This window comes from Bos javanicus, chromosome 7 (genome assembly GCF_032452875.1).
Source record: "Bos javanicus breed banteng chromosome 7, ARS-OSU_banteng_1.0, whole genome shotgun sequence".
Lineage (NCBI taxonomy): Eukaryota > Metazoa > Chordata > Mammalia > Artiodactyla > Bovidae > Bos > Bos javanicus.
In genome coordinates, this window is record NC_083874.1 from 95589049 (window position 1) to 96094195 (window position 505147).

The 505147-nt window shown below is 41.3% G+C and overlaps 6 protein-coding genes across 20 annotated transcripts; 4 read left to right on the forward strand and 2 right to left on the reverse strand.

The window, feature by feature from the left end:
* Positions 1-222: 222 nt before the first annotated feature.
* CAST (calpastatin) lies at positions 223-133012 on the forward strand. Of its 9 annotated transcripts, none has more exons than XM_061424445.1 (32): positions 223-486; positions 17653-17715; positions 40247-40318; positions 75616-75675; positions 82813-82878; positions 83606-83647; positions 85034-85090; positions 85487-85600; positions 87005-87091; positions 91087-91155; positions 92731-92829; positions 94339-94419; positions 95713-95751; positions 96246-96338; positions 96815-96904; positions 97947-98048; positions 101946-102029; positions 102987-103034; positions 104193-104288; positions 106096-106191; positions 111960-112061; positions 112535-112618; positions 115239-115289; positions 115463-115534; positions 116773-116871; positions 118441-118548; positions 121366-121458; positions 123033-123080; positions 123503-123595; positions 124952-125023; positions 129999-130064; positions 130956-133012. In XM_061424445.1, exons 1-31 carry the CDS (start codon positions 418-420, stop codon positions 130047-130049), a joined length of 2400 nt encoding a protein of 799 aa, XP_061280429.1. In that variant the 5' UTR covers positions 223-417; the 3' UTR covers positions 130050-130064; positions 130956-133012. The 9 variants fall into 9 exon arrangements, with proteins under 9 accessions (XP_061280429.1, XP_061280431.1, XP_061280434.1 ...); XM_061424450.1 differs by lacking the exon at positions 223-486 and adding an exon at positions 1258-1410; XM_061424446.1 differs by lacking the exon at positions 223-486 and adding an exon at positions 1265-1410 and having other exon boundaries at positions 118444-118548.
* On the reverse strand, positions 132517-267449 carry ERAP1 (endoplasmic reticulum aminopeptidase 1). 4 transcript variants are annotated; one of them, XM_061424439.1, is made up of 20 exons: positions 267209-267449; positions 242907-242947; positions 167659-168199; positions 165739-165877; positions 162444-162578; positions 159726-159846; positions 158893-159047; positions 158422-158535; positions 153572-153703; positions 150028-150159; positions 149797-149868; positions 148341-148495; positions 146032-146111; positions 145281-145464; positions 143416-143572; positions 142570-142754; positions 140744-140905; positions 140172-140312; positions 139543-139624; positions 132517-135072 (listed from the first exon to the last, which is right to left on the reverse strand). In XM_061424439.1, the coding sequence occupies exons 1-20, from the start codon at positions 267352-267354 to the stop codon at positions 134917-134919; spliced, it is 3030 nt and encodes a 1009-aa protein (XP_061280423.1). In that variant the 5' UTR covers positions 267355-267449; the 3' UTR covers positions 132517-134916. The 4 variants fall into 4 exon arrangements, with proteins under 4 accessions (XP_061280423.1, XP_061280425.1, XP_061280424.1 ...); XM_061424441.1 differs by lacking the exons at positions 242907-242947; positions 267209-267449 and adding exons at positions 172281-172388; positions 173207-173293; XM_061424440.1 differs by lacking the exons at positions 242907-242947; positions 267209-267449 and adding an exon at positions 173207-173300.
* A 6763-nt stretch (positions 267450-274212) lies between these two features.
* On the forward strand, positions 274213-326904 carry ERAP2 (endoplasmic reticulum aminopeptidase 2). Of its 2 annotated transcripts, none has more exons than XM_061424455.1 (19): positions 274213-274564; positions 276953-277647; positions 282407-282545; positions 286076-286210; positions 289070-289190; positions 294636-294790; positions 297700-297813; positions 300032-300163; positions 300386-300517; positions 303662-303730; positions 304712-304887; positions 307861-307940; positions 308998-309181; positions 317129-317285; positions 317769-317953; positions 321104-321265; positions 321771-321911; positions 324043-324124; positions 324818-326904. In XM_061424455.1, exons 2-19 carry the CDS (start codon positions 277091-277093, stop codon positions 324959-324961), a joined length of 2865 nt encoding a protein of 954 aa, XP_061280439.1. In that variant the 5' UTR covers positions 274213-274564; positions 276953-277090; the 3' UTR covers positions 324962-326904. The 2 variants fall into 2 exon arrangements, with proteins under 2 accessions (XP_061280439.1, XP_061280438.1); XM_061424454.1 differs by having other exon boundaries at positions 274213-274489.
* A 15314-nt stretch (positions 326905-342218) lies between these two features.
* Positions 342219-444807, forward strand: LNPEP (leucyl and cystinyl aminopeptidase). Of its 3 annotated transcripts, XM_061424456.1 has the most exons (18): positions 342219-342336; positions 383804-384644; positions 389429-389567; positions 391063-391194; positions 402497-402617; positions 403411-403565; positions 405181-405294; positions 406903-407037; positions 411994-412125; positions 414482-414642; positions 416194-416282; positions 422562-422745; positions 424325-424481; positions 430131-430315; positions 432198-432359; positions 434608-434748; positions 435618-435699; positions 436295-444807. In XM_061424456.1, exons 1-18 carry the CDS (start codon positions 342318-342320, stop codon positions 436424-436426), a joined length of 3081 nt encoding a protein of 1026 aa, XP_061280440.1. In that variant the 5' UTR covers positions 342219-342317; the 3' UTR covers positions 436427-444807. The 3 variants fall into 3 exon arrangements, 2 of the variants coding, with proteins under 2 accessions (XP_061280440.1, XP_061280441.1); XM_061424457.1 differs by lacking the exon at positions 405181-405294; XR_009737741.1 differs by lacking the exons at positions 434608-434748; positions 435618-435699; positions 436295-444807 and adding an exon at positions 431694-431904 and having other exon boundaries at positions 432198-432274.
* Positions 444808-454196: 9389 nt separating this feature from the next.
* Positions 454197-454808, reverse strand: LOC133251697 (FUN14 domain-containing protein 1-like). The gene has a single exon (XM_061424458.1). The coding sequence runs from the start codon at positions 454806-454808 to the stop codon at positions 454341-454343; it is 468 nt and encodes a 155-aa protein (XP_061280442.1). The 3' UTR covers positions 454197-454340.
* Positions 454809-476196: 21388 nt separating this feature from the next.
* LOC133251699 (2'-5'-oligoadenylate synthase 1-like) lies at positions 476197-501447 on the forward strand. Its single transcript, XM_061424460.1, has 9 exons — positions 476197-476276; positions 476772-476960; positions 477737-477923; positions 480398-480588; positions 483265-483425; positions 489166-489290; positions 496793-496982; positions 500227-500436; positions 501118-501447. The coding sequence occupies exons 2-9, from the start codon at positions 476802-476804 to the stop codon at positions 501272-501274; spliced, it is 1380 nt and encodes a 459-aa protein (XP_061280444.1). The 5' UTR covers positions 476197-476276; positions 476772-476801; the 3' UTR covers positions 501275-501447.
* Positions 501448-505147: the final 3700 nt, after the last annotated feature.

A 505147-nucleotide genomic window follows, 5' to 3' on the forward strand; every position in this document is an offset into this window, starting at 1 on the left:
AGACGGGGCCACGCCCCGGTTCCGCTCTCCTTGCACAACTGCAAGCCAAGTCTAGGCAAGTCGGGGGGAAAACCCCGCCATCTCCAGCCCCTCCTCTCTGCGACCCACTGGGGCACCAAGGCGACCTCGGGTGGGGTGGGGTGTCCCTGGGAGAAGATACGGGACCCAGGGTGTGAGTTGCAAACAGGGAGCCCCGGGTCGCTGCCGCCCGGGCGCTGCCAACTGCAGGCAGGAAGGGGAGGGCCCTGCCCGGCGAAGGGGAGCTCCCGCGGGTCGGGGCTGGGTCGGAAAAGCTGCCTCACAGGCGCGCCCGCCAGCCCCTCCGCGCCCTCGCTCCCTCCCAGCGCTCCCCGGCTCGGGCCTCCCTTCCAGGCTCCGCCGCGCCCGCCCGGAGGCAGCGCTCGCACCGGCCTCGCCATGTCCCAGCCGGGCCCGAAGCCCGCCGCCTCCCCGCGGCCCCGGCGCGCTGCCCGCCACACCCAGGAGGTGAGTGGCGCTCCTACCGCCGGGGTTGAGCGCGGGGAGGATCTCGGGGCCCCCCGAAGCCTCGGGTCCACCTTCAGAGGAGGGTTAGCCTTCTTGGCCTTCTGTCCCTGGGCGCCACCCCTCCCAGGCCCGGAGAAACATCTGGAGAGAGAGGGGTGTGGACTCAGAACCTGCCTCTGGGCAGGTGACCGGAGGGGCCCGCGGATGGCCCTGGGTCCCGGCCAAGTTCACTGGGCGCGGCGCAAGCCACATTGGAGTGGGCTTCCCTGGCGGCTCAGCTGGTGAAGAATCCGCCTACAATGCGGGAGACCTGGGCTCGTTGGGTTGGGAAGATCCCCTGGAGAAGGGAACTGGCTCCCAGTATCCTGGCCTGGAGAATTCCCTGCACTGGATAGTCCATGGGTGGCAGAGTCAGGACACGACTGAGCGACTTTTGCTCACTTGTCACTCATGCGTTGGGAAAAGTTGGTGGATGAGACAGGGGTGGGTGAGAAGCGGATAAGGGTAAAAGGAGAATGAAATTCATTTGGGACCCCCCGGGATTCCGGAGTCTGTAAGATCAGCAGAAAAGTCTGGTCTTCCGCCCAGTCAGGGCTGCAGGGCGTGGCTGCCTGGAGCAATAACACTTCTTCCCTAAGCAGCTTTGAGCCAAACCGGCAGGGCGGGGTGGGGAGGGGCGGGGCGAGGGCGGGGTCAGCCGGAGGGGCGGGGTCTGGGTAGGCCCCGCCCAGCTGTCTTGCCCACCCCCTGACAGCCTAGGTGCTTAGAGTTAGTCCCAGTCAGGTCTGCGGCAGGTGGAGTGCGAACCCGTGGCCCTTTGCTGCGCTGCACCCGTGTCCTCGCCGGGTCCCTCGGGTCTCTCGCTGCGTCTCTCGGAACACATCCATCGTCGCCATGGCATTTGCAAGCTGGTGGTACAAGACGGTAAATAGGAGTGATCGTCCCTGGGCAGGACTGGGAAGGGAATGTGCTCTGTCTTCCTGGGCTGTAGGCGAGGTCACTGTTCAGATTTTCGGGCGAGGGTTGGGGAGCAGGTTGTGACCTCCTCTCAGACCTTCAGGGGAGGCTCCGGGAGAGGCTGAGACCCACCCTGCTGTGGAATGTGGGAGCCAGCTCGGACGTACACGTGCTAGTTGGCGAGTTCAGGCTCACAAGTTGAATGGCATAGGGATTGTTGCTGGACGAATTCTGCCCTCGGACGCAGATTCCTGGATGAACGCGGACTCAGAAAGCGCTCAGCTCTAGAGTTTGTTTTTAACTCATAAGTAAAGCACAAAACTTTCAGAGGCGTGTTGTTGGGCGTGTATTTTCCAGCGCCAAGTAGACAGGTAACTAAGATAGTGGGGTGGGGCAAGGAAAAAAATCCCAAAACTCCAAGGAACATAAACAACTGAGATCAAGACCCTTGTTGAGAATGAGAGAGAGAGAGGGAGACTCTATACTTTATTGCTTGGATCGGGGGCAAAGATGTTCCATTTATTTAATGCACTGAATGCTTGTCCAACTATGTAAGTGTGATATCCAGTCAAGCTGGTACTTGTAATGTTTTGAACCAGGAAGCATGCTTTAATATTAGGATGCTTTCCAAAATAATAACAATACACATAAGTCTTGTTGACAGAAAGGATAGAAATATTTATATCCCATTGATTTATGATGAGAGTTGGAAAAAAGAAGTATACCCTTCTCTTTCATCATGTGGTACTGGGAACAACAAGAGTGTTGTAATCAGACACTCTTTAGAGGGAAACCTTGTACTGGAACCAGTAAAATGTCCCTTTTCATCCCGTGGCCATTCACTGAGCATCTACTATGTGTCAGACTCAGTGTTAGCCTCAAAGTGGAAAATGGACAGAATTCTTGTTCTCTTTTTTCAACCGGTTTCCACATCTATAAAACGTGGGTGATAATAGGTACCACATAAGGGTTGCTGAAGACTTAATTCCTGAATAAAAGTACCATACCCATACATCGCTGCTGCTGCTGCTGCTGCTGCTGCTAAGTCGCTTCAGTCGTGTCCGACTCTGTGCGACCCCATAGAGGGAAGCCCACCAGGCTCCCCCATCCCTGGGATTCTCCAGGCAAGAACACTGGAGAAAATTTCCATTTTCCTTGAGATGTTTCTTCATGAATGCTTCCTTGTACATTTTCTGGGTTTTTTTGAATGTAGCATCTTATTGATGTGCTAAGAGCAAAAGTTTACTTTGAGTCATTATCGTCTTAAGCTCTGAACTACTGTTATTGATATTTGCAGATAATTCATGTGGTGCATTTTGATAAGAACATGAATTATCTGCAAATATCAATAACAGTGGTTCAGAGCTAACATCACTTTTCTTCCAAATTCATGATTCTTCAAAGGAAATTATGCCTGGATTATTGGGATGAAAATAGTTTAAAGGTATGTTTTTAACCCTATTATGTTTAGGCACAGTCTGACATCTTTGCTGAAACCTCTCTTATAATTCAGTGTCAGAACTATTCTAAATTTTCTTTTTCTGCTAGTAGGAACCTCCTAGAATCAGTAACCTGCCAGTGATGAAGCGCTAACTTTTCCCCAACCAGAGCTGGTCAAATATAGTGTGAGCCACATATGTGATTTTAAATTTTCTAGTAATTACATTAGCTGACAGAGGAAATTAAAACGACATATTTTAATTAGCCCACTATATTCCAAATGGTACTATTTCAACATGGAATCAATGTGCAAATCATTGGGATATTGTAAATTTTCTTTTTCATTTTCTTCAAAATCCGGTGTGTATTTTACACTTAGAGCACATCTCAGTTAACACGACATATTTCAAGTGCTTAATAGGCATGAGTGGCTAATGACTACTGTATTGGACAGTATAGCTCTAGACATTGGTTTCTAACCACTTTCCTTTGGTGGCTGTGAGGGGATGACCACAGCCATTTTGAGAATTAAATGAAAGTCGTGGACCACTTTCCCACAACAAAATGTACACACATACAGAAGACCATCTATAATCCCTTAAAGACCCGTGGAGCCAATTTATATATGTGTATACACACATATATATGATTTATATTATATGCTATTAAATATAACATTTATGCAGTTTATTAATACAAAAATTTTATACAAAAACACGATATAATACATATCTGCATATATGTATATCATGCTTCAGTAAGTCCTATAATTAAAATGTCTTTACTGAGATCCTTTAATTACTGAAAAAGATTGTGAATGAGCTAACTTTAAAAATTTAGGCAGAATAAGGTAAAATAATTGAAGGGTGTATCTTTTGTTTTATTTTGTTTAAGGGATTGCCACCTATAAAGCCAATCAAAGAAACGCTTTAGTATATATTTTCCCAGTGAATACCATCAGTATTATGAATCTGATCTTTTGAAGAACTATGTGGTTTTAGTAAAAAAAAAAAAAAAATTTACAAAGCTAGATTTGAAGGACATCTGATGACCTTCATAATGATGAAGCATGACGGAGAGTAAATTTTGTTGGCTGACACCAGTAATCATATTCCTGAGTCATAAGTTGACTCTATTAGACCGTGTTAATTAAAGATGTTTCTTGGCCTAATTAGACCTATTGGTCCAACGGCAGAGTCATCTAGGAGCAGTCATTTGGGAGGCCCCGCCATTGTGACCAGCCTGGGAAGAGTGTCACAAACCTTCCCTGGCAGGACAGACCACTTGGCTGCAGCGACTTTTAAGAATAAGGAATGTAAATTATAGATTCTGCAAAAAGGGCACAGCACCACCACCTTCTGCCTCGCCCCCAACCCGCCCCTCAACCCATCCCCCGCCTCCGTCTCTGAATTGGTTTGCTTCCCATTGCAGATAAGACTTAAGAGTACACCTGATGATATTATTCTTTAATCCATTTTGATACTTCCCAGAAATTTAATTGTATAAATACTTTTTAAAGAATGACGTAGCTTGCTGCTGGTGGTATAAATGGTGGGTGGCCACTGGAGGTTCCCAGGTGAACTAGTGGGTAATTAGTTCTGAGTAGACTGTCTCAATGGAGTATAAAACCTCTAAGCAAACCATCTTTGTTTTGTTTTTTCCTTGAGGTTTTAAAAAAAATTTTATTGTGGTAACATACAGCAAATGTGCCATCTTTACCATTTATAGCTGTAAAGTTCAGTGGAAGTAAATATTCATAATTCTTGTGCGACTATCACTACCATCTAGCTTCAGAACAATTTTTACCTTGCAGAACTGGGACTCTATACTCATTAAACAATAAATTCTCATTCAATTTTCATATCTACATTTAAACGCGTGGTACTATATTCCAGTATCTGTGTTCCTTATCATTTTTATTGTATTATGAAAGCATTTAACCTGAAATGTATCCTTTTAACAAATTTTTAAGTATACAGTGCATTATTGTTCACTGTAGGTACAATATTGTACAGCAGATCTCTAGAGCTTATTCATTTTCCTTGACCAAAACTTTATGCCTGTTGATCAGTAACTCTGAATTCTCCTCTCCCCTCAGTCCCTGCCAGCCATCATTCTACTTTCTGTCTCTATGATTTTGACTATCCTAGGCACCTCACATCAGTGGAGTTTTATAGTATATGCCTTTTTGTGACTGGCTTATTTCACTGGACTTCCCCGGTGGCTCAGATGGTAAAGCGTCTGCCTACAATGTGGGAGACCTGAGTTCGATCCCTGGGTTGGGAAGATCCCCTGGAGAAGGAAATGGCAACCCACTCCAGTATTCTTGCCTGGAAAATCCCATGGACGAAGGACCCTCATAGGCTACAGTCCATGGGGTCACAAACAGTCGGACAGGACTGAGCGACTTCACTAATCCCCTCAAGATTCATCCATGTTAAAGCATATATCAAAATTTTCTTCCTTTTAAGGCTGAAATACACACACACACACACACACACACACACACAGAGTATTGTGCTCATCCATACAACTACTGTGGAAAACAGTAAGGTGGTTCCTCAAAAAACGGCCATCCACGGAAGCAACCCAAGTATACTTGACGACGTCTCTCAGGTCCTATAGGCTCTGTTTGTCGTTGCTGTATTAGTCACTCAGTCGTGTCTGACTCTTTGCAACCTCATGGACTATAGCCCGCCAGGCTCCTCTGTCCACTGGATTCTCCAGGCAAGAATCCTGGAGTGGGTTGCCATGTCCTCCTCCAGGGGATCTTCAACCCAGGGATCAAACCTAGATCTCCTGCATTGCAGGCAGATTCTTTACCATCTGAGCCACTTGGGACACCCTGCGGGCTCTATTTACTTTAATCATTTTCCTTTCTGTTCCTCAGACTGTATAATTTCAGTTGTCCTATTTTTGATTGCAATGATTCTTTCTTCAGCCTCCTCAAGTCTGCCTTTGAATCCCTCTAGTGATTTTTTTCATTTCAGTTATTATATGTCTCCACTCTAGAATTTTTTTTTGGTTTCTTTTTAGATGATCTATTTTTTATTGGTATTTCCATTTTGTTTATGCATTGGTTTCTTGACTGTCTCCACACTTGCTTTAGTTCTTTGAGCATCTTTAAGGCAGTTGTTTTAAAGTTTTTATCTAGTGTATCTACTATCAGCTCTTAGGGACAGTTTCTGTTTTTTATTTGTTTTTTGTTTTTCTCCTTGATTGGGCAATACATCTCTGTTTCTTTGCATGCTTTGTGATTTTTTTTTTTTTTTTGGTTGAAAACTGGACATTTGAATCATTGAAAGTTTTGGAAATCAAATTCTCTTCTTTCCCTAGGGTTTGCTGTTTTGTTTTTGGTAATGATGGGATCTTTTTGTGCCAAGGTTCAGCCAAAAGTGTACACTGAAGAGCTTCTCAGGTCTTTTCTGATTCTGCACCTTTCCCTGGGCGTGAGCAATCTGTGATCAGAATACAGATCTGCAGTATTTGGAGGGCAGAGTCCTTTTGCATGCTCCAGGGCACACTTGCATGAGCTGTGTTCGTACACTTGCTGTGAGTGGTGTGTGCTCAGTCACTCAGTCCTGTCTGACTCTGTGACCCCATGGACTACAGCCTGCTCAGCTCCTCTGACAACTGGATTTTCCAGGCAAGAATACTGGAGTGGGTTGTCATTTCCTCCTCCAGGAGATCTTTCCAACCCAGAGATCAAACCCACGTCTCCTGAGTCTTCTTTACCCCTGAGCTACCTGAGCTGTGAATTGGGGACGAGGAATGGGCAGCTGCTGCTGAGCAGAGCTAAAATGGATGCAAATTAACCAAAACTTACCATTTAAATGTTCCCCTGGAAGTTGCAAGTCTTTGATAGACTCCAGAACTTACAGTAGTTACATCAGACAGATTCTGCCAGGGAGAATTTGTTCCAGGTCAGGGGATGGATTCCTGGTACCTCTTACTTCATCTTCCCAGAATCTTCCCTTTAAACTGTTTTAAGGATTGAAATCCTGTTAATGTGATTCTAAACCTCTATTCTTCAAGTTGTCTCATTTTCTTTTCATAAAAAATGACCCAGAAAGCTTTGCAGCTACCATAAAGAAAAAATATCCAGTGTCTTTCACTTAAGAGAAGTGTGAAATTACTTGATCCAATGAGTACCATCTATGTAAGTTGCTTCCTCAGATGGGAGCGTCATTTAACTCCAGAAAATAAAGGGTCTATGGTTAGTTTTCCTAAAATTTATGGAATTCCTTCTGACTCTGGAGAACTTACAGAATATAAAAGTGCTTTGGTAAAGGCCAAAGATGTTCACAGTTGCTTATTGCCCACCTACTATGTGTCATGTGTTGAACAGGGTGCCCTGGACACAAAAATTGTGCTGATGGTCCATTCCTGGTCTTCTCTTGCCTTTCTCATAGATAAAAATCACAAGCACAGCCTAAAGACTAGTACAAAAGTAGCAGAGTAGCTATTGAAATTCTCATGGCGTCGTCTTTGACTCAGAGGAAATTAAAAAAGCCTTACTACAGTGGAACCCCTAAGCTAAACAAGGCAGAAAGGCAATCAATGTTCTGAAAACTGGGCAAAAAGAGGGTGTGCCCTTACACTGCCACCTGGGCATATCCACCAGAATGTTAAAATGTTAGAGAAAAGCAAACGGAGTTCAGGGAAACATGAGGATTTCAGAATTATACATATGCTGCTGCTGCTGCTGCTAAGTCGCTTCAGTTGTGTCCAACTCTGTGTGACCCCATAGACGGCAGCCCACCAGGCTCCCCCATCCCTGGGATTCTCCAGGCAAGAACACTGGAGTGGGTTGCCATTTCCTTCTCCAATACATGAAAGTGAGAAGTGAAAGTGAAGTGCTCAGTCGTGTCCAACTCTTCTCGACCCCATGGACTGCAGCCTACCAGGCTCCTCAGTCCATGGGATTTTCCAGGCAAGTACTGGAGTGGGGTGCCATTGCCTTCTCCGTATACATATGCAGTTAAACCTTAATTTTCGTCTTCTTTTATATGAGAACCCCAAAGAAGGTTATCCTGTATTTCTATAGTTTGATAACAAATGTTTTTAGAGAAGCAGAAAGATAACATGCATCACACCTTTCATTTCCTTTCTTTAAATAATTATTCTCCCTATAAAACCTAGCACACAGCAGCTGCTCACTGATTATTCTTTTAGTAAATGAATTCTTCCTCTCATACTAGCCTTCTCCATTATTTTGTGGTTTTCAGTATTAAAAGCAAGTAAAAATGGCTAGGATATTCCCTTTGTGTGACTCTGTTGTTGTTCAACTGCTAAGTTGTATCCAACTCTTTTGCAGCCCCATGGATTGCAGCCTGCCAGGCTCCTCTCTCCCTGGGATTTCCCAGGCAAGAATCCTGGAGTGGGTTGGCATTTCCTTCCCCAGGGGAATCATCCCTTCCCAGGGATCGAACCCATGACTCCTGCATTGGCAGGTGGATTCTTTACTACTGAGTCTCCAGGGAAACCCTTTGTGTAACTTTAGGGAGATACAAGCTCTCAAGAAGATTCAAAAAATTTTTAAACTTTTTTTTTTAGCACAGAGGCAGAGAGAATAATATAACACCCTCCTCTTGTATCCATCACCTTCTATAATTATCAGCGTAACACTGTGCCTATCCTGCCTTATCTATCTTACTAGAAGCCCCACCAACACACACACACCTCACACCCTTGAAGTATTTTATAGCATGGGAATTGCACAATAAGTGCTATCCCTGTGACCAGCTTGGTGTTTGTTGTGTGAAAAACTGAGTTCTCTGTTCCCTGTGTACTTTGTTTCCTCATCTGTACTATGGAAATGTGAGACTAATGTAACACAGTGTCGTGAGGTAGGCAAAGTACTAAACATAAACTTAGCAGATGACTCTGGCTCCTTTGTACTTACGGCCAGTTAAAATCTAAATTCCCTGCTATATTATTTATAGCCTTAGAAAATGAAAGCTTAAACCTTTGTTTCTTCTCATATTCATTTTATTGTCTCATAATTCAGCATGCCAGTGAAAAAGAAGGGAGTGAAATGACCTTTATTGTGTTCTTAAAATGAACGAGCCAATGGACCAGACTCCTCATTAACAGTGGACTGGGCTCCTCCTCGCTTGTTTTGTACGTAAGCCAGCCCCTGGGGTAGGCATCATGACCTGCATTTTACAAGGAGAAAACAGAAAGTTTAAATTATTGGCTCAAGGTCTCATAGCATTTCAGACCCACATTCTTCCTGTCTTATCCGAGTTTGGGGAATGGAATGGAATGCAGGGAGCTGGTTGCCAGGTAACAGAAAAGGCCGGAAAGCCAACTGGGGTGGATGAGGCAACACAGGGGTTAGAAATCTAGGAAGCTGCTACCATTCCTAGACTGGAGGGGAAGCAGGATCACCTTGCAGAAGCTGAAACCACTGCTGGCCTGTCCTGCAGGAGGCTCCCATGGAGGCAGCCATCACACATTCCTACTACACCAACTGACGGGGTCAGGGCAGGGAGTCCACCCTAGGGCAAGCAGGTCCACTTCAGTCTGCACCAGGGAGCCTGTTTTAAAGCAAAACCAGCTTTCCATCTTGAGCCTTATGTTTGTTTGCTGAACAGTCTTGTTTTAGAAAGCAGAATACATGGAAAAATAAATTTTTAAGGGACTTTGCAGGAAATCCAATTTGCATATTGTCTCTTAATTTTTCAAGCTATTCTGTTTTTCAGCTTTAAAAAAAGTCTTTTACCTAGTCTACTAACCTGAAAAGAGCAAAAGTACTTCTCAAGGAATGTTAGAGGTTTGTGGAAATGCAGTCATCAGTCAAGAATTGTTTGTCGGACCGCTGCCACAGTACTAGGGAAAAAAAATTTATCTGCCATCTGGTTGAGCAGGCAAAATACACATTTATGAAGTAATCAGTGAGCAGGAGCATATATAATAAAGTGCTGATTGGTTTGCTTTACTAAGAAAATAGAGACTTACATGCAACATGAAGATCTGATGTGCCATTAGCAGGACAAGGCTCAGAATTAGTTAGGAAATGCTGGGTTGAACACAGGGCACTGGGTTCCTGCCTTGAGCAGTTGGTTTACCCAGGAGGCCCTGAGCTGTCCTGGCCTGTCTGACTTGGGGAAGCTCCCATGGGTGCTGACTCAGTGGGGTGATTGGAGGAGTAGAAACCTCCACTTCCTGACATGGTGCCCACAGAGCTCCTCTCCAAGCAGTGGTTTCAGTCCTAGCCGGGTGTTAGTTTCAGCTGGGGAAGTTCAGGGATGTACATCTGTCCCCAGCATCACCCTGGATAAACTATATCTGAATCCCCAGACTCTAGTAAGCGTTTCCAAAAGTGCTTGGGCACTTGTGACCTGCACTGAAAGACGAGTTGTTGTTTGGTCGCTAAGTCTTGTCTGACTCTTTTTGACACCATGGACTGCCGCACACTAGGCTTCCCAGTCCTTCACCATCTCCCTGAGTGTGTTCAAGCTCATGTCCATTGAGTCAATGATGCCATCCAATCATCTCATCCTCTGTCGCCCACTTCTTCTCCTGCCCTAAGTCCTTCCCAGCATCAGGGTCTTTTCCAATGAGTTTGCCAAAGTACTGGAGCTTCAGCTTTAGTATCAACCCTTCCAATGAATATTCAGGGTTGGTTTCCTCTAGGATTTACTGGTTGGAATCTCCTTGCAGTCCAAGGGACTCTCAAGAGTCTTCAACACCACAGTTCAAAGGCATCTATTCTTTGGTGCACAGCCTTCTTTCTGGTCCAACTCTCACATCTGTACATGACTACTGGAAAAATCGTTGCTTTGACTATACAGACCTTTGTCAGAAAAGTAATGTCTTTGCTTTTTAGTATGCTGTCTAATTTGGTCATAGCTTTTCTTTCAAGGAGCAAGTGTCTTTTAATTTCATGGCTGCAGTCACCATCTGCAGTGATTTTGGAACCCCCCAAAATAAAATCTGTCACTGTTACCATCTTTCCCCGTCTATTTGCCATGAAGTGATGGAACCAGATGCCAAATTTTAGTTTTTTCGGATGTTGAATTTTAAGCCAACTTTCTCACTCTCCTCTTTCACCTTCATCAAAAGACTCTTTAGTTTCTCTTTGCTTTCTGCCATTAGTGGTGTCATCTGCATATCTGAGATTATTGGTATTTCTCCCGACAATCTTGATTTCAGCTTGTGATTCATCCAGCCTGGTATTTCACATGATGTACTCTGCATATAAGTTAAATAAGCAGGGTGACAATACATAGCCTTGACATTCTCCTTTCCCAATTTTGAACCAGTCCATTGTTCCATGTCCAGTTTTAACCATTGCTTCTTGACCTGCATACATGTTTCTCGGAGGTCAGGTAAGATGGTCTGGTATTCCCATCTCTTTGATATGCTGTCTAGGTTTGTCATAGCTTTTCTTCCATGGAGCAACCCACAGCTAAATGAAGGCTTTTTGATCCTTAGGGAGCACCCCTACCCCACCCTCCCCAGCAAGCCTTTGTCTCTGTGTGCAGCAGTGGTGCAGGGAGGGAGCTAAGCGGTGTGCACCAGGCTCCAGAGGGCCCTGGGATTACATATCATTACTTCTTGATTTTGCCATAGCTGTCACTGGACATGCAAACATTGATCTCCGTCAGCATTCCCCAAATTGCAGAAGGAAGATCTTCCAGCTGTTTTCACATAATCTTTATTATTTTCTTAAACAGCTTTATTTGGATATAATTCATAATTTACCCTTTAAAATACACAATTCAGTATTTTTAATATTTTAATATTTTATTATTGAAAGTGAAAGTGAAAGTTGCTCAGTCATGTCCGACTCTTTTCAACCCCATGGGCTATACAGTCCATGGAATTCTCCAGGCCAAAATACTGGAGTGCGTAGCCTTTCTCTTCTCCGGGGGATCTTCCCCACCCAGGGATTGAACCTAGGTCTCCTGCATTGCTGGCGGATTCTTTACCAGCTGAGCTACAAGGGAAGCCCCATTTTATTATTAACTCAGTATTATTATTTTATTAGTACTGAGTACAGAGTTGTCCAAGCATCACTTTAAGATCATTTTACAATGTTTTTGTCACCCTTAAATGAAACTCAGTACCTTTTTGGGGGGGTTTAAATCTAACAGAGGCATTTCAGAAGCACACTAGCTTTTGATGCTCTTTCACAGCTGAGCATAGGCTTGCAGAAGCTCAATTTTTGTCTGTCTTCCTTCTCTTCTTATATGTGTAGAAGTTCGAGCTTCAGCTCATCCTGTGACACATACCCTTGTCTCTGAGTGTGTCAGGGTGTATCTGGGTTGCTCTGGGGAGGCGACCCCAAATGCTGCAGAGCCAAAGCCTGGCGCTGGCATACGTCCTTAGCTGGGTGGGAGCACAGTGCCAAGCTTCATGGCTCCTTGCTCCTGTTGATTTCCTGAGGCGTTTGTGAGATTGCTAGGGCAGAAAATTGTATGTATATTAGTGCTGTCTTCTAGAATGAGGACAAAGGACAGCTATGCTTACCAAATATATAGCAATGCCAGGAGGTGGAAACAGGTTGGAAAATTCTTTTTGAAGCAAGACCAAAAAACCCTTTATCTGATATTTTCTCTGCCTCTAAACTCCTGTCACTCTTGTTCTTTCACGTGTTTTCATCTTAGCTCCTGGCTTCCGGGGCCGTATCCTCCGAGTGAAATGTCTCCTACTTTAGGACCGGCATCCTGCACTTCCTGTCTTTGCTCCCGTCCAGCTCCTAAAACTTCCTAAAACAGGATGACACTTTGGTAGTGTGTGTCTGATTAATTTCACACACACACAAAAAAGAACAGTTTTAGAATAGGAAGGCTTTATCTGGGTTTTGTTGATTTTTTTTTGAGTTGTTTTCCTTTTAGAGCATTGGATTGAGACTTTCTTGACGGGCATCAAAAGTTTTCAGCTAGCTTAACCAGCCCAGTCTCTGGCCTCCAGACTATAACCCACACATGTAGCTGACATGTAGTGTGACTGAGGAGGATCTTACGTTTCACATTCTATTTCTTTATCAATAAAATGAGCTGCCAGTTGTGTCTCTTTTTTACTGCTATGGCAGTCAAGGAGACCGCAGAGAGGAAATGCCCAGTGCTGGGCTCACAAAGGAGATGCTTAGAACATGTTAGTTTCTTTCCACTCTTACAGAAAAGTCCTTCCTGGATATTTCAGGTTTGTGGTTCAGTCTCTTTTCCATGTTTCTCTCAGCTCATCCTGACCCATCAACTACATGTAGTGATAGTAGACAAAGGTTTCTTTCTTCACTCTTTGAGATACTTGCTGCAGGTTCCTAAGCTGGATCAAATCTGAAATGTATAATTTCCAAACATTTATTTCATCAGCAGAATGGAAAGTACGTGGAAAGTACACAGTTATTCCATGAATGTAGAAATCAGGCACTTTGAATCTCTCTCAATGAAAAGATATAACTGATTTTGTATCATTAATAAGCTACTGAATGGGGTTCCCTGGTGACTCAGATCGTAGAGAATCCGCCTGCAGTGTGGGAGACCTGGGTTCGATCCCTGGGTTGGCAAGATCCCCTGAAGAAGGGCATGGCAACCCACTCCAGTATTCTTGCCTGGAGAATTCCATGGACAGAGGAGCCTGGCGGGTTACAGTCCATCGGATTGCAAAGAGCTGGACACGACTTAGCGACTAAGCACAGCACAGCACCAGCTACTGAATATGAATAAGCGCCATTTCTTCGTCAGGGCAATGATTCACTTATAAAGTTTCCATTTACTGGAAATTGAATGGCATTAGGTAATTCTTATTAATTCTGTTAGAGTTTTGTTAGAGTGAGGATGTATTGTAATTATAGAGGAAAAAGTCCTCAGTTTAAGGACATGCTTGATAAAATGTTTAGGGGTAAAGTCTCAGGATATCTTCAATTTACTTTCAAATGCTGGTACATATGCAAATATATGTAGATCATGTGTCTGTCCATAATATATGATGAGATGTCAGTATATGGCAACAATAGTTAATAGTTGTTGACTCTCAGTGATGGGACTATGGATATTTTTCTTTCAACTTTTCTGTATGTTAGAAAATTTTTATAATAAAAAGCCAGGTTAAAAAAACTAGAAAAAATATAATCCTGATAGTTACTAAAAAATGTCATTTCACTATGTGATTTTTATTTATATTATTATACTTACTCTATTGAGAGCAAATCTTTCTGTGAAGTTAAAAAATGACAATTCTTATAGTACATAATTTTTATAATTTGTCATTACAATTCAACATTTTTAAAAAGCATTTTCTTTTTTAAAACCTCATTTTGTAAAACATATATTTATAATAGACATTTTAAGCAAAAAAAAGCATTTGTTATATATTTTTATATATATATATATATATATATATATATCCCTCTCAAACTATTATTTGGAAACTATGTAATTGTGAGAGATTTTGAGCATTTCAGTGGAAGCAAGTAACTGATGATGTTGGTTAATCTGGAGGACTGCAATTTTGAAATACCAGGGAATCAACTTTATAAACGTTTTATAGTAAGATATCTATCTACCTTTATTTTAAAGAGAAAAGGCTGTCTGCATGTTTACTGTAGGGTAGATCGTAATGTATGTTTCCCACCTGAGCAAGAACCGAAATGGGACCTTGCGGAGAGCATGGAGCCTTGCCCAAGACAAGAGCGAGTTGTGTGTCTGTATTCTCATTTCTAAAATGGAACTTCACACGTGGTGCTAGCGCAAAGCATCCGCCTGCCAATGCAGAAGACTCAGGAGATGCGGGTTCAGTCCCTGGGTTGGGAAGATCCCCTGGAGGAGGAAATGGCAACCCACTCCAGTATTCTTGCCTGAAGAATCCCATGGAGAGAGGAGCCTGGTGGGCTACAGACCTCGGGGTCACAAAGAGTCGGACGCGACTGAGCGAGCAAGCACATTTCTAAAATGGAGTAATCATACTTCCTAAAAGTAAATGAGGCTGTATGTTCAGTGTGTATGCTCAAACAGTGGGTATTGTTGTGACTAGATATTACCTATATCTAATCTGAAAAATATATAGAATTGGTGATAAAAATGAATTTGATATCATGGTTCTAAATTTACCAGTTCTGAAAGGAGACAAATTGAATAAATTTGTGTCATGTAGACCCATCCCTCTCAAATTCTCTCTCCAAACACTGAATAATTCTTCTCTTTTGCTCACCTATTATTCTTAAAGCTTATCAATGGCCATCTAGCTCTGACATATATATGTGGGCTTTTAAATGGCTCTTGTTTTTTCAAGATTCATTAATTACTCAATAGCTATTGCTCTCAACCGTGGACAAACTCTTTTTTTTTTAAACACACACCACATCTTCTTTATTCATCATCTGTTGATGGATACAGGTTGCTTCCATGTCTTGACAATTGTAAATAATGTTGTAAATGTAAACATGAACATTTTTGTTGTTGCTAGGTTGTGTCCACCTCTTTTGTGACCCTATGGAATATAGTCCGCTATACTCCTCTGTCTGTGCTTCCCTTGTAGCTCAGTTGGTAAAGAATCTTCCTGCAATGCAGGAGATCTGGGTTCAAGTCCTGGGTCGGGAAGATCCCCTGGAGAAGGAAATGGCAACCTGCTCCAGTATTGCCTGGAGAATCCCATGGACAGAGGAGCCTGGTGAGCTATAGTCCATGGGGTCGCATGAGCAGGACACACCTTAGTGACTAAACCACCACCCCCTCCTCTGTCCATGAAGTTTCCCAGGCAGGAATACTGGAGTGGGTTGCCATTTCCTTCTCCAGGGGTGGGCAAACTCTTGACTAGGTCATCTGGGTGAAACAAGCCCTGTAGAGAGCTTCATTCACCAAGCTACTGCAATCTGCCTGCTTTTCTGTGGGCAGAAATTCATGAGAGGTTTCTGTTTGGGGGAAAGTTTTCCATTTGTGAAAGTGATTTATTTCTAGTTTTTATACAAAGAACTACTGCACATGTCTAATATTGCTTAGCCTTTTTATTTTACAAAAATATCTGTTGATATGATTTAAAGAAATATTATCTTGTTTTATTTATCATAGTATGTGTGATATAGTTGGTAAGTCATGTCCAACTCTTTTGATCCCACAGAGTATAGCCTGTCAGGCTCCTCTGTCCACTGGATTTCCCAAGCAAGGATACTGGAGTGGGTTGCAATTTCTTTCTCCAGGGAATCTTTCCAACCCAGGGATCAAACCCAGGTCTCCTACATTGCAGGCAGATTCTTTACCGACTGAGCCATCAGGGAAGCTCTTATCATAGTATAGAGACAATAGATTTGCTGTCAGAAAACCAGCTTTGCAAGCTTTTCTCATTTACTGGGTGTATCTTTTTGTGAAAAGCACATCACATGACTTTTATTCTTAATTTTTTTTAATCCATGAACTCACGTGAGCATCTTTTTTTGTATCAGATAAAAATATATATGAAAGTTCCTGTAAGTAATAAAAAATGATAAACATTATTATTACTATTATTAGTTATTGCCATTCTTTTTAATTTGAATAACTTGAGTGACATGCATATCCAGGTTTTGATTCCACTTTAGGGAACATGATGGGGTTTTATGTTTCAATGTAACTAAAGATGATTGGGCTAAGACCCAATAGTGAGCTTTTCATTTTCTTATATTTAGGTTCCTTTTCCCACTTTCTTGCATATCCCACTTGTATAAGAAATAATTCTTTGTCCCTAATTTTCAGGAACATAAAATATTTTCATTTCTCAAAAATATTCAAGAATGAGAACTTCCCTGATGGTCCAGTGGTTGGGAGTCTGCCTTTCAGTGCAGGGGGTGAGGGTTTGATCCCTGATGGGGGAAATAAGATCCCACATACTGTGGGGCGACTAAGCACCACCCCAGCAACTAGAGAGGCCACACACCTCACCTGAGACCCAATGCCACCAAAAATAAATAAAATAAATATTTTTAAAAGTACAATAATGTTCATGGCTTCTTTTATCTTATCAAACCAAATAGCGTGTAAACTACTTGACGCTTTTATATACCACATAAAAATACTTCCTTGCCAACGCAGGAGATGTCAGAGAAGCATGCGAATTGGCTCCCTGGGTTGGGAAGATCCCCTGGAGGAGGGCATGGCAATCCCCTCCAGTGTTCTTGCCTGGAGAATCCCATGGACAGAGGAGCCTTCCTGGCTGCAGTCCATAGGGTCGCAAAGAGTCAGACATGACTGAAGCAGCCCACCATGCATGCAAAAATACTCCCATTCATCACCAGTGTTCTTGTGAGAAAAATAATTCTGATTTAGGACATAATGAAATCCTAAAGCCATAAATAATGAACGTTGGAGGTATGGGGTTCCCAATGCACGCTTTATCTTTCTGTTTTGGTAAGTAGACAGAACTCCAGAGAATTTCCTCCCTTGAGTTTATGCTGAACTGAGGCTTAAGTAATGGCTTCAGCTCAACATGGTCCTCAGACATCTCATCTCCATGAGGAACCAAATGTCGCCTATGCTGGCAATTTGGGCTTTGAAATTCCAGGAGGCATTTTGTAGGAGACGAGATGCCGCCTTGGCACCACCATCAGATCTATGTCTGGTTAATTACAGACTTACTTTCTGCATCCCAAATAAATGTCTATAGCTTCCCTTTATTTTTGAAGGCCACCTATGTCAATGGAGAATTATTAACAGTTCTCAGGAGGAAGATTAAAGGTGTCCTTGTTTTTACAGTCTGTGTATTTAGCCCTTTGGGATTAAAGTCACTATTATATAATCTTGTATCACCTCCCTCTATTAAATGTTATCTCTTTTAATATTTTTACAGCATGTCAGTAGAAAAACAAGTGGATCGCCTTCCAAGTCAGGAGAAAAGAAAGGATCAGATGAGGTAATTTCTACAATACTGAATTTTCATTTTCTCCTGTTTTTAAATTGTGAATTCTATCATGAAATAAATAATGAGGTAGCAAATATCTCCTACTAAAATGTTGGCAAATTTAGTTTTAACTAAGAGCTGCTTCAATGCTGTAAGTGGAAATCATTAAAATAAATAAAGTGTTCCTCAGAGAGGAACTATTTCCTCCAGAAATAGTTTTCATTTAGGAGAACTCAGTTATTTAGGGTGTTGTCTCTATAGGAATTGGTGAATCTTAACTGTTTTTTGTTTTTTGTTTTTTTTTTTGAACAAAAACATACAGAAGGGAAACCAAATGCTACTGTTGAAAAGGAAATCTTTTTTTATGAGAGTCATTGTGAAAGGAGAACAGTGATAACCTAGACTAAACCAGTCATTCAGGTTCACAAACAAAAGGGAGAGAAAAAGAGTATTTTTATTTGGTTCCATCCTGTGGAAATACTAGTGGAAGCAAGCCTCACTTTCAGATGGGTTGTCTTTGAGTCCGTGAATTTCTCCTTTCACTGAATGATACCCCATTATGTTCACTATCAGCATCGTCTGGTCTCCATGAATGGGTCGTGTGAAAGTGCTAGCCTCTGAGAGGGTCCTAGGCTTGCTTCCTTTTGCTGCTTTTTACATTTTAAATCTCAATGGAATATTCATCTTCATTCAGTAGAAATAATTATCATCATTCATCCCAGTTTGTAAAAGAGCCAGGTCCTGAAAGGTACCTGGAAATTTAAAAAGCATAGAGTAACCATTTTGGTTTTTCTCTCTTATTAACATGCTTCCAGAAATCTAGCTTCTCTTTCTGCTTATTTTCTGCAGTTTTGAAATAGTCCATATATTTCTGTATATTCAGTATGAAGGGAGCCATTATGACTAGATCTTGCTATGAATTCTGCACGAAGGTTTAGTCCTCAGCTGTCTACTATTGTTTCCATTACCAACACCCAAGTCAATATAATTTAGATTATTTCTTACCATGCAAATCTGCAGTGAATATTTTTGTTTCCATGGAAGAAAATTTTCTTTACAAAGTAAAAATAAACTTTTATTAAGGTTTTATCCTGGCTCTTAGTTAAATTATTTAAACTTTTTTTCCATGAGAACAAGCCAACTTTTACTAGCATGAAGATCTATGTACCTAATATCACTCAGTTCCCCTATCAATCCTTCTCTTTAAATATCTTCCCAGATAAGTTATCTACCAAATAGGTTTCCTGTTGAATAAAGAGACAACTATAGTGTCTCTTTATTGTCCAGATCAGGAAATAATGTTTTTAGATGTTATTCTTTATGTTAATATTAATCAAGTTGAAAACATTTGCACAAGAAAGGAAATCTTCCAGTTCAATCAAGTGGATAGTGACCTAATTCTAAGAATCCTAGATCTTAGAGGATTATTCTCAACAATTACGTTTTTATGTGGAAGCTTAAATGTTATGTCTTGAATGTACAGATATCATTGGTTAAGGCAGCAGCTGCCCCCCCAGTGTTAGATCTCTTTTAATATCTGGACTATAAAATGCCTCATTTTCATTTTTATAAAGGGCTTGGGAAAATTGATAAGGAGTCCTGTTATCAGTACAATCAGAGGAGAATTCAAGACTTCTGTGTCTGTGTGATGACTGTGCTTGCAGTTCTTTGAAAGTGAAAGGCTAAGCTTCCATCTCAGGAGAAGAAAGAAAGAATTTTTCTTTTCTTTATCAGCAGTTGAAGCAAGTCTGACTTTGTTTCATAACACGTCTGGGAAATTCAGATTCACAGCTCTTGCGTTTGTGCCAGAACCTGGTCATCTGGGTCTGTTCTGCTCCACCCCAGCTGGCTGACAGAGAGGAGAGCCAGGCTTCGCCCTGCTCCCGTGACATAAATCACTGCAGAGGTTCAGATAGCCTGAGACTGAAGACTGCTTATTATCTTGCCAAATTCTGCCCGTATCTATTTGATAGGGTGGACGGATGTGTAAGTTGAATCATCTAGTGGTCTAGTTATATTTCTAATGTAGTCTGTCTCCAAGGAGTCTCTCATTCCGTATGTCATGGATGACATATTATGGCCCTGGAGACAATTCAAGGAAATCATCCGTTTGGCATTATTTTTACTCTGTGTTCGTGATTATAAAACCACGTGCAGTCTGGACTTGTCATCTGCCCTGCCTACCATCTACAACCAGTTACTATCGTCTTCAGATTACTAGGGAAAGATTTCCTAAAACTGATTCTTTCGCACAAATGCTTTCTTATCTGCTGTTCTGTTGAACAAGAAGTAAGATTAAGAAGCTTATTGGGGGGGGGTTTGGTTATCCATTTTCAAACTAGCATCTACCTCCAAAGAGTAAACAGCTTGTTGTCCCCAGGCATATGCAAACATACTAGTTAAGCTTCCAAGGACTAAGCCAGGCCTTTGAAATAAAGTCAGTTTGAAAATGTGCTTTCTCTGCTCAGGGATACTTCTCCAGTGCCTTTCATTTGGAGGTGCAAGAAAAAGGGTACAGAGAAGGGCTTAGGGAAGATTTAACCAGGATTGAAAATGATTAGGATCAGACAAGAACCATTATGATATTGTCATAGGCAAAACTACCTGGGGATGAATGCAGCTGTGTGAATTTCAGAGTTCTTTCTCTTCTGCTGCCATAAATGGTTTTTATTTATCTTGAATATTACTCCTATACACCCACTAAGTGATCCTAGGATGTCTGCACTTATTTTAATAGACTATTGCAACTAAAATATCATTTGTCATGTTGCATTTGCAGTATAAATGCTTGAGGACGGAGTTGAGTAAGTTTCTTTGAAAATGTATGTTTTGTTTTTTGTGACAATTGTTAAGAACTTAAGTTCTTCTCAGGTGTAGAGGAACTGTAAGACCAAAAGTTGAATGGACTAAAAAAACCAAAGATAAAATGACTACAGAGTAGGAAAGAGAAAAATGAAAACATTTAGCAGCACCTTTAAATACAGTGGAACAAAGTTGTCTTTCCAAACCTGCAATCAAATCTATTTAAAGTGTTTGACTGACACATCTGACCACCCTGGGGGAGTGTGAGCATCTTAGCAGCATATTTCCGTGACGTCCTGAGAAATAGAATTTAAGACATGGGATGCACACGATCTCACAGAGCCTGTTTTAAGGACTTCAGATTTAATGATGGATATATTTTTATAGGTAAAGAAAGGGAGATGTATAGAGTCTAAACTGCTCCTTGAAGGTATTTGATAAATTCTCTGTACCATAACAGCTTTCGTGGTATTCTTTCCCTCAGTGTGTTTACCTCTCCTGCTTCTAAAGTCCATGAATTACTCCAACATTTAAAATTTTCTTTCTAACATATTTTTTCTCTTGATGAGATTAGTCTTTTTTAGTTGCAAAAGTAATATGTACTTGTGAAAAGCAAAAGTATTTACCCTGTCTTACCACTTAAGTTATCACTGCTGCTACAAAATTTTGTGTGTACTCTCAAATCATTGTGATGATATTATATGTTCATAGTTATTATATATACTGATTTTTGTAGCTTTTAAATAATGATGCAGCTCTTACATATCATTATAGAAACGTATTTCAATATGTTTCTTCTAAAGAAAATTTAGAAGGTATCAACAATTTTAAAGAAATAAACACTGTCATCTAGAATTCCAGCCCTACAGAAATGGCCACTATTTCTATCTTTGAGTATTTTCCTTCATCTTTTTTCTATGTGTGTTCATGTTAGTCACTTAGTCTTGTCCTACTCTTTGCGATCCCATGGACCACAGTCCACCAGGCTCCTCTGTCTATGGAATTCTCCAGGCAGGAATACCGGGATGGGTAACCATTCCCTTCTCCAGAGGATCTTCCCGACCCAGGGATCTAACCTGGGTGTCTTGCATTGCAGGCAGATTTTTTACCATCTGAGGCACCAGGGAAGCCATATTTTATGTTTAAGCTGAGATAACAAAGGAACATTACTAGACTAAAAGGGCCTAGACTAAAGATGATAAACAATGTGCTTTGTGATAGATAAATATTTTCCAATTGAGAGAAGTCATCATTGTGTGTGGCTTTTAAATACATGGGGTTTTCCAGGTGGCGCTAGTGGTAAGAATCTACCTGCCAAAGCAGGAGATGTAAAAGATGCTGGTCCCACCGAGTTGGGAAGATCCCCTGGAGAAGGGAATGGCAACCCACTTCAGTGTTCTTGCCTGGAGAATTCCACAGACATGGAGCCCACCAGAGGAGCCTGGTGGGCTACAACCCATGAGGTCGCAAAGAGTCAGACATGACCGAGCGACTAACACTTCCACTTTTAAATACATAGAAAATCGTATTTAAGTACCTTGGCATTTCACATAATATTTAATCTGGTTATTATTTTGTGCTGTGTGTTTGAGAGAGGAAAACAAGTTTCTTGCTAACAAGTTTTCTGGGACAGTGTTCCGGCCAACAAGTGATAAAGCCGTCCTTAGCAAATTCTGGAAAAGTGCCACAGCAAATGTTATTTTAAGGGGTGTTAAGTCATTACAATCTCTTGTCCACTTTAATTGTGGGGACTTGATTGTGCTGGACAAGTTCATGTCCCAGTGCCAAGAAGGAGGCAACTCTGAAAATGTGCCCCAAGGGCAGTCCCCATCTGTCTTACCTGGAGATCCAGAACTCTGCTGGGTGTCCGATTTGAAAGGCTAAACTCACTAAAGGAAGTTCCAAAATCCTTTTCAATTGCAGTTTCCAATTTTTTTTTTTAATTCTAAATTTTTATTATTTTCCAATTAACTAAAATATTTTTAAGATAATTTATTTTTCAATGAAGGCATATGGATGGTGATTTTCTGCATCTGTGTGGATCTAAGCATGCTTTTCTGCTGGCCTCACACAAGGTGCTACTACAAAATTGTACGTTTTGGGGTAACAGTTCTGTTCCCTTAAAATATTCTACCTGTTTCTCCATAGTTTTCTGACTTTTTGTGCTATAGAAAAGATGTCTGAGGGAGCCTAATTGTTATTTATTTTTAGAGAACTTGTTTTTCCTGCTTTGGTGTATTTGTGATTTCTTTTTCTTTTATTCTTACAATTTTAAAAATTGCCAGGATGTGCCTACATGTGTGTTTTTCTATTAATTTTTTCCTAGAGTGTCTATTATGTAGTTATCGGTCTTATTTCAGTTTCTTTTTAAACATACATATAGTTCTGAGATCAGACATTCATTAGGCACCTGCCTCAGTTTTCTCTTTGACCTTCACCTTTGTATTCTGCTAGAGTTTCTGAACTTTACCCCCCATATTTTTATTTCTGTCACTTAAATTCTGCTCCTTGAAACTTCCAATACAGGTTTAAATTTTGCCTTTTCCCCTGTTGCATTGTACCCCTCTCTAATCCAGTCTTCCTGCCCTCTCTCTCTGTTTCACTCTGTTATTTTCCCATCTCCATCTTCTCTGTGTCTGTGGCTCTCTACCTGGCTTTCACGGGGGCAATGCCATCTCGTTTCCTATTAAGGATGCAGACAGTCTTCTGAAATTTTCTTCTTGTAGTGTATCATTTTATGAGATTTACTGTCTCAGTCTTCAGGAAAACGGCATCTTTCTTAACTGTTTTCCTTCTTCTCACTTATCTGATTAAATGTCTTTTTTTGGAACTCAGGCAAGGCCTAGGAGGCCAAAGTTTTTCTGCAAACCAGAGGCAGTGGAGGATGTGGTGAGTGGGTGGGAGGTGGCCTTTCCCGGGAAGCCTCCACAGGGTCCTGCTCAGTTACTGTCAGGGTGGAGATTTTATCTCAGTTTTGGCAATTCCCTGACTTCCTTTGTTGTTGAGTCAAATTCCAGCCTCTTCTGTGAGAAGATGATTAGAAAACTGCTGTCGAGATTATTTTGTAGTAGCCATTCCCGGAGTGGTCTCCTAATGACTCTCTTTCACGTCTTGAATCCAGTCTCCCCTTTTCTAGCCTCCTTCGGGTATAACCTGTGAAGTAGGCCTTCACTGCGGACTCTGTTCTGTTTATTAACTGTGTGTAGCTCCTCATGAGTTTCACCAGAAGGGCCTGAGGTGTAGGGCTTCGGGAGCATTCCATGTCGCCTCTTTTCTGGAATTTCTCTGACTGGTTTCCGGTGCGTGGGCCTCGTTCTGTGCGTGTGTCGTCATGACGTGCTTTAGGTACTGCTTGCGTCTCAGCGCCTGATACTTGTGTACGCACGTAATAGAGTTTGTATTTTCTTATGTGGAGCCTGCCATATGGGTCTTCGCCAGCCATCTATGGATTTAAGGTCAAAACCTACGGTTAGAATACCAGCCATTATGTAGCCATTCAAACAGCCTGTTTATCGGAAGACATGTTTTCAGGTTGAATTCTGAGAAAAACGCAGGGAGTTTCTCAAATTCAGGACAAAAATTCTTTGCCATCTTGAGACCACTGTGAGAGCATCTTCTTTCTCATGTGCCGTGGGAGCGCTGAAAAGCTACACTCCCCACCCAGTTAGCCCGCCCCCAGTCCACGGTGCCCAAAGAGGCAGCACGCTGTAGTTGCTGAGAGCAGGCCCTGGAGTCCCAGTGTGTGGACTTGTCCCCAGCTCTGCAACCTCCTAGCTGGGTGTTCTTAGGCAGATTCCTTTGCCTCCCTAAGGGTACCTTTCTCATGTGTCCATGGAGACAGCGATAGGTTCTACATGAGTTAATGTGAAGATCAATGAGACCAAGCAAATGAAGTGTCTAGAACAGTGCCTGGGACATGCGACGGTGTTAGCTGCTATCATGGTTATTATTATTACTACAGTTATTACTTTTACTAGCCAATGAGGAGAACTTGTTTGGCAATAAAGGTAAGCCCCTTATTGCTTTAGAGCCAGGACTCAAATTCTTTTGTTGACTATATATTGCCAAGCCTTTCCCATTAAAAAAGGAAGGAAGTTTGGTAGTTCATTAAGCTTAGTAGTCTTTCTTTGTTTCAAAACAACTCTGTTAACACCCAAAAATATATGCCAGTTGCTAGAAAATACAGTCCCTCTGTAACCAAGAACATGAAAATAATTTGCTGTTAAATTAAGAATCTGTGATATACAAAATGTTATCTAAGTAGTAGTGAGTGACTAATAAAAATAGTTATTATTGCACTTCAGAGTAATGAGCCTAACTGCGTAAGATCTTAGGTCCTACCAAAATTGTCTCTGAAGACTATACCTTATAGCATAGGGAATTAGAATAAAAGTTAAAAAAAAATCAAAGGAATTGAATAGAAGTTACATTTCTTGGCTTTAGAATAGATCTTAAGTCCTGGAAACCCGAGGGACAAATCAATTAAATATTAATCCTGAAATACACTGTTTTAACATTTATATTTTTTTCAGTCTTCTCTCTAGACTTTATTAGCTTCTAAAAGATAATGGAATGACTGATTCAGAAGGGAGGATGACCTAAAATTGTGCCCACAGCAAGAAACCTTTATCATTTAAGGACTGAATATGTATGATTCTTGTCATAAAGTCAGTAATATTTTATCATATACCAATGTACATAATAACTTGTTAAGACCTTCCAAAAACAGTTCACTTGTGAAGTCAAAATCTCTTAGCAAGTTGACATCATAAATTAGTCTTTTATATTTCAATCCGCATTATTACAGAACCCTTAGTAAATGTATAGAGCGCTGTTCATTTCAGTTCAGTTCAGTTGCTCAGTCGTGTCCAACTCTTTGTGACCCCATGGACTGCAGCACGCCAGGCCTCCCTGTCCATCACCAACTCCCAGAGTTTACCCAAACTCATGTCCATTGAGTCAGTGATGCCATCCAACCAGCTCATCCTCTGTCATCCCCTTCTCCTCCCACCTTCAATCTTTCCCAGCATCAGGGCCTTTTCAAATGAGTCAGCTCTTCACATCAGGTGGCCAAAGTATTGGAGTTTCAGCTTCAGCATCAGTCCTTCCAATGAACACTCAGGACTGATTTCCTTTAGGATGGACTGGTTGGATCTCCTTGCAGCCTAAGGGACCCTCAAGAGTCTTCTCCAACACCGCAATTCAAAAGCATCAATTTGTTAGTATCATAAAAATTTATTTTAAACTTTGTTCCTCATCTCCTAGGACATTACATGAGATTATGCAATATTTCTCAAGTTTAAGCATGCCTATGAATCACCTGGACATAGTATGAAAAATTCAGACTCCTGGGCCCAGATCAGGGTGAGATCAGGCTTTCGGTATTTTTCCCAGTCACTCAGGTGACTCTCCTGACGGTGGTCTTCTGAGCACTTTTCGAGTAACACAGATAATTCTTACAGATCTCATAATGCAGTTCCTGGAAAATATGAGCTTTTCTTCCTTTTTTTCCTTTCTCATTTCCTTTTCTTTTTGAAATGCCTGCCCACCCCACCCCATCCCTCAGCCGTCTCCTGTCTCCATGTCCTGGGGACAGCGTGGCTCTGAAGCACATTGAGGGCACTGTGGTTTCAAGGAGTCATTGGACCAGATGGGGAGGCTTTGGTTGCAAGGGAGAAATGCAGAAATGCAAACCCTATTTCTTCCTACTTCTCCTAGGACCTCGTTCCTTAACTCTTCCCTCATTCCTTTTGTTATTGTTGTTTTTGAGTCACTAAGTCGCATCCCATTCTTTTTTTTTTCTTTTTACTCCTTATTTAATGACTCCTCTTTAGACGACATTTCAGTTTAGTCTTCCTCATCATGAACTATTTTAAAATATTTCGTTTGAAGCTGCTCAAGCTTCCATTCCATCTTCCTTTTTAACCCTCACTGCCAAAATTCTTGGTTGAAATTATTGAAGAAGCGAGTAGGGAGAAAGAAGAGAGAAACTAAAAGCAAATGTTAATAAATGGCTGCCTGAAGTAGGTAGGAAGGAGACACCAGTGAACCAGTCAAAGAAGCAGCAACAAAAGGGGTGGGGGAGCCTGGATGTTGCCGGGTCATGGGTGGGAAGGCTGGAAGGAGCACCTAGGCTGGGGATAGACCCGGGACTGGGGGCTGAGGGAGCTTTCTTGTTTGGAGACTGGGATATCGTCGGTTCACTTGAGAGCTGTTTCTGTTACGAGCCAGAGGCTGCTGAGTCAGTGGAGATTCGGCACCGATGACTCTTTTCCTCCAGTGTACGTGCATTTATAGTGAGCATCAGATAAAACAAAAGAAAAGAAAAAGTTTAAATCAGTGTTTATTTACACAGAAAGAGATAAGTGTTGCCACGTGTCACATGGTACAGATTTCTTGGATTGCTTGCCAGGTGTTTATAGGTAAATGGATTCATTTATCAATTGACCAATATCAAATAAGAAAGACATTATTTGGGAAGAGCTCAGGAATGAATTCTACACATATGTTTATCTTAATCATTAGGACTGTGGGCTTCGTGGTTGGTTTTTCACGTTAAGGTGGGCACCCCTGTTCTCTTTTTCAAATCAAGTCTCTGATTCCTAAGCGATCTAATTTGAGCTCAAAGTACGTAATGTTTGGACTTCAGCACCTTCCAGAAATATATCACTCTGAAGTCTGCAAAGTACAGTTTCAAAGAAAACACTTTTTTTACAGGAAACAGAGAGCTAAAGTGATCTCATGTTCACATTCCAATTTTGGTTTCACTTAGTGCTTGGGATAAAAATTACTTCTCTGAATGCAATATTGTTACTTTTTTTTTTTCCTGCTTACCTTCTTAAAACACTGAGTTTACTCAGTCAAGTCTGAAACCATGCATCTCTTTCCCAGAAAAATGAAAGCTGACAAGAAAGTTGAATGACTAATTTTTAAAATATTGCATTTAAAAAATAATGAGGGTTCCTTGTACCAGCTATATGATGAGAGATTGCTGAACTATTTGTTAGATAGGATCTGGTGATACCTGCCTAAATTTAAAAATAGGATTCAGGGGACACCCAGTGGTTAAAAGGAGGAAATTCCTCCTGAGGTGCAGTGTTCAGTTAGAATAAGTATTTCTTGTCTCAGCAGTCAAAATGTTGATACATTGCTGATTTTGTCTTTCTGAATAAGCATATGTTAGCTGTATGTGTGTGCTTTAAGAAGAAAGGGACTTGGTTTTGACATTTATATGAATTTTCTTCAAGTATTTGAAAACTTACAAATTATAAGGTTAGAAATGTTAGAAATGTGATTAAACTTTTCTTTTAATGAAGACATAATAATATTAATAAATGAGAAATAAGCAACCCAGAGTCATAAATAAGAAAAACAATTAAAATTTTTTGACCCAGAAATTCCACTTCTAGAAATTTGTTTCAAATACATAATCAGAGGTGTACTTGATGCCTGTGTACAAAGTATTCACCATAGCTTTATTTACAGTGATAACAAACTAGAGAAACAAACATACAGCTTTAATGAACTGGTGACGTTAACAGCACAAAAATAGTGAGTAAGGTATCTTTAACACCATGCTTTCAAGAACATTTAACAATGGAGAAAATGTTTATGATAGGTAAAAAACGATGATAAAAGACCAGTAATTCAATGTATTTAACAAATTGTGTATATTTTGATTTGCATAAAAATAGAAAAATAACTGAATGTGGTTGTCTTGATTGGCAAGATTTCGAGTAATTTGTATTCTCTTCTTTATACTTTTCTCTTTATTCTAAACTTTTTTTTTTCATTAGAGGGAGAAGAATAATAAACAGCATAGATAATAAAAGGATAATGGAAGAAAATGTTTTAACAATGATCAAAGCTAAATCTGTGAATCTATCTGCTTAGACCTTAAAGGGAGAAATGTTTTATGTGCCTTTTTCCTTTGTAACCTTCAAGAGATGTTTCCAGAGTAAAGCTGCTGCTGCCACCCTTTGTGTGTGTGTGTGTGAGTGTGTGTGTGTGTGTGTGTGAGTGTGTGTGTACACACATGTGTTTGGCTAGAAGGGCACTTATTATATACGGACAGAGAATCAGGATTTAAGCACTAAGGCTGCATGGAGAGCGAGGATTGTTAATTATTTTTAGTTTATGTTCCTTTTGAAATCCAATGAAAACTGATTGTTTTCTCTGAAAATGACCCATGTATATGAATAAAAGAATTTTTTAAAAAGTGACATACAACTTACATAGGTTCAGAGATACACACCATCCCTACCTGGGACAGGGGGAGGAATCTTATTGAGTAGCTATGTTTAGGAGGTATCATCTAATATTTTCCCAGTTGGATTAGTGTTGATGTCTGAAATTCCACCAGTAGCAACTTCCTTAACCTCTGAAGTAAGGATTGCCTTCCTGTGCATCCTCTTTTAAATTGTAGATATTTGTAGGAGGGATAATATATTAATTATTAACATCTCGGTGAGAAGTAGTTTAATAAGAGAGAAAGCAAATTATGTAAACACTATCTTTATAGATTTGATAAAGGTAGTAAAGAACTAGTGATCATTTGATATTGAACATATGTAGGGGTTACACACACACACCTTACAACAACCCCCATTCTCCTAATGAGAAAATTGAGGCACAACTTGATTAAATAACCTGTCCAAGGTCACACAGTTATATAATAGTGGACCCCAGGATGGAACTCATTTTCCAGAGTCTATACTCTTAACTCGGAGAAGGCAATGGCACCCCACTCCAGTACTCTTGCCTGGAAAATCCCATGGATGGAGGAACCTGGTGGGCTGCAGTCCATGGGGTCGCTGAGGGTCGGACACAACTGAGCGACTTCACTTTCACTTTTCATTTCATGCATTGGAGAAGGAAATGGCAACCCACTCCAGTGTTCTTGCCTGGAGAATCCCAGGGATGGGGGGGCATGGTGGGCTGCCGTCTATGGGGTCGCACAGAGTCGGACACGACTGAAGCGACTTAGCAGCAGCAGCATACTCTTAACTAGTATCCAAAACTGTTTATAAAGTTATCTATTTAAAAAAGTCTACCTAATGCCAACTCCATAGACTTTCTTAAGGCTGTTGTCAGTTTTTGTAACTCACTTCTCTGACTCTTCATTGCTGTCTTTCTTCCTCATGCCCTCTTTTTACTCAAAAGATCTTTAAGCGAGGTTAAATCATTCCATTCCCTTGGCTCTAAAATGTAAGGGAGTATAAGGACAGCTGCGCCTCCTGGTGGACAGGAAGTGGGGCCCCAGGGAAACTGAGTCCCAGCACAAGTGGAGTGGGAGAAGAAAGCATCCTCCCAACCCCCTGTCAGTGCGGCCACCTCGGATAGAGAGACCTGAGCTAGACCACCCCCAGGCCTTCTGCCTGGAGACCATGCATGGCGCTGAGGAATTGGGAAACAACTCCATGCTGGCCACCATAACGTGCGTTACTAAGACTGCTGTGGACGGGATGATTCATTCAGTGAGTGAATTTCTGTGTAATAGGTTATGAGTTGATCTTAGGGCTTATCATTGTGACCTATTAAGCAGTGTTTCGCAGGGGACTAACATAGCCTATTTACTGAACTGCATTTGGGGTAACACCATTTATACGTGTTTCTGTAGTGAAAGCAACTTGTATTTGTCCGTAGACTACTTACAACCATGGTGTAAAAGAACATTTGTGAATAAAAGTCACAGCCTTATAATTGCTAGTATTGGGGAATCTGTCTCCTTGGAAAGAATCTTTTTCTAGATACTATTTTCCAATAAGTCATGTGTTTTCATGTGGAAACACAATATTTGCTTTTCATTTTATGGGATGACTTAACTAAAGGAACTGACTTGTCAACAAATATGGCAAAACATTTTAATGAGAGTCCTTATGCTGAAAAATACTACATTTCATCAAGCCTAAGACACCACTGATCTAAAAATGCACTGATTAGAAAATGCTAAGAAAGAAAGATGACTATCAACTAATCTCTGACCAAAGCTTTATATTGATTTTAAGATGCATCAGTATGCAATAGGAAAGCAAATGGTGACTTAAAATCAATAAAACAAAATTCAGTAGTAACTTGAAAACGTATGTAATTACGATGTCCATTGTTCAAATAATTCTGAAACTAATTTCACTTTTGCATTCAGTTCACGAAACTGTTTCATATCCCCCTTTGATATTTTTTTCATTAAAATCATGATTTTTCATTTTGATAGCCTTCCCATATTTATCAGATATGAATCTGATTAACTTCCGGTAGTTTCAAACACTTAAATTGACATTCAGAGGATGAATATTTGTTTTGCTTTTAAGGATAATCAGATAATGTGTTGCAGACCATTCAACATACAGGATTTTTAAAATAGCTTAAGCAATTATTTGAGTATTCCAGCTACCAAGGAGCTTCCCTGGTGGCTCAGTGATAAAAAAAAAAAAATCTGCCTGCCAATGTAGGAGGTGCATGTTTGATCCCTGGATCAGAAAGAGGCCCTGGAGAAGGAAATGGTAACTCACTGCAGTATTCTTGCTTGGGAAATCTCACAGACAGAGGAGCCTTGTGAGCTACATTCTATGGGGTTGTAAAGAGTCAGACACAACTTAGCAACTGAGCACACAGGCACACCAGCTACCAAGTTAAACCTTTGAGTGTTCATTTAATACAAAAGTTTTTGGGTAATTGTGTGCTCACAAATTCCATCAAATGTAGCATCCGATCTGTTACTTAAGAGATTGTTGTAAGCTGAAGAATCCCTAGTCTGCTTCCTCTTGAGGGCTGTTACTTTGGTGGAAAGGTAGACAAGCTCCCTTCTCACCTTTGGGGTGGAGAGGAGAATCACTGGAACTCTGTGACACCTTCACAGCGGTGGATGGCACCATGACTTAGCTGGGGCAGAGGAAAAGCTCTCACCCATGGGTTGACTCCATTATCTCTTGAATCTTTGGGGGATGGGAGTCTAAAACCCAGCTTGCTCCTTCATACCCAACTCATCACTCTTAATAGGTATTTGTTGAGCTTCTTGTGAGTTTATATTTTCATGCAGTTTGGAAATGTTTGACCATTATTTCTTCAAGTATTTTGTTTTGTCTCCTCATCTCTCTATTCTTTGGAGGCTGTGGCTGTGCATGTATTAGCGGCATGGGATTGCCCCACAACTCAGCGATGCTCTGTTGTCTGTCCTCTAGCCCTTCACTCTGTGTTTCATTTTGGGTTATTTCTATTGCCATGTCTCCAAGTTCACTAATCTTTTCTTCTGCAGTGTCTCATCAGTTTTTAATTGCAGTGTGTTTTTCATCTCATACTTTTTTTTTTTTTTTGGCCATGTGAAATCTTAGTTCTCTGACCAAGAATGGAACCCATGTCCCCTGCAATGGAAGTGCAGGGTCTTAACCACTGAATCGCTAGGGAAGTCCCTGGGTAGTTTTATTAAGATATTTGCTATTTTTCTCCTAAACATACTTTTAGAAAGCTTTTTATTTTGAAATAATTATAGATTGCCAGAAAGTTGCAAAGATAATACAGCTGGTGCGACATACCGTTCACCTCGTTTCCCCACTGGTTACGTGGTCTACAACTATAATATGATATCAAGACTAGGAAACTTATATATGCGACATACCGTTCACCTCGTTTCCCCACTGGTTACGTGGTCTACAACTATAATATGATATCAAGACTAGGAAACTTATATATATTCTATGCCATTTTATTACCTGTAGATTCACGTAGCCAGCCCTGCAATCAAGATACTATGCTTCTTGCACGTTATAGTTTTCCTGTGTATGGAAAAGCCCAAAGTTGCATTTTTCTGCTTCTAGGCATGCCTTGTAATTTTTTATTAGATAACAAACAGATGTGATTTTTATATTGTGCAAGTGCTTTTTGTTACTGTTGCTTTAAGTTTTCTGGAGCTTGGTTTTGGAACATAGTTAAGTTACTGGAGACACTTTGATCACTTTGACACTTTGGGGTTTGCTTTTAACCTTTGTTTGGCTGGACCAGAGCAGCTTTTAGAGGAGGAGCCTTTTTCTTCTTCATTCCCTACCCAGTGGTTCTGACTGCTGGCAACACATCCTGGTCCTGGCTCCCGGGAAACCCTTTGATATTGTCTCTGCTTCTTCCTTCTGGGTCTTCTTTCCCCACATTCAGGCTCTCTTCACATGCACATCTCTGGAGCTAACTTTTGCACCTCCCCTCTCTGGTGCCCTTCCCTTGACCTTTGAACTCCCAACTTCATCTCCTCAGCCCAGACAGACAGCCAGCCACCGCATAATCCAACAGCTGGAAACTCCGCGGGCAGTAGACGGTGGCAATCACAGGGCATCCCTCGTTTGTTTTCCCTCTCTGGGGGACCCCGTCCTTGCTGACTGGTGTCCAGCATCTGGAAACCGCTGTAGCATATAGTGGTCTAGGGTTTTCTTTAGTTATTTAAGGCAGAAACACTCCTTCCTTTTTAATCTCAATTTACTTACATAAGACTGTCATCAGTGTAAAAGGGAAACAAACCTGTGTTTGCCAGGAGGCTGTGGCCCAGCTTACAAACCGAAGTTCCTTCTTTTACTGTGAAGGGATTTGAGTTGTGACAGTTTTCTCATTTATACGCCTGGTCACTGACTTGCTTCTTTGTTCATTTAGCAATGTGCTTGAGTGTTCTGCAGGTATTTTACTAATATTGAAATGTACCACAAAGGCTGCTGAAATCGCCTATCCCATATCCTGTCCTGACACCCTGTAGTACCTCAGAAGGAGGCTTGCCACTCCCAGAAACACTGAGGTCATGTTTATTCCTGCGGATCTTGATGACGCTGGATCACCCTCCCACACACACACTCACACACCACACCGTGTGAGGCCTAGGGGAGCGAGGTCCAGAGGGGCCGGCATCTGTCACAGCTGACACACGAGCACCAGGACCTGCTGCTCTGGCTCTGGAAGGCCACACTCATCATGGAAGCCTTTCAGCATTGACCCCGGAAGTGATCCCAGGTTCCCCTCAGCTAGCAGTTATCGGGCTTCCCAGATGGCGCTAGTGGTAAAGAACCCGCCTACAATGCAGGAGACTTAAGAGACATGAGTTCAGTCCCTGGGTCGGGAAGATCCCCTGGAGGAGGGCATGACAACCCACTTCAGTATTCTTGGCCTGGAGAATCCCATGGCCAGAGGGGCCTGGTGGGCTAGTCCATGGGGTCACAAAGAGTCAGACACACCTGAAGTGACTTACCGTGCACAGCAGTTATTGAGTAATCACAGTATCTCTGAGTGTGGGCTTAGATGCACTGTATATATAATTTCATATCATCTCCAGAGTTCCTGTCACAGAGAACAGTCACAGGACATGTTCTCACCAGTCAGAATCGCTGGGTACAGTACTCACTGTATTGAAAAAAATTAGTTCTGCTCTGAAGGCTGTTCTTGTTCAACCTAACAAAGCTTAAAAGCAAATCTCAAACGGATCAAATTGTTTCCAGGTAATAGAATCATGACCAGTCCTTAAAAAAAAAAAATCACTTTCTTTTCAATGAAAAAACTATTCTTCTATTATATAAATGGGCTTCCCTGGTGGCTCAGGTGATAGAAAATCCGCCTATGATGTGGGAGACCTGAGTTCGATCCCTGGGTTTGGAAGATCCCTTGAAGGAGAGCATGGTAACCCACTCCAGTATTCTTGCCTGGAGAATCTCCATGGACAGAGGAGCCTGGAGGGCTGCAGTCTATGGGGTTGCAAAGAGTCGGACATAACTGAGTGACTAAGCACATGTATTATATAGATAACAAAGCTCAAAAAAAATTCTCAGCAGCCACTAAGACCCATTATGAGTTAAAATTAGATGCACAGGGGTTGCCCTGGCTTGATGAGTCTGTCCCAGTGCCACTGGTTCAAGGCCTTGGGCCTCTCTCTCCCCCAGAGCAGGAATTTCTAACCTGTGAGCCACAGACTTCAGGCCACACTTCATTTCATACAGTCCTCTCAGTCTCTCTCTGAGATACAAATAGGATTATTTTCATTGCTCAGGTGAGAAAGTGAGTGTTTAATAGTGCTCATAAACTTGACCGAGGTCTCATCGTTGGCATTTGGTTGCAGCCAGGATTTTCCTGCCACATGTATCAAAGAGCATTCTAGAGGATTCGGCACTTTTCTGTGTAGAGCCATCAGGTCTCAGGCTGGCATGAGGCCTCACTTAAGGGGCCTTTCCTGAGATTTTAGAAGATAGTGACACAGCAGCTTTGCCTGGCTCTCGGAATTTCATTGTTACTTTGAAAACTTGAATTCTTATTTTGAGACTTGAGTTCTGATTCATTCAATAAAAACTTTTGTTATGAACCACAACAGACATCCAAGAAAGGCATGCCGTTAATTCCTTTCATGTCCTCCTGCAACAGCGGATAGGATGGATGTAATCTGTGCGTTCTTTATCCATCTTGTCTGCTCAAGACGAGGTGCCGTTTTATGGATCTCCTGGCCGGCAGACTCTGAACTTCTTTCGAGATGGGAGAGGCAGCTTCTAGCAGAAGGTGTGGATTCATGGTCCGTGGAAACAGGGTCTATGTCTTCTCAGGAGTCTGCACCTGAGCAGGAAAAAATCACACAAATTCCCTATAAATGGACCGGACCTGATGACCTGGAGTCAGAGTCCAGTAGAGGCAGATCTGGCATGGATGGTGACACTTCTGTCAACTGTTTTTAAGACTGAGGCCCTATGACAGGCTGGCCTGCCAGGAAGGGTGACTCAGCCTTAGACAAGGGGCAGACCGTTCCTGACCATTTCCTTTCTATAAAACTTAAGTAAAACAGAGACGTGCTCGTAAATGTTAGAAGGAATGAGGTTGAATGGCAAGGGAGAATCTGTTCAGTGGCCTCGAAGAAAAATTAGTTGAACTCAAACTTTGAATTGTCCTGGTACCGGTGTTCTCATGTAACAGCTTAATCGTGTAGAGACCAGAGCGTGTCTGTGTGTGAAGACAAAGGCAGAATCCTACAGGAGTGAGCTTGTTGCGAGTTTTCCCTTACTGTGAGTAAATGAATTCCATTCTATCCAGGGGTAGACCCAGCCCTGTCAGAGCTGTGAATGTGCAGACCTAGCTGGGTGAGAAACGTGTCCAGGCCAGACTGCGATTTCTAAGGACTGATGCTCATGGTTGGGGGAGAGAGGGGGTGAGGATGAGGAAGACTGCACAAGTTAAGTTCACGCTGACGTGAAGCCAAGGGACTTTGAGAACTTTTCCCGTGGAGACAAGAACGACTCCCAAGGACTAGATGGTAGGTACCCAGAGAAGGCAGGAAGCCAGCCAAGGCCTGCAAGAAACTGGTGGTCCCAGCCCACCTGACTGTGGGTCTGTCATGAACCCATCGCTTCGGACTCAGCATCTTGATTCAGCATCCTGTATCACCTTGTTCCATGCTTGCTGGTGCGCACCTTGCTTCAGCGACAGCAACTTCCCTCTGTTCCTCCAGCTTGCTAAACCCAGCCCAGGACCCTTATCCATGCCGCCCTAGCCACCTCGAATGCCTCCCTTCCCCCGTGCCGCACTTTATGCTTGATTTATTTATACCAGATCTCAGTCAAATGTCACTTCTTTGTCTATCCTGTCTAAGGAACCCTTAGCCAGTTACTCTCTGTTACATGACCCTGTTTTATTATCTTTACAACACTCTTCACTCTCTGAAACCATCTTGATTTTTATTGACTTATTTAGAGTCCAAGTCCTCTTACTGGAATGTAAGCAGTACAGGAGTAAGACCTGTTTTGTTCAGTTGGTCATTATATCACCACTGCCTACAGTAGGACCAGGCTTCTAGCCAGGGTTCAGTAAATGTCCAGTGAGTAAAGGGATGGTGGTGATGGGTGGTTTAGTCGCTAAGTTGTATCCAACACTTGCGACCCCATGGACTGTAGCCCGCCAGGCTCCTCTGTCCGTGGGCTTCTCCAGGCAAGAATACTGGAGTGGGTTGCTGTTTCCTTCTCCAGAGGGGTCTTCCTGACCCAGGAATCGAACCTGGGTCTCCTGCATTGCAGACAGATTCTTTACCAAATGAGCTACAAGGGAAGCCCGGAGTAAAGGGATGCATGAAGTCAAATACAGCTGAAGAGAGAACCACGTCATGTATGTGTGGTTCACAGTGAAAACAATGTGTAACAATACAAATCTGAGAATAAGGGGTTTGTGCTGTGGTATATGTGTGCATATCTAAGCTTTTGTGCTGTGTTTCAAGTGCCTAACATTGTTAAGAGCTCTATAAATATTACATAATGGAAGATCATTTTTTACAAATTCTACTCCTGTTTCAGCTAAACTAAATTGGTCCTTTGTAAACTAGGTAATTCAGTTGTCTCAAAGAACAAAGCAAGGTCATACCCACAGGAAAGCTGAGATACCCATCCTCAGTTAAGTTAAAAGATACTGAATTTAATAATAATTTTAAAATTACCTTTTAAAGTAAATGTTAAGTTTATACACAGGTAAAATAAAAATCATTATGTATGTTAAATTTATAAAAAAAAAAAGGCATGTGTATCAAGTTATTTTTAACTTAATGGTTTTGTAACTCAGCCAAAAGTTTTTAATTTTTGTGGGCAAATCTTAGCTAACGGGTGGAGTAGAATTCATTTACAGATAAGTCTGGGTCTGGTATGTGCATTCTGATGTAAGAATTGAAGCTGCAGTTAGTGCAGGATTGCAACATGACCTTCCCTGATTACAGCTGGGACCACAAGTTAATAGCTGGAGCAGTGGACAGTGATTGGACTTTGCCAGGCTTCAGTCTCCTCACTGGAAATGAGGAGGTTGAAATGGAAAATGCAAGTATAATGAATAACCCCAATGCTATATGCTTGTCTTCATTTCTTATATCCAACCCCTTACACGGAATCCATGTTATGCACTATGATTATCAGAAGCTGCTTGGCTCCTCTGTCCATGGTATTCTCCAGGCAAAAATATTGGAATTTGGTAGCCATTCTCTTCTCCAGGGGATCGTCTCCACCCAGGGATCAAACCCAGGTCTCCTGCATTTCAGGCAGATTCTTAACCATCTGAGCCACCAGGGAAGCCCTCTTTAATTTCTATCACATTTATCTAGGATTTTTTTCTTCCTCTGGTTGATGGTAGTGCATGAATGCTTGGGAGAGACTACTTAGTTTACAGTTGATACTTTGGAGTCTGGGGCCCCTGCAGAGGCCTCTGAAGACCCTCAGACACCCATTAAAACGTGTCCACCCTGTTTATCCAGTGGGCACCCTGCAGGACTCTGAGAATGGCCAACCAGTGGACACATGACCATTGGACTTTGAGGACAGCAAGCTGAGTTTCATCTTTTCTACTTGCTAAGACAGTGTTTGCCCTGAAGGGAAACAAGGCTTCAGCTCAAACTTCAGCTCAGATTGTGGCAGACAGTTTCACAAAATTAAGCAGTATAAATTTTGCTGAATATCTTCTAAATGTTAAAGAATTCAACCAAATTCTTCTCAATTACATATTTTTCAAAAAGTGTCCAAAGTTGTGTGTGTAAGTGGAAATGTAACTCTTTACAGTGTTATATATCACCTAATCGGCATGATAACCCCTCCTATGTATTCAATGCTTCTAGTACATGCTTCATGTTTTATACATACTGGATCATAATCTCACCATGTTGCATTATAAACTTTATATGCTTGCTTCTCTGAAATACATAAGTAAAATTCATAAGTAAAAGATACAAGATATCAAGTCCTTGTGGAGAAAGCAACTGTATATTTTATCTTCCCCCCTTGTTTATTATCCATTTGTCACTTAAGTAGTTATATGCCACTGCCGCTGCTAAGTCGCTTCAGTCGTGTCCGACTCTGTGCGACCCCATAGACGGCAGCCCTCCAGGCTCCCCCGTCCCTGGGATTCTCCAGGCAAGAACACTGGAGTGAGTTGCCATTTCCTTCTCCAATGTGTGAAAGTGAAAAGTGAAAGTGAAGTCGCTCAGTCGTGTCTGACTCTTAGTGACCCCATGGACTTCAGCCCACCAGGCTCCTCTGTCCATGGAATTCTCCAGGCAAGAACACTGGAGTGGGGTGCCATTGCCTTCTCCAAGTAGTTATATAAGAAAATACAAAAAAAAAAAAAAAAAAAAGAACGCTTAACCCCACTATCAGAAAATAACCCCACATGAACTTCAGAGATCATACTATGCATGTTACTTTATAATGTGGCTTTTCTTTATGTAAAATATAAGTTAAATATTTTCATTTAATGCAGTGTTCTTCTAAACATGATCTTTAAACAACCACATGACATTTCATCCTGTAGCTGTTCATAGCATGACCTCTTATGTGGGAGGCAGTGTAGGTAGGTGAGAGAATAAGGTCTGAAATAGACATTTTGCTTTTTACGAGCTGTGACCACGGCCAAGTTATATACTCACCCCATTCCTCCATCTCCTTACCCATAAAATGGGGATAACAATAGTAACAGCCTTATATTGTGTAATTTTAAGATTAACTAACTTGTTATACATGATACATGTTACATATTTATCATGTTATATGATGTTATACACGTTACACATGATGATGCTTAGAGCACTTACAATAGTACTGTAATATATTGTATTATTAGAGCATTATTTTATTATTATCTATAATTTAGTTATTCTGATGGAACAATTACCTGATACACATTGAGTAAGAACTCAATGTGCAGTGAAAATGAAGTGAAAGTCTCTCAGTTGTGTCTGACTCTTTGAGACCCCATGGACTATACAGTCCATGGGATCTCCAGGCCAGAATACTGGAGTGGGTAGCCTTTCCCTTCTCCAGGGATCTTCCCAGCCCAGGAATCAAACGGGGTTCTCCTGCATTGCAGGCAGATTCTTTACCAACTGAGCTATCAGGGAAGCCCTTATGGAGTGGGTAGCCTTTCCCTTCTCCAGGGGATCTTCCGGCCCAGGAATCGAATCTAGGTCTCCCAAATTGCCTGCGGATTCTTTACTGGCTGAGCCACAAGGGAAGCCCAAGAATACTGAAGTGGGTAGCCTATCCCTTCTCCAGCGGATCTTCCTGACCCAGGCATCGAACCGGGGTCTCCTGCATTGTAGGCAGATTCTTTACCAACTGAGCTATCAGGGAAGCCCAAGAACTCAATAAACATTTATTATTATGCATCATTGTATTCTAACTTCAAAAAGCAAAAAACAGTATAGGTAATAAAGGACTCAGTAAACATTCATTATTACCTATATTGTTTTTTGCTTTTTGAAGTCAGAATACTGTGATGAATATCTGTTAAAAAAAAAAAGGCTTTTGCTCTTGTACTATTATTTCCCTAAGATAAGTTTCTTAGACATAGGATTGCATCTTTGATCCTTGCTGCTGAGTCACCCTCTGCAGACTGTGCTAACGCCTGCTCTGCAGCGCTCAGGGTAAGAGAGAAAGAACGCACCCTGTCCCAGTGAGTGATGCTGTTCTGGGAATGCATGGCAGTGGAAAATGGCACCTGGCCATGTGAGGAGTTCGGCAGTTTTCCAAAACCATTGACTATTGAACAATTGCAATTTACTCAATGCACTCTTTCTTTTTAATATTTATATAGTCTTCAGGCTAAGATATAACAAATTAAAAACTTGTTTCACTTTTTGTGTGCTTAGCATTGAGTATATTAGTCTGAATTTTGCTTGAAAAGATATTTGTATTGATAGAAAAATTTGCGGTTGACCACACTGTTAAGGTATCTTCCCCCATCGAAGCTAATATTTTCTTTTTTTTTTTTTTTTTTTCAGAAAAAAGCAACAAGCCTTGGGAGCAGTCAGCTCTCCAGAACTCAAGCTGGTGAAAAAGCCCCGGTCACCAAGGTCAGTCATTTCCTGGACATGAAAAGACACCTACTTTACAGATGTATCACTAGTTGGGGGTGGGACTTGTAGGGAAAACAGACATGTCAAATATGTCACTGAAAATCGAACAAAGTATCATTTCTGGGCAGGTGGGGGAGGTACAAAGCAACAGACATGACATTTCTTAATAAGGACTTGATGATTTAAGACCTAATAAAGACATTTGTGTTATTATTCTTACTGGCATCTAATAGTAAGCGTCCAAAAATATTAATCATTATTTTAAATGTTTATAAATAATATTTGATTTTTGCACATATTATGAGTAGAAATATAGTTTTTTCATTTCTTCAGAAAATAATTCAAATTATCTTTATGAGTATTAAGCATAGCAGGCTCTTGCTAAATGTGCTGTGTAATTATCTTATGTAATCTGTCACAACCTTATAATTATTATTCCTTTATACTTGAGGAAACCTGGGGTCAGAGAGGTTAAGTAACCTTGACAAGATCACAAAGCCAGTAAGATGGAGGTAGGGTTCAAACCCAGGCTTCCAGTTCACAAAAGATCCTGGACCTTTTAAAGTCTGACCAAGCCTTCTTCGGCAATATAACACTACCAAGTTTTGCAGCTTATAAAAACCACTGAAATTTCATCTTTCAAGATAAGCTGTAACTCCAATTTAAGCTAATAGTTTTCAGTATATAAAGTAAAAGCTATCTATGCTCCTTCCACTTCAGCTGGTGATCTTCCAGTATGTCCAGGATTATCCAAACCTTAACCTGTTTCAGGATTGCCTATATGACTACTGAAAATAAGCATTTTTTTTTCCATTGAAACTGGTAGCTCTCCTGTGGAGGGCTGTGGACTTCCTCATTCATGTATGTTACTTGCTTGGTGAAGAGTTCATATTTTAGAGCCTCCTGGAGCCTCAGCTGCTGTCCAAACCCCTTATAAGTATCCAAACTAAAACCCAGCTGAGACATGAGAAGAGGCTGGGCCAGGGTATCTCTGGTGCCATTGCCATTGTTAGTCCTCATACTCTCTTGTTTGGAGGTCTCCAACTAAAATATATTTTCTAGACATGTCCTATCTTTTGTAATATTATGACTTTTATTTAACTTGCACTTAAGTTATGCCTCTAAAAATTTGAAGCTTCATTAGTTCAGTCTCTCAGTCGTGTCCGCTCTTTGTGACCCCATGGACTGCAGCATGCCAGGCCTCCCTGTCCATCACCAACTCCCAGAGTTTACTCAAACTCACGTCCATCGAGTTGGTGATGCCATCCAAACATCTAATCCTCTGCTGTCCCCTTCTCCTCCGGCCTTCAATCTTTCCCAGCATCAGGGTCTTTTTCAGTGAAAAGACTGGTTCTTTGCATCAGGTGGCCAAAGCTTCATTAGCCAGACCTCAATCTCAAGAGATTTTTAGTGAATCATTTGTAAATGGTTTCTAGAGTTGTCATTACCTAAACTCTTGGAGTTTCAGTACATTGTCCAGATCTCCTGCCTGGGAAGGGCCTTTATTCATTTCATTCATTCAAACTCTTGGAGGGTCAGTCCATTGTGGAAAATCACACTTAGGTATTTTTGTTTTGTTTCCTTTATTTCCTGCCCACCCCCTCCTTGAACTTAGTGGTAAGAAGCAGTCCCTTTTACATTTTTTTTCTACCCAGGAGTATCATACACTCATTTCTAGGTAGAATTCTTGTGAAGAATTTGGCAATTCTCCTCAAACCTTGCCCCTGCCTCAGGAAGCTGTGGGAGGGAGTGTAGCTAGGAGGCAGAGACATTTAGCCACACAGTGACTGATTTAGTATTTACTGGCAGACTCGTAATTCTCTCCTTGGCTTCTCCCATCCCATTCTTCTATTGTTCTTTATCACTGTGGTTTCCTGACTGGAGTTCTTCACCAATTTCCTGAATATTGTTTTTTCCAGGATTTAATTCTTCATTCCTTCCTTTTTATATCTTTAACCCTTACAGAGTATTAGAAATATATATATATATATATATACACTTATATATGTGCATAATATATATACTTATATATGTGCATACATATACATTATATATATATATATATATATATACTTTCTTAGTTTTTTAACTTTGTCTTTTGATACTAGATTGAAAGTCCTCAGTATCATCATCACTTAAAAATGACCATTCCCATGCATCATTTAATAGCATTTGTGACCCCTTGAAGCCTTTTATTACACAATAAATTATCACAACACACAGGCAAATGATATTCTCCCGACACATAACATGACAATAATAGATATAATTGGTAGTGAGAATTAGTTCTGGTTTTCTTGATTCTGGACACATTCAACTCAAAGTAAGTGACAACTTAAAGTAAGTTTTACTTATTAAGTAAACTTAAAGTTTACTTATTACTTAAAGTAAGTTTTACTTATTAAGAAAAACTTCAGTTCAGTTCAGTTCAGTCGCTCAGTCGTGTCCAACTCTTTGTGACCCCATGAATCGCAGCACGCCAGGCCTCCCTGTCCATCACCAACTCCCGGAGTTCACTCAGACTCACGTCCATCGAGTCAGTGATGCCATCCAGCCATCTCATCCTCTGTCGTCCCCTTCTCCTCCTGCCCCCAATCCCTCCCAGCATCAGAGTCTTTTCCAATGAGTCAACTCTTCGCATGAGGTGACCAAAGTACTGGAGTTTCAGCTTTAGCATCATTCCTTCCAAAGAAATTTCAGTATGGCAATAGCACCCCACTCCAGTACTCTTGCCTGGAAAATCCCATGGACAGAGGAGCCACAAAGAGTCGGACATGAATGAGCCACTTCACTTTCACTTTTCACTTTCATGCATTGGAGAAGGAAATGGCAACCCACTCCAGTGTTCTTGCCTGGAGAATCTCAGCGACGGCGGAGCCTGGTAGACTGCTGTCTATGGGGTCGCACAGAGTCAGACACGACTGAAGCGGCCTAGCAGCAGCAGCGAGCTGTATATAGCTGTATATTAGAGACTGGTTACCATGTATTGCAGAAATGTTTTATGAGAATTCTTACAAAATCAGTAATTATGTGTACAAATAATATCACTTCTGCCATACAGTCCTGGGTTTGGAGGTCCAAAATACTTAAGTGGCATAGATATTTCTAATTCAAAATCATTATTTTAAGGTGTTTAGTGCTTAAAATCGGAGAAGGCCGTGGCACCCCACTCCAGTACTCTTGCTTGGAAAATCCCATGGATGGAGGAGCCTGGTAGGCTGCAGTCCATGGGGTCACTAAGAGTCAGACAGGACTGAGCTACCTCACTTTCACTTTTCACTTCCATGGATTGGAGAAGGAAATAGCAACCCACTCCAGTGTTCTTGCCTGGAGAATCCCAGGAACGGAGGAGCCTGATGGGCTAACCTCTATGGGGTCGCAGAGAGTCAGACACGACTGAAGCGACTTAGCAGCAGCAGCAGCAGTGCTTAAAATTGAATTTTTATAAATTAATAATGAGGTCTAATGAGGCTATAGAAATTAGACGCTTACTAAATAAATAGCTGGGGTCCATGATCAGTCATGCAGTTGTATTTTACTGAAAGAGTCTCAGGCAACTTCTACTGTAACCACCAACTAACTCTGGTGAGGAAAACCAGAGAACATCTCTGCGGAAAACTGTGGCTATAAGATGTGCTGGGTAAAGTTATCAGTTCCCATTGGAACCCACTCTGACGACTTCACACTAGAGGGATTCTTAAGGGCTAGCAGGTAGCTCCTGCTGCTGCTGCTGCTAAGTCACTTCAGTCGTGTCCGACTCTGTGTGACCCCATAGATGGCAGCCCACCAGGCTGCCCCGTCCCTGGGATTCTCCAGGCAAGAACATTGGAGTGGGTTGCCATTTAGAAATCCAAAAGGCTCCAGCAGAAAGAATCTATTTCACAGCAGGGAACAACGCCCTGCCTCTCTCTGGCAGCTCCTCCTCGTTGCCACTGCAGCTCAGCACCTATCACGTTTAAGCCTGGAAGCCGGGAACTTGGACACTGCCAACCTTGAAGGCTGGAAGGCCTTCTACTCAGACCTACCAGTGGGCGGCGCCTCCACTCGGCTCATTTCCAGGCTCACTCGTGTGAGGCACAGCTGATTGGCCAGTGCAGATCACGTGCCTTAACCCTGCTGCAGAGGAATCTGGGGCTGGGAAGGCTCTCACTGTGTTGACTGGGCTTCCCTGGTGGCTCAGCTGGTAAAGAATCTGCAGTATTCTGGCCTGGCGAATTCCATGGACTGTATAGTCCATCAGGTCATAAAGAGTCAGACACGACTGAATGACTTTCAGTAATGAGGATTTTCAAATATATTGCCAGCTGCCAGCTATTTACTATGGAAAGGAAAACAGGAGAACTGCCTAATTGAACTGGAGGAAAAATCACTGGTTACCACACCAGTATTCTTGGCAGGAAAAATCCCATGGACAGAGGAGCTGGTTGGCTGTGCCACTGTCCATGGGGTCACAAAAGAGTCAGACATGACTGAGTGACTAAGCAACAACAAACAACAGGTTATCTAGCAACATGGAGAAGGCAATGGCAGCCCACTCCAGTACTCTTGCCTGGAAAATCCCATGGACAGAGGAGCCTGGTGGGCTGCAGTCCATGGGGTCGCTAAGAGTCGGACAGGACTGTGTGACTTCACTTTCACTTTTCACTTTCACGCGTTGGAGAAGGAAATGGCAACCCACTCCAGTGTTCTTGCCTGGAGAATCCCAGGGACGGGGGAGCCTTGTGGGCTGCTGTCTGTGGGGTCGCATAGAGTCGGACATGACTGAACCGACTTAGCAGCAGCAGCAGCAGACCTTTTAAATTGAAGAGGGCACATAGCTTTGCTCCCAGTTGGAGGGGAGAAGATCTGTGCAGGAATAAGTACCCACCAGAGAATTCCTTCTGTGCTTTTGGTCCTGATTCTACCATAAATACCTGTTAACTTTGGCAGCACAGCCCGACTTTTCTCATGCATAATGTGGATGAGGGGCAGGGGGCGGGGAATAAACTCAGCATCCTGTGGGTTGCTCAGGACACTCACGTTCAGCTGACACCGAGCGCTCCGGCATCCCAGGGTTCAGCGTCAGCCTCACCCCCAGAACCTTTGGACCACATGTGGTGGGCGAGATGATTCTGTATGTTGTTAAGTAAGCAAGCATTTTTATTTCAATAGTTCTGCATGGGTTTCAGTGTTCTAGAAAAAGTAAAGTAGAACTTCCAAACTCATGATCTCTTGGATCAGTTCAGTTCAGTTCAATCACTCAGTCGTGTCTGACTCTTTGCGACCCCATGAATCACAGCACGCCAGGCCTCCCTGTCCATCACCAACCCCCAGAGTTCACTCAAACTCATGTCCATCGAGTCAGTGATGCCATCTAGCCATCTCATGCTCTGTCATCCCCTTCTCCTCCTGCCCCCAATCCCTCCCAGCATCAGGGCCTTTTCCAATGAGTCAACTCTTCACATGAGGTGGCCAAAGTACTGGAGTTTCAGCTTTAGCATCAGTCCTTCCAATGAACACCCAGGACTGGTCTCCTTTAGGATGGACAGGTTGGATCTCCTTGCAGTCCAAGGGACTCTCAAGAGTCTTCTCCAACACCACAGTTCAAAAGCAGCAGTTCTTCGGCGCTCAGCTTTCTTCACAGTCCAACTCTCACATCCATACATGACCACTGGAAAAACCATAGCCTTGACTAGATGGATCTTTGTTGGCAAAGTAATATCTCTGCTTTTCAATATGCTATCTAGGTTGGTCATAACTTTCCTTCTAAGGAGTAAGCGTCTTTTAATTTCACGGCTGCAATCACCATCTGCAGTGATTTTGGAGCCCAAAAAAATAAAGTCTGACACTGTTTCCACTGTTTCCCCATCTATTTCCCATGAAGTGATGGGACCAGATGCCATGATCTTCGTTTTCTGAATGTTGAGTTTTAAGCCAATTTTTTTCACTCTCCTCTTTCACTTTCATCAAGAGGCTTTTGAGTTCCTCTTCACTTTCTGCCATAAGGGTGGTGTCATCTGGATATCTGAGGTTATTGATATTTCTCCTGGCAGTCTTAATTCCAGCTTGTGATCTCTTGGATAGTTTTGCTTAAAACAAGGCTAAGTGAAGTTGCTCAGTCGTGTCTGACTCTGAGACCCCACGGACTGTAACCTACCAGCCTCCTCCATCCATTTCCAGGCAAGAATAGTGGAGTGGGTTGCCATTTCCTTCTCCAAGGGATCTTCCCAACTGAGGGATCAAACCTGGGTCTCCCACACTGCAGGTAGACTCTTTACCGTCTGAGCCACCAGGGAAGACAAGGCTAGATATGGTTAAAATGTAAATTGGTTTTTAAAATATTAAGTAAATATAGTTATGCCAGATTAAAAAAAATAGTGGCTTAGACAGTAAAGAGTCTGTCTGCAATGCAGGAGACCCAGGTTCAATCCCTGGGTTGGGAAAATCCCTTGGAGAAGGGAATGGCAGCCCACTCCAGTGTTCTTGCTTGGAGAACCCCATGGACAGAGGAACCTGGTGGGCTACAGTTCGTGGGGTTGCAATGAGTTGGACATGACTGAACAACGATAACACACATACACAAATAACCAAGGTTTGGGAAACAATATGCAGAGCAGTATCATTTTAATGTGCATATTCAGTCAGTGAGGTTTTTATTAAAATGCAGATTCTGACTCAGGAAGTCTGTGGTGAGACTGAGACTCTTTCTGCTTTTCTAACAAGCTCCCAGTTGCTGCTGGTGGTTTGGCAACTGTATTTTGAGCTGCAGAGATGCTGAATTGTGCTGAATGTGGGTAATTTAGATTACTTGTATCTTAGATTACCTAAACTGATCAGGGAATCAGATTATCTAACAGATATAATCGGGTTGAAATGCAGATTCTCAGGTTCCAAGCCACAAAAACCTGATTCCTCGTAAGGGGGTAAGGCCCAGGATTTTCTCTATTTGATAAATACCTTCCAGTTTTTCAGATGCAGGTGATGTGGGGGCCACGCTGGAAGAAAGAACTAGAAGAGGGACTGGAATAGACACAGCTTATCTGGGAGCAATACCGTCCCTCTCCATCTCCAACGAGAAGAGGCCCTTTCTACCTGTCCTGCAGGATAAGCATCTTTGGAAGTTTTATTTCATAACCATGTAATTAGTAATCTGTACCCTTGAAGAGCTCAGATATACTCACCCTCATTGACAGAGATATGCTGCCTACACCCCTGCAGCTGTGGGACTCAGGGCTCATCCCTCTTGAGAAGCGGGCCCAAGTAAGTCATGTTGGTTATTTGAAATGTCACTGATAAGCTGAGGTTAAGATAAGCTGAGGTTAAGAAACAAAAAAGCAGAGAAAATACTGACCATGAACCAAAAAGGAATTTAAGCTACATTTTCATCTAGAAGAATTATGAGGACGGGGTCTTCTCCTCAGGAAATTATAGAATATTAGAGTTGGAAGGGCTTTTCTTTCACCACCTTTATTTAACAGAAATAAATGAAAAATGATAATAAGGTGGCTGTGGGGAACACCTTGCAGGAGAAGTCAGTGGGACCCCGCCTGCTTTGATTGCGGGTGGATGTGGGTACCAGCCTGCCCAGATGAGCTCTCTTCTGAATGCCCGCTGGCCGTCACCTCTGCCTTGGCTGGACACGGACTGAGTCGCTGCTCAGCTGTTACTAGTGAGGCCTGAATTTCTGGTCCTTAACCACCTGCTGCCACTACCTCCTCCACTCATACCCCCAGCTCCCTGTCTAGAGCCTTTATTGTAACTGATATATGGCTTTAGGGAAAACTGGCTTCTCATATTTCTTTAAAATTTTTTTAAGTATTTTCCCTAACCCCAGGCACTTATTTTATATTTATTAGTTAGCATTCTATTGACTTCCCAGGTGGCTCAGACGGTAAAGTGTCTGCCTCCAATGTGGAAGACCCAGGTTCAATCCCTGGGTCGGGAAGATCCTCTGGAGAAGGAAATGGCAACCCACTCTAGTACTCTTGCCTGGAAAATCCCATGGATGGAGGAGCCTGGCAGGCTACAATCTATGGGGTCGCAAAAAGTCGGACACGACTGAGCAACTTCAAGTGTAAGTGTATTCTTCCAGAAGGAAAAGCATTTCCTTATCTCTCCTCAGTAACAAAAGGATATTTATTGGTGGGAATACGGCGGGGAGAGATTGCTACCTGTGTAAGATTAAAACAGAGTAGTGACATTTAGCAAAAGCATTCCAGGCTAGCCAAGGCTACATCTCCCAACTGATAGAGAAGGGGTAGCTGGCCAACAGAAGAAGGGGTAGGTGGCCAACGTTGTCTGCGTTTCAGTTCGCATGCTTTGAGAGAAGATTCTCAGGGCGGAGAGGAATTTATTAGTGGTCGATTAAGTTTCTTGATTGCCCATGAATTGGCTGAGTATATGTATAAACACATTTATTTATGGCAGTATGAATTCATGCATTCTTATTTTATTCAGTAGTTTAAAATCCATTCTTATTTTGAAATGTTTAGTCATAATGTATAATGTACAGTAATTCAGTAGAATTTTGGTTCTGGTAAACCACTCTTTAGAAAGCAAAATCTGTTATGGGATATAAAATGTTAATTTTCTCCGTAGTCTAAAAAGCGACATGTGGGGGCGTGTGTTCGCACAGAGACAGCCTTGGAGCGGTAGACCTCTGCCATCAGCGGGTGACCTGCCTCGCGTTGTTTTGTTAGCCAGCCCGGGGGATGCCAGCCCCGCAGTCAGAGCGGGCATCGCCCCCTCCACGAAGCGCGCGGGGCTCCGGGGGCGGTGCTGCCCGGGGCGGGCAGAGGCGGGCGGGGAGCGGCCTGCGTCGCGCGTCCCGGGACCGCCCCGCCGCGTCCCTCTCCTGGAGCTCGGCTGCGGCTGCAAACTGAAACCGCGGGGCCGAGCGCAATCGGGAATGCAAACGTTCCGCAAGCCGGGCTGAAGTCTCCGGGGCCCCGAAGCCGGACGCAGAGTGAGTACTGATTTCGGCCGCTTGTCCCCGAGGCTGCGGCGGCTTCCCGGGCCGGCGGGCTCCCAGGGCCTTGGACCTGCTCCCCGACCAGTCCCTTGACCTTTAAGATCCATCTCCTTCCAGTGGGTTCTAAGCTCCCTTGTGTTACTTGCCGACCCCTCCTCCCTGTCGGTGCCGCAGTGGCTGGCTACTGGACTGGGAATGAATCTGGTGATCGTACACGGTAGGGTTCCAAAACCAGGGATTTGTGTGACCTGGAAAAAACGCTGAAAGACAAAAAAGAAAGAGCAGCAACTCTGTGGATTCGGTTTGGCCCTGTGATCTTTAGGATTAGACCCCGTCTTCTCCCCGCGCCCTGCCCCCTCCGCCGTGGTGACCTCCGTTTTAGAGAATGACTTCACTTTGTGTAACCTCTCCGGGAGTTGGTGATGGACAGGGAGGCCTGGCGTGCTGCGATTCATGGGGTCGCAAAGAGTCGGACACGACTGAGCGACTGAAATGAACTGAACTGAACCTCTGAGTGTACCTGATAACATGCTGGGTGTGGCGTGGCCGATGTTGTGACTTGTTTTGGTTCTGTTTCCTTGAACACAACCTGAGGCTGTGGTCGGATGACATCACAAAGAGCGGTGCTTTGTACCTGTCTTTCAAGAATGCAAAATGTTTTCGTGGAGATTTGACAGTCTCTTCTGCGCTGTTGGTGTGGTCCCGTGCTTCAGTTATAAATGCGTACCGGGCCGGTTCTTTATTCCCATTTTACAGCTTGAGAAAAGGAGGCTGAGAGTTTAAGAAGCGTCCTCCAAGGGTGGGACCTTGGGACCTCTGACTAGTCCCCTGGGGAATCCACCTGTACGTACAACAGAGGAATGGGACTGCCTAATCGGCAGTTCTGGAAATTTCCTGTTATATGAGATGTTTTCTAGAGGGAAAACCTCTGCATTGCAGGGAGGGTCAGTAAGGAGTGGCACCTGCTGTTTAAAGCTGGCAAGTTTATTTTCTAATGAAGAGTGCCTCTTCCTGACATGTTGTTTGTGGAAATTGAATTTAACTTTTGTATGCTGATATTCAGTATCTAAAGGATATTTATTGCTGGGAATGCGGTGGGGAGGAGATTGCTGCCTGTGTAAGATTAAAACAGAAGAGTGACATTTAGCAAAATCATGTAGACTAGCCAAGATGTAGACATCTGCCGACTTGGAGAAGGGGTAGCTGGCCAGTAGCAGTGAGGGTAGAGCGGGAATCCTGGTACAGGCAGCAAGAACTCTTGATGACTTTTTTTTTTTTTAAGTGAACTTTGCAGACTGCCTGACATGTTTACGAAGCAGTGCCTTCAAGTATAAACATTGTCTGTTTCAGTTCTCATGCTTTGAGAGAAGATTCTCAGTGTGGAGAGGAGTTTATTAGTGGTCAGTTAGGTTTCTTGATTGTCCATGAACTGGTTGAGTATAATTCTTCTCTCACCAATGAAGATTTAAAAGAGAGCAAGTAAACTGATCATTTGAAAAAGATTTAGGAAAACATGGGAAGTTAATTTGAATTCAGTTCATAAAGTCCGCCAAATATTTGTGTTCCTATTCATTGTTTATAATAACAACTATCTGTAAGGCATCACTACTTCTTAGCTGGAAATATTTACTTTTCCCACAATATGAACCACTTAATCATTCAGTCCTATTTAAATAAAAAGCCCACAACCTATGTTCTCTTGTGTACGTAGATATCTTTGTCTCTTCTCTTTACCTCACAGTGCCCTCATTTTGGAGACCATTTGAATCTGGGATATGTGGTTTAGCATCATTGTGTCTGGCCTCATAAGAAGGAGCTATTTTATCCTGTAGTTTTTTATATATTGAATTAATAATCTGTATACTGGGAAAGTACAATGGGTCTTCACAAACAGTTGTGTGTTTTTTTTTTTTTCTCTGTGAATAGCTTTGAACTAAAAAATGTCAGTTACCCAGTGTTTCTCAACAGAGTACTAATGGCATTTGGGTTGACAGTTCTTAATTGGGCGGGGCTCTCTTGTTCCCACTAAATGCCAGAGCATGACAAAAATGCTATCATGCACACATTTTAAAATACCCCTTCACTGGGTGCTGCCCCCCACCCCCCACCATGGTTAAGATCAGTCGATACACTATTTTGATGGAAAGCCATAAATATAATTACTCAGTCCCATTGTTTACAATCTTTAAGGGTCCTTTACAGCATCTCTTAAGACAGGTTGACTTCTGAGCAAGTCCATACATATATTTGAACCTTGGAGATTTGGGTGGAGGCTATGTGTAATCCTGTTGCTGAAGTGACATTGTTAGCCTTGTGCCCTCCTGTTCACATTAGGCAATAATAATAAATTATTAGCAAGTGACTTTAATAGGTTTCAGAAAAAGAACAGATCAACACAATGTGTATTAGATCAGCGTATTGGCTAAGTGGTTAAGATTCCGCCTGCCAAGCAGAAGACGTGGGTTCTATCTCGGGGTTGGAAAGATCCCCTGGAGAAGGAAATGGCAACCCACTCCAGTGTTCTTGCCTGGAGAATCCCATGGATGGAGGAGCCTGGCGGGCTACAGTCCATGGAGTCACAAAAGAGTTGGACACGACTTAGTGACTAAACAGCAAAAAAAAAAAAAAAAAAAAATCAGCATTAATAGTTATAACTACACTTACTGACAATTACTGTGTTCTAGTCTAGTCAAGGCTATGGTTTTTCCTGTGGTCATGTATGGATGTGAGAGTTGGACTGTGAAGAAGGCTGAGTGCCGAAGAATTGATGCTTTTGAACTGTGGTGTTGGAGAAGATTCTTGAGAGTCCCTTGGACTGCAAGGAGATCCAACCAGTCCATTCTGAAGGAGATCAGTCCCTGGGATTTCTTTGGAAGGAATGATGCTAAAGCTGAAACTCCAGTACTTTGGCCACCTCATGTGAAGAGTTGACTCATTGGAAAAGGCCCTGATGCTGGGAGGGATTGGGGGCAGGAGGAGAAGGGGACGACAGAGGATGAGATGGCTGGATGGCATCACTGACTCGATGGACATGAGTCTGAGTGAACTCCGGGAGTTGGTGATGGACAGGGAGGCCTGGCGTGCTGTGATTCATGGGGTCGCAAAGAGTCGGACACGACTGAGTAACTGAACTGAACTGAACTGAGGCATATGTCGAGCACTTTACATGATCTGATGATGAGAAAGGGAGGAGGCAGATACCCTTATCATGCCCACTTTCCAGATTAAGAGGGTAAGAGCCTGATCTTTTAACCATTGCCCTGTGTTGTTTCTCAGGACGTGTTTAACAGCTGTCCATAAAATAGTTCCTAAAAAATGAGTTGCAGTGGGTGAAGTTAATGCACACTGAAGTCTCATTTGACTATATCGTCTCATTTGGCTATGGTTACTTTTCTTAGAATACCAGCTTTTTATTCTACTGTGAGCCCTTTCAATACAAGATCCACATCTTTGGATTGAATTGAAAAAGAAGATTTTTTTTTTCTTTCAATTTGAACAGAGCCCTAAGATACTGTTGCACTAGTGTAGAGATTTACCCTAGGTAGGCAGAAAAGTAAAACAATATTCGTTTTTGTTCTCTAAGCTTTATGAGCATTTACAGCTTAACATCTGTTTGTCCATTAGCTAAAGATTAGGTAATCAAAAAAGATCCATAATGAACTCTTTTTGTTTAACTTCTACAATGTCCAGTCATGGTGCAGAGGATACAGACGTGAAGTATGGCCCATATAACAAATATAAAAACACAATGTAAAAAGTGCTAAAAAGCATTGCTGTCAAGGTGCTGTGAAGCAGTGCAAGTTTGAGGGAAGGGGGATGAGGTTAAGATGGGCCTGTTTTTCTGGGAATAAACATTAGTAAAATGAGTCCCTTAAAGGAGATCTGTAACCAGTCAGTTCAAGGCCGGACTCTTCAGAGATCTGAATACATCCAACTTCCCAAGCATTGGCTTGCCTCGTTCATTATTTTCTCAATCCATCTTTCCAGACTTACCGCTGACTCCCAGTGGAGTTACTCTGATCCCCCGCCGCACACTTTTCCGTATGCTGTTATGTGGGGCTGAGAGTTTGGATTCATTTTAGGGCTGTCTCGTGAGATGTTCTTGACAACGGTCCCCTGCAGACAGGATTCCCATCAGATGGCAATGACAACCTGAGGTTTCCATTTGCCCTGCACAGTGCACAGATTAACTGGAGACTCCATAGCTGCCTGAGTCTGTGCTGTCTGTCTGCCAAACCAGCTTTGAGGGTGACAGGTCGTCCTGTTCATCTTCCTGTTGCTTCACAACCCAAGCTGAGACGCAGGGAGGCCAGACAAGCTCACCAACAGGATAACGTGCCCCTGCATTCCAGACACTTACCTCTAAGGGCACATTGTCTCCATTTTGTTTCTGATTGAATATTTCATGTTTCCCAGCTGCCACATGGTGGATACATATCCTTAGCAAAACAAGGAAGAAGCTCAGATGCTCATCTGCTCACCCTTTATCATTTTTATTGATTCCTTCACTAGCAGTAATTGGCACATCTTAGTTACAAAGGTGCCTCTTGGTCTCTTTTGTTGATAGTGTTTGTTTATTTTCCCTTAGATGCTTTTGCAACACTTACAAAACCCTAACAATCAGTTTTATTTGGGAGGATTTCTTATATATTGGAAAGAAGATTTGGGTCTGCTTTTACTGATTAGTCAAGTTAGCTTTGGTAAACTAACTTTACATATTGCCAAAACATAATTATCCTCAGTCCTCTAGGTCCCATGGTACATACTGATCATAATGGCTAAGATGTGTGTGAGTGGTGATAATTCCGTGGCTCGTCATCATCCGAGTTCTGGAACGTAAGGAGTTTCCCAGGGAGTCCTGCAAATGGACCAGTTATACTAAGCAATGGGGAAGTTGACTGTAACTGAAGCAGGGCTTCCTTAATTGCACAGGGCTGTGTTTTAGCAGCAGGGTCTCTTCAGAGGAGAGAAGTTCTTGTTTCTTAAATAGAGAAGGCAGTGTAGTGGGATAATCCCAGGCTAATCCATGGGCCTGGGACTCTCCTGACCTGTGTCCTGGGGTTGTACTTCCTCCTCCCTCCTTGGAATGCTCTAATGCAGTGTTTCATGATATGAAGTCTGGAAAGCATCTGTGTGAAATTCACCTGAGATCCTTAATTAAAAATGGAGAGTGTCCAGGTCGCACCTCAGACCTACCCAGTCAGCATCGCTGGAATCTATGGCCCAGTAAGCTTTCAAGGTAAATCCTAAAACGTGTAAAAGTGGAATGAGCGCTGCTTTAAGAAGGGAGTTGGCTCACCAGAGTCGGTCTGTGAGCAGCGGTGCAGTGCAATCTTGCTGAGAGTTGTGGCTCTTCTACTGACAGGAGCTGAGACTTCTGAGCCATCCTGAGTGGCCTCCCTGAACTGACCTGATTGATGTTCGTGGCCCTCTGTTGGAGCCTAAGAAAGGGCCTGAACCACTCCTCTTTCACTCAAAGCTGGTATAAGAATGCACCTGGGCGAGTAAACAGGCATACTCTTTGGACTCTGTCATGGATTGAGCTCCTTAGTATAAATACCTCGATGAGATCTTGATCCCTCCAGAGTTGTTCAGAATAGAGTTGCTGGGGCAGAAAGTTGCTCCTACAGAGAAACCAGAGACTCAGTCTCCTGCATATTGTTTCTTCATTAGCTGTACTAATGAAGGGTGGCCAGAGTAGCAGAGGGGAAATTATTTGTATGGTTTTCAGCCGTATAAGTCTTTTCTGTTTCCTTCTTATCGTGGGATAGGAAAATTCTGTTTATATCTAACAAAGCAAATAAACTTGTCTAATATAATGCCATTACCATGACTTGTCATTATCAGAGTCCTGGGATATATGCTTTTGGACATGCTTCTTTTCATAATATTTTGTTTACAAAGATGCATGAGGTTCAGAGGGCTTGTTCTATAGTGGGGAACTGAAACTTGTGGCCAGAATTTTTATCTTCCAGAATTCTCAACTTCTCTTTTATACTTGCCATCTCTTGATTTATCTCTTTAATTAATGTTTCAATGTTAAATTTTATATTTATGTGTCTAGAACAGAAAGGGGCTCTTGAATCAGAATTCAGATTAATTTTATTAAGCCTGCACAATGGTTTTAAAATTTTTGAAAGCCTTTAGATAATAATTGCACATTCTATTTTGTCGTGAAGCCTCCTACCCCCTCTTCATTCTGGCCTGATACACTCATTCACATCCCCCGAAGTATATTTTCATTTGAGTGTTAGAATCCTGATCTACAGAGATAGACAAATATTATGTTTCTGAAATGTTTTCAGAAAAAAAATTTACTTTTTTCTTAAATAAATCCTGTATACTAGATGTGTGGATATGTGTAGCATTAAGAGTTCCTCTAGTGGGCCAGAATATCTGCCTATAAGATGACAGTGCTATTGAGCTTGGCGAAGCCTATATTCTACATTTTTCTAGTGTAAGAAAGATGTACACTACAGGCATAATCCCAATTATCAATTGTCCTCAGAGTTTGTGGTCATGAGACTGGAGAAGACAGATATTCTTGGAGTATTGCAGGACTGTTTTTTTAGGGAGCATCTATGCTGTTTAGTAACTCAGACTCCCATGTCAGCACCACAAATCTTCATTTCAAAACCAGCTGGAAAGTACTTTTGAAAAGTAATTTTGTCAATCTGACCCATTATCTAATGAATTCTGGTACCTTTCTCTTGACCAAATGAAAGCAGGAAGAGACTTAAGTTTGTTACCGGAAGAAAAGTGCCCATGGATAACAATAGATGGTTTTAATAGAAAATACAGGCCATTCCACCAACCCCCTATAAAGCCATCTCCTTTAAAACTACCTAAAGCAGTCATTCTCAATGTCAAAGAGTTTCAGAATCCCCTGGGGTGCTTACAGCGTTTTAGGCTGTAACCCTTCCTCTGTCTTCCTCCTGCCTTAGGCTTTTGGACAAACTCCTTTGTAAGTTTCTAAGTGTCCATTCCTGCCCTGCCCCTCCCCACACAGTGCCCATCAGTGGTTCTGCTTCTGGGCCAAAGAGCGCGAAAAGTGAATTCTCTCAGTCGTGTCTGACGCTTTGCAACCCCATGGACTCCCTGGAGCCCACCAGGCTCCTCTGTCCATGAACTTCTCCAGACAAGAATCCTGGAGTGAGTAGCCATTCTGTTCTCCAGAGTATCTTCCGACCCAAGGATCTAACTCAGGTCTCCTGCGTTGCAGGCAGATTCTTTACCACCTGAGCCACCAGGGAAGCCCCAAAACCACTGAACTAGGTGTTAATCGTCTGTGACCACCAATTCTGAGACCCTCCCTGAAGCAGAGAAGTATAACCCTGGTGCCCAGAACGTCTCATTAAAAATGCCAGAGGTAAAAGGCAAAAACTGTCACTCCTTGATGAACCATGTGAAGAACATCTCTGAGTTAGCACGCCTGTCCCTCAACAAGCTGGTGAGCATGCTGGGGAGCACTTTGAGTACCAGGCAGCTCTGTGACTTCACTCACACCTCCTATGCAGAGGTCCTGTCCAAAGGGAAACTGGAAAACTGAGCAGTGCTGCCTGTTTTCTTAGCCTGTGGTCGTGCTTCTCAGCCGCTCTTTGCCTGCCCTCCACAGGGCTCTATTAATTATTAGCCCATGGTAAAGAATCTGCCTGCCAGTGCAGGAGACACGGATTCAGTCCCTAGGTCAGGAAGATCCCCTGGGGAAGGAAATGGCAACCCACTCCAGTATTCTTGCCTGGGAAATCCAAAGGACAGTGGAGCCTGGTGGGCTACAGTCCATGGGGTCACAAAGAGTCAGACATGCCTCAGCAACCAGACAAACAGCAAGGGTGTTAATGCTTGACCTGGCACAGTGCCCAATAGCTGGATATAACATTCATTGCCAGCAATCATTATGTATAATTTTAGTATAAAATAATTAAATATGTATGGATTCCTGCATATTTCACGTAGTTTCATGATTAAAATTAGTGATCATTTTTCCCTAGCAATATTATAAAATTATATCATCTTCTATGTGATGTCCTACTGTAACTTGAGTTTTAACTCAATTGGTTCATTAGCTAATTATTGTTAGAAATTTAGCCATAAAGTATCCACACATTATTAAGAAACAGTGTACCCCTTGTTGAATATTTAGAGATCGTAAGGGAAAGGCTCCCCTCTTTTGGCTGTTGAGTTTGAGTTTTTCCTTGGTTTCAAGAATTTTTTTAAATTATTACAGTAATGGGTGCTGAATTATTCTCAAATAGTGTTCTTGTGGTAGGATTCCTAGCCTGGCAAATTAGAACTGTCTCATTCTCTATAGTCCTCTGACAATCATATTCTTACACCTCTACTTGAGTTTCCAAAGACTGAATGTGATGAACATTGATCTGCATATTTGCAATTAAAATCTTGGCAAGATACCCCAGTTGATTTCCAGTTGAACCAGTGATAAACCATAACTTTTCTCTGTGTGTATAACTTCTCCACATTCTTCTACTGACCAATGAACTGAAGACTGGGTTACTATTTAAAGTGGAGAGACAACCAGTAGGAAACAAACGATTAACAAAGGACATTCTGATAATCTGTAGATAATTCTGGAATGCTGTGGGAGAGGGGTTAGGTCCAGCAGTATGTATGTAGTTTGGAGAAACTCTCCAGGATCTAGATAAATGGAAAATAAATGAAAAGAAGAAAACCCAACTGTTTATTAATTTGTTAAACAACTACTGTGCTAAGTGATTTATGGATTTTATTAAATCCTCTTAAGAGTTGCATATTTTGCAACTAGGTAAATGGGTATTAGGACAGGTTTTAAAATGAGAAGACTAAGGCTTAAATAATTTACCCTGGGTCACATGGATAGCAAGGTTCTATTTGATTCCAATGCCTTTTTCAGTAGACCAGTCTTCTAAAATCCTAGACTCAGTAGTTTATATTCAGGCAGTTTAAATAACTGAGAGAGGAATTTGTATCTAAATTCAGAAAACCACTAGAAACTGATATTATGGCCTCAATATTATGCTCAACATCTTAATGCTGTGGAAATTCTGATTGATTAAATTTCCTACTTCTGTGAAAGAGTATATTGTACACTGATTGGAATTAGCAAAGAAGAGTTTTGTTGACAGAGTTTCTTCAGATGTCTTAGTGGGCAGTAAAGAAGGAATAAATTGCACATCCGAATATAGGGAAATTTAAGGGAAAAAAACAGGTAAAATTCATAGTGAAAAACATCCTTCTGGTGTCGGAATGCAGAACTTTTGTTAAACTTAAGGATAAGCAGCACTGTTCATATTTTTACAAATGTTTTACATATTTAAAATGAAACCTATTTAAAAATCAATTCTCCTATTCTATCGAATTTTGTTTTTAATTTTAGGGGAAAGTGGGATGAAATGTGGAAGGTATTGATAATTCCCACTGTACACATGAGGAAACTGAGGCACAAAGCAGTTAGGGAATTTGCGCAAGGTCATACAGCTGGTAGCAGAGCTGGAATTCAAACTCAAGTGGTCAGGCTCCACAGCTGCTCTCCTGACTAAATAACTTACCTCTTTAATATTTTCAAAGATGAAGCTTGCTGTTAGTGTACATTCGTGAATTTGTTTTTCTTATGTGCTTTCTAGAACAATGCTTTATTTCACCCTGCATTTTCATTTTCATTATTTGGAAATCAGCTTGGAGAAGGGAACTTTGTACTAATTCCTGTCAGTTAAGTCTTCTTATTAAGAACATGCTTCATGGAGAAGCCAGCTACAAGAATGGCCATGTGACAGACTCATCTCTCAGGCACCGTGCAACTGGCTCCATCTCTGTGTTTCCTTACAGGTACCTTCTCAGTTTCGGTAAGAGGCACTTTGAGCCTATCATCCCTGTGGAGATTGAGATGGGCCGTTGGTTTTATTACACAGCAGTCCATAAAAAGTTCATAAAAGTCCATAAAAAGTTTGTTAGGTTTGTGCCTAAGGAATGAATTTGAAAGCACTATGAAAACCAAGCTGAAAGGCTTTCAGGCAACTGTTCACCAGAGCTCAGAATTTTTTATTCTTGTACAATAATCATATCACCAGTAGCCATATATGCTTCAGATGAGTTCATAATCTTTTAGGATAAATAAGTGATGCATTTCAACCCAAACAAAATTTTGTCATGTAAAATAATATTGCCCTTTCTCTGTAGGATAAACAATATGAGACTTCTCAAAGCAGTGGTCACCTCTGAAGTGCTTCACCATTCTGAGACTGAGGAGAACTTTTGAAAGTGAATGTCACTCAGTCATGTCTGACTCTTTGTGACCCCATGGCCTGAATCTCCAGGCCAGAATACTGGAATGGAGAGCCTTTCCCTTCTCCAGGGGATCTTCCCAACCCAGGGATCGAACCCAGGTCTCCTGAACTACAGGCGGATTCTTTATGAACTGAGCTAGGAGGGAAGCCCAGGCAATTGATGTTTGTAAAATGATACAAAGTACTTTTGTTTACTAACTTCTGATGTGCCAGGCCTTATGAACACACCCTCATTAATCCCTCACTACCATCTTATGAGGTAGACGTCACCTTTATACCATTTAACAAATAAAAAAAGTGCAATCTTGGAAAGCTTAGTACTTCCCTGTGGCTAAGATGGTGAAGAATCTGCCTGCAACACAGAAGACCTGGGTTCGATCCCTGGGCGGGGAAGATCCTCTGGAGAAGGGACTGGCAACCCACTCCCTGGAGTGGAGAATCCCATGGAGAGAGGACCCTGGCAGACTACAGTCACAAAGAGTCAGACACAAAACTTTAAGCAACTTGCCTGAAGTTACACAGATAGTGTGATTCCCCAGGTCTATGGGACTCCAGAAGCTAAACTCCTATGTTTCCCCTTTGAACATCTATCACTGGTTACATTATTTAATAAGCTTTACATATTTATAGCATATCATATTAGAGTTGCAGAACTCCAGAGTTCTCAAGCCTGACAGTTTACAGATGAGGAAACTGTGTTCTAGAGAGGTTAAGACTTAAGTTCAAAGAACTTATCATGGGCTGTCTTCCTCATTGTTCATTATGTCACTTCTAATGTGCTTAAATTGCGTGACTCACAAGCTTAAGAATGTCCTAGCCAAGCAAACCTTTTCTAGGGGAGGGACCACAAGAGGAAAGCAGGCTGTCTTTTCCAGGTCTAACTTCTCTGGCTTGTTTGGGGCAGCCAAAGTCAGACAGAGTTGGAATTATTCATGCATCAAGTAAAGTAACCAGGCTCCCAAAGGCATGAACACAACTTGAAAAAAAAGCTGCATTTCTCCTCTTTGATGACGAATCCAGGCCGCGTGGCTTGCTCTCTTCCTTGCCTACAAAATAATCAGCCCCGGTGGGGGAGGGAAGGGGAACACTGGAAAAGTGGGGCTCACAAAGCAATGAAAATGAAGCAATTGTCTTAGGGTACATAACTTCCACCTTTTGTGGCTTTTTTCCTAAGCGTTTGGGGTGCTCCTGTGTCACAGCTCATAATCAGGCACTCACAGGGTGTGGCCAAATGTTCTAAGGTCTCTCGGGCTTGGATTTCGATCACAAATCAGCTGTGGCTACTGTCCCAGTTGCCAGGCAATGTGTGGATGTTTATTTTGAGGTCTGCCCACAGGGTTGCATCAGAGGCCAAAGATGCATGTGCTCTCCACTTCCCAGAGCAAGTAGAGCTCAGGCTTTCTATTTTTATCTTAAGGCTGTGCAGTCCCTTTTAATGTATTTCATAAGTGTATAGCATCCTCAGCCTGGATAGAACCACTTTCTGTTTCCTCCAGGCAGTGTTCAGGTCGCCTCATTTGGCCATGTTCTACTTTATCCAGCCGGTCAGACTCTGGACTGATGATCTCTGGTACTTCCCTGCCTCTGAGTCTTGCTCAAGCTGTTTTGCTCATCTGGAATGACTACCCTGTCCCTGGCTCCATCTCTTTGTTTTGTAAAACAAATATTTCGTTTTACTTTTTGAAAGTAGGGGAGTCAACTTGTTATAGCATAAAACTTATGGATCTTATTGTCAGTGTCTGTGTTCAGATCCGAGCTTCTCAACTGTGAGGTCTTAGATAAGTTACCTAACTTCTCTGAGCCTCAGTATTCTCCTTTGTAAAATGCAGGTAATAATGATTGGGTCCTAGGATTTTATAAAGATACACTGAAATCAGATGCCTAAAGCACGTGCCATAGATCCTGGCTCACGGAAGGTTCTATAGTCCTTACCTACCTCCCGATCCCAACTGCCATGAATGCTAAGTAAATTGTTCCCATCTCCTCTGTGAAGTTTTCCCTAGCCATCTTCAAAGCTGCATCTCAGAAATACAGTCTCCCTCTTCTGATCTCTTATAACTTGGTGTTGTACTTAGGATCCTCTCACAGTTGACCTGGTCTCATATTGCACAAGTGCGGAGGTGGAAGTTGGTGCCCTAACTAGGTCTGCTGGCACCAAGCCATGTTCTCCCTGAAAGAGATGGCTCAGCTTCATTCATAAATGACCCATTTAATGGGAATCATATTTTTTGTTAGGATTAAACATCATACTTTTTAAGGTAACTGAACTGTGGTTCTCTTGAGAAGCATCATTATTATGGTAAATTATTAAAAGCATTGTGAGACAGGATGGTATGTCATGGTGTGACTGCAGGGCGAACAATAGACAGTTAAACATCTAAATATTCATTTCCTAAAGTGAATAGTCCATCCCCATAAACGTGTTCTCACTGGGTCCGTGAGCGGTGTCTGTGAAGAACAGCAGTGCTTTCTTTAGAAAGCCCCTCATGGGCCATCTATTGTTTGTTCCAGGTGTCTCACAGGAAGCAGCTAAGGGTTTTGTTGTGTGCCTCTGAGTACTTTTTTGAAGTTTTTCAACTGCCGGGTAATGCCAGTAAGGGTATAGAAGACTAGATGTTTGTTTTCCTAACTTGTTTTCTGACCTGTGCTTTAAACAAAATTTCTGGTGATTGAATAAAACTAATATAATGTTGATTTGAGCCATCACATAATACTCATGTTTATTCATGTACAAATTCATACATTAATTTATTTAACAAATACTTACTAAGTACCTATCATGTGCGACATTCCCTGGTGGCTCAGAGGGTAAAGCGTCTGCCTGCAGTGCAGGAGACCCGGGTTCGATCCCTGGGTTGGGAAGATCCCCTGGAGAAGGCAATGGCACCCCACTCCAGTACTGTTGCCTGGAAAATCCCATGGATGGAGGAGCCTGGTAGGCTACAGTCCATGGGGTCACACAGAGTCCGACACGACTGAGCGACTTCACTGTCACTGTGTACGACATTTGGGTATGTGCAGCTGCTGAGACAGGCATGGTCCCTGGCCTCACGGAGTTCAGGTTTGGGTCTCTGACAGAAACTGTAAAAAAAGAAGTTTTGAAAGAAAATCTATGATTTTTTCTTTAGTTTTTTTGAGATGAGTCATTAAAATAAGAATCTCATTATGGTTCAGAAACAAATTATACATTTCTCTCTTGTGCCTCTAGCAGACCTAGTTACTGATTTGTCAGAACTTCTTAGTTTATTTTTTTTTAACATTTGTTTTGTGCTTTGCTCACATTGCCCTAGTATTTGGTATCAGACTTTCTCACCGTAACCCTGTGGGGCACATGGTATTCCCATGTGGGAAACTAGACGCTCTTCCGATTTAATTGACTTGCTCATGGACTCATGGCCATAAGAGGCAATCAGATTGAACCTTTCTTCTGATTTATTAATTATTTTCTTGATTTTAGCTTTCTTTTTTTGAAAAAGCAAGGTATTAGAACCATACTTCATTCTTTGTTTAAATGAAACTGATAATTAGCAAATGGAAACAAAGATTGGAATCAACAGTGGATTTTGAGCCCCTCTCTGCTACTAAACACTATGATAGGCACCCTGGGGAGTGGAAGTGATCTGTCTCTTGGGCAGTTTACAGCTTTGTTGATAAGACATGACTGATACATAGAAGAGACTCAGTAACCCTCAACAGCATATAGGATTAAGTATTCAAGTAAGAAGTACAAACATATAAGGGAGTTGAGAAGATAGGATGAGCTGAAGCAGATACAGGTGTTGCATTTTGAGCTAAGTCTTCAAGGGTAGGAGGAATCCGAGCAGAGAAAGGCTTCCTTGCCATGGGGATGGCAAGATGCAAGGCTCAATGGTAGATGGGAGCGTGGTGGTGATGCTAACACTGACTAGCCTTTGTCCAGCATTTGCCACTTCCCATGCATTGTTATTCGGAGAAGGCAATGGCAACCCACTCCAGTACTCTTGCCTGGAAAATCTCAGGGACAGAGGAGCCTAGTGGGCTGCCGTCTATGGGGTCGCACAGACACGACTATGGACATGACTTGCCGTCTATGGACACAACTGAAGCGACTTAGCAGCAGCAGCAGCATGCATTGTTATAATGGGTTCGTGTACATTAGCTAAGTCTTAAAACAATGCTGGAAGGGAAGAATTGTTACTCTTCTCATTTTACAGATGAGGACACTGAGGCACAGAGAGGTTAAGGAACCTGCTTGAACTTGCACATGAATTCAGTGTTGGCTGAAATTCTACCGGTCTCGAGTCCAGAGTCCGCTCTCGCTCTCTTAGCCAGTGAGTGATGCTGTCTGATGAAGTTCTCCTAAAACAGGAAGGACAGCATCCTGGGGTGGGGGAGAGTGATGGGGAGATATGGTATGGGACATAGCAAGAGGTGCAATGGAATCAACAGATGAGGTCGAATACGAAGACTCTAAAGTCCAGGTGGAAGATATTGGACCTCATCTAGGATGGTGGGAAACCCCCAAGAGTGTAGTGTTTCATCAGAGTGGGAAGCTGGTGTGCATTTATTTCAGATAAATCAGGCAGTGATAGAAAGACTGGGAGCTGGAGGTTGGGGTGGGGTTGGGGGTGGGAGAGAACAAGGCATGAAAGCTATAGAAAGGACTCGATATAATCCAGGTGTGGGAGCTGCCTGATGAGACCAGGAGTGTGAGCAGAAAACCAAAGCGGAAGGATGGGATGGTGCTGAGCACTGGAGGCAGCCCTGTGCCGACTCCAGCTGAGTCAGAAGAGGCGAGTTTCCCCCATTATATCATTGGGCGACTCCAGAGGCAGGTAGTATTACTTTCCTTTTGCAGATTAGGGTGACGGCTTCTGGGAGAATAATTAAGTGCTGGAGCAGACATTTGAACCTGCCTCTCTCTCGATTTCCTCCCTTTAAGGTAAAAATAATGTTTGGTAATAAAGCAAGGCTGCTGTTAAAATGTCAAGAACTGTTCACAGAGGAAACGATAAAGTCATGGGGATTCCTACATCTCCAAGGATGCAGGAATATGAGAGAGGAGGCAGAGGGTTGGTGACTACATACTAAAGAATGCAGAGCAGAATGGAGCCAAGTGGAAGAGGCTTCCAGATGGAAACAGGTTGGAGGGCTGGGCATTGGCCCTGTAGCTCTCCAGGTCACAGTAACCCTGGGGGAAGAGGATGGTCAGTGATTCAGAGTGAAACTGCGGATGGACTGTCAGGTGGGGAAGGCTGGCGTGGACTTGGGCCAGCGATCTTCATCACCTCCCCAAACAAAGGCAGCTGGGGTGGGAAGGGTGACTGGACATGCTGCCAGCGAGGGGTGGGGAGAGGAAGCCAGGTCTAGGGTGAGGCGCGGCCTTTGACTCATCTGCTGGCATCCTCTGGGTGTACTCTCTGAACTGAGCTGGGGGCAGGGAGGGCGATCACGGGGAGGCGGAGAGAGTGGAGGGGAGAGACTGAGGATCCCCGTGAACCCTCTGACAGTGTCTGGAAAGAAGGTGATAGGAGCCCACCCAAGTGAAAAGACTGTGCCATGGGAGATGGAGAAGTAGAGGGCCAAGGGATTGACATTTTCATCAGCCGCACTTCATGGCAGAGGAGTGGGTGAGTCAGCCATCTAGGACACCGCCCCTTCTGAAGAAGCCCTTGCTCTCTCATCTGGGACCCATGAGGCCACTCACACCTAGCATTGCAGGATGGTGGGCTTGATCCCACGTCTTGCTTCTCTTCTCCTGCAGCCTCACGAGGCACCCTGCAGAATCTAGGGAAAGCCTTTGACAGAGACCTGCCTTGAGTAAGAGTAGGGTCAGTAGATGAATATACCCAGCGCTGATCTTTTAAATGGACCCTAAGGTGATGGAGGAGACACCTTGAGATGCAATTATGTCATTATCTGTCTATATAAGGAACTATGTACAAACAAAGCTAGTGGAGCTGATGGGATTCCAGCTGAGCTATTTAAAATCCAAAAAGATGATGCTGTTAAAGTGTTGCACTCGATATGTTAGCAAATTTGGAAAACCCAGCAGTGGCCACAGGATTGGGAAAGGTCAGTTTTCATTTCAATCTCAAGGAAAGGCAATGCCAAACAATGTTCAAACTACTGTAATTGGGCTCATTTCGCACGCTAGTAAGGTAATGCTCAAAATCATTCAAGTTAGGCTTCAGCAGAATGTGAACAGAGAAACTCCAAATGTACAAGCTGAGTTTAGAAAAGGCAGAGGAACCAGCATTTATTGGATCATGGAGAAGGAAGGGGGTTCCAGAAAATTATCTACTCTAGTTCAATGACTATGCTAAAGGCTTTGACTGTGTAGATCACAACAAACTGTGGGAAACTGTGGAAAACTGTGGAAGAGATGGGAGTACCAGACCTCCTTTCCTCTCTCCTGAGAAACCTGTAAGTGGGTCAAGAAGCAACAATTAGAACTGGACATGGAACAACTGACTGGTTCAAAATTGGAAAAACAATATGTCAAGGCTGTATGTAGATTGTCGCCCTTCTCATTTAACATATGCAGAGTACATTATGTGAAATGCCAGGCTGAATGAATCGCAAGCTGGAATCAAGATTGCCAGAAGTATCTTTTTTGTTTGTTTGTTTGTTTTAATTTTATTTTATTTAACTTTACAATATTGTATTGGTGTTGCCATATATCAAAATGAATCTGCCATGGGTATCAACCTCAGATATGCAGATGATACCACCCTTATGGTAGAAAGTAAAGAGGAACTAAAGAGCCTCTTGATAAAGATGAAAGAGGAGAGTGAAAAAGTTGGCTTGAACCCGAACATTCAAAAAACTAAGATCATGGCATCTGGTCCCATCACTTCATGGCAAATAGAAGGGGAAAAAGTGGAAACAGTGACAGATTCTTTTTTCTTGGGCTCCAAAATCATTGTGGATGGTGACTGCAGCCATGAAATTAGAAGATGCTCCTTGGGAGAAAAACTATGACGAATGATTTTGCCAACAAAAGTCCACATAGTCAAAGCTATGGTTTTTCAAGAAGTCATGTACGAATGTGCGACTTGGACCAGAGAGAAGGCTGAGCATCAAAGAATTGGTGCTGAGCTCTCGAATTGTGGTGCTGGAGAGGACTCTTGAGAGTCCCTTGGACTGCAGGGAGATCAAACCAGTCAATTCCAAAGGAAATCAATCCTAAATAGTCATTGGAAAGACTGGTGCTGAAGCTCCAATACTTTGGCCAGTTGGTGCAAACAGTCGATTCATTGGAAAAGACCCTGATGCTGGGAAAGATTGAGGGCAGGAGGGGAAGGGGATGATAGAGGATAAGATGGTTGGATGGCATCACTGACTCAGTGGACATGAGTTTGAGCAAGCTCCAGGAGATAATGAAAGACAGGGAAGCCTGACATGCTACAGTCCATGGGGTCACAAAGATTCAGACACAACTTAGCTACTCAACAACAGCAGCAGTAAGGTACTTTGAGAAAGCAAGTGGGGATTAAAGAAGATGTATGGATGCCCTCTTTGGATTGCAGTGGTTTGCAATGTCAGGGCTGATGCTAGTGAGATGTACTTGAAAGAAAGGCATTTAGGATTTGGATATTTGAGGAAGAGAAGCATCCCAACCAGTTGCACTTTTGTGGAAAAAAAAAAAATGTAAAGGGAGAGATGAGTGAGGTGTGCTCTGAGAAAGGGAGGGGCTGGCTGCCTGGAGGAGATGTTCTGTGCTGGGAGATGGTTGGGATTGGAGACTGGGGGTCTTTAAAGGCAAGAGAAAGGCTTTCTGTGTGATACAGTGGTTTACAGACGTCATGGCCCCTGCATCTACTTTAGAGGGAGGCTTGAGAGTGACACGTGGGAAGCCTCATGTGGCCAAAATGGGTGAGAGAGCTAAACGGCTGTAGGCGGGGAGACCTTTGCCAAATATACGTGAACAAGAAAATCAGTTTCTATTTCTGAAGGATCTGAAAAGCATACCATCTCCCCTTCATATCTCTCATCATTTCCAGCAGTAAACTTCCAAAATTCTTACTGTAGCAGGTGAACAAATCTAAAGAGGTTTTGTTGAATAATGCCAGAACATAAGAAGCCAACCTGGGTAAGTGCAGGAGTAAACATTAATTTTTTATGGCTGCACTTTTTTTTTTTATCAATAATTGCTCATTTTAATGGTATTTGATAACCCAGTAAGATTATTTCAGGTGCGCCTGCAGCTGACATAGAACTAAAACATTTGTCCAGTCCCATAGGATTTTCTCCATACCTGTGAGAGCATTTAAGCTGTAACTAAACCTGCTTGATGTCTGTTGCACAGACTGCTTATTGTCTGTTTATTATGAACTTTTTCAAAGCTGTGATGGAGACTTATTCATTGTGTATCCTCGGCCCCAGGCTCGTTGCTTTTTAAACAGTTGTTGAGTGGGTAGTTGGAAAATAATTACTTTTTCTCTGCTGTTACTCTGATTTATACGTTAATTTAAGATTATACATAATAAACTCTGTATGTATGTCAAGAGATTTGCCTGGGTCATTTAGGAGGGAGAGCACGGTTATGGCTGCACTTTAGTCTGATATACAGTCCTGCTCCCATAGAGAGATTTTGGTATTTGAGCACTAGCATGGCTTTAAATCTGGATGTCCCCTGATGTCAGGAGCCACTAGGTGGTAGATCCTGCAGCAGAGGCAGTGGTTTAGAAATCAGACAGCTCAGAGGGGCCCTCCCACCTCTGGGCGATGCCCGCTTATCCTTCAGTCTGCATGTCAATTGTTACATCCTCAGCCTCACCTGTCCTAACTGTCTCCTCAGCTAGATCTGGTTGCCTTAGTCTGTGTTCTCATTGGACCCTGTGATTTTCCTTTATAGCACTTACCACAAGTAGTTACTAAAGTGATTATTCTTTTTTTGATTTATTTTATTGAAGTATAGTTGATTTACAATGTGTTAATTTCTGCTGTACAGCAAGTTTATTCAGTTATACATATGTATACATAAGACAAACCTAGTTCAGTTCAGTCGCTCAGTCGTGTCCGACTCTTTGCGACCCCATGAATTGCAGCTCGTCAGGCCTTCCTGTCCATCACCAACTCCCAGAGTTCACCCAAATTCAGGTCCATCAAGTCAGTGATGCCATCCAGCCATCTCATCCTCTGTCATCCCCTTCTCCTCCTGTCCCCAATCCCTCCCAGCATCAAAGTCTTTTCCAATGAGTCAACTCTTCACATGAGGTGGCCAAAGTACTGGAGTTTCAGCTTTAGCATCATTCCTTCCAAAGAACACCCAGGACTGATCTCCTTTAGAATGGGCTGGTTGGATCTCCTTGCAGAGACATCACTTTGCCGACAAAGGTCCGTATAGTCAAAGCTTTGGTTTTTCCAGTAGTCGTGTATGGATGTGAGAGTTGGACCAGAAAGAAAGCTGAGTGCCGAAGAATCGATGCTTTTGAACTGTGATGTTGGAGAAGACCCTTGAGAGTCCCTTGGACTGCCAGGAAATCCAACCAGTCAATCCTAAAGGAAATCAATCCTGAATATTCATTGGAAGGACTGATGTTGAAACTGAAGTTCCAATCCTTTGGCCACCTGATTCAAAGAGCTGACTCATTGGAAAAGACCCTGATGCTGGGAAAGATGGAGGGCAGGAGGAGAAGGAGATGGCAGAGGATGAGATGGTTGGATGGCATCACTGACTCAATGTATATGGGTTTGAGCAAGCTCTGGGAGATAGTGAAGGACAGGGAAGCCTGGCTTGCTGTAGTTCTTGGGGTCACAAAGAATCAGACACGAAAGAGCAACTGAACAGCACCAACAATACATATTCTTTTTCATTATGGTTTATAACAAGATGTTGAATATAGTTACCTGTGCTATACAGAAAAGTGTTAGTCGCTCTGTTGTGTCCGACTCTTTGCAAACCCAAGTACTGTAGCCTGTAAGGCCACTCTGTGGAATTCTCCAGGCAAGAATATTGGAGTGAGTTGCCATTTCCTTCTCCAGGGGATCTTCCCAACCCAAGGATCTAACCTGGGTCTCCTGCATCGAAGGCAGATTCTTCACCGTCTGGGCCACCAGGGAAGGACCTTGTTGTTTATCCATTCTATATATAATAGTTTGCATCAGATGATCCCATCCCTCTCCTCCTGGGTGACCACAAGAGTGTTCTCTACGTGAGTCTGTTTCCGTTTCATAGAGGCATTCATTTGTGCCACATTTTAGATTCCACATGTAAGTGGTATCATACAGCGTTTGTCTTTCTGTTGCTGACTTACTTCACTTAGCATGGTAGTCTCTGGGTTCATCCATGTTGCTGTAAATGTCATTATTTTATTCTTTTTTATGGCCAAGTCATATTCCATTCTCTCTATATATGTATATATACATATACATGGAAACAACCTAAATGTCCATCGACAAAAGAATGTATGGAGAAGATGTGGGGTATATACATTGTTTCCATGTCTGCCGGTTGTAAATGGTGCTGCTGTGAACGCAGGGGCTCATGTTTCATTTTGAATTATAATTTAATCCAGATGCATACCCAGAAGTGGGATTGAAGTCTTTGTTCTATTAGTATCATCTCTGACCAGGCTGTAACTTTCACAAGGTCAGGGGCATGTCTGACAGTTTCCCATCATTTAACATTTATTTAACACAAACTATGTTCTGAATAAATGTTTATGGAGCCAGTGAACTGTGGAAAACTTTGACAGGTTACTTCATCTTTATGAGATACCATTTTCCTCATCTGTTTAAAACCTCCATATTAAAAGTTTTTTTCTAAGGTTCTTCAAAGAATTATGGATTAACGCTTCAAAATTTTTGAATTTTAAGTTATCCACACCTATGATCAGAAGTTCAAACCACATAGAATATTTAAAATGAAAGTGTATATAATCCTTCAGTAGAGGTAACAGTAAATGTTTCTTGTCTTACAAATAGAATAAAAATTAAACACACCACAGTTAGCCAGAGTTGAACCACTCCTTAACAGGGTGGGGTTATTTTCATTTCCAGCCCCCATGAATTGGTTTTCCTCTTTTAGTTTCAAAATATTTAATGCCCTAGGGGTGGGATAAAACTTTAAGGGAGGAATCTATGCTGAAAACAGGTGCAGCCAAGGCTGCAGTTCAGTTCCCATTACAGTCTGCTCCATGCTTATTTATAGGCATTCCACGGAGATTTTACTGTTCTTGGTGAGCCTTTGAAGGTCTTCTCCTTTCTTGGATTTAAGGATCCCTTCCAGCTATTGCTTAATAAAGCAGTAAGGCAGACTAGAAAACCCAAGGCTATGGAATTGCAAGAATGTTTTAATAAATTTGGATGTTTAGAATAAGTGACTTCACCCGAAGATCTGCAGCTTAAAAAGCACTTTTGTGTGGAGTGTTTGGTCTTGGGTGGTTTTAGATGGCGGAGGGAAATCATCGAAGGAGTGGGATATAGCTAAGTGGAGCTTGAGTTTGAATATAAATTTGCACAACCAATTGCACCTGTGGAAGGACAGTCATTAATATATAGATAGTGAAAGTGAAACTGTTAGTTCTTCAGTCGTGTCCGACTCTTTGCAACCCCATGGACTGTAGCCCACCAGGCCCCTCTGGCCATGGGATTCTCCAGGAAAGAATACTGGAGTGGGTTGCCATTTCCTTTTCCAGGGGCTCTTCCTGGCCCAAGGATCAAACCCTCGTCTCCTGAATTGGCAGGTGGATTCTTTACCACTGACCCACGGGGGAAGCCAAAAGGATATGTTAATTCCGACATATTAAAAACAATTCTCATGGAAAACTAAATATTCACATATTTATTTGCTAGTTTGATGGGGGAAAATCTACTTTGGTACATCCTCCAGTTCTTTATCCTGAAGGGAAGGTAAGAGAGACCGTGCGTGCCTGCCACAGTGGCCAGGTATATGTATATGTGTGTGTGTGTCTGTGTGTGCTTTGGAGTCGGAGTGCCCAATTGGTGCCTAAGGGTGCTCAGGAATAATTAAGTTTATATAACTGTGTTTGAAAAATCAGTATAATAAAGCTTTGGGCTTTGATCTGTCAATTGTGGCAATTTAACTATAAGCACCACTCTGTTCAACATTAAGTGAGGTCAGTAGGAGAAGTGATCGTGTTCATGGGCCATGGGTTACAGTGGGTTCATGCAGTCACCTTGAGAGTGGTGTGTCAGAGCTAGGGGAGCCGGGGACCAGTAGGCATGGGTGCATCCTGCCTGGGGACTCAGCCTTGGACGTGGCTCCAGGGCAGCCCTCAGGCCCGGGGCTCCAGTTGCTGTTGGTAGAGAACTGGTTGGTAGAAAGACAGCCAGTTATTTAAGAAGGCAGCTGCGCCAGATGGAACCCCTGAACTCTAAAACCCAGTGGACTCATATGTTAAGGAGGTTTAGATGAGCCTGAGTTAGAATTCTCAAAGATAGTAATTGTGTGTTTAATATTAGCCAGTGTAATACAAGTTAAGTACTAGAGTACATAGTTCTCAGTACCATGCACGTTGTCCTGCTTGGGTGATTAGATTGCAGGGACTGATACCACACCACTAGGGAAGGGGTTTCTTGAATATTTCGGTTACCGTTTATCGCCTTTTACCCTCCAGGGAGGAGTCTGTTTTGCCCTCCAGTTCTGATCTACTAAGTTGCTTCAGTTGTGTCCGACTCTGTGCGACCCCATAGACAGCAGCCCACCAGGCTCCCCCATCCCTGGGATTCTCCAGGCAAGAACACTGGAGTAGGTTGCCATTTCCTTCTCCAATGCATGGAAGTGAAAAGAGAAAGTGATGTCACTCAGTCATGTCCGACTCTTAGAGACCCCATGGACTGCAGCCTTCCAGGCTCCTTCGCCCATGGGATTTTCCAGGCAAGAGTACTGGAGTGGGATGCCATTGCCTTCTCCGAGTTCTGATCTACTTGAGTCTACTTCCCAGAGCTGTGCCTACTCTTCTGTCTGGTATAATACCTTAGAAATAATGCCCTGGCAATTTTATGAGCGCCTAGAATGTGCAGGCGTTTTACCCACATTATCTCAAATACATGCAGCCCTGCAAAATAGGTATTATAGGCTCCATTTTATATATTTGGAAAAGTTAAGACCCAAAGTCACAGAGCTAGTAATGGGGAAAGCTGACATTTGAACAAAATTCTGTAAGTTTCCAAGTCGATGTTCCTTCTGAAAATAATACAAACAAAAATTAGAATGATATTTTGTTGTTGTTGTTCAGTCACTCAGTTTATCTGACTCTTTGCGACCCCATGGACGGCAGCATGCCAGGCCTCCCTGTCCATCACCAACTCCTGGAACTTACTGAAACTCATGTCCATTGAGTCAATAATGCCATGCAACCATCTCATCCTCTGTCGTCCCCTTCTCCCGCATCTTTCCCAGCATCAGGGTCTTTTCCAATGAGTTGGCTCTTCGAGTCAGGTGGCCAAAGTATTGGAGCTTCATTTTCAGCATCAGTCCTTCCAATGAATATTCAGGACTGATTTCCTTTAGGATGGACTGGTTGGATCTCCTTGCAGTCCAAGGGACTCTCAAGAGTCTTCTCCAACACCACAGTTCAAAAGCATCAATTCTTTGGTGCTCAGCTTTCTTTATAGTCCAACTCTCACATCCATACATGACTACTGGAAAAACCATAGCTTTGACTAGATGGACCTTTGTTGGCAAAGTAGTGTCTCTGCTCTTTAATACGCTGTCTAGGTTTGTCAGCTTTTCTTTCAAGGAGCAAGTGTCTTTTAATTTCATGCCTGCAGTCACTGTCCATAGTGATTTTGGAGACCAAGACAATTGTCACTGTTTCCATTGTTTCCCCATCTGTATGCCATGAAGTGATGGAACTGGATGCCTTGATCTTAGTTTTTTGAATGTTGAGCTATAAGCCACTCTCCATTTTCACTTTCATCAAGAGGCTCTTTGGTTCCTCTTTGCTTTCTGCCATAAGGGTGGTGTCATCTGCATATCTGAGGTTATTGAGCACTTAATTACCAGGCAGCAATAGACTTAGAAGGTCTTTATTTCCTATGGAAGAAAAATCAAGCAGAAACTAAAGATCAGACAGTTTAAGTAGCTTGCCCAAGATTATTTACTATGTAGCACACCCAAAATTTGAACCCATTTGGAGTGATTACAAAGCTTTTACCCACTGGACAACAGCATGTACTGAACTTTCATGGGAGTGTTACTCTCAGTTCAGTTCAGTTCAGTTGCTCAGTCGTGTCCGACTCTTTGCGACCCCATGAATCCCAGCACGCCAGGCCTCCCTGTCCATCACCAACTCCCAGAGTTCACTCAAACTCATGTCCATCAAGTCGGTGATGCCATCCAGCCATCTCATCCTCTGTTGTCCCCTTCTCCTCTTGCCCCCAATCCCTCCCAGCATCAGAGTTTTTTCCAATGAGTCAACTCTTCGCATGAGGTGGCCAAAGTACTGGAGTTTCAGCTTTAGCATCATTCCTTCCAAAGAACACTCAGGGCTGATCTCCTTTAGAATGGACTGGTTGGATCTCCTTGCAGTCCAAGGGACTCTCAAGAGTCTTCTCCAACACCACAGTTCAAAAGCATCAATTCTTAGGTGCTCAGCTTTCTTCACAGTCCAACTCTCACATCCATACATGACCACAGGAAAAACCATAGCCTTGACTAGATGGACCTTTGTTGGCAAAGTAATGTCTCTGCTTTTCAATATGCTATCTAGGTTGGTCATAACTTTCCTTCCAAGGAGTAAGCGTCTTTTAATTTCATGGCTACAGTCATCATCTGCAGTGATTTTGGAACCCCAAAAAATAAAGTCTGACACTGTTTCCACTGTTTCCCCATCTATTTCCCATGAAGTGGTAGGACCAGATGCCATGATCTTCATTTTCTGAATGTTGAGTTTTAAGCCAACTTTTTCACTCTCCTCTTTCACTTTCATCATGAGGCTTTTTAGTTCCTCTTTACTTTCTGCCATAAGGGTGGTGTCATCTGCATATCTGAAGTTATTGATTATTTCTCCCGGCAATCTTGATTCCAGCTTGTGCTTCTTCCAGCCCAGTGTTTCTCATGATGTACTCTGCATAGAAGTTAAATAAACAGGGTGACAATATACAGCCTTGATGTACTCCTTTTCTATTTGGAGCTTATCTGTTGCTCCATGTCCAGTTCTAACTGTTGCTTCCTAACCTGCATATAGGTTTCTCAAGAAGCAGGTCAGGTGGTCTGGTATTCCCATCTCTTTCAGAATTTAACACAGTTTATTGTGATCCACACAGTCAAAGGCTTTGACATAGTCAATAAAGTAGAAATAGGTGTTTTTCTGGAACTCTTGCTTTTTCAGTGATCCAGCAGATGTTGGCAATTTGGTTCCTCTGCCTTTTCTAAAACCAGCTTGAACATCTGGAAGTTCACGATTCACGTATTGCTGAAACCTGGCTTGGAGAATTTTGAGCATTACTTTACTAGGGTGTAAGATGAGTGCAATTGTGCGGTAGTTTGAGCATTCTTTGGCATTGCCTTTCTTTGGGATTGGAATGAAAACTGACCTTTTCCAGTACTGTGGCCACTGCTGAGTTTTCCAGATCTGCTGGCATATTGAGTGCAGCACTTTCGCAGCATCATCTTTCAGGATTTGGAATAGCTAAACTGGAATTCCATCACCTCCACTAGCTTTGTTCATAGTGATGCTTTCTAAGGCCCACTTGACTTCACATTCCAGGATATCTGGCTCTAGGTGAGTGATCACACCATCGTGATTATCTTGGTCGTAAAGATCTCTAGGTGAGATAAAACCAAGGTAAAGAGTTAAAAGTAAGTATGGTTAAAAGGGACTTCCACCATGACTCATTCGGTAAAGAATCTGCCTGCAATGCAAGAGACCCAGCTTCCATCCCTGGGTCAGGAAGATCCCCTAGAGAAGGGAATGGCAACTTACTCCAGTATTCTTGCCTGGAGAATTCCATTGACAAAGAAACCCGGCAGGCTACAGTTCATGAGGTTGCAAAGAGTCGGCCACGATTGAGTGACTAACACTACTACACTGCTGTGGTTAAAAGGAGGTGGAGGACAAAGCAGGGTGTAGGTTAACTAGATTCAAACTTCCTGTTTCTTTTCTTTCTAGGTAACTACTTCCTCTGCGTCAGCCAGCAAGTCTTCCAGTATGAATCCCACAGAAGCCAAGGTATGGAGAGTCTTCAAGGGTCAACTTGGGTGAAAGCCCTTCATTTTGTAAAGCAAAATGAATAGAGACTTTGACAGATAGCTTGTGTGTCCTAGGAGACTTACACTATGGAAGTAAATATTTTCTTCTTAATTAATGAGGGTCTTTGAAAACTCAGCTTTCCTTTCAGTATTTGCCTCAAACACCATCTATATACTTATACAGGATTTTAGAATATCTAGAAAAGTGTAGTCCGTGAGAGTTCTTTTGGTTCTAGCCTTGAGTTTTTTAAATTGTAAGGAAGTATCTCTAAGTACATTTATCAGGATCTAGATAGAAATATAAATTCTTAATTTCTTACTAAAACGGTTTTATTATCCTAACCATTTAAAACGAAATCCAAGAATGAGAAAGTTTACAGTAAATGAACATAGAAAGAAGTGACACAGACTCTGGTTATTTCAGATGCTTTCTGAAGTTTTTTTCTGACATTTGAGTCATGTGGGTCACCATCTTATTGATAAACTGTGGTTGAGCTCTTGGGGTGTATTCTGATAATTTCTTGGAATTTCAGAATTATAAATAAAAGAATGGCCTGCAGTGGGATTGCTGCATAGAATAATAAGCCTATTTCTAAAGAGTTGGCTGAGCGACCTAAACACTCTCACTGATTTTCCGTGACTCGAACTGAGTTTCTTGGGAATGTTCTAGGATGGAAGATTAAAGAGGAAGCATTTTTCAAGATGCTCGCAACTAATTCTTATGAGCTAATATTCTTCAGTGCCTGTAGGAGCTACCGCAGCTCCATTATTATCAAATTGCCCTTGTTTAAAATTACCAACACACTTTTGCTTTGTGTTTTCCTTGTTACTTTACTGTCCCAAGTAGAATCCTATGCCATAATTTAATACTGGCACCATAATGTAGTACTGTTTAGTAATCCTGTGGTATCATCTTGAACTGTATTTAAAGGAGATTGAAAATATCTTGAAACACACTGTCAAACTCTAAGCCCTTATCCAATGTCATTTAGCACTCATTTTTATTTTTAAATGTAAAATTATGTTTTTATTTAGTAATTAATTTCTTAATTTTTTCAAAATACATGTTATCTGATTCGTGATTAACCACCTATTAGGTGTCACTACTTATTTATACCAAAGTGAAGTGAAGTCGCTCAGTCGTGTCTGACTCTTTGTGACCCCATAGACTGTAGCCTACCAGGCTCCTCTGTCCATGGGATTTTCCAGGCAATAGTACTGGAGTGGATTGCCATTTCCTTCTCCAGGCTGATCTTTAAAATGATCTTAAGTCTATAGAAAAAAACATTTAGCCCCTGCCCCCGAAAAATTCTCATTGAACTTAGAGTCTGTGAAAATTAAAGTAAGGAGATAAAAAGGAGAGCCAGAAATATGAGATTTCCTTTTTCTTATTATTTTGGTTCACATTTGACACGATGCCTCATTATAATTCATCCCTGCTGACACTCAGCTTAAGGGCCGATGCTTATTTCAAGTGTGTCCTGTTTTCCAGAGTAAATGTCAGCAAATGCTTCAGCCATTGCTGAGCGTGAATCATGAGAATTCTTGGCACTCCTATAGACGTGGACTGAGGGGAGAGAGAGAGGAAAGTAGGAGAGGGAAGAAAGGGAGGAACAAAACTAAGATGCGCCAGTCGATGACTCAGAACCACTCTTGGCCTTAATTCTCTGTCCTTGGTGGATTTCAGTCATACTGTTCTCATTAATCATCTTATCTTCGTGTGCTTCTTTAATTTTTTTTAATTTTAATTAATTTTATTTAATTTAATTTGTATTTTATATTGTAGTAGGCTTCCCAGGTGACTCAGTGGTAAAGAATCTGCCTCCCAATGCAGGAGCTGTAGGCTTGATCCTTAGGTCAGGAAGATGCCCTGGAGGAGGAGATGGCAACCCACTCCAGTATTCTTGCCTGGATAATCCCATAAAGAGGGATAATCCCACAGAGGAGCCTGGCGGGCTGCAGTCCGTGGGGTCACAAAGAGTCAGACACAACTGAGTGACCGAGCAGCCACACCCACAGTTGATTTACAGTGTTATGTTAGTTTGTGGTGTGCATACTTTTTCCATTTATTGCAGAATATTGAGTAGACTTCCCTGTACTATACAGAAGATCCTTGTTGGTTATCTATTTTAAATACTAGTGTGTATATGTCAATCCCAAACTCCCAGTTTATCCCCCCTTCTTTCCCCTTTAATAACCATAAGCTTCTTTTCTGTTTCTGTTTTGTAAATAAGTTCTTTTGTATCATTTCTTTAAGATTCCCCATGTAAGAGATACCATGCTATTTGTCTTTCTGTGTCTGAATTAGTTCACTTAGCCCAGTAATCTCCAGGGCTATCCATGCTGCCACAAATGGCATCATTTCATTCTTTTTAATGGCTGAGTAATATTCATATATATATATTTTTTTTAATCCATTCATCTGTTGATAGACTTATAGGTTGCTTCCATGTGTTGGCTATTGTAAACAGTGCTTCAATGAACATTGGAATACACGTATCCTTCTGAGCAATGGTTTTCTCTGGACCTGTCGCCAGGAGTGGGATGACTTGATCTTATGGTGGTTCTTTGCTTAGTTTTCTAAGGAACCTCCATACTGTTCTCCATCGTGGCTGTACCAATTTAACATTCCCACCAACAGTATGGGAGGGCTCCCTATCTCACACCCTCTCTGGCATTTAGTGTTTGTAGACTTTTTGATGATGGCCATTCTGACTGGAGTTAGGTGATATCTCATTTTAGTTTTCATTTGCATTTCTCTAATAATTAGTGATGTTGCACATCTTTTGATGTTCCTCTTGGCCCATTTGTGTGTCTTCTTTAGAGAAATGGCTATTTAGGTCTTCCCATTTTATAACTTTTTTTTTTTTTAATATTGAGTTGTGTGAGCTGTTTGTAAATTTTGGATATTAATCCCTTGTCAGTCACATCATTAGCAAACATTTTCTCCTATTCTGTAGGTTGTCTTTTCACTTTGTTTGTGGTTTTCTTTAATGTGAGAAAGCTTTTAATTAGGCCCCATTTGTTTATTTTCATTTTTACTCCCATTATTCTGGGAGATGGATCCAAAAATATATTGCTGTGATTTATGTTGAAATGTGTTCTGCCTATGTTTTCCTCTGAGAGTTTTATACAAGTATCTGGTCTTGTATTTGGGTCTTCAGCCCATTTTGAGTTAATTTTTTGTATGAAATTACAGAATTTTCTAGCTTAATTCTTTCACACGTAGCTGTCCAGTTGTCCTGGTACCACTTTTTGAGGAGACTATCTTTTCTCCATGGTATAGTCTTGCCTCCTTTGTTGAGATTAATTGACCATAGGTACATGAGTTTATTTCCAGAATTTCTATCCTATTCTGTTGATTTGTATTTCTCTTTTTATATATTTCTGTTTTTATAGTTATTTGGTGATTGTAGCTTTGTAGTATAGACTGAAGTCTGGGGGCCTGATTCCTCCAGCTCCATTTTTCTTTTTCTAGATTGCTTTGGCTATTTGGGTTCTTTTGTTTCTCCATACAGGTTTTAAAATTTTTTGTTCTAGGTCTGTGAAAAATGCCGTTATTTTGTAGAGATTGCATTGAGTCTGTAGATGGCCTTGGGTAGTAGAGTCATTTTGACAATATTGATTCTTCCAATGCAAGAATGTGGTGTATCTTCCCATTTGTTTATGTCATCCTCAGTTTCTTTCATGAGTGTCTTACAGTTTTTGAAGTACAGATCTTCTGCCTCGTGAAGTAGGTTTATTCCTAGGTATTTTATTCTTTTCGATGTGATGGTAAATGGGATTGTTTGCTTAATTTCTCCTGATCTTTTATTGTTGATGTCTTGAAATGCAACAGTTTTCTCTGTGCTGATTTTGTATCCTGCAACTTTACTAGATTCATTGCTGAGCTCTAGTAGTTTTCTGGAAGCATCTTTTGGATTTTCTACATACAGTATTGTGTCACTATGCCAAAGCCTTTGACTGTGTGGATCACAATAAACTATGGAAAATTCTGAAAGACATGGGAATACCAGACCACCTGACCTTCCTCTTGAGAAACCTATATGTAGGTCAGGAAGCAACAGTTAGAACTGGACATGGAACAACAGACTGGTTGTTCCATGTCCAAATAGAAAAAGGAGTACGTCAAGGCTGTATATTGTCACCCTGCTTATTTAACTTATATGCAGAGTACATCATGAGAAATGCTGGGCTGGAAGAAGCACAAGCTGGAATCAAGATTGCCGGGAGAAATATCAATAACCTCAGATATCCAGATGACACCACTCTTATGGCAGAAAGTGAAGAGCAACTAAAAAGCCTCTTGATGAAAGTGAAAGTGGAGAGTGAAAAAGTTGGCTTAAAGCTCAACATTCAGAAAATGAAGATCATGGCATCCAGTCCCATCACTTCATGGGAAATAGATGGGGAAACAATGGAAACAGTGTCAGACTTTATTTTGGGGGGCTCTAAAATCACTGCAGATGGTGATTGCAGCCATGAAGTTAAAAGACACTCACTCCTTGGAAGGAAAGTTATGATCAGCCTAGATAGCATATTCAAAAGCAGAGACATTACTTTGCCAACAAAGGTCCATCTAGTCAAGGCTATGGTTTTTCCTGTGGTTATGTATGGATGTGAGAGTTGGACTGTGAAGAAAGCTGAGCACTGAAGAATTGATGCTTTTGAACTGTGGTGTTGGAGAAGACTCTTGAGAGTCCCTTGGACTGCAAGGAGATCCAACCAGTCCATTCTAAAGGAGATCAGCCCTGAGTGTTCTTTGGAAGGAATGATGCTAAAGCTGAAACTCCAGTACTTTGGCCACCTCATGCGAAGAGTTGACTCATTGTAAAAGAGTCTGATGCTGGGAGGGATTGGGGGCAGGAGGAGAAGGGGACGACAGAGGATGAGATGGCTGGATGGCATCACCAACTCGATGGACATGAGTCTGAGTGAACTCCGGGAGTTGGTGATGGACAGGGAGGCCTGGTGTGCGGAGATTCATGGGATCGCAAAGAGTCGGAAACAACTGAGTGACCGAACTGAACTAAGTGTGGGAAGATGCAAGAACCTGGGCTCACCTGCAAACAAGGGCATTTGTAGGTCTTCTTTTCCAATTTGTATTCTTTTTATTTCTTTTTCTTCTCTGATTGCCATGTCCTAGACTTCCAAAACTATGTTTAATAAAAGTGGTAAAAGTAGACATCTTTGTAGTGTTCCTCATATTAGAGGAATTGCTTTCAGCTTTTCACTGTTGAGTGTGTTGTTAGCTGTAGGTTTGTCATATATGGCCTTTATTATTTTGGGGTATGTTCCCTCCATGCCCACTTTGCTGTTTTTCCCTTGATGCTTTCAATATTTTCTCCTTGTCTTTAATTTTTGCCAATTTGATTGTGATATTTGTTTAGTTTTTTGTAGCTGCTGGTGTTTGATTTTTGTTGATGGCTGTTCAGCGGTTACTTGTGATTTTAGTGTGTCCATGAGAGCTCATGTCCTCCCACTCCACCATCTGTCTCCACCTCCCTTCATATACTTCTGGTATTTGGCTTATAACATTTATACTAGCCTCCTCCTGGGGATTTTTGGAAATTGTATGAGCATATTTCTATAAATATTTTGAGCTTTTAGAGAAAAGGTGTTAATGCAAGGTGAAGCCTGTATCAAATCTTTGTCAGGTTCGGCACCTTTAAAATGAGAGTCAGTCTGGCTGTGGCAGTATGTCTGGGTCTCAGGTCTCTCTCTTGTCCCTCATACTTGTTAGGCACACTGCTGTGTGTAGGGTGAAAGGTCAGATCATTGTTCATAAGGGGAGATCCCTTAGAGATTATGTATAGTGGACACTGGAGCCCAGTGGCTTGGCTTTTATTCCTGGTTCCATGCTGGCTATGATATTGGCAAACTCCTCCTAACTTAATTTTAAACTTAACTGAACTTAATTTTTACTTTATGTTAGCGTACAGTTGATTGACAATGTTGTGTTAGTTTCAGGTGTACAGCAAAGTGATTCTTTGTGTCATGAAATGGGGATGATGGTGGTGATGATAATAATGATACTCACCATACCTTTCTTACAGGAATATTGTGAGGGCTCAGAGAGTTTAGAACAGTCCCTTGTACTGAGGGGCTATCAACAAGTGTTAGTTATTATTGTCATCATTACTATGTTCATCAGCCTCACTGCCACCAAAAATAAACTAAAGAGATGTGTTAGTGATTACTGATTAAAATGTATATTTCATTAGAACCTGCTTGATTCTGTGATTATACATTCTTTCTTGTGATTATACATTCTTAACTGTATTGTAGCGTTCCTCCATGCTAAATATTGCCATAACGCCAGATTACAAATTAGAAGCTATTGATAGACTCAAACCACTACAGTACCAGCTGGCTTATTTTCCTTGTTAATCATTTAATAGATTACATTTGCATAAACTAAAAAAAAGCAGTGTTGCAAGTATAGAAACTCATTAACAAGGATCCAGTTTGAAACGAACCAAAATTTTAAATTTTAAAAACATTTCTTTGTTCATGAACTTTGTTTCCTTCCCAAAGCAATGTGTGCTGGCATAAAAGTGTTGTTATGTGAAGAGCACATGTACCTTCATTACTGAAGCATAAGACCTGATAAATTAAGAGGAGTTTTAATCAGTGTCTTCAGATAATATAGTAAAATATAGAAGTTTGTGCTGATACCACCAAGCACATATAAAGGAAAGAAATAGCAGGAAGCATCAGGCTTCATTTTTAATCTCTTCTTTTGAGAAGTTCATAAACTGTTTCATCAAGTTTTATTCTTGTTTTCATTTCCTCCCTATATGGAGAAGGGATGTATGTACTTAAGGAATTGTCTTTTTGACACAGGTAACTTTGGATTGGGTGAAACTGTCAAATACTCCACTAAAGAACCTGAATCACAGCCAGCTCTTCAGAAGCATTCCTCAAACTTTAGATGTGATCACAGATTTTTATTGTGCAACAAAGAATCTATGCACTGTTTGATCAAACTGTCGTAATATTGTGCAGACAGCATTTCAGAAAACTTTTGATAAAACCTTTAGCTTTGTTAATTCGTGTTGCTTACTTGACTGTCAGATAAAATAAAGTCACACTTGGGGCTGTGCTCTTATATTAGGCTATTCCAGGCAGCAAACAGCTGGAAGGACCGCATTCTCCTAACAAGAAAAGACACAAAAAACAGGTGATGTGGTTCATTGTACCAGGGAACACGTATGTTTACTAATGGTCACTGCAGCTGCCTAGCACGAGCTAATAATTTCAGTTCACCATCTTCTGTAACGCTTTGGCCCATCACAGAATTCTAGTAGGCTTAGTTACCCATCACTCACATTCTGGCACTAAAAATAAACTTCACTGCTTCCTATGTTCTCAACACTGTCAGCATCCCATTCTTTTACCTCATCAGCTGAAACCTGTGCTGAATATTCCAGTCATAAAGAGGTCAAACATGTTAATGGCTTTGAGGGATGAGGGTTTTTATTTTCATTTATGTGTTAGCTACAATGTTCATGGTAATAAATCTCTACATATCTGTAATACACGCAGAAGTAAAATGCAGATTGCCATCTCAGTCGTAAGAGCTGACTGTTAATTGATGTGCTTCTATCTAAAGAGTTGCAATTCCGGGAATTCCCTGGCAGTCCAGTGGTTAGGACTCTCTGCTTCCCCTGGAGGGGACACAGATTTGACCCCTGGTTGGGGAACCAGGATCCCAGAAGCCATGTGGCATGGCCACATAAATAGCAGTTCCAATTCCAAGAAAAGCATAATAATCTTAACTCACAACACTTACATTGATAAATACATAAAACTTATCTTTTAGCTCCCTTAGTTGAAGAAAATATATGATAAACTTTATAAACTCTGTTTATTTTTCCTTCCCTTCTTTTTCTTTCTTTTGCATTTAGGCTGTAAAAACAGAACCTGAGAAGAAGCCACAATCATCTAAGGTAAATGATTTAAGTCGACTAATGAATTATTGGGATTCTTTGAAATAATAATGAATAGCTAATTTTCTACATTGATTACTGAATGGTAAAAAAAAAAAAAATGGTCAGCTAACTAATTTTGGATTCCCCTTTTGATCATGATTATATAGAGTGTATATAAAATAATTATAATGTTATCTATATATATTGTTAAGATGAATAATATTTTATAAATGAAAACAGTTTACTTCAGAAAGCATTTTGTTCAAATCTAGGTCTTCGTTATAGCTGAAGTAATTAAAAAGAAAAAAAAAAAAAACAGGAACAAAGGACAAGAGACAAAGGGTAATGAGTATCTGATTAATGATGAGACATGGAGGACAAAGATGTCTATTGAACCCAGCACCTAGATAACTAAAGATGACAGCCTCTCCTCAGAGGCCCTGGGTTTACCGTGGTGGTCTCACCTCCGTCGGTGGACTACTTGTCAGTTGCTCAGGATACAGCTCTCACTTGCCCTTGGGAACGGCTTCCCTTTCTTTCCTGATGCATGGCTGTCTAGACTGAAAGCCGATTCCCGTCTGTGTGGAGACGGACCCCGGAATGTCTGCAGATGGGGCAAGTGTCTCTCTTCTGAAAGGTGCTGTGCGTTACTTCTCTCAAGCACACTTGAGCAGTTGCTCAGATACGATTGCAAGGTTTCCTGTCGGAAAGCACAAACGTGGTTTGGGCTGGAGTACTTTAAGTGCAGGCAGGGGTCGGGGCGCCAGGGTCATCTGGGTAAAAGATGACGCTTATGTGATTCTGTGTAAGACCTCTTGGTGGCCCTTGTAGATGTATAATTCAGCAGCTGGTAGAAGTTGTCTTCTATTCCAAATTTAAATGTTTTTGGTTACCCAGCCTCAAGAGAATTGGGTTTCTGGTGATACCTGTCTTCTCTACTTGTAACGCAGAAAAGATCATGTAAATCATTTAACTGAAAAAAATATAGTGTTCATCTCCTATGAAAGGAGTTTTTTTTTTTAATTAATTTTAATTTCTAGAGTAGGATCCCCCTATAAACAAACTCAGTGTTCAGAGTGATCTTTTTGATGTTTCTGTGGATGGATTTGCAGTTACCAAATGATCTACATGAATTGTGAGAAACAGCCTATAATGTAGATACATACCTGTGTGAAAAATCATTCCAGATGAAATACTACATTTTCCATTATTTTTTTTAATAATTATTGTTTTCAGACTGTTGCTAGGATTATTATCAACCAGACACCAACAGCCATTTCTCTCCCTAGGCCTTTCTCAAGAGAGGCAGAATGGTCTAATTGGGATCTTTGTTTCTGAGCTTATTTGTAAAACAAAAACAATGGCCTAGAATGTAATTGCAATTTTATCTTTTGAAATTGACAGCCATCTGTGGTTCATGAGAAAAAAACCCAAGAAGTAAAGCCAAAGGAACACACAGAGGTAAGTAATCATTATTAGGACTTGATATCATAAGATGAAGCCTTTTTTTTTTTCCCTTATTTTTGTGAAGGATAAAATTTTGAACTCTCATCTTTCAACACTTAAGTCCTACCTAGAATGGCAGTTATTTGTTTTTCTGTTAAAATGGCACCTCTGTGTGGCATCAGCAGGTATTGCAATTTGCTTGTGTGATTCTTGGTGAATTTGGAGGGAAGGAATTGCATTGTTTCAAATTTTGTACCCAAAGTGAAATTTGTCACATGTAAATCATACTAATTTAAATTCTCACAATTGACTACATAAAACACAAGTGTTATGAATTGCTTTCTACTCCTCAGAGAAAAGTAGCAATATGTGTCATATTATTAACCCCATGGGGTGTATGCATGTTTTCAGCCAAAAAGCCTACCCAAGCACTCATCAGATACAGGAAGCAAGCATGCTCCTAAGGAAAAAGCCGTTTCCAAATCAAGCGAGCAGCCACCATCAGAGAAATCAACAAAACCAAAGGTAAATAAAGCAGACAGATGAAAGAAAGAAAGAAAGTGAAGTCTCTCAATCGTATCCAACTCTTTGAGACCCCATGGTTCCCCCAGGAACCTACCAGGTTCCTCTGTCCATGGAATTTTCCAGGCAGGAGTGCAAGATTGGATTGCCATTTCCTTCTCCAGGGGATCTTCCCGACCCAGGGAGTGAACCCAGGTCTCCTGCATTGCAGGCAGATGCTTTACCAGATGGATAGATGGGAAAACGCTAATGTCAGCTAGGGAATAAGACACAGATCCTCTGCCTACACTGATGTGTGTAGGTGACTCTTCGGAGCTATGCCAAATGTATCTAGTATAGTCAAGATTTGGTGCTGTCACTTCCCTGGTGTTGCAAATAGCCTTGAGGGGACCTGGGACTATGTAAGGCCTGAGGAGGGCATCAGACGGGTCTGGGGGATGTTCCGCCACGCCCTGTCACTGCCCAGCAGTACTCAGTTGTGACCAGGGAGCAGGCTCCGGTGTCTTACAGAGAGGAAGCTGGGAGTTGAGGCTGCCTCCTGCACCCCTCTTCTTGTGGCAGTTTAGTTGCCAAGTCGTGTCTGACGCTTGCTGTAGCCCACCAGGCTCCTCTGTCCATGGGATTCTCCAGGCCAGGCCACTGGAGTGGGTCACCATTTCCTTCTCTAGGGGATCTTCCCAACCCAGGGATTGAATCCGGGTCTCCTACATTTCAGGTAGATGATTTACCGACTGAGCTATGAGGGAAGCCCTCTCCTTATGGGCTGTGGGAATTCAGATGCCCTGCGTGATCTGCTCCTTACCTGGAGGTCTTAGAGTTTTATGGCTCTTACTGGAGACATCAACTTACAGAGCCAAAAAAATCAGAAATATATTGTGTATTTCCAGAACTAACAGGAGTCATATATAAGAAGAATAAAATCTATGAGAAGGACTTTTTCGTTATGAGCTCTTGGAAGACCGTGTATCTTGTATACAACATGCCTTGTATCAGGATTGCCGTGTGGCCCACTGACTGCAGCCACTTGTGTATGTTATTTGGCTTACTGGAATTAAAATGAATTTTAATTAGCTGCTAACAATTACAGTCAGAATAGTTCATATAAAATGCCAATTTCTAGCTTCTCTTGAAAAACTGGAATCACTGGCAGCAGTGGGCCCCCATGGCAACACCTGACTGGCGTCCTTACAGCCTGGTGTGAGCCTCCCCGGCCCACCTCACCCGCGTGGCCTCTGTAGGCTCTGGCGTCCAGCTCTGTGTGCCCCGCCTTGCATCATGTCCAGCAGAAGCTAGTGACCATTTCCCTACAAGATGCTCACTAGGGGAAACGGGCTCCCTGGTAACATTTGAAATGTTTGATCTTGAAAATGGTCATTCAAAGTTAACTTAGTTCTGTCGATCTTTTAGACCAAGTCACAGGACAAGATCTCCGGTGGTGGAAAGAGCGCTGTTCCTGCTGCTGCTGCTGCAGCATCTGCCGAACCAGCTGACAAGGTGAGCACACGTGAAAGATACGGCGTGTGCGTGGGCCCTGACGCTTGTCAGGTCTGTTTATGAGAAACATATGCTCAGCGAAGACCCCTTCTCCCCGGGTTGGCCTCTGTTTAACCATTCAGTGTTCCAGCGCCGTCATACCCAAATAACCTGTCATTCGGTAAAACTGAACACGTCGTGTGTGACATTTGATGAAGAGGAGCGTGCGTCTAAAGGATAGAGAAGAGAGCAAGGCACCAAAAATGAATTTAAAATTCCTGTATTCAGTACAGTTACCGGGCACCTGCCATGTGTAAGGCCTCGTGTCAATACCAAGAAAATTAAAATGCAGGTGGACTCAGACCCTGCCAGCAGGATTTATAGGTTTGAAATGAAGCAGATAAAACTGCCGTGAGCATTTGAATTAGCATTACTCTCAGCGTTTCATATGAACACTACCGTCCTGAAGCAAGTAAACCATGTGCGGTCACAGCACCTACATGAATTGATAGGGGAGGTTTTCGACGGGGTCTCACAAGCCCTCTCAGGAGTATATGTGCCCTGCTGGCAAATTATGGGCAGCTTTGCGAGATCCTTTGAAGGGACTAGCCCGAGAGTGTAAGACAAGAAATGGTCTGCTGGTTCTACTCAGAGCAATACAGAGTTAGCAGTTGGTTAGTAATCAGTTTGGAAGTCATCTTGTCCCAGAATTGCTAGTACTTATTTCTCTTAAAGCCACAGGTAACTAATTGCAGTAACAATAAGATGGAAATGAAAGCAAAAAAAAAAAAAAAAGTAACATGTTTATTTTCTTGCTTCTCAAAATGGGAACTGTTATCCCCCTGCAGGCTAGATGGTAAGGAAAGTCATAGGATAAAAGTATGGCCCAGTCTCCCTGAAACATCTGTTTTTCTTAGATTTTGAAAAGGATAAAGCACACTTATTTTTCTCCAAACTAATGCAGATACCAGGTGGCATGATGGCAAAATTTACATGAACTTTAAATGGAAATACTCAAATTTTAAACTGTTTTGTTTTTCCCAGCAGACCCCCCTGTATGTCCCTTGAGACTCCCCCTCCCTACCCCAGGGTACACCTCACTCTCTTGTGTTGATGAGAGATACTTAGATGCTACAGATGGAAAAGTGGATAGCTTAAAGGTGGAGGATTGGATCTCTTGGAATAGATTTAAAATGCACTCAAAATTTGAAAATGTATGCCACACTTTATTTAGCCAGGGTTATCTATAAAATCAAACAGTAAAGTCAGGCAAGGTTTATATGGGATTCTGCTGTGCATTGGCTTGTGCTGGGGCTTGGGGCAAATTATTTCACTTTTCTTTGCCTCTAATTTGTCTCCTAGAAAATGAGGTTGATAAGATCTGCTTTTTCTTTTTCAGTCTACACTGTGTGTAAAGCACTGTGGACTGTGGTCTGGCTCTGCAGGACATTGAGCTGCAGGCTGGCCTCTCTTTTTTTGGATGTGCTGTGCTCAGTCATGTCCAGCTGTTTGTGACCCCATGGACTATAGCCCACCAGGCTCCTCTGTCCTTGGGGATTCTCCAGGCAAGAATACTGGAGTGGGTTGCCATTTCCTCCTCCAGGGCTTCTTCTGGACCCAGGAATCAAGCCCAAGTCTCTTATAGCTCCTGCATTGGCAGGTGGGTTCTTTACCACTGAGCCACCTGGGTATCCCTGGCCCCTCTAATGTGCCTGGGGCTGCATTCAGGCAGATTGAAACAGGCCCCCACAGGGAGCTGTTTGTGGAGACAGGGATTCTGTCTGATTTGGAGAACCCGGGAGGACTTTGAGTGCATATAGTCTGAGTAAGTCATTAAAGGAAAGCTGGGATTGCAGGCTTGCAAACAAAACAAGAGAGAAAAATAGAAGTGTGATCTGAGTGCAAAGGGCATTCCAGTGTGCGTGAAGCACAGGAGACATGAGTGGGAGTGTAAGACCAGAAAGACAGGTCGAGGCGCTGCTGAGGAGCACACTGAGATGCATTAATCCCATGGTAATGATAATAGCTGGCCCACGTAAACACTGGGGATCAGAGGACAGATGGAGCGATGTGATGGGATTAAAACCAGGCTGCAGGAGGATTAAGTGACTTCAACGGCTACGATGAGACAGCATAGAGATTGGAAAGAGGGAGGCTGGTCAGGGGCTGTTCTGGGGAGCCGAAGTCAGCCTGAATTAGAGCTAGGATAGAATCAGTGAGTAGGGAGCAAGGCAGGAGGTGTTGCAGAGGTGCAAGCTAAGAGTCGGACACGACTGAGCGACTTCACTTTCACTTTCCACTTTCATGCATTGGAGAAGGAAATGGCAACCCACTCCAGTGTTCTTGTCTGGAGAATCCCATGGACGGAGAAGCCTGGTAGGCTGCAGTCCATGGGGTCACACAGAGTCGGACACGACTGAAGCCACTTAGTAGTAGTAGTAGTAAGATCTCAGATGACCCAGGGCCTCAGTGTCTGAATGGACTAGGTTGGCAACCGTAAGGTGAGACAAGAGAGCCGGGTATCACTGCTAGGTTTGTGCCAGTGCAGAGTCAGCACCCATGAGGCGAGCATCTTCTTAAGCGGGGAGCCCGGCCCTGGTTACCACTGACGGGTGGACAGAGGTCAGAAGGAGGGGAATTGGTGGAGGTGGAAAACGGATGCCTGCCTTTGGACAGGCTGAAGTTTCTGAGGTGTCCCGAGAGAGGTGATTCGAACATCGCTTTGGAGCCCAGGTGACGATGGAGAAGGAGAAGCGGGCTGGGGGGGAGAGAGTGACACTGAGTGAACACCTGCGAGAGGCTGTGGATGAATCGAGGAACTGAATTCAGTTGCCAGGACTTGGGTTCACCCTGGTGCCTCCACAGTATCTTTAATACAACAATCACAGCAACTGCTTATGTAGTACTTTGGAAGAGCTTAGCATGTGCCCAACCACCAGCTTTCTCACTGTGATCGATTAATTAGTTGAACCCTCACAACCCTCTGCAGTAGGTGCAGTGACTGCCCTGGTTCTCACACATGAGGATACAGAGGTTCAGAAGGAGACGTGACCTGCCGGCAGCCTCTTGGAGCAAGTGTGTGTTGGGGGCTGATGTGCAAACCCAGAGCATCTGAGCCTGTACGCTCCGCCTCCAAGCTCTGCTGCGTGGATTTCAGAGACCTTCAAATAAGACAGTTTTCTATTGTCTTCAACCCAATGACCTCACCATTTAGTTCCTGCCTGGCCCGGAAAGCATCTGGCCCCTGATCCTAGAGAATGATTGCCTGGGCCCAGCAGCACAGTAGAAACACACAGAGTGTGCGGGGCAAAGAGCAAAGCAGAAGATTTGCCAGACGGGGCAGAGAACAGAGGCCACAGGTGCCAGCGTGGAACCAGGGTGGTGCTGTGAGAGATAAGAGTCAGGAGACGGGTGCTGGGCAGAGGAATGGAGGGAAGATTATGATGTCTGGGTAAAGGCATGGAAATCGCAGGTTAGAAAGTTGTCAGCAGTTACTGACAGAGCAACTGACGCAGTGGTGGGAAGGGCATTCATTTCACGGAAATGAAAGAAACAGTGTGTGATGATTTGACAAAACAAGGGGTGTGGAGGTCTTGATGTGTGGGTACAAAGACTGAGAGAACAGCGCCTAGAAGCAGTGGCTGCCTTGTGATAAGAAAGAATTCATGAGCGTTGCAAAGACTAGTGGTGGGTCCTGGGAGAGGCAGCCAAGAGCAATGAAGAGATGGGTAGACCTGGATTCAAATCCTAGTGCTATCCTTTACTGAGTGACCTGAGAAGTGACTCAGCCTCTCTGAGCCTTGTTTGTTGCATCGTTAAATGAGATTAATATCATTGTTATTATTACTTCTGCTGTTCTGAAAAGTATATAACACGTATAGTGTCTGGCACAGAGCAGATGTCCAGTGTATGAGCGATATTATTTATGTTACAGCGTATTTATTTTCAAGTATGTAATATTATTAAACTTGATGAAAGTATATGAGGAGTTTTTATCTCTTTCTCAACCCCACCAGAATAAAGAAAATAAATTGTTAACATCGGCCATACCAGCTGAATCCAAACCAAGTAAACCGTCTGGAAAGGTATGAAGACAGCAGGGCATTTTTGCATAGGTATTTCTTCACAGTCTCTGTGTTTGTCATGATCCGATTTCTCGAGGGCAAACAATATGAGGTGAGGTTAGCTTAAAGGACCTTTTTAATGAATTGTTGTTTGAAGCTAATGAAACTGGGTTGGAAGTGTGACTTTCTTCATGTATGTCTGTAACATTTTATATTGTAACCCTCTGTTCTGAAAACTCCAATTATATATCGAGGAGTTTACATTCCAGTTTCCCTCCTGCAAATGTACTTTCTTTAAACAGAGGTTTAAAGGAATCTAAAGAATGCCAGGCACTTCTTTATTCTGAAATTTCCAATTGAATCACCCCAGAGCTAACAGACCCCAGATTCTATTACACAGTCTGGTGAGTTCCTGAAGATGTAATAGATATATGGTAGTTGCAAAAAAAAAAAAAAAGTAAGTGATCATTTTTAAGCTGAATTAAATAGCAAAGGGTCTTTCTTCAACTTGTTATTTTTCCCTTTAAAAGCAGCTTAGTCTTCACAATGAATCATTTTAAAAAAATAACAAGTTGTTTTATTTATTTGGCCATACTGTGAGACATGTGGAACTTCTCTCACCAGGAATGGAACCCTTGCCTTGCAATGCCCCCCTGCCATGGAAGCGCGGAGTCTTAACCACTGAACTATAGGGGAAGTCTCACAATGTATGATTCTTAACCTCAAAAATAGGGTGGAGTCACTGTTTCTTTTACCATTTTAAGCCCATATCAACAGAATAAACTGTCGCTTCTTATAAATTTAACATCCCTTTCAGGAAATTTCTATTTGTAAACATCCTCAGACAAGCAAGTGAACAGAAAACCACAAATGAATAAAAGAGCACAGGGCAATCCGTTCATGAGATGCATTTTTTTTGGAAGAGGTGGAAACAACTGATAAAAAATACCAAGCATCTTCCCTCTTTCATATAGCAACATGGTCATCATTCTTTGCATTTTGTTTTCTTCTTTCTTTTGACTATTGGTACAGTGGTCTGGCAGCCGTAATGAACCATATGCTTTGTTCCCCTAGTTAATAATGCTGCTTATTTTGCTGCTGCTGCTAAGTCGATTCAGACCCCATAGACGGCAGCCCACCAGGCTCCCCGTCCCTGGGATTCTCCAGGCAAGAACACCTGCCTGGAGTGGGTTGCCATTTCCTTCTCCAATGCATGAAAGTGAAAAGTGAAAGTGAAGTCGCTCAGTCGTGTCCGACTCCTAGCGACCCCATGGACTGCAGCCTACCAGGCTCCTCTGTCCATGGGATTTTCCAGGCAAGAGTACTGGAGTGGGGTGCCATTGCTTTCTCCGAATAATGCCTTTAGACTTACTGAAATTGTGATTCTTACTTGAATGTGGCTTTCTATCTTGCCAACCTAGAGTCTGTATTCTGGGACTTTAATAAGTTCTATTACAGGCCAGATTTTAACCATTTTGATAGCTGAAGAACTTTCGGTGTTTGGTATTTTTCTACATAGAATTTCTTTTGGTGGTTAAAATGTCAAAGTAAAGGATGTGCAGCAAGTAGCATTTACATATCTGCTCTGTTTTCCAGTCAGACATGGACACTGCTCTGGATGACTTAATAGACACTTTAGGAGAACCTGAAGAGATGAAAGAAGATAACACAACATATACTGGACCAGAAGTGTCGGTACGTGACCTTGATGTCTCTAAAGATTCGTACCTAGTGAGTAAGAGGGCTGGTAGGTCATCGCCCTGATGCACGCAAGGATGCACCGTGTTCTGTCACTTGAAGAGAAAGAGGATGTTGTTAGCATCCGTGGTAGCAAATGAACATGAGTGTTGTGGTTGGAAACTGTCCCAGGGAGCTATGCAAGCTGTGTTGATCAGCAAACACCGATTGCTTGTTTCTTCTGAGACTACAGCTGGGATGTACTCTGTTGAGTCACAAAGACTTACTTTCTGTCTTCGAGGTTTACATCCTCATGGTTTCCAGATATTTCCATCCTGTGACTTGAGCTTATTCTGACGTCTAGATATTTTCTGCCCTCAGTTCATTTCTATTCCTGATTCACAAAAAGCAATTGTATATTCTTTGGTATTAAGAAAGATGTTCCATAGATTGGAAGAAAATATTGCGACAGACACAACAAAGGACTTGTTTCTAGAGTTTATGAAGAATTTTTGAAAGTGAGAAAAAACAATCCAGTATAAAATTAGGAGAAAATTTGACCAGTAGACACATGAAAGTCTCCCTAGTAATTGGGAAAATGATACTAAAACGCAGAGGGATAGCACTTCACACTTACCTGATTGGCAGAAGTGTAGACGTCTGACACGTGACAGAGGCTGTGGATGTCACCTGAATATAAGCATTCCCTCTAACCAGCACTTCCACGTCTAGACAGATTCCCGGGAGGGGGCCTTGCACAGTGTGTAAGGAGTTATAAGAACAGGTGAAACATTTGGAAATAATTGCATTCAACAGGAAACAAGATGATGACAAGTGGAATGCTTTATAGTGGTTAAAATGGTTTGTTCATGTATCAATATGGTTTCATTACAAAAGCATAATTTTTGAATGAAGAATAGTACATTGCAGAATGATAGTAGAATTTGATCTGATACCATTTATGTAACACTTGAAAATAGGCAAAGTAATGGTGTATATTATTTATGGATACTTATATGTGGAATAATTGTTTTAAAATATACTCAGCTTTATACTGATGGATGTGATAAAGTTTGGGGTGGTGGCTATCTCTGGAAAACAAGGAAGAAAAATTGGATTGGAGAGTGCTAAAACAGAGATATCACTCTGACTTTTTTTCATTACATAAGAAATAGCTAGATCTATTGAGTTATATAGAAATTCACTGTTACCAACTACTCTTTTATAGGTATATAAATATTAGATAATGCAAATTATTTAAAAACAAAATGTATTTTATATAGGAATCAAATTTAATATATTGGTTTGAATATTTTATAGCATTATTTATGGGTTAAGCCAATTAAATATGGGCAAGTATCTGTAGAAACATAAAATTTCAGAGTTGCATAAACTGCTGGCTTCTTAATGATTTGTATTTAATCTCAATAGTTCCATAAGTTAATAATGCAATAGTACTTTGATTTAAGAGTTATGTATACAACATTCTCAGCTAAAATCCCTATACGTACTTTTTTTTTCCCCTAGGATCCAATGAGTTCTACCTACATAGAGGAACTGGGTAAAAGAGAATCCACACTTCCTCCAAAATATAAGGAACTTCTGAATGTAAGTTAAACAGTTATGTATTTACACCTTATTGTTTTCTCTTTGGAATTATAATTTTTATCACATTAATATATCCAATTATTTTAACTTAGATAAAATAAGGGGCTTGTGAAACTATCATTACTCTGAAGCTCACCGTATTAGTTTGATGGGGCTGCCGTGTCAGAGTGTTACAGATTGGATGGCGTAAACAACAGAAACTTACTATCTCACAGTTCTGGGGGCTCGAAGACTGGAATCAAGATGTGGGCAGAGTTGGTTCTGTTTCAGGCCCCTCTGCTTGGTCTCCACATGTGGATACCTCCGTGTGGAATAACTCTACATCTTCTTTCCATGTGTACATATCTGCATGTCGTCTTTTCTCTATGTGGATCGCTGGGTCACTTCCCCCTTTTATAGGAACACTGGTCATATTGAAATAAGACCGATCTTAATGTTGTCATTTCACCTTAATTACCTCTGTAATTAAATTCAATACCACTTCATGGCAAATAGATGGGGAAACAGTGGAAACAGTGGCTGACTTTATTTTTCTGGGCTCCAAAATCACTGCAGATGGTGATTGCAGCCATGAAATTAAAAGACGCTTACTCCTTGGAAGGAAAGTTATGACCAACTTAGATAGCATATTCAAAAGCAGAGACATTACTTTGCCAACAAAGGTCCATCTAGTTAAGGCTATGGTTTTTCCAGTGGTCATGTGTGGATGTGAGAGTTGGACTATAAAGAAAGCTGAGCGCCGAAGAATTGATGCTTTTGAACTGTGGTGTTGGAGAAGACTCTTGAGAGTCCCTTGGACTGCAAGGAGATCCAACCAGTCCATCCTAAAGAGATCAGTCCTGGGTGTTCATTGGAAGGACTGATGCTGAGGCTGAAACTCCACTACTTTGGCCACCTGATGCGAAGAGCTGACTCATTGGAAAAGACTCTGATGCTGGGACAGATTGAGGGCAGGAGGAGAAGGGGACATCAGAGGATGAGATGGTTGGATGGCATCACCAACTCGATGGACATGGGTTTGGGTGGACTCCGGGAGTTGGTGATGGACAGGGAGCCTTGGCGTGCTGAGGTTCATGGGGTCGCCAAGAGTCAGACACGACTGAGCGACTGAACTGAACTGAAAGGCCCCATCTTCAAATAGAGTCCCATTCTGAGGTTTTGGGGGATGGGACTTCAGCATGTGAGTTTTGGGAGGATACAGTTCAGCCAATCCCATTCACTGAGGTATGCATTTTGCTGACTGTAAGGATTAATCTTGCCTTCTCAGCATCATCAAACTAATATTTGTTTCAGAAAGAAGAAGGGATCGCAGGGCCTCCTCCAGACTCCTTGGTGAGTTTACATAAATGTCTTCCAAGATCAGATTTAACATTTTTCATATCTTTGGTTGGGGGAATAGTTATCAATTCTGTATTTTTGGATTATGACTATAGTGATCTCTGAATCAGATGAAGTTTCCATCTATTCAAAGGAAGAGGGTGGGGTTGGGGGTCATTTCAGTGCTTGTTTATTTCCTAATTAGTTTTTTTTTTGAGGGAGAGAAGAATGGGACAAGAAAGTTTTAGGACAGAATAAATATTATTAAAAATAGGATGAGAATATCCTACCAGCATAATAACAAGTACGTTGAGAGAAACAGAAAAATAACATGCACTGAGCATCCAATTTCCTCCCAAACATAGGCTTTCATCTGAGTTATTTCATTAAGTATCTCCTTTGGTAGTCAAAGACTCGCACGAGTGCATTCACCATTTGCTGGGTTTGTAATCTGTTCTGTCACTTAAATGGTTCCCATGTGTGACCCGTCATGCTGCCTGTTTCTTTAGAAACCCCTGGGGCCCAATGATGCCATCGATGCCTTGTCATCCGACTTCACCTGCAGTTCCCCTACAGCTGATGCAAAGAAAACTGAGAAAGAGGTATGGTTTTTAATGCCCTTAGGGAAGCTTGTTAGAAACTACCTCCCACTTTAAGACAACGACTTTTTTTTTAAACTTCATTTTTCACTTCACTGCGTCTTCATTGCTGTGTTCGGGTTTTCTCTAGTTGGGGCAAGCGAGGCCTGTTCTCTAGTTCGATGTGTAGGCTTCTGCAGGGGGCTTCTCTTGTTGCAGGGCCGGGGCTCTAGGTGCACAGGCTTCAGTTGTTGTGGCTCGAGGGCTCTAGAGCACAGGCTCAGTGGTCTTGGCGCACGGGCATGGTTACTCCAATGCATGTGGGATCTTCCCTGGCCAGGGAGCGAACCTGTGTCCCCTGCATTGCAAGGCGGCCTCTTAACCTCTGGCCACCAGGGAAGCCCCAAGATGCCAAGGCTTTTTACTTCTGGTTCTTACCGTTTGGTTCATATGTTTCCTTCATCTGCCAGTCAAACCTTCTTCTGTATTTTATTTTTCAGAAATCTACAGAAGAGGCTTTAAAAGCTCAGTCAGCTGGGGTGATCAGAAGTGCTGCTCCACCCCAAGAGAAAAAAAGGAAAGTGGAAAAGGTATCAATAATTACTTCTTTGAACTTCAGCACGGTGCCCTGGATAGCAGTTTGGTTTCCTGAGGCTGATCCAGCTGACTGGGGGGGAAGTCTCAATAGTGCATTATACCCGTAGACCTCCTTTACTCCCCTCAGGCCTCGGGCCTGCGTGGCATAGTGAAACCAGTCAGGCTTATGTTGGTCGGGCAGGCCTTCTCTGTTTCTACAGATGCTTATGGGTGATTTTGGCACACGTGCCTTGGTTGTGGGAAAAGACTGTCTCACTGTCACATTACACAGAAGGGCAGGACCCCAGAGACACCACTCTCTGGGGACATCAGATCTTTGACTTGATTTTCTAAAGGGCCTAGAGTCCTGTGACCCTCAAAGGGAGCGCTTCTGCAGTTACTCTGTCCACCTTGACCACAGTCAGCTATAACCTGCTTCTCAGGAATCCTGAAAGGCGGCCCTGCAGCTCTGGGCTGGATGAGAAGACCTGCCCTGTCTGCAGATCGCCCAGATACTGCAGGGAGGAGTTTTCTGTGGGTGCTGCTCTGCCTCTGGCTCGTGGAGTGGCCAGTTTATTTTTTATCTGGAGGAGCAGAGAGCACCACACCCCTGAGAGTGGGAATTCCTACAGCTGTGAGCCACTTCAGGGCCTCCTGCTTCCTGGGCTCCGCTGGGCTACAGGACAGGGTTATCAGAGTCATTTTTAAGGGACCTAAGTTTAGAAAAAGAAACACAGTACTTTGATACGAGTATTTTACAATTATTACTCTACGTGCACCTCTCGCCTCCTAAGAGGTGAAGTGCACACCCATACAGGAGCCCCGTTACTGTGCAAACGGGTCCTACCCCATGTTTCCTGTCACCGGTAAGTTCTTATTTCTTTCTCCTTTTTTTGCTGGGTTTCAAGTAGCTCTGCCTTCCTAGAGTCCTTCCTCAAGCCACAGCTCATTCCTAGAGATTTACTGACAAAATGTGAATGTCATGAAGTAGGTGGCTTATCGAGGTTGAGGAGAGCGTCTCGTTTTTCATGTACAGAATTCTTTGCTTCTCCGCAGGATGCTATGACTGAGCACGCCCTGGAGGCCCTGTCAGCCTCCCTGGGCACCCGGAAGCCGGAGCCGGAGCTCGACCCCAGCTCCATTAAGGAGGTCGATGAGGTACTGACCTGGGGGTTCACGTACAAAGCCTGTTAGTCTGCAGCTTACAAGGTTATGAAACTAATGCCCAACATATGTTTAGAACTTTTGTACCACTTTTGTTTTTATTAGAGATCTCAAATGAACTGTGCTTTGTTCTGCTGTACTTTCAGGGTCTGGCTAATTCAGGTATTTTATTGCCAGGGAGTTAACAACCAGGAAGGATATTTGAGTGTTTGTCTTATAAACCATCTAGAATTGTCATACTTCAAATGAACGACTAATCTCCTTTGCCAATTCTTAAGTGACACCTGGCTAAACAAGATAACATAGAGGTGGTGGCCTGATGAGAAACAGGTTGTCTGCTCGTATGGAAATTAGAAATCTGTCTTTGCAAAAGGGTTCTAGGTGCTTCTATTTATAAAGAAAGAGAGGAGATGGCTGCAGATGGGGGTGGGAGATCCTTTATATAACTCTGGGGAAAAGTGTTGAAACCTTGTTGCCAATTAGAATAAAATCAAGCAATAATTGCTTTATAACTAAAAGGAATGCACGTTTAGAGTATGGAGCTGGGGAGTTGCTCCTGTTTGGTAGAGGAGTTTTCATGTTAAGTTTCAGTTTTTAAGGGATTGCTGAGGAGTCCTCTTGGGGGAAAAGAGGAGGGGAAGCAGAGGGATGTCCTGGGGCCACCCTTGGCCAGGCAGTGGTGGGGAGACCCTCCGGAGCGCCCGCCTCCCAGCTCAGGTAGGACCTGGTGGCTGTCGCTGTCACAATGCTGCAGCCTCTGCTGTCACTTCCTGTTCCGGGTCTCCGGAGGAAGGTGGGTCTCCGTCACTTTCAGCAGCTCCCCCGTCTGGGACCACCCGGTCCCCAATGGGCCAGTTTCTATCGTCAACCTTTTTGGAGGACTCACTGGGTGCCGTATGGCACGAAAGGCTTTACGAAGGCGAAGGCAAGGGAGCGGGAGAAGCCGCCTTTGTCCTCCAGGACCAAGTAATGTACAGGGAGAAGGGGAACTTGGATTTGCAGCAGGGTGCGAGGGGGCACAGGATCTGGAGGAAAGGGTGGTCCTGGCAGGACCCTGGGGGTCCACCACTGAGGGCTCCGTGGCAGCCCGCTGAGGGCACTTCTGCCTTGGGGCTGTTTGATTAGGGTGATTTAAGAAGATGATAAATTGGGGAGGGAACGTATAGACATAAATCCCAGGATGAAAAGACTCTTAGGAGTGACTAAAATCAGATGAGTGGATATGAAACAAGTTATGTCAAAATAAGTTTTAAACAGTTTGGGTTTATGGATGTAGAGTAATTAAAGTGTTAGTCACTTTGTCGTGTCTGACTCTTTGCGACCCCATGGACTGTAGCCTGCCAGGCTCCTCTGTCCATGGACTTCTCCGGGCAAGGATACTGGAGTGGTTTGTCATTCCCTTTTCCATGGGATCTTCCCAACCCAGGGATCGAATTCAGGTCTTCCACATTGTAGGCAAGTTCTTAACCCTCTGAGGGACCAGTTCAGTTTAGTCACTCAGTCGTGTCTGACTCTTGGCGACCCCGTGGACTGCAGCACGCCAGGCCTCCCTGTCCATCACCAACTCCTGGAGTTTACTCAAACTCATGTCCATTGAGTCGATGATGCCATCCAACCATCTCATCCTCTGTCATCCCCTTCTCTTCTTGCCTTCGATCTTTCCCAGCATCAGGGTCTTTTCCAATGAGTCAGTTCTTCGCATCAGGTGGCCAAACTATTGGACTTTCAGCTTCTGCATCAGTCCTTCCAATGAATATTCAGGACTGATTTCCTTTAGGATGGACTGGTTGGATCTCCTTGCTGTCCAAGGGACTCTCAAGAGTCTTCTCCAACACCACAGTTCAAAAGCATCAGTTCTTTGGCACTCAGCTTTCTTTATAGTCCAACTCTCACATCCATACGTGACTCCTGGGAAAACCAAAGCTTTGACTAGATGGAACTTTGTTGGCAAAGTAATGTCTCTGCTTTTTAATACCAGGGAATGTGTTAAATTTCCTCTAGAAAGCTAGCAAACTCTTAAAATTTAAACAAAAAGAACAGTTCCTTTTCACTCTTTCCACTAGTTTTCCTTTTAAATTATATATAAAGTATGAAGATTTTCTAATCCTCTGGATCCTTACATTGAGTTTTAGTACCTGATCGTGAATTCACTACTTTGGTTAGTCTGCTGTGATAACCCCATAAAGATTGATATGGTATAGGAGTCCATGGCCACTCCAGCACATTCTACGCCAGGGGATGCTTCAGAGAGGAGGTCCATGCCTGCTTGTCGTTCTCATAAATAATGTACCATGGCATATTTATTCTGTAGTGATACCTCATTAGTAATCTCCCCGGATTCTAGGGCTTCGCTGGTAGCTCAGTTGGTAAAGAATCTGCTTGCAATGCAAGAAACCAGGGTTCTATCCCTGGGTCTGCAAGATCCCTTGGAGAAGAGAATGGCAATCCACTCCAGTACTCTTGCCTAGAAAATCCCATGGACAGAGGAGCCCAGTGGGCTACAGTCCATGGGAGTTGCAAAAGAGTCAGACATGAGTTAGCGACTAAACCACCACCGTTTTTTAGTGCTGTTAACTAGTCTGGAACTATGTCAATTCAGGGATGTTTGTTTTCATTGCCTATTGAATACAGACCACAGTGCAGACATTTAAGAAATATAAAGATCAAAGAGGAATAGAAAGGTATCTAGCTGTGCATATGACTCACTGTTCACAAGCCCAAGTGGGGGCACAGTCCTATATGGGTGACTCTTCCATGAGGACTGTTTTATAGCTGGAGACCTCACAGATCCCTGAACTGGGGAGAACTACGGTGTAATAGGATGTCCACTATATCCTGAAATAGAATATAACTGGAAACATTTTTTTTAAAAATCCTTTCATCCCTTAATGACGGCTATTATTCTATAGAAAAATAAAACTATAATACCAAAGCCTAGAAAAAGTACCTGGCTTATTAAAAGTGCTCATTAAATATTTTAAAATTAATCAACTAACTAAGCATTCGATGGAGAACCACGATCTTAGGCTGAGACGTAGGTGGGAGCAATAAGGTGAGCTAGAATCAGCTAAATACCACCTACCCCACAAACACGCACACATACATACACACACTTTTGTGCCCAGTAGCTCCTTGGCTTGTGATTTAAATCCATGTCTTGATACTGATACAGATTATTACATAGCATGAAACTTCACATTACCCACCAGTAACTTAAAATGTAGACATTCCGTCCTGAAAGCCACTGATCTGCTGCGGCAGTGCACTTCTACGTACGTGCATTCGGTTGCTCGTGGTTCAGTAATCCAGTGAATCTTGGTGTTGCTGAAGGGAGTTCTTGTAAAAGAGGTAAAACCAGTTATCCATGTATCAACCAGATTTGTGATGGGATGTCTCTCCCATTTCTCATCTGTTTAACACTGAACGAGTTTAACACTCTTGAGCATTGTTTTTTTTTTTTCTCCCCCTTAGGTAAGTACCTCATTGAGTATGACAGATGAAGGCTGTAAAATCATTGCAACTAACTTGTGCACTCTTCTTAACTTTCTTCCAAGAATATTTATTTAATTTTCTCTGTTGGTCTTTACAAATCAAGAGAGCTAGGTAAGGGTTCTTAAAGAAGTAGCCCCGTTTTACAGCTGAAGAAACTGAGGCAAGGAAAGTCTGGGTGGCTTCCCAGGGTCACGGAGACAGGGCAGGGACGCCTCCCCGGGACTCCTGGCTGGCTTGTTTTTCCTCCACCTCCAGTCTCCCTACACCACCTCCTCCCGGCCGCTCACTAGGCCCTTTAATCTGATTGGGTCTTCTCCTCAACACCCATGGAGTACATAAAGTGATGTCTTATTTTACCTGTATTACCCAATTTTTTTTTTTCCTCTCCACTTTCTTTAGGCAAAAGCCAAAGAAGAGAAAGTAAAGAAATGTGGTGAAGATGAGGAAACAGTCCCATCGGAGTACAGATTAAAACCGGCCACAGTACGTTGCTCACCTTGTTGCGTGCCGGCGGCTCGCTGCTCCTGCCCGTGTGTCCATGTGTCCCGTGGTGCCCTGTCTGTCCCCAGGAGGCTTCAGGGCATGTCTGGCCAAGTTCAGATAACAACTCTGGAAACCCTGAAACTTTTATTTTCTGTCCTGAACAGTTGAACCCTTTAAAAGAGGGTTTCCTAAGTAGCGACCATGTGTGGTCACTAAAATTCCCACAAATTCAAGTGTTTCAGCTATTAACCATACTTGACATAGATCCTTAACCTTAAAGTGGAAGGAATAATTTGGAGTTTATATTTTCTCTAACTGCCAATGGATAAAAGCACATAGATCTTGTAAGTGGTAGAGAAACGTATAATGATTAACCAGTGTCTTCAGTGAAAGTGGGTTTGGTTTGGTGTGAGGAGACTGGACTTATCCCTGTAATTATATTTGTCATTTATCTTTGAAAGAATGCACATAAATGTATGATGGGAAATAGTTGTAATGCTTATATATGGAAAGTATAAAGTATCTTAAGAAATATTCTAGAATGTGAATGTCCAAACAACTAAAACAGTTTTATAGGAATGAGATCTACCTCTTCACCCTGGTTGGAGAATCAAAACCTTTTTTTCAGCCTTTCTTTGATGAAGCTGCATCTTTCTTGCCAAAGAACCTTTTAAAAAATTCTACTTCCCTATCCAAAGATGGAAATTATTTTCTAGTAACTTAAAAAAAAAAAGTACTTGCATTGTACTTTATAGCATTGGGTCTTGATTTTTATAACTCAGCTCCTTATTCTGATACGTTAATTTAAAAAATTAATTTGAAATACAAACTCACTCAAACATATCAGAAAAAGACAGTCTCTTCTCTCATATCCTGGAATTTCAAAAACAAACTTAATGGAATAAGAAAGCAAAATTTTTTGTTTCATTTTAAATGAATTTTCAATTTCATTCACAGGATAAAGATGGAAAACCACTCTTGCCAGAGGCTGAAGAAAAACCCAAGGTGAGGAAATAAGTTTTTTTCTGATACTTAAAAAAAAAAATACAACTGTAAGATATAAACAGATAATTTTCATAGACCAGATCTCACTGTGGAGACTCATACGCCAGCCTAGTATTAAGGAGAAAGGAACCTTTGACAGCAGCATTTGGCCATTATATTTTAATGATTATTTTTAATGATTATTTACCTCATGAATTATTACCTATTACAAGTTTATAGGTGACATTCATTGTACATAGGAGCTGATATCAAGAGGGCCCTCAAATTAGGTCATTAGCATTTACTTTGATCCTATTCTTATCATCAAATGCTCTGATTCTACACTACCTTTACTTAATTTGGTATTAGCCAGCATAGTGACCTGTCATGATGATACTAAACAACTACATATATTAGTCACTTACTGTGTGCCTGACACCACACTAAATGGTGTTTGTGTGTTAGCATTTTGAGAACTCGCTGAATGAAGAAGTCACTATTATTATCCCCACTTGACAGGTGAGGAAATTAAGACATAAAAGGATCCTGTAAATAGCCCAAAGTCAAATAGCTAGCAAGTAGCAAGGCCAGGGCTCAAAACTCAGCCTGTCCATCTCTGGGGCCGAGCTTCTGAATTACATGCCATCTGTCTGTCTGAGATTAGGGCATGTGGAGATTTTGACCAATTACAGTAAATAAATAATACTACTTCACCAGAAGGAACTAGGGATAACAGAACTTTCCTGCCAAACCCACATTCTCATAGAAAGGGAACGTATGATCTGTGTTTCCTCTGACTTATTCATTACGGAAGTCAATAGGAAGTAGAAAAAGCAATCACATAAAAAAAACCATGCAGCTCTTCACTGGAAATGGGCAGTTTTATTTGAACAAAATTACTTTGAAATTGAAGTATCAGGAAAACTTTTAGCTGAATAAACCTTTAACATTTTTTATGGTACTTGGTGTTCAGTATTCATTATTTGTTGCATGACATTTATCTTATATTGATAAATGAAATGTATGCCCTGTATAAATTAGCTTTGGGTTTTAGATCCTAAAATGCAACCTAATATATGTTAACTAGAAAAACTTTTTCTCTAGGAAAGCATTTTTTCTTCTATCAAAATAAAAAAAAAATATTTCTTTTCATACTATATAATATTCCTTATATTACAGCCCCTGAGTGAATCAGAACTCATCGATGAACTCTCAGAAGATTTTGACCAGTCTAAGTGTAAAGAAAAACAATCTAAGCCAACTGAAAAAACAGAGGTATGTTTCTAAAACTTAAAATCTCCAGTTTTGGTCGTTTTTCAGTGTTTGTCTATGATCTTGAAAATGCCAGGACCAAAAGTATTTTAACAGGAAGCAGCTGATGAAAAGGCCTGTTTTGCCATATTTTTTCACATGCTGTGTTCATCTTGCCTGTTTATGGATGTGCTTTGTTTTCCCAAGCTGACGCTGATATTCTTGCAGTTTAAGTCCTGTAATCAAGTATTCCCTTCAGGAGAGCCTTCACACCAATGCTTTTCTTTCCCTTCTTGCTTCTGTAACTGACCTACTTAAAGCTGTCATCGCTCATCACCTCAAGACGGCCGTGGCCTCTGTCTTTGGTCTCCTTCCAGCCCACCCCATGTGTCCATTGGCATTATTCTTTCTCAGGCATGTTTGTAGCCACAACATCCCCCTGTTCCAATGCCAAGAGCTTCCCAAAAAAGTTCCTGCTTGTTTATTTGGGTCTGGAGAAGGAAATGGCAACCCACTCCAGTGCTCTTGCCTGGACAGTCCCATGGACAGAGGAGCCTGGCGGGCTACAGCCCACGGGGTCGCAAGAGTCGAACACGACTGAGCGACTAAACACCACCACCACCAGCTTCCTTCCCTACCAAGATGTGTCCCCCATCACTAAACTCTGATAGTAAGTACTTATGTATCTTCAAGCTTTTCTCATGTGCTTCCTTCTGCTTGGAATAATCTCTCCAAATTCTAGATCAGCTAAAATTGTAGTCAGCCCTAAAAGGCTCTGCTAAAATATGGCCTTTGTCTCCCGCATGTCCCTCCCCAAACCTTACCACACTTCCAACTCTTAAGAAGCAGAATACAACACGCCAGGGAAGTCTGTCATGCTTTCTTTTTATATCCCTGTTGGGACATTTGTTGCAAACAAGCTTTTAGCTGCTTTGGTCTTTACTTCTCACATGTGTACATATTTTTACATAGTAAATTTCTTGAAAGAAGAGATCATACACTATTAATGATCATCTGGTAAGCACCTTGCATATAGGATTTGCTTCCATAAATGTCTGGAATAAAAGCAACCTGTTTGAAATTTTACTCTTGTGACAAAATGATAGTGACTCTCAAACTTCAGTGTGCATCAAGATGACTGGGAAGGTTTATCAAAGTACAGATTACTGAGCCCCACCCCCAGAATTCTTGATTTAGTATGTTAAGGTGGGGCATACGAATTTGAATTTCTAACAAGTTCCCTAGCAGTGCTGAGGTTGGTGGTCGCAGGACCTCATTTTGAGAACCCCCAGGATAGTCTTACCACCTTGCGTTTGTACCTAGCTATTTACAACTGACAGGGTGCTGTTAGATATATGAACATGATATATTTAAATATTGCATAATTGCAATATATATATAGTACAGCTATATAATATTATGTTATATAACATTATGTATTATATGATGGCAAATCATCTAAATAATGACAGTTGATAACAATCTTTGCGCTTACTGTGTTCCCACGTACTATGCAAAGCACTTAGCGTGTTTTGTCTCATTAAAGGCCTTGAGATGTAGGTACTGTCATTGTTCTCATTTTGCAGATGTGGAAACTGTGTCTCAGAGAGGTTAAGTAACCCACCTAAGGTAAGAGGTAAAACCAAGTGACGTAGTGGTAGCTGCAGAGGTTTAACGTACCTTGAGTATTCACTGCTCAAGATCCTTAGGCATTCAAGAAAATCATGCTCACGGCGGGTAGGGTAGCAGACCGTATTGTTGGTTCATTGTTGTCCCATTTTAATAACTGGGTATTTCAGAAATCCTTCGTTGTGCCTGCTTCTTTCTGCAGGCATCCCCAGCTGCTGCCCCCGTGCCCGTGGCAGAGGACGTGCCTCGGACCTCCATGTGTTCTGTGCAGTCGGCTCCGCCCACAGCAGCTCCAGCGGTGAGTGACCCTCTGGGCCTTGGGAAATGTCTTGAGAAAGCAGTGTTCTTCCTCCCCTGCCCTTCCTGCTGTGTATTACCAATGTATTACCTTGTTCTAACAAGATAAAAATTAAATCTTAGATAGCAGTATTATCCTTCTCCAAGGAGGAGGATATTATCCTCCAGAGAGGATAATACAGCTCCAGAGAGGAGCTGGAAACTCAGGCTAGATTTAAAGGTTTCCACTATTTCAGGTGGTTTTGTTTTTAACCTCTTGACATGCTTTCTAGCTCCTCAGCTACTGTGGATAATCATGCTTCTTCACTTTCTTGTGTCTTTCAAGCTGATTTGGAGCCCCACCAACAGCCAGAAGCACTTTTTATTGACTGTCCTGATGGAAAAGTCTGCACCTTTATCATCAGTTCAGTCATTCAGTTGTGTCTGACTCTTTGCGACCCCATGGACTGCAGTATGCCAGGCCTCCCTGTCCATCACCAATTCCCGGAGTTTACTCAAACTCATGTCCATCACGTCAGTGATGCCATCCGACCATTTCATCCCCTTTTCCTCCTGCCTTCAATCTTTCCCAGCATCAGGGTCTTTTCCAATGAGTCAGTTCTTCGCATCAGGTAGCCAAAGTATTGGAGTTTCAGCTTCAACATCAGTCCTTCCAGTGAATATTCAAGACTGATTTCCTTTAGGATGGACTGGTTGGATCTCCTTGTAGTCCAAGATATTCTCAAGAGTCTTCTCCAACACCACACGTCAAAAGCATCAATCATTTAGCATTCAGCTTTCTTTGTAGTCCAACTCTCACATCCATACATGACCACTGGAAAAACCATAGCTTTGACTCTACAGACCTTTGTTGGCAAAGTAATCTCTCTGCTTCTCAATATGCTGTTTAGGTTGGTCATAGCTTTTCTTCAAGGAGCAAGTGTCTTTTAATTTCATGGCTGCAGTCACCATCTGCAGTGATTTTGGAGCCCCCCGAAAATAGTCTGTCACTGTTTTCATTGTTACCCCATCTATTTGCCATGAAGTGATGGGATCAGATGCCATGATCTTAGTTTTGTGACTATTTTAAGCCAACTTTTTCACTCTCCTCTTTCACTTTCAACAAGAGGCTCTTTAGTTCTTCCCTTTCTGCCATAAGGGGTGGTGTCATCTGTATATCGGAGAAGGCAATGGCACCCCACTCCAGTACTCTTGCCTGGAAAATCCCATGGATGGAGGAGCCTGGAAGGCTGCAGTCCATGGGGTTGCTGAAGGTCGGACACGACTGAGCGACTTTACTTTCACTTTTCAATTAAATGCATTGGAGAAGGAAATGGCAACCCACTCCAGTGTTCTTGCCTGGAGAATCCCAAGGATGGGGGAGCCTGGTGGGTTGCCATCTATGGGGTCGCACAGAGTCAGACACGACTGAAGCAACTTAGCAGCAGCAGCAACAGCAGCATCTGTATATCTGAGGTTATTGATGTTTCTCCCGGCAATCTTGATTCCAGCTTGTGCTTCCTCCAGCCCAGCGTTTCTCATGATGTACTCTGCATGTAAGTTAAATAAGCAGGGTGACAATATACAGCCTTGACGTCCTCCTTTTCCTATTTGGAACCAGTCTGTTGTTCCATGTCCAGTTCTAACTGTTGCTTCTTGACCTGCATACAGATTTCTCAGGAGGCAGGTAAGGTGGTGTGGTATTCCCATCTCTTGAAGAATTTTCCACAGTTTGTTGTGATCCACACAGTCAAAGGTTTTAGCGTAGTCAATAAAGCAGAATTAGATGTTTCTCTGGAACTCTCTTGCTTTTTCCATAGTCCAACAGATGTTGGCAATTTTATCTCTGGTTCCTCTGCCTTTTCTAAATCCAGCTTGAACATCTGGAATTTCTCAGTTCATATACTGTTGAAGCCTGGCTTGGAGAATTTTGAGCATTACTTTACTATCATGTGGGATGAGTGCAATTGTGTGGTAGTTTGAACATTCTCTGGCATTGCCTTTCTTTGGGATTGGAATGAAAACTGACCTTTTCCAGTCCTGTGGCCACTGCTGAGTTTTCCAACTTTGCTGGCTTATTGAGTGCAGCACTTTCACAGCATCATCTTTTAGGGTTTGAAATAGCTCAACTGGAATTCCATCACCTCTACTAGCTTTGTTCATAGTGATGCTATGGCCCACTTGACTTCACATTCCAGGATGTCTGGCTCTAGGTGGGTGATCACACCATCATGATTATCTGGGTCATGCAGATCTTTTTTGTACAGTTCTGTGTATACATAGAATTCTGTGAATACACAGAAGAACACAGAAGAACCTTTATCATCATGACTCCTTTTTTCTCCCAACTGAATGGCGACAGATGGACTCACTTCCTTTCCCTTTCTTCTTTTTGTGTCTCTGACTTTTTGACTTTTGTATGAAGTGTGATATTTAACTGGTTGAATCTGTGTTCTTCTGTTTTCATTAGCAAGTAGATTCTGACTCAGAGGATACCAGCTGATGGAACTATGTTTCCTTACTATAGACTTAGTGAATCTACAGGCTAAATAACTATCTTCTAGATTATTTGCAGTATCTTCTCATTAAATTTTCATGAGGACACTGTGAAATCTGTTCTGATCATGTCTCTCTTATTAATGAGGAAAATGAACTTTGAATGGACCTTGAGCAATTCACTTCACCCTTCAGAATCTCAGCTAGATTTAAAATAGGGTCCTGCACTCAGTCCCCCTCAAGCCTAGTGTGGATATGGGCCAGGTCTGACACTCACAGCTCAGTTGGATCATTCTCTTGTGGAAAAAGGAAAGTGGGTGAAGAAACTCCTCTCCTGGTGGAACTTGGAAAGGCTTGCATGTGGAGGACAGGATCCTGCTGAGAAGTGGGAACAGCACTGTTTCCTGGGGAGACCAGTGAGCCCAGGTCAGGCCAGCACAGAGGTGTGGAGCCCTTGGGATACTGGGGTCTGTGCATTTAGTTGTTTGAGAGAAGAGGGCCTTGGGGAAGGTGTGGGACGTGTGTCCTGGGTACCCTGAGTGGGTGCTTCCTGCCAGGGAATCCTGGATGCCATCGGCAAATCCCGTCACAGCCTTCCTCCTGCCTTGGACAGGACGTGACATCCTTTTTTGGCGTGGGAGATTCTCAGGGTACCCTCCAAAAACTATGAGGTTGTGGGAGTCAAGCCACAGGCCAGAGTGGTAAAGAACAGAAGTGGGAGAGAGAATCTTGGCGGAGACTGTGCAGGGAGTAGGCACAGAGTCAGTGACTGGAGTCAAAAAGACAGTAGCCAACATTCCAGTGCAGAACTCTCGTACCTAAACATGGCCACTACCTGTCGTCCTGAGTGTGACTGCCAGGGCTTAAGAGCAAGTTAGCTCCTTTCCAACTTTACCTTGACTGTAGAGACTCAAGGATTGGAGAGCAGGAAAAAAAAAAAGAGCCATTCTCTTACCCCCTCTCCTGGGCCTCTACTCCACCAACTCTGGTTACCACGGTTGCGGAGTTTCTCACCACTGAGGTCAGTTGGCATTTCTGGGGTTGTGACGCCCACGGGAGCCAGAAACAATAGGCGCAGAATGTGATAAAGGTCAGAGAACTCCAGAGAGGCTGGAGGATGAACGAGCAAAAGCAGACAGTAAGCCAGGAGGGCGGGGATGAGTGTCTGCTGTCTGCATTCTTGTGGTAGAAAAAGAAAGTTTCCGGAGATTTGAGTTCTAGTTCTGAACTTGACAATGGAGATAGAAGCTTTTGTCCGTAGTCCTGTTTCTAGATCCATTAGTTATTAAGACTGCTGCTTCTCCTAGCTCTTCTAATGCTGTTTCACTTATTTCTTGAATCAGAGGACACAGAATAAGGCAGCGTTGGTTTCCAAAGATTCTGCAGCAGAGACTAGAAAACAAAAGTGTGAGCAAGTGACTGGGATCAGGTAGCAATGAGATTGTTTGGCTAAGACTTGGGGACCCCAGCAACTCTTGGTTACAATCCCAAGCAGGTTGAAGACATCAGGGGTGTTTGTTGTCCCTGGGGGGGAAAAAAAATCTATGGAGTTTCCAACCACTCAGTTCAGTCCAATTGCTCAGTCGTGTCCAATTCTTTGTGACCCCATGGACTACAGCACTCCAGGCCTCCCTGTCCATCACCAACTCCCAGAGTTCACTCAAATTCATGTCCATTGAGTCAGTGGTGCCATCCAGCCATCTCATCCTCTGTCTTCCCCTTCTCCTTCTGCTTTCAATCCTTCCCAGCATCAGGGTCTTTTCCAGTGAGTCAGTTCTTCGCATCAGGTAGCCAAAGTATTGGAGTTTCAGCTTCAGCATCAATCCTTTTCCAATGAATAATCTAACCACTAGATGGTGATAAATCCCTTCCCACTTAACTGCCCTTTATTCCCTGGTGATCTTTTGTGGTGCAGCTTAGCAGCAGAACAAGTTTTCTTACTTAGGAGGGTAGCTAAGCTATAGAAAACAGAAAGACGCTTTTACTCCAATATGTACTCCATGTGAGGTAATATATCTTTTACGATAAGAATAATCTTTGAGACTGTTTAATTCAGGAGCCTTTACTTTGGATCAAGACCAACTGTGGGAAATTCATCAATTCTGCAACCCACACAGTAGAAACAATAGTTTAGTCAATGGTACTTATCCTTGATATGCATGATGTGTTCAGTTTTATATTCTTCATTAAAAATAAGCCTGACCAGCACCTGCTAAATTGATTTAAGTGCTGCTCACGTATGGATCGTGACCTATGGTTTGAAAAAAGCCAGCTCAAGGCAATGGCACCCCACTCCAGTACTCTTGCCTGGAGAATCCCATGGACAGAGGAGCCTGGTAGGCTGCAGTCCATGGGGTCGCTAAGAGTCGGACACAACTGAGCGACTTTACTTTCACTTTTCACTTTCATGCATTGGAGAAGGAAATGGCAACCCACTCCAGTGTTCTTGCCTGGAGAATCCCAGGGACAGGGGAGCCTGGTGGGCTGCCGTCTATGGGGTCGCACAGAGTTGGACACGACTGAAGCAACTTAGCAGCAGTAGCAGTCCTATCTTTTAGCCCAAACATAATTTATTCTTTATTTTCCCTTTATGCCATTTACATTCTGTGTTCATCCAGTTTTGTTTTGTTTTTTTTTAATAACACTGTGTCTGGTGTTATTACTGTATCTTAGGGAGCATGTTTCATTTTCATCAGCTGGACCACAGGCAGACTGATCTCACTGTATCACTCAGGTTAGTAGGTCACACAGACTGTCATCTGAACTGGCGTGAGTCCACTCTGACCAGTAGAAGCCACACAGAGAACGCAGGCTTCTGTGCCTACAGGCTCAGCCAGAGTCATCGCCTCCAGGGCAGGTCTGGCTGTTTCAATGGGAAAAACGTCCTCTCAAGGGCTTTTCTGGGCCTCTTTCCTGTGCCATCTCTAGGACAGTTGCCTGAAGATCATGTCTTTTTCTTCTTTCCTGGCTTTCGGCTTCTCCGTGGTCCTCCCCATTCAGTGAACTGCCTTATTCCTGAACCAGAGTGCTGGTTAGATCTTATAAGCTTCTCAGTGCCAGCTCACAAACTGCACACTCTTAATGTTTAATGTAAGAAGCTTGCCCTCATTTTTAACACGTCAGGTTTTTTAAACCTAGATTCTAATTCCGTAGATTTTCCAAATTATTAAAAGATGACCTGTGCTTCTTATCTAGGCCTGAAAGAAGGATGTGCTCATCTGAGTTGTTCGTTGTAGTCTCTTTTAAAAGGCATGGTTAACCATCTACTTAGTATACCCGCTGCTGTGCTTTCAGAAGGGCATGGTGCCAGATGATGCTGTCGAAGCCTTGGCTGGAAGCCTGGGCAAAAAGGAAGCAGATCCAGAAGACGGAAAGCCTGTGGAGGATAAAGTCAAGGTAATGGCAGCTCAGAAACTTCTAGAAAGGAGCTATCATTGGTCACCCCAACTCCCCAAATAAATCAGTTTAAAAAAAAAAATTCCTGCAGCACATGGCCGGCTGGACCCCTCTGTTACTATGCATGTCCTGCTTAATAAGTGAAGCAGAGCGAGTGCCAGTGTTTAGGTGTGGCAGTGGGTGGCCGGCGTGCAGAGATCGGGCTTCTGAGTCTCACGTTGTCCACCCGGTTTCCATTGCCAAGGACCAAGGCGGGAAGTGGTACTGCCTGCCGCTCCTCACAGCTGCCCCTTAACCCGGCAGGCTGAAAACAGTGGTCTCTGAGCCTGCTAACCCAGGAGGATACAGCGTCAAAGATACAGTTGCTGTGGGAACCTCACAGTGGAGTCACTGACCTCGGATTTAGTCACTCAGGCATCCACTTTATCAGAGAACGAGGTACTAACACTGAAAACGGTTTAATTTTTATTCAGGAGAAAGCCAAAGAAGAGGATCGTGAGAAACTTGGTGAAAAAGAAGAAACGATTCCTCCTGATTACAGATTAGAAGAAGCCAAGGTAAACAGGCCGGGATCTTTTTTCTAACTTATTTTCATTCATATTGAATTTCATATACATAAAGAAGGGACATGGAACAGACCTGGGATATAAAAGTCATGTTTCTTAGTATTTCAAACATCAAGTAGTATTACTTAACTCACATCCTGTTAGCACACCCACTGTAAAGCTAAAATATTTGTCAGTGGCCTGTCACTCCTTCCTTAGGGGAAAGAAGTCTAAGATTTTCTTGTCTGATATGTGGTTTGTTACAATACCAGAAATAAACAAAACTCAAGAAATCTTTATATGGATAGATAGGAAAACCAAAGGAAAGTAAAGTCGCTCAGTCGTGTCCGACTCTTTGTGACCCCATGGACTGTAGCCTACCAGGCTCCTCCGTCCATGGGATTTCCCAGGCAAGAATACTGAAGTGGGCTGCCATTTCCTTCTCCAGGGGATCTTCCCAACCCAGGGATTGAACCCAGGTCTTCCGCATTGCAGGCAGACGCTTGACCGTCTGAGAACCAATTACTTCCTAAAGAAGGATTTACAAAACTTAGATAAAGTTGAAAAACAGCCCATTTGACATTGTATTATAGTGAGCAATATGGCCTTCCTTGGTGGCTCAGATGGTAAAGAATCTGCCTGCAATGCAGGAGACCCAGGTTCAATTCCTGGGTCGGGAAGACCCCCTGGAGGAGGAATGGCATCCCACTCCAGTATTCCTGCCTGGAGAATTCCCATGGACAGAGGAGCCTGGCAGGCTACAGTCTATAGGGTTGCAAAGAGTCAGACATGACTGAGCAACTCAATATAGCCAGTGATAAATTGACCCATTTCCTTTATTTTGAGTATACAGATTGTACAGAAAAAGTGATATGGGAGAGACCACTACTTAAGAGAATATTCTACCAGACTTCATGAATAATGCAGGAAAATCAAATTGATACTCTTTGTATTCATCGATTTGCACTAGTCCATTTATGTGGCAAAGATAGGAACTATACTGAGCGCTCTCCCTGATCGAAAGTTTATTATGCTGGGTCCCTTTAGTCTGCTTCCTTTCTGCACTTCACAATTCAGTCGAAACCATGGCATTTCTATTTGTTTGGGCTTGTATGTTTATAAGGTTCTTAGACCACGTGGCCCGTAAGTAGCTGTCACATTCGATAAAGCTGGTCAAGTGCCTGTAACTCTCTTTAGAGTAGGAGGTTGGAGGTTGGTTACTTTCTCTCTCCCTTTGCTGGATTTTCATCGTAACTTCTAAGAACGTGGCCAGTTAGCTTTCCTGACCACTTTATTCTGTGGTTGTCTCATCCTCAACTATGGATCTCACCCATTATGAATTACCTATGGCTTCATAACATGTCCAGGTGCTGCTTGATTTCGGGGTTAAATCTTGTGTTGTTCTTCAACTGCTCCCATCAGGCCTCCTCAGGAGAGTCAGCTCCCCAAGGTAGACTGCAGGTGTCCCCTTCCAAACTTGGGATGATCTCAGTGTGAGTGTGGAACAAGTGTGCCCCCTGTCCCCACTCCTGTGTGCCCCTTGGGAGATTTGCTGCCTTGGCAGCTAAGGGGTGGCAGAGAGCGCACCCTGGGCTCTATTCCCCTCCTAACTGGACAGTGATTAGAAGGTCCATGAGGACGCAGAGGACGTGGAAATGGGGGAAAGCACTTTGAGAAAAGGGAAGCTGGTGATACTCTTGACCTCTGCATCTCCTCGAATGTTAAAGCAAACGAAAACCACCTTGATCAGTGTATCAGGGGAACTGTGCAGTTGACCCTGGAGTGACACGGGTTTGAATTGCCTGGGTGCACTTCTGTTGGGACTTTTTTCACTAGTAAACACTACAGCATCTCACCTTCTGTGGTTGACTGAATCCACAGATACAGAATTGAGGATACTGAGGGCCAGGTGTAAATTACACATGGATTTTTTCAGCTGCTTGGGATGTCCGTGCCCTAACCTCTGCAGTTATCCAAGGGTTAACTGTGTGTACAAACAGAGAATCTTGTGCTTACACATTTTTGCATGTGTAGATAAATGGGATTTTACCATTTATTTATAAATCACCTTTTACTAAAGAGCCCCAAATGCTTTATTGATTTTGTCCCATTACTCAGAAGTGGCACTTAGGGTCATTTGAAGGTTGGCATCATCTGAACTGTAAGTTTTGAGCGTCATACCCCTAGGGTGAATTTTCCCAGTGCTTGGTATAGGTGCTTGGCACAGAGTCGGTGCACAGTGGTTGGATGCACTGCCTCTAAAGTTACCCGGCTTTTCCCAGGCAACTCGTGCAAAGCGCCCTCCCCAGGCCAGCGAGGGTCTCATCCCCGTGTTCCCTCTGTGTCCTGTGCACGCTGTGCCACACACCACAGTAGCCGTTGTCCGTGGGCTTCTGGAGTTGGCAAGCCCCATTAGCAGCCCCCATGCCTAGGGGATGTCTGTCAGCTGTTCCTTGACATGAGCTCATGAGAGCCTATTTCCTGGTGAGAGAATCTGTTTCCTGGAATGAGGAATCGACTTCATAATGTACATCATCAGCTATAACCTATCAACCTTTGATGCTGTTTACAGAGTGCACACTTAGAATACATGTGAAATGACTCAATGCCATGTTTTTCTCCACCTGCACAGGATAAAGACGGAAAACCACTGCTTCCAAAAGAGGTCAAGGAACCGCTCCCAGTAAGCAAGCCAGTTTTTCTCTGAGTGTATCTTTCTCCTTTAGTCCTGATGGTTAATTTAGGAAGGGCAGAGCTTTCTGTGTAATGAGCTGATCAGCATATATGCAGTGACAGTACTTTGGAGAGGAGACTGACGAGGTAGCGTTTGCTGACACGTCTCCTGGTTCTTTGCAGCCCTTGAGTGAAGACGTCCTCCTCGATGCTCTGTCCAAGGACTTCACTGTCCCCTCAGACACATCATCGCCTGTAAGTCTCCTGAGAGTCCTGGTTTTAGTGCCTCACTTTTTAGGGTAGCAGAAATAAGTGGAAACCTGTGACTTAGAATCCGACATGAGAGATGAGGAAACAGTCATGAAATTAGCGGCCCTCAACCCATTGTGGCCATTAAAGATGTATTCCATCAGGAAATATGGTCCAGCACACTGGATGTTTTCAACAGTGTAACTAATAGAGCCAGTGGCCATGCACTCGGTCAAGTATATGCATGGAAAGAGAATTTAAAACTGAGCTGTCCAATATATTTGAAAAATAAATGCATAAAAATATGGAAAAAACTGAAAAGCATTTTATTTTTAGGGAAGATTAACCCAACTAAGTGCCAGGATTTATTATACAGTAATGTTAAAAAGTAAAGTTCTGATTCAGTAAGTGAAGCCAAAAGCCAATGGGAAAATAACCCATCAATGACAGATTTAGTATATCTTTAAAGTGAGAAACGTCATTATTTCAGAAAGATTCTAAAATAATATACTACTTAACATTAAGAAAAAAATGATACAACTGAAACCTCATCCTGTATGCCAAATATTAAAGCAATAGTAGCACTTATTCTGGAGAAGGCAATGGCAGCCCACTCCAGTGTTCTTGCCTGGAGAATCCCCGGGACAGGAGAGCCTGGTGGGCCGCCGTCTATGGGGTCGCACAGTCAGACACGACTGAAGCGACTTAGCAGCAGCAGCAGCAGCACTTATACAGAATTAAAAATAGGATAAGTATCTAATTTAGGCAAGCAAGGCTATTGGAGACAGGCATACCCATTCACTGCTTTTAGCAGCATGATTTTCTAGCAGCTTTTAAAGAGAAAGTTATTTGGTGCAATATAGCTAGCACCATACAGAGAGAGAGCCACTTCTAAAATTTACTCAGAGCAACTCATTACAAAGAGCAAAGCTAAAACACTTCCATCAGCCTAAATGTGCAACAAGAAATGTATAAGCCATAAGACTCTTAAATAATTAGCTTATTGAATATTTAGGATAATAAGCAGGAAGAGAAAATAGGAAAGTGTATAAAATAATGCTTGGAGTAGAAAGTAGAATAAAATGGCTCTTAAGCTGCTGTGTTGCTGTGCTTCCATTCGGATCAAGAGAACAACCATCATAAAGCTGTCCCGAGGGTTTTATTTAAGTAATGGCATTGTGGGCATAATTTGCTACAACATATTACGGGTCAAATCTTTTTTCGTGATTGTTTTCTTACAAAAGCAATTTGAAGATGCTAAACTTTCAGCTGTCGTCTCTGAAGTGGTTTCCCAAACCCCAGCTCCAACCACCCAGGCAGCCGGTCCACCCCCCAGCACTGCGGTAAGCAGCATGGCTTATAAGTACTTGGTTTTTGAGCAGCAACTAGAGGGTCAACAAAATTATTACCACAGTCACCTTCTGTTTCAGAAGAGGTAAGACTGGCAAGATAGGGAGATGACAGAGATTATCTAAAATGATTAAATAAAACAATTCCTGTGAAAGTATTTTACATACACTGAAGGAGCTTAATATATTGTTGCTTTATTAGAATTGAAGTGCAATAATGCATATTGTGTATATATTCAGATTTTTTAAATTGTTTCGCTTTCTTGACAATGTTTCCTTCCTTTATATTTTTTCTGATACATGCTGTAAGTACTACTCATTATTTAACCTCAAGTTTACTTTAAGAATTGTTCAGTGTTTGAGCTTCTCTCTGCCCACCAAATCACAGATTCCTGGTAGAAAAGCATTGTTTTCCTCCCAGTCATACCAGTAAAAACTTGTCATTTTCATGCTAGTAATGGAAAAACCTCAGTGTCAATATCGTTTTAATTATTTACACGTTCTGAGGCAAGACTGTGGGACCAAAGCTTTTCCTGACTTCCTTGATGAATTTTCTTTACGATACCAAATTATACATGATGCAGGAGACCACGGCACATCAAAAGATAAAGAGATTGCCCTAAACCAAACCCCCAGCTCCTTGGGCTGAGATAGAAGTGCTTCATGAGCTAGTTGGAGACGAAGTAGCTTGAGTGAAGTCAGCTAGGCTCCCTTGCCTTTTAATGTAGCATCAAAGCTTGCTTCCTGCTGCACTCTGAGATTCTGAGTGAATTTTCCTCCTGTTGGGTCAGTCGTGGGATCATCTGAAAATATCCAGAGGCACAATGACAAAGCCCAGATCTGGCTGTGGGCGGCGCCACCATTCGCTGCTATAATCCTGGGTGCTCATGAAGCAGTTAAAACCAGTAAAATGCCCTCTCTCCATGTGTCTGTGTGTATGTCTGCACACACACCCACAGTGACAAAAGTCCCTGTGCAACAGAAGGAAGACTCATTAATAACCAGGCTGCCGTTTACACTTCAGTTCTTAATACTCGGATTTTAGGAGTCCCTAGAATAGTGATCGAGGCTGTTAAGAAACATCCACAATCAAAAAACCTTTTTGGCCTTCCACAGTATGTTTTAGAATGATCCCTTTCCCATCACTTCCTCCGTCAGAGTTTTTAGTTTTTGTTAATACTTTATTTGAAGCTGTCATTAAAACTAGGTATAAAGCTTTATTTACAACAATACACTTGGGAATCAGAGAGTAAACTTAGTGATTTTGTGGGGAACATAATGTTACATGTATTGAAGGCATCATAAGACTTCTAGAAATCGGGCCAAGAACCCCATCTTTTTAGGAAGGACCTATTTTCTAGGAAGAAAAATGCATCTAGGGGTGGGGAGGGTAGCCAGGTGCAGAGAGGTGCTGAGTGAAGCGAGGGACAAAGACCCGGCGTCTCTGCCACCTGCCCCCTCCCTGGGGAAAACCCACGAGCTTACGGAAGTCTCAGAGGCACTGTTGGGGCTGCAGGTGACCTAAGGTGGCTAACCAGTGACTAATTCAGATTTACTTTTTAGCAGCGTGACAACAAAGAACTTGACGATGCCCTAGATCAACTTTCTGACAGTCTCGGGCAAAGACAGCCTGATCCAGATGAGAATAAACCCGTAGAGGATAAAGTCAAGGTACAAGAAAAAAGTCATTTAAATTGAAAGTTTTTATAGCCCTCTTTTTTTTGGGGGGAGGGGGGTGTTAGTTCTAAAAGCTCTTGTAGGTCTTCATAGACCCGTTCAACTTCAGCTTCTTCAGCGTTACTAGTTGGGGCATAGGCTCACCGTGATATTGAATGTTTTGCCTTGGAAACAAACAGAGATCATTCTGTCGTTTTTGAGATTGCATCCAAGTACTGCATTTCGGACTCTTTTGTTGACCATGATGGCTACTCCATTTCTTCTGAGGGATTCCTGCCCACAGTAGTAGATATAATGGTCATCTGAGTTAAATTCACACATTCCAGTCCATTTTAGTTTGCTGATTCCTAGAATGTCGATGTTCACTCTTGGCATCTCCTGTTTGACCACTTCCAATTTGCCCTAACATTCCAGTTCCTATGCAATATTGCTCTTTACAGCATAGGACTTTGCCTCTATCACCAGTCACATCTACAACTGGGTATTGTTTTTGCTTTGGCTCTGTCCCTTCATTCTTTCTGGAGTTATTTCTCCACTGATCTCCAGTAGCATATTGGGCACCTACCAACCTGAGGAGTTCCTCTTTCAGTATCCTTTCATTTTGCCTTTTCATACTGTTCATGGGGTTTCAAGGCAAGAATACTGAAGTGGTTTGCCATTCCCTTCTCCAGTCAGTTTTCATTTCAATCCCAAAGAAAGGAAATGCCAAAGAATGCTCAAACTACCGCACAATTGCACTAATATCACACGCTAGTAAAGTAATGCTCAAAATTCTCCAAGCCAGGCTTCAGCAATATGTGAACTGTGAACTTCCAGATGTTCAAGCTGGTTTTAGGAAAGGCAGAGGAACCAGAGATCAAATTGCCAACATCTGCTGGATCATGGAAAAAGCAAGAGAGTTCCAGAAAAACATCGATTTCTGTTTTATTGACTATGCCAAAGCCTTTGTGTGGATCACAATAAACTGTGGAAAATTCTTCAAGAGATGGGAATACCAGACCACCTGACCTACCTCTTGAGAAACCTATATGCAGGTCAGGAAGCAACAGAACTGGACATGGAACAACAGACTTGTTCCAAGTAGGAAAAGGAGTACGTCAAGGCTGTATAATGTCACTCTGTTTATTTAACTTATGTGCAGAGTACATCATGAGAAATGCTGGGCTGGATGAAGCACAAGTTGGAATCAAGATTGCTGGGAGAAATATCAATAACCTCAGATATGCAGATGACACCACCCTTACGGCAGAGAAGGCGATGGCACCCTACTCCAGTACTCTTGCCTGGAGGGTCCCATGGATGGAGGAGCCTGGTGGCCTGCAGTCCATGGGGTCGCAAAGAGTCAGACACGACTGAGTGACTTCACTTTCACTTCTTACTTTCATGCATTGGAGAAGGAAATGGCAACCCACTCCAGTGTTCTTGCCTGGAGAATCCCAGGGACAGGAGGAGCCTGGTGGGCTGCTGTCTATGGGGTTGCACAGAGTCAGACACAACTGAAGTGACTTAGCAGCAGCAGCAGCCACCCGTATGGCAGAAAGTGAAGAGGAACTAAAAAGCCTCTTGGTGAAAGTGAAAGAGGAGAGTGAAAAAGTTGGCTGAAATCTCAACATTCAGAAAACGAAGATCATGGCATCCGGTCCCATCACTTCATGGGAAATAGATGGGGACACAGTGGAAACTGTCAGACTTTATTTTTGGGGGCTCCAAAATCACTGCAGATGGTGATTGCAGCCATGAAATTAAAATACGCTTACTTTTTGGAAGGAAAATTATGACCAACCTAGATAGCATATTAAAAAGCAGAGATATTACTTTGACAACAAAGGTCTGTCTAGTCAAGGCTATGGTTTTTCCAGTGGTCATGTATGGATGTGAGAGTTGGACTGTGAAGAAAGCTGAGCGCCGAAGAATTGACACTTTTGAACTATCATGCTGGAGAAGACTCTTGAGAGTCCCTTGCAAGGAGATCCAACCAGTCCATCCTAAAGGAGACCAGTCCTTGGTGTTCATTGGAAGGATTGATGCTGAGGCTGAAACTCCAATACTTTGGCCACCTCATGTGAAGAGTTGACTCATTGGAAAAGACCCTGATGCTGGGAGGGATTGGGGACAGGAGGAGAAGGGGATGACAGAGGATGAGATGGCTGGATGGCATCACTGACGATGCACATGAGTTTGGGTGAACTCCGGGAGTTGGTGATGGACAGCGAGGCCTGGCGTGCTGCGGTTCATGGGGTCACAAAGAGTCAGACACGACTGAGCGACTGAACTGAACTGAACTGATAGCCCTGACTTGCCTGGAGTCGGTCTTCCCTGGTGGCTCAGCTGGTAAAGAATCCACCTGCAATGCAGGAAACCTGGGTTTGATCCCTGCGTTGGAAAGATCCCCTGGAGGAGGGAATGTTAACCCAGTATTCTTACCTGGATAATTCGTCATTGACTTGATGGACATGAGTTTGAGTAAACACCAGAAGTTGGTAATGGACAGGGAAGCCTGGCATGCTGCAGTCCATGGGGTCGCAAAGAGTTGGACACGACTGAGTGACTGAGAATAATTACTTAAAAGCTTATTTCAGTTTAAAATACAAGTAGAAAATTCATAGGTGTGGAATGACAAACAGAAGCACTGGGTTTGCTTTTTTTCCATCAACTGGAAATCTGTTGACATTGTTGCTCTAAGTTACTTATAAAACTTAGAGGGACTATGTTTTGCCTCAGAAATATCCAATAAATGCTGAATGCTGCATTTTCGAATGTGCTAGATGAAGGTAGAACAGAATAGTAATTCTGTATGTTCAATGTTTACAGGAAAAAGCCAAAGCTGAACACAGAGACAAGCTGGGAGAAAGAGATGACACCATCCCACCTAAATACCAACATCTTTTGGATGACAACAAGGAGGTAAATGAAGGTGGTGTCCAGGTTGGATCTATACTCCAAAGCTTTTGAGATTCAAACCTCACTTGAACAGAACACTGTAACAATAGCATAAAAATGTAACATGACTGACACATTTAATCTGTCCCCACTGAGCAGGCTGTCTAGAATTCTGTTTAATATTTATTTGAGCCAGTATCCTTGCATGTTTACTGTGCTGGGCAATGTGGCGTAGAGAGAATTGAAGAATGTTCCATCACTCGCTGATGCTTAACAGTGATTCCGAGGCAGGTACACAGATGAATTCTCTGCAAGAAAAGGCTGTAATAACAATGAATGATATTTGTAATCTTACCTGACACAGAGTCTCTCTGTTGAAGCAGAACAGAAAAAGAGCTAGGATGGAAATAATTCATGGGGCAAATACGATCCAAGGCCTGCTGTCTCTCTTTCTTCCCCAACACCACCACCACCGGTGCTGTTGAGAGCGAAGACCGGCAAAACCATATTCCCAATCGAAAGCTCTGTTGCTCTATCTCAGTACAGCAACAGTATCGTCAAGAAGTTTATCTGTCTTTGTGTCTCTCCTGGTCAGCCTGCTGTGTTCCCTGCCCCTTCCTGTTTGGCTTCTAGATATTAAATAACCCTTTCCAGATCTGCTCATCAGATAAAAACAAGGAAGTCCAAATGACAGTTTCTGTCTCTGCACTGATGATTTGTGAAGGGTTTGACTGTATAGAATACTATCAGCTTCACTGTCTTCTGTTACAGAAATCAGTTCCCCTCGCTTGCATTCAGCAGTCATGACAGCGCTTGTACACCCTGCTAGAATGCCCCTGCTCTGATGGTCCCATCTGACCCTGTTGTGTTCTTTGGGAAATGTGTTCATTAGTGTCCTGGCCTTTGCCGATGGGAAAAATCCCTGATGAGTTGTCCTTGGAATCCTCACTGAAAAAAAATCACCTACAGACCATTTCAGTGCCTCAAATCCTTTTGAAGTGTAATAAGCTGTAGTGGATACGTATATAGTAAAACAGCAAATAAGACATAAAAACACAAGTTACCTTTTGTGATGTTTTAACTAGAGTTAAGCAGTGACAGAGTTGCTAAAATAGTATTTCTTTCACTTCCAGGAACAGATTCATCCTTGCGTTTTCCCCAAGGCTATTGAAATAGTTATGAGATAGTCATTAAGCAAAGCTGGTGAAGAGATAATACGGACCCAGGTTTATCAGTTATGCAAAGTATACAGTTGTCCCTTGGTATCTAGGGGGGGTTAGTTCCAAGACCCCCAGAGACCAAAATCTGAGGGTACTTTAGATCATCTCTGCATTACTCAGAATACCTAATACAGTGCAAGTGCTACATAAGTAGTTGCTAGCATGTGGCAAATTCAAGATTTGCTTTTTGGAAATTCCTAGAATTCTGTATCCCCAAATAGTTTCAATCTGCTGGTTGGTTGAATCTGCCAATGCAGAAGCCACAGATGCAGGGGGATGACTGAACTCCACTGGATAAAGATCATGTAAATACTGACTTACACCTGAGTAAAACCTTTACAACAATTTGTTTAACCAACGGTCTGCTTTGTTTCTAAGGGCACACCCGGGAAGCCAAAGGCATCAGAGAAGCCCAAGGCATCAGAGGTAAATATCATAGCTGTGTATTTCCAGAAACAATTTTTTTAACCTCTAGCTGCAGCTTTCACATTTCAGAAATCTAAAATTCAGTGAATGCCTACCTTGTGCTTGGTCTGATGTCAAAGCATGTATATTAGTATATTATTTCTGTCTTCCCAAGAGCCACTCAACATAGGCAGTTCCATTTTCCAGATTAGAACATCATAGCTCAGAGAATACTCAGCACCTTGTATAACAGAGTGGAAGAAAATGGAGCTGTCAAGATTTTCCTGTTTTAAGATCTCTTTTATAATAGTTTGTTAGGAAAAGAATGCAGCAAGGCTTTCTTTGAACACATTTTCAGGGCTGTGGGGAAATAACCCACAAAGCATCTTTCCCTTGCTTCTCCAAAAAGCAAATCTTGATGGTTATTTCTGTTGATATCTCAGAAACCTGCAGGTGCCCAGGACCCCATTGATGCCCTCTCAGGGGACTTTGACAGCTGTCCCTCGACTACAGAAACCTCGACAGACACACCAAAGGTACTGGGCTTTTTCTTCTTGGCTTTTGTTTTTAATGTATCTCTGTACAAACAACACACACACACATTATATAATTTTATACCATAAAATAAACTGATTAATGCCCTAGGAAACTTGAAAAAAATTCTACTTCTCCCCAAACACCATTATTTGGTGTTATTTCTTGTCTTTTTGCATATGTAGGTTTTACATAATTATACTTAGATTCTATATATATATTATATAGAATATATATATTATATATAGAATATTCTATATTCTCTAGATTCTATATATAAAACATTTCTTAAGAGTATATCATAAATGTTTTCCATGTTGCTTTATAAGCTCCATTGCCACCATTTTTGATTGCCACACTATATTGGCTTGTAACAGTACTACTTTATCTGTGGTCATTTAAAAGGAGAGCAGTCCCTCACTGTATACACCATGCCCCTTGCCCTCTGGGCTTTCCTCCCCTTTTCTGCCCTGAGCAGCTCTCCTCCTTACCCCTCAGAGACCAGTTCAAGCATCAGCTGCTCCAGGAAGCTCTCCCTGTCTGCTTCTCCCTTCCCAGGTCAGGGCCTTCTCCTCTGCCATCCCTGCGCTGTGAGTTACCTGTCCCATGGGCCTCACCCCACTGAGCTGTGGGCTTTAGATAGCAGTCATGTGTCTGGTAGCTCTGTGGCCAGCATCAGCAAAATGCCTGGTGCATAGCAGAGGAGATCGAATGTGAATGGGGAAAAAAGTGTAATCCACCAAATAGGAGGAAAAGTGAAATGAGTGTCCTCCGTTGTTATTTTCAGAATAAAATGCATGTGGTTTCAGCGGGTAGTAAACATATTTCCCAGTCACTGAATTGCGAGTCTTCCCTATCTTGCGTGATTTAATTTCTAGATCACATCAGTATCCTATTTCTCAACTCCTAGAACCTCATCAATAATGCCTTTTTGGTGAATGGACTTTACTTTTGTATGTGACTGGCCCTAGCTCACTCTGGTTGCTTCCACTGTTAGATTATTCTTCCATAATTCTGAAAGCAGTGTCCTCTTGGCACATAGAAACCAGTCCTGATAGAACCAGGCTCTATTTTGATAAGCAAAATACAGTCTGAGTGCATCATGAAAATCGTCAGGGCGTCAACGTGAGTCGCCTTTTCCTCATTTTTTTCCCTTCTTACCTCCCACTTTGAACACCTGTGTGTACATTCACTGTGGTTCAAAAAGTTATGACTGTGAAATACTCAATTTTTCATTATTTAAACTGGAGATTCCAGGCTCCTAAAAAGAAGAGTCTGGATCAATTTGCTTGCAGCAGCAGTTAATTGCTAGATGGAGTGTTGACCGCAGCAGCTTCATTACATCTCCTCTGCTCTAGGACAAAGACAAGAAGCCTGCTTCCAGTGCTGAAGCACCTAGGAATGGCGGGAAAGCAAAGGATTCCACAAAGGTAAGTTCAAAGCTCGGTCGTGTCCGACTGTTTGTGACCTTCATGGACTGTAGCCCGCCAGGCTCCTCCATCCATGGGATTTTCCAGGCAAGAGTACTGGAGTGGGTTGCCATTTCCTTCTCCAGGGCATCTTCCTGACTCAGGGATCCAACCAGGGGCTCCTGCACTGCAGGAAGACTCTACCATATAAGCCACCAGGGAAGCCCCCACCAGAGCAGTAAATAGATGACAAATGAGCTTGGCAATTACAGGGAACGGCACGTTCTTAGTCATTTACTTTCTGCTTGGGGTCTATTTAGAATAAGACCATTTTTAAGTACTATCTATACCTTAGAACGTCTTGCCAAAGAAACTGAAATTTTAAAGATGTTTTTTTTTAATTATTTATTTTAATTGGAGGTTAATTCCATTACAATATTGTAGTGGTTTTTGCCATACATTGACATGAATCAGCCATGATATATATTATTTTTTAAAGTAATCGATACTTAAGTATCAATATTACTTATCAATAATCAGTATTCAGTAAGTATCAACTTACTGAAGGAACAAAGATTCGGAACACAATTGAAGCGTGCTGCATTGCCAGCCCTTGTCACACAAAGTCCCAGTGTCAGCTGTGCTGGTCTGGGGTGAGCGGAGGCCCTCTCCCTTCATCAGCCCCAAACGCCTTGCACTCCCTTGTTGCTACTCTCCCCTACCGTGTGCAGAAAGCCTCGCCTTCTACTTAAAGAGAAAACTGAGGGTGCCTTGCAGGAAATAACCAAGACCCCTTCCTATCTTCCTCCTAATAAACCCACTCTCCCCTCCTTGTCTGCAGCCCCTTCTCTCTCTTTCTCAAGGGGTCACTAACTCTCTCCAGGCTTCCCTGGTTGCTCAGCTGGTAAAGAATCCACCAGCAATGCAGGAGACTAGGGTTTGATCCCCAGGTTGGGAAGATCCCCTGGAGAAGGAAAAGGCTACCCATTCCGGTATGCTAGCCTGGAGAATTCCATGAACTGTGTAGTCCATGGGGTCCCAAAGAGTCAGTCCTGAATATTCACTGGAAGGACTGATTCTAAAGCTGAAACTCCAATACTTTGGCCACGTGATGCAAAGAACCAACTCATTGGAAAAGACCCTGATGCTGGGAAAGATTGAAGGAGGGGGGAGAAGGGGACAACAGAGGATGAGATGGTGGGATGGCATCACCAACTCGATGGACATGAGTTTGAGTAGGCTCCGGGAGTTGGTGATGGACAGGGAAGCCTGGCGTGCTGCAGTCCATGGGGTCACAAAGAGTCGGACATGGCTGAGCAAGTGAACTGAACTGTCTCCAGTATCTCTGTCTCAATTCATCTCCTTTGTAGTACAAACATATTCAAGCTCTTCAACAACTCAAAGCCCTATTCCCTCCATCCCTTCACCTCCTTGGAAGATCTGTCTGTGACCCCTGCTCCCCCTCCTTGGGCTCCCCCTGAGAACAGCAGTGACATGCTGGTTGCTGTACTGTTTCCTTATCAGCCCTTAGTTTGCTTGTTCTCTCGGGGTGTGCTTTGGGATGTTAGATTTGATGCTGTAATGACTGAGACTTTGGGATGGATGAATATTTTATAACTTCACCTGCCCAAAGACCCAGACTAACACTTCCTACCTCACATTTCCACTTGGATAAACATTGACAGTATAGATCCGTATACATTATTAGATCAAGTCTAAATTGCCACCAATTATTAAGAAAAAAGTCAACAGTTTGATTACGATGTTAGTCATCATAACAGCAAATTAAGACATGTTAAAATGTGTGCGTGGCAAAGGAGATGACACCACCAGAGAATGTAGTTTCTGTGAATCTTGGAACAGGAAAGTAGTATAGAGAACTAGAGAAGCTCTTACAGTCTCTGAGATCCAATATACTCATATTAAATACTAGTAGTCTTTCCTCCCAAGTGGTACCTCATTTTTCACATTGTTATAGAAAGCAGAACTGAGACTAATGAGCGGATCTGGTTTCTTAGAGCTGGGCGTTAATGCAGCATGGCACTTTGAAAGTTTCCTATTATTAAAATGACTCAAACTGTGGTTAGGAAAGGGATGGAAGTTGGATTGGATAAACAACTTTTGGGTCCCCTCCAATTCTAAAACCATAGTATTCAAATGGTTATGACTGTTAATTCCAATTATAACGAGAAATAAAAGATACAGGTCCAGAAACAATAATCCAGCTGCATCCAAACTCTTAAAAAGCAAGATAGTGAGTTCTGGTTCAAGGTAGTGATGCAGAAAAGATCAGCTCGCCTCGTACCATGGAAACACCAGATCTACAGCTGCATACACAACAATTTCCTCTAGGAAAAAACTCCTACAGTGATATGAATGACTCCTATCCATCAGGCCAATAAAAGAAGGCCAGCATTAAAGAAGGTAGAAGAGGCTGGGACAGACTCTTGACATAAATCCAGTCCCAACACAGTCAACTCACCGTCAGAAGGAAACTCAAAACTCAGAGCTTCTCCTGAGGAGCAAATTAGGTTGAACCCCCATGGCAGCACCCCAACATTTAAAGACCACCTGAGAAATGAGCACACAAAACCTCTAGCTTTGGGAAGCCAATGGAGCTTGTGTCCAGAAGGCCATAGCAAACTGAGGAAAGCTTCTTCAAGAGCTCATGAGCTCAGATGCACCCGCCCCACCAACCAAGCAATCAGAGCTACAGTTCTTAGCCGGCCACTATCCCCAGAGTGCTGCACAGACCACAGACCAAAACACACCCCAGCTTTCTGTGTAAGAGGCCTCCTTGCTTGTCCTGAAGCTCCGGTGTGAGAAGCAGGCTTCTGATTTGGCAGAAGATGCCCAGATGTGCTCTTAGGAGACATCAGCTGGGTGCTCACCACCACTGAGCTATTTCTCCATCTCACTCCAGGCCACCAGTATCTCCCAGAAAAGGGGCTTTGACGCTTACCTAGAGGCCAAATTTTTGTAACTGCCCCCCAGAGGGATACTTCCTGATCACCTGCTGTGGCCCTTCAAGACTATTATGTTTGTATATTGAACCAATGAAGATAAAATAGGCTGCTTACAGTGTTTGGAGATAATCAAGAGTCAGGGCAGGGTTTAACAGTAAAGTTCATCTGCTACACGAGGCTACTCCTTCAAGACTGGAAGAGGTGGCTGTTTTATCTAATGCACACAGACCAACACAGAGAGTCAAAGAAAATGAAGAAATGGAAGAATACATTCCAAACGATTAAAACCTCAGGATAGAAACCTTAATGAAGCAGTTTACCTGATGAGTTCAAAGTAACAGTCATAAAGATGCTCACCAAACTTGGGAGAAGAATGGATGAACACAGTGAGAACTTCAACAAAGATATAGGAAAAATACAAGAAAGTAACAGATAGTCACAGAGCTGAAGAAGACAGTAACGGAACCAAAAAACACACTGGAGAGGTTCAACAGCAGACTAGAAGCAGAAGTACGGATCCAGGAACTCAAGGACAGAGCAACGGGACTCACCCAGTCAAAGCAGCAAAAAAAAGATAGCCAAAAAGACTTATCAGACAATATCACGCAGACCCACACAGATGAACATTTGCATTACAGGAGTCCCAAAAGGAGAAGCAAGAGAGAAAGAGACCAAGAACTTATTGACATAAATAATGGCTAAAACCTTCCCTAACCTGAGGAAGGAAACGGACATTCATAACCAGGAAGCCCAGATGCTTTCAAATAAGAAGAATCCAAAGACACCCACACCAAAGACACATTAAAATGTCAAAAGTTAAAGACAAGGAGAGGAATTTGAGTATACCAAAAGAAAAACAACTTTTTACATACAAGGGGCCTCTGTTAAGACTCTCAGCAGATTTTCAACAGAAATTTTGCAGGCCAGAAAAGGAGTATCATGATATATTTTCAAAGTGCTGAAAGAAAAAAACGCCAAGAATATTCTCTTCTTAGAAAAACTGTCATTCAGGAAAAAAATTTTCCCGATAAGCAAAAGCTAAAGGAGTTCATCACCATTAAACCAGTTTTACAAGTAATGTTAAAAAGACTTCTTTAAGCTGAAAAGGGTGCTAATTAGTAATGGGAGAACAATCAAAGTACAAATCTCACTGGTAAAGGTTAATATACAGCAAAATTCAGAATAATTTAATGTAAAGGTGGTGTATTAATCACTGATAAAGCTAGTAGGAAATTTAAAAGACAAAAGTAATTTAAAAAACAGCTAACTATAATAATTAAGGGATACACAAGATTAAAAAGACATAAAATGGACATCAAAAACAAAACATGAGGGTGATGAGTAAAACTGTAGAGCTTTGGAATGCATTTAAACCTAAGTGATTGTCAACTTAAAATATAACTGTAACCCTTATGGTAACCACAAAGTAGCTGCACGAAAACCTTTGGTAGATACACGAAAGAGAAAGGAACCTACTGTAGGAAATCATCAAATCACAAAAGGAGAGAGCCAGAGAAAAGAGAGCAAAGAAACTACAGAACAGTCAGAAACAGTTCACAGAATGGCAATATGTACACACTTATTAATAAATACTTTGAAAATAATGAGCTGAACTCCCCAGAATACAGAGAGGCAGAATGGATAAAAAAACATGACACATCTATGTATACTGCCCTTAAGAAACTCACTTCAGATTTAAAGACAGACTGAAAGTGAAGAGATGGAAAAATAAGTCTTGCAAGTGGAAACCAATTATGTTGGCCTTCAAACAAAAAACGAAAGTCTAGAGTAAAACATTTAGAATCACTTAAGGTTATTTGTAGTTTATAAACTTCAAGGGGAAGAATTCAGTGTTTGGACTAAATAAAATACTCAAAAAGGACTATCTTATTTTCCCCTGCTAACTGCCATCTTTTACCTTTTTAAATCTGAAAAACATTTTTCCTCATAAAGCTCTTCTGGTTGATCAGTTTGGGGTACTCAATACAGAAAATAAAGAACTCATTGATGGTTTTTGCTTGTCCTTTTAGGCAAAGGAGGAAACTTCCAAGCCAAAAGCTGATGGAAAAAGTACAAGTTAAAGTTCACACTATTTGGTAAGTTGGGTGTTTGTCACAAATGAAGACCACTGTACCTTCTACCAGCCCGTGTGTTATAGGTGAGAGAAACTAAGTCCATTTCTTGAGTATTTCATGTTCTCTTTATGCTATTGGCAATGAAAGGGACACTGAAATCTGTAGAGTAATTCCCTGAAAAGCAATAAATGGTGCTTCCAGAATGTTTAAAAACATTAATCTTGTAATTAAAAGCTCTTTAAAATATGAGGCCAGGCTTTTAAACAAAATGACCATCTAAGTCTAGTTGACTCTTTGAAACCCAAATGCTCATGACTGCAGGTTACTGTGGCAAAGCAAAATTGACAAGTTACATCTTATGGTGAAATGGCCTTACGATCTAGATATTACCCGAAACACTTGTGGGGTGAGGAGAAGTGCACGCCTACGGTCTGATGGTAATTGCAGGGTTTTGAGAATAGGGCAAAGGAAAAGACTGATAACTTGTGATCATCTTAGTTTTAGAAAGTAAAGCCCTGTGTTTGATTCTACTTTACAGTAACTGAAGAGCTGGTTTGGATGAGGGAGACTCTGACATCTGTCTTGAGAGCTAGGCCCTTATTAATGTCAAAGAGAAGAGGTCTTATTCTAAATGACAAAAGCACATAACTACTCGCTACAAAAAAATCTAAAAGAAATAACAATGTAGATTAAATTGGATTGGGCTCTCTCACCGTGATTCACTTTTATTTCCTGTAGAGGAAGGTATACTGATTAGAACTGCTCCAAAGATTTTCTCCAAAAAAAAAAGTTCTTCTAATTTTCTACTCTAATATCTGCTTAAAGTAAATGCCTCCTTAGATTTATTATGCCTGTAATAAGAAAATAACCTATCAAATGGTTCACTGGATTTTCTTCTTTGAATTTTTCAAGGTATCTGCATATAAAATCTTCAGCAGGTAGATGGTGACTTCTGAAGAAGAAAAGGCTTTGATAACAGAAACAATTTCTGGGTGGCTTCGAGACAGTGGTATTTGCTGAGTCTTTTGACCTCCTAAACATTGTCTGTTATTCTTTTCCTGAAAAGAAACTGAATTTGTCTGGTTCACCTGTGTTATTCTACTGAGTATTGATAAACTTTAAATTTTTAAAAATTGCCTTCAGTTGGGAGAGAAAGGAACTTTATATTTCTAAGAGATACATTTGATAGTTTCTTAAAGCAGCACACAAAAAAGGAAAAACCTTTGCAAACTTTTGCACATTCTCCCCACAGTGCCTGTAAATCTCATTAGTATTTTCAATTTGCACTTATTTTTGTTGTTAGCATTTGGAAAACGATGCCTCACGTGTTCTTCAGTGTTCTGATTTCTCATGACCCCTTTCCTCTTGGACTTGTGGACTGTGTTTGATGTTTCTTTGGGTTGTTGTTTATAAGTCAGTCATAAAATACTGTGCATTGGGCACATGTCTCCTCTTGAGCTGCTAATCGTAGAGACCCTGGACAGACCAGGAAGCGCCGCACCCCCCTTTCAGGTTGAACTTCTCTTTGCCAGAGGTTAGGACTTCCGCACCTTGTCCGCAGAGACCCAGCGGGACTTGACTCAAGTCAGAAGAGCAAAACGCAGACTCTGTCACCGCATAGCAAGTTTCAAGAATAACAAAACCTAATGCTTAGAATACTCACATGGCTTGATCTCTGCCGCAGTACTGCCTTAAGCTGGGCTTGCCATCCTCTCTCTGTGAAACCGAGCAGCCGCTGTTAGCGCAGAGCCATTGCCACGTCAGTCTTGCGCTGTACAGCATGTGGCTTAATGGAAGTTGGGTTTATTGCCAAAAACAAAAACAAACTTCTGCTTAAAAATAAAGAAAAAAGATCTTTTTAACATTAAAAAAAATAATCTGTTTTTTTTTTCCCCCATAGCCATTTAAGAACTAGGGAGGGTCTGATATCCGACAACTTGGAAAGGTTTCTCATATTTTTCTGAATGGTTGATGAACATAGCACTGATGAAATTAAATTATCAGAATCCCATCTTCATTTTCTGATAGTGAACGCAGGAAAAGATATCAGGTACACATCATAAAACTGATTTGGAATTCCTGCTTTCAGAGAGTACAGCCTTCCTTAGCATCTGTTTAAACTATTTCTTAGGACTTGGCAATTTCACTAAAAATTAGTAGTATCACTGATACTGTCTAATGGGGTAGGAGGCAAGCAAAATAACAATACTATTCATAATGGGTATCCAATTCTATTAATACTAACAATTCTCTTTAAAAATCATGCATATGCCTGAGATTGCAAACTTCATCCACTTCAAATGCTCTGTCTTCATCTCATGAGAGGTAAAGGCATTATTAGTCTAAATCTGGGAAAGATAAGCCAGGATTATGGTAATTTAAACAGACCTTTTCAAGGCACTAACAAGAAAATAAACACTTTTCCTGAGGGATTTTAACTATGTGTCTGTAAGTAGTACAAAGTTGTTTTTAAAAAAAAAATGAAACCTTTGACATTGACAGATGTGTTTGCAAAGATATGATTCCAGTATTACTAATTTACATGCATATATCAAGTGTTTTTTTAATTACATACCAAATCCAGAGATTTTAAGAAATGCCTGTAAAAGTAAACATTTATTTAAGGTTCTCTGAATATGCCTTTTGTTTATTCAAAATGTCTTCAAGACTTGGGTGTCTGCTGGTAATTAATGATGAACTGAGTAAGCTACAGGATCTAAATCAGTCCTTTTTACCCATCTAATTCGCAGTAAATAATTGCAAATACTTGCTTAGAGGTAAATAACATTTTTTATTACCAAAAAGGGTTTTGCACATTGTTGCGGTGATGTGTGTCTCTTTAGAAAACGGACTTCTCCAAAAGCAAATGAAAATAGGTTCCTCAGGTGACCAAAACGGAAAACCACTATGTCCATGTTTCATTACTCAAGATACAAGATGCAATTAAAGGAAAGTATTTTACATTAAAATCTTAGCTTTGTATGTTTTTTAGAAGGAAAACACCTGGGGGGTAGAAATGACCAGTGATTTCTGTTTTTTCGTTCTTAAACCATGAAGTCAAGCAGTATATATAAAAATGGAATTATAAACACATTTATATCCTGAAAAGACCTTCTATTCCATAGTGTGTTAGAACACATTGACATTTTTCATATCCTATTCCTTTATCTTAAGTTTTGCAATATATTAAACTCATAAAAGATTTCAACTCCAACAACACCATACCTGGTCTTCGCTTAGGCTGATATAAGCAAGTCGTTTCCATTTCACAGTAGCTTACATTTAGTAGAGTCTGCAGTGCTCACTCGGAGAAGGCAATGGCACCCCACTCCAGTACTCTTGCCTGGAGGATCCCAGGGACAGAGGAGCCTGGTGGGCTGCGGTCCATGGGGTCACTAAGAGTCAGACATGACTGAGCGACTTCACTTTCACTTTTCACTTTCATGCACTGGAGAAAGAAATAGCAACTCACTCCAGTGTTCTTGCCTGGAGAATCCCAGGGACGGAGGAGCCTGGTAGGCTGCAGTCCATGGGGTCACACAGAGTCAGACACAACTGCAGCGACTTAGCAGCAACAGCAGCAGCAGTGCCCACTGGCAATAAACAACAAGTTATTTAGGGATTATAAACCAGACCATCTCAACTTCTGTCAGCCCCATCTCCTCCTACCTTCAGTCTTTCCCAGCATCAGGGTCTTTTCAAATGAGTCACTTCTTCAATGGTTGGATGGCATCACCGACTCAGTGGACATGAGTTTGATTAAATTCCGGAAACTGGTGATGGACAGGGAGGCCTGGCGTGCTGTAGTCCATGGGGTCACAAACAGTCAGACACGACTGAGCAACTGAACTGAGCTGAACTGAAACCAGACCAAATAAGAAACAGGGAGGGAAGCATTGCCTACTGAAGGATCAATAGCCCTCAGGTTCAACTTCCAATGAAAGGTTTCTCTCCTAGACCTGAAAGCACTCTGCTTTTTCAGAAGGGACACTGCTGGTCAGTGGCCTTGAGGAAACAGATGGCACCCTCTAATTAGGATTATCTCAGGAGGGGTCTGTGGAAGGTGTTTGTGGAGTTTTTGTTTTGTTTTGTTTTTAACAAGAATATGAGCAGGCTGTATGAAAACCACAAGTCCAGACAGGACTAATGAAAGCCAGGCTTCCACTTCTCCCTGCAGAGTTGAGAGAAGGAAGCATCTTACTAGCACAGAGATGCAGAAGGCTGGTGGGAAAGAGGGCCACCTCCCTGGAGCTGAGCCCTTCGGCTGGAGGCCAGCCTGAGGCTACCTGCAAGGGAGGGGGCAATAAAGACCCTCACCTGCTCTCTCCCCAACCCCAGCTCTGATCTGCCCTCCTGGGAGTGCAGCCGAAGCTGGAGGACAGGGAAGCCTCGTGATGTGGCCGGACAGGTCTGCCCCTGGGCAAGCAGCAGGCGGGAGAAAGTTGGATGGAGAGGGGGCGTTCTGGCTCAGTGAGCGCCCCAGGGGTTCATGGTTCAGTAGTCATCACTGTTGAGTCTTCCCAGGAGACTGACGCAGCAGCGTACGAATGACAAACGTGTAGGGAGCAGGGGTGTGGAGACCACGGGGCTTCAGTATACAATATAAGAAGAAAAAGGAACTTTACTTCTCCACAGTAGGGAACCCCCGACCTGGGTGTACATTTCACACCTATAATGGAACATGTGGTGGCAGCAACTCCCTGAGGAAAACGTGAAGCAGCGGTCTTCACGAAAAGGAAGGAGTGAAATGAATTGAAGGGGCAAGAAGCATCTTCAGTGGGTGCCAAGCTGGCCCATCTCCACTTCAAAAATATTCACATTCAACAAAAGTTTGCAGATTACACATCACAGGAACCAACCAAGAGCCGAACCATTATAGCAGATTAAGCTTCTCATTTTGCAGCCACGCTCTGATCTTATCAAAATTCTTATCCATCCAACGTATGTTTTCCTCGATAGTTTCGATGGTTTGTTGAACACAACGGAGCTGAGACCCGTTTTCCTTCAAAGAGCTGAAGAATTCTTTTACCTTGTGGGGGAAAAATCAGGCTTTTAAAATTTTGTTTTCAGGTTACACAAATGTAAGTTCAGGCTAGTTAAAACTGAAGCCAGAATTCCAGCATTTGTCAAAATTCTACAGAGAAGGCAGGGCCAGGTGTCTGGATACGATTATGTACATAAACTTGAGCTCTGAAATGAGCTCATGCCTCATGATGTCAAGCGTTGTGTTTTTTGTTTTTGTTTTTTTTTCTCTCTGCAGCTTTTTAAAATTTATTCACAGTTGCCAGATTCTAAAAGACTTCGGGGTTTACCATTTTATAATTAAGTTTTAATCTTGTGTATCTATTTTATGTGTCGTCTGTGACATATGCACTGATGCAAACTTAACATTTTTAAACGTGTCTGAAAAAAGCAGAATGTGCAGAATCTCTTCTTTGCCAAGCCAAACAGTTTCAGCCACATAAAGTGCAGTCTTTCTCTATGGCCCTGGCCACGTATGTTATTATAGAAACACTGCAGGGAGTGGGGTTCTTAGCAAGTTATGGTGGTAATACCCCAAACCTTGCCAATTTTTTTTCTCCTAATCCACAATTGATGTATTGTTCCCTCAAGATAAAATCCACACAACATTCCCCACGGTTTTAGAGAGATAAGAGTTGTTTGGCTATCTCCTCGAAAATATCTGCTGTTGTTTCTCTGCTGGGTGTTTTATCCCCTTTAAGCTCACAGGAGGAATAGGTTGGCTTGGCAACAGCATTGACCATTGTGCTACTCTCTCTCACCGTCAAGGGTTCTTAACCTTTTCCCATAAATTTTCACAGCATTAATCCATCAATTTTTGATTTCGTAGACAGGAAGCAAGTCTCGGCCAAGATGTTTTATTTATTCAGCATGGATTCCAGACAGTTAATTCCTTAAAAACCCATGTCATAATCATAAGTTTGGGGAGAGGAGGTGGGGAAGAATAGGCTTTTGAAAGATCAAATTCCAATTTTAAATGATTCAGGGTTGTTTTAAAATTAAATCTCAGTAGAACTTTTCAGCGAGCTGAAGGCATGCCTTCCCGCTATAACAACCTAGAGAACACCCTGCTTCACTGTCCTGCCTTAAATTGTAGCTCAACCTACTGTTTTTCTATCAGAATTCAAGGTTAATTAATATGCTATTTAAAAAAATCACTCTGGGCAATATCCTTCGATAAACCATCAAGGAAAAAAATATGAAAAAGAAAATGTGTGTGGCTGAGTCACTTTGCTATGCAAGAAAAATTAACATTGTAAATCAACTATACTTCAATAAAATGTAAAAAATTTAAAAATCACTCTAGGCACACTTTAGTCAAACCACATCAACGGTTTTACTAATTGGTCAAATTAATTAGTCCTAAAGAAGCTTAACACAATAGTACTAAAAGATACCTATAAGAGCTCTAATAAAGCCGGTTGTTAACCCCTGCCTTTCAACTCTTCCGGACCCAGATTTATCACTCCTATCTTCATCTGCCTTGGGAAATCCAGCATCTCAGCTGAGGACATAGATGAGTCACACTTGCCTCCTTGAGAACATTTTCTGTGCAATAAGCAGCCTGATCTATGGGTGGAGTAAATGATTAACTTCTCCAGGACTCAGATTGCTCATCTGTAACACTGCAGAGTGATGGTGAGGATGCCGTTGTGTAATGTGGGTGAAGTGCAGAACCTAAAGCCCAGAGGGTGTACCAGGGACTCACCCACATCCGTTTCTTCATGAACACTGACTCTGCTACTTACTCATTCCTCTGGCTTAATTACTGCACAAGACACTGAGGATGAGGCCATCAGTCAGGCAAGCACCCTGTCCTCACGGAGCTTACAGTCTGCCAGAGGAGATAAGAAGTGAACTAGGATGACTCTGCACTGCAGTGGAGAAAAATAAGCCCAGGCCATGATCGCAACTGGGGAGGAGGTGGCCTGCCTTTGACAAAGTGGTCTGCAGAGGTAATGACACTTGAGCTCGGGCCTCTAAGAATAAAACGAACCTTCCCAGTCTAAAGCTGGGGACAGAGCAAGCCAGGAAGAAGAAGGAAAAAGTGCAGAGGTTTCGAGCTGGGAGAAACACCCAGTGGGGCCCAGGAGTAGAGGGAGGCTGAGTGGCTGATACGGGGAACACAGAAGTGTGCGGGAATGAGCCGGAGAGGTGGGCCGGGGCCAGGTCATCGCGGACTCACCCACACGGGAAGGAGAGGTTTGAGACGTTAAGAGCAACGGGCAAGAGTTCCAAGAAAGGGTCAGTCCGCCATGGGTTGGTTTTCAGGATGGAAAATGGTTTGGTGCTGGCCAAGTGGCAGGAGGAAGGCCAATCAGGAGGTTATCACTGTAGACCCAGGCAAGAGATGAGAAAGGCTTGGCTGCGCTAAGAGCAGCGAGGCGCAGAGAGGATGGACAGCCGGAAGCAGAGCCAACAGGACTCAGGAGGAAGTGGAGGCGAGGGGAAGGAAGGGCTCGGGATGGTGCCTGCATTTAAATGTCAGCACCACACGTCCCATTCTGATAACATGTCAGGCTCTTTCATTTACATGTCCTGACGCAGGGGTTTTGTATCTGATGCTTCCTCTGCACACAACACTCTCCTCCTAAACGTCTCCATTTCCGTCTGCACCTGCTCACACGCCCACTCGTCATCCCACAGAACAGCATCATCCCTTACCCACTCAGTCACTCTCCTTCCCCTGCCTTATTCATCTTCAGGGCATAGAACTACCCGACATAGGCTGATGTGTCCCTGACTGTCTGATTCTCCTGGTAGAATATAAGCTCTGTGAGGACAGGGACTTTGTATATCCTGTTTCATCACTGTAGCCCTGACACCTAAAACCATAACTGCTGGAGAGTAAGAATGAAGTATGTCTTGAATGAATTAATGAGAAAATAAATGAATGATCAATCAATAAATGAAATCTTTTGTTGCTACACATCATCACAGCCCCTGGCTGGTTCTGCAGTCATCACACAGAGTATGTCTGCCGTAGACCTCACTAGAAGGTCAAGCTTGAATTATTGTGTGCAAATTAATTTTACAAGCCTGGGTGAGACTACTGAAAAACTGGAGAAATAAGGGTTGTCATATTTCTTTTTCATTTTTCAAAGCAGTCTCTATCAAGTTAGATCATGGAACTACACAACTGAACCATTCCTAAAAAAGTGAATATTAGGCTCTTGGCTTTTATCTAAATGCAACATTTTTCAAGCCATGTAAAATGTGTTCTACAACTTTACCATAGAGAACAAACACTGTTAGAGGAGAGCCAGGCTTCCCAGGTGGCTCAGTGGGTAAAGAATCTGCCTGCAATGCAGGAGTTGTAGGAGCTGAGGGTTTGATCCCTGGGTTGGGAAGATCCCCTGGAGAACAGCATGACAACCCACTCCAGTATTCTTGCCTGGAGAATCGCACGGACAGAGGAGCCTACAGTCCATAGGGTCGCAAAGAGCTGGACACAACTGAAGTGGCTGAGCACACACACATGCACCACAACAAAATGACCCATTAAGACTGAAGTTTGCTTTTGTGGAAACCTTGCATGTTCCATGGGTCTCTCTTGCCTGACAATAACTCATACTGTTTTCTCATCTTTCCTTGGCTGCTAGGAAGCTGTGATAAATGTAGAGTACAACTGCAATAAATTGTCCTCAGCATAAATCCCTCATAAAATTACCTCTTTCTGAACATTATGCAGCTTTTTGTTAACATTGTTTTATATATAGACCTTACAAGTGGCCTAAAATTCTTTCTGAAAGTAGATAGTACATAAAGTAAGTAATGGGAAACCATGAGCTTGAATAATGGAGAACCTAGTTTCCAGACCGGCCTCTTTCAAAATAACGTAGATGATCACTTCAGTCACTTATTCCTCCAATAATCACTTTTAATATCCTAAACAGGGATTAGCGGAGAAGGCAATGGCACCCCACTCCAGTACTCCTGCCTGGAAAATCCCATGGACAGAGGAGCCTGGTAGGCTGCAGTCCATGGGGTCACGGAGAGTCGGACATGACTGAGCGACTTCACTTTCACTTTTCACTTCCCTGCATTGGAGAAGGAAATGGCAACCCACTCCAGTGTTCTTGCCTGGAGAATCCCAGGGACGGGGGAGCCTGGTGGGCTGCCGTCTATGGGGTCGCACAGAGTCGGACATGACTGAAGCGACTTAGCAGCAGCAAACAGGGATTAGATGTCTAAAGTAATTTTTTTAAGCCCTAAAATTTCCAGTGTCAGAGCTAAGACTTCTATGTATGGGGAGAGGAACAGCTTACAATTATTTGTAACTGATTTTTTGCTAAAATCAAAACCACCATACTGAACAAAACACACATCCAGAAAGAACATGTACTCAGTGACAAAATTCACTTCTAACTCAGCAGGCCCTTCAAGTATTTTGCTGATCCCCTATTTATCAGATAACCTAGTAGCTAACTGTCACTTAGGTTTAAAAAGAAATATTTTTATTTATTTATTTTTTTACCTCTTCGAGCCGTGCTCTTGTTGAGAACTGATCTGTTGTTCCCGTTACCATGTAGGCTATGGAATTTGAGCCAAGTTCAAACCTAGAAATAGAAATTGTCAAAATGTATTATGAAGTATTTGCTCATTCTATATGTACTTTTAAGTGCCTCAACAAATGTTATAGCAATCCACCAAACACTAGTTAGGCATGAAAAAGATACGACATGATCCTTAGCTCCAAGAGGCTAAGATCTAGTTGTAAAAAATAAACACACCAGCCACTGAATAAAAGCTAAAGTACCCAAAAGAAAATGACACAAGTAATAAGTGCTACTTATAAAGGCAGATGCAATGCGCAAGTACTAAATAGAAGACTTGGATTGAACTGTGCAGAAGAAGGCTTCATATAGTTCACAGGGTACAGGAAGAGATTATTCCACGTGGCATGAAAAACTTGACCACCAAGATCCACTAGTTAGCACTGAATTAGAGTTTCATATTTTCTAAGGATATTTTGGGTACCTCTATCTCCTATCTTCAGTCAAAAGAATCCCTTTGGATAACCCCTGATACCTGACAAACTCGGCTAAAACACAGCGAGGTTCAGGAATTTTTCCCAGTCACGGCACAGTTTTTGGCACGACTTACTTTTGCACAAGTTTGTTCCAGTTTTCCCTCAGAAACTGCCAGGCCAACGGATATCCCACTGGGTTTCTGCCAATAGCTCTAAGAATATCTGGAAACTCTTGAGTTTTTATTACATCTCCCTTAAAACTTTGATCTAGTAGCCTAGAATGATTAAGAGACGTGTTAGCAATGAAGAGGCCCTGGAAAAAGTTCTGAACTTTTTAATACAATGATTTGTGAAAGAAAAAAAAGCTGAGAAACTCACTATAGCTACATAATAATAAAAACTAACATTTATATTTACAACACCCCTTCTCATATATTCTCTCCTTTTGCTCACAAGTGGCTAAATAAGGATACCAAGTATATATTTCTAAATGTGTTAAAGATACACAAATACATACTCCTCAAAATATTTTTCCTAACACTCGCTGCTCCCTAATTATTTACCATACACATTAGATGTGCACTCTCCTGCATAAATGTTCCCAGCAGAAAACACGGTTCCTGGCCAAGAGAACGAAAATAGATGCCAGAAGGATCTGCTCTCATTTAGTTCCTCTTGGCTACATGAACATGAATGAATTACTCACCACTGAAGCTTTTCTTTATTTTGGCTGATACAGAGAGCAAATTCAATTTGGTTTTTCTCAGTACTGGACAATGACGACTGGTATTTACTATAAAGAAAATCCCATCCTTCGAGGGTCTGGGCCCCCACGGCAAACACTGCCAAGGTCACATCGTTGGGCAGGCTGTGGAAAAGAACACACCAGGAGAGAGGCTGGAATGAAGGAAGTGTGTTTGCATGCAGGAGACTTACTTATGAAGTGATAAACTGCTCCACAATCAGAGATGTGTGCTTGGAAATATAAATAAAAACAACCTCTTTCCTTCAGTAACATTTTATGAAAGAGGCAAGAAAGAGTAACTGAAATTAGGTTTTAAGTAGCTTTCTCAAAAATACACTGTGAAATGCCACTTCTTTAAATACATCTGTTTCTAACATACTTGAATGATGCCAAGTGACTCAATAGGTAGTCACTTTTCAAGACAAAAGAAAAAAAATTCAAACTAGACTTAAGATGAAGTCTATGAACAAAAGTCAGGAACCCAAAAGGACCACTGTTTGCAGGCACTTCTTTAAATGGAAGTGCGTATGTTGTTAGCTTAGTATTTCCTGCATGGGATTTAAGCCACAAATGTAAAAGGACTTGGTCCCTGCCCCGTATCCCTCTGTGTCCCCTCCCCACCTGTCCGGAGTTTGAGAGGCCTGAAAAAGCTCTGATGAGAGGCACTGCCTCTCTTCCTGTCCAGCACAGCTGTCTCAGTCTAACAAGGTTTTGTATCTTTGTGTGTGTGTGTGCACGTGCACGCACTCAGTCATGTCTGACTTTGCCAGGCTCCTCTGTCCATGGGATTATCCTGGCAAGAATACTGTAACAGGTTGCCACTTTCTACTCCAGGGGATCTTCCCAACCCAGGGATAGAACCTGTGTCCCTTGCGTCTCCTGCACTGGTAGGCAGGTTCTTTACCACTAGAGCCACCTGAGAAGCCACCTTTGTATCCTTGAAGTGAAGTGAAAGTTGCTCAGTTGTGTCCAACTCTTTGCCACCCCATGTCACTCGTGTGAGAGTCGTGTCACACGTTTCCACCTAGTCCATGGAATTCCCCAGGCAAGAATACTGGAGTGGGTAGCCTTCCCTGCTCCAGGGGATCTTCCCAACCCAGGGATCAAACCCAGGTCTCCTGCATTGCAGGCGGATTCTTCACCAGCTGAGCCACCAGGGAAAACCAAGAATACAGGAGTGGGTAGCATATCCCTTCTCCAGCAGATCTTCCCGACCCCAATAGAACTGGGGTCTCCTGCATTGCAGGCAGTCTTTACCGACTGAGCTATCAGGGAAACCCAAAAGAAAGGATTATCTGGGGCCAAGTGAAACTCACTCAGTTGTGTCCGGACTCTTTGTGACCCCATGGACTATACAGTTCATGGAACTCTCCTGGCCAGAATCCTGGAGTGGGTAACCTTTCCCTTAGCTCCAGGGGATCTTCCCAACCCAGGAATCAAACCCCAGTCTCCCACATTGCAGGCAGATTCTTCACCAGCTGAGCCACAAAGGAAGCCCTTTTGTATCCTTAGCTATACAAAACCCCCCAGTAAATATTCTAATCCCATTCTAACTGTTCAGATATTTGACTGTTATGCATAGAAGTTTCCTCTTAGCATTTCTTTGAGCAGACAATTGAGAGGGGCATAGATAAATCTAAAAGAAAAAAATATATATATTTTCCCCAAAGAGCACAAGAGTCTTATCCATACTTGTTTCTTTTTTGCCCCCAACATTGAGTCATAATGATGGAAAACAGAAAAGATACCCCTTACATGAACAAACTAGTTGGTCAAAAAAAACAGACCTGAGGTTTCCACCGGCTTCCTGCCACTGTCTGAAATAGCCTTCTGCCTTCTGCACGCAGGGCTGGTACTTGCGCACGCAGGCGAGGAGGAGCAGCTGACTCCGCAGCATTCGCTCCGAGACGGAGCCCTCATCCGTCCACGTCTGCTTGTCAATAAGGTCCCTCAGCAGCCTGATGAGAAAGGCCTGTGGGAAAGCCACACCGGTCACCAGTCATCTCGTGGTTTTATAGAACTCAGTACACCCTCGGGTGATGGGAATTGCTTCTTAAAGCTTAGGCCAACTCAGATTTTCAAAACCATGCGGTTCGGTTTCTATTTAATTATAAAAGGGGTCAAAAGCAAGAAATGATGAACGATTCGAGTATTTTCCTAACCATCTTATAAACATATACTTAGTCTACTTAAAATCAGGATGGGCTGTCACTTCCAAAACACAGTAAGAGAGATAGTCGAAGTGACGTTTTGAGAGCAAATTATACAACAAGACTTCATGACATTTTACCAAAAGTAACAACTGTGTGCCTCCTGCTTAAGTACCTGAGTCTCAGAAAATCTTAAAAGCAACCATCACAATACAGAAGTAAAATGACAAAAAGAATTAGCCACACAAGGGAATGACAAGCCCCTGAAACTTAAGAAAAGGATCTGACAGTGCCATGCCTGTTTTTAGTGCCAAAATAAAACTGAAATCTTCACAGGTCAACTCAGATATGGAGATAATGGCGATTTTCTTTAAAATATGTCAAGACATGTATAAAATATACACCGTGGTAAGAAATCTTTTCCACACCCACACCAAAGCAAACTGGTTATCTAAAACTATTCAATTTATTCCAGCCTTTTACCTTGAATTGAGTTTCCACTTCATTCATCTCTCTCTTCTCCATTAACTTATACATCGGTATCAGCTCATTCAAACCTTGAAACACTGGCATGATTTCAGTTTCATGCTTCAGGTACAAGGTTAAATCCAAGGCTTTTTCAATTGACAGCTTTCCAATGCTGGTCAAGAGACACCGGGGTTAGCAGTTTGAAAGAAAAATCCAGGAAATCAACTATTTGCTTCAAAAGTTATTTTAACAAGCTTCCAGCAAAATATTCAGTCAGATACAGACAACTCCTTACAGATAATGACCTTTATTCTAATAGCTTTCCTGTCAAACATAACACATGTGGCATTTTGCACTGTGAAGGAACTTTCTCGAATAGCAGAGCTAGGGTTCACCAGCTCTGCTAGTTGTGGTTAAGACACAATGGCAGCAGGTCAGCATCTGTCCCTCTAGGAAACATCGAACCTTGCTGGACTGCCAGTGTGAAACGGGAACTGTGACCAAAGATCCCTCAGGAAGCTTCACCAGAGAGGCTGCCACTCAGTCAGCATATGAGTCCCTGGAGTTAACACATCCTGGTCTCCGTTTCAAACAGAAACTGAATATAAGAACAGAATTTTGGACTCTGGGGGTGAAGGCAAGGGTGGGATGATTTGAGAGAATAGCATTGAAACATGTATATTATCACATGTGAAACAGATCGCCAGTCCAGGTTCGATGCATGATACAGGGTGCTCAGGGCTGGTGCACTGGGATGACCCAGAGGGATGGGATAGGGAGGAGGTGGGAGGGGGGGTTCAGGATGAGGGACACATGTACACCTGTGGCTGACTCATGTCAATGTATGGCAAAACCAATACAATATTGTTAAGTAATTAGCCTCCAATTAACATAAATCAATTAAAAAATTTTTTTACAAATAAAAAAGAAACTGAATATAGATCTAAAAAATTCATCATTATAATGAGAGTTGGTCTTAAAAGCCTCAGTGGTAGGGTACACACTCACATAAGTAAACGCAGTGATTTAAGCAGCGGTGCGCTGCGGAGGGGAATATATTCAGGCAGGCAGAAACGGCTTCATACGCAACCCCCTATCTTTACCCGCCACTGATTTCTGTCACTGGAAGAACTCAACATTTTAGAGCAGAGAGACATGGAGCTGAGAATTACAGTATTCTCTCCCACTTGGGGGATTCCTCTTGGACGTCACTTCTACCTAAAGAGTGAAGAAGTTTGAGTTTTAGGCATGGGGAAGATTTCCTGAAAAGCCAGTGTTATGGGGGAAAAAAAAAAGTGAACATTATCCTCTCCCACTCAAAGGTCATTTGGCTGGACCGTGTCCTGTGAGCTGCATGCCATAAAGATGCTGTGACATCCAGGCATCCAGTTTGGGTAGCGTGGGAGCATGGGGATGGGACAGGGGAACTGCTCTCCTTTAGTCCAAGAGATGTAATGACGACAGCTTGGGTCTGGGCAACCTTAGTCTTCTAAGAAGCCTTCACCCGGCAGGGAGAAACCTGATCTGTTACATACAGCAAGGCCAGGAAAAGCTGCTGGGCTAGGATTTAAGGGCCAGGCAAAGGACTTCTCCGGGATGTCGGTCTCGTGGTTTTCCACACTTCTGCCTTCATCTGATCCAAGTTGTTAATGAAAAAGATTAAAATACAGATTCCTTTCTTTACCTCGGTCCTCAGCAGACACAGATAAGAGGTTAATCCTGAGGCTAAAAGCAACCCTGAATTGTTAGGAGAACTTGGGAGAAAACATCCTTCAATTTCTTATTAGCAATCAATCGTTTTCATCTTTAGAAATCAGAGATTTGAACGATAACAGCAGCTTTCAGGAATAAACCAAGACTGTGAGGGGGGCTTGCATTACCTGACAAGCTGAAATGCATTGTTAATGAGACTGGCCCGATCGTTACTGCTGATTGCCGTGTGTGTTCCTTTTAAAAGGCCAGTCAGAGAGTCCCATCCATCATCCTCATAATGCACAATGTAATAGCCATTCATTCCGACATTAAATTTGATCCATTCCACCTCTTCTGGGAGGATGAGCACATCTAGAGCAAATAAAGTAAATCACAGCTCCGTTTTCTCTCTTGACTGGTAAAAGCTTTTCTGATCAGAGACGACAAGGAACTAAAGGCAGGCTTAATACTCAACAACTTTAACACTGAAATGAGTTTCATATTGAATGCACTGCTTTAAGAAACCAGAAACAGCATCCCAATAGACAAAGCCAATACTAGTTTAAGACATGAATTTTGTGAGATTTATAGACTTATGAGAAGAATGCTGCCATATTTCAGGCCACATGTATGATACAACCCATCAATGTTAAAGTCAGGGGCGATTTTCCCAAGTGTCTCTCCTCCTCAGCATTATATAACTCACCTGTTTTATTCCCTACCTGGCAAGATATTGGCCTTCTTTTTTGCAACTGGACAGTATTTTCAAACCTATATTCTTCACTAGAAATTGAAAGTCAGGGATCTGCTGAAGATGAAGTCTGACCCGATCATTTTTGTTTTAACCAAGATAAATACCCAGGAAAACTGATTATCTAAATCCTATACATTTAAACGGTTCCTTCTTGAAGTACACTAGTTAGGTCTACAACAAATTACCTGTTCTTGTCTTCAGCAAAAAGCGTTGGACTGCGTCTGATTTGCTGGTAATGAATGTCAGTGGGACATGCCACAGGAACCTAAGAAAAGGAAGACAGACAGTTCACTTGCGATTCAATGCAAGCAGTTCCTAAATCACCCACCATGTGCCAGGCACTGGCTTGTTTAAACAAAGAGGGTACCCGAGACAGCTAGAGTTAAGAGCTCAAAACATCCCAGCCCATTTCCAGCTTTGTGGGAGCTGCCAGTTCGGATTCGATTCATTCTTCTTGGACTCCTTGAATAGAGCTAGGAATCTGGGCTCAAGGGAGCCCTGATAGTCTCACAGGGATCTCAGGGGGCGTGACTGTAAAGTCAGACCACCAGAAGTAGGGGAGTTGACAGCCTGTGCCTTCCATATACTCAGAACAGCACAGCATCACTTCCATGGAATTCCTGCCAAGGATGCACAAGCTGAATCTGACTGTGAAAAAATAAAACCAGCAGAAAACGCAAATTAAAGGACAGTCTTTAAAATAGCTATCCTCTACTCTTCAAAAATATCAAGGTCAAGAAAGACAGACTGAGGAGCTGGTTCAGAAATCAAAGAACTAAAGAGATGTGACAAGTAATACAATCTGATCCTATATTAAATCCTGAACCAGGTTTTTTCTTTTGCTATAAAGACATGATTAGGACCACTGAGTAAAGTTGAATAAGGTTGATACATTTGATAATAGTATTATATCAAGTTCATTTCATAATTTTGATAAAGGTTCTGTGATTATATAAATCAATTTTCTTCTTTTTAGAAAATACTACTTATGACAAATAGATGGGGAAATAGTGGAAACAGTAACTGATTTTATTTTCTTGGGCTGCAGACAGTGACTGCAGCCAGGAAATTAAAAGACGCTTGCTCCTTGAAAGAAAAGCTATGACAAACCTAGACAGCATATTACAAAGCAGAGACATCACTTTGCCAACAAAGATCCATGTAGTGAAAGCTATGATTTTTCCAGTAGTCATGTATGGATGTGAGAGTTGAACCATAAACAGGCTGAGTGCTGAAGAATTGATGCTTTTGAACTGTGGTGTTGGAGAAGACTCTTGAGAGTCCCTTGGACAGCAAGGGGATCAAACCAGTCAATCCTAAAGGAAATCAACCCTGAATATTCATTGCAAGGACTGATGCTGAAGCTGAATCTCCAATAATTTGGCCACCTGATGTGAAGAGCTGATTCACTGGAAAATACCCTGATGCTGGGAAAGATTGAAGGCAAAAGGAGAAGGGAGCAGCAGAGGATGAGATGGTTGGATGGCATCACCAACTCAATGGACATGAGTTTAGCAAACTCCAGTAGACAGTGAGAGCCAGAGAAGCCTGGCATTCTGTAGTTTATGAAGTCACAGGGTTGGACACGACTTAACAACTGAACAACACACTGAAGTATTTTAGAGTGAAGAGGAATCATGCCTCCAACTTACTCTCAGTTAAAAATATGTTTGCCATATATACAGAGAAATAAAGATCATATTTTTGGAATTGTTTGATATTTTAGGTTATATATAGACATATAAAATAAATGTGGTGAAGAGTTAACACATATCTGGGCCAAGATTATACGGGAATTCTTTGCTCTCCTTCTAACTTCTCCAGAGGTCTGAAATCATTTCAAAAAAAAAAAATTTTTAACAGTGTCCATCCAGCGACTGAGCGACTTCACTTTCACTTTTCACTTTCATGCATTGGAGAAGGAAATGGCAACCCACTCCAGTGTTCTTGCCTGGAGAATCCCAGGGACGGGGGAGCCTGTGGGCTGCCGTCTATGGGGTCTCACAGAGTTGGACACGACTGAAGCAACGCAGCAGCAGCAGCAGCGTCAGTCAAGTTGCAGTGTCTCATTTCCAGCAATGTCCTCTGTAGTGTTAAGCTGACAAACAGGTTTGGGGATCCAAATCAGACTGGCAAAAAAGAGAATCAAGTCTCTTGCATTTCCCGGAAATCACCTGAATGTTTATGTCCTTGCTCCTACCCTACTGACAGGCATGGTTGTAATTTAGTGACAAATGCTTAGAGCTGACTTCAATCCAGTAACTGAAAATTACCATCATGTCTAACTAGAAACCATGAGAATGTTAAAGTAATTATATATCATCTTTATCCTTTTGAAAAGATGGTGGTGTGTAAGTCAACTTCATAGGGTATTTAGATTTGATTAACGTGTTTTGCAACAAAGGGAAGGGTACTAGTTCAAAAACAAGGGTTCATCCTACCAGGCAGACGTCATTACCGAGGCAACAAATGAGCTTCTCCCTGTGAACCTTACCCAGTTTCTGGGGCATTGGCCACGCCTTTCACATAGTACTCTTGCTTCATATGTACGTTCCTGCCTCTCACGGTGATGGTTATCAGGGGGAAACCCTTCTGCAGCGTCCAGGTGTTCATCATGGTTTTCACATCAAGGCCTTCCTGTCGCCAGTGCTGGTTTATGAGAAAAAGGCAGATACGTGAACTACTCGGACCCACCTCTAAGAAGAGAGCCCAAACTTGAGCTTGCAGAGGCTGCAGCCGGTGAAGCTCTTCTCTGTCCCTTCCTCTGCTCCCAGCCCCAAACCCGCTCCCTTCCCCTGCTGGCTCCAGCCATAGCATATCCATCAGAGCACTAACTATTCGCTTTTCATTCTCTCCCTTTCTTCTGTCTTAAAAACAGGTACCACACCTGGTTCTCCTGGGCAGACCTTGGGTTTGGCATCAGGCACAAAAGCAGACATGTGTATGAAGTCAGGGAGAGAAAGGGCAGAAAGTGGCCAGGTGTGCAACACCTCCATAAGGATGCTGTCTATCCAACAAGCAAGACTCGGGGAAAAGTGCTCCATCGAGAGCCCGTACTTCCCAAGTGATAAAACCGACGTGGCCCCCAACCCAACACCCAGCCATTAATGCAAACGAGCATTTATTCTTTGATACTAAAAAAGCTTTCAAATAATATTTAAGAGCTAATGAAAGGATAAAACATTCCACGGGACACATCTAGAAACTACGGAATAAATCTGTCTCTGAAAGCAAAACAGCCAAGAAAATAAAAATCGAGTGGATATAATTCTGTTGAATCTCCAGGCTCACACTGAGTTACCTGTGAAAATATCCCACAGGCCAGATAAACAGAGACTCAGGCTGCTTTGTGATTCAGGTGTTATGAATTCTTTATAGCTTAGCAGTTAAAGACATGAGTTAGATCTCAATTCAAATCCCCGCTCTGCAATTCACTAATCATATGCCTTTGGATTTCATTTCCCCAGCTGTAAAAATAGGGGTAATAGCATTTGCTCATAGGCTTATTGTGAAGAATAAAGCAGATTATACACGTAAGTGCTTCACACGTGCCTGACACATCGTAAGTGCCTGAGAATGCTCACGCCATCTATGTTTTTTTTTCCCCCCACAAATGAAGGGCTATGGAAACAATCGACACAGCCTGATGGATATAGTCCTCATCTACCACAGAAGCACATCATAAATCTACTGCTTTCCAGAGAGTGAAGCTGAAGAAATTAATATCAGTGAGATAATGTTCCCAAAGATGGCTGGAAAACTTCCTTGTATAGAGAGACTTAAGAAAAACTGTAAAAGGCTGTCACTCTGGTATAGTTTAAATGCAGCCTTATCTACAGAGAGACTGATACGATCCAGGATCTTGGAAAGCTTGGCACAGAGTTATCCTTCAAAGAAGATGGAGTAAAAGAATGGGCTTTGGGGTAACACGTACAGACGTGAAAACTTACCGCGGTTGAAGATGCATGTTCACCTCTAGAACAAAATCCATCCATGCGTTGTGTGTCATCTGTAGGGCAAATCTAAAAACCAAAAATAGACACATCACTCAGTCCTTTGGGAAAAAAAAGAAAAACCACTCGTGATTCTTCTCAGAGGAATGAATGTGGTACAGAACAAAAACAAAATAAGGCAATAGGCCTGCCAACCCCAAACACAGAGACACATGAAAACATACTCACGCTCGCCATACTCTTCCACAGGTCCTCGTTTTTCGTGTTTTTATAGCTATACTTCTGCAGATACTTTACAATGCCACTTTTAAATGCATCGGCACCAAGATAGTCCCTTAGCATATTCAGAATACAAGCTCCCTGAAAAGACCATATAAATAATTGTTAGCTATAGTCGGCCTCCGTCTCATATACTGCCACTATGTTGGAGCCACTCGTTAAGATGCTGTAACATTTTTAGCATCTGATCACTTGTGGAACAAATAGAAAAAGTGGGTTACACCTGGACCGATTGAGGCAGGGGATCAATACGACTCTTCATGCTTTAGTCACCAGGACTGCTATTTTTTGTCAGTATTCAAGCTTCCCCATCATCTGCCAGCTTCCATGATTCACAGGCGAGTGGGAGTCGGTGCAGAATAAACACAGGACTTTGGACCACCACGTGGCCCTCCCACCGCCCCTCTAGGGCAGGAGTGGGGAGAGATGGAATCAAAGTTGAGAACAGGTGAGAAATGGCAGAGCCCGTTGGGCAAGAATTGGCAGCCTTGAGCACAGAAAACTGGTCCGGCAAGAGCAACGTGAGAAAGGGCGAGAGAAGCCCCAGACACTCTGCACTCCTGTAATAAGAGCTCTTCCCCTCCTCGCCCACTCTCCTAAATCACGGGTCACAAACTCGAATACCTCCAGTGGTCAGACAGGTGACAAACGAGCAACAGAAGTCCAAGGAAAAGAAAAATGCTTTCACATTCTTTGTCTCCCCCTGAACTTTTCATACAACTAACCACCAAGAACTTTTCCTCCTTCCTCCTTCCCTCTCGCTCAAAACACCACCCTGAGTTTTCTAGGAAATCATGAGTCCCCCTTCCTAGGAAACCCTTCCTACTTCACTCCCTGGAAAGCCTCAATTCATCTTTAAGACATAACTCAAAATCTCCTTTTCCAAGAGAATGTCTTAGGTCCCCTCAAGGTAGAGACAGTCTCTCTCTCTCTCTGGTTCTACGAAACAGTAGAGTCACTAGATGGGCAGAGCCTGGGTCCCTGAAGGGTCTGCATTGAGTGCATATCCCTGCCAACAGGACGAGGATTTGTGAGGTATAATTTATGGAGGTATAATTGATAGATAACTTCAGCTTCGGGTATATAATACTTGCATATACTGCACAAGCATCACCGCAGTACACCTTGTTAACACCCATCACGACACAGTTACAATTTTTTTTCTTGTGAGGAGGACTTCTAAGATTTCCTCTTAGCAACTTTCAAACACACAATACAATGCTTTTAACTACAGCTCCATGCTGTACATTATATCCCTATGATGTATTTTATAACTGCAAGTTTTTACTTTTTGACATCTTCACCTATTCCCTAAGCCCCTGGCAACCACCAATCTATGAACTCACTCTTCGTGTGTTTTTGCTTTTAGATTTAACCTATAAGTGAGGTAATACCGGATTTGTCTGACTTAATTCATTTAGCATAATGCCCTCAAGATTCATCCATGTGGTTACAAGCGCAAAGCTTTCCTTTTTCTATGGCTGAATAGTCCACCATGGAATGGACACTTAAGGAAACAGCGATCTGGCCTATTGCAAATAAGGCTGCCAGGAACACGGGGTGCATGTCTCTTTTTTAGCTACTTTTTGTTTTCTTTGAATAAATACCTCAAAGTGGAATTGCTGGCTATGATATCTCTATTTTGTAATATCTTGTTTTCTATCCTGTCTTCCATGGTGGCCAGACCCAGTTACATTCCCACCACAGTGCACATGGGTTGCCTTTCTCCACGTCTTCTCAACACTTGCTATTTGTCTTTTTTGAGACTAGCCATTCTAACAGGTGTGGAGTGATGTCTCATTGTGTTTTGACTTGCATTTCCCCAAAGATTAGCGACATTGAGCACTTTAAAATGTACCTATTGGTCATATGTTTGTCATTGGAAAAGTTTCTATTCAGTTCTTTTAAAATCAGATTGTTTTTACTCAGCCATTACAAAGAATGAAATAATGCCATTTGCAGCAATATGGATGGAGCTGGAGATTACATCATACTAACTGAAGTAAACCAGATAGAGCTAGACAAATGTCATGTGATATTGCTTAAACGTGGAATCTAAAGCAAATGATACAAATGAACATACTGATAGACTCACAGAGAACAAACTTACAGTTACCAGGAGGGAAGGGTGGTGGGGAGGGAGAGGTTGGGAGTTTGGGATTGACATGCACACAATGATCTATTTAAAATGCCTTTCCATGAAAAGCATTTAAGTTAAAAAATAAAGTGTAAAAAATAAATAAAAATAAAATCAGATTGTTTTCTTTAGTAATCAAGTTGTATGCATTCTTTATATACTGTGGTCATTAATCCCGTGTCGGACGCCTGGTTTTTCAGATACTCTCCCTGTTCAGTAGGCTGCCTTTCACCCTGTTCTTGTTGTACACGTGGTTTTTAATCTCATGTGATTCCACTTGTTGATTTTTGCCTTTGTTGCTTATGCACTTATGCTTTGGGTGTCACATATAAAAAAAAACAAAAATCACTGCAAAGACACATGTCAAGAAGCTTTTTCTCTCTATTTTCCATTTAGGAGTTTTATGGTTTCTGATCCTAACATTTAAGTCTTTAATCCATTTCAAGTTAGTTTTTGTGAGTCGTATAAGACAGTGGTGCAGTTTTATTCCTTTGCAAATGGTGTCAGAAGAACTAAATGATATTTATTTAAGAGACTCCATTTACCATTGTATATCCTTGGATCCTTTTTCATAAGCTAACCTTATATTCATGAGTTGATTTCTGGGCTCTACTCTATTCCATTGATCTACGTGTGTGTTTATATGTCTGTATTATGTCTGCTTTTATCTACTCTGCACTATTGATGGAAACATGCAAACATGAAATACTTTTCCCTTTGTTACACATACAGCAGCAAAGCTTTATGATAAATGGCACATTCTCTGCCTCGGTGAGGATAATGGAAATGGTTGGAATGGAAGGGAAAGTTGAAAAGCAGAATCCTGATCTCGTAACGGAGCAATGACTTAGCTCCAGTCCACATTGCTGAGGGAAACAGAAGCCTGGTATGACCAGAATTCTATCCCCTTCAAAGAGAAGCCAGTAATATGGATTTTTACATAAAATCTCCCAACTATTATATGCAACAATTTCCAGTTCTTTTATTAAACACATTTTGCATGACAACTGTTTCCGAAGGCACCCAGAGCTACGAAAGGGCAGGCGTTTTTGCCTGATACAAAGCTAAAGCTCAATCAAGACCTATTTGTTGAAGGATAAATAAAAAGTTTCTGTAGACTGCGAATATTCACTTACGACAGTAAATGAAGAACTGACAACAGTATCGCCTTTAGGGTTTTAAGCCAACTTGAAGTTAGGCCTTAACAAAGTTGACTCTGGTCAGCCTGAGTGAGAAGAGAAAGCCTTCAGTCCAGGTCGGTCCTTATGAAGGGAAAGTCCCCCCACAGCCCTAGCTACAGCCTCTCCACTCCAGTAAGTTTGGTGTGCAAACTGTATCCTTAGAATACATTTTTACCTTGTCATAAGAAACTTCATCAAACATCTCCCGAATCTGAGCAGGGTTCTCCACGGGTGTGGACACGGGGTGTGAGGAGTTTAATGCATCCACCTCCATTGCGTTGAAACACTTACCAAAGAAATAATCTTCCTATTAAGATCGAAAGACAACATCACCAATGATTCACATTTAGATCAAAAACTATGAAATAAGGCTGGCTGCATGTGGGATAACAGGTTTACACTCCAAATTTCTGATGTGACCTATTATATATTTATTATATATTTACAGAATTTACAAAATTAAATAGAATTATCTTCTAAGAAACAGACAGGAAACAGTGATTTTTAGATCAATATTGAAAATTTGTTTATCACCTTAGAATAAAGAACATTCCTATAAAAATAAAAACATTAATGCCTATAGCCCAATAGTACCCAAATATGAAACTAAAATATATAATGATTTCAGTATCTCCAGTCTTCATCTATACTATTTTTTTTTGTAAATTAATTAATTTATTTTAGTTGGAGGCTAATTACTTTACAATATTGTAGTGGTTTTAAAGCAAAGAAATTTAGCTTTAACCATGTAGTGAAAGAAAAAGCAATGAAGAACAAATTCCAACTATAATCTGATTAGGGCATATTACACAACAAAACAATAAGCATACATGATCACTTTTATTATTAAAGACTGTGGGCGCAGGAGGGCCTAGAGGAGCTATCCCACACTGAAGGTCAGGAAGGGCGGCGGTGAGGAGATACCCCTCGTCCAAGGTAAGGAGCAATGGCTGCGCTTTGCTGGAGCAGCCGTGAAGAGATACCCCACACCCAAGGTAAGACAAACCCAAGTAAGACGGTAGGTGTTGCAAGAGGGCATCAAAGGGCAGACACACTGAAACCATACTCACAGAAAACTAGTCAATCTAATCACACTAGGACCACAGCCTTGTCTAACTCAATGAAACTAAGCCATGCCTGTGGAGCAACCCAAGACGGGCGGGTCATGTTGGAGAGATTTGACAGAATGTGGTCCACTGGAGAAGGGAATGGCAAACCACTTCAGCATTCTTGCCTTGAGAACCCCATGAACAGTATGAAAAGGCAAAATGATAGGATACTGAAAGAGAAACTCCCCAGGTCAGTAGGTGCCCAATATGCTACTGGAGATCAGTGGAGAAATAACTCCAGAAAGAATGAAGGGATGGACCCAAAGCAGAAACAATACCCAGCTGTGGATGTGACTGGTGATAGAAGCAAGGTCCGATGCTGTAAAGAGCAATATTGCATAGGAACCTGGAATGTCAGGTCCATGAATCAAGGCAAATTGGAAGTGGTCAAACAAAGGATGGCAAGAGTGAATGTCGACATTCTAGGAATCAGCGAACTGAAATGGACTGGAATGGGTGAATTTAACTCAGATGACCATTATATCTACTACTGCGGGCAGGAATCCCTCAGAAGAAATGGAGTGGCCATCATGGTCAACAAAAGAGTCCGAAATGCAGTACTTGGATGCAATCTCAAAAACGACACAATGATCTCTGTTCGTTTCCAAGGCAAACCATTCAATATCACAGTAATCCAAGTCTATGCCCCAACCAGTAACGCTGAAGAAGCTGAAATAGAACAGTTCTATGAAGACCTACAAGACCTTTTAGAACTAACACCCAAAAAAGATGTCCTTTTCATTATAGGGGACTGGAATGCAAAAGTAGGAAGTCAAGAAACACCTGGAGTAACAGGCAAATTTGGCCTTGGAATACGGAATGAAGCAGGGCAAAGACTCATAGAGTTTTGCCAAGAAAATGCACTGGTCATAACAAACACCCTCTTCCAACAACACAAGAGAAGACTCTATACATGGACATCACCAGATGGTCAACACTGAAATCAGATTGATTATATTCTTTGCAGCCAAAGATGGAGAAGCTCTATACAGTCAGCGAAAACAAGACCAGGAGCTGACTGTGGCTCAGACCATGAATTCCTTATTGCCAAATTCAGACTTAAATTGAAGAAAGTAGGGAAAACCACTAGACCATTCAGGTATGACCTAAATCGGATCCCTTATGATTATACAGTAGAAGTGAGAAATAGATTTAAGGGCCTAGATCTGATAGATAGAGTGCCTGATGAACTATGGAATGAGGTACGTGACATTGTCCAGGAGACAGGGATCAAGACCATTCCCATAGAAAGGAAATGCAAAAAAGCAAAATGGCTGCCTGGGGAGGCCTTACAAATAGCTGTGAAAAGAAGAGAAGCGAAAAGCAAAGGAGAAAAGGAAAGATATAAGCATGCAGAGTTCCAAAGAATAGCAAGAAGAGATAAGAAAGCCTTCTTCAGCGATCAATGCAAAGAAATAGAGGAAAACAACAGAATGGGAAAGACTAGGGATCTCCTCAAGAAAATCAGAGATACCAAAGGAATATTTCATGCAAAGATGAGCTCGATAAAGGACAGAAATGGTATAGACCTAACAGAAGCAGAAGATATTAAGAAGGGATGGCAAGAATACACAGAAGAACTGTACATAAAAGATCTTCATGACCCAGATAATCACAATGGTGTGATCACTGACCTAGAGCCAGACATCCTGGAATGTGAAGTCAAGTGGGCCTTAGAAAGCATCACTATGAACAAAGCTAGCGGAAGTGATGGAATTCCAGTTGAGCTATTCCAAATCCTGAAAGATGATGCTGTGAAAGTGCTGCACTCAATATGCCAGCAAATTTGGAAAACTCAGCAGTGGTCACAGGACTGGAAAAGGTCAGTTTTCATTCCAATCCCAAAGAAAGGCAATGCCAAAGAATGCTCAAACTACTGCACAATTGCACTCATCTCACACGCTAGTAAAGTAATGCTCAAAATTCTCCAAGCCAGGCTTCAGCAATATGTGAACCGTGAACTTCCTGATGTTCAAGCTGGTTTTAGAAAAGGCAGAGGAACCAGAGATGAAATTGCCAACATCCACTGGATCATGGAAAAAGCAACAGAGTTCCAGAAAAACATCTATTCCTGCTTTATTGACTATGCCAAAGCCTTTGACTGTGTGGATCACAATAAACTGTGGAAAATTCTGAAAGAGATGGGAATACCAGACCACCTGACCTGCCTCTTGAGAAATCTGTGTGCAGGTCAGGAAGCAACAGTTAGAACTGGACATGGAACAACAGACTGGTTCCAAATAGGAAAAGGAGTTCGTCAAGGCTGTATATTGTCACCCTGTTTATTTAACTTCTATGCAGAGTACATCATGAGAAACGCTGGGCTGGAAGAAGCACAAGCTGGAATCAAGATTGCCAGGAGAAATCTCAATAACCTCAGATATGCAGATGACACCACCCTTATGGCAGAAAGTGAAGAGGAACTAAAGAGCCTCTTGATGAAAGTGAAAGTGGAGAGTGAAAAAGTTGGCTTAAAGCTCAACATTCAGAAAACGAAGATCATGGCATCCAGTGCCACCGCTTCATGGGAAATAGATGGGGAAACAGTGGAAACAGTGTCAGACTTTATTTTTCTGGGCTCCAAAATCACTACAGATGGTGACTGCAGCCATGAAATTAAAAGACGCTTACTCCTTGGAAGGAAAGTTATGACCAACCTAGATAGCATATTCAAAAGCAGAGACATTACTTTGCCAACAAAGGTTTGTCTAGTCAAGGCTATGGTTTTTCCTGTGGTCATGTATGGATGTGAGAGCTGGACTGTGAAGAAGGCTGAGCGCCGAAAAATTGATGCTTTTGAACTGTGGTGTTGGAGAAGACTCTTGAGAGTCCCTTGGACTGCAAGGAGATCCAACCAGTCCATTCTGAAATAGATCAGCCCTGGGATTTCTTTGGAAGGAATGATGCTAAAGCTGAAACTCCAGTACTTTGGCCACCTCATGCGAAGAGTTGACTCATTGGAAAAGACTCTGATGCTGGGAGGGATTAGGGGCAGGAGGAGAAGGGGACGACAGAGGATGAGATGGCTGGATGGCATCCCTGACTCGATGGACGTGAGTCTGAGTGAACTCCGGGAGTTGGTGATGGACAGGGAGGCCTGGCGTGCTTCAATTCATGGGGTCGCAAAGAGTTGGACACGACTGAGCGACTGATCTGATCTGATACTGTAATCAACCCACTCCAGTATTGTTGCTTGGAAAATCCCATGGATGGAGGAGCCTGGTAGGCTACAGTCCATGGGGTGGAAAGAGTCAGACACAACTGAGCGACTCCACTTTTACTTTCTTTTCACATATGTTATGTATATAGGAAAATGAAAATGGGAATATGAATATGTACAAATGAAAATTAAAGTATGGTAAAGGATTGTTTTTACATAGTTTCTTTCTAATTATACTGCATTTGATTTTCACAAGTTAACCACATGACTTTTGAAATTATCATGTAGAGTTTCCAAACCAGTAAGTTTGTGACCCATGAGTCTAGGTTCTTATACAATCAAATGTACAATTATCTTAAAACTCATTTGATTTGGCAAGTAGGACCCTATTGAAATAGCATCAATCTGTACCTAGTACTTCTCCAGTGAGCAGCCTGAAGGAGGAAAGCGATACAGAACAGACAAGTTGTCATTATTTGTTTCTTTTTCACTCAAGGAGGACAATTTAGTACTAACTTCATAACTCATAGATTTGGAAATAAGCAACTGAGCATGGAAATAAGTCTTTGTGAAATATCTTTAAAGTACACTAGCATTTTGGAAACCTGTTCCATATTTAAACTCCCAGGGAGGTTATCAATCTTTCTATAAATTCCATAATCAAGCATTGGTAAATATAATATTTTCCAGCAACAGATTAACCTAAAATGTAAAAAAAAAAAAAAAAAAAAAAGAAAGTAAGTAAATACAACTTACAACTTTCAGTTCTGGATGAGTCACACTGACTGACACGAACTCCATAAACTTGGCAAATCCCTCATTTAGCCAAAGATCATTCCACCATTCCATAGTGACGAGGTTCCCAAACCACTAAAGGAAAATATTACTCAGTTTATCCACAGATTTCTATGGCAACTGGATTATCTACACGGCCATAAACGTCAAACATTCAAAAGGAAATATATTCTATATGTATAATGTCAGTATATGAATGTTAACATATTTATAAAGCTAATATTTTTTTCAAAGTAAAAAGAAAAACTTTTCAATATGTATTTTAAAACATGGTACCTAATGTTTTAAAGACATAAATTTTCCTCTGGGAGAAAAACACAAAGTAAAAATGAATCCATAGAATTCATGTATCAATATAAATAGCCTATGTCCCAGAAGAGCAATAAAACCATGGTTTATACTTTTTTGAAAAGTGTGACTGAGCTCATTTACCTGGTGGGCGAGTTCATGAGACACAGTCATTGTGATGCCGAGCTTACTTGAGGCGGAAGACTTCTCAGCATCAAACAGTAGAGAAGATTCCCTGTATGTCGTCAGTCCCCAGTTTTCCATTGCACCAGACTGGAAGTCAGGAATCGCAGCAAGATCTTGGGAAGGAAACAAAAAACATCTTATCGGTCTTAACCTACACATGGCCCAAACACACTAACTCTCAGAATGGATGGATGCAGGGATCAAAGAGAAACTAATCTTGGGTTCTGGATGAAGAACCTTTCACAATGAAGTCAAAGGGCTCGGTGGCTCACTCAGACTTACTTTGCTGCTGCACGATAAAGTCACTCCTGGCTTTCAGACCTCCTGACTCCATTTCTAATTCTCTGACAAGGTGTTTGGGGACTGGACAATCTTAAAAATTGTCTCAATAATCCACTCTAGCTGGGATGCCCAAGACTCCCACACACTACAAACTCAAACACATAATAGTTTTAAGGGCTCATGTAAGAAAGAAAATGCAGATTTTCTTATGCTCTATCAAGGAACTCATTGAAAAAATTTATTGAGTACTCTATGTTCTTACCAAATGCATGCCAATCATGGAAAAAAATGCAGCCTCTGTCCTTTGCTATCTGCCCACTAACAGAGTCATGTTTGTCTTTAAAATCAGAAGGCAAAAGTTTCCCCATGCTACATGCCTCAAAAACCTGCTGGGGTCTTAATGACTTGAGAGGCTGCTGAGCTGATGGGGGAAGATGCCAGTTAGGAAGATATAATCTACTGTGGGGGTCATTAAATGCCAGTTTGAAACACCTGTGCAAGATCCATACCTTGTTTGGGTAACGGATACGGGATGCTGAAATAATCCTCATAAAATTCTAGAAGAGTCACCGCGGCATCCAGTGCATAATCTGCCTGATTTATCTTGTCTGGAACAGCATATACGGAAACCTGGAGAGGAAGACACAAGGGAGTGATCCAGATGCCATCGTCGCTTTTCTAGAAGCCTGACATTAACAGCTTCCTAGTGTGGGACATGGTTGCCAGTATTAAAGATGACAATGGCAGGCTGCTATTTCTTATATTAATGCTGATTGTTCTCGATCAATTCCCCTACTGAAAACAACAGACAGATGATGAGTAACAAATATAAAAATGTCTTCCTAAATATTTACATGAGATAGTGAAAAGGTAAAGACAACTTAGTGTCCCAAACTCAAATGACCGCAGGACCCTCGGAAGTCAGCAGAGGGTCACTGCAGCCAGCTTTTGCCCTGAAGACACTAGACCACTACAGATGGACTTGAGCTGAGGTCTTCATGGCACTGGAGAACTCAACAGGGAAAGGAGACAAAATCCAGAACCTGCTCAAGGTGGGTAGGAGATGTCCCCTGCTAGACCCCAAAGGACCAAGCCCTTACTGGAAGTCTAAACTAGAAAGAATCCCCAAATTCCTCCAGGAGACTGCAAGGGGGGAAAAAAAGCCTTATTCAAACCCTGGTGATGTATGAGGAATAGTGAGAGACTCTCCTCAGAGAATTTATGGCTAAAAGCTAAACTTCATGCCGTCTAACAGCTGAACTCACAATAAACCTAGGTGGTCCAAAAACCTGAAGCCAATAATTTAAAGTGATTCCCAAGGCTGCAAAGTCTCCAGGTCACTTGACAGGAGCGAAATACAAATTCTCTCTGGAAAAATTCACCTTCAAGTCAGGTAAGAAAAGCTCATAGACACGATTCACAGTACCTAGCATGAAGGAACAAGACACCGTGAACAAGAGCCAGCAGAAACAGCAAATCACAGAACCAGCCACACTAAGACTTCATATATGACAACTTCTAGACACGATATAAAGTGTGAGTTTAATGCGTTAAAGAAAATGACTCAAACTATTGGCACACAAAAGGGGGTCTGGGGACCTAACCCCAATGTAGATATATGTGGGAGGGGGCGGTTCCCTCACATCTCCAAGCAACATTCCAACACCAGTTGGGTATCTTAGAATTCAATTCCATGCTGACACTCCTGGCGTGAGAGCATCATTCTACAGGATTCAGTCTTACAAGCCTGCTCCCTAACCCGATTTCAGATGTCAATCAAAAGTGCAAGTTACCACCCGTGCTTCTGACTTAGCAGCTGTTGGCTGGAGGTTCCCAACCCCCTTCTTGAGTTTAATTTGCTAGAGCAGCTCACAGAACTCAAGAGTAACATTTTACTCGACAAGATTCCCAGTCCATTATAAACAAACGTAACTCAGGAATGAACAGCCACACGCGAGAGGTGCCTTAGAACAAGGTTTGGAAAAAGGCACTGTAACGACCACGTCCTCTCCTACCAAACCCCCTTCCCTATACCTCCACTGGTTCACCAACCCAGAAGCTCACAGGAGCCACCCTTTGAGTTTTTATGGAGTTTTCACAGGCATAAATGATTGACCTTTGGTGACGAAACTCAGTCTCCAGTCCCAACTCTCCCATCACATGGTTGGCTCCCAGTCAACCAGCCTTAGTTAGGTTACCTAGGAAATTTTTATTAACATAACAAGAGATAATACTTATGGTTCTCAACACATAGGACATTCTAAGAGTTTTAGTAGCTCTGAGCCTTCATCAAGGATGAAGACCAAATACATATTTCTTATTATGAATTACAATATCACAGTATGAAAGACACATAAAAATAACCATTCAAAAAGGATTCACTGAAGTGGGCAAATCAGTGAGTGGGTGTTTTTTACTGTTAATTTCACTGCTGAACTTAGGCTGCTTCCTACAGTCAAGTCTCAAGCCTTAGCTTCAAATCCCCAGGTAAGCAGAGATATCTTCACAAGGATAAGAAGACCCTTTATTCAGGACCTTATTCAGGCCCTACAGAAGACAAGGCAATTCAGAAGAGAAACCCTAACTATCCCAGGCCTCAGTTAAATAAATGAGGTCATTTTAAATAAAAAGTCGCCTGCTTCCTCTTTGAAAATCTTCTTTGCATTCAGGGCCGCAGTGTACAATTGTGTAGGTTGCTCACTACGCAATGAGACCCACCCAGTGGCAAGAACTCCTTGAAACAAGACCTCTTCCCCTGACACTCCAGTACTCCCTGACCCAAATGCTCTCCCCAGAGCCATTTAATTCTCCAAGCTGTCTTCTCTTACTTCCTTCCCGTGGCTAGAAATCCCCAGCTCGGATAGTCAGTGACATTCACTTCCAAACTGCAGAAAGTTATAGACAGAAGAAGCAACCTGAGAAACCACTGCAGGATCTAATCCAACGTATACATTTTACAGAATGTAAGCTCATCTCCAAAGGTAGCAGAAAGCCAGTTAATGGTGGAGCCAGCACCATGACCCAGGCCAGGCCACGTCTCCCCATGTGTTTCTGCCAGTAGAACCCCACTGTAAACACGAGCATCTGTGACAGTGGGATGGCCCACAAACTGGTTTGTCCGAGAATGAGGAGCGTTTCCAGGATGTGGGACTTCCAGTTATAAAACCAGGACCGTCCCAGGCAGACCAGGGCAAGTAGGTCACCCTATGTGACAATCACAAGTTCACCTTAACTCCGCTCTTGGTCATCTTGCTGACAGACTTGAAATCCGAAACAATGAAGGCCACCAGGTAGGTGCTCATCCTCACGGTGACATCAAAGTGGTCTTCTATGAGTCCTTCAGCCACAGTCACAGATTTAACCTAAAATCAGGATAACTGAGATCATCAAAGAATCCAACTACCCAAGACACTGAAAACATTTTATAAAGAGAAATAGTCCTAAGTTTCGGACATACTGAAAGTATATGACATGACATTTGTATAGTTATTTAAGAATATCTCTTTCAGAGACTTCCCTGGTGGACCAGCAGTTGGGACTCTGCCTTCCAATCCAGGGAATGTGAGTTTAATCCCTGGTTGGGAAGGTAAGATTCCACACGTCTCACAATCAAGAACCAAAACATAAAATGGGAGCAATACTGTAACAAAATCAATAAAGACTTTTCAAAAAACATATTTCTTTCTTAAGTAATTTAGATAGGAAAGCCAAACCATTCTCCTCCATGTTTTTATTGAGATATAATTCATATACCATAAAATTCACTGTTTTAAAGTATACTATTCTGTGGTTTTTTTTAAATTATATTCACAGTTATATAACCATCACCACTTAAATCTCTTCTAAATAAGCCAGACGATTACAAACTGACTCATATTTGCACATGAGGATTGGTAACGTGGCTGGGAAAAAGCAAAACTGAGACTGCTGATTTTGCCAAGATGTAGCCCACATAATACAAAGTGCGAGAATAATCTGGAAATGCAGTGTCTAACTGGGTGCATGTGTCACCATGGATAACCTAAAAGGGCTTCTACTTTCTTAAACAATTCAAAGAAACCCATGCCTGGGCCTGACCCTGCAAAGTCTCCTCCAGACTCTAATCTGCTTCAGTGAAGTCAGGTTTTGCAGTGTAATCAGGGAGCAGCCTTGCAGAGTGGGGTTGGAGCCACAGAGGTACAGGCTAAGAGGTCGGCTTCCCAAGAAGAAAGTCTACTACCTCAGCCAACAGAAAGCAGTGGGCAGGATCTTGGAGAAAAGACCAGTCGAAACTAGTCTGAGAACATCCACATTAACGATGCATTTTTCCTGTAATCCCATTTCCACCTCTATTTCTATGTCCTTATCCTTCTTTGTGATACCCACCAGCCACAAGCTATGGTTGCCTGCTCGTCAGCCTTTGGGCATTCATATCCTGACTCTGACAGCCAACCTAGGTTTATTCTTAAAGGGCCAGAAATTACCTTTCTTTTTAAAATGTCTTCAGCTTACCCCTGACAAAAATTTCTGTTCTTGAAGTTGCGCTTATTAGTAGGGAAGTAAGCTAACTAAACGAATTCAAATTTAGATTTGATTAACTCTTGCCCCAAACACTTCGGTGTTCCAAAGGTATATTTTTCTTCTCTAGCCTCCAAAAAGACCCTTTGAAACCCCGCTGTCCTTCCTCTCAACCCCATGTCTGAAGCTTAAGTTCAGGCACCTCTGTTAGATTTCTGCCAAGAGGAGGGATGGCCCATCCAAGAGCAAGATTACATTAGATATTTTGGATCCTCAACAAGTAGGTCCCGGACTTGGATTCATGGATTTGGATTCACGGATTTGGACTCCAGCACCTTTGTGAAGCCTCTGGGCTTTGGCCTTCCCCCTACAAACCTATGAAATCTATACCAGTCTTGTTTAGTGGGTCAGTCTGTCCCTCACTTCCAAACCACCCCTGTTCCTTTATTCTTCTTAAACTGTAATTCTCTAATTAGAGAAGTCACTCCCACCCCAGGCAGCAGTACCATAATATTTCGGGAGGGAACTATAATTTGAAAAAGCATTTTCTCTATCTCAAATTTATATTAGGAAAACGGCATAACTGTTTCTTACCTTTCTATATACAAGTGTGTTGGGGAAAGAGACAAAAGTTCTTGTCTGGTAAGGATTCACAAGTCTGCGTTTTATATAGGCTTCTGGTGCAGAATGTCAGAATCTCTTTTAGGGGGTCCTTAAGGCAATGGCACCCCACTCCAGTACTCTTGCCTGGAAAATCCCATGAACGGAGGAGCCTGGTAGGCTGCAGTCCATGGGGTCGCAAAGAGTCAGACACGACTGAGCGACTTCATTTTCACTTTTCACTTTCATGCATTGGAGAAGGAAATGGCAACCCACTCCAGTGTTCTTGCCTGGAGAATCCCAGGGACGGGGAGCCTGGTGGGCTGCCGTCTATGGGGTTGCACAGAGTCGGACATGACTTAAGGGATTCGATGAGCAATATAGAGTTCTAAAGGTTGGGAAATACTACACTGGAGGTTGGTTCATGGCTGTCTGAGTCCCTTCATGTGAAGATACTGCCTCCCCAGCCAGCATAGGGATGAGGTGATACCCTTCCGGACTCTGGGCAAAGCCTATTCCAGCCTGAGTCTCATCCATGGTGAGCTTCTCTGAACAAAGGAAGTGTGTGCTTCAGCAGTAGTATGTATCAGCAGTAGACCGACAGCTCAGCTTCTGTGTTTCCAGTGCTACCAGAATCATAGGGGAATGGACCTCGCTGAGTAATTTTATTCATTTGGCAAGGTCATCTTCTCCTTTCCGCTTTGAAAAATCAGAAGGGCTTCAGCCTAACAGATGCAGACTATTATATTTAGAATAGATAAACAACAAGGTCCTATTTTATAGCACAGGGAACTATATTCAATATCCTGTAATTAACCATAATGGAAAACAAAAAAGTAGAATAAAAAAATAAAACTCAAAGGGAACACTGTCCACATCTGCTCTGGAACTGGAAAATAATGACTTCTTTAAAGGCGACTTAAGATTACTTTTTTAACTTCCATCTGCCCAACTTCATGCCAGTTATTTTTAATACAAACTGTATAGCTAATATTAGTAATATAGTATACAGAAATTATAGGACATAACTAAATCATAGGAATATGGCCTTATCCGACAGAGCATTTCCTTTAAAAATCCTTTTAAAAGATCTTATGAGAAAAGTGTAAGTGCTTCACGAAAGGCACTCTCACTTGAACCTGACCTGAATTTCCTACACGGTTGCTCTCTTGTCAACGTGGATGACCTGCAGTGTCACTCTTACCTAATTTTGCTTGTTTTTAGGGACAATGTTTTTTTCCTTTGACCATAAATAAATTGCTGCTTGAACCAAAAGCATAGGTTAGAAGTGAAAAAGAAAAATTAGCTATCTGTCAGGCAATGAAACAAACAAAACAGGTAGCCTGAATGTTAACTGGCAATGGGGAGAGGCAAGCCACAGGGAATGAATGGACTCCTCATCAAAGATACACAATTTAGACTCACCAGTGGCATATTGGAGATGGCAAGGTGTCTTGGTTCCCTTCTGATCTTGATTAAAAAACTCGCCTTGAAAGCAGGTTCATCAAAGCAGGGAAAGGCCATTCTGGCTGCAGTTGGTTCGAACTGTGTTGATGCAAGTATCCTAAAATTCCGTAAAGGGGAATAAAAACACAGCAGGACGTACCAGGGACTGTAAGTGAGGTGTATGATCATGTCTTAATTCCTAAAGCTATCACAATCCTGATGAATCTCACTACCAAAAAAGCGTTTATATGACAAAAGCTATCATAAACTAAAAGACAAGTAAAAGAACAGGGAAAATTGATCAAAAGGTATTTAACAAAGTGTTAACATAACCTGAACAAATAATGAGCTCTTAAAAATAAGTAAAAATTCACCCACCAACCAAGCAGAATAGCAGGCAGAGGTCATAAACAGGCAACTCACAAAAGAAGAACATACAAATAGTCAATAAACACATCAAAAGCTGCACAGCTTCATTAATAATCAATGTAACAAATTAAAGGGGAAAATCTGTTGGTATTTTGGCTCTAAAAGGATTGCCACTACACAATATTAGTGAGAAATATGGCAAGGCATATCAAAAGTTTGTTGACCCCTGACTTAGCAATATTACTTCTAGGCATTTATTCTAAAGAAATGATTTACAAAGATGCTTGTCCAAGTGTTGCTGATGCTAAAAAGTTGGAAACAACCTAATTTCCATCCATAGGAAGATTAGTTAAATAAATCAACACAGAAACATGCATTTTAATAACGTTGTTAAAATGATGTAAAGTGACAGTCATCATGTAAAATACATGTCAACATATATTTTTAATAAAAAAGCTCCCTCGTGAAACTTAAAATACAACATAGTTCCATTTACATAAAATGACATGTATGTATATCCAGAAAAAAGTATAAAGGATGTTCCCCTAAAACAGAAGCAGTAGTTATCTCTAGGGGTTATAATGGGGATACATTTTATCTTTTCAAAAATTCTTTTCTGTAGTATTTGACTTTTCTTTAACCTCAAAAAATAATATGGAATCAGAAAAGTAAGTATAAGCTACTAAAAAAATTTGATTTTAAAATTTAGCATAAAATCTCCCAAAATATATTGTGTTTTTAAAAACGGAACTAAAACAAGCAGGAGAGGATCCCTAAAATGGTTTCAACTGAGACAGAAATATTTACTCTAATAGGCCATTACAGGTTGAATTGAGTCTTCCCAAAATATATTTTGAAGTCTTATTACCTAATATCAGTGAGACTTTATTTAGAAATAGGGTCTTTACAGATGTAGTCAAGTTCAGATAAGGCCATCGGGTCAAGCCCTAGTCCAATATAACTGGTGTCCTTAAAACAAGAGGGAAACCTGGAGAATGGCCGTGTGACAGGCAGGCAGAGACCGGACTGATGTAGCTGCAGTTCAAGGAATGTCAAAGATTGATGGCACCACAAGCTAGGAAGAGGCAAAGAACGAGGCTATTCAGAGACCTAGAGAGCACAGGCCTCCTGACACCTTGATTGGACTTCTCGCCTCCAGAATCGTGAGATACTAAATTTCTACTGTTTTAAGTCACAAAGTTTATGCACTTTGTTAAAGCGGCCCTTGGAAACTGGTACCTAGGCCAAGAGAATTTAAAACATATATTCTATCCCAGAAGTCTAATTAAATAAACAAGTAGGTATTTACTCTAACAGAGCTGGAGGAAAGAAAATTGGTTCAAATAGAGTGAAAAATGAGATTTAAAAAAAAAAAAAGACTATAAGCCATTTTTAAATATGCAAAGACATGCAAAACAAAACCAAAGAAAGAATTCAACAATCAAGGAAGTTTTAAAGGACAAGCCACCTGAAATAATAAATTTAGTGTGGGTAGCACTTGAACTTTAAAAAAAAAAAGACAAAAATTACCTCACTTCTCCTTCCTTGGTTCTGTAGGTACTTTTATAAAATCCATGGAAACTCTCAGAAAGATTGCCAGCGTAGTCGATGACAATGGTGTATGGGAGGCCGACGACCAGCGGCTCAGAAGCCAGAAGCGCAATCTGCTCCTGAGGTGGGTTTTCCAGGACTCTCAGTGGCTCTTCAGCCTGCCTCTCGCCACCTCCCTTCCTCAGGGCGGCCTTGGATATTTGTAGGCGGTGACTGTGCAGGATGATGGTACTGGTGGGCTTGCTGGCTGTGATTTCTATCTGTGTGGTTCCCCCGAAAGTCAGAGTGGTGAGGTTTGCGTGAATCATGAGATCGTAATGAGCTGGGATGATGTGCTCTGGAAGTCGAATTTTATTCCAAGGAAATGGTGCCCCGTTGCTAGCTTTTGGAGATATTGGTTCCCTGCTCTGACATGAGGATGGAGTTGCCACCGTTAAGAGAATCAGCAGTGTCGAAAGCAGTAAGGGCCTGGTTCCAAGTGACCATTTGATGGATGGAGATATCATCTTGCTTGAAATGGCTAGAGGCACAAATGTACAAAAGAAAAAAAAAATCACTAAAATATTATCAAGAGAGCATAATTTCAGAATGCATCCACCCATAATTAACATGATATAGATACAAACTTAAAAAAAATACTAGGTCTTTCCCTGAAAGTAAAATTATCTTTCCTATGTTAATGAGTCACAAGAAGAGAGAAGTTTATGGTCAACAACAATTATTAACATCTACTACAAAGCATCATCTAGCTTTCAAAGTTTAAATTAACTCTATCAGTCAGGATCCTCCGCTGAGAGCAAGAACAAGCTCTGGTTGAAGATCCTTAAATGGATCACAGAACTGACAGGTCATTTGGGAAGCCAGGCTCATAAAACAAGCAAAGATGGGCAATTAGAACTATATTAGACAAATATGTGATTAGATGACCACTCCCTGCCCGCACTAGACCTTAGAGGAAGCCACCCCAATGCGTAGAGATCAGATGCTAACACCTGTGCAGTCATCAAAGGAGGAGGTCTCTACTAGCCTGCAACTTCCTGTTGTTTCAGCAAAAGTGAGGTGTCCAACCACCAGCAGGGAGGACACAAAGCAGGCATCTGGCCTTGCTGCTTCTCCGTGGGAGAAAGGCCTTGCTTCCCACTGAGCTTAAAACACAGAAAGTAAAGGAAGGAAATACATGCTCAGTAGCAAGGGGGAGTGGGAAGGCACGTATTTGCAACAGTAAGCCTTAATAATATAATCAATCTGATTTCGCTATTGATCATCTGGTGATGTCCATGTGTAGAGTCATCTCCTGTGTTGTTGGAAGAGGGTGTTTGTTATGACCAGTGCATTTTCTTGGCAAAACTCTGTTAGCCTTTGACCTGCTTTGTTTGGTACTAAGGCCAAATTTGCCTGTTACTCCAGGTATCTCCTGACTTCCTACTTTTGCATTCCAGTCCCCTATAATGAAAAGGACATCTTTTGGGGGTGTTGGTTCTAGAATGTCTTGTAGGTCTTCATAGAAGCATTCAACTTCAGCTTCTTCAGCATTACTGGTTGGGGCATAGAATTGGAATACTGTGATATGGAATGATTTGCCTTGGAAATGAACAGAGATCATTCTATTATTTTTGAGATTGCATCCAAGTACTGCATTTCAGACTCTTCTGTTGACTATGAGGGCTACTCCATTTCTTCTAAGGGATTCTGCCCACAGTAGTAGATATAATAGTCATCTGAGTTAAATTCACCCATTTCAGTCCATTTCAGTTTGCTGATTCCTAAAATGTCAACGTTCACTCTTGCCATCTCCTGTTTGACCACTTCCAATTTACCTTGATTCATGGACCTAACATTCCAGGTTCCTATGCAATATTACTCTTTACAGCATTCAACTTTATTTCCATCACCAGTCACATCCACACCTGGGTGTTGTTTTAGCTTTGACTCTGTCTCTTCATTCTTTCTGGAGTTATTTCTCTACCAATCTCCAGTAGCATAATGGGCACCTCCCAACCTGGGGAGTTAGTTCATCTTTCAGTGTCCTATCTTTTCCCCTTTTCATACTGTTCATGGGGTTCTTAAGGCAAGAATACTGAAGTGGTTTTCCATTCCCTTCTCCAGTGCACCACATTCTGTCAGAACTCTCCACCATGTACCGTCTATCTTGGGTGGCCCTACATGGCATGGTTCATAGTTTCATTGAGTTAGACAAGGCTGTGGTCCATGTGATCAGTTTGGTTAGTTTTCTGTGATTGTGGTTTTCAGTCTGTCTGCCCTCTGATGGAGAAGGATAAGAGGCTTATGGAAGCTTCCTGATGGGAGAGACTGACTGTGGGGAAACTGGGTCTTGTTCTGATGGGCAGGGCCATGCTCAGTAAATCTTTAATCCAATTTTCTGTTAATGGATAGGGAAGTTCTATACAGTCAGCAAAACAAGACCAGGAATGTAAAGTCAAGTGGGCCTTAGGAAGCATCACTATGAGCAAAGCTAGTGGAGGTGATGGAATTCCAGGTGAGCTATTTCAAATCCTAAAAGATGATGCTGTGAAAGTGCTGCACTCAATATGCCAGCAAATCTGGAAAATTCAGCAGTGGCCACAGGACTGAAAAAGGTCAGTTTTCATTCCAATCCCAAAGAAAGGCAATGCCAAAGAAAGCTCAAACTACTGCACAGTTGTACTCATCCCACATGCTAGCAAGGTAATGCTTAAAATTCTCCAAGCTAGGCTTCAACAGTACATGAACCGTGAACTTCCAGATTTTCAAGCTGGATTTAGAAAATGCAGAGGAACCAGAGATCAAATTGCCAACATCTGTTGGATCATTGAAAAAGCAAGAGAGCTCCAGAAAAATATCTACTTCTGCTTTATTGACTCTGCCAAAGCCTTTGACTATGTAGATCACAACAAACTCTGGAAAATTCTGAAAGAGATGGGAATACCAGACCACCTTACCTGCTTCCTGAGAAATCTGTATGCAGGTCAAGAAGCAACAGTTATAACTGGACATGGAACAATGAACTGGTTCCACATTGGGAAAGGAGTACATCGAGGCTGTATATTGTCACCCTGCTTATTTAATTTATATGCAGAGTACATCATGAGAAACGCTGGGCTGGATGAAGCACACGCTGGAATCAAGATTGCCAGGAGAAACATCAATCACCTCAGATATGCAGATGACACCACCCTTATGGCAGAAAGTGAAGAACTAAAGAGCCTCTTGATGAAAATGAAACTGGAGAGTGAAAAAGTTGGCTTAAAATTCAACATCCAGAAAACTAAGGTTATGATATGTAATCCCATCACTTCACGGCAAATAGATGGGGAAACAATGGAAACAGTGACAGACTTTATTTTGGGGGGCTTCAAAATCACTGCAGATGGTGACTACAGCCATGAAATTAAAAGACGCTTGCTCCTTGGAAGAAAAGTTATGACCAACCTAGATAGCATATTAAAAAGCAGAGACATTACTTTGCCAATAAAGTTCCATCTAGCCAAAGCTATGGTTTTTCTAGTAGTCATGTATAGATGGGAGAGTTGGACTATAAAGAAAGCTGAGCGCCGAAGAATTGATGCGTTTGAACTGTGGTGTTGGAGAAGACTCTTGAGAGTGTCTTGGACTGCATGAGATCCAACCAGTCCATCCTAAAGGAGATCAGTCCTGGGTGTTCATTGGAAGGACTGATGCTGAAACTGAAACTCCAATACTTTGGCCATCTCATGAGAAGAGTTGACTCATTGGAAAAGATTCTGATGCTGGGAGGGATTGAGGGCAGGAGGAAAAGGGGACGACAGAGGATGAGATGGCTGGATGGCATCATCAATTTGATGGACGTGAGTTTGAGTAGACTCCAGGAGTTGGTGATGGACAGGGAGGCCTGGCGTGCTGTGATTCATGGGGTCGCAAAGAGTAGGACACGACTGAGCAGTTGAACTGGAACTGGAGAAGTAAGGGCTGAGGGAAAGGACAGGATGTATCAGAATGGCTGCCAGGTTTCTAGAATGAACGTCTGGATGTTGGTAGGTATCCTTTATTGAAATGGAGAAGGCCAGAGGTGGAAAAGATTTAAAAGGGAGGAGAGGGAACCAAGGCTTCATTTTTCAATATGTTTAATTTGTGATGTCTATGAGATGTCCAAGGGGAAATATCAAGAAGGCAGTTAAATATACACAGACTGAGACATAAGGGCTTTAAAGGAATTTTCTGTTCTTGACTGTACTCCTTTAAAGTTTTAAAAAGTATCTTCCTTTGACATCTGATCTTACTAAATCTTCTTTGACAATCAATGGTGTGGATTAAAGTGCTGCAGTAACAGAGTTCCTAACTTTCTTTCACAGCCAGAAAAAGTTCAAGATACTAACTGCCTTTGGTGATTCTGACTTCTCCCACTCACACAGGAAGTCAGGGCAACTGGTCCTGGGCTGTCTCCTCCTTCCCTTTTTGGGACACCATGGAATGTCAAATCCATCATCAAGAGGTAACAGGCCTTCTTCCAAAGGCTCTGAGCATGAAATTAACAAGCACTGATGATAGCTAGTTACCGGTAGTAAAAACTTTTAAAATATTGATTCAATTTTTTAACGTATTAGAACTTTTCTACTTAGGCCCACCTGAAAATGCGCTGCCTATCAGTACCACTGCAACTCCGTGCAAAAAGAGACAAGTTGGGCAATTTTTCAGTCTTTTTTTTTTTTTTTTTTTAAGTCGTTGACTCCATCCTGAATAGAGAGCAAATACTTCGGGGATTTAGTAGAAACCAGAGCACTTCTTTCTAAACCTGGCCTCACAAAGAACCTCCAAGAAAAAGGTAAGGAAGTGTCTGCACTTACTCCTTCCTCCCGAAATTAACTTGCAGACCCACCAGGCTAGTAAGACACCGAGAGAGAATTTTAACTTGCTCCAACAGGAGAGCCTTTAAATTCAATAAACTCCTGGTTGAGCCACAGCGAAGGGAACTATTGGCAAGAAGTGCAGAAGAAGGGACAGACTTGAATTGATCTAAAGGACGCTTAACTGTCATTGCGACGATATCCCTGCGCCTGCAACTCACCGAACTCAGGTTTGTTTTCTCCAACTACTATCCGCCAGATACTCTCTTTGGCCAAACCTCAACCCCTCTCCCCCGCCATCCACCCACCACCTCTCTTGACCCTCCTCTGGAGCACAGCGGGCGAGGCTGGCAGGAATCCAGCCTCAAGGAGAAGCGCAGAGGACGGCTCCCGCCTGCCTGCCGGGAAGTGGCGGGGCTTAGGGGAGCTCTGCGCCGCTGGCCAGCTCCCGGTGCAGAAAGAGGCAAGGCCACTGTTGAGCCTGCGCCAACCCCACCACCCTCCCCGCGGACACGATCCCCAGCCTCGCGACCCACCCACCACCCCTACCCCCCGCACCCCCCGGCCCCACTTGGCCGCCGCCCGCTGATTCCCTTCCTCCCCGGGTCCCTGGGCCGCCACAGAAAGGACGCCCTGGCCTCGCTCTTCCCGCAAACACTCAGCCTCCCCCAACAGCGGGGCGGACTGGGGTCTGTCTCACTGAGTACCTGGGACTCGGGGACCATGCCGCCGTCGCCTGCCTTGGCCGCCGCGGGACCAAAACTGAAAGCGAAAGTGAAGCCGGAGCGGCAAGCACAGGCGCGCGGGGCGCTGGGCCGAGCCCTGCGGGCGCAGGGGAGCCCCCGCCGAGGAGGTGGCTAGCTGGGGCAGGGGAAACCCGGCAGGACGAGCAGACCCCCATGTTCCCAGGACAGTTCAGTTCCGTCGCTCAGTCGTGTCCGACTCTTTGCGACCCCAGGGACCGCAGCAAGCCAGGCCTCCCTGTCCATCACCAACTCCCGGAGTTTACCCAAACTCATGTGCATCGAGTTGGTGATGCCATCCCAAGACAGGGACTCACAAAACAATAAGGCGTACGGTGCAGGGGGAACCAGCGGGGAGAAGCACCCCTTTAGGGGTGCAAATTATTTTCCCTGCACTTGTCTGGAGATTTGGTGTCGGGGGGGGGGGTCCCCCATGGATTAGCCTTTGGGGCAGCGGAGGTTTGGGGGCATAAGGAGAGGGCTGGCACTCTGAGGGCACTTGGGTGGAGCCGAGCTCCCCTCATTCCCCCCTCCGCCGCCTGAACCAGCTCACAGCCCCGTTGGACTCAAGGCATGTCCCATCATCTCCCCTCCGCAAATGAGCGGAGAGCCCCGGGCCCGCCTCAGAACGAAGCAGGAACCCAGAACTGCTGGCTTGTCCAGGGTTTCCGTTGCAGAGAGGTTAGGCTGCAGACGCGGAAGAGGAAGAAAGGGGAAACAGAGGCGCAGAACTGCCCCACCTATATACAAGGGGCCCTCGGACCCCGCGGAGATGGTCCACCCACATTACGACTTTCTCCCTGGGCTTCCACGTGGCTCCGTGGTGAAGCATCTGCCTGCCAATGCAGAAGACATGTGTGCAAGCCTTTATCTCAGAAGATCCCACATGCCTCAGAGCAGCAGAGACTGCGCCCCAGCTCCTGAGCCTGTGCTCTGGAGCCCAAGAGCTGCAACTACCGAGCGCAGGCACCAGGGCTACTGAAGCCATTGCGCCCTAGAGCCCCTCTCTTGCTCTGCAGCAAAGCAACTCTGTGCTTTGCAACTAGAGAGTGGTTCCCACTTGCTACAACCAGAGGAAAGCTCATGCAAGAACGAAGAGTCAACCCAGCCAGTAAAATAAATCTCAGTAAAGAACTTATTAAAGTTCTTTAAAAATAAAGAACTCAATAAAAGTTCGGCCTACTTTTTCAAATCAAATGACCATTTCTGTGCTCCCCTTGCAACATTAAGACTGGATGAAATGTCCCAAGAAGCCCACCTTTAAACAGTTGAGGGTGAATGGGGTAAGGGGCCAAGAAGACACAAATGTTCCTACTCACCGAATGCTGCCCTGGCCTCTCTCTGAGATCTTTTTCTCAGTAAATGCAGGCTTTCTCCTCTCATTTCCTTCTCTGCGGCCTTGCCTTTGAAACCCTGGGGTTCTAAGTTACTCGAAGAGTATTTCTCAACTTCTTTTCCCCTCAATCTTATGCCTCCTTTTAAAACATACAATTTTTTCCTTCTGCATAGTCAAGGTTATTTTGTAATATAAAATTAATGCCCTGTCCCCGAGCCCAACCAGAGTGGGACCAAGGGAACTATTTTCAATAAAATTCAACAATAAAACCCACTCTGGGATCAGGTAATTTCTGCCTGTTTCCCAGGATGTCAGTGTATAGCTTATAGCTCCCAGGCCTCTGGGTATCAGGGAATGATCCCAGTTTGCTCAGATGAGAGCTACTGGTCCAGTAAACTTTTGCATTTCTTTGTTTTCATATTTGTATTTTGGGACTTGGTGTTTCCCTTCAGTTTCTAATAAGCTTAGTTTCTTTGAAAAGATTTCTTAAAATGGTCAGGATGGAAGGAAGTGAAGGTACCAAACAGGTGGGAAAGAAAGTGAAATTTGCTCAGTTGTGACCGACTCTTTGCAACCCCATGGACCATGGAATTCTCCAGGCCAGAATACTGGAGTGGGTAGCCTTTCCCTTCTGCAGGGGATCTTCCCAACCCAGGGATCGAACCCAGGTCTCCTGCATTGCAGGCAGATTCTTTACCAGCTGAGCCACCGGGGAAGGCCAGAGGATGCTCTAAATGACCAGTTAAGGCAGGGAGAGGGGAATGCTTTTACCCATACTGGGCAGAAGGTAACTGAAATGTCAGTAAGGAGAAAGCTGGCCACCAGACTTCTTTCTCACAGCCATTCCCTTGCCCAGACTTTAGACTCAGTTACAGTGCTAGGATTCCCTCTTCAGAATCCAAGGACACTACAAATAAAGCAATTAAGACAAGGATTTGGCAGCATTCCCTTCCCGTTTCAAAGCTCCAGCAGGGATCTGTGGGATGCAGACCTTGGAGTAAGGACTTTAAACTTGAAGGATTCGCACTTGCAGAGGCCTTGAGATCAAAAGTTAGCAGCCACCAAGCTCAGAAATGGTCTTAGAGGGAAGTGGCCAGAAAGAAGGGGCATCTAGGATTATTGATTACTTAACAACTGTTAGATACTGTGCTAAATGGATTTGTGTGTATGTATGTATAATTTAATCTTTTCAGCAATCATGTAATGTAGGTATTATGCTTTATAAATTTAGAAAAGTAAGAGAGATTGGCAACTTGCTCAAAAAAAAAAAACAACACCTAAATTTGAACCCTAGGTGTGTCAATTTGAGTCCAAAGTACATGTTTTTTCCACTGATTCACATCCCTTCCTCAGCTAGCTATTATGTACTCCCCACCCGCTTCACCTTGCCACCACTTCACTTGGCAGTTCTAGCTTTGCTCTCTTCCAGGCAGCCCCTGGGAATTTCCCACCTTGAAAAACCTTCCTGGAGCCTCCCCATTTCCTCCTGGTGGATATTCAGTTATGCTGCTCTAACTACAGTAGTAGCTAAAGAATCCAAAGCTTTATACCTCGCTCATGGTGCACTGTCCGTAGGCAGGGTCCTCTGCCCTGCACAGCTAGTTGGGGCTCAGCGTGCTGGAGGACCATCATATTGTTGGTACCTCCATCTGAAGCTTTTGGCCTTCTTGATCACCGCGGCAAGGAAGAGTAAGTCCAAAGAATTAGGCATCAGCTTTTTCCCACCTCATTGCTGAATAATATATATCCCTTCCACTCACATTTCATTGACCAGAACTAACTACATGGTCTTCTGCAAATACAGGGAGAGGCTGGAAAACACTAATATTGTCCTCAACACAGTGTAACAGGGTCAGCTGAGTCTTACCTATCAAAAGTTCAATGTCCTTAGTCTCAGATGGGACCCGGGAGGAGGAGGAAGTCCGTCTCAGGCTTTAGCCATTGCAACACATACAACCATGGCTTCAGTTCAGTTCAGTCACCCAATCGTGTCTGACTCTTTGTGACCCCATGGACTGCAGCACACCAGGCCTCCCTGTCCACCATCAACTCCCAGAGTTTACTCAAACTCATGTCCATTTAGTTAGTGATCCATCCAACCATCTCATCCTCTGTCATCCACTTCTCCTCCTGCCTTCAATCTTCCCCAGCATCAGGGTCTTTTCCAATGAGTCAGTTCTTCACATCAGGTGGCCAAAGTATTGGCATTTCAGCATCAGTCCTTCCAATGAACATTCAGGACTGATTTCCTTTAGGATGGACTGGTTGGATCTCCTTGCAGTGGCTTATTGTTGATCAATTCTCTTTTGCCAGCTTGGATTCCAGATGTTGATCAAGTAGTGTTCAGTTTTGCTCTGATTAATTGCATCAGTTCTGTCTTCATTCAGTTCAGTTCCGTCTCAGTCGTGTCCAACTCTTTGCGACCCCATGGACTGCAGCACACCGGGCCTCTCTGTCTTCATTAGCTTTTGTCAATTAATGTCAGCATTGAGTTCATTTCTTCTCTTTGGCTGCCAAAGTTACTACCATTTGAACCTGTCACCACTTTCCTTTTTGATGTAAAGTCTTACCCATAATCATGATGTCGAAACCAGACAAAACAGAGCTATTCTGATGAAGAGGAACAAACCCACCTGTTCAGTCCTTGCCAACTGGCTCTCAGCTCCATTCCCACATCTACCCCCTCACACACACTGTGAATGCTTAGGTACCTCCATAGGCTCCTATGACCCCAGAACTTAATTTGTTAAACACCACCTTAAAAAAGAATAAAACAAACAAACAAAAAACAGCTATGTCCCTCATTCTTGATATTCCTGATATCTTGATATTAACAAAGAGAATGATAGTTTCCTCCTCTTCAGGCCAAATCACAAGCCAGGCCTACTCAACAAAATCTATACCATTTTACTGAAAAGCAAAAAAAAAAAGGAAGAAAATATAGATGTCAAGTTAAAAGAAGCACTACTTCAAAGAAGGCCATTGACCCCAAACAACCAATAAATCCCTCTAAAACATTATGGTTTGAAAGTATTTACATGTACGCTTTCTCATTGAATCCTCAGAGTGTACCTGTATAGGTGGGTTCTATTAAGAGTGAACAACAAGAGTTCTCACTAAGTGATCAAAACTGCAGCCAGACTACTAGGACTCCTGAAGAACTTTCTGCGTGACTTGAGGACTGATGACTTGTTTCCCATTCCCCCCACCCCAGACATCTATCTGACAAACTTCTGCCATCTAGAGTAATCTGAGCGTGCCCCTCCTAGTTCCTGCAGCCTGATGGAACCCAGAGACCTCACTCTCTTCTGTCCCTCTTCAGTAAATGACAGGCCGACCTCACCCCTCTCCAGCCGACAATCTGTATTCCTATGGGTTTTCCCTCTGTTCATTTCAACTAGGAAGTAAGTCATCGTTAACACGTTTTTAAGCTTTGCAGTTCTTTCATTACTGTGAGATTCAACACTACACTGAATATATGTTGATTAGATGTTTTACTTTTTATTTCCTGTTTTGAGAATTATATGTTTATGATTGTTGCCCATTTATCTACTAGAATGTCATTCAGTTCCGTTCACTTCAGTTGCTCCGTCGTGTCTGACTCTGCAACCCTATGAATCGCAGCACGCCAGGCCTCCCTGTCCATCACCAACTCCCAGAGTTCACTCAGACTCACGTCCATCGAGTCAGTGATGCCATCCAGCCATCTCATCCTCTGTAGTCCCCTTCTCCTCCTGCTCCCAATCCCTCCCAGCATCAGAGTCCTCTCCAATGAGTCAACTCTTCACATGAGGTGGCCAAAGTACTGGAGTTTCAGTTTCAGCATCAGTCCTTCCAAAGAAATCCCAGGGCTGATCTCCTTCAGAATGGACTGGTTGGACCTCCTTGTAGTCCAAGGGACTCTCAAGAGTCTTCTCCAACACCACAGTTCAAAAGCATCAATTCTTCAGTGCTCAGCTTTCTTCACAGTCCAACTCTCACATCCATACATGACCACAGGAAAAACCATAGCCTTGACTAGATGGACCTTTGTTGGCAAAGTAATGTCTCTGCTTTTCAATAGGCTATCTAGGTTGTTCATAACTTTCCTTCCAAGGAGTAAGCATCTTTTAATTTCATGGCTGCAGTCACCATCTGCAGCGATTTTGGAGCCCTAAAAAATAAAGTCTGACATTGTTTCCACTGTTTCCCCATCTATTTCCCATGAAGTGATGGGACCAGATGCCATGATCTTCGGTTTCATCAAGAGGCTTTTTAGTTCCTTTTCACTTTCTGCCATAAGGGTGGTGTCATCTGCATATCTGAGGTTATTGATATTTCTCCCACCAATCTTGGTTCCAGCTTGTGCTTCTTCCAGCCCAGCGTTTCTCATGATGTACTCTGCATAGAAGTTAAATAAGCAGGGTGACAGTATACAGCCTTGACGTACTCCTTTTCCTATTTCATTAATTCATAAGAATGTCATTACTTAGTTACATAAAAATTTTCTATGACAGTCAAAAGAAATCCATGAATGCTATTAAAAATATAAAATATCACAATCAGTAAGGCTTTGTTGCTTCAAAGCAATCCCGCAAGTATGTCTAAATGAATCATGTCAGTTTATTAAAATCCCAGACCTGTACCTGCTTTGTTAAGTTATTTGAGATGTTGGAGTTTATTTACCAGATATTGTTAGCTTGAACATTAAACACATAGTGGTTCAGGAAACCTGATATTCGGGTTTGATCTTGTTTATGACTCTTTCTGCCACAGCAACTGAACATTTCATCCAAAAGGAAAAGAATACATGTTCTTTTCAGCCATGAAATTAAAAGACGCTTTCTCCTTGGAAGAAAAGCTATGACAAACCTAGATAGCATATTAAGAAGCAGAGATATTACTTTGCCAACAAAGGTCTGTATAGTCAAAGCTATCATTTTTCCAGTAGTCGTGTATGGACGTGAGAGTTGAACCATAAAGAAGGCTGAGCATCAAAGAATTGATGCTTTTGAACTGTGGTGTTGGAGAAGACTCTTGAGAGTCCCTTGGACTGCAAGGAGATCAAACCAGTCTATGCTAAAGGAAATCAACCCTGAAAATTTATTAGAAGTACTGATGCTAAAGTTCCAATACTTTGCCCACCTAAGGTGAAGAGCTGACCCATCAGAAAAGACCCTGATGTTGGGAAAGATTGAAGGCAGGAGGAGAAGCAGACGACAGAGAATGAGATGGTTGGATGGCATCACTGACTTAAAGGACATGAGTTTGAGCAAGCTTCTGGAGATGGTGAAGGACAGGGAAGCCTGCTGTGCTACAGTCCATGGGGTCACAAAGAGTCAGACACGACTGAGTGACTGAGCCACAATATGTTCTTCTCAAGGGCACGTGGAGCATTCTCCAGGATTGATCACATTCTGGACAACATACTGAGCCTCAGTAATTTTAAGAAAAGTGAAATCATATCAAAAACCATTTCCAACCACAATACTATGAGATTAAATATCACTATAAGAAAAAAACTAAAAAACACAAACATGTGGAGGTTAAATAATACTCTACTTAAAAATCCAATGGATCACTGAAGAAAGCAAAAAGTACCTAGAAACAAATGAAAATGAAAGCATAAGCATGATGATCCAAAATTATGGAATGCAGCAAAAGCAGTTTTAAGAAGGAAGTTTATAGCAATACAATCTTACCTCAGAAAGCAAGAAATATCTCAAATAAACAATCTATCCTTATACCTAAAGCAATTGGAGAAAGAAGAGCAAACAAAAGTCAAAGCCAGTGGAAGGAAAGAAATAAAGATCAAAGCAGAAATAAGTGAAATAATGATAAAGAAAACCACAGAAAAGATCAATAAAATTAAAAGCTGATTCTATAAAAAGACAAGCAAAATTGATAAACCTTTAACCAGACTCATCAAGGGGGAAAAAAAAAAAAGGGAGAGGACTTAAATCAATAAAATTTCGAAATGGAAAAGGAGAATTTACAATGGACACCACAAAAATGTACAGGATCGTAAGAGACTACTACAAGCAACTATATGTCAATAAAATAGACAATCTAGAAGAAATGGACAAATTCTTAAAAAGGTACACTCTCCCAAGTCTGAAACAGAAGAACTAGAAAATACAAACAGACCAATCACAGGTACTTAAATCAAAACTGATTTTAAAACCACAAAACATAAGCCTGGGACCTAGCAGCTTCACAGGCAGATTCTATCAAACATTTGGAGAAGAGCCAATACCTATCTTTCTGAAACTATTCCCAAAAATTGCAGAGGAAGGAAAACTCCCCAGCTCATTTTATGAGACCACCATCACCCTGATATACCAAAACCAAACAAAGATACCATAGAAAAAGAAAGTTACAGGCCAATAGTATTGATGAAAATATATGTAAAAATCCTCCACAAAATATAAGCAATCTGAAACCAGCAATACATTAAAAGGATCACACACCATGATCAAGTAGGATGTATCCCAGGAATGCAAGGATTTTTCAGTATCCACAAACCAATCAATGTGATACACCACATCAAAAAACTGAATAGAAACCATATGATCATCTCAACAGATGCATAAAAAGTTTTGACAAAATTGTACACCCACTTATGATAAAAGCTCTCCATAATGTGGTCACAGAAGACTCTACCTCAACATAATAAAGGCCATGTATGACAAACCTATAGCTAACATCATACTCAACAGCAAAAAGCTGAAACCATTTTCTCTAAGATCAAGAATAAAACACAGATGTTCAACCTCACCACTTTTACTCGGCATATCTTTCAAAGTCTTAGCCATGGCAATCAGAGAAGAAAAAGAAATAAAAGGAATTTAAGTTGGAAAAGAAGTAAAGCTGTCACTGTCTGCAGATGACATGATACCAAGAGAGTCAGTTCCTAGGTAGGTTGATAAGAAGTCCTGGGTCCCCAAGGAGGAGAAAGGGGTCTGAGACTCTCAAAGTGGAGATAGGGGTCTAGAATTCTCAAGGAGGAGGAAAGGAAAAATATCTTTTTTTTTTTTTCTCTCTACTCTATGTTCCTTAGTCTTAGTCACATAAAATGTTTTTTCCTCTAAGCCTAGAACTGATAATTATACAACAAACAACTCAGTTTAAATTCTGTACTAAGGATTATATAACAACATGTATCCTGCTTGAGGACAGTTACTCCTTCCTGAAAACCTTCTGGCTAATCCTGTTATCTTAAAAAGTAAATTATGGGAATGAGTCTAGTAAGATCTTTACAACCTTGAGATATTCTTTCCATTTATTGCAATAACTAATTAAAAAATTATATGACTCCCTTGCTTAGACTAGTGAGGGGGACACTTTCAATCCCCCTTCTGATGTCTATGTCAGAAGCTGTCTCTGTCTCTTTTCACTTTAATAAAACTCTGCTATACAAAATCTCTTGAGTGATCAAGCCTGGTCCCTGGTCCTGTAGTTAAATCTTCTTTGGAGATCACAATTCTGACACCATAAGCCATCAATTCTATACATAGAAGATCCTGAAGATGCTACCAGAAAACTACTCAGTTCAGTTCAGTTCAGTGGCTCAGTCGTGTCCGACTCTTTGTGACCCCATGAATCCCAGCATGTCAGGCCTCCGTGTCCATCACCAACTCCCGGAGTTCACTCAAACTCATGTCCATCGAGTCGGTGATGCCATCCAACCATCTCATCCTCTGTTGTTCCCTTCTCCTCCTGCCCTCAATCCCTCCCAGCATCAGAGTCTTTTCCAATGAGTCAACTCTTCGCATGAGGTGGCCAAAGTACTGGAGTTTCAGCTTTAGCATCATTCCGTTGGATCTCCTTGCAGTCCAAGGGACTCTCAAGAGTCTTCTCCAACACCACAGTTCAAAAGCATCAATTCTTCAGTGCTCAGCTTTCTTCACAGTCCAACTCTCACATCCATACATGACCACTGGAAAAACCATAGCCTTGACTAGACGGACCTTTGTTGGCAAAGTAACGTCTCTGCTTTTCAATATGCTATCTAGGTTGGTCATAACTTTCCAAGGAGTAAGCATCTTTTAATTTCATGGCTGCAATCACCATCTGCAGTGATTTTGGAGCCCCAAAAAATAACGTCTGACACTGTTTCCACTGTTTCCCCATCTATTTCCCATGAAGTGATGGGACCAGATGCCATGATCTTCATTTTCCGAATGTTGAGCTTTAAGCCAACTTTTTCACTTTCCTCTTTCACTTTCATCAAGAGGCTTTTTAGTTCCTCTTCACTTTCTGCCATAAGGGTGGTGTCATCTGCATATCTGAGGTTATTGATATTTCTCCCACCAATCTTGATTCCAGTTTGTGCTTCTTCCAGCCCAGCATTTCTCATGATGCTCTCTGCATATAAGTTGAATAAGCAGAGTGACAATATACAGCCTTGACATACTCCTTTTCCTACTTGGAACCAGTCTGTTGCTCCATGTCCAATTCTAACTGTCGCTTCCTGACCTGCATATAGGTTTCTCAAGAGTCAGGTCAGGTGGTCCGGTATTCCCATCTCTTTCAGAATTTTCCACAGTTTATTGTGATCCACACAGTCAAAGGCTTTGACATAGTCAATAAAGCAGGAATAGATGTTTTTCTGGAACTCTCTTGCTTTTTCCATGATCCAGCAGATGTTGGCAATTTGATCTCTGGTTCCTCTGCCTTTTCTAAAACCAGCTTGAACATCAGGAAGTTCACGGTTCACATATTGCTGAAGCCTGGCTTGGAGAATTTTGAGCATTACTTTACTAACATGTGAGATGAGTGCAATTGTGCGGTAGTTTGAGCATTCTTTGGTATTGCCTTTCTTTGGGACTGGAATGAAAACTGACCTTTTCCAGTCCTGTGGCCACTGCTGAGTTTTCCAAATTTGCTGGCATATTGAGTGCAGCACTTTCACAGCATCATCTTTCAGGATTTGGAATAGCTCAACTGGAATTCCATCACCTCCACTAGCTTTGTTCGTTGTGATGCTTTCTAAGGCCCACTTGACTTCACATTCCAGGATGTCTGGTTCTAGGTAAGTGATCACACCATCGTGATTATCTGGGTCATGAAGATCTTTTTTGTACAGTTCTTCTGTGTATTCTTGCCACCTCTTAATGTCTTCTGCTTCTATTAGGTCCATACCATTTCTGTCCTTTATCGAGCCCATCTTTGCATGAAATGTTCCCTTGGTATCTCTAATTTTCTTGAAGGGATCTCTAGTCTTTCCCATTCTGTTGTTTTCCTCTATTTCTTTGCATTGATCACTGAGGAAGGCTTTCTTACCTCTTCTTGCTATTCTTTGGAACTCTGCATTCAGATGCTTATATCTTTCCTTTTCTCCTTTGATTTTCGCTTCTCTTCTTTTCACAGCTATTTGTAAGGCCTCCCCAGGCAGCCATTTTGCTTTTTTGCATTTCTTTTCCATGGGGATGGTCTTGATCCCTGTTTCCTGTACAATGTCACGAACCTCAGTGTATAGTTCATCAGGCACTCTATCTATCAGATCTAGTCCTTTAAATCTATTTGTCACTTCCACTGTATAATCATAAGGGATTTGATATAGGTCATACCTGAATGGTCTAGTGGTTTTCCCTACTTTCTTCAATTTCAGTCTGAATTTGGCAATAAGGAGTTCATGGTCTGAGCCACAGTCAGCTCCTGGTCTTGTTTTTGGTGACTGTATAGAGCTTCTCCATCTTTGGCTGCAAAGAATATAATCAATCTGATTTCGGTGTTGACCATCTGGTGATGTCCATGTGTAGAGTCTTCTCTTTTGTTGTTGGAAGAGGGTGTTTGCTATAACCAGTGTGTTCTCTTGGCAAAACTCTATTAGCCTTTGCCCTGCTTCATTCCGTATTCCAAGGCCAAATTTGCCTGTTATTCCAGGTGTGTCTTAACTTCCTACTTTTGCATTCCAGTCCCCTATAATGAAAAAGACATCTTTTTTGGTTGTTAGTTCTAAAAGGTCTGGTTGGTCTTCATAGAACCGTTCAACTTCAGCTTCTTCAGCATTACTGGTTGGGCATAGACTTGGATTACTGTGATATTGAACAGATTGCCTTGGAAATGAACAGAGATCATTCTGTCGTTTTCAAGATTGCATCCAAGTACTGCATTTCAGAGTATTTTGTTGACCATGATGGGTACTCCATTTCTTCTAAGGGATTCCTGCCAGCAGTAGTAAATATAATGGTCACTAGAGTTCAGCAATGAATTTGGAAAAGTTACAGGATGCAAAATTAATATACAGAAATCTGTTGTGTTTCTATAAACTAACAACAGCAGATCAGAAAGAGAATTTAAGGGGGAAATCCCATTTACTATTGCATCAAAAAGAATAAAATACCTAGGAATAAAGCTACCTAAGGAAGCAAAATGCCTGTGTTCTGAAAAATATAACTTGCTGGTGAAAGAAATAAAAAATGACACAGATAGGATATGCCATGTTCTTAGATTGGAAGAATCAATATTGTAAAATATGAATATACTACCCAAGGCAATCTACAGATTCAATGAAATCTCTATCAAATTATCAATGACATTTTTCACAGCACTAGAATTTTTTCAAAAATCATAAAATTTGTAGGGAGACAAAAAAGACCCTGAATATCCAAAGTAATTTTAAGAAAAAACAGAGCTGGAAGAATCAGGCTCCCTAACTTCCAATTCTAGTACAAAGCTATAGTCATCAAAACAATGTGATACTGGCACAAAAAAATAGAAATATATACCAAATGGAACAGAATTAAAAGCCCAGAAATATTCTACAGTCAACTGATGCACCTATGGTCAACTCCTGCAGTTACAGTCAATCAATCTGTAACAAAGGAGGCAAGAATATACAACAGAGAAAAGACAATGACTTCAATAAACGGTGCCGGGAAAACGGAGCAGATACATTTGAAAAAAAAATGAAGCTAGAACATTCTTTAATGCCATACACAAAAATAAACTCAAAATGGATTGAAGGTCTAAATGTAAGACCAGATACTAAAAGCTCTTGGAGGAAAACATAGGCAGAACACTCTTTGATATAAATTACAGCAACATCTTTTTGGGTACACTTCCTAGAGTAACAGAAATGAAAACAAAAATATATAAAATGGGACTTAATTAAACTCAAAAACTTTTGCACAGCAAAGGAAACCATAAACCAAACAAAAAGACAACTTATAGAATGGGAGAAAATATTTGCAAACAAAGCAACTAAGCAACTGACAAGGGCTTTATCTCCAAAATTTAGAAACACCTCATGCAGCTCAATATCAAAATAAATAAATAAATAAACAATCCAGTCAAAAAAAAAAAATGGGCAGAACACCCAAAGAAACATTTCTCCAAGGAAGACATACAGATGGCCAATAGGCACATGAAAAGATGCTCAACACCACTATTAGAGAAATGCAAGTCAAAACTACAATGAGGTACCCCCTCACACCAGTCAGAATGGGCATCATTAAAGTCTATAAACAGTAAATGCTGGAGAGGATGTGGAGAAAACAGAATTCTCCTACCCTGTTGATGGGAATGTAAATCGATACAGCCACTATGGAGAACAATATGGAGGATCCTTAAGAAACTAAAAATAGAGCTTCCATGTGACCCAGCAATCCCACTCCTTGGCCTATATCTGGAGTAAGCCATGGTTCAAAAGGATATATGTACCCAATGTTCATAGCACCACTGTTTACAATAGCCAAGACATGGAATGAGCCTAAATGTCCATTGACAGATAAATGGATAAAGAAGATGTGGTACATATATACAGTGGAATATTACTCAGCTATTAAAAAGAATGAAATAATGCCACTTGCAGCAACATGGATGGATCTGGAGATTATATCATACTAAGTGAAGTAAGTCATAAAGACAATTATCATTTGGTATCTTTTATATGTGGAATCTTTAAAAAATGAACTTATTCACAAAACAGGAACAGACTTAGAGAATGAATTCATGGTTACCAAAGAGTTGGACAAGACTTAGTGACTGAACAACAAAAAGCTAAAAAAAAAAAAAAAATGGAGTTACCCAGGAGTGAGCATGTTCTTTGCATATTCCAAAAGAAGTAATAAAATATTGGTTTGAAAACATAGATTGTTGTTCAGACATGTCCAACTCTGCAACCCCATAGACTGCAGCAAGCCAGGCTTCCCTGTCCATCACCATCTCCCTGAGCTTGCTCAAACTCATGTCCATTGAGTCAGTGATGCCATCCAACCATCTCATCCTCTGTCGTCCCCTTCTCTTCTGGCCTTCAATCTTTCCCAGCATCAGGGTCTTTTCCAATGAGTCAGTTCTTCACATCAGGTGGCCAAAGTATTGGAGCTTCAGCTAATTTCCTTGAAGTGATGGGAGTGGATGCCATATCTTATTTTTTTGAATGTTGAGTTTTAAGCTTACTTCTTCATTCTCCTCTTTCACATACATCAAGAGGCTCTTTAGTTCCTCTTCACTTCTGTCATAAGGGTGGTGTCATTTGCATATCTGAGATTATTGAGATTTCTCTCATCAATCTTTATTCCAACTTGTGCTTCATAGAGCCTGACATTTTGCATGATGTACTCTGCATTTAAATTAAATAAGCAGGGTAACAATATGCAGCCTTGACGTTCTCCTTTCCCAATTTTCAACCAGTCTGTTGTTCCATGACTGGTTCTAACTGTCATTTCTTGACCTGCATATGGATTTCTCAGGAGGCAGGTATCCCCATCTCTTTCAGAATTTTCCAGTTTGTTGTGATCCTCACAGTCAAAGCCTTTAATATAGTCAAGGAAGCAGAAGTAGATGTCAACTATATTTTCTACAGAACCATAGTATCATGCTACCAAACAGTTCTCATGCTCTCTCACATGAGACAGGGGAGAGGAAAATGTCTATTTGCCACATTAATATTACTGTACACTGTACATCTAGGTATTTCCGTTATTGTAATCATAGGATATGACAGCCTATCTCATTGAGGCAAGAAGGATATGTAGATCTGGGAAGTGATTGATGAGGGAATACTTGATCAGAAACTAAGGAAGGACGTTGACTCCAGAAACGAAAGATTTGATTCTTCATTTTGCTAAAAATGTGAATATCTCCCAAATAAGAAATGAGAAATTAATAGCAGGCTGAAAATGTTCACTGGTGGATAATGAGTCAGCTTCTATCAGAAGAACTGATTCCAACCTCAGAAGAAAGATGACATCTGAGATTCTAACCAATAAAGAGATCAGAGCTCAATAAAATAATCTGAACAGTAAATGGATTCAATAAAGAAGGTGACCAAAGGTAGAGAGAGCTTTTACAGGATAGGGAATGTGTTATAGGTCCAGTAATAACCCAAAGTCAGAGAGTCCGGGCAAGATCTGAGAAGGCCGGGGCAGCTGCAGAGAAGCACTGCAGAGCTGAGTCACTTGGGCCCAACATCAGAGATTCTGGTTGTTCAGTCGCTAGCCTGCTTCAGCGGCAGGGCCACAAGGAGGGGAAGAGTCCAGCCATGAGTGGGTGGCTCAGCCAAAGATGTCAAAATGAAACTCAAGTTAAATTAGTGAGAATACTGGGCTCTTCTGTTTCTGTAGCATTGTGTTGGCTTTGTTTTCCCTCTCTGAGCTTCCCAGTCCTGGTGGTGGTTTGCTAAAGTTTTACAGCATCTATATTAGCCTAGCCATCCAACAGTCCCCCTTTCTAAAGAGTGAACACTGAAAAATCATAATACAGTACAATTTTATATTACTCATTTAACCTTTGTAGTGCACTAGTAAATAAAATACCCAAACTACTGAAACTTCTTTTTTTTTTTCCTTTACCTTCCTTCTTTTCAACAGATATTAATTGAGGCAGTGAGTAAAGAGAAGCAAAGAAATGCACCAGAATAATTTAGGGAAGTTGTCTTAGCAAAAGAAGATTCCTTACCTCCACCATGAGAAATTCTGATTCAACCGATCTTGGTTGATAAATACATTAAATTCAAGGGAAAGTATAAACTTTTTTTTTTTTTTCCCATTTACACAGCTGCCCTGAGGACAAAGGGAATTCTCCATGTCTTAGCTGGAAAAGTAGGAGGATTAGTGAACTCCTGAGGGCCAGACCTCAAAAGTAGGCAGCACCAGCTATTTGAGTTCTGGAACCTTGGAGGAACTACTGAAAATATTGCAGACAGAGGAAGAAAGAGAGGCGAACTACTGGGGTCCAGCCCCGGTTGGATCCAGGGATTCCCTTGGGAGGACGGCGTTGTCGAAAAGGATAGCAAAGCAGAGAGATTAGGGGCTCATTATAACTGGTTTATGCGGAAAGTCAATAAAACCCGTGACATCAGGTTTGCTCTGACCACGGAGGCCACAGGCGCCCTCTCAAATCGCTGAAGGTGCCCCACCTTAGGCACCTTCTCAAGTGGGTCTTAGAAGCCCAGGCAAGTAAGTGGTCCCAGAGGACCCCCACGCTCCAATTAAATGTCCTGAAGGAAGAACAGAAAAGAAAAGGAGAGAAAAGGAAGCAAAAAAGAATGACATGGGGAGACCAAGCTTTGAGCAAGGCCCGTAGCTTTATTTTCAAAGGGAGCTTATATACCTTATGTTGTGCATAGAGGATAACAGGGGGTGTGAAATCATGCAAAGTCAGCAGTCTTTGATCCTTATCGAGACCAGGCTTTCTTTTCTGCAAACTTATCGTATACAAATGGTTTAGGTGATTTACATCATCTTCTGGCCAGAAGGCCTGTTAACATTTTATGATTCTGATAAAGGTTTGTCAACCATAAGACTTATTTTCTCTAAGAGTAATTATTTTAAGGTTTGGCGCCATCCTCCGAAGGTGTTAGATAAAGTTGCATTTCTATAGGGCAAAGGTGCAGTGGGCTTACAACAAAGGAAAGAATTTATTACCTTAAGTGTCTAAAGTTGTTAGCACCAAGGCCACTACTTATTTTTTCTATATACCAACTATATTAATTAATACACTTCTAAGGATACAATACAGGGGATGTGGAAACTTGGCAGCAAGCATTGGCTCAACAATGAAATCTTCTACTAGTTCTGTTCTAATAATTTCTAACTCTCCGAGAGGCTCTATACTATTCGAATATCTTAAGCTTCCCATGCCTCTTGCCGTTGGGAGACTGTAAACAATCCTATGCATAGCTCTAGGAATCCGGGTAAACCTGTCAGGCAAGTTAGAAAGTCATCAGAGGGGTTTGAATTGAAACACTCCTATTATGCCCAAGAGGCTAATTAACTAGAGCTCTAAGTTGATTTCCTTCAGAGAAAGGTGATTGGTGATAGCCCCCCGTTAATGTCAGAGGAGTTGGTGAAAGTTGTAAAATAGTAAAACAGACAGATTCTGGTTTTGGGGTAGACGCTCAGGCAGATCCAGGGGGGCCCCTCGAGCTCTGACTCACCTTGCCCGTCAGGGCTCTCCCGCATGACCTTGTCATGGGTGGGAACTCCCATGCTGGCTCCCAGCAGCAAACAATGTCTGGAGTCTGCTATGGTTGTTGACAACTGTCTAGAGCGTTCCATCAAACTCCTCTTTACCAATGAAGAATGGGAAAATTTCAAGTTTGGAGATCAAAATTTGTGCATTTAATGCTGGGAAAGGGCCAGAGAAGGCATTCTCTTTGTGGGTTTGGTTTCTGAATCCTCAGCTTGTGAAAGAGGCTGTACAGGGAGAAATTAATACATGCAAACTGTTCTAAGAGTTTGAACTCTAGGGAGAAAGATGGCCCACAGATAGGAGGGCTAAATCAGCAAGGAGACGTTTGACATACAAATTGAATGCCTCCCTGATGGGGAGGGGTAGTGGGGTCCTGGAGGGACAGAGGACCAGCATAAAGCAGGCCCCCTCACTGGCAAAGTCAGAGTACAAGGGAGCCCACTGCTGCTGGGCAGGCCTAGGGTGTGAAATGGAATGAGAAGGGTGGCCAGTGGATCTGGAGATGCAGATGGGAGATCTCAGCATAGGTATATTGAATAATAGTGTGTGTCCCTGGGAATCTAACTAACCACAGGTCAGTTAGGGACAGTGATCACCTTACAACTGACCAGTGCATTGAAATCAACAAATAATGCCAACCTCACTTCAGGCTTTGTATCCATGTAATTACAAAAAGATGAGAAAAAATAAAATTGCTAAAAAGACCAGTGACATTTTAAAATCTAACGTCTATGCTGAATCAGTCACAGAGAACCAAATCTATTCAAGCTATTTAACCGGAAAAGGATTTATTACAGGCTATTACATAATCATTCAGTTCAGTTCAGTCGCTTAAAACACACACACTGGAAGGAGCTTCCAGAACAAATCCCAAAGCCACCATGTAGAACTTGGCCACCAACAAAGCTGCTTCCCTTGCCATGACCCAGAAGCTATCTGCTATTCTGGGCAGCAATTACCATAGCTGCTGGCTCCTGAACTATGTCAGGGATGCTACAAACTGTCCCAGCCAAAGGAATAACTCAAGCTTTGCCTCTCTCCCCACTTAACTCAGTTCCAGATTCAAGTCTCCGACCAGTGCCTCTATTTGGCCGAGCCTGATGAATGTTCAGAACCTGGGAGCGAGGGCCTCTGGGAGACGAAGTTTTTGCTTTCCAGACTCTGCAGTGGAGTAAGGAATCCTGAAAAGGGGCTGGATGAGGTACTGAGTGAACCAGATACAATCTACACCCCTGGGTGTTGAGACTGAACAAATGAAAAAGAAAGAAAACAACTATGAGGAAACCTCGGGGAATTTTGAGTGTTTTTATGGACAAAAACATAACTGGGAAATCAATGGTACCTTTAGATTATGAGAGGCTTGGGGTACTTTGGAGTGGGATGAGTACTGCTGTGATGTAAGCACATTGTCAAGCAACAGGGTATGATGTGGTATCTCTGAAATGTCTCTAGGGGCTCGTTTTTGTTTTCCGTTTTGCCCGTTCAGCACTGGTTCTTCCCCTCCTTCTGGGAAATACACAGTCATGTGGCTCAGTGTAAGTCTGGGATGATCAGGGCATCTGCGATCTCTAGCTACAGTGATTGGTCCAAGGACAGGCACGTGACCCAAGCCAGAGCAATCAGAGGCCTTGCTGAGGGTTATTCTGGCTAGAGCTCCAGGAGAAGCCTTGAGTGTCCTGCCCAACAATTCAGAATCCACATCCCAGTCCACTTCTGCTGTTCTCAAGTCAGCATCACAGGCACAGTCAATCTCTGAGGTGATAAAAGCTAAAAAATTTGAAGCTGCATTGTCCAATTTCATTAAGTATCTTAAAGGGGTTACTTAACATTCCAAAATTCATTTTTGTATATTTCATGGGAAAAGTGCATACTCAAATGACGTTTGAGACTGAAGTCTTAAGAAAATATGCTATCGTCTAAAAATTACCAGTTTTCCTTAAGCTGTTGATGAAAGCATAAATCATGAATAAGACCACATAAGGTTTTTTTTTTTTTAGAGTCCTATAAAACTGTGACTATTCCTGAAAAAGAAATTTTCTTTCATTTCTCAAAAAAAAAAAAAAAAAAGACTCATATCCTTTGTGAAACTGCAAACAGAAAATTCTGGTTAGTTGCCAGATCAAATGCTCTTTTTTCACTTTTTACCCTGTTAGTTTTTGTGCAGTATTTGATGTCATTTATAACCTCTCCCTTGTGCAACAGGAGGGAAAGAGGCAGGGCACAACTTCTGAAAGAATGACATAGCCCAAGGACACAACATAAACTGATTAGAATCAAATGGGACCAAGATGGCAGACAGGACTAGACCCTAATTCAATCAGCAAGTGAAAAGGCACACCCAGAGGCACCACGACAGCCCTGTTAAATGACCAAGGAATGGGCAGTGGCCCAAATTCTGGAAATCTCCACTCCTTCCCAAAAATAGTTGGAATAACCCTCCTACTCATTAGCATATGAAATTACCCAGCCTATAAAAACTAACCACACCAAATTTCACGGCCGCATTCACCCTCTGCGATGGCCCACACTCTGTCTGTGGAGTGTGCTTCTCTCTCTGTATCTGAATAAATCTACTTCATACCTATCACTTTGTCTCTCACTGAATTCTTTATGTGATGAGACATCAAGAACCTGAGCTTCATTAGGTCCTGAAACCAGGTACTATGGGTTTTGTTGGGGTTTGGGTCCCAGCCACATGGGTTCAAGTCCCAAGCAAGGTTTTGGCTGGGTTTGAGTCCCAGCCATGTGGGGTTGAGTCCCAATCTGAGGTAAACAGTTTCACTTGCAATCTCTTACCTCCCTTGGTTTTAGAGATACCACTCTTGATTTCTCTCCTGAACCGTGTATCTCTATTAACACTACTTATTTTGGAAAGTTTTCAACAGACTCCAGAAGAAGCTGCCCTCATCCCTCACAAGCCCATAACTCCCTTCTATCTTCCATTTTTGATTCTTGACCCCATTGGTAAATCTAGAAGAAAGGCAGGACTCATCATTCAGTCCCACGGACTTGAGAACACAAGACAAAGTAAAGGGCAAGCCACAGAGGGATTCCTTATCTTTGACCAGCTACTGACGATCATGTCTTATACCTGGATGAGTGCCAAAGTCAAAGCAAGTAAAACAAGTCTAACCTAGGAGCTCAGTGGAAATTAGGAGACAAAACATACAGCTTCAAAAGGAGATCTCAAGGACCTAAACAGACATTTCTCCAAAGAAGACATACAGATGAATAACAAACACATGAAAAGATGCTCAACATCACTTATTATTAGAGAAATGGAAACCAAAACTACAATGAGATATTACCTCACACTGGTCAGAATTGCCATCATCAAAACACTACAAACAATCATGCTGGAGAGGATGTGGGGAAAAGAGAATGCTCTTGCATGGTTATTGGGAATGTAAATTGATACAGCCACCATGGAGGACAGTATAGAAAATCCTTAAAAAACTAGGAATACAGCTACAATATGACCCAACAATCCCACTACTGGGAATATAACCTGAGAAAACCATAATTGAAAAAGACACATGTACCCCATTGTTCATGGCAGCACTATTTACAATAGCTAGGACATGGAAGTAACCTAGATATCCACTAACAGATGAATGGATAAAGAAGTTGTGATACATAAATACAATGGAATATTACTCAGCCATATAATGGAACGCATTTCAGCCAATACTAATGAGGTGGATGAACACAGAGCCTATTATACAGAGTGAAGTAAGTCAGAAAGAGAAAAACAAATATTGTATATTAATGTATATATATGAAATCGAGAAAGATGGTACTGAGGAACATATGTGCAGGGCAGCAATGAGCTGCAGACAGAAAATAGACTTATGGACACAGGGTGGGGGGGTTAGGGAGGAAGGAGAGGGCGGGATGTATGGAGAAAGTAACACAGAAACTTACATTACCATATGCAAAATAGATAGCCAGTGAGAATTTGCTGTATGACTCAGGGAACTCAAACCAGGCCTGTGACAACCTAGAGAGGTGGGAGGGACGTTCAAAAGGGAGGGGACATATTTATACCTATGACTGATTCTTGTTGATGTATGGCAAAAACCCTTTTCACTTTCATGCACTGGAGAAGGAAATGGCAACCCACTCCAGTGTTCTTGCCTGGAGAATCCCAGGGACGGGGGAGCCTGGTGGGCTGGGCTGCTGTCTATGGGATCGCACAGAGTTGGACACGACTGGAGCTACTTAGCAGCAAGCAGCAGCATGGCAGGAACCAACACAATATTGTAAAGCAATAATCCTTTAATTAATTTTTTTTAAAGGAGCTCTCAAAACAGTAGGAAGTCTGAAGAGCTTCCCTGGTTCAGTTCAGTCACTCAGCATGATCTTAATTTTTTTTACTATTGAGTTTTAAGCCAACTTTTTCACTCTCCTCTTTCACTTCGTCTAAAGGCTCTTCAGTTCCTCCTTGCTTTCTACCATAAGAGTGGTGTCATCTGCATATCTGAGGTTATTGATATTTCTCCCAGAAATCTTGATTCCAGCTCATGCTTCATCCAGCCTGGCATTTTGCAAGATGTACTCTGCATTTAAATTAAATAAGCAGGGTGACAATATGCAGCCTTGATGTACTCCTTTCCCAATTTTGAATCAGTCCGTTGTTCCATGTCTGGTTCTAATTGTCACTTCTTGACCAACATACAGATTTCTCAGGAAGCAGGTAAGGTGGTCTGGTATTCCCATCTTTTTAAGAATTTTCCACAGTTTATTGTGATCCACACAAAGGCTTTGGCATAGTCAATAAAGCAGAAGTAGATGTTTTTCTGGAACTCTCTTGCTTTATCTATGTCCCAATGGATGTTAACAATTTGATCTCTGGTTCCTCTGCCTTTTCTAAATCCAGCTTGAACACCTGGAAGTTCTTGGTTCATGTACTGTTGAAACCTCTCTTGGAGAATTTTGAGCATAAATTTGCTAGTGTGTGAGATGAGTGCAACTGTGTGGTAGCTTGAACATTCTTAGGCATTGCCTTTCTTTGGGATTGGAATAAAAACTGACCTTTTCCAGTCCTGGGGCCATTGCTGAGTTTTCCAAATTTGCTGGCATATTGAGTGCAGCACTTTAACAGCATCATCTTTTAGGATTTGAAATAGCTCAGCTGGAATTCCATCCCTTTCACTAGCTTTGTTCATAGTGATGTTTTCTAAGGCCCATTTGACTTCACATTCCAGAATTTCTGGCTCTAGGTGAGTGATCACACAATCGTGGTTATCTAGGTCATTAAAATCTTTTTTGTACAATTCTTCTGTGTATTCTTGCTACCTCTTCTTCTGCTTCTGTTAGGGCCATACCGTTCTGTATTTTATTGTGTCCATTTTCACATGAAATGTTCCCTTGGTATCTCTAATTTTCTTGAGATCTCTAGTCTTTCCCATTCTATTGTTTTCCTCTATTTCTTTCCACTGATCACTGAGGAGGACTTTCTTAACTCTCCTTGCTATTCTTTGGAACTCTGCATTCAAATGGGTATATCTTTCCTTTTCTCCTTTGCCTTTTGCTTCTCTTCTTTTCTCAGCTATTTGAAAGGCCTCCTCAGACAACCATTTTGCCTTTTTGCATTTCTTTTCCTTGAGGATGGTCTTGATCACTACCTCCTGCACAATGTCACAAATGTCTCTCTATAGTTCTTCAGACACTCTATCAGATCTAATTCCTTGAATCTGCCTGTCACTTCCACTGTATAATCATAAGGGATTTGATTTAGGTCATACCTGAATGGTCTAGTGGTTTTCCCTACTTGCTTCAATTTAAGTCTGAATTTGGCAATAAGGAGTTCATGATCTGAGCCACAGTCAGCTTCTGGTCTTGTTTTTGCTCATTGTATAGAGTTTCTTTGGCTGCAAAGAATATAATCAATCTGATTTCAGTGTTGACCACCTAGTGATGTCCATGTGTAGAGTCTTCTCTTGTGTTGTTGGAAGAGGGTGTTTGCTATGACCAGTGCATTCTTTTGACAAAACTTTTAGCCTTTGCCCTGCTTCATTTTGTACTCCAAGGCCAAGCTTGCCTGTTCCTCCAGGTGTGTCTTGACTTCCTACTTTTGCATTCCAGTCCCCTGTGATGAAAAGGACATTTTTGTGGGTGTTAGTTCTAGAAGGTCATATAGGTCATCATAGAACTGTTCAAATTCAGCTTCTTCAGCATTGCTGGTCTGGGAATAGACTTGAATTACTGTGATATTGAATGATTTGCCTTGGAAATGAACAGAGCTTATTCTGTCGTTTTTGAGATTGCACCCAAGTACTGTATTTTGGACTCTTGTTGACTATAACGGTTACTTCATTTTTTCTAAGAGATTCTTGCCCACAGTAGTAGATATAATGATCATCTGAGTTAAATTCACCCATTCCAGTCCATTTTAGTTCACTGATTCCTAAAATGTCAACGTTCACTATTGCCATCTCCTGTTTGATCACTTCCAATTTACCTTGATTCATGGACCTAACATTCCAGGTTCCTATGCAATATTGCTCTTTACAGCATCAGACTTTACTTCCATCACCAGTCACATCTACAACTGGGCATTGTTTTAGCTTTGGCTCTGTCTCTTCATTCTTTCTGGAGTTATTTCTCCACTGTTCTCCAGTAGCATATTGGGCACCTACCAACCTGGGGAGTTCATCTTTCAGTGTCCTATCTTTTGCCTTTTCATACTGTTCATGGGGTTCTCAAGGCAAGAATACTGAAGTGGTTTTCCATTCCCATCTCCAGTGGACCATGTTTCGCCAGAACTCTCCACCATGACCGGTCCATCTTGGGTGGCCCTACATGGCATGGCTCATAGTTTCATTGAGTTAGACAAGGCTGTGGTCCATGTGATCAGTTTGGTTAGTGTTCTGAGATTATGGTTTTCATTCTGTCTGCCCTTTGGTGGCTTCCCTGGTGGCTCAGTGGTAAAGAATCTGCCTGTCAATGCAGGAGACATGTGCTCGATCCCTGGTCTGGGAAGATCCCACATGATGTGGAGCAACCAAACCCATGGACCACAGCTAGAGAGTGGCCCCCCTGGCTGCAACTAGAGAAAAGCCCCAGCAGCAACGAAGACCCAGCACAGCCATAAATAAGTAAATAAATGTTATTTTTTAAAAGAACAAATAAACAGTAGGAAATCTGAGACTGGTAAAAGCATGAGTGGACCAGAGAGAGCACATCTCAACAATAAGATCTGGAATATTTCTAGCATTTCCTGTGTGCCAAGCACCATCCAACACTTTATATGAACTGTGTCATGATTTCTCACACCACTACAGGGTATATACCATTATCGTTCCCACTGAGAAAATGGAGGCTCTGAAAGGTTAGCTGTGAGATATATGGCTTGGAAATGACAGAGCCAAGTTAGCGATGGGACAAGGATGAATTCTAGAGATTAAGTGCTCCTGGTTTCTACTTGTCTGCTATCTTGGCATCAGTGAGGGGTAGACTATTTCAAATGGGGTTATGATTTTGCCTTTGACCTAGTCCTCCAAGCTAGGTCAATTAAGTAACACCCTCTAGGACCCTTCATTCCTTTGCCACTCAGCCCCACCAGGTCCTGTCAATATTACTTCCAAAAGTTGTCTTGAATCTTTTGTTTCCATTCCCACAACCTCCAATCAGTTCACTTATGTTATTATATCAATAATATCGTCTTCACTAGTATTTTAACTTAGAATCTCTTTGCCTTCTTCAGTCTGTTCCCCTTCTGTCTCCTGTCTAAACTACCACCCGATACAAGCAAGGGTCCCATAAATCTTACCTGGGAAACCAGAGATTGGAAAGGGATTAAGACAGAACAACTCCTGATGGGGAAGGAGGGCAGGGAATGTAGGAAAGTGGGATTAGGATACAGGAGGATTGGTGGAAAGGGAAATAGAATAAAAATTATCATCCAGGGAAAAGGTGGGCCCAGACAGCTACATAAAGTCCAGGGGAGGTATCATTCCAACTAGGATCCTGCACAGATTCAAAACCCAGGTCTTAGGCAGAGAGGCTATAAGTAGTTCAGTAAGATGAACAAGTTGAGAAAGAGTGCGAATAGAAAGTCATGATTTCTTATCTGAGAATTAAGATTTGCCTGTGGGTGGGAACAGACAGATGCTCTTAAGGACACTGTATTTGTTTCCTATTTTATGTAACAGATTTATCAGCTTGAAACAATATACATCTATTGTTTCAGTTTCTGTTGGTCTAGAGTCCATACAACATCTCTGGGTCCTATGCTAAAAGTCTCACAAGACTGCATTCAAGGTGTCATCCAGGACTGTGGTCTCATCTAAGGCATACAGAAACCTGTATGCAGGTCAAGAAGCAACAGTTAGAACTGGACATGGAACAACAGACTGGTTCCAAATAGGGAAAGGAGTATGACAAGGCTGTATATTATCACCCTGCTTATTTAACTTATATGCAGAGTACATCATGAGAAACGCTGGGCTGGAAGAAGCACAAGCTGGAATCAAGATTGCCGAGAGAAATGTCAATAACCTCAGATATACAGATGACACCACCCTTATGGCAGAAAGTGAAGAACTAAAGAGCCTCTTGATGAAAGTGAAAGAGGAGAGTGAAAAAGTTGGTTTAAAGCTCAACATTCAGAAAAGTAAGATCATGGCATCCAGTCCCATCACTTTATGGCAAACAGACGGGGAAACAGTGGAAACAGTGGCTGACTTTATTTTTCTGGGCTCCAAAATCACTGTAGATGGTGAATGCAGCCATGAAATTAAAAGACACTTACCTCTTAGAAGGAAAATTATGACCAACCTAGACATCATATTGAAAAGCAGAGACATTACTTTGCCAACAAAGGTCCGTCTAGTCAAGGCTAAGGTTTTTCCAGTGGTCATGTATGGATGTGAGAGTTGAACTATAAAGAAAGCTTAGTGCCGAAGAATTGATGCTTTTGAACTGTGGTGTTGGAGAAGACTCTTGTGAGTCCCTTGGACTGCAAGGAGATCCAGCCAGTCCATCCTAAAGGAAATCAGTCCTGGATATTCATTGGAAGGACTGATGTTGAAGCTGAAACTCCAATACTTTGGCCACCTGATGCAAAGAGCTGACTCATTGGAAAAGACCATAATGCTGGGAAAGATTGAGGGAAGGAGGAGAAGGGAACGACAGAGGATGAGGTGGTTGGATGGCATCACTGACTTGATGGACACAGGTTTGGATGGACTCAGGGAGTTGGTGGACAGGGAGGCCTGGCGTGCTGCAGTTTGTGGGGTCATAAAGAGTCAGACACAACTGAGTGACTGAACTGAACTGAACTGATTGACCAGGATGGTTTTTGCCTAAGTTTTATTTGTTTTTTAATGTCTATTTAGGAAAAGCGAAAAAAGAAGTAAAACTCAAGGATTTTACCCCAGTCAAATAAACCCTATCCCTTTTTACCTCCTTTATACAGGACTATTTTAAAAAGAAGGATCCCAAATGGGTTCCTTTGGGAACCCATATTTACTGTGATGGAGTAAATATGGCCACTCAGTTCAGCCAGCGGGGTGCTTTTTAAACATGTGAATTGGCAGAGCATTCTCCCATTGGCCAGCACGTCATTTCTGAACAATTTTACTGCGGTAGTTTCACATATTCCTATTACCCACAGGACACTTGAAAGTATCTGAATTTTTGACCCCTGGCTTGAATGTGTGGTTTTCTTCTCCAGGAAGACCTCCAGCTCACCATGGCCCCTTAAGTTTTTCACCGTGATTTTGAGATTAATTGGCCATTAGAGATGGTTCCGTTTCTCTAACTGCAGAAAAAAACGATACCCTGAAGTTGAAATAAACTGGGTTATAGAAATGTTTATTAGATATACTTATTGGTGCAGGGTGTAGCTGTAAAAATAACTCTTGCCTCTATTCCCACAAGGTTTAAACACCCACGGTATTTATGAGGTAGTATTGAAGAGGGGAGGGGACAGAATAAAAAACAGTGTCACGATGTTAACGTTTAAAATTGTATCAAGCGTTTTGGGATCTGAGACCTCCCTCTAAACCCTAGCTCTAATTCACACCTTCCCAAATAGAGCTTTCCTGTGTTTTTGCTTAGATTTTAATAAAGCCCAGGCAGAGGAAGACAGTTTTGGATGAAACTGCAAAGACTTGGAGTGGTTCTAGGGAGTCCTTTAATTCATGGCCACAAGGGATAAGTGCTCTTTTGTATCCTTTTAAAAGTCAATTGGCTATAGAAGACAAGTGATTACGAAGTTAAAAATAAAACTGAAATGCTTCCCTCTGTTTTAAGGAACGAAAATACAAAGACATTCTGTGGAATTGGCTGCTTTTCATCTTTTAATAGCAGTTTCCATTTCCTTTTCCCCTCCACCTCACCTTTCCCCCTGCCTCCTCTTCCCTGCATGCTCCTCACCCCTGCAAAAACAAAAAACAAAAAAACCCTGAAGCTCTCAAATGCTCATCTAAAGAACACTAGACCTCTGTATTGGTTAACTCAGAGAAGGTAACAGAAGAGTAGTGGGTTCTGAAACAGTAACCATTATTTTTTCTACTGGGCCAGCTTAAAGTCAACTTTATTAGGTTTTAGAATTATTTTCCAAGTAAGACTTTTTAATTCACAGACTAACCTATTTAAAGCTACTGTGATAAATTAGGTCTATTAGAAATGACCCATACTCAACTTGTAAATTATTTTAAATTTCAGCCTGAAATTCTCCAGGCTTTTAAATAAAAATAGAAATTTCCTATTAAGCACACAAATAGAACCCTTGAAAATACAGGCCTTTCTCTCCTGCCTTTTGTGATGTCTAACTCCAAGTACCTTTTTATTTTCTACCTCTTACAGGATCAAGCCTTTATAGGTTTTTTGGTTATTGAGATATAACTGACATATGAATTTGTGTAAATTAAGGTGTGTGACATGTTGATTTGATATATTTATGTATTAAAAATGATTAACAACATAGCATCAGCTAACACTTCCATTCCATCATATAATTACCATTTGCATGTCTTTTATTTCTTTATCATGCCTGATTTCTGTAGCTCAGATTACTAACTGAATAAGATTAGTGAGAGTGGGCATCCTTGCTTTCTTCCTGATCTTAGAGGAAAAGCACTCAACCTTTCACAGTGAGTATGACATAGGTTTGTTATACGTGGCCTTTATTATTTTGGGGTATGTTCCTTCTATAACCAACTTGTTGAGGATTTTTGTCCTAAAAAGGGTGTTACATTTTCTCGAATGCTTTTTTTCTTTGTTGAGATAATCTAATTTATAGGTCTTTTATGTATCATTTGTTGTTTAGTCGCTAAGTTATGTCCACCTCTTTTGCGACCCCAGGGACTGTAGCCAACCAGGCTACTCTGTCCGTGGGATTTTCCAGGCAAGAATACTGGAGTGAGTTGCCATTTCCTTCTCCAGGGAATTTTCCTGACACGTGGATCGAACCTGTGGCTTCTGCACTGCAGGCAGATTTTTTACCATTGACCCACCTGGGACATAACTACAAAATAAACACTGATACATTTTTAAAGTTTATAATCAACTATTTAATTTAAATGGATAAAAATAAAAATAAATGGATTACTAATAATGTAAAAGTCTCTAGACTCAGTATTAAATGTATTTTAGTAATAATAATAAGCATTTATTGGACACATTAGGTGTTAGTCTTTTAGATATTAAATTCTCAGTTATAAACATTACTTACATGTTACATTTCAGCAACTCTAGATACCTGATAGGGAAAAGCCAATAAGCTTCCAAATAATCTAGATTTTAAGAAATTACTCACTCACTGCAATCAAAATTAACTTTGTATTCTTCTTCCTGGCATTTTAGTTCTGCTCTTTCATTGCTTTAAACAAATTGCAGTTCCCTAGGAGCTCATCCCAAATAAGTTACACATGTGTAGATATTATTGCCCTAATAGAAGATTACTTGTTTTTTTTCACATACTTAATAAAATACAAAGGATTTTCAGAATTCAGTATGAGTTTCTTTAAACCATTGTATCCTACAGCATTAGCATTACTGGCATGCTGACCTGTTTTAAATTTTACTAAATCCAAGAATGCCTTTAATGGAGAAGGAATTGAAACCATCATTTTCCCCATAGCAACAAATGAACTAGCCATTTTTCTATATACATTAAGACTTCCTGATTGAATTTTTCCCATTACTGTGATCTTTTTATACATTCTAATCCAACAACACTAACCATTTTAGATTCTATGAACACAGACATTGTTATCTATAAAAAAAAGTTTCCTGGCTGACATAATAATCAGCTCAATATTGAATTAAAGAAAACACTAGGAAGCAGGATTAAGAAATTGCAACATGTGGTTTAGCTTCCTTGAGGGCAAATTGCCTTATAAATTAATGATGATTCACTCTTTTATTTTTCATGTATTTTTTGAATAACTAATATATGCCTGAGCACAAAAGGCAAAGAGTACAAAATGGTACAGATGGGAAAGTAAGTCTCTCTTACCAGTGAGAATGCTGTTCTCCATTAGTTGGTACATAAAACATGTTTGGATAGCAAGTTGGCATTAACCAGTAGGGTTGAAAGTGTGGAATTTCTACCTCTGCTACTGATGAGTGAAAGCAGACCAATTCTCCCAATGATGACTAAAAAAGCTTGACAATTCTTAAAAGGAATCTTAAAAAATTTTGCCAAACAGCTAATGAGATGTCAAATAAAGACATTTGGGGTCACTTTGAAAGAAATTTTGAAAAGTTGGAGTCCGGTTCAGTTCAGTTCAGTCGCTCAGTCATGTCCGACTCTTTGCGACCCCATGAATCGCAGCATGCCAGGCCTCACTGTCCATCACCAACTCCCGGAGTTCACTCAAACTCACGTCCATTGAGTCGGTGATGCCATCCAACCAGCTCATCCTCTGTCATCCCCTTCTCCTCCTGCCCCAATTCCCTCCCAGCATCAGGGTCTTTTCCAATGAGTCAATTCTTCGCATGACGTGGCCAAAGTATTGGGGTTTAAGCTTCAGCATCATTCCTTCCAAAGAACATCAAGGGCTGATCTCCTTCAGAATGGACTGGTTGGATCTCCTTGCAGTCCAAGGGACTCTCAGGAGTCTTCTCCAACACCACAGTTCAAAAGCATCAATTCTTTGGCGCTCAGCCTTATCACAGTCCAACTCTCACATCCATACATGACCACAGGAAAAACCATAGCCTTGACTAGACGGACCTTTATTGGCAAAGTAATGTCTCTGCTTTTCAATAGGCTATCTAGGTTGGTCATAACTTTCCTTCCAAGGAGTAAGTGTCTTTTAATTTCATGGCTGCAGTCACCATCTGCAGTGATTTTGGAGCCCAAAAAAATAAAGTCTGACACTGTTTCCACTGTTTCCCCATCTATTTCCCATGAAGCGATGGGAAGGGTCATCCAAAGGTGGGAACCCTGGGAAACGCTGGGAAACCCTATCTAGCTGCCCCCCAGGAATAAGGATAAACTTGGAAGGAAAGAAACATCACACCAACTTCAGACCAGTTCCAGGTCCTTAAGGAGGCCCTGAAGTTGGATAACAATTCTGACACTTGATAGAAGGAAATGAAAATATTCTCTGGAAGAAAATAACATCATCCTGGGCCCCAAATTTTCTCTAGAGAAGAAAATGTGCACCATCCAGCTATTTAACTTCAGAAAACTGTAGCAATATGTACCAGGGGACATGCAAAGGATGTCCACAGCAGTATAGGGATGACTAAAAACTGAAAACAATCCAAATGTTCATCAACAAGATGAGATATTCATGTAATTGAACAATATAAAGCAGTAAAAATAAAAACTTCTGCTGCATGCATCAGTATAGGTAATCTCATGAATATAATATTCAGCAGAAAAATTATGTAGCAGATTACATACAGTGTGATATTAATAATACAAAATTCTAAAGCAAGCAGCATTAATAACATATTGTTCAGGAATATATAATGTAGTCAAACTTAAAAAGCAAGTCAACAATCATAAAATTCATAAAATTCAGGGTAGTATTGACTACTGGTGCAGGGAGTTTCAGCCATATTAGTTATGGCTCTCTTCAGAGTCTGACTCTCTGAAGAGTCATGTTCTCTTCAGAGACATTCTCAATGGAATTCTCAATGGAAACAGTGATAGAATTTATTTTGGGGGGCTCCAGAATCACTACAGATGGTGATTGCAGCCATGAAATTGAAAGACGCTTGCTCCTTGGAAGAAAAGCTATGACAAACTTAGACAACATATTAAAAAGCAGAGACATCACTTTACTGACAAAGTTCCATATAGTCAAAGCTATGGTTTTTCCAGTATCATAGATGGGCATGAGAGTTGGACCACAAACATGGCTGAGCACTGAAAAACTGAGGCTTCAAATTGTGGGGCTGGAGAAGACTCTTGAGAGTCTCTTGGACAGCAAGGAGATCAGTCAGTCAGTTCTAAAGGAAATCAACCCTGAATATTCACTGGATGGACTGATGCTGAAGCTGAAACTCCTAAACTTTGGCCACCTGATGTGAAGAGCTAACTCACTGGAAAATACTCTATTGCTGGGAAAGATTGAAGGCAGGAACAGAGAGGGGTGACAGAGGATGAGATGGTTGGATGGCATCACTGACTCAATGGACATGAGTTTGAGCAAACTCCAGGAGATAGTGGAGGACAGAAGAGCCTGGCATGCTACATCCCATGAGGTTACAAAGAGTTGAATACCACTTAGCTGCTGCTGCTGCTGCTGCTAAGTCACTTCAGTCTTGTCCAACTCTGTGTGACCCCATAGACGGAAGCCCACCAGGCTCCGCCATCCCTGGGATTCTCCAGCCAAGAACACTGGAGTGGGTTGCCATTTCATTCTCCAATGCATGAAAGTGAAAAGTGAAGTCTGTCAGTCGTGTCCGACTCCTAGCGACCCCATGGACTGCAGCCCACCAGGCTCTTCCATCCATGGGATTTTCCAGGCACAAGTGCTGGAGTGGGTTGCCATTGCCTTCTCCACACCACTTAGCAACTGAACAATAACAATACATATTGATGATTACCTTAAATGTGAATAGGTTAACTGCCACCAACTAAAAGACATACTGGCTGGGTGGATATGAAAGCAAGACCCATATATATGCTGTCTACAAGAGACCCATCTCAAACCTATAGACATTTACACACTGAAAATAAGGGGATTGGAGAAATTATTCCATCAAATGGAAATCAAAAGAAAGCTGGAATAGCAACACTCATATCAGACAAAATAGACTTTAAAACAAATACTGTTATAAAAGACAAAGAAGGGAAATATATAAGGATCAGGGATTCAATCCAAGAAGAATATATAAGAATTATAACTATATATGCACTCAACATAGGAGCACCTCAATATGTAAGGCAAAACTAGCAACCATAAAGGAGAAATCAACAGTAACGATAATAATGGGTGACTGTAACATCCCACTTTCATCAACAGACAGATTATCCAGACAGAAAATTTAAAATGAAACACAACCCTTAAATGATACTTTAGACCATCTAGACTGAACTGTTATTTATAGAGCATTCCATGCAAAAACAACAGACTATACCTCTTCTCAAATGTACACTGAACATTCTACAAAATTGACCACATGCTGCACCACAAAGCAAGCCTTGGTAATTTTAAGAAAAGTGAAACCATATTAAACATCTTTTCTCATCACAACAGTATGAGATTAGAAATAAGCCACAAGAAAAAAACTATAAAAATCACATCACAAACATGTGGCAGCTAAGCAATATTCTATCAAACCACCAATGGATCACTAAAGAAATCAAAGGAGGAAATGAAAAAATACCTGAAGACAAATGAAAACAAAAACACAACAGTCCAAAACCTATGAGACGCAGCAAAAGCGGTTCTAAGACTGAAGCTTATAATAAAACCATACCTTAAGAAATAATAAAAATCTCAAATAAACAACCTAACCTTATACCTAAATCAGTTAGAGAAAGAAGAATAAGCAAAACCTAATGTTAGTAGAAAAGAGAAATCATGAAGATCAGAGTAGAAATAAAATATAGACAAAGAAAACAATCACAAGTATCAGTGAAACTAAAAGCTGGTTCTTTGAAAAGATAAACAAAATTGATAAAAACAATAGCCAGATTCATTACTTAAAAAAAAAAGGGAAGAGGACTCAATAAAATTAGAAATGAAAAAGGAGAAGTTACAACTGACTCCACAGAAATACAAAGGATAATAAAAGACTACCATAAGCAACTATATGCCAATAAAATGGATAACCTGGAAGAAATGGGCAAATTTTTAGAAAGATCCAGTGTCCTAAGACTGAGCCAGGAAGAAAGAGAAAATATGAACCGATCAATCGTAAGAACTGAAATTGAAACTACGACTTAAAAACACCCAACAAACAAAAGTCCAGGACTTGATGGCTTCAGAAGTGAATTCCATCAAACAACTAGAGAAGAATTAACATCTATCCTTCTGATTCTGTTCCAAAAAATTGAGAGGAATGAAAACTTCCAAATTCATTCTTTGAGGCCACCATTACCCTAGTAACAAAACGAGACAAAGATACCACAAAAAAGAAAAATACAGGCCAATATCGTTTATGAATCAGTTCAGTTCAGTTCAGTTGCTCAGTCGTGTCTGACTCTTTGCAACCCCATGAACCACAGCACGCCAGGCCTCCCTGTCCATCACCAGCTCCCGGAGTCCACCCAAACCTATGTCCATCGAGTCGATGATGCCATCCAACCATCTCATTCTCTGTTGTCCCTTTCTCCTCCTGCTCTCAATCTTTCCCAGCATCAGGGTCTTTTCCAACAAGTCAACTCTTCACATCAGGTGACCAAAGTATTGGAGTTTCAGCCTCAACATCAGTCCTTCCAACGAACACTCAGGACTGGTCTTCTTTAGGATGGACTGGCTGGATCTCCTTGCAGTCCAAGGGACTCTCAAGAGTCTCCTCCAACACCACAGTCCAAAAGCATCAGTTCTTCTGTGCTCAGCTTTCTTTATAGTCCAACTCTCACATCCATACATGACCACTGGAAAAACCATAGCCTTGACTAGATGGACCTTTGTTGGCAAAGCAATGTCTCTGCTTTTTAATATGCTGTCTAGGTTGGTCATAACTTTCCTTCCAAGGAGTAAGCATCTTTTAATTTCATTGCTGCAATCGCCATCTGCAGTGATTTTGGAGCCCCCCAAAAAAAGTCTGACACTGTTTCCACTGTTTCCCCATCTATTTGCCATGAAGTGATGGGACCGGATGCCATGATCTTAGTTTTCTGAATGTTGAGTTTTAAGCCAACTTTTTCACTCTCCTCTTTCACTTTCATCAAGAGGCTTTTTAGTTCCTCTTCACTTTCTGCCATAAGGGTGGTGTCATCTGCATATCTGAGGTTATTGATATTTCTCCCACCAATCTTGATTCCAGCTTGTGCTTCCTCCAGCCCAGTGTTTCTCATGATGTACTCTGCATATAAGTTACATAAGCAGGGTGACAATATACAGCCTTGACATACTCCTTTTCCTATGTGGAACCAGTCTGTTGTTCCATGTCCAGTTCTAACTGTTGCTTCCTGACCTGCATATAGGTTTCTCAAGAAGCATGTCAGGTGGTCTGGTATTCCCATCTCTTTCAGAATTTTCCACAGTTTATTGTGATCCACACAGTCAAAGGCTTTGGCATAGTCAATAAAGCAGAAATAGATGTTTTTCTGGAACTCTCTTGCTTTTTCAATGATCCATCAGATGTTGGCAATTTGATCTCTGGTTCCATGAATACAGACACAAAAATTCTCAGCAAAATATTAGTCATCAAAATCCAACCATACATTAAAAACATCATACAGCATGACTAAGTGGGATTCACCTAGGGATGCAAGAAGTTTTCAGTACTTCCAATGAGATTCCACGTCAACAAAATGAAAAATGTTTTAAATATATATCTCAAAAGATTTGGATAAAATTTATGATAAAATCCCTCCAGAAAGTGAACATAGAGGGAACATATCTCAACACAAGACAGGACATCTATGACAAACCTACAACTGACATCATACTCAACAGTGAAAAGCTGAAAGCATTTCATCTAAGATTAGGAACAAGACAAGGATGTCCACTCTTGCCACTTTTATTCAACATAGTTTTGGACGTCCTAGCTACAGCAATCAGAGAAGAAAACGAAGTAAAGGGAATCCAAAGTTGAAAAATAAGAAGTTACAGAGTCACTACTTGTTGATGACATGTTGATGACTACTTGTTGATATAAATAGGAAGCCCTAAATATACTACCTGAAAACTACTAAAACTCAATGAATTTGGTAAAGTTGCAGTTTACAAAATTATACACAGAAATCTATTGCATCTCTATACTTAGTGTTAGTCAATGAAAAATCAGAAAGAAATTCAAGAAACTTTTCAACTTATCATCCCATCAAAAAGATAAAATATCTAGGAATAAACCTACCAAACCTGTGTTCTGAAAATTATATCTCACATGCTAGTAATATAATGCTCAAAATTCTCCAAGCCAGGCTTCAGCAATACATCAACCATGAACTTCCAGATGTTCAAGCTGGTTTTAGAAAAGGCAGAGGAACCAGAGATCAAATTGCAAACATCTGCTGGATCATTGAAAAAGCAAGAGAGTTCCAGAAAAACATCTATTTCTGCTTTATTGACTATCCCAAAGCCTTTGACTGTGTGGATCACAATAAACTGTGGAAAATTCTGAAAGAGATGGGAATACCAGACCACCTGACATGCTTCTTGAGAAATCTATATGCAGGTCAGGAACCAACAGTTAGAACTGGACATGGAACAACGGACTGGTTCCAAATAGGAAAAGGAGTATGTCAAGGCTGTATATTGTCACCCTGCTTATGTAACTTATATGCAGAGTACATCATGAGAAATGCTGGGCTGGAAGAAGCACAAGCTGGAATCAAGATTGCCAGGAGAAATATCAATAACCTCAGATATGCAGATGACACCACCCTTATGGCAGAAAGTGAAGAGGAACTAAAAAGCCTCTTGATGAAAGTGAAAGAGGAGAGTGAAAAAGTTGGCTTAAAACTCAACATTCAGAAAACTAAGATCATGGCATCCAGTCCCAGCACTTCATGGGAAATAGATGGGGAAACAGTGTCAGACTTTTTTGGGGGGGGCTCCAAAATCACTGCAGATGGCAATTGCAGCAATGAAATTAAAAGACGCTTACTCCTTGGAAGGAAAATTATGACCAACCTAGATAGCATATTCAAAAGCAGAGATATTACTTTGTGAACAAAGGTCCGTCTAGTGAAGGCTATGGTTTTTCCAGTGGTCATGCATAGATGTGAGAGTTGGACTATAAAGAAAGCTGAGTGCTGAAGAATTGATGCTTTTGAACTGTGGTGTTGGAGGAGACTCTTGCGAGTCCCTAAAGGAGACCAGTCCTGGGTGTTCATTGGAAGGAATGATATTAAAGCTGAAACTCCAATACTTTGGCCACCTTCTTGCAAAAAGTTGACTCATTGGAAAAGACCCTGATGCTGGGAGGGATTGGGGGCAGGATGAGAAGGGGATGACAGAGGATGAGATGGCTGGATGGCATCACCGACTCGATGCACATGAGTTTGGTTGAACTCCGGGAGTTGGTGATGGACAGGGAGGCCTGGCGTTCTGGAATTCATGCAGTGGCAAAGAGTCGGACACGACTGAGCAACTGAACTGAACTAAATGAAAGAAATCAAAGAAGACACAATCATATGGAAAGATATAGAATATCCTTGGATTGGAAGAATCAAAATGATCAAAATCACTAAGCTACCTAAGGCAATCTATAGATTAAATGAAATTCCTATCAAATTACCCATGACATTTTTCACAGGACTAGAACAACAACTAAAAAAAAAATCAGAATTTGTATGTAGACATGAAGGACCTTAATAAAAAGGAAACCAAACACAATCCTGAAGAAAGTCATTAAATCATAAGAGAACAAAAAAGCAAAGTAAGAAAAAAGGTCTATAAGAACAAATCCAAAACTATTAATGAAATGGGAATAAGAACATATATATTGATAATTACCTTCAATGTAAATATATAAAATGCTCTGACCAAAACACATAGTCTAGCTGAATTAAAAAGAAGATCCAGATATATGTTATTTATTAGAGGCTCAATTCAAATCTAGAGACACAGACAGACTGAAAGTGAGGGGATGAACACTGGAGACAATGATGGACACTACACAGTGACCAAGGGATCAATCCAAGAAGATATAACAAGTATAAATATATATGCACCCAACACAAGAGCACCTCAATATATAAGGCAAATATTAACAGATATAAAAAGAAATTAACAGTAACACAATAATAGTGGGGGACTTTAACACACCATTTATATCAATGGACAGATTATCCACATAGAAAATCAATAAGCACAACTGGGCTTTAAATGACACATTAGAATAGGTAAACTTAGTTTATATCTATAGAACTTTCCATCCAACAGAAGAATACATACTGTTTTCAAGTGCATATGAAACATTCTCCAAGACAGATCACATGCTGGGCCACAAAGCAGGCCTTGGTAAATTTTGGTTCAGTCGCTTAGTCGTGTCCAACTCTTTGTGACCCCATGGACCGCAGCACCCCAGGATTCCCTGTCCATCACCAACTCCAGAGTCTACTCAAACCCATGTCCATTGAGTTGGTGATGCCATCCAACCAGCTCATCCTCTGTCGTCCCCTTCTCCTCCGACCCTCAATCATTCCCAGCATCAGGGCCTTTTCCAATGAGTCAGTTCTTCACATCAGGTGGCCAACGTATTGGAGTTTCAGCTTCAGCATCAGTCCTTCCAATGAATACCCAGGACTGATCTCTTTTAGGATAGACTGGTTGTATCTCCTTGCAGTCCAAGGAACTCTCAAGAGTCTTCTCCAACACCACAGTTCAAAAGCATCAATTCTTTGGCACTCAGCTTTCTTTATAGTCTAACTTTCACATCCATACATGACTAATAGAAAAACCATAGCTTTGACTAAATGGACCTTTGTTGGTAAAGTAATGTCTCTGCTTTTAATATTCTGTCTAGGTTGTTCATAACTTTTCTTCCAAGGAGCAAGCATCTTTTAATTTCATGGCTTCAGTCACCACCTGCAGTGATTTTGGAGCCCCCAAAAATAAAGTCTGTCATGGTTTCCATTGTTTCCCCATTCTCAGTAAATTTAGAAAAATTGAAATCATCTTTTCTTACCACAACAATATGAAATTAGAAATCTTCTACAATAAAAACTGCAAAAAAGACAGACACATGGAGGCTAAACAATATGCTAATGGATCATTGAAGAAATCAAAGAGGAAACCAAAACATGCCTAGAGACAAATGAAAACAAAAATACAATGATCCAAAACCTGTGAGATGCAGGAAAGCAGCTCTAAGTGGGAAATTTACAGCAATACTGCCTTACCCCTTACCTCGGGAAACATATTAAAAAAAAAAAAAACACCCCAAAACCTCAAATAAATAACCTAGCTTTACACCTAAAGCAAACAGAGAAAGAACAAAAAAAAACCCAAAGTTAATTGAAGAGAGATCATAAAGATCAGAGCAGAAATAAATAAGAGACCAAGAAAAAAATAGAAAAAAAAAAAAAACAATGAAACTAAAGGCTTATTCTTTGAAAAGATAAACAAAATTGATAAATCTTTAGCAAAATTCATCAGGAAAAGGAAAAGGGCACAATAAAAAAAATTTAGAAATGAAAAAGGAGAATTTACAATGGATACCACAGAAATACAAAGGATCACAAAGACTCTTATAAGTAACTATTTGTCATGTCAATAAAATGGACAAGCTAGAAGAAATGGACAAATTCTTAGAAATGTGAAATCTCCCAAGACTGAACGAGGAAGAAAGAGAAAATATAAACAGAGCAATCACCAGTACTAGAATTGAAACTGTGATTAAAAACCCCCCAACAAACAAAAATCCAGGACCTGATGGCTTTGCAGGTAAATTCTACCAAATATTTAGAGAAGAGTTAACACATCCTTCTGAAACTGTTCTAAAATTTGCAGAGGAATGAACACTCAAATTCATTGTATGAGTCCTAAATCACCCTGGTATCAAAACCAGACACACACACACACACAAAATTATAGGCTAATATCACTGATGAACACAGATGCAAAAATCCTCAACAAATAATAGGAAACCAAATCCAACAATACATTAAAAGGATCATACACCATGATCAACTGGAATGTATTCCAGGCATGCAAGGATTTTTCAATATCCAAAAATCAATCTGTGTGATACACCACATTAACAAAGAATAAAAAGGACATGATCATCTCAATAGATGCAGAAAAAGCTTATGATAAAATTCAACACCCATTTATCATTAAAAAAAAAAAAACCTCTCCAGAAAGTGGGTATAGAAGAAACCTACCTCAATATAGTAAAGGACATATATTATAAACCTACAGCTAACATCATACTCAACAGTGAAAAGCTGAAAGCATTTCCTCTAAGATAAAGCATAAGACAAAAATGTTCACTCTTGCCACCTTTACTTATAATTTTGGAAGTCCTACTTTACAATATTGTATTGGTTTTGCCATACATTGACACAAACCCGCCATGGGTGTACATGTGTTCCCCATCCTGAACCCAATAAAATATTGTAAAGTAATTAGCCTCCAATTAAAATAAATAAAATAAAATTTAAAAAGTTTTTGGAAGTCCTAGCCATGGAAATCAGAGAATAAAAATAAGTAAAAGGGATTCAAATTGAAAAAGAAATACAACAGTTACTATTTACAGATGATACAACATTATACACAGAAAATCCTGAAGATGCTACCAGAAAACTATTAGAGCTCATCAATGAATTTGGTGAAGTTGCAGGATGCAAAACTAATAACATAGAGCTCTGCTGTGTTTATTAACAAATAAGATTCTGGATTTCTATGCACTAACAATGAAGTATCTGAAAAGGAAATTAAGGAAACAATATCATTTATCATTGTATCAAAAGAAATAAAATACCTAGGATTAAACCTATGTAAGGAGGCAAAAGATCTGTACTCAGAAAGCTGTAAGATGCTGATGAAAGAAATCAAAGATGAAACAGATGGAAAGATATACCATATTTTTAGATTGGAGGGATAAATATTGTCAAAACAACTATACTGTGCAAAGAAATCTATAGATGTAATGCAACCTCTATCAAATTACTAACAGCATTTTTCACAGAACTAGAACCAAAAAATTTTCTATTTGTATGGAAACACAAAAGACCCCAAATAGTCAAAGCAATCTTGAGAGAAAACAACAAAATCAAACAAAAAAGGGTGCGGGAGGAATCACACTCCCTGACTTCAGAGTATACCACAAGGGCAGAGTCATCAAAACAGCAGAGTAGGGCCACAAAAACAGAAATACACACCAATGGAGCAGGACAGAAAGCCCCGAAATGCACTCGTGAACCTACGATCAATGAATCTACAACAAAGGGGGCGAGAAAATACAATGTAAAAAGGACAGTCTCTTCAGTAAGTGGTGCTGGGGAAACTGTTCCTGTAAAAGAGTGAAACGAGCATGTTCTGTAACACCATACACAAAAATAAGCTCCAAATGGGTTAATTACCTAATATAAGACCCAATATTGTAAACCACCTGGAGAAAACATAAGCAGGACACTCTTTGACATAAATCACAGCAATATCTTTTTGATCTGTCTCTCGCAGTAATGAAAATTAAAGCACAAATAAACAGGACCTAATTAAACTTAAAAGCATTTTCACAGCAAAAGAAACCATACATAAAGAGACAACCTATAGAATGGGAAGAAGTACTTGTAAACAACGTAACTGAAAACCAATTAATCTTCAAAATATACAAATAACTCATACAGCTTGATATCAAAAACAAGCAAGCAAACCAAACAAAAAATAAGCAACTCTAAACAGACATTTCTCCAAACAAGACATACATGTCTTCTTCTCCAAAGAAGACATCTAAAGATGATCAAAAGGCACATGAAAAGATGTTCAACATTGTTAGTTATTAGAGAAATGCAAATCAAAACTACAATGAGGTATCACACTATTCAGGACAGCCATCATCAAAAAGTCTACAAATAATAAATGCTGCTGCTGCTGCTGCTGCTGCTAAGTCACTTCAGTCGTGTCCAACTCTGTGCGACCCCATAGACGGCAGCCCACCAGGCTCCCCCGTCCCTGGGATTCTCCAGGCAAGAACAGTGGAGTGGGTTGCCATTTCCTTCTCCAATGCATGAAAGTGAAAAGTGAAAGTGAGGTCGCTCAGTCGTGTCCGACTCTTAGTGACCCCATGGACTGCAGCCCACCAGGCTCCTCCATCCATGGGAATTTCCAGGCATGCGTACTGGAGTAGGGTGCCATTGCCTTCTCTGTAATAAATGCTAGAGATGGTATGGAGAAGAGGGAACGCTTCTACATTATTGGTGAACATGGAAATTGTTTTAACCACTGTGAAGTATAGTATGGAGGTTCCTTAAAAAACTAAAAATAGACCTACCGTGTAATTCTACAATCCCACTCCTGGGCATAGACACAGAGAAAACCATCATTTAAAGAGATGCATGCACCCCAATGTTCATTGCAGCACTATTTACAATAGCCAAGACATGGAAGCAATCTAAATATCCATCGACAGATAAATGGTTAAAGAAGAGGTGATACACACATACACACACACACATACACACACACATGGAATACGAATCAGCCACAGAAAATGAAATAATGCCATTTCTAGCAACGTGGATGGACCTAGAGGTTATCATACTAAGTAAGTCAGACAAAGAAAGATGAGTACCATATGCTATCACTTACAGGTGGAATCTAAAAAAAAAATGATACAAATGAACTTATTTATAAAATAGAACCAGATCCACAAAGAAAACAAACTTCTTGCTTCCAAAGGGGAAAGATGGTGGGGTGTGGGGGAGATAAATAAGGAATTTGGAAGTAACATAAACACACAACCATGTATAAAATAAACAAGGACCTACTGTAAAGCTCAGAAACTATACTCAATATCTTATAATAACCTATATTGGAAAAGAATCTTTAAAAGTATATATATACATATATATAACTGAATCATTTTGCTATACAGTTGAAATTAACACATTTAAAATCAACTATACTTCAATTAAAAATAAATTAATTTTTAAAAAGAGTTGCTTTAAATTGTTAGTACCATAGGATTTGGGGCTCCTTAGTAACTCAACTACATCCATAATTATAGCGGGATTTCATCGAAGACAAATGATTTGATTGGCTCACTGTTACAAGAGTCTCCTTCTATACATGAATTTTCTTTTTTGCAAAGATGTGTGTGTAGTTTGACAAACAAGCTAAACTCATGGGTTTGCAGTTTAACAGACTGAGTTTCTATTCCAGCGCTGCCAGTTTCTATCTATGACAGTTCCTTACACTTTCTAGCCTGGGTTTTTTCATCTGTAAAATGGAAATAATAACCCCAGTCATAAAGAGCACTGTGCATAGCAGGCATATCATTAATATTGATTCCTTCTTTCATTTTAACACAGTTATCAGGCCATGACCAATTTAAAGAATTTAATTTAGTTGCTAAATTGTTGTATGGTAAGAGGCATCCTGAGTTTGATGGATATAAACTTCCAATGAGACAGAATTGTCACATTTTGCCTGGTACACAGCAAAATGAATTACTTGAAGAAGAATAAAGATAGATTTAGGAACATAATCAAAATGAAATCAATGAAAATCAGTGGCTGCAATTTGCTGATATTCTTCTGTAAAGAACATTGAGAACAGACCTGGGCGTGTGATCACTGAAAGTGTTTGATGCTGTGTGAAGAAATAATTTTTCTATTTCACTGTCATTACTGAATGATTGCTGCATTGTGTTGAACCCAAACTGTCTGTCATTTAATGAAGATTCATTTCTAATGTTTTGTTAAGATACAAATATTGATCATGCAAAGAAACATGAGATAATAATTCCCTAGTAACATGCAGTTTTTCAGATCAACTGAGTCAAACTGATTGAAGGACATTTATTTTATTTATTTTTATTGATATACAGTTGATTCACAATGTTGCATTAGGTTCAGATATATAGGAAAATGATTCAGCTTTCAGATTCTTTTCCATTATAGGTTATTACAAGATATTGAAAATAGTTTCTTAAGATATATAGTGGGTCCTTGTTTATCTGTTTTATATATAACAGTACATATCTGTTAATCCCAAATTCCTAATCTATCCTCCCCCTCCAACTTTTAATTTTACATTTTAAAAACCCACTCCCACATGATTCTTATGTATACAACCAATTTGGAACCACTAGAATAGTAATTGCTGTATGTTGGACACTTCCTGCTGCTGCGAAGTCACTTCAGTCGTGTCCGACTCTGTGCGACCCCATGGACTGCAGCCTACCAGGCTCCTCCATCCATGGGATTTTCCAGGCAACAGTACTGGAGTGGGGTGCCATTGGACACTTCCAGATCTTAAGAAATACTGTGAAGCTGTTAGGAGTTTACAGGTGGTTGAGAAGTTTGCTTTGATACCAGTGAAAAAGGTAACACCATGACACTATCTGTGGCTTGAGGTAATATAACATTGCCAGTTGAGGAAAGCATAACCTGTTTGTTGACTATCCCAGAAAGCTCAAAGGTAACTGGAACTGCCAAGTGGGTTATGACAAAAGCTGCTCTGGAACTGCTCTGGGGCTTGTTGAGTGATTCTTGCTGCATCAGGGGTCCTCAGGGACTTACCAAGTTCCCTAAGGACACTGAGGTCAGGACATTTCCCTCATTTAATGGTATGAATCACTAGAAGGATCTTGAAAAACACAAATGAAAGCCAGATAGAAGCTCAGATGCTGGTCTCAAATATTAATCCTGTGGTTAGAAATCTCTACCAAACAGTTTAACAGTAAAATGTATGCAATCATATAAAAAAAGACAGATGCTTTAAACATTTTATTGCTGATTATTTTATTATTTGGTACTTCTATGTACATGAATTTAAAGTCAAAGTTTATAGTGTACCCTTTTCCTGTATAACCATGTTTTAAACTGCATGATGACAGCTACATTCAGTTATAGAAATGTAAATAAATCATCTGAAGCCAGCAGAAGCAGTAAGGGGCCAGGCCCATCCTCCTTGTTAGTTACTATAAACCTCATTTGCTAGGTCATTAGCCAGGTCAGAGTCTTCAATAGGAGTAATCAGGCCTCTGGGAATACAGGACTAGCCAAAGGATACCCAGGCAAACAGGTGGCTCTCAGGGGATCAGTTTCTAGAACCCCAACTTCACACATTATCCAAGCACCTCCTAAGGTTTAGAAGTCATACAAGATCTTCTTTCCACCTTTGCTTTACTTTACAAAGAAAAGCCAACCTCTCCCCATGGCTAATCTTTCTATGATGCAATCCCTAGGTTAAGAAAACCTCTGTGATGCAAATAAAAACATGAAATATTTTTGTTGAAGTTGAGAAAATGAATGCCTCTAATGATTGGGTAATAAATCCATTTTCATTTCTAAATGACTTCAAAGTTTGCTTTCAACAAAATTAAAGGAATATATAGCTAATAGATAATTAGAAACAGTTCTTAATGATAGATTGAGGTGTGATTTGGGGTTTGTAAGTGCAGAATAGTTCAAAGAATGGAGTGACGCCATCAGAATAAAACTCATTACATTCTCAACTAACTTACATGAACAAAGCTCTTCAGCAGTTATACAATAATAATTTAAAATAGAAATAAAATTGACATTGAATTCTGACTGTTTCTAGCAATAAAGAATCATATACAGATGCATTGATTGAAAAGTAAGACTCATTCATCTCCTTAATAGATAAAGAATGATAAATAATTGTCAATGTTTGTTTTGTCAATTGTCAAAAAATTGTCAATATTTATGTTATTTTGGTTGTAATGATAGTGCAAACCAGAGGTTTAAAAAATAGTTTCAAGAGGGAGCACTCCTACACTGTTGGTTGTAGGGATGTAAATTGATACAGCCACTATGGAGAACAGTATGGAAGTTCCTTAAAAAACTAAAAATAGAGCTACCATCTGACCCAGCAATCCCACTCCTAAACATATGTCCAGAGAAAAACACCATCTGAAAGGATACACATACCCCAATGTTCACTGCAACACTATTTACAATAGCCAAGACATGGAAGCAACCTAAATGGCCACCAACACAGGAATGGCTAAAGATGTGGTACGTATATACAATGGAATATTACTCAGCCATTAAAAAGAATGAAATAATGCCATTTGCAGCAACGAGGATGGACCTAGAGATTGTCATACTAAGTGACGTGAGTCAGAGAAGGAGAAATATTGTATGACATTCCTTGTATGTGGAATCTAAAAAGAAATGATACAAATGAATTTACTTACAAAACAGAGTCTCACAGACCTAGAGAATGAACTTATGGCTTTTGGGGGTAAGGTTGGGAGAAAGGGATAGTTAAGGAGTTTGGGATGGACATGTATACACAGTTATATTAAAAATGGATAACCAACAAGGGCCTAATGTATAGCACATGAAACTCTGCTCAATGTCATGTGACAGCCTGGGATGGAAGTCTGGGGGAGAATAGATATATGTATGACTGAATCCCTTCTCTGTTCATCTGAAACTATCACAACATTGTCTGTTAATAGCCTATATTCCAATACAAAATAAAAGCTTTCAAAAAAGAATTAAATGGTAGGAAAAAATAAAATATCCTTAAGGTTATTGGAAATTAAATCTTCATTTGCATCTCCATTTATATACATATTTTTATTTCAGAAGATCATGATTGAGTAAAGACTGTCAATCACAAATTATATTAGGTTAAAATTCTGGGGAAGAAGTGAAGTGGGGACAAAGGAAAAAATTTGACTATTAAAAAAGGACATTTTCATTTTTTTAGTATACATATGATAGGTATCAAAGCTTAGTCACATTTTTGTTCTACTGGACATATTCTAAAATGTAATATAAGAGTTGTAAATGCCAATATTTATAACATACCAGAAATTACATCGTTTTCAACTATGGAAAGTATCTAACTAATTTAAATATGTAAAATTTAGATAGAAATTTAAATTGTTTCAAATGCTGGGAGGGCACATAGCTTTTCAAAATTATAAGAAAAAGCAGCAAAACACTTAGGACCATTGGTGGGCTAACAGTGATACGCTAATATCTGGATTGCTGAGTGGGTTGTCATGACTGCAGGGGGATTCTGATGCCAATAGTCCCAAGGACTACAACTTGGGGAGAACACTTTCATCTAGGCTCTCTTTCTCCCCCATTTGGGGAAACAGTAATTTAGAGGTGTAGATTTACCCATACACACATGCTAATAATATAGTAGTTCTTGCCGTGCAGTTTGAATTCTGTACCTCGTGGGACCTTATGAGATAAAGTTTTCCAGTTTTATTACTTCCTTACTGCTATCCAGATACTTCTTCCCAAAGTCCATCCATGATAACAATGTGAAGCTATGTAAGAAGCCATAAAAACTGCTCAAGTTCAATGAGCAGGGCTCTGCCTGTATTGCCTCTAACATTTTGCCAAAGAATGCTCAAACTACTGCACAATTGCACTCCTCTCACATGCTAGTAAAGTAATGCTCAAAATTCTCCAAGCCAGGCTTCAGCAATACGTGAATCATGAACTTCCAGATGTTCAAGCTGGTTTTAGAAAAGGCAGAGGAACCAGACATCAAATTGCCAACATCTGCTGGATCATCGAAAAAGCAAGAGAGTTCCAGAAAAACATCTACTTCTGCTTTATTGACTATGCCAAAGCCTTTGACTGTGTAGATCACAATAAACTGTGGAAAATTCTTGAGGAGATGGGAACACCAGACCACCTGACCTGCCTCTTGAGAAATCTGTGTGCAGGTAAGGAAGCAACAGTTAGAACTGGACATGGAACAACAGACTGGTTCCAAATAGGGAAAGGAGTACGTCAAGGCTGTATATTGTCACCCTGCTTATTTAACTTATATGCAGAGTACATTATGAGAAACTCTGGGCTGGAGGAAGTGCAAGCTGAAATCAAGATTGCTGGGAGAAATATCAATAACCTCAGATATGCAGATGACACCATCCTTATGATAGAAAGTGAAGAAGAACTAAAGAGCCTCTTGATGAAAGTGAAAGAGGAGAGTGAAAAAGTTGGCTTAAAGCTCAACATTCAGAAAACGAAGATCATGGCATCTGGTCCCATCACTTCATGGCAAATAGATGGGGAAACAGTGGAAATGGTGACTGACTTTATTTTTCTGGGCTCCAAAATCACTGCAGATGGTGATTGCAGCCATGAAATTAAAAGGTGCTTACTTCTTAGAAGGAAAGTTATGACCAACCTAGACAGTGTATCAAAAGCAGAGACATTACTTTGCCAACAAAGGTCTGTCTAGTCAAGGCTATGGTTATTCCAGTGGTCATGTATGGATGTGAGAGTTGGACTGTGAAGAAAGCTGAGCACTGAAGAATTGATGCTTTTGAACTGTGGTGTTGGAGAAGACTCTTGAAAGTCCCTTGGACTGCAAGGAGGTCCAACCAGTCCATCCTAAAGGAGATCAGTCCTGAGTGTTCATTGGAAAGACTGATGTTGAAGCTGAAACTCCAGTACTTTGGCCACCTGATGCGAAGAGTTGGAAAAGACCCTGATGCTGGGAAAGATTGAGGGCAGGAGGAGAAGGGGGCGACAGAGGATGAGATGGTTGGATGGCATCACCGACTCAATGGACATGGGTTTGGGTGGACTCCGGGAGTTGGTGATGGACAGGGAGGACTGGGATGCTGTGGTTCATGGGGTCACAAAGAGTCGGACACGACTGAGTGACTAAACTGAACTAACATTCATTCATTCAGGGCCTAGGATGGGGCCTGAGGATCTGAGGAAGAATCAGGCAATCTCCCTGCCCTCAAGTAGCTTCCAGCCAAATAAGCCATGTGAACCAGTTATTTTTCATACATTGGATAAATCAGAACAAAGAAAAGAATGAAAGAGTTTGGGAATGCAAGTACAGTAAGAAGGTATAAATGGTGCCTGAAAGAGTTGGAAAATTTTTTAAGAGGAAGGAAAAATGAGAAACTAAGTCCAGAAGTTTGCTGAAGTCCTGTGATTAGTAGACCCAGGCAATTGGTGTTAGTCACACAGTCGTGTCTGACTCTGAAATCCCATGGACTGTAGCCTGCCAGGCTCCTCTGTCCCTGGAATTCTCCAAGTAAGAGTACTAGAATGGCATTATCAGAGAAATGCAAACCAAAACCACAGTGATGTACAATTTCACACTGGTCAGAATGGCTGCCATCAAAACGTCTACAAACAATAAATGCCAGAGAGGGTGTGGAAAATAGGGAAACCTCTTACACTGTTAGTGGGAATGCAAACTAGTACAGCCACTATGGAGAACAGTGTGGAGAGTCCTTAAAAAAATAAAGAGAACTGCCATATGACCCAGCAATCCCATTACTGGGCATACACACTGAGGAAACCAGAATGGAAAGAGACACGTGTACCCCAATGTTCTTTGCAGGACTGTTTACAAGAGCTAGGACACAGAAGCAACCTAGATGTCCATCGGCAGATGAATGGATAAGTTATGGTACATATACACAATGGAGTATTACTCAGCTATAACAAAGAACACATTTGAGTCAGTTCTAATGAGGTGGATGAAACTGGAGCATATTATACAGAGTGAAGGAAGTCAGAAAGAGAAACACCAATACTGTATATTAACTCTTATATACAGAATTTAGAAAGATGGTAACAGTGATCCTATGTGCAAGACAGCAAAAGAGACACAGATGTAAAGAACAGACTTTTGGACTCTGTGGGAGAAAGTGAGGCTGGGACGATTTGAGAGAATAGCATTGAAATGTGTATATTACCATATGTGAAATAGATGACCAGTGCAAGTTGGAAACATGAAGCAGGGCACTCAAAGCTGGTGCTCTGGGACAACCCTGAGGGGTGGGATGGGGAGGGAGGTGGGAGGCATTTCAGGATGGGGGGACACATGTATACCATGGCAGATTCATGTTGATGTATGGCAAAAGCCACCACAATATTGTAAATTAGCCCCCAATTAAAATAAATTAATTTTTTAAAAAAAGAATACTGGAGTGGGTAGCCATTCCCTTCTCCAGGGGATCGTCCCAACCCAAGGACAGAACCCGAGTCTCCTTCATTGCAAGCAGATTCTTTACCATCTGGACCACCAGGGAAGCCCTTCTAAGAGGAAGTGACACAACTGTTTGAGCCCAGTATAGAAACATGAAAGAACTGAGTAAATCACTTGCCATAACACACACAGACACTCTATTTGCAATGCAATTCTTAGAGTAACTATCTAGAGTTAGTGCACTTCCCAGGTGGCTCAGTGGTAAAGAATCCACCTGCCAAGCAGGAGATGCAGATTCACTCCCTGGGTAGGGAAGAAATCCTGGAGTAGGAAATGGCAACCCACTCCAGTATTCTTGCCTGGAAAATCCCATAGACAGAGGAACCTGGCAGGCTACAGTCCATGGGGTAGCAAAAGAGTTGGACACGACTTAGCAACTGAACAGAATTGGTGCAGATTCACAGGTTAAGGATATAGCCTCTGACAGGGCTCCCCTCATGTCAGACATAATTCACAGGCTTGGGGATTCCTTGCTGTTCATACTTCTCACCAACTGTCTACAAATTCAGGGGTTCCCATGACCCCTCGGTTTTGATAATTTGCTAGGGTGACTCACAGGAAAGTACATATTTAGGATTACAGTTTTATTGTAAAGGATGCATCAGGAAGAGACAAATGAAGAGACACAGGGGCAAGGTCAGAGAGTCCCAAAGCTTCTGTGTCCTCAGGACATTTCACCATTGGGCATTTGATGTCTATAACCGACCAGAAGACTCGCCCGAGGGAGTTCCCTGGTGGCCTAGGTTTAAGATAACAGGCTTTACTGCCTTGGCCTGGGTTCAACCCCTGGTTGGGGAAGTGAGACCCTACAACCCATACAATTGTGTGTGTGTGTGTGTGTGTGTGTGTGTGTGTGTTTAAGGGCAGGGGAGAAAAGGAAACTCACCCAAGCTCTTTGGGTGTCCAGAATTTTTATTAGAATCTTATTACCTAGGCATAATTGATATTTTGCCTTCTAGAAACAATCTCCATCCTCAATTTTCCTTAATAAGTCTCACAAATTTTCAGATTTTAGCTCAAACACCACTTTCAGAAGGCTCCTCTGACATCACCTGACTTCCCAGGATTAGGTCTCAGGTCTCATATCTTCCTGTTCATGGTCTCATAAAATCTGTCCTTCTCTTTCATAGCACTGTTCACATTTGTAACTAAATGCTTAATTGTGTAATGATTTATTTCTTGGTTCTTCTGCTAAAACGGAAATTCAGCAGGATTAAGTGCTACTTTACGAGAGGCTAACACAGCATCTTGCATATAATACCTGCCCGATAAATACTCACTGGATGAAAGAGAGAGTGGAATAAATGAGCGAGTCAGTGCTGCTTTTGTGTGCTCAGTCATGTCTGCCTGTTTGTGACCCCATGCACTGCAGCCCACAAGACTCTTGTTCATGGGATTTCCCAGGTAAGAATACTGGAGTGGGTTGGCACTTCCTACTCCAGGGTATCTTTCCGACCCAGGGATGGACCCTGTCTCTCCTGTATTGGCAGGCAGAGTCTCTTCCACTGCATCTCTTGGAAAGCTGACTAAAATGCTGCTTTTAAGCATTCTTATCTTTCCAATAGTGAAAATCCCTTGACCCATACTATCTGTCTCAAAACTTTTAAGATTCACATATAGGTATTATATAATTTATTAACCCCAGCAGGGAGCCTGACACTTCATTGCCAAGTTCCCAAGTCCATCATTTTTCAGTTTATCAGCCTGAAATTGCACTCTTTCTCGCTCCCGGGGGAGTGAGCTTGTCCCTGACCCTGGAGGGCATGTCAGTTGCTTTCCCCCAGTCCACGATGAATCAGGAACCACTTCAGAATCTTTAACATTATGTAAAATTAAAGTCTGTGTGCTGGTGTAAGTCTATAGATAAGGCTTCTGACTTAGCAGCAAGTGACAAACGCGTCAAGATTTCACTTCCGATTCTCATGCTGTCACAAAGATTCTAGGCTCCACAACAGACTTCCCCACCTGGGGATCGGGCAAAGGGACTGGGAATCCCCAGGGAATCTGATTTTGAAGGTCAGCAAGATTTGATTATAGAACTTCCACAGGACTGGGGAAATAGAGACTCTTGGAGGACACAGACAAAACCTTGTGTGCACCAGGACGCAGGGGAAAGGAGCCATGACTCCACAAGGCACTGAGCCAGACTTGTCTGTGAGTGTTCGGGAGTCTCTGGAGAGGGCATGCGTAGACAGTGGCCTGCCACGGGGTCAGGGGCGTTGGCAGCAGCAATCCTGGGAGGCGCAGCCTGCTGGCATAAATCCTCTTGGAGAAAGTCACCATTAGTCCTACCATAGAGCCTGTAGCCCTGCCATAGAGAAAATGCAGACTCCAGGACGGGGCGGCCTCAGGTCAAACTACAGGGAGTGAACACAGCCTCACCCATCAGCAGAAAATTGGATTAAAGATTTACTGAGCGTGACCCTGCCTACCAGAGCAAGACCCAGTCTTTCCCACAGCCAATCCCTCCCATCAGAAAGCTTGCACAAGCCTCTTATTCTCAACCATCAGAAGGCAGACAGAAGAAGCAAGAACTTCAATCCCATGGCCTCCAGAATGAAAATCAAAATCACAGAAAACTAACCAAAATGATCATATGGATCACAGCCTTGTGCAATTCAATGAAACTATGTGTCATGCAATGCGGGGACACCCAAGATGAACGGGTCATGATGGAGAGTTCTGACAAAACGTGGCCCGCTGGAGAAGGGAATGGCAAACCATTTCAGCATTCTTGCCTTGAGAACCCCATGAACAGTATGAAAAGGCAGAAAGATAGGGCACTGAAAGATGAGCCCCCCAGATCAGTAGGTGTCCAAAATGCTCCTGGGGAAGAGCGGAGAAATAGCTCCAGAAAAAATGGGGACTGAGCCAAAGCGGAAACAATGACCAGTTGTGGATGTGTCTGGTGCTGAAAGTAAAGTCCAATGCTGTAAAGAACAATATTACATAGGAACCTGGAATGTTAAACTCATGAATCAAGGTAAATTAGATGTGGTCAAACAGGAGACAGCGAGAGTGAACATCAACATTTCAAAAATCAGTGAACTAAAATGGATGGAAATGGGGCGACTTGAATTCAGATGACCATTATATCTACTGCTGTGGGCAAGACTCCCTTAGAAGAAGAGTCTGAAATGCAGTAGTACTTGGGTGTAATCTCAAAAATGACAGAATAATCTCAGTTCATTTCCCAGACGAACCATTCAACATCAAGGTAATACAAATCTATACCCAACCACTAATGCCAAAAAAGCTGAAGTTGAATGGTTCTATGAAGACCTATAGGCCTTCTAAAACTAACACCAAAAAGAGATGTCCCTTTCATCATAGGGAACTGGAATGCAAAAGTGGAATTCAAGAGATATCTGGAGTAACAGGCAAGTTTGGCCTTGGAGTACAAAATGAAGCAGGGCAAAGGCTAACAGAGTTTTGTCAAGAAAATGCAATGGTCATAGCAAACCCTCTCTTCCAACAACATAATAGATGACTCTACACATGTACATCACCAGATGGTCAAAACCAAAATCAGATTGATTATATTCTTTGCAGCCAAATATAGAGACACTATTTAGTCAGCAAAAACAAGACCTGGAACTGACTGTGGCTGAGATCATGAGCTCCTTATTGCAAAATTCAGACTTAAAGAAAGTAGGGAAAACCACTAGGCCTTTAATGTATGACCTAAATAAAACCCCTTATGATATGGTGGAAGTGACAAATAGACTCAAGGGATTAGACATCATACAGTGCCTAAAGAACTATGGATGGAGGTATATAACATTGTACTGGAGGTGGTGACCAAAGCCATCCCTAAGAAAAGGAAATTCAAGAAGGCAAAATGGTTGTCTGAGGAGGCCTTACAAATAGCTGAGAAAATGAGAGAATGGAAAAGCAAGGGAGAAAGGGAAAGCTATACCTAAATGGATGCAGCTCTAGAGAATAGCAAGGAGAGAAAAGAAGGCCTTCTTCAAAGAACAATACAAAGAAATAGAGGAAAACAATAGAATGGGAAAGACGAGAGATCTCTTCAAGAAAATTAGAGATACCAAGAGAACATCTCATGCGAAAATGGGCACAATAAAGGACAAAAACTGCAAGGAAATAACAGAAGCAGAAGATATTAAGAAGAGGTGGCAACAATGCACAGGACTGTACAAAAAAGGTCTTAATGACCAGGATAACCATGATGGTATGGTCATTCACCTAGAGCCAGACATCCTGGAGTATGAAGTCAAGTGGGCCTTACGAAGCATTACTACGAACAAAGTTAATGGAAAAGATGGAATTCCAGCTGAGCTATTTTAAATACTAAAAGATGATGCTATTAAAGTGTTGCACTCAATATGTCAGCAAACTTGGAAAACTCAACTGTGGTCACAGGACTGGAGAAGGTCAGTTGTCATTCCAACCCTGAAGAAGGGCAATGCTAAAGAATGTTCAAACTACTGCACAATTCCATTCATTCCAGACTGTATATTGTCACTCTGCTTATTTAACTTATATGCAGGGTACATCATGTGAAATGAATGTACCTGGCTGAATCACAAGCTGGAATCAAGATTGTAGGGAGAAATCAATAACCTTAGATATGCAGATGACACTGCTCTCATGGCAGAAAACAAAGAGGAACTAAAAAAAAGCCAAGAGGAACTAAAGAGCCTATTGATAAAGGTGAAAGAGGAGAGTGGAAAAGCTGGCTTAAAACTCAACATTCAAAAAACTGAGATCATGGCACTTAGTCCCATCACTTCATGGCAAATAGAGAGAAAAAAAGTGGAAACAGTGACAAATTTTATTTTCTTGGATTCCAAAATCACTGTGGATGGTGACTGCTGTCATGAAATTAAAAGATGCTTACTCCTTGGAAGAAAATCTATGGCAAACAGCATATTAAAAAGCAGAGACATTACTTTGCCAACAAAGATCTGTACAGTCAAAGCGATGGTTTTTCCAGTAGTCATGTACAGACGTGAGAGCTGGACAACAAAAAAGCCTGAAAATGAAGAACTGATGTTTTCGAACTGCGGTGCTGGAACAAACTTTTGAGAGTCCCTTGGACAGCAAGATCAAATCAGTCAATCCTAAAGAAAATTAAACCTGAGTATTCATTGGAAGGACTGATGTTGAAGCTGAAACTCCAATAATTTGGCCACCCGATGCTGGGAAAGATTGAGGGCAGGAAAAGGGGATGACAGAGGATGAGATGGTTGGATCAGATCAGATCAGTCGCTCAGTCGTGTCCGACTCTTTGCGACCCCATGAATCGCAGCATGCCAGGCCTCCCTGTCCATCACCAACTCCAGGAGTTCACTCAGACTCACCTCCATCAAGTCAGTGATGCCATCCAGCCATTTCCCAGCATCAGAGTCTTTTCCAATGAGTCAACTCTTCGCATGAGGTGGCCAAAGTACTGGAGTTTCAGCTTTAGCATCATTCCTTCCAAAGAAATCCCAGGGCTGATCTCCTTCAGAATGGACTGGTTGGATCTCCTTGCAGTCCAAGGGACTCTCAAGAGTCTTCTCCAACACCACAGTTCAAAAGCATCAATTCTTTGGCGCTCAGCTTTCTTCATAGTCCAGTTCTCACATCCATACATGACCACAGGAAAAACCATAGCTGTGACTAGACAAACCTTTGTTGGCAAAGTAATGTCTCTGCTTTTGAATATACTATTTAAGTTGGTCATAACTTTCCTTCCAAGGAGTAAGCGTCTTTTAATTTCATGGCTGCAGTCACCATCTGCAGTGATTTTGGAGCCCAGAAAAATAAAATCTGACACTGTTTCCACTGTTTCCCAATCTATCTGCCATGAAGTGATGGGACCAGATGCCATGATCTTCGTTTTCTGAATGTTGAGCTTTAAGCCAACTTTTTCACTCTCCACTTTCACCTTCATCAAGAGGCTCTTTAGTTCCTCTTCACTCTCTGCCATAAGGGTGGTGTCAATCTGCATATCTGAGGTTATTGATATTTCTCCTGGCAATCGTGATTCCAGCTTGTGTTTCTTCCAGTCCAGCATTTCTCATGATGTACTCTGCATATAAGTTAAATAAACAGGGTAACAATATACAGCCTTGATGTACTCCTTTCCCTCTTTGGAACCAGTCTGTTGTTCCATGTCCAGTTCTAACTGTTGCTTCCTGACCTGCATACAGATTTCTCAAGTGGCAGGTCAGGTGGTCTGGTATTCCCATCTCTTTCAGAATTTTCCACAGTTGATTGTGATCCACACAGTCAAAGGCTTTGGCATAGTCAATAAAGCAGAAGTAGATGTTTTTCTGGAACTCTCTTGCTTTTTCCATGATCCAGCGGATGTTGGCAATTTGATGTCTGGTTCCTCTGCCTTTTTTAAAACCAGCTTGAACATCAGGAAGTTCACAGTTCACATACTGCTGAAGTCTGGCTTGGAGAATTTTAAGCATTACTTTACTAGCGTGTGAGGTGAGTGCAATTGTGCGGTAGTTTGAGCATTCTTTGGCATTGCCTTTCTTTGGGATTGGAATGAAAACTGACCTTTTCCAGTCCTGTGGCCACTGCTGAGTTTTCCAAATTTGCTGGCTTATTGAGTGCAGCACTTTCACAGCATCATCTTTCAGGATTTGGAATAGCTCAACTGGAATTCTATCACATCCACTAGCTTTGTTCGTAGTGATGCTTTCTAAGGCCCACTTGACTTCACATTCCAGGATGTCTAGCTCTAGGTCAGTGATCACACCATCATGATTATCTGGGTTGTGAAGATCTTTTTTGTACAGTTCTGCTGTGTATTTTTGCCATCTCTTCTTAATATCTTCTGCTTCTGTTAGGTCCGTACCATTTGTGTCCTTTATTGAGCCCATCTTTGCATGAAATGTTCCTTTGGTATCTCTGATTTTCTTGAAGAGATCTCTAGTCCTTCCCATTCTGTTGTTTTCCTCTATTTCTTTGCATTGATCACTGAAGAAGGCTTTCTTATCTCTTCTTGCTATTCTTTGGAACTCTGCATTCAGATGTTTATATCTCTCCTTTTCTCCCTTGCTTTTCACTTCTCTTCTTTTCACAGCTATTTGTAAGGCCTCCCCAGACAGCCATTTTGCTTTTTTGCATTTCTTTTCCATGGGGATGGTCTGGATCCCTGTCTCCTGTACAATGTCACGAACCTCATTCCATAGCTCATCAGGAACTCTATCTATCAGATCTAGGCCCTTAAATCTATTTCTCACTTCCACTGTATAATCATAAGGGATCTGATTTAGGTCATACCTGAATGGTCTAGTGGTTTTCCCTACTTTCTTCAATCTAAGTCTGAATTTGGCAATAAGGAGTTCATGGTCTGAGCCACAGTCAGCTCCTGGTCTTGTTTTTGCTGACTGTATAGAGCGTCTCCATCTTTGGCTGCAAAGAATATAATCAATCTGATTTTGGTGTTGACCATCTGGTGATGTCCATGTGTAGAGTATTCTCTTATGTTGTTGGAAGAGGGTGTTTGTTATTCCCAGTGCATTTTCCTGGCAAAACTCTATTAGTCTTTGCCCTGCTTCATTCCGTATTCCAAGGCCAAATTTGCCTGTTACTCCAGGTGTTTCTTGACTTCCTACTTTTGCATTCCAGTCCCCTATAATGAAAAGGACATCTTTTTTGGGGTGTGAGTTCTAAAAGGTCTTGTAGGTCTTCATAGAACCATTCATCAGTTCAATGGACATGAGCTTGAGCAAACTCAGGCAGATAGTGAAGGATGAAGGGGAAGCCTGGTATGCTGCAGTCCATGGGGTAGCAAATAGTTGGACACAACTAAGCGACTGAACAACAAGAACAACAAAGGCTTTAATGAAACCATCTCGTAACTTCAGTTGTTTTCAGCCCTGGTTTTCTCTGGAGTTATATGAGATGCTTTCTTCTTTCTTGTTTTTTTTTTTTTAATTTTATTTTATTTTTAAACTTTACATAATTGTATTAGTTTTATAATTGATGTGTAATCTTATATTTGTTTTACGTGTAGAAGAATGTGCCTTGATATATGAAATGATTTACTTAACATTCATCCCCATCTATAGTTACAATTTTATTCTTCTTGCAATGAAAACACAAGACAAATCTACTTTTTTTAGCAACTTTCAAACATACAAAACAATACTCTTATAAAGGAAATTAGCTCTGAATATTCTTTGGAAGGAATGATGCTGAAGCTGAAGCTCCAATGATTTGGCCACCTGATGCAAAGAGACAACTCATCGGAAAAGACCCTGATTCTGGGAAAGATTGAAGGACAAAGGAGAAGAGGGCGGCACAGAATGAGACGGTTGGATGGCATCACTGACTCAGTGGGCATGAATTTGAGCAAACCCGTGAAATAGTGAAGGACAGGGAAGCGTGGTGTGCCGCAATCCATGGGGTGCAAAGAGCTGGACACGACTTAGCAACTATACAACAACGGTCTCCATGCTAAGGTGCTTTTAAAACTTGGTGACACTCGGTTCAAGCATGGATCTGTCTGATGGGGCCCAGGAATTGGTCTACTGTTAAAGGTCCCAAGCAGTTATAATGTGCAGTCAGTTGTAACACTCTGAAGTGAGTGTGAGTGTAGCATTTATCACAGTCATGGCTAAGTACATAAATTCTCTTCCAGTGAGGGAAACACGTCATATTTCATAATTTCCTAATTGTTTAACCTTGTTTAAGAAGCAAATATTTGAAAAGGGATAGAAACTACAGAAAGGCTTTGGGAGGCTTCCCAGTTCATAAAGAGCCCCTTTCCTGAGGGTACCATTGATATACAGTGCTTGCTGTGTCTATATATTATAACCCTGTTCTCCTTGCTGTACATAATTAACAAAGAAATGGACACTTAAAATGCCCCACTCCAATACAACCCTTCGGAATCTGAAGTTCGGAACAAAGATGGACCTGAGTGGTGGTATGCTGGTAATGCTTTTTGTAGCAGCCGCCAATTTCCTTGGTGTAAATACCTTATGGCCGATTTCAAGGTACTAATGTAATGTCATTTGGTTTGCAAAACTCCAGAAAATATCACTTGTTCTGCCAAGCCTCTCTGAACCAGCTCCAACACAGCCATGGAGAAAGTCACTTTACTTTCAGCTCCTCTGGTAGGATTCAAGTACACTTTCTGCCCTGTTCCTTGCCTTTTCCAGGGCAAAGCGGTGCAATTCTTTCTTAAATTCTCTGAGACACTCCCTCCCTCCTGTTCATTTTCCTTTGTAAATTTTTTTTTTAAATTTAAGTCAGTTACAACCAGTTTTTCTGTGTGTGCAAAAAAAAAAAAAAAAGCTTAAAATAATGTGGTCACTCATTAATGCAGAATTACCTACATGAATCTAAATCAAAATCTATCAGATACTCAAGTCCCTGAGAGATGTAGGAAGAACTACTAGGGGGTGGGCCTGGTAGAAGAATTCCAGTGGGGAAATACCAAGCAGCCTAGGGCAGCTCAAGGGCACCGTGTGCTTCTTGGGAGACACTGAGGAGGTCACAGGTGGAGTGGATGGCAAGGGAGCGTGAAAAAGAAGCCTTATTTTCAGAAATCTGTCCAGCAGGGCATGCTCGACTTCCTTTGGAGAGAATTGCTCAAATATTTAAGAAGGGCAATTGATCCAAACACTGTGGACACCAGGTTTGTCTATTGACAAGCATTCATTTTTGATTCTATAAGAAAGCTGAGAGACAGCAGCTTTGAGGAGCAGAGATGGGAGCCAGAGGAGTTTTAGAGCAAATGGGGCAAAGTCAACTGAGTCTCTTCTCAGAGATGCTGGGGTACTAAGGCTTCTTCTCAACATTTACAAATGACTACAGAATGACATGCATGTTTCATAGGATAAACTGTACACTACTGGGGAAAACTAAGCTCTTGTGCTGGTTGTTGTGATATATAACACAGACTTTCACTGGGGATAGAAAAATTGATAAAAACAAGGATGCCAGGATGAAAGTAACATTAATTATAGCCATCTATTCAAATGCCTCACCATTTGGGCATAATTTTGTTACAAATGATCGATTACATGCACGTCAGTAAATGTATTACCTGTAAACTTCATTCTTTTATTGGACTAATTTATCTTTGTAATAATTAACCACATGGTTTAGGCTGAGGTTGCAGGCTTATCTGCTCAAACTTTTAAAGATTATCAGAGCTATTGCTCATACTCTGCCATTCTCTGTGTGACCTTGGGGTACTCACTCACTCCCTCCCACATAAAAAATGTTCTTAGTAGCACTACGCTAGCAAACAATCAGGGCATGATTTAATCCCTGAAGAATCAGTTCTAGATACTTATTAGGTGATAAAATAGGGAGTTAATAGAATGCTCACACAGATACTTGTATCAATGTTCTCACCAAGTCATAAAAACAGAACCAAAGGGAGATTCCCCAGGAATGTCAAAGAGACCCTGAAAGCTGCCTGATAATTATGTATGCTTTCCTGGTTGAGTGGTTCTTAAACACTGGTGTTTGTCAGAGCCAGTGGGAAACTTGGCACATACAAGAGCTCAGGGTGAATCCTAGTCCATCAGCCTGGCTCTCTGTATTTGGTGGTGATACCACAAAGATTGAGGATGACTGTTCTGGTCTATTTAGCCTTTCACTCTCCTTGACCAGTGATTCTCAAAGTTTTCTGCACATTAGAAAGACCTAAGAAGTTTTTCACAAATCCTGATGCTTAAACCAGACCCCATGCCAGCTGAATCAGAATCTTCTTAAGAGGAAGCTAACCAGCAGTAAGTTTTAATAACTCCAGGGGTTATTGCACTATGCCACCAAGTTTGAGAACTGGTCTTCTTAAACTTTAACATGCATATGAATTTCATAGGAATCTTGTCAACATGCAGATTCTGGATTCAGTAGGTCTGGGATAATTAAATTATGGTCTGCATTTAATTAATCCTTTATAGTAATTAAATGCTGCTGCTGCTGCGTCGCTTCAGTCATGTCCGACCCTGTGCGACCCCATAGATGGCAGCCCACCAGGCTCCCCCATCCCTGGGATTCTCCAGGCAAGAACACTGGAGTGGGTTGCCATTTCCTTCTCCCATGCATGAAAGTGGAAAGTGGAAAGTGGAAAGTGAAAGTAATTAAATGAACTTTTCTTCTAATTGAAGGCAGGATTTTGAGCTGATTATCTCAAAGTGATTTTCTAAGCAATTACTTGATTAAAGCATGAGTTTGAGAATGGGGTGAACTTACACTACACAAGCCTGACACTGGGGTCTCCTTCTACTGATGAAGAATGAGCCAGTTCATCAGAACCTACATATTAATTAGGTTAGAAACTAATTATGAGAAAACAAAAGTCTAGTGTCCTCTGCAAACTCAGGAGACAAATCAATGCTTGGCATGGTCTAGCTCTATAATTAGACTGGAATGCTTGATCACTAGATAATGTCAAACATTTGTTTATGCAGTTTTTCCTCTTTGGGTTTTGTTGGCCCAGTCTGGGTCCTACAGGTCTGTGTTCAAACACCCTGCAAGCACGACACAGCAGACCTACACACAAACGCGGATTCTGCTTGACGTACACAGCCAGCACTGTGAGTACGATCTCTGTGTTCTGGCAGTCTGCCTCTCGAGCCCTGGGACCGGATTATGACACTGAAGCAGCAGATACAGTCATGAGGAGCCAAAGAACACAGCTCTGCTCCTTACTCTGGGGCCGCTAGTGCAAGACGAGTCTGGCCGAAAAAGGCAACGCAATATCAACCTTTTCTCAGGAAAGCCAAGGCATATAGGAGAAAGAATACAAGCCAGGGGAAATAAAAAGAAAAAGCAAAAACAAAACAGGAAGAGTAAAGGAAACCAGTGGCAGGAACGGCACAAGGAAAAGGCAAGCAGCAAATCCTCTGACAGCTGAGAACAAGCGATAAACAAACAGACCAGTTCTGTCCTGTGGAAAGAGAGACAAGTAGCTTCCTGGTTCTCAAAACTGTAGCAACGGAAACATTTACTTATTTATGTGTTCATTCATTCATCCAACATCTGTAGTAGAAGCCTAAATCTGATTCACTTCCAAAACTCCTACTTCTTCTTTTGCCACGGACCAAGGTTATCAGATTCCCTGATCTGCCGTAACAAGGGGAGCTACATTTTTCTGGCCATGTATACTCAGGAGCATGAAACCTGACGGTGATAACATAAACGAGTATCATTTTTATGAGAAGATAAATGCTGTTTGAGGACCAGGCCCCTGTCTCCAACAACCGCCCCCATCTGTGTGTAACTTAAAGCCCTCTCCCCACTTCCAGGTAGTAAATAAACCCTGAACAAGAAACACATAATCCCAGAATTCACTAAGAAAATCCTGACTTGACTCCTGAATTTCTAAAAGTAATTCTCTATTATTGGGTGTATTGGGGGCTCAAGACAGGAAAAAAAATACAATTTTTGAATATCTAGGTCTGTAGCTTAAGAAAGATTTGTTCTTAGGTTTGAGAGAAATATTGAAAAAAATCCATTCCCAGAATTTTCTAGTTAAAATTTTATGACAAGATATATGAATAGTACTTTCATTTAATGCTCCAAATGATATTCTGTTTCCATAAATATAATTTAGGGCTTTCCTACTTTTGAAAAAATAACTTGTGTTAGATGCAAAGTCTCACATTCAAGTCTGACAATTAAAATAGACTTTTCAAATAACCATATTACAATTTCATAGTTTTTAATTTAGTTTTACAATGTTCAGATGGTAATGGGAATAGAAATGGTGACTCAATTGCTTTTCAAGTGAAGTACCATGATGAAATATATTCATTTTCTCCTGACAGGGAATTATTATTGCCTTAAATTTAATCTTAGTTCTGCACATGCTACAGGGATTTTCATGGCTAAATTGTTTTAAATTAGCTTATGATTCATCCACCTTGAAAAATGAATGCACTCTACACACAATAAAATAAGGCAGAATAATATGTTATAGGCTGTAGATGATTTTAAATTTGATTTTCTAGAGACATTTTATTAAAACATTTTTCTTAGGTGGTTAAAAATCATGTCCTTTGATTTGTTTCAAGGAGCAGGGTTGGGAGACTGGACTGATCGATGCGTACTTGTTCATTCACTCAACAAATACAGAGCAAAGCAGATGAAGGATTGAGGCCCAAAACTCTGCTGAAACCAGGAAGAGCAAACTAATCATCATACCCAGAAGCCTGCCAAAGAAGGGTGGGAAAACCAACGCTCTCTTTGGACAGGATTGAGGCCACTGATTCCAGGGCAGAGGTCGTTTGCTCTCTGCCCTAGTTTGAAACAACATGTAGACAGAAGGTAGAAGAGAACCAGAACTAGACTGCAGTCGAAATAGACCAGAAGTCTGCAGGTAAATCTGATTCGATGATGCCCAAACAGAAAGGCTAAACTTCCTTTCACCTCATATCAATGCTAAAAGGTTCCAAAAATTATTCCAAAAATCAGTATCAATGGTTGTGTACTTATCTCCAGTCAGAAATGTGTAAAAAGAGACAAATACCAAGAGCTCAAAGCTATAAAGTCACCCGTTAGGTAAGAAGGGCCGCTATGAGCAGCTTAACTGGGCCCAGTGGACCCATTTTCTCCCAGAAAGGGTTTGAATAATATGAGTTGTATTTATTCACACTGTAAACAGGATAACAAACTTAGAAAGGCAACGTTCCTTTGGATAGCTTACGGTGAACGATGTTGGATTCATGGCTTCCGAAGAAGAAGATTTAGCTTTGGGACCAGGGACCAGCCCTGATCCCTCAAGAGCTTTTGTGTAGCAGAGTTTTATTAAAGTGAAAAAGGGACAGAGAAAGGTTCTGACATAGACATCAGAAGGGGGACAGAGAGTGCCCCCCTCGCTAGTCTAAGCAAGGGAATTATATACTTTTATAATTAGTTCCTACAATAAATCAAAAGAATGTCTCAAGCTTGTAAAGATCTTACCAGACCCACTCCCATAATATACATTCTAAGATAACAGGGTGGCTGCGACCGGTGCACTAAACGTGGCCCAGAGGAACTACCCCACGTCCGAGGTCAGGGGCGGAAGCCGGGAGGACCCCATGCCCAAAGGGCGGTGGCCAAGAGGAGTTACCCCACTTCCAAGGTCAGAGGCGGCGGCCGGGAGGAGCTACCCCATGCCCCCACACCCAAGGCCAGGGGCGGCAGCCGGGAGGAGCTACCCCATGCCCGAGGCCAGGGGTGGCGACTGGGAGGAGCAACCCCACATCCAAGGAGTGGTGGCTGTGTGGGTGCAGGTGGGCCTAGAAGAGCTATCCCACGTTGAAGGTCAGGAAGGGTGGTGGTGAGGAGATACCCCTCATCCAAGGTAAGGAGCAGCGGCTGCACTTTGCTGGAGCAGCCGTGAAGAGATAACCCACGCCCAAGGTAAGAGAAACCCAAGTAAGACGGTAGGTGTTACAAGAGGGCAGCAGAGGGCAGACACACTGAAACCATACTCACAGGAAACTAGTCAATCTAATCACACTAGGACCACAGCCTTGTCTAACTCAATGAAACTAAGCCATGCCCATGGGGCAACACAAGATGGGCGGGTCATGGTGGAGAGATCTGACAGAATGTGGTCCACTGGAGAAGGGAATGGCAAACCAGTATTCTTGCCTTGAGAACCCCATGAACAGTATGAAAAGGCAAAATGATAGGATACTGAAAGAAGAACTCCCCAGGTCAGTAGGTGCCCAATATGCTACTGGAGATCAGTGGAGAAATAACTCCAGAAAGAATGAAGGGATGGAGCGAAAGCAAAAACAATACCCAGCTGTGGATGTGACTGGTGATAGAAGCAAGATCCAATGCTGTAAAGAGCAATATTGCATAGGAACCTGGAATATCAGGTCCATGAATCAAGGAAAATTTGAAGTGATCAAACAAGAGATGGCAAGAGTGAACGTCGACAGTCTAGGAATCAGGGAACTAAAATGGACTGGAATGGATGAATTTAACTCAGATGACCATTATATCTACTACTGCAGGCAGGAATCCCTCAGAAGAAATGGAATAGCCATCATGGTCAACAAAAGAGTCTGAAATGCAGTACTTGGATGCAATCTCAAAAACGACAGAATGATCTCTGTTCGTTTCCAAGGCAAACCATTCAATATCACGGTAATCCAAGTCTATACCCCAACCAATAATGTTGAAGAAGCTAAAGTTGAACGGTTCTATGAAGACCTACAAGACCTTTTAGAACTAACACCCAAAAAAGATGTCCTTTTCATTATAGGGGACTGGAATGCAAAAGTAGGAAGTCAAGAAACACCTAGAGTAACAGGCAAATTTGGCCTTGGAATACGGAATGAAGCAGGGCAAAGACTCATAGAGTTTTGCCAAGAAAATGCACTGGTCATAACAAACACCCTCTTCCAACAACACAAGAGAAGATTCTACACATGGACATCACCAGATGGTCAACACTGAAATCAGATTGATTATATTCTTTGCAGCCAAAGATGGAGACGCTCTATACAGTCACCAAAAACAAGACCAGGAGCTGACTGTGGCTCAGATCATGAACTCCTTATTGCCAAATTCAGACTTAGATTGAAGAAAGTAGGGAAAACCACTAGACCATTCAGGTATGACCTAAATCAGATCCCTTATGATTATACAGTAGAAGTGAGAAATAGATTTAAGGGACTAGATCTGATAGATAGAGTGCCTGATGAACTATGGATGGAGGTTCATTACATTGTACAGGAGACAGGGATCAAGACCATCCCCATGGAAAAGAAATGCAAAAAAGCAAACTGGCTGTCTGGGGAGGCCTTACAAATAGCTGTGAAAAGAAGAGAAGTGAAAAGCAAAGGAGAAAAGGAAAGATAGAAGCATCTGAATGCAGAGTTCCAAAGAATAGCAAGAAGAGATAAGAAAGCCTTCCTCAGTGATCAATGCAAAGAAATAGAGGAAAGCAACAGAATGGGAAAGACTAGAGATCTCTTTAAGAAAATTAGAGATACCAAGGGAACATTTCATGCGAAGATGGGCTCGATAAAGGACAGAAATGGTATGGACCTAACAGAAGCAGAAGATATTAAGAAGAGGTGGCAAGAATACACAGAAGAACTTTCCAAAAAAATCTTCACAACCCAGATAATCACAATGGTGTGATCACTCACCTAGAGCCAGACATCCTGGAATGTGAAGTCAAGTGGGCCTTAGAAAGCATCACTACGAACAAAGCTAGTGGAGGTGATGGAATTCCAGTTGAGCTATTCCAAATCCTGAAAGATTATGCTGTGAAAGTGCTGCACTCAATATGCCAGCAAATTTGGAAAACTCAGCAGTGGCCATAGGACTGGAAAAGGTCAGTTTTAATTCCAGTCCCAAAGAAAGGCAATGCCAAAGAATGCTCAAACTACTGCACAATTGCACTCATCTCACACGCTAGTAAAGTAATGCTCAAAATTCTCCAAGCAGGCTTCAGCAATATGTGAACCGTGAACTTCCAGATGTTCAGGCTGGTTTTAGAAAAGGCAGAGGAACCAGAGATCAAATTGCCAACATCCACTGGATCATGGAAAAAGCAGGAGAGTTCCAGAAAAACATCTATTTCTGCTTTATTGACTATCCCAAAGCCTTTGACTGTGTGGATCACAATAAACTGTGTTAAATTCTGAAAGAGATGGGAATACCAGACCACCTGACCGGCCTCTTGAGAAACCTATATGCAGGTCAGGAAGCAACAGTTAGAACTGGACATGGAACAACAGACTGGTTCCAAATAGGAAAAGGAGTACGTCAAGGCTGTATATTGTCACCTTGCTTATTTAACTTCTATGCAGAGTACATCATGAGAAATGCTGGGCTGGAAGAAGCACAAGCTGGAATCACGATTGCCGGGAGAAATCTCAATAACCTCAGATATGCAGATGACACCACCCTTATGGCAGAAAGTGAAGAGGAACTAAAAAGCCTCTTGATGCAAGTGAAAGAGGAGAGTGAAAAAGTTGGCTTAAAGCTCAACATTCAGAATATGAAGATCATGGCATCTGGTCCCATCACTTCATGGGAAATAGATGGGGAAACAGTGGAAACAGTGGCAGACTTTATTTTGGGGGGCTCCAAAATCACTGCAGATGGTGATTGCAGCTATGAAAATAAAAGACGCTTACTCCTTGGAAGGAAAGTTATGACCAACCTAGATAGCATATTCAAAAGCAGAGACATTACTTTGCCAACAAAGGTTCATCTAGTCACGGCTATGGTTTTTCCTGTGGTCATGTATGGATGTGAGAGTTGGACTGTGAAGAAGGCTGAGCACCGAAGAATTGATGCTTTTGAACTGTGGTGTTGGAGAAGACTCTTGAGAGTCCCCTGGACTGCAAGGAGATCCAACCAGTCCATTCTGAAGGAGATCAGCCCTGGGATTTCTTTGGAAGGAATGATGCTAAAGCTGAAACTCCAGTATTTTGGCTACCTCATGCGAAGAGTTGACTCATTGGAAAAGACTCTGATGCTGGGAGGGATTGGGGGCAAGAGGAGAAGGCGACGACAGAGGATGAGATGGCTGGATGGCATCACTGACTTGATGGACGTGAGTCTGGGTGAACTCTGGGAGTTGGTGATGGACAGGGAGGCCTGGCGTGCTGTGATTCATGGGGTCGCAAAGAGTCGGACACGACTGAGCGACTGATCTGATCTGATAAATTCACAGTAATCAAAACAGTATGGTACTGACACAAAAACAGAGCCATATGGTTCTGTTCAATGGAACAGAACAGAGTCCGGAAACAAACGTATGCACTTATGGTCAATTAATCTACAACAAAGGGCGTAAGAATACACAACGGGAAAAGACATTCTCTTCACTAAGTGGTGCCTGAAAAATCTGACAGCTACATGTAAAAGCATGAAATTAGAACATCTTCTCATAGCATTTACAAATATCGGATTCAAGACCTAAATATTAATACTGTAAACTATAAAACCCCTTGTAGAAAATATAGGCAGAATACACTTTGACATAAATCATAGCAATATTTTTTTGAATCTGTCTCCCAAGGCAAAGGAAACAAAAGCAAAAATAAACTAATGGGACTGAACTGAACTTAAGAGCTTTTGAACAGCAAGGGAAACTGTTTAGACAAAATGAAAAGACAACTTGCAGAATGGGAGGAAGTATATGTAAATAATGTGACCAATAAAGGGATAAAATCCAAAATGTATAAACAACTCATACAATTCAATATAAAAAACAAAAAACCCAACTGAAAAACTGCAGACCTAAAAAGACAGATAGCTAACAGGCATATGAAAAGATGCTCAACATCACTAGCTACTGGAGAAATGCAGATCAAAACCACAATAAAGATATCTCCTCACACCTATCAGAATGCCTAGCATCAAAAAAAGACCACAAATAACAGATATTTGATACAGATGTAGATAAAACAGAACCCTTATAAATTGCTGGTGCAAATGTAAATTTGAAAATCCACTATGGAAAACAGTGTGGATGTTCCTCAAAAAACTAAAAATAGAACTACCATATAATGCAGCAATTTCATCCCTAGGTATGTATCTGAAGAAAAATAAAACACTAATTGGAGTAGATAAATGCACTTCAACATCCATAGTAGCATTATTTATAATAATCAAGATACAGAAGCAATCTAGTATTCATTGATGAATGGATAAAATGTGGTGTATATATATAATGGAATATTACTCAGCCATAAAAAGTATGAAAATTTTGCCTTTTGCAACAATATGGATGGACTTGGAGGGTATAATGCTTAGTGAAATAAGTCAGACAGAAAAAAGACAAATACTCTATGTTACCACTTATATGTGGCATCTACAAAATAAAACAAATGAATTAATATAACAAAGCAGAAACAAGCTCACAGATACAGAGAACAAGCTAGCAGTTACTGGGGGGAGATGAGAGCAGGGAAGGGCTAGGAGTAGGGTATTTATCAGCACAAACGATTATGTATACGTATATAGGCTTCCCTGGTGGCTCAGACGATAGAGAATCTGCCTGCAATGCAGGAGACCTGCGTTCAATCCCTGGGTTGGGAAGATCCCCTGGAGGAGGACATGGCAACCCACTCTAGTATTCTTGCCTGGAGAATCTACATGGACAGAGGAGCCTGGCAGGCTACAGTCCATGCCAGTCCATACATGTACAGTTCATACAAAGAGTCAGACGTGACTGGGTGACTAATCACATACATATATAAAATACATAAGCTACAAAGATACACTGTAAAGTGCAGGGAATGTGACCAATATTTTATAATAATTTTATATGGAGTTTAATCTATCAAAATTTTGAATCAGTATGTTGTATATCTGAAACTAATATAATATATAATAATATATATTGATAAAATATGACTTCGAAATCAACACCCTAATAAAACAAATTAGAATTCTAATAAAATTATGCTGCTACTGCTAAGTCACTTCAGTCGTGTTCCTGACTCTCTGCGACCCCTAGACGGCAGCCCATGAGGCTCCCCCATCCCTGGGATTCTTCAGGCAAGAACACTGGAGTGGGTTGCCATTTTCTTCTCCAAGGAAGAAGGAATATATAATAATAATAATAATATATAATTATATATATAATATATAATAATAATAATAATATATAATTATATATATAATATATAATACTATATATTGATAAAAATATGACTTGGAAATCAGTACTCTAACAAAACCAATCAGAATTCTAATAAAATTATGCTACCATTGTTAAATTTCCATGAGCATTTGCCTTAGAACCTCAGTCACTCAAAAATTTTTTTTTAATTTAAATTTATTTAATTGGCGGCTAAGAAAGCTGTGGTACATATATACAATGGAGTATTACTCAGCCATTAAAAAGAATACATTTGAATCAGTTGTATGGCCTTTTGAACTAGAATCATGCTTTCTTTCTTTTGAAATGAATATCCTTGAAGACAAGCAGTTCCACAGAAATAATTTAACCAAAATTTAAAATACAATCCAAGAATGGCCTAATTTATCATTCTCTTTTAACATGGAGTAAACATCTTTCCACTTGTCCTCTCTACCTGAAACTCCCCAGAGAGCTTAACGAGAAAATGAAGCAATTCTTGAAGCTTCTAACAAGCCACATTTCATACAAAGAAAAGGTATTTCTGCAGAATTTTTAGCTTTTATCTTAAGTTTTAATACTCTCAGAAGCTTCCTCACTAATTGTGAGAAAGCTTGGCTTTGAGACATTAACATGCTGAGGAAAATTATGTATGAACTCACCCAGCTTCCACAATATACTGCCCTTATTCTCCAATTTACAAATACATATACTAAGTCAATCAAACAAGTAATCAACAGAATGAGATGGTTCTAACATATTAGCAGTCTACTAAGCAAACCAACCCCACACCTATAAATGTCTCAAGGTTAAGAAATGGAAACCGAAGGACAACCAATCACAAATAACCAACCAGGCTTATTCAAAGAAAGCAACTGCTTAAACTACAGCCAATCAAGTAATTTCCTTGCTTTGCCTCTATCTCTTCTCTGTTAAAGTCTTTCCCCTGGCTCCTGTTGGTACAGCATGCATGACACGTCTGTTTTGATGCTACCTGATTCAAATTGTTGCTCAAACTCTTAACATTTTTAACAAGCTTCGATTTATTTTCTAACACACTTGAGTGAATTGGCATTAAAGAAACACATAAGAGAACAGACTACATGTTCACATCATCATTATTATGATAACAACGTAATGAAGGTACTCACCACTAGGACTTCTTACCTGTGATGAGGAAAATTGAAGAAACATCCCATGAACTTGAGCTGCAAGAATGTAAACAGTAATTCTGTCAAAGCTATTTTCACAAGATACATTGACTCTCTCACTCTTGAAACAACTATGTATCAGGAAGGCTTTGGAGGAAAAATCAACCCAAGTTGGTGGGCAGAGCTGTTACCTGACAAAGGTGGCTGTGGGGCTTCCCTAGTGAATTGCACAGCAACTCCTGATTTTAGGGTAAAGACTATGCTTCCTCTCCAGCAGGAAGCAGCAACCAGCCATTTTTCTCAAAAAAAAAAAAAAAAAAAAGCAGTGATGCAGTTTTTAAGCTTTAGCTCACCACCAGAGGAGATTGCATGGCACCCCACTCCAGTACTCTTGCCTGGAAAATCCCATGGACGGAGGAGCCTGGTGGGCTGCAATCCATGGGGTTTTGAAGAGTCGGACACACTGAGCGACTTCACTTTCACTTTTCACTTTCATGCATTGGAGAAGGAAATGGCAACCCACTCCAGTGTTCTTGCCTGGAGAATCCCAGGGACGGCAGAGCCTGGTGGGCTGCCGTCTATGGGGTTGCACAGAGTCAGACACGACTGAAGCGACTTAGCAGCAGCAGCAGCAGAGGAGATTGCAGCAGACTTTGGTCACCTTTGGGTTATTTCCACCTTTCTCCCATTTAAGAGCTTGAACTACACTTAGATTTGCTTTCACAGTCAAGTGAATTTGAACTCTAAGACATCTCCTTCTTGGTCTTATAGGGAAAAGGAATAGAAAGGTAAAGAGGAAGGGAATTTTCGGTTCTCTGGTAATCAGTGCAAATTCACTCACACACGCACACGTGTATGCACGTATGTGTTTGCAGGTTGTGTTTTTTCTCCTCCAGTAAACACCCAGCGTGTCTCATGTAGATCATCTGCCCCAGGACATCTCCTCTCAGCATCACAGAAGCCCACAGCTGGACTCAGAAAATAGTAGAGCTAAGTGCTTTACCACAGCACCAACCTCTAATGGGTGTCAAAACCAGAGCTGATGATTAAGATACGAACAGCATAATTGCTCCAGTAGTTCAAATGTTGAAATATTTCCATATGGTTTTTCTGAGCCTGCAGGTCTCTAGACCCCTGTTTTGGTCTCCCTAGTTTCTACCCTGGGACTTCCAGAAGTTCCCCACCACCCCAGCTCATCCCACTCTGGACTTCTTTACCAACCAGACACAGAAGGTTTAATGTCTGGCCCAGCAGTCATCCAGGCTTTGCTCTGCACTAATGCAGATGCCATTCTAATTGGTATGTGTATAGTTGTTTTTAGTTGATAAGTCATGTCTGACTCTTCTGTGACCCCATGGACTGTAGCCTGCAGGCTCCTCTGTCCATGGGATTTTCCAGGCAAGCATACTAGAGTGGGTTGTCCTTTCCTTCTCCAGGGGATCTTCCCAACCCAAGAATCAAACTTGCATCTCCTGCATTGGCAGACAGATTCTTCACTACTGAGCCACCAGGGAAGCCCATGTATATAGTACCGAGTATTAAATATTTTAAATGTCACTCCTTGCTAAAACCTCATGGGAAATGTCATGAAAGGGGGGAATTTGCAAATGCTGAAATTTTTGTAAAGAAGACCACTGTATGGAGTTTGAAGGAACAGTGTTAAAATTCCTGAGATGCAAAACAGGATGAGACCTCAAGCTATGTGCTTGACTGTCATCTAAGAAAGAGAGGGTCTTATTAATTACAGTGCTGGGAAAGACCGTGGCCCACATCTGAATTGCTGGGACCATTGGGGAAAAACTATTTTCTCTTCCTTACATGCAGTATGCAACCCCCCTACAAACACATTTTATCCAAATATCAATATTTAAAGAATATTAGTTTGGAAAGAGACAAGTTATTAGCCCCTCTGGAATGTGAATATGCTAGAGTCTAATTCAGTTTGAGCACTCTGATGTAAACTTCCTCCTTGCTCTCAACATGCTCAAAGTCTCACATCCCAGCACCCATCCTGTGATCAGGAATATTGAAAGAGCTAGTTCACAGTTCGCTGTAACCATTCATATCAACTTGGCTGCTGCTTCTGCTCTGTTGCCCTCATCCCATTAATTAGCCCTTGGCTATAGATTCATGGCCGGTCCCCCCAGCCATGTTTGGCCCACCCCCTTTCCCCCACCCCAGGCTCTGTTCTCACTGGGGGCACTGGTGTCATCCGTCTCTCCCATGTAACACTATACGAAATGTGTGCCACTGACTTTCTTTATTGTGAAAGACTTTATTTTCTTGGGCTCCAAAATCACTGCAGATGGTGACTACAGCCATGAAATTAAAAGACGCTTGCTCCTTGGAAGAAAAGCTATGACCAACCTAGACAGCATATTAAAAAGCAGAGACATTACTTTGCCAACAAAGGTCCATCTAGTCAAAGCTCTGGTTTTTCCAGTAGTCATGTATGGATGTGAGAGTTGGACTATAAAGAAAGCTGAGTGCCAAAGAATTGATGCTTTTGAACTGTGGTGTCGGAGAAGACTCTTGAGAGTCCCTTGGACTGCAAAGAGATACAACCAGTCCATCCTAAAGGAGATCAGTCCTGGGTATTCATTGGAAGGACTGATGCTGAAGCTGAAACTCCAATACGTTGGCCACCTGATGCAAAGAACTGACTCATTGGAAAAGACCCTGATGCTGGGAAAGATTGAAGGTCGGAGGAGAAGGGGATGACAGAGGATGAGCTGGTTGGATGGCATCACCGACTCGATGGACATGAGTTTGGGTAAACTCCATGAGTTGGTGATGGACAGGGAGGCCTGGCGTGCTACAGTCCATGGGGTGGCAAAGAGTCGGACACGACCGAGTGACTGAGCTAAACTGAACTGACTTTCTGATTAAAATGTCCTCATTTTACTAATTTCGGTCTTCTGCTGGGTTCTGCGTCTCTTACCTCTTCTGGACCTTGTGAACACTGACCAGTCGCTTCTTTTATCTCCCTCCTCTGGACCCTGACTGCCATCTGCTCTTTCTGCATCCTGATGGCTGCAATCTCACCGGGCTCCTTCCCTCAGAGCCTCATCCTTACAGATCTTTCTCGTTCAGGTTGCACCACAATCACTCCACTGAACAAGTTACTCTCCCTCCCAGTGTGACCCATGTTTTCTTCTGCCTCCAGACCTCTGCACATGTTGCTTTCTTTGCCTAGGATGTGATCTTCTCTCTGCCTGGCTAATACCCTCTCATATTTCAGGATTCAGTGTTATGTCACTTCCTCGAGGAAGCCTTCCTGGACTGCCCATGGCTGGGTTCAATTGGGCTCCTACATGCTCACAGAGCATCTTGTCTTACTCCTCCTACACACTTATCACACTAAGCCATTGCTGCCTTTTTGTTTTTCCCAATAGAGATGAGTTTTCTGGGGGAAAAACTGCATCTTATGCTCATTTTTCCTCAATAGCTAGCACACTGCCTGACATAGAAAACTCTCAACACATTTTTTTCTGTAATGAACTAAGAAAGATGTAACATAAACAGTTAAGATTTCTCATGTAACCGTGAGGCAGCTATCTTATCATTCCCACTTTACAGGTGAGGAAACTGGACTCAGAGAAACTAAGTGACTTCCCCAAAGTTACACAAGCAAGTAACACAGAACTGAGTTTCAGATCCCAGTAGCCTGTCTCCAGAGACTCTGTAATCACCACTCTACGCCTCTTGCTTTTGAGTTATTAGGGGTAAAACCATACCAGTAATACAGTATTGTGTCCCATTAGCTCAAAATACCCTTAAATTTAAGAGACATGTATCTGGTGAGAAACATGTATTTATTCAGCCTATCTTAATCCTGACTAAATAAAATTTATTTTATATCCAGGCCTAGATGGCAAGTCCCTCGGGGCCAGAGAAGAGAGTAAGGAAGAAAACAAGTGAGCTCAGAGGGAAAATATTTTTTAAATTATGTCCAAAGGTTAAGCCAAGATCAGGTCCCCAATATGTGTTCAAAATGGGTCAGAGGGCAAAGCTGAGACGGGAATTTGTGAGAATAAGAACAGGGAGCAGCAAGTTGGAGGGGCGAAGAGGCTGAACTGTAGCTTCTACATGCTTTTGCCATTAAGCCACAATGGGAGGTCAGTTTGGTTACGGCAAACACTGAGTCACGGTGCAACCATAAACTTTCTCTTTGTTAATCTGCACCTGATAACCTCAAACTAATAATTTGATGATTGGTGACAGCCATTCGACTTGTGGCTTATGCCAAAGAAAATTGAGCATTTCTCGGATATCTCTGAGCCTTAAATTTGGCTGACAGCACTTGTCTGCAGTAACAGAGTTAACCAGATTTACAGCACATGGCAACACTCCCCAGGGCCAGCATTTCACTTGTCAGATGTGCTGACTTAATAGAGCCCAGAGAAACCCCTAACTTAGATTAATCATGGTATGCAAATAAATAATCAATATCCCTAATATTTCATGCCCAGAATGGAAGGCCAGCAAGGGAATACAAGTGAGAAAAGAAAGAATAACAAAGTCGAATACTGGCAAGACGTTCTCATTTTAAAACTCCCCTGTGTGCTGCGTTCATAGGCGCACACAAATCAAATGGTATCAGCCACCAAAGAATGCTAAGAACCCTGGCTCTGAAGGCTGCTCCTTCAGAACGTATTATGGGCTTCTGTGCTTCAAATGATGAAAGTGAAAGAGGAGAGTGAAAACGTTGGCTTAAAGCTCAAAATTCAGAAAACGAAGATCATGGCATCTGGTTCCCATCACTTCATGGCAAATAGATGGGAAAACAATGGAAACAGTGACAGACTTTATTTTGGGGGGCTCCAAGAATCACTGCAGATGTGACTGCAGCCATGAAATTAAAAGACGCTCGCTTCTTGGAAGAAAAGCTATGACCAACCTAGACAGCATATTAAAAAGCAGAGACATTACTTTGCCAACAAAGGTTTGTCTGATCAAAGCTATGGTTTTTCCAGTGGTCAAGTATGGATGTGAGAGTTGTAGTATAAAGAAAGATGAGTGCTGAAGAATTGATGCTCTTCTCCAATTGTGGTGTCAAAGAAGACTCTTGAGAGTCTCTTGGACTGCAAGGAGATCCAACCAGTCCATCCTAAAGGAAATCAGTCCTGATTATTCATTGGAAGGACTGATGCTGAAGCTGAAACTCCAATACTTTGGCCACCTGATGTGAAGAGCTGACTCACTGGAAGAGACCCTGATGTTGGGAAAGATTGAAGGCAGGAGGAGAAAGGGACAACAGAAGATGAGATGGCTGGATGGCATCACTGACTCAATGGACATGAGTTTGGGTAAACTCCAGGAGTTGGTGATGGACAGGGAGGCCTGGCATGCTGCAGTCCATGGAGTCGCAAAGAGTAGGACACAACTGAGTGACTGAACTGACTGATGCTTCAAATGAAAAAGATGAAGCTCATGTTAGATCACCTCCCCACTCCATACATATACACACACGGGGCAGCAGAACGCCTTTCTTCACCTCTGGCCCCCCGTAACTAGCACAGAGGCTGGCTTATTAGGCATCAGATGTTTGCTGACCTGGTCTCTGAGCCACACAGGAGCACTCTTCTCGTCCCTTGCAGGCTGTTCCCGGGCTCCCTTCCACGGGAGCACAGAGCCCTTCAGAGTCACCGGACAGCCGCCCACAGCAGGCGGGCTCCAGCTTCACCCTCCCAGCTGCTCTTTTGCAACTGTGTGCTGAGAACAGGGGATGTTTCTGCTGGCTGCCCCGTGCTACCAGAGTGTGCTCTGTGAGATGAGACGGGCTGAACCAGGAGGAATGTTCTCCTCTATGAGGAGGGTGGCCCTTGCTCATCTCTCTCCAGAGTGGGGACCTTCTGGCCCTCAATGTCCCTCTGGTTGCCTTGTAACGTGGAGAACACCCTGGACAGAGCTGGAAGGCTAGACCCCTGCCTTGATGCTTCCAGTGGTCACTAGTAAGATCCCAACAAGTCACCTAACCACATCAAGCTTCAGTTTACTCATTTGTAAAATGAGGTAATACATGCCATGAATTCTGTATAGAACTGGTCTCAGGATCAATGGTATAATATATATGAAAGTGCTTTTACAACTGTAAAGCAAGCCTAATAAATGTAACTGGTATTATTGGTAGTATTTGTGGCATTCTCAATGTTGACTGTTTTCTGCAACTCTGACCTAGTGACCTCAGCTTCATAAAATCAGTAATATCAAGTAGGCTGTGTTGCTGTTTGAGGGAGATTTTTCACATGTGAAATTGGAAATATAGTTCGAATGGTATAAAAGGATGGCCAGCATATTTTCTGCCTGGGGCAGTCGGGCAGGGCTAAGGTTTAGTTACTTGACATAGGATGGCATTCCATGTGTGTAATTTAGTGTCACTCCGAGACAAATTTTAGCCCCCAAATACATATATCTCTACCAATATGACAGTATTTTATATGTCCTAATTATAAATCAGGCCTGGGTTGCTGGTTGTGGTGGTATTAGGCTGGATTTACAGAAGAGAACAAATAGCTCATATTAATTTAACTGTTTGTGAGAGCTCAACCATAAAGAAGGTAGAATGCCAAAGAATCGATACCTTCAAACTGTGATGCTGAAGAAGACTCTTGAGAGTCCCTTAGACTGCAGGAAGATCGAACCGGTCAATCTGAAAGGAAATCAATTCTGAATACTCATTGGAAGGACTGATGCTGAAGCTGAAACTCCAATACTTTGGCTACCTGATGCAAAGAGTTGACTCATTGAAAAAGACCCTGATGCTGGGAAAGATTGAAAGCAGAAGGAGAAGGGGGCAACAGAGGATGAGATGGCTGGATGGCATCACCAATACAATGGACATGAACTTGGGCAAAGTCAGGGAGATGGTGAGGGACAGGGAACTCTGGAGGGTTGCAGTCCATGGAGTCATGAAGAGTTGGAGATGATTTGGTGATTGGGGTTTCCCTCATAACTCAGTTGGTAAAGAATATGCATGCAACATTCAGAAAACTAAGATCATGGTATCCAGTCCCATCACTTCATGGCAAATAGATGGGAAAACAGCAGAAACAGTGTCAGACTTTATTTTTCTGGGCTCCAAAATCACTGCAGATGGTGACTGCAGACATGAAATTAAAAGACGCTTACTCCTTGGAAGAAAAGTTATGACCAACCTAGACAGCATATTCAAAAGCAAAGACATTACTTTGTTAACAAAGGTCCATCTAGTCAAGGCTATGGTTTTTCCAGTAGTCATGTATGGATGTGAGAGTTGGACTGTGAAGAAAGCTGAGCACAGAAGAATTGATGCTTTTGAACTGTGGTGTTGGAGAAGACTCTTGAGAGTCCCTTGGACTGCAAGGAGATCCAACCAGTCCATTCTAAAGGAGATCAGTCCTAATGTTCATTGGATGGACTGATGTGGAAGCTGAAACTCCAATACTTTGGCCACCTGATGCAAAGAGCTGACTCATTTGAAAAGACCCTGATGCTGGGAGAGACTGGGGGCAGGAGGAGAAGGGGACGACAGAGGATGAGATGGCTGGATGGCATCACCGACTCGATGGACATGAGTTTGGGTGAACTCCGAGAGTTGGTAATGGACAGGGAGGCCTGGTGTGCTGTGGTTCATGGGGTCCCAAAGAGTCAGACATGACTGAGTGACTGAACTGAACTGAACTCCTACTTAACCCAGCCTCCATATAGCAAAGTGGTATTCTCAAAATGCAAATTGGATTATGTCACTTTCTTGTTCTATATCCCCCAGTGGGTTTCCAATGCACTTATGGAAAACACCCAAAGCATATGTTGTGGGCTTATCTCCAGAGCTAAACTTCTACCCTATTTCCATGTGCTTTCTCCAGAGTCTCACGCTGTCATTTCCTCTCTTTCCCCTTGCTCAACAATATGTTCAAGTTTCTTCTCAGTTCAGTTCAGTTCAGTCGCTCAGTTGTGTCTGACTGTCTGCTACCCCATGAACCACAGCACGCCAGGCCTCCCTGTCCATCACCAACTCCCAGAGTTCACCCAAACTCATGTCCATCAAGTCGGTAATGCCATCCAGCCATCTCATCCTCTGTCATCCCCTTCTCCTCCTGCTCCCAATCCCTCCCAGCATCAGGGTCTTTTCCAATGAGTCAGCTCTTCACATTAGGTGGCCAAAGGATTGGAGTTTCAGTTTCAACATCAGTCCTTCCAATGAACACCCAGGACTGATCTCCTTTAGGATGGACTGGTTGGATCTCCTTGCAGTCCAAGGGACTCTCGAGAGTCTTCTCCAACACCACAGTTCAAAAGCATGAATTCTTTGGCGTTCAACTTTCTTCATAGTCCAGTTCTGACATTCATACATGACCACTGGAAAAACTATAGCCTTGACTAGACAGATCTTTGTTGGCAAAGTAATGTCTCTGCTTTTTAATATGCTATCTAGGTTGGTCATAACTTTCCTTCCAAGGAGTAAGCGTCTTTTAATTTCATGGCTGCAGTCACCATCTGCAGTGATTTCTACTGTACTATTAATATAAGCTTTTCTTCAACCTCTGATCATGTTCTCACTTCCCAAATACTGTCCTGTTTTTCTTCTTCCTTTAAACAGCAGGCTTCCTTGGTGCCTCAGACGGTAAAGAATTAGCCTGCAATGCCGGAGACCTGGGTTTGACCCCTGAGTCTGAAAGATCTCCTGGAGAAGGGAACGGCAACCCACTCCAGTATTCTTGCCTGGAGAATTCCATGGATAGAGGAGCCTGATGGGCTACCATCCATGGGGTTACAAAGAGTCAGACACGACTGAACAACACTTTAGCAGTGAGTTTCTAGTAACAGTGGTCTACATTTCCATTAGCTGTATTCCCTTCATTAACCACACGCATACTCTCTCAGTTCTCTGCGGTGTGGTTTCAGCCTTTGCATTCTTCTGAGACTAAGTGGTCTCTAAAAGCTGTAACCTGAGCCACCAATCCAATAGGTTTTTCTCAGTCATCACCCTCATTCACCTTTCATCTGCTGGTTTGATCACTCCTTGGCTGCTGTGTCATCTTCTTGGGATCCTCCCCATGTCCTGAGCTCTCCAATGCCCCTTTCCTTTTCTTGCCCTCTAAATACTCCTTCCTCTTTTTGACCTCTACTTTCTCAGCAGACTCATCCATTGTCATGACTTTATCACCTTTTAATGTGATTTTCAATCCTGAATTTTTCATTAATTTCTGATTGCATTTCTGATCACTCACTGATTTCTACGTGGAAATTTTCATTAGTTCAAGCCACAAATGATCAGGCTCAAATCACACCTTGATGAGGAAAAATCTTAAATTTCTCCATGGCAGGATAATCAAACTAAGTCAGAACTGAAACACACATTTGTGATGGGCCTTTTCTCAACACACTATGTGCATCTACGTTATACATTAACCAGACATCCTCAAGGCAGGAGGAAATAAGCAACCTTCAAGAAAAATGGTCGCTTTTACGTGATGCCAGCATTGTAATTTTTAAGATTATTATTACTTTTTCATCCTGTATACGGGGTCGAATTGACCTAATGTCTCACTCTGTTTATGCATACCTGACCAAAACATCTGATGAGTTTTATGCATAGTGTTAACCTGTCAATATGGTTCATAATTCTTTGCCTCAAAAATATATAAAACTGCATCTGTAGCACCTAACCAGTGGAACAGTCATCAGAGCTTCTGAGAGTCTGTCTTTCTATGTTATAATACTCAGTTTGGCTTGAATAAAATTCTATTTTTTCCTTCGTAGGAAAAAAAGAGATTGCAACAGATTTTGATTGCTAATTGGATTTTGGAACGTTTGCATGGTGTAGTCAGAAGGATACCAGAGAACATCTAGAGGATGCCTGGATCCTGTGCTCGGTACCAGCATGGGACCATCGGGCCCCACAGGCTTCTCCATATCTCTCAGGTATTCTAGTGAGTTCTCTTGACATCAGGACCTCATTGCTGAAGTGATGATCCTAAGAATTTTGAGCTGTTTCTACTTAAAACTTGGAGTCTTCAGGGGCGAGGACCTAGAGGGGGATCTAGGGAGGCAACTAGGAAAACATAAGTCACTAATCTTGGTTAAAGTTGGCTCAAATTGAAAAACAAGTTGGTATACAATCTGAACAAACTGCTAGTGAAAGAGAGACTGTGCCTGAATTCACCTCCGAACAGATACCTGCTTCTTCCGCACACAAAGCCTTCTCAGATGACTGAGAGCCTAGTGAAGGTGTCTGAGGATTAATCCCGGTGCTGCGCAGTGGCCCCCCAGAGAACCCCACCGTAAGCACTAAGTAAACACTGCTGTTCCAGGGAACAGGACAGGGACTGATCAACTAGTGCTCGGGGAACCCACAGTGGTTTTCGATTCTTGGAAAGAGAAACTGAGACATAATAGAGTCAAATCGACCCAAAGGTAGCTCCTTAGAGAGCTAGACTCAGAAGCAGCACACATCCAATCTATCACATGGTCCTTAGAAAGCTGTTCAGATCATATCTGAATCAGGCTACCTAACTAATAATGGGAAACCATGCTTCAAAGGCAGACAGACAGCCACGTGAGGGAACACCAGCTGGGTTTCTGTATAGTGGCCTATGGGCCTAACACTTGCAACTTTTAACTAAATGGAAAGATATAAGAAAGATAACTTCTCCCTGAGATGGTCAAAACAGGGCACTTTTGGATTCAGAGTCCAGAGTGCTAACCGTCACCCCATGGGGCCTGTTGTTAAAATGGGGCACTTCCGGTTGACCTAAACTGGCTTATTTGCATACTCAGAAAAAAAAGGCTATAAGATCCAACAACCAGAACAGGAGACATGTTTACTAGCTACCTGAAAGCCTCAAGATGGGGAAATGAGAAAATGTCTTCTTCACTCACTGACGCAAATGGAAAAAGCATGACTAATGGTGGCCAAATCAGCAAAAAACTTCAGAAGCCATTCCATTCAGAAGCCTCCGCCCCCACTTTGTATTCTTGCCTTTCCCCTGCCCTGCCCTGCCTGCTCTCCCATCTCCAACACCAAAAGAAAAAAAAAAAATCTGAGTCCAAGGCAGAAAACGAAAGCAGCCCAGAGGTAACAGCAGCTCCCTTTAAGGAGAAGTCCAGAAACAAAGGGGAACTCGCTCTTACATAGACTCCGTGGACTGAGACAGAACCTAACTAAAGATTTTCCAGATCCTTTACAGGATCTTTCTTACAGTAAGAACATATAAGCCTGGATATTCAGACTTGTACCAGCTCGTACATTTACTAATCTCTGGACATAAATCAAAAGAATGGCTCAGAGAGCTAAATTAGAAGATGCCTATGGAAGATTTTCATAAACATGAGGCTTCAGACCACCAGAAATGAAGAGAAATTGCCCACAAGCTATATCAGGCTATACCAAAAATCTTCCCAAAGAGAATGGATTGGGCAAAAGTCCTTATTCACTGGCCTCTCCCTCGGAATAAAGAATTCAAATGGTTGCTGCTGCTAAGTCGCTTCAGTCGTGTCCGACTCTGTGCGACCCCAGAGACGGCAGCCCACCAGGCTCCCCCGTCCCTTGGATTCTCCAGGCAAGAACACTGGAGTGGCTTGCCATTTCCTTCTCCAATGCAAGGAAGTGAAAAGTGAAAGTGAAGTCGCTCAGGTTGTCTACTTGAAAGTTATACAGTCGTGTCTGACTCCTAGCAATCCCATGGACTGCAGCCTACCAGGCTCCTCCGTCCATGGGATTTTCCAGGCAAGAGTACTGGAGTGGGGTGCCATTGCCTTCTCAAATGGTAGAGGTTTCAAATTTTCCTGTGCAGGTTTTTAAGTTAAAGCCAGTAAGTTTTCAGCTAAGAACTATCACAGGAAAACATGTGTTTCTTTTGGTGAAATTGTGCTCCAATTAATATGATGAGTCCTTTTCAGTTCAGTTCAGTTCAGTCACTCAGTTGTGTCCGACTCTTTTCGACCTTTTAGAGGCATAGAATTCCCATATTGCCTTCTCACCTGAGGGTGAAATGATTTTAGATTTGGAAGATGTAGATAGAGGTCGGAGTGTGATAACTGAGAGATTGTTGGTTATGAAAACAAAAATTCAAACAGGTCAGCAGGAACTGACACTTTAATAGTATGTGTACCTGAGAAATTATGGTCATCTTCTTTTTCAAATACTGGGAAAATTAAGACAGCCACTCTAACTAAAGCAACTATTGATAGTTCCAAGCTTCTACCCGATATTTGACAATATCCACTTAAAGGCATTAAATGGAATAATACCAATTACTCAGAAATTCCCTGAGAAAGGACTTGTAATTCCTTGTACCAGTCTTGGCAATACCCAGACCCCCACCCACCACCACCATTTTACCAGTAAGAAAGCAAAATGAGAAAGGCTGGAGGTTTGTTCAGATGTGAGCACCATAAATAACAGTGTCACCCCTTACCAGCCTGTGCTTCTTAATCCTCACACCCTGCTCTCATCCTACCTGTTGCTTTTCAGGTAGGATGCTCTTTAGTATTCCAGCGGAAGAAGGAAGCCAGGAACTCTTTGCCTTTATGTGGGAAGATGGTCAGTATACGTGAACAGTTATGCCACAAGGCTATACTGAAAGCTCTACTTATTTTTCTCAAATACTTAAAGCTGATTTGACTGATGTACACTTTACTAATAACTCTGCTTTAATTCAATATGTAGATAATCTTATTTTGTGTTCTGGAACTGAATAGGACTCCCAAACAGACACTACCCATCTGCTACAATAATTAACCTCTAAGGGACTGGCAAGCCACTCCAGTACTCTTGCCTAGAAAATCCCATGGATGGAGGAGCCTGGTAGGCTGCGGTCCATGGGGTCGCTAAGAGTCGGACACGACTAAGCGACTTCACTTTCACTTTTCACTTTCACACAATGGAGAAGGCAATAGCAACCCACTCCAGTGTTCTTGCCTGGAGAATCCCAGGGACGGCAGAGCCTGGTGGGCTGCCGTCCATGGGGTCGCACAGAGTCAGACACGACTGAAGTGACTTAGCAGTAGCAGCAGCAAAGGACCTAAGGTTTCCAAAGTCAAAAGACAATTCTGTTAGTTAATTATGAAATATTTAGGTCGTCTGTTATCTGAGAAAGACTAGTTAACTGATCCTGAAAGAATTAAGGGAATCCTAACTTTCTAACTTCTCAAAAAAAACAAACTGAGATTTCTGGGTCTAACCAAATATTGTAGGAATTCAGTTCAGTTGCTCAGTTGTGATTGACTCTTTGCGACCCCATGGACTGCAGCATGCCAGGCTTCCCTTTGGGTAGTTCTTTTTCCCCTTTATTGCCCAACTTCTCTATGCATTACTTAAACCTGACAAACCATACCCAGCTGAATGGATGACAGAGGAGAAAAGGCTATAGGCACTTCAAAATCTGCATTGACTCAGGCTCCAGCAGTAGGCCATTAAATTAGCATTCTTTTTTTCTCTTTGCATGAAGGAAAAGGAAACACCCTGAGTGTACTAACTCAGAGGCCTGGTGACCAGCATCGATCCACAGACGGCATAATCAGAAGCTAGATTAGGTGGCAAAAGGACTCCCACCCTGTGTGAGAACTATTTCAGTGACAGCTCTCTTATGCTAAGCTAGTGAAGAATTTGTAATGGGGTCTCTATTTATGTTCCTCACTCGGTTGAATCTCTCTTAAATTCTCATCTTACTCAGCACTATTCTGTGAGCCAGTTGGCTTTTTATGAAATACTGTTACTCTCTTCACTCAATATTATTTTCTTTGCTATAACAATTATAACCCCACAACTTTGCTTCCAGCACCTAAAGATGATGACAACCATGACTACATTATGTTAACTAACTTCCTACTGCTAGGACTGACGTTCAAGAAATTACCATTGATAATGCTGATTTAATTTGGTTTACCGGAGAAGGAATGGCACCCCACTCCAGTACTCTTACCTGGAAAATCCCATGGATGGAGGAGCCTGGTAGGCTGCAGTCCATGGGGTCGCTAAGAGTCGCACACGACTGAGCGACTTCACTTTCACTTTTCACTTTCATGCATTGGAGAAGAAATGGCAAGCCATTCCAGTGTTCTTGCCTGGAGAATCCCAGGGACGGGGGAGCCTGGTGGTCTGCCGTCTATGGGGTCACACAGAGTTGGACACGACTGAAGCGACTTAGCAGCAGCAGCAATTTGGTTTACAGATGGATCCTATTTAAAGGAGGACAAGGCATTATCAAACTAGGTACACAATAACCTTGATGGTATAAATAAAAGTTCTGATTTACCAGACATCAAATTGATTCAACAGGCTGAACTAGCTGTGTTAATTAGGGCTTGGCAATTATCTAAGGATAAAATAGACATTTACACTGACAGTCACTATGCCTTTGGAGTGGCTCGCAATTTTGGAATGTTGTAGAAATAAAGAGGATTTCTCACCTCTTCTGGCCAATCCATTAAAAAAAAAAAATGGATAACTAGTTTCAAAACTATTAGAACCCATTCAATTTCCCAAACAGCTGGCTATCATTCAAACACCTGGACACTTCAAACCTGATCCAGTGGAAACCGAAGAGAATCAACTGGCTGATGCTGAAGCTAAATCAGATGCCTTAAGCTGTGAGTGTGCATGCTAAGTCTCCGCATTCATGTCCAACTCTTCGCAACCCTATGGACTGTAGCTCACCAGGCTCCTTTGTCCATGGGATTCTCCAGACAAGAATATTGAAGCAGGTTGTCATGCCCTCCTCTGGGGGATCTTCCTGTCCCAGGGATTGAACCTGCATCTCTTATGTCTCCAGCATAGGCAGGCGGGTTCTTTACCACTAGCGCCACCTGGGAAGCCTTGCCTGTCCATTTTCGAGAATAACCTCTGTTCAAACATGATTCTGGTGAAACTATTAAGAAATTCCTTTTGCAGGGTGAAGAACTGGCTTCAGAAAGTGAAAAGCAGGCCTCAAAGAAAAAAAGGGGGATTTTTTTTTAATCCCATCCCACAAATATAAAAGGCCTATAATACTTAGAAATGCCCAGTTACTTTCACTCAAACATGTGCATTCCCTGACCCACTGGACACCTGAAAAAAAATGATATTATGGAGAATGCAATGTTTCTGGAAACTTTATCCCACTGTAGCTCATAAGGTTTATGATCAATGGTCTATCTGTCTAAATATAATTCTGGTAAATCCCTCTCAAGGCCACTTTCCCCTCCCTTAGGGGCCCTTTGAAATTTGGCAATTGGACTTCATCCAGGTACCTCCCTTACAGGGCTGCAAATACATCCTGGTAATGGTATGCATGTCTTCATATCAGGTGGAGGCATTTCATTGCAGAGGAGCAATGGCTTTAACAGTAGGCAAATTATTTTTGGAAAGAATAATTCCAGTGTGGGGAATTCTTTCTGAATTGAGAAGCAACTGAGGAATGTATTTTCCTGGACAGACTATTAAATCCATTTGTAACATGTGGCTGATAATGCTGTATTTTCATTGTATTTATCACCCTCAATCTCCAGGGCTGGTAGAAAAGAACAATAATACTATTAAACCCCAACTGGCTAAATTTTCAGAGGCTTTTAATCTTCCATGGACGAAAGCTCTTTCCTTGGTTCTCCTCAACCTTAGGTAAACATCAACTGTCTCCCTTAGAAATAATTAATGAATGACCTATGCATTTAGATGAAGTTATATATGAACCACTTTTTAAAAGTGATATTTTAAATTTTTGTCAGGGACTCGAAGTGTTTTAAAGAAGATGAAACTTTAGTTAACTGACTCCTTCAAAAGTGAGCTCCATGAATACAAAGACCTTAAGGACTACAGGTGAAAATCTAGAGATTTTGTCTTTCGGAAAAACATCAGATAAAGGACTCTTTACTGCCGTGTTGGAAGGGGCCATATCCGATTTTACAAACAAACCGCTGTGCTGCAAAACTCAAAGGAGTAAACTCTTGGACTCACCTTTCTTACCTCAGAAAAGCCTCCTTCCCTGAATGTACTGTTTCTAAAACCTGGCTTCGACTGAGACTGACATCACCAAGCCAGGATGAGAAGACAACAGCAATGGCAGACAGCTAACCCACGTGTCCAAACCAGGACTCTAAGACCTCTTTTATTCTTTCAAATTGTGCCATTTACCAAATGCCTATCAAAATTGCAAGTTGTTTTATTTCTAGCTATGTTTTTGCCCCAGTGTTTAAAGTAGAAAGAAAACTCAGTAAAGTTATCACAGGGGCAATTTAACTAATTGTTGATTTGTTCTCCAACTCCTCATTCAATTCAAGGCTGCTTTAAACCCCTTGTAATTCCTATTACTGATTTCAGATGTTCCTAATGTTACTATTTACTCAGATTGGCCTCCCTCTAACCTTTCAGGTCCAAATTCTCCAGTGTATTAATATGTCCATCTCCTGCTCGACACTATCGTAGGTCCTTAAGAGTCTGGACACAACTTGTCCTAAGACCACCTCAGTCTGTCCCTTACTTGATTAACAACTGTCTTAAAGAGAAGCATACAGGTCACTTATGCCAGCAACTCTCTCACATCATACAATAGATGTCAGAAAGCCTGCAAAGAGACCCATGATTTAACTGTGTTAACAAAACTTCCAATTGATGAAGCTAATGAGAGCACTAAGTGAATTACCTGTGCTCCTCCAGGTTCTGTCTCCATATGTAATACTGGAATCGACCCACCTTCCCAAGGATGGGCACATAAATGAATTAATAGCTAGCAGGTAGAAAGTTTACACTTACTGGGGTGTTATGTTAGCCCACTGTCTACATACACAGAGACAGATGGATCTTCTCTCTCTTCTCAATGAAGTCGGGAGATCCATACTAGCAGGGTATCAAGAGAACTGATGGCAACAGCTTTTGGGAACCTTGCTTCCTAGTGCAAGAATATATGTAAACAGGGGTATGTGCAAAAATCTACCAGCCACCATTGGTCGAATGGCCAAAGAGACTACAAAAAGCCTTGCAGCATAACAGACATTCCTAAACTCCTTAGCCCAAGTAGTATTAGATAACAGAATCACTGTAGATTTTCTACTGGCCAAAAAAAGGAAGTGCTTGTACTACTGTTCAGATTATTCAAGACTTCTGGAGAAGTTGAGATGCACCTAGAAAAAAAATTTCCAAATTGCAAAATGGTTACAAGATGTAAGAAAGACTGATCATTTAAATCATCTGTTCAGTTGGTTCCTTTCAGGACTAGGCAATTTTTTCTGCTCTGCTCTACAGATGATTACTATTTTCATAAAATGTGTCATTATTCTTTTCCTAGCTATCAAGTTACTCATGGCATGTATCACTTCTTGCTTCAAGTCTGCTGCCAACAGCACTGTTGAACAACAATTGTACAGCAAACCAAGATGATTGATCAAGTCTCTAATCTACAAAATGTTTCCCCATCAATACATCCTTCTCTGTGCTTGTTGGGCTTCCCAGGTGGCTCAGTAGTAAAGAATCCGCCTGCAAGTGGAGGAGATACAGGTTCTGTCCCTGGGTCTAGAAGATCCCCTGGAGGAAGGTATGGCTACCCACTCCAGTATTCTTACCTGGAAAATCTCATGCACAGAGGAGCCTGGTGGGCTACAGTCCATGGGGTTGCAAAGAGTGGGACATGACTTAGCAACTGAGCATGCTTGTTTACGATATTTGATTAATTTACTCAGTTCTAAAGTTCCATGATGAGAGAAAGTGAAAGTCACTCAGTTGTGTCCAACTCTTTGTGACCCTGGACTATACACTCCATGGAATTCTCTAGGCCAGAATACTGGAGTGGGTAGCCTTTCCCTTCTCCAGGGAATCTTCCCAACCCAGGGATCAAACCCAGGTCTCCCGCATAGCAGGTGGCTTCTTTACCAGCTGAGCCACAAGAGAAGCCCAAGAATACTGGAGTGGGTAGCCTATCCCTTTTCCAGGGGATCTTCCTGACCCAGGAATCGAAACAGGGTCTCCTGCATTGCAGATGGATTCTACCAACTGAGCTATCAGGAAAGTCCATGATGAGAGAAACAGTTTTATAAAACTGAATGGCTCTTAATTTAAAAGCAGCTTTACAGGGGGGAGTTTATACTCTAATCCTGAATGAATGTTGTATTTTCATACCAGATGAGCCCTCTAATATGGCTCATTTAATGACTTACAGGAAAAATCACATTTCTACATTGAAGGATACTCTGCCTAAATGCAATCTCAGGCAAATAATTCAGCACTGGGATTTCTGGTTTAATCTCTGTTCATGACTTTACTATTGTTTTTGGCTATATTGATTGTGTTCTATATTATTTATAGAGTGATAATACCTTGTGCTTTTTGATGTATATTTGCAACTCCAAATAAAATAATAATGTTTAAATGATCTGAAACTATTGATCGTATGTATAGTTCTACTTAGGGTAATGGGCACACACAATGCACATATGGGATACAATTGGCATAAATTCTATTGGACATCCTAGAACTGAAAATCCAGTCCCTGGCAAGCATTGTATTATTAATAGTATAATCCCCAGAAGAAAGAAAGAAAAAACTGAACTATTAAGACTCAGCTTAGAGGGACATCATGGATTCATGATGGTAAGAAAACACCCTGGCATCAAGGGACAAAATGTTTGATCACTTAAAACTTTCTATCCAAAGATTCATGCTCCAAAGGGGGGAAATAATGAGGAAAAATCATAAGTTTCTCTATGGCAGGACAATCAAAGTAACTGTCAGAATTGAAACACACATAACATGCCCCCAGTTGTGTCGGCCTTTTCAATACACTGTGTATATCTGTCCCTTCTCCAGGGGATCTTCCTGACCCAGGGATCGAATCCAGATCTCCTGCATTGCAGGCGGATTCTTTACCATGTGAGCCATCAGGGAAGCCCACAGGTTAACCAGACCTCCCCAAGGCAGGAGGACAGAAGCAACCTTGGAGAAACATGATCCCTTTTTCCTAAGGCCAGCATTATAATTTTTAAGATTAAAATTACTTTTTCATCCTGCACAGCAGGTTGCACTGACCTAAAGGCTTGCTCTGTATGTGCATACCTGATCAAAACATTTCTGATGAACTTTATGTATCACGTTAACCTGTCAGTGTGACTGACAATTCTTTGTCTCGAAAATGTATAAAGTTGCGCCTCTAGCTTCTGACCAGTGGACGAACTCTCAGAGCTTCTGAGAGTCTGTCTCCCAAGTTATAACCACTAGTTTGACTTGAATAAAATTCTTTTTTCTTCTTAGCTTGATTGCTAATTGAATTTTCATTAACACTTCTCTAGTGCAAACCACTTGCTCTAAGCTGGCAATTTAGCAATCTCATCTCTTAGGAAAAAAAAATTCCCATCTCTATCATTTTGCTCATTTTGTATCATTTCCCTTCTCAAATTCTTATCATTCTTTAAGGCCCAGTTTATACTCCCTCATCTCCTCAAAGCCTTCTTTAAGCCCAGGTATGTTGTAAATTCTGTACTATAAATTCCTAAGGCAAGGGTCAAGGGCCTAGACAGTACTGTATTTTTTACTGTAGTCATCTCTACCTCCCTTCCCCAAATTCCAAAACTTAGCAAACTTTCAAAAACGTTTCTTGATCATATAAAAGAAGAAATTAATGAAGGAAGGCCTTCAAATATTTCAAGAGATAGAAAAACTAGTCCTTGCTTCTGCTCGGATGAGTGCTGAGCCCTTAGCCGTGTCTGACTCTATGCGACCCCGTGGACTGCAGCCCACCAGGCTCCTCTGTCCATGGGATTCTCCAGGCAAGAATACTGAAGTGGGTAGCCATTTCCTTCTCCAGGGGAGCTTCCTGACCCAGGGATCGAACCCACGTCTCTGACATTGGCATACAGATTCTTTATCTCTGAGCTGCCAGGGAGGCCCCAATTTTAAGATACAGTGTTCCAAAATACTATTGAAAATTAGGGTAAAAACAGAAAACAAAACAGAGAAGCTTACAGATAGTTGCTTCTGGAAAATGTGACTGGAAGAAGGAAGGAGGAGAGAGCGTTTCCATTGCTTATCATTGTGACTTTTCTACTATAAACACTTGATTTTTCTTACCACGTGCATATATCGCCGTGGTTTTTAAAATGTGGAAGCATTCATGCACATTCACACTCAAATGTACAAGATGTATCAAATAGGCACAAGGATTATTTCACTCCCTCAGATCAGATCAGATCAGTCACTCAGTCGTGTCCGACTCTTTGTGACCCCATGAATCGCAGCATGTCAGGCCTCCCTGTCCATCACCAACTCCCGGAGTTCACTCAGACTCGAGTCCATCGAGTCAGTGATGCCATCCAGCCATCTCATCCTCTGTCGTCCCTTTCTCCTCTTGCCCCCAATCCCTCCCAGCATCAGAGTCTTTTCCAATGAGTCAACTCTTCCCATGAGGTGGCCAAAGTACTGGAGTTTCAGCTTTAGCATCATTCCTTCCAAAGAAATCCCAGGGCTGATCTCCTTCAGAATGGACTGGTTGGATCTCCTTGCAGTCCAAGAAACTCTCAAGAGTCTTCTCCAACACCACAGTTCAAAAGCATCAATTCTTTGGCGCTCAGCTTTCTTCATAGTCCAGTTCTCACATCCATACGTGATCACTGGAAAAACCTTAGCCTTGACTAGACGGACCTTTGTTTGCAAAGTAATGTCTCTGCTTTTGAATATGCTCTCTAGGTTGGTCATAACTTTCCTTCCAAGGAGTAAGCATCTTTTAATTTCATGGCTGCAATCACCATCTGCTGTGATTTTGGAGCCCAGAAAAATAAAGTCTGACACTGTTTCCACTATTTCCCATGAAGTGATGGGACCAGATGCCATGATCTTCGTTTTCTGAATGTTGAGCTTTAAGCCAACTTTTTCACTCTCCTCTTTCACTTTCATCAATAGGCTCTTTAGTTCCTCTTCACTTTCTGCCATAAGAGTGGTGTCATCTGCATATCTGAGGTTATTGATATTTCTCCCGGCAATCTTGATTCCAGCTTGTGCTTCTTCCAGCCCCATGTTTCTCATGATGTACTCTGCATAGAAGTTAAATAAGCAGGATAACCATATACAGCCTTGACGTACTCCTTTTCCTATTTGGAACCAGTCTATTGTTCCATGTCCAGTTCTAACTGTTGCTTCCTGACCTGCATACAGGTTTCTCAAGAGGCAGATCGGGTGGTCTGGTATTCCCATCTCTTTCAGAATTTTCTACAGTTTATTGTGATCCACATAGTCAAAGGTTTTGGCATAGTCAGTATGCATCAAGTTGGTACAAATTGCTTGGAAACATTCTAGCAAATGATAAACAGAAATCATATTTCAGGGTTTAAGGTTATTTTTCACAAAATTGTAAAGCGAAATGTTAAAAGTCAGTTAATTATAAAAGGGACTTATTGAAGCTCTTATAGGGATACAATGCTTTGAAATGGAATTCTGTTTTCGGTAAGCTATATTATATCTGATCATTTGGATTTGGATGTTTTGAAGATGAAATTTCAGTAGTAACTTCCTTAGAATATTGGAAAGATTTAATAGGTTGTGCAAGAGAACAATATATATTTTTTCAAAGTGATTTACTTAGGTGTAGGCTAAAACTTTAAACATTTTCTTAGCAGTCGTCCAATTCATAGAACCATGTTTGTGTTTAGTGATAATCTTATTGATATATGGAAAACTAGCCTAGTAATTTGAAAGACATTTAGGAAGGAGCAGAGAGCCAAAAACACCAAGAACAAATCCACAAAAGAGAAAGCGTATGCAAGCATGTCACACTCAGAGAGCTTCAAGGACCAAAGAGAGCTGGGTAAGCAGCATCCTGACAAGCACAAGAATCTTTCTCCTTTGCTTCCAGTCACCTGCCTATGCTGCTGATCATAGGAAAGATCCAGAGAAAAACAGGAGGTGGAAAAAATGAAAGGAAGAACATAAAATTATTGAAGGCAATGCAAATTAGCTTTTTAATTATTAATACAAGGAGGAGGAAAAAGAGAAGAAAAAGGTAAATTTCTTGTCAACTCTTTTAATACCAAAAAAGCTTATCTGGAGATAAAAATAAAAGGTATATTTCTCTCCAGAAGAAAAAGAATCCTGGATTAAAGCTAATATTGTATTTCAGTATTTCACCTTGTTCTATTCCCAGAACTCTTTCTATGGGTCTTTTAGGCAATAATTACAAGTATAGCGGGGATGACAAGAGTGTGGTCCCTGAGATAATGCTGGGTCTTCTTGCCTTGAACTGACATGTGACCTCCTCAATCCTCCTTACTATCTTCAAAACAAGTGAAATTCTTATCCAAATAGTGGAAAAGGTCTCTGAATACTCTTGCAGACACAGGAAAAATCATTCAAGATCTGCAATTTGTAGAAAACTTTCTACTTAAAAAATGTGGTTAAAGCACCCAAACAGTACAGGTTTGAAGGGAGGTCCAATTCTTTCATTTCTAATGTCCCCACAGATATAAAGAAAGCTAGAATTCCAAAGCGCAGTTATTCAAGTATCCAAATTATGTTTAGTAGTAGACTCCTGTAAGTTTTGATCCCTAGTTCTCAACCTCACATGTCAAAAATCCAAGCCTATAAATCTGATTATCTTGGGTCTGGGTTGTACACTAGATGAATGCGTCTAATTGTTTTTAGGATTGTGTGATTTCCTTAGGATGTATGTTTGCCTGAAGGGTCAGCCAGCACGATGAATGATCCTCTGCAGTTATAATTGTCACCACTAGGTGAAGCTACCGCTGCTTTTGGTCTCCTCTGGAGAATTTGTTGGTTGGCTACTGGATGACATTGATGTGAAATTTAGGGTTGCTTTGTTCTGAGAGCAAGGTGACAAGTCTATTTGGCTAATTTCAGTAAGTTCAAAGGGCTAAGTATTGAAGTACACATAAATGGCCTTAACACTAACACATGACTTCTCTGTTAGATAAATTTATTTAAAAAAATAAATAAATTTTCCTACTCTACATTCCCTACTCTACACTGACTAGTTTTATACCAATTACTAATTTGAGGGATGTATAAACAAGATATATCAGTAGAAAGAGCTAACTTCTAATTCCTCTTGGATAAAACAGAATTTGCTCACTTAACATAATTTGAAAAGTGTAACCATAAGCCCACTCACTTTTACGTCGTTTACAGATTTACTAGAGGGAACAGGTAGACTGAGAATTCCCATAAAAGAAGGTGGCAGGAGCAATCCAGCTGCAAGAAGGACTGAGGGCAGGGTATTTGTAGCTGCAATGGCATATGAAGGACATGGTTACCTGATTTTCTGGAGAGTTCAGAGAGAGAGCTGAAGGAGGTGATGAGCGTTGAGTTAGGAAAGACTAAACTTGACTGGGATAAAAACTACTCAGTCTTCCGACCATCAACTTTGGGGAGCTATTATAAAGTAATCAGACAGCTAGTCAGATTGAAACAGTTCTGGTAAATGAGGATGGTATCCAAGTAAAAGTTCTTGTAAGAGCCTTTCTAAGACTTAGGGAAGTTGCGGGAGTGGGCCAGGAGGGACCAACCTCCTCCCACTGAAGACAACAATAACACTGACAAAATCTATGAAAACATCTTTAAAGCATCAGAGACTAAGAATTACCAAGCTAAGATTCACACACACACAAACCCTGCACCGCCTGGCATCCAAAATAAAGCAAACTCCTTCCCATCAGCCTGGGCTCTTTATGCCCATAAAGAGCGGTGAGCAGCCAGGCCCCATTTTTGGTTACCCTGGGACACAGTGTCATACTTTCGGATCTTGCCTTTAAGATTTGTTCCAGGTGGACTTCCCTGGTGGTGCACTGGATAACCATCAGCCATGGGACTTGATCCCAGGTAGGGGAAGATCCCACTTGCAGCCGAGCTACTGAGCATGAGAACCACAACTCCTGAAACCCGTGTGCCTAGAGCCCTGTGCCCCGAAGAGAGTAGCTCCCCGCCCCCCACCACAACCAGAGAAAACCCTCCCGCGGCAATGAAGACCAGGGGCAACCAAAAATTAATTTTTAAAAAAATGATTTGTTTCATGGGACCGAAGCAGGGCTTTGTCTAGAGCTAACTGCTCCCCGGAGAAGGCGATGGCACCCCACTCCAGTACTCCTGCCTGGAAAATCCCATGGACGGAGGAGCCTGTTGGGCTGCAGTCCATGGGGTCGCTAGGAGTCGGACACGACTGAGCGAGTTCACTTTCACTTTTCACTTTGATGCACTGGAGAAGGAAATGGCAACCCACTCCAGTGTTCTTGCCCGGAGAATCCCAGGGACAGAGGAGCCTGGTGGGCTTCCGTCTATGGGGTCGCACAGAGTTGGACACGACTGAAGCGACTTAGCAGCAGCAGCAACTGCTCCCCACTGCTGAGACAAGACCCTTCTGGGTACTTTACCTGCGAGCCCCGCAGATCTTGAGGTTCTCCAGTTTGACCGGTGGATGCAGGTCCTTCCGCTCCCCAAGCTCTGGGCTGGAGCGGCGTATGAGCCGCAGCCTGTGCTCTTTTTCTAGTGGCTCAGCCTCGGACTCTTTCCTGCACATGTTTGTGCAGCTCAGTGATCAGCTGAATACTCAAAGGGAGCGGGTCTCCCAAGTGCTGGCTCTCTCCCTTCCTCCCTCTCGTTGCCTCAGTCTCTGTCTCTCTCCTCTCCTCTCTCCGTCTCTCTGTCCTCTGTCTGGTCTGTCTCTCTCCTCTCCTCTCCTCTCTCCGTCTCTCTCTCCAGCTCTGTCCTCTCTGGATCCGTCCTGTGAACTCTCCTCTCCTCGGCCTCCCACACCCAGCTGCTCTCCCTCTACCTAAAAGTTCCTCGGGCTCTGCCGCGGGCTTCCCTCTCTGCACAGCGCGAAGAACCTGCCTCAAGGCGCTGAGCTGGGACAGTTGCGGCCCTGAACGCCTTTCTGTGCATCTTTTGGGGATCGCTGCCTGCACTTACCTGAAAACTGTCTTTTATCCATTTTGGGGGTGGGGGTGAGGTGGTGTTTAAAGTGAGAGGGTAAATCCATGTCCCTACTCGTTAAAGGCCAGAGTAGAAGTTCTTATAAACTTTTAAGTCTTTTTAGTAATGGGAAGCCAAGCAATATTCATTGACATCAATTGGTTTTATCAGTTGGAAGCATAAAATTTTCCTTTCAAAATAAAGTATGTAACAAGCACAGAATCACTGGCTTATTTTGCAACATTGTTTCTTGTTTGAAAATGTATCATCAGTTATTTAGATAATCTTTCACTTCTGGAAAATGCCAGAAGGACCAGAAATTTTCACTTGTTTATTCAATAAAAATTTAAAATGTGGGTACAGTCACCCATCGGCACACCTGGGGCTTTGGTTCCAGGAGCCCCACAAGCACCAAGACCCCGCAGTGCTCAAGTCCCTGCTATGAAATGGTATCACAAAGACCACAGTCAGCCCCCAGGACCTGCAGGCTTCGCATCCAGGCTCTCACCCACCTGTGTATCATTCATGATTCAAAGTCAGGTTTGCTTAATTTGTGTTCTACTTCAGCAATGCAAGATTGTTTTTATTGTTGCATGCCGGGAGCCGGCATATTGCATATTGAGTGCATATTGTATATTGCATATTGAGTGCAGCACTTTTCACAGCATCATCTTTCAGGATCTGGAATAGCTCGACTGGAATTCTATCACTGCCGGGAGCCAGCGTGAGGAACTCCGCCCATGACAAAGGTCGTGAGGAAGGAGGCTCGGCATACGCAAAGGCGGGATCGAGCTTCAGGAGTCCCCCTGGAAATTCTCGAGCATATACCCCCCAAACCAGAGTCTGCCTACTTTCTGCTTTGGGCTTTCACCTACACCTCTGACTTTACGGGGGGCTGTCCCCCACTACCTCTCTGAAAAAAGAGTTAGCTTACAGCTCCAGTTAATAATTCCTGGGTGTGACAGTGTTTAACCTACAAACTCCTCTGGAAATCCTCTAGCCTGCCTGAATAGGTTTTTCGGCCACATGTGATTGTTCAGAGCCTCCCAACTGTGAGAGGCAGGAGATGTTCTAAACTTGTCTAAACACAGATTCTTTTGAGTAGTTAAAAGATTGATTAGAAATTGTATTGGTGAAGGGATTTTCACTTGTTGGGCCAATGTTTGCTGCTAAGTTTCCATATCCCTTACCTGCTGTGTCCCTGGCAGTGTATTGATTAATATAATTGGTGTAAGTAGTAGCTTTAATGTTTGTAACCTGTTAATTCTTTTTCTTGTTATAGCCCACCACACCTTTGCTCTGTAGGAATGCAACTTTATCTAATGCTTTTGGAGGGTGGCTCCTGACCAATCACCTTTAGAGAAAAATAAGTTTTCTGAAGAAAGGGTCTTAAAATGTTAACAGGCCTCCGGGCCAGAAGATGATGCAAATCACCTCAGCTTTTGCATATGATAAGTTTGCAGGAAGAAAGCCTGGCTTGCTGCCTGACTCTACCCCTTCCCCCATTATCCTCTATGCATAACTTAAGGTATAAAAACTACTTTGGAAAATAAAGTGCGGGCCTTGTTCACCAAAACTTGGTCTCACCATGTCGTTCTTTCTCTTACCTTCTGGCTGAATTATTCAGCCTCTTTTCTCCACTGAATTTCCTCACTGAGCTATCCTCATTCTAGTACACTTTATATCCTTAATTAACGTTTAATTAAGCAGTTGTTTCCTGATCTTCGCCTACGCCGTCTCTCCTTCGAATACCCTGGATCAGCCGGGGCTGGTCCCCGGCAGTTGCAGCCTTTTGTTGTTGTGTAAATGTGTGTAAGACTTAACTAAAGCTCTACATTTTTGAAAAACCGTCTATCAGTTACTGACTTAAAATTCCACCATTATGCTCATTTAATTTTCTGCTGACGCTGAATTTTTGAAAAACTATAAAATGCTTTCACAATAAAATGTACCACCTTGTATTTTGCATAGACCCTCGGTCTTTGTGGTATCAGAAACCTTTTTTCCTTTATTAAAGCTTTTAAAACCATTTATAGATTCTGACGTCATTTTATTTGAAGTTGTACAGAGACATAGCAATAATTCCATGAAGTGCTTTCAACAGAGTTTTAGAGATCCTTTTGAAAAGAAGTGAGAGGCAGAGAAGAGGAAGTGGTTTTAAGCCCGTAGGTTGGCGGGTGTTCAGCATGATACCATCTACCCTGGACAAATGCAGAGCTGTGTTCAGGGGAGGAAATTCAATGGCAGAAAGCAAGGAGGAGATTCAGGGACATCGCATTTGTCAGGAGGCCATTTATCATTTCATTTATCCTGAACTCTCCCCACCTGCAACACAGGCAGCACTAGAAAATAATCTTTAAGGCATCTGGGTTTCTGAAATAGTGTCCAGCTAGCTTCATTTGCTGATTTTTTACCTTGCAGCCCTGTAGAAGGGACAGTCTGGACACAGGTCTAGGGAGAAAGCTGAGGATATCTGAAGGTAACAACAAAAGGCAAATAAAAATTTGATTATAATGTGGAACCTGGAATAAACATTGCATAATATCCTTAACAATTCAGCAACATGGGAGTATTTGTTACCTTTCATTTGCCTCAAGGGCAGCACTTTACTACAACCCAACAGAATCACTGGTTATTGTTATTAAGGTAGCTGATACACGTCAACAAGTTTAAAGTTTATTTTATAAAACATTTATAAACTGTCTTCCACATTACCTCAAATTGATTCCAATAGACAATGCATGCATGCATGCTAAGTCGCTTCAGTCGTGTCCAACTCCGTGTGACCCCATAGACAGCAGCCCACCAGGCTCCTCTGTCCTCAGGATTCCCCAGGCAAGAACACTGGAGTGGGTTGCCATTTCCTTCTCCAAATAGACAATAATCCTATGTAATAATTAGGAAAGTATTCATGCCTCTAATTTGGAAAAGAAATGATTTATTTTCAGAAGATGGCTTTAAGTCCAATTCTCTTGATTCTAGGTCCAGTTTGTAATTAAAAATTTGGGTCACTATGATTCTAAATCTATTGGGGATACCCTAAGGGGATAGAAATAGCTGTGGTTTTCATAAGAAAGATTTCCATTAAAATTAATTAAAAAAAAAAAAACTTTGAGCATTTTGAAAAATAAGTGTTTCACCTTTTTGGAAACTTCGACTCACTCACTCTCGCCCGTTTGTTGAGGGCCTCTGCAGTGCGCGAATGCTCTGAGAGGTGCTGGAGAGGGGTGCAGGCATAGTGCTTGCCCCCAGGCTTCTTCAGGAGTTGATAGTTTAAGGAAGGACGTGAAGAACAAGCATCAGAGTGTGAAGTAAGTGCCAATGGAACTGACTCAACAAATGCCTGCAGTTAGGGACTGGAATGGAAGCACGTGTCACTTTCAAGGTGACTTCCTGGAGGAGGCATTTGTCTGGCAATGAGAAGTTTACACAGGGGACATTGAGAAAGACGAACTGCTCACAGTGGCAGCCTCAGTAAAGGTGAGGGAACACTGGGTTTGCGCAGAAATGGAAAGTTCCCTGGTTTGCCTGAAACAAGGGGCATGCATAGGGCAATCTAGAAAGAGAAAACAAAAAGTATTGCAAATGCGCTCACCTGTCCAGCAGATATTTATATGTGTTTCCTGAAGGTCTCATACACCAGGCTCTGCTCTAGGCTCTGGGTGTTAAGAGCCAAGCAGAGCAGACAAACTCCCTGCCAGCAAGGAGCGCTTGTTCTAGAGGCATGCTGCTGCCAAGCTGTGCTCCGTCGTGTCTGACTCTTTTCGACCCTATGGTCTGTAGCTCGCCAGACTCCTCTGTCCATGGGATTTACCAGGGAAGAATTCTGGAGTGGGTTGCATTTCCTCCTCCAGGGGATCTTACTGACCCAGGGACTGAACCCAGGTCTGCCGCATCTCTGGCATAGCAGGTGGATTCTTTACCACTGAGCCACCTGGGAAGCCCATGTTCTAGTGGGGAGACAAATAAAACAAATAAATCAATACATAGTTACTCAGGAATAAGAGAGCAAGCTAATGGATAGACGCTGGATAGTGGCAGGGGTGGATTGAAGACTGCTACTCTTTTTAGAGCCAAAAAGGAGAGTCTCTGAGCAATAGACAGATCAGAAGACCAGAAGGAAGTGGTGTGTGAATTCTTTGCGGCAAACACCCAAAGCTTATTCTCTTATCAGGAAATTAAAGGATTAGAAACCCTTTTTGGTGAGAAATAGTTTTAAATAATACACTATGAAGTCACCTGGACCCTACTCATCTTCCTCTTCTGGAACTCAGTAGCTCAATCTGACAGCCTCTTCTCTCCATTCTCTGTCATCACTCCCATTCTCACAGGTAGGGGAGAGTTCTGAGCGCACACAGACACACACGACTGGGCTGGGCCTGGTGACAAAGTCACAGAACCACTCCCAGCTTGCTACACTTCCTCATCCCCCCTCCCCCACTGCAAAATGAGACTTCCGAGAACTGGCACCAAGGGCCAGTTCACCCCAGTCTTCCCTGTGGCTCAGATGGTAAAGAATCTGCCTGCAATGAGGGAGACCCAGGTTCGATCCCTGGGTCGGGAAGATCCCCTGGAGCAGGGAATGGCGACCCACTCCAGTAATCTTGCCTGGAGAATCCCACAGACGAAGGAGCCTGGTGGGCTACAGTCCGTGGGGTCACAGAGTCAGACACGACTCAGTGACTAATACTTACCCCAGTCACCTGTTTCCATCCTCCACCCTGCCCCGTGGTACCCCTTTAACCACAGGAGATTCCACTCTGAGGGATTCCGTTCAGGCCTGTGCCTCTGGCCCCAAGTATAGGCCACCTCCTTGGTTTTGCTCCTTCTGCTTTATTAGGGTTGGAATGATAAAACGAAGTCTTGAGAGCTAAGTAGGATTTAACCGTGGCAGGATTTGAATGTCAAACCAAAGCACAGGTTACATACAGAGATGCACCACGGAGAAGGCATGAAAACCAGTGTGTGAAGGAGGCCTAAGGACAATAGGAGCCAAGCCTGTTACATTTCACGTGAGAAAACGTGTGTGTGTGTGTGTGGCCCTCTAACGTACTAGGATCTAAACAAAACCCCAGACAAGCCTTGTAAGAGGTCCGGTGGCCTTTAGGCTGCCAGAGGGCCACGCACCGTCTCTACACGGGAACTGCCCCTGTGTGTAAACAGGGGAAGAACCCATGGAAAGGTTAGGCACAGGGGCGTGGCGTGATCAAGTGAGTGTGTGAGTGTGAGTGCGTGAGAGTCGCTCAGTCGTGTCTGACTCTTTGCGACCCCATAGAAGGCAGCCCACCCGGCTCCTCTGTCCATGGAATTCTCCAGGCAAGAAGACTGGAGTGGGTTGCCATTTCCTTCTCCACATGGCATGATCAAGCAGTGTCTGAAATAATCTGCTGCCCGGCACCATATGAGTGGACTCCAAGGACATGTCTCGAAAAGCAGCAAATCTTGTTTGAAGGCCATTGTGAGGAGTGATGAGGGCATGGTCTGCTTTCATGATTGTGGAGAACAATTTTTTATGTTGGATACAAAAAGATTAAGAAGGAAGAATCAACAGAAGTTGGTAGCAAACCAGAGTGGAGCAGAATCAAAACAGCGATACGGTCCAAATCATCGACAGCGGCGGAAGACGTGAAGCAGATGAAGCTAAAGCAAAAGGCTGCAGTCTGGGGAAAAAGGACAACGTGTGAGTTGTTAGCAGAACATCCGTGCCAAGGCCGTCCACCGGGCTGTTGGAATTGCAGCAGCAGAACCTGGAAGGAGAGACTGGGAGAGAGAAAGGTGGGATGGTTGAGGGTAAATGAGAAAACTCCTTAATGAACATATTCTCTGAGGAAAAGAGTAAAGTGAGACAAGAGCAGAGAACAGAGGCTTTTTCTCTGTGGAAGGCCCATATACAGGGTGGAGAGAAAGAGAAGACTCATGAAAGATGGGGAGACGTGAAGGTAGGACACAGCCCCTTTATGCCCAGGAGGCAGGCAGTTTACAGATGGAGGGAAGGGGGTCTAGCCCCTCTGTTAAAGGCCATTAAACCTGGCTGGGAGCTACCCTTTCCAAGTGGCTGGACCAAAGTCAGATTTGTTATCTTTTCCAAGTGGATGGACAAAGGTCAGATTTCATGGTAATATGGTATAGAGAAATTAACTGAGAACACAGAGTCAGTCCGGCTCTCCTGCCCCACACTCTCACAGCCTCATACCTTATGTTCTGTAAACAGCAGTATTGCTGACCTTGGTAGCAATGGGCCTGCGTGCCCCTTTGGCCACGGGCCACTTTTGTCTGTGTTAGTATACCAACGTTCTTTGAAAACTCGCTGTTGCTGCTGCTACTTCTGCTGCCTGGAGAAAATAAACATGTGTGCAGTCCCCACAGCTCCTGAGTCTTCTTCCAACTTCCCCGGTCATGCCTTATCTACCCTGGGTTCAGTGAAGAGTGAGAGTGGCAAGACATAGGGACACAGCTCAGGGAGGAATTCAATATGGTGTCTTAAAATAACCCAGCATCAAAATAAAACAAAGCTAGGTTCTGAAGGTTTTGCACCTGGGGACACAGGGGTGGGGAAGATAAAACAGCAGGAGCAGCAGCCGCTGGGGTGTTGGAGTCCTATCTGGCCTTGCCGTGGTCTGGCTTTTACTCTGAAGCTGCTTGTTCATTGCAGTTATGCAAAGTTCTGAATCTTGCCGGAACAGAAAGTGAAAGCAGAAATAAGTTCCCCTCCATTCAAATCTGCAACGACGTGGATTGAGGTAACACAGCAACATTTCTCTTGAATCTGTCTTAAAATCCTCATCTTTCAGTGAGAATAATGACCTGAACTGAAGGTATAAAACTTCTGTGTTGAGGGGCTCTTGTAATCTAAGCCGGGGATCTGGGGAAGGTGGGTGTATCTGGCACTGCTGTTTTAGGACGAATGTGCAGTTAGGATGAGATTTAAGAATCCATTTGACTGACTCACTCTCTTCTGGAGAGTCTCTTAGCTTTTCCCAAATGTTTGCTGCAGTTCTTGGATCTTCTATCTCCGTGTATTTTGTTCAGTGCAGCAAAGCACCATATAAGGGAAACTCTTCTGACAAATGGGCCGAGAGCTACATTTCAGTCCTGATTCTGCTTCAGACTTCCTGTTGATTCTGGGAGACACACTCACCCTCAGTTTCTTTATCTCACTGAGAACTCGTACTAGCCAGCCTTTAAAATTCTTACCAGTTCTAAAGTTAAAGGCCACATCAGTAAATATTGAGGCCTTTCTCTCTTCTCTTACCAAAAAAGAAATATAGGTATGTATATACTTTTCCTTTGGTGTGTCTGCTACACGTGGGGGAGAGGCTCCATAATTTAGGCCAGAGAATGTGTTATAATAATCACAATAATTTAATGTTTAACATTCATTACATGCTTTCTGTATGCTAGTTGCTGTGCTGTGCCAAATTCTTCATGTGAACTATTTCACTTAATTCTCCCAGTGTTAGTGTAAATCATTACACTATTTTATAGGTAAGGAAACTGATGCTAAAAAAAAATCAGAAAATTTGCCTAAGATCATTCAGCATAAGTACAATGACGCTAGAATTGGAACCCTTGCACTCTGATTCCCAGGCCTGGGACCTAACAAACAAGTTATTTCATTTTTCAAATCATCAGAAATTCAAGCTAATTGACCAGTTATGGTTTTATGTATCAGAGGCCCTTGGAACATCAGGATTTGGTAGCAATAATTTGATACTTGTCTAAAAAAGAGGGCAGAAGTGTTGTTATTCAACCATATTTAACTGTTATTTTCTTTGCTTCTTCAATAATATTTGTTGATCTGGATTAATATTGCAAATTGCAGTAACTCTTTGGACAATTAAATCAAGAGAATATGTTACTGATTTGAAAAAAGGAAATGGAAAGAGAGCCATTCATGGGTTTAAGGTGAAGCAGGGAGGAGGTAAATAGAGGAAAATGTTTTCAACATTTGCCCACATTATTTCATGAGTGTGTCTGGACATCTGAAAGTAAGCTGCACAGGTGTCTCTATTTTGTCTTAATAAGTCATAAAGAATATTCAATATTCTTGGGATACTAGATGTTAATATCTAGATACTACACATGGGGGAGAAGTTCCACAATTTAGGCCATAGAATGTGAGTTATAATAATCACAATAATTTAATGTTTAACATTCATTACATGCTGGGTATAATGAACTAAATACCTAAATTATTTAGTGGTGGGTGTCAGAACTGAATACCTAAACTACAACGTATATTGTTTGTCCTTATTTTATATGTTTTGTAGTGTTACCCTTCTAATGAGAAGAAGTTGCCTTAGTTTTATTTACAGAGGCAGTGAGTTCAATTTGATTTGTGTTTTCAAAGGTAGCCTGTGATGAAGACCAAAGTAACTTAACATTAGTTAATAACTTAATAACTTAATAATCAATTTGAATATTATAAATCCAAGCTTATTTCCATGGTTTTTGATATATTGGAAATAAACTGAAATAAAAGTTTAGCTTTAACAGTATTCTGTATACCAGCAACTTCACTTGCTCAGTCGTGTCCGACTCTTTGCAACCCCGTGGACTGTAGCCGACCAGGCTTCTTTGTCCATGGGATTCTCCAAGCAAGAAGACTGGAGTGGGTTGCCATTTCCTTCTCCAGGGGATCTTCCCGACCCAGGGATTGAACCCAGGTCTCCCATATTCAGATGCTTTAACCTCTGAGCCACCAGGAAAGTCTCTATAGAAGAGGGCCATTCAGCCAACCTTATTTATCAAAAGAGGGGAAATTCAATGCCATTAATGATAGTAATATCTAGTATGCCAAGAATATTGACTATTCTTCATGACTTATTAAGACGAAATAGAGACGGCTGTGCAGTTTACTTTCAGATGTCCAGACACACTCGTGAAATGATGTGGGCAAATGTTAAAAACGCTCAGCATGCAATGATTTTACACACCTACCATCTCTTCGTTGCACAGGAATGCAGAGGGGATTCCACAGATGCAATTTTAAGGCAGAGTCCTTTCATTTGAGTTCTAAAAATGTTTATTTGTAATAACCAGATGATAGCTCACTTTCCACTTTATTTTGTGGAGATTTGGCCTCATTATGACAAAGTAGATTTTCCCCTTTCACATATATCCTTTTGTTGTTTTAAGGTTTTATTTATGAATTGAAATGTTTTTATTTTCATGCTATACATGCTTATTTTTTTTCTTTCTAGATTAAATCTGTTTATTGAAATATATTGTCCGGATCCTGAGTGACCTAACTGGAGCCAACACGGTGCTATGGAGGACTATTAGATTTAGCCTGAACATTTGTCTTCCGGAAAATTGATTTAGTATTCTATTCCTCTATCATGGCTAATTCATGCAGAAAATTAATATTTAACATTTACATAGTATTTTACTGCTCAGCAGTCATCATGCCCCAAATATGTATTTGTTCTCAGTTCACAAGTTCACCTATTGATCAGTTCAATAAGGACCCCAAGGCTTTTCCAGTAGCCACCAATGGGGAAATATTTCCTTGGCATGAGCTAAGGCTCCCCACTGTGGTCATTCCCCTCCACTATGACCTTCTCATTCACCCAAATCTCACCTCCCTGGACTTCGTTGCATCCGAGAAGATCGAAGTCTTGGTTCGAGATGCTACCCAGTTCATCATCTTGCACAGCAAAGATCTTGAAATCTTAAATGCCTCTCTTCAGTCAGAGGAGGATGTGAGATACAAGAAACCAGGGGAAAACCTAACTGTTTTGAGTTATCCTGCTCATCAGCAAATTGCCCTGCTGGTTCCAGAGAAACTTAGGGCTCACCTGAGATACTCCGTGGCTATTGACTTCCAGGCCAAGCTAGCTGATGGTTTTGAAGGCTTTTATAAAAGCACGTACAGAACTCTTGGTGGTGAAACAAGGTAAGAGGCAGCTCCAATTGTTTACAGTCTTTTGTAATACTTTCCTCATGGGTTATGTCTCTACCAGGAGCAAGCTTCAGTAGCCATTTATGAAAAGTCAAAAAAACCCTGGAAAACTCCGAAGGAGAAGTTCTGCCATTCCTAAAGTAAGTCACAATAAAGATGAAAAGACAGGACGCAGAGGCATAAATTGCTAGAGGAAAAATAACCAACAGGAAAGGCCAGTATTTGACTATGACAAGATTGACATGCTTATCTGCTAGGGGAAATGATCCGTGCAGAGAGAGCTAAAGTATGGAAGGCTTCTCAAAGAGGGTGAGCCTTGATCTGAGACCAAAAGGAAATGTGCGTAAGATTTGGGTTAGGAGGGAGGAAGTGAGATCATGTACTTTGCCCAAAAACAGCATAACTCAGATCCAGGAGGCAGGAACAAGTTAGTTTGGAGAACTGAGAAATATAGTCTATTCCATCAGCTCATACTGAACACATGCTATGTGCCAGCACCATTCCAGGCACTGAGCGTATAGTAGCGAGATATAGACGAGGAATTTGGAATAATTTAGCTGAGTGGTCAGAGAAGTTCTTGCTATGGAGGAAGTATACTTAAACTGAGATCTGAACTTTTTTTTTAAAGGAGACAATCCTGAAGACACCTAAGCGCACAGTGTTCCCAGGAAAGGCATCAGCAAGTGCAAAGTCTGTAAGGCAGGAGTAATTCAGAGATGAAGGCCAGTGAGAGTGAGGGAGAGATGTAGAGGAGAGAGAGGTCAGATCATGCAGAGACTTAGAGCCTCTTGTGTTAGGCTTTGACTCAGGGACCATGGGAAGTCATTGGAGAGTTCTGATGTGAGGTATGCTTTATAAAGATAACATGTATGTTGATGGTAGATTATAGAGAGGAAAAGGTAGAAGCAAACTCATCTTTCAGGAGGTTCTTGCAGTTGTTCTTGTTCGGGTCAGAAAGGATGTTGCTTTGGACTGGCTGATAGTGCTTCTTACGAAATGATTGAATTCGGCATTTGTTCCAAAGAAGGGTAAAACAGAATTTGCTGACACTGGTTATGTAAGGCAAGAGGAATCAATGATGCTTCATGGTGGGGGATGACTGACTTGGCTGTCCAGGGCCGGGGTCCATCTCAGGGGTAAAAAGGAGTCTGGTTTTGGTGTTCTCCTCTTTTTTTCGGTTGCTTTCAATTGACAATTTGAGAACCCCCAGTACGATGGCTTTGGCATACAGGGGGAAGGGGGTGTCTTTCTCATGCAACAAGAAATCTGGAAGCAGAGCCTCCCAGGTTTGCTCCAGAGTTCACTAATATTATCCAAGACCTAGACTCCTTTTAACTTTCTGCTTAGCCATCTTTGGTAGATGACTTTCCTCTTAATACAAGATGATTCCTGCACCTCTAGGCATCAAATTCACATTCCAGGCAGGAAAACAGGGAAATGGGAAAGAGAAAAATGCTAAAAGAAACATTCCAGTTGAGTCTGACACCTTTTCCCAAGATTTCTCATCCAGTAATTTCAACTAGATCAGAACGAGTCATGTGCCCACCAAGCTGCAAGAGAATTTGGAGAAATGATTCTTTTAACCAGAGACATTGTCTTCCTGAACAAAATCAGGATTCTGCTGAAACTGAAGAAGGGGAATGGGTATTGGTAGGTGATTTTAGCAGCTCAGTGTCTCCTGCCACAGTGTCTCCTCTCCCCATCCCCACCTCAGATGCTTACTGCCCTCTGGGACTCACGCATGCACCCCACAGCCCCCAGCAGTCCACTGAGGACAGCCCGTCCCCAGCCCATTCTTACCCTCCCCCTGGGAATGCATTCCCCTCATTGTATCCTCAGTTCTCAGAGGCCTGTTCTCAGATCTGGCACAGTATTGGATAGGAAAATTATCAACTCCTCACTGAGGCGCCACAGGACTAGTGATGATTTATTTCACTTTCTCAACTGACAAAACCTTCACTTAAAGGAAATACATTTTAAGGATATCATTTAGGGAGACAAGGGAGACCAGTTCAGTTCAGTTGCTCAGTCATGTCTGACTCTTTGCCACCCCATGAACTGCAGCAAGCCAGGCCTCCCTGTCCATCACCAAGGTTTACCCACACTCATGTCCATTGAGTCGGTGGTGCCATCCAACCATCTCATCCTCTGTCATCCCCTTTTCCTCCCGCCTTCAATCTTTCCCAGCATCAGGATCTTTTCCAGTGAGTCAGCTCTTCACATGAGGTGGCCAAAGTATTGGAGTTTCAGCTTCAACATCAGTCCTTTCAATGAACACTCAGGACTGATCTTCTTTAGTATGGCCTGGTTGGATCTCCTTGCTGTCCAAGGGTCTCTCAAGAGTTTGTTCCAGCACCACGGTTCAAAAGCATCAATTCTTTGGCACTCAGTTTTCTTCACAGTCCAACTCTCACATCCATACATGACTACTGGAAAAACCATAGCCTTGACTAAACAGACCTTTGTTGGCAGAGAGGGTTGTTTTTTACAGTAGCAGTTTGAAAAGTATCTACTTTCCAGCATGTCTCTCATAATTAACTGAAGGCTATTTCCAACTCGTCCTACGATTATTATGTCAGCTCTCTTCATACTCAGTTACCTAGTAGGTCTTAACGTGTAGGATGATTTGCAGGACAATGTCAATGGATGTTATGACCTCTCTGTCTCTCTTTTTCTTATTTACACACACATGCGCACACACACACAAGTTAAAATGCAAAAATAATTCAGTCGACAATAATTCTTTGAGAAGCAGGAAGTCCCTACTTTACATGCAGCACTAAAATTAATTGTGTAAATAGCAAAGAAAATCTTAAACTTTTGACTTTTTCAGTGTTAGACTTTCTAAACCAAAATTTCACATTAATAAAAATTATTCCAGGTACTTGGGACTCCTTTAAATGTGTAGGACCTGCTACCAAATCCAAGTAACATCCAGGCCCCAGATAAGACAGTTAGATCCCAGCCTCACTTTTCTGGTCTGAAGTAGGGAATTAAACTGAGGCAAAAATTATCCTAGCAGCTCCTCTTTAGTCCCCTCCTGGTCCTTCTCACCCTTTCTCTGTCCCTTGAGATTTTCTATTCTGCCCTCCTCCTCCAGTGGCAGTATGCTCTCTAGGTTGGCTTCCTAATTAAAGTCTTCAGGTCCAAAGAATAGATTTGTAATTTTACCATTTCAAACATCTTCAAAGTGATGGGGTATAGAGGTTTGCCAGGATACCTACCTACCTGTTATAGTCTGAAAACTGGAGCTGCTTTGCTTGCAAGTAGAGAGAGCTAGAAATGTCTAAGTGGAGCTTGGGTCCTCCAGGAGGAACCTTAGCCCAGCTCCTGCCTCTAGTGGGAGGAAAGTTGAAGATGTAGTTTCCATGCAGAGCTGCCCAGGGATGAAGCTAAAGCAGCACCTGGCCTGACTTCTTCCTCTTCCCTGTCCTGCTTCCTCTACTTCTTGTCTCTTGGGCAGCATGTTCTCATAAATCAGGGTCTGCTTCCTGGGAACACAACCTAAGACATGACTCATCTCACAAATATTCAAAGGGCTGATTGAGACCTGCTCAGGCTTATTGATGATACTAAACTACTAACTTCTAGTCAATTTTGAAGTCAAATTGGGCATATCTGTTGAGAGGGTAACAGGCAGGAAGGTCAGGGGTCTCCAAATGGAGGAAATAGGCTTTAAGTGTCAGACATTTTTTTATCTCTCTCTTAAGCAGCAGGAGGAAGCAAACTACAAGTGTGAGTTTTTTCCCCTTCTCTATGCAAATTTAAAAAGAGGTTTCTTTTAAAATTCTGTGTTGCCATAATGACACCTGGTCCCACCTGAACTGTACTTTTCTCACACGTTGAGCTCACCAGTGCATTTTTCTTATGGACGTGTTTGTCTTAAGCTGTGTTAATGAGCTATGTATTTACCCTAGACTCTGTCTTCAAGTTGGTTCCACCTAAGACTCAGAACCGACTTGACAAACCAGTAAGTTTTCCTCATACAATTGCTCTCCTAATCTATGTCAATGAAACCATGTATTTGCTTGGAAACCTGCCTTTCAAGATTTCATGGCCTGGGACGACTCACTTTGTGCCAATGTTATCTCAAAACGCATGTTGTGGGTGAGGCGCCTGGTGTCTCTCTGAGTTTTGACACATTTCCTTTCTCTAATTAGCAGCCTGCTAGTAGCTGTATAACATCCAGCTAAAGACTAGCAGGGGGGCACTCTTTCTGCCCCCTGCTGATGTCTATGTCAGAAGCTTTCTCTATCTCTTTCACACTTTAATAAAACTTTATTACACAAAAACTCTGAGCGTTCAAGCCTCTTCACTGGCCCCAGCTTGAATTCCTCTCCTCCAGAAGCCAAGAATCCCGGCGTCTTTCACGGCTCAGCAGCAACCTTTCACTATCTCAGCAATTTGTCAATACTAGGTAACAATCCTAGTAAAGTCACTTAAGTTCTCAGAGCCTCAATATCCTTATCTGCCATAAATATGAAGACAGCCATGTAAATGGAGTGCCCGGCACAGTGTGTTATTATGATTGGCAGCTGCTAAAGACGGACACAACTGAACGACTGAACTGAACTGAACTGAAACAAATTTTACCTTCATTTTCTTCAAAAACTAAGAATCACTAAGATTATAGTTTGAGATATCAAACACATCATTTCCAGGTTTGATAAGCTGTGTTCTGAAGATAAAATTCTTTCCCTTTCTTTTATGATTTCACTTATGTATTCCCACTGGAATGTACTTCTTTTCATAGAACGATTGCAGTAACGGATTTTGAGCCAACCGAGGCACGAATGGCTTTCCCTTGCTTTGATGAACCATTGTTCAAAGCCAACTTTTCAATCAAGATAAGAAGAGAGAGCAGACATATTGCCCTCTCCAACATGCCAAAGGTATTGCCACGTTCAGAAAATTTGGGAAATTGTTCTCAAAATGAACTTTGGTTTTTGCTGTGTTTTAATATTTGCTTTGTTTGCAGGACTTCAGCCATTAATTTGTTCTTACTCCATCTACATATTGCATAATAACTCCAATCCGTCTATATCTTAAAATCATTCTGTTTGGGCATTGTTACATAAGACACTTTTTGTTTTAAAGAAAGTGATCTATATTTCACTTGTGTTTATATGGAAGCAGTGTTCTTTTAAATCAGTGTTACTTGGCCAGCGATGAAATTCAGAATCACCCAGAACAGCACTTCTCAAACTTTAATGTTCGGATGAATCATCTGAAGATCTTATTAAAATTCAGGTTCTGATTCAGTTGGCCTTGCTGTGAGGCTCAAAATTCTGCCTTTTTATTAATAGCAAGTTCCCAGGTGGTACCACTGCTGCTGATCCAAGCACCACATTTGGAGTAGCAAGGATCTAGAGAATGCTCCATCAGCCCATCCTGCAAATCCTGATCTAGGAGTCTGTGATGGAACTTAGAAATCTTTTTAAGTTCCAAGAGTAGTCCTTAAAATTATTTATGAAAATTGTTTGAAAATCATATGAAAAACTACAAACTTTTTAATTGAAAGAGACCTCTGAACACTTTTGTTTGGCTCATATTTATGCTCAAAATGCAGAGACTCTGAATGACACAGTAGACCCTTGAGTCTTATTTGATATTTCCTCACTAATGATGTACTTGCCTTTTTTGCTGTTGAACAAAATGTAAAATATTTCTCCATTGCTACCTAGAAAGTTGGATAAAAATAGAGGCCCTCCTGACAGTGCTTCAGGAGGATGAGCTCAGAAGCAGCCAGATCATCATAACCCAGCCAGTGACTCCAGCCCATTTTCCTCTCTGCCCTCTTCAGTGACCGTCTTCTGTGGATAAAGCAGGAGATGAGTCCATAAGCTAGAAACTGAATTTCCCCCAGATTTCTGTTTAACACTGGAAAAGTTTTTGCTTTGAAATGCTTGCAGAGCAGATCAAGGGGGAAAGTAACACACTCCACATGACATATATCCCACCATTTTTTTTTCATGATCATGCAGACAGCAATTTAATTAGCCTACTCCCTTTCAGGTAAAAAGGATTTGCTGCTTAACTCCAAGTCTTCTTTTTAATGGAATGTTCATTTAAGGGCCATTCAGTCTGTTTCCTGGCAGCTTTTTATTACTATAATTTTTCACATGAATCATCATGGAGGATAAAGTAAAAATACAAATAGTAATGCCTTTTAATTAAAATGTGATGCAAACATAAATTGTCATTTTGTTATATTAGAATTTCAACTTTCTGAAATGTTCAGTGTCTCATATTTAAGAAAAATAAGTGAAAAAATTTTAAATATTTTATATAATCCTTGAACTTTGCATTGCTTCAGTTGACTGGGCCAGTTTTTTACATCATGGCTTTTTCAGTAAACACTGGCTTAACTTTCTGCTCCATATTGACATGCCCTACCCAAGCTTCCCTGGTTATCCAAAAAAAACAAAAGGGGGGATAGAGAGAGCTGAAGTAATGCTATGATCATACTCTTTGGATAATACCTGTGGCACTTAAGATGGGTTGTGGACTGGTGAGAAGTAACACATAATACGTTCTCAGTTAGCTTATTTTGAGAAGAAAAGAATACAAGTTAAGAATACGAGAAGGTGAGGAGTCAGCCAAGTGCTAGGAGAGGCAGTGTATATCTCTGGGGCATTCCTTTGTCCCCTTCATTCCTTAAGGCAACACACACCTGCTGCTGACACTTGCTATGTAAGTAGAATCCTGCCGAACTTGAGAAAACAGCTAAATCCTTCTCTAGCAACAAGTGTTTTATACTTGGAGCTTACATCACCATCCTGGAAGAACTTACGCTAACACCGCAAACACTTCTATTCAAGGCAATGCTAATCTACATGAGTGACTCCAGGTTCCTGAACCAAATTCAGCTTCCATGGGCTACATCTTTACCTGGGAGGAAGAGATAAATCACAGGGAATGCCCACCTGTCTCCTCACCAGCCCTGCCACCAGCTGTCCAGTGTCACAGACCCATTTCTCCATGGTCCCACAATCTTTCCTCTTCCTCTCCTCACCCATCTACACTCTTGACTAACTGGTTTTGCTGCTGAGCTTGGTCAGAGGACCACAATAATAGTGTCCCCTCCTCAGCCCCTACCATATCCTCTCCTCTGCTAGGGGAATGTACCCATAGAACTGTGGTTCAATCAGACTCCTTACAAAGGAGATTGTTTTTGGACAAAATTACCTTTCAGATAGAGGTGAAACTTAAAGCCCTATATATACTACCACTTTTTCTAGGGTACTTGGTCAGTGTTTCCTACGTTATTGGAACTTAGGAATTGAATTTTTGATAGAATTCTGTAGAATCAAATTCTGTAGAATTTAATAGCATAAACATTTGTCATTGACATAGGCTAGGCAGTTTGTTATAATCTTTCAAGCTATTTTTTCTCGCCAAAGCAAACTGCAATCTTATACAAACACACAAAATATGCTTAATAATCTGTAGTTAGCACTGCCACAACCCTGATGCCTTAAAAGGGGTTTGGAGGGGGTGAGCAAGAAGCCAGTTGAAGACTTGTTACCAATTTGAAGAAAGTGGTATTTTCAGATAACGGGATCTGTGTCCTTTCAGAATTCAGGGGCATTATACCATGACGAAGACCATCTTTGGAACCAGCTATCCGGAGCAAATAAAGATAGAATTCAGTAATTACTCAGTGAATTTGATGGATGCAGCTGACCAGTCTATAGACTTAAAATTTTTTACTTCCTCAGTAGATAGGCAGAAGCTTAAATTACTAATGACCTCCTTGGCCTGACTGCTTAAATGGCTGAATCAATGAAGCAAAGATAAAATAAGGCTATGACTCAAGCTATCACACAGCAAGTGCCAGAATGAGCAACGTCTTTGGAGTCACACAGCCACATCGACATCTTGGTCCTACCGTGAAACTAGCCGTGTGATCTTGGGCAATCAGTTAACATTTCTGAGACTCTGTTTCTTCACCTATCAAATTATACCTACCTCATACACACATAATAGGAGGATTAAAAGATGATGCAAAACATCCAGCACAGTTCTGCTTCCCATTTCCTTCTGCAGCAGAAATTTTATTTATTATGTAACAAAGGGAAGGGACTATTCTCTGGCACTTTTGCTTAGAAGTACAAATGTTGAATTGATGCCAGTGTTGGAGATGATACGGAACCATCTAAGATATTTCTATGCTTTCAAACAACAAAATAGGCATCATTTTCAGGTCCCTAAAGTAGCACATTGTGTCTTCGAGGAAGTCTAGAGATAAAAGAAATAGAGGGAGGCGAAGCCACAGAATGTTGTGAAGAGTCCTCTAATCTATATGGACATCACACATCCTTCAGAGCATGAAGCTCTCCTCTAACTTACATAGCCTGCATCATAGGCCTTCTTATAAAATACTCCAGTTTTCAAATATCGATTCTTTCCCTCCCTGTAGGTTAAGACGATTGAACTTGAAGGAGGCCTCTTGGAAGATCATTTTGAAACTACTGTAAGAATGAGTACCTACCTTGTAGCCTACATAGTTTGTGATTTCACCTCTGTGAGTGGTACAGCCTCATCAGGGGTCAAGGTGAGTTTGAGTTCTCTTTTCATACACAGTGCAGAATAGTGTCCTGAAGGCAATGAGCTCTTCTTTAAAATTTCCCCCCTTATTATCAAAATATCATGTAAATATATTATTTACAAAAATGGAGAGAGATAAAAAGTAAAATAACCTGTGAGCACTACGGGGGCGTGTCCTGGTGTACTCCAAGTATTTTCTGTAAGTCTGTCAGTATACGACTGTATATAATAACAATATATACTGTATAAATCAATATATACTTTTTCAAATAACATGCAATTATTTTAGCTCACCATGCTGCTGTTGTTAAGTCGCATCAGTCGTGTCCGACTCTATGTGACCCCATAGATGGCAGCCCACTAGGCTCCCCAGTCCCTGGGATTCTCCAGGCAAGAACACTGGAGTGGGTTGCCATTTCCTTCTCCAATGCATGAAAGTGAAAAGTGAAAGTGAAGTCGCTCAGTCATGTCCGACTCTTTGCGACCCCATGGACTGCAGCCTACCAGGCTCCTCCATCCCTGGGATTTTCCAGGCAAGAGTACTGGAGTGGGGTGCCATTGCCTTCTCCTAGCTCACCATAATATGCTATAAAAATTAAATGGCATTAAGTACTTTTCTATAATATTAATGATTGCATAGTACTGTACTCTAATGCACAGAGGTACCATACGGATTTTTTAATCAGCATCTTATTCTAGGACATTTACATTGTTTCCAATTGTTTTCTATAATTTATTTCCTTAATGAAAGGAGGTCTTCATCATTTTTAGAGCATTCATTGTTTACAAAAAGTTACAGTACCCAATAACTGGGGCTTCCCAGGTGGTGCAGCAGTAGAGAATCCACCTGCCAGTGCAGGAGACACAAGAGACGCGGCTCAACTCCTGGGTCAGCAACACCCCCTGGAGGAGGAAATGGCAACCCACTCCAGTATTCTTGCCTGGAGAATTCCATGGACAGAGGAGCCCGGCAGGGATCGCAAAGAGTCAGACAGGACTGAGTGACTGAGCACAAACACACACAATAATTATCTGATAAAGTTTTGTGAATATCAATGAATACATGAAAAATAAAAAAGAACTCCTTACCCTGAGGAACTGTTACAGACACAAAAATATATTCAAAGAGCCATAAAATAGTGCTTATGAAAAATAGCAATAAAACATCGATTATAATTTCCATACATACTAGACCTATGGATATGCAGATATATATTATCAGCAATGTGTCTACATGCATTGCTGCATACAGATATATATGTAGATAGATATAGGTGTGTGTGACGTCAGACTGCACTTTACTTTAGGGGACAGGGTCCTGTCAGTTTCCTTGGGTTCGTACCCCAGCTCTACAATTTTCCATTTGCGTGACTTGAAGCAAGTTATTTAATCTCCATGTGTTTTCATTGCTTCACTCCTAATATGAAGAAAATAGCTTCTACTTCAGGAGGTGGCTGAGAGGACCAAGTTAGATTTTACATGTTTTACAAGTATACATTAGCACAGTGCCTGGTAAGGTACTGTGGCCATTAACTTATCTTTCTTATAAAATTTCTGAGGGACTTCAGTTCATTCAGAGCATGAAAGCAGATTATGAAATGAAAGCAATACTGTACTTGAAACCCAAGAAAATTGGAATCTAACTTTATTTTTTCCACTTACTAGCTAGTAGTTACTGTGCAGGGAGAGAGTGAACCTATCTGGGCGTTTCTGAGTTTAAAGAAAACACAACAGCTTTGGGTTTTGCTTTAGGACCATGATCTTAAGTTACTGAGAGCATTCATTGTGGGGATCTTTCGTTTCCCTGGTATCTTTCTTCAGACAACTCTGGGCTATACTACTCCATGTTTCACCTCTTGAATCCTCACAGAAGCCCTGGGAAATAAAAACACCACTATGATTAATCTATTTTTTAAAATATGTGCTTCTTCTAATAAGGTGGATGAAACTGGAGCCTATTATACAGAGTGAAGTAAGCCAGAAAAAAAAGCACCAATAAAGTATTCTAACACATATATATGGAATTTAGAAAGACGGTAACGATAACCCTGTATGCGAGAGAGCAAAAGAGACACAGATGTATAGAAGTCTTTTGAACTCTGTGGGAGAGGGAGAGGGTGGGATGATTTGGAAAAATGGCATTGAAACATGTATAATATCATATAAGAAATGAATCGCCAGACCAGGTTCGATGCAGGATACAGGATGCTTAGGGCTGGTGCGCTGGGAAGACCCAGAGGGATGGTACAGGGAGGGAGGTGGGAGGGGGTTCAGGAAGGGGAACACGTGTACACCTGTGGTGGATTATGTATGGCAAAACCAATACAATATTGTAAAGTAAAAAATAATAATAATAATAATAAATTAAAAATAAATAAATTAATTAAAAAAAATAAAGAAAACACAACAGAGGGTGGCTCCAATAAGTTAATGAAGGCTTTTCCACCTAATACAAATGTTTTATTGAAACTCTTTTGGTGCTCATCATTTTGGAAAGCTAATTCTCAAGGGCTGGAATACATGATCTTGATGAACTGAAGTGAGCTCTCATGATGTGAAGGGTTTATATAGCTTGAAATGTACAGATTAACACCTAGGGAATATACTGTAACAGAAAGTACAGGGTTGTCTATAGTTTTCAAGAGGGACTTTTTCTTTAATACTTTACAGAACAACTTACCCTCTGTTGATGACATGTTTAATGGTATCTCAATACTTTATTTTTTTTATTTTTTTTTAATTTATTTATTTTAATTGGAGGTTTTCTTGAAAAATACAGTCTCCATTTTTGGGTGAAGGTTATTAGGAATGGAGTCATGCCAAGGAGCTGTCATTCAAAGATCATTCTTCTCACCAAATTTCCCAGGTGTCCATCTATGCATCCCCAGACAAATGGAGTCAAACACATTATGCTTTGGAAGCATCAGTGAAGCTGCTGGACTTTTATGAAAATTACTTTGATATCCACTATCCACTCCCCAAACTGGGTAGGTTCAAATTCTAGATCATTGTCATTATTTTTAGAACTTGCTTTGATTTAATCCCTCTTTATATGTGATTAAAATGAGCAATGAGGAACTTCAGTTAGCCCAGAAAGCAGTAATTTATACCTGAGAGATGTCTTTGAGTATAGAAAATAAAGTATTTATGAGAAACCCAAGTACTTGGGTTCATTTTTCTATTCTTTTATCAGGTTTAATATTAAAATATCTGCATTTTATATTAGATTTAAATGGATGAATTTCTGGAGCATATATTTCCTTCTATATCATATTCATATAAGACTAGCAATCTTTTATAAAAGTTGCCAAAGGTTTATGTAAATAGCTGAAAACTGGCCCTCCATCTGTTATCTACATAGTGTTTGAGGCTGGAAGATAAGACTGTGGCACATACATTTAAAAAAAAAGAGATTGAGATTTGGAGGAAATAGATAATTTGAATGTGGTGGTAGTTGATCTTTATATGAGAGGATGCAAATAGCCCATCTTTGTTGGTTTCCATTTTCTATCTTAAAAAATAAAAGTTGTGATTTTTATGATATTGCAGAATATATAAAAACACTGACAAATATTATGACATATAGATTAATTTTTAGAGTTTCGGACAGTGACAAAACATTGTTTTCCTTTGGAACTTGACAACACACACCTTATCATGTCCTTCTTCCCCTTTTCTGACCAACTTCGTGCAGTTTTTCTTAGAGAATTAAAGGACTATGAGAAGACATGTCCAGGGGCTTATTCCCATAGTTCTCGAGTCTCGTGGTATCATTATAGTGCAGGCTCTATGTACCCTCTAGTACAGACATACTAAATCAGGTTGCCCACAGTCCATTGCTGTCCTCTGTCAAAAATCAAGGAAAGATCAAATAACAGCCATCAACAATCCTAAGTTGTTCTTGAAAAATGCAACCTCAAAGACCATATGAAATGAATGCATTTAAAATAAAGTTAACTGAAAGGAAGCATCCAGCTTAAGAAAAAGTAGAGCAGATATATTTAGCAAACAGAATTCAGCAACACATCAAAAAGCTCATCTACCATGATCAAGTTGGGTTAATTCCAGGGATGCAAGGATTCTTCAATATATGCAAATCAATCAATGTGATACACCATATTAACACACTGAAAGATAGAAGCCATATGATCATCTCAGTAGATGCAGAAAAGGCCTTTGACAAAATTCAACACCTATTTATGATTAGAACTCTTCAAAAAAATGGGCATAGAAGGAACCTACCTCAGCATAGTAAAGGTCATATGTGATAAGCCTACAGCAAACATTATTCTCAATGGTGAAAAGCTGAAAGCATTCCCCTAAGATCAGGAACAAGACCAGGGTGGCCACTTTTGCCACTGTTATTCAGCATAGTTCTGGAAGTCCTAGCTGCATCAATCAGAGAAGAAAAAGAAATAAAAGGAATCCAGATCAGAAAAGAAGAAGTAAAGCTCTCACTGTTTGTAGATGACAGGATGCTGTACATAGAAAACCCTAAAGATAATATCAGAAAATTACTAGAGCTAATCAGTGAATTTAGCAAAGTTGCAGGATACAAAATCAATACACAGAAATCACTTGCATTTCTATATACTAACAATGAAAAATCAGAAAAAACAATTAAGGAATCAATCCCATTCATCATTGCAACAACAAAAAAATTAAATATCTAGGAATAAACTTACCTAAGGAGATGAAAGAACTGTACACAGAAAGTTAGAAGACACTAATGAAAGAAATCAAAGATGATGTTAACAGATGGAGAGGCATTCCATGTCCCTGGGCAGGAAGAACCAACATTGGGAAAATGACAATACTACCAGATTACAGATTCAATGCAATCCCTATCAAATTACCAGTGGCATTTTCCACAGAATTAGAGCAAAAAATGTCACAATTCATATGGAAACTCAAAAGACCCCCCCAATAGCCAAAGCAGTCTTGAGAAAGAAGAATGGAGCTGGAAGAATCAAGCTTCCTGACTTCAGGTTATACTACAAAGCTACAGTCATTGAGACAGTATGGTACTGGCACAAAGACAGAAATATAGATCAGTGGAACAAGATAGGAAGCCCAGAGATAAACCCATGCACCTACGGGTACCTTATTTTTGACAAAGGAGGTAAGAATATACAATGGAGGAAAATCAGCCTCTTCAATAAATGGTGCTGGGAAACTGGACAGCTACATGTAAAAGAATGAAATTAGAACACTTCCTAACACCATACACAAAGATAAACTCAAAATGCATTAAAGACCTAAGTGTAAGACCAGAAACTATAAAACTCTTAGAGGAAAACATAGTCAGAACACTCGATGACAAATCAAAGCAAGGTCCTCTATGACCCACCTCCTAGAGTAATGGAAGTAAAAACAAAAGTAAACAAGTGGGACCTGATTAAACTTAAAAGCTTTTGCACAGCAAAGGAAACTACAAGCAAGGTGAAAAGACAACCCTCAGAATGGGAGAAAATAGCAAATGAAACAACTGACAAAGGATTAATTTCCAACACATACAAGCAGCTCATACAACTCAAAACCAGAAAAACAAACAACGCAATCAAAAAGTGGGGAAAAGACCTAAACAGACATTTCTCCAAAGAAGACATACAGATGGCTAACAAACACATGAAAAGAAGCTCAACATCACTCACTATTAGAGAAATGCAAATCAAAACTACAATGAAATATCACCTCATACTGGTCAGAATGGCCCTCATCAAAAAGTCTACAAACAATTAATGCTGGAAAAGGTGTGAAGAAAAGGGAACACTCTCTCACTGTTGGTGGGAATGTAAATTGATACAGCCACTGTGGAAGACAGTATGGTGATTCCTTAAAAAACTAGGAATAAAACCACCATATAACCCAGCAATCCCACTCCTAGGTATATACCCTGAGGAAACCAAAATTGAAAAAGACACATGTATTCCATTGTTCATTGCAGCACTATTTACAATAATAGAACATGGAAGCAACCTGGATGTCCATCGACAGATGAATGGATAAAGAAGTTGTGGTACATATACACAATGAAATATTACTCAGCCATAAAACGGAACACATTTGAGTCAGTTCTAATGAGGTGGATGAACTTGGAACCTATTATACAGAATGAAGTGAGTCAGAAAGAGAAAGATATATACCATATTCTAACACATTTATATGGAATCTAGAAAAATGGTATTGAAGAACTTATTTACAGGGCAACAATGGAGAAACAGACATAGAGAACAGACTTATGGACATGGGGAGAGGGGATGAGAGGGTGAGAGGTATGAAAAGAGTAACATGGGAACTTATATTACCATATGTAAAATAGATAGCCAACAGGAATTTGTCATATGTCTCAGGAAACTCTAACAGGGGCTCTGCATCAACCTAGAGGGGTGGGATGGGGAGGGAGAGGGGAGGGAGGTTCAAGAGGGAGGGGATACATGTATACTTATGGCTGATTCATGTTGAAGTTTGACAGAAAACAGCAAAATTCTGTAAAGCAATTTTCCTTCAATAAAAAATAAATTAAAAAAAGAAAAAGTAGAGCAGATAAAAGCATTTCTAATGGCTTTGGGAAATAATATAACAAATATAAAATCATTGATGAAATTTAGAAAAGGAATAATTCCCATATTTGAAGTGCTAATGAATACTAATCTTGATTAGTGCTAGTTTACTTTTTGATTGCATTATACACATTTGCTTTTATCCACTAGAATTAAGCAATACTAATTCAGAAAACGAAGATCATGGCATCTGGTATCACTTCACGGGGAATAGATGGGGAAACAGTGTCAGACTTTATTTTTTTGGGCTCCAAAATCACTACAGATGGTGACTGCAGCCATGAAATTAAAAGACGCTTACTCCTTAGAAGAAAAGTTATGACCAACCTAGATAGCATATTCAAAAGCAGAGACATTACTTTGCCAACAAGGTCCATCTAGTCAAGGCTATGGTTTTTCCAGTGGTCATGTATGGATGTGAGAGTTGGACTGTGAAGAAAGCTGAGTGCTGAAAAATTGATGCTTTTGAACTGTGGTGCTGGAGAAGACTCTTGAGAGTCCCTTGGACTGCAAGGAGATCCAACCAGTCCATCCTAAAGGAGATCAGCTCTGAGATTTCTTTGGAAGGAATGATGCTAAAGCTGAAACTCCAGTACTTTGGCCACCTCATGTGAAGAGTTGACTCATTGGAAAAGACCCTGATGCTGGGAGGGATTGAGGGCAGGAGAAAAAGGGTATGACAGAGGATGAGATGGCTGGATGGCATCACCGACTCGATGGACGTGAGTTTGAGTGAACTCCAGGAGACGGTGATGGACAGGGAGGCCTGGTGTGCTGCGATTCATGGGGTCGCAAAGAGTTGGACACGACTGAGTGACTGAACTGAACTGAACTGAATTCCAGACAGTGAAATTTCAAGCCAAGTGACTTGATTTATTTCAAATTATTATTATTTTTTTTAATTACCTGGCTTTTCAGCCAAAGAACAGGTTTTTTTCCGATATGACTTGGCAGAATAAAAAGAAGTCTAAGATTAAATATTAGCCAGAAGTTTTCTAATCAATATGAATTCATCGGCAAAGGATATATATATATATATATATATATATATATATATATGTATATATATACTCTCACAGAGACATGATATAAATTGGTATATATTAATTAAGCTCCAGGAGTCAATGATGGACATGGAAGCCTGGTCTCAAAGAATCGGATATGACTGAGCAACTGAACTGAATATACATTATATCTGAGGTGCTAAAAGATGATTAAATTTTACATTTTTTCTCTAAAATTTTGTCAAGAAGTAGAGGAAATATTAACAGTAAAAAGGAAATTGAGGTCAGAAAGAATTGATGCCTACAGTTTTTTCCCTTTACTGCCTTAGAAGGACACTTAAGAGGCTATATGTGCTTGAAATATTGACTATAGAGATGCTTCTAAATGGTGTTTTCCTGAAATTTAAAAATCCCTTATTTTCTCTTTTTTTTTATAGAAATAAGTTCATTATATGTTTTGTTGAATCCAAATATTTTAGAGATCATTTGATACCTTATATTTTTAAAGTCTTTCTGTAATACTAATATAAAATACAATATGAATGTTTTAAAATGAATGATTTTCTCAGCAGTAATGCACCTAAGGTAATTTCAGTTTAGTATTAGGAAACAATGATTATGTCACTAGGCTACTTCACCTAGAAATAAAACTTTACCAATAAACTTTATTCTGCTTGATGATGGATACTGATTATTTTCCACAACTATAAGACACCATATCAGTGTTAAGAAAAAAAGGTACTCAGTGTTTTCAGAATGTCTGCTTATATATACTGAAAGGATCATAGCATAGTTAAGAAGGAAGCAAATCCCACTTCTGGTGTGGGAGCCGTAATGATTAAGTATGGTTGTTCTTATTTCTCAGATCTCGTTGCCATTCCTGACTTTGCAAGTGGAGCCATGGAAAACTGGGGCCTCATCACGTACAGAGAGACGTCGCTGCTCTTTGACCCCAAGACCTCTTCTACTTCTGATAAACTATGGGTCACCGAGGTCATAGCCCATGAACTAGCACATCAGGTACCTGACTCTCACGGCATTGTCTTAGTGTCGGTTCCAAAGAGCATTATGCAGAACACCCCCAGTACTCTCCAAACAATGCAAAATCATGTCATTTTATTTCCAGGGGGGACCTTAGGGATCCTCAAACCAAACACTATATGACAAGTAGCAGAATGTTCAATCTCTAGACTATGGGTCTCATACAAGAATTTTATCACAGGAGAACTGGCCACTGTGTCCTCTAAAACCTTTCAAGGCACAAAGCCTCCAAATGTCTTTTAGTAAAGAAGGGTGGAGATCATACAGGTACATAGAGCACAGTACTAGAAACCCCTACAAATAGAGATTTTTATTATTTCCCCATACACCCTCTAGTACAGTGGCATTCCAGTCTAGGACAAAATCAACTCCCTTCAATTGGAGTTTGTGATTATTTGTTCATAATGAAGTATTTCAAGTCCATGTACTCCCAGGCTCCTGACCCTGGACGCACTACTTACCTCTCTAAACTTCAGTGTCCTCATCTATAAAATTAAGTTCATAATAGCTCCTGCTTCTTGAATCTGTTGTGAGGGTTACAGATAAGTGTCTGTGTCTGTCACACACCAGGTACTCAGTGTTAGCTAGTCACCGTAGTGACAGTGACCACCACTGCCACCATTTCTTACAGAATAGGATTTCCAAGGCCTGTCTATCAACCTGGTATTACATACAATTATGAAACAGTAAAATCAGTTCTTCAGATACCAGAGACTTTTTTTCATTCTGTTTTATTTCTGCATGTTCCCTGTTATGCAGTGAATTGTTAAAGACACCGGAAATTCTCTTTCACCATATAGGCACATATCATTCAATTGTAGAAACTGGTAACATCTCTTATTTTTAAATTTTTAACTGTACCCTTTATCATGACCATAGTAATAAGAGAGGTTGTTTGTTTGTTTTAAGCAGCAGACGAAGAACCCGGAGCCATGCTCAGCGCTGTACTTTGAGAGCATATGAACAGCTTCCTCTGGTTTAGCATCTCCCCGCTGGCTCATCTTAGGGGTTTGGATTATTAGTCACTGGAAGCTCTAAAGCATTAACTGAGTCTGGGGATTCCTAATTTTCTACCCAGTGTTCATAGGGAAATAAGCAGAGAGCTCTCCTTTTGAGGCTCCATGCTGCCTTAAGGCCTTCCTTTGAAAGCTTCTCTTTCAATAAAACGCAGAGTCCAGGGCTGAAGCAGCAGGCTCCACTGGAGTTTCTGCCTTGACTATTTTGTCTTCCCATTAATCTCCATCTGGCCTTGTCAGTCCTCTGCATAAAGCCCTGGCGAAGACTCTCGATGCTGGGTTAGTCAAGGATCCATAGTATGTCATATAAGGCCCAGATAACCCAGCTCCCTGCCACCTCTCCAGTCTCTTCTCTAACCTTCAGCGTTAGCCATCCCAGACAACCTGCCATTACCTCCACAAACCCAGGTCGTATCACTTCTCTGTGCTCTTGTTCCTGCTACCTGATCTGCTTAGAGCACACCCCGCTTCCAACATTCCTGGGGACCGCTTGTAAGACTCAGGAAGTGAAGCATTTCCCAGTTATCCTACACACTCTCTCAGTGAAACTGATTTTTTCCTTCTGGAATCCCCACTGCCTCTTGTACAGATATAAATCATAGTGCCAATAACATTTTATTGCATGTATATGTCTACTGGTTGACCTCCACTATCTGTATTAAGGTAGTGGCTCTATTACATACATCTTTGTATTTCTCCTATATAACAAGGTCCTTCGTTTGCTACTTAAAAAAAAAAAAAATAACCCACTTATTACTATGGTAATGATAAAGGGTAAAGTTAAAAATTAAAAAATAAGAGATTTTGCCATGGCATAGTGCCAGGAACATAGTAGATTCTCAATAGATATTCACTGACTGAATGAATGAATAAAATACTCTTCCTGACTGGTGAAATGACCGTAACCAGCTTGAACTTCTCCTGTTATTCACTTCTCAAATTGAGGAAACACCCACCATTCCTTCTCACAGATGTCCTTCGGAAGATTGGCACACATTTGCAATATGATCTGAAAGCTGTAAGAAAGGTATAGAGCTTGAGCAGTTTCTAGAAGCTATGGATCTAGTGACTTCTGTTCTATAACAAGGCTCTTTTGAATCTTAAAATCTTGTTATTTAAGCTTCCAATCCATCTGGAGACTGCACTCTTAAAATAGATAGACTAGAGGCACATTAAAACAACAAAGGCCAACTAGGTAAAATATAATAATATATAAAAAAATAATAATATTTAAAATGTGTTACAGATCAAATATAGGTCAAGGATAAATTTCTATTTAGCTTATCTTTTCGCATTCTTTATTTATATATATTTAAAATCTCAGACTTTTATTCTCATTAGTGGCCAAATTGATCCCTAGAAGTAAACTGGGACAGAGGTCAACAATGACATTTGCTCCGTAGTAACATTATGTAACAATCTGAAAGTCCTAAATGAATTCTTATCCTTTTAAGTACCTGCTACTTAATACATAAAGATGACTTCATCAAGAATATTCTGGCTTATATTTCTCCTTAGACCCTCACTGTGAGTCAGTGACAAGGTGAAATTATACTTATTGTGCAAAATGTTTAAAATAAAATGTCTCATTCTCTTCCTTAATATTAAGTCTAATATCTAGGAAATATACGGAGGATATAATGGAAGGTAGGGCATTGGAGACAATGTGGACACAAAAGAAATAAGTGAAACAAGCAAAAATGTGGTGGTGAGGGGAGAAGGCAGGGAAACCAGTAGAAAGATGCTGTGCAGAGAGAAAGGGGTAGCAAATACAGGCCTCACCTACTAAAAAAGAAGTTACCACCCATCCTATTTTTTTGCTACAGTTTATAATTGTTTATATTTGTTTAACATTGAGTTTTTACCTCCCAGTGGTTTGGTAACCTGGTTACAATGGAATGGTGGAATGATATTTGGCTCAATGAAGGTTTTGCAACATACATGGAACTTATCTCTCTCAACATCACATATCCAGAGCTACAGTTTGTAAGTCACAACTTTGTATCTCATACTATACGTACTAAGAAATCATTAATTCACTATTATAATTTTTAGAAAATGCCAAAGAGAACACGGCATTGCGTTTTTGAATCTCTGGTATTTTCTTTTGTATAAACAGATTGTATTGGTTTGCTAGGGCTGCCATGACAAAATTCCACAGACTGGGTGGCTTAAGCCAGTTTATTTTCTCACAGATCTGGAGGCTGTCTGGCTTCAAAATACTCCAAATTGCCAAAAAGAAAATTTCAGGCATTATTCTATATTTATCCAAGAGTCTATAAGCAATATGTCTGTTAATATAATGAATTCTAAGATGGTGCTTCCCTGATGGCTTAAATGGTAAAGAATCTGCCTGCAATGCAGGAGACCAGGGTTGGATTCTCCCTGGAGGAAGGAATGGCAACCCACTGCAGTATTCTTGCCTGGAGAATCCCGTGGACAGGGGAACCTGGTGGGCTACGGTTCACAGGGTCGAAAAGTGTCCGACATGACTAAAGCCACTTAGCAAGCACGAAGGGGCTCTGAACAGCACATAAAAAGGTAGTGCTAACTAGTAATGGATAATTAGCTCTTTGGGGTAAATATTTGGTCCAGTACAGTTACAGACAGACATGGATGCAAAGTCAGTGTCTTTTTTTATTTTTTGCTATGTGCCGAGTCTGTGGTTTAATCCAAAAGCTTCATGAATTCTCACTTGTAAAATGTGTACAATGCCTCTTCCTTGCAGAGTGTTGAAAGGACTGCAGCTGAGGAATGTAAGAGCCTGACACATAGCACATGCTCACTAACTGGGAACCTTTGTTTTATTTCTGTTTCCAAGGGCCTTGCTCATGGTAAACATTCAGGCAGTGTCTGAGGAAATATCACATTTATACCTTTAACAAAACAGAGAATTGGTGAAAGGGGACTATATAAGGGTGCCAGCCGGCTGATCCAGGGTTTTCGAAGGAGAGACGGCATAGGCGAAGATCAGGAAACAACTGCTTAATTAAACTTTAATTAAGGATATAAAGAGCAATAGAATAAGGATAGCTCAGTGAGGAAATTCAGTGGAGAAAAGAGGCTGAATAATTCAGCCAGAAGGTAAGAGAAAGAACGACATGGTGAGACCAAGTTTCGGTGAACAAGGCCCGCACTTTATTTTCCAAAGTAGTTTTTATACCTTAAGTTATGCATAGAGGATAATGGGGGAAGGGGTAGAGTCAGGCAGCAAGCCAGGCTTTCTTCCTGCAAACTTATCATATGCAAAAGCTGAGGTGATTTGCATCATCTTCTGGCCCGGAGGCCTGTTAACATTTTAAGACCCTTTCTTCAGAAAACTTATTTTTCTCTAAAGGTGATTGGTCAGGAGCCACCCTCCAAAAGCATTAGATAAAGTTGCATTCCTACAGAGCAAAGGTGTGGTGGGCTATAACAAGAAAAAGAATTAACTCAAGGGTCCCAGGTTACAAACATTAAAGCTACTACTTACACCAATTATGTTAATCAATACACTGCCAGGGATACAGCAGGTAAGGGATATGGAGACTTAGCAGCAAACATTGGCCCAACAAATGAAAATCCCTTCACCAATACAATTTCTAATCAATCCTTTAACTACTCAAAGGAATCTGTGTTTAGACAAGTTTAGAACATCTCCTGCCTCTCACAGTTGGGAGGCTCTGAACAATCACATGTGGCCGGAAAAACCTATTCAGGCAGGCTAGAGGATTTCCAAAGGAATTTGTAGGTTAAACACTGTCACACCCAGGAATTATTAATGGGAGCTGTAAGCTAACTCTTTTTCAGAGAGAGGTAGTGGGGGACAGCCCCCCGTAAAGCACAAAGCAGAAAGTAGGCAGAGATGCTCGAGAATTTCCAGGGGGACTCCTGAGGCTCGATCCCGCCTTTGCGTATGCCGAGCCTCCTTCCTCATGACCTTTGTCATGGGTGGAGCTCCTCACGCTGGCTCCCGGCAGTGATAGAAATCCAGTTGAGCTATTCCAGATCCTGAAAGATGATGCTGTGCAAAGTGCTGCACTCAATATGCAATATGCACTCAGTATGCAATATGCCGGCTCCCGGCATAAGGGGAAAGAAACATTTTGTAAGAAATATTGTTTGAATACTTACTTCTGAGAATATCTCACTAAACCTAGCATCTTTGCTATTGCTTTGAGTGTCAAATGGCAATTGAAAAAAACAAATGTTCTCTCCCGTTTAGGATGACAGTTTTTCGAACACGTGTTTTGAAGTAATTAAAAGAGATTCATTAAATTCATCCCATCCTATCTCCAATCAAGCAAAAACTGCTACTCAAATAAAGGAAATGTTTGATGCTGTTTCGTACAACAAGGTAGGAGATGCTGTGGACTGGTGGTAAATGCTCTGCCCTGGGAGGAGTATAATGAGGCCAGTACGTCAAGAGTGGAAGTTCTTGGTGTCAGGTTACCTCTGCGTCACTTTTTGTTTTATTTGTGGTTCATTTATCAGACATTACACATGTTCCACGGCACGTAAGCTTCCTTTAAAAACATATGCTACCCTTTACCTTCTTTTTCTTTGTGTTTTTATTTAGGGAGCTTGTATTTTGAATATGCTCAAGGATTTTCTGAGTGAGGAGACATTCAGGAAAGGAATTATTCACTACTTAAAGAAGTTCACCTATAGAAATGCAAAGAATGATGATTTGTGGCACAGTCTGTCAAATGTAAGTCATCAGTTAAGTTACAGGAGACTGCTGGTAAGCCTAAACAGTGACAAGCTAATTATGAAGGCTTTTAAGGAGCCTGGTAGGCTGCAGTCCATGGGGTCCGAAGAGTCGGACACGACTGAACGACTTCACTTTCACTTTTCACTTTCATGCATTGGAGAAGGAAATGGCAACCCACCCCAGTTTTCTTGCCTGGGGAATCCCAGGGACGGGCGAGCCTGGTGGGCTGCCGTCTATGGGGTCACACAGAGTCGGACATGACTGAAGCGACTTAGCAGCAGCAGCATAAATAGATAAATTGTCAGGCAAAAGATGTTTATTGCACTTGCCACACTTCCAGGGTTAAGCAGGTAGCACCTGTCTATTTCCTCTGGCACCTTGCTAAACCAAGATGCTATACTAGCTTAGCCGCGGGGGTTCAGTATTTGACCTCGTTCTCTTTGGTTTCCCTCTTCTGGTTCACCCTACATTTTGTCTTCTGTTTCCAAACCTTTCATGACTTTGTAATTCCTTCATGTAACTCCTAATCTTCTCTTCCCAAACTTAAGTTTAAACTCTACTTGTTCAGCTTTATGTCCCAGCCCGTATTCGGTTGAGTGAGACCCACCTTCTCCCTCGCGCAGGAAATCCTGCTCATCCCTGTCATCACGCCTTTGTTTCTGGTGCACTCGCTGCCTGAAGTGTTCTTCCTTCTTTTCAGCAACTCAGGTGCTGTCCATCCTTTGAGATCTAGCTGAGGGGTCACCTCCTTCTCATAGCCAGCTCCAGCACTCATTGCCTTTCTGCTGAATACCTAGAAGGGCACTCGTGAATCTGCTCCAGCGAGTGACGTTCTCTTTTATTGGTTTCCATTGATTTAATGGTAACAGTGATAATAATAAACAAAATCTGCTTAAGAGAAAGAATCATGTCAGGCCCCTAATATTCTATTGTCCCTATAATCATGGTTAAGAGACAGTTAACGTTTGATTGAGGAATATACGGTCTCTTTGTCATTGAGATTCCTGTAGGATAGTAGGTAAGAGAAAACATGCAGTCAACTCAGATGATTCTAATAATTATTCAAATATTTCTAGATTTCCAAATGCAAGGACAGTACTTTTTATGGAAATAATAAACTGACAGAGCTTGTGCCTGCAAGTAGAAATACCCTAGGGTATTTGTACACAAAGTGAAGTGAAAGTGAAAGTCGCTCAGTCGTGTCCGACTCTTTGCGACCCCATGGATTATACAGTCGATGGAATTCTCCAGGCCAGAATACTGGAGTGGGTAGCCTTTCCCTTCTCCAGAGGATCTTCCTAACCCAGGGATCAAACCCGGTCTCCCACATTGCAGGTGGATTCTTTACCAGCTGAGCCACAAGGGAAGCCCTTTGTACACAAAAGAGGTCCTCTATTCTTTGTAAACATTTTTGTCCCAGGGGTAATAATATTATTCAATATTTGTACAGCACGTCATAGTTTAAAAAATTCATGCACATTATCTTACTTGATTTTTCTGTGCCCTTGTTAAGCCTGGATCCTTAAGGTTTAACTTATGTGTGATTTTGTGGTCAAAGAAGCAAATGCAAGTAATTAAAATTTCACAGTAGCTCAAAACTTTTACTGACATTTCTCTAAAACCCTAAAAGGGATCAAATACACCATGCTTTGTAATACTTATAAAAAAGGTTCTTTCTTGGGGCTGCCCTGGTGCTCAATGGTAAAGAATACACCTGCCAACGCAGGAGACACAGCATTGATCCCTGATCCGGGAAGATCCCATAAGCTTCGGAGCAACTAAGCCCACGCACCGCAACTACTGAGTGTGTGCTCTCGAGCCAGGGAGCTGCAGCCACTGAAGCCCAAGTCCCTAGAGCCTGTGTCCTGAAGCAAGAGAAGCCACTGCGGCGAGAAGCCCACCCACCTGCAACTCCAGAGTAGCCCCTGTTCACTGCAGCCAGGGAAAAGCCCGCACAGCAGTGCAGACCCAGGGCAGCCAAAAAACAGAATGAAATTTTCAAAAAAGTCTCAAGAAAATGCTCGTTCTTCATCACCTCCTGCAGGTGATCCAGATGATTTTGTCCTGGTTCCCTCCCAGGTTCTCAACAAGAACATTGCTTTTCCTTCCCATCCTTCTCCTTCCCTCCTCCTTCACAAGGATGTGTACTTGAGTGTGTGTGTGTGTGTGTGTGTGTGTGTAGACCTTGCCCGAGCCTTTTTTTTTTCCCAAAGAGGAAGAATCCATCTTTTGTGTGGTTAGTGAGTGGAAAGAAGATTAAAGGAGAGATTTGGCCAAGAATTACAGGACTGTGAACAATCCTATATTAATTTTTGTCACATTGTGCTTATTACCATCTCAAGAAGGTGAGGTAGGCAGTCTTAGCCCATTTTTTTCAATGGGTTTTCCCATTTTTTAAATGGAAAAACTAATGCTAATGGAGAGATTCGTTCAAGATCTTATACAAGTGAGTGATGGAGTCGTTGCTTAAAATCTGTCTTCTGACTCAGTCTAGTATTCATTCTCTCAATGACATCACAACTTCTTCCCAGTTACTGTAGGAGTCTCCCATCTAACCTTCCCCTAAAGGTCCTAAATTCTTAGTTGACCCCCTTCTGATGTCAAACGAAGTGGTGGCACAAAAATGATAAATTTCCCCAAATACCTAACTCAGCACAGTGTCACATAATATCAATTAAATATTTAAAAGAGTAACTTTTATGCATTTTAATGAATTGCTATGCTCATTATCTGGAGAAGGCAACGGCACCCTACTCTAGTACTCTTGCCTGGAAAATCCCATGGGCGGAGGAGCCTGGTAGGCTGCAGTCCATGGGGTCGCTAAGAGTCGGACACAACTGAGCAACTTCACTTTCACTTTTCACTTTCATGCATTGGAGAAGGAAATGGAAACCCACTCCAGTGTTCTTGCCTGGAGAATCCCAGGGACGGGGGAGCCTGGTGGGCTGCCATCTATGGGGTCGCACAGAGTCGGACACGACTGATGCGACTTAGCAGCAGCAGCAGCATGCTCATTATCAGGTCTAGATGAATTACATTTTCGTACATTTAAGCTAATAATGTTTGCACTCATGTCAAATGTTCATTTTAAGCCAACTCTCAGAGGCCAAATGGCAGCGCTCTTTTATTTTTGTTTTCTAGAATTGTTTAGAAGGTGATTCCACATCGGGTGGATTTTGTTATTCTGATTCCAGGAAGACAAGCAACACAGTAAGTAGAAAGAGACTTGGAGGGTGGAAGAGATTTGGCTCATCTCCAGACCTGGAGTGAGTCTGTAAAGTTGTCCAGCTGCCCCTTTAAATAACTGGAGAGAAGGAAAAACTCCACAATTTTCCTTGAAACAAAGTTGACTGAAGAAGGAATGCTCAGGCCATTAAGGGGAGGGTGGTGCTCTTACTACTGTGTTTTTGTTGTTATAATTCAGCTTTCCCACAATCCCACCAATGGCTAAAAATATCTCAGCTCAAAATTCCTCTGAGTGGTTATTGCTGTACTGGTATCCTCAGGGCTCTGCAAAATGCCAAACCAAATATGTTAGGTTTGGAAATAGTATGAATGGCTTTCTTGAGGCCCCATCTTTTTGTTTACTTCTGGGAAGTTATTGGAACATTTTAGGAGAGAGAGAAAAAAAAAACAGTCATCATGGAAAAAAAAAAAAAGAAAAGGCAAACTTTTTAAAAAGTGTCACGGTAATCCCATCAAGTATGGTTTTAAAGGAAGATTCGGCATCATACAGTGATCAGAAACCCGTACTAGACACTGTTAATAAAAAGCTAGAGGTTTTGTCCTCCACTCCATATACCTCTATTGATATAATACTGTTCTATTGGAATTTTTAAAAGAGACATTTCTTCCTAAACCTCTTTGGTGGGTCCTTTTTTTCTTCTGTTTTGAAAGGGAGCAGTGAGGGGCCCCAGTCTCAAGCCCTTCCTCTTGGCCTTTCTTGTCCTGTATTAACCCTCAAGCTCCCAAACATGTCCCTCCTTCAGGCAGCTTTCCAGGAGCACCCGTGGATGGGGAGGGAAGGGGCAGGTCCAGCCCAGGTTCTACATGGCCCGGCTGGGAGACTGCAGTTGGAGTCCGCTCTTCCTGCCCAAGCCATGTCCCTAGCATCCGAGGAGGCCTAAGTATCTGATCTCTCTCTGGTTTCTCTCCTGTGTCTCTGGTTACCAAAGTCACTTGTCGTTTCAGCTCGAGTTTCTGCGGGAAAATGTAGAGCTCAAGGAGATGATGGCCACATGGACTCTGCAGAAAGGCATCCCCCTCGTGGTGGTTAAACGAGAAGGGCGTTCCCTCAGACTGCAGCAGGAGCGCTTCTTGTCTGGGGTTTTCAAAGAGGACCCCGAATGGGGGACTCTGCAGGAAAGGTGGTTGCTTTTTTACCCTGTCGGTCTAGTTTACCTCATCTCAGTTTACTGACAATTGCATTAGCTTTCTTTCAGCTTCTCTGACAATTTTATGGGATGCTATTTCTGCTGCCGCTGCCGCTAAGTCGCTTCAGTCGTGTCTGACTCTGTGAGACCCCATAGATGGCAGCCCACCAGGCTCCCCTGTCCCTGGGATTCTCCAGGCAAGAACACTGGACTGGGTTGCCATTTCCTTCTCCAATGCATGAAAGTGAAAAGTGAAAGTGAAGTCGCTCAGTTGTGTCCGACTCTTCACGACCCCATGGACTGCAGCCCATGAGGCTCCTCCGCCCATGGGATTTTCCAGGCAAGAGTACTGGAGTGGTGTGCCATTGCCTTCTCCAGTGCTATTTCTACACAGGACTTAATAGGCTAAACTAGCCTCAATAGCAGCCTTAAAGAGCTTCAGGTGACCCAGACTGCGCTGGTGAGCAGCATATTCCTGCTAACCCTGCGGCCACCCTTAGGACCTCAGTTCTGATGCAGAAGTTATATTTCTAATATAATGTTCCCTGACTGTCTACTAGCCTTCTTTATGCTGTGTGTGCTCAATTGTTCAGTTGTGTCCAACTCTTCACAACCCCATGGACTGTAGCCCTCCAGGCTTCTCTGTCCATGGAATCTTCCAGGCAAGAGTACTGGACACTAATAAGTTATGAGACAGTAGACTAGACTTCCCCGCTGGCTCAGATGGTAAAGTGTCTGCCTACAATGCGGGAGATCCAGGTTCAATCCCTGGGTTGGGAAGATCTCCTGGAGAAGAAAATGGCAACCCACTCCAGTATTCTTGCCTGGAAAATCCCATGGATGGAGGAGCCTGTAGGCTACAGTCCATGGGGTCACAAAGAGTTGGACATGACTGAGCGACTTCACTTCAAGTTATGAGACTGACCCATACCTAGGAAGATAAGATGTATGACAGCTATACATCTTATCAGAAAAGGCATTTCCTGTGTGTTAAGTCATGGGCTTCCTAGGTGGTGCAGTGGTAAAGAATCTGCCTGCCAATGCAAGAGATGCAGGTTCGATCCCTGGATCGGGAAGATCCCCTGGAGTAGGAAATGGCAACTCGCTCTGGTATTCTTATCTGGAAAATTTCATGGACAGAAGAGCCTGGCAAGCTATAGTCCATGGGGCCGCAAAAAGTCAGACATGACTGAGCACACACACATATGCACGCACACACACACACACACACACACGTGTTAAATTAGATAAGACCTTCAGTTCCCTTTTATTTTTTAATAAGAGACTATAAATGTAATGTCTTAAAACATGATGTTCTTGGTAACAATAAAAGCAAATCCAATTACCCACTCTGTTATCTTGCTCACAAGCCTGTCCTAAGAAAACTTGTTAAAGGTTTTACTAAAATCAAGAAATACAACACTGTCCAGCTTCCTCTGATCTCATTCAATAAGATGAATGAGATTAATCTGAAAAGAAATAATCCAAGTGAATCAGTGCTGGCTTTTATGATTATTACTTTTTCTAAAATCTAGCTGTCTAAAAACAGTTTTAGAATTTTTTCTGAGAATCAGAAGCAAACTCAAGGCCTTTAACACATAGAATGTAACATTTTCCATTTTGATCTCATCAGATGTCTATTTCCATCCAACAGCAGCCTTTATGCCATTTAACTGTGAACACATCCATCCATTTCTCTGTATGCCCTTTTGAGGTCCAAACCTCAGAGAGCTTAAACAATTTGAAGCTTGGCAACACAGGCTGGAAAATTTAATGTTTGATTTATTATTGGGAAAGCAGGACTCACAATTCTGCAACTTATCAAAATGTCACGAGAGAGTTTAATAGTGTGAATGGCTCAGAATAACAAGAATCTATCTGAAGCAGGATTTGGATTTCTCATATAAAACTATTGCCCTCTGATCCATGCTTATCCAAACTTATGAATGGCTACTCTTTCTCTCTTTACTCCCAGGTGGAAAAATCTGGAAAAATCTCTGTCCTTCTAGAGCCAAAATCTATCCATGAATCTTGATCCATTACATCTTAGTGATATCTGTGTGTCTCTTTTTACCTTTTTGTGTAAATATTTCAACTGCTTTGTTGATTATCGATACTCTGGGTTGGCAGGTAGATTATTTCTTCTGACCTTTTATTAAATCGAGTCTGTGTCTGTTGTCTCTTTTACTCTTTTAGGTTTTTCTGAGGACTAATGGGCATATCCTCAGTTACTATTCTTTCTGTTTTATACCTATTGGTATTTTCAAGCATCTGATTTTATAGGATTACTATAGCTAATACGGCTTACTATGTTAGAGGAAATGAGCTCTAGAGGCAGCTAGAAATTAGTCAGGAAAAAATAGCTAATTTCAGTTATTTACCATAGGAAGGCCCTTCCAAAGTAACTGAGCCCTTTTCCTTCAATCCGTTCTGCTTCTCTGCTCTCTGCACTTGGCCAAGGAGCAGCTCCTGACTTATTTCTGCTTGCTGACCACTTAGCAGGTGGGGGTTGAATGCGGATAGCTTCACTGAACAAAAAGATAAGTGGAAGAATCATGCTAGAGGAAGAGCTTTACTTTTTGGGGTTTTTTTCTACAGCTTTGATTTAGTTATTTGAATAAATATCAGAATGTGAGAATTTTTGGAAATGTGAAAGGAAGATTTTTTTTTTCTTTTACTTAGAAGAAAACAATCAGCAGGAATTGTGGTGGTATAAAATTTGGACTGTAAATGTCACCGGTAATTGTGACAGAGTTCAACTAGGTATATATTACTGCTCCTTCATAATCATTAAAGAATTTTTGCACACCCAAGGAACCGTTAGTCTTAGCCTGTAAAATTTATAAGGCCAATGATAGTGTGAAGGATGGGCGATTAGGTGTCTTTTATAGCCTCTCTGAATCTGACAATGTGGACATTGAAATGGCCATTGATTTAATCTGTAACAGTCTTTACTTTCAAACGTAGGTACCTTTGGCATATCCCAGTGACCTACTCCACGAGTTCCTCTCAGGCGATTCACAGACACATTCTGAAACTGAAGACAGGTAAAATGAACTAATTAGCCAAAAAACCTTTTAATTCTGAAATTAAATGTGTTCTGAGCTATAGGGAGGACAGTTGCTGCTGCTGCTGCTGCTAAGTCGCTTCAGTCGTGTCCGACTCTGTGCGACCCCATAGATGGCAGCCCACCAGGCGCCCCCGTCCCTGGGATTCTCCAGGCAAGAACACTGGAGTGGGTTTCCATTTCCTTCTCCAATGCATGAAAGTGAAAAGTGAAAGTGAAGTCACTCAGTCGTATCTATACCTATGTGTTACTAAAAAAACCCTTAAGCTAAAAAGTCTGGGTTTTTAATTCAGGAGAAAGTTCTCTTGTGTTTTTAGCACTTAGAGATGGGTTTCAAGAATTGATGGTGTCTGATCTTATGTCTTTTAATGCCTACTGATTCAGTGGGAAAAGGTGTTCACTTTAGAACTGATTGGCCCTGGATTCAAATCCTGATTCTGTCACCTATTGGATGTATGGCCTTAAGAAAATTTTTTAACTCCTGAGCTTCAATTTTCTCATTTATTTTGAATGAGGACTAAGCCTCAGAGTTTTTGAGAGTATATAGTAATGTTATTTTACCACCTACTACAATGTCTGAAATATTAAAAATAATATAATTTTAACTTCTCCTTTAAACACGTCACTGAAATTTTAAAATGTTTCCCTCATAATCTCACGTTCAACCTGCAGCCCTTATTTTGCCCCAGATAAGAACTGGACAAATGGATCACCTACTTACATATACATATTTCAACACGCAGCAACCAAACCGTGAGACAAGGCTACCAGAAATGCCTTTTAGACCCGCATAGGCTGCTTTCGAGAACACATTCATTGGCCCATCTCCTAGGAATTAGTTTATTTATTAATTTAATAAAATCACCATTCCCAAAATAAGCCATCCAGCAGACTATGAAAATAAATATCATCATGAGTCTTCCAGAACTTTGTCTTCCCATTGATTTATTACTAATGATATGAAGAAGAATACTTCTGGAGATATTCATGATGTGTTCTTTGATGAGGAAATGCCCATACCAATTTTCTCCTCCTAGATACTGTGGATTTATCTGAGAAGACCGACTGGGTGAAATTCAACGTGGACTCCAATGGCTACTACATCGTTCATTATGAGGGACAAGGATGGGACGAGCTCATTACGTTGTTGAATCAGAACCACACACTTCTCAGGCCCAAGGACAGACTAGGTCTGATTCACGATGCGTTTCAGCTAGTAAGGTAATGCAAAACTCCAACTGATTTCACAGGACATCACTGCTCCCTAACCAGATATGTTAGATTTCAAATCAAATGTTCAGTGTTAATCATTCATATGATATGGATTTGAATGGAGGTCAAATATTGGCCATGAGTCAAAGCCTACCCACTGATAAAATATTTTTATTCACCTAATGTTTAAAAATTTAATTCAACATTTCAAAATGTGGAGAAATGTATGTAAAAACCCTGACTTCTGGAATCCCTTAAATAATGAGAAGATTTGGCAACTTCGTTTCCACAGGGCAGCCATAGAGGAGGGTACAGTGGGCAGATCTTCCTTTAAGCCAGGTGTGCATTCACCTCGGTACCCAAGTCCTAAATGATACACTTGTTGGGTGTGCTTCACTCCCTTATGGTAGCCTCCAGGCATTTACGCTTTTGACCTCAAGTTTTAAATCGTTTATGCTAGAAGCTTGCTGTTTCACTAAATACTGACATAATCTATTAGACAAAAGGTTATAATCTTTGTAATTTTAAAATCTGGTGCACAAGCCATTCCTTACTTTGCTCACTTCAGGGAAATCAATATGAAACTGGTAGAAAAATTAAGGAAGAATTGGCTACTTCTGTTTATTCCTCTTTAGACTTTCCTGGGAAGATACAGTGTTTTCTTTCTTTTTTCCTACTTGTCATCAACGGAATAATAGGTAGAATAAATGAAGTCACCAGGTCACCGGTGGAAAAAAGTTGGGGATCAGGTGACATATCATGCTCTGTAAACTTTTCCTATTCTGAGAACTACTGTAATGCACTCATTATATTCAGTGTGACGTATTATTTTCTTTCACATGCTTATTTAGGTCAAATTAAGTAAAAGTAACCAGCAAAACATCTCTCAAGCACAGCTTCTCTGTACAACAGAATTCCCCAGTTAGAAAAGGGAGAGGACTGGGAGCTTAACCCCCAACCCCAAAGGTCTCAGAAATATCATGAGCTATCCTACTTCTGACTGCATGCGAGACCAACTAAGGAGCGGACTGTGGTTAGTTGAGGGAGGTTTGTCTGCTCAAAGGAGAAACTCTGAGAAGATTGCAAAGAAAATAGATTAAAAATTTTAAACTAGGCAGAATGAAGAATACTTACAACTCAGAATATGAAAGCCGATCTTTCCAGTAGCTGAAAGTCTTTTCTGCTGTTTCTAGCCTATAAATTTACGGGTACTCTCAATTTAGCAGCAGGAATCCTGCAGTTACTGATGTATCAGTGGACAAGCAATCATCATTTCTTTACCAACTAGATAGGTTAATGAGGTTCTGAGCACAAATTTTGGCTTAAAACAGGTCAACTATCAATATGTACTACCTCTTCACTTATTGTTTGACTTTTGACAAGCTACTTAACCTTTTTAAACCTAAATTTTCTAGTCTTCAAAACTTTTTTAGTGTTTAAAACTCCAGTAATAATAGTGTCTATCATATGAGGTTGTTTTGAGGGTTGCATAAGGTAATGTAGATACAGCCCTAAGTACAGTAATAAATGCTCAATAAATGGTAGCTGTTAGCATTATTAGTCTTATCTAATATAAATTGTTTAAAAGATCATGTACTAAATAGGAAGATGAGGTGACAACATAGAAAAATGCATTTCAAATAATGTGAAAGTGAAAAGAAAAAGCAGAATGTAAGCTTAAGTTAGCAACTACATGAAAAAAAATGAGCTAATGGTAAAAAAAAACAAAAGGAGAAAGAAATATTCCAAAGTCCTACCAATGAATGTGTAGGGGTAATGAAATTATGTGTTTTTCCCCTTCTTTAATTTCCAATTGTCTTGAAACTTGTCTATATTACTTTTATAAGAAAACTAATTGTATAAGAAAACAATTTTAAAGTCTCATAATAGGTCTACTTTTTTTTTTTTTCTTATTCCTCTGCTTTAGTGATATGTAGTTTTTCTTTCCCTGCTTTGTGAAATGTCTACTTAAGAGTTTAAGGGTATAATCTGTGACTGCATTGAGCTTAGAGACAAAATTTGACCCAGGAATGCATATTCATTTTAACTGAGTTTTCATACTTGTTATTAAATATTTAATACTTGGATCTCCTCTGAGTTGAGTGGAATTAAGATGACAACCATAAATTCCTTACAGGTAAACTATTTATTTTTTTTATTCCAATACCCTAGAAAGAAGTCCCAGATTGTTTCCTCAGGGATATAGTTTATTTCACAAAGGTACCATTTAGCTGAAACCTTATACAAATAAGTAGATATAGATTTTTTTGTTGGGCTAAAATGTATGCATATACATAGGTTTAGTCTTTAAGGTAAACAGACATTCAGATAACATTTTGTGCATTAAATGAAGCAGAAAGCAGGTGGTGAGAGGCTGGATTTTTATTAAATAATAACTCCATGAAAATGATTCCCTCTTTGATGAGTATTAACATTAAAGTATTTTAAGTAGATAAGTACGAATAAATAATGGAATTTGTCTTAGTAAAAAATAAGTTCAGTTCAGTTCAGTCGCTTAGTCGTGTCCGACTCTTTGCAACCCCATGAACCACAGCACACCAGGCCTCCCTGTCCATCACCAACCCCCAGAGTTCACTCAAACTCGTGTCCATCGAGTCGGTGATGCCATCCAGCCATCTCATCCTCTGTCGTCCCCTTCTCCTCCTGCTCCCAATCCCTCCCAGCATCAGGGTCTTTTTAAATAAGTCAGTTCTTTGCATCAGGTGGCCAAAGTATTGGAGTTTCAACTTCAATATCAGTCCTTCCAATAAACACCCAGGACTGATCTCCTTTAGGATGGACTGGTTGGATCTCCTTGCAGTCCAAGGGACTCTCAAGAGTCTTCTCCAACACCACAGTTCAAAAGCATCAATTCTTCAGTGCTCAGCTTTCTTCACAGTCCAACTCTCACATCCATTCTTCACCACTGGAAAACCTATAGCCTTGACTAGACGGACCTTTGTTTGCAAAGTAATGTCTCTGCTTTTAAATATGCTATCTAGGTTGGTCATAACTTTCCTTCCAAGGAGCAAGCGTCTTTTAATTTCATGGCTGCAGTCACTATCTGCAGTGATTTTGGAGCCCAAAAAAATAAAGTCTGACACTGTTTCCACTGTTTCCCCATTTATTTCCCATGAAGTGATGGGACCAGATGCCATGATCTTCGTTTTCTGAATGTTGAGCTTTAAGCCAACTTTTTCACTCTCCACTTTCACTTTCATCAAGAGCCTTTTTAGTTCTTCTTCACTTTCTGCCATAAGGGTGGTGTCATCTGCATATCTGAGGTTATTGATATTTCTCCCAGCAATCTTGATTCCAGCTTGTGCTCCTTCCAGCCCTGCGTTTCTCATGATGTACTCTGCATATAAGTTAAATAAGCAGGATAACCATATACAGCCTTGACGTACTCCTTTTCCTATTTGGAATCAGTCTGTTGTTCCATGTCCAGGTCTAACTGTTGCTTCCTGACCTGCACATAGGTTTCTCAAGAGACAGCTCAGGTGGTCTGGTATTTCCATGTCTTTCAGAATTTTCCACAGTTTATTGTGATCCACACAGTCAAAGGCTTTGGCATAGTCAATAAAGCAGAAATAGTTGTTTTTCAGGAACTCTCTTGCTTTTTCGATGATCCATTGGATGTTGGCAATTTGATCTCTGGTTCCTCTGCCTTTTCATAAACCAGCTTGAACATCTGGAAGTTCACGGTTCACGTATTGCTGAAGCCTGGCTTGGAGAATTATGAGCTTTACTTTACTAGCGTGTGAGATGAGTGCAATTGTGCGGTAGTTTGAGCATTCTTTGGCATTGCCTTTCTTTGGAATAGGAATGAAAACTGACCTTTTCCAGTCCTGTGGCCACTGCTTAGTTTTCCAAATTTGCTGGCATACTGAGTGCAGCATTTTCACAGCATCATCTTCCAGGATTTGGAATAGCTCAACTGGAATTCCATCACCTCCATTAGCTTTGTTCGTAGTGATGCTTTCTAAGGCCCACTTGACTTCCCATTCCAGGATGTCTGGCTCTAGGTGAGTGATCACACCATCGTGATTATCTGGGTCGTGAAGCTCTTTTTTGTACAGTTCTTCTGTGTATTCTTGCCACCTCTTCTTAATATCTTCTGCTTCTGTTAGGTCCAGCTTCCCTGGTAGCTCAGACAATAAAGCATCTGCCTACAATGCAGGAGACCTGGGTTCAATCCCTGGGTCAGAAAGATCCGCTGGAGAAGGAAATGGCAACCCACTCCAGTGTTCATGCCTGGAAAATCCCATGGACTGAGGAGCCTGGTAGGTTACAGTCCATGGGGTCACAAAGAGTCGGACTCGACTGAGTGACTTCACTTGATTTCACTTTCTGTTAGGTCCATACCATTTCTGTCCTTTATCAAGCCCTTCTTTGCATGAAATGTCCCCTTGGTATCTCTAATTTTCTTGAAGAGATCTCTAGTCTTTCCCATTCTGTTCTTTTCCTCTATTTCTTTGCATTGATCGCTGAGGAAGACTTTCTCATCTCTCCTGGCTATTCTTTGGAACTCTACATTCAGATGCTTATATCTTTCCTTTTCTCCTTTGCTTTTCGCTTCTCTTCTTTTCACAGCTATTTGTAAGGCCTCCCCAGACAGCCAGTTTGCTTTTTTGCATTTCTTTTCCATGGGGATGGTCTGGATCCCTGTCTCCTGCACAATGTCATGAACCTCATTCCATAGTTCATCAGGCACTGTATCTATCAGATCTAGGCCCTTAAATCTATTTCTCACTTCCACTGTATAATCATAAGGGATTTGATTTAGGTCATACCTGAATGGTCTAGTGGTTTTCCCTACTTTCTTCAATTTAAGTCTGAATTTGGTAATAAGGAGTTCATGATCTGAGCTATAGTCAGCTCCCGGTCTTGTTTTTGCTGACTGTATAGAGCTTCTCCATCTTTGGCTGCAAAGAATATAATCAATCTGATTTCGGTGTTGACCATCTGGTGATGTCCATGTATAGAGTCTTCTCTTGTGTTGTTGGAAGAAGGTGTTTGCTATGACCAGTGCGTTCTCTTGGCAAAACTCTATCAGCCTTTGCCCTGATTCATTCCATACTCCAAGGCCAAATTTGCCTGTTACTCCAGGTGTTTCTTGACTTCCTACTTTTGCATTCCAGACCCCTGTAATGAAAAGGACATCTTTTTTGGGTGTTAGTTCTAAAAGGTCTTATAGGTCTTCATAGAACCGTTCAACTTCAGCTTCTTCAGCGTTACTGGTTGGGGCATAGGCTTGGATTACTGTGATATTGAGTGGTTTGCCTTGGAAACGAACAGAGATCATTCTGTCGTTTTTGAGATTGCATCCAAGTACTGCATTTCGGACTCTTTTGTTGACCACGATGGCTACCCCATTTCTTCTAAGGGATTCCTGCCCACAGTAGTAGACATAATGGTCATCTGAGTTAAATTCACCCATTCCAGTCCATTTTAGTTCCCTGATTCCTAGAATGTCGACGTTGACTCTTGCCATCTCCTGTTTGACCACTTCCAATTTGCCTTGATTCATGGACCTGACATTCCAGGTTCCTATGCAATATTGCTCTTTACAGCATTGGACCTTGCTTCTATCACCAGTCACATCCACAGCTGGGTATTGTTTTTGGTTTGGCTCCATCCCTTCATTCTTTCTGGAATTATTTCTCCACTGATCTCCAGTAGCATATTGGGCACCTAACAACCTGGGGCATTCCTCTTTCAGTATCCTATCATTTTGCCTTTTCATACTGTTCATGGGGTTCTCAAAGCAAGAATACTGAAGTGTTTTGCCATTTCCTTCTCCAGTGGACCACATTCTGTCAGACCTCTCCACCATGACCCACCCATCTTGGGTGGCCCCACAGGGCATGGCTTAGTTTCACTGAGTTAGACAAGGCTGTGGTCCATGTGATCAGATTGACTAGTTTTCTGTGATTATGGTTTCAGTGTGTCTGCCCTCTGATGCCCTCTCGCAACACCTTGGATCTTACTTGGGTTTCTCTTACCTTGGACATAGGGTATCTCTTCATGGCTGCTCCAGAAAATCGCAGGGGCTGCTCCTTACCTTGGACGAGGGGTATCTCTTCATGGCTGCTCCAGCAAAGCACAGCCGCTGCTCTTTACCTTGGAAGAGGGGTATCTCTTCACGGCTGCTCCAGCAAAGCGCAGCGGCTGCTCCTTACCTTGGACGAGGGGTATCTCCTCACAGCCGCCCCTCCTGACCTTGAACATGGAGCAGTTCCTCTCAGCCCTCCTGCACCGGTGCAGCCATGGCTCCTTGGACATGGGGTAGTTCCTCCCGGCCACCGCCCCTGACCTCGGGTGTGGGGTAGCTCCTCTCGCCACGCTTCTGCATGGTCCGTCGCAGCCAGGCTGGGCCAAAAAGAAAAAAAGATTAATATAAAGTAGTCTTATGTGTTAAACATTCTTTTCAGAATTTTGACCCTAGAATATAATACCTAGTTTTGTCCTGTTGCTTATCCTCTAAGTAGAGTATATAGTACCGGTAAAGAAATAATATGTCACACTGAATAAAATGAGTACTTTTCAGTAATTCTCAGAATAGGAAATGTTTCCAATGCATAATACTCCACCTGATCCTTAATATTTTTTCTGTTGGTGACCTTGTGACCTGATTTATTCTATATATTCTTCTGTTGATGGTAGATAGAAGAAAACAGCTTGTTTTTCCAGGCAAGTCTAAACATAAGCAGTCAATTCCTCCTTAATTTCTCTACCAGTTTCATATTGATTTCCCCAGTGTGAGCAATGTAATGAATGGATTGTGTACTAGATTTAACATTTAAAATTGTAAAGGTTGTGGCTATATTTATACTTAGCTAGCGTACCACATATTATGACACTTGCACATGTGGAAGGAATAGTGACATTTTGTGGATTTGTATTTTTAAAAATACAGCAGACTATAAAATCATAGTGCATATGGTCCGGCCCTCTGTCGTCAGATGAAATTTTTAGAAAATCTACTGTGGGTCTGTTTTAAAGCTCTATGTCATTGTGACTGAGAAGAGTACAGTCACAACAAAAGTTGGTTCTTTTTGATGCCACTTCTTTCTGGTTTCAGTTCCCTCATTTCAGATGAGCATTTAAAATTTTAAAAATCCCAAAGGGAAAATTCAACACAGGTATCTTTGTTCTGGAATCTGTTTCCATATCAAACTATTATGCTTAATATGGGAGTTGGATGCTGGCAAGAATAGGTTATAGATGCTGCAGGGACACAGGTCTTCTCAGAAACATGAGTGAGCAACCACGTTATGAAGCTGACAATATAATAACTTACTTCCTCTATAAAAGACACACTGAAGTTTTAGTCCTCAGAATAATAGTTTTGTTGTTTGTTTGCATTAAAGGAAAATATAAAGAAGACATATCACTTTAGAATCTAAATAGATTCTTTAAAAACAAAGAAAATCCTTGTTTTGTCCTACTCAGAATAACTGTGGCTTCTCTGTTAGGTTCTAGGAAGGGACGACAAAAAAAAAAAAAAAAGATATGGCACCTGTCCTCAAAATTTCCAAATACACGTGGAGGAACAATTCAAAACCACAAATTAAGCAATTAGAGAATGACAAATACATGAAAAGTTTGATATTATTTGTTACTAGATATTAATATTAGCTGTTTATTTCATTTAGAAAACTCTTATTTATGTTTAGGAAATTATTCTAAGCACTTTACCTATATTAAATCATTTAGTCCTCACAACAGAGATTTAAAGTAGATACTAACATTATTCCCATTATATAGAGGAAGCAGGTGAAGCTCAGAGGTTAATTTGCCCACATCAGTGGGAGAGCTAGGATTTAAACCAAATGGTTTGAATTATAATGAGCTGCTTCTGTTACTGGTCTCTGTCTCATATTTGCCTTACTACTTAAAATATTGAGAGCTGTAAGATATGCACAAACCTCCGACATCTGTTTCATACCTCAGCGCAGGAAGGCTGACCCTAGACAAAGCCCTTGACCTGACTCGCTACCTCCAACATGAAACAAGCATTCCCGCGCTTCTCAAAGGTCTGGAATACCTAGAATTGTTTTACCGCATGGTGGAAAGAAGGAACATTTCAGATGTCACTGAAAATCTCAAGGTTTGTATTCCTTTCAGAAGGTTCAGTAAGTAAAAGACACGGCAGCTGGATGATCAGTGAGACTTGTTCTATTTTGTGTGAACTCTTGGGGTTAAAGCTTGGCGAATCTAAGGAAATCGCCTGGGAGCACAGTCACCACTTAAGTATCTAATGGTTGGTTATCCCCTGGTCTTTGTCACCATCACCCTAAGAGCTGGGTACCAAGGTCATAAGCAAAGCATCCCTCCTAAGGGGATTTTATCTTACATCAATTGATAGTCCCCTCTCAGATAAGAAATAAAATTGTACTTCTAATGGAGAAAGGAACTGTGGTGGGTGGAGACCACACACCAGAAAAAGAAGCAAAATGTAGCAATTAGTAGTTCCATGCTTTGGGAAATGTTCATGCAGACTGTTTAGAGTTGAACCCATTAGATGGGTGAGTGAGGGCTGTGTTAAGAACTAAATTTAGCCTCTCTGTAAACCATCCTATGCTTTCTGCAGCATTACCTTCTCCAGTATTTTAAGCCAGTGATTGACACGCAAAGCTGGCTTGATGAGGGCTCTGTCTGGGACAGAATACTTCGCTCCACTGTCTTGAAGCTGGCCTGTTACCTGAACCATGCTCCTTGCATCCAGAAGGCAACTGAACTCTTCTCTCAGTGGATGGAATCCAGTGGAAAATTAAAGTAAATCTGGACTTCTGTTCTTTGTTCCTTTCACTTTGATGTAAAAGTCTTTGATCATGCGAGACATTAAATCTAAAACCTTTTAGTGAGGATAGGAAAAAAAAAAAAAAAACCATGCTGGGAATTACATACCCTTGTCTCATGCTCCCACATAGTAAGTGCTCAATAGATTTTTGTGGGAAGTGAGGTTTAGTTCCCTGCAGGGAAAAGCTAATAAACATTAGCATGGTTTCAGAAAGACAGCCAGCGGGTGAAAGTGGGGTAGACTAGAGTGGTGCCCGGCTGCCAAGAGTAATGCCTTTTAAAGATAAAAAGCAATGTGAAATGTGCATGCAATCGAAACGCCAATGATCAATTGATGCAACAAAAAACGAGGTGGTGGGGAGGGAGCTTTGTTCAATGTATTTACTTCCTCATTAACCAATACCATACCACACGCACCACATACCACCGTCTTAGCCTCAAGTTTCAGCTTTGATAGGAAACATGATTTGGGCCATCTAAAGGATGTGTAAGGTGGCAAAGTTGATTCCAGTGGTTGTTGTAATCAGGTAAATGCCCAGTGATCAAATCGATTCTGTTGCAGTTCAGTCTAGCAGCTGCAACCCATAGTATTAAAAGGCCCCACAATCTTTTCAATGTAAGCCTTAATTTCTGTCCAACACATGATTTTATATTGTTGCTATTAAAACTCTGAATTTCAAGCTGGATGTTTTGAGAAATCAAATCTGTATGTGAAATAAGGAAAATTCATTTTTTAGAATAGAAAAAAAAATGCACAGCTTTAGTAGCAGGTAAAGCAATAGTGTCAATTTTTCCTCTCCCAAATTGTTATGAAATGCTATCACAATTTGTCTCCATGTAACTAAATCTCCATGAGCTTTTTGAAATCTTTTCTTGACTTCTTATTTTTTAAAAAAGTAATTTGCTTTCTTCTTTTTGGACTTTTTCAGTCTTTAGGATTTAGGCCTAAAATCAGTTTCAGAAAAAAAATCTTTTAGCTGTATTTTTTTCTTCTTTTTGTTCATGTTTAAATAAACTGTATGAATGAGGCTAAAATATAAACATTCTGCTGCCCTATAGCACGTCAGATTATATTCTGTCTTTATGCTACTTACAAGAAGAATGATCTTACCTGAAGTCACTCAAGTCCAGTAGATATGATGGTTCAACATCCTATAGTATAGGATGCTATACTATGAAAACATTCTAGGAAAATCTCATTTAAGCTTGTAATCAAGACTACATAATCAAATATTGTAGGTTTATTTTTTTAAAGTTTAAGACCATCAGTATTAATCCTTTAGAGAGATTACTTCCTTTATTCATGAATTCAGAATATAATGCTTTGCCTGCTGATTTTGTGCTAGGCGCCGCAGTTAGTGCTAAGAATAAGCTGGTGAGAGAAACAGCTAGGTGTCCTACCTTCAAGGGACTCACGATTCATTTGTTACCAATTTTTGTAAATTTGTACAGTTCAATTCAGTTCAATTGCTCAGTCATGTCCGACTCTTTACAACCCCATGAACCACAGCACGCCAGGCCTCCCTGTCCATCACTAACTCCTGGAGTTTACCCAAACTCATGTCCATTGAGTCGGTGATGCCATCCAACCATCTCATCCTCTGTCGTCCCTGTCTCCTTCTGCCTTCAATCTTTCCCAGCATCAGGATCTTTTCAAATGAGTCAGCTCTTCACATCAGGTGGCCAAAATATCGGAATTTCAGCTTCAACATCAGTCCTTCCAATGAACACCCAGGACTGATTTCCTTTAGTAAAATACACTAAAATAAAAATAATGTGGATTATAATTTGGTTGCTTTTTGTTTTATGATTCAAAAGCTCTTGGGATATTTATGTACATATAGTACAGTGGAAATAGTACAGTTTTAGAATCATATGTCTAAATCCCATCTCAAAAAAGGCTAATATGTCACCTCAGCGCAAGTTACTTCAACTTTCTCAACTTTACTTCCACTTTTAAAAATTAAGGTAACTTTTACATCTCACTGGGTAACTTTGGCAGTTAAGTAAGTTGTATAGAGACTAGTACAATGTTATGGACCCTGTATGATAAATGCAAATTTCCTGTCCCAACCCTGCTTCTCTGTACTGTACTTTTCCAAGCCATCAATATGGATATTGGCTATTACTGATCAATTATATTTGGAATTAAAAATCATAACTAAATTAAAATAAAGACTAGTTAGTATCCTTTAGGACAATAAAACTTGAAAACCATGGTGCCTTCTTTAGGGGGACATAAAATAATAATATTGCATGTTATCATTTTACAGAATTATAATATAAATGACTGAACTCTAAACAACTGTGCTAAATTACAATTTTTTACACCTAGAGAGTCAGATAGCTCTCAAACAGGCCTACTAGAAAATATTCCTAATGCGACATTAAAGCAACAAGTAATAATTAAAAAAAAATCATATAGTACCAATACATGCAATTTATTGACAGAATTCTATATAAACCAGTGCATTTATATTTCAGAAATCACATCTTTTATTTGTTTCATCTTCTCATGAAGATTCTCCATGTAGTTTAAATTTTTATGATTTTTATTCTTTAAACATTTTATTATCAGTAGGAAAAAACACGAATAGTTTGCAAAGTAACAGTACATAAAATCTTCCATAAAGAAGGCTGGACAACAAAGAATTGATGCTTTTGAATTGTGGTGTTGGAGAACACTTAAGAGTCCCCTGGACAGCAAGAAGATCAAACCAGTCAATTCTAAAGGAAATCAACCCTGGATATTCATTGGAAGGACTGATGCTGAAGCTGAAGCTCCAATACTTTGTCCACCTGATGCAAAAAGCTGACTCACTAGAAAAGACCTTGATGCTGGGAAAGACGGAGGGTGGAGGAGAAGGGGACAACAGAGGATGAGATGGTTGTATGTCATCTCTGAATCAATGGACATGAGTTTGAGCAAACTCAGGGAGATTGAGAAGGACAGGGAAGCCTGGTGTGCTGCAGTCCATTGGGTCGCAAAGAGTCAGACACAGCTTAGTGACTGAACAACAGGAAATAACTCAAAGGTGATTCTGTTTTAGAATTTAAAATCATAATAAGAAAAACTAATTTTTTCTTTCGTAGAACTTTTTTTCACTTTTGTGCTTAATATTACAGTATCCCAACAGATGTTTTAACGATCGTGTATTCCGTGGGGGCTCAAACAACAGCAGGATGGAATTACCTTTTGGAGCAATATGAACTGTCATTGTCAGGGGCTGAAAAAAACAAAATTCTGTATGCATTGTCAACCAGCAAACATCAGGAAAAGTTAATGAAGTAAGTGAATTTAAGTTGTTAAAAGTGAACTTACACATATTCAGGAAAGTTACTAAAATTCAGCCATCAATTTCAAAGGCATATAATAATAACTAACTCAGGATTTGAACCATTTTGAATTTTTTCCAAAAACCGTGTATTGACAAAATGCACATAGTGAAAACAGATGTTCCTTAATCATGTGATTGATACTAAGCAAATAGCTATGTTTTAGTGTCAGAACCTTGGAGGTAAATTATTATTATTGAAAAATACATTTTTGTGTATAAGATGCTAATTGAAGTTTACTGAAATAATAAGTGGATAAAATTACTTCTAGAGAAATGTAAACGTTTAACTGGAATATTAAAAAATGTTAGCCAGTAGAGAGTTTATTACTGTTTTGGGTATATTACACTTTCATTGTGCCTCTTTCTCTCTGATGCTTTTAATATACTGATAGCCTGAGTTAATTTCCATTACAGATCACATGCCGTGAAAAATTAAGTGATCTTTGTTTCTTCAGGTTAATTGAACTAGGAATGGAAGGAAAGGTTATCAAGACACAGGACTTGGCAACTCTTCTTTTTACGACTGCCAGAAATCCCAAGGGGCAGCAACTAGCCTGGAACTTTGTAAAAGAAAACTGGACCCATCTCCTTAAAAAGTTGGTATTTGTTTATATCCTAATAGCTCAGTTGGTCAAGAATCCGCCTGCAATGCAGAGACCCAGGCTCAATTCCTGGGTCGGGAAGATACGCTGGAGAAGGGATAGGCTACCCACTCCAGTATTCTTGGGCTTCCCTGGTGGCTCAGCTGGTAAAAAATCCACCTGCGATGCGGGAGACCTGGGCTCAATCTCTGAGTTGGGAAAATGCCCTGGAGAAGGGAAAGGCTACCCAGTCCAGTGCTCTGACCTGGAGAATTCCATGGGCTGTATAGTCCACGGGGTCACTAAGAGTCGGGCACAACTGAGTGACTTTCATAATGTGTATTCTTCCACCCAGATACTTCAGTTGCCTAAAACCAAGTGTAATCAGATGTTCCCTAAAGCATATGAATGATACTATTTTTACTCAAATGGTTTGATGAAGTGTATTGATTTTAAAACTCACTAGCCCGCTGTCCAGGTATAAGGGAGAGGAATGAAAAGAAGGGGATGGGAAACAGATTTCTGTTACTCATCTCAGGCCGTGAAGAATTGCTGGGAACAAGTAATAGCTGAGTTAAATCCGGTCATCAACCCCATCCCCTTTTCCCTTCTGGCTCTCTCCCTAGCCCAGAAGAATGCAATGAAGCCATATATGGTACAGCAAACTATTTCATTTACTTTATTGATATAGTTTTGTTCTGGGGGAAAAAAAACTTCAGAAATTTTGAAGAGAACTAATCCCTACCTCCAGTTCCCTTGGAGAGGTGATACAGTGGAGAGCTTGGAGGCAGTAGAAGAAATTAATCAGAAGTACCTGGGAAGCTCCCCTCCAAAACTGGATAGGTTATGAGTCTTCTCTGGGGTTTCAACTTTTGGGAGAACTATAGCTCACTGCAATATGCTCCTGGCCCTAAGATAGTCCCAGAACAAAAGCAACAATGATTAGATTTCCTCGGAATGTACAGGATGGCATGGCTTTCTCTCACAATAGACCCCCTGCGAAGGTGCTCAACCATTCCTCATCCAAATCCAAAATATCACTTATTAACTCTATGGAAAGTACCCTAAATGAAGGAGCTGTGCAATTTGCTTATTTTTGTGTCATTTAGCATGTCTGATGCCAGTCATCCTCAGTCCCTCATCCCTCTCATTTCTTAGTCATAAAGGACTCAGAGTTCTTACCGATAGCTTTTTGTGAGCAAAAAGCACATTTCTACCCCTTCCAGACCTTAAAGGGGTTAACATCCACATGAGACCAAATTAGTTAGAAACTGTTTTTTTAAAACAAAACAAAAATCACTTTCCTTAAACACCCTACTGGAACCATTGGTTTTGTTGTTTGCGTGACTCTCCGTTCCCTCCTGGATGATCATATTTCTCTGCAATGCTGTAGATTTATTTTGTAACTGGAAATTATTCTCCTCTCCGAGTGTGTACAGAGCCCAGACTTGGCAGCATGTCTGAGATGTATCTGTGCTCTGCTTTACAGCATGAACCCCTTAGACCTGTGGCCAGATTCTCTATGTAAGACGTAGAGAATAGACATAGAAGGGGTAAAGAATGCCATCTGTGGCTTTGAAAAAGAGTTCCACCAACAATGCCCCAATAAATACGATGTTTAAACACAGTGATGTCCAAAATGAGTTGGGGAAGTTTGCAAGACAATGCCTTAGAGCGCAAGAAGAAAATATTACTACATGTATCATTTCTTATCTCATGCTCTTATCTTATTCTTATCTTATGTTTTCCTTTTTACCTTTAAGTTAGTGTATACATATAATTCATAAATCAAAATATGCACATTGGGAAACTCTTGGTCAAAAAATTTTGTTGATGGAATGCATAATCAAAACTTGTAGGGTGCTGCTTTAAATATGAACTTAAATTTAAACATAAACATTCATCATGTTTCCTATAAAAGCTTTATCTAAATTTTAATCTTATGGTCAAATTTGATAAATTTCATAGCTTTCAGATTTTCCCAGATGCATATGAGCTATTCTTGTGGTAATTGATAGTATCCATTGTAACGTACAGGCTTATCATATAGTTACCAATGTTACATAGTTTAAATATATATAACGTGTTATAAACATAAGGTCATTGTTCCTATTACTTACATCTATGAAATTCCTTTTATTTTCAGATTTGAGTTGGGCTCATTCCCCATAAGAATGATCATCTCTGGTACAACATCTCATTTTTCTTCCAAGGATGAGTTGCAGGAGGTTTGTGACTCTCTATTGCCAACAATTTAAAAATAAATGTTCAAGTTATAGAATTGAAAGTAAATTTAGATGCAATCTGGTTTTAAGTTGTTGTTTTATTAAAAGAAAATAAGCTGTTTGTCCAATGTCACCTAGAAAGCAAATGGAAGAGACAGAATTAATGTTCATAGCATTCAAAATAAAAATTACACTTGAGGGACGAGTCCTTTTGTATTTAGTTTGCATTGTATCATCACTTGAGTGATTATATTGAAGTTTGAAAGAGTGCTTGAAGGTCTTTTTAACAATATTGCTCTTTATGGTAGTTCTACTAACCTCTTTTTAAAAAGCATTCTTGTGTTATACATTGCCTTTCCACAATAAATTTATTTACTTTTAAAGCAAATTCAGAACTTAAATCCCAGATCACTGCTTACTTTATGAACTTGACTCAATCTCTTACCTTTTTTTACCTACAGTGTGCTTACTTGTAAGATTTGTCATTCCTGTCTTACTTTACCTATTGTTTGAAGATAAAGTGACATAATTATGCCCCCAAAAGAGATGAAGAAAATAACTTTTTTAGAAGTCGTCAGAGAAATGCTTGCACCTGTGTTTGTATAATCTGCAAGCTGTTTTGAAATCCTTTGAAAGATAAAATGTTTTATGAACCATATCAGTAATTCTTTTCTGGCTTTTTTTTTTTTTTTTCAGGTGGAACTGTTCTTTGAATCTCTTAAGGCCCAAGGATCACACCTAGATATATTTCAAATTATTCTGGAAACCATATCCAAAAATATAAAGTGGCTGGAGAAGAACCTTCCCACCCTGAGGAAATGGCTACTGACTAGTATTTAAATGGTCAATAGAAACAGCACATCAGATGCTGTGTTTGTGGGAAGTGTGCAGAGCCAGTGTTCCAGATAGTTTAACCTGTAAAGAGCCTCAAGAAGTCAGTCTACACAGCTGCCTGTGCTCAGCTATCACTTCTAGCTGACAGACATATGATGCTGGGGTGGAGCCCCAGTAGCCTATTTTAAAGTAAACCTCCTGAATAATGGAGATATGTGGAGATATATATAGAAATAGCTGCCGCAACACAGACTGTCTACACTGCCCCACTTTAGGCAACTACTATTTTGCTTCTTTGATGCTTTTTAAGCCTTGCATAGTATCCTGGAGTTTTCCCAACCAGGTTACTTCCAAGGAAACATAACCAGTCTGCAAAAAAAAAAAAAAAAAATCTTTCTTTCACATCTTTCCATCTCCTCACCTTTCTGCTTTCTCAGCTCAGCATGAATAGTTTATTTATTTTTTATCATTCATGTAAAATCTCAATCAAAGTATGAAGCATATGGATCAGGAAAACATGCTGCTGCTACTGCTGCTAAGTCGCTTCAGTCGTGTCCGACTCTGTGCGACCCCATAGACGGCAGCCCACCAGGCTCCGCCATCCCTGGGATTCTCCAGGCAAGAACACTGGAGTGGGTTGCCATTTCCTTCTCTAATGTATAAAAGTGAAAAGTGAAAGTGAAGTCGCTCAGTTGTGTCCAACTCTAGCGACCCTATGGACTGCAGCCCACCAGGCTCCTCCGTCCATGGGATTTTCTAGGCAAGAGTACTGGAGTGGGGTGCCAGGAAAACATACTTATTGCCAAATCTCAGGTTATTTCAAACTAGACATCAGGGTTTATCAAAGAAGCGAGGAGGGCCTTTTGGCTTGAGCCTAACATTCATGAAGAGCCTTGAAAGCAGACTTCTGAGGTCATCTCTAAATGAAGTTAAATCTGGAGTCACAGTGGTACAGGAGAGAAAGATGATATCACCCCACTTTAACCCATGCCCTATTGCATTTGTAATAAATCTTTTGAAAATTGCAGAGTTAGATCATCCTATTGGATCTATTTTGGCTTAAATATATTTTGTATACATTTTGGCTTAGTTTGATGTAAATATTTAAAGGTATCACTATATTTTGTAAACCAGTTTTGGCATATCTTCATATTTTAAGGAAATCTCCATCTTTGAAATTGTTTGACTTAATGGTTTGACTAAGGTATTAGGAAATAAAACGTCACTCTAAATAAAGGTAGTAAATTTATCAAGTTCATGATCCACGTATAAGTCAGTATAAAGTATAATAAGTTCTTATAAGATTTGAATCAATACACAGATTACTGGCTTATCTTGGTTATCAAAGAAGGCTGGGATTATTTGGGTGGGAGTAGGGTGGCAGGATGTTATCCAATCCCTTTTAAATTATTTCATATCATAAAGGTCTGTAGACCTTTCTCTACTGCCACAGTCAGAGACAGGATACATTTTGGATGGACATGGGCGTGATCCAGCACATATTTTGTTAAGTTTGTTTTTAAATAATTTCTTGAAGTCTTTCAAGCATCTTGGACTCTAGAGTTGGCCTGTTCATGGCTCTACAAGGTTTGCATAACATCTAAGTGATGTCCCTGTAGAAGTGTATTTTTGCATAAAGAAACTGAAAGAATAAAGAATACTATTTTTTCCACCAAAATAACATGTAAATTAAGCAGTAAAATGTATATGAGTTTTGGTTGAATTGTGCCATTAATCTTGCTGTTAGTAAGAAAAATTCTTTCTCTTGTGTAATAACTTACCTGCCGTAAGTTTCCAAGTTTTTAATTCTCTTCCTTTTAGTTAATCTCTCTGATTCTTAAGAATTGAGTACAGAAAATGGAAATTTTATTATTTGATGAGATTGAACATGAGAAGTGCTGTGCCAATGATGTTTTAATGAATAAAGAGTTTTTTTTTTAAAAAAGAAACACATTTATTAGTGTGGTATTTCAAAACCTTTATGGTGGATGCCAGACCCCTAAAACAAACTAAAGCTTGGCTAATGTTAGTTTTAGTTTCCTTTACCTTGAATGAGGACTTTCCTGGTGGCTCAGAGGGTAAAGCGTCTGCCTACAACGTGCAAGACCTGGGTTCACACCCTAGGTCGGGAAGATCTCCTGGAGAAGGAAATGGCAACCCACGCCCGTACTCTTGCCTGGAAAATCTCATGGATGGAGGAGCCTGGTAGGCTACAGTCCATGGGGTCACAAAGAGTTGGATGACTGAGCAACTTCGCTTTCACTTTCACCTTGAATGAACAAACAAGTCATGAAAAGGTTATATACAATATCACGAATAATGATGGTGTGACCGACCAGACCCAACTTCACCATGCTTCCCTGACTCCCCACAGAGGCACAGGGAAAATTTTGTGGTTTCCATAGCCTACTCAGAGTGAAAACCTCCCAGATCAGGGGAGCCCAGAGCAATGGCTTGTTCCCTTTAGTGTCTGTGTCGGACAGAATAGGTCTTTCAGCACTCAGAGTCCAACTCACTACCGTGATATGAATTTCTTTACCTACTTCATGTACCTACTTCTGCATTTAACTCTTTGCTATGTCACTGGGGTCTATTTGAAGTTGCAGAAAAGCAAGCCTGGCAAGGAACTTCCTGGAGAGATCCTAATTTTCTGAGGGAAGTTCTTAGGTTTGTTTTGTGTTTTGAAAATTTTTTTGGCAGGGAAAGGGGTTATTCCATTTCAAGAAATAAGGAGAGCCTCTATATAGTCACAGGACCTAGTTTTCTTCTTAAACATTAATGTCTATGAAATATAAGATTGTTTATAGTGGCCACATTTGTACTCTGCAACAAAATACCCCTTTATCGGAATTCATTGCGACCTTATTTCCATTTGACAATGTCACTATTTTTCATTCTACATGTAATCACATTTACAGACTTCCAATCAGCCATCTGTTGTCTGCTTGCTAAAACCTTAATCTTATCAGTCATGTCTCCAAGTCCTAAAGAAAAAAGAGTGAAAGGGATTATGAAAGAAGTGGGTTTGCTGGATTTGAAGTATATGTATATTTTACATAATCTAATATTTTAATAGGTAATACCAAATTATTTTCCTGAAAGGGGGTCTTAATTCACTTTCTTCTTACCCTTATGGTCTTACTTGTCAGTATTCAATGGTAATTTTTTTGTGTCTAATAATACTTTCCACAGTAAGGGACAGTTTCCCCAGCTACTTACATAACTATGCCACTGGTTTCTTTTGGTTTGTGTTTGCTTTGAGCATCTTCTTGAACACTGTTTGAATTTTTCTGTATGCTTTAGTTTCATATGAGTCGTTTGTAAACAGCCTACACCTGAATTTTGTTTTCTATTATGTTCCCTAACATAAGCCTACTCCTTGGAAGAAAAGTTATGACCAACCTAGATAGCATATTAAAAAGCAGAGACACTACTTTGCCAACAAAGGTCCATCTAGTCAAGGCTATGGTTTTTCCAGTAGTCATGTATGGATGTGAGAGCTGGACTGTGAAAAAAGCTGAGCACCAAAGAATTGATGCTTTTGAACTGTGGTGTTGGAGAAGACTCTTGAGAGTCCCTTGGACTGCAAGGAGATCCAACCAGTCTATTCTAAAGGAGATCAGTCCTGGGTGTTCTTTGGAAGGAATGATGCTAAAGCTGAGACTCCAGTACTTTGGCCACCTCATGCAAAGAGTTGACTCATATGAAAAAGACTGATGCTGGGAGGGATTGGGGGCAGGAGGAGAAGGGGACGACAGAGGATGAGATGGCTGGATGGCATCACTGACTCGATGGACATGAGTCTGAGTGAACTCCGGGAGTTGGTGATGGACAGGGAGGCCTGGCGTGCTGCGGTTCATGGGGTCGCCAAGAGTCAGACACGACTGAGTGACTGAGCTGAACTGAACTGAACTGAACTGAACATAAGCCTGGCTGGCTCTAGCTTCAACCTCAATCCCCTCCACTCTCAAGCCTTGAAAACTAAAATTTTAGCCCTCAAAGTTAACATTGGCTTCAGCCTTCTGCTAACCCAGCTTTCCTGCTTGCATTTAGCTTTTTTTTATTCTCCACTACTTTTCAGGTGACCAATGCACTCAAATAGTTTGAAAAATATACTTCATTTTACAGTTTTAGTTATTTTTAGCAAGGTTAGTCAGAGTACCTAGTCTAGCATATTCCCAGAAATCATTATAACTTTTTTCCGATATGCAAATGCCTTACACTTACATGAGAGGCTCCTTAGGGTGGAAATTGGTTTGTGGTATTGACTGTGTAATATCGATTTCTCAGAAATAATGTTGTGGGGTGCCTAATCGTGTATCAAACTTAAGTTAGCAGTATAAACAGACTGTTTGTTCAGGATTTAAATCAGGAAAATTTTCCAATATTCATTAAAAATAAATGGTTAGAAAGTCTGAGAAATGCAGACTTAACAAGATAGGAAAACATTTCTGTCTCAATCACTTCTGCAAACTTTACTTCGAAACTGTAATTTCAAGATCTTTTGCTAATTTGTTTTCCTTCCCCCTAAAGTCCTTTTCTTCTACCATACTCCCGGATAAGTTCGGATAACCAGTTTTCTATTCTCAGTACATGACTCATTAATTCTCATCTTTAGGTATTTACACACATGACTTCCCACACTTCAAAGTTCATATCTTCCTCTTTTGAATTATACCATATTTTTTGTTTTCAATACAATATCTTGGGTTGATGGCTCTGTAAGGAGTTCCCATGTTAATACCACCTGGCTTGTCCCTCTAGAAATCCAAACAGTCCTCAATTATAACCACAAACCTCATTTTAAAGTAGGCAAAGCAAATTGCCTATGAAAAAACTTAAAAGATACGAAGGACATTATTTCTCAGTTTTAGAACCGTGCAATCTGCTATGTGCTCAGAAGCTCAGACATGTGCCCTTTGAGACCCCATGGACTGTAGCCCACCAGGCTCCTCCATCCATGGAATTCTCCAAGCAATAATAATGGCGTGGGATGCCATTTCCTCCTCCAGGGGATCTTCCTGACCCAGATGGGATCCAACCTGGGTCTCCTGCATTGGCAGGCATATTCTTAGCCATTAGCACCCACTGGAGAGCCCCTTTAGCACAGTTCAGTTCAGTTGCTCAGTCGTGTCCAACTCTTTGCGACCCCATGAATCGCAACATGCAAGGCCTCCCTGTCCAACACCAACTCCCGGAGTTCACCCAGACTCATGTCCATCGAGTAGGTGATGCCATCCAGCCATCTCATCCTCTGTCGTCTCCTTCTCCTCCTGCCCCCAATCCCTCCCAGCATCAGAGTCTTTTCCAATGAGTCAACTCTTCGCATGAGGTGGCCAAAGTACTACAGTCTCAGCTTTAGCATCATTCCTTCCAAAGAACACTCAGGACTGATCTCCTTTAGAATGGACTGGTTGGATCTCCTTGCAGTCCATGGGACTTTCAAGAGTCATCTCCAACACCACAGTTCAAAAGCATCAGTTCTTCAGCTCTCAGCTTTTTTCACAGTCCAACTCTCACATCCATACATGACTACTGGAAAAACCATAGCCTTGACTAGATGGACCTTTGTTGGCAAAGTAATGTTTCTGCTTTTGAATATGCTATCTAGATTGGTCATAACTTTCCTTCCAAGCACAGTATTCTCTTTTAAAAACTGCTTTCTAGTAAACCAGTGAGTTAGGAAACCCTAACTCATTTCTATTATTTTGAGTTGGAGTTGGAATAAGGATAAATAGAACACTCTAAAAACTTAATATAGAAAGAGGTGGAGAAAGGGGGTGGGGGAACTTTTTCTGAAAGAGAAATAGTTGTCTCCATGGTATAAGGCTGCAGATATGAAATTTTATTTTCTTCCTATTCATATCTCCAGATGTAGAGTCAAAGAGTAAAAGCAGAAATCTTAGAAGAATAAGCAGAATTTTTTTAGCTGGGAAAGGGTAAACAAGTAGAGATATGTCAGCTGATAAGGATTAAAGAAAAGCTCTGGTCTGAAATAAGTATGCACAATCTATGTGATCCAGATAGTTCGAACCCATTGGAGTCAGACCCTATGTTCTGAGTGAGTTAATTCAAGTCATGCTCAGGGACTGAATTAGGTCATTTAAGCAGCAATGAATAAAAGTGAAAGTGAAAGTCCCTCAGTCGTGTTGGACTCTTTGAGACCCCATGGACTGTAGCCCACCAAGCTCCTTTGTCCAAGGGATTCTCTAAGAAAGAATACTGGAGTGGGTTGCCATTTCCTTCTCCAGGGGATCTTCCCAACCCAGGGATTGAACCTGGGCTGGGTCTCCTGTATTGCAGCTGGATTTTTTTTACCATCTGAGCCACCAGGGAAGCAATTAAAGGTTTGTATTTGTTTATTCTTGTTCTCAGTTCAGTTCAGTTGCTCAGTTGTGTCCGACTCTTTGCGACCCCATGGACTGCAACATGCCAGGCCTCCCTGTCCATCACCAACTCCCAGAGTTTACTCAAACTCATGTCTGTTGAGTCAGTGATACAATCCACCCATCTCATCCTCTGTCATTCCCTTCTCCTCCCACCTTCAATCTTATCCAGCATCAGGGTCTTTTCAAATGAGTCAGTTCTTCTTCTAGAAAATAGTTTTGATACTACTGATCAAAGCACAGTCTTAAAAATATTGCTCTATATTCTAGAAATGCCATTACCAGGTAGGAAAAGCATGTTATTCACCTACTTTCAGTTGACTATTTCTCTGGGATGCCAAAGTATTTGGATTTTAAGTCCAAGGGAGGTGGTGTTGGCTCCACCACCTCACTGAGGACCTGGAAAGAAATAACACCTTCACTACTGACCTTGCAAAGCCAAATCTATCTAAGTGCTGCCTAAAAAGGGAAACTCATGGATTTTTTTTCCCCCAAAAATACATCTCTCCTTATCTAGTGGCCTCTTCTTCTATAATTCCACAATTACAGATTCATCCCTTTCAGTTAATGAAAGTTGAAATATTAAATTGTAATTCATTAATCATGCTTTAGTGTGACTTCTTAAAAGATTTTTTTATATGGGTCGTTGTAAAGTCTTTATTGAATTTGTTACAATATTGCTTCTGTTCTATGTCTTGATTTTTTCACTGGGAGTTATGTGTGATCTTAGCTTCCTGACTAGGGGTCAAACCCACAACCCGTACATTGGAAGGTAAAGTCTTAACCACTGGACTACCAAGGAAGTCCCTTGATTTCATTTTTTTTAATTAATACTTATTTCTTTATAGCTAACTGGCAAAGGGTCTGTAAGGAAAGAAGACCCTCAAGCTGGAAGAGGATTGGGGGAGTGGATTTTGGAATGAAAACAGTACCCCCAGAAAGGACTGTTTGGGTAGGAAGCTTGAGAGGGCAGGATCTGTTACTTATTTATGGATACTGTGAACAGAGGGCTGTATTGACTATGTGAAGCAGCACCTAGAAGTGAGGAAGGAAAATAGAAAATGAGACCTCGGAGAACTCAGAGACAAGCCCACTTGGCAATTTTGCCTCAGAGGCTCCTGCCGGTATATGATTGTATAATTGCGCATCATGTATTATGCATTGTGAATGAATCCCGTGTGCTGGGCCTGGTTGTAAAGCCTTAAAAGCAAAACCTTAGCTCCCGTTTTGTTTTCAGTTCTCTTTGGTCTCTGCACACCATGGGCATCCCACAAACAATGCTGGCTGAATAACAGGCTGTGCAGGCAACCGTCAGCCAGCAGGAGGAAGAAGGCATCTGAGTCAGCCTAGAGTCAGCCAAGAACTGCGGCCAAGTGTCATTTCCTGCATAAATATTGCAGGACCTTCCCCTGGTCAAAAACAAACAAAAACCTGAAGGACATATTCTACAGGAATGAACCAGAGGCGCACGTCTGTTTCAGCACAGCTGTAAGAAATAAAGGAAAACGAAAATCAGTATCTTCAGAAGTGTAAACATCTCCCTAGAAAGAGTAAGCCGTTCAAAAATTCCCGCAGGAGATCATCTCTAAAAAGATTTTTTTATATCCTCTGATTTGTAGGGCCTGTGCTTGGTTTTCACAGCTGGAGTAGGGCCTACCGTCTTTGCTGTGCTTACGTATCAACTCGACACCAAAAACCTGGTTTTCTCAGGACACCGTTATTTTAAATCATTAGGTTAAAATATGTCAGTGTTAGAAAAATTGGTTTGCTCTTGTAGTATACCTTGTGAGTCTACTCTTTTATCTTTTCACGCAATGTACATGGAATTAAAGTTTCACAATTCACATTTAATAATAACAGCAAATACCTCTTTGGTGTTTATTTTGTGCCAGTCTTTGCCTGAAAGCATTTTCAGTGTGTTATTCATCTTATCCTCACAGTAACCTTAAGAGGAAGGTAGTTGTCCTTAGTTTGCAAGGAGAAAATGAAACCCTGGGAGGTTAAGCAACTTGCCCCAGTCAGAGGCAGTGGTCTTTAGTTTATTTACAGAACTGTGCATTCTCAACATGGTCAGTTTTAAGAGCATTTTCATCACCCCCAGGAGGAATCTGTACCCATTAGAAGTCACTTCCTTCCTCTCTTCACTCTTAGGCAATAACTAATCTATTTTTTTTTCTCTCTATAAACTTGCCTAGTCTGGACATTTAAAAACAAAAAATCAAATAATACAGCATATGATGTTCTGTATTTGGCTTCTTTGATGGACATTTGGGTTGTTCACACTTTTTGGCTATTTTGAATAATGCTCCTATAACCATGGGCTTCCCTGGTAGCTCAGTTGGTAAAGAATCCACCTGCAGTGAGGAGACCCAGGTTCAATTCGTGGATAGAGAAGATCCCGTGGAGCAGGGAAAGGCTACCCACTCCAATATTCTGGCCTGGAGAATTTCATGGACTACAGTCCATGGGGTCGCAAAGAGTCAGACACAACTGAGAAAACTTCACTTTCCTATGATCATTCATTTACCAGTTTTTGTATGAGCATAAATTTTCAGTTCTTCTGGGTACATAACCAGGAGTGAAATTGCTGGATCATACAGCAACTCCATGTTTAATCTTTGGAGAAACTACCAGACTATTTTTCAACACATTATTATTTTCAACACATTATTTCCACCAACAGTGTATGAGCTTCCAATTTCTCTACAGCTTTGTCAACATGTACTTTTTTTTTTAATTTAATTTTATTTTTAAACTTTACATAATTGTATTAGTTTTGCCAAATATCAAAATGAATCTGCCACAGGTATACATGTGTTCTGGCTTCTTGATTCTAGCCATCCTATGCCTATGTCTAGCCATAGCATGAAGGGGTACCTTATTATGGTTTGTATTTGCATTTCTTTCATGGATGATAATTCTGAACTTTTTCATGTGTTTATTGGCCATATGTGTTTCTTCTTTGGAGAAGTGTATATTCAGATATTTTGCCCATTTTTAGTTAAATTATTTGTCCTTTATTGCTTAGTTGTAAGAGCTGTTTATATATTCTAGATGCAAGTCCCTTGTGAAGTATATGCTTTGCAAAAATTGCCTTCCATTATTTGGGTGTCTTTTCACTTCTTTGGGTACTGTCCTTGGAAGACAAATTCATCTTCACCCTTGTCTTATTTCCATTAGAAAGATGCTGTTACGATGAGTTGAACTGTGTCCTCCAAAAATTCATATGCTGAATCATACCCCCCAATACCTCAGAATGTGATTTTATTTGGAAATAGGGTCAGAAATGTAATTAGAAAAGAAAGAAAGTGAAGTCGCTTAGTTGTGTCCGACTCTTTGTGACCCCATGGACTGTAGCCTACAAGGCTCCTCCATCCATGGAATTTTCCAAGCAAGAGTACTGGAGTGGGTTGCCATTTCCTTCTCCAGGGGATTTTCCTGACCCAGCGATCCGACCTGGGTCTCCTGCATTGTGGGCAGATGCTTTTACTGTCAGAGCCACCAGGGAAGCCCAGGGAAGTAATTAGTTAAAGATAAGGTCCTGTTGGAGTAGGATGGACCCCTGCTTCTATCTGATATGTGCCCTTATTAAAGAGGGCGATATGGACACAGACAGGAAACAGGGAGAATGCCTTGTGAAGCCTGGAGCTTTACTGTCATAAGTCAAGGAACTACCAGAAACTAGAAAAGCGCCCTGGAACATATCTTTTCTTGGTGTCTTCAGAGGGAACATGGCCCGACAGACACCTTAATGTTGGGCTTCCAACTTCCAGAACTATGAGACAACAACTTTCTGTTATTCCAGTCACTTGGATTATGAGATATATATAGATATATATAGATATATATATATATATATATTTTTTTTTCCTCACAGCAGCCTTAGAAAGCTAATACAAATGCCTAAGATTTATTTTTCCATTTTGGTAGTTACTTTCATGTCAGCCCCCTTGTGGCTCAGATGGTAAAGTGTTTGCCTGCAAAGCAGGAGACCCAGGTTCGATCCCTGGGTTGGGAATATCCCCTGGAGAAGAAAATGGCAACCCACTCCAGTAATCTTGCCTGGAAAATCCCATGGATGGAGGAGCCTGGCAGGTACAGTCCATGAGGTCGCAAAGAGTCAGACATGACTGAGCAACTTCACTTTCACTTTTTTTTTCACTTTTCATGTCAAAATACAAGACTTAATAATATAACATTTCTAGGTTTGAGATCCTAGTTATATTGATCAATCATATGAAAAATTGCATTGAATTGGGCTCTATCTTTACATTTCTTATACAAGTATCTTAGGGTTTTGAAAAAAATCAAAATATTTGGCTCTTAGTTACCTAAGCAGACCTTATGCTTTTTAGATTTAAGCTTAACAAAGGGAAATGTTATAAAGACTCTTAGTAAAATAAGGTGACATTATAAAATTAAAATTTCTCTTTTCTATTAGAAGTTATCGTATACCACAGATATTAATTTCTGTTTTGTATTTTTCTCCCTTTTTTGTAGTTCTTGTCTTAACAACAACATAACTATGTGAATTAATCTCTTTAAAAATAAAACACCCTTTAAATATTTTCTTAGATTACAGCTTATTATTTCTTGCTTGTTAGAAACAAGCTATTTTATTCTGAAATGTTATTCAATTATTTCTATCTGATTATAAAGATAAGGTGGCTAGTTTTGATGAATATGCAATCAATCAAATATAATACAAATAGATTAGGGAACTTGATTCAAATGTCAGAAGAATCTTGCCAAGTAGTATAGGTACAATGGTGAACAATATTGAGAAAGGAGCTTGGAACTGGATTTGAAAAGACAGAGTGATACTCCTTTTCTGATCGAGCAGCTCGATGGCTATGTGATTATGGGCAAATCACGTCTCCTTCTGAACTTCTCAGTTACCCTACGTACATTATGATTTAGATTCCTTTGGTATAAAGACACTCAGGAGCACTGAAGTCCTGGTATTTGTGTTTGTGTGTATGCTTGTAGTTTTGAAGTGGCGGGGGAGCGGGTAGCGTGGGGATGCTATTATTGAGCTATATCACATTAAAAAGATACAGGATTAAATACCAAAAGTTATTAAAATATATCAATATTCATAACATTGGGTAGACATTTAGGTTGCCTACCTAACATTTTGGTTCACTTAATCTCTTTTTCCTTTCTGAATAAGAAAAATGAGTTTGTCTGAGTGCCCCCTTCATCCCCCATATGAAATAAGGGAAGTGATCCTAGACCTTGCTTTGTTTAGACACCACTCACAGGAACTTTATTTTCATTTCCAGAGACTGGCTTAGAAATGTACATAATAAAGGTTTGGTAAACCCAGGAAGAATTCTAGTAGGGTATTTCTTAGAAAAGTTTCTTTGTTCTTAAGATAGAGACATCAAGAGAAAAGTTCTTTCTTCTTCCCCTGCCAAAGCCACCTTGTTGACTAAATGGCCCTCAGTCTCTCAGAAAACTGCTCAGAGAGTACAGAGTGAGAAATTGGGTTTTTGATGAGGTTGGGGAGCTCTGACTGGAGGTTGCCTTATTTCTTCAATTGTTATATGAGATGGTAAATGTCCTTATTCTTCAAACTAGTTTGATTCAACATAGTTTTTTTTGTAGTCCAAAGCATCTGCACTAGTATATGACTGCTCCTTCTTGATAACCTTTTACTTCATTTGGCTGAATCTTTTGGTTAAACTGTAAGCTATACAAGGACCTCCCTGGTGACTATATGGTAAAGAATCTGCCTGCAATCTTTCCTGCCTGGAAATCTGGGTTCGATCCCTGGATTGGGAAGATTCCTGGAGAACAGAATGCCTACCCACTCCAGTATTCTTGCCTGGAGAGTTCCATGAACAGAGGAGCAGTTCATGGGGTCACAAAGAGTCAGACACCACTGAGCGACTGAGCACGCATGCAATACAAGGGCTTCCCAGCTGTCTCAGTGATAAAGAATCTTCCTGCCAATACAGGAGACACAGGTTCAATCCCTGGTTAGGGAAAATCCCCTGGAGAAGGAAATGGCAACCCATTCCAGCATTCTTGCCTGGGAAATCCCATGGACAGAGTAGCCTGGCAGGCTACAGTCTGTGGGGTCTGCTGAACGTGACTGAATGACTGAGCACGCATGCACAAGTTACAAAAGAACTCTGTTGGATAATCATTCTGCTTTCCTCTGTGCTCTAAACATTTCTCAACTTGCTATAACAGATACAGGGTATGTGTGCTGCAAATAGGTTATTGGAGTGATGAGATGTCAACTCCTCCGGTCCTTGAAGTGACTGGAGACTTCACGGTGGTCACCTGTGTCCTGCTAGGAAGCTGCATCCACCATTTATTCAAGAAGTGAATAAATATCATGTTCAAATATGTGCACTGAATTAATGTATTTTAATTGTCTATTTCAAAGTCATTAGAAAGCTTATTTAATAATGCTAAACCTAAATTTGACATGGACTATCAATAAATTATATGGGAGTATCAATTAAACAGTGAAATAGCCATCCAGTAGCCTGAGGTTAGCTATATTTCTCTTTAATTCATATCCATTCCATGGATTATTGTCATTGACCTTAATTTCCCTGCGGGGATAGGGAAGAAACAGAAAGCTCCAGAGTTCTGGTGTAGAGCACATACGACCTGAGCTCCATCCTGTCTGCCACCTGTGAGTAAATCCTAACCTCTTAGACTTAAATTCCCTCATCTGTTCAACAAGGCTTGGATTAGCTGTCCATGGCATAGGAAGTGTTTTATTTTGATGAAAAAAAGTTCCTATTTTCATTGATTAGCAAGTTTGTTGCTTCTTTATAACTAAATACCGTTTGTTATTCAAGGAGCTCATATTTGCCTTTCATGTTATTTATTATACATTATAATTAGCTCTCCAAATTTTTGGCTTTCAAATATTAAATAGACATCAAGGATTCTGAAAAGAGTAAATGAGTATAGTAGATAATGTCACACTATCTCCTCTGATAGCGGATAATTACTTCATGATAATTTAAAGTATTATGCCCTTCACTAAAGAGGAAGTTCTGTGTGGGAGGATAGGAGGACGTTAGAGACTGAAATATAATGGGTTTCAGCTTGAGTCTGTGAAACAGTGTTCCCTCAGAAAGGCTTTATGAAGTGAGATGTAAAATAGTATCCAAAAAATAAAAACCCAGACTAAAACAAAACAAAATTCATTTTTATTCTTTTGAGGGTAGATAAGATTCTGAAACATTTTGATTTTTGTTACTCTTTCTATCTCCAATACAAACCCACTAGTCTTTAAATGGTGCTTCCGTATTTGTGTGTGTGTGTGCGCGTGTATGTGTGTGTGTGCATATGTGTGTGTGCACGTGTGTGCACGCATGTGGTCACACCCACGCCTGGGTAGGAACAGGAGGCAAAAGTTGGCAAAGGGAAGATAAAGAAGTTATTTGTCTTTATGCCAAAGAAATCACAAAAGATATGATGATCCACCTATATTTGTTAGTGCAATGGTGAAACATTTTTACAAGTCTTTGCAGAATTGACATATTTAAAACCAAACACAAGCTAATGTGTTTCACACTTAAAAGCATGACAGACTCCAGCTTACAGGTGAGGTAAGGTGAGGAGATTTAACAAGCTGTGGAGTTGTAAATATCTCTAAGTGCTTTGACTGCAAAAATAACTCCAAAGGAACATGACAAGACCCTGATTCATCGGAAAAGACCCCGATGCTGGGAAAGATTGAAGGCGGGAGGAGAAGGGGAGGACAGAGGATGAGATGGTTCGGTGGCATCCCCGATTCAATGGGCATGAGTTTGAGCAAGCTCCAGGAGTTGGTGATGGACAGGGAGGCCTGGTGTGCTGCAGTCCATGGGGTTGCAAAGAGTTGGCTGAGTGCCGAAGAATTAATGCTTTTGAACTGTGGTGTTGGAGAAGACTCTTGAGAGTCCCTTGGACTGCAAGGAGATCCAACTAGATCATCCTAAAGGAGATCAGTCCTGGGATTTCTTTGGAAGGAATTATGCTAAAGCTGAAACCCCAGTACTTTGGCCACCTCATGCGAAGAGTTGACTCATTGGAAAAGACTCTGATGCTGGGAGGGATTGGGGGCAGGAGGAGAAGGGGATGACAGAGGATGAGATGGCTGGATGGCATCACTGACTCGATGGACGTGAGTCTGAGTGAACTCCGGGAGTTGGTGATGGACAGGGAGGCCTGGCGTGCTGAGATTCATGGGGTGACAAAGAGTCAGACACAACTGAGCGACTGAACTAAGCTGAACTGAGCGACTGAACTGAACTCAAAATATAGGTAAGAGCCTCCTGTCTAAGCAATACAATGTGTGGGGTCCTTTTAACAAAATCCAGCACTACAAATACTATATAATATTTGAACACTTATGTACCAGCCCCTGTGATTCGCTTCCTATTTTTGGTTCTGAAGTAGACATGGTGTGGGGGGATGGGCGGGGGCGGGGGCGGGGGGGGGCGGGGGGGGTGGTTGCTGAGGAGGCAGCCTAAGGGCTCTGATTATCTTTAACACAATGTCAAGAGAAGTGGCTTCCCTTGTAGCTCTAGGTAAAGAATCTGCCTGCAGTGCAGGAGACCCGGGTTCAATCCCTGGGTTGGGAAGATCCCCTGGAGAAGGAAATGGCAACCCACTCCAGTATCCTTGCCTGGAAAATCTTATGGACAGAGGAGCCTGGTGGACTGCAGTCCATGGGGTCGCGGAGAGTTGGGCATGACTGAGCAGCTAACACTAACTAACTAAAAGAAGAGGGCAGCTTTGAAGTGTCATATGATACAGACCTTCTCTGTACTGATCACAAACACATCACTCAATACACAAATGTTTTCTGGAAGGGTTTTCAACACTGCAGGAGAACTAGAACTCTAAATACTGTGGCATCCATTCACAAATCCTAGGGTTTAGGATACAGCCCTTTATGAAGGTAATGACCCTGTCTTCCTGGAGCTTGCATTCTGGAAAGAGAGATTGATAATAATGAAAGAAGGAACAAAAACACAGTTTTAGACAGTGCTGGTGCTGTAAAGATAATAAAGCAGGGCTCAGTCTTTACTTAGCAGATCATGTTCGGACCTATTTTCCGTTGGGGGGTCAGGGAAGAGCTCTGCAGAGATGACATTTGAGTTGAGCACCGAAAGACAAGAAGGAACAAGCAGGGGAAAGCACGAGGCAGAAGGAACAGTTCATCCACGAGGAACGCGTTACAGGAATGATTGAATGTAACTTGGCGACTTTCAGGAACAGCCAGAAGGGCCTCCGTAGACAAAGCATCGTGGGCACAGGTAGGAGATGCGGTCCCAGAGTTCAGGCAAAGAGTTTCAATTTTATTCTAAGTGTCGTTGGTATCCACAGGAGGTTTCAAAGCGGAAGTGGGCGATTTAATAACGATCGACACTATAAAATGAAACACTGCAAAATACAATAATTGCACGCAGCTTTTCTAATTTCTAATCTAATCTAATCTAATCTAATTTCTAAATTCCCACTCGGGTCAAACAGCGCCGCGGCCGTCCCCGTTTGCCCAGGCTGTTTGCGCTCGCTTCCAGCTTGTTTGCACGCGACACCCTGCTGTTGACAGCCTCGGAGGAGAGCCTGTGACAGTTGGCAGGCGCCGGGAGGCGTCGCGGGAGCCAAGTTGCTGCTGGGGCCAGGGCTGCGCTGGGGAAAGGACGGAAGAGGGGATGGGAGGCGGTGGCCGCGTCCTGGGAGGGCTGCGATCTCCGCGCCGTGGCGGCGATGCACCCTCTGAGCAAGGGATGAAGAAGCCGGGGGCCCAGACGAGCTTCCCCGGGGCTCACGGCGCCCCCCGATTTGTTTCCGTCCTGCCCAGGGTTTGACGCCGGAAACAGTGATGGCTGGGGGGCTGCTGGAGGCTGGGGCGACCGAGGGAGTTTCCGTTTCTCGGGCCTAGCTCCTCCCGGCCGGGCCGCAGCGGCGACACCCTGGGGGGTGGTGGTAGTGGAGGGGGGAGCCTCGCCAGGTGTTGATTTAAGGCTCCGCGGGGCCAGGCCTTCTGCCCACATCCTGCGGCGCCAGTTGGCCCCGGCGGATCCAGCGCCGCGTTTTGTCATCTGCCTGCACCAGGAGGTAGAGGCGGCGACCCCAAACCCGCTAGCTCCCCGGGGACAGGACCCCAGGTGCCTGACCCCGGCGGTACCCCCCCCCCCACTCACTTTCAGTCTCCAGGCCACCGATCGCTTGGGACCACTATGCGGCAAGCGAGTAGCCTACGGAGACGACCCAGAGTGCCTGTTCCTTGGAGACTTGCCGAGGGGAGCTGGACCCCCCCCGGGGAAACTCGAAGCTTGGGCAGTCAGCGGAGCGCCCTGCACTCGCAGGCTGCTACCTACTCTGCCTTCAGATCTCGGCGCCCGTGGCCACCTCCCACCCAGGTCTCTGTCCTCACCCAGCCATCCGAACCAGCGACCCCACTGGGTCTGCATCCCATCACCCTAACTGAAGGCTCAACAGGAGGGGCGTGTGTTTCAGCCTCGTCTGTGGCCTGTGTTTCTCGTCCCATCTCTGGAATGTCCGCTCCGTGGGGCGATGTGTTACGCGCGTGGTGCCGGGCTCCCGGCGTCTAGAGCCGGGACACTGCCAGACGGGACAGACCATCCCGTTTGCTTTAAAGGGACTGAGCACGGTTCCGAGCGCTGGACCAGAGAGAGCGAGAGCATGAGCCCGCCGGCCTTCCTGCCCGGGGCGGGGCTTGTTCTGGACACGCCCCTCCCAGGCCCGCCCCGTCCCAGGAGCCGCCCCCCCTTAGATTCCCCGGCTTTCTCTGCAGCTGTCTGCAAAACCCGGAGTGGCGGATCCCAGAGAGGGCGGAGGGGCGCCGCCCCTCGCGGCACCTCCCCGGCAGCCCTGGGCGCCGCGCCGGGCATGCTCAGTGCGCAGGGCCGCTCGGAGCTCTCGGAGGAGGAAGCTCGCGCGCTCCCGCTCTCAGGAGCCGCGGCCCGGGGCAGTGGGGGCCGCAAATAATGGAGCCTTTCACCAATGGTGAGTAGGCGCGGCCGGAGGGAGGCCGGGGCTGGGAGCCGGGCTCTCCCGGGGCCCAGAGGGTCGTGGGGAGTCGTGACACGCGAGGGCGAGCTGCAGCCGCCTCCAGCGCAGGTTTCCTGCGAGAGGTTTTGCGGTGAGGGGGGGTGGTGCTGGTGTAGGGGACCCCGGGGGGAGGCTGTTGGAGGCCTGGGGGAGGGGGCAAGAGGCGGCAATCGCCAGGCTCGGGGGTCGAGGGCGGGGGTTGCTGGCGTGAAGGTCAGCGCCACCGCCCGTCCCGGGTGGGGACACCCGGTGTCCCGGACACCTCGCTCCTCTGCGCAGCCAGGTGGGCGAGCTGCAAAGTTTGGGCTGCGGTGCGCATTGGAGGGGGGGCGGCCGGGAAAGTTGGCACAGCTTGGGTTTGCCCCGAGTACAGAGTGGGCTTTGGGGCGGGAAGGGTTAACGGGCGGTCAAACCCTCAACTTGGGTGGCGCGCCCGGAGCTGTCCCCCTGCCCTTCGGCGAGTTGCCGGTGTGACTTTTTCTGATAGGGCTGGGTGGAGGGGTGGAGGCTTGTTAGGTTAATTCAGTGGAAGGTAGAGAAAAACTTGCAGAAAAGCTGGATCACCCCGGCTGGACGCCGAGGAGGTTCCTGCCCGCATTGCTGCTCTCCCCGTCTGTTGCGGAGGCATTCCGCAGGAGGTTCAAGCTTCCTCTCCCTGGCTCCCAATAAGATCGGTTTTTTTTTATTTTCAGTCGAGACTCATTAAATATCAAGGGACCGAAACGGTGATATCACAGTGTGACTTGAGGCGAGTGTCCAAAGCCGGAGCCTGCAGGAGGTTCGGCTAACAGCCACAGCCTTTTACTGACCGAAGGGAGCGAATCCATCCCACCCTCCTTAAAACCGTGGCTTTTGTTTGGACCACAAGTGCCATGTAGGGGTGAGATGTCTTTCATTTTGCGGTGTTGAGTGTATAGATTCCCTTTTGGGGACAGAAAGTAGGAAAACTGCCAGCAAGGGAGAATTCACGCTGAAATGGGAGAGTTCAGTCTCCGAGTGGACATGTGTTTTCCTGCGGGTGGTTGGTTACTTAAGGTAGAGAGTTTGTCGCATTAATAGAAGGCAGAGTCTCCTCTGTTAGGGTGGGTCACTTGCCACCCGGGAGACAGAGACATTGTCCACTATGTCCCAAACCCGAGTCAGACTTTGTTGTATGCTGTGTTTCATCCCTGGGACTGCGAACTACTAATTATATTCTCCCCGTCCCTAATTCAGAATGCTTTATTCTACTGCCATCTTCCTGTCTGTACTGTTTAATTAGGTTTAATGATGACAGCTTTAATTCTGAATTTTCTCATTCAGGTTCTATTTGTAATTACTGAGGCTCTAAGAGTAGTCTGGTAAAGTTGGCAAAGAAAAATAAGGATGATTTGAGCTAAAAGGAAGCTTAGTATACAAAGTATACGTTTAATACAGATTCTTAAATCCTTTCCAGTGGGTATCCTAAGGCTTATCCTGTGTTCTAGGTAGAAAGCTTGGAGCTTCCGTGTTGGTAGGATTTTAAATGTGAAGTTTCCTCTAAATTCAAACAAACAAACAAAAAACTCCTCTCAACAAGGCTGAGTCACGCATTTGGTTAAGATTATTGCTAGCTGATTTGGTGAACCTGTGCCTGTAGAATTAAAGTACATTCTCAAGTCTTAAAGTTGGAGCCTTTTCTCCCATCTTAGAATAGTTTTAGAATATGTACCTCTGGATGTGAATATTTGCAAATTGTCATATTTTGACGGGCAATGAAAAAGTCCCAGAGAGGAGAATAAAAAAAAAAAAGCAGTGCTTCAACTTTTGTATAGGAAATTGGATTTCTAATCCTTTCCTGTCTTACAGATTTTCAGAGTCTGTGCTGGAGATAGTTTAGCAGTGTATCATTTTAGTTAATGTAGTAATTACTCCTTGGAACCTTATCTAGCATCTTTTAGCAAGGGGAATAGAAACTAACATCTAAAGTCAACAAGAAATTGGTTGATTGGTTTAGTTGCTAAGTCGTGTCGGATTCTTTTGTGACCTTGAGGACTGTAGCCTGCCAAGCTCCTCTGTCCACGGGATTTCACAGGCAAGAATACAAGAGTGGGTTGCCATTTCCTTGTCCAGGGGATATTCCCGACCCAGGGATCAAACCCCGGTCTCCTAGATGGCAGGCGGATTCTTTATCACTGAGCCACCAGGGAAGCCTCAACAAGAAATTAGGTCCTAGCACTTTGCGGTGCTTTTTGGGTTTAAGGAAGGCTCGTTATTTTGGAACTTTTGAATAGCTGTAGAATTTTCTATTGTCTTCAAACAGGACATGGTATAGTGGAAAGTACACTTATCTCTGTACTTAATCCTTTTGAGAGCAAAGAATATGTACATCTGATTCTCTCATAGGTCTCAGTGTTCTGGTGCAGAATATTTCATTACCCATAGAATTTATCATTGGAGGGTTTATCAAGTATGGCGTGGGCTTTTGTTACACTTTCATTCTCTTTTAATAAAATTGTCACCACTTACACTTTGTCATATATCTCTATATGCGGAGAGAGGTGTGAGCGCTTATCGAAAAGTTTCAGTAAGTCGGGGCCGTGTATGTTTCAGTTAAAATCTTGTCAATGATTTCTCTCCCTGATAAGAGGTAAATTTGTAAAGGAGGCAAATTTAGTTTGTTTTGCTAATTTGGTTTTCAATACTCATCTATTCCAGTAAGGCCTTTTCTGTTTTCGGTGTTTTCTGTCAAAACTTGCTGCTGGTATGGCTCATTTTTCTTGGACCCTGCTCTCTACCTGCCAATAATGGATTTATTTGATGACCATCCTGTGTTAACCTGTCACTGCTGCAGTCCATTTAATATGCAGATCTCCAGAAAGGGCTTACAAGGAGAGACGTTATTGCCAAGAATTTCCATTTGGCTCAGGAGATATTTTTGGTGTTGCCCTTGGTAGGGACTGCTGACTATTGTGCTGAAGACAGGACATCCAGTCTGGCTTTGGATATTTGGTGCGTTTTCTTTTATGGGGAGAGGAATGTGCTGGACTAGTAGTCAAGGTTGGTTTGGTAGTAGCTATTATGTTCTGTTAGGCAGGTAGAAGTGAAACTATTCAGAAGCAGTGATTGCTGTATTACCAAAAACCAAACAAACAAAAAATAGAAACTCTGTAGGTCTTTTGATAAATGTACAGGGACTTCCCTGGTGGCTCAGAGGGTAAAGCGTCTGCCTGCAGTGCGGGAGACCCGGGTTCGATCCCTGGGTTGGGAAGATCCCCTGGAGAAGGAAATGGCAACCCACTCCAGTACTGTTGCCTGGAAAATCCCATGGATGGAGGAGTCTGGTAGGCTACAGTCCATGGGGTCGCAAAGAGTTGGACACGACTGAGCGACTTCACTGTCACTAGGGCAAGCAATTATTTGATGACTGCCTAGTTTTATTTGTCCTCACTTGCACATAAGATTAAGGCATTTTAGAATAACTTAAATTTATGTTAAGGAATGTAGATACAGAGCTCACCCTCCGGATCTGATTCAGAAGGTCTGAAGTTGAGTCTAGGAATCTACACTTTATTTTTAGTGTACTAAAAGTATTCACCAGGAGGGAGCTTTTGAGAACTTTACTAGATAAGCAAATTCCATATGTGTGTGTGTGTCTATTTTTAAATGCTTTCTAGTTTATGGTATGGCCCAACGTAAATCTCCAGAGGGTGGAAAAGCATTGATATTTTGAAGCCCCAGCACTGAAAACACAATTTAAATCGTTTTATTTTTCCCAAAGCCCCTAAGAATCACTTTAATACTACATCCTGGTATGTAATCTAACAAGGGGGGCTTTCCTGTCTTTATAAAACTGTTTTTGTTTTCAGATTGGCTTCCAAGTGAAAGTATTTCCCAACTTCCAAAATGGGAAGTCAGGATAATGAATTAGATGTTCGTGAATTATAAGGCAGTATAAAATTGTGATTTCATCATTTTAATCTTACAAATAGCAGTTATCCTGTTAGGTATGTGCCTGTGTGTGCTCAGTCATGTCCAGCTCTTTTAGACCTCATAGCCTGCCAGGTTTCTCTGTCCATGGGATTTCCCAGGCAGGAATACTGGAGTGGATTGCTATTTCCTACTCCAATCCTACAGGTATGCATTTGTTTTTTAAAAAAGTATTTTTTAGCATTTGTTTAAAAAAAAAAAGTTTTTTTATCATCTAAGCTCAGCTATGTGAGCTTACTGCACTGTATTCATTTGTAGTTTCTTTTGTTCTGAAATAACTTACCACATTGAGAAAAAACCTTTAAAATGGAAGATAATAGTTTACATGATAGGATATAAGTTAAATTCTGCTTTTACATTTCTGTCTTACGTCTTTATTTCAGTTAAGGGAAATAGGAGTATATAGGATTTGAATATTAACATCATTTAGTAGTATAAGGTTGAGGCTGTAACTAGAAACCAGTCCAGCTGTTAACTGGAAAGCAGAGGTGGAAAAGTTCTGTACATGACAACTTCCCCAAAAAAGTATCTTAAGACAAGATAAATATCATATTTTAGAAACTATTAGAACCAGTGATTATTATTTATCTGTAGATGATTCTTGAGAACTCAACTTGAAAGAGACAGAACCAGGAAGATTGGTTATAAGGAAATTATCATATAGAGAATAAGAACAGTGATTTCTTTCTCAGGAATCAGGCAAATACCATTTTTGGAATGCCTGTTTACAAGGAGATTTTCTGCTAGGCAGTTAGCAGAAGCCCCATAGACCTGCTATCAGTTAATGCTAACCTGATCCTAAATCAAGATGGTGGAAGAATAGGACAGGGAGACCATTATGATTATACAGTAGAAATGGCAAATAGATTCAAGGGATTAGATCTAATAGACAGAGTGCCTGAAGAACTATGGACGAGGTTCGTGACCTTGTACAGGAGGCAGGGATCAAGACCATCCCCAAGGAAAAAAAGAATGCAAAAAGGCAAATGGTTGTCTGACGAGGCCTTACAAATAGCTGAGAAAAGAAGACAAGTGGAAGGCAAAGGAGAAAAGGAAAGATATAACCATCTGAATGCAGAGTTCCAAAGAATAGCAAGGAGAGAGAAGAAAGTCTTTCTCAGTGATCAGTGCAAAGAAATAAAGGAAAACCATAGAATGGGAAAGAGGAGAAGGCAATGGCAACCCACTCCAGTACTCTTGCACGGAAAATCCCATGGATGGAGGAGCCTGGCAGGCTGCAGTTCATGGGGTAACTACGAGTCAGTTACAACTGAGCGACTTCACTTTCACTTTTCACTTTCCTGCATTGGAGAAGGAAATGGCAACCCATTCCAGTGTTCTTGCCTGGAGAATCCCAGGGACGGGGGAGCCTGGTGGGCTGCCATCTATGGGGTTGCACAGAGTCGGACACAACTGAAGCTACCTAGCAGCAGCAGCAGCAGAGATCTCTTCAAGAAAATTAGAGATACCAAGGGAACATTTCATGCAAAGATAAGCACAGTAAAGGACAGAAATGGTATGGACCTAACAGAAGCAGAAGATATTAAGAAGAGGTGGCAAGAATTCACAGAACTGTACAAAAAGATCTTAATGACCCAGATAATCACAATGGTGTGATCGCTCACCTTGAGCCAGACATCCTGGAATATGAAGTCAAGTGGGCCTTCATAGTTCATCACTATGAACAAAGCTAGTGGAGGTGATGGAATTCCAGTTGAGCTATTTCAAGTCCTAAAAGATGATGCTGTGAAAGTGCTGCAGTCAGTATGCCAGCAAATCTGGAAAACTCAGCAGTGGCCACAGGACTGGAAAAGGTCAGTTTTCATTCCAATCCCAAAGAAAGGCAATGCCAAAGAATGTTCAAACTACTGCAGAATTGCATTCATCTCACACGCTAGCCAAGTTATGTTCAAAATTATCCAAGCCAGGCTTCAACAGTACATGAACCGTGAACTTCAGAGGTTCAAGCTGGATTTAGAAAAGGCAGAGGAACCAGAGATCAAATTGCCAACATCCACTGGATCATGGAAAAAGCAAGAGAGTTCCAGAAAAACATCTACTTCTGCTTTATTGACTACACCAAAGACTTTGACTGTGTGGATCACCACAAACTGTGGAAAATTCTGAAAGAGATGGGAATACCAGACCACCAGACCTGCCTCCTGAGAAATCTGTATGTAGGTCAAGAAGCAACAGCTAGAATTGGACATGGAACAACAGACTGGTTCCAAATCGGGAAAGGAGTCATCAAGGCTGTATATTGTCACCCTGCTTATTTAACTTGTATGCAGAGTACATCATGTGAAATGCCGGGCTGGACGAAGCACAAGCTGGAATCAAGATTGCTGGGAGAAATGTCAGTAACCTCAGATATGCAGATGACACCACCCATATGGCAGAAAGCGAAGAAGAAATGAAGAGACTCTTGATGAAAGTGAAAGAGGAAAGTGAAAAAGTTGGCTTAAAATTCAACATTCAGAAAACTAAGATCATGGCATCTGATCCCATTACTTCATGGCAAATAGTTGGGGAAACAATGGAAAGAGACTTTATTTTTGGGGGCTCCAAAATCACTGCAGATGGTGACTGCAGCCATGAAATTAAAAGACACTTGCTTCTTGGAAGAAAAGCGATGACCAACCTAGACAGCATATTAAAAAGCAGAGACATTACTTTGTCCAAAAAGGTCTGTCTAGTCAAGGCTGTGGTTTTTCCAGTAGTCATGGATGGATGTGAGAGTTGAAGTCTAAAGAAAGCTGACCACTGAAGAATTGATGTTTTCGAACTGTGGTGTTGGAGAAGACTCTTGAGAGTCCCTTGGACTACAAGGATATCAAACCAGTCCATCCTAAAGGAGATCAGTCCTGGGTGTTTATTGGAAGGACTGATGCTAAAGCTGAAACTCTTTGGCCACCTGATGAGAAGAACTGACTCATTTGAAAAGACCCTGATGCTGGGAAAGATTGAAGGCGGGAGGAGAAGGGGATAACAGAGGATGAGATGGTTGGATGGCATCACTGACTCGATGGACATGAGTTTGAGTAAGCTCTGGGAGTTGGTGATGGACAGGGAGGCCTGGCGTGCTGCAGTCCATGAGGTTGCAAAGAATCGGACATGACTGGGCAACTGAACTGAACCTCAATAAGAGAAAAGAAAGGGAATAGTCTAGTCTTGTTTTCATGCTAATATGAAAATAATAGAATATGGAAGTTAAAAAAGCAGTAAAACTTGGGACAGTTTTCTAATTATTAAATAAATGAATAAAGTGAAAGTTGCTCAGTTGTGTCCAACTCTTTGTGACCTCATGGACTGTAGCCCACGAGGGTCCTCTGTCCATGGAATTCTTCAGGCTGGAATACTGAAGTGGGTTGCCATTCCCTTCTCCAGGGGATCTTCCCTACCCAGGAATCAGACTCAGGTCTCTTGCATTGCAGGCAGATTGTTTACCAACTGAGCCACCAGGGAAGCTCACAAAATTCACTAGTTTTAAACAATGGTTGGAATAAGATTTTAAAAGGCTTTGTTCCCCTTTTTTTTCCCTTTTGTTTTCAGGATTAGAGATGGTCTAGATAAGTGATCAGGAGAGCTCTGGTCTCCAGGTACAGGCGGAGTTACTTCCTCAGGGCAAGAATTCTTAAAGAGATACTTTTTTTTTTTTTTCTTCAAGCTTTCTCTGGAGTCCAGAGAATATTGTGACCACGTTGTCAAAAATCGTATTTATCAGTGTTCGATTGTCTTTGTAACCTGTTCATATAACATTTGTCAGCAGTAAGTTTACATTTCTATTGATTAACACTCCTGTTAGGAAACAGCAGCATTCTGACCCTCTCTGTGAAAACATTAGGAGATTGAAATACAGAGAAGTCTAGCCAGAGTTACCCCAGAAGTTGGGATGGAGCTGGATCAAGCCTGTGGTTCTTGGCACTTGAAGTGAGGACAGTGCAGCCATATTCTGTTACCTCATGTCTTGAAAACTGTAGGAGGTTGGAGCTGGAGCTAATGCTACTACACCTTTCCATAATTTTGGAGCGACCTGAGAAACAGTGTTTTTTTAATTTGAATTCCTGGATTTGTACCCTTTAAGAGTATTCACAGAAAAGTAGGCATGAAAAATGAGGAAAATTCTGGAGCCCACGGTGGTTCAGCTCCGTTTTTATCTAGCGGTTTTTATAGAGAAGGCTGCTCATTGCCCTGGTATTTCTGTGCAATAGATATGGGTTTCTGTGTCTATGAAAGAGTAGTCAGGATTCTCCTGTAACCCGATTCACTATTGTAATCTGTTTGTGATTATTCCTGGGAGTGCCTATAAGACTCTGAATCCAAAGATCTTAAGGGGAAATCGGGACTTAGGAGAATTAGTCATGAAGATGAGCGGTATATGGAGATTTAAGGTAAGGAGGAATCGAAAAGGCAAAATGGTCAATACCTTGACCCTTGCAAGTCTTTGGCTTAGAAATGAATCTCTTCTGGAGAGTAGGACACACTTGTGTGAGGCTGAAAGGCAAGAGTTGGGCTTGTAAAGGTGAAGCAGGTGGGTCTGGTTGGACAAAAGGAATTGAGGAGAGAGGGGATGAATGAGTTAAGGCTGGCGTTTGAGGGATGGCAAAAAAACATTTGCCATGAGTTTAATCATACTGTGTATTTTTCTAGTCAGAAAAGCCACAGTTGCTTGTAAGTTAGTGTTGTTCGCTTTCCTGAATGTTTCAGATCTCAAGAAGAAGAAACTATAAAGAAGGCTAGTGACTCATTGACCCACCATGGGATGATCATGGTGGCAGTCGCTATTCTTTATTGACTGCTTTTGACTCACCTTTGTACCAATGCTTACGGTAGAACAATGAATCAATTAAAAAAAAAAAATCCAACCTTCGCATCTAAAAAAGACTAGGAGGAAATCAGTTCCAAATAAAGAAAATTGAATCTTCCAAGGGAATTTGAAAAAACGGTGCAGAATCAAGTTCAACTGTCGAAGACCCTCTGAAGCTCTTTTCCTTAATGAATGTTGTCCCAGGCTTTTCTGCCACATAGTTCAAGAGTGTGGTCATCAAAACAGAACTCCAGCCAATTGTCTGGACTTCTGTAGATGACGGGATTAGATGGTCAAGAGTCTTCTCCAGGCCTCTGTGCTATTTGGGGAGGCCAAAGCCGGTGATCTGGGAAGAAGGGTGTTTAAGGAGGTGTTCCAATGTTTCTACAGGGGAGAGAGCTTCGTACGTTGGGAGAACAGGAGAATGGGAAATCCAGTGAGAGAACTGGACCCCTGAGGATTGGGTGTGTTTCTTTGCTCCCTGGATCTCACAAGCAGATGATGCCTGGGCTGTGTGGCAGCCCCTTTTGTCTGTTTGCCAGATTCAACTGCCTCGGGTGTCCTTCGGTGCCATAGAGGAACTTTCTGGTGGGCAGGAAGGTTTGGGTCATGGTATTCCTCACAACTGAAATTGTTATTTTATAAGATTTAAAACAGTTGTTAGAATACTCATCACTTCAACACCATTACACCATTTCAGAGTTCTCTTTGATGGAGAAATGGAGTTTAGTGGGAGTGATTAAAGAGAGCTAAGTGTGATTTGAAGACAGAAGTAGTATTACATTTGTCTAGTTTCTTCTTGTCCCATAATTGTCAAAAGGGTTAAGTAAGGCCACTGGGACTTGATGGGTATCCTGGGTATATCAAGTTGATGCCCGTAAATTTGGGCTGGTTTCCCATTATACTTTTAGCAGTAGTTTTTCTGGTTTTTAAATGCTTAGTACCTAAACCTTTTGGGCCACTGATACTGTCCTTTTAGTATGTAGATTTGATGCCTAGATTAAGAAAACAACTCAGACTGAGCATAGAGTGTTGAGTGTTTGGGGAAATAAGAAATGCATTGCCATTTAAAATAGCAACCTCACTTCGATCAGCATTCATACAGGCTTCCCAGAGACTTCGTAACTTTTTGTTTAGAGGAAGCACACAGAAGAATAATTCAATGTAGGAAGGAAGGTCAATGTAGGAAGGAAGGTCTTCTTGGAAGGAAAGTTATGACCAACCTAGACAGCATATGGAAAAGCAGAGACATTACTTCGCCCACAAAGGTCCGTCTAGTCAAGGCTATGGTTTTTCCAGTATGGATGTGAGAGTTGAACTGTAAAGAAAGCTGAGTGCTGAAGAATTGATGCTTTCAAATTGTGGTGTTGGAGAACTCTTGAGAGCCCATTGGACTGCAAGGAGATCCAACCAGTCCATCCTAAAGGAGATCAGTCCTGGGTGTTCATTGGAAGGACTGATGTTGAAGCTGAAACTCCAATTCTTTGGCCACCTGATGCAAAGAGCTGACTTAGAAAAGACTCTGATGCTGGGAAAGATTGAGGGCAGGAGGAGAAGGGGACGACAGAGGATGAGATGGTTGGACGGCATCACTGACTTGATGGACATGAGTTGGAGTAAACTCCAGGAGTTGGTGATGGTTGGGGTGGGGGGCGGAGCTTGGCGTGCTGCAGTCCATGGGGTCATAAAGACTTGGACACGACTGAGTGACTGAACTGAACTGACATGAACTAAAGCACATGTTCACTAAAGTGTGGCTAGCCTTGGGTGTGCTTGTTCATTACAGTGGGATGCTATTGAGATAAAGACTTGAAGAATTCATGCATAGAATCTTTTCTTGACAGTTAATCGAGTGACAATGACTATTGGTAGAAAAAATGTGGTTTCAGTCCCTGATTTATAATCACTATTTTTTTTAAATAGGTTAATGAAAATCAAATTGATCCTCAGTAAGTTGTATTTTCATGGCAAAGTTTTTGCTATAGATTTGGTCCTTTCATTTACCTTGTGTTTTATCAGTCTGATGGAAAAATATTTCAGAGAAATATCAGCAAAGTAAGTATTAGTTCAAATCCATCTGAGATCATGTCTAGCAGATTTATTCACCAACTGAGGTATTCTCTAACTCACAGGCAATGTTTATAAGAACATTAGAGTTCTTATAAATTTCTTCTGCAAATCTCATGCAATGATATGTGTTCTCTGTTAAATCACTCAGAGGTGTTTCTTATGCCTAATGCCATTTTTAAAATAAGGAATTAAATGCAGTTAATATTTTTTGAAACAACATTTAGGTAGTTGAAATTAAAAACAAGCTTTTTAACTTTAGATCTTATAAGGTTTGTAACTTTGCCTGAGAGATTAATGAACATAAATATTTAGTCATCATTGACATTTTCAATTACTTTTTATAGCTAAATCTCTCAAAGAGGTACCTTGAGGATTGTCAAGGACTGTGGGACCTTTGTTATGAGGAAAGATTTTTAGAAACATTTTGTAAAATAAAGATTATGTTTGATTGGGGAACAAGTTTGATACAAATATAAATATTAGGATAAAATAAGTTAGCCTAGAAAACGGAGAAGGCAATGGCACCCCACTCCAGTACTCTTGCCTGGAAAATCCCATGGATGGAGGAGCCTGGTGGGCTGCAGTCCATGGGGTCGCTAAGAGTCAGACGCGACTGAGCAACTTCACTTTCACTTTTCACTTTCCTGCATTGGAAAAGGAAATGGCAACCCACTCCACTGTTCTTGCCTGGAGAATCCCAGGGATGGGGGAACCTGGTGGGCTGCCATCAATGGGGTCACATAGAGTCGGACACAACTGAAGCGACTTAGCAGCAGCAGCCTAGAAAAGGAAAAGAAAATTGAAAATTAAACTAAAATAATAATATTTTTCTCCACAAGGATATTGGTTAACTTTTAAGTGACCACAATGACATATCTTTATGTGAATCTGGTCATTGTCATAATAATAAATAGAAGGATAAAGGAACTAATTACTCTTCATATGCTGAACTGTTGGTCTGTGTTTTCAGTCCATGGAATATGATGTTACACTGATAACTTGATGCCAGAGTTGTTTAACTAGATTATTTCCGATGTGGAACTGACAAATATTTTTGAGTGCTGGCTTTTCAGTAGAACTAAATGGTGGTTATTATAACCTTGTAAATTATTATAAATTTTCTGTTTTCTCTTGGTTGTATATTAATGGATAGCAACCAGAGAAAATAAATGCAGAAATATATAGGACAAAAACTTTGTGGAAGATGAGTGCTTTGAGCTTAATTCTGTTTTATTGAAACCAGGTAGTGATGGGCTTCAAACCTACTCAATTACTGTCTTCTCTTTTTTTGTTATTATTTTCCTTTTTAATTTCATTTTGGATTTTTTCCTGTTTACATCATGCTCACAGTTTTTCTTCATCTCTTATTTTTATCACCCAAGACTAAAAATATAACAAACCAAAATTAGTTTTCCATGTCTCCTTGCTGCGTTCTTCTACTGGGGAGTCAGGAGTGGGTCAGAGAAGACTGTGAATGTTTGAGTACAGATTTTCTTGCATACTGTTTTAAACTGCCTCAATTAACAAGTATTTTTTAAATTAGTGTTTGATACATTCCTACTTCTCTCTCTCTAAAAAGATAACCCTCTTCAAATAAATACCTTCACCGTATGCTTACTTGTTTCAAGCTTTATTCTTAAAGTTGGAGTACAACTATGAATGCAGAATGGTCTCTGCCTTTGAGGAGCTTATATTCTAGCAGAGTTAATTTTTTTTTTTTTTAAGGTATACAGATGCACAAATCAGTACATGCCCTTCAAAAACTTTCAGACTTTGAGAAGGCCAGGTCCCATCCCACACCACTTTCCTTAGATACATTTGGTTTGTACTTTTATTTTTTCATTTTAGAGATCTCTCCGTGAATCTACCTCATTTTGTAAGACTACTGTGTAGTATGTTGTAATGGTGAAGAGCAGTCAGACCGCTCCTTTTAAATCCTGGCTCCTCACTCACTAGTTCTGTGATTCTTATCTAAGGATGTTACCAAGAGGTTTTAATATCTTTAGATAAAACACTAAAATATGTACAGTAACTCAAAACATTTTCTTATATTCACCGAAGTTTAAGATATGGGGGGTGGTTTGGCATATTCCGGGCTTCCCTGGTGGCTCAGCTGGTGAAGAATCCACCTGCAATGCGGGAGACCTGGGTTCGATCCCTTGGTAGGGAAGATCCCCTGGAGAAGGGAAAGGCTACCCACTCCAGTATTCTGGCCTGGAGAATTCCATGGACTACACAGTCCATGGGGTCGCAGAGTCCGACAAGACTGAGCGACTTTCACTTTCACTTGGCATATTCCAGCCATAGTGAGATTTTGAAAATTGGGGAACATGTATTTCTTACATCTTGTTTTAGTAACATTAAAGACTTGAGGCTACTATAGGAGAGGATTCTTTCCAATTCATATTTATTAATAATGATTACACATTTGTGACACTTTCAGGGAAGTGTTGTCTAAGAGAGAAGACCTGTTCATTTCTACATCCTGTTTAATTCTGGCTTAGGTGTGTTTTTCCGGTTCCTGCAGGCAAATGTTATACATAACACCTCATTATTCGTACAAGTAGAACTTGTTTCATTCAGTCTTAGGTGTTTTATAAATATATATATATATATATATATATATATATTTTTTTTTTTTTTTTTTAATCTATTAGGTGGGGATTGAAATAGTGAGGAATTAAAGACCAAAAGGGCATAGAGGGCATAGTGTTAGCATGAGAGTATAGGATAAGGGAACTTCATTTACTGACAGTGAAGCCTGTGTATATCATAGACGTCAGGAATGCAAACAAAGATGTCTATAGTTTAATAGGTATTTAAGTTCATACCTATGTTGTTATGTATCCTCACAGGAAGCGTACTAAGAAGCTGGTTTTACTAGTGAATTTGTATTTCTGCTAGTGACTGTGACACTTATTTTACTGTTATTTTTTTGCTAACTAAATGTAACTTGGCAGCAGCTTTTGGCTCTGAGAATCTATTTTGAATTATGGCAGTTACCTCCTTACTTCATCCCTGCCAGGAGTCTCTAGATCTGTTTTTATCTGTTTTTTCTCTTAAGGACAATATTTTGAACTTCTGAAACATAGTTTTTATCTGTTTTTTCTCGTAAGGACAATATTTTGAACTTCTGAAACATAGAAGGTAGTGATTTTCATCAAACAGCAAGGTGAACGATGTAAGGAATAATACTTAGAGTGTTTGGTGGCCACGTGAGTGGACTGCATGGGAACAGAGTGGAGGAATTCCTCACTGTGAGCTGTAATTGCCCCTGGGATGCCTCAGGGTTAAGAAGATAGCGTTTTCCCACAGGAGTAAGTTACGGGCGTCCACGTTTATTCCCAGGGATGCTCACAGAAGCATAAGGTATGTTATGAAAGCAGAAATACCACTTGTCTAGGGTTCGTTTTCTCAGTGGTTCAAACCACATTTCAAGTTCTGTGTGAAGAACGTACATGCTTGTTCAGCCAGGAACCATCAGTTATGTTTAACAGATAAAAACACAGTTTTCTTGTATTTGGTTCCTACTAGAGTTTGGAGAAGGAAATGGCAACCCACTCCAGTGTTCTTGCCTGGAGAATCCCAGGGACGGGGGAGCCTGGTGGGCTGCCGTCTATGGGATTGCACAGAGTCAGACATGACTGAAGCGACTTAGCAGCAGCAGCAGCAGAGTTTGCATCTCATGTGGTGCTTCCTATGTATTAGTTCAGTAAATGTTAATCTGAAACTAATATTACATCAGACAACCTCTAAAACATTTAGATAAGAACTTTGCTTTGTGCTCTTTTTTCTTTTAAAAAAATTATTTTGATTGGAGGATAATTACCATATAATACTTTTGATGGTTTTTTGCCATATATCAACATGAATCGGTCGTAGGTATACATGTGTCCCCCCATCCTGAGCCCCCCTCCCACCTCCACCCCGCTCTATCCCTCTGGGTTGTCCCTGTGCTCTTTTAATTTAGAGGGTTTTTAAATTTTTTTTCAAGTAACATTGAATTTCAGTGCCTCTCCTTTTTCTATAAATATCTCTATAACAGAGTAATTTCAAGTCACTTTTTTTTAAATATTCTTATCAATTTTCACTCAGCTTCCCTTACCACTGAAATGCATTTTGAGCACTTGCTGTGTTTCAGCACTTACTGTGAATGTGCTTTGTACAGGGAAGATAGTGCCAAATGAGACATGGTCTCTGTGTTTGAGGAAAGACGATGCTGAGAGGGAGGGAGTCTCTTACTCTGAAGCATTTTTAAAATCAAAATGTAAGACTGATCCAACATTTTCCTCCCTCATCCTTTTCATCTGCTGGGCCTTTCTCACAGCTGGAGAGCTGCTGTGGATTTGAGACCACAGAGGTTCAGTTAAATGAGTTTCTTTTCCTGCAGGGCTGTAGGGCCTGCTGACCGACCTGCCACTGGGGTATTTTGCCTTTCGTTAGAGAGCCTCTGAAACAATTCCCAAGCCAGTTAGATTTGACTTTAAAAAAAAAAAAGAAAGGAATTTCCTGGATTGGTAAGAGGCATGAACGGGTCTTGCATAAGCCTTCCTGTGACCCTCATGGAAAGAGTAAAGGAGGTGAAACCGTATCATAGCTGTCAATCTTAGAGCCATTGAGAGGTGGGGCTCTCTTAACATAATAGCTAACTGTATGAGTTAGTTACAGAATGAACTGAGATATGAAAGCATGAATTTTAGACCTGACACTAACCAATAGGAAAAAAATGTGGTTGTTTCTGTCCTGACACTAATCAAAGGAGAAAAAGAAAAAAAAAAAAAGTAGGTGACATCTTGAGAATAACAACACTTCAACATTTCCTTAGTGTCCACATAGCATCAGTTATGGTGTGTGAGCTGCAGGTATCTATTCAGTGTCTCCTTCTCCCATTTTCACCCTCTTACTCGGTATATTTATGGATGCTCATATGGAAACAGTATGCAGGCAGGGTACCACAGACGGGGTGTCTAAAGTCCCACAGACTGGGTAGCTTAGCAGAAATTTTCTGAGAGTGTGAAGGTTAGGAGTTCAAGTGGAAGGTGCTGGCGTGGTTGGTTTCTGATGAGAGGCTCTTCCTGGCTTGCAGATAGATGCTGGCCTCCTTGCTGTGTCCTCGCGTGGCCTTTCTTCTGCACGTACAGAGGGAGCTCTGTGTCTTCCCCTTATAAGAACGCCAGTCCTTTCAGCCCTGCTCCTGTGACCTCATTTCACTTTAATTACCTCCTTAAAGGCCCTATCTCCCAACACATCTCACTGGGGATCTGTGCTCCAGTATATGAAGCTGGGGACGGCAGGAGGAACTGCTCAGTCCATCACGGGCCGCCTTCACTTTGGATAATCTTGTACACCATCGGGTGAAGAAGACTTGTTGTTTCACAGGGACAAATTATTAAAGGCTACATTCCTACCTGAGGATGCTCAAATGAGCATATGTAGTTAAATTCAAGATTTTTTTTTTTTTTGAACCCAGGAATCCAGGGTGGTCTAAAACCCCATGTCCCTTCCTGCCCTCCTTTGGAGTGATTCAGACCTTCTGCACTTTCCTTACTTTATGTGTTTACTCTGTGTGCTTTTTCCAGCAGTATACGGAGACTTGCATGCATGAAGATGCAAGATGTCTGAAGAGTTTGGGGATTTTTTTCTTCATCTTTGAAGGCAGTGTTACTCTTCTTAAACTAGGACCCCTAGGACCCCTTTTATACTCTAAAAAATTATTGTGGACCCCTAAGAGCTTTTGTTTATGTGGATTATATCTCTCAATACTCACTGTGTTAGAGATTAACACTGAAAGATTTTTTTAAAAAATTAATATTTTTCATAATGACAACGAAAACCTTTTACATATTAACATAAACAACATATTTAATTTCCCAAAACAGAAATATTAGTGAGAGGCATTATTTTGCATTGTTGCAATTTTTTTTAATGTCTGCCAGAATAGAATACAACTGGATTTTTAGATTTGCTTCTGTGTTCAGTGTGTTATATAAAGTGTCATATAGGCTAGGGAAATCTCCATGGTACACTCATGAGAGAATGAGTGTGAAAACTGAAATAACATTTGATTATGAAAATAGTTTTACCCTTGAAGACCTGCTGAGAGAGTATCAGAAATTCCCAGTGGTACCCGTACTGCATCTCGAGAACTGTTACTCTGCACGTTAAACCTGTCTTCGGTAGAGACTGGAGAGGAATATCTTAGGTTACCTTTTATACAAGGTAGAAAGTGGAGCTGTTGGAATTGGGTAGCGAGTTTCTGAAGCAAGATCTAGGTCACAGGAGAAGGAAATGGCCTAGCTAGGCATATCCGACAAACCACACATCAGATGCCTTTGTTATCTGAATATTCTACAGTCATTTATTTCATCTCTGGATAGTTGTAAGCTCGGGAAGACACAGAATTATTTAAAATTCTTAAATTAGCTTTAAAAATAATTACTGATTTTTTAATCTGTTCTGTGTTTATACCTGAAAGGTTTTCTTCTTTATTATTAAAAAATAAAAACGACTTTATCGTTATTTTTTGACAGTTGCCAAACTGTGATGTTCTACTTGCAGCAGTCATTTTACACATATTAGTTCCTGCCAGGCCTATTTACTGAAGTATAGTTGGTTTACAATATTGTATGCAGCAAAGTGATTACGTTATGTATGTATACATCCGTTCAGTTCAGTTCAGTCACTCAGTCGTGTCTGACTCTTTGTGACCCCGTGAACCGCAGCACGTCAGGCCATCCTGTCCATTACCAACTCCCAGAGTCCACCCAAACCCATGTCCATTGAGTCGGTGATGCCATCCAACCGTCTCATCCTCTGTTGTCCCCTTCTCCTCCAGCCCCCAATCCCTCCCAGCATCAGGGTCTTTTCAAATGAGTCAGCTCTTCGCATGAGGTGGCCAAAGTATTGGAGTTTCAGCTTCAACATCAGTCCTTCCATTGAACACCCAGGACTGATCTCCTTAAGGATGGACTGGTTGGATCTCCTTGCAGTCCAAGGGACTCTCAAGAGTCTTCTCCAACACCACGGTTCAAAAGCATCAATTCTTCAGCACTCCGCTTTCTTTATAGTCCAACTCTCATCCATACATGACCACTGGAAAAACCATAACCTTGACTAGACGGACCTTTGTTGGCAAAGTAATGTCTCTGCTTTTTAATGTGCTGTCCAGGTTGGTCATAACTTTCCTTCCAAGGAACAGGCATCTTTTAATATGTATACATACACACGTATATACACATTTCTGATTATTTTCTATTATAGGTTATTATAAGATACCAAGTATCGTTCCCTGTGCCATGCAGTAAATCCTGTAGTTTATCTGTGTTATGTAGTCATGTGTGTCTCTTAATCCCATACTCCTAATTTATCCCTGTTCCCATCCTCCCTTTTCCTTTTCAGTAATCATAAATTTGTCTCCTATGTCTGCGAGTCTGTTTCCGATTTGTAAATAGATTCATTTGTGTTATTTTTTAGATTCCACATGTGAATGATATGTAATACTTGTCTTTCACTGTCTGACTTACTTCACTAAGTATGATGTTCTTCAGATCCACTCATGTTGCTGCAAATGGCAATATTTCATTCTTTTTTATGACTAAGTAATATATATATGTGTGTGTGTGTGTATCCACCACATCTTCTTAAACTAGTTGTATGTTGATGGGCACTCGGGGTTTTAACAAGCTCTTTCCCAAAACCCTCTGCCTCCAACATTCAATAATATGGGTATATCATTTATCTTCTGAGTCCTTTGGTGAATTCTTAGACTTACTTTAATTTTGATGAACTAAAGGCCTATAAGTTTATAAGTTCAATTATTTTTTTTCTACTTGTCCTGATCTATTGAATAATAGAAAATCCTTTGTCCCATGCCTGTCCTGCTATAAAATGATCTAGACCTTTAAGAGAACTAGAATCAACCCTCTTTTTCCCTCTGGGTTCTTCGGGGCTGTGAATGACTGGGATTGATCTACTTAAATTGTCTTGCCCTTCAAAAAATATCTGCACGCCTATGTTCACAGCAGCATTATTTATAATTGTGAAGACGCGAAAAACACCCTAAATGTTCTTCTGTGGATGAATGGATAAAGAAGTTGTGGAGTGTGTGTGTGTGTGTGTGTGTGCACATGTATGTATGTATATATGCATATAATATATGTACCTATATGTATGTGTGTATCCGCACACACACAATGGAATATTATTCAGCCATAAAAAGAGGACATCCTACAATTTGCAACAACATGAATGGACCTAGAGGCTAGGTGAAAGAAGTCAGAGAAAGACATATTTTGTATGATCTCACTTATATATAGAATCTTTAAAAAAAAAAACAAAAACCCGTGCACAAACACACATCAAACTCAAAGAGATCAGATTTGTGGTTATCAGAGGTGAGGGTTTCGGAGGGGAAGTTGGAGAAAGTGGACAAAAGATACAAACTTCCGTTTGTAAGGTAAATAAGTACTGTGGGTGTAATGTGCAACGTGATGACTGTAGTTAAGACTGCTATATGATTGGAAAGTTGTTGAGAGAGTAGATCCTATGAGTTGCTCATCACGAGACATATTTTTCTTTTTTTAAAATTACATCTACATGAGATGATGGATGTTAACTAAACCTATCGTGGTAATCATTTCACAATATGTGTAAATCAAAACATCATACTATACACCTTAAATTTATACAGTGATGTATGCCAGTTATTTCTTAATAAAACCCGTGGGTGGGTGGGGGCGGAGAAACTGTCTTCTCTTGCCCTACTCCACAAATAAGACATATGGTGAACTGTGATGAGATGTAAACAGGTACACGCTGGCATCTACATGTTGAGTTAAGCCAAGTGAACTAGAGTTCTGTGAAAGATCCCTCACCTACTCATTCAAAGTACCTTGAAATACTTACTAACATTATAGAGAATTTAGCCCATCACTGTGTTGGTGTTTATAGTGTCAGGAGTATTTTTTAACAGAAGACCTTCATGGTTCCTTTGGGTAAGTGGACAAGAAATAATTGTGGAACAAAGGCTGAGAGTGTGCAGTAATTGTTCAAGTGAATAGCCTCTCAGATTGGTCTTTGTGTGATTAAAATCAGAGTACTGTAATGGTGCATATTCCTGATACTTGCTGTTATATTTTTTAAACTTAGAGTCAAAGCCAAACAAAATACTCCCTTCCTTCCTAGGCAACCACTAATCTGTTTTCTCTCATTATAGATTCATTTACATTTTCTAGAATTTTATATAAATGGAATTATATAGATTTTACATAAATGAAATCATGCACTGTTGTTTAGCCTGGGTTCTTTCACTCAGCGTAATTGTTTTGAGACTCATCCAAGTAATATCAGTAGTTCCCTTTTATTTATTTTTGCTTTTTTTTATTCATTTTTTATTCCATTTTATGGATATACTATAACTTGTTTATCCATTCAGGTCTTAATGGACATTTGTTTCCAGTTCGGGGTTAATATAAGTCTCCCTTGATTTCTGAAGTAAAAGTCTTTATGTAGGCATTTGTTGTTTCTCTTGGGTAAATACTTAGGATTTGATTGGTTGGGTCTTCTGGTTGCTGTATGTTTCAACTTTTTAAGAAACTGCCAACAAGTTTCCAAACTGGTTTTACCACTTCACATTTCCATCAGCAGTGCATGATAATGCTTATTCTTCACATCCTTGCCAAAATTTAGTGTGATTAGCCTTTTTAATTTAGCCAATCCGATCAGTATGTAATGATATATCTGTGGTTTTAATTGGCCTTCCCTGGTGACTACTGATGGCATGAAGTTCAGCATGTTTGCATTTTTTTTTTTTTTTTTGCCATTAGTTCATCTTCTTTTGTGAGGTGACTGTTCAGATCTTTTGCCCACTATTTTGAATTGTAAGAGTTCTATATGTCTTTTGGATACTAATATATTTGTGTAATATATGTAACATGTGTATCTTATATATTGCACAAACATATATAATGGTTCCATGTATATAAAAACACTAAAGACTATCGTTTTCTGGTCTTCACTGTTAAGAAATCCATTGTATTTGAATTGTTGTGACTCTGTGTGTAAGATTGTATTTGAATTGTTGTGACTCTGTGTGTAAGATGGAGAAGGCAATGGCAACCCACTGCAGTACTCTTGCCTGGAAAATCCCAGGGACAGGGGAGCCTGGTGGGCTGCAGTCCGTGGGGTCACGAAGAGTCGGACACGACTGAGTGACTTCACTTTCACTTTTCACTTTGACTCATTGGAGAAGGCAATGGCAACCCACTCCAGTATTCTTGCCTGGAGAATCCCAGGGACGGGGGAGCCTGGTGGGCTGCAGTCCATGGGGTCACGAAGAGTCGGACACGACTGAGCGACTTCACTCTCACTTTTCACTTTCATGCATTGGAGAAGGCAATGGCAACCCACTCCAGTACTCTTGCCTGGAGAATCCCAGGGACGGGGGAGCCTGGTGTAACATGTAGCTTTTTATTTTCCAGCTAGTTTCAGGTTTTCCTTCACTTTTGGTTCTAGCAGTTTGTTTCTTCGCTTGGTTTTCTTTGGACTAAATATTTTTTGATGTTCATTGAACTTCTTGAGTCTGTAAATTTGTGTCTTTTACCATATTTACAAAGTTTTGGGCTGTGGTTTCTTTGGATAATTGTTTTGCCCAGGTATTTTTTTTTTTTTCCCCTGTAATTCTGGGACTCCAATTACATACGTGTTGTTAGTTCTTTTGTGCCTTTGAGGCACTCCTCACTTTTTTTTTCTCAATTCTTCTTCTCTCTGTTTCAGATTGAATGATTTCTGTTTACCTTTAAGAAATGTTTGTTGTCTGATATGAGAATCATAATGAATATTGACCTTCAGCTGAACTTTTAATCCCCTAAAAAATAGCTGGAGTAAACAGCTACAGTGAAACTTGGTTCAGTGAATAAAACTAAAATATAGGTTTAAAAAATATCCATTAGAGTATGATTTGTTGTAAACTGTTGTTAATTGAAATGCGTTTTTGAGCAAATTGGCCAAATTATGCAGATAATATTGGTATGCAGGTATTATTTCCTATAAAGGTACTTTTATCATCCAGGACACTGAGTTCTATTTCCCATCAAGCTTCAGTGCAGTCATTTTTCCCCAAGGATGACCATATGTTGCGTCTGGTCTTTGTAAGAGGACCAGAAAGTAGCAAAATGTATTAGAAATATTTGCATCAAAAATTTTTAAAAAATTTTAGTAACGTTTCATCACTTAGCCAGAAAAAGTGTGTATTAGTAATTATAGATTCTCTCATCCCTAGTTATCATGTTTTACTGTACCAGGATTTAACTAGTACCACAGGGAAAAAAAGAAATAGCAGATATATTTTTTCAAAAGATCAACTACAATTATGACATGAGAAATTTCTCTAAAAATGTAATTTTTCAGTCGTGTCTGATCTCTGTTTTGTCTGAGATCAGGATGAAACCATGTTGCTCAGTCTCAAACTGTCAGCTTGTCTCTTTCTTTCAGTGACTTTTATATTCCTCTTTGGGCTTAAAGTATTGAGAATTCATTTTATTGTAAAATGAAAAAACTCATTTTTAAGAAGCATGTTCTCTTTGTGCTTTTTAAAGGAAGAAAAGGATATCTAGATTAGAATAATAACTTGTAGCATCTTGTAGACTTTTTATTTTAGTTGATGAGTGCTTGGACAATGTTAGGATGTTCTATTACCTAAAAAGGACTCATTAAAAAAAAATATGTACCACAGTGCAAGAACAAATGACTTCTCAGAGGTTGCTTAACCATTTCCTCTAAGTCTGAGAAAGTGGTTGTTTTCAAAATCACCCAGCTGAATTTGGGTAGAACTAAACTTAGCTGAGCAGTTCGGTGGGTTAAACTCACTTACTGTTTCACTTCCATCTTCCTGTAAAGAAGTTAAAGTTTAAAAATTTAAAAAAAAAAAAAAAAAGCTTTTTGGTTCCAGTCATTTTTACTAGCCAGCTGACTGGACAAAAGTTCATTATTTTCTCTGTAAAACATAATAGGTTTAAAGGGTCTCTAAGAAAGCATCACTTCATGGTAAATAGAAGAGGACAAAGTGGAAGCAGTGACAGACTTTATTTTTATGGGCTCCAAAAGCACTGCTGACAGTGAGTGCAGCCATGAAATTAAAAGACACTTGCTCCTTGGAAGAAAAGCTATGACAAACCTAGACAGCATATTAAAAAGCAGAGACATCACTTTGCTGACAGAAGTCTGTATAATCAAAGCTGATTTTTCCAGTAGTCATGTACAGATGTGAGAGTTGGACCATAAAGAAGGCTGAGAGCCAAAGAATTGATGCTTTTGAAATGTGGTGTTGGAGGAGACTTGAGAGTCCCTTGGACAGCAAGGAGATCAAACCAGTCCATCCTAAAGGAAATCAACCCTGAATGTTCATTGGAAGGACTGATGCTGAGGCTGAAGCTCCAATACTTTGGCCACCTTGTGTGAAGAGCCTACTCACTGGAAAAGACCCCAGTGCTAGGAAAGATCAAAGGCAAAAGGAGCAGAGGGCTGCAGAGGATGAGATAGTTAGAGAGCATCATTGACTCAATGGACATGAATTTGAGCAAACTCAGGGAGATGGTGAAAGACAGGGAAGCCTGGCATTCTGCAGGCCAGGGGGTCGAAAAGAGTCAGACATGACTTAGCAACTGAACCACGTAAAAGCTTCTACTTTTCTAAAATAGCAACCAATAATGGTTCAGTAAAATGATCAGACACTGTATTGTATTTGGATAACTTCATAATCATAATGAGCAGGGGGAAGGAGGGAGTCCACCTTACTGCCTGTGATGGAATCGTAACACAGTGAATATAGTTGGACAAGATCAGTGTCTGAATATCTACCAAGTAGTGGCTCAGAGAACTGTGGGAACCGCAGCACGAGTGTCTGACACATTGTGGTAATTGTGTTCGTCTCTGAGGCCATCCTGAACCTCAGTTCTTCAGCTCTGATCTGGAGGTGACTGTGATCAAAGCCTGTGAAGATATGGGGCCTGTTCCTGCACAAGGGGTTAGTTTGAGTTATGCCGCATGGAGCTGAAGGGTTTAGCTACTGCAGTTGAGAAAAATGTGAGTTTGAAACTTGGTTGTGCCACTTCCTAGCAAGTTCTTTCACCTCCCTGTCTCTTACTTCATCCATAGAATGTTGTGGGGATTAAATTAAATGAGATGACACCTGTAAAATGTTGGTTACTTAATACAGAAAACTACTAATTATTGGGTACTTGCTGTGTGCTAGGCTCTGTTCTAAATATTTTACATGGTGTCTCATTTAATTCTCACAACTCAGTGAGGTAGACCACTGTTACTATCTCCATTTTACAGATAAGCAAACTGGGCTTGGAAAGACGAAGTAACCTGCTCAAGGTTACACGGGAAGTGACAAAGCACTCTGGTTCCAGACACATTCGTAACTTCTCAGCTGTTTCCAGCCTGTTATTAGCGTGTGCTAAACCCCTCAGTGAATGTTGACTTTTATCACCATCGTTATTGGTGGAAGTGTTAAAATGGTGGGTGGTGGTTATGAACTTGGTCTTACTTTTTTCAGTATCTCTCCTGGGCTTGCTCTGGGACACCTGTTAGACGGAGCATCCTCACATCCACTGATGAAGGAGCGAGAACCTCCCTCAAGTCAGCTGCATCCAGGTCCTTGGTCTTTGGAGGAAAAGCCCACAGCTGCACACAGGATTTTTGTGTAAAGAATGTAAAATGTCCTGAGTATACCCAGTGTTCCATTCTCTCCCTATGTGTCTGAGTTTAAATCTAAAGTAACCAAGAGACCCTGCATATGTTCCCATTTCAAAGATGTCAGAGAATCACAGTATAATCTTTTGTTTTAGGAGGATAAATTAGTCTGTAAGAAGAGTACATCCCAAACACTAATGGTGTACTGTGTGGATGATGGGTAAGTTAGTCATCTATTGCAACATAATAAATCACAGAACTTAATGGCTTAAAACGGCAACCGTATATTGGCTTATGATTTTGTAGGTCAGCAGTTTGTTCTGGGCTCAGCTGGATGTTTCTTCCACCGTTCTTGCCCGAGGTCACTTGTAGCAGCTGTCATCTGGTAGCTTGATTGGGAGGGAGCTGGAAGATTTAGGATGGCTTCGCTCCCATATCTGGCAGTGAGTGCTGTCTGTTTGCTGGGCTTTTTTTTTTTTTTTCATTTGATTCCTCATCCACAAGTAGGCTAGCTCAGATTTCTTCTCGAGGGGCTATCCAGGTCAGCAGAAGAGAAATGGTGAACACTGTAATACCTCTTAAAACCTAGGATTGGAAATTTTATAGTGTTGCTTCTGCTGGCATTCCATTGCTTAAAACAAGTTACAAGGCCAGTGTGATTGGAGATAAAGTCTCCAATTCCTAATAGGAGGTCCCATGAGAGATTACTAGCAAATTTTATCCTGCTATCCAGGTTTCTTGATTTCACTATCTAGGGCCATTTCTAAGATACCTCATCTGTTGATAATTTTCATTAATTTATCACTGTTAGATCTTGACTGGTTAAAACATGATCTATACATGTTGGAAGGCTTTTCCTGTTTTTGTTTTTTTTTTTACATATAAAACATAGAAAATATAAATAAAAAAACATTCAACTTACCTTTATTCCGCCTTCCAGAAATAACCACTAATATTTTTATTTTCAGTGTATCCAGCAAGATGACTGTTTCAAGTTCTGTAACCTGCCTCTTAATACTATATTTTGAACAGCTTTTCATGTATAAACTAGATGTAAATAATTTTTATGTATGAATAATATTTTACTGGATGTGAATATACCTATCCCTTGATGTTACATGTGTAAGTTTTTTTTTTTTTTTCTTACTATGTGAGCAAGACTGCTGTAAACACTATATATATGTGTCTGTGCAGTTACTCTTAGGAGAAATTCCTCTTGTGGAGTTATTTGTTCAAAGAACGTATTTTAGGCTTTTGACATGTATTGATGAGATATGATTTTTAAAATTACCTGGTTCATTAGTAAGTATTAGCATTGCAGAGCTAGGTTCTTAAGCGTTACAGTGAAATTGTTCTTTAGACATTCACAAATAAATGCATACATTATGGTTTGTGTTTGGGGAAATATGTGTGCTCTTGACTGCCAAGATGAATTCTTAGGCGTGAGCTTTAGACTTATACCAGTTGCCTTTAACACGATCTCAAACATAATGCATACTTTTTAAAACCTTGTTAAAAATGGAAACTAAAGATAACTTCACATTCCTTTAGCATTTCACGTCGGAGTGTGTAAACGTAGTTGCTAATAATGTCTTACTGGCTAAAGCTTTTCTTTTGCCTCTGGGACCACTGACTAGAGTTCTACTTCTGTCTTCTTCCGTATCTCTGTGCTGCCCATGGTGCATTTTGTCATTTCCAGGTTCTTTTTTGTTTTCCCAAATGGTTTGAGAATGTTAACATTTTGCAGCCTGGGTGTAAACATTTTTCTAGGACAACCCCCCCCCTCCCCCCGCCCACCAGTCTTTTTTGTTTTTCCTGCTAATATTTAATTTGGTAGCAGTGTTATTTGGGAGTCACCTTTGTAGGGTCTTCCTGATGTATAACTCAGTTTTCATAGAAATAATTAAAAATTTTTTTTCATTTAATAATTATTCCATAACCATAATTATAATGTTAACTAGCATAAACTAAGGAGAAGGCAATGGCACCCCACTCCAGTACTCTTGCCTGGAAAATCCCATGGATGGAGGAGCCTGGTAGGCTGCAGTCCATGGGATCCCTAAGAGTTGGACACGACTGAGCGACTTCACTTTGATGCATTGGAGAAGGAAATGGAAAGCCACTCCAGTGTTCTTGCCTGGAGAATCCCAGGGACGGGGGAGCCTGGTGGGCTGCCGTCTATGGGGTCGCACAGAGTCAGACATGACTGAAGCGACTTAGCAGCAGCATAAACTGATTTGTGAACAGACACTAATTCTTGGTAAGGATGCAGCTGCTTTGGTGGGGGCATACGTGCTTGAACCTTGTAGAGAGTAGCCCTTTAGTTGGAGACAATGAGCAGTGGTGTTAGAAAATGTTGCAGAGAGAACAGAGAATGTTGCTTAATTTGGAGTTTTGTTAAGTGGGCATAGGTTAAAAGAACATCTACCTTGTTTGTTGAGGTAGAAAATGCCCTTTCTTTCCTGAAGGAAATGAGTCCTCCCTGATCTTTTAATTCTTTTTTTTTGTCTTTAATATGTATTTATTTGGCTGTGTCGCGTCTTAATTGTGACACACATCTTGCGTTGTAGTGTGCGGGCTTAGTTGCCCTGTGGCCTGTGGGATCCCCACAGGGATCGAACCTGTGTCCCCTACGTCAAAAGGCAAATTCTTAACCACTGGACCACCAGGGAAGTCCTAATTCTTGTGTTAAACTGTAGGTGTTTATTTGTTCCTCTTGTTGATCCTTTGCATTAAATTCTCTGTCTGAAGCATTTCATGGTGGGATTCTTTATGTGCTGGGTCGCTGTTTGGTACTCTCCTGGATCATTGGCATTCTCTGGCAGAATGTCTCCTTTTCCTCTTAAATGTTCTCCTTGATAGATAGTTAAAATAACGTGCTTCATAGCTGCAGCAAAACTAGCAAGTAGTTCCTCTTCTTTGCTGTCTTCCCTCTAGCAATGAAATGTTGATTTTTGCTCATTGGACCACTCAACTGCACAGAAAATAGCAGCTGTGATTAGACTCAGTAAATATATGCAGTGTAGAATTTGAAAACGGTAGAAAATTTATCAACTGAATGTTTTAGTTTATAAAGTAAAATCATTGTCTATGTTATATGCTGCCTTTTAGGTTATTTCAGCCAGAAAATGTTGAGCATTATATAAGTTTAAATTGCCTTCTTAGAAATTGTAATGGTCATTGGATATCTGAGTTTTATTGTGTAAGTGCAATTATAGCAAATGAGTGTGGCCTTTAGATACACTTAATCCCTAAGGATATTTTGGGAAGAGATGTAGTGTCCTTACAATCAAGGCAGCTATTTGGCAAATATTTTAGGAGCTAGATGACTTAAAAATGTAAAACCTGTGTATTAAAACCTCTGAGAGTCAGATATAATCATCTAAAGTTATCCTGTTCCACACTGGCTGAAGTCTACCACGGACACTGCTGTTGCTGAGCCTAGATGACATCAAGAGGTCAGCATGAGGTTTCTAGACTCTTCTTATTTTATGAATTTATTTACTAATATATACTGTAATGACATTTAAGCATCATATTTTATAATAAAAGATGTGAGGGAGGAAATTATATTGGTGGATCTTAAAGGGAAATACTGGTGTGCTTGACTAAAAGGTAGAAGATCCATTTATTTGCTTATGATTTTGAAATTCCTACCCTAGTTAGATAATACACTGCTGTTGTTGTTCAGTCGTTAAGTTGTGTCTGACTCTTTGCGAACTCCTCGACTGTAGCCTGTCAGGCGCCTCTGTCCATGGGATTTCCCAGGCAAAAATACTGGGTTGCCATTTCCTTCTCCAAGGTAGTATATTAGCAATAGACTACTAATGCAGCAGTAAATAATTCGCAAAGTATTGTTGACCCACTTACCTTATTTGACCCCTATGATAAAGCAGACAGAGCAGTTATTATTCCCATTTTAACAGTGAGGAGACTGAGGTTCCAACACACATCAAGTGATGGAGTCAGAATTAGAACCTCCAATTTCTCTTCATTATACTTTATGCCTCCTAAACCACAATTGATTTAAATTATATGCTGGCTTTGAGGAAAGAAGAGGAAATGTAGTCTGAAGAATCAGTGTCCAGTAAAAATGAATTGCAATGACTCAGAGCTAATAATCACTGAAATAGTATAAACCTAGCCTCAGAGCAGGTGTTAGAAGAACTTTCTTAACCTCATAGCTAGCATATTAACCTTGTTTTATTCCAAGCTTCAGCTCTCAAAGATTTTATGAGTGAAAATGAACATGATTTTCTTTAATTAATACTTCATTTTAATGTGTTGCGTATTGCTACTTTGATTTCAAGCTTATTGCAGGCTTCTGCCCTGGTAGGCACTAGGCACACAAAGATGAATGAGATAAGAGCCCCTCCTTGGAGCAATTATCTAAGTGTGAAGCAAAATTTTAAATTATAGTTTACTGACGCAGAAATTCTCTTCTCTATGGGATAAACCAGGCCTTGAAAATTTTCTAAACTCTTTCTCAACCCCTAATCCTTTGATAGGCAAAAAGTTGCCAGGATTAAAATGTATTTTGGAAAGTATAGGTAACAGGTATTGGAACTCATCCTAAATGTGAGAGCTAGATAAGCATGTGTGCACAAGTAGTGTGCACAGCTTCCATCTTCCAGGTTTGAGGGCTTCCAGCAGTGTGTAGCAGAGAAGGCAATGGCACCCCACTCTAGTACTCTTGCCTGGAAAATCCCATGGACGGAGGAGCCTGGTGGGCTGCAGTCTATGAGGTTGCTAAGAGTCGGACACGACTGATAGACTTCACTTTCACTTTTCACTTTCATGCACTGGAGAAGGAAATGGCAACCCACTCCAGTGTTCTTGTCTGGAGAATCCCAGGGATGGCGGAGCCTGGTGGGCTGCCATCTGTGGGGTTGCACAGAGTCGGACACGACTGAAGCGACTTAGCAGCAGCAGCAGTGTGTAGTTGGAGAGGGTACAGTGACTCATAATTCGGGAATGATTGTTTTGATCTCTCCCTGTAGTCTCTGTAGAACATTGGCAGGGCAGCCAGAATAATTAACACTGCACAGTCTAATTATAAATAAAGTGCCATGGACAGTGGCACCAAGCAAGCCTGTCCTGGGTCATCCTCCAGGTTGGCAGGATTGTTTTAGAATGATGACTAGATAATGTCAAGTTTGCTATAAATCAAGTTGCTTTTCCTAGATTGTCCAAGGAGTTACCCTACTGCGAGAAAGTAATATTGGTGGAAGGCTCACTGGTTTCACTTTTTCAGGGCTCATTTAAGTATGTTGTTATTGCAGTCCTTCTAACCTTTTCATCCCAAGAGAAGAGTTAGGCATCTTAATTTTTATGGTACAAACAATACTTTGGCCACCTGATGCGAAGAGCTGACTCACTGGAAAAGACCCTGATGCTGGGAAAGATTAAAGGTGGGAGAAGGGGACGACAGAAGATGAGAGGGTTGGATGGCATCACTGACTCAATAGACAGGAGTTTGAGTAAACTCCGGGAGTTGGTGATAAACAGGGAGGCCTGAGTGCTGTAGTCCATGGGGTCGAAAAGAGTCGGACACGAGCGACAGAATGGAACTATTTTAGGGAGAGTAGTGGAACGGGTCAGAGTAGGACATTTGTTCCAGCAATAGTTGAATTGATTTTAAAAAGCTGAAAACCTAGGGATTTGAAAAGATTACACTGGACTAGTGTCTTAAAGAGGGCGGGGAAAAGAAAGGCTTGTGGGCGAGGAGAGGGAGGAGGGTGGGCTATGGGTACAAAGATGAAGTGGCCACAGCAGCCATGCGTGCTTGAGGGAAACTGAGATGTTTGCAACATGCCATGGTCTCACTGTGGGTCAGAGGCGGAGCAGGCCCTGTGCACGGGGCTGTGTGCGCTTCCAGGATGTGTGGAAGCGTGGCTTAGCGCCAAGGACCGACTGAGTTTATATATAGTTTTGGGCATCGGGTCACTGAGATTTAGGACAAAGGTGCTAGCTATGGAGATTCCTTTCACAGAGCTGAAACCTGAACTACTGCCAGATGGTTGTGTTTCTGCATAATGAGAGTCAAGGTTGTCATTACCCTAAATGAAGTCGGCACTTTAAATCCAATGCTTAAAAATGAGGCCTCTTTCCCTGCCCCCCCCCTCCCCGACCCATGGCATTTTTCCTATTGAGAAAGTACTCAGCTAAAATTTTAAATGGAAACTTAAAAAGGGAGTTCGCTTTTTAAGAGAAAAATATACAAAAATCTAAATACAGAAATAATGACTCAAGTATAGTTTTTTGCTTAAGAATTTTTTTTTTCTTTACTTTTGAAGCAATCATAAGAGTTTTGCTTTAAATGTGTGTGTGTGTGTGTGCTCAGGGTTCAGTCACGTACTATTCTTTGCGAACCTATGAACTGTAGCCTGTCACGTCCTCTGTCCATAGAATTCACCAGGCAAGACTACTGGAATGGGTTGCCATTTCCTAGTCCAGGGGATCTTCCTGACCCAAGGATCAAACCCGCATCTCTTGTATTCTTGGGCAGATTCTTTATCACGTACCACCTGGGAAGCTCCTTTCTTTAAAAAGTAGCTCTCTGCCACTGCTGCTGCTGCTGCTAAGTCGCATCAGTCTTGTCTGACTCTGTGCGACCCCATAGACAGCAGCCCGCCAGGCTCCCCGTCCCTGGGATTCTCCAGGCAAGAACACTGGAGTGGCTTGCCATTTCCTTCTCCAGTGCATGAAAGTGAAAAGTGAAAGTGAAGTCACTCAGTCCTATCTGACTCTTAGCAACCCCATGGACTGCAGCCCACCAGGCTCCTCCATCCATGGGATTTTCCAGGCAAGAGTACTGGAGTGGGGTGCCATTGCCTTCTCCGAGCTCTCTAATCCATTTTAAATACTTAGTTTTACCATCCCACTCCCACATACACAAAAAAACATTCTCTAGGTTTCTATTTAAGAGGAGGAGTAGAACATAAGTATTTTTGAAGGCAGTGGCACCCCACTCCAGTACTCTTGCCTGGAAAATCCCATGGACGGAGGAGCCTGGTGGGCTGTAGTCCATGGGGTCGCTAAGAGTCACACACGACTGAGCAACTTCACTTTCACTTTTCACTTTCATGCACTGGAGAAGGAAATGGCAACCCACTCCAGTGTTCTTGCCTGGAGAATCCCAGGGACGGCGGAGCCTGGCGGGCTGCCGTCTATGGGATCGCACAGAGTCGGACACGACTGAAGCGACTTAGCAGTAGCAGCAGCAGCAGCAGCATTGTCACTGGCTAAATATTTCTGTGTTTTCCAGGTCTTCTTGAAAGAGGGACACGCCTAAGACTTTTGGGCTTGTTAAAGAGCACCTCTGTCTCTAGCTCAGGACCCAGTTCTGATCTGTCTCTGTAATGAGCCTAAATAGACCTTTGAGTAGTAGAAACTGCTCTTGGAGATCCAGCAGGACTTGATATATATGGCTTTTTAGGCCAGTTTCTGGGAGAATATGAATTACAGCCAGTAACACTGCTTCCTTGCCCTCCACCAGTGTGTTTTGTTTGACTTTCTGTTGTGACTCTGTTTTCTAGTTTATTGAGCTCTGCCCTTTATTGTTTCTCCTTAGGTTTCTCCTTAGGTTTAATTTGCTTCTTTCCCCCCAGCTTCTTAAGGGTAGAAACTTAGCTCATTGATTTTAAACCTTTTTCTAATATAGCAGTAAATTTCTCTCAAGTTTTGACAAGTTGTGTTTTTACTTTAAATATTTTCTGAATTCCTTGTGGCTCATCTTGGACTCCTGGATTATTTAGAAGTGTATTTTCTATTTTCCAAATATCTATGTAGAGATTGTCTGGATTTACTATTACTGGTTTTTTGGTCAGAGAACATAGTCTTTAAAAAAAGTCTAGTTCAGTCTTTTGAAATTTATTGAGATGTATGGCCCAGCATGTGATCATCTTGGTAAATGACTCATGTATTCTGTAGTTATTTGGTATAATGTTCTGTAAATGTCAATTAGGCCACGTTGGTTGATAGCATCTCTCACATATCCTGTTGCTTTACTTATTTGTTGCCTACTTGTTCTAACTAGTATGAAGAGAAATGATAAAATCTCCGGTTATAGTTGTGAATGTTTTTGTTTTGCTCTTGAGTTTTGCCACTTTTTGTTTATGAATTTTGAAGCTTTATTATTGTGTACATACATGTTTAAGAATGGTGTCTTATGCTGATAAATTTCTGCTTTTATCATTATGAATTTCATTCTATTTTGTTAACCTATTTGTCTTTTAATTTTTAATTCATCTCTTATAGACAGTGTATAGTTCAATCTTGGTTGTTTAAATATGATAATCTCCGCCCTTTCGTTGGCTGCTTAATCCATTAATAGTTCATGTAATTATTTATGTAAGTGGTTTTAAGTCCACCCTTTTGCCATTGTTTTCATTTGTCCCTTTTTGTTTTTCTCTTCTAAGGCCTTCTTTTGGGTAATTGGCTATTTTTTAATACTTCATTTTATTTATTCTATTAGTTTCTTTGCTATGCATGTTTTAAGTTATTTTTCATTGATTATTCTAGGGCTAATAATATGCAACCTTAACTTTTTAAAGTCTGTTTATAGTCAGAATCATATCACTTGACATTTTACCCCTGACTTTTCTTACTTCCTACTTCACACCTCCAACCCCTCACTTGACACATCCATTTTATCTTCTCAATTCACAAATATAATTTAATATAACTCTCCTTATTCACCCTCTCCACTTTTCATGCTCTTGTCATATCTTTTATTTCTGTTCAAAACTACTTGCATGTTATTCTTGTTTAAAAGAGTCTTTTAAGGAAACTTTAAGAAAAGTAAAAAATATAAACTTACTTTTTGGTAACTTACTCATCATTTTGGACAAGGCAATGGCACTCCACTCCAGTACTCTTGCCTGGAAAATCCCATGGACGGAGGAGCCTGGTAGGCTGCAGTCCATGGGGTCGCTAGGAGTCGGACATGACTGAGCGACTAAGCAGCAGCAGAAGCAGCATTCATCATTTTTGGTATCCTCCTTTCCTTCCTGAAGACCTGAATTTCCATATGGCATTGTTTCCCTCCATCCTGAAGTACTGTTTTTTTGTAATTTCTTGTAGTGCACATCTGCTTGAGAAGAACTTTGTCAGCTTTCATTTTATTTGAAAATATGTTTATCTTGTTTTTGAAGGATTTTTCACTAGATAGAGAATTCTGAATGGATTTTTTTTTTTTTCTTCTAGTCCTTTAAAAATGTTCTGTCATCTCCTGGTCCCCATTGTTGTGATGAGAAGTTAGTGTTCTTTGCATTATTTTTCTCCTGTATGTAACATATTGTTTTGGGGTCCTTTTACTGATTTTCTCATTATCTTTGATTTTCAGCAGTTCAACCATGATTAAACTAGATATGATTTTCTTTGTATTTATTGTCTTGGGAGTTTGATGAGCTCTTTGGATATGATAAAATAGTGTTTTCATCAAACAATACAATTTTAACAATTATTTCTTTAGATATCTTTTCTGCTTTTATTCTTGTGGTCTTTTTTGGGGGGCTGTTAGTACATACGTGTTAGACTGATACTGTCCTACAAATGTCTGATGCTATGTTCATTTTTCTGCAAATCTTTTTTTCCTCTTTATTCCTCAAATTTGTAATTGGCAGTGATCTGTCAAGTTCATAGACTCTGTCTTCTGCTATCTCAAATCCACTCTTAACGTCTATTCAGTGACCTCTATTTGAAATGGACAACCAACTAGCACATGCAATTCCACTTAGTGTTATGGGGCAGCCTGGATGGGAGGGGAGTTTGGGGGAGACTGGGTACATGTATAGCTATGGCCAAGTTGCTTCACTGATCACCTTAAACTATCACAGCATTGTTAATTGGATATACTGATAAAAGGTGAAAAAAATATCTATTCAATGACTTTTTCATTTTAGTTATTGAACCTTTCAGTCCTAGAATTTCCTTTTTTTTTTTTCCCCCTCCCATTTGGTTCTTTTTTCTAGTTTTGATTTTTCTGAGATTCCCATCTGTTCATATATTCTTTTCTGTTGTTGTTTTTAAACAGAATGTCCTTGACTTTTTGAGACATATTTATAATAGCTGATCTAAAGTTTTTACCTACTTTAGATACTGTGTGTTTTAAAAATGGCTTTGTAGGGTGTTGATTTTTGTTTTAGTAGGCAGTTTAGTTACTGACTGATCTTGTATAGGCTTAGCTTTATATTTTGCCATGGCTGATCTGTGGAAGTCTCAAGGTTTTTCCCCAGGCCCCTTTACCTTAGCAAGGTTCATCCTCCAAATTCTGTTTCTGCTGTGGATTCTATTAGGGCTTAGTTTTAGGCTTTGTTAGCGTATGTCTAGAGTAGGCCTTATCCTGGGGTATGTTTTTACTCCTAAAGCGAAGCCTTCCTAGTGTTTCATGCCCAGAGTGTTAATGAGTTCTCTTTGTTTGGACTGGGTTAGACTGCCAGTCTTTCCCTTAAGTCGCTTGACCTCTCGTATTTCTGTTAACCTTAATACAGCCACTCTTTTGTAAGCCCTGTGTAGTTACATGTCCTGCATTGGTTAAAGACTCTCAGGAAACCCTTATACAAACTTCTGTGGTCCCCCTCTGTATAACTCCCTCCTCCCCAGGACCCTATCTCTGCCTCCCAGCCCTCCTCTGCCTGGAATCCAGCTCACTGTACTACAGTCAGAAAAATACCCCCAAGGCAGAGCACCAAGCAGATGTGGCCTGATGACCCTTTCCTTCTTTCGGAGGTCACATTCTTGCCCCGTCTCTTAGCTGGTACCTGAAAATAGTTGCATTATTTTGTCCAGTTGTTTATGAGAGGAGGAAAGGTCTGGGACCAATTACTCTGTCATACTGAAGGTGGAAGTCTCCCACGGCATTTGTACATGCATTAAAGTGAACCTTAGGGTAGCATGAAAGGGCAAAATAAATCTTAGTCACTCTTGGAACCAAATAGGTAAAGTGAGCTTACGGTGTTCATGAACCGAACCATTTCCCTCTGATCTTCCCACCTCCCACCCCTAATTATCCATTCACTTGTCTTCTGTCTTCTCAAGGGAGACAAGGAGGGTGAGGGGAAGGGAAGAGAGAATGACCTTACTTGGATCCTGCATCCTGGGCTGTGACCTTGGTCCTGTCAACTGAAAAATTAAGTGCAGTTTGTGAAAATGCACTGTTATTAGTGGTAAAAGTAGGAATGCATGTCGGACTCTGTGTTTGTGTTTTATGACACTGCTTGTACCTTGTGGTATAAGCAAACAGGATGTTACCAGAAAAGGGACTACTTAAAACTTCTTCCAAACTTATATACAGTGCTAATGACTGCCCTTCAATGGTGAGATACTGATAAACCTAAACTCCTGACTTAAAGTGGGCCTTGTGGTTAATAGCAAGAGGTTTTCTTTGAGTGTGGTTGGGGGGTTGGGTAATGTTTTGCCAGATTAGACTTGTATAGAAGAATCACTTTTTTTGTTATAAATTCTAATCTTTCTATTTTCTTTTGCACCTTAAACTTCTTTAAAATAAAACCTCTTTTTGATAGAAAAGGACTGCTCATTAGAGAAGTAGTTACTTTAGTTGATAATTAGCCATCTTTTTCAGAAATTGAATGGTTTCCATTTAGAAATCATCTAGAAGATGTAAATGCTGTCTCACACATGGAGCTTTTCCCTCTATTTAAATATGTCATAAGGGCCTCAGAAGAAGAATAATCCTTTATTGTTAGGGCCTAGTTTGAATATTGCATGTTGCTATAGTACTTAATTGAATATACCAATTCTTATATCTGCCCAACAAGCCTTAATTTAGATTAGGTTTATTCTTTTTAAAGTTGTTTTGGCTTGTTGATTTGAAAATACATCCTTTAAAACTTCATTTTCTCAGAAAATGTGATAGCAATTTAAAGGGATTAATGTCTGTGGGAAGTTTGCTCCTTTTATTTGACTCTTGACCGTGTCGTTTGCCGTAGCTTTGCTTTCTGTCCTGTTTTCTAAATTGAACACCTCGGTTAATCACTTACTCTTTGTGTATTTTCCCCTTTGTCTCTCACCACATCCTCCCTACATGTTTAACCCTGGATTAACCATCTGCTCTCCCTTTCTTTTTTTAAAAAAAGTTTTCACTTGCTTTTTATTTTTAATTACGGTAAAATGCACATAAATGTGCAAATACACACTTAGGTTATTTCCACCTTAGACACAGGCCAACAAACAAAAGCAAATGGATTTAACACTTCTGTATGCCAATTTTCTTTTAGTTTGACCCTGTGTTTCTTTCTTGATGTACAGCTGTGTGCTCAAAAGAACTGCCTGCAGCACTTACTACCTGGCTTTGTTAACTTTCCCTTCTTTATTTGGGCCTCTGAAGTCAGGCTTTCACTTGCCCACCTCTGAAGTCGCCTCGTAAAAAGTCACTGGTTCGCAGGTTGCCAGATCTAGTGGCCTCTCTTTGGCTTCATCGTACGTGACCTTCCTAAGACATTCAACGCCAGCCACTTCCTTCTTCATGAACTCTTCCTTTGCTTTCTACTGTCCTGATTTTCCTGCCTCTGGTACTTCTCCTCCTCTGCGGCCCCTCTTAAATAGTAACGCTCTCTGACGCTTACATCCCTTCAGTAGTCTCATCTATCTGCATGATTTTAATCCTCAGTTAAATAAACACAGCTAATTCTGAAACCTGAATCTTCCACCCAGATCCTTCTTTTGAGTCCAGGCCCACATAACATAATCCTTGTAACAGACTTACAAAGCAGTACTGTTTTCCATATTTATAGGTGAGGAAATTGAAACTCAGGGATGTTTGGTAACCTGTTTAAGATCAAGCAAGTCAGTGGAAGAGCCAGGGTTTGAAGCTCTGTCTTACAGTGAGGCTCTCAGTGCTTTGCATGCGTGTGTGCTCAGTGGTGTGTGACTCTGCGACTCTATGAAATGTCCTTGGGATTCTCCAGGCGAGAATACTGGAGTGAGTTGCCATTTCCTCCTCCAGGGGATCTTCCCACACCAGGGATCGAACCCCCTGCGTCTCCTGCATTGGCAGGTGGATGCTTTACCACTGAACCACCTGGGAAGCCCCTTTACTGCTATAATATGCTATTACGCAATCGTCTCCACCTGGCTCTCTGTCACATAAGTATGTCATGTCCCATACCAGATGCCATCTCGTAACTCCATTCTTGCTGCTCCCTTCCCCCGCTTCCCCCCAGAAAACCAACAGGGGGAATATGAAACCTGTGTTCTCATCTCAGTGACTGGCATTCCCTCTTCATTATCCAAGCCAGAATGTGCATAGGCGGTTGACATAAACTTCCTCTGCCTCCATCCTGCAGGCCTATCTCCATCATCCTTCTGTCTCCATCATCCAGCCCAGCAGAGCATCAGTTCCTGTGTATTCTCACTCTTTAACACGACTTGTCATCTGTTGTTCCCTCCTTATCACTTCCACTGCTCCTGTCATAGTTGTTAACTTTGTATCCACCTGAGTTGCCAGTAATGCTGATAGTCCAGCCCATTGCTTCTCATATTACCTGAGCTGGAGAATCAAGGTTCCTGGTTTTTTTGGTTTTTAATTTTTAATCTGTTGTAGAAATTGTATATCATATAAAAAATGAATCATTGGAAAATTGAAAAAATATAAGCTCCATTTTAAAAGTACTGAATTTGTTAAATATAACATTACTGTAAATGTGCTAAAAAAGTTTTAAAATATCAATATTCTTCATGTGGCCTATTGCAGATGGATAACAAACAGTTTGCAGATTGGTGCTGGTCCACAGACAACGTCAAGGAGCACCAGTTCGCAGTATCTGATGAAAAGAAATATCTTCCATTTTCTTAGATCATAACCACGTGGGCCTATGTTGTTTGAAACCGAAATAGTTCAACTAGGACCTTCTTTGCCTTGGGCTTATAGATAGCTTGTGTATGTAGATTTAAGAAGTTTTAGAAAATTTCCTGTTTCTTTAGGATCCCTTCTTTAAATGCAAAAAAAAATCCCTTTAGAGCAATGGGTAGTCATGTGTTACCCTCAAATTTTAATGCTGAGATCAAAGTGTACTCACTTAAGAACCCAAAGCAAGATTTCTTAAATAGGCTCGGAAGTACAGTCTTCATGGGCTACCTGTAATAAAAGTATTTTTCCTTGGTTTGATATATTTAACTTGATATGATTGTACATGCATACAAAAGATTGCCTTCTAATACGCAGTAAAAATATAGCAGATGAAGTGGTGTGCTCTATTTCTGAGTTTAAAATTCCACATAGGTATTAATCTGATTGGGTGATAAATAATTAAATTAGGTTATCTGGATGTGGGCAGGCATCTGACTAAGCCCCAGTCAAAAGACTGGAAGTTAATGAAGTGCAGTAGGAGATGGTAAAATGGTCCGACTGCAGGATACCCCTTGGCTTTAAACAGGGCATGGCTGAGGAATCAAAGACACAAAGATGAAGTTCTCAGGGGGTGGACTTCAGGCATGGGAATGCTCTAAATTATTAAGCTGAGACTATACTTGAGAGTCCCTTGGACTGCAAGGAGATCCAACCAGTCCATTCTGAAGGAGATCAGCCCTGGGATTTCTTTGGAAGGAATGATGCTAAAGCTGAAACTCCAGTACTTTGGCCACCTCATGCGAAGAGTTGACTCATTGGAAAAGACTCTGATGTTGGGAGGGATTGGGGGCAGGAGGAGAAGGGGACGACAGAGGATGAGATGGCTGGATGGCATCACTGACTCGATGGACATGAGTCTGGGTGAACTCCAGGAGTTGGTGATGGATAGGGAGGCCTGGTGTGCTGCGATTCATGGGGTGGCAAAGAGTTGGACACGACTGAGCGACTGAACTGAACTGACTGAACTGATACTTACAGTTAGTTTAGTAATTTATTAAATTAAACTGTACTGCTCCAGTGTTCTTGCCTGGAGAATCCCAGGGATGGCAGAGCCTGGTGGGCTTGCCGTCTATGGGGTTGCACAGAGTTGGACACGACTGAAGCGACTTAGCAGCAGCTCAGACCCCATGGTTGTCTGCATCAGGCCTGAGAGAACACGTGGGCAAATGCCTAAGAGAACATCATCGTCCCATAGGAGATAAAAAAGTCAGAATGGCCTTTTAATGAAAAAGCAAATGAAGCAACCAATCTGCACCACTGTACCAGGTACTCAAAACAACCACAGAAGGTGGGAGAGGGGTTCAGGATAGGAGGACGTGTGTTCATCTGTGGCTGATTCATGTCGATGTATGGCAAAAACCACCACAATATTGTAACTATCCTCCAGTTAAAATAATTAATTAAAAAACTACCACAGAAAATTTCTAACTACTGAGATTTTATTAAAAGTTTTACAAAAAAGTTTTTGAGTTCCATTATGGTAATATTCGCTCTATTAGTGAAGTCTGTGAGTCTCAAACACAATCAACTATCAAAACAAAACACAATTAGGTCACAAGAAGTTGGAGCACTGAAGGATGTTTAGGAGATTAAATTCCCAAAGCAGGATGTTATAACTGTGACCTTTTTTCCATTTCTAGATCATTCATATGAGATGGGTGGATGGCAGATTGCTGAACCCATACACCTAGAAAGTGATTAAAAGTTTTATTGAAAGAAAACTATAAAAGTAGCACCAGTCAGTCAGTTCAGTCGCTTGATTGTGTCTTGACTCTTTGCAACCCTGTGGGCTGCAGCACGCCAGGCCTCCCTGTCCATCACCAACTCCCAGAGCTTACCCAAACTCATGTCCATCGAGTCGGTGATGCCATCCAACCATCTCATCCTCTGTCATCCCCTTTTTCTCTTGCCTTCAACCTTTCCCAGCATTAGGGTCTTTTTCCAGTGAGTCAGCTCTTCACATCAGGTGAATAAAGTATTGGAGCTTCAGCTTCATCATTCCTTCCAGTGAACACCCAGGACTGATCTCCTTTAGATGGACTGGTTGGATCTCCTTGCAGTCCAAGGGACTCTCAAGAGTCTTCTTCAACACTACAGTTCAAACGCATCAATTCTTCAGTGCTCAGCTTTCTTTATAGTCCAACTCTCACATCCATACATGACCACAGGAAAAACCATAACCTTGACTAAAAGTAGCATAGGTTTTATAAATTAGGGGATGGAGAGGAGATAGGAAAAGGCAACCTCATGGGGGTCTCTATGCCCCCCCAAAAGTGAAAGGAGCAAGATGAAAAGAAAATGTATTTTTGAAAGGTAATAAAGAGAAAGGGAAAAACAAGAAAATAACTTTTTCTTAATTTACACAGTAGCAAGTTAAGATGAGTTGTGGAATAACAGGTGTTCACTCGGTGGACTAGGGTGGGGGAAATGATGACACTGCAGGCAAAGGGACCAGCGAGGAAAACAGACATGGAGGATGAAATAGAAGAGCCGCCTGGCTTGGCTCAGATTAGTGAGCAGTCTGGGGTGGCCAGAGCACACGCCGGGATGCCGTGTCCAGTGCTGCCGGGATCTCACCGTGAAGAAGGCTTGGACCGGTGCTGCTCAGACTTGTTGTCATTCAGTCGCCAACTCGTGTCTGACTCTTTGCGACCCCACGGACTGCAGCACACCAGGCTTCCCTGTTCCCTCAGGACAAGGGCCCAGGTTGTTGGGTAGGAGTGTATTCAAGAAATCAGTATTTAATCTCAGCTGCCTTTTTTTTTTTTTTGATACTAGCCTGTGTATTTAGCTTTCTTATTTCATTACTGTGATATGTTGTTACCTATAATTGGGTTTTTAATGAATAATACCAGAATATTACAAGTGTCATCTAATTCAGTAGCTCTGAAATAGAAATAAGTCTCAGAGATTTTAAAAAAAATCCTTAGATCAAATGTGGTCTTGCTAGTAGACCTTTTATTATGCCCTATCTCCCCTAACTCTGTGCCTGGTCCTTATGTTTTGGTGTTTTTTTTTTCTTTTTTTTTTAGATCGGCTTCAGCTCCCCAGGAATATGATTGAAAACAGCATGTTTGAGGAAGAACCAGATGTGGTGGATTTAGCCAAAGAGCCCTGTTTACATCCTCTGGAGCCTGACGAGGTGGAGTACGAGCCCCGGGGCTCACGACTGCTGGTGCGGGGCCTCGGCGAGCATGAGCTGGATGAGGACGAAGAGGACTACGAGTCGTCTGCAAAGCTTCTGGGCATGTCCTTCATGAACAGGAGCTCGGGCCTCCGAAACAGCGCGGCCGGCTACCGGCAGAACTCGGATGGGACTTGCCCGGCGCCCTCTGCCAGGACCATAGGGGTCTGTGTTTGCATCATCCTACTTGCTGTTGCTATAATCCTGGCGATTTACTTCCTGCCCAGGTGTACCTTTACCAAAGAAGGCTGCCATAAAAAAAACCAACCCACGGAACCGATTCAGCCCATCGCAACAAATGGAAAGTTGTTTCCGTGGGCCCAAATCAGGCTGCCCACTGCCGTTACGCCAGTGCGCTATGACCTGACCCTCCACCCAAACCTCACCTCGATGACGTTCAGGGGTTCTGTGACGATTTCGCTTCAGGCCCTTCAGGCCACGTGGAACATCATTCTTCACAGCACAGGCCACAACATTTCCAGAGTGACTTTTATGACCGCAGTTTCAAGCCAGGAAAAAGAAGTTGACGTCCTGGAGTACCCAGTGCATGAACAAATCGCCATTGTTGCCCCCGAGACCCTGCTTGAAGGGCACAATTATACCTTGAAGATCGAGTATTCGGCAAACATATCTAGTTCTTACTATGGCTTTTATGGCATCTCCTACAGAGACGAAAGTAATGAGAAAAAGTATGTAGCCCTCTTCAGTGATTCTGCTTCTTTGCTCTCTGATGACTTCTGCAATATGGATCTCTTTGCCCACATCAGCGACATTGACTGCAATTATTATTATTATTATTATTTTTAAGAGATTAGGTGCAAAATAATAGAATGGTGATTTGAAAGAGTATACTGTAGCTCAGACGGTAAAGAGTCTGCCTGCAATGCAGGAGACCCGGGTTTGATCCCTGGGTCTGGAAGATCATCTGGAGAAGGGAATGGCAACCCACTCCAGTATTCTTGCCTGGAGAATCCCATGGACAGAGGAGCCTGGTGGGTTACAGTCCATGGGGCCACAAAGAGTCAGACACGACCGAGCACCTATCACTACTACTGCTCTTTCAGTCAAAACCCTGAGCATATATCATGACAATGTCATGTGTCGTGGTGGAGGTAGGGGCTTGCTGACGGAAGGAAATGGCTAAAGATTGTATCACTTACATTCTCATTTACAAGAACTTACATTATCTTGAGCTTTTCATATCTTATGAATCTAGTTTCTGTCCCCTTACAAGGTCTCTATGTGAAGCAGAGTGGAAAATATTGATTATCCCTTAAGACTTATTTTACTATTATGTGGAAACTTTTAGAAGGTGCTTACCGAGATAGAGAAAGGAAGCATGAAGAAGTGCTGTAAACTTAGATATAGATATATATATATATCTATATCTATGTATATATCTCACTTTTAGCATCTTTAATTTTTGCTGGTTTATTTCTTTTAGTGCCACTCTATTTTGGATTTCTGATGGAAATTTTAAGAAAGAAATTTTATAATTTTAATTTTAAAAAAGGGACTTAAAACATAAAATTCCTAAACTTCCCATTTAGACCACATATTTTGTTCTTTGGCGTGCTGCAGTCCATGGGGTCACAAAGAGTCAGACACGACTGGGAGACTGAACAACAACAACTTTCTGTTGTTTAACCTTAGTGTTCATAGACAGATACAGCTTGAATTTCTGGAAGGATGCAGAGCACAGGTGCATACAGGTCATTCTTCAGTAGCAGTAATGTCAGTTCTCTTACATGTCCAAATTCCTTGTCAGATCTGCCTAATGCCTTGGAGCATTCTCTCATATTCCTTTGCAAACCAGTGAATTACTGATGCTGGCCATTTGGCTAATGCATGTTGATATGTTGAGAACAATAGATGAATATTTTAAATCTTAAGTGTTTTGATCCTTCTTAAATAGAGAAAAAGATGAGCAAAGTCTTTACTCCTATTCAGATAAGTAATTTTTCTCTTTCCCCTTAATGTAATGTTTTAAAAATAAATGGCCTACTGGCTCTCACCGTGAGATCTGACATAAAAAGCAAATTTAAGTTGCAGTGGTAGCTTGGGGCTTCTTGGCTTTACTTCTCCTTCTATAATCTCCATCATCTTCTAGGAATTATAGGATATATATAGAAACAGTGTTCTTAGTATGTGGCAAGTCTTTGAATAAATCCCCTAGTCACCTCTTCCATTCAGATTATTGCCCTTGGGCTCTCTTGGGCCCGCCTGTATGTAATGGGAAGAGTGGTGCTCTTGAATATGTCACTTGTTGACTCTTGCTATGGACTGGATTGAGTGGTGCAAAATGCTAGAGAAATGGAAGACAGATTCTTACAATTAAGAAATAGAGTATTTTTTCAAACTCTGCTGTTCCAGAAAACATATATAAATTTATTTACTTACCTGGTTCCATAAAATGAATGCCCCACCTAATTGTATATCTTGATACGAGATAAAAGTTTAAAAGATTATTTATACCTTTCAAGGGATCTGAAAACTAGAATTCAAAACAGAGTAACTAAGGAATGTATTCCTTATCGATTGGAAAATCAAAGTGTGTGTAAGTGTCAAATGTACTGACACTGTTTGTGGTAGAGGAACTTTAACCTGTGTCATCTGTGAGGCGGAGCTGTTGACCATAGACTTAAGGTTCTAGATAACAAACTGATACTAAACAAACTAGTAAAGAAATTTAGGGTGGGGATGTGCTTTATTTCTTTGTCCTTCCTCTCTCAGTGTCGTTTTCTTGAACTCTCGAAGCATCTTCTTAACTAGATCTCTGACCTCTAATCCAGCCACAGCTCTCCCCTTCTCTTTCCCATAGGCTGCCAGACTAGCTGTAGAAGCACAGACCTGACCACGTTGGTCTTTGGTTTATGATCCTCCAGCAGTTCCCCATTTTCAAGATGACTTAGTTCAATTTCTTCCTAGATCTGGGAGTTTTGGTATTTTTTCTTTTTCTCACAGCCCTCACCTGTCTTCATGAACTTCATGTGCACTTTCCTGGATTCCAGTGTTAACGGCAGCCCGTATTTACTTGAGAACTGAAGTGCTAGAAGCTGGTGCAAGCATGCTGTGTGTTTAGTTTTTTATCCTGTCAAACTCAGGAAGGGGTAGAAATTATATTTTATTCACTTTTCAGATGAGGAAGCAGAGGCACACCAAAGAACTCATTCAGCATCTTTTGACTAGCAAGTAGCAGAGGGGAATTCGAATCCAGTCATTTTCACTATAAAGACCACATATTCTTAACCACTGGGGTACACTGCCTCCTTCATCCATTCACACCTCTTTACCCATTGTTATCACCAGTGCTTCGAATTCTTTTACCTGACCCTCAGCTAATTCATAAGTGTCTTCAGTGCTGCTGGAGGTGGTGCTCAAACTGCAGCTAGTATTTCTGAAGGCAGATGCAGTCACTAATGAGAGAGTAAACTTTGCGGTATTCAGCTTAGTTTGTTTAGTTCAGTTCAGTTCAGTTGCTCAGTCGTGTCCGACTCTTTGCAACCCCATGAATTGCAGCACGCCAGGCCTCCCTGTCCATCACCAACTCCCGGAGTTCACTCAAACTCACGTCCATCGAGTCGGTGATGCCATCCAGCCATCTCATCCTCTGTCGTCCCCTTCTCTTCTTGCCCCTGATCCCTCCCAGCATCAGAGTCTTTTCCAATGAGTCAATTCTTCGCATGAGGTGGCCAAAGTACTGGAGTTTCAGCTTTAGCATCATTCCTTCCAAAGAAATCCCAGGGCTGATCTCCTTCAGAATGGACTGGTTGGATCTCCTTGCAGTCCAAGGGACTCTCAAGAGTCTTCTCCAACACCACAGTTCAAAAGCATCAATTCTTCGGCGCTCAGCTTTCTTCACAGTCCAACTCTCACATCCATACATGATTAGGTTGTAATTAGCTTAGGTTGTAAGTATCATCAATTAGCCTTCTTAAAGGGACTTCAGTGTAAGAGAGTTGTTATTGCATCTCTTTTAACATCTCTTTTAAGATCTTTTTGGTCTCAGAACATTATAATCCAGTTTTTTATCCAAAATGATGGTCCAAGTAGACTCTCATATGAATAGTATGAATGTCATCAGACTTTATCCCCGCCCCCCCTCTCCAACTCCCAGTCCCTTGCGGCCCTCTTCCAAAATCTTCTGTTAACTGGGTAAGAATTTGGGAGTTGAGTGAGGAGATAGAACGTCAGAAACATGTTTCAGTTGTTTCATGTGTGCTGATTGCTATCATTCTTGCAGTTTGCTCTAAGAAGTAGTTATTTGGGCACAAAGGAAGAGTTATGACTGTCTAGTATTTATAATAGACACCTGTGTAGGACTTTGTGGCATAAATGTGGTTGTCGTTAAGTATCAAAATAGAATTTTGAAATAGAATCAACACCCCTAAATGTTTGGTTAGGGATCCTACATCAATCCTAGTTTCACAAATAAGGATATGGGATGTAGGTCACCGATATGCTTAAGTCACATGGCTGGTAAGTTGCAGAGTTTGGGTCTTCTGCCTTTAAATCTTACACTCTTTTCCTCTTGCCTTTTAAAAATTATCAGTAGAAACTAAGCCCTGAGGAAGCAAGGCCATCATCTCCGAAGTGGTGGTTGTCTAAGTACCATATTGACTATATTGATTATATTGATTTGTGCACACCAGCACCGCATTTGTGCCGATAGCTCTATGGCCATGTTTGGATGAATTCCCAAATGCAGATCTACTTTATTCTTTTGCTGAATTAAAAATCTACATTTCTCATCTATTTATGCTTTTCCACCAACCTTTAATTGAGGACTTACAGTTAAATTCTCAAGTGTTGTAGCTGTGTTGTAGGAGGGGGAGGAAAAATTTTGATTCCCTTCTGAAGAGAGTAAAGAACCCCAGCATACTGTTGGACGCCTGGGTTTTTGCGTCTTTGTTCTAGTGCAGATTGTGAGTTTGAGGTTTAGTGTTACCCAGTCATAGTCTGTACAGATGAATAAGGGAAGTGGATGAACATCTTGCATGCTATTCTTTGCTCAGAAACCTTTTTAAGACCTCAGTGACCAGCTGTCACCTACCTCTGTGGCTTCATCTCCAGCCACGTTGGACATCCACCCCCAGTCCCTGAACACGCACTGTTCTGTCCTTGCTTGTGCTTTCTGCTCTTTCTAGACTATACCTTCCTCCCTCTCTCCCTTTGCAAATATTCCTCATTTTTAAAGGCCCTCTTCATATTTTGTCGGCAGTTCTCTTACAGTGTCTCTACCACTGGGGAGAATCCCTACCCTTTGTTCCCACTGCTTTGTTCTTACCATTAGGACATGATTTACAGCCTGAGAACTTTCCGTCTATTGTATAACCTCTGCCTCTCCCAGTTGATTGCAAATCCTTTAATGCCTGGACTTGTATGATATTTATCTTAGTATCCCTAGAACTTGGCAGGGTGCTTTGAATAGTAGGTGCTCAATAACTGTTGGATGGATTTGCATTCTTTTTAGGTACTTTGCAGCAACTCAGTTTGAACCCTTGGCAGCAAGATCTGCTTTTCCTTGTTTTGATGAACCAGCATTTAAAGCCACATTTGTCATCAGGATCAAAAGAGATGAGCAATACACTGCTTTATCAAATATGCCTAAGGTACTGTTCTGTTCCTTGAATGTAAAATTTTTTGAATGGGTCTCTTTGTTATGAATACTTGGATTCTTCTTTGCCATACCACTGAGAATGATTAAAATCGTATACTTTCCCATTCTTTCTTAAAATGCTTTAATAAAAGTAAAATATGTACTGGAATCAGTTGTGAAGTCAGCCTGAGAAGCACTTGCGGGAGGAGAAAGACTGGATGTGGAACCCATAGGCAGGAAATGTGAAGTGTGTGCTATGTACTGAAGTTCTGTAAATATTAATACTATGAACTACTACTAAAGAGACAATGATATTTTTGAAGACATGGTGAATTTGCTATTCTAAACTGTGATATTTGATAAGTGTTGAATCACGATTGACCTTGATGTTTTACTGGTTATTGAAAAAGTTGATATTGTGACATGGAGGTTTAACAATAAGAAAATGGATGTCTTTCTTGGCTGTGAGCTCCACATGGGAGGTGGTGGGAATGAAACCAGGCAGAATTGTTTTTACACTGAACAGAACTCAGAGGGTCCTTTTGTTAGCTGGTGGCTTATATGATAAAGAATCTGCCTTCAATGCTGGAGACCTGGGTTCAATCCCTGGGTCAGGAGGATCCCCTGGAGAAGGGAATGGCAACCCACTGCAGTATTCTTGCCTGGAAAAATCCCACAGACAGAGGAGTCTGGTGGGCTACCGTCCATGGGGTCGCAAAGAGTCGGACTTGACTGAGCAGCTAACACTTGGGCCACTTGAGAGCTGTATGCAGCTGGATAGAAGCTTCTCAGAACCCCTGTGGCTGGGGACGGGGGGTGGGGAGGAGCAGCAACATCTAACTGATTGTAGAGTCAGCCCTTGAGTCCAGAAGAGGACATGGTCTGTCCTTCAACAAGGACGTCACTTCAGCAGCTCTACTCCTCACCTTAACTCTTCACCTTAATCTTTCTTTAAGAGAGATGGAGTGCTTACTTGCCTAGGAACCTAAAACATTTTAAATTCGTGGGTGGCAAATCCTGCAAGGTTGCACATGTTCCCTCATCTTGTGTCTCCTGCAGACTTCTGTAGTGACTTCTCATCTTTGATCCCGTAGCCTTTCGTTTGGAGGGATTAACCAGCTGTAGCTCCTCCTCATGTGAATGTATGATTTTTGTAGCAGTAGAATGAGTATTCTCAGATCATGAGCAAGGCTTTTTGTCTTTGGTGGTGTTTTAAAGGGGAGACACAGAGCCACTGTCACTGTCTCTAACTTACATTTATTTAAAGCCATGGTTTGAAACTAAGAGCTTTTTAAGGATTTTACTGTATGCAGTATGTCCTCAAGATGAAGGAAGGTAGAGCAGGCTGAGGCTGAGATCCGTACTGTTTAGAAACTTGTGCTGAGAGATTAAAATAGGCCAGCATCTTCACTACGTATTTCCTATTTGAAGTTTCAGTTGCCCAGTTTATATGTCACCGTCATGTATCCCCACAGTTACAGAACTGTCGTTTTCTGCTTTGCTTGTAGAAGTCATCAGTCGTGCTGGAAGACGGACTTGTTCAGGATGAGTTTTTTGAGAGCGTGAAGATGAGCACTTACCTGGTTGCTTTCATCGTGGGCGAGTTGAAGAATCTGAGTCAGGATGTAAACGGAACCCTGGTACGTACGTTACGGCAGTTGTCTTAGAAACCTGTTTATAAGAGGTGGAGAGGAATCCTTTCATGATATCTGGCAACTGCTGTGTGAAGAAACACAAGCTTTTGATTCACCACTCTGACATTTTATGCCAGAACTGTTATTTTACTTAGTGGTTATTTACTATTTGGATACCTGGAAAAGTCAGTGATTTTCTAGTTCCGTTGAATCTTACTTTGTTAAGAGAATCTCAGTAAGGCAGTATGTAAAGGCGATAAAGCCTCTAGAACTGAGCTGTACAGTTTTGTGTGACTGTTTAGATTTGAAATAAGTGGCAGCATTGTGGCTGGATAGGGACTTCCCTGGTGGCTCAGGTGGTAAAGAATTGCCTGCAGTGTGGAAGACCTGGGTTTGATCCCTGGGTTGGGAGGATCTCCTGGAGAAGGGAATGGCTACCCACTCCAGTATTCTTGCCTGGAGGATTCCATGGGCAGAAGAGCCTGGCGCATTACAGTCTATGGGATCGCAAAGAATCGGACATATTTGAGTGACATGCACACACATAATGGCTTGATAAAATGTCCCTCATTCATCCCTGTCTGCTCCCCCGCCCCAGGAACAACAATTTGTCATCTATCTATGGACAGAAATGCCCTTGTGGAAGATGTGGGGTCCAGCACTATATTCCTAAGAACCTGGGAGGAGCCTTGCCCTCTCGTGCATCAGGTCTCAGCATACAGACCTCAGTCCTGGCTGTGGACCCCGCTGTGGCCCACGCAATTACTGTAGTCCCTTTGGCTATGGTCTGGGAGCTCTGTAAAACAGTCTTAGACAATTATGCTTGTCTATAATTGACAAGATAATAGAGACTTTGTGGAAGTCCACATTTCTAGCAGAAAAGTTCTAGTACGCTTTTGGAGCAAAGCATACAAGTTTAGACGCATTGGAGAGAACAATCAGTAAAGACCAGAGAAGGTGACTGCTGTTTCATATGTGAAAACACTAATGCAACGATTTAAGGAAACACAGTACCACCAAAGGGTCACAGTCATCTTCCAGTAACCAATACCAAAGACGTGGAAATCTGCCATTTACTCAATAAAGACTTCAGATTAGCTGTTCCAAGGAAACTGAACTACTGGAAAATAGAAAAAGGCAATTCGATTAAATCAAGAAATAATACATGAACAAAATGAGAAGTTTAACAAAGACATTGAAATCATTAAAAAAAAAATTCTCAGTCTGAAAAATACAATGAATGAAATGAAAATTGCAATACAGAGAGAGCATCAACAGCAGAATGGATCAAGCAAGAAAAAGAATTTGTGAGTTAGAAGACAGGGAGTTTTATATTATCTGGTCAGAACAAAGGAAAAAGAGTGAAGAAAGCCTGCATGATCTGTGGGACACCATCAGAAGAACAATTTGTGAATTATTGGAGTTTCAGAAGGAGAACATAACAAGCAGTGGGCAGAAAGTTACATAAAAAAAATAATTGCTGAAAATTTACCACATCTGGGGAGAAATTTGGATATCTAAGTCAATGAAGCTTGTAGCATACCAAAAACCTCTGAAAAAGGAAAGGAAGGGAAAAAAGAAACTGCCAACCAAAAATACTCTGTCCAGCAAAGTTACACTTCAGAAATGATGAAGTGAGAAAGACTTTTCCATATGGAAAAAAGGCAGCGAGAGCCCCTTACCACTAGACCTGCCTTACAAGAACTGCTGGAAGGAGTGCTTGCAGCTGAATTGAATGGACACTACTTAGTAACATGAAAACATGAAAATGTAGAACACACTGGGAAAGGTAATTACATAGTAAAACTCAGAATGCTCTAATAGTGTAGTGTAGTGGTATATTTATTATATGGCATGTATCGAAAGCAGTTCTAAAAGGGAAATTTAGATAATTTTGATAAATGCCTACACCAAGTAAAAAGAAAAATCTCAAACAACCTAACTTTGCACCTTAAGAAACTAGAAAAAAGAATAACAATCTAAGCCCAAAGTTAGCAGAAGGAAGGAAATAAACAAAGATCAGAGCAGATAAATAGATACCTGAAGAAGAGGAGAAAAGGTAAAACTGAGAGTTGGATTTTAGAAAGATAAATGAAATTGACAAACTTTTAGCTCAACTAACTAGTAAAAACAAGCCTCAAAATCAGAAATGAAAAGGAGACATTCCACTTGATACAGAAATACAATGGATCATAAGAACCTACCATGAATAATTATAGGCTAAGAAATTGGATAATCTAGGAAAAATGGACACATTCCTAGGAATATACAGTCTGCCAAGACTAAATCATGAAGACATTAAAAAAAATACAGATTAATAATGTAAAGACAGATTCAATTAACAATCAGAAACATCCTAACAAAGAAAAGTCCAGGATTGAATCAGTTTCTCTGTGAATTCTACTAAATGATTTTTTTTTTTAATCTATAGATTCAATGCAATAGAATTCCAATGTAATTTTTCACAGAAATGGGGAGAAATCCTAAAATTTTATGGAACCACAGAGACCTCAAATAGCTAGAGGAATTTTGAGAAAAAAGAACAAAGTTGAAGGTATCACACTTTCTGATTTCAAAATGGTTACAAAAATAAAGTAACCAAAATCTTATGCATGGTATTCAAAAGAGTATGATACTGGCATAAAATTAGACACACAGACCAATGGAACAGAATCAAGAAGCCAAAAGTAAACTCCTGCAAATATGGTCAACTAATATTAGACAAGAGAGTCAAAAGTACTCACTGGGTAAATGGTAGTCTCCTCAATAAATAGTGCTTGGAAAAATGGATCATCACATCCAGAAAAATGAAAGTGGATCCTTGTCTCTCACCACTCACAAAAATTAACTGGAAATGAATTAAAGACTTAAATGTAGGTCTGAAAGTGTAAAAGTCCTAGAAGAAAACATAGAGAAAAAGCTCCATGACATGGGTCTTGGCAATAATTTTTTTGTATATGACACCAGAGCACATTCAACAAAAGCCAAAATCAACAAGTGGGAATATCTTAAACTGAAAAGCTTCTTCACTACAAAAGAAACAGTCAGCAAAATAAAAAGGCAACCCGTGAATTGGAGGAAAATATCAGATAGCATTTATCTGATAGGGTTTCCCTGGTAGCTCAGCTGGTAATGAATCTGTGCAACGCAGGAGACCCCAGTTCTATTCCTGGGTGGAGAAGATCCCCTAGAGAAGGGATAGGCTACCCACTCCAGTATTCTTGGGCTTCCCTGGTGGTTCAGGTGGTAAAGAATCCACCTGCAATGCAGGAGACCTGGGTTCTACTTCTGGGTTGGGAAGATCCCCTGAAGAAGGGAACAGCTACCCACTTCAGTATTCTGGCCTGGAGAATTCCATGGACTGTATAGTCTGTGGGGTCGCAAAGAGTCGGACACGACTGAGCAACTTTCACTTTCAACACTTTCAAGATATCAGGTGGGGATTAATATTCAAAATATATAAAGAACTCATAGAACTCAGTGGAAAAAATACAAATAATCTGGTTAGAAAATGAGCAGAGTTTTCCAAAGAAGATATACAGATGACCAACAGATGTATGAAAAGGTGCTCAGCATCACTAATAGGAAGGAAAATGCAAATCAAAACCTCAGTGAGATACCACCTCACACCTGCAAGAATGACTGCCATCAAAAACAGATGACAGACATTTCTCCAAAGAAGACATACAGATGGCTAACAAACACATGAAAAAATGCTCAACATCACTCATGGTCAGAGAAATGCAAATCAACACCACAATGAGGTACCATGTCACACTGGTCAGAATGCTGCTGCTGCTGCTAAGTCGCTTCAGTCATGTCCGACTCCGTGCGACCCCATAGAGGGCAGCCCACCAGGCTCCCCCATCCCTGAGATTCTCCAGGCAAGAACACTGGAGTGGATTGCCATTTCCTTCTCCAATACATGAAAGTGAAAAGTGAAAGTGAAGTCACCTAGTCGTGTCCGACTCTTTGCGACCCCATGGACTACAGCCCATCAGGCTCCTCCATCCATGGGATTTTCCAGGCAAGAGTACTAGAGTGGGGTGCCATCGCCTTCTCCGGCTGGTCAGAATGGCTGCTATCAAAAAGTCTACAAACAATAAATGCTGGAGAGGGCGTGGAGAAAAGGGAACCCTCTTACACTGTTGGTGGGAATGCAAACTAGTACAGTCATTATGGAGAACAGTGTGGAGATTCCTTAAAAAACTGGAAACAGAACTGCCATATGACCCAGCAGTCCCACTGCTGGGCATCACACTAAGAAAACCAGAATTGAAAGAGACATGTATACCCCAATGTTCGTTGCAGTACTGTTTATAATAGCTAGGACATGGAAGCACCTTAGATGTCCATTGGCAGATGAATGGATAAGAAAGATATGGTACATATACACAATGGAATATTACTCGGCTATTAAAAAGAACGCTTTTGAGTCAGTTCTAATAAGGTGGATGAAATTGGAGCCTATTGTACAGAGTGAAGTAAATCAGAAAGAAAAATACCAATACAGTATATTAATGCATATATATAGAATTTAGAAAGATGGTAATGATGAGCCTGTATGCGAGACAGCAAAAGAGACACAGATATAAATAGTCTTTTGGGCTCTGCGGGACAAGGCAAGGTGGGATTATTTGAGACACTAGCATTGAAACATGTATATTATCATATGTGAAACAGATCACCAGTCCAGGTTCAATGCATGAGACAGGGTGCTCAGGGCTGGTGCACTGGGATGACCCTGAGGGATGGGATGGGGAGGGAGGTGGGAGGGGGGTTCAGGATTGGAGAACACATGTACACCCATGGCTGATTCAGGTCAATGTATGGCAAAAACCACCACAATATTGTAAAGTAATTAGCCTCAAATTAAAATTAAAAAAAATAATAAAAAACCCAGATGACAAGTAACAAGTGTTGATAAGGATGTAGAGGAAACAGAATCCTTGTGCACTGTTGATGGGAATGTAAATTGATGTGGCCACCAAGGAAAACAATATGTGAGTGTTCCTCTAAAAATTAAAACACAGTACCACCATATGATACAGCAATCCACAGGCTATATATCAAAACAGGATCTTAAAGAGATATCTGCATTTCCTTGTTTGTTGCTATTATTATTATTGTTACTATTATTCACAATAATAACAGTCTAAGTGTCTGTGCATGGATGGATGAAGATGAGTATGTATTTATAATATATATGATGGAATGTTGTTCAGCCATGAGAAAGAAGGAAATTTTGCCCTTTGGGACAACGTAGATGGACCTTGAGGGCATTATCCAAAGTGAGATAAGTCAGACAGAGATAAAGACTGTATGAGTTCATTTATGTGTGGAATCTAGAACTGAACTCGTGGAAGCAGTAGACTGGTGGTTGCCAAGGCCTGAGGCCTGGGGGAGATGGGGAAATGCTGGTCAAAAGGCTCAAACTTCCAGTTATAAGGTGAATAAGTGCTGGGGATCTAAGGTACAGGATGGTGGCTGTAGTTAACCATACCTGTATTACATATTTGAAAGTTGCTAGAAGAGTTCATCTTAAGTCTTCTCATCACAATAAATAAATGGCAGTTATGTTACTGCCTGTAGAATTACATTCAAACTTATCATTTCGTGATATTCAAGGCCCTCTTAGAAATTCAGTTATATTTCCAACTGCTCCAGTGGAATTCTTTCATCTAGCCAGGCTGAATTATTGGTTGCTCAGATAGATACCATGTGTGTGTGTATATATATATATATGTATATACAGCTATATGTGCGTGTGTGCTTAAGCTACTTCAGTCATGTCCAACTCTTTGCGACAATTTAGACTGTAGCTCAGCAGGCTCCTCTTTCCATGGGATTCTCTAGGCAAGAATACTGGAGTTGCCACGCCCTCCTCCAGGGGATCTTCCCAACCTAGGGATCAAACCCACGTCTCTTATGTCTCCTGCATTGGCAGGTGGGTTCTTTACCACTAACCACCTGGGAAGCCCCTTGTACCTATATATACACATAGATATGTAGGTGTGTATGTATATATTGTCTACAGCAGTTGAATCTTGAACAACATGGGTTTGAACTGCGCAAGTCCACTTATTGTGGGGTTTTTTCAATAGTAGATACTATAGTACTGCACGACCCACAGTTGTTTGAACCTTAGCTGCAGAAGACTGTCTGTAAGTTATACTCAGATTTTCAACTACCTGGAGGGTTGTTACCCCTCACCCCATTATTGTTCAAGGGTCAGCTGGAAAGAGAGAGAGAGAGTAGTTTAGGTGACTTTTTTGCTTTTTATTTACATATTTTTGGAAGCAACTTGGTTAAACATGGAACCTGGCATCTGCCTGAGCTCAGATCTCTCTATACAGCTTTCTAGCTGTATGCCCTTGGGCAGACTGCTCTGCAGTTCTCTACACCTCACCTTCCACAACTCTAATACCTTATTGTCTTTATTAGCCTGCCCTTGCAAGGATGAAAAAATTTTAATTCCTATAAAATCTCCAGTTCCTGGCAGATAGTAATGCACAGAGGAAGTACCCCTCTCTTTCTTCTATATGCAAATATATTATAAACTCTTCTGTCTGTCTGTAAATACAAATAATCTTTATAACTTTTAATGCTACCCAGAAGTAAATGTGGTTTGAAGAAATTAATGTTATACAAATAATCAACAGTCTTCTTAACTTTCTGTTTTTATTAGGAAATGGGGAAGAATCTCGCATGTGCAGAATTATGCTGTGTGCTAGAAGTTGTTTTTAGCTTTTATTTATAAACACCTTTTTATTTCATAAACCAAATGAGAGGAAGACATTAGCCTCATATTGCTGATGAGGAAACAGTGTCCCAGAGAGGATGAATGATGGACCTAAGATTACATAGCGAATGCATGTGTGCATGCCAAGTCACTTCAGTCGGGTCCGACTCTTTTCGACCCCACGGACTGTGGCCTGCTAGGCTCTTCTGTCCATGGGATTTTCCAGGCACGAGTACTGGAGTGGGTAGTCATTTCCTTCTCAAGGGGATCTTTCTGACCCTGGGATCAAACCCATGTCTCCTGCAGCTCCTGCATTGCAGGCAGATTCTTTATGGCTGAGCCAGAGGGGAATCTCCTCGAATAAATGGTAGAATTTACTGGCTACCACAATGTGCTTCTTCTTACACCAAATGACATCAATAATTTCTGTAGGTATGGTGATTAGAAATTCGGACTAAGAGTCTAATAAAGGATTTTTGTCCCAGTAAAATGCTGTAATCTCTAGGCTATGTTCTGTTTTGGAATATTTGACATTAGGCCTATTTCATAGGATTCTGGAATAGGGCAGTAGAGCTTTATTGATGAATGTCAGTCAGTCTCACCAAATAGCTGAAATTGTGAAAGTGTGTCCAAATAGCTGAAATTGTGAAATTTCAGTGCTAAAGACTATGATGTTGTCAAAGACCTGTAGAAAGAGAAACAATTGTTTTATCAGTTCTCTCTATTCTTCAGTGTTCCTTAACCCTCTGTCTGCCTTCAGGAATGCCAGAATTACCTAGAAAATTCTAGCCCAGTTTTGAAATACACTGCCTTGAGGTTTATCAGTTTGCCTTGAGGTTTTTGTTTTGTTTTTTGCCATTGCCTGATTTTGTTTTTACCACAGACCAGTCTCATTTGTAGAATCAGAATCCATTGGCGGTTAGCAGATGTAGACACTATGTCTCTTTAACATTCAAACAGAACCTTCAACAGTATTATCCCTGTGAAGTTATCTTATTCAGTCAGAAACGTGACTTCATTCCAAATCTCCACTAACAGCATTTCCTCAAGTAGCCTTCCAGCAACTAAGGACATTATACATAATTGATATCATTCTCCCAAGTCCCATCTAAGCAGTTTTTCTGGATAGACTTTAATCTGGTGGGCTTTTTGGTTGTTGTGTTTACTTTTAAGACATTTATGCTTTTTGTGTGTGTATTCAGCTGTCTGTTTAGGAAAGCTGGTATTTTTCAGGAAATTTAGTATTGGAAAATTCCAATATTCTCGATTTTCTATCTTTGTGAATCTTACAGGCCATGTTATTGTTCTTTTGGGAGGGTGAGGTTTGGTTCTGGTTCTACTTTTATTTGGTTTTTGCTTATTAAGGAGCAGAGTAAGTGAAACCTAACAATCTGTTATTCCTCAGTCTTAACCCTTTTCTCTGAGAGCTGATGAGACTTTATGGACATTTTTTGTGTCTTTTATAAATCTCCTAGGTCTTAGCAAGAGATCTTGCAGACAAAGTTTGATCTTGCAGACACAGACAGCTGAATACACACGCAAAAAGCATAAATGTCTTAAAAGTAAAAACAACAACCAAAGAACCCACCAGAGAAAGATGTAAGTCTTAAAGCCTGAGCACCGGTTGACTTGCCTTTATCAGTATTTAGAGTGCTCTTACCAAGGGTGGAGGACTACTAGATGGCGCCATGGTAAAGAATCTGCCTGCCAATGCAGGAGATGTGGGTTGGATCCTTGGGTCAGGAAGATCCTCTGGAATAGGCAATGGCAAGCTTCTCCAGCATTCTTGCCTGGGAAGTCCTATGGACAGAGGAGCCTGGTGGGCTACAGTCCATGGGGTCACAAAGAGTCAGACACGACTTAGCACGCATGCATCCTACCAAGCATTCTATCAGAATTTCTTTGCTGAACCAGATTGTTCTCTTGGTTTATTTCTACTACTACTATTGCTCTTAAAACAAACATGATAATAATTATAATGACCTGATGATCTATCTTTAGCGAGGATTCATAGCACATTATTTTTTAAAGGAAGAGAAATAGAAGGAAAGAGAAAATACCAATCTACCTTTTTCCCCTAGTCATTGTATTCCAGAAATGGGACGAAGTGGATCCTTTGGTCAGATTTCAGTTTCATATGAACTGCCTTTTTTCTCCCTTTACTTTTCCCTGATGAAAGACGCTTTCACACGTAGAGATGGGAGAGCCAAATGGTGTGTGTGGCAGAAGGATGTTTGGGGAGGAATCTGGAGTATGTGGGTGGTGCTTCTTTTAGGACAGCATCTTCTAGATGACTGCATTGACTCCATAAAATATGTGTGCCTGGAAAGAACAAGCAGAAGTAATAAAGACTGGCCTCAGATTCCAAGTGATCTTGGTACAGTCATTTATCATGGTAGTTAGATTTAAAAAGACTATTTCAGACGTGTGTGTGTGCACACGCGAACACTAATGCTTTAGAGGGGGAATGATGCAGGAGGTGTGCGTGTTCCTTAGGCAGGTGGTGACTGAATTCAATAAACTGTGGTCACAGCCCTGTACCAAGGATGCAGATGTTTGAGTGCTGGGCTGGTGAAGTACAAATTTGGCCACATAATATGGGATTAAATTTCTTCTTAATTACCTTAAGAAAGAAAAATATTTTAAATGAGCTAACTTCAGTCCTAACACTTCGTTCTTCCTGTAACTTTTGCCACAAACGCTCTGCTCACACATATTTTATGCCACTTCTGATGGGACTCTTATTTATAATAATGATAATAACTACTCTTTATTGAACACTTGTTTTCTGCCAGCCACTATCCTAAGTTCTATATGTATTCATTCGTTTAATGTGGGGATGGGAGCTACTTTTATCACCCTTGAATAGATAAGGAGATTGAGGTTAACGAGCCTCCTCAAGTTCACACAGCCAGCAGAGATTGGAACCTGGCAGTCTGACTACACAACTTGTGCATTTCGTTTTGTTGTTTGTTTAGTTAAAATTTTTTTTCTTTAATTTTTATGCCATGTTACCTCCATGTTTCTGTAATTAATGCATATGTTCTATAGACTAAGGCCCCACATAAAGACAGCTGTGGCTGAAATTATGACCTCTTAGAAATTGTTGCCTGTTTTTCAATGCTTTAATGAAAGAGAATTTTTAGTCTTTAATTTGTGGTTAGAGTTCACCAGTGTATTTTTCCCAAATGCTCAATTATTCAATAGGTCTCCTTTTCCCACCTGCCAAGATCTTTATTTTTGAGTTTTTTATCTTCTGCTATGTCTTCTCCATATTCTGCTTTACCGACTTGAGTACAGAGGACTTCTTTCTTTCAATACATTGAAAACAGTAAATACTGCTTTTTAAAACCTATTACTCTTAATATAATTACTCAACTTTTGCCTTTTGATGCTCACTGATAAGACAGGTACAGTCAGTTACACCAAATGTGTAACTTACACACTTAATCAGAAAAGAAAGAATAACAATTTAAGTAATGTGGGCAGTTGCATCTTCCCTGGAGCATGTGCCCTGGATTCATGGGCATGAATCCTTTTATCCTTTTAATTGGTTGTTTGTTTTTTAATTTTTTTTAAGTGTGTACCTTTATTTTTTTAACTGAAGTGTTTCTTCTGTACTGGCGTGCAGCTGATTCACAGTGCTGTGGTGGTTTCAGGTGGACAGCAGAGGGACTCAGCCATTCATACGTAGGTGTGCCCCTTCTCCCCCAGCCTCCCCTCCCATCCAGGCTGCCACATCACACCGAGCAAAGTTCCCTGTGCTCTACAGTGGAGCCTTGTTGGCCATCCGTTTTAAATACAGCAGTGTTAGTTACTGTGAGCCACTCACCGAGGGTTTTTCACTCTGCTGGGTACAAGCCAACAGCGTAAAAAAAAAAAAAAAGTAAGCAGTTCCAAGGCTGAAAGGAAACCTGGCTGTGCCATGCTGACTGAAAGAGAATGTGCTGCTCTCTCGTGGGTGGGCTCAGGGCAGTTTCAACCAATGTGCCATTTCTGTCTCAGTGTTCCATGTTAGAAATAACTCTCTTGTAAGCTGTGACTTCTCTGCATTGAATGCCTGCAAGATGCCAGGCACTACGTTAGGTACTAAAAAGATGAAAATTTAGTTTTGCCCTTCAAATAATTCACAGTTTGACAGCTCACAGACAAGGAAGGGCAACTGTAGGTAATAGGGAGGAAGATAAGAGTATCATGGGAATTAAACAGGCAGATGTTTATAATTGCTATATGAGGCAAAATAGTTTGGATATGATGTTAATTAAAAAAAGAATCAGTATGGCAAAACCAATACAATATTGTAAGTAATTAGCCTCCAATTAAAATAAATAAATTTTATTAAAAAAATAAAAGGAATTAAAAAGTTTTTTTTTTAACATTGTTGTATGTATAGGAATGACTTGCTACGTCCTCTAGGGGTTAAAAGAACTAGAAGCAAGAATTTCCGGCCTGAAAAATCTCTCATACCTCTGTGTAGTTCTCACGTATGCTAATCTTGACAGTGTTCACTTGATATCATGCCATTTTAATTGTACCCGTCCTTACATCATACTTGTTCCCTTTCAGGTTTCTATATATGCTGTCCCAGAAAAGATTGGTCAAGTTCAGCATGCCTTGGAAACAACTGTGAAGCTTCTTGACTTTTATCAAAGCTACTTTGAAATTCAGTACCCACTAAAGAAATTGGGTAAGAATCCAACAATGCCTCCAATTTCATTACAATAATAACTTAGATTTAGGTTGCAAATTTTTTCAGAAAGAACTTTTGCCAAAGTTATTTCAAAGGGAAACCAAGAAACTCTGTTAATTGTTTGCTTTAAGAATTGTTTGTATGTGTTAAGATTATTTAGATTCCATAGATACGTCTGAATATGTAGCTTAAAGCATTTAGAAGTTTATGGGACTGTTTCAAAGGTGCTGTGTAAGTAGGGATTTACTTAGGGCTTAACCTGGAGTTGGACTAACTCCAATTTCCTAAGAAATTCCTAATTCAAATAATAATAGGAGTAATGAGAGCTCAGGAAAGCAAGAGTACTTCAGTGTCATTCAACAGGGTGCTGATTTTAGCTGGAAGAGTGTTGGCCCTGCCTTCTGTCCTCCTTGTTCTGAAAAGTTCTTCACTGTGAAGGAATTAGATCTCCCTTCTCTTGCTAAGGGACAGAGCAACAATGACTCTGTAGGTGGTTGATCAGATCTTCTCAGCTCACAGGTAGGTAAGGAGCACATGAGCTAGAAAGTTTCCTTTCCCTGCCTCTGCTGCTAAGTCGCTTCAGTTGTGTCCGACTCTGTGCGACCCCATCCCTAGGATTCTCCAGGCAAGAACACTGGAGTGGGTTGCCATTTCCTTTTCCTAGGAGTATGTAAAATGAACTTACTGATACAGTGACCTTACTGATAGACCACTGGGTAAAATACTTGGATTTAACTAAGGAGTGCCTTAGATGGAGGAGAGTTGACCACTTCTTTCCTGTTATATCCAGACTTGGTGGCTATTCCTGACTTTGAAGCAGGAGCAATGGAAAACTGGGGTTTGCTCACCTTCCGAGAAGAGACACTTCTGTATGATGCTAATACTTCTTCAGTGGCAGATAGAAAGCTGGTTACTAAAATCATCGCTCACGAGCTGGCCCATCAGGTATCGGCAACCAAGGCTATTATATCTCACACCTGTGGTCTGTTCCATGTCCTGGAGTTTTAGAATACATTGAGATGCTAATAATAATTCAGCGTTATATTCTTTCATAATACAATGGTGCTTTGTTTTTTTTAACACAAACTTAAATTTTTGGATAAAAATGTTGTCTAACAGTTGTTATAGGATTTTACAGTTTATCAAGCATTTTGACTTCCTTTATCTCTCTGACATTTTATAACTTGATGGGGAAGAAAGTTTTCCCTGAGTTGCACGCCTCTTCTCCTTGGACTATAGTAGTCAGGACTAGATTTACCGTTTTGTCTTCTGCTAAAAACTGGGTTCTTAATTTGGGATTGGGAAGGTACTGGGTATGATGTAGAGAAAAGGAAGGAAAATTATATGGGTGCATGACCCTCACTCTTTCTTCCCCAGTACCTGGTCCCTCTTGTGCCCTCGATGCGGTGTTCATCAGGGTGGGGTAGTCGGGGTGTCCCGACGGTGGGAGGAGGTAGGCAAGAGTGGGATGTGCTCTGGCCGATTGACCTCAGCCACAGTCCGCAGCGCGCCCGGCCTTGTGAGGAGTTCGTGACAGGCTGGCTAATGAAGCGAGTGCTTATCTACTCTTACAGTTACGCATGTAGACAGACTGTTTTTTCGGGGACCTGCTCCAGGTCTGCCATTCCTGGGGCCGGCCGTCACCACGGCAGGAGTGTTTCCCTTGTACTTCTGTACGACTTAGAAGTCATCTTCTTTTTTTTTTTTCATCTTCTTCTGAAAGAGGTTTTTAAGATATTAATCTTTGAAAATATGCTTTTGTGATTCTCCATAGTGCTTTGTTTCAGTACCTAATAATCTTATCATTTTGCTGATGGTTTGAGCCGAGCCCTTGGCCACAGTGACTGAACTGCACACTTTTTATTAACCACGCTTATTTCAGGGATTTTTGAGATGCATTTTTTTAGGGGTGTCTCGTCTTCTTTTTCCTTCTTCTTATTACTTCATGGAAAAAAGCCATTTAAAAGTCTTTCTGATTTTATTTATTTGTATGCATGCCAAATTTCTTAGGGAATGTTTGAATTCTGTTTTGAATCATGTAAATACTCAATGTGGTGACTGAGGAGAAACATGCAGCCCAGGCTCTCTGACTATAGGAACATCCCTCATATAGACGTTCATTTTTTGGTTGTCATGATGATTGTAGACATGATGGAAAATAATATTGCTAAGTTGATACTACAAAGTAGAGGAATTTATCGAGGAAATGTTTTAATGAGGTGACTAAAAACAGTTTTTGTCTACCTAGTATACAGCATGTATGTTAAACTGATAAATAAGCCAGTTGTCTTTGTTTGTTTTATTTAAGGTAAAATGTTAAATTTATAATTTTACTTTAAAAGTGAATTTATTCAATGTATGCAGTTTTACTTTTAAAGTAAATTTATATTACAAATACAATTTATTTCTAAGACTTAAAGTTGAATATAGTTTGTTTTAACTACAATAAGTATACTTCTAAGTAGTTGTAATCTGGTTATAGGTGATAAATCTGACAATTCAATTATTAGAAAATTCCTGAGAATGTGAAGTTGGTTAGTTGTTTGTTCTTTCCCCGCAGTGGTTTGGTAATCTGGTAACAATGCAGTGGTGGAATGATGTATGGCTAAATGAAGGTTTTGCTACATTCATGGAGTATTTCTCTTTGGAAAAAATATTCGGAGAGCTCTCCAGTGTAAGTACGCTGTTTGTTAGGCCCACTGTGAATGCCAGGAAGAAAAATAGTCCAATCATACTGGACATGTATTTTCCATGCATTTAGAGCAATGAAAATATTTCTAGAAAAATACAATAAAACTGAGCCATGTTACTGATCTCTATACCTCTTGAGATTTGACAGTGAAAATTGTGCTTTTAGGTACTGATGTATTTCAGAAAGCAGAAATTATGTGAAATTACTTTAGACTTTGTCATTAAGATGAACATTTTAAATTGCTTTGCTAAATTCTGTGTTTAATAGATGTGGCCCTTCTGCTTTAAGGAATTTAAATAGAGTTGAAAAGCATTTTTTTTTTTTTTTGCAAAACAAAACTTTTTATCCTACTTATAGAGAAGAAATTAAGACATTTTGTGGCAATGCTATTATCACTGTGATCATTCTTACAACAGTGATACACATGTTGATACAGACAAATAATTTGCTCTTTTTAGGTCCAAACCATATTTTGTGCCCGTTTCAAAGACGTGGAACCCCATTCTTTTACAGAGAGCATGATAATGTTGTTACTGTGTTCTTAGACTCTCCAGAGATGTTTCTTCTCCTTAGAGAGATTTGGACATACTAGGTCGTATATGGGAGGAGAGCATGGCAGCCCACTCCAGAATTCTTGCCTGGAGAATCCCCATGGACAGAGGAGCCTGGTGGGCTACAGTCCATGGGGTCTCAATGAGTCGGACACGACTGAGCGACTAAGCGCACAGCACACAGCTCAGGTCATATATGACAGATACTGCCGAATAATTCAAGCAGTAAATGGAAAAGTATAAGGATCCCTTTCTACTGTAGAATTCTGTGACTTTCTATTAAGCTTCTTGATTGTATGATCCAAAATTGCTTCAAAAGATGAGTACTCTCAGAGCTTTCAGTTTGAAATTTTTGTGTAGGGCCTATTCAGAGATTTCAAATGGTATAATGAACTCAGTTTAAGCTAGAATATTAATAAGCAAAGTAATGCAAATCTGGGTATGGTTCTTAATTAAACAAAGAGATATACAGTTTCACCACTTGGTGGTGCCCAGAATGTTTAAAAGCTTTTAGTATATATTCTAGAGGAACTCATCTGTTGAACTCTCAGACTTCTTTCTGTTTAAGACTTATATTTTACTTAAGAATAGCCTCAGTCGAGGGAAATGTATATTATCTCAATAGAAAAGCTGGATTATGTATGAGAAATCAACTTAAGGAGCAGTTCGTTTTTTTTTTTTTAATTTAAGGTTTTATTTTACAAATATTCACTAGCCATTTTTAAATAATCAAATGAACATCTGGATTTAGCATATGGTTGCTTTAGTAATAAACTCTTAATTTATCCTTGTGCTGTTGTTTAGGAAACACTTATTTTTGTGGAAGTTGTAATTTTATTTTCAAATTTAAGGAATACGCATAAATATCACATTCTTCCTATATCTTCAACAGATTATTTCTAAAGTTTAGCGAAGCTAGTTGGTTTTTTTTTATAATGACCTTAAACAGTAATTAGTCTAATTCCTATCAATAATTACTAAACTTGCCTCTGTCTTTAATTCTGTTCATAGTTTCTTTATTCTGTTTCATTTTTTGTAGTATGAAGATTTCTTAGATGCTCGATTTAAAACCATGAAAAAAGATTCGTTGAATTCATCCCATCCAATATCATCATCATCTGTTGAGTCTTCAGAACAGATTGAAGAAATGTTTGATTCTCTTTCCTATTTTAAGGTATTGCCATGCACAAAAAGTACTTGGAGTGGGTTACAAATTAATTTCATACGTAAGCAAGCTGCCTGATTTAGATTATTTTAAAGATTTAACAGTATTATTTTCAATTTTCCTGTTAAATTTTTAAGATGTTTGCTTCTACTTAAATCTGGATCTTAACTTGATCTAGGTTTTTCTTTCTTTCTCTGTCTCTTAAGTTCTCTAACTAGTATTCTGGCTAGTTAACCAGATCTTATAGTAATGTATCTTTTAAAGTTGGATCAGTGTCCAGATCTACAGGTATAATATGTCCAGGGGAGGCTCTAAGCCTTTGGCTGTGTTATTCAGGACTGAAGTGTGTTCCAAAGTCAGAACTGCCAAAACAGGTAAACAAAAGGAGATTTTTTATGAATCAAAGATTCTATTGTAGAATTAGAAACATAGACTCCAGGTATGGAAGTAAAGCAAAAACAGAAATTTAAAGACCTGATTAGGATCATCATAAGTCAGAGAATAGGAGAGGCGGGTATCACATTTGTGTAGGGAAGGAGGGCTGAATTTTATAGCTTACTTGTCTCCTTAGTCTGGTTACCAGATTAAGATCAATAAATTGAATTCCCATCCTGAACAGAGAAGAAGATATACAAAGCATATGCGTTACAGTTCATGTCATCAAGAAACAGAGAGTTTAGGTAGAGAGTACTTGTGAAGCAGTAAGAAAGAATGTGTGCTAAGGGAATGGTACAGAGTATTTTTGCCTGGGATCATGGTGAGAAATTTCTTGGAAGAACATGGAAACTAAATAATAGGAAAAACATATAGGTAAAGAGCAATGGGAACAATAGAATAGGGCAAGAATGGCATGATGAGGTCTGCAAAAAAGAGTCAGTAATACTAATGGGCAGGGAATTTTTGTTTAGGGGGTAAATGTTTGCAGTGGAAGCACATGTAGGGTAGGGAAAGATGAGAAAGGTAGGTTGGAGCTCAGTTGTAGAAGGTCCTGAATGCCATCAGGAATCTGGACTTTTTCTATAATCAGTGGGAAGCTTTAAAAGATTTTTAAATAGAGGAATGGCTTTGAGATTCAAGTGACTAGGAAAATTAACTTGCTTCAGTTTACAAAATAGATTTAAATGGAGAGAGACCTAAATCAGGAAATTGCTGCTGAAGTTGAAGCATGAAATGGTAAAAGTTTAAAATTAGGAGTGGTAGTGAGAGTGGAAGGAAACTGATGGGTGTGAAAAAACCCCTGGGCAGAGGGAACTGTTTAAAGGACCTAGTGATAGGTCAAGGCAGGTGAAGAAGGAGGCAGAAATGTTTTCCAGGTTCAAACCTGACTGGCAGGGAGAACGGTAGTACTGTTACTAAATGAGGAAATCAGGAGTACAGTTAGCTATATGAATATATTCCAATTAGAGCTACTGCTATGGGCTGTGATTTTTAAAGCCCATCCTGGCGCTACCAATAAAGAAAATTTTACAACTTGCAGTTCTTTTCTTACACAGAACAGTTATTTCAGGATCTCTTGTTATAGAGCTCTTTCTTTCTCTGACCCCCATCCTCCAAACCCAGAATTCAGTGTCTTCTGAGCATCTTGCTTCCATAACATACCTTATGCCTGTCAGTATGGTAAGTACTTATTTCAGAATTGGGAATCTGGCAAATGTCCCATCCACAGAATTGAGAAAAATAGTTCACTGGATAATTGTGTATAAGAAGTAGTGTCAGTGTTTGACAGTAAGTCATGTGTTTGGCAGACATATTCTATTTGATCTTCATAATCTTTAAGCCTAATTCTGATGCATGTTGCCTTATGATAATTCAGTCATTTATCAAATTATACAAGTACCAACCACGTACCTGGTGTTTTCCTAGGTACCGGGAATAGATCAGGAAAGAAGGCAGACTATGTCGCTTGTACCATGGAGCTTCCATTTCTGGGGTCAGAGATAGGGACATACGCAATACAAATGAATTAAAGATACTGTGTTGGTGGTTAGTGAGGATATGAAAATGAAGCACAGTAAGGAAAATGAGAATGACAAGGGAAAGGCTGCTTTGTATAAGATGGCTGGGGAAGACCACTGATAAGGTGGTATTTGAATACCATCTGGACGATGTGAGGGAACGAGCCATGTGGACTTCTAGGGGGAAAATGTCCCAGGCAGTGGGTATAACCAGTGCACAGGGCTTATGTGCAGACATCAGTAGCGTAGTAGGTCTGAGACTGCTGTCCTTAGAAAGGCATTATTGTGAGGCTCGACCTTGGCTAATTCCTGGCAGATTGGATGTGGGGAGAGTTCTCACCATTCCCTGATAAGAATGACTCACTGTGCCCACACTGTGCGAACAGTGTAGTTTATGGTAAATATCTGCTTTCCCTCTGGGAGTCTGGAATTTTGGTCCTTGCTAGCAGAAGATACTTGCATGACTGGCCCCCCAGTAAAAATCATGGGTACTGAGTCTCCGAGGAACTCCCCCGATAGCCAGGATTTCATACGTGTTGTCACAAGTGGTCGCTTGGAGAATTAAGTCCTCTCCATCCTGCAGAGGACTTTTGGAAGCTTGTACTTGTTCACCCCATGAGACTTTTCCCTTAGCTGATTTAGCTTCACGTCCTTTCACAGAAATATAAATCATGGTGGTGAATATGACTGTGTACTCAGTCCTGGTCCTGTGAGTCCTTCTACCATATCTGGGACTTGTTTTGGGGACCCACACAACTTGAGATGAAGATTGGTTGGCATGTTTAAGCACCAGCAAGGAGCCAGGGTGTCTGGAGAGGAATAAATGCAAGGGAAAATAGTAGAGGAAGTGAGAAGGATTATAAGGGGCCAGATCATTGTAGATCATCTTATTAGATTTGATAAGGACCTTGATTTTATGCACAGTGGAATGAAAGCCATCTGAGGAGAGGAGTACCATCGTATGGTTTATTTATTTTTGGAATAAGTCAGCCTTCAACATCACGTGGAATCAAGGTGACTAGTTGGGAGGTTGTTGTAATAGACCAGTAGCAAGGAAATGGCGACACAGATAAAGGTGATAGTAGTGAGCGTGATAAGCCATGTTTGGTTTTGAAATGTACTGTGAAGTTTAGTCCAGTAGAATTTGCTAATGGATTAGATGTCGAGTTAAGAGAGGAGTCGAGGATGACTTCAAAATTTTTGCCTGAACAGCTGGAAAAGTGGAGTTTTCATTTGTTGAAATGAGAAGACTATTGGAAGAGTATATTTAGGACAAGAAGGAAAAAAAGGTCAATTTTTGAGTAAGTTTAAGGCACATAAGTGGAAATAGTAGGCGTGTAATTGGATATGAGCCTGGAATTAAAGCAAAGTCTGGTTAGATATATAAATTTGGGGGTCATGTAAAAGCCCTGTGGTTGAGAAGATCAACAAGAAAGTGACTTTAGAGAAGAAAAGAAGTCTGAAGATTAAATGCCAGGGACACTAAAAGTTAGTCCTTGAGAAAATAAGGAGGATGCAGCAAAAGAGAGAGAGAGGGATGCCCAGTGCACAGGGGGGGAATCAGGAGTGACGTGCCAAAGCCAAGGGCAGGATGACTTTCACGGAGGAGCGAGTGATCGGTCATATCAGATGCTGCTCGTGGCTGAGCCTGAGAATTGACATTGGTTTGACACCGTAAGGCTCACCAGTGGCCTTCATAAAACCACTTCCAGTGGAGTGATGATGGGTGGAAAATGGCTCAAGAGGAAATGGAAACAGAGCAAATGAACACGGCAAATGCAGACAGCTCTTTTGAAGAACTGACTTTCCGAAGAAGGGACAAGAAATACGGTGATAACTGGAGGAGGCGTGAGGTTAAGGAAAGGAAGCACGACTTCTGTTTAAAATGAGAACTGCTGGGTGGTTTTTTTTTTTTTTTTTTTCCAAATGGGGTGTTGCAGTGTTACAGTGAAGAGGAAACGTTAGTGATGCAGAAGAGAGGGGGACTATTGGGCACAAGAATGACTATTTAAATTTATACAACAAGTACCACTGAAGTGTGATACAAAAATAAGAGAGTAATAAGTATTAAGTTCAGTTATATGTATCTTGTAATCTTGATGACTTAACATTGCTACATTTTTTTTATCAGAAATTCAGTCATTCAGAATTTTTTGCATTTGAGTACCTTCTATGTAGTAGGCATTATTTTAGTCATAGGAGTTGAGCTCCTAGCTTCTGTTTTTCCCTAAATTAGCTTACAGTCTAGAAGAGGAAATAAATACATCTTTATAGCAGATGCAGGAAGTGTGATATAAATTGCTTTTGAATGTGGAGGAGGTGGTTGCTGTTTTAAAACTGGGGATGGTGACATGCATCATAATATAGCGTGGCCTTAATAGTTCCACGTCTGACTCTGAATTATTAGTGTGTGCTTACTACCTATATACACATTCATATGTTCCGAACATATTTGAAGTGACTCTGCAAGAAGAAGAGAGATCTTGGATACTTCAGAAATTTGACACCTTAAAACTGGGAATTAATGTACTCTCTAGCAAAGAGACTTCTGAGAGTTCAGCTGTGTGCCCATGAAGTCAGCTGGGACTTCAAGCACAGGGGGTAGGGGTGGGGATGCCACAGAAAATTCAGCTATTTTTAAAGTTAAAAATATATGTATAAACACTTAACTTTTTAATATTAACACTGAAACATCGAGTAATCGATAGACTACACAAAATGGCCCATAGAAGAATTAGTGCACATAGGTATTTTTATTTTTTAACTTCTTTAAAATAATTTTTAAAGAATTAGTTTTTTCTAAAATTCTTTAAATTACTTTTTAAGACAATTTGGCCATAGTCCACAACTGGTTACATGAAACAAAATAACAACGAATTATAACTGGGTTATTAAAGTGTTTGTTTAGAATGATTGTATTTTGAATTTTAGGTTCTTATTTCTATAATCTTATTGTATTCTATTATTTTTGTCCGTTTTTCACTTTTCTTTTTTTTCTTTTTGGGAATAGGGAGCTTCCCTACTGTTGATGCTGAAAACTTACCTTAGTGAAGATATATTTCAACATGCCATTATTCTTTACCTGCATAATCATAGCTATACATCCATTCACAGTGATGACCTGTGGGATAGTTTTAACGAGGTAAGTGACCTGGATATTTTATTTAGCTCTTGAAGTAAGAAGAGAGGGGTTCTTGTATTTAATATTTTTGTCAGGTATGTAAATAAGCTATGGTATCAAGGACAGTTTTTAAGAGAAAGAGGAATGGAACTTAGTGTATAAATGTTTATGAGTAAAAGCACAGAATTAAAAGTCATGAAATGGAAGTACTAGGCTTAATTGCCAAAAAAAAAAAAAATTGCATGAGGCCTTATATAAGCACCTTTAGTCTATATCTTAATCTCTATTCCTACCTTGTAGGAAAGTTCTCTTTTCTAATGTTTTTGCCGTTTTTCTGCCTTCATTCGTGAATTTTTTGCTCTATACTTTGCCCTGTGACTCTTCCTGTCTTTGGTGGCCATACGGCCACTAAAGTGTTACAGATGACATGTCACAGTCTGGCGACCATAGCTGAGTTCTGCCCTCGGATCATTTTGCTGCTTGGATTTGGTTGTGCCTACAGATTCTAACAAGTAGTGTCATTAGTTAGAAGCTATGCTTTGTAACAGTGCCTGAACTCAGCTTGCATCACACGCACACATGCTGACTGCGTAGCCTTGATAAGCCTTTGAATTTGTTACCCTCATTGAGATCAGTGGTTTTTCATGTTTTGGAAGATCACAGACATATCTGAACATTTGATGAAAGGTATAGACATATTCGCCCCAAAATCCACAAAGATGCAAGATGTCACACACAGTTTCAAAGTTTTCTGGATTCTGGGTGAAGAACCCCTGCTCTGAAGCTTTTCCGTATGCTCTCTCTGCTTCCTTGCTTTATCTGAAATTTGGTACCTTCTAGTTAGTTATTAACCCTTTTCCCAGAAGATATATCTTCCCTACTCTCTCAGTTCTCTTTGAGAAGAAGGATCAGTCCTTATCACCTAAGAGTTGCTTCTAAATGATCGTTTTTCTTCTTATCATGTAGTAGTATTTCAACTGAAAGCCACATTATTTACTCTGTACTCAATGTATTATCTCCTGCCAGTTAGAATATATTTCTGCCTTCCTCACTGACTTCAGCTTTTGCATCATGGTGCTTTCCTATCCTGACCTAGCCCCTAATATTATCCTCACATGTTTCAGCATCAGCATCAAATTATGCACTGGCCTCTTCATTTCAGTTCTGTTTCAAAGACCCAGAAGTGCCTTGCTTTGGGGCAGTTTTGTTTTCTTCCCAACCCCTTGTCCAGAAAGAAATAGATCAGAGCCATTAAACATGTACGGTTAGTATCACAGTGCATTTAGAAAGATTTGCTCCATCCTTTCTGGCTTTAAATAAGTAGGTGTATGTCAACTGAGGTAAGGCCAGTCACAGTGGCATGATATTACCAAATGATTGTACCATTCTAAGTGCTTGATGATTTGAGTTGCTTGCAATTCAAATCCATATGTAATCTAGAAAAATAATTTCAATCATAAATTTAACTCACCGGCTTCAAAAATTGCTTCTTAATCATTGATACCAGATGTCTTAGGGACAGTAAGCTTTAGAGGGCCTGTGAACCTCTGACACTGGGTTCTAGATTTTATAGATCAATTCATGTATTTTGTGGGGAAGGGACTATGTGTCTAGGAAAAAGTTCACCACTGTTTTCTAGAGAGACCTAAAAGTCTGGGCAGCCGACCTGTTTATATTTCACTCCTCTGCAGCAGCTGCTGCTCCCATTCTAGGGCCCTCCCACAGGATGAGCTCTTAAAAAGATGAGCTTTACCATTTGTAATGGACTTCCCTGGTGGCTCAGATGGTAAAGAATCTGCCTGTAATGCAGGAGACCTGGGTTTGATCCCTGGGTTGGGAAGATTCCCTTAGAGAAGGAAACAGCTACCCACTCCAGTATTCTGGCCTGGAGAATTCCACGGACTGTACAGTCCATGGGGTCGCAGAGAGTCAGACACGACTCCAGTGACTTTCACTTTCACACCATTTTGTAAAAGCAGAGGGTCTGGGGAATAAAGAGAACTCTGGATCTACCTGACTAACAGGAATAAAAGTAGCGTTTCTAATTTCTCGCCTATGTATCCTTAGGCAAACCTTCTAAACAGTAGTATTGTGACCTGAAAGAGTGCTTATCCCTTCTTAGGGATTTTAATGTACCTATAGTTGGTGTATAGCATCTGTGCTGCCTTTTTCAACATATGCTGCCTCTCTCACTCTCTTTAGTTTTCACTTATTTCTAGTCCAGGTTACTTTCTTTTTAGCAATTGCTCATTTACCTAGAGTAGAAATATAAATTCAACTCAGCATGGGTGCATTGTGGTAGGGAAAGAGGGAAAGATACTATAAACTTTTTAGACTCTTTATCTCTGAGAAAAATAATCTATTCTTCTTTCCGTAGTTCACAAACAAAACACTAGATGTAAAGAAAATGATGAGAACCTGGACCCTGCAGAAAGGATTTCCTTTAGTGACTGTTCAGAGAAAAGGAAAACAAATTCTGTTACAACAGGAAAGATTCTCTTTGAACGTTAAGCCTGAAATTCAGCCTTCAGATGCAAGGTGAGAACCCACTGTCTCTCCTGCTATCTCTTTAATGCCAAAAAAGGGCAGTGCCAAAGAACATGCAGACTACTGTACAGCTGCACTCACTTCACATGCTAGTAAGGTGATGCTCCAAATCCTTCAAGCTAGGTTTCAGCAGTACACGAACCGAGAACTTCCAGATGAACGAGCTGCATTTAGAAAACGTGGAAGATCCAGAGATCAAATTGCCAATATTCATCGGATCATAGAGAAGAAAAGGAAATTCCAGAAAAACATCTACTTCTGCTTCACTGACTACATGAAAGCCTTTGACTGAATCACAACAAACTGTGAAAATTCTTAAGAGATGAGAATACCAGACCACCTTTCCTGTCTCCTGAGAAACCTATATGCAGGTCAAGAAGCAACAGTTAGAACCTTAGATGGAAAAACCAACTGGTTCAAAATTGGGAAAGGAGTACAACAATGCTGTATATTGTCGCCTTGTTTATTTAATTTATATGCAGAATACGTTGCCTGAAATGCCAGGCTAAAGGAATCAAGATTAGTGGTGGAAATATCAACAACTTTATATATGCAGATGACACCATTCTAATGGCAGAAAGTGGAGAGGAACTAAAGAGCCTCTTGATGGGGGTGAAAGAGGAGAGTGAAAAAGCTGGCTTAAAATTCAACATTCAAAAAATTAAGATCATGGCACCTGCTCCCATCACTTCATGGCAAATAGATAGGGAAAATGTGGAAGCAGTGACAGATTTTATTTTCTTGGGCTCCAAAATCACTGTGGATGGGGACTGCAGCCATGAAATTAAAAAAAAAAAACAAAACACTTGCTCCTTGGAGGGAAAGCTATGACAATGCTAGATAGCATATTAAAAAGCAAAGACATTTACTTTGCTGACCAAGGTCCATATAGTCAAAGCTTTGGTTTTTACAGTAGTCATGTATAGATGTGAGAGTTGGACCATAAAGAAGGCTGAGCACCAAAAAAATTGGTTTTTTTGAACTGTGGTGTTGGAAAAGACTCTTGAGAGTCCCTTGGACAGCAAAGAGATCAAACCAGTCCATCGTAAAGGAAATCAGTCCTGAATATTCATTGGAAGGACTAATGCTGAAGTCGAAGCTCCATTACTTTGGCCACCTAATGCAAAGAGCTAACTCATTGGAAAAGACCCTGATGCCAGGAAAGATTGAAAGCAGAAGGAGTAGGGGGCAACAGAGGACGAGATGGTTAGAGAGCATCACTACCTCAATGGACATGAGCAAACTCCAGGAGACAGCGAAGGACAGGGAAGCCTGGTGTGCTGCCGTCCACGGGGTCACAGTCAGATACAACCTAGTCACTGGACAGCAACAACAGATCTCTTTTGAACCCTCAGGTTAGAGTGTTTTTAAATGTATTGTGATCATAAGTTCTTAGAAAACCTAACAAGGTTATACCTTTCTCGAAATAACTCGAAAAATCTCACCTTCCTGGCAAAGAAGAAACCACTCAACAAAGTATGTGTAACTGACTGAACTATTGGAAAGAGTTAATAATCTTCCAGTGTTTTCTTTTTATTACAGCTCTCTGTGGCATATTCCACTATCCTACATCACTGATGGAAAAAATTACTCAAAGCATCGATCAGTATCTTTATTGGACAAGAAATCAGGTTTGACTCTTTTAACACTTTTCTGATAAATTAGAAACAGCATATTTTCTAAAAATCTTAACCAGGCAGCAGAGAGGAGATGACACTTTCCAGTGTGCACAGCTATGAGCTGGTTCTATGAGACACCTACAGAAAGTGTGGCTAAAGTGAGATTGATTCTGTACGCAATATCATACATAAAACTGGTCTTTCTTAATCACGCGAAATAAGGTCTGAAAAACTGCACTGAATATGCTAGCAGTTGCTGTAGAAAATAGCAAATGCTGTGTTTTTGTATTCACGATAACCATTTTATGTTACAGAGTAACAAGTAGAAGATGAGTTTCCAAAGGATACTCTGCTGTCCACTCTCTATGGTTGGGCTGGGCCCACTACTTTTTTATAAGCACCCTAGATGATTCTTAGGCATGGCAAAGGTTGATTCATGATGCAGAGTTGTAGTAAATAGTTACTACAAGATGTCCTGTAGACATAGTATACATTTCTTGATAATGAGAAAATAGGACTAGAAAGTATGGTTGTGGAGGGTGATAATAAAATGTACAGATTGTATATGCAGACCCACAAGGGGTCTATAAAAAGAAACTGAAATGTAGTTTCTGACCATCTGTTAAATACCACCAAGTGCCACGCCGTGTAGCATCTTAATTTACATCCTGAAAACATGAGGCTCTTGCGTTCTGCAGGACTCGTTAGTGGTACTTGAGATTCATGGAAAGGGAACATTTCTTGTTTGAATTTGGATCTGGTGTTCAGCCCTCTATCGCTGAGAGGGAAGTATAGCTTAGTGACGATACGACTTTGGAGCCAGGTTGCTTGGTTCAGTCATATGATTTTAGGTGAGCTATATGACCTCTCTGAGTCTCTTTTCCTAAGCTGAATGGAGAGAGTAATTGTACTAAAGTTATAGTGTTATGATTTAGTTCATTTAGTTCACATTAGGATTTAGTTCATTTATATGAAGCACCTAGAATAATGCCTGGCACTTGTCATGTGCTATAGAAGTGTTAGTTATCATTATTAATGTTACTAATGAAAAAAATAATTTCAAAGCGTAACATATCCACATTATGTAAAATCCAGAAGATGGAAAACAAAGTTTATTACTCTCGTAACTATTCTGATGACTATTTCTTTCTAGTAATTTTTTTAAAATAGTTTTTTACTTGGGTTGATGCTGTGTACATGTGATTTTTGTATTAATATTTTAACTTTCACTAATTGACTTATTCTTTAATTACTGCTGGACACTTGATTTACCACTTGGTTCTATTTTAAAAATGCCTCAATAAAATCTGAGTTTTTGAATGCTTTCCCATTATGAACTTTTCATAAGAATGCTTCTCAAAAATGATGGCTGTGTTGCCTTTTGTGGTTTAATGCATATTCCCAGTTGCCCTTCTTTTGTGTGATAATAACTTACAAGGCCAATTGAACTATATGAGCATACCAGTTGCATTTCGGTCTAACTGGAGTGTTACAGTAATTATTTAAAACATTAAGCACAACTGATGATGTCATCATATCTTTGATTAACACAGCATAGCTGGAGGTGCAAGAAATTGCTGCCTTCTCTGATTAAAAACAAAACCTCATACTTTCAGTGGGCCTTGCAAGCGGTCTCTGACCTAAGAGAGAACAAGTAATCCCATCTTGTATTTTTGAAAGGGACCAATACAGAAATTTTGCAAACCTCTCAATAGTATATAAGTTTTTGGTGGTATCAGAAATAACCAGACAATAAGAAATCTGCTTTTATTAGCCTTTTACTCTTTTGGCTCAGTTGGTAAGTCAGCTTTTTAAGTCAGACCCCAAAGTCATGCCCGTGTTTTCCTGCTGTAACCTTTTCTTTCTAAGCACTGTCTTCTTCCACTGCACAAAAATTGTATCAGCAGCTCAAGCACGCTGTGCTGCCTCCTGTCTCTGGGCCTTTGCACATGCTGTTTTCTGTCCTGGAAGAGCACTCTTGCCTCTTTTGACTCCCTGGTTTAATTCCTATTCACTCTTCAGATCTCAGCTCATCCACTGCTTGTTCTAAGGGGCACTCCCTCATCCCAAGACAGGTTAGATGCCTCCCTTATGTGTTTTAATGATATTTTCTACTTTTAATATACTCTGGTTGTTTAGTCCCTAAGTCATGTCTGACTCTTTCTCAACCCCAGGGACTGTAGCCCGCCAGGCTCTTCTGTCTGTGGGATTTCCGAGGCAAGAATCCTGGAATGGGTTGCCATTTCCTTCTTCAGGGGATCTTCCTGACTCAGGGATGGAACTCTAGTCTCCACATTGGTAGGCAGATTCTTTACAACTGAGCCGCTTAGTTATATCTGTCCCCACAGGAGATGTATCCCCCCATTGAAAGTGGATATCTTAGTTCCACAAGTCACTTTTGCAGTGCTGGCACCCTGTAGACACATAAAAACTTATTGAATAAATACATTTTAGTTTATAATGGAGTGACTCAAATGTCACTGTAAAAAGCTGTAGGAGCGGAGCGTTCAAAGCTTGGTGAAAGGGCAACTTCTGTTTCTCCGCATTTGAAAATATTCTTAGTAAAGGAGAATTTGTGACATGCACTATAATGTGGCCAGTTTAATCTAGAGGGGGAACTGAGGCAATGTATGACGAAAGCAGTGTCGGCCACTTCCTCTCCTCAGGCGTGCTGTTTACCTTTCCTGGCAGTTCAGGTTTTGAAAGTCCGCACTGCACATGTCTGTCCTTAGAAATGGTGTTTGACCCTGAGAACAGTTGAGTCTTCTTGGTTCCTGATGCTCCTGTGAAGAGCCAGTTTTGGTTTCACTGAATTTTAGTCTTCTCTTTTCTCAGAAGAAATGTAGCACAGACGGTGACACAGAGGCTTATTTTATGCCCTTATGACATTGGTACAATGTGTTAACTTGGTGGTCTGTTAAATCCGTAGTCTATTTCCGTGAGTTCTAATGCCAGGGTTTCTGGGTTAGTCCCTTAGTTCAGTAAGATGTAGAAGTTATATGTGGTCAATATTTTGGTCACTTTTTTCCCACGTCCACGGATTTTGAATGGTTAATAGTTTTTGTGCATAAGAAGGGCTGAAATGGGACTGTTTTTCTAAACCACCTGTTGAGGAAATTACACCAAAGTGTCTCCTTGTTCCATCTCTTCCTTCCTCTCCCCCACCCTGACCTCTCTCTCTCTCCCATTTTATTTTCAAACCTAACCTCTTTCGCTAGAGGACATTTTTATATTAAATCTACCTTGGAGCATTCATGTTTCTAGAAGGACATCACTGCACCATAAACATTTTTCTGAAACTAAAGGACATGGCACTGAAATGAAAGGCAGTTGAAAAAAGCGAGGAAGGGCATGTGATAGGATAGGATACTGATCACGCGCCTTTACCCCTGATGAAACAAAGGGGAAGAGAGGGGTATGGGAGAGAGAGGAGTGCTTCTGAACAGGAGGGGATGTAGTTCAACCGTGTGTATCATGCTAGCTCTCTGGAGCAAGCCATACAGGGAATTTTTCAGCTTTGTAGTAAAAACATGTCTTTTTTTGTTTCTGTGCTTTAATGTTTCTTTATAAAACAGTAGTTGAGTTTCATAACTCATTGACAAGTGTTTTTTTTAATCACTATTAGATTACTTAATCTGGGCTTCTGCCATTTAACATCGGAGTTACTCTTTTTTTACTGCTCAATGGACTGTGAAAATTGAACTGTTAATCTGTTAATGATTATAATAAATTAAAAACATATGAGAGTAGCTTCATCCACATTTGAGCTGCAAGATGTAGATACCTCCCTTGTGTGCAAAGCGGGTTTTTTTTTTCTTGATACCTGTGGTTTTAAGGTCCTCTATTGTGAATCATTCAGAAGACCTGAAAGAGACTAATATGTTGATTCTTTAAATGATAACTCTCCTCTCTAAGCTGTTGGCTGCACCGCTTCATATTCTGTCATCAAAATGACAGTAATAATTTCAAGTACGCTCCCAGCTGTGTTCCTCCTCTCTGCCATCTGGACTTGGCTAGGTTTACAAGATAGCGAGTTGCTTATCATCCAAGAGACTCTGTATTTCAATATTTTCCTATTTCCATCCAATGGGAAAATTGCCATGCTTATCATTCCTTGCCTCCTGTTTTGGGAAAGGGGGATTTGAAGCTCTTTGGTTCTTTTTCCCAAGGTCCTTTCTTGATAAAAGCCCTGTAGGAAATGGTTTGGTGACCTAGAGAGTGTTGATATTTTTGCATTAGCTACTGATAAAGTTAATTTCATTAGTCGTAGCTTTGTTAAAAATATATCCACTTGGAGCAGCTACTCTTACCAATGCAAATGTTCCTTAGAACTGTATTCTGCTTTAGAAAAGGAATAAACCCGATTAATGTGATTAATCTATTCCATCTGTTGCTATATCAGCAATAAAACAAATTAGTATAAATTTTTTTAATGAAAAAGACTGATTATCTGATACGTCATGTTAAGACATGATCAGAACATAAATCTTTACATCTTAAAAATCTTTGACAGTCTCAGAATTAGAGTAACTAAGGTATTAAGAAAATCTGATAAATTTAAATAATTCATGCTTTTGAAGTTAATCAGTCCTAGATTTCAGGTACTAAAAGGTTTAGATGTGTTTCCAAAGCATTTTATGTTTAAAAACCCTCATATATAATTATTATGATAGTAAAAATTTTAAAACAGCCTAAATATTTCCAAGTAGAAGATGGGTTAAACTGTGGTATGTCCCAAAATAAAATATCCTTAAGATTTTGAATCCTGCATATCAAGGCAGTGGGAAAATGGCAGGAAATGGAATCTGATATATGAAAAAGCAGCATAATATAATGTGTGAAATAATGTACATGGATCCAGTATATTAAATATTAATTCAGTTAAAATGTGTATAGGAAAAATCTTGGTAGGAAATATACCCATGATGCTTTTATTGTTTGAGTTTAATTGATTTTTCTTTACTCCCCTTTTATCTTTTAATTTAAAAACTGTATTCCCCACTTTAAAGTGGGGAAGAAAACTTACATCATAAACAGCTGCAAACCTTATTTAGATTTGTTTGAAACCACTTACCATAACGTAATTGTTTTGTTTATTCATTCATTAATGCACCAAATATCTCTTGAGTACCTACTAGGAACATTGTTCTAGGTCCTGAGAGATTAGCAGTAAACAAAGTAATGCTCATGGAATTATAGGCTAATAAATATTAAACCTTAAGATGCTTAGAAGCATACCCTTAACTATTGTTTTAAATTCACATCTTCATTGCCAACTTTAAAGGACGTTTCCTGGTTAGTAATTTTAAAGGTTGCAGTCAACTTTTGTAGTAATATTTTTAAGGTTGCCTTTTTTTAGCTTCTTATTGATCGCACATTAATTGAAGTCATTCCATATAAATTTCTAGCAATTCTGTTGGCATTAAAATGTAATGGTAGGGGTTCACAAAGTACGTTATCAGCTTTCTATTATTTTAACTCATTATTTCTTATTTGTGCCTAATGAGACATCTGTCCTTCCCTAATGTTTATTTTGCTATCTTTGAATTATGTGACTTTTTAAAATGGCTTCGTGTGTCCTTTCTTAGACTGTTAACATAACCAAAGACAAAAGGCTGAGAGGGAACACATTTTATATGCTAATAGATCATTTGCTTACTGTCTGCCCTGCGCCACACCCGGCACACACTCCCAGCGTGAACTTGGGAGCCAGTTGTGTGCACGTATGCCATGCACACTTTCTCTCTGGGCCTTGAACACTTACGAGTCCCTCTTTACCTGGCTCACAATACCTATATATCCTGAAGCCTCAACGGCGATGTCATTTCTCCCAAGAAATCTCTCCTAACCTTCCCTCAGGGCTGAAGCACTTCTACCCTGTTCTCCTACAGAACGCCACCTTTTCTTTTTCCATCGACAACGTGTGTATGGCACCCTACTCACCTGGTCACGATGGGTTGTAGGATCCAGGAGAGCAGGCACATGTACCTTGTTTACCATTAAATAAAGACTTGTTAAGTGAATAGGTGGTGATCTTTGGTAACATGAACATGACTGCCCTGGGAGGCAGACATTTAGTTTCTCGGTAGAAATAATATAAGTATTTTTAAATATAAAATAATAATATATAATATTATTATATTATTTATTATATCATAATATTAATATATAAAATAATAATATAATATTTTTAAATATAAAAATAATACCATATTAACTTTGAAACACAGTATGCATTTAATGCTTTTCTTTGCCTAACCTCTCTCTCTCTCATTTTGTGGTCTGTGTTAGGTGTCATCAATCTCACAGAAGAAGTGCAGTGGATCAAGGTCAACACCAACATGACTGGCTATTACATTGTCCATTACGCAGATGACAACTGGGAAGCGCTGATCAAACAGCTGAAAATAAATCCTTATGTGCTGAGCGACAAAGATCGAGCCAACCTCATCAACAACATCTTTGAACTTGCAGGGTAGCGTATGCTTGGCTTGGGTCTAATTTTGTTTCTTTTTTTTTTTTGAAATAAGTGTTCTTGAGGAAAAGGACATTTAAGAAAAGCAATTGAAAAGAACTAGCATGTATTGCCTGGTAGGTATAATTCATTTCGGAGAACTGAGAAGATAGAAGACATATCCCTTGTCTATCTAGAAACATCAGCACAAGCATATTGAACAGTTATATAATAAGATTTAAATCATGTTTCAAGACTGTAGATACTGACAAGCACGACACATAAATTTGCTGAATAAATGGATACAGAAGTTCAGGGTTTGCTTTACTCACGAGAAAATTCTTTTCAAGAAGCCAGTGTTTTCAGCGTAAAGCTTAGTGCTCATGTATTGGTATGAGACATGTCTTGAGAGCTGGCATACCACTCACCTCCCCAGCTGCCCGCAAGCTACACAAGCCCAGAATGGCAGTGACCTCATGTACCAATGTCCTCTGAAGAGGAAGATCACCGACTTAGGTCGTCAGTGGGTCTAGACACACAAAGAAAAGAAAGAAAGTGAAGTCACTCGGTTGGTTGTGTCTGACTCTTTGCGACTCTATGGACTCTAGCCCACCAGACTCCTCTGTCCATGGGATTCTCCAGCCCAGAATACTGGAGTAGTTAGCCTTTCCCTTCTCCAGGGGACCTTCCTGACCCAGGGATCGAACCCGGGTCTCCCACATTGCGGGCAGATGCTTTAGCCTCTGAGCCACCAGGGAAGCCCGAGGAACAAGGAAGCCCAAGCACCAGGGAACACTCAAATGCATTCCTTCTGACGGCTCTTGACCTTCCTGTTACATGGTGACCTCACACCATCTCAGCCATTGATGTTGTGATTTCTGTCAAGTGGTTAATTTTTTAAAGGTGTGCACTATAAATTCACAGTGGCCCTCGCCTGAACAAGTTTGACAAAATTCCCATACAAATAACAAGTTACTTTCTAATTCAAATCCTCTTTCTGCCATCTGATCAATATAAGTAACTAATGATAAGTAAAATTGGCACGCTTCATCATTTCTCATCTAAAATGTTACGATACTTTTCCTGAATTGGTAGCAGTTTACAGGTGACTTATAGAACAAAGAACTGAGCTGTTGCTCATCTTTCTCCTGAAAGGCGTCTTTAACCTTGAGTTGCACACGTGAAGTTAATCAAAGGTATTTAGTCTAATTTTACAGAATATTGGGCTTCTCTGGTGGCTCAGATGGTTAAAGAATCTGCTTGCAATGCGGGAGACCTGGGTTTGATCCCTGGGTTGGAAAGATCCCCTGGAGAAGGGAACAGCTACCCACTCCAGTATTCTTGCCTGGATAATTCCATGGACAGAGGAGCCTGGCAGACTACAGTCCACAGGGTTGCAAAGAGTCAGACACTTTGCAACTTTCACTTGACTTCACTGAAGACTATGGAGCCATAGGATACCTACCACTCAAAGCTTAAATTTTAGGTCTTCAGGATTCCCGCTCCCCCATCTAGCCATAGTTTCTCTCTCGGCATGCATACTTTTTTGGCATATTTACTTTTCTGGCATATTTACTTTCTTTGTTCTTTTACCCATTAGCCTAGGCAAGGTGTCTCTTCAGAGAGCTTTCGATCTGATTGATTATCTTAGAAATGAGACCTACACTGCACCCATCTCTGAAGCCCTGTTGCAGACAGAACTCATCTATAACCTCCTTGACAAACTCGGGCACGTGGATCTGGCCTCAAGACTGGTGGTAAGTCTGCCTTTTGCCAAGTTCTCTTTGTTGCTTGCCTTTACTGTTGTTATTCATGTGCCGTTCAGCAGTCACAGACTGAAAAAGCAGTTATATTCCATTTTCATCACTCTCCTGGTGCTGAAATCTTAGCTTTGAATCAACATGTCATTTCTCACCATGAGGAGCTGATAAAGGGTTAGCATGACGTATTCTTGTCTGAATATCAAAGTATATAGACTTCTGACACTGCTGTCAAAATGAGGTCACATGAAAAGAAAAATTTCTCTATCCAACTCTTGGTTTATTTTCATATAATAAATGCTTGGAATAGGCCTTTTTGCAAAGTAGGGCTCCCCATTCATTTCCTAGTGGTCATTATAAAATGACAACTATGTTTGTACTGGGACTATTCGGTTTTGGGGGTCCTCACTGATAACTGTCTTATTAAGGGTGGTGATGCTGGTTAATATAAGTTTCTTTGCAAAGCATTACTGGTTTTGGAGACTGTTTTACCTTTTTTAAAACCAATTGCCTGGTCTTAACAGTTGTTATTTTAGACACTTTTGGTATTAAATTTTCACTGTGTATTTAAAAGCTTGAGAAGGAGTGACGAATTCTTTGTCTTATCTAATTCTCTGAGTCACATTCAGACAACAAGGTTTGCTTTGCCAACCAGTCAGGTTTTCCAAAGAGCAGGCAAAAGCCAGCTTTCAGGAAAAAGGTGATGGACCAGGAATTAGAATAAGTCTTTTAGAACTTTGGCATCCTCACTGGTAAAAAGAAGGGGCTAGATTGCACCTTAAAAAAAGAAAATCCTCTTTTCTGCTGTCCTACTGTGCATCCCCTGTAATTCTCAGTGATGGGGAGGGAGTACAGGGCAGGGGGCCATACAGAGCTTGAAAAACCCCTTCCTTACAAGTTTCTGATCTGACCTGCAAGGAGCCACCCCCGCTCCCTACCCATAAGTGAGATGCTTCAGTTAGATGATTTCTGAGGCATCGTCTGATTACCAAGATTTTTGTCATTCTTCTATTTCATAAGGCTTTCAACTTCCAACCTTAATAAAAACCAGCGCCTGGAATGTGACCTGGCCCGTAGTGACACTCAGTGAATGTGGGCTGAATGAGTGAGTGGAACATAGAAGAGCAAGTGCACTTCAGCGCTTACTGTACCCTGCACACCCTGCTTAGTGCTTAATGCAGATAACCTTGTTTAACTTGCACACAGCAGCAGATTTCTACCCTCATTTAACACAGATGAGGAGACTGAATGACTTCTCCAAAGTCAACTTGCCTCGTGAATGATGAAGCTGAAGACTCAGGCCCAGATCGCTTTCACTCCAGACCCTCCTCTTTGTGTTATAAGGCCGTATTTTCATGTGTTCTAGCTTGTCATCTATCAGAGGATACTCTTTTATTGGAAGAATCAAAGCTGCTTCTTGCTATATTTTCCCCTTTTTTACACTGATATTTTAAATTAAAACAGTTTGAAGGCTTGCTAAACTTCATGATGGCATAAGTCCCTCTTCTGTCTCTCTCTATTAATGTGTTGAGGGCCTGGTGTCAGGAGGCATTTGATAGTTAATTCAGGCTGGCTATGTGCTGAAAGCTCAGATGCTGAACTCAATTCCAGCAGTTAGATCTTTTGAATATCTTCCTGCTGTGACACTCAGCTAACTCTGCATCTTCATCTCAAATGATGATTTCCAGTTTGCCGGGCAAGTATGTGTTTACTCAGGACGTGGTGGAACGTACCAGTCCGTGAGACTGGTGGTTAGAGAATCGGAACAGGAGGCTTAGTGTGTGTTTATGAGACCTTTTACCATTGTACGTCTTCAAGCACTTGACTGGCATGACAGTTAAAAGTTATGAGGAATTAAAAGTTATGACAGTTAAAAGTTAAAAGTCATGATGGCTTTAATTCAGGAACAAGAAATTCTGTCTCTAAAATTCTTGTTCTGATCTTAGGGCATTCGAATAGGATCAAAATTCTCAAGATATGAAATTTGACCCACTGTAGATGAGATTGGAATGGCAGAACCTTCTGAGACCTTGGATCCAATCATCAAGTAGTAGTTGGGATTAAGACTGATGACAGATTAATTTTTTAAGTTAGTGTCCTGAGAGCATTGTGTGCATTTATTGGTCATTTTGTTATTTAGGCTACACAGACCCGTGTAACACACATTACCTATATATCACATTTTGTGATGTCTGCTCTAATATGTGATGGCTGGAGTCTGGAGGCATATTTGAATTGTGTCAAATTGTTCACATCTGATACTAAAATCTGATCTCAGCCATATTCCTGTTTCATCACTTATAACTCTCGTTCTTTTACATATGAGGAACTGGTGGGATAAACCTTTTGTAATAAAAGTTGACACTTCACTTTTAAGCAGCTCAGCTGACCCAAGAAAGAACTCCTGGGAACATCAGTGTAAAATTAAAGCAGTAAATCAAAATGTAATAAATAACATAAGGGCCAGCATCCTGCCCTGTTTTATTTTTAAAGTCATCCTGTGTCATTGTTGTTGCATTTTACTGCATGTACATGCATTGTATGACTCATCAATTTATTCCCTCTCCCTACCATCTTCACTTTATGAAATCAGAGGATTGAATTCTGATACCTAATGGGTTTAGATTTCAAAAAATTAATGTAGAATAATGAAAAAACAGGTTGAATTTTACTTATAAAAGGGAAAGATGATTTGAAGCACTTTCTGTGGTCTATTAACATTAAAATAACCTCGATTACTTACAAAAATATTGAAATTATTGAAATATTGAATAAATTGAAATATTGAATTACTTACAAAATATTGAAATTTTTAATTGAAATTTATAATTGAAATTTTCTAAAAACAGAACTATTATTTTTTAAATAAAGTCATTTATGTTATCATTTGATTTTTTTTTTTTTTTGGCTGCACTGCATAGCTTGCCGGACCTTAGTTCCCCAATCGGGGCTCAAATCTGGGGTCTGGCAGTGAAAGTGTTGAATCCAAGCCATTGGACCACCAGGGAATTCCCCTGAAATATATTTAAAAATCAACAGTTTGGGGACTTCCCCTTGACTCTTGGGTATGGGCCGTAAGTAAGAAAGTTACACCCCATAACTGCAAAGGAGTAAATGCCCAGGAATTGGCTACAGCATCACTTGAGGTTTCCCTCCCTTCCAGTATTTTGAAGTGCCGTTTTCCCCACTGCTTTCTTTGTTTTAGTATAAACTCTCAAGAGTGGTTGCCATTTTTCTCCACTGAGTTGTTGTTGTTGTTGTTAATGGTTTTGCAAGTACAGGGGGTTTCTTTTTTGTGTCTCATTCTAACTTTGTTTCTGTTTGACAGTTATGAGTAGCTTGTCACTCTTTCATTTGTCATAATGCCATCATGATGCCCGGAGAAGGCAACGGCACCCCACTCCAGTACTCTTGCCTGGAAAATCCATGGATGGAGGAGCCTGGTGGGCTGCCGTCTATGGGGTCACGAGGAGTCAGACACGACAGAGCGACTTCACTTTCACTTTTCACTTTCATGCACTGGAGAAGGAAATGGCAACCCACTCCAGTGTTCTTGCCTGGAGAATCCCAGGGACGGGGGAGCCTGGTGAGCTGGTGTCTGTGGGGTCGCACAGAGTCGGGTACAACTGAAGCGACTTAGCAGCAGCAGCAGCATCGTGATGCCACTGAGGTCAGGCCAGCGGAAGACAGCGTGTGCGGTGCAGTCACGGGCACGCTGCAGGGGTGCCCACACTGCTGTTAGCTTCCGTGCACCATCAGTCAGCGTGGCAAGTAGCCTTTCCCACCACTTCACACCCTCCCGTGACTGCAAGCCTGCGCTCATTCCACAGGGCATCTGTTCGCTGTTTCATTGCCTTTGAAACAAGCAAACAGAAGGGAGTTGACCTGTTATTACGAACTTCGCATCCTTCTTCTTATACGGAGGCTTTTTTCAAAACCACTCTCATAGTCCGCTCCACAAGAGACTTACTCAGACCTCAGAGAAAGGTCTGCTGAGAAAAAAGGCCTCAGCAATTTAAAACTTTGCTACTAGGATTCATTTTAAGTACCGACAGAGGCACTCTAGAAGAACATTATGCTCTGTGAAGAGTTTGAACTAGTTTGGAGGGCAGTTAAGAGGCACTGTACACGGTCATCTGTGGTGCTTGAAGTAAGACCGGTCGTGGGACAGTTCCAGTGCCGGTGACAGAAAACCCGCTTGTGCCAAGAACACTGCGGGAGGCACGTCTGTGAACTGGCTTCATTTTGATCCTCCTCATTTGTTGCCATGAAAGGTATCTTAAAAACACCTATAAGCATTTTTATATTAGGATTTTGGTGACATTCACAAATGCATATTTTACGTGATGATTTTTAAAGCTCCCTATGCCCTCTTTTCCTTCCCTCCAGCACAGCTTGGAGTATGGAAATAGTTGCACACATTATGAACAGCTTTCATGCTTTTGTCATGGGAGGAGATGAAAAAGAAATGAGAGATCTGTTGGTTTCTTAAAACCATTGTTGTTGTTGTTTTAGTAGCTAAGTCGTGTCTAACTTTTTTTCAACTCCATGGACTGTAGCCCACCAGGCTCCTCTGTCCATGGGATTTCCCAGCCAAGAATACTGGAGAGGGTTGCCATTTCCTTCTCCAGGGGATCTTCCCGACCCAGGGGTAGAATCCATGTCTCTGCGTTGGCAGGTGGATTCCTTACCACTGAGCCACCAGGGAAGCCTTAATACCATAAATACTTATTTAAGAATGAGATCTCAGTCAGAGGTAATTATAACAATGGACTTTAATTGTAGATGATTTTACTGAATAACTGGTAATTTTCTTAAGTGTGATAAGGTATTGTGGTTACGTAGGAGAATATCCTTATTTCTGAGACTTGCATGCTAAATTATTTATAAATGGAATCTCATGATATCTGTAACTTGCTTTCATATGGTTGAACTAAAACCAGAAAAACCAAGTGTGTGTATATTTGTGTTATACACAAATGTAAGAGTATTAACAAAACAGTGACTCTGACATATGGCTATTCATTTTACTATTCTTGTGGCCTTTCTGCAGGCTTGAAAATTTTCAAATAAAAAGCTGGGGAAGGAGGAAAAATGACTATAAACAACCTTTCTTCCCTGTAGGCATCATTTTCTTAATTTGATTAGATTAACTTGTTAGAGCATCAAGCTAGATGATACTTTAAATATTCCTTTAAAAATGGATTCAGAAACATTGAAGCACCTACACATTCTATTTTTCTCTCATTGCTTAATGGATTTATGGATGCTAAAGTCAACAGGTCAGGAAGTTTCAGCTTTCTTCCAGCAGTGGTTATAGATGATACTTCTTGGCAGGAAAGCAACTTCTAGCTGAGTATACACAGAAGAAAGGTTCCCTACTGCACAGTCATTAATTCTTTCTGTCCTATGTCATTAAGTCCACCTTGGCTATAGCAACCTTATCTATAGCCTCAGTGATATTGAATGGTTTCATCCCAACGACATGTGAGCTTCATGTCAGTTGTTATTTAAATGAGTAATATCTATGTCCCTCCCCCTTTTTTTTCTTTTTTGGGTAAGTGTAGGAAAAAAAGAGCTCTTGTCCTGATTTTCCCGGTTGCCGTCATTGTTATTACTCTGTTATAATCCGTTCTGTCTCTCTAGAACAAGGTATTTAAATTGCTTCAAAGCCAAATCCAACAGCAGACTTGGACTGACGAGGGCACCCCATCTACTCGAGAGCTCCGGTCGGTCTTGCTGGACTTTGCTTGCGCGCACAGGCTGGAGAACTGCAGCGCTGCTGCCCTGAAGCTCTTCTTTGACTGGATGGCGTCCAATGGCACTCAGAGGTGATGTGTGCTCTCTCTCGCTCTTGTGGGCCCCACAGCATGTAGTGCATCCAGGATCTTTATGTCCTGAATCATAAAGGTTATAAAGCCGAGCGTTAAGTAGGTGAACTCTATGTACCTGATTCTCAAACCAGACTGTTGTTTTAATTGTGCTCAAATCCACATAGACTTTAGTATCCTGATTTTTAAGTGTGCAGTTCAGTAGTGTAAGGGTATTCACATGGTTGTGCAACGAATCAACAGAACTTTTCCACCTTGCAAAACTCCCCATTTTCTCCTCACCCTAGCCCTTGGCAGCCAAGGGATTCTGTAGGAGTTTTACTGCTCTAAGTACCTCATATAAGTGAAATCATACAGAAAGTGTCTTTTTGTGCCTGGCTTTCAGTTCAGTCACTCAGTCATGTCCGACTCTTTGGGACCCCAGGCTTCCCTGTCCATCACCAACTCCCGGAGCTTGCTCAGACTCATGTCCATCGAGTCGGTGATGCCATCCAACCATCTCATCCTTTATCATCTCCTTCTCCTCCTGCCTTCAGTCTTTCCCTGCATCAGGGTCTTTTCCAAAGAGTCAGTTCTTTGCATCAGGTGGCCAAACTATTGGCGTTTCAGATTCAGCATCAGTCCTTCCAATGAAAATTCAGGACTGATTTCCTTTAGAATGGACTGGTTAGATCTCCTTACAGTCCAAGGGACTCTCAAGAGTCTTCTCCAACACCACAGTTCGAAAGCATCAATTCTTCAGCATTCAGCTTTCTTTATAGTCCAACTCTCACATTCATACATGACCACTGGAAAAACCATAGCTTTGACTAGACGGACCTTTGTAGGCAAAGTAATGTCTCTGCTTTTTAATATGTTGTCCAGGTTGGTCATAGACAACCTAATAATGTCCTCAAGATTCATCCATGTTGTAGCAAATGTCAGAATATCCTTTCTTTTTAAGGCTGAGTGACCCGCTGGATGTATATACCACATTTTGTTTTATCTCTTCATCCACTGATAGACATTTAGGTTGCTTCCACCTTCTGGCTCCTGTGAATAATGCTGCTGTGAACATAGGTGTACAAATACCTCTTTGAGACCTGCTTCATTTCTTTCATATCCAGAAGTGGTATCGCTGGGTCATGTGGTAGTTCTATATCTAATTTTACAAGAATCCCCATAATGTTTTCCAGAGGGGCTTTACTGCTTTCCATTTCTACCGGCAGTGTACAAGAGTTCCTCACGTCCTTGACAACATTGATTCTCTGGGCTTTTGATAGCCATCCTCCTAACAGCCTGAGGCATCAAGCAGGTATCTTTTAATTTAGGAATAAAACATAGCAGGTGGCATTAGCAGTTAGTAGAAATGTGTTTTATGATGATTGCTTTTCTCCAGGTTCAAACACCAGGTGGAGACTTGGGTGTAGGGTGTTGGGGTAACCTGATGAAGCCCTCTGAGATCTTATTAAGACAGAAGACTGTGCTCCCACCCCTGCTCTCGCCCCTCCTGCTGCATTTGCTGGTAGATTTCTACCATGGGACTTAGCGCGCTGTGTTACGACGTCTGTCGTTCTATTCTTGATGACAGCCCGTGAGCCTCCCAGCAGGTAGTGACTGTGTCTGAGTCTTCTTCCCTGCTCACAGCGTCCAGCCGGTTGCCTGCCTGGTTCTTTGTGGGTGAACAGTAACTAATTACTGTATTGAATTCATAAGCTTTTTAGTCGCATCACTAGGAAAGGAGCGGCCATGGGATTAATCATTTTCCTGACAAGTAATTATACAGTGAAGACTCTTTAGTATTACCTGCTCAGTCCCCCAGAGCACTGCCCCTAGTCAGTTCTTGCCTTTGTATTCAGTGTTTTTTCCTGGTTGTTCTCATATCAGACCACCTGTCTTACAGCCTGCCTACAGATGTCATGACGACCGTGTTCAAAGCTGGAGCAAAAACTGAGGGAGGCTGGTCATTCCTCTTAAGCAAATACGTCTCTCTAGGCTCTGAAGCAGAGAAGAATAAAATACTCGAAGCTCTTGCCAGCTCAGAGGATGTACGGAAGCTTTACTGGTATGAAGCCACCAAATGAATATGATCTATGGAAACCAAAAACATAAGACCACAGAGCCCCTTGGGAGGGGGGATCCCCTTTTCCTCTCTTTGCTCACAGGCCAGGCCTGACCCGGGCAGGGTGGTGAGGAGACCCTCGGGGGTTGGGGGGGATCCCCCTTTTCCTCCCTTCGCTCACAGGCCAGGCCTGACCCAGGCAGGGTGGTGAGGAGACCCTCGGGGATTGGGGGGGATCCCCCTTTTCCTCCCTTCGCTCACAGGCAAGGCCTGACCCGGGCAGGGTGGTGAGGAGACCCTCGGGGGTTGGGGGGGATCCCCCTTTTCCTCCCTTCGCTCACAGGCAAGGCCTGACCCGGGCAGGGTGGTGAGGAGACCCTCGGGGGTTGGGGGGGGGATCCCCCTTTTCTTCCCTTCGCTCACAGGCCAGGCCTGACCCGGGCAGGGTGGTGAGGAGACCCTCGGGGGTTGGGGGGGATCCCCCTTTTCCTCCCTTCGCTCACAGGCCAGGCCTGACCCAGGCAGGGTGGTGAGGAGACCCTCGGGGGTTGGGGGGGATCCCCCTTTTCCTCTCTTCGCTCACAGGCAAGGCCTGACCCGGGCATGGTGGTGAGGAGACCCCATAGGCAGGGGTTCATCTCAGGGACCAGACCTGTCCCCACAGGCCACAGTGCTATGCCCAGAAGGAACTGGAGGTGCCAAGAGTCACAGCCCTGCTTTCTTCTTAAAAATGTCTTCCTTCCCTTGGCACGTTGTCTTTAATTCCACGCCTAGCTTCATTCTTTCTGGGCAGAGGCACGGTTCTGTCCCGCCGTCTCTTTTAAAATGCAGACACTTCAGGAAAAGGTACTACGTAAAAGCTTTCAGGTTACACCTTTATGTGAATCTGCCAGACTCTTTAATTACTCAACTGATGACTGACCTGGGAATGGAAGGCTCATGTGAGAAAGAAGGGCAGTGAATAGGTCTCCCGACAGGAAGAACCAAGGAAAGGCACTCTGAGTCGCCAAGAGACACTGGAAGCGTCTTGAAAGTCAGTGCCCGAAAAGGGGTGGACGGAGGCGCTGGGGTCTTGTTGCTTTGCTTGAACAGTTTTGCTCAGATAAATCATAATAGTGTCCCCGAGATGTCTTCAGCAGCTGCCCAGACCCACTTTCCAAAGGATGCACTGTAAATGGTCATTTTCTTGAAAGTAAGTAGCCAGGCTCTGACCCAAGCAAACTGAGAAAAGGCTTTGTTTTTAAATCAGTAATAATTTTGTTTTAGACCAGGAATATGCTGATAAATTTCCACCCTGAAGTCTTTAAACAGTACCTAAGAAATGGAGTAACACATAAAACGACCTCTTGTTCGATCCTTCAGTCTTGTTCTTATCCCCTCCTCTGTTAGCACTGTCAGTCCTGGCCTGTGCACTTGCTGCTTTATTCTGTGCCCAGTGTTTTGTGACATTCCTTTTAGTGAATGATCAGTCCTTGAGATTTGCTGCAAAGCCTACTCCATTTTTCTTTATAGCTGTGTATTATTCCATAATATGGCTCTATCATAGTTTATCCAGCCCATCATGTCTTGATGAGCAGTTGGGGTTTTTTCCTGTTAAAAATATTGCAGCAATCTTTTAGAGGTATGTGTGTTCTCATATAAGCAGATATTATCACACAGTAAATGCTTATGTTCAAATGCCTAACTTTTATATTTATTAGCAATAGCTGTGTCCCTGGGGTAATTATTATAACCTCAGCTTCTTAAACTATAAAATTAGGATAGATAGTAATGACCTATTTCAAGCATTGTTATTCAGTAATTTAGAACATTATCTAGTACACATATTAGTATCAATTTATTGAGTGCATTCTGAAAAGTATCTTCATTTTTATATGACAGCCCAGTTTAAGAACAATAAGATACGTCCCTACTCAAAGTTTTTAACAGAAAAAACAGTACCAGTTTTCAGAATTATAATAAATTCTACTGGAAATTATATCCTAAATGTCCTTTTGTTCCCCTAAATGTCCTTTTACGTCAAGAACAATTTATTACTATGTAACAGTGTATTTATGTGTTTATCTCATTGGTTTTTCCTTCATTTAGAAACATGACTAGTTTTCACTGTTAATGAAGCTTAGACGGAACCAAAACTTGTATCTCTTGAATTGCCACAGAGCTTTAATTAGGAGACCAGTATTAATTTAAATTCAGTCATCACCTCATCATGAATAATTATTTTGGAAGCTCAATCTGCTCTGCTCTCCAGGTTAATGAAAAACAGCCTCGATGGAGATCTCATCCGAACACAGAAGCTGTCGTTTATCATTAGAACGGTGGCCCGGCATTTTCCCGGACACTTACTGGCTTGGGATTTTGTCAAAGAGAACTGGAGTAAGCTTGTGCAGAAGTAAGTTTTTCAGACAGTTACTAATTTTCAGCATCCGCAAGCCTTGCATCTGAAAGCAGTTCCCAGGGTTGTATTGGTTCAGAAGAGTCACGCTTTGCTGTGAGAGGAAAAATGCTTCAGTGAAAGTTCAACAAACACAGAAATAGTCACATTTGTCAACAACATTCCTTAATGCGAGTCAATGTAACAGTGGTGTTTGTTTAAGTAATAGTACTGATCAAGCCCAGCCTTGCTCGGCATCAGCTCACTTAGCTTGAGTGAGTGAAGTCGCTCAGTTGTGTCAGACTCTTCTGCGACCCCATGGGCTGGGGCCTACCAGGCTCCTCAGTCCATGGAATCTTCCAGGCAAGAGTACTGGAGTGGGTTGCCATTTCCTTCTCCAGGGGATCTTCCCGACCCAGGGATCGAACCCCGGTCTCCTGCACTGCAGGCAGATGCTCTACCGTCTGAGCCATCAGGGAAGCCAACTCACTTGGCTTGGCCATGAACTATTTCAGAATAGCTGTTTAGTTTCATGTGTTGAAAACACCTCCTCGTTACCAAGGGATCGTTTACAAACTCAGACCCAGCTCAATAGCACAAGTCGCTCATTTTTTCCTTTTAAATCAGTAATGACACCTTCTGGGTGTATGATGCTGTTTTTTGAGGCAAACACAGGCTGTTAATTTCTCTGGATCTCCTGCCTACTGGGAGAGGAGTGTGTGGGGTGACTCCCGATGCACCAAGCCCCCCGTTCCCAGGAGCAGGACTCCACTCTGCCTCAGGCATGTGGAGTTTACAATAAGCACGTCCTTTGCACTCAGGAACTTGGCCTACCAGCAGCTGACTCATTCTTTTTGCCTTTTGCCTTTACCTTTGTGTTTCTTCAGGTTCCACCTGGGGTCCTATACCATACAAAGTATCGTTGCTGGATCAACTCACCTGTTTGCAACAAAGGCACATTTATCTGAGGTTGGTTGTATCAAATGCTTTTCCGGGAGATTCGGCCATCCCTTTGCCCTCAGGGTGCTCAGTTTTAGTCAGATGGTGGTTTCTCCTGCAAAATCCTGTCCCGTCTCTCTGTCTGCCTTCATCAACGCTAATGATCCTGCACTGGGATTATTCCTAAAGGGTAGATATACAGCAAGGAGGAAAAGTTCTGCTTCCATTCTCAACAGTATTCCATTGTCTCCCATCTGATACAGATAATTTTTTGAATTAAGATCAACATATGCCAAGTTTATTTTTAATTGGCGATTAGACTGTTTTTGAAGAGTTCCATTCAGAGGGTAAAATTAGGCCCCAGGCCTAACTTAGACTCTACCTTATTTACTGTTACTTGGCCTTTCCGGCCTTTCCACCCTTCCCACTCCAACTCTCACCACCCCCACCCCACCTCCCACTTGAAATTTGAAAACTTCATCCTTGTGGGAGTAAGGGGAATTCCTTTTTAAAACAGCTTTACATCAGCATGACCATCACTAACTTAAAGCTTATTTGAAAAGGATATTCAAAGCTGCGGTATGCCTTTCTTTTCTTTTGAAATACTTCTGTGTGCAACTTACAGGTCCAGGCATTCTTTGAAAACCAGTCAGAGGCCACCTTTCGACTTCGCTGTGTCCAGGAGGCTTTGGAAGTCATTCAGTTGAACATGCAGTGGGTGGAGAAGAATCTGAAAACCCTGACATATTGGCTGTAGCATGCACACCTGTACCTCATCACCCGTTCAGAGAGCTTGTTAACTGGGCCTCTGCTGCTTTTGCAAAAGCCACGGTGAAACCAGGATCGCTGCTGAGTTGTGTGCACTCTTAGGAGTTCTAGTTTGCTCAGGGCCAGTCTGTATTTTTTCATCTGTCTTTTCTGAAATGTCTTTGGGCAGTGTGTAGTTATTTATTACCAAACTATATTCACCTGTATGCCAACCGTCTACAAAAACAGTGGGTAATTTTTCTACTTTGAAGATATTCAAATGGGAAAAAAAAATCTGTTTTGCAATGCTGTTCTCAGTTTCTGGCTAAATGTTGACACCATGAAATAAGGAAAGAGCTACCATGGGAGCCACCATCTTTGCAGGCTGCTGGTTGGTTAGCCATTTGTTGCTTCTTGTTGATAGATGTTATTTGAATGTGGTTCCAAGTTAGCATCAAAAAGTATAGTAATGAAGTCATCGAATCATGCAGCTGTAGAGAACTGACCTCAGGTGTGCAGATCTACTTATTGGGGGTTTTGAATAATCCTTTTTTTTCTGGAAAAAGTTTATAACTATTATATTTTTTTCTGAAAAATAGTGAGGTGCTACAGAATTTTTAAATTTTTGTTGTAAAGCTAAATAACAAGGCTAAAAGATTAAACTTTCCAAATATTTAACACCTTCTTTTTCATCTTTCAGGAAAATATTTCCAACTGAGTTAGCACTAATTATTTTACTTATGAATTCCAGTATTCTCCAAATCTCTGTACACCTTTACCGCTCTCTGCCGTAGATATCCCTTGTGTTACAAATAAGTATTTCTGCATTTATGGCATTTTTTTAAATACTGGTGTCTCTTATCATGACTTTCTTACTAAGATTTACAGTTTACAGTCTGTTTAAGTTGCTTTTTGGCTGATAGATCAGACACTTTCTCTTAATCATACCCATTGGGTGGTTTTTCATTTTATATGATAGAGTTGCATATTAGAAGTATATTTTAAAATAGGGCCTTTGAGAAATTGAACATTTTTATTTGAAGTTCACCATAATACCTTAAAGGAATAAAGAGAATGTGGATAGGAATAACTTGATTTAGGTTTATTTTAATATGGTGGGCTTTGAATTTTTTCTACTGTCAGAAACAGTACTTTTCTTTAGTTGAAAAATCAAAGTTTTCTTTTGTAATGGCCAAACTAACAGATTATAGGGAATGGCCAAGGAAAGAAAGAAAGAATCCAAAACTATATGGCAATTGTACTCCTTCTAAAGGGGAAATACTGTACTTGAATTTTTTGAGCTATGCAGACTTATACCTAGATTGTTGTGTTTCTTTGATTCTTAGGATAAAAGCTTTCTTCCTAGTATTTATTGTACTTTCTATTTTGCTTGAAAACACCTACGTACATAAAAAGGGTATTTACCCATTTTTCAGCACTTAAAACACTCCACTGAATCAGACAATGGGAAAGGTCACCTTTTTTTTATTCAGCAGGTATCAAGTGAGAATATATGGAATTATGTATAAAATTATATTTTATTTTATGAAAATATTTTTATATAGCAAAATTGAAAAGACTGGCAATAGAAACTAAAGATAACCTTCTTTAGCCCTAGTGTGTTTTCTCCCAATTTAGTGTTTTCTAAACAGCACTTATCTCTCTATTTTAGAGTAGAAAATACTATTATCTGAGAATCACAGAATCATCTGAAGATGTTTTTTTGAAACTAGGGTGATTGTAGGTCTTTATTACTCTTGTGCTTCAGTAAATGAATGATAATTTAGTTGATATTTGAAAGTGAGTTTTTATATTTTTAGAGTGGGGAAAAATAATAAAATTTTGGAGGATTTTTTGTTGCTGGGTTGTTTTTTTTTAAACCATATTACTAAAGTCCACTTTGATACAGAGTTTAAACTTTGCTACTTCTCAAAATCATTTAAGATTCTTCGTTTTGTCTGCCCATCTTCACATTGTTTCTATAATATTTGTTAGCTCCGCATATGGCAAATCTTGTCTTGAATTATATCATTCTTTCCTGTGAGTGTGTGTGTCTGGAACGGGGTGGGGGTTGTTATAATTAAACTTTTATCAAAACATGGGCTAAAAAGGAGGTAACTCAAAATCCATTTCTATCTTTGTACTCAAAAGCCATTCATTCCCATAATACCAGATCCGTACCAATTGTATTTTTCATTTACAGGCCTCACCTCAGATTTTCCTGTGAAATTCCATACTTTTTTAATGTTATGCTATCCCATCTATATAGGGCTTCCAAAAACCAACTCTAAGTCAGGAATATAAGGTTAAATAATGGTTAGACCGTGTAGTATAATAAGTGTTGTTGAAGCGTTTGAAGTTTTTTCCCCCAGAATTTTATTTCACCATTGTATTTCTGAGAACTCAGATAGAAGCACAGCGATTCTTTGTTCTATGAGCACACAGATCCATGACCAATTCAGTACTGTCTGACAAGCGTTATATTCATTGCAGAGAGAGAGTCGTCTTGAATTAATAAAAAGACACATCATACCATATTATTAGGAAAGGCAAAATTGGAAATCTGGAACTGTAGAAGAAAAGCTTAGGCTTTGGAAGTCTGAAAGGCTACAAAACTAGAAATCCAAGGAGTTCAGTTTGTTGATATCTAATCGCTTGTTAATACCAACTGATTAGATATATTAAACGGAAGTAGTGTCAGCAGCTACCGTAAGCTTGTGCCTTGCTCCATCTTGTTCGATATGAATCTCTTTAAGTGGAATTATGTTGTTTGCCACTGTTTTGGTGTTCACGAACTTTCTTACTGTCACAGGTTCCTCTTTACACTAATGTTCTTCACCATTCATGTTTTCACATGTACTTTAGCCACAGTGGGAACAGAGCTGTCAGAAGAGTTCTGGGTATGTAGAGGTTCTTACTGTCACAGGTTCCTCTTTACACTAATGTTCTTCACCATTCGTGTTTTCACATGTACTTTAGCCACAGTGGGAACAGAGCTGTCAGAAGAGTTCTGGGTATATAGAGGATACTGAGCCACATCAGTCTTCCTGGGTGCAGAACAGAATCCTTTCTGAACACTGGAAAGGAAGAAATGAAAGTTAAGTGCTGAGTTTGTTGGATTACAGATAGCCTGTTCCTGAGTTGGCTTTTGAGCATCTTAATCTAATACACATGGAAAGATAATCTGTAGTCAGGTTGCTGAATATTTACATAATCCTCATGTTTGTCATGGCGGTGCAGGGAAGGTGTATGCATCTCAGGAGATGTGCAGACAGCAATTTCTGGGCTGAGTTTGCAAAACAAGACCTGAATTTCATAGGTATGATGTAGTTCTTCTCCCCTTTGCCTTTTTTAAAAAAATTGGAATTAACTCTTTTCTTCCTCCCTTACATCCCCATTTGTATTTTATAAAGCCTATGTGTTCACTTTTGCTGGGTTTTGCTTTCTTTTATTTTGTGCTTCATTCTCTTCATTGGCAACTAAGTACCAAATGAAAAGTGGAAGTCCGAAAGTATGATAAACCTCCTCTTCTCCCCTTCCTTGTTGCCTACGTGGGCAATAGCTCATAGAATAGTTGATTGATATCTTTGAGGGTTCTTTAGGGGAATATACTTTTTAAATGTATGCACGTGTTTTGATGTTTTTATATTCTTTCATCTTAGTATAGTTTATCCTGATGAAAAATGAAAGAGACATTGTCCTGTGAAATCTCTTCTAGCCTTTCAATTTTTCCTGCCTGGGCAACAGCTACAGAGTAGTTACTTGGTTTCCTTCTCTGGAAGGAGATGGCCATAGTGGGAGAAGAGCAGAGTATGTACTTTTTAAAATGTATGTAAATCACTATTTTGTGGGTGTTTGATTTTGTATTTCCTTCATCCTCCTCACGGATAAGTAGAGATCTAATGAACTGTGAAGGTCCCAAAGTATGACGAATGCTTACCTACCCCTCTCCTTGTTGCCTGTATGGACGTAAGTGAGTAGTTCTAGTTTCTGTTGTTTTGATCTAGTCTGTTCTTGAGGGCAGAGATGGGGGAGAGTTGTATATTCTTTTATTCAAGTGTATATAAATGTTATGCTACTTTTTAATATTTCATTTTAGGTGTGTTCCTTTGCATGAATGCATATGTACTTAATGAAAACGGAGATTCAGAGTATGACAGATCTCTTCCCTTTTCCTTACTGCCTTTTTGGGCAGTAGCTAGAGTAGCTTTTGTTTTGTGAGGTGGGAGACAGTGGGGTATGTACTTAATGTATATAAATAAATCTATAACTTTGTATTATAACTCATCATTTCGTACTACGTCCTTTTCATAGGATGTGAAAGTACCTAATGAGACGTGGAGGTCCACATGTATGACAATCTCCTCTTGACCCCTTCCCGTGTTGCCTGAGACGGCAATGGCTAGTAGAATAGTTGATTAGTTTCAGGGGCTCTTTTGTGGGTATTAGGGTAAATGCTTTTAAAACATATACTCATGTTTTTTACTTCCTTATTATAGTATTTCATTTGGTACCCAGCCCTTCACTTGGGGGCTTCCCTGATGGCTCAGCTGGTAAAGAATCTGCCTGCAGTGCAGGAGACCTGGGTTTGATTCCTGGGTTAAGATCCCCTGGAGTGTGGAATGGCTCCCAACTCCAGTAATCTGGCCTAGAGAATTCCATGGACAGAGAAGCCTGGCAGGCTACAGTCCATGGGGTCACAAAGAGTTGGACACAACTGAGTGCCTTTCACTCACTCACTCTCCTTCACTTGGACTGGTAGGTTGCTAATGAAGCACAGAGTTCTGGATATAGAGCAGTCTTCTTTCCCTTTTTATCCATGTAGTCAATAATTTTAAAGTAGTTTGGGCTTTTAGAATTTTGCAGGGGACGGGGCTGGGAAGGGACTGAGGCGGAATATATTCTTTTGAAATCTGTATATATGCAGTGCTTGTTTCAATATCATGTTATTCCATTTGTACTTATCCCTTGCTTGGATGTATAGGTCCCTAACGAGATGTGGCAGTATGGATGTAGGAAAATCTTCTGTCTTCCCCTTTCCTTGTCGCCTCTGTGGGTAATATTTGTAGAGCAGTCTAGATTATTTTTACCTCTATCACTGTCTTGCCTGGGAGCATAGGGATATGTACTTTTTAAAATGTATATAAATGTTTGTGTTCCTTTTTTTTCTGTTACTTCATTTTGTACCTAAACTTTTGCATGGATTCTTAGGTACATGATGAAAATTAAGGTTCATTCTATGAAAAAAATCTCCTCTTCTCCCCTTCCCTTATTGCCTGTCTAGGCAATGACTAGTAGTGTAGTTTTTTGAAGAATTTTTTGCGGGGCGCAGAGCAGTGAAGGTTTTCTGGGTTTGCTTTTGTGTGTGTGTGTATAAACGTTTGCTGCATTTATTTGTGCTTTCATTTCAAGCCTAGTGTCTTTTTTGACTCCTAAATATCAAATATAATGCAGAGGTCCAGATCGGGGTGTAATAAATCTTCCCCGCCCTTCTCCTGTAGCCTGTGTATACCGGGGGTACAGGAGTACTTGAGGATTTGGTTTTCTGTTGTTTGTTTTTGAGGTTTTTAATGGGGGATGAGCTTGTTAGGCAAGATATATAAATTTTTAAATGTATACAAATGTTTCTGCCTCTTTTGGTGTTCATTTCATCTTGAATCCAGTCTTTTGCATGACTCTTTTGGAACTTTATGAAAGTTGAGATTGATTCTATAAAATATCTCCCTGCTCCCTTTCCCTCACTGGGCAGTGGCAGAAGAATAGATGTTTGGCTTCTGCTTTTGGAGAGATAGGGATGGGAGAGGTGTGTGTGTGTATGTGTGTGTGTGTACACATATATATACTTTTTTAATGTATAAAGGTTTGCTACATTTTGTGTGTTATTTCATTTAGTGCCCAGTCCTTTGCTGGGATCTGTAGGTACATAATGAAACATGGAGGTCCAGATGTATGATAAATCTCCTCTGCTCCCTTCCCTTACTGCCTACATGGGCAATAGTTCAACAATTTAGGATCTTTTTTTTTTTTTTTTTGGAGGGAAAAATTATTGGGTGGGTAGTAGTTAGTGGGAAGGGATGGGGTATGCCCTTTTTAAAAGTGTATATACATGTTTCCATGTTACTGATTTTATACCTAGTCCTTTGGGTGGATGTCAAGTTACCAAATGCAAACTGAGGAGAAGTGTATGACAGCCTCCCCTTCTCCCCTTCCCCTTGTTGCCTGTGTGGTAACAGCAAGTAGAAGGGTTGTATGTTGTTTGCTTGTTTTATAGAGATTTATATTTTTGGCGGGGGAATATTCTTCATGAGTGTTTTCATTTGTCGCTTTATTCTGTGTTTAGTCCTTCACATGGCTATGTAGGGAACTGATGAAAATTGACTCCCCTGGATGAGCAGCGTACTTTCTTCCTTTCCCACATATTTGCTCCTTCAGCTGGAGCCAGTATAGTCACTATTTTGTGGCTGTTTTTATTCTCTCAGATATATGCCTTTAAAGATGTAAGTGTATACATGCACATACATGATTTGCTTCTTTTCTTCCCCCATTATTTTCCTTTAATAGTCCCTTGCAGGGCTCTGAGTGGATCTTTCCTTTAATAGTCCCTTGCAGGGCTCTGAGTGTATCTAACAAAAATGTCCCACCAGATCCTTGCCATCTGAGCTAAAGGTGTAGCACTGAGGTGGGGTAACCAATGGCACCAGGCAGGTAGCCCGTAAGATGGGAGAAGACACTTGGATACGGTTGAGTTGTGAGAGCTAATCACATCTAGTAGGTCTCAGGTTGACTCACACTGAATGAAATGGTAGGAAGGGAGGGACCTATTCTTTGGCAATTCCAGAGAGTCAAAAAGACAATACTTCAGGTGTGGTTAAATTTTTTTGCTGTTCATCTCTCAGCGGCACTCATTCAAACTCATTTGAAGACCTCTGAGAGTAGCTCCTTTCTGAGGCCCTGGATTCTGACTCAGTTGGCTACAGTTCCTTCAGTTACATATTCTTCTGTACTCGGTAGAAATCATTTTGGGTTTTGGAGTGAATCTTTTGAGTTATTGCCATCATTCTAGTAAATGACAACGTGGGCCCCAAAACTAATCCAAGAAGAATTGGGGTGGCAAGCTCTTTGACTCCCACCACCTTGCACATGGCGGGCGTGCTGGCCCTTCCCTCCCCAGAGCTCTTCTGCGTGGCTGCCTCCGTCCGCTCTCGCTTCTCCACTAGCTGAACCATTCCTGTTCATTTCTCCTTGTTGTCTTCAGCGCTTGTGCTGTTAGCTGTTATCTTCAAGTGTCCTTGGAAATGTGAGCCCATGTTGCCTCTTTGGCTCTCTGTCTTTGCATGCATTTCACACATCCAGACCTGTGTGTTAACTTTCAGCATTCTTCAGTGATATTTTACATTGACTGTTCATCCACCACATGGTAAATGTCACGACTCCATATTTATCTGTCGCAAAGAAAATGCATGTGGAAAATCCATCCATCCCTCTCTTCCCTCCCTTCTGAGCACTGTTTTTTTTTTGTTCTGAAATTTATAACCAATATAATGCTGAAGATTTGCCATACTGTTATTTGCCATACTGTTATAGAAACATTGAACGGTAGGACTCCTAGAAAATTTGCAAAGAGACGTTATTCACCATATCAGACTCTCAGGTTCTAGTGATGAAAACTTTGCTTATACTTTGCTGTTACTTATACCTGCTGCTGTACGGAAAATAAAAGTTTATTCATGCCACATTTAACTTTGACCATAAATAAAAGGGAGCATCTTTTTGGAGTTAGTCATGGTCATATTTAGTGGTATTTCTCAACAGTTCTTAATTTGAAATACTTCAAAGGAAGTAAAGGTCAGGGCTTAGCTGAATGAAATGCTCCAGAACTTGAAGTGTAGAAAACATCAGTACAGTAACATATTCATGTGTATAAAGTGACAATTACAGCATAATTGGAACATTTGCATTAATCAACAAACTCACATTGAGACAAAACTGAATCTTACAGCTTTCTTGATTAAAGCCAAGTGTTCCATGTTGCTGTGAAGAATAGTCTCTCAAACACTTTGAAAAGTAGTTACTTCAAAACTTGTGAAGGTATCACATTTTTGTATTTAAATACTTACAGAGATCTCCAATTTCTTGAATCTGAGCTTGTGGGTAGAATTCTAAATTTGTATCATAATCTTGTCTTTTGTGAAAGATTTTGAAAATAGTATGTATATATATAATATTATATATGCAAATTGTGTTTTGTCACTTGTAAAGGGAAAAGGCTTATTTTTCTTTATACTTCTGATACCTTGTTTTGCATATGACCAGCACTGACTGAAAGGCATGTGTACCTGCAAACACTGTTGCTTTTTTTGTGAAATAAAAATAAAAGTATTTAAATATAAATATTGTGTAGACCATTTTCACTTTTAAAAAGTACGTATAAAGTGGTTTATGATCTCAGCTGTACCAGAACAGGAACCGTATTCATTGTCTTTTGCAGCGTTTCCTGTCTCACCAGTGCTGCAGTATCTTTACTTTGTGTAACTCAAGGATTCACAGGCTCATTAGTGCTATGTTGGACTGTCCTGGGTATTGTATGATGATTACCACCATCCCTGGTCTCTAATGCAAATAGCAACTCCACTACCCGCAGTGAGACAACCAAAAATGTCTCCAGACACTGCTAAGCACTCACTGGGGTGGAGTGGGGTTAAAGTCATCCGTGGATGCACTCCGTGCAGGGGAAGTATTTTAGAATGAAATGATTCTCATAAATACACAGGTCACTTGAGTAGCCATTTGGTCAGATCTACAGTAAGAAGTTCCTTATTTTAATTCCCATCAATATTCTTGGGAGAGAACTGAGAATATCTTAGGCTCTTAGGTGTTGGAATTAGAACCAGTATTCTTCTATATAAATTGTTAGCACTTAAAGTTAGGCATTTTAAGGCAAATAGAGTTTGGGGTAAAAGAACTGAGACACTATTTCTGGGCATACAAAAACACACATTGAAGCAATACACTTTTAAAATATCACCAGAGCTTACCTGCTGGCCCAGCACTTCAGACTGCACCTCCAATACAGAGCCACGGGTTCAATCCCTGGTTAGGGAACTAAGATCCCACACGTCACAGGGTGCTGCCTTCTAAAGAAAAAAAAAAAGGTATTACCATTAATAATTATTGGGGGAATGCTCTTAGAAATTAAAAGATTTTTGCTCAGAAGCTACTAGTTCAATTTCTGATACTTTGTTCACAGACATGCACAGTAAAAATGGAAATAAAACCCATTATAGATATATTGGGTTGGCCAAAAAGTTCATTCAGGTTTGAAAGACTTGAACAGACTTTTTGGCTAACCTTATAGAAACAATGTTTTTATTCCAGTGGAATTTATAGATGTTAACTGACATAAATGCATCATCTATAAGTTGAGAATTACGTTTTATTTGAGAACTACAGTCCAGGAAGGCAGCCTCTCAGTTCTGACAAACTGTTCCAAAAACGTAAGGCAGGGGCCAAGATATATTGGAGTTTTTGCATTTTTGCTGAAAATACGTGGTTGAATATCAGTTACTGTGAATCACACACACACAAGACATCAAGTTAAGAGCTTTTAGTGCCTTTCTATATATGGAAAGAGTCTGGGCTCATTGAAATTCCTTTGATATGTATTTTATCCAGGGCAAGGATCCTGTTTTTCTCATTTCTAAATTACCCTCAGGGTACACTGTTGGGGGCAGGTGCAGTGGCTGACGGCTTGATGGTGGGGCTAATTCATTGATTATTGAAATGATGGGCAACTTTTTTGTCCATAGCACCTCCTTGTGGTCATAAATTAGATGAAGGTTGGGGAGACATTTCATGACCAATTTTCCCACAGCACTAGGAATTACGACCCAGGAAAAATTTCCCTTGTTGCTTCTCTCCATTTCTACAGTTGCACTATTACAGTTATTCTGGGTAGAGTTACATTTGATCAACTGCCTCAACGTTCAGCCATTAGTTTTGTCAGAGGACGGGCTACCATTGCAAAATGCAATAGAAAACTATCTTCCCAACCCAGGGATCAAACCCAGGTCTCCCGCATTGCAGGTGGATTCTTTATCATCTGAGCCACCAGGGAAGCATACAGGTAGTATCATTAATAAAATCATAGTATAGCAGGTAGCTGCTGCTGCTGCTAAGTCGCTTCAGTCGTGTCCAACTCTGTGCGACCCCATGGACTGCAGCCTACCAGGCTCCTCCATCCATGGGATTTTCCAGGCAAGAGTGCTGGAGTGGTGTGCCATTGCCTTCTCCCATAGCAGGTAGAGACAGGCATAAATAGCTGGAGAAATAAGAGGACAGAGTAAAACAATAATTGGTGTAACTGGATGTAATCTGATCACAATAAGTCATCAAGTCTACAGGGGAGGCAGCTGGAGAAGAAAAATTCTAAAGGGATCAAGTAGAGATAAATCATACCTTTTGTAAATGAAGATAACAATTACCAACTTGTTGCAGGTCAAAACATAAAGGCTTTCTGAAAAAGATTAAAAGGCAGTGTTTTAGAAAAAAGTCATAAAATTATAAATGATTTATTGCTCATAACTCCTGTTGATCTGGATGAAGTCAGGTTTTCCATTAGAGTTCTATAATTTCTTACCCATTTTAGCAGTATGATCTAAAAGCCATTAGAAACTTGTTTATCCAAAAGTCCTTTTTATGAATCATCTTGAGGATCTTTATAAAAACATCTGAGTAAAATAATGATCGTCTATTAATCAGATCAGATCAGATCAGTCGCTCAGTTGTGTCCGACTCTTTGCGACCCCATGAATCGCAGCAAGCCAGGCCACCCTGTCCATCACCAATTCCCAGAGTTCACTGAGACTCAACGTCCATCAAGTCAGTGATGCCATCCAGCCATCTCATCCTCTGTTGTCCCCTTCTCCTCCTGCCTCCAATCCCTCCCAGCATCAGAGTCTTTTCCAATGGGTCAACTCTTCGCATGAGGTGGCCAAAGTACTGGAGTTTCAGCTTTAGCATCATTCCTTCCAAAGAAATCCCAGGGCTGATCTCCTTCAGAATGGACTGGTTGGATCTCCTTGCAGTCCAAGGGACTCTCAAGAGTCTTCTCCAACACCACAGTTCAAAAGCATCAATTCTTCAGCGCTCAGCTTTCTTCACAGTCCAACTCTCACATCCATACGTGACCACAGGAAAAACCATAGCCTTGACTAGACGAACCTTTGTTGGCAAAGTACTGTCTCTGCTTTTGAATATGCTATCTAGCTTGGTCATAACTTTCCTTCCAAGGAGTAAGCATCTTTTAATTTCATGGCTGCAGTCACCATCTGTAGTGATTTTGGAGCCCAGAAAAATAAAGTCTGACACTGTTTCCACTGTTTCCCCATCTATTTCCCATGAAGTGATGGGACCGGATGCCACGATCTTCGTTTTCTGAATGTTGAGCTTTAAGCCAACTTTTTCACTCTCCACTTTCACTTTGATCAAGAGGCTTTTGAGTTCCTCTTCACTTTCTGCCATAAGGGTGGTGTCATCTGCATATCTGAGGTTATTGATATTTCTCCTGGCAATCTTGATTCCAGCTTGTGTTTCTTCCAGTCCAGCGTTTCTCATGAGGTACTCTGCATAGAAGTTAAATAAACAGGGTGACAATATACAGCCTTGACGAACTCCTTTTCCTATTTGGAACCAGTCTGTTGTTCTTGCTTCCTGTTCTTGCTAACTGTTGCTTCCTGACCTGCATACAAATTTCTCAAGAGGCAGATCAGGTGGTCTGGTATTCCCATCTCTTTCAGAATTTTCCACAGTTGATTGTGATCCACACAGTCAAAGGCTTTGGCATAGTCAATAAAGCAGAAATAGATGTTTTTCTGGAACTCTCTTGCTTTTTCCATGATCCAGCGGATGTTGGCAATTTGATCTCTGGTTCCTCTGCCTTTTCTAAAACCAGCTTGAACATCAGGAAGTTCACAGTTCGCATATTGCTGAAGCCTGGCTTGGAGAATTTTGAGCATTACTTTACTAGTGTGTGAGATGAGTGCAATTGTGCGGTAGTTTGACATTCTTTGGCATTGCCTTTCTTTGGGATTGGAATGAAAACTAAAGACTTAAAATGGCATGGTTAAATTAAAAATCTGATTATAATGCAATTGATAAGAAACTTGGTTATTTCTATGACATACAGCATTTTAAGATAACTAGAATTATGACCTGATAACATACCAGGACATACCAGGATTTAGATTTTGGAACATCTATATTAATGATATCTACCCATGTAAGAAAATTTTACCATCACTTACGTGACCGTATTTCCCATGTAATATACTCAATAAATTCATTTAGTTTAGTATCTGTCTTTGGAATATTTCAGGGGCCCTTTGAAGCATCCCAAAGTTAGCTAAGGTCAGAAGAATTTTGGTTAGAATTTCACTTAGGCAAGTTTATAAGAGACATCAAAGTTTTAAAACACTATCAGACCATTAAAACACTATCAAATAAAATCATAGGTCACTGAAACAATACTTATCCAACTGAAGAGACAAAAGATTTTTAAGGTAAATACAGATCATTTAGAAGACAAATAAACTCATAATCGAGTATCCAAAGTAGCCCAAAATTTCCAGAAAGCTTTTCCCCTCTGAACAGAAGAGGAAACTCCAGCCCTGCACCAATCTACCTTGAATTACAAAGTTCACTTACCTAATTAAGTGTAATCCAATCTCAGTCTAATCATATCCAAAACTGTTCTCAGTCCTCCCTTTCCACAAACTTTGCACAATTTTCTGTACCTATTTAGTTTATTCTTCATTTTTCTTTTGCATTTAGAATTAATCAGCTTTAGGGCAAAAATCTCTTTTCCCTTAACACAATACATTTCCATTCTTCATACATTCTTTTGCTAAAAACACACATTCTGCTTTCCTTGCATACCAAAATATTTCCTTTATTTCCAGTAGGTAATTCCCAATCCTTAAAAACCTTGATTTCTAGCAAAAACTAAGAAGCAAGCAATTATGAACACACCAGTGTTTCTTGATGGATAAACTTATGAACGTTTCCTATAACCTCTAGAAGCATCCACTTTCTCATAGAGTATCTCTCCTCAATGTGCTACAAGATATGTCTAATAACCAAACATCTTTAGTTTTCAGCAATTAATGTTCCAGGATTTTATCTTACTTGAAATAATCTGGATATTCAGTGAATTCCATCATTTACCTTAGCAAAGTTCTAAAGTTTCAAGTTACCAAAAATCTGGAGAAACTATTTTAGGTAGATCCAAAACATTATTCCTAAAGAGTTCACCAGAAAACTCTTATTTATATTTTATAACTTGCAAAAACAATACACCAGGTTAATTCTGCTTACTGACGAACTTTGCAACAGACAAAATTAACTTACTGACCTTCAAAACACCTAGGTACAATAAAAACAAGATAGGTCTATTGGTTAAGCCAACAAGCTTAAGCTAGCTTTAATACCAGATATTAGTATGTACTGGATTACATGAACCTAAAATTCTACCTGGCCAGTTTTCTTCATACTTAGAAATATTTAATTTGCAAGCACTTACTTTTAAGTAAATTAGAGCTCTTTTATAAATTTTGGGAATACTATCTGGAGATAGAGACATATGTATAATTTGCACAGACATAAACAGACAAAACTAGAGATCTGAGGCTTGAAAACCTTAGTTATGAGTCAGGCATTACAATATAAACGTACTAGTTTATAACAGTGAAATAAGTTTATTTACTCAGATGATTAAGGCTTTACTATTTGTAGAAAAGACTTAAGATTTGTATTTGTCTATGACAAATCCTTAATGAAGCTGTGAATTTGCTTTTGGTGAAGGAGATTTTTTCAGAGGTTTGAGTTTAAAAAGGCTTCCTCCCCCTCCCCCCTTTTCCCCTTTGGTTTCAGATTCCATCTGATTGAGGTAATCAGGCTCAGTCTCAAGTCACTGTGGACTGTACTTCAAATTTTTGATTTGTTGAAATCTGCTAGATAGTTGCTTTTAACTCTCCTAAGAACCGATCTGCCACCTAAATGGTATAAAAAGATCTATTTGCCCAGCTACATTTTCTTTAGTTTTTTTCTTTCTTTCTTTTTTTTTTTTTAATGAATAAGAAGATTTCCAACTACACTGAAAATCAGGAATTCCGTATTCTAGAATTTTAGGGTTCAGTTCTTCAGGGCTTCAAAAGTTTGCACAAGGTATTCAACAAAGACCCTCTTTCTGAGGGTACACGTCAAACTCAGAGCAAAAAAACCCCTCTATTATTGTTTTTATGAACCCCAGAATATTAGCTCCCAGTTTCTAATATTTTGTGGGCTTAGGTAACAACACTACCAGTTTCCTTTAGTATGTTTAATTGATATCACCTTAGGGGTAGATGTATATGCCCCATCTTAAAGTAGGCAGGGGACACATTCCCCAGTGAGAATCAATGTCTATCACACGATCTAATTAGGTACAGGCGATGTAACCATGTCATACAAAGCCCATGGAAATACACCAGTTTTGGAAACTTTCATCTCAGTTTTATACCTTTAACTTCAGTTTTCAAGAGGACCCCATCATCAACAAGCCTTGGTCTTACTAGGAGTCCCAGAAGCTTTCCTTTTTATCCTCCAGCCATTTTATCTACTTTTTTGGTAAAAAGGCTTTGAGGTTCCCAGTGAGGAGCTGAACCAGGGGACTCAGGCCTTTGTAATCTTTTAACTTGATTAGTTGGCCTAACGTTGCCACAAGCGATTGCTGGTCAGGTATCTCAGTGTAATTTTTTCCAGTCTGCTAATTATATATGTATTGTTTAAACTAAGGTAAATATAGCAGACTTGGTTGGGGCCCTTCAAGGTTAAATGGAACAAAAGGACCCCTAATTGGTCCCCAACACTAGGTAGTATTGTATCAAACCTTTGTTTTAATCCTATTAATACCTGTTTTATCTACCCCATTTCTTGAGAACTACCTGAAGATTTTTTTTTTTTATCCTTTTGGAACAAGTCCCTTTAAAATGTTCGCCTTGTTGGCAAGAAGTCTTTAGACTGTCCATCAGCTTCTTACTTCCCTGTTAATCTAATTAACAATCTCATGTTTTATTAGCAACTGTAAGACTCACTAAGAGGAAGTCTAGACCACAAAAAATGTTTCCCGAACTTTGCTTATTTTAAACTAAGGGAATTTCTAGGTTATATACGTGTGTGTGTGTGTGTGTGTGTGTGTGTGTGCGCGCGTGTCTCCAGTGTTCTTGGGGGCTTTCTGGGAAGTCCCATGGACAGAAGAGCCTTGTGGGCTGCAGTCCATGGGGTCACAAAGATTTGGACATGACTGAGCACTCACACACAAACACATATATATATATAAAATCTTCTAATTTCCACATCTCCCCGCTACCACCCCGCAAAGGTACCAATAAAACAGCTGAGAGTTCTTTAAATATTTACCAATGTAAAACCTTCTCCAATTTAAAGGGTCCATCACCTGGCCACTGACAAGTAGTATCTTCATAGCAACTCACACAAATAAGATGCAAGACGTGTTCCCACAAGGGAGTGCTAAGCATGTAGCCTTCACAACATCTACAAAGGTTACTTCCCCAAAGTCTAAGAAAGCGAGGGGCCATCACTGTATAGGCAGGCAGAAGGAAGTGGAAGATGACCAAGGGGTGGGGCCCTTATGACGAACGTCCTTGAGAGCTGGCACAGCTGGACAAAAGGCCAGCTCGGAATTCCAGTCTATTCAACTGGCTGCCAAATGTACACCAAATGTGTGCCTTTTGGATAAGAGACTCAGGTCTCAAACCAGAGCAGGTGGGAAGGGGGATTGTGAGGAGGGACGCCTAAGTTCAGGTGGAATGTTTACATCTCAAACACACAGGGAGAAAAAAGCAAGTCCTTCCTAGAAAGGCTTTTGTTACTTTAAGGACAGAACTGTGAAAAGATGTTTTATCCAGCCGGATTTTCTCTAGCTGCGCACACACACAAAAATTAATTCTGTAACCTCTAAAGAATCTCAGTTTGGCCATCTTAAGGGCAAGATTTCCTTTAATTTCCTGTTATGTACTGGAAGTTTAAGTTCTGTATGTACATATTAAATCTTCCTAGTGTCTTTCAACGGAGGTTAAGCCAGGTATCTCTTCTTGCAAGTAAGGTTCTAAGAAAACCTGCTTCTTCAGGGAGGAGTTGAACCACCACCAAATAAAACTTAGTATCTTGCTCCTTGGAAGGAAAGCCATGACAAACCTAGACAATGTATTAAAGAGCAGAGACATCACTTTGCCAACAAAGGTCCATATAGTCAAAGCTATGATTTTTCCAGTAGTCATGTATGGATGTGAGAGTTGGACCATAAAGAAAGCTGTGTGTTTGTATGTTAGTTGGTCAATCATGTCCAACTCTTTGTGACCCCATAGACTGTAACCTGCCAGACTCCTCTGTCCATGGAGTTCTCCAGGCTAGAATACTGGAGTGCATTGCCATGCCCTTCTCCAGGGGATTTTCCTGACCCAGGGATTGAATACGGGTCTCCTGCATTGGTGGCTCAGAGGGTAAAGTGTCTGCCTGCAATGCGGGAGACCTGGGTTCGATTCCTGGGTTGGGAAGATCCCCTGGAGAAGGAAATGGCAATCCACTCCAGCACTCTTGCCTGGAAAATCCCATGGACGGAGGAGCCTGATAGGCTACAGTCCATGGGGTTGCAAAGAGTTGGACACGACTGAGCGACTTCACTTTCACTTTCTCCTGCATTGTAGGCAGATTCTTCACTGTCTGAGCCACAAAGGAAGTCCAAAGAAGGCTGAGTGCTGAAGAACCGATGCTTTCAAATTGTGGTGCTAGAGAAGACACATCAGAGTCCCTGAGACTGCAAGGAGATCAAACCAGTCAATCCTAAAGGAAATCAACCCTGACTATTCAGTGGGAGGACTGATGCTGAAGCTCCCACACTTAGGCCATCTGATGTCAAGAGCTGACTCTGGAAAAGACCCTGATGCTGGGAAAGATTGAGGGTAGAAGGAGACGGGGCAGCAGAGGATGAGATGGTTAGATAGCATTGCCACCTCAATGGTCATGAATAAAAAAAAAAAGTCATGAATCTAAGCAAACTCTGGGAGATAGTGGAGGACAGGAAGCCCTGGAGTGCTCCAGTCCCTGAAGTCACAAAGAGTCGGACATAACTTAGTGACTGAACAACAACAACAAAATCTCATCAGCTAATAACCAGGTATCTGAGACCTAAGAGAGACTCATCTAAACTCATCTGGACTTTTTGAGGAAGGGCAAACAGGATAAGGGGGCTTCTGCTGATACCAAAGCTCCCGTTCTTTGTAGAGTTCAAGAGAGGGAGAGAAGTCTGTTCTGGATCTCTTTGTTGGTTGCCGAAACTGTCAACTGGAAAACACACACACACACACCCTAAAAATGTAGAACTATATTTTGTACTGAGGACTGGAGCCTGGGAAGGCATCCCCTCAGGAAGCTCTGAGGGACTATTCCTAAGAGGGAAAGAGGAGACAGGATATATAGGAGTTTTGTTTCTTTCTTCTTTTTAAGTAAAATTAAGACAATATTCTACTGGGGAATATATGCAACAGATTTTTTTTTAATCTCTCCATATCTACCTCCGGTAGTAGCGTTTTATAGGCAAATTTTAAATGGACACAAATTTTTAAAAATAATGAAAGCCATGTTTTGCTTAGGGATACTATTATATATATACCGTACAGGTTATTTTACAGCAGATACTCGTCTGCCACATTTCAGATGACAGAATGCTAAGCAGTGAGCTTGGCGCTGTCCAGCTAGCTGTTTCTTGGCATCCACCCTGGAGAGTCTGTCGGTGTGTAAGGTCGAGACCATTTTGTCACCACCAAGTTTCTTCTCAGAGGTGACTCCACTGTGATAGAACATTCATCTTCTTAAGATGCAAGGCCTGGCAAAAAGCCTCCCACGAGTCCACTGGCTATAACAATGTTCTGTCTGACAAATTCTGTTGCTGCTTCTATTACATTACTGACTTCGGGTGCTGCCTTATTTGCTCGTTTCTTCATCCATCCTTTTGCTTTGTTTACATCTTTTTCACGTCTCTTCCAGTTGATCTGCACATAGCCACCGTCACCGGCCATCTGAAGGAGAAGAAAGCCACCACCTACCGCAGTGGCTGCAAGTTTTCGAACTTTCTGGAACAAAAATCCCGCACACCAGCCACTCACTCCACCCACTGCAATCTGGGTGGCTACTGAGTATTTTTCTACGATAGGTCCGGAGCTATGGGCAAACACTCGATTCCACCAGTGTTGTCTTCTGGCATACTCAGTTAAATCCAACACTTTGTAAGAGTCACCATCACTTTCATATTCTTGGGGAGGGAGGTGCCGGGTTGCCATGATACTGCCGCCGGCTGTACCAAGGTGGTCCCAACCCTCCCGCCTCTCCCCACTGCTTTAAAAACCGCTCTAGGCCCAGGTGGAAGTCTATGGTACGAGTTTTTGCTGAAAAAAATTTGTAGTCAAACATCAAAAGACTACTACTGATCACTCACATAGACACAAAAGACATCTTCAAGTTAACGATTTTAGTGCTTTTCTATGAATGGGAAGATGTAAGATTCTAGACCAACTGACATTATTTCTTTGATAGGCATCTTAAACACCCAGGGCCAGTATCCTGTTTTTCTCCATTCTGAATTCCCCTCAGGGTGTACCATCAGGGGCAGCTGCAGTGGCTAATGGCTTGATGGTGGACATTATTTGTTGTTTACTGAAATGGCAGGCAATGCTTTTTGGTCCGCATTTTCAATATTTCAGAACTTTTAGAATGAATGGCACAGAAGAGTTTCATTAGGCATATCTTCTTTTATGCTTTACTTCTTGAATTCTTATCACAACCCACCCCCACAATAAAACACAAAAGCATCCAACCTGTACTGAAACTTGTGTGTGCAATGAACATTTGATTCACACAGTATACAGGGGTGTCAATTACCAGAGAAAAACATTCTTTAAATTATTATTACAGCCCACCCTCTAAGTCCAACAATTGGTTATATGCTTCTAAGGCTTGATGTTTTATTCTTCACTTTTATTATTTTCCTCCATGGATGGAGATCCAAGCATACAACCAGAGTCCAGTTGACATAGGCATACTTTGGGGCTCCCTGTGATCTTTGTTGCTGGCTGAGCAGAATTATAATCAGGACTTCTTACATTTATAACAAACTTCACTCTTGTTCTCCACTCATTCTTCTAAAGGGAAAACATAATGACAGAGTTATCAAAATTGATACTTGGTGGTGTCAATGTGTTGCTTATTCCAGTGCCATTTGTATATAAGCCAAGTATGGGAAATTGGAAGGCTTTTTGTTTCATGCTTTCTGATATTGTTGCTCTTCTGTGTGAATGTAGCTGATCCTTGGGTGTTTCGTGCAAGATTGCACATTGGCTGGTTTCTGAGTTTAGTGGTTGTTTTTACTTTCATTTTCTTTGCCTCTCAGGCCTTTGGAATTTTTAATTTGAATAAGATTATTAGAATATTACTATTATTACATAATAACAAAGTCAATGTGTTCTAGAAATTTAAAGTACTTGACAGGCTGTAGAGCAAAGATTGGTATTAATCAGGATTGGAAGTGATTCTCGATTCAAGCATTTCCCACTTGTCACTTAATTCCTGCTGTTGCTGCTGCTGCTAAGTCGCTTCAGTCGTGTCCGACTCTCTGCAATCCCGTAGAAGGCAGCCCACCAGGCTCCCCGTCCCTGGGATTCTCCAGGCAAGAACACTGGAGTGGGTTGCCATTTCCTTCTCCAATGCAGGAAAGTGAAAAGTGAAAGTGAAGTCACTCAGTCGTGTCCGACTCTTAGCGACCCCATGGACTGCAGCCTACCAGGCTCCTCCATCCATGGGATTTTCCAGGCAAGAGTACTGGAGTGGGGTGCCATTGCCTCTCCACACTTAATTCCTATCAGCCTCTATTTTTCTCCATTAATAAAATAGGCAGGCTGCAGTCCATGGGGTCACTAAGAGTTGGACACGACTGAGCGACTTCACTTTCACTTTTCACTTTCATGCACTGGAGAAGGAAATGGCAACCCACTCCAGTGTTCTTGCCTGGAGAATCCCAGGGATGGGGGAGCCTGGTGGGCAGCTGTCTACGGGGTCGCACAGAGTCGGACACGACTGAAGTGACTTAGCAGCAGCAGCATTAAATAAAATACCTATAAAGTACCTAGCATATTACTTGTATCACGATGACAGTAAATATCAACTGCTATCGTTAAAACTGCCAGTGGCTTTTTGAAGCATATGAATGTTAAAATCACTACATATGGAAATGAGGTGTTTTTTTTTCTAATTGAATAAGGTTATTTCAGTTAGGAAGTTAGGAAAGTTATTTTAGTCTAATCTTTTTTATAATTTTAAGCCTTAAATTTGCAAATGTATTTTTGTTTGAGAGGTACTATATATTAGAAAAAGCATGCTGGTATGAATCTAAAAATCAATTACAGAGAGAAAAATGGGAAAAGCACAAACTCATGGAGAATAAACAACACGCTACTAAAACAAACAAAAAAAGGGTCAGTGAAGGAATCAAAGAGGAAGTCAGAAAATATCTGAAGACAAATGAAAATGAAAACACATTTTTCCAAAAATTTATGAGCTGCAACAAAAGTAGTTCTAAAGAGGGAAGTTTATAGCAATACAGACCTATCTCAAGAAAACAGAAAAAAATCTCAATTAACCTCATCTTGAAAAGAATAATAAGCAAAGCCCAGAGTCAACAGAGGAAGGAAATAACAATCAAAGGGAACCAGTAAAGCAGAGACCGGAACAACAATAGAAAATATCAATGCAGGAGGCTCAGCGGCAGCCTGAAACTACGCTGACTCAGTGGCAATAGCCCCATGTGGAGCTCAGAGGGGATCGGGTCCTTCCCTTAAGAGCAAGGCCCCAGCCCCAGGAAGCAGGGCAGAAGGAAGGGAGGAGGAGGGAAATCAGGGATGTCAGTCATCTCTGTCAGGCACGGGTGTTCTGGCTTTACTGAAGGAAATCATCCAGACAAGATGGTGGAATAGAAGGGCTTGAGTCCACCTCCTGTCTTGAAAACACCAAAATCATAGCCAACTTCTGAACAACCACTGAGAAAGCAGACTCAAACCTACCAGAAAAGATATTCTTTATCCAAAGGCAAAGTAGAAGCCACTATATTCTATAGGCCAAAAGTTGGGGTATTTTCATGGTATAATCAAATCCCATACCCAAACCCCATACCCCAAGATGGAAAATAATTATAACCCTGAGATTCTTCCCCAGGAGTGACAGCTCTGAGCCCCACATCAGGGTACACAGTCTGGGCGGGGGTGGGGGTAGGGTGTTCAGGCATTGGGAGGAGGAGTCCCCAGAGCATTTGGCTTTGATGGTCAGCGGGGCTTGAGTCCACAGGAAGCGGGGGAACAGGGACTCCACTCTTGGGGAGCACACACAAGGTTTCACATGCACTGGGACGCAGGCCAAAGCAGCGACTCCAGAGGGGTCTGGGCCAGACCCACCTGCAGGTCTTGAGGGTCTCCTAGGGAGGCAGCTGTGGCTCACTGTGGGGACGAGGACACTCAGGCAATACTCATTCACGAGCTCTCCCAAAAGTCACCATATTGACACTGAGGCCTGGCCCCAACTGACAGCCATTTGTAGAGACATGGATGGATCTCAGGATTATCATACTAAGTGAAGTAAGCCAGAGGACGCCAAATACCATATATCAGTTATATGTGGAATAAAAAAAAAGTACAAATAAACTTATGTAAGAAACAGAAATAAATAGACCCCCAGACATAGAAAACAAACTTATGGTGACCAAAGGGGAAAGGTTCAAGGGAGAGATAAATCAAGAGTTTGAGATTAAAATTCCTGTACACAGTACTACATATGAAATACATACCCAGAAATTCCGTGGCAGTCCAGTGCTTAGGATTCAACACTCTCACTGCCCAGGGCTTCAGTTCAATCCCTGGTCAGTGAACTAAGATCCCACATGCCATATGGTGCGGTCACAAAAATAACTAATTTTTTAAAGTTAATTAATTAATTAAATTAGACAACCAGCAAGGACCTGCTGCATGGCACAAGTATCTATATACTCCGTATTTTATAACCACCTATAAGGAAAAAGAATCTGAAAAAATATATATGTGTGTATAATAATCACTTTGCTATATACCTGAAACTAATACAACATTGTAAATCAACTATACTTCCATAAAAAACCAAAAATACCATTTCACTCGTGTGTGTGTGTGTGTGTGTGTGTGTGTGTGTGTGTGTGTATCAAAGTATATACTGTGAAAAAAAATTTTTTTAAGGAAACCATCCCACATGGTTTGTGGGTATGTAAATTGGTACAGCTATTATGGAAAATAGTATGCTGCTACTGCTGCTGCTGCTAAGTCGCTTCAGTCGTGTCCGACTCTGTGTGACCCCATAGACGGCAGCCCACCAGGCTCCCCCGTCCCTGGGATTCTCCAAGCAAGAACACTGGAGTGGGTTGCCATTTCCTCCTCCAATGTATGAAAGTGAAAAGTGAAAGTGAAGTCGCTCAGTCGTGTCCGACTCTTTGTGACCCCATGGACTGCAGCCTATCAGGCTCCTCCATCCATGGATTTTCCAGGCAAGAATACTGGAGTGGGGTGCCATTTTCTTCTCCAATGCATGAAAGTGAAAAGTGAAAATGAAGTCGCTCAGTCATGTCCAACCCTTAGTGACCCCATGGACTGCAGCCCACCAGGCTCCTCCATCCATGGGAGTTTCCAGGCAAGAGTACTGGAGCACAGGCGGCTGCGACAGGCATGCTAAGTGCGGCCAAGAGGAGCCACCCACGTCCGAGGTCAGGGGCAGAAGCCGGGAGGACCCCATGCCCGAAGGGCAGCGGCCAAGAGGAGTTACCCCACATCTGAGGTCAGGAGCAGCGGCCGAGAGTGCCAGGCTGCGATGGAGCAGGAATGGCCAAGAGGAGATACCGAGCATCTGAGGTCAGGAGTGGGCGGGGGCCAAGAGGAGATACCCAGCATCCGAGGTCAGGGGCGGCGACGAGAGGAGTTACCCCGCGTCCAAGGTCGGGGGCGGCACCGGGAGGAGATACCCCATGCCCCAAGCCAGAGGACAGGGGCAGCGGGCGGGAGGAGCTACCCCACGCCCCCACACCCGAGGCCAAGGGCGGCGGGTGGGAGGAGCAACCCCACACACGAGGCCAGGGTCGGTGGCCGGGAGGACCAACCCCACGTCCAAGGAGCCATGGCTGCTCGGGCACAGGAGGGCCTAGAGGAGCTATCCCACACTGAAGGTCAGGAAGGGTGGTGGTGAGGAGATACCCCTTGTCCAAGGTAAGGAGCAATGGCTGCGCTTTGCTGGAGCAGCTGTGAAGAGATACCCCACGCCCAAGATAAGAAAAACACAAGTAAGACGGTAGGTGTTGCAAGAGGGCATCAGAGGGCAAACACACTGAAACCATACTCACAGAAAACTAGTCAATCTAATCGCACTAGGACCACAGCCTTGTCTAACTCAATGAAACTAAGCCATGCCTGTGGGGCAACCCAAGACGGGCGGGTCATGGTGGAGAGATCTGACAGAATGTGGTCCACTGGAGAAGGGAATGGCAAACCACTTCAGTATTCTTGCCTTGAGAACCCCATGAACAGTATGAAAAGGCAAAATGATAGGATACTGAAAGAGGAACTCCCCAGGTCAGTAGGTGCCCAATATGCTACTGGAGATCAGTGGAGAAATAACTCCAGAAAGAATGAAGGGATGGAGCCAAAGCAAAAACAATACCCAGCTGTGGATGTGACTGGTGATAGAAGCAAGGTCCAATGCTGTAAAGAGCAATATTGCATAGGAACCTGGAATGTCAGGTCCATGAATCAAGGCAAATTGGAAGTGGTCAAACAAGAGATGGCAAGAGTGAATGTCGACATTCTAGGAATCAGCGAACTGAAATGGACTGGAACGGGTGAATTTAACTCAGATGACCATTATATCTACTACTGCGGGCAGAAATCCCTCAGAAGAAATGGAGTGGCCAGCATGGTCAACAAAAGAGTCCGAAATGCAGTACTTGGATGCAATCTCAAAAACGACAGAATGATCTCTGTTCGTTTCCAAGACAAACCATTCAATATCACAGTAATCCAAGTCTATGCCCCAACCAGTAACACTGAAGAAGCTGAACGGTTCTGTGAAAACCTACAAGACCTTTTAGAACTAACACCCAAAAAAGATATCCTTTTCATTATAGAGGACTGAAATGCAAAAGTAGGAAGTCAAGAAACACCTGGAGTAACAGGCAAATTTGGCCTTGGAATACAGAATGAAGCAGGGCAAAGACTCATAGAGTTTTGCCAAGAAAATGCACTGGTCATAACAAACATCCTCTTCCAACAACACAAGAGAAGACTCTATACATGGACATCACCAGATGGTCAACACCGAAATCAGATTGATTATATTCTTCACAGCCAAATATGGAGAAGCTCTATACAGTCAGCAAAAACAAGACCAGGAGCTGACTGTGGCTCACACCATGAACTCCATATTGCCAAATTCAGACTTAAATTGAAGAAAGTAGGGAAAACCACTAGACCATTCAGGTATGACCTAAATCAAATCCCTTATGATTATACAGTGGAAGTGAGAAATAGATTTAAGGGCCTAGATCTGATAGATAGAGTGCCTGATGAACTATGGAATGAGGTTCGTGACATTGTACAGGAGACAGGGATCAAGACCATCCCCGTGGGAAAGAAATGTGAAAAAGCAAAATGGCTGTCTGGGGAGGCCTTACAAATAGCTGTGAAAAGAAGAGAAGTGAAAAGCAAAGGAGAAAAGGAAAGATATAAGCATCTGAATGCAGAGTTCCAAAGAATAGCAAGAAGCGATAAGAAAGCCTTCTTCAGCGATCAATGCAAAGAAATAGAGGAAAACAACAGAATGGGAAAGACTAGGGATCTCTTCAAGAAAATGAGAGATACCAAAGGAACATTTCATGCAAAGATGGGCTGGATAAAGGAGAGAAATGGTATGGACCTAACAGAAGCAGAAGATATTAAGAAGAGGTGGCAAGAATACACAGAAGAACTGTACATAAAAGATCTTCACGACCCAGATAATCACGATGGTGTGATCACTGACCTAGAGCCAGACATCCTGGAATGTGAAGTCAAGTGGGCCTTAGAAAGCATCACTACCAACAAAGCTAGTGGAGGTGATGGAATTCCAGTTGAGCTATTCCAAATCCTGAAAGATGATGCTGTGAAAGTGCTGCACTCAATATGCCAGAAAATTTGGAAAACTCAGCAGTGGCCACAGGACTGGAAAAGGTCAGTTTTCATTCCAATCCCAAAGAAAGGCAATGCCACAGAATGCTCAAACTACCACAAAATTGCACTCATCTCACACGCTAGTAAAGTAATGCTCAAAATTCTCCAAGCCAGGCTTCAGCAATATGTGAACCGTGAACTTCCTGATGCTCAAGCTGGTTTTAGAAAAGGCAGAGGAATCAGAGATCAAATTGCCAACATCCGCTGGATCATGGAAAAAGCAAGAGAGTTCCAGAAAAGCATCTATTTCTGCTTTATTGGCTATGCCAGAGCCTTTGACTATGTGGATCACAATCAACTGTGGAAAATTCTGAAAGAGATGGGAATACCAGACCACCTGACCTGCCTCTTGAGAAATTTGTATGCAGGTCAGGAAGCAACAGTCAGAACTGGACATGGAACAACAGACGGGTTCCAAATAGGAAAAGGAGTACATCAAGGCTGTATATTGTAACCCTGCTTATTTAACTTCTATGCAGAGTACACCATGAGAAACGCTGGACTGGAAGAAACACAAGCTGGCATCAAGATTGCCGGGAGAAATATCAATAACCTCAGATATGCAGATGACACCACCCTTGTGGCAGAAAGTGAAGAGGAACTAAAAAGCCTCTTGATGAAAGTGAAAGTAGAGAGTGAAAAAGTTGGCTTAAAGCTCAACATTCAGAAAATGAAGATCATGGCATCCGGTCCCATCACTTCATGGGAAATAGATGGGGAAACAGTGGAAACAGTGTCAGACTTTATTTTTCTGGGCTCCAAAATCACTGCAGATGGTGACTGTGGCCATGAAATTAAAAGATGCTTACTCCTTGGAAGGAAAGTTATGACCAACCTAAATAGCATATTCAAAAGCAGAGACATTACTTTGCCCACAAAGGTCCGTCTAGTCAAGGCTATGGTTTTTCCAGTGGTCATGTATGGATGTGAGAGTTGGATTGTGAAGAAGGCTGAGCGCTGAAGAATTGATGCTTTTGAACTGTGGTGTTGGAGAAGACTCTCGAGAGTCCCTTGGACTGCAAGGAGATCCAACCAGTCCATTCTGAAGGAGATGAGCCCTGGGATTTCTTTGGAAGGAATGATGCTACAGCTGAAACTCCAGTACTTTGGCCACCTCATGCGAAGAGTTGACTAGGAAAAGACTCTGATGCTGGGAGGGATTGGGGGCAGGAGGAGAAGGGGACGACAGAGGATGAGATGGCTGGATGGCATCACCGACTCGATGGACGTGAGTCTGAGTGAACTCTGGGAGTTGGTGATGGACAGGGAGGCCTGGCGTGTTGTGATTCATGGGGTCGCAAAGAGTCGGACACGACTGAGCGACTGATCTGATCTGATCTGATCTCCATGGGAAATAGTATGGGGGTTCTCAAAAAGTTAAAAACAGAACTATAACTCAGCAATTCTACTGCAGGATTAATGAAAAACCCTAATTTGAAAAGATACATGTACCCCAATGTTCATAGTAACATTATTTACAATAGCTAAAGTATGGAAGCAACGTAAGTGTCCATCAACAAGTAAATGACAAAAATGTAGCATGTGTATACATATATACACACACACACACAATGAAAGATTAGTCATAAAAGAGAATGAAGTTCTGCCATTTGCAACAACGTTGATGGACCTAAAGAGTATGATGCTTAGTGAAGTAGGTCAGAGGAAGGCAAATAGTGAATGCTGTCTGAAAATATAAAGTAGTATAATGTTGTTAATCAACTACACTTCAGTAAGAAACCAAAAAGCATGAAAGTTATATAGTTTTCACAACTGAAATATCATTCACAGGGTCACTGAATTTGAGCAATTATAAGTGTGCAGTAAAATTATAAAAAGTGTGCAGGTTGACTAAGCTGCAGTGAGGGTACTTAGGAGAATAGACCTGGTGCTTCACAGGTGCTCAATTAATACTCTTTTCTGCCTTTTCTTTCAATTTATTTGCCTTAAACATGCAAAGGAATGAAGCACGCCCGTCTCCTTTTTAACTAGAAAATGTTATATATAACTTACAGCATAAGAGAGAAATTAGCCAAATTTTTTAAGATATGTTAGTGCTTGAAGGAACCTTCCATATGACCTAGGATAACTCTGTTTTTACAGATAAATGGTGCCAGTAATGGCACTTATGCCTTATCTGAGACCCCCATCACATAACATTATGTGCTAAATTTATGTGTTTAAACTGGAAACAGTTTGTGTCACCTTTGAGACCAATGTACAATTGCCTACAGGATGCTCTCTCACTGGAGACAAGTGTATTAGAATTTACTGTTGAGAAGAGGCTTTTCATTATTTTAATGTGAAGATAAATTAGGCTGTTCTAGTATTTTAACTTTGCAACTTGATGCGAACCATCCAAACCCTGTGATCTCAAAGGAATAGCCCTTCGTTTCCATGAAGTGGTTGCATGGAAACAATCTCTCAGGGTGAAGATACGAATGTGAGGGGGGTGTCAGACCGACTTCCCTCAGCACCAAAGGAGATACCAGGGAGAAAGGGGTTTGGTTAACCACAGTGAGGGGCCAAGTGCCATAATGGTTGATGAACTGGATGGATGGATCGTACACGTATTCTACGTATGTTCAACAACTACACGTAGAAGCTGAAAATGAAGCATTTTCCTAAACTATTGTGAGGTCAGCCCAAGGTGGGCCTTCTGTCTCAGGGTTGGGCTGGGAAACATAGGCTCCTAGACCATAGGCTGTGTGTGTGTGTGTGTGTGTGTGTTTGTACACATTCAGTCATGTCCCACTCTTTGCAGCCCATGGACTGTAACCCACCAGGCTCCTCCATGGAATTCTCCAGGCAAGAATACTGGAGTGAGTTGCCATTTCCAGCTCCAGGGGATCTTCCTGACCATGGGTGTACAGCCTGCTGTGTTTTTTTCCCCTACATTTTGACAGACCTCCTCCTATTGCCAGAAGGACAGGATCTTCAAGAAGTTCACAGTCATGGGAAAAGAGACAATATTAAAACAAAGTTTTCAAATTCAGAAAGAGAAAAACAGATATTATTAACATATTAGCATATTAACACATCTGTGTGAAATCTAGAAAAATGGTACAGATGAACCTATTTTCAGGGCAGGAACAGAGAGGCAGAGAGAGAACAGACATGCAGATACAGGGGGGAAGGGGAGGGTGGGGTGAGTTGGGAGATTCACAGGTAAACACTACCATGTGGCAGATAGTGGGGAGCTGCTGCATAGCACAGGGAGCCAGCTCAGAACTCTGTGATGACCCAGGGAGACGGGCTGCGGTGGTCGGGTAGGGACATCCAAGAAGGAGTGCGTGTGTGTGTACACACGGCTGACTCACGCCACTGTGCAGCAGAAACACAACACTCTAAAGCAATTCATGTTGCTGTTCATTTGCCCAGCTGTGTCCAACTCTGCGACCCCATGGACTGCAGCAATTATACTCCGATTTAAAAAAAGAAAATCACCTACTTCACACATTTAGTCTTTGTTTAGGAGGATATAACCTGGATGTCAGTTGCCCCTTTCCTTCCCCGAGTCCACGCCTGTAGTCTTTTCCTGCCTCGAGCTGACCTGAACTCAAAGCTCAGCACCTCTTCAAGGTGACTTCCCAGAAAACTCACTGCAGCCAGAACATTCCCGAGTAATGGAGTTTTTCGAGGATCCCACAGGGGAGTCTGAGGGGGAAGAAGTTACCCTCACATGCCACAGCAGACAACTTCATCCTCACTCGCTGTCTCTCTCTTCACGGCCTCTTCCTTACCTGGTCATTTCTGGGGGAATTGTTTTCACTTACAGTCCTCATCCAAAGCACCAATGCATGCACGTGTGCATACACACACAGGCCTTGGGGACTGCTCACTCTTGCTCTAGACATCCCCCAGCACTTGGCATGTCTCTGCCGTCCGTGGCATCGTGCCTCAAGCATCTGCATTCGGTGCACAAGGCCAAGTCCATCAGGAGCTCGAGGAAGCTAATGGCTTGTCATTAGCCGCTGGCATCCCGTGTGAAAGGGCTGGTCTGTGGCTTTGCGTGCTCTGGACAGACGCCTTGCAATCTCAACCCTTCCTCCCAGCAGCTGATCAACTATTTAAAACAAACACGTTGTTCTTATAAAAGGAAACTTCAGCTACTTCTTTGGACCGGAACGGATTTCTTCCTAGTTTTTTTCTAGGCTAGCCATGAAAACTGGCTTATAATAGTGGAGCGCACCCTGGCTCCGTGTGAGACAAAGCAGCCACAAATTGCACCGGCAGAACGAGGAAGCCAGGCCATACTTTTAACATGCTTCTCATGGATCATTTCAATAAATATTTATAATCATCTACTATGCTCCAGCCCCCCCATGCTAGGTGGGTACATGAGGCCCGACTGTGTAATATGAGCAGCTGGCTGCAGCTGGGAGGATGCCACCTGGGTCTTATAAACACGGCCTGCGTGGTGGGTGGTAAATAGTTAAGGGCACTCGGGTTCACAAGGAACTGAAGTGAGGGGTGTCGCAGTGGGAGGTTTTAAGCTCTGAGACTGGACGCGGCTACAGCGCTCATATAACAGCAACTGTGCTGAGCAGGGTGAGCTTGGGGAACACTCATTCCCCAGCCAACATTCATCTGAGGCTCATTTGGGGGTGCAGTGCAAGAAGCATCTCTCCGGACGCTGTTGAAGTGTCCGCATTGAAGGTCTTGTGTCCCATGGGGAGAACCAAAGACTGCTCTGATCTGTGCCGAGTAACCACACAGGTATTCCTCCCTAGGGGTGTTCCAAGCAAAGGACGAGAGGCAGGAAGTTAATTGCCTGTTTCAGTTTCATGCTAGGTTTCCCCTAAATTCTAATTGGCAATAAAAGAGCCTGGCTCCCCTCAACCTAAGTTGTAAGGGTGCTTTCTGGTGGGTGTTCCGCAGTGTAGCTAAGCAAGAATAAGGAGAGTGTTTCAAGAGGAACTTATAAAGCAAGGAGTCTTGACTTACGTCTAAGTTCATTAGCACGGAGACGGCCTGTAGCTGCCTATAACTGAGAACCCACAGATGAATTCCCACAGTATGATTAATTAAATACGCTGCACAGAAAAGGTACCATCTCCCTGGCTTCTAGATGAGAGGCACTCACCTCAGTTATTCTAATTACTACCCTCTAGCCTGGGTTCCCTGGTGGCTCAGTGGGTAAAGAACCCGCCTGCCAATGCCAGGAGATACGGGTTCGATCCCTGGTTCAGGAAGATCCCCTGGAGAAGGAAATAGCTACCCACTCCAGTATTCTTATCTGGGGAATCCCATGGACAGAGGAGCCTGGTGAGCTACAGTTCGTGGGGTCAAAAAAAGGGTTGGACATGACTTAGTGACTAAACAACAACAACCCTTTAGCCTCAGTAATTCAGAGGAGGAGTTCTGATCTTTGACCTCTCCAAGATCCGGGACAGTCTGCAGTAGTCTTTTAGAAGATGCTTGGGATGCAGCTTCAGCTGGCCAGTGGGAGAATTCTGGTGACGTCTACCTCAGCCCAGAGCTCACCAGGAACAGTCTGGATAGACTTGTCTGTCACAAAATGGCCTAGAGTCCACACAACTCTCATGGGATAAACCCAAGATTTTCACAGAGCCTAGAGGAAATTTGGACGAAAATTGAAGGAATCCTGGAAAGTGTGCTCCTTGTGGGAGGACACTGGGGAAAGCTAGTTTCAGACAGAGTGGCCAAAACTGAAGTACTTCCCTCTGTATTCTGAGATGGGTGCTTAGCTAGCTCCAAAGGACACCCCATACCATCCTGTGAAGCGGCCAGGCACAGCTGTGTTCCAATAAAGGCAGCTGAGAAATCTGACGACCAAGAAAACTGTCCTGAGCGGGACCTGCTGCAGAAGGGGTTCTGGAAGGTGGTGCTTCCCCAGGGCAGCAGCATCTCCCAGGGAGGAAGAGCCACCTCATCCCAGAGGTGGAAAAGAGCTGGCAGGGGTCCTCCCCAGCGTCCGTGAGACAAGGGCCCTCACAGGGGACGCAGGAAGAGAGCTGGTCCTCAGAAGCGTTCCTGTGTGGCACTGATGGGGAGATGGTTGTAGACGGTTGTCCCAAGTGACTGTTGGAATGTGGTTCTAAGCAACATCACCCGAGTACAGACAGAACTGCCTCTCGGCTCCCTCGACCTATAGCTGCTCCATGGAAATGTCCTTTCAGTCTCTACCAGGCCAGTTCGGCAAACAGGCAGAAAAACACAGGGGGTGCATTCAGACAACATTAGTGAGAGGGATGGGTGTTCGGGTATACTGGGCACCAGACTTCAGTGGGAATGCAGTCTGGCAAATATTCCCTGCATCATTTTTGCAGCTTCAGTCTTCACACTGTTCATTTAAGGTGATGTTTTAGAGACAGGTGTTTCATGTTTCAAATACTGAACTCAGAGATGCTCCATACATACGAACTGTTCACTGTGCAGATCCTTAGAAAGGAGGAAGTGTCTCTGGGGTGGTGGAAACTCTCCTTTGCTTCATGCAGGCCAGCCATTGACTGGTGAGCAGCATGAGAGAAACAGGTGGGTCATGGTTTCTAAGTGGAACAAGTGTATGAGGCTGCTCAGGTACTCAAATTCTTGTGTATTCTTGTCTTATTCCTTTACCTACTGTTGATTTTTAGTTTATGACCCTAGCAAAATAGTAGAGGCAGAAGATACAATAGGAGAGGCAGAAGAAAACTATAACCCAATATCCTTTATAAATAGAAATGCAAAAGTCTTACACTGAATATTAGCAAACTGAATCTAACAACATACATGAGGGATTATACATCACGATCAAGTAGTGTTTATTCCAGGATTCAAAGGTGGATGTAACAGTTCTGAAATTAACCCAAATCATTAACACATCACAGAAAAAAATAAAAACATGATCGTCTCATCAGATGCTGTAAAACATTTGATGAAACCTTAACAAAAACCAGCACACTTTCATGATAATAACACAGAACAAATTGAGAATAGAGAACTTCTTCAACCTGCTAAAGGGTTTCTATGAAACTGATAAATACCACACTTAAAAGATTTAAAGATTTTCTCCTGAGATCAGGAAAACAACAAAGATGTCTACTCTGAATACTGTTATGCAATGTTATACGTGAAGATGTTCCCAGGACAATTTGACAAGATTAAAGAAGTCAATGATTAATTAAAAAAACATAGTAAAAACATCCAGATTAGAAAAGAAATCAAACTATCTCTATTGCAGATGATAAGCAAAATATGTAAAAAAAATTAGCGAGCTTAAAAGGTTGAAGATTTACAAAACTCAGTTGTATTTCTAAACACTAACAATGAACAATCCAAAGAAGAAATTATGACACTAATTCCATATGCTGCTGCTGCTGCTGCTGCTAAGTCGCTTCAGTCGTGTCTGACTCTGTGCGACCCCATAGACGGCGGCCCACGAGGCCCCCCCGTCCCTGGGATTCTCCAGGGAAGAACACTGGAGTGGGTTGCCATTTCCTTCTCCAGTGCATGAAAGTGAAAAGTGAAAGTGAAGTCGCTCAGTCGTGTCCGACTCTTAGCGACCCCATGGACTGCAGCCTACCAAGGCTCCTCCATCCATGGGGTTTTCCAGGCAAGAGTACTGGAGTGGGGTGCCATTGACATCAAAAAAACTAAAATACTTCAGAATAAATTTAACCCAAAAAAGTTCAAGATTTGTACACTGAGAACTATAAAACACTGCTGAAAGAAATTAAGATTGGGACAATATACTGTTAGGATGTCAATACTCCTCAAATTAACCTAGAAATAGAACTTCTGTTCAATCAGAATCCCAGCCAGCTTCTTTATTGAAATTGATAGGTTGATCTAAAATTCCACGGAAGTTCAAGGAACCTGAAATAGTCAAAAACAATCCTGAAGGGAGAACAGATTTGGACAGCTAACATGTCCAATTTCAAAACCAGCTACAAACACACAGCACTCAAGACATCATGGTACAGGCATAGGACAGATGAGCAATGGAATAAAACTAACCCTAGAAATAAACCTATACATTTATGGTCAGTTGATTTGACAAGAATGCCAGGACAATTCAGTGGAGAAAAGATGGTCTCTATTCAACACGTTGTGCCGGAACAACTGTCTGCTGCTGCTGCTGCTGCTAAGTCTCGTCAGTCGTGTCCGACTCTGTGCGACCCCATAGACGGCAGCCCACCAGGCTCCGCCGTCCCTGGGATTCTCCAGGCAAGAACACTGGAGTAGGTTGCCATTTCCTTCTCCGATGCATGAAAGTGAAAAGTGAAAGGGAAGTCACTCAGTCGTGTCTGACTCTTCGAGACCCCATGGACTGCAGCCCACCAGGCTCCTCCATCCATGGGATTTTCCAGGCAAGAGTGCTGGAGTGTGGTGCCATCACCTTCTCTGAACAACTGGATACCATATGTAAAAAATGAATTTTGACCACTAACTCACACCACCATATATAAAAATTATCAAAATATATTTAAAGGCCTAAATATAAGTGCTAAAACGATTAAACTCTTAGAATAAACATAGGTGTAAATATTTATGACCTCGTTTTACTTAACCAGGCTCATTTTGCCCAAAGTGCATGAGATGCCAAGGTTTGCAGCAAAGGAGCTTTATTCACAAGGCAGCCAAGCAAGGAAATGGGAAAATTAGTCTCAGAGCCACCTCCCTGAAGGCAGGGTGCAGGTATTTATGGGATAAAGAATAAAATGTTTTAAATCAACTATACCTCAATAAAAAAATAAGTTTTAAAAAAGAATAAAGCAGCAGGGCTCTCTGAAGCACAGGGAGTGTGAGGAAAGGTGATTGGAAAAAGGTGTGGTAATGGGTGTTCTGAGCAGACCTAGCTAAGCTACAGGCCTCTGCACTTTCAAAAATGCAGCCACTCACCTAAAACTATAAAACTCCTAGAAAAGGACAGAGGTGGAACACTCTTTGACATAACTCATAGCAATATATTTTTTTAATCTGTCTCCCAAGGCAAAGAAATGAAAACAAAAATAGACAACAGAAATCCAATTAAATTGAAAAGCTTTTGCACAGCAAAGGAAACCATCAACAAAATTAAAGGACAACCTACCAAATGTAGGCAATATTTTCAAATAATATGACTGTTAAGAAGTTAATATCTAAAATATTTCAACAGCTCATACCCACCAGTATAAAAAAAGAAAATCCAATTAAAAAATGGACAGAAGACTTGAAGATGTTTCCCAAAAAAAGACATACAGATGGCCAACAGGCACATGAAATATTCATCATTAATCAGAGAATGCAAATCAAAACCACAATGAGACATCACCTCACACCTGTCAGAATAGTATCAGCAAGTCTACAAATAACAAATGTGGAGAGAAGTAAACCCTTATACCCTGCTGGTGGGATTAGAAATTGATGTAGCCACTGGGGAAAACAATTTGGAGATTTCTCAAAACACTAAAAATAAAACTGCCATGTGATACAGCAATTCCACTCCCATGTATATGTAAAAAACAAAACAAAAAAAGCAACTACTTCAAGAAGATACATGCACCCAAAATTCAGAGCAGCAATAGCCAGGGTATGGAAGCAATTTAAGATGAATGGATAAAGATGTGATGTGTATACGTATGTGCTGGGCTTAGTCGTGTCCAACTTTTTGTGACCCCATGGACTATAGCCTGCCAGGCTCCTCTAGCCATGGGATTTTCCAGGCAAGGAAACTGGAGCAAGCAGCCATTTCCCACTCCAGGGGATCTTCTCAAGCCAAGAATCAAATCCACGTCTCTTCCATCTCCTGCATTGGCAGGTGGATTCTTTACCACTTGCGCTAGTGGGAAGTATACATGTATGTACACACACACACATATGTATATATACACACATACAGTATACATAGACACACAATGGAATGTTACTCAGCCATAAAAACTAATGAAATTCTACCATTTCCAACAAGATGAGCCTATAGAGTATTATCCTTAGCGAAATAAGAGAAAGGCAAACACTGTATGTTATCATGTATGCGGAATCTAAAAACCACAGCCCAGACCAACTCCTGGCGGGGTTGAAAGGAAGACAGCATTCCTTTCTCTTTGAGCCTTCAGAGAAGGGGAAAGTTAGGGTTAGGGTTAGGGGTTAGTGTTGGGGTTAGGGGTTAGGTTTATTGTTAGGGTTAGTGTTGCGGTTAGGGGTTAGGGTTATCGGGCATTGGGAGCAGGGTCAGGCGGAGGCAATGGAAGATCAGCACTGCCCTCGCCCACCTTTGTATTAGAATCGAGAACAGGTTTCTCCCCCTTCCCATTCTGCTGGGCCATAACTTTCCATATTCTTTGCGCAGGTTGATTCTGATGAAAGAATGTATATAGGGTATTCCTTCCCATTTTTCTTCCTGTTTCCAAAATAAATCCAGTTGCAACGTTGTATTGTAATTGAAGGCCATTTTTCTCTGAGCCTAAAGGGTGTTTGCACTATGCAAGGATATCAAAAGACACCATCTTTTTCTTTTCCATATTCAAACTTAAAGTCATTCGATTTTGGAGAGTGGGGCCTAGAGGGCTGCAAGGGGGAACTGAATTAGCATTTCTCACTTTGCAATGGGGAAAAAAATAATCTCATTTTGTTTCTAGATGGTTGCTGCAAAGAATCTTTCTTAGAGTACATGCTATAGTCATCAAGAAGCTCAGTCTCCAAGAGTCAACCCTTAACACTTCAGACAATTGGACATAGATAAGATAAGAAAGATCAAAAATCACAGCCCTGGGCCTTTAACCCGGATGTGGGCTGCTTCAGCAGCTGTAAACTTTTATACTGTCTGTCCGAATCCAGCAAGCTGGGCCTCCAACCCACCATCTGGGCGGAACAGCCAGACAATGAAGGCACAGGTGTGTCTCTTTAACAAAATTACTCACTGCAAACACGTCTTCCAAACCCCAAACTCCAAAACCATTTCTTCACTGCAAAACAAAGCTAAATTCCGCAGGTTGGCAGCACCTGGCTGGGGAAATCAGGAGGATGCTTGCTGGAACAAATGGACCAGGTAGTTGCTTGGACTCTGAATACCCACAAGGGGCCAAGGAACCACAGAGGAAAGGCGTGTCTGGACTTACCTTCTGGCTAGCTCGCCAAACCTGTCACTGAACCAGGTACTACCTTGTTCTACTCAACACACACCAAGGCAAAACTCTGAGACACAGCGCTTGGGTGCTAAGTCTCTTCAGTTCACAGCAGAGTATTTATTTGCAAGGCAGCTAAGTAAGACTGAAAAACAAACCTCAAACTGCCCTCCCTGGAAGGCAAGAGGCAGGGTATTTTGGAATAAACAGCAGTCTGAGGGGAGCTCTGAGGCATTGGGATGCACAGAATGGAGAAAGGTGATTGGAAAAAGATCTGGTGCTTCTAGTTAGGCGCAGGCGTAGTTCTCCACTGTAGTTCTACGCAGGTATAACTAGGCTATAGGGTCTTCTGCTTGGTTCAGAGATGGAAGTGCCTAACAGGATCTGAAGCTCATCAACAGGCTACTAAGCAAACAACAAAAGGTCAGTAAGCATACACACTTGTGCATTCCCAGTTGGAGGACGGATTGTCCTGTTCAGTCTTAACCAGCTCACCTCCAACTACATACAACTGACTTAAAGTTTCTGGAAAATAACTCAGTCAAACAACTTATTGCTTAGGCTACCTGTTGCTTGTTACTTGGAGGACAAGCAAGTCTTTTGTGAAAGTGAACGTGAGTGAAAGTCGCTCAGTCGTGTCCAATTCTTTGTGACCCCATGGACTGTTTAGTTCCTGAAATTCTCCAGGTGAGAACACTGGAGTGGGTAGCCTATCCCTTCTCTGGGATCTTCCCAACCCAGGAATCAAACCGGGGTCTCCTGCATTGCGGGCAGATTCTTTACCAGCTGAGCCATAAGGGAAACCGAAGAATACTGGCATGGGTAGCCTATCCCTTCTCTAGGAGATCTTCCCAACCCAGGAATCAAACTGGGGTCTCCCGCATTGCAGGCGGATTCTTTACCAACTGAGCTATGAGGGAAAGGCAGCCTTGATTAGGTAGGGCGGGTGAAAGGAATTTGACTGATTACCCATGGTTTCCCTTGGCTTAGGCAATGGTGGTTTTTTTTTTTTTTTTTTTTTTACTGTATCACACCAAAAGCACAGCAACATAAGGAAAAATAGCTTTGAGTTCATAAGAATTTAAAACCTGAAAAAAATTATATATTTGGCAGCGCCAGGTCTTAGTTTTTAGCACGTGGGGAACTTTTTAGTTGCAGATGCAAACCCTTGGTTATGGCATGCAGGATCTAGTTCCCTGTCCAGGGATGGAACTCGGGTCACCTGCATGGGGGGCTCAGGGTCTTGCCACTTTGGACAAACAGGGCAGTCCCAGAATTTAAACCTTTTGTGCATCAAAGAACAGCATCAAGAAATGAAGGGACAAACCGCAGAATGGCACAAAATTTTCAAATCATACATCTGATAAGAATTTGATTTTGATATGTAAAGAATGCATACAATTCAACAATAGAAAGACAAATAATCCTATTCTAAAATGAGCAAATAGACATTTCTCTGAGAAAGATGTACAAATAGTCAATAAGTACATGACAAGACGTTCAGCAGCATTAGTCATTAGGAAATGCAAATCAGAACGCAATTTGATACTACTTCGTAGTTATAATTTGTAAAATATGGAGAACAGTTTGGCTGTTCCTCAAAGAGTTCAACATAGAGTTATCCTGGGACTTAGCAATTTCACCCTCAGCTATCCACGAATTCAAAACATACGTTCATACAAAAACCTGTACATGAAAGCATGAATGTTCATAGCAGTATTATTCATAAGAGCTAAAGAGTAGAAACAACCCAGATTTCCATTAACTAATGTGTGGATTAAAAAACAAGACAAGTGATCTGTCCATACAATAGAGTAATATTTGTCTGTGAAAATGAATGAACTATTGATACCTGTTACAAAATGGGTGAACCTTGAAAACAGTATGCTAAGTGAAAGAAGGGTGGAGAGACAGCTCATTGAGGAAACCGAGAAATTTCACCTTTTTCCTCATTCTTTCGCTCTTCTGATCCTGGACAGAAAGCTTGTGCTGGGAAGCTCTGATTGATATGCTTTCATTTCTGTAAACCATGAATGCCCAACATTGCCTCTGCAGCCCTTAGAGAACTTGGCACATAAGATTGAGTCCTGTGTCTGCCTGGGTTCACTGTATCTCAGTCCAGGTTGACTGGCCTAGAAATGAACACCTAGGGCAGGGCAAACATCACAATTTGGGCAGATCAAATCAAGTTCTGCAAACCCCACACACGACCTTGGGTCTTACAGGGACTCAATCTATCCATTCAGAGGAGCTTTAGGGCTGGATAAGAAGCTGATTTTCAAGGTGGTCTCTGAGGTAGTGATAGAGTAACCAGTGTGTCCCAATCTGCCTGAGAATTTCCTGACTTTAGCACTGAAAATCCTGCGTTTAACAGGGACCCCCTTACTCTTAGGCAAACTTGGTGGTTGGTCGCCCAAGAATGTTTCACAAATCATTGTTTACCTTCACTATGTTCAATATTCTCTACTTTTATTCTATTTGATTTTTTTAAAGTGCTGCCATGAACCACTACATTGCTTTCACATCTTCCTTATGTGACAGGACCCATGCTGTTCTCAGTGGAAACAGCATCTGCTCAGTAGCAGATCACCCAGCAGCTCCATATTTGTTTGACACAAAGTCCCCAAAGCCCATCAAGCACCAAAGTTTTTGTAAGGAGTGAATGCATTTGGCTTTTCTTCCACCTTATACAGATACATTTTGGATTCATTTCTATTCCTGATTGAACTTTAGAGCTACAGTGTGCTGGGTGAAAAAGAATGCCCCCCCAGGCCCCCCACCAAAGATGTCCACATTTTAATATTGGGAAGCTCTGAGTTTATTACCTTACAAAGCAAAGGAGAGTTAAGTTAGCAGATAGCATTAAGGCTGTTAATAGCAGACCTTAAAATGGGAAGATTATCCTGGATTATCCAGTTGAGCCCAATGGAGCCACAGGGGTCCTTAAGAGGGGAAGAGAACAGATCAGAATGGTTGGGTGTGAATAGGATCCACTGGCTTTTGCTGGCTTTGAAGATGGAGGAAGGGGCCCCACCTACCAAGGAATGTGGGTCACCCTCTAGGAAGTGGATCTTACCCAGAGCCTCCGGAAAGGAATGCAGCCTGATTTTAGCCCGGTGTGACCCATGTCAGGCTTCTGGCCTACGGAAGGACAAGCGAGTAATATTATATGCTTAAGCCATTAAAGTTTGTGACAATTTGTTCCAGTAGCAGCTTCAAACTAATCTGAGTGCACTTAGAAATATTTAATCTGACCACTTGCTAAGAAACCGGTAACTACAAATCCCACAATGCTTACCTCTGAGGAAGGAGCTCTAAGCTTCAGACAAGTTAGTACAAATCCAAGTTGAGTTTCTTAGCAACAAACGTATAAACAGCTTCAGAAGCAGCCAGGTGGAGAATAGAATCGCCCACATCTTCCAGACCCTGTCCCTTGGTACAAACTTCTGCATTTTTTTTACTTTAAAAAAGAACAGAGTTAATTTGAAAGATGTAGAAATCATCACTCATGATAATTTTCTCATTTATGGGAATTCGTTGAGTGATAAAAATTGAAGAAATGACGCTTCTTAGAGAGTCCCTGAGTAAAGATAATATCTAAATCCACAGTTAACATCTCTTAGGTTACAGATTCATTTGAAACTCTTTTTCAAAAAATGTACTTATATACCTACACACACAGCTTTGCACTTGGTTTTGTTGGCTTTACAGCCTCCTAAATGTTTATCAACTCGAGTTACAGCAGCTGGTTTAAATGACTATTCTCATGCTATCATAGTTGATATCAGTGAGAAATAAACGTCTTGGAAAACATTCATCCAATAGAGCACAAATTAGCACACTAGAAACAATATTATCTTTATTCTGGTTAACTCTGAGGGACTGGATTTTCTTCAAAGGGCTTATTATCTTTTTGCTTTGTCATCAACAGGATCTAAATCTGATCCTTCACTGGGAAAGGATGTGGACTCTTAAATCCTACAACTGTGAGCACTGCGGGAGTGACTTTATCAGCGGCAGGGCTCTGAAGTATCACTTTCAACAGAAGCATCTTGGAAAAGTTCACCGTGAAAAATGTGACCAAGAAGTCCTGAAGGGGAAGCAGCGAGGTCACAGTGAGGTACAGCGAGCGAAAGTGGGGGGCGGGGAGCGAGAATCTCCTTTTCCTAAAATACTTATGCTTTGTGTTTGTTGGTTTTGTTTTTTTCATTCTCTCATGAAGATTTATTAACAGAAAACTGAAAGGAAAAACTCGTGGCCACAGGCCACAGGTCAGATGCAGTGGTTAAAGCTGCGTGTCTCAGTCTTCTTGGCTCTAAATGACCCATCCTGCAGAGCTGCTGGGGGCACTGGGCAGAATTCCCTGGACCAGGCGTTATACCCAGGGCAGGCGCTATCGTAATTATTCCAAAGTGCTTGTGTGGGGATGGAGTCCTTGCAACCCTAGAATTTTTCACTTTTAATGTGCCCTTAGAGGTAGACTAATTGACTTCCCTTGCCTCCTTTCCCCTCCCCCATTTTACAAATGAAGGATCAAAGACCCAATTAGGTTGAGTGATTAGCCCAAGGCCTGCAAAAGTAAACATCAAAAGAAGAACTGGGCTCTCATTCTTCTGATTTTATAAAATATAAACTAGTGCCTTTTTAAAAATACTTTTTTCAGCAGTATGGTTCTCATGGTTCATTGCTTTATTAATCTGCAGCAGTTTTCCATCTGTGTCAAAAAAAAAAACACACCAAAAACCCAAACTAATGGACTTTGCTATGTTTTGAGAACATAGAATGAGAATTCTCTGTGCCCATGAATGGGAGCATTTAGTGAGAAGCCAAATGAAAACCAGCAGATCTCTGAAATAGCTCTTATAATTCCTGGATTAAGTATTTACTTTTTCTCAGTCTACACGTGACAGGTCAACCATGGAGACACACAAGCTACACTGGGAAAATCTAGAAGAAAGGAATGGAAAATATATGGATACAAAAATATCAAAAACATGTAGGATGTGTTCTAGACGCTTTGGGACAGTCCTTAGTCGGGAGAACCATGAAATACAAGACCATCACTTTACAGCCCACAAAAGAGGTAATGGAGATGCCCGGTGCCTTCCCTGTATGGATGTTCACGCTGCATAGAAGCTGTCTTGTGGCTTCCCTACGTCAGAGCGTTACAGGTTGTTTCCAAGAATGGCAAATAGAGAGTGCAGAGGGTGGAGCTAGTATATACTTGAGATTGTATACTCTTGGGGCATGCATGTGTACTAAGTCACTTCAGTCATGTCTGACTCTGTGACCCTAAGGACTGTAGCCCGCCAGGCTCCTCTGTCCATAGGATTCTTCAGGCAAGCATACTGGAGTGGGTTGCCGTTCCCTCCTCTAGGGGATCTTCCTGATGCAGGGATCGAACCTATGTCTCTTAGGTCTCCTGCATTAGCAGGCGGGCTCCTTACGACTAGTGCCACCTGGGAAACCCATACTCTTGGGGGTGGGGGGTAATTCTGTAGAGGCACCTTGGAGGAGGAAGCTGGGAAACTGAGGCGTTGTGCAAAGAGACAACTCAGAAGCAGCAAAAATGGGATAGAATGTCGGGATCCAAGTGGGAGTCAGATTATGGTCTGTCCATCAGAAATTACCACAAAACTAACATAATACACCTTCTGCTCTCATATTTATGGTTCTGTCCCCTAAAGTAACTGGTGGTTGCTGCTCTATGAAAGTCTTTTAAGATAAAACTTTTTTTCGGGAAACAATAATTGGCTCCGAATATAAAATAGTCACTGAAAAGTGATCAGTTTTTGGTGAAATGTCCATAAAAGGAATGGTAACTGTGTTTCAAGCAAAGGAATCAAAATGTACAAAAACAAAAAAACCCCAATCTGTTAATTTGGCATAATTGATGAAATTTAAAGAAGGGGCTGTGTATCCTCTGAGTGTTAATGTAAAATTTATTATTGTTTAGTACTATGTTCTGATTTATAGTGTGATTTCTTCTGTGATCTGTGACTCTTTTGAAGTATGTGTTTTTAAAACTTTCTTAAAGTATGGGATATATTAGCTATTTTGTTACTGATTTCTCATTTAATTGCACATTGGTCAGAGAATGTAATCTGTGTGATATCAGTTCTCTGCTAAGTGTTGAGTTTTATCTATAGCTGAGTATATATTCAATTTCTGTGAAACTTCCATATGTGCTTGAAAGGGAAGGATCAGTTGAAAGTTCATTTCCAGAAAGGATTAGTGAGTTCTTCTTCAAGGCATTTGCCAGAGGCCTCTTTATAATTAATTCTCCATGATAATATGAATTTGTTATATAAACCTAAATGAAGGCCAGTTTATTATTGCAAATTCTCAGGGATTTTTTTGGTGTGTGTATGATCTATCCTGATGTCTTAAGCAGTAGAGAATCCACCTGGCAATGCAGGAGACACAGGAGATGCAGGTTCAAACCCTCAATTGGGAAGATCCCCTGGAGGAGAAAATGGCAACCTACTCCAGTATTCTTGCCTGGAAAATTCCATGGACAGAGGAGCCTGGCGGACTACAGTCCATGGGGTCATGAAGAGTCAAACATGACTGAGCACGCACACACTATGATGTATCGAGTGCAAATTTATGAAATTTTCTGAACTGTTGAAAGGCATCAGGTATATGCCATCTCAAAATGTGCCAACTCAGCATATTGATTATTTTGAACTTCCCAGCATCAGGGTCTTTTCCAATGAGCTGGCTCTTATAAGGTGACCAAAGTATTGGAGCTTCAGAATACTCAAGTCTGATTCTTGGTAGTTTTCATTTCTTTTCTGGAAAGGACTCTGTGAACATTAAAAAAAAAATAAGATCAATAAAATCTGTATGCTTTTCCTCTGGTTAATCAGTCTATTGTCAGTTTTGCTCACATGCCCCATTTACTGAACTTAAGAGTTCAATTATTCAGTTCCTTCCTGTGAAGTGTGTGGCCAGTCTCGTCAGCATTTCTGTCTTAAAACACAAACACACACATCCACTAGCATACACACCCCTAATGTCCTCATTTTAAAAAATGTACTATCTCTTGATTTCTAGCTGTTGACTCAGTTTCTTCATTTTGAAAACGCTGTGCGTGTCTAAGGCAAACATTCTGCAGGTAGAATTTGGCCTGTGGGCTGGCAGTTTAAGACCTTTAGAATAGATGGCTTAACTTAGAGTGCTTTATCCTGGGATCATTTTATTGAAACTTGATAACATACATGTTTTTCATTTAGAAACTTAAAGTGATTTATGAATCAGGGCAAAGACCTTTTCCTGACATAAGAATGGATATCTCAATTTATTCTCAGAGAAATTCAGCCATTTCTCTGTTGGGACTTAGGGTTAACATGCCAGCTAATTCCAGAGGGAGTGAACTCTGCTGGTTCCCCTCACGCCCTACCAGCAGAGAGGGTAGGTCTCCCTGTGACAGAACAAGGCAGTCCTGGTAATTAACTAGACGTAACTTGCGTACAAAATTAGATGCTTGTGTCAGACACACACATATCTATTTCTGTGCAGCAAATGTCAAATATTGATCTTTTCTCTATGAAGCCCAAATGTCCACAGGATTTTCACCTCATAATATGTTGGAGTGTAAAGGTCCCCAAGAGCTACAGAGATTTGCAGACCGAAAAATCTGCCCTGCCTCTGGTTCTCAAAGAGCTGCTTGTGCAGCGGAGATCGGTGCCCTGCTCCAGCTGATCCAGACTTCCTTTCCGGTGCCGGCCTCCCGAGTGATCCAGGTAATCTGAGCCCCCAGCCCTCAGGCTGGACCACGCAGCCCTAAGGAAGCCATTCCTTTCTCCTGGAGGTGACGGACATCAATCCGGCAGGGCCATGTGTTCAGAGGCCAGCTTCGCCTTCTGTAGTGGCTGTAAGAGGCCTGCTAGGAGCCCTTTGAAATGCCAGGGCAAGCTGCCGGCTGGCGGGGCAGGCACTCAACCATGTGACAGCTGGAACCCATTAAAGTTGGCAGTTTTTGCCCAAGGGGTGAAAGTGCCTTTACATTGGCAGGGCCAAAGACTTGGCTCTCACTAGACCGATGCTTTTAAATGCTTAAGGGAATTTCAGGCAAAGGAGCTACGCCTGTCCCCCAGAGCACTGTTTCATGCCTGAGCAACCTGCCTATGGAAGTAATTAGGTGCTGTCTTGATGGACTTCCTCTCAGCCTAAAGACAGTTCACTGTGTCCGGGAACAGTTGTCCACAGAGCGCAGGGTCATTCTGTGAAAACTGCCTTGAAGGAAAATACCCTGAACACAATGAAGGGGTCCTAACAACAATGATGGCGTGATTTCCCTTCTATCATTATTATTTATAATGTTAGTATCACTACTACATAGTATCTAATCAGTGTTTAGAGGAAAAAAAATATGGGACATAGTTCTGAGGGCTTTTTTTTTTTTTTTACCATTTTTCCATTTCTTCATTTTAAAGTGCACACAATTGTTATAAAAGTATCTTTAAGCCTTGTCTATTTAAAATAAAAATGTTAACTTTTAATGTAACAATAGCAAAGATGATTTAAGAGTATGATTAAATGCTACCTAATATAGCAGTGGAAAAAGCCTGAATATGAAAGAGCATATTTTCTTCCACAGAAATAAAGCATGATCACAGGAGCTAGAAATGGGGAGTCAGAGTTCTATTCCAGTCCCACAAGGTGAAAACAAGGGCCGGTGATCAACTAAGTTGTGAAATTGCTGTGCCCTATATTCCATTCTTACCCCACTCCAGTACTCTTGTCTGGAAAATCCCATGGATGGAGGAGCCTGTTGGGCTGCAGTCCATGGTGTCGCCAAGAGTCGGACATGACTGAGCGACTTCACATTCACTTGTCACTTTCATGCATTGGAGAAGGAAATGGCAACCCACTCCAGTGTTCTTGCCTGGAGAATCCCAGGGACGGCGGAGCCTGATGGGCTGACGTCTATGGGGTCGCACAGAGTCGGACACGACTGAAGCAACTTAGCGGCATATACCATTCTTGGAGGTTGACTGTACATGTTAGCACATTACAAACTCTCTCTGGTTAAGGAAGCACTAAAAACTACATTTCCCACATTCCCTTGCTACTGTGACAAAATGGGTTTCCTCAATTAGTTGCACTACCACAAGACTGAGTCCAGAACCCAGTGAAGTCAGAGCAAAGGCCGGAGGGCACAGGGTGCCTATTTCACCTGGTCCAGATGTAGCGGGTGCAGGATGACTTTGAAGCCGAGAGTTCTGGCAATGACTTCCTGTCTCTGGATTTTTAGCAGGGCAGGCATTTCTGGGATTGCACAGGCAGCTTCTCGATCCTTAGGTGTCAGCTAAGGCATATAATCCTAGAGTCAGCAGTTGCCATCACAGCTCTCAGAACAGGCTCTATAGCACAGGAAGCTCAGCTCAGTGCTCTGTGATGACCCCCGTGGGTGGATGGTGGTGGTGGGAGGGAGGTCAAAGAGGGAGAGGATATATGTGTACATATGGCTGATTCACGTCATTGTACAGCAGAAACTAACACAACACTGTAAAGCAATTATATTCTAGAAAAAAAAGGTTGGCTAGGTCGGTGCCAAGAATAAAACTGGCACATTGCTGCTTGCTTGAGCAAGCCCCATGGTGCCTGACGGAATGGGCTGTTGGAAGTCCTTAAGAAATTAACATGCAATAAATGGCAGAGGACTGAGAGCTTTACAATGTTTTCTAAACTTCTTGAGAAATTGTGTTGTCACAGTCTGTTGACAGGTCGCTTTTACCTTGTGGATGTAATGTTTCCCAAATCATACGTAACAGCTTCTTTTACTGCTAAAGAGCGTCCTTTGGGAAATTGCAACCTAAAGTTTTCTTTGAGTGCTAAGTAGAGCAAGGCTGTGCTGCTAACTAATTTAAGTTTTGACTTTTATAAAATTATATTTAGTTAAGAGATTTGCAATAAGTACTCATTAATTATAATGACAGAATACTTTATTGAACTCATTGGTGATCTATTTGGAAATATAGCAAACAAACGCCCTCCAGAAGCACCAGTCACTCAAGGTTTCAACTGGTAGGAATGGGTTTATTTCAGGACACCTAGGTACCACATGTACTAGTGGGGAATTTAATTCCCACCTTTGTGGACTCCTCACAATCAAGTGGCTCTCAAGTAGAAACTCTGAGAACTTCTAGCTCTCTTTATTCATAAGGATTTTCAGACTTTTCCTGCAAATTCTGCTTTCTTCCCATAACTGAACCTAAGTTTAGTTGTGAACCATCGTAGATGACTTTCTTCTCCTGTCTTTTTTTACCGCCCCCCCCCAAGTTGAGGGAAGATAAAGTAGCATATATTTAAGCTATTCACAGTGTTAATTGACTGAAACATGCTACAGCCAGGAATCTACACTTCCCTCAAGGTTAGCTGAGCTTTCCCCCACATCGTGCCCGCTGTCTTCACAGGGTGGTTCTTATGTGAAAGGGACCGACACCCAAGGATGCTCGGAGATTGACATCATCCTGCTCAGTGAGGTGTTTGCCGATGTGAACCATTTCAAGAAACAACTGAGAGAAGGGTTGGAGACTCTGAGAGAAAGCTTGACGCGAACTGCATATGGGAACAGGTCTGGGTGAATGCACTTCTGTGAATTCTTCATTTCAAAGGTGAAAAAGACTGCCAGAGGAAACTCAGCACAGGAGACCATTATTGAGTAATGTTACTTGTATAAGTGAACATTAAATTCTTGGGAGAAAACTTGGAGGGATTGCCCCGGGGGCATTTTTTTTTTTTTTAAAGACTTCTAGCTAAACTTTCAAGGAAATTCATGAATTTGAGATCCTATGATTTAAGGACTAATTATATCTTCTCCAATGCACCTTTATTCAATTTCCCTCTCTTAGCTGAAATCTGACCCTGAGGAATGCAAACAGGAAGGACTGAGAAAGGTGCCTCCAAGTAGGAAGAATCTTTGGAGACACATTTGTCTGATAAACATTCCCTTCAGCAATGTCCTGGGGTCGTTTGCTGAAATGGCTTTGCTGACATTACACGCAAGCTTTCTTTGCCCTCAATGTTGAATTCGCCAGCTAGACAGAACTTTTGTTTTTTTTGGTGAGTTACAAAAAGAAAAGAAGAAAGAAAAAACCTTGACATGTTGCTATTTATTTTTCTATTTCAATTTTACATCTTCTGCTATTTTATTCAGTCTAATGAATTGTGGATGAAAAAAAAAATACAAAAAACTATGTCGTAAAGTGAGTAAAGCATTTTTGGGGGAGAAAAATAGACCAGGCTGTGTGCCACTTCAATCCTAAAATAAGATCCATGTTTTAAAACAACGTCCCAGAACTGTTTATTAATTTAAATAATAGATTCATTACCAAGCCCTTGCTTCAAATTAGTATACAGAACTAGTTTGAATGTGTCTTTTAATGAAAAACACTACCTTTAGGAATACCAAACACCTACTAAATTGTGGTAGTTAGCAAAGACGTCAGATGAATGGCATGATGGTGACTATAATGAAGCACGCTGGGGTTGGAAAGGCAAAAAGGGAAGTGATGGAGTTTCACATACGATTACACTTTGAACAGGGAAAGACCACCTTTAAGAAAAGAAAAAAAAAAAAAGAAATAGGAGAATGTGTTTTTCATTTTTACCCATTGCTTCTTCCAAGTTTTCCCCATTAAATTTGTAAACTATAGGTTACATTATATCATTGTTATTATTATTTATCAAAATAGGACAGTTAAAGTACTCTCAAGGCACATTAAAAATAAGAGTTGGGGTATACCCTTTCCCTGGTGACCTTATTTGGAATCAAAATCTTTGTCCTTCACTGTAATGTCCTAATTCTATACTCCCTGCCCGCTCAGCGTCAAAGACCCTAATTGATGAGCTCTCCCTAACTCCTTTTCCTCTCCTCTGGATATCAGGCAGGCACTCTTCTCCTGGACAAAATATGCTTGAAACTTTTATTTTGTTGGATTTCTAGAATGAATTTTGAAGTAGAACCTATGAAAAAGAACAGCTCTGAAAACCTTCATTTACTTGTTCTAATTGTTCCTAAAAACAAGCAAGCTCATTTTCTAAGTTCTATTCCTTCTATGCTTTCAACTCATTAAATAATTTAATTGACAAGCCTTTAAAGTTGAACCGAATTCCCAGGTAACCACCATCCTTTCCTTCATGTTTATTAAATGCCTATTCTTTTTCTCAGAGTGATTTTTCAAGGGGCTATAATGGTTTTAGTTCAGCGCAGAATATACCTTATCCCCTATTTTGTTTTGCTGACGATTTTGGCAAAAAAAAAAGGAGCATATTTGCAGGATGAATGAGACTTTAAGGCAGCCTGAGTGGAAAGGATTGTGAAGTCAGGAAAGGAGATAGATTGTCCAGGATGTTGCCTTGTACTAGTATCTGTATACAGCAGTTGCTTTTTCTGGCTTTATTCTCTGCTTTTCAGAGCAACCAAGACCACACTGTGACTCACTTGAAGGGCAAATTGAATTAAAAATGGAAAAGAAGCAGATATGTGAGTCTGACAGTTGGTTTTGACTCCCACCCACTGAGAGAGTAAAAACGTTTATTGTTTCAGTTGATACCTGGTTTTTGGTGATATATTGTTTGTTGCTGTTATTTTTAAAGCTATTCAGTTACTTTATTTTGAAAGATGAGTGTGAGAAAAGCCTTTCTTGTCCTTTGGAACAAGTCCACGTTTTAACCTACCAGTAACAGCAACTGTTCTATGTCAGTCATTTTCTGGGCGCTGCTTATGAATGAAACCTCAGGAGACTTGCCCCGTAAGCCCAAAGTACTAGAAATCGTTTATGCACCAGAGGCACGGGGCTCCTTTCTGCACACACTGGTGTGTTTATTATTGAAAACCACAATGGGGAAACGTATTCTGAGCTTTTAATAAGACACTGCTGTAAAAAATGCATCATGTCTATAACTTGTTAGTTATGTTTGTGATTGGGATTTCTGCCCATTAGCTCTTATTTCTAATTGCTTTGATTTAGAGATCTTAGAAAAACAAGAAGCCCTCTTTATATTATCAGGTCAGATAACTTAAGACCCTTTTCTGATACATGACCCTTTTAAAGCCACAGGACAGGACAGAGTTGTCCTGACAAGACATGGCCAAGACAAAACATGTTGATGGATTAGGCTGAAATCAAGTGGACAGTGGCAAATATATCATCTGAGGACTCATGACCAAGCACTGCCAGGATCCATGTCCCATTTCCACTGATATTAATAGCAAAAATATTTTGAGATACTCATTGGATATTAAATTGCATGTAAATTAGCCTAGGATAGTACTGACATTCTCATTAATCTTGACCCATTCTAAAAGTGATCTGAACTCCCCAGTTGATTCAATCTCTCATTTAAGCCCTCTGGCATTCACAAGAGTAAACTTTATCCACGTAGGACAGAGTCTACCAAACACAGAGTTTTTATATTGAGCATAGCAAAATCTGCTTCTAAATGATGATAGGAGTGTTAGGCTACTGGTTTGTTTCACTCCTTTCACCCTTCCTGACTGAGAGAGAAGAATATAGTCATGATAATAATGATTTAACATATTCCTTTGGTGGTGTGTGTATGTGCTCAGTCATGTCCGACTCATTTCGACCCAGTGGACTGTAGCCCACCAGGCTCCTCTGTCCATAGGATTTTCAGGCAAGAATGCTGGAGTGGGTTGCCATTTCCTCTTCTAGGGGATCTTCCCAACCCAGGGATCAAACTCGAGTCTCCTGTGTCTCCTGCATTGGCAGGTGGATTCTCTACCACTTGAGCCACCTTCATGTTCTTGACATTTAGAGAAAAGTGCTGAGGGGATTTAAAATTTCAGAAATCTTGTTCAATTCAAACGAAAGGACATTATATATGCAATTTTTTTTTTTTTTCATTTTGGATGATGCCTTTTGGCTTGTCTTTCAGGTCACAGTCTCTTCTGCTATATGTAATTTTTGTTAAATTTTTCTGTAATTTCTTAAGTTCAATTATTTTTTTCGGTTCTGTAATTTCCATTTTTTAATATATAGAAAATCTATCTCTGGTTTAATTTTTCATCTTTTTGTCTCCTTGTGCTATCTGTTCCTCTGTTCACTGAACATATTAATCAGTTAAAATCTCATCCATTTATGCCAATATTTGGATCACCTATGGGGTCTGTTTCTACAGTTTGGTTTTCTTCTTAGTTTAACATGTTATAGCCCTGTCTCTTAGAATTCCTAGTGATTTGAAATTTCATTTCTAGTGATTTAAAGATTAAAACCAGGGCCCTGTGCATTAAACATCTTAGATGCTTTAGCTGATGGTCTCTTTTTCCAGAGAGGGGTATCCTTTCCTCACCAAATGGATAGAATAAGAGTTGATCACCCAGGTCCCACCCCCAAACCCATTGACTAAAACTATCTGGAGGTGAGCCAAGGCATCAATACTTCTTAAGGACCTCCAGCTGTCTCCAACATGCCACTGAGTTCCTCAGCATTACAGTCCAGCAGCTTCACCAAGTCCTCTCCTCTAACCTTTGTCTCCACAGTCCCCGAGACTAAATCCCGATGCATGTTGTCTCAGCCTGGACAGACTACCTACACCTCCATTCAGCTTTTCAAGATGACATTTTGCTTCATTTCATAACCATACCTGTCCCAGGCATCTTCAGAACTCAGCAGATGTTTGGAGGGAAAAGCAGGTCATATCTTGAGTTCAATTCTCCACCCTTCCCTTCTCATCATGCTTGTGATTTCCAAGTCTTTGCATTGCTTCAGCCTCATAAGCTTGATAAAGTTCTACTTGTTTCTTGAACCCCCAAAGCTTCTCCTTGTCCAAAGTCTTTATTTTCAGCTTCTTGTCTATTTCCCAAATCAGCATATGTCCCCAGGAAACAAGGCAGCTGACTATGAGTCCATCTCTCCACAATCTGCCACCCCAGTCCTCACTAAATCCTGACCTTTCTAGCAGCAACCCTCCAGTACCTCTAAGACACACACGCATATAATTTTTTAAATCGAGTTTTCCAGTTGTTCCCAATGAGCATTGGTTGGCTGTTCACTATTCCATTATACTCAGAAATAGAAGTCTAGTTCTCTTATTTCATTTAATCATATTCATAATTAACAGTATCTTATGCCCCAATCCATGTTTAGATAATAATTCATTTAAAAATTATTCATCATCTACTATGTGTCAGATACTAGGGATAGAACAGTGAACAAAACAAACAGTTCCTGCCTGTGTGCACCTTATACCCCCCACGAGAGAAATAAACAAATAATACAATGCCAAGCGGTCCCAAGGCTATGGTTTTTCCAGTAGTCATGTATGGATGTGAGAGTTGGACTGTGAAGAAAGCTGAGTGCCGAAGAATTGATGCTTTTGAACTGTGGTGTTGGAGAAGACTCTTGAGAGTCCCTTGGACTGCAAGGAGATCCAACCAGTCCATTCTGAAGGAGATCAGTCCTGAGTGTTCTTTGGAAGGACTGATGCTAAAGCTGAAACTCCAATACTTTGGTCACCTCATGCAAAGAGTTGACTCATCGGAAAAGACTCCGATGCTGGGAGGGCTTAGGGGCAGGAGGAGAAGGGGACGACAGAGGATAAGATGGCTGGATGGCATCACCGACTCGATGGACATGAGTTTGAGTGAACTCCGGGAGTTGGGGAGAAGGCAATGGCACCCCACTCCAGTACTCTTGCCTGGAAAATCCTATGGACGGAGGAGCCTGGTGGGCCGCAGTCCATGGGGTCGCTAAGAGTTGGACAAGACTCAGCGACTTCACTTTCACTTTTCACTTTCCTGCATTGGAGAAAGAAATGGCAACCCACTCCAGTGTTCTTGCCTGGAGAATCCCAGGGACGGGGGAGCCTCGTGGTCTGCCGTCTATGGGGTCACACAGAGTCAGACACAACTGAAGCGACTTAGCAGCAGCAGCAGCTGCCGGGAGTTGGTGATGGACAGGGAGGCCTGGCGTGCTGCGATTCATGGGGTCGCAAAGAGTCAGACACGACTGATCGACTGAACTGAACTGAACTGAAGAAACATAAAACAGGGTAAGGAGATAGGGAATAGGGAAGGAGTTCTTGTTTTAAAGGATGGCCAGGAAAGGCCAAATGGGGCAGCAGGGACCTGAATGAAGCCGGGATCCAGCTGTGCGAATTATTTGAGTTAATTGTAGTCCAGATAGAGGAACAGAAACTGCAAGATCCAGGGAAGGGAACACCCCTGGCATGTCCAAGAAGGTGCCAAGGGAGCACCAAGGCTAGAAGTAGGTGAAGGATGGTCAAAACTCATCTCATTTTTCTCTCTTCTTTCTCTAATCATTCATACAATGTCATGCTTCTTTTCTAAGGATACTAATGGGAAAGAGAACACCACTGTCTCTAAGATTCAGTTTTTTATGTACTGAAAGTCTTCACAGCCATTCCTTTGAGATCATGGCTTACTATGATATCCTGGGACCTACACCTTCCACAGGTAAGGTTTATTTGTTTGGTTTCCCAAGAAACCTTTAAAATGGCTATTGATTTAATATGTATTTATGGGGGACTGACCACATCCAGATACAGTACTGAGCTAGGCTTCTGGAAGAACTGAATCGCTTATTGGTTTTGGAAGTCACTTTTTTCCCCCTGCAGTGTATTAACACCAGTCATCCTTATGTTACCAGTTTTAAGAAGTAGGATCAAGTATGAACTAGTTGTCCAATATAACAAGGGCCTTCCAAAGTGGTGCTGGGGGTGAAGAACCCACCTGCCAAGGCAGGAGATGTAAGAGACCTGAGTTCCATCCCTGGGTTGGGAAGATCCCCTGGAGGAGGGCGTGGCAACCCCTCCCGCATTATTGCCTGGAGAATCCCATGGACAAAGGAGCCTGGCGGGCTATAGTCCACAGGGTCACAAAAAGTCAGACACAACTGAAATGACTAAAGCATGCATGCCAGTATAATAGAGTGGGAAAAGAACACAGAACAAGTTTGGACTTGGCCTGCAAGGAGCTGCTTTTTATTTATTTATTTATTTTTTAAATTGAAGAATAATTGCTTTACAGAATTGTGTTGGTTTCTACCAAATATTGATATGAATTGACCATAGGTTTACATACGTTCCCTCTCTCTTGAACTTGCATCCCTAAGATTTTGTGGTATCTAGAGTGAGATATCGGAGAAGGCACTGGCGACCCACTCCAGTACTCTTGCCTGGACACTCCCATGGATGGAGGAGCCTGGTGAGCTATAGTCCATGGGGTCGCTAAGAGTCAGACACGACTGACCGACTTCACTTTCACTTTTCACTTTCATGCATTGGAGAAGGAAATGGCAACCCACTCCAGTGTTCTTGCCTGGAGAATCCCAGGGACGGGGGAGCCTGGTAGGCTGCCGTCTATGGGGTCACACAGAGTCGGACATGACTGAAGTGACTTAGCAGCAGTAGCAGCATCAGAGTGAGATATGAAGCATAACCACTAATCATACTCAGAAAAGGGGAGATAGAGTATCTCCATTTTAGGCAAAAATATGAGGGCCCTATTATGGATTGGATGTTTGTGTCCCGCAAAATTCACACTTTGAAGCCTACCCCCAGACGCGATCGTCTTGAGGTGAGGCCTCTGAGAGGTGTCAACAATTCGGTTTAGATGACATCATGGGCGTGAGGCCCAGTGATGGGATTCATGCCTCTTGTTAGAGGAGACACCGGAACTTCCTCTCTCAACCACATGAACAGGGAGTGGGAAGTCAGCCTTCACCTCCAAGGTAAGCCAGGAAGAAGGCTCTCACCAGGAACCAAATTTTCCAACACCGTGATCATAGACTTCCCAGCCTCCAAAACTGAGAAAATAAATAATTTCTGTTGTTTAAGCCACCTCATCTGTGTTATCTTTGTTTTAATAGCCCAATCAGAGTCTCAGATGACTCAGGGATTTATATAGATATAAATGTAGCCTCTAGAAAACTTGGGGCTTGAGTGTAAGTGTCTGCTTGACTGAAACATTGGTATATTCTCTGCAGGGCAAAATGCAGAATGGAAAAGGCCATAGCAATGTGTGAGCCCTGCTCTGGCTTAGCAGCAGGTATCAAATATGTTCATTGATCTATTGATTCATATACTCGATTCAACCATCATTTCTGGAATACCTACCTCGTACCATTAAATACTTAACAATGAATTCCGTAGGAGCTCAATATTTTTGCTCTTTTGGGGCTCACATTTGGGAGAGGAGAGGTTCATGAGCCACTAATCCTTAAATATTTCCTTCCTCTCTCTGTGTCTTTGTACTATGTGTCTCCTGATAAACCTTTCTTGTCCCATCCTACTCTCAGCCTTGAAAGTTTCTCCTTACCCTTCAAGACCTGGTGCACCTCTGGTGACCTTCCTTCCCTCATCAGTCCTTTCTGGACCTGCCTCTTCTGCATTCCAATGGAATCCCCCATGGTTTGCTGCTGGAACATGTTCCCCTTATATTGCCATTGTGCATTGCATTTGGAGGTCTTTGAGGATAACATTTGCATTTGTGCCTGAAGTGAAAATGAAAGTCACTCAGTTGTGTCTGACTCTTTGGGACCCATGGACTGGGATTCTCCAGGCCAGAATACTGGAGTGGGTAGCCTTTCCCTTCTCCAGGGGGTCTTCCTAACCAGGGATTGAACCCAGGTCTCCTGCATTGCAGGAGGATTCTTTACCAGCTGAGCCACCAGGGAGCCCACATTTGTGCCTAGAACTTTTTTATTCAATAAATATGTATTGGAAAAGGGAATGAATGAGCATAGCATTGATCCTACCCTTTCTCAGCCAAACTCCAGTGGAATATGTTGACTTTCTTAATCTGGTTCTTTACTTATCAGCACTGTTGGACAATGTGCTGCTCATATTAAAATTCTGTTGTGCTATAATTTGTCAATACATATGTTCTGCATGCCTATCATGTTCTAGGAACTGTGTTAGGCCTGGGGGCACAAATATGAATAAGACATAGTTGACTTTATAGTCTGGAGGGCCTTACAGTCTGGAGACACACAAATAGGTCATTTTATTATAATATCATCTACATTGGGCAGAGATAAGGAGAACTCTGAGATAAGAAGGGCTACTAGGAAGGAGGGTGTGAACTCAGCCCAACCTGAGTTTTTAGTAACCCTATGATACTCTTCCGGGAGAAGGCAGTGGCACCCCACTCCAGTACTCTTGCCTGGAAAATCCCACGGATGGAGGAGCCTGGTAGGCTGCAGTCCATGGGGTCGCTAAGAGTCGGACACGACTGAGTGACTTCACATTCACTTTTCACTTTCATGAATTGGAGAAGGAAATGGCAACTCACTCCAGTGTTCTTGCCTGGAGAATCCCAGGGACAGGGGAGCCTGGTGGGCTGCCGTCTATGGGGTTGCACAGTCGGACACGACTGAAGTGACTTAGCAGCATGATACTCTCCCTGAACCTATGATGTTTTTTAAATGTTGTGATTTATCCCACACCTATTACATGGCATATATAATTCTCATTGCCTTAAGATTAATCTGATAAATGAACCTGCACAAGAAACCTGAAAAGAAGCTATTTTCCCAGTTTGAATATTTAAAAATTGAGCCTTAGAAAAGTTAAGAAACTTGCCCACATTTATGTAGTTAGTAAATGTAAGAACTGGGATGACAATCCAGGTCTCTCTCCTTGTGTAGGCCCTGTGTAGACTGACATGACATCAAAGTTATGTAATAGACAGTACATACTGGGCTTGAGGCCAAGTCTCAACTTTATTTCACATTATCTGTGTGAACTTAGGTAAGTCATGAGAAACTCTGAAGCCTTGCTTTTCATCTATAAACTGAGATAAGAAAGTTACCTCAAGGATAGTTGTAAGAATCAAAAGATTTAATTTCAAATCACATAGCATGCAACTGTATTTAGTTCAATGAATATTTATTAAGAAAAGATACTTCCTTCTCCTTAGGTCTCACCATAGCCCATGAAGCTCTCATGTTTGTGTAAAATGCTTTTTTTTTTTTTTTCTTGTGTGCAGACTTCAAAAGCACAATTGTTAGCCATCTCTTGGGTAGTCTTGAGAATCTGAGTTTATATCAGTAGCTCTGAAGCTAGAATGTCTCCCAGTGGGGCATAAGTATATTTTTACTCTGGCTTCTAATTCCCCTGAGTTCTTGAGCACAGTTGTGTGAAATGAATTTTTAAAAGACTGAAATTATTATGTAACCCTGCTTCTCTCCACTGATGATGGGGAATGGGTTTGACAGGAGAGGAGCAATTCAGAGAAGTCCTAGGATTCCAGGGAATTTTAATGGGCAGCTAAATGTTGCCAGTGATTGTCAGAGCAAGACTCAGATGATCACGTCAAATCCTCACAGGCATCTTAATATTATTCCCTGCACATCTCACATCTATGCTAGACAATTAATAGTTTGCCCCTTCTGCCACAATGAAGCCCAAAGCCGTGAGGTTTGATAAAGGTGTGGTTGACAGTATTTCTGCTCCAGATATGATTCCAGATCAGCAGTGGCAGCATCACTTAAGAACTTGTTAGACATACAGAATCTTGGGCACCACCCTAGACCTACTAAGTTGGAAACTGCATTGCAAAAGATCTCCAAGTGACTCTTGTGCTCATTAAAGTCTGAGAAGTATGGAATTAGCCTCTGATTAGGAAGCATTTGGGCTCAGATCTCACCTGTGACATAGGATAGTAAAATGGCATTAGATGGCTTGACTTCCTAGCTGTGTGACTTTGGGAAACAATTTCTCCAACCCTATTTCCTTATTTGTGAATGGGAGATAATAATAGTTGCTACATCAATGGTTGTTAAAGAGGAAATATGTTAATAAATGTAGAGTGCTTAGAATATTTACTTGACTAATGGCAAGGGACCCAAGTATGACTGTTTTACAAAAGATGATGGTGATAAAATAAACTCATCTAAGTCACAACAGAGTAGAAACAGACAGTCACAAGCCTCAAAAATAATTTAAGTTAGAGATCACCAACTTAGGTTCCTGTCAATGAAGAATCTTGAAGTAGGGGAAATGTTGATACAGAGGTGGGTTTGAGTAGATAATCTCTGGGTCAGCCAAGACGTCTTATCAGATAATAGGAAAAGGTCATCAAATATCTGATATACCTATTGTATACCCAAATTTAAGTTAAAATATTGCTTCTCTACCTTTTATCATCATAAACCTGAGTTTTTGTCTAAGTCTGTTTGCTAAAAAAAGTTAGACCGTCAGTAAAATTCAAAGGGTATTTTAAGAGTTGTAATGACTGTTGCCTTGTAAGTTTAGGACTAGAATCTATTGGCTCTAACAGCATTTATGAGAATATTTGCCATAAACAGCTTCATTTGTTCATCTATATTTATTACAGGAATCTGATTTTACTCTCAATCCTGTTGATAATCAGTCTACTCTTCTGTCTCCGATTTGGCCCTAAACAAGTGGACCTGTATAAAAGGACTGTACAGACACTCTTAAAATTAGAAATCCAGATAAAGGCATAAAGCTTTTTTTTTTTTTTTTACAGTGTTTTACAAGTAAAATAGTTTCTTGCCAATTAACTTAAAACTATGTATTGCAGAATCTAAATGTGCCATGATTAACAAGTGTGTCATTGTGTGACAATTTAATTGGGCAGGACAGGTACATATAAAGGTATACAAAATAGATTCATATTCAGTTCAGTTCAGTTCAGTCCTTCAGTCGTGTCTGACTCTTCATGACCCCATGAATCACAGCACTCCAGGCCTCCCTGTCCATCACCAACTCCCAGAGTTCACTCAAACTTACGTCCATCGAGTCAGTGATGCCATCCAGCCATCTCATCCTCTGTCGTCCCCTTCTCCTCCTGCCTCCAATCCCTCCCAGCATCAGAGTCTTTTCCACTGAGTCAACTCTTCGCATGAGGTGGCCAAAGTACTGGAGTTTCAGCTTTAGCATCATTCCTTCCAAAGAAATCCCAGGGCTCATCTCCTTTAGAATGGACTGGTTGGATCTCCTTACAGTCCAAGGGACTCTCAAGAGTCTTCTCTAACACCACAGTTCAAAATCATCAATTCTTACATCCATACATGACCACAGGAAAAACCATAGCCTTGACTAGATGGACCTTTGTTGGCAAAGTAATGTCTCTGCTTTTCAATATGCTATCTAGGTTGGTCATAACTTTCCTTCCAAGGAGTAAGCATCTTTTAATTTCATGGCTCAAGTCACCATCTGCAGTGATTTTGGAGCCCCCATAAGTAAAGTCTGATACTGTTTCGACTGTTTCCCCATCTATTTCCCATGAAGTGATGGGACCAGATGCCATGATCTTCGTTTTCTGAATGTTGAGCTTTAAGCCAACTTTTTCACTCTCCACTTTCACTTTCATCAAGAGCCTTTTTAGTTCCTCTTCACTTTCTGCCATAAGGGTGGTGTCATCTGCATATCTGAGGTTATTGATATTTCTCCCGGCAATCTTGATGCCAGCTTGTGTTTCTTCCAGTCCAGCGTTTCTCATGATGTACTCTGCATATAAGTTAAATAAGCAGGGTGACAATATACAGCCTTGACGTACTCCTTTTCCTATTTGGAACCAGTTTGTTGTTCCATGTCCAGTTCTAACTGTTGCTTCCTGACCTGCATACAGATTTCTCAAGAGGCAGGTCAGGTGGTCTGGTATTCCCTTCTCTTTCAGAATTTTCCACAGCTGATTGTGATCCACACAGTCAAAGGCTTGGCATAGTCAATAAAGAAGAAATAGATGTTTTTCTGGAACTCTCTTGCTTTTTCCATGATCTAGAGGATGTTGGCAATTTGATCTCTGGTTCCTCTGCCTTTTTTAAAACCAGCTTGAACATCAGGAAGTTCATGGTTCACGTATTGCTGAAGCCTGGCTTGGAGAATTTTGAGCATTACTTTACTAGCGTGTGAGATGAGTGCAATTGTGCGGTAGTATGAGCATTCTTTAGCATTGCCTTGCTTTGGGATTGGAATGAAAACTGACCTTTTGAAGTCCTGTAGCCACTGCTGAGTTTTCCAAATTTTCTGGCATATTGAGTGCAGCACTTTCACAGCATCATCTTTCAGGATTTGGAGTAGCTCAACTGGAATTCCATCACCTCCACTAGCTTTGTTCGTAGTGATGCTTTCTAAGGCCCACTTGACTTCACATTCCAGGATGTCTGGCTGTAGGTCAGTGATCACACCATCGTGATTATCTGGGTCGTGAAGACCTTTTTTGTACAGTTCTTCTGTGTATTCTTGCCACCTCTTCTTGTGTCTAATTGGGAAAATTTAAGTAGATTATGATAAAAGATACTGGACATTTATATATCATTCAGTTAGAATAAGCACAACCTGACTTAATGATGTTTTGTGAGATTTTATGTTGTTTTATGAGTAGTAATAAGATAGAGATGTCTATTTGGTCATGCTTGCTCTTTAACCTCATCTTCCTCCCTCATTAATGTAGTGCTAACTGCCAGATTGTTTTCAATGTGACCAAAAGGCATCTTTTAAAGTCATCTCTATTTTTGTAAATAGAATCAATTCCTTCAAGTGTCCAGGTAGTAGACTGTCTTCTGAAAATATATATACAGATAATAACCACTTAGATAATTAAACAGAAGAGATTGTATAGGTTCTTGTGCACAGAGCATTATGGTATTTAGTTTATATGCTGGATGATATTTGCAAACGGTAATGAAATTTGCTTCTGAGAAATAAACTTCCTCTGCTGATAGAAAATTTTCCTCCTCAGATGAGAAAGATTTCCCTGCACTAGCGTTTGCTCCGTTTGAACTGCTCTGGCACCATAATGTCGGAGTTTCCTCTTTGAATCACTGGGGTAGACCGTGATAACTCTCCTAAGTACAGAAATGGTTTTGTTTTAAATGCTGAAGTTCTAACTAATCAGAGTAACATAGCTCGTTGGTACCGCGGGAAACCAGGAGAGGAAAGGAGGGGGAAAGTCTCACGGTTGTCTTTGTTCCCTGGTGTTTACAGATTTAAAACTTCACCTTTACTGCAAGCTATACCCCTGTAAGGACAGTGACGAGGCCCAGCTGTGCGCCTTGGCCCTCGTACGATACCAAGTGGATTTCGTCAAGGCCTCTGTCGTAAGGGTGAAGGAGCTCATTCGTTTAATGATACATTGGCTCAAGACATCATTTGCCAGCCCCACCGAAGAGAACAAGTATGTAACCAGCACATGGGTACCCGTGAGCCTTTCGATTTTCACGTTCCTTTTCTCTGCTCTTTCAGGTCCCACGTCTTTCTTTGGTAGGCAGAGCGAATACGTGTAGAGAGGGAAAGAGAGAGAGAGAAAGGAGAGAGAGAGAATGAGGGTTGTTATAAAATACGGAACATCTGTCTTCTATTATTCCAGGTATAACAAAACGATTTGGTAGAAACCAAAATATTCAGTGGCATAACCAAATGGGTTGCTGCAAGGAAGGAAGGCACAGGAAAGGCAAAGGGAAACTGTTAGCATGATCTGCACGAGTCCTTCAGTGTTCACACCTGGTGTGCCTTCCACTGTAGGCGATTCTAACAGAGCAGAGTCATCCTCTGTGGAGATGCTGCTGCTGCTGCTGCTAAGTCGCTTCAGTTGTGTCTGACTCTGGGTGACCCTATAGATGGCAGCCTGCCAGGCTCCCTCGTCCCTGGGATTCTCCAGGCAAGAACACTGGAGTGGGGTGCCATTGCCTTCTTCTGTGGAGATGGGCCGCCTCCAAAGTTGATGATGTGGCTGTTGTAGTCTTTTTCCCTCACTTTGATAGCAACAGACTCTAATGTAAAGTAAAGGGATGTGAGGGAGACTCAGATACTGGTTTTAAGTACTATAAGATAAACTTTTGAAAAACAGCTAGAATATAGTTATATGAATTCTCCATTTGGCAGTAAAAGCAGAGACGGGGTTTATTATAACATATTTATATATGGCCATTTTCTACATGGAATAAATCTTCATCTTTATATGAAGTTGTTAACAATCTTGATTTGTTCATCTGAATCACACTCTGTTTACTCTTTATATGTTTCTCTGTTTAATATTGATGATAACATTAGGCGGTTTGTTAAAACATACATTACTCCTGTGTAGTTACCGCCTATCTCTATGCATCTCTAACCATCCTATATATTTTTTTCTCTTTTGGTTGAGTAAAAATTTACTAGTGAAAACAGAAAAAGAAATAAACCTTCTTACCTTGAGGAGATTTTTGGTCAGATGACAAGCCTGGTTTTGAAATCTAACAAATTTTTTTTTTTTTTGGTAGTGGAAAGCGTTTACAGGTCTGCAAGAAGAAACTTATGTATTAATGTAGCAGAAAAATCATTCTAAGACTTAAAAAGGTGGTATTGTGGGGAATTTGGACCACATATGTCCCAATATGATAATTGGTTTTCTATTTTGGGAAAGTAATCTGGCAATGTGTATTAAGTATTTATTATGTGTTAAGGATTTTAAAATATTTGAACCATTTGTCAACTTAATTCCCCTCTGAGTTAAAAAGAAAAAAAAAGGTAAAAGTCAGAAGTAAAATAAATATTTCTTACTATTTGGTTTTAAAAGAAGAATTGAGGCCATTTGTATTAAAATATCATTAAAAAAGAGTATGCAAAATAAAGATTTTAAAAAGAGAGATCAGAAATGCTTAGATGAACTACCCTTACAGAAAATAAATCACATTAAAAAAAGTAATTTGTATAAGCATACTCAGAATAGTGCTACTAAAGATAATGAAAATTGGGAAGGAAAATTTCCCTGAGGTGCAAGTAAATTTGTCATATAATTTTGATGAACTACTATTCAAGAAAAGTTTGGGAAACATGGAAACATTTACATGAAACAATTTCAAATGACTAAAACAGGATACAAAATAATATGAACACATATCAGAGCTATATAAATATATATGTAATAATGGTATAAAAATGTGAAGTAAAATAGTTCAATGCTTATTAAGTCTCCCCCGACCTCACTATATTTTCTTTCATAAAATGTGAAGAACATCTCCTGCTTGAGTAACTTCCAACCATGATTTACTTTGGGCATTTGGGAACATCAGTAGAAATGGATTTTAAATCCTGTGTTCATTGTTGACAGCCCCTGAGGGAGAATCACAGGGACTGAGCTACTGATTATCTGAAATCACTGAAATGACTCACTATTCATTACCAGGACAAGAGACTTTGTCTACTTTTAGTTTTTCTATTTCCTTCATTGAGGTAAAAACAAATGTTTAATGTAATAGTAGGAAAATGCTACTCTGTTTCCCCTAAATTCTATTAGAGGAAAAAAATTGCATAATTTTGCAATATATCATCAAAAGATATTTCTATGACTAATGGATGCCAAGGCAGTAAAAACACATATTTGGATATCAACCATTATGAAATCCTAAAATTCTCATGTTGGGTTTTTTCCTCTTTTCCTCCCAAGTTTGTTTATCAACTTTCATTTTTTCCCCTGATAAATAAACTACAATTTAAAAGACTTAATATAAAAAAAGCAAACACATTTCTTTCTTCATCCTCAATCCCCAACTCCCAACAATGTGTTTAGAGCATATTCTCCAAGTTTGTTTTCTGTGTATGCTTAATTTTTTAAAATGTATTTGCTGTTTATTGTTTTAAAATTTTTTCGGTTAATCTACATTGTATCTTTAGATCTGTACATTGTGAGCTATCTTGCTTCTTGTACAGGACAACACTGTCTAAAATAGAAAGTGAGGTTTAAATACGAGCCTCATATGCAATATGATATATTCTAGTAGCCACATTAAAGAGGTAAAAAGTAATAGGCGAAAGTAATTTTAATATTTACCCGGTATATCCAAAATGTTATCTTTATAATATGAAATCAACGAAAAAATCACTCACATATTTTACTTTCTTTATATTTCTTGAAAATATAGTATATACTTAAACTAGCCACGTGTCAAATGCTCATATTCACATATGGCTGGGGGCTGCCATCTTGGACAGTGCAGTAGGACATGTACCATGAAATCATCTAATTAGTCCCCTACTGATAAACATTCCAGTATTTACTATTTCAAACAATAAAATAAAAACATACTTTTGTTTATATCTGTCTTTGAGTACTTGTAGATGTTTCTACAGAGTGAATTCATGGAAGTGAAAAATGCTAGGTCAATAGGATGGAACAAGTCAAATTTTAATAGAATTGACTCCAAAAAACACTTTATTAATTTAGAGTTTCACCTATAGAGTGTTCATCTCCTCACAAACACACCGATGTTGGATATTAAAATTCCTGCTTTTCGCCAATCGGGTTGATGGAAATATTGTTATTATTTGCTAAGTAGTGAGATTGAGAGTGAAATTTCATCCTGTTAATTGCCTTTAGAGCTGGGATTTTTCTCATAACTGAATAAACTTGTCTTCACTTTCTGGGTTCATTCTGTGTCTAGATTTCGGAGACTTCCCTCCTCTTACACAGTGGAGCTCCTCACCATATATATCTGGGAACGGGCGGAGAAGCCCCTGTCCTTCAGCCTGGTGCAGGGAATGAGGGCAGTCCTCAAACTTCTGGTTCAATATGCAGATATCGACGTGGTTTGGCACCGACACTATCCTCGCAAGTTCCCCGTTCTTGTAAAAGTTACCCAGAAGCGCACGAGGTAACTGTTTCTCTTCCCTACCCCCTTAGGATATAGGAAATGGGTCTGTCATCAAGGAAGGAAGTCTGGAGCAAAGAGTAGCTTTAATGGGATTCAGTGTAAATGAGACGGCCCTGATTACTACAAAGTCATTTCCTTTAATTGCTTCTCACAGAACTCTAATTCTAAAGTGCGAATTAAGAGGAATTTGAGCAAAACGAATAGAATGTGGTTATAGACAACAAGTGAAGTGGAAATGGAAGACCTAATCCAGGGAGGACAGATTTCCTCAGTTGGGAAGGGAAAATGAGTAGGAGTCAGGGTTGGTGGGGTTCCTACAGGCGTGGCTGGTCCTCCCATGGTTCCCGGGGATTCCTTTTCTTAACAGAATTACATCTTTAACTCCAGCATTCCCCTCTTCTACCAATATGGCATCTCTGGTGGTTCAGACGGTAAAGAATCCACCTGCAATTCAGGAGACCTGGGTTCAGTCCCTGAGTTGGGAAGATCTCCTGGAGGAGGGCATGGCAACCCACTCTAGGATTCTTGCCTGGAGAATCCCATGGACAGAAGAGCCTGGTGGGTTGCAGTCCATGGGGTCGCAAAGAGTCGGACACGACTGTAAGCACACAGCACAACCATCCGGCAAATTGAAACTGGTTTAGAAATGGAGAGTGGGAGGTTTGTTTTGCTTTGTTTTAGGCCATTCGTTTTAGACCCTGTAAATCCTACTGTCAACGTGTGTGACACCTGCAATGCCTGGGATGAAGTTGCCCATGTGGCGAAACTTAGCTTACGGAAGCCTCTCTTCAGCGGAGTGAGAGCTGAGCCCCCCTGGCTTTTCACAGATGCCTGGTAAACTGGGTGAGGAGCTACTTACTGTCCTTGCACTTCTGTGGAGAAATAAAAAGGGTTCAAAACGTATTGCCAAGAAGAACACTCTGGATGAAAAGCAATGTGAAGAAAATTGTCTAAATTTAATTAACCACTTTAGTGAACCCAATCTTTAATAAACATCGCTTCAGATAAAGAGATCTGCTTCAGCCTTTAAGAGAATTGAATTCCCCTCCCCCATTTTTTGGATTCACTTGCTTTGGTGGCCTTGTGACCAGAAAACATTCAAAAAAAAAAAAAAAATCCAAGTGTCGACAGTAAACAAATAAATAAAGCCCCAAGATCCATTGAGAGAGGATTAACTGAAAGGGTAAAATAGCTCCCATTTTTTAGTTTTAGTTCATTAAAGTTTCAGGTTGACTTTTCTTTTTTAATACTTCATTTTTGTTTATTTGGCTGCATCCATCTTAGGGGTGGCATGAGGGATCTTTCTTGCAGCATGCAGGCTGTGTAGTTGTGGTATGTGGGCTTAGTTGCCCTGGGGCATGTAGTATCTTAGTTCCCTGACCAGGGATCCAACCCAGTCCCCTGTACTGGAAGGCAGACTTTTAACCCCTGGACCACCAGGGAAGTCATTCCTGTTAACTTTTCAATTCTGACAACTAGGTACTTCCCTGGGTCACCTGCATTTTCAGAATTTTCACTATGAAAACCTGCTCGCACTAAGTACTGTCTATTTACTTGCAGACATCATCTAGCTAATTACTACATGGAAATATGGAAATATCTGAGAGCTACACGAGGGACTGCCTCAGAATAAATTGTTTCCAAAAGCATTTTATGGCTACCTGCGTCAGAACTCCCGGGTCAGAGTGGAGCCGCACTTAAGGTTCGCGTGGTGCTCAACCTTGAGTTGGGTGAGCAAACTCTCTGCGCTATTGCACTGTCCAGTTTTGCCACGACTGGTTTTCGTTGTTGGGATCCACTGTTTTCTTTTTTATTAAAAGCATTAGCAGCCACTGATAATGAAAGCCAGGACCCACCAGAAATAGACCAGAGGAAGTTTCCTGACTCCCCAGCATAGCAACAATTCATCAGCACTGAAGATACATGAAGTGTGACTGCAGAGTAAGGCCAGCGATCAGGCTTCTCCACACAACAGAACTCTTTACATACAAATGAGCACCATTCCCTCAGGCCAGCCCTCAGAGAGCCTGTGTGCTTATTGCCGTGCTGTGATTGGTCTGGAAACACTTTTAGATTTCCCCTCCAGGGGGAAAATGTTCTTTTGAACATCCTTAATGGTGACAAAAGTTGTCCTTTGAGGGTGAATTTGATTTTTGGAAATGGTACAATGTATTCAGAGTGAACATCTGGTCTACCCAGAATCCTGTTCCCCGACTAGTAGTTGGAGAGGCATTTCTTCTATTATTCACTCTGTCTCTGAAGTCTCTTGAGGAGAAACAGTTTCAAAAGTGCCCTGGGAAATGGCCACATTTTCCCTGTGTTCCTATCTGAACCCGTATTTGCCTGAGGTGACTATGGCTCCCAACCTGGTCCAAGTCACGGAGGTGGCCCTCCCTGCTTTATCACTAGTTCCAGGTGGGCAGACCTGAGACTTGGGTGACTGAGTCAACGGAAACGCCACTCTGGCCCTCAGTTCTGGATTCACCACTGCCGGGAAGAGAATGTCTCACTCTGCTACGATGTAAGAATGAAACTGCTGGCCACCATCTTGCTGCTCCAAGGGGAGAGAGCCTTACTAAAAATGGAGCCAACACAAAAGAAAGGAGATTTGAGAAATGAGTAGTGACACAAATGAATGTGCACACATCTGTATAGTGAGAGAGATCAAGTACTGATTTATGCTCCTGGATCCAGACGTACTGGATCAGAGTAAGCACTGTCCCAGGACTCGTTTGTGTCAATAAACTCCCCCTTTTCAGACAATGGACTCCCCTTTTGGCTAGTAGGTTTGATTTGGGTTTGCCTTGCTGCACTTGTGCATGCTAAGTCGCTTCATTTGTGTCCAACTCCTTGCGACCCCATGGATTGTAGCCTGCCAGGTTCCTCTGTCCATGGGATTCACCAGGCAAGAATACTGCAGGGGTTGCCATGCCTTCCTCCAGGGGATCTTCCCCACTCAGGGATCGAACCTGTGTCTCCTGCTTTGCAGGTGGATTCTTTACTGCTGAGCCACTGGATAATCCTGACTAATTAGCAAGTGATTACTAACTAATCCCGTAGAACAAAGCCAGGTCTGATGAAGGAATTAACTGATCAAGCAAGGAGTAAGGAAGGCACCAAGGCACGATGACAATCATTCACTGAATGTTCCTCAAGTAGAAATTCAGATTCAACTATACTTACTACCTGCTAAGTATTAGGACTAATAGTTGAGATACTGAAATAAACTAGTCTGTTCAGGATGGTAAGGTGTTTTCTGCTGACAAAAGAAACTGATTTTATTCCTTCGCTCACATGGACTTAGAGGGCTTTCCCACAGAGGCGTTCGTGACAGAAATGTCTTTGGCAAAGACAGAACTCTTGAGCACTGTCAAATTACGTTATTAGTTTTCCAAGGTGATTAATTTTTAAAGATGCAACATTTATTTGAGATTATGAATTCTATCTGTAAACATTGAATTCTATTTCCCTCTGTTCGTGTGGAACATGAGAACACAGGAATTTCTGTGAAGGGGAGGAAAAACACGAGGGTTAGCACGTAATATGTAAATTTGTTGCAGATTTGGGAAGGCCTCCTGGCTGGTGTTAGAGCTTACACTGGGGGCAATGAGTGGGCAGAAACCTGCCTCTCTTGCCAGGCCTAAGTCTGGTTTCCTCAGCAGCATTTCTGTTGCTTCTATTTCTACTGTTTTGCCTCATGTCAGTTTTCTTGGTCTCTTCTCAGGAGGAAAAGTCCAGGTAAATCTAGAGTCATTTTGCTCTGAAGTTAGTAAGGTGAGATTTCTTTGGTTGCCAAGTGCTGATCCAGTCAGCTAAAGAGTAAGTGAATTTACTGCTGGTGGTGTGGGCCGGCCGCTCTTCCTGTTTCCTCGGGGCCTCATAGTCTCACCTTCTAATTGTGTTTCTGCCTCTTTTTGCATCTGCTGTCTACACTGACCACCTTCTTCTCATCCTCCTGACCAGCTTCCTCTGTTGACCCATCATTCCTTTTTCCTCCTCCTTTCAACTTGCACAGCGCTCGTCAACCTGACTCTTCCAATTTGAGCTCCCATCTCGAACTGCCAAATTCCTTCCATGTTTCTTGGTTCCCATTCCTGAGGGGGATGGACTGATCAGTCCCGTTTGCAGTTTTGAGCCAGATTACCCAGAATCACTGGCTAGCTCTGGGACATCCGTGCTCAGGATGGGGCAGTGCCGTGGGGGCGTCCACTGAGGACACCAAGGAAGTAGGGGAGTGAAGGGGGGGGGGGAGAGTGCAGCTCCACGTCCGGTGCCTGTGTCTTTTCTGCAGGACCTGCACAGAGGCTTAGTAGCTGCCATTTTTAGGTCATCCAATGTTCCTATTTCTAGTGATGCCAGTTGTTAGAAATTTTCAAAGTGTGTTTGTGGGATAGGCAGGAAGGAAAGCACTTCTTTAGTAAGTTAGCAAGTAGAAGAAGCTGTGATCGGAAGAAGAAACAAGTGATGGCAAGGGGTGGGGTATTGTCAAGCTAATCTTGGGGTGGGGGTGGGGAGCAAAGAGAAAACAAAGGGACTCTGGAGAACCAGTTTGAGACGAAGACATATGCCCTAGGGAGGTCTTCAGTAATATGCCTGAGACCCACAGCTCTCTCCCTTATTCTACTCTCCCCTGCCTACAACCTAGAGCTGTATTATGTCCCATAGATCCATTTGTAAATTACCCTGTTGTTTATATGGGGTTTCCCAGGTG

Coding starts and splice junctions, on each gene's coding strand:
- LNPEP (XM_061424456.1), top strand. Junction 412,126..414,481: donor TGTGGGATAGTTTTAACGAG/GTAAGTGACCTG, acceptor TTCTTTCCGTAG/TTCACAAACAAAACACTAGA. Junction 424,482..430,130: donor ATCTGGCCTCAAGACTGGTG/GTAAGTCTGCCT, acceptor CTGTCTCTCTAG/AACAAGGTATTTAAATTGCT.
- ERAP2 (XM_061424455.1), top strand. CDS start 277,091: ATGGCTAATTCATGCAGAAAATTAATATTTAACATTTACATAGTATTT. Junction 321,266..321,770: donor CATCAGGAAAAGTTAATGAA/GTAAGTGAATTT, acceptor TTGTTTCTTCAG/GTTAATTGAACTAGGAATGG. Junction 321,912..324,042: donor TGGACCCATCTCCTTAAAAA/GTTGGTATTTGT, acceptor TTTTATTTTCAG/ATTTGAGTTGGGCTCATTCC.
- CAST (XM_061424445.1), top strand. CDS start 418: ATGTCCCAGCCGGGCCCGAAGCCCGCCGCCTCCCCGCGGCCCCGGCGC. Junction 91,156..92,730: donor CAAGTAAACCGTCTGGAAAG/GTATGAAGACAG, acceptor TCTGTTTTCCAG/TCAGACATGGACACTGCTCT. Junction 98,049..101,945: donor CCATTAAGGAGGTCGATGAG/GTACTGACCTGG, acceptor CACTTTCTTTAG/GCAAAAGCCAAAGAAGAGAA.
- LOC133251697 (XM_061424458.1), bottom strand. CDS start 454,808: ATGGCAACCCGGCACCTCCCTCCCCAAGAATATGAAAGTGATGGTGAC.
- ERAP1 (XM_061424439.1), bottom strand. CDS start 267,354: ATGTGCAGGAAAGAGTCCGAGGCTGAGCCACTAGAAAAAGAGCACAGG. Junction 143,573..145,280: donor AATGCATTTCAGCTTGTCAG/GTAATGCAAGCC, acceptor TCTCTTGACCAG/CATTGGAAAGCTGTCAATTG. Junction 140,313..140,743: donor AATAAAGAAAAGCTTCAGTG/GTGAGTAATTCA, acceptor TAATCATTCTAG/GCTACTAGATCAAAGTTTTA.
- LOC133251699 (XM_061424460.1), top strand. CDS start 476,802: ATGTGGACTCTTAAATCCTACAACTGTGAGCACTGCGGGAGTGACTTT. Junction 477,924..480,397: donor CTTTACAGCCCACAAAAGAG/GTAATGGAGATG, acceptor TTCTCTATGAAG/CCCAAATGTCCACAGGATTT. Junction 500,437..501,117: donor GTTACCCAGAAGCGCACGAG/GTAACTGTTTCT, acceptor GCTTTGTTTTAG/GCCATTCGTTTTAGACCCTG.